Here is a 478683-nt window from a genome sequence, read left to right as displayed (position 1 = left end):
CTTACTCACTTAGGTATATACTTCACCTATGCTAACCTTCATCTATTCTCGTTACTCCCTCATATACTTTACTAGCCGTTTTCCCGCGGTTTCACCCGCGTCCCGTGGTAACTACTGCCCGTACCGGGATAAAATATAGCCTATGTTACTCGTGGATAATGTAGCTTTCGAATGGTGAAAGAATTTTTAAAAACTGTCCAGTAGTTTTTGAGCCTATTCATTACAACCAACCAAACAAACAAACAATCAAACAAAGTTTTCCTCTTTATAATATTAGTATAGATTATGTACTAACTTACTTATATTTTCCCCTACTCTCTTAGCATATCCTACCTCATGTACTACCCTGTATCCTTATTACTAGCCCTATTTAGTGTATTTACTACCTCATGTAGATCCTTATGTTCTTCCATAAATATTTCTCTTTATAATATGTATTCAGTTATCTATTCCCTCAAACAGGACTGCGCACTTTACCCAAAAAACGAGCCGAGTGAAACAGTTAGTACGGAGGCCGTCTGTACATTTCTAATAGGGGAGCCTATGAGATTAAGCTATGTGAGACAAATTCGAATTTGCTAAGATTATTAAACACAGATTAATATTGAAGTTTTAACTCACGAAGTTTGTTACCTTAATATACAAATATAGGCTTTTAATAATGAGGGTTTTCTAAAATGGCAATCCACGAGGTGGCAGCACCGAGTCGTCAGGTCCAATAACTGTCAAAGTGCTTATCTTTACTATGAATAGTGAACGATTTTAGTGTTTTTTTTATTTTATAATTAAAGCACTGAATTATTGTTTTACTATTGCGGTTGAGTAAATAAAAAAACTAAATCATATTGTGTTAACAAATTTTTCAACAAGCTTTTCCTTAGTACCAGTGACTGTTGCACCTTCTCTTTTAGCTCAATTTTTAGTTCGGAAACCTTATTCTGACCGTAGTCCATAATAAAATCAATAACACTTCCAATATAACAGAATTTCAATAAACAATAAGTTCGGCACCTACAATTCCATAGTATTTGACAGCTGTTTGGAGCAGACGCATACGTGGCGCCACCCGGTGGCAGAAAAAATTTCAAAAACCCTCATTAGCGGGAATTAGCAGTTTTATACTGCGGGAATTAGCAGTAAGTTCGAAGTGTGAAGACTGATTTTTTTTGTATGTTTGCTTCACATATTGACTGCTGAGCCATTTATGTCGCCTTTCCTCAATTTTTTGGAAACCTAAAACAATAGTACAAACAACAGTTTTAGAATCCATCACACGTATTTTGACTCATTACAAGAATTCATGGGCACCCAAGTTGTTTGATTTATTAAAATGTTAGTATTAGCTTACCTGTGGAACGATATATTGCAACCACCATAGGATTCACTTTTACAAGTATAAACGCAACACTTTTTCACAATTTTAATAGTTTAAATTGATTAAATACAATAAAATATAAACACAAATTTAAATGCCGAATACGCGCCAAGAATGTTCAGGGTTACCACAAGAAAATAAAAAAAGGTAAATACACACTTTATTTTCTTTATGTTTTTAGAATAAATGCGAATAAATGAATGCAACTGTTATTAGTTTGTTGACTTACAATTGTTTAAATAAGATAAATATATAAGTGATTCAATTGTTTTTTTGGTTAGACAAAACTGTTGATCATAACATTTTTTTTATCTGGTAAGGTGTTAGAACGCGGCCTCCGTTATAACTATCCCTCTCGGCTCGGATTTGCCTCTGTGTATTACGCAACCAATTTAGTACCTTATTGCGTTGGAATAGACTTCATTTTCGTAAATATATATTTTGATAGTGCGCAATCTTGTTTTCTATGATTCCCTCTCATTCCCCCCATAAAGTGAGTTTTAAGCACACAAATTAAACAATACTACACGATATTACATATCCAATAGCTAAAAGACTAGTTCTCCAACGCGCACAAATAAATAAATAAAACAAAAAAAAAACTCAATTTGTCGTGTTGTCAAAAGAGCTCAATACAGTCGATTGTGATGTCGAAACAATAATTTAAATGAAATTATCAGTTTACGATACTATTAATCAACCGGACCATGTAAATTAAACATGCGATAGTAAAGGAGTACAGCTTTCAAGTCATACGTTCCTTGTTAACAGTGCATTTTCGTTGAAAATTAACAAAAAGTAGTCAGCAGAATGGATGGAACTTGGGTACTGATTTTACTGGCTCTGGTGATGCTAGTGGGGTCCTATGTAGCTGGAAGTATACCTTTGAACGTGAGCATGTCCGAGGTAAGCCCAAAATTGAAATTAAAACAGTTTTTCTCGTAAAAATTTCGAAAAATTATCGACCATCTGTCGAGTACGTTTTGGTCTAATTCACATAGATTTTTGTGATACGAAAACCTTGTGTGTACATTGAAAACATGATAAAAGTCATTAATTGCCTAGCCATTTGCTACATGAATAATTTTCAAAGCAATTTAATGTTTCACAAAGGCTATGAAATAGAAATTGCTGTAAGTCTGTACTCCGTTGAAATGTTTTAAACTTTTTTCTTTTGCAACTTATTGCAAAGACAATGTTACTTTAATTCGTTCTGCCTATTTTTTTTTTTAATTGGATAGTATTTTCTTTTATCTGTAATGGGCATATAATTTATTTATTAGTTTTAAATAAAGAATTTTAATTTTAAAGAAAAAAATGGATATGAACATATTTAATTAATGTGCTCTATTTTAATTATTTTGATATTTGTTTTGTCCAATCATTTCTGTATGTATTTTAAGTTAAGTTCACATCAGATATGATGAGGTCTGATATTATCTTTTGCGGTTACAATGTAATCTAATGTACAAAGTAATCTTTGATGTTAACAATATTCAATGATTAATTGTTATTGTTAAACATTTTCTTGCAAAGTATGTAAGTATTTATTTATTTGGAACATCAAAAGAAGGTTAACATATTTTGTTCTAGGACAAGCTCCAAAAAGTAACAGTATTTGGTGCCGGTCTGCTAGTAGGCACAGCCCTAGCGGTGATCATTCCGGAAGGCGTCCGATCTCTGTTCAGTGAGCGATCAAACCCAACGGTGGTTACAAAAGACTTTACTGCGGAACCGCCCAGTCATGACGATGATTTACATTCTGTTATTGGGATATCACTTGTTTTAGGTAAGTTTAAATAATAGTTATTAGTAGGGCAAAGTGAAAATTCATAGATATTGGAGAAAATGTCTCTTTTGCATCAAATAGAATGAAATGGCATCCCCAGAGCAATCACTCTACATTGCTTTCTATTGTTATGGCTGGAAAAAAATAATATTTTAGGAACTAACTCAGCAATACAGCTATCTATTGATACTGGTATTTGCTAAGTAGTTAAGGTTAGCAATGAAGGAATTAATAAATTTATCCTCTTGTGCATATCCCAATTTTATTTGATTTTCGAGCTGCATTTCTTCTCTTCCATATTTCTTCGTCTGACATTATCACACAAGTAGAATTCTTTCCAACCATATTCATCATCATTATCATCATCATCTCAGCCATAGGACATCCACTGCTGAACATAGATCTCCACAGATACCTGTTGGAGGCGACCTGCATCCAGCGTCTTCTAGCGACCTTTATAAGGTCGTCTGTCCACCTTGTTGGTAGACATCCTACGCTGCGCTTGCTAGGCCGTGGTCTCCACTCCAACACTTTTCCATTCCAACCATATCGCCTTCATGAAATAACTAATTCAAAGTAGCGTTTTAGACTGTTTAAAATGACTTATAATATGTGTTATAATATGTGACATATTATTTTAAAAAAAAAACATATTTTGTATGTTTATTCCTTTATTTAATGTTAGTTTTCTTTCAGGATTTGTGTTTATGCTACTTGTAGACCAGATGTCATCAAGATATAATGATCAAAGCAATCCCGTTGAGAAGAATGTTACAGCCACCGTGGGTCTAGTTGTGCATGCTGCAGGTTTGTTTTATAATATTTATATTACAAATCTTTACTTATAACATGTATACAAAAGTAACTGTTTTACTGGCGGACTTTCTTACGAGAATCGATTAAAATTTTCTTATTGAGCAACAGCGGTGTGTAAATATAATAGTTTATCATATGAAAGCCTAAACGTCACCTAAATGACGTTAAACTGTAGGTCCCGGCTGTCATTGAACATTCTTGACAGTCGTTACGGGTAGTCAGAAGCCAGTAAGTCTGACACCAGTCTAACCAAGGGGTATTGAGTTGCTCAGGTAACTGGGTTGAGGAGGTCAGATAGGGCAGTCGCTCCTTGTAAAGCACTGATACTCAGCTACATCCGGTTAGACTGGTAACCGATCCCAACATACTTGGGAAAAAGGCTCGGAGGATGATGAAATGTTTTTTTTATCTTAGAATTAAAAATGTAAAAATATGTTGAGATATCAATAACTGAAGTACTATAATACATAGTTTATCATAAGGAAACCTACTGATTTTAGAAGTGTAAAGAAGTTCATGGGCTCAACAAACCTTTAAGAAACTTTCACAAAGCGATGTGCATCGAACAAAAACATATATGTGGCTTCAAATAATAATAGGCAGTCGCTCCATTTTATAAGACTGAAATCAGACCCCAAAATAGTTGCTAAAATCTATACATTTTGAACCAATATGACTTATCAAACTGAACATTTCAACCACATTGTAATTTCAACCCTATAGCCTTAGCATTAAAGTCCATATTTAATCTTATTCCACAGCTAAAATGTTGCAATATACCGGAACAAAATATACATAGGAAACTAAGCTTATATATATGTAATGTTATGAGTTAACGCTGATTAGTAAATTAACGTATTGCATGTTACTGATAAGAGCAGTTTAGTGTCGGCACGAATCGTTTTGTAATACGCGTGTTGATGCAAGATATTTTATTTTGAGTTTGGCACGTTGTTTTATCTTATATCTATGTACTTACTCAATATTATAAAGAGGAATACACAGATCAAAGAAATAGAGGAATAAATGTTTTGTTTGTTTGTAAAGGCTCCGAAACTACTGAGCCAATTTGAAAAATGATTTCACTGTTGGGAAGCTAAACTATCCCTGGGTGTCATAGACAATATTTTATTTTTATTGAAGTAGTTTCCATGGGAGGCGGGTGAAACCGCGGGAAATCGGCTTGTACCTAATATTATAAAGTTTTTCTTGTTTGTACCCTTAAGGTCTCTGTACACAGCGGGCGCGGCGCGGCGGGACGGGACGGCGACGCGACACTGAGCAGTTGTAATGTACAAGATATTACTGACGACATCACACAGAGCCGTCCCGCTCGACGCGACGCGACGCGTAATATCTAGTTCATCACAACTGCTCAGTGTCGCGTCCAGTCCCGTCACGCCGCGCCGCGCCCGCGCCGTGCAGAGACCATAAAGGCTCCGGTATTACTAAACCGATTTGAAAAGTTATGTCGCTGTTGGGAAGCAACTCTATCCCCGAGTGACTAAAGTTATATTTCATCCATGTGCGGGCAGTAGTATCTCCATTAAGAAGCGGGTGTTACCGCTAGCGGAAGCTAGTATGTCATAGCGAAAAATGGACCATTTTTACTGTCTATATGTTATCCAGAGCCATCAGCGATATTACTGCCAAGTTTCATCAAAACCTGTGCAACCGTTTGCAAATGATAAAGTAACAAACAAACACAAACCTTTATAATATCAGTATAGAAAACATGACAATCTTATCTTTCAGCGGACGGCATAGCCTTGGGCGCTGCAGCGACTACCTCTCACGCTGATGTGGAGCTGATAGTCTTCCTGGCTATCATGTTGCATAAGGCACCAGCTGCCTTCGGACTGGTCACCTTCCTACTTCACGCGGGGCTTGAGAGGTAAGTCCTTAGTTTAGCTAGAGGAAATTATGAAAAATTGATGATGATCAACAGAAGGGACTTTAAGACTTCTCAACTGCAGATTTCAATAACCGATCCATACCTATGTTGTTTAGCGATTAGAGATTGAAAGACACAATTTATATGAAGTGAATGTCTAATTTCAATCTGTAATTGCAAAACTAAGGATAGGTTATTGAAATCCGCAATAAGACAGCTGATCATGTTCTCTCTTACACGTGTGGCTTCAAAGGTAAGCCCCTCACCGTAGGACGTTATCTAAGATACAATATTTAGTAAAAAAACAAAAATGATTTATTTATTTATTTATTGCAAAATGTATACAGATGCATCTTATGCTAGGTACACATTACCCTGTTAGGGCGCAGCAAATTAACTTAAAACTAAAGTTATTTATTAATATTATAATTATGACTTAGACTATATATATATATATATATATTACATTAATTTATAAGAAGTTAACAATATCTAGAATAATTATTAGTTAAGCTATGACAATGTAGAACAAATTCAGTAGGTATTTCGAACTTATTACAAAATCTGATGGAATGTATATCCTTTGGGGACTCGATAAGAAATCAAAATTGGCATGTCAGATTTTTTCTTTTCTTTCTTGTAACGGTTTATTTTTTCTATTTACAGGAACAGGATACGAAAGCATCTGCTGATATTCTCGTGTGCCGCCCCCCTGCTCGCTTTGCTCACGTACTTCGGTATCGGCAATGAGAGCAAACAGACTTTGAGCGATTTTAATGCTACAGGTAAGATTAAAATGCTTTATTTCTTAAAAAAGTAGATTTTTGCGTATATTGTTTTAGTTGAATAAAAATATATTGAGTTTCTACCATATAGTCAAAATCAACCGAATATGTACAAGTTTTATGATATACCTATAACTGGAAAAATAGTCCCGTCTTGAAAGGACAATTTTGTATGGTCCCCGATTCTTAACAGATAGTTATAGTTTGGCTTTCTTATTATCCTAACTCCAATTTTATGTGGTTTAGGATCTATCAAACATTTTAATGCACTTTATAAATCGAATTGAGTTTTTTTCACCGATTACTCGGAGTAACTTAAAAATTAGACAGATAAAAACCTAAATGATATTAATATATATTTTTGTTTTGTTCTTTTCAGGAATAGCAATGCTCTTCTCAGCGGGTACATTTTTATACGTCGCCACAGTCCACGTTCTACCAGAATTGACCCATCCCCAGTCCCACACTCATTCTCTACTCCCCATGCAAGATGGAGTTCCCCCAAAGAAAGGTTTCGGGGGACTACTCCTCTCAGAGATGATAATTCTAACCGTAGGAGCACTGATGCCACTCTTACTTACAATGGGACACAAGCACTGATTTGTAAAGCTCCGATAATGGGGGATTTTCTTTAAAAAAATATAGTTCTCAAGTGTGACTAGATGGCGTTGTACCTACTACGTGATTGTGGTTTAGCACCGAGCCTTTTGACCCGAGACCCGAGAAATTCAGATTTCTGGATAAATTGTTGTCCAAATCTCTCGGGACATTCGGATAATAATCTGACTTCTTCACTTGTAACTATGTATGTAAGAAAATCTTGGAATCTTAATTTGACCCACTTCCCGGTCTTCGATTAGGATTTAATTTTGCACACGCTCTGAGTTCTGATAACAATACATGACTAGCGTGTTTTTTAGTTTTTAAAACTTATTATTCGCATTTTTTATTTTTTTTTATGACAAAAACGTTTCGTTATACGACCTGAGAATTATATGAAGTTGATATGACGTTCCGTTCCACGCATTCACGTATCTAGGTCAGCGCCATCTAGTCATCAGCTAGGAAAAGAATGAAAAAGAAAATCCTTCATTTTGATGAAATTTGGCAAAAGTATCGGTGAGTTTTGTGCGAGCTCGGTGTTGCATCAAAATTTGTTTGTGAATTCGCTTTTGTGATAGAAAATTGTAGATGAATTTTTTGTATGTATATTTGTGTAATAACGGATACTATTTAAAGTGTTTAAATTAATTATTTTATTGAATTGTTAGTCGATTTTTTAAAATGCCTAATTAATAAAAAAAACTTGAACAGATTTTGAAAACTACCATTGAGTATGAATAAAAAAAGTTTTACTTTAATTTTTTATGTTTTCAAAATCGACTTTTAATTATAATAAAAAGACAAGCAATAGTTATTATTACATTTAGAAAAAGATATCAACATTTTTAGCAATAAAAATAAGTCTTAAAAAATATTTAAAGTACCTATTACTAACAAACTATCAAAAGACATATTCTTTCTACAATAACAGCGTTTTATCACTAGCGGATTTTCCGCGCGGTTTTTCTGCGCGACAAAAATCTATTGACACCTACCTATGACGAACAATGCTACCCAAAACTGACAGTTTTATATACCTAGTGTAAAAAATTTAACTTGTTCGCGCGATAAAATCCACTAGTGTAAAAATGCAGTTTTTTCAAATGGTGAAATTTTAATTATATGCCCCAAAAACTAAAAATATAATAAACAGATCTTATGAAACGGACAAAATTTGTGCGTATAGTTTCTAATTAGTGTGTATTTAGTAAAATAATTTTGAAAAAAAAGAGCATAAATCTACCTATTATTATTATGAAGGTGAAGTGTGTCTGTTTGAACGCGCTTATCTCACGAACTACAAGATCGATTTGAAATTTATTTCAATGATAGATAGCCTATTTATCAAGGAAGGATTTAGGCTTCTTATTACCCGAGTGCGCGGAATTGTCCCTACGGTAAGCTCACTCTGCAGACTTTTAGTCGGCCGATAATTTGTTTGGGCTCAGTATGAAAAGGTAGGGGTAGTAGTCCTTGGAGAACAAAATAATTAGCGGAGGTGCCATAACGGAGTCTCCTAAGAAAATAGCGCGCCAAAATGCGGGTGTTCGAGGGACGAGGAACCCGAACGCCTCGTTAGTTCACTCGTAACTGACCGTTTTGTTCATGCTTAGTTGCCTACCGTACGAATTTGGCCTAGAAAAAGGCGCCTGACCTATTTGCGTTATGGCATCTCCGCTCATCTTTTCTTATTCCGTGAATTCATGATTAAAAAAAAACAAACATCGGGCAACTATCGGCCGACTATTTCGTTTGTACCTGGTATTCTTAATCCTGGTTTTTGCAGCTAATTTTGAATTAAATTCAGATGAATCAGTGGCTGGTAATTAGTATAATAATTTAAATAATAAGTAAATATAATTTACACTTAGAAGATTATTTTAGGCTGTGTATTCAAGATTTTAAGTTTTTTTTAAACATTTTATTTTTCTGCTTAGTTTAATTTAGAACAAAATTCAGGTTGATGAATTACTTGGATACATACTTATATGTTATTTTTCTACATAAATCTAGTTTCTTTTACTTCTATAAGAAATGTGAAAAACAACAAAATAAGCCGATATTATTTTAAGAGACGAAATATAAGAGAATGCTGTGTAAATTAAAAAAAAAATATTTGTTCTCATATAAAGAATGACCTAAAAGAAAATGATCACTTTTAATTAAAAAAAAAATGCATAGATTGCAAAAACTTTAGACTTTAGACTTAATTGATGTAAAAGTCATGTGCCAACGACGTATTAAGAAAAAAAAAGGAATTCATAATTTTTTTTCAAGGTCGAAGACCATTTTCGGTCTTGAAGCAAATATTATACACAAACTGCATCAAGCTACTCTAGTCTGTACATTTCTCCCAATCAACATTGAACCTTATCTCATTGAACATCCTTGGCAGTCGTTACAGGTAGTCAGAAGCCGGTAAGTCTGACGCCAGTCTAACCAAGCGGTATCGGGTTGCCCGGGTAACTGGGTTGAGGAGGTCAGATAGGCAGTCGCTTCTTGTAAAGCACTGGTACTCACCTGAATCCGGTTAGACTGGAAGCCGACCCCAACATAGTTGGGAAAAAGGCTCGGAGGATGAAGATTGAACCTTATACTTTAGATATAAAGTTGAAAATTTATTAAAGACATTTGACAGATTGTAATAGCTTGATGTGCCGTTTTCAAAAAAAGGTTTTAATTAATATGTTTGTGATCTCTAAAAAGGTCTTCTTTTAACAAAATAATAGTTTTGTCTGGTCTATATTTCTCATGTTTTAATAGTTTTTTTTTTGTCAAAAATGGACAAAACCTTTTAATCTGTGAAATAAGGTGGTAAGAATGGTATTCAAAAAGTACCTTAAGACAAAATGGTGTTTTATGAAATTGTAAAAAAAAAACATGTATGTATTTCGAATGTGAATGTCGTTGAATAAATAATAACTATATAAGAATGTACAATGTTTATTGTTGTCTGTATGTAAATAATATTGTTTTTGTATATTTGTGGTGTGTTTACTTTGTACATATGAATAAACGCTTGTATTAAAAATTTTACTCTATTCACTCAAGCACGATAAACTGTAGCCCGGGTAACTGGGTTGAGGAGGTCAGATAGGCAGTCGCTTCTTGTAAAGCACTGGTACTTAGCTGAATCCGGTTAGACTGGAAGCCGACCCCAACATGATTGGGAAAAAGGCTCGGAGGATGATGGAGGCAATTTAATGAAATAAAAAAAGTTTAGTTAAAAAATTTTATTTTACAATTCACCTTTTAGTATTTGAGATTCTATAATATAATTTATAAATACGTACAAAATATCACTTCACATTTCGTAGAAAGAAACCTTTTTATTATTCCTTGAAAGTTGATGTTTTTAATTTCCTTAAAAATACACTGCTTTGCAAAATAATTTACTACTTTTAGTATTTTTTCTGTATGTAGGTAATTTTTAACAGTTAAAGTATTTACAAAAAAAATATTATTTCGCCAATACAACAATTATAATACAATTGTTTTGAAGATAATAGTTCTTTTTTTTATTTTATAAAAAAATAATATTTTGTCTAAAATCTCTGCTTATTAACACAATGTATCTCCCTTTCTTCTATCTCTTATCTTTTTTTAAATTTGTTCTAAATTAATTATAACAAGGCTAAATTACTACCAAAGGCTAAATTACTAATAAACTACCTTAGGTACTTATCTATTTATTTCAGTACTTATTCCTATGTCTAATAATCATTCATTCTTATTTTTCTAAGTATTGAGCAAAAACGTGTGTATCTCAGTTTTTTTTAAATCCCGGATATTTTTATTATTAGATAGATTTAATTATGAATGCCTTAAATATTTTTTGTGAGATTAGGCACTTACAAATCATTTTAATTTAATAATCAGGAAATTATCCCTGTATTTCCCGAAACAACTACTTTCAGTTCCTACTCGGGAATCGAACCCAAAACCTACCAGCATTTTGATCATTCCACCATTGTTTACCTTCATATTTCTTCATTATGGCATACATCTAAATATATAAAACTCAAAGGTGACTGACTGACTGACTGACATAGTGATCTATCAACGCACAGCTGAAACCACTGGACGGATCGGGCTGAAATTTGGCATGCAGGTAGATGTTATGACGTAGGCATCCGCTAAGAAAGGATTTTGATCAATTCTACCCCCAAGGGGATAAAATATGGGATGAAAGTTTGTATACATCTTCTTAGATTTTATGAAGAAGTCCTGATGACGAATCAGAATTTTATGATGACTGATGATTAAATACGATTTTGATTAATTCAACCCCCATTCAACCCCCACGGGTGATAAAATAATGGAACGAACAAAATAATGTTTAGTTCTAAATGTTGAGAAGTTCTGCCTACCGCTATAGTTACTCCACTTATAACTCAAGAACGGCTGAATCGATTTAGCTGAAAACTGGCAGGGAGGTAGTTTAGAGCCAGGAGAAGGACATAGGATAGTTTTAATTACAAAAAAAAATACAATTTAGGTATTCCGGACATACAGCGCCATCTATTGTTCAAACCAAAAATCTGCCGGATACCACTATTCCACGCGAACGAAGTCGCGGGCAAAAGCTAGTTTATGAACTAAGTTTTTTTAAGAGCACTAAATTTACATCAAGACTTAAATATGGATTTATCTCAATGGCCAAAAACGAGAGCTAGCACAGGTTTTAATACAAAATAGGCTAAGTTAATAACTAGACCTAAAGTTACAGCTTTCAGGACCTGGTGCAGGTAGTACAGTCTGAAAAATAAATACATTATTAGTAAACAGTAAAACTTTAGTATTTTTATACTGCTACTTACATTTGGTAGTTAGATCATATTTTTTTTACTGTAAGTATGACTACAAAAAGTTTCTGGTTCGTAATCGATTAGCAATACATATTGGATACCTATCTATGTATTTTTTTTTTGTTATTTTCATCAGATCAGATTAAAATATCTTGTTTTTATGATTTAATTTAAGGGTCTTATTAGTTCACACCGTGGCTGCAGGATTGGTCCCACCAAAATGGTGTTAATAAGATTAAAGTCTAAAGTTTAGTACATATGTACTTACTTATTCCACTTCTTCCTGGCTTCAGGTAATGAGGATAAGTCATCCTTGATGAGGTACACTCGAAGACCTAGAAAAAGGCATAAAATTACTGTATTTTACACGGGATATCATGGCATTCATAGAGAACAGAATGATTTTTTAGTACCATCACTGATATTCATCTTAAATGATTATCTTGCATAAACCGTACGTAAGTAGCTAACTGTCAGTTGCACAAAGCTACATTAAAGTTAAAGCTTCTTTAAATCTATTGCTGACTCTTTCTTTGTCAACAAGATAAAAAGTGTTAGCAATAGATTTAATGTACTTTTGCAACTGACGGTGAGTAAGAAGAATGTTTTCATTAACAATACTATAAATATATTTTGAAATGTAACTTTTCCCTTGACCCGATTTTTTTGCCACCACATAAAATATTTTAAAATGCTACTTTTCCATTAACCCACAATTTTCTGCTCCCAAGTTTACTCACCAACTAAGAAAGTTTCACACATGTACTCCCAAGACATTTCTCCTATACTAAACGGGAATACCACGCGATCCTCATCAGACAGACTCTTCCACATATTTCTGACGTTATAGTCAGAAAACTGCCAATCTTGAGTGGAAAAGTAGAACAAAATGTTGGCTAGCTTCATCACTTTGTTGTACAGTTTTATCATCCTGAAAAAATTGTTTATTACTAAGGATATAAATCAATAATTGAGTTTAGCGCCATCTATTGATAAGAAGTCGGTACTACAAATTTGACAGACAGCGCCATCTAATCTGAAATTTAGAGGTTACGTATGACTTTTATAAATGTGCACTAATTTTCAGTAGGTCAAATACGAGTCTTAAAACTTTTTAACTACTGCATGTAACTATGTACTGTGTTGTTTATTTGTAATTTTCCTTGAAAAATATTGAAATCGGCCAAAGAATTAAGAAACACTGCTTATGCTTATAAGCGTCAAGTTTATACTAGTATGTTTGTCAAAATTGTCGTATGCATGTGTCGGAGACTGTCAATAGTACGGACTCTAAACGTCACGCAAGCGCGCCCTCTGGTGGCGTTTCCGGTGAAACAACATTTTGGCGCGCTTGGCAGAGTAGTGGCGGTCAGCGTGGCGTCCGCAGAGCTCAGTCTTGGTCGAGTCGTCGTGCTGCGCACATCTCGAAACTGCCCTACGTCACGTCTAGTGTTATTGCCTAGTGATGTAGTACCGTTGTAGATCCATATTGTAAAGTGTGTAAAGTGTCTTTTGAAATTAAAGTGTAAAGGTTCTTCTAACCTAACAGACAGACATGTGTTGCTGGGGAGTTTGTTCCGCCACTTCTTCTCCCCAAGCCAAAACACATAGGAAGTGGCGAAGGGCGGGCGTTTTGGGGGCTGTCTTTTGTTCTGACTAATTTGAATAAACGTTTGACTTTTGAGTTCGTTTGAGTTTTGAGTTTCTTTGAGTTATCTCTTTGCTTCATTACCCTAACTGATGTCGGACGATAGTGCCATCCTTGATGTTCGCCTCCGACATCAGAAGTGGGATATGAAGCAAAGAGTCGAGCGACCCTGGGAGATGTTCCCAAATTAACAAAAAGGACCTATCTCCCAGGGTCGCTCGATGGTGGACCTACATGCAGGATTTTAATTTCGAGGTGGTTTATAAAAGAGGTATTTATGTTGGACATGTAGATTATTTGAGCCGGAATCCTGCTACATCCACTGCCTCAAAGTTAAAATTCTCAGAAGCTCCTCTTCATATTAATTTGTTAACTGAACATTCTTCTTGGTTAGAGGTAGCTCAGAATAAAGATCCCGAAACACTAAGTTTAATTGACCGAGTACAAAGCGGTGATATTGGAAATGATCAATACGTATTTAAAAATAACCTGTTATACTACAAGTGTCCAATAGACCAGCGGTTCCCAAATGGGGTTCCGCGGAACCCTGAGGTTCCGTGACAGGCCCCCAGGGGTTCCGCGGAAAATTTAAGATTTCCATAGGGTAAATCGTTTCACTTTTGACAATATTAAATTATTATTCATTTTCAATTAAATTGTTTTAAATATTGCATTCCAAAATTCCATTTAGGCACCATGTAGGTGGGTACCACTCGGGAGTGTAAGTTTCGTACTTTCGCAACAAGTGGCGAGGGACGGCCACGGCAGCAGATAATTTAATTCCGTTTTTTACAAATTGTAGATTAACTTAATACCTCCAGGTCTTCGGCAATCGGCAAAAGTACCTAGGTAGCGAGTCGGCCAAAAATCACCGCATTTTTTGGGCTTATTTCATCGCCAGGATTATACGTTTTCATACATTTGACAGGACGTGAAATTACACGGCATACGAGTATTTCCAGTGGCTATTTTTACCATGAATCAAAGTGTGACATTATTTCCAATTTTTGCACCTCCGCGAATCCAAAAATTTCGCGCTCGCTTCGCTCGCGACTCCATGTTACGTGTGCTGCTTTTATGTTCGTTTAATTGCTCAAGTATCCAACACTGAAAAAATTTCGCGCTCTTCCGTCGAGGTTTCCTTTGATGTTTATTTTTTATTCCTCTGGTTCAGAAAAAGCAATAGCGCTTTCTTTGCTAGCTGCTTATTCATTTGCATTTGCTTTTTTGCGTGGATATTGTACTTTTTGAGACCTTATTAATTTACAGTGGTTTTCTTTATTTTGTGTATGTAGGTACTTAAACTAAAAAAAATTCGCGCTCGCTTCGCTCGCGATACCGGCTACCACTGTATGTCTTTCAATGCTAGCGGGTGCTTGGAACTTCTTCTTTTAGTTAAAAAAATCGCTCGCCTCGCACCTGTACAAACCCAATCTATTTCTTCTTGCGTTTACTTTGTCAGTCTTCAAACTGAAAACTATTCACATAATACACAAACTCAAGGGCGGCTAAATTGTTTTCTGGCCCGTGTGGCAGATAGCCATGCTACGACTGAGTATACTGAATATGTCTCTAACCATATAACCATTTGGTGCGCTACCACACGCCAGAAGCCGTACCTAAGTTTACGTCTTTAGTTTACTTCTTACTTAAGCTAAGGTTCCGCCGAAAAATGGTGAAACGAAAAAGGTTCCGAAGCCAAAAGAATTCGGGAACCGCTGCAATAGACCACAAACTGAAAGCATATGTACCTAAAGGAAGTCGACTCAGTATCCTACGTTTGTACCATGATGAGAACTGTCACGTTGGCCAAGAAAAGACATTACAAAAGATAAGAGAGTCTTTCTGGTTTCCTGGTATCAACAGATTTGTTAAGAAATATATTTCTCATTGCCTTGTATGTGTTAAAGGAAAGTTTCACAGTGGTCCGTATCAAGGCTTATTACATCCCAGCTAGGAGCCTGTGTGGCAGCTAGGAGCCTGTGTGGCAGCTAGGAGCCTGTGTGGCAGCTAGGAGCCTGTGTGGCAGCTAGGAGCCTGTGTGGCAGCTAGGAGCCTGTGTGGCAGCTAGGAGCCTGTGTGGCAGTTAGGAGCCTGTGTGGCAGTTAGGAGCCTGTGTGGCAGTTGATAGCCTGTGTGGCAGTTGGTAGCCTGTGTGGCAGTTGGTAGCCTGTGTGGCATTCAAGTGTGAGCGATATTAATAAGCCTGTGTGGCGTAATTATGACCCTATGTGGTTCTGTGGTTCAGATGGATCTGTGTGACTTTTGTTCAGTGTGCTACATAGTGGTCAGGAGTGGCCGAGGTTGTACTGTGCATACTGTGCTGTGTTTGTGTTGTTGCAGATTAACCCACGAGGACGTGGGTCTACGCAGGATGGCCGTGTCGGAGACTGTCAATAGTACGGACACTAAACGTCACGCAAGCGCGCCCTCTGGTGGCGTTTCCGGTGAAACAACATTTTGGCGCGCTTGGCAGAGTAGTGGCGGTCAGCGTGGCGTCCGCAGAGCTCAGTCTTGGTCGAGTCGTCGTGCTGCGCACATCTCGAAACTGCCCTACGTCACGTCTAGTGTTATTGCCTAGTGATGTAGTACCGTTGTAGATCCATATTGTAAAGTGTGTAAAGTGTCTTTTGAAATTAAAGTGTAAAGGTTCTTCTAACCTAACAGACAGACATGTGTTGCTGGGGAGTTTGTTCCGCCACTTCTTCTCCCCAAGCCAAAACACATAGGAAGTGGCGAAGGGCGGGCGTTTTGGGGGCTGTCTTTTGTTCTGACTAATTTGAATAAACGTTTGACTTTTGAGTTCGTTTGAGTTTTGAGTTTCTTTGAGTTATCTCTTTGCTTCATTACCCTAACTGATGTCGGACGATAGTGCCATCCTTGATGTTCGCCTCCGACACATGCATAACGCTGTGATTGTAAACATAGAATGAGCTATCACTATTGGTTGAGTTGGCAGACTTTTTCGCATAAAGGTATGTTTTTGTACCGACTCCGGTGCGTTAAATCATTTTTGGCGTAATACAAACGCAAGCGACATCTGTAAAATATGTACTGAGTATGTTTAATTTATTTACGCTCGTCTCTTCCCCGTGATAGCACAGTAAGTGTCAATCATCAAAGCAGGCAAGTAGTGCAGGAAGAAATTGTAGAATAGGAACAAATAGTAGTTGTTTGTAGGATTTAGACCGTAGTACCTGAAATTAAAAAAAAAATATATTAAAACTTAAATCGTCGTTAAGGTAAGTCTGAATTATTCTCTTTGGCTTTAATTTGTTCTGTTAACAAACTAGATGATAACTTTAAAACGGCTAATCAAATATCGATGAAATATGTCTAAGAGTAACCGCTGGACTATCGGTTTTCTTCTAAATAATAACTCATCCAAATCAATTCATCCTTTTAAGATCCATAGGGCTTCAGACAGATACACGTCATAGCGATCAAACTTAAAACACCCCTCTTTTTTTCGGTGGTTAAAAATACAGATTATGAAATATATTGCTTACCACACAGCCTTTGTTGTAGGTTTGTCGATGCCGTACTTTCGGTTGCGTTCTATAAAATCTCCCCATGTAATTGGTTTTTGTGCTCCAGAAACAAAATTGTAGATCGGTATGTGCGATGTTTGGCTGCAAATAAAGTAAAAATATAAAATAAAATAAAAGTAAAAGTTTTGTTACCAAAAAATATATCTTGCTTGTCATTATACTAGCTTCTGCCAGATAGTTCACCCGTATCTCGTAGAGCTTCGCGAAACTGGATTTGCTTGAAGGGTCTAATTTCAGGATTTATTGGTAAAATTAAAAAAAAAAAACTTGGAATCGGTGTTAGATATCCCACTTATCGACGAACAGGCTACTTTTTAAATACGAAATACAAAAGGTGCAAGTAGTTTTGCTCGGAAGAAGGTGAAATCGCAGGCGGAAGCTGGTTTTAAAATACAGGGGTGACTTGGGTGGAACTTCTAGCAGAAGGTAGTCTTTAAATGAAAGGCAATTAGGTATGTTGTTACTCACTTTTCCTTAAAATTCTTGGCAGTAAACCAAGCAGATGCAAGGATGGCATTCACGCATAGATCCACTGGTACCATGTCAGCTACCTTTGATTGATCCATATACATGGTACGCAAAACCTGACAAAAATAAGAATTTGTTATTGATTTCGAGTTCTTCAATTTTATTCTAGGTATTGCAAAACTACATGTAAAGCCGAAAATGAATTTACAGTTTTACCTAATAAATGTACATATATCTATAGAGCTAGTTACCAAAAGTAATAACAACAACATTTGCAGAATTCTATTTTTTATGAAAATAAAATTCGTTATTTGTAACGTCACTTAACGTAATATTTACGTCATAAGAAAATTTAACTTCAAAAAAATGTTCTGAAAAGCTCTAAAAAAATATTCATTTTATAATAAATGTTTACCCCAGTGCCAATTCCAACTACGAGTCCGGTTGGTCCATACACGCTATCCGTCCAGCCTCGCACGGGCTCTTCGTATGTCGATACAACTGTAATCATAAATCAAAGTATATACCAATTATCAACTTCAACATACTATTCATAGTTGTAGTTTTTTCCACTTTTACGGAAAAACGGCTTTGAAGTGATTTTAGTTAGAAAGACTGTAGTAGGTAACGTGAATGAAACTGCTAGTCTTATTAATATGTACTTAGAGGATGTCTTATTAATACGTAATAAATGCGTATTTTTTGGGTTTGATGTTTGTTTCTCAATCACATGTTCATAGATTGCAGTCCATCTTAGAATATGGACTTATCCGGGTGCTATAAGTATCAGGAAGGTAAAAGTGCGGATGGAAACTGGTTTTTGTAGAAAATAAGCTTAATTCCTGTTGTTATCTATAAGGTTTTTTCTTTGACTTACCTATGGAAGGTCGAACAATGCTGATAGGCAATCCTTCACCATATTTCCTGACAGCCTCTTCAGCTATCGCCTTTGTGAAGCAATATGTGTTTGGACGTTTTCCTAGAAGTCTGGAACATAACAAAAACATCTTCAGTGTGTACCTAACAGTGTCATATAGTAAGCTGCATATAACTATTCATGTCTGAATTTAAAGGTGGTAAATCCTTTGCATTCATTGTCAATGTAAAAACCCATATTTTCTATTCATTTTTTTTTTATTGAAGAAAAAAAAACACTGTTGATATTCCTGTAGTCGTATAAAATGCAGCCTGACATAGGCCATGGAAAGAAGTTCCCCCGGGATGCGGGTGAAACAGGTAGTAAGTTATATAGAAAAAAAAACTCACGTGGGTAAGATGCTTTCAATCAATTTGTTGTCGACTTCAGTCAAAGCTTCAAGTGCCTCCACGGACATTGGAGGTTCGTAGAACCTGGAAATAAAAATGTATATTAAAACAAGTCATTATATAAAAAAATCATATTCTGGTGTTTATGATTTCTTTGTTCTTCCTCTCTTTGAGCAAATTCCTGACATTGTGCTAACAATGTCGCGGTTAGAAGCTAAAAAAGTTATTCCGCATTCATGTGAAAAGATGAAACTCGTGGAAATATTAGTTTTGGTTGGTAACATGACGTAGTAAGGAGATTTGCAGTAAAGCTTTGGGAAGTAAAATTTAATACTTACTTTTCTTCAATATGATTCACATGAGTGTTAGAGAAAGCAGTCGACACATGGGTGATAGCTTTCAAATTCCTGCACTCTTTAGCCAGTTTCAGGACTTCCTTAGTTCCTTTTACATTAATAGCTGTAGAAACTGATAGTTTTTCATCAAACTTGACTGTGGCCGCCGCGTTAATAATTATTGTAACCTGTAACGACATCTATTGGTGAGAATACGAAACTTTGAAACTTTGTACCGCCATCTATCGTTCGTAAGTCGAAAGACTAATATTTTTTTACTATTGTTCTGTATTTAAACTAACTTAAACTTAACTAAATAACTTAATTCATTGCTGTCGATTCTGTTTTTTTTTTTATATGAAAAAGCAATCTCTTTTTGCAGTAATGTAGGTTTTATATCAAAATAACATAAAGACCACTTCTTGTCCGGGAGCGGGAAGAAGTTTTCTCAGAAGGAGGTAAAGAAGTAAATTAAAACATTATTTCTTAGACCTTTATATAGCGCCTACTTTTGTCCGTAAGTAGTATCTAACTACTAGTAGGGAAGTTTGGTTACTTATTCACAAATTTTGATGAAACTTGGAAATTATGAAGCCTATTTATGCACCAGAATCATCATCCTCCGAGCCTTTTCCCCAACCATGTTGGGGTCGGCTTCCAGTCTTACCGGATTCAGCTGAGTACAAGCGCTTTACAAGAAGCGACTACCTATCTGACCTCCTCAACCTAGGTACCCGGGCAACCCCTTGGTTAGACTGGTGTCAGACTTACTGGCTTCTGACTACCCGTAACGACTGCCAAGGATGTTCAATGACAGACTCAAATTTATGCACCAGAATAAAATAGTTAGGTACTTTTAATAAAATAGCTACTTTATCCTTATATACCTATATCCTTTATGTGAGATTCAATTTAATTTGTTTTTAAAACAAATACGAACCTTGGAAGTAAGCATCTTCCTATCCTCTTCACTGATGCCTAACCCTGGCAGTTCCATATCTCCTACTATTGGCACCACTTTGTGAATGCCTTTAGGGTTTACTTCGTGAGCTCTGTGGAACAGCTGGAAACACAAAAAAGTTATCCTTACTAATATTATAAATCGGAAAGTGAGTTTGTTTGTTTGTTTGTTTGTTCCGCTTTCACGCCGTAACTACTGAACCGATTGCTTTGAAATTTTGCAGACGTAATGTTAGAAGTCCGGATTAAATAATAGGGTACTTTTTATCCCGAAAAAAATAGATATTCTCGAGGGAAAACAAAAATATTGTTTGCTTGATGGATGGATTGTAGATGGCGCTGTGTGTCGTTTAAAACAACCACAAACATGCGAGAAATTATTCAATGACAATTGACCATTAATGAAGAGCAAGGCCAAACTCTAAGGGTTGCTGGAGTACACTTAGAAAAACATTGTTTTTCGCATGGTCAGCTCTATGTAGCGTGTTCCCGGGTTTCCAGTGCCCAAAATCTGCATGTTTTTGCTCCACAAGGGAAAACGTATAATATAGTGTACCATTCAGTTTTGGTTTAACAAGTAATCGTATCCAGCGTTACATCGTGCTTCTTAGATTTTTCCGTGGGAATGAGAAGTTTTCTTATAGTTGTGATTTATACCGCAATATAACCGAATTCCACGCGGGCGAAGCCGCGGGCGGAAAGCTAGTATTAAATAAATCAGCCTATATGTAAGGTGAGATGGTGGACAGTAAACCATGTAAATCAATTTTCTCCCGGTGACTACGTAAGTAGGTATACCGTCAGTTGCACAAAGCTCCATTAAAACTAAAGCTTCGTTAAATCTATTGCTAACACTTTTTGTCTTGTTGACAAAGAAAGAGTCAGCAATATATTATTAATTAAAGAAGCTTTAATTTTAATGGAGCTTTGTGCAACTGACGGATAGTAACACACATAAAACAAATATGGAAGTTATTTAATGCAACTTAGTTGAATATTTGATGTTTTTTTTTTGGATTGTATGAAAGTTTCAAAGAGTTTTATTGAAAAATATCTCGTAATATCACGTAAGCAAGCAGCCCGGAGTCTGGAAGTTGGTGATCCTGCGCCTGATCTCTGTCAGGTCGGATTGTCGTCCCATCGCGCTATGAGAGTGGAGGAATAATGAGTGCACCTGTGTCTGCGCAAATGCTTGTGCACTATAAAATATCCTGCGCAGATGGATATTCTCCTATGAGAACAGCCGCCGCAGCCGATAATCGGCTAGCAAGACATCATTCCTTACTTAGAGCAATAATAATAAATGCATCGTTTTAGGTTTTAGGCCATTATTTTAACCAAAATACTTACAAATTCGTCCATCATTTCATGTAGCCTGACTGTAGCGTCTTTCCCCTTCTTACTTCTAGCTAACACATATATTGTGTTGATATCTCCACAGGCACGAATTAATTTCTCGATGAGAACTGAAATATATTATTGTTTTTAATATTTAATTAATATAAAACTAAGACATCTATGCTTCAAATGTGTGATATCCGATTTCATTTCCATCATTATCATCATGTCATTTGTCCACGAGCTGGGGCCCGATTCTGCTAAGTTAATAATGTCAGAATTGAATAGAAATTGAATGGAAATAGCAGTTTTAACCACATCGGGCATTCTGCTACTAATGTATGACCAATCGTATTCCAACGAAATTCGATTGGTTTGCCATTTTGGTGATTTTGGTCTATACGGTAGTTTGCTCTACAATCATATTGCAATCGTAAATCATTTACAGACAAAATGGTTCATTATTGAATGACAGAAAATGATAAAAACGTTTATTTCAAAATTGCGGAATGCCACATACGCTTCAATTGTAATCGAGTCGTGATTGGATCGCAGTCGAATGTGAATCGTATATCGCTTAAGTCAAATTAGGAGAATCGGGCCCCAGTAATTTCCACGGGACGCGAGTGAAACCGCGGTAAACAAGCTATGTAATTGATGATGATGATGTCCTCCTAGCCGATTATCGGCTACGGCGGCTGTTCTCATGTAAGGAGATTAGCCAACTACGCAGGACATATTATAGTGCACGAGCATTTGCGCAAACACAGGTGCACTCACTATTCCTTAACTCTCATAGCCCGATGGGACGGTAATCCGACACGACCGGAGAGAGATCAGGCGCAGGACCGACATTTACGTGCTCTCCGATGCACGGGTGTATCAATCACCAGCTTCCAGGCTCCGGCCTGCTTTGTGAAAGTCTTCTAAAACCTACAAAGCGATTTCGGCCCGACTCGGGAATCGAACCCGAGACCTCGTGCTCAGCAGCCGCACTTGCGACAGCTAGACCAACGAGGCAGTTAAAAGTATAAAGCTATGTAATTACATATGTAATGACATTAGGTACTTATTTACTTATCTAAATATATAAAACTCAAAGGTGACTGACTGACTGACATAGTGATCTATCAACGCACAGCTGAAACCACTGGACGGATCGGGCTGAAATTTGGCATGCAGGTAGATGTTATGACGTAGGCATCCGCTAAGAAAGGATTTTGATCAATTCTACCCCCAAGGGGATAAAATAGGGGATGAAAGTTTGTATGAAACTTGCCCACGCAGACGAAGTTGCGGGCAACAGCTAGTTAGAAAATAAATGGTAGGTGCCATAATTGGCGTGTTTGTCTGTCTCGGTATAATTATTATTATAAATGTAAGTACTAAGAGTAGTTTTTTTGCGTCATACATGGTGGAAAAATTTCAATAGGTACTACATAATAATAAATAAGGAAGTTGTTATTTTTACTGTTCTATTTATTTACTATAAAAATGTAATAAAGAGAAAAAATACCGACCAAGTGCGAGTCGGACACGCACAAGAAGGGTTCCGTACCATTGTTTAGAAAATGAGCAAAAAAATCACGTTTATTGTATGGGAGCCCCCAAAAATATTTATTCTATTGTAGTTTTCAGTATTTGTTGTTATAGCGGCAACAGAAATACATCATCTGTGAAAATTTCAACTCTCTAACTATCACGGTTCATGAGATAGGTACAGCTTCTTGACAGACGTACGGACGGAAGGACGAACAGAGGAGCGAAAACAATACAGAGATACAGAGCAAACAAGAAATACAAAAGATTAAAAATAAAAAAAACTCAAAAAGATATGATTCCGGCCAGGATCGAACTGGCGGCCTTCTGCGTGTAAAGCAGATGTGATAACCACTACACCACGGAACCAGTTATGTGCGCGACCAAAATAGGGTCCCATGTGTTGATAGGAAAGGAAAAACAATACAATGTATACTATATGTCATATAGCTTGAAGTTTTAACAGGTGTTTAGTCAACAGAGTATCATAATATTCTACCGCATCGTTGTGCAAATATTAACTCACATATTATCTTTCGTTATAATTAGGTGAACATAAAAAGATATACCTACCTATCTTTCTATCTACGTGTAACATTTTACTGTTGCATTGTCTTTTTGAAATAATCTATTACTGGAATGATTTGAATTGATATATTGAATTTGAATTGAATTGAATTAATATAGATAGAGCATTCGCTCAATGTACCTACCTAAAACTCTAGTACCTACCTGCGTTTCTATCTGCATTCATGCATGCATTGCATGGTGAGACTCAAAGCTGGCCTCATCGTAGTTGGGAAAAGGCTAGGCAAATAATTAAAAACATCAGATAGCCAGTACGTACTCAGATGCCATAAGAAAATCGAATTACACTCCAAGGAAAAAAAATTAAACATCATACAAAAAAAGCATTCAATTTAATTTAAATACATTGCACACACCACTAAAACAATGCTTTTTAAATAAAATAAACTTTTTAAAATCAAAATAATTTAATTAATACACGAGATAACATAGGACAGATCACAAAACGACTTTTTCCACCACACGACTCGCTTTTAAGCTTATTCTGCCATCTGTGGACATAAAAAAATAATATATTAACATTTATATTACATGAATCCCTACTAATATTGTTAATGCGAAAGTAACTCTGTCTGTCTGTCTGTTACGCTTTCACATCTAAACCACTGAACTGATTTTAATAACATTTGGTACAGAGATAGAGTTGACCTTGAGAAAGAACATAGGATAGTTTTTATCCCGGACTTTTGAAGAATTCTCTTGGAAACCGAGAGCGGAAGCTAGTATTATATGAATAGTTATGCTTAACTTGTATAATAACTAAGTAGGCCCTAACTTAACTACCTATAACTTAACTTTTAATATATAACGATTTTGAAATATAAAAAGGAAAAACTTTTTGTGTTTTTTTAACGGCTCGGAAACTACTGAACCGATTTGAAAAAATATCACTGTTGTGAAGCTACACTTTCTCCGGGTAACAGACTATATTTTATCCAGATGCGGGAAGAAGTTCCCCCGGGAATGCGAGTGAAACCGCAGGGAACAGCCAGTTTATTATGAGACTAATACATTAAGGATGTTATGAATTGAAAACTACACTGAATAAAAAGTACCAAACAATACATTACGTACTTAGATAAAAAAGCTAGGCTTTTTGTGCCAAAAATTACTAGGAACTGCTTACCTCAATGGAATCCCCGAAACACACACACGAAACACAAAAAAGCATAACAAAAAAACAATAGAAAACACACACCATGCATAAATAAACAAAAAAAACTCAAAATCATGCTTAAAGTTTGGAGCAACGCATAGGAAATTTCCGTAAAACTAGGGTAACTTGAAATGCAGTTAAGACAAGAAATAAAACACATACATGCAAAAATAAAAGAAAAAAACCGCCAGAAAGAAAACTTATTTTTTTGCAAGTCAGTGTAAACTTTGATGGCTGCAGAAAATAAAGTAAAATTAGTTTATTTAAATAAGAATATGTACACTATATTTACAAACTACAGTATTTTATTTTTAGTAAAGTAGGTACCTAGTTTAAGTAAAATTGGAATTAAAATAGACGTAACTAAGTAAGAAAATATATAGAAACTGAAGAGTTATTTTGTAAGTTAAATCTTAGATACTACAAGACCGATTTCAATAATACATTTAGTGTTAGATAGCCCAATTTCCGAACAAGGCTACAGACTATTTTTATCCAGGTGCGCGAAGTATTCACACGACGAAAAAAGATTTAAAAACAAATAGAGTCGTTAAAACGTAAAACCGCTGGCGGAAACTTACTTACGTCAATATCATTCGAATCTTTGTTCTTTTGCCCGACTGCATAAAAAGAACCGGCCAAGTGCGAGTCCGTATCATTATTTATAAAACGGAAAAAAAATCACGTTTGTTGTATGGGAGCCCCCCAAAATATTTATTTAATTCTAGTTTTCAAATATTTGTTGAACAAAAATATCATATCTGTAAAAATTTCAGCTTCTCGGTGACAAACGGACGGACGGACGAACGGACATAGGAGCGAAAACAATAAGGTCCCGTTTTACTCTCTGGGTACGGAACCCTAAAAAGAGTTATGTTGTGCGTCAGCTAGAGTAGTCTGGGGTTAACACCCGAACAAAATGCCTACGTCAGTCAGTAACTTAACATGTTCTAGTCAGACTGGTTTGTAGTTAAATATAACTATGAACTGAGCTTTTTATCTGTTCCATCTTAGTCTGCAGTTTATATTCGCAGATTTGCACAAAGTAGATGCATTCAATTACATATTATTTAATAAATATTAAATACATATTATTTAATGAAGTTATGGCAAGATTCAACACAAATTGTTCGCCCTAATTTATTCGCGAATAAAAAATATAGATACTCGTAGGTGAGAGATCTAGCATATTATGTTCGCGCACAAAGATTGCAATTTCGCGGACATTTTATAGTGTTACACCAGAAGATACATTTATGTGCCTCACCGCTGGCATATCGCTTTTAAATGATCTAAGGATCTTTCTGAGGCACGTAGAAGTGTCTCTATGATATATTTACATCTATGGTAACTCATTCATACACTAGCCGCATTTAAAAGACCTTAAACCAGTTTTTTTTGCGGAAAATATGAGGAAAAACACGGCCTAAAATAAGAACTGTACAAATATGGCAGTACAATTTTGAATCATAACTTTATACAAACTTTGTAGTCATGTCAAAAATTTGGTAAGCATGAAAAACAAATCGGCACACACTTGAAAGCATTCAGATGTCTGTAAAAACAAAATGGTAGGTCCAAAAGATTCTGTCTATCTACAATTGCCAATGGAACATTACTATAACAGTTCTCGTCAAATATGTTTGCCGCTCCCAAGTTGGCTACTAATAACTTCACAGTATTCAAAATGAATCTTATCACATCTTCTAGAAGAGTAGAGTCCATACATTATTAAATTACTTCTCTTGAAACAGTCTCTCCTGATAAAATATTTATTTCATTGCCCATTTTTTTCATTAGACTAGTTTTTGTGTAACATACACAAGACACAACCAACTTCATTTGTATACTAATACTATTGTTGTTAGATTTATATCAGCAAGCTAAATTCAATCAATAACTTCTATCAACTCCTTAGACAGAAACTTTAGGGCCTCAAACCATGCAGTACTTACCTTTCCCCAAGAACCCAGTACCACCGGTCAAAAACACACACTGGTCTTTATAAAAACTCTGAATTTCAGTCTTAGCTCCTTTACCCTTCGTAAGCTTCTGTTTCTCTTCTTCTTTAGCATCCATCTTATCCTCTTCAGCATAATATGTATCCTGGTTGTCAGGAACAAACTCGTGGTCTTCCGAGAAGTCTAAAATCTCAGCAGTTGGGTTCATCGCTTGATTTTCTACCTCTGCTATGCGGACTGAGGTTTCTAATTCCTGTGTAAAAAGAAGATAAATATAAAGAGAGAATTCTATTTGGCGATCCTTTTTCGAAAAGACTCTGATTTAAGCAAGTATCAATGCAACTTTTAAAAGTTTGTATGTACTTTCCAAGTATATCTTGGACACCAATGACTGTTTCGGATGGCACGTTAAACTGTAGGCTCCCGGCTGTCATTTAACATCCTTGGCAGTCGTCACTGGTTGTCAGAAGCTAGTAAGTCTGACAAATAGCTTTAAGGATTATTGGGTTGCCTGGGTAACGGGGTTGAGGAGATCAGATTGGCAATATAGTTTTGAAAAGGTGCGGGAGATGATGACCTTTACACACAGTCGGTTAGCCCCATGTTAAGTAAATAATTATTTTGTGTTACGGGACTGATAAAACACATGTATACACATTTATAAATACATATTACCTCCCAAATCACGGCCAACACTCATGCGCATCACACAAATGTCGATCGAACCGAGAATCGAACCCGACACTTTAGGCCAACGAGGTTTTAGGGGTTTATAACAATCATTTAAAAAGCCATATTGTAAGTAGTAACGCCCTGTATGATTGCAGACTGCTCTGTATCTGTCCATCTCTTAGCGATATTTACATGTAAATCATCATGTAAAAACAAACACGTTGAAGAATTTGTTTTATTTATAATAACACTGTCGAGATGTATGTTTGTTTTCAGGGCAACCTGATACCCCTTGAGATGAATGTCAACTATCTTCGGACTTCCCGTAAAGGTGGGTCCACACGATACGTATTTTTGTAGAAATATCTATACGAACTCTGAGTAAAAATTTAAAGTCTGGAGTGGAAATATGAAGACAAGATGTTTGTGCAGACTTATCATTGGCTCAGACTTTTGTAGACATCATCTTCCGAGCTTTTTTGAGCTTCCCAATCATGTTGGGGTCGGCTTCCAGTCTAACCGGATTCAGCTGAGTACCAGTGCTTTACAAGAAGCGACTGCCTATCTGACCTCCTCAACCCGGTTACCCGGGCAAACCGATACCCCTTGGTTAGACTGGTGTCAGACTTACTGGCTTCTGACTACCCCTAACGACTGTCAAGGATGTTCAATGACAGCCGGGACCTACAGTTTAACGTGCCATCCGAAACACAGTCAATATGGTGTCTAAGATATACTTAGAAAGTAATTTGCGAACTATTTATATCTGACACAACCGACAGACAGACGACACTCCAAAATTTTAACGCAGTAGCCGATGGCATAAAAATAATAGACAAAAGTTCTCTTTGCCTCCTGGGGTCACCAGTACTAGAAGAGTCATTTTCGGATTTTATTGAGAACAAAATTCAAAATTTCAATGATATTTCGGAAAGGTTATTCAAAATTAATATACATTCAGCCATCACCATCCTACGATACTGCTGCTTTGGCCCCAAATTAACCTACATCTTGCGTGCTTCTCATTTATGGAAGCACATCAACCTTTTGGATCAAATTGATAAAATAATTCGACACACACTTTCATCAATTTTAAATGTGGCCTTGGATGACAAAGCTTGGTCTCAAGCTACACTTCCCATCCGTATGGGAGGGCTTGGCGTCCGCAAAATTTCCAGTATTAGTTTACCGGCATTTATATCCTCCGTCCATGGCACTGACAAATTGATCAGGAAAATCCTACCTATTACACTGATCAATTTTGAGGTGCCATGCCTGGCGGAGGCTATTAATGCCTGGAAAGTCACATGCCCGAATACCGATCTACCCGCCAACCCATCCTCCCAGAGACAGTGGGATGAGCCGCTCTGCAGAGTAATACGGAAAAATCTCATTGATACGTCATTACTTCTGCGGAGCGAGCACGCCTACTGGCTGTGGGTGAATGGGAGTCAGGTCTTTGGCTTCACGCATTTCCGTCGGCAAACATAGGCACCATGTTTGACGACACCACTTTCAGACTCGCTGTCTGCCTGCGTCTGGGTGCTTCGTGCTGCACTCCTCACCGCTGCCACTGCGGGGAAGCTGTCAACAGCCTCGGTCACCACGACCTGTCGTGCAGTCGGAGTGCGGGCCGCATACCACGACATGCGAATATCAACGACGTGATCCGTCGGGCTCTTGTTGCCGTCGGCGTGCCAGCCGTACTTGAACCAAATGGTTTGGCACGCGACGATGGCAAGAGACCAGACGGCATGTCGCTTTTTCCGTGGAAGATGGGTAGGACTTTAGTGTGGGACGCGACCTGCGTCGACACTCTTGCGCCATCCCATCTTCCTAGAACTGCGTGTTGTGTCGGCTCCGCCGCTTCACAAGCAGAGGACCTCAAACGGCGCAAATATAGTAGCCTTATCGGGAATTACATGTTTGAGCCGTTTGGGGTTGAAACTCTCGGGCCGTGGGGTCCGAGTGCTCACGCGCTTGCGAAGGAAATTTCTAAGCGCCTTGTTGACACTTCTCGTGACCCAAGGGCTGGCTTTTATTTCGCACAGAGGTTGAGCATTGCCATCCAACGTGGCAATGCTGCCAGCCTTCTGGGTACATTACCCGGTGACAGCGATGAGGAGCAATTTTTTGATGCTATGTATTAGTTTTAAGTTGTATATATAAGTTTATTTTTAATTTTTAAAATTAATGTAAATATTATGTAAATATTATAAAAATAAACACAATCCGACCATATGATAACAAAAAAAAAAAAAACTTAGAAAGTACATACAAACTTAGAAAAGTTGCATTGGTACTTGCCTGACCTGGGATCGAACCCGCGCCCTCATACTTGAGAGGTTGGTCCTTTACCCACTAGGCCACCACGACTTACTCGTAGACTCAGACTTTCGTAGACACCAGACAAAAATCTATGAATGTCTGTGTCAAGTTGGTATGCTGTGGACCTACAATAACGACTGCCAAAGATGTTCTCAAATGACAGGAGGACCCACCAATTTAACGTGTCTTCCGAAGCACGAAGAAGGCCTACTGATGAATAGGAGACCAATTGTAGACTAAATAGCCAGCCGGCAGTTGACCCGATTATTGGCAAAAAAGTTGATTTCAATAAAAGTTTTCAGTTGGTCTAATACCGGAACTTTATAATGTGCGTACTACCATTCATCTTCATACTGATTTATGAGCCCAAACAAACTATACGCCGACTAAAAGTTCGCCGTAATAGTATGAGGGTACTCTAAACAATGATTTTAAAAAGAGTAACCATGGAGTTTCTGGCCCATTCTTCTCCATAGGAAGCTACTTTTGGAATGAGCAGCTAGAATGAAACTTATTTATATATTTGAGGTTCATAAGGCCTAAATGAAATAAATGGTTTGACTTTGATTTTGACCACTTACATGCAAATTATCCTGTAGTTCCTTGCTCAAATTTCGGACGTTTTCAAGCTCTTTCAGCATTTGTTCCGTGGGCTTTCCATACACATCGATCTCAATTTTCTCGCCTTTGATTTGAGCGTCCACCCATTTGTCCATTTTCTCCTGAGTCATCGGAGTCTGCATTAACGGAGATTCTTCTATTGTGTGGTTCATTCTGTGGGCAAAAGAAAACGTTTAAGTTAATAATAATAATAACAACCATTTCATTAAAGTTGTCTCAAAAGGGCTTCAGCGTGATGGCTTCGGCCCCACGTTCGCCTCCCAAAAATCCGGGACTCTATAGTCCCGCCCGAGGTCTGGTAGAGACATACAAATAATAATAACCAGACCAATAATCGGTCTGGTCTGGTCTGGTCGGGTCTTTCCAAAGAGATCAGGACATATTATAGTGCACAAGAATTTCTGCAGACACAGGTGCACTCACTATTCCTTCATTCTCATAGCCCGATGGGATGACAATCCGACACAACCGGAGAGAGATCAGGCGCAGGACCGACATTAACGTGTTCTCGGATGCACGAGTGTGTTAATCACCAACTTACAAACTCGGACTGCTATATGAAAGTTTCTTTAAACCAAAATAAGATTTCGTTTTGAACGTTTTTAATAAAAACATTTTTTTTATCTGCCGATCCTTTGCCCAACTATGTTGGGGTCGGCTTCCAGTCTAACTGGATGCAGCTGAGTACCAGTGTTTTAAATGGAGCGACTGCTTATCTGATCTGCTCAACACTGTTACGTAGAAAACCCTAAACTTTGTTGATCTGTTGATGAATCTAGATTCCCCAGCATTGTAAACTAATACCTTCTTCGTCATGTGATTCGAAACGAACCATTTGTCAATATTGTAGTCAATCATCTTAAAGAATTTTATAACACATTTGGTAGTTTATTGTTTTGATAGCAATGTTATCCCAAACGCATCTTATAAAAGATTGCATTGGTTCGAGAGTAGGTAGTCTGATTGAGCAGTCGGCTTGGAAGTGATCAATTTGTTGCACTTGGATAATTATAATGAGAACTTTAACTTTATCAGTTCTTTTATTTGTGTTGGGTAAGTACGACTCTTGGTTTTAGATTCATATATTTTTTGAGTTGCCGCGGCCCTGGTACATAAAAGGCCTATGACGGAACACGACGGTTTTTAGTCAGTAAGAGTCTGACACTCCCTCACTGCTGTTAACCCACAGCGGGAGGGGTCATTTGATGATTTTTGACGTCGTTAAAAAAAAGATGCATATATTTTAACTCCTATGAGAAATAGTTGTAAGTTTGACGGGGATATGTGTCTGTCATTCTATACCTACATTTTTTAGGGTAAAACGGGACCTTATAATTACGATTTTGCTGTCCGTTTGTCACCAGGCTTTATCTTATGATAGACAGTAGAAAATTTTACAAAAGTTTTCTTATCCCCCCGAGGTTAAACATTTAGGGAATTACTATAAAAACTTAAACATCTGTTGAACACGACTCTAAAATAGAGTGGCTACAAAAAATATTTTTAGACAATTGTTCAACAGACGTTTAAAAGTTGTTGTGGTACGTCGGATAATGTTTATTTTTGTAGATTTTTTAACACTTTTTTTATTTTTCAGTGGGGAAGATAACCTGTTTCAAAACGTTTTCGGCACTCAACAGTATAGTTTTTACAAATATTCCTTCTCCTAAAGGTATGATAATTTGTGTTGGAATACATTTATGCCCATTTTCACCAACAAATACCTAAAAGGGCATTTAGGGAACACTTAATACGAATTTTGTTTTCACCACCACTCGAGAGATTGGATCTTTACCCACTAGGCCACCACGACTTCTGACGACTCTAGACATATATATTTTTTAACACGCTTATATTATCTTCACTTGTAACTATGTATGTAAGAAAATCTTGGAACCTAAATTTGACACCCTTCCCGGTCTTCGATTAGGATGAAATTTTGCACACGCTCCGAGTTCTGATGACAATACATGGCTAGTGTATTTTTTAGTTTTTTAAACTGTTAATTTTTTTCAGATAATGTCCATAGTGAATACTACTTTGGAAAATGTACGACTCGTTACAAAAAGCTGTTTCTACATGACCATTATACGGCAGACGAAATTCAGGGAGCGATCATTGTTCGGGTAATTTGAACACTAATAATATAAGACGTCGAAGGCCAATTTCGGGCAAGGCGACTGTTCTCACATAAGGAGATTAGCTCACTGCGCAGGACATATTATGTATAGTGCACGCACATGTGCTTGGACACAGGTGCACTCACTATTCCTTCACTCTCATAGCGCGATGGGACGGCAAACTAGTTTACCTATATGTATGCATGTTTGTGCCCCATTAGGTACCTCATGATTGGCAGAGCCGATTTTGACGAGGTCTTTAACATATTATTTGTCACACTTAAAGCCTTCTAATATACCTAAAGCCTTCCACCCCCGGTTTCACCCTCGTCCCGAGATAAGAGCTAACAAAAACTATTCTATGCTCTTCTCCCGGGTCTAAGCTCCTCTCTAATTTTCAGCTAAAATGGAGTTATAAGTTATGTAACTAATACGAAATTTTTTTCCATAAAAAGATCATTCAAAAAATCTTGTATTTTTCAGGGCCATCTTAACGTAACGGATGATATCAGAAGACCGAACTGCGTCTACATAAGAGCGACTTCGGCTGTTAGTGATATGGTTAGATACCAGGCCTACAAATTCGCCCTATGTTTCGCTAGAATAGTCCACAACTATAGCGGAGAAATCTTCGAATATAATTACTACGAATGGTTTTTACCAGTGGAAATTCAAGATGGCATTGAATGGGACATATTTTTCTACGAAGTTCAATAGACTTATGGCCCTTTCACCAGCTTTCACCTAGCCCTTAAAATTTAAGTGTCCCCTTAACCAAAATAAGGGACACCTATTGTAAGTTTTCATTTCAAAAACGGTTAAGTGACACCTAAAACTTTAAGTGACATACGTTTTTTGTACCGTCCTGTGTAAACTACTGCCCATGAATTAAAATCAAAAATAGGTTTTGCAAAGTACGCTGAAAAACAGCAGTATTCATAATTCACTCTACAAAGGACCAAAAAATTTATTAATATTTTTTCTGTTTAATTTAGTTGTTAATATTTCTTTGTTGTACATAAACTAATTTAGAGCAAATAATAAAGTATTCGACTACATTTTTGTGTTATTTTTTTATACCCGAATTCCTCATATATACCCCGAAATCCCGAGGCTTTTCTCAACTATGTTGGGGTCGGCGTCCAGTCTAACATGAATCCAGCTGAGTACCAGTATGCCACCAGGAGCGAATGCCTATCCAATCTCCTCCACCCAGTTACCCGGGCAACCCAATACCCCTTGGTTAGACTGGTGTCAGACTTACTGGCTTCTGACTACCCGTAACGACTGTCAAGGATGTTCAATGACAGCCGGGACCTACAGTTTAACTTGCCATCCGAAACACAGTCGTTGGTGTCTAAGATATACTTAGAAAGTACATACATGCAAACTTTGAAAAGTTGCATTGGTACTTGCCTGACATGGAATCCAACCTATGTACATACTTACTTGAGAGGTTGGTTCTTTACCCACTAAGCCACCACGACTCTTCATAAAAGTACCTTAAACTTATTTTACACAAGTCGACAACAGCCATTTATAAAATGTATTAAGTACGTTTTTGTAAACAAACTTTCACTAAATACGTAATAATAATTAAGTATTGTCGAAACAACCAACCCGAAAAACTGCTTTAAACTGAGATTTCAAAATAGTCCCGTCCTTTAGTACCACAATCGAAAGCCTTGGACATATACTTTCAAAATAAAAATGGCTTTTCAAGGCTTGAATATAATATGTAGGCATTTTTAGTGCATTCTACATATTTTTTACTTGGTAAGATAAGATAAAATAAATGGATGGTTCGTGGATGGGTGACCGTCTTGTCATATCGAGTTCTTCCATGTTTCGGATGGCACGATAAACTTTAGGTCCCAGCTGTCATTTGAACATCTTTTGCAGTCGTTACGGGTAGTCAGAAGCCAGTAAGTTTGACAACCAGTCTTACCAAGGGGTATTGGGTTGTCCGGGTAACTGGGTTGAGGAGATCAGATAGGCCGTAGCTCTTGTAAAACACTGATACTTAGCTGCGTGCGGTTAGACTGGAAGCCGACCCCAACATAGTTGGGAAAAGGCTAAGCACGCAGATGATGTTTTTATTGAAATCCAGATTGTATCTGTAATTCTTTTGACATTTCCCAGCGTTATGCAAAAGTTTTTTATTTACCTATGACGTAAAAGTTAATGGTGGTGTAACAAGCCCTTACAAGTAAATCTTGATTAAAAACCAGTTCCACTTAAGTGATATTGTTTACATTTACTACCAGCGATTCCCCGCGGTTTCGCTCGCTTTCAAACAGACTTCGCGCACAAGGATAAAAGGTAGCCTAAGTTGCACCCTGTTACATCACCTATCTCATATCTGACAGTGACCCTTCCGTCAAATATGGTAGAGCCATTTCAGAGACTACTTAGAACAAACTGACAGACAGACAAAATTTTAAAATTAAATGTTGCTTTAGTACAGGTATCATGTAGGTATCTAAACATCCTAACAGCCTTAATAAAACATCCGAATAAAGATAAGGAGTATCTTTTTTGTTTTTGGGAAGTCGGTTAAAATGCTATTATTTCAATACTACAGACAGACACTCCAATTATATTTATCAGTATAGAAAGATAGCATATGAGTATTTGCCTGTGATGCCTTATCTGTATACATAGATATTTATATAGAGATCTGTATATACGTGGCTTTGTATTTAACATAGAAGTGTGAAACCGTATTATGTGCTTATGCATATTTCTTTTGTTTATATTTACATAGTGACATAAGGTGGTACTATAATCTGAAATTAAAACTGTATACTTGTATGTAACTTTGACATTCGTTAATATACAATGCGGAAAATAGCTGGTACTTAAGTGCTGTTTTTTTTGCACTTGTAACTTGATAGCATAGTCTAACCAAGGGGTATCGGGTTGCCCGGGTAACTGGGTTGAGGAGGTCAGATAGACAGTCGCTTCTTGTAAAGCGCTGGTACTCAGCTGAATCCGGTTAGACTGGAAGCCGACCCCAACATAGTTGGAAAGGGCTCGGAGGATGACGATGAACTTGATAGCATTTCTGAATTAACCCAATTTTATAAATGAAAGTTACGAATGATCTTTGTGTTTGCGTTTATCAAGTGTGAGTTTGCAGCGCAGTTTTAAGGCCAGTAACACACGCGCCTACTTTTAAATACGGCCGGGTGACACTGACGGATTTTAGTAAATGAAAATTAAAAAAAATGCATACCTACCAATGTTATTGTTGATTTGAGTCGAGAATCATTAGTATAGTTGCGTCTTTGAATATTGCACAATTGCAAATCAACAAACTTTAATTTTATTATACGATCTATAAAAACGTGTTAATTCGACATGGCTAGAAAGAATGTTACTTGTGAGATGACGGCAGAGAGAAGAGTATGGAAGGAGAAAACATGCTCCGACCCCATATAAAACTGGGATAAGAACAGACAATGATCCCAGCGGGGCCCAACAGGGCCAAGGTCTGCCGGGGCTGCAGAATTATTCGAAAGAGTTACCGCGGTCCTGGTACATAAAAGGCCTACGACGGAACACGACGGTTTTTAGTCAGTAAGAGTCTGACACTCCCTCACCGCGCGTAACCCACAGCGGGAGGAGTCATTTGATGATTTTTGACGTCGTTAAAAAAAATGGCAGTTGATGCTGCCAGATAAATCCTACAATAGATTTTATCAACAACATGAAAATTACTTGGAAATACCTTGAAAGTCAGCAAACTAATAATTATCTAATTAAGTACGTAGGAATGTGTGTTCTCAATTATTACTGATTACTTGGCAATCTAGTAGGCTAGAACATCACGTAGGTTAAAGAATGCTTGATTTTATAAATAGGAAGTAGATTTTATAGATATTTTGTTTGTTTATTGTTCTTTATAGTATCATCTGTCTAGCCTTTTCCGAACTATGTTGGGGTCGGCTTCCAGTCTTACCGGATGCAGCTTAATACCAGTGCTTACTATCTGACGTCATCTCACAATTAACATAATTTCTAGGTATATTGGCTTTCACACAATCTATCAATTGTTTCTTTGACCCTTTCCTCTTTATATAATACATAAAAAATCATGATCAACACTTTAGAGTCCCTTCACAGTGGAAATTTTATTCGGCCGATAGTTTGATCGGGCTCATAAATCATTATAATCATCGGCACGAATCTTGAGCGCTGACCTTCATCTGCGCAGAAGTGATTTATTAGCAAAGAACCAATCCCGAGTGACGGCTATGACGCGATGCACTGCGGGCCATTCACCGCTTTACCCCGCCCCCGCGCCTCACTTCATACCACAAAAGGGACACAATAAATGAAAATGAATGATAAATACGTCCACATATTACATGAATTGAAACTTTAACCAACTTGAAGATAAGGAAATAATACCCTAAGTTAAAATAAAACAAAGTCTAACTAGTTCTGTAAAAACAATAAGGATATAAAATAAGATTTTTATACAATTTACGTAAGTAACTTTAATATAATAAAAGGAGGTATAAAAAAACAATAAAAAAGTAAATCTTCCTGGTATTTTAAAACAGATCAACTTGTAGGTAGTTATACCTACATATCAGGATTATCAGGATATTTTATCAAAATTGGATCAAAGTTTGATCCAATAAGAAGGACTCGTTAATTTCAAGTAAAACCGCGTGCCCAATCTAGTTACACTAGTATTTCCTTGAAAAACATGAGTTATTCCCAATTTGTCATTAGTACCGATTGGTCACCAACTATATTTTCCATACATCAAATCCCAATTGGTCATTCGAGCAAAATAAATAATTTAATATTTAAAATTTGAGTTCCGATTCGTCACCCGCATAAAATTTCACGTATCAGAGTACCATCAGAAATAAAAGTGTTAGAAGAAATTTTAAATGAAAAACTTCGATGTAGGTAAAGGTATAGCTCTCATATAAATATAATAAAATTTACATTAAAACACAGGTGCAGACAACATGGGCATTTTATAAACCCGAAAATGTGACTCGATACTTTTTGTGCCGGTAATAAAAGTACCAGGGGCCCATAACTAGAAAAGAGATTGTATACATAAAAATGATGAATGATGGTGTAAATTGGTATGTTTATCTACAATAAGGAAAAAAACGTAAAATCCTGACACTCTTGACTGCTATACTCTTGTAAGTTATGCGGTCCTAGTACACGGTGGGCAGTTCCATGGACACTCGTTGATTGGTATATTACTCATCTGATTTATGCGATCCTGGTATTTTGGTTTTGGCCGTGCGGTGTGTGACGCCGTTGAAATCGCGATTTTATTAATAGCGTCTTGCCATGTTCGGAAAAAACATAACCAAAATAAATAAAAAAAAAACATATTACAATATTGTAAAGCTTATCTTGTTGACAGTACTTTTTACAAAATAAAGTACGGATGACCAATTGGGACTAAGCAAAATAAAATATTTTATTGAATGACCAACTGGGACACGTTTTTTATGGATGCCAAATCACTAAAATGACGAATCGGGCATAACTCAAAAACATGAACCTATATTTACTTACTAATCATACATATCATCCATCCTCCGAGCCTTTTTCCCAACTATGTTGGGGTCGGCTTCCAGTCTAACTGGATGCAGCTGAGTACCAGTGCTTTACAAGGAGCGACTGCCCTATCTGACCCCCTCAACCCAGTTGGCCGGGCCACCCAATACCTCTTGGTTAGACTGGTGTCAGACTTACTGGCTTCTGACTACCCGTAACGACTGCTAGGGATGTTCAATGACATCCTCATACTCGAGAGGTTGGTTCTTTGCCCACTAGGACAACACGACTTTTTGAAATGTGTAAGCCAACCAGATACAAAATAATTATTTGTAGTAGGATCCAATGCCTTAAATATTAAAATGGTATCAAAGTTTGATCCAACGAGAAAGACTCGTTAATTTCAAATGAAACCACGTATCCAAGTTAGTTACTTACCTACACTCGTATTTACTTTAAAAACATGTCTATTTACTTACTAATCATACATATATAAGTTACAGTTAATTTCCTTTGTCAATATATCTAGCTAGATAATTACACAGTCCAGTCGCGTAACTCTACGTATTTTCCATTGCGTTGTGAACAAAGGTTTTTATACTTATGTTTTATATTTTTTTTATGACAATATGACAGGCTGGTTTTTGTACCAGTTTAACGAGGTAGGTCATAATGTTTTTTCTTCTGTAGGATAATATTAAGAGGACGAATTGGAATTTTCGGCGCCAAGGATGTCAATTTTTCTCAGTAAATACAGAACGGATCAAAATACAACTTGGTTACCTGAAAGTTCATGATATAAACCTTATTTTGTTAGACTTCAAAACATGATTAGGTAACTTTTATAACAGAGAAAAATATATCAAACATACCTCTTTTTAAAAAGAGATTCACATATTATGGGCAAACGGGACCGATTTAAGCCTCTTAACTTTTTTAGTAGTTGAGTATATACATACTCTTTAAAATTGTAGAAGGATTTTTTATCAAATTATCATTTCTAAATAATAAAATTACAAAACCATTTTGTCGCTTACGACTTTTAGTTATAAGCTAGCGCGCGTATTGTTATTATCGCTCCGCTCAGACGCTCCGACCCCTTTTGGCGCCTTAGGTGCGCGTGCCGGTTATGGAATTATTGTTGACCAATTCGTCGTCTTAAGGGATTTTGATGGAATGAGATTAATAAGCTACTTACTTACTTTCAATTATCTGTGAGTTAAAAACTTTTTTTTTACCGATTTCTAAAAAAAGGAGGTGAGGTTCTCGATTTGACCTGTATGTTTGAGCGCGATAATCACATGCATTATGGGTGAACCTATTTTAATGCGGTTTAAGTTTTTTTGCAAAATCTTTTTTTGCTCATTATCACTTAAAAAAAAAACAATACAAACAGTGCGTACTTTCTTATTCTCAAATCCATGCATATAGGTACGGGGCTTATATAAAAACTATTAAGTGACATCACAAGGTCATTGAACTCGACGTGTATGCAATTTCAATGAGCCGTAATAGATTAATGTTTTCTTGCCTTGACAGTACATTTGCACCGTCAATATTTTTTATGTAAATATAGCCGTTCTTCGCGATTCTAGCCATATAATAGGTACATAAGCACTTTCAAGTATCATCATCATCTGTCTAGCCTTTACCCGAATATGTTGGGGTCGGCTTCCAGTCTAACTAGATGCAGCTGAGTATACTTTACAAGAAACAACTGCCTATCTGACCTCCTCAACCCAGTTACCCGGGCAACTCGATACCCCTTCAAATCACGAATAACATACAAGAAAACAAATGCCAACTGCCTAAAATAAACATTTCATAAAAACATATTTTTACTTCGCGAGCAAACTCTAGAACTTCCTCCATTTTTTTATTGCGTTGATGACAAATACTGATCATATGGTAAAGTCAGCGAAAAAAAATATGTAAACAAACGATCAAAAATACACGGTTTTTGACCTTCGTACCTTCTTAACGCTAAACTAATGACATTGACCGAGTGTGTTGACACGTTAGCTGTTTTCTGATAATCTACTAGAAAATTCTAATGGTCACAACTTCGAGTACGTATCGGCACGGATATAGAGCTCTCGGCGGAAGAGTGGGGATCGCTTTGCGCACTGTACACATAAGGCAATAAACCAATAAATCGCTTCTGCGCAGGTGAAGGTCAGGGCTCAATATCCTTGCCGATGATTATAACAAACTTTAGGTCGGCTAACAGTTTATTCGGGCTCATAATTAAGATCATCATCAGTATTAAGAGAAGCGTGTGATCTCTCTCCGGTGGTGTCGGATTGACGTCCCATCGCGCTATGAGAGTGAAGGAATAGTGAGTGCACCTGTGTCCAAGCAAATGTTTGTGCACTATAGGTAATAGGTATGTCCTGCGCCGCTGACTGATCTCCTTACACGAGAATAGCTGCTGTGGCCGACAATATCGCGAAAGTTTGTAACGATGTAAGTACCTACGTAGTTTCATTACTCTTTCAAGCAAAAACTAATGAGTGGATGTTGATGAAATCTGACAGCAATGTAGCTTATATATCAGAATAAACATATGCTACGTTTTATCCTTGTGCGGGAAGTAGGTCCCTCAGAACGCGGTTGGAAACTGATATGAAAAAATTGCACGAATATAATAAAAGCGGACATATTTTATCTTTGTTTCTTTGCACCCTAAAGGCTCCGAAACTACTAAACCGAAAATTACTAAATTGAAAAATTCTTTCACTGTCAGAAAGCTACACTCTTCCCGAGTAACATAGGCTATATTTTATACCGGTACGGGCAGTAGTTCCCACGGGACGCGGATGAAACCGCGGTAAAACGGCTAGTAAAAAAAGTCTCAAACGCCGTCACGTTTTTAACATTTGACATTGCATACAATTCACAGTCATATATAATGACAATTGCATCAAAATGTCCTCAGATTTGTGTTTGTTTACAATGACAAAGCATTAAACTACTTTTTTATATGCACTTACACAAAAATAATATTAACTATATGTTGTATACAAGGATAATTTGCTAACTGTAGATTTCACTCGTACATTTTATACAAGATTTTTATTACCAAGGACAAACAGACAGTTAATATATAAAGTAACTACATTTGTATCTTTACTTAAGTATATTATAAAGCTGAAGAGTTCTTTTGTTTGTTGTAACGCGCCAATCTTAGCAACTACTGAGCTGATTTGGAAAATTCTCACAGTGATGGATAGCCTATTTATCGAGGAAGGTTATAGGCTACTTTTTACCCAGGTGTGCGAAGTTTGAAATACGGGTGAAACTGTGCTAGTAAGTAAATCTTAATTATAATAAAGAGTACCTAAAAAAAATGCTTCTTGTTTGTTTGCATGTAGATACCGTAAAGGCTCCGAAACTACCAAACTGATTTGAAAAATTCTCTCACTATTGGAAAGCTACACTCTTCCCGATTAACATAGGCTATATTTTATCCCGGTACGGGCAGTAGTTCCCACGGGATACGGGTGAAACTGCAACGAATGACTAGTATATTATGTAGTGATTATGTACTAGACCTTAGGCAAGGTCAGTTACAAAGGACGTGCTAGGCCGGTTAAGGAAACTTACCATATTTAACTAGAAGTTAATTGTAATGGTATTATAGAAGTATATCATGTATCTATATAAAAGTAGCTATTTCCCATATCGGACTCTAGACTATCTGTGTACCAAATTTCATTTAAATCGGTCCAGTAGTTTTGGCGTGAAAGAGTGATAGAAAGACAGAGTAACTTTCGCATTTGTAAGTAATATTGTACTAAGAAAGGTATGTAACAAAAATTAACCAATTGTATAGTACTGGAGGGCATTTTTTTAAAGTAGTGCAGACGAAATCGCAGTCAGAAGCTAGTTAAATAATAACATAATAAATAGACCATTAACCTTGAGAATAATAATAAGTAATTCATAGTTAACTGTTAACTGTCTTAAGCCCACCCACATCATTATGTGTCATCTTTACCGACTTCAAAGAATAGGAGCGGAAATAATGTCGGGACACCTTTTCACACACGGTCGGTTAGCCCCATGCTAAGTTATTAATTAACTTGTGTTATGGGTGCTAACACAACTGATAAACTACATATAGCTACACATATACATATTGTAACATCCAGACCACGGTCAACAAGCATGCTCATCACACAAATGTCGACTGAACCGGGAATCGACCCGGGACCTCAGGTTCGGCAGTCCGGTATGGTGACCATTGCGCCATCGAGGTCGTCATGACATTGACCTTGACTTATCTGCCTATTATAGTCTTTTCCCAACTATGTTGGGGTCGGCTTCCACTCTAACTAAAGGGTAAGGGTAAACTAACTCATAAAAAGACTTAAGTATTGTTATAGCAAATAATCAGAAAACAAATATACCTATCGATATACAAAATCAAAGAAAAAAATAAGGTTCGAAGGACAAAACATGATTTCCTTTCAAAATCCAAAAATAATAATCAGGTAAGGTATTTGGCCAGTTTCAGATCTACTAAAATCTTTGATTGTATTCATAATAAATGATTCATAAAAAATATTTTTTTTAAACTTATGGGTACTCTAAATATATCTAAAGAAAAATAATCAATAAACAAAATAATAAAAAAAACAATCAGTTTCCATATTTAGATGTAAAAGGAATTAAAAGTTCGAAGGACAAAACATAGCTTCCTTTTGACCATTCTAGTAAAATCTGTTAATAAACAAAAATAAACTGACGTATTTTTTATAACCAATACTAATATAATATGTAAATATTTATTTGTTTGTTTGTACCCTAAAAACTCCAACCAACTGAAACGATTTGAAAAATTCTTTCACTGTTGAAAAGCTACACTCTTCCTGAGTAACATAGGCTATATTTCATCCCGTAAGGGTAGTAGTTCCCACGGGACGCGGGTGAACGGCTAGTAACTTATAAACTTCGATAAATATTTTAACTGTAATATTAATAGTTTATTAATAACTTAACTGACTGAGTAGGTATTATAAATAATACATATTTTATAACGGACATCTATTTTTATGTTAATACTTTGACAAATCATTTTATTTTTTTTATACATATAGGTATATCATGTTTGTGTTACATAACTGTTTACTATATATTATTTTTAGACTATTTTCCGTCAGCGATTTTATCCACGTCCTATGGAAATTTTCCGCGCAACTGGATAAAAAGTTGCCTATAGCCTTCTTCGATAAATGGGCTATTTAACACTGATATATTTTTTCTCACTGGTAATCAGCTGAATCCAGCTAGACTGGAAGCCGACCCTAACATAGGTAGGAGATGATGATGAATACTGAAATATTTTTTCAATCGGTCCAGTTTACCTACCTGATAAACTGAATCACGCCCAAGCATACAAACAAATAAATTTTATAGTAGTAAGTGTTAGCATAAATAACTTAAAAAATCTTTTGATGATTTCTTTATTTTTTGCTCTCTGTCACGTTAGAGGTAAACAATGTATTCTCGAACTTTCTATTGTTTTATTTCGACTTTGAGATACTATGGCCGACAACATAAACGTCAGTTTTCTTAAAACAACTGTTAATACCATCCTCCGAGCCTTTTTCCCAACTATGTTGGGGTCGGCTTCCAGTCCAACCGGATGCAGCTGAGTACCAGTGCTTTACAAGAAGCGACTGCCCTATCTGACCCCCTCAACCCAGTTACCCGGGCAACCCAATACCCCTTGGTTAGACTGGTGTCAGACTTACTAGCTTCTACAACAACTGTTTATAATGGAACCGAATGTTTTATGCAGTTGACAGCTGTCAATTTTCAAGATCCAATAGCATTTTTTGTAGTGACTGTCAGAATTGTCAACTGCATCAAAATTGGTTGCCTGTAAAGTCGGTATACGGGCGAAAGTTTTACGTGACAACGACTTTGAGTCTCTCTCGCTCTGTCTCTCTCGCTCTTAGGCGGGCTAACTGTGCTCGAGTGGAAGGGACGCGTGCCTCTCACTCGCTCTCATTGTGAGCGCATAGCGTGAGCGGAGCGTAACGCAGTTTCTTGAAGTGTCACCCGGCAAACCAATTTATAAGACGTTGTCACGTCAAAAACTGGTCACACCATACGAATTTTCACGTTCAATTTTTATAGTAAAGTCAGTTGTTTTAAGAAAAAATGACCTTTATTTTGACCAAGGCTTATTAAGTTACATAGTAAAGTCTAAATGATGACTATAAACATTATTGTAACTATAACTTAATGGATTAATGACGTAAATTACTGTCACAATGGGATTTACCAAAGCAATAGGCTAGTTTCCTAAAAAATAATAATTAGTCCGTCTTGTAGATTGTCCAAAATTAAGCGATACGTATTTTTTCTTTTTTAAATTGGATCAGAACTTGTTAAGATATAGCGTGTTAAAGTTGAGTGTGACGTCACAAGTTGCTACAATTTTCAGGACACTGTGACGTAAAAGGCCCCCACTCCTAATTTTTGAAGTGTAATCCTAATCTTTGTCATTTTATGTTTAATTAAAAAAAGAAAAAATACGTATCCAATATTTTTTGATTATCTAAAAAGCGGACTAAATATTATTTCATTATTTCGACCCTGGAAACTACCCTTGATCAACTATCGGAAAACCCCATGAACTGGCTTTTCTTTATAGATAATTTATTGTTGATTAACGAGTTTATCTACTGGTAAAACAAAGGTTTCTTGTTTTCATGGGAAAATATTACACCTATGATAGGTTAAGCAACACTTGCTGAGGTCGGTCTGCAGATGGGTGACCATATGGCGTTAGGTATGAGTTCGTCTGTTATGAGTTAATATTTATTAAGCCTTCCTCAATAAAAAATGGGCTATCTAATATTGAACTAATTTTTCAAATCGGAAGAGTAGTCCTGAGATTAAGCGTTCAAACATTCAAACTCTTTTAGCTTTAAGATAAGTATTATATGTATTGTGTAGATTATGTAGGTCCGAAATCAGTTCTAACTTTTTTGCATAGGTAATTAATAATTCAATCAGTAAGTAACTCCGTTATTCACCTATCACCTTTGGACCCTAACTGTATCTAGCTTTCATTTATGAAAAAAAGTAGTTATGCCTATTTGTCAAAGAACAAACAGTATGCTGTCTAATTCATGTAAAATTATCAATAGAATTAAAATTCTTTAACTACTTCGTTCACCCGAATAAAATAACCTACATCGATAAATGGGTTATCTAACACTGAAAGAGCAAGATTGGCCTGTTCAAAAATACTTAAAAACACAATTTTAACAAAAAAATAGCGAACCTTCTCCATAAACCCTTCTATCTATTGGTGGAAATCGCTTGAAAATCACTTTAGCAGTTTTAGAGTCTATCGCGAACAGACATACTCAACGGAGAACTTTGTCATGATTTTTATTTTACAATACATAGGTACTACTTATGATTACGGTTTTCAGACACACCTAATATTAAAAACCGTTATTGGAACCTTGTTTGAATACTAACCGTACCTACTTAGTATTTAATTTAATATAGAAAACCTGCTTATGTACGTCATTCAGTTCATCCTAGGTTGCCGGGAGTTCATATCGATAACTTGTTTGTAACCTAGCAACCAGTTATGTGCTTATGTGCTTATGGTGTCTACACGGTGCATGTAGCTGGAGCAAGTTAACATGCGCAAGTGAGAAGAGCACGCGGGTGGGTATTTTGCTTTGGTACATGCGCGAGTCGCTGGACCCGTTTTTAAAATGCATGTAACCTGCGCATGTGCCTCACTCAACATGCGCAAGCTACTTGCACCGTGTAGATGCAACCTGACTGGCAGTCGCCGAATGTCAGCGTCTATGCATATTACGCATACAAACGAAACGAAGAAGTGAAATATATATGGAAATACCTACGTTTTCAAAAAACATTTTTTACTTTGAATTGAACCCTAATGGAAGTTTTTCACATAGGTAGGTATGTTACTTATTTCCCGAGATTTCAGTTACAAGTTACAAATACCTACCTAAGGTTAAGGTTAAGTTATTCTAAAGATGATCTATTTATGTAGTATCGAAGATCTCCCGTACCTCAGAAAATTCCCGGTTGTCATTTGTACATCTTTGGCAGTCACGGGTAGTTTTAAGACAGATTTGACCAGTCTTACCAGGTTGCCCGGGTTGAGCTTAGACTTTCCTTAACTATGTTGGGGTCGGCTACCAGTCTAACGGAATGCAACTGAGTACCAGTGTTTTACATAGAACGACTGCCTATCTGATCTCCTCAACCCAGTTATCCAGGCAACCCAATACCCCTTGGTATCACTGATTGTCAGATTTCCTGGCTTCTGACTACCCGTAACGACTGCCAAGGATGTTCAAATGACAGCCGGGACGCACCAATTTTACGTGTTTGCTATTGAAAATGTAGTGTTTAAAGTCTTTCTTTGTAACATACAGTTGTCAATTTATATTAATTTAAATAAATTAACTGTATAATTGAATAATTATTTACTTATTCTTACACAGGTTAATTATTAACGCACTCGCATTTTATTTACTTGAATTAAAAGAATTTGTATTGTATTTAAATTATATCGGAAGGTAATATTACCTATACGATGAAGGCATAATGATTTATAAAAACAGGCCAAGTCCGAGTCAGATTCACCCGCAAAAAAGGTTCCGTACCATGTAGGTTTGACATTAAAAGAATTAAACGTCAAAAAAACACTATTGTTGTATGGGAGCCCTCTAAAATATTTCTTAAATTTTAGTTTTTAGTATTTGTTGTTATAGCAGCAACAATAATACATCATCTGTGAAAATTTCAACGCTCTAACTATCACGGTTCATGAGATACAGCCTGGTGACTTTCAGACAACGAAGTCTTAGCAATAGGGTCCCGTTTTACCCTTTGGTTACGGAACCCTAAAAGCACTTTATTTCCATAAAACGTTAATAACAATGCGAAAGTAGTATTGTATATTTGTTTGTTACACTTTCATGGCTGAACTGCTGAATCGATTTGCATGAAATTTGCATTATCATTGAGAAGGACAAAGGATTTAAAACCAGGTGCATCTTTCATTATAATTTAAGCGCACCTGCAGGAAAGAGCTAGTATGAAACAGATTACATAATTACCTATATTCCTATCATGATTCCATAAAATATGAAAGGATAGGTTCACTAACAGGGGGAACTACTCCGTGCACTTGGTTAAAAAGTACCTTATCTATAGCTTTCCTGAATGGGCTAAACTAAACACTGAAATTATTTTTCCAAATGTATGACACTTGGCCTTTCACCTTCATAGGTAATTTATGCTGAAGTAGTATTCATAAAGAAATTTTGGTGGTTGTGAAATAAAATCGACCACTGTATTGGTTGGCGATTTTGGAAAAAAACACTTTGTATGGGTAAATCAAATCAAAATGAAGTAGCTTTCTCAGTAGCTATTCTGGTGTAACCGGGTGAAACAGCTAGTTTTTTAAAATAAGTAACTTGCGATTATAACTATGTATGTATGTTCGTCTTTCTTACAAAAATTTAAATGGAAAATTACATGAGGACAGTTTTCTTAATATGAGCTGCAGTTTCGTAGTTGGTAGTACATATGTATATGTACTTATGTGTTTTCGTTTTAGTTGGTACCTACCTTAATATGCAATATTCATATATACCTACCTATGAATAAAAATACTCATCCATCCTCCGAGCCTTTTTCCCAAACTATGTTGGGGTCGGCTTCCAGTCTAACCGGATTCAGCTGAGTACCAGTGCTTTACAAGAAGCGACTGCCTATCTGACCTCCTCAACCCAGTTACCCGGGCAACCCGATACCCCTTGGTTAGACTGGTGTCAGACTTACTGGCTTCTGACTACCCGTAACGACTGCCAAGGATGTTCAATGACAGCCGGGACCTACAGTTTAACGTGCCATCCGAAACACAGTCATTGGTGTCTAAGATATACTTAGAAAGTACATACAAACTTAGAAAAGTTGCATTGGTACTTGCCTGACCTGGGATCGAACCCGCGCCCTCATACTCGAGAGGTTGGTTCTTTGCCCACTAGGCCACCACGACTTTTTTTATGAATAAAAATACTGTTGGTAGGTAATTTAATTTACATTTTCAGGTATTGTAAATAGAAACCCTTTGGCAATTGTTTTAATTTTAAATTAATGTAAAATATTTATCGTTATTTAACGTTTGACATATCATACCTAAGATTTTTTTTAAATTAACGAAAACAATAATACAATATAAATAAGGTTGTCATCATTTCTTACACTTTCATAGAATTAGAAATACATATTTAACTAAGTACTAGTCAAAAGTAACTGTCAAATATTATTTTTATTTTTTTTAACTTATTACACAGTTTATTTATTCATAAAATATTTACATTAATTGAAAATAAAATATTAATTAGATTTAAAGGGGTACCAATTTTTTTGTGCAGTTGACAGCTTTCAGTTTTCAAGGGAAAATACCATTGTTTGTAAGACTGACAGACACTGTCAAAATGTAAAAAAAAATTGAGTACCCATCTGGAATTTTCGTAAAAAAATAAATAAAAAAAAAATCTTACCTTACGAATTTTCTTTCACAACTTTTCGAAGTGTCAACGTGTTATTATCACGGTTATTAATTATTAATAATAAATAATAATAACAAACACGTCTTCGCGCCTTGAAGGATGGCTAGTGACTGTCGTACTTGCTATGTTGACAACCGAATAAGGATTATAGAATAAAAGCCAGGGGCGCTGCACTGTTGAAGAAGTATTAAGAAAAAAATATTTTATATAATTTTTTTTTCAGTCAAGTTATTTTTATTCAATAAGAAAAACAACAAATAAATAAATTAATTTAAATAGACAGTATAAGGTAACTTATAAAAATAATTTTAAAAAAGATCCCGACTAATTGAGAACTTTGTCCTTTTTGGGAAGTCGGTTTAAAAAGAAAGAAAGCAAAGCTTTAGATTACTACAACTTTAGAACAATATGCTTACAATCTGTTACTAAAATAAACTTGTATTTACATATAATTAAAAGCAGGTAAAACTCTCGCCTTATAAAGAGTATCGTAAAAAAGTCTGCCTCCACATAATTTGAACTTTTAGAAACATTTCAAACTCATTATTTTATTGCCAACTAAGTGTTAATTTTTGTCCAAATGTATTTTTTTTTCTTTAATTAGGTAGGTATATACATAGTAATTATTTAATTCCTTCGGCTATAGCCGTGTTTCATATGATTCAATCAATAATAAGCACGTAGGTATTAATTGACCTAGTTAAAACATTTATCTAAATTGTATTATAATTTGTTTGTTTTTGTTTACTTTTGCATGACGCATTTTTAATTTTTGATGACTTGTATAAATCTGACGATGTAGTTATGCAGATATAAGGATAAAAACTGAGTTTGTGTTCACACTATCGCGAGATCCAAATGAAATATTTTTAAGCATAACGATACATGGTATTGTGACGACCATTTTTACTGATGTGGTAAATATCAAAGATGATTTAAAAAATGATAACGAAGTCATGTACAATTTTGGGGGTATACAATACATATACCACAAAAAAAAATACCCAATATAATATTATCCAAACTAATATTATAAATGCGAAAGTAACTCTGTCTGTCTGTCTGTCTGTCTGTCTTTCTGTTCGTCTGTCTGTCTTTTCTTCACGCCTAAACTACTGAACCGATTTGTGTGAAATTTGGTACAGACATAGTTTGAAACTTGAGAAAGGACATAGGATAGTTTTTATTACAAAAAAAAATAAAAATAAAATTATTCCGGACATATAGCGCCATCTATTGGTCAAATCAAAAATCTGCTGGTAGTCACTATTCCACGCGAACGAAGTTGCGGGCAAAAGCTAGTTTATTTATAAATCAGTGTTCAACGATAACTAAGTGACCTGACATATAATAACAATTATGTTCGACAAGATTTCTGCAAGAATTTAAAGACTTCTATATAGGAACTCTTAACTAAAGTATATGTACCTATGTATAAATAACATCGTAAAAAGTACGTACGTAGATGTCTAAAATAACTTAATATGCGCCAAGCGTTGTTAACCCCTGTGAACGGTAACTACACGAGCGAGTGACGACAAGTACTCTAGATCAACATAACATACGGTATATATGACACGGTACAGTATTAAACTGGTAATATGTGAAACTTACTATATTGTTGAACTTTTCTGTCAAATATGTTGGGTAAGGGTGCTTACATAAAGAAACAGGTTGCCGGCACAGACAAACCTGTACGGATAGGTACCGATTAGTGCAGGTATAATATTTCAATACAATCCTATTGACTCACTTATAAAGAAACAGGTTACCTGTTTCTTTAGAATATTAGGTATACCTGCACTGATCGGTACCGACCCGTACAGGTTTGTCTGTACCGGTAACCTGTTTCTTTATGGAAGCACCCTAAAGCAGGTGTGGAAAAGGTAGGTACTGGTGTTTGTCAGTGACTGAAAATTAACATAAAATACGGGTATATATCGACCTACCAAACGCTTTGTTTAATAAAGCAACTGATCTAAATTTAAACGATGTGAAAGTGAAAAGATTGAAATATCGTTAGGCCTAAAAGTCAAAAAAAAATATTTTCTTAATGGAGGACTCTGTGGGTCAAATTATTGTAAGAAAAAATGGGAGATTTAGAATTTCATAAGTGGCAGAATTTCACTCTCATAATTTCGCCTTATAACACAGCAAGGTGTTTATATACTTTTTGCAACAATAGTACAGCTACATACAAGGTTTCCATGCAGTTGTCATCATATAGAAATATGTTACATATGTTGTATTTATAAGAAACGTTTACGCATATAGGTTTAATTCGTGGGGATAGGTAGGAATTTCAAACAAAGGCGTAGCTTATGAGTTTTACTACAACAATTGGACAAGACGCAAAAATAGAATCTATGGCGGAAAAACATAAGAAGGTAGTGAGTAGGTACCTTTTACAAGTTAAAATCAAGGTAATGTTGAGAAAACTGGTTACATGCCAAAAATGAAGGGATATCAGTCCTTCATTTTTTTGTACTTGATATTTTTAGAAACATTACTTAATAGCTAGGAATTTCCTGCATTTTTACCCGTTTCTTGAGATCTACTTACCTGTATGGTCATTTTTGATCTACAATACAAAGTTGTAAAGATAAAGTCAAAGCTCTTTTGGGTCCGTTCAGACAGACCGGCTCGGAGAGGAGAGCAAATTCTTAACACGTTAAAAATCGAGTACTTAGTATTTGTAGTAAAGTTTATGTTCGCATGTGCACTGCTTTTGACATTAAGATTGCTCGAAGGCGCTCGGTGTGAAATAATAAGAGAAGCCGAACTTCTCCGATCGCGTACTTTTTCTTGGTTTTGCTGACGTTTGGCTTCGATTGCATGCTCTTTCAGCCGATCGGAGCCGATTCCGGTCTGTGTGAAAAGTAAAATGCGCGCCGGTGCTCTCCGAGCCGGTCTGTATAAACGGACCCTCACTCTGTTCATAGGTTATGTAGGAGATAAGGCATTTTTTAGGGATTGCAGGTTTTAATCCCTGGATCTACAAAACCGACTTGAAAAGAATTTCAAATTTTACCAGTGCTTCCTGAGATGAAACCGTTCAAGCAAGCATACAGACTGAATGATTATAGTTTGGTAATTGCAAATACTATGATTATTGTGTTTATTCTCATAGACATAAGGTAAATCCCTCATCGTGATTGTAATTCCTTCTGGATTTCCAGTTGCAGTTTTCCATAAATGCATTATACATTGTTGCTAAGTTGGTCACAAGGCAAGGTCCTGAATTCATTACTGGGTGGGGCAAAGTGTCTGTGGGATTTTCCAAGTGCAATTGCACTTTCTCATTAATATTATCCGTAGTAAGTTTTCTGTACCTAATACTTAACGCGGTTTTACTCGACTTTCTTACGGAACTACTACAAACTGTATTACCTACTACCATATTACATTACCTACTATTTTTAAAAAGATTGAGTTTCTTTGCCCGTTCTTCGCCATAGAAAGCTACTTTTGTAATGGGCAACTAGAATCAAACTTATTTGTATTTTTAACGTTCATAAGTACATATACTTATGAAAGCCTAAATGAAATAAATGATTTGGCTGTACTTCCCTTTCGGTACTTTTTGCTAACTCTGCTGGGCCATTTAAGGCCGAAGTTTGTAGGGGCTGCAGGATTGTTCGAAAGAGATACCGTGGCCCTGGTACATAAAGGGCTCCTTCCATTTTATCCTGGATCGGGAAGTGGTTTCCTTCAGGATTCGGTTGAAACCAAATTTGAAAAGGTAGAATTAGTACCCATAGATGTAAGAATAACTCTGTTTGTCTGTTTTTTTAATGAGAAGGTGCACAGATAATACCTATATGAGCCTGAAAAACGATATAGTCTACTTTTCATCCGGGTGTAGGAAGTATCTACATAATAAAAGCTAATTATTTTCACAGACAAAAGACTAAAATCAAAATCCCGTTTTCAGTTAAGTTGGGTAAACAATATATTCCCAAAATATCTAACCTAAGTAAGTAAAAGTTTAACATTTTCAATTACTGAAATAAAGACTTCAAAGTTTAAAATACGAAAAGTGACCTTTCGCGTACTGAAACAAACATACATGCATGATTTAAACATTAATGTTGATTTACAATTTAAATATATTACGTGTAATAGGTTGAAGAGGTCAACAGACAGAGTTAGTAGTTAATTTAAATTAATTTCTAAATACGGTGAAAGAATTTCTTAAAAAAATATACCACTATCCCATTGCATGGTATTTTTCTACGGGATTGTCCAAAAAAGTGACTTACAGTTAAGCAACGCTTGGCGAGGTCGGACGTGGATGGGTGATCATCTTTTCACAATGAGTTCTTCCGTGTTTCGGAAAGCACGATAAACTGTAGGTCCCGGCTGTTATTTAAATATCTTTGGCAGTCGTTACGGGTAGTCAGAAGCCAGAAAGTTTGACAACTAGTAATACCAAGGGGTATTTGGTTGTCCGGGTAACTGAGTTGAGGAGGTCAGATAGGCAGTCGCTCCTTGTAAAGCACTGGTACTCAGCTACATCCGGTTAGACTGGGAGCCGACCCCAACATAGTTGGGAAAAGGCTCGGGAGATGATGATGTATGTTATTTGGTTTGGCTGTGATGAGTAAATGCATTGCCCTCCTTTTATTTATTTATTCCCTTACAAAATATTTATTTAACCATGCACACATAACAAAGCTATTATGCATTTTTTTATGGTAGCGACATCTACCGAACGTTGTCTACATTAGGTAAAACTACTAACAACCAATGATCTATAGATCATTTTAGTTCACACAACGAATAGATAGATGGCTCTGTTATCTGTTACTGTTTACTTTCCTAACATCTCCCGAGCCTTTTCCCAACTATGTTGGGGTCGGCTTCCAGTCCAACCGGATGTAGCTGAGGACCAGTGTTTTACAAAGAGCGACTACCTATCTGACCTTTTCAACCCAGGCACCAGGCAACCCAATACCAATAGGCTAGACTGGTTGTCAGACTTACTGGCTTCTGACTACCCGTAACGACTGCCAAAGATGTTTAAATAACAGCCGGGACCTACAGTTTATCGAGCCATCCGAAACACAGTCATTGGTGTCCAAAATATACTTGGAAAGTACATAGGTACAAACTACGAACAGTAGCATTGGTACTTGCATGACTTGGAATCGAACCCACGCACTCATACATGAGAGGATGGTTCTTTACCCACTAGGCCACCCCGAATATCAAAATATGGCAAACGAATGTAATAGTGGTAGGAAACGTCGAGCTCCGAAAGTTTTTCCCAAGGTTTCAAACCTGTACACTCACACTTTAAACACAGACATCTTAACATATAGACCACTATGACTTTTTGCAAGTCTCAATGACATAATTGAGGTCAAATCACAGAGTAAGGAAAGATGAGCAGATATTCCATAATGCAGGTAGGTCAGGCGCCTTCTTCTGGGTCAAATACGTACGGTAGGTATCACCAAAACGATCAGTAATGAGTGAACTAACGAGGCGTTCGGTTTCCTTAAGACATATGTCAAAGATGTTTGGTATTAAAAAAATGGGCGGATTTCAAAGAAGGCGCATACCTAAGGGTGGAGCTAGTAACGTTCCTCGTCCCCCTCGCCCCGCATGTTGTCGCGCTACTTTCTTAGGAGATTTGCGTTATGACATCTCCGCTAGTCATTTTGTTCTCCATGGGTCAGACTGAGCTGATATCTGACATACAGACAGACAGTTAAAGGTAAGAACTAAATGCTGCGGAAAGTGCGGACTTTCTTTCGTAATAGGGAAACATATGACGATAGTGATGTGTTGTGTGTTGTCGATAGCGTGAGAGTCGATATTTTAAAATTAATGTTTATGTATGTGTAATGTTATCGAATTTTGACAAATCTGTTTAATGATGGTAATTACCTAATAATTAATTAAAGGGTAAATGGTAAATAAAGATTAGATTTGGATTGAACGAAGTAGGATTTTTTAAGTCAGAAAAAAAACATTACGTTTTAAATAACAATTCTTAAGAATAATTTTATCTAGTCGTAGTAGGTATATTTTTTATGAAGTTATATAAATGCTAAGGAACTACTAGCCTGATTTAAAAAAATATTTCAGTGTAAGATAGCCTATTTTTAACGCGAAAGCATGCACTGAGAAGTTCCCACGGGGCAAGAAATAGATATATGAGAATATATTGCGATAAATATGAAAAAGAGTATGTACATAAAAAGTAAAAGCACCACATTATAATATTCTCTAGGTCATGTTTTAGCAACGTTGCATCCAAATTGCAAATAACTAGTTGTTTATTCTACTCATGACCGAATCGTAAGAGTTCTGACTGATATCTCTATTAATAGAACTTAATTTATGATATATTGACGTTGTCAGACAGATTAAATGAGTGATATCTATAAGGCAAATAAAAGTTCTAAAATTATCTAGACACTTTCACTAATACGGTAGTGAAATTATATAAATAAACCTACTTATTCATTATCAAACTAATCGAATAAGATTATCGATTGATAATTCACATTGTCATAAAAATAATCGTAATTTTTTATCGATTTTTTTAAAGTTACATTGTTGCCTCTCACTATTACTCAATGTTGTTTTCACGGAATATGAAAGTAATAAAGCGTTTCCTACAAAAGGTTTTATGTTCTATTTTCTTTAAAAAGAAACTGCACTTTCTGCCACTAATTTTAGAGTTCATTTTTGATTGCAGTACTAGTCCTACAAAAGTCTCAAGGGTAAGGGACTTCTACAAGTGAATGGGAACTCACACACTGGGATTGAATGTACGAGGAAAATAAACAAACAAATATAGACTTTAGTTCTAAGATAGAAAGTTGAATATCATTTGAAAGTCCTTGAGTACTTAATTCAAAAAGTTATGAAACCACAACCACATGGGACACTTATTTTACACTCGATGTCACAAGTTGAATGAATCATTTCAAAACAATTTGCGACTTATTGCGTAATGAATAGAGTTGTAAATTTAACGCTAATGATAAGTACTTATGATGTTCTGGCCATAGTGAAAGTTCTTTTACGTTCCTACTTCGAATTCAGTTTGGCGGCAAAACTGGTGGTCGCTGGTTACGCTTCGAATTTTAAATTTTATATTTTTAAAGATGGTGGTTATGTGTTTTTAAAAATGAGTTTTTATTGAAACAAAAGTTGTTTTTCTGAATCGTTTGTGCTGTGTAAATACATTTGACTTTTAAAATGTTTGCGCACGGAATTCTGTGTTCCTTCCTACTTTCTTTTGGTGAGTAACTGACTGGATACTATTTAAATATTGTTTGGTAAACACTTTTGGTATAGACTGAGTGCGAATTTCAATAACCAAACCGTCTCTCGTTTTACGATTAGAGATCGAAATGTGACATATTTATATGAAGCTCCAATCGCCAACAGTGGATGGTTCGATTATTGAAGTCCGCATTGAGAGAACTTGGGTGATAATTCTGTCATTTGTATGCATAAGAATTGCGCCATGTCTTTCGATATCAAAGTTGTGGTTTAAGTAACTGTCTCCCATGGTTTTCTCTAATTCCTAATTTAGTTCCGTACTAATGTACCTATATATTAATTGCTTCAGCAGTTTTGCCAAAGAATAATTTAGGTATAGAGACAAAAATAATAGAAAAACCAACAGTCGAGTAATTTGTAATTTAAATATCAACAAAAATAATTTAAAAAACGGTCTGTGCTCCTAAAGAGATGCGACTAAGAGTGTGTTAAGAAGATGGTTAAGTAAGAATGTGGAGAGATAGAGAGGAAGAGGAAGACCAAAGATCTACGGAGATGAATGGATCCTGAAAGGTGATATGTATAAGAAGGGAGTGGATGTTAGTATGACAACTAAGAGAAACGAATGGAAGCGCAAAACATATTGCACCGACACCAAATAAAATTGGGAACGGGGCAAGAAAAAGAAGAGTAGGTATATTATATTACGTAAAAAAGGTGTTAAAATAAATAAATAATAATGTAAACAAAAATGAGTCAATATCTTGCGTGTGACATAGTAAACCAATGAATCGGTAAATTCTTGTTATAGTTACACAATAATTCACGCGAAAGGTTAAATTTTTTCGTCAAGCAAAAGGATATTTTGGTACTTATTTATTTACCAGTGTACCTATACTAAGCTGATTAGATGAGAAGAAATATAGAAGGTTCAAATACAAAGGCATTGCTTATTTCTTAAGAAATCTCTTTCAGCAGGCCCGTTATGGGAGAGTTAGAATAAAAAGAGATGTAGACAGATTATGAATCTTCACATCATCGGTCTATTTACTGTCCTACTGCGTGGGACAGTAAGCCAGCGTCTCAAAATGCTACTCAGTAGCAGTGGTTGTTACAATTCCACGTCAGAGGCCGTCAGGAGGAATTGAGGAAACTCTGACATTAGGGCATGTTACGTGATTAAACCTGCCGCTCACTATATAAGACGAAGAAGACTGCAGGGAACTGCATAACTGCATAGGCCCTTCTTATACAGAGAAGGCATAGTATTACTTTTAGTATTTCTTGTTATTTCGCATATTCTCTACCAGACCACGGGACTATAGGTCCCAGATTTTAAAAAGGCGGACGTGCTGCCTAAATTTGGATGCAGAGGAAAGAGGAGACCAAAGAAACGATGTATGGATTGTGTACAATTTTATATAATAAGGAAGAATGCATGTAACTTACGAGATGACAACAGATATAAAAGAATGGAAGAATAGCAACTAAGGGCAATTAGAATCAAACTTATCTATATTTTTGACGTTCATAAGTATTTGTAAAAGCCTAAATGAAATTAAATGATTTAACTTTGACTTTGAAGAAATCACTGCGCCAACCACAATTAAAATTGGTATAAGGGCGGAACGATGATAATGAAGCGTGAGAATCCATCCTCCGAGCGTTTTTCCCAACTATGTCGGGGTCAGCTTCCAGTCTAACCGGATGCAGCTGAGTACCATTGCTTTACAAGGAGCGACTGCCCTGTCTGACCCCCACAACCCAGTTACCCGGGCAACCCGATACCCCTTGGTTAGACTGGTGTCAGACTTACTGGCTTCTGACTACCCGTAACGACTGCCAAGGATGTTCAATGACAGTTGATTCTGAAAGTTGAGAATCTATAGAAATAAAGATTTTTAAATTCTCAACAACCAAAGATACGCGAGAATCACACATACATATTGACTGAGCCGCGACTATTACTTAACATAACCTTGTGTGTATGTATGTCACTGGTTGCGATCTTGCGTATTAGCTGGCGGGTATCACGTCTGACTGTTGACACCAATTAGTAAGTTTGGCATGTATCAAGGGTCATCATCATTTGAAAAGGATAGCTATAGCCTATATTATAGGTACGTTTAAAATAAAACCGACTTCCAAAAATGAAAAGCGAAGTATCATTTTGCAATAAATCTTAGAAAACTTTGGGTGAAACCCTTCTTCGATGCCTGGTCTATATAACACTGAAATAATTTTGGAAATTCACCAGTATTTCCCAAGATTAGCGTGTATATTCATTTATTTACACCACTAATTTGAGGTTGTTTAAGCCTCTAAAAATAAAAGATTTTAAAAAACACCACTAATCTACCATTACAGATTTATCTTAACCATACATCAATTAAAAAGCAAACATACTCTTCAGCATTACGTATAGACAATACGCTAATGACGCTGAAATTTTGACTTGATTCATGATCTGGTCTCATTACAAGACAAACAAAACTTTTCTGTCAGCTGGCAATTTCAATTTTTCAGTTATTAATTATTGTCATATGCATAACCTTTTTCGTAGGTAGTATGTTGGGGTCTACTTCCAGTGTAATAAAATAGATCAGAGTATCTGAATTATGTCAAATCGCTTCAATCCTAACCATCGGTAAAAAAAGATTCCGAAACAGAGAAAAACTCGTTATAACATACCTAGATGGTCCCCATCCAAGAATTGACCTATTCATGTCTTTTGAAAGGATCTGACTGCAGAAATACATGTGTTATATATAACTAAACATAACTCTGTATCTTAGAAATATCTTTATTTATGGAAAATCATCAAAGACCCCTCCCGCTGTGGGTGCGTTGTGAGGGAGTGTCAGACTCTTTCTGACTAAGACCCACCATGTTCCTTCTTAAGCCCTTTATGCACCAGGATCGACAACTCTTTCGAACAATCCCGCAGCCAACTTGGAGATGTCTTAAGTGAACCTAAGTTACGTAAGCACCAGACAGGCGGGTACCTTTAAACTTAAATGTTTATTTATAGATATCCGTGTGGCCTACTTTTCTGTAGACTTGAACATTTAAGATACCTTTACAATATAAGATGCCAGTTTTGCTTGATGACGTTTTAAAAGTACCTATTGTTGAGACTATACTAAAATTGTAAAGAGGTATTTGTCTGGTTGTATGTTGTATGTCAAGACGTGATTCAACCAACGTGTGGCACTGTGATGCACAAAAATGTTTCTTCTGGTCTATATGGAGTTTCTTGTCAGGTCTTCTCCATGGAACTAATTTTTTGGAACCGTGCAACTAGTGTGACGTTTTATATGAGCCTGCAAACAATAAAAACATTGACTTTGACTTGACTTAGACTCTCTCTAGCAAACAGTAACCTACATGTTGCGTGCGAACATTTCTCCTCGAAACTGTAACCCTTGTTCACAAACAAGCCCTTTGCTAGCAGTGGACACTCTCCAACACGGTCTTACACAATTTTTCCGCAAAAATATTTGGTGGTTTCTCGTCATACTAAAATAATGTTGTATATAGAACTGCTTAACTAATTTCGATAATGTATTTGTTTCAGCGTCGCTGTCATCGGCGTCAGTGATCATTCCTGAGGAGTTACCATCATTGCTGTCCGTCGCCTATTCTAATATACCGCCTATTAAGAAAGGTAATAACTAAGTATACAAGCTTGGATTAATATTTAAATAATATAACTACATTTGAGAGGAAAACACATACAAAACAAACAGCAGATAAACTCTGGTTTCCTTATGAAACTTACGGTTAACTGCACCATATCACTGTAACGATAACCGAACAATTTTCAGTTATCAAATCGCCATTTGATCAATGGCCGGCGTGTGCGAGTACCTTAACGACTGCTTATGGTATATATTTAGTTACTAAATGGTGAAATTCACCCGTATTCTTCTAACTACTTTAGGCTAGGTACAGTAAGCCAAAAATTTGATCTACCACCCTAGGGGTAAGATTCATTTGAACTTTGTAACAACCTTTCAAGTTACACTGAAATCTGGCTATTACACTGAAATCTACCTGTTTCACAGAAACTAGTGAAAACTGGTAAACCCATTTCTTAGCTTAAGAGCGTGTACGTCAACCGCGCGCCATTTGGCCTAAAATGGTACTTTTCAAACCACTGTTTCTCAGTAACTACTTATCCTATAACTATGTTATTTTTTAATAACGCAAGGTAATTTCACTGTCTATATAGTTAATTGAACATAAATTTCAATTTGTGTAGTTTAAATACTTAAAACCCCTATAACGTAACAGATGTTTTATAAAATTCCCGTTCAGCGTCTATTTCGAAGCTTAAATTCATGTGAAAACAGTGGCAAATCTAATCATATTTATTTTTTTACTCATAGACGAAATCCCCATGCCTATAGTTAGTTGAAAACATTTTTTGATTTAGGTCTCTATCTTTCAGAAAAAAATATTATAACAGTGTGAAAAATTGTGAATTTCAAATGCTTTTTTTACCTATCTATCTTACTTAATTTAATATAACAATTATTTACTATAGTAATATAACTCTTTCTTTAAAACATAAACTTTATATTATAATTTAATCTCTCGTTTTTATTTTTTTATAAATTATTTAAAAACTACTATAAAACGCTGCACGCGAGTCAACTCAAACCAGACCGCCGCAAGGCTTCACAGAGAGAGGACGTGTCGCTCCGTCACATCGCGTGGGGTGAATAACCTCTGCCGTGGATACCGAGAATAGAGCACATTTCAAGCGCGACCAACAAATCTTGATACATTACTATTTTATTTAAAGCTCAATTTTGAAGCATATTTTTTTTATCGATTGAGTTGAAATTTTGTTTGAATGTTCAGTTTTAATGACAATGTATGATTCTATATCCAATATGGCGGTATACCCAAGATGGAGAAAAAAATGTTTTTAATGCATTCCTACGATATGGGTATCAAATGAAAGGGCTTGCTATGAATAACTCGAAAAAAAATGTGTCGCGAGTCTAAATCCAATATGGCGGACTCCTTAGGCTAGAAATCACTTATTGCAGATGTCTGTTACCAATCGAGCTATAATTTTTTTTTTCATTTTGGATGTACCCAAATTTTGACTTTTGATCTCGAATAACTTTTGAAGCATATAGGATAGATAACTTAAAACTTTATTTGCAATGGTAAACCCAAGCTCTTTACCAATATTTGGCTTTCCGGCAATTGTTGTTATTTGACCACAATTTTTCGGTCTGGATGGACTGGACCATTCATATAAACAATCAATTTTTCAAATCGGTCCAGGCGTCTTTGGGAAATCGAGAACAATCAAATTGAGAACAATCACAAAACAATCTAATTGAAACCTCCTCCTTTCTTTTTTTTAAATCGGTTAAAATACAGAAACTCTTAACATTGTCATTAATCATCAGTCGACTATTTAGTACTGTTGAAAATTGTATGTAATATACAGAAAGTCCTCAAAACCAAGGTTTTCATAGGTGCCCGATTTTTTTGCAAAAGAGTGTAAGTATTAACGACTTATTTTCATGCTTTTATATTTTAGACATCCATAGACTTACACTATTTTCCCGCTATTAACTATTTACTAAATAATATATTTTTTGTTCTACCAATTTCACTCGAAAGGATCAAAATGGTTTGTGTGACTATACGTGAAGTATGATAGGCACGCACACAGCCGCGACGCTAGTCTGCGCGGTTTTTTGCGTTGAATTACCTAAAGTTGACATCGCGCGCCGAGCGTACACGCTCTTAATGCACATATGAATACAATGCAAGCTAACTTGTATGTTAAAAATCCTACCTTTAAAAATAACACATATTTACCTACCTAAAATATTATTTTACCACGTTTTCAGGTACCGATTCTCGAGTGGGCTTCGGCTTCGCATTCGGTAACCATGCAGACTTCCAAATCATGCTCGAGTTGGGACCTCAAACTAACACACAGAACTTGAGTAAGTATCCATTAAAATGGCGTTATTGAATTGTTTAGTCTAAGTAAGGGATATTTGATTGAACGGGTATTAAATCAGTTGACTTTGCCATATACACAAAGGTATATTTATATCCTTACATATTTCTCATGGAGCGACTGCCTATTTGACCTCCTCAACCCAATTACTGAGGCAACATAATATCCTTTAGTAAGAATGTTTGTCAGACTTTCGGGCCTCTGGCTACCTGTAACGACAGCCCAAGATGTTCAAATGGCGTGCCTCCCGAAATACAAGACTTTTACTCATGACATAGATGGTAATCCATCCACTAAACGACCGCACTATGCGTTGCTTAACCTTATGATCAACCCATGCGGCTGTAACCTAAAATCGAGCTCCCGATTGATATTATAAACTAGCTTCTGCCTGCGGTTCCACGCGCATGAGAACTTCTGCAAGAACCATGATAAAAACCTATAGTCGTCGATAAATGGGCTATTTAGGACTGAAAGATTTTTTCAAATCGGCCCAGTACCTAGTTCCTGAGAAGCCAAAAAAAACATACTCTTCAGCTTTATAATATTAAGTACAGATTAAAGGTTTTTAAGCCTGTTTATAACCGGAACTTTCACGGTCATTTTAATTTAGTTTAATTTATTTGTGTTTTAATGTGTAATACCTTACTTTCGCAGCTGGTCAAGGTTTTCAGTCGACTTCCAGCAATGCTAAGCGTCAAGCCAGCTTGCCTCCGCCTGCTAAATATAATAAGAACAAGGAAAAGGTATGTTTTGAATCATTACTTCCTTATTATTTTTGAAGATATTATAAAACAAGACCTCCTGCTTTTAGGTCGGTTAAAAAGTAAAAGTAAAAAATAACCAGCATCATCCTCCGAACCTTTTTTCCCAACTATATAGGGGTCGGCTTCCAGTCTAACCGGATGCAGCTGAGTACCAGTGCTTTACAAGAAGCGACTGCCCTATCTGACCTCCGCAACCCAGTAAAGTAAAAGATAATCCTTACTGTCTTATGAATGTGAAAATGAGTTGGTTGGTTTTTATGCTTTTCCGTTGAAACAGCTGAACCAATTGAGATTAAATTTGGTACGGCTGAAAAGTTTATAGGCCTCCCTCGAAGCACTGAGTAACTTTAATATAATACCATGTATTAAGCATATTGGTACTGATATTTACAGCATAGGATATTTACCTTGATTAAATTCCAAGTTTAAAAAAAATGTATTTTCTTTAACTTTTCAGTACCTACCCTCAGACGGCAGCAAATACCTACAAAATTGGGCCCAAAAGATGAAATACCCGCAGAAATGGTCGCAGAACCCAGTCTCAAAGCCAGGAGAAGTGCCCAATCTAGAAGATTCTGTCGTAGAACTAAAGAAGAATGAGAAAGGAGAATATGAGATCCACCAGCCGAAGCCTGGGAACTTACCACAGAATGTTCTAGAAGACTTGAAAAGGTTGTACAAGTTGAAAAGCGAGGCTGCAAAGAAGATGGGTGAGCAAAAACGCAGTGAAGAAGAAGTCAAGAAGATAACAGAAGATCTGTCTAACGTTGATCTGGATTGAGGCTTTTTGTCATAGATTTTTTTTGTAATAAAAGGTTTTTGGGAGTTGAGAATTTTGGTGTTTTTTTTTTTTAATTTTGTACCTATGACGATCATTAGTTCGAGATAGATCAACTTCCCATAAAAAGTAGCTAATATGTTATTCTGATTAAATAAGTATAAGCTATATTGCCTATTTTCATCAAAATCCATGTAGGTACTTAGCTGTTTTTTGAAAATCATGAAACGATAACAAACATACATACATACGTCCTTACAAGCTTTCGCATTTATAGTAGAATTTATCAATAAAGGGACGTAGACGTTAATAGCAGTTACCATTACCTATATGGAACTTCTTTGTGGCACAAGTTTCCTATCATCTTCCCATCATATGAAATGTTGGTGTCGGCTTCCAGTTGAACCAGATGCATCTGAGTACCAGTTCTGGTAGCGCCATCTAGGTATATTTTTTCTAACGGACCAAGGCCACACAATGCTACCCCCACCCCCCGGCTAATATTCTTTCACACGCAAAATACCTATACCTAAAACGAATTTCTGATCTTCTCAACCCATCTGGTTGTCAGAGTATCTGGGGTCCGATTCGCCTAATTTTACTTAAGCGTCATATGATTCACGTTCGACTGAGATCTAATCCCGACTCAATAAAGTTTGAAGCGTATGAGCATTCCGCTATTTTTTCTTTGAAATAAACGTTTTTATCCTTTTCTATTATTCAATAATGAATCATTTTGTCTGCAAATGGTTTACGATTGCAATATGATTGTAAAGCAAACTATCGTATAGACCAAACATCAAAAAAGCAGACCAATCGCACACCAATCAAATGTCAATCGAATACGATTGGTCTTTTATTAGTAGCAGAATGCCTGATATGGTTAAAACTGCTATTACGATCATATTGCGATTCGATTTCTATTCGATTTTGACATTATTAACTTAGGAGAATCGGGGCCCAGCACATACACCGCGCCGAGCGTTGACCTTATGACAGATCGACCCGTCCAAAAAAAATCTGGAATTCTCACAGAAGAGACTGGACACCAAGATCTATACGATTATAAGATTGCATTATTTACAAAAAAAATCGCTTCTCCTCCTCTCCTACCCGCGGCGGTTTATAAATTGAGCCATTAATTTAATATTTACATGAATACGTACAAATAGATTGTTCAGCCCATTCATATTATCATTTACATGTCTTTGTGTATATTTTAGGTAATCTACGTTTAGAACTCATTGTCTAATTTAGTCTTTACCAAAACATTTTAACACAAGGTTACGTAATTCCCTACTAATGTAATTATTGATTATCGGCTATTATAATTGTTGGGAAAAAATTACAATGCCCCATTGTTTACGTGCGTAGACATGTTAATTTTGAAGTATTATTTGACTAACTTTTGAGAACGAGTAACGTTTTCTTCAAAAGAAATAAAAAGTGTAAAAAAGAAATGCATATCAGGTTGTGTGTGTTTATCGTGATACTCCAATGTAAGTATTTTGATTTATATTTTTTTTTGTACTTTATTAGTTTGATCCTTGAGTTTGTCCTAAATATTATTTTGTTAATTGATTATCTTATAGGTACCTACTTATAGGTACTTACACATCAGGATCACTCGTTTTCCTAAAGGAAGATTGACGATTTCAGACTTATAAATCCCAATTGTTTTTCTTAAACTGAAAAACTATAAACAACTTTTTCAGAAAGTAGGTATGACTTTGAAAAAGTCGACTTGTACAACCGAGATGTAGCCTTTTAAATATACTTACTTCTTATTGCACCTTTGATTCCTAGCCTTCATTTATAATTATTATTGTAATATGATAATATAAGTTCCAAAAATATTTCATTTAAAGACTCATCGAATCCACAGTCAAACCATTGCAACGGCCGGTTCTGTGGGGCATAGTATTATTTAGGACTTTGTGATAATTAAATAAATCATATTTTTTTCCTTTTTCGCTATAACTAGGTGTTCAAATAGATGGCAGATTGGCAAATCTGATAATACCTGAAGATTTACCAGCCGGATTCGCAGCTATCTATGGATTTGCACCACCAGTCACTAAAGGTAAAATAAATATACATATTTACTTAAATAATTCACCTGCACTGCCTAGTTTTTACCCAACTATGTCGGGGTCGGCTTCCAGTCTAACCGGAGGCAGTTGAGTACCAGTGTGCCACATGGAGCGATTACCTATCTGACCTTCTCGGGCAACCACGGGCAACTCCTGGGTAAGACTGGTTGTCAGACTTTTTGGCTTCTGACTACACTTAACGACACCCGAATATAATAACAGCCGGTAACACCGATTTGAAGTGCGTTCCTTTGCGCCCTAGGTAAGGCTGCGTTCAAACCAAACTGACTGTCAGCCGCCGAATGTCAGTGTCTATGCATATTACGCATATTGAATCGTCGGTTAGATGTCAACGAAAAAGTGAATACTTATGTATGGAAATACAATAAACTGCGTAACGTTCGCTCTCATTCAGCGGCTAACAGTCAGTTTGGTTTGAACACAGCCTTAAACTGGTTTTAAGCTGCGTCTACGCTAGGAGAGCCGAGCGCGAGCGGAGCACGAGCCGAACACAATTCGTCTAGTGTGGACCAACTTACAAGTCTCTAACGAGCGCGCTGCGAGCATTTCGTTCGTGCTCGGCTGCGTTCCGCCTGTTGTCGGTTTTTGACGAACACAAAGGGATTTGCTAACAGTGATCGTTGTAGGTTCGTTGTACGTCCACACTTGACGCCGCGAACGACAAGCCGAGAACGGCTACGCTTGTGCTTCGCTCGTGCGTCGCTCGTGCTCGGTTCGTCTAGCTTAGACCCGCCTTTAGACTTACTGGCTTCTGACTGCTTGTATATTTTCTAGGCAATGACCATCGCTTTGGCTTCGGTTTTCGTTTTGGCAATCACGCAGACTTCCAAGTATTGTATGAAATTGGACCTCAAACTCATACTACTACTGCAAAGATGTCACCGTCGTTGAATGCACGTAAGTATTTTAGCTACTCATAATTTTTGTCCTACACTGAAGCTCTAGACAGACGGACTGCATTTCGACTGCAATTTGCAGTTCAAGGGCAGTTTGAATGCAGTTGACACGACTGCAATAGAACTGCAAATCAACTTCAGAACACGACTGCACGCCGACTGCATCCCAACTGCAATCGGACTGCGCGGTTGATTTGCAGTCCTATTGCAGTCGTGTCAACTGTATTTAAAGTGCATCCGAACTACTTTGCAGTTGGATTGCAGTCCGTCTGTCTAGAGCCTAACACTTAAGCCAGTTTCTTCATCAAAAGCAAAAGCCAAAGTAATGTCATAAAGTACCTAAAAGTAACGGTCAAATTCGTTTTCAAAGCTAAAGTAACACGACGTAAGCAAAACGAATACAAGATTAATAGTTAAAATCGTGAAAAAGCGGATTTGACCGTTACTTTTACTTTATGACATTACTTTGGCTTTGGCATCAAAAGTAAAAGCGATTTCTCAATGGCCAAATAAGTTATAACTGAAGAATATGTTTGACGTTTTGACAGGTTTTGTATAGAAGATAAGATATGGCAAATAAATTGAAAAATCAACGCTAAGTGGGTTATAATTAATTAGTTTAAAAAAACATATCCAGACATATAAGTAGGTAATTTTGACTTAATTTACCTTACCTAACTCGTTCGGTCTTTATGTAGGTAAATTACTATCAAGTAATTTTTTAAACGTATAATAACAAAATACGCGAATGGATAGAGTGAGGCATGAAAAACATCGTACCAAATCCGCTAGTAAAAGATATCCTGTTTGGTTTACTTCAGATATAATAGATGATATCAAACTAAAACGAACACTACATGCAAAATGGAAACGTTCCAATAGTCCCGATGATTATAACAGTTTTGCGGATCTTAGGAATTCACTAAAGCATCGTACAGCAGAAGCTTATACATCATACATGAAACGCGTAGAAAATAATATTAAAATCAACCCTCTTGAGTTCTGGCAATACGTTAACAGTTTACGTTCTAAAGGCGGGTTTGAACCTAGTATTACCTACAATGGTGAATGTTTTTCAGGACCAGCAGCTGCTGAAGCGTTTGCCAAATTTTTTGAAAGCGTATTTCTGCCCGATATTCCAGTATTAAATGCAGAATGTGTACATAGTCACGAAATTAGTCTAAACAGCAATTACATAAATATTTTTCAATTTACTCTTGATGATGTTGAATACGGTATAAACAAATTAAAACCTAAAAGTTCAACAGGACCGGACAGTATTCCGGCTTTTCTATTAAAGCAATTCAAAGACCAATTTTCTGTTCCCTTATGTCACATATTCAATTTATCTTTAAGAGAAGGAATATATCCCTATCACTGGAAAATCTCACGAGTTACACCAATACCTAAGACTACCAATAAATCAGCTGTCGAAGGTTTTCGACCAATAGCCATATTGTCATCTCCGGCCAAAATATTTGAAAATGTTCTTCACAAGCTCATCTACTCGCAAGTAGAAAAATACTTAAGCAATAACCAGCATGGTTTTAGATGCAAGAGGTCTGTCAATACCAACCTACTGACGATAACCGAGTACATATCAAAGCATCTTGATAACAAACGCCAGGTAGATGTACTGTACTTTGATTTTTGTAAAGCCTTCGACAGGGTCAACAATGATATCTTGCTGCAGAAACTCAGCGCCATCGGGTTCTGTCCAAATTTACTCCGACTGCTAGCTGACTACCTCCGTGACCGTCAACAATTTGTAAGGTTAGGTGTTTATGATTCACGTCCATACCATACACGTTCTGGGGTCAGTCAAGGGTCAATACTCGGGCCTCTACTTTTCCTGATTATGGTCAACGACTTACCAGCTGTTACCAAATTCGCGGAGTGTCTTCTTTACGCAGATGACCTCAAGCTTTACTGCGCTATTGACTCCCTGTCGGACTGTGAAGCTATGCAAAGTGACATAAATGCCATAAATGAATGGGCATTGCAGAACAAAATGGATTTTAATTTATCCAAATGCTGTGTAATGACTTTTGGTCGAATGCGACATCCAATTTACTTTGAATACACAATAAATGGCAATAAAATAACAAGATCAACCACCATGAAGGATCTGGGTGTCACATTTGACCAGAAGTTAACCTTTCATGATCATATCTCCACGATTGCCAAAGAATCTTTTAAAAGGCTAGGCTTTGTGCTCCGCACCGCTCGTGACTTCAATAGCAAGCATGTTATAAAACTCCTGTACAGCGCACTTGTGCGAACCAAACTCGAAGCCAGTTCCTCTGTATGGAATCCGCATGAAGCAAAGTATGCACTCCTTTTGGAAAAAGTGCAAAAAGCATTCTTGCGTTTTCTTTACAGGCGAACCTTCGGGTATTATCCATACCTCTATCCCACTAAGTTCCTCTTAGGATGTTTAGGATATAATATGTTGACAGCGAGGCGAGCATGTGACCAGGTAGGTGTTATGATTAAAATTTGCAAAGGTCTGATCGATGCATCTGATATCCATAATGAGCTGGTTCGACTGTACACACCGGATAATTACCTCCGCTGCAGAAAGCATCGTTTGCTGGACGTGCCTTCATGTCGGACCGCAGCCCGTGCTGCGTCTCCCGTACCGCGTGTGTTGAACACAATAAATAAGCTTGTGGAAGCCCACCCGGACTGCGATCTTTTTGAGGACAAATTTACCCACATAATGTCTTTGTGTTTAAAATTTTGCGAAAGTTATACCATTTAATTGTTACTTGGTTATTCTAAAGTTTTATTTCATGTTTATTATATGTCTAATATTAAGTTTTCTTTGCAAGGAATGTTAATGTCTGAATTAAATAGTATTTACCTAATTGTTACTTAGTTATTGTAAAGTTTTATGTTGTTTCATGTTGTTTGTAATTTTTTTTGTTGTATTATCTTTTTTTTTTCAATTTTCTTTATTTTTAAGTTTCCTTTGTAAACTTCTCTGATTTATGTAACTGACTTTTGAAGTCGTGTAAATCAAACAAAAATAAAAATAAATAAATATGAGTGTATAGGAGTAAGTTTGAAAGTGGCGCCGGTAACAGAAAAACTGTGTGGAAACCGGCTGTCGTGGTATGGGCATGTGATGCGGAGGAATGAGAGTCATGTTGTGAGTAAGGTGATGAGTATGAACGTGGATGGATATAGTGGAAGAGGAAGACCAAAGAAACGATGGCTGGATTGTGTGAAAGGTATCGGTTAGAAAGAATGTTACATGCGAGATGACGGCAGATAGAAAAGTATGGAAGGAGAAAACATGATGCGCTGCAGAGCAGAGCCTTTATTAACGAGATCTGTATTTTTTCTCATTTCAGAATACCGAAGCTCACACCTCCGTCGTCTGGTTTTGCCGCGAGTTCAATTACCAATTCTGGAATTGCTAAAACGAGCTATCAACAACAAGACTGCCTTCAATGCGAATAACATAGACAATAATACTGAAGAATCGAGATAGATTTGTGAATTTGTGATAGTTAATTAATTGTGGTAATACCTAGTCATTTAAGGCTAAAGTAACAAAAAAATACCATCATCTCTTGAGCCTTTTTCCCAACTCTGTTGGGTCTCCAGTCTAACCGAATGCAGCTGAGTAGCAGTGTTTTACAAGGAGCGACTACCTATCTGACCCCATCGACCAAGTTACCCGGGCAACCCAATACCCCTTGGTAAGACTGGTGTCAGTGTTTTTAACTGTTACGACTAATGTCTACTTCTTGTTTGATTCGAAGCAAGACAAGTAGGTAAAAGGTATGTGTACTTACAATTATAGATTACTTACCGATATAATCTTTTGATGATTAAACCCTTGTATGCCGATACCCTTTGTGCGCAGATCTACGCGAGACACAATGGATTTTCTATTTTTCTCTAATTAGCGGCATACAAGAAGTTAAATAAAAAATTATAGTACCTACTCTTTAAAGAATTCCCATGCCTATATCTCCATATTATAGTTAGTATTAGGTAAATTCTTATAAAGATTGTCTTTAAGTGCCTAATAAAATGGAGAATTAGAAGAATAAGGATTCTAATGTAAAAATAAAAGACAACATTTTTGTATATTTTTTTATTTCTCATAAAAATGTCTGTCCCTACTGTACAATATGAACTACAACAAGAATTCCCGCCAAAATGGGCGGCCATTTTGTTAATCATATGAATTCAAGATGGCGAAGCGTGTATATTAAGGATTAATGATGTTTTTGCAATCTAAAGCGTATGTATAAGTAGATTATATAAAAATTAATTGATTATTACGAAAATATTTTTCTGCTTGACAGTTTAATCTTAAATCTGACAATATGATTGACTTTTTGATTTTATACCTACACTGTAGACAAAGCCGAGTGATTTTTGGTCACAGAGGAAGGAAAGATAGCGGAGATGCCATAAGAAAGGTAGGTCAGGCGTCTTCTTGTAGGTTCAAGTATCGTATGGTAGGCGTGATCAGTTACTAGAACTAACGAGGCGTTCTGGTTCTTTGTCAAATAAAAACCAATCTGTTAAAGATTAGTCTTGCTTGACAGGTGATTTAATTTTGAAAATAATGGGCGGGTTCTAAAGTATGGAGCCGTTCGTCCTCCGAACACCCGCATGTTGTCGCTCTACTTTTTTAAGATATTGCGTTATGACATCTCCGCTAGTCATTTTGTTCTCCATGATTTTAGTCCACGCTTATGACTTGAAAGAAAAGTTCATTTGGAACTGTATTCTTATTGCAATAAGGTTTTATTTGCAAGAACTGACCTTATAGATGTGAAGAATGTTATCCTTTTTATTAAACACATGTTGATGATGATTTTTAGCATTCTTAACTGACTTTCAAGATGGAGGAAGTTACTGAAACGACAAGTTTGTATTTTTGATATCTCAAAAACGTCTCAAAGGTATTAATTTTTGCCTAAGGTACCTCTGGCAGTATTTTTTTTATGTGGTGAGCCAATTTAGACTCTATGGCCAAGACATAAGAACTAGATTATCATAACTTATGTTAATTACATGAAAATAGTTAACGCTTATGATTAATTTTCTTAATTAGGAGACAGTGTCTTGTTGAACATTTATGTGTATATTTCACTACAAACGCTGGGATGTATCACATTTTTTTGTCAAATAAGGATACAGCAAGAGCTATAAGTATATAGTATATATATATAGTATACACTATATATAGGCTTTATTCCGATGTATTTTTGTGGCTGAAATCAAAAACTGCTGAACGCATTTACATACAGCTTTTAATATAACAAAAAATGATTCCTAACTATGGTTTAAGTAACAGTATTTTACGAAAACAACAGAGCCATTATTTTACGAAAATAACAGTATTTTACAAGTGTATGAATTCCCTGAATTTTGAAGGATAATGTATTTTAAAATTATTTAAAAATCACTGAATTTTCTTAAGTACTTAATTTAAGATGTGCCTATGTTATTTTAAACTTAGGGAAACTACTTCATAAGATGTCGTATTTACAGTTCGTTAATTTATTTATATTCGAACTATTTTCACTTCACAGCAATTCCTTCTCAAACTTAATTTGACAAAGCGATCAAAATAAATAAAAATATAATCTCACTATATTTTATTTGAAATATTCTGATCTACATTCAATTCCCTTTTACTGTCACAATCTCCCTAATATATTTATACTATGAAAACTTTTACTAAACTTGGCTTAGTTAACGAAAGAAATGCTTTTGTAGGCAAAAACTTGGACATGAAACCATCAAATGACCCCTCCCTCTGTGGGTTAGCAGCGTGAGGGAGTGTCAGACTATTACTCACTAAAACCCACCATGTTCATTCTTAAGCTCTTTATATACCAGGACCGCGGTAATTAGACCGATCTCGCAGGGACATCAAAATGTATGTAAACATTTTGTGAAATAATCCGATAGTTACTTCACATCTATATTTTATGAAAAATAAATCAATGGCCAATTTGAAAACCAAAAATAAAAACAAAAAAATAAATTCAATATAATTTTATTTCGCCTAAATTAAAAATTAGTGTGCTTTGTTTCGCTATACAAAAGAAAGAACAAATATTACAAAGTCCAGTTAAAAATAATAAGACACGAAAAAAATATAAACTTAGAAATTATTTATAATAGTATTAAAATTAGTCTTTTCCGCTGATGGCAATAAATTTTAATATAAATAAAATGTTAAACTAGACATTTCTTCATAATTGTGGTACGAGTGTTCTATAAACACAATTGAGTCATATATTTACAAAAAATACAACTTACTTAAACATTTTTATATATCGCTGTCTCTGTCTAAAAACTGTGAAACATTAAAGTAAGACAGGGACAGAAATATTTACATTACCCAAAGGATTGCTTAGCAAGTAATATTAAATTAGCCAGAGGTTTAAAATAAGCGACTTTTTCAAACATGTAACAATGTCAAGATTATGTCAAAGACAAATTCAGTTTTGACAATATCCAGACATTTTTCTAGTATGTATATTTTTTCTGTGATACCTTACAATATTACCACAGTTTCAATATATTCTCCTGTAAACAGTTGTGAAGCTATGTACTAACGTTCGTAACAATGTCACTCACACACACATGTGCTCGATGCACGACACTCAGTACTGACAGCACCGAGCATTGATATACAAAAACCTAATATGCACAGTCTTATGCAAGCTTATGTTATTGCAAGTTCAACTTTACACGAATTGCTTAAAGTCGTGATTACAACGCACTGTAGTTAAAGCAATAAAATTTTACGACCGAAGTGGTAGGCTAGGACAAAGAAAATGAGCGCACAATTTTGAATGTTGCGCTCATTTGGTGATGACGTTTTTGAGACGTTGTGCATCTTGGGTTTTTTGCATATCAATGGCACCGAGAGAAGAACATAAAAGTTCGTCGATCCACATGCGTGTATGACTGTCATTTTTACGAAGGTAGCTTTACAACTATTTACAAGAAAATATATATCTAAATTGTGATATTACATACATCTTTGGACGCATATTTTAGTCGCTGACAAATTCCCAACAGTTTTCCCCTATAATTAAAATGATACACATAGAAAAAAAATACAAAACAGGTTTTTTAACTTTGTGACTTTTTTACATACAAACACAAACTTAGGTATTTACTTTATACTTACATGGTTTAAGTCGATATATTATTAAAGAAATGTGATTTCAAGTGTATTTAATATTCACATGGATATGACAATTTGTTTTGTAGTGTTAAATGCGCCATTTTGAATTTAGGTCCCACAAATGACAAGGGAGTTACGGGTAGTCAGAAGCCAGTAAGTCTGACACCAGTCTAACCAAGGAGTATCGGGTTGCCCGGGTAACTGGGTTGAGGTCAGATAGGCAGTCGCTCCTTGTAAAGCACTGGTACTTAGCTGAATCCGGTTAGACTGGAAGCCGACCCCAACATAGTTTGGGAAAAAGACTCGGAGAAAGAAGATTTTGAACTTCTTAATTTATTCGGTATTTATTTGTGAAAGTTTTAATAAATGCTTTATTATGGTGATATGTTGAACGAATGGTTTTTGTGAGTTTAGTGTATTAAAATAATTGAGGAATGGTTATACTTTCAGTCAAAAGTTTTAGTATCAATTTACAATAATATCAAAAATTTACTAATATTTTGATTAATTTAAAAGAAGTTAGAACTTCTAAAACATTTTTCAAATTCACTATGATAATTTATAAATATAAACAAATTATTAGTTGACGGATTAATCGATATACATTTTTTAAATGTTTAAAGACGTAAAGATATACATAATTTTATCATGTAATTAAATTTTGAAAAAATTCAATTATTTTGAATGTCAAAAGTTTTTATATACTTAATCAAAATGATATTATTGGCAAACAATCATTTGCTATTAATAAATTTAAAATTAAACATATTTGGAATGATAATTTAAATGCAAAAATTAATATTCAATCTTTTATTATTTCGCTCTTTACGGCGAATTTCACCATTAAAAATTACGCCTTGACTTAAGTCCACAGCTAGCATGATGTTCGCACACGGCGGTTGCAGTTTCGCGGACATTTTAGAAATGTTCGCATGCAATGTGTTACTGTTTGCTACAGCGAGTACACCAGAAGATACATTTGTGTGCGTTACAGTGCCGCAAGCTGGTAGAATCCCGCCAAGATCATTTAGAATTGAATGGCAATAAGGAAATATAGGAAAAATCCCCTGTAGGTTGTAAGCCTACATGCTTATAATTCCTTCAAATTATTTCCGAAATCAAAAAATGTGGACTCGACGATAAACTTTTTTCATAAAAAAAAGTTTTGTCTAAATCCTTAAGTATTTTTTTGTGTATCATGGAATCCATTTGGACGACCTTGCCAGAAAGGGCGTTGAGGTTAGGTATTCAAAATGCGAAAATTTGTTTGTAAATCTTTCAATACAAAATGACTACCAATTGAGATGATGGTAAGTAAGTGGCACATCTTATGTATTTCGAAAGGTATTTTTAATACTAACAGACGCGAGTACAACCGCAGAAAATAGTTTACAGATGAATTGCAAAAAATATGTTAATGATGAAATAAAATTTCGAGTTCTCCCATTTTTCAAAGAAACATTATTTTTTGACAAAATTCACCCAAAGATTTTTACACCAACAAAATACACGTTACATCCAAACGCCTGTAGTTCATATTTCAAAACACAGATGGCGTTGTTTTAAGTTTATAAATATTCAAGATGGCGGCGTCGCTACAAAACAGCGACTATCATTTTAAAAATTGACAAATGTAACTATTTCGACTTAGATTAGTATTTTATTTAATTTAAAATCGTTATTTACATTTTATATAACGTCATTCTCGATTCTGGGTTATGTCACTTTAGAAGCCTAGTTAATTTAAATAGAAAATATGTATTTTTATAACTGAGGTCTCGGGTCTAACGCCCGGACTGGGCCAAAATCGCTTTGTGTGTTTTAGAAACTTTCAGAAGTCGGCCCGGAGTCTGGAAGTTGGTGAATGGTGCACGAAAAAAATATATAATTAGATTTAAATAGGTATATGAATAAGTTAGGACACCAAAGAGATAGAAATATAAGAAAAGTCAGGTGAAAAAGTGATGCATATCTAGTATTTAAATTGATTAGGCTTTTAAATGACTTTTTCGACTTCCGATTGCACTCAAAAAGGTCTTATTATTTACTAAAGTTACTTAAATATCACTTTCTTTAACGATAAGCGACGTAAATCGATAAAACTAATCGACTTTTCATATCGATATTTTTATTTCGACTCGATTATTTGGTCGATTTTCTACCATGGACAGATGTAGTTTTCACAAATCGTTTTCACATTTAATAATAGTTAATTATTATTACTAGTACATTTTGGTTAAAACCTTCGTTAAAAAGGTCGATTTTGGTTACAACAATAATACCAAAGATTATAACGCTTATTTTTTAAAGTTCATACAATAAACCCGGTTCACAGTCACTACACATTTTTCCAAAAAACCACACACTTCTAGTCACAAAACACTTTTGAACCTCCAACATGATTTCTACCAAACGTTCACGGTTTCTACCAAAGTTTTCCCGGTTTCTACCAAAGTTTTATCCGTTTTCTACCAAAGTTTTATTGCTGTTTTTACCGCTACTAGCTCTCGTTACCGGGTTCCCTCGTATTTGGTGGTAGGCTCTGTGGTTGTGAGAACTGGTTAACCATCTTAGTCTGCATCATATTTAGTAGAATATCTGAGTATTGCTCTATTAAAGACATCGCTGGGTTGCTTGTGTTTGTTGCTTCTGAAATAGGAGAAAATAAATATAATGAGTATATTGAGTACATTTTGCAACGATTTTATCAAATACCAGCTTCCGCTCGCGGCTTTGTCCGCGTAATGTGTTAATAAAAAGTAGCCTATGTATCACCTATCTACATACCAAACAAATCGGTCCAGCCGTTTTTGCGTGAAAGAATAACAAACATACCTCCAAACATTCTCACAAACTTTAACATTTATAATGTTAGTAGGATTTATTACTTTAATACTGCTGAATACTGTGAACACAAGGGTAATATAATAATAGAAAGAACAAATGATTATTCCTTCTCCTCTTCCGTTTTCTGACCCCGACCCTACTCCTCAACGACTTTTTACTCTTCGATTTCTCTTTATCTCTCTAAACGACAGACTGCTTAATACTTGCAAATCTTTTTCACTCTCTCCCCTCCCTTTTTCCTATATTTCTCTTCCTTCCATCTCTTTACCTCTAGCTAGCCCAATCGCTTTCTCTTCCTCTCTCTCTTTCTTTCCTCACCTCACTCTTCCAACCTCCCAAAATACTTTCTCCCCCTTTCTTTTTTTCTTTATCGTTCTCCTTACCTTTAGACACAAGATGCTGCAGCTTATGCCTGGTGCTGTCGACATTGAGGTACTCTCCGTCAGTGGAGGACAGACTGCTGAGAGCTTGGTCTCCGTTCTGAGTGCGGGTGACGGCGCTTCGGAGGACTTTCTGAGTTTCTAGTATGGCTGCTTCTAGACCTGTGGTGGAAATTAATATGATTAATAATGTTAGGTTGTATTTTGACTTTATATAAGGCCGATATTAAACACAAATCATCCTTATCTTTATTTCCATCATCAATGAAAATTTTAATCTTTTTTTTGCGGTAATAAGTTCGGTAGTGCCGTATTACGATTTAAAAATATTGTTAACTGACTCTTTCTGCTTTATGAATATCTTTGTAAAAGTGTAATCAGAAGCGTATCTACCCTTATGCATGCTTATACCCCTTATTTACTTGTGACATCACAATTATATCTTTTTAAGTACTTCCTTATGTACTCTCCCTGTATACTCCCTTTTGTTCTCTGTTATGTACGCCAGTATACAGACATGGTAACCGGAGTACATAGAAAACGCACATAAGGGTGTTTCTTTATGTATTTTCCCCTCATATACCACCACCTCCACAACCTCTTTTAAGGGCTGGATCCGACTCTGACTGTGATATATAAAGGGTAGTTACCACTGATGTCAGCGGCAGCGTTGGGCTCCCGCTGCAAGCTGGCGTAGAGCTGCACCACCTTGCAGGCCGTCTTCATCAGAGCTGAACATAGCTGCGACGTTGATACTGTCACAAGTACATATATACACAGGAACTTACCACTGATGTCAGCGGCAGCGTTGGGCTCCCGCTGCAAGCTGGCATACAGCTGCACCACCTTGCAGGCCGTCTTCGTCAGCTGTTCCGTCAGAGCTGAACATAGCTGCGACGACGATACTGCGGGAATAATAAATAAAAGTTGATATAAGAAATAATATTATAAATCTGAAGAGTTTTTTCTTTTGAAGAAAGTTTGAAGTTTGAAGAAAGCCCCGAATAGAATATATCTGGGTGCACGGAGTAGCTCCATCAGGATGCGAATGAAACCGACGTATTCATCAAACTGGATGTATGTCTATGTTATTCCGAATAACAGCAGCTCTTATATTATTGTTTTTCTTCATTATTATGAAAGTTTTGATGTGATACAACTTTTAACCGACTAAAAAAGGAGGTTTTCAGTTTGACCTTTATGCATGTTTGTGTGCGATTATCTGATCAGCTGGCAGAGGCAATTTTGATGCAGTTTTCAACCTAGTATTGGCAGACTTGCGAGGTTTTAAGTAGACCTATTCCGAAGTCGGCTTTATTTTCTAGTAAAAAGTTTTTATTTCTTAATATTAATCTGTCCATGCAAATGCAGCATGCAGTTTTAGCTACTCATTTAATGAAAATCGATTTATCCTAAATCACACACCCCATATAATATAGTTAAATAAAATACATACAGTTAGCATCAGCAGGCGTCTCCTTAGGTCTCTGCCGTGTGTTGGAAGTCAGTCTGGCCGTCACTTCCCGCGCCTTCGCCGAAAGGTCGCGTTCGCTGCCGCTACGACCTGTAATGTAGGAAAATTATAAATATGGTATTCATTTATAGGTGGTTTTAGACCACTGGACTTTATTTCCAGAATTATTTTATTTATTTCTACTCTGTACTATAGATATAATAGATATAAATTTTAAGAAAGAGCTCATGAATAGGTCCATCGTTCTTAAAGTCAAGTAATGCTTGGCGCGGTCGACCAATGGAAGCAATCTTGTCAAGACGAGTTCCTCCGAGTTTCGAAAGGCTCGATAAACTGATAGGTCACGGTTTGAGAACCATTCTTATCAAGGATTGTTGGTGTAACTGGTTTGAGGTCCATCTGACCTATAAGGCAGTCGCTCCTTGTAAAACACGGGTACTCAGCTGCATTTGGTTAGACTGGAAGCCGACCCCAACATAGTTGATATGGCGGGAGATGATGACCTATATTGAAGTTGCCACTTTTTTGGAACCGCGCAACTATCTTGACGTTTCTTAAGCACCTGTGATAGGTCTATATGAAATAAAAACCTTTAACGTAAACTTACCGATCCTCCTCTGGCTGTGGTCAACAGAAGAAGCCCTAGGTCTTGCCACGGGACCCTCGCCGTTGTTTCTCTCGTCGGCTTCGGAGCTGGACTCCTCGTTAGCGCCGGTCGCAAGGCTCACTGTTAGGGAGGTCAGATAGGCAGACGCTCCTTGTAAAACACTGGTACTCAGCTGCATCTGGTTAGACTGGTAGCCAACCCCAACGTAGTTGGGAAAAGAATCGGAAGATGAAGTATTGAAGTTACCACATAAGCTTACCAATTGTTGCCCTGGTAACTGGGTTGAGGAGGTCACATAGGGCAGATGCTCCTTGTAAAACACTGGTACTCAGCTGCATCTGGTTAGAATGGAAGCCGGCCCCATCTTGATTGGGAAAAGGCTCGGGAGACGATGACCTATATTGAAGTTACCACATGAACTTACCAATTGTTGCCCTGGTAACTGGGTTGAGGAGGTCACATAGGACAGACACTCCTTGTGGCATACTAGTTCTCAGCTACCGGTTCGACTGGAAGCCGACCCCAACATAGTTGGTAAAGTCGGGAGATGATGGCCTATATTGAAGCTCGACGTTTCTTAACTTTTCTTAGCTTGTAGTAGGTCCATATGACATAAAAACCGTTGGCTTTGACGTAAACTTACCGATTCTCCTCTGGCTGTGGTCAACAGATGAAGCCCTAGGTCTTGCCACGGGACCCTCGCCGTTGTTTCTCTCGTCGGCTTCGGAGCTGGACTCCTCGTTAGCGCCGGTCGCAAGGCTCACTGTTAGATTAGGTGGTGTTAATATTGCGTGTAGTGTGCTGGGTTAACTTATTTTGAAGTTGGTTAAGACCTTTCAAGTACATGGCCTTTCAATGTGGGACTCAAAAGGCTTATATCGTATCGTAGTTCGAGCCAGAGAGTTAAACCCAGATTTCATCCAAGCGGATCGAAATGGAGAAGTTTTTAAACAAGCAATAGTATTTCTCCGCCAGGAATACTATGAATGAATAACGAATTCCTATTGGTTGGGTGTCTAAAAACTTCTCCATTCTGCTCCAATTTGGCGGACTCTGGGCCTAAACGAAAGCTCAGGAAATGGCATTAGTAGCGAGCCGCCATTAAGTTTGGCCCAAACTATTACATTGTAACTTTTGGCTATAATTGTAAGAGTATCTTGCACTGACACCACTGAGAAATATCGTGACAAAACTTGGACTTTAAAGTGATGCATGTTTTACGCACATGGTTTCTACGATATGAAAGTGTTTGTAATGTGTTGTGATTTTAGTAACATGTGAACTAACTACATAATCTAACTACATAGGGTCGGCACAGATATATCGGAGCGTAGAAGAAGAGCGTTTCTACTGTCAAACTATTATTGACATTGTCTTCATTAAAATAGTGTCTAAAATTAATTAGTTTAAGTGTGACATGGATAGGTATTCTAATACCTACGAAATCGACAGTATGGAATAGTTACTTAGGGCAGCACTACACTAATTTTCTAAATGTAAGTATGTATAATATGTGCGGTTTTACTTGCTTCTCAAGGAAAATTCTCCCAATAATAATAGCCTTTCTCCATTTCCAAACATCAATCCCTATTCCAAATTTTATGCAAATCACTTCACTTTTCCGTAAGAGCGTATCATACAGACAAACAGTCACATTTACCATTTAGCAAGCACGAATTCTTTACCATTCAATACAATTTCTTTTACAATGTACGCAAAAATTAAAACAATATCCATACCAATTTAACAGTGATAACAACGCTCTTATTTGCCATATATGCGCCAACCATTATTCTACTTCTAGAAGAATCTACCTCTACAACTACAGCTACACAATCTTACCCGCACTATAAGCGTTGGCCAGGCCTCGTCTCCTCGCAGTGTTAGCCGCGGCCTTGTTCATCGACGATATCGTGGGCCTCATGAGGCCTTGAGGCCTTGAGGATTGCTGGCGAGACGGTTGAGGATCGGATTCTGAGTCGCTCTGGGGAGAAAGAGTATTTGATTGGTTGTTAAGGAATAACAGTGGTGTGTAAGGAGGTAGTAAGATGGCTAGAGTAAGGTTTTGTTTCTTTAAGGTCTTTAAACAAAAGAAACCAGACTACCAAAGCGGAACGAACAGAGAAGATTTTAATCAACCAATACAATTTCATTATTCAAGCATCTAGACTCCATCCACTTTGTAGTATCCCTATTGTATTGGTTGTTTAAAAAACTCTTCCGCTGCGCTGGAACTTACACGTGTTTTCAAAACCGAGCATATATGGTTGTCTGAAACCATTCAGAGCTTTTTATCTTTAATTACTGCAAAATATATTTTTTTTTGTACGTGGCAAACAACTTACAAGTAGAAAACAAGATTCGACCCTCTACGTATTTGCACCTATGTTTTTCTTCTAATCGAGTGAGCTGCAGGTTAAATCACCTAACAAGCCTTAGTTAGGGTGCTTACATAAACACTTATAAAGAAACAGGTAAACAACCTGTTTCTTTATAAGTGAGTGAATAGGATTGTATTGAAATATTATACCTGCACTGATCGGTACCTACCCGTACAGGTTTGTCTGTACCGGCAACCTGTTTCTTTATGTAAGCACCCTTAGTGTCGAGAGTTTTCTCAAACCCGCCTGACGGCCTCTGACTTGGAATATTGGCTTTGGCTAGCTTATTCGAGTTATAATTCAGTTGATTATAACTAATATATTTTCTTCCATATTACCTGGTTGAGTACCCCAACACTGGAACTCCTAGTCATGTTAGACTTGTTGTTATACCGCGGCGCCGGTCGCACGAAGTTCCCCGGGGACTTACTGTTGTTGCCGTTTTGAGGCGTCGAAGGTTTTGAAGAAGCTGTGATGGAAGAATCGGGTTATTATCGGAGTTAAACTGAGGGGATCTTTAGGGTAATTTTGAAAATGGCTTCAAGATTATTGGTGATGGGTCACCTTTACTTTTATATATTGAAAATAATAATAAGTAACATGTTTTTGGGAGGCCAAAAGTCATTTCAAGCAATGCGTTATTTACTTAGTTATGTTTCTTATTGCTTGAAAAAAAAGCAGACAAATATGTCATGCGAAAGTAAATGAATTTATTTTCTTCTAAAAAAGGTAAGTATCTCTTAAATGAACTATATTGTTATTGTCAGACATAACCCATAATATAAAGAATTTAGAATTCAAAATACATATTAGTTTAGAAAATTCAAGAAATATTTTCTTAATAACTTTGTCAATAGAGCTATTTACAAAAGCAATATACAAGAGGTTAAAAAGTAATTATAATTTATTCTACATTATTGTTAATTTATATTAATTACTTTACGTTTAGGAACTACACTAAGATAAAAAAAGCATGCTAAAATATGTTATTGATAAGTGCAATTATAACATTAAGTACAACAAATAAAGTCTACGCTGTTTCGGCATTCCTGCAAACAATTAAAAAGATAGAAGAAATCGTAACAAATAGAAATAATGTTATCCAGATCAATTTTATGGCTGTGGTCTCGGTTTTCAAAGTAGTCAGCTGCGTAGGACATATTATAGTGCACGAGCATTTGCTTGGACACAGGTGCACTCACTATTCCTTCACTCTCGTAGCGCTATGGGACAAATACGTCAAGTGATGTCCAGTACATAAAAAACGTGTTTATTTCCCACTATTATTTATTCTAGAATGTGTTAGCAAATTACATATTTTATGTCTACAATTTTTATTCCATAAAGATGAGTAAGTACTGAACTATTAGTATGACATTATTTGTAAAGAAAACATGTCAAACTAATACACTATAGATAAAAATTTAATCGACTTGGTTAAACTAGCCCAAACCCGATTAACCCAACCCAAACCAGTTTAAACTAGCCCAAACCCGATTAAACCAGCCCAAACCAGTTAAAACCAATTTCTAGCGTACAACCAGTTTCCACCACCACCAAACGCACCTTGCGGTGTCCTCGGCGCCGGCATAGGTTTGGCGGCGAGGTCTGACAGAGAGATAGCTCGTCTCATACCGGTGGGCTCTTCCTCTCGGTCCGAAGCTGACAGTTGGTTGCGATTCGCTGATGACACGGTCGCTTATCAGTAACATGCGTTTATAGGAGGCTGAAGGTGTTTGGCTGACTTCAAAAAAAGGGTGATTTTTTTTTTGTTCAATATTTTGGTGACTTAATACTGTGTTTTTGTCAATTGTTTGGTTATATACTTTAGAACGCTTTTATAGTGTTTTGCAAGTTCACAGATTGATTTATTTGTGACTTTTTGAAGACACTAGTAAAACTATTTTGTGTATAATTGAAACTATACAGTGGATAATATATGATACATATCATCTATTTTGAATTGAATATAATATCGTATCGGCATCTAGATTTGCTCTTACAAAAATATACTATCAATAAATTATACTTTTCCACCATTCAGACTGCTATAATTAAGCACAACACAAACAAAAAATACACATCAAATCATGCATGCATAAAAAATCTCTGCATACGCCTAAAATCATGCATGCTGAAAAAAAACCTGAAAAAATATATAAAAAAGCCATGTGAAGTGACATGTCGTGAATCTGCCGTGCTGTATATAAAATATATATTATTTGCATAGACGTTTTTTGAAAATTTAATTTTAGTTTATTTAATTTTGGGCGAAATTCACAATATATCACATAATTTTGTGGTGTCATTTTTTGGTGCTTTATATTGGTCTTTTTAATATTCTTTAGCTTTTTTGCAGTAATTTAAATATGTTATCTCATGAAAGCGAGTCAGTGTGTAAATATACATGCACATTGTTTTTATATGACTCGGCGACTCGACCACTACTGAGCGCTCCCGAGCTTACACATACAATTCAATGAGCATGTTCATTTACACACAAAATTATGGCTAAAATTTTCTAGGGTCTTGGAATTATAGGTACCTATTTATGAGAATATTTAAGACCAATATCTTAACATCAAAAAATCTCCTACCAAAATCTAAAACGCAAATAAAAGGGACTATAACGACATCAAATAATTTGCCAAGAGCAGTCCCAAACCTTGCGTTGGCGAGAATTTCGACGGCAAAACCGGATTTTGGACAGGCACCCTTTTCGCTAAACAAGAACCCCTAGGCGAACCGTAAAGTACCGGTCTTATTTTATGCGGAAACAGACGGTTTTCCATACACAGACGCGGCGTAGGACCTCTTATGATCTTTCTAAATGGCGTCTTCGGTCTGTTAAAGCCGTAAAAAGATAGTCTTTTCGGGGAATTCGTGCAACTTGAACTGGTTGTGGACGATTCGTAATTTTCGCTGTCTAAGTGGACGTCTGTTTTCGGTATTACCATTTCGTTGTAAACTCTTTGCTTTAGACTTTTTGGTGGGACCCCTATTTCTGCTTGTATTGTGTTATTTAGTTTTACGTCTTCTACTGGTCCTGTGTTGCCGGCTTCGTTGGTTATGTCTCGTCCGACGGTAACTAGACCTCCTATCTGGTCCGAATCTAGAATGTCTGGTAGACTTAAGTTTCTTTTTATTTCTTTAGCATCTGAATTTGTATCAGTATCTGTATCAGCTTCTTCTAAAGTTAATGAAGCGAAGTTATGAACTGTTGACGATTGCTTAGTAGCAAGTTTTTCGAACTTTCTAGATAGGAGTTTCACAACACCTTTCCCGTCGTTTATATTGGCTTTCAAAGGTCTCATTCTCCATTCTTTGAGTATTTTCTCTTGTAGGATCCTCTTTTCTTCCATTTCCACTAATTTGTTTATTATCTCTATTTTCCTTTCGATGTTTTTGTATTTTTTTATTTCGTCGCTCATTTCTGGGGATATATTCTCTTTAGTTTCACTCTGTCGACTATGCGAAGGCCTTGATAAATCGTTTCTAGCTAGTTTTAAATTCAACTGATCTTTAGCCGTTTTGGCGTATAGTTTATTATCCTGTTCCGCATAATAGTCTAAAGAATCTTTAGCAAAATCATTTGCGTCAACATCTAAAGAATCCATGCTGACTTGTTTTAATCTTTCCATTCGTTGCATCGCGTAAACTTCTAAACTATCCATTTGTATTTCAGACTTATTTTCGTTTACATCTTTTTCTTTGACAAAAACGTCAAAATGTTTCTCACTATTATCAGGTTCTACGTTTGAATTCGCATCTTCTGGCTTCTTATTGGCTAAATAGTTTTTATTATGTAAACCGTCTAATTTCGCTTTATATTGAGACGATATTGATGACGTCAGTCCTGATTTTTCTATGCCAGCTTTGAGTCTATTATTCATTTTAACTGAAGACGTTCTTTTGATAGGTTTCGGAGGCTTATGAGGTACAAACTCCATAGTTATTTTAGTATTATTATTTTTTTGTCCAGAACCTCTTTCAAGACTTTTTGTAGCGTTATTATATTTGCCGTTAGATTTTTCTTTGTTCAACTGATTCTTATTAACTTTAGTTTGTGTGTTCTTTCTTATTTGCTCTTCGAATTTCTCCAAATTCTTCTGCACATGCGAGTTTCGTTTCTCCATCAAATTTTTCAAAGGATTTGGTTTAGAAGCCGGTTCTAACACGACTTCAAAACTGCAACTTTTAGATTTGACCATAGCATTTTGTTCACAACCTTGCATCTCACTCTTGTATTTATCAGCGAATTTTGGCTGTAAAGATTTGCTAGTATTCACCATATAATCAGTCTTATTCAACCGTGGTATTTCATCACTCAGTTTCTTCTCTTTATTATACTGCTGGATATTATTTCCGTCGAAATAATACGCAATATTCTTAGCTGGAGGAGGTTGTTTTGAAGATGAATCGTATAAACTCTTAGATCTAGTAACAGTTTTATGTCCGTCAACTGGGATGTCAAAACCGTACACTTTCGCAGCTGGTTTTGGAGTCGTAGTAACAGTATTTGGCTTACTTTCTCTGTAATTAGGACTAGAAGCATCTCCTAAGTAATTGTTATACATGTATCCGAAATAAGCGTTGTTTGGACTTGATCCATAACTCTTTGAAGTATTATCAAATTCGTAACAGCTTTTGCTGTTCCTTGGCATGCTTTGATTTTTCTGTTGTTTCTTAGGCTTAGCTCCATCAAATAACATTTCTAAAGGAGCACTTTTAGTGCATTCTGAATCATCAGATAAAACACTTTCTAGAGAATTACAATTAGTTCTGCAAAGTTGGTTTTCGTTATCCAAAAAGTCGTCTGATAAAACAGATTCTTGACTACAACTGTTTTTCATATATTTCTTTTGGTTTAAGAAGAAACTTGCACTGCTATGTCTATGGTTTTCTAAATAATCAGTTTCGTGTATATTTTCGTACGAGCAATTTTGTGAGTCGTTCAAATTGTACCGACTGCCGTCAAACTTAGCTTGTTGGAAGGCTACCTCATTACCATACTTTAAGAAAATCTCATTGGAGATACTAGAACAGTTAGAATTATCACTCAAAACTGATTCATTGGATCTAGTGATGCATCTCTTAGTTAAAACACTTTGGCATCGATACATATTAGGGTTGTACTTCATCGAATCTTCATCGATATCGTCTAGATTCGAAGGCATATTCCTAGGTAATGTGGAACTCTTCTGATTGGCTATATACGCAGGCTTTGCTGGTACCACAGGCTTTTCTCCTCCATAAATTTCATAGTTCGAAACAGCTCTTCTTGGTAGATTTTTTGTGTGTTTCTTACAAACCTTTTTGGAGAACAATTTGTTTTTGCAACTAGCGTCTTGGCTTAAGCTACAGTCTTCTAAGGAGTCTGACGAAAAATTACCATCGTCCTTTTCTTTAGTAGGTTTCAAATCAAGGTCATCCTGACCTCTAGCAACATCATACTCATCTAAATCACCATATTTCTTAGTAATTTCAGCAATCATTTTCTCTGTATCTGACTTTATAGTATCAACTATACTTTTACCGCTATCTCTCATACTTTTACCGTCAAAACCTACAAAGAAACTTAAAGAATTACGTTTTTTGGGGTCTAGAGAATTCGTATCAGTTTTTTGATTTTGCTGATTCGCTTTATCAGCCCATTTGCACTCTTCAGAAACTGGTGAAACTGGACAAGACTTGTAATTCTTAAATATACTTCGAGCTGGCTTCGTAGACTTAGGTACAACTGGTTTCTCATCATTCTTAGTCAAGTTTAAGGTAAAATTTCTCGGCTTAGGTTCTTTTTCGGGAAATAGACGGTTAAAGACTTTAGTTGGAGCTGGTTTTTTCATGTCTACTACGAAAGCTAGAGGCTTTTGAGGCTGCTGCTCTTTAAAGACCATAGGTTTTGTATCGAAAGGAATATAATGCATGTTTCGTCTATCATTTTGAGTTGTACCTACATTTCCATGAGGTGGTACGTAGGGTGCTGCGTTATCTAAATAATCTGGTATAATTTTGTGGTTTAAATTCGCAGGTATAGCATAAGGGTTCTTGTTTCGATAATCGAGGTAAGGGTTTAAGCTGTCAAAATAGTTCGAATTGAGACTGTCCAAGTTTTCTTCGGGACATGGTACAATTCCTGGTCAGCGTTAAGGGAATAATTCGTGTTTGTTAGTATATAGCGATGATGATGTTATTTATAAACGCTTTAAAATTAATTTTGGTAAAAAAAAACATGTTCTATTTTTAATATCTTTCTTTTTTATATGTTCTGTTTGAAGTATATTATTGATACAAGCGTTTATAAATAATATTGAATGATGTCACACATTATTAAAATCACACATCTCGGTGTTTCAAATTTTATGGATGTTTTTAATATTTTCTTTAGCTTTATTTTGTAGGATATTGAGCATTTATTAGTTACCTATAGTTGATATTAAAATATAATAAATGTATATGTATGTTCCTCTTTCACGCAAAACTACCACATAGATTTTGATGAAACTTGGCAGTAATACGGTGTTTTACCCGTGTGCGCAGAGTCAATTCCATAGAGCACAGGAGAAACCTCTGACGGAAACCAGTTTCACTATCCCACATAACTTTATCACTTAAACATTACTCTTGACACGTACTTACATATTTTATTTATGTATAATTTTTTGATTAATTGTATGACCATGTGTCACACGCGTGAATAAATGTAGTATCTATTTATACACATATTTTATCTATTTATGTATATTTTTTTTTTCTTAGACCATACATTTTACAACGACAAATTCCCAGATCTTCCACGACGAATTTTCGACATAAAATTAATTATATTAAATGCTCAATATCTTCAACAAAATCATCTAGCTTGATATACAAGAAGTGAAGCAACTCACCATAAGGCCTGGAATTGGATGGGATAGCCATAGAAACTGGACGGTTGCGTCTTGAGCTATCCTTTTCAGGAATGTATGATAAATCTGTTGTGGACTGACTGGATTTTAAGTTGGATCGGAACGCCACCTGGTGGGAGAAATTAAATAATTTACATACATATTGTTTTTGATATAATTTTCACCATGGAGGACAAAATAACTAGCGGAGATGTCATAACGCAAAATCTCCTAAGAAAGTAGCGCGACAACATGCGAGGCGAGGGGGACGAGGAACGTTATTAGCTTCGCCCTCATACGCTTTCTCTTTGGAACCCGCCCATTTTTTTAACCTAAATTTACAATTAACCAAAAACAATCTTTGACAGGTGTCTCAAGGTATCCGAACTTATCGTTGGTTATAGTAACTGATCACGCTTACCGTATGTTACTTGATCTAGGAGAAGGCACCTGACCTACCTACTTTATGGCATTTCCGCCTATCTTCCCTTCCTCCGTGGTACAATCAAAAATGTTTCCTATTTATTATTATTATAATACTCACGCTCTCCAACTGCCTCCTAGTTTCCAATATCCTCCTATTGAGCTCCTCCCTCCGTCTGGCGGCCTCGGGGTCGGGGGTGCGCGGGGTGCGGGGCGCCGGAGACGGACGCGGGGGCGGCGCCGGGGCCCGGGATAGGTGCTGCGCTGATAATGATGTGTTGCCTGCGGAAGGGGGAAGATTGATTTAGTAAATTATTCATCATCATCATCAGCCTATCGCAGTCCACTGCTGGACATAGGCCTCTCCAAGTGCACGCCACAAAATAAATTATTAAAAATCACTAATTTTGGACCTATCAACTCATTAAAACATAAAATTAGTAATAATAATAACAACAAAATTTACAGTCAATAGCCAAGAGCCTCGACGAACACCTCATAAGGCTCTCGTTGGGCGGCTGGATCAAGAGACTGATTCAGAAGGCAGTACTCCTTGATACGGCGCGTATTATGAGGAGGTTTCTGTCTCTGGGACAATAACCACCGGTACCTTGAATCCTGTGTCTGATATCCATGGCCGTGTGTTTAATATTTTAAAATACGAAAAATATGTTGTAAAATCCCGCCTTGGGTGCAGCAGCGTGAGGTAGTGTAAGACTCTTACTAACCCACCATGTTCCTTCTCGCTGCTTTGGCCCCACTGGGGACAGTGACACATACCTCAAAAACAAAAAAAAAACAAATTTCTTTCCATGAGTAATCCTGACCCCTGATCATCAAATGACCCCGCTGTGGGTTAGCAGCTTGAGGGAGACTCTTACTGACTAACAACCATCATGTTTCTTCTGAAGCCAGGGTCCGTTAACTCTTTCGAACTATCCCGTCCCAGTGGGCCCTATTGGGGACATAATAACGTACCTCCGGTTAAAGTGGCTTCCATCTCAGCGCCACTGAGGCTGTCGAAGGCAGACTTGATGTACTTCTCGCGCCGCCCGGCCGTGTCCAGTGACTCACACGAACCGGAGAGTGGGTTGCGTTCTGTGTTGTCGCCCGATGGGGTTGAAACCTGTGGAGAATGATTATTTAGTACATGAGTTATTATGGCCGCTATTTATGTAGTAGTTGAGTAATAGAAATCAAGTTATTTTCTATTATTTAGGTACGAGCTTTTATGGTTTGCGGATGGTGATTAAAAGTATCCTAATGTCCTTTTTTTTAACGACGTCATAAATCATCAAATGACCCCTCCCTCCCCTGTGGGTTAGCAGCGGTGAGGGAGTGTCAGACTCTTACTGACCGTCAACCGTCGTGTTCCATCGTAGGCCTTTTATGTAGCAGGGCCGCGGTAACCCGCGCGAACAATCCCGCAGCCCCGGCAGGCCTTGGCCCTGCTGTGCCCTGCTCGGGTTGCTGACATCTCTTTGAGGAGCTATTCTATGTATTTTCTCCGACTTAATATATCTAAATCCTTCACTAATTTTTAACCTATATCAGACCAGCCGCTTTTGAGGCATATTTTATTTATTTATTGAAACTCCCGTCCCGAAGCTCTTCAGCATATACCAGCATACTACACATTACCTCATCATCATCAGAGTCCTGAGGAGTGCCGCTGAGCTTGGTGTGAGGGGGGGGCAGTTCCAGCCGCGCCTCTCCCGTCCACCGCTTAGAGCGACGCATTGATTCCCGAAGCTCTTCAGCGTCCATTGCGTTTACCATGAATTCACTGGAAAGGAAAATAAAAGTTCGTAAAATAGACAACATTACTACAAATATTATAAAGAGAAAATAATCGACTGATTGTTTGTCCGACGCGAAAGGGTCCCGAAACTTCTGAACCGATTTTAAAAATTATTTTTTATTTATTTTATCTCGGTACGGGAAGTAGTTCCCCCGGGACGCGGGAACACGGCTAGATTATTCATCATAAAAGAAACATAGGCTACTGTTCATCCAGGAACGGTGAGTATTTCTCTGGGGATGCAAGTGAAACCGCCGCGAACAACAACTATATTTTAAAAGAACGCAAATCTGCATAAAAGAGTTACATTCTCACTAATAGATAGATTAACATATGAAAATGTTTTATTGTCATCAAATCTCATGGGACTAAGGACACAATGCTATCCAAAATTCAACCTTCCCCCAATGACCCAAGATCTAAATTCACCCAGCAACTCACCCAGGCGTCTCATCATCATTATTGCCAGGATAGTAGGTAGTCCTGTTGCCGCGCTCCGAAGACGAGGTCCTCTCGCCATCGGATATGTCTTCTATATCACCGTCGTGTTCTGTCGACTCCTGGTCCTGGAAGTGGTGGAAAGTCCTAGATGAATAATATTGGGTTATGATGTTAGCTGGTTGTATCAAGCAGCAATGATGGTTGATGATGGTTGACAGGATTAGTCAGCAGCCTTGCCTTTTCCAAAGCTGTGTTGGGGTCGGCTTCCAGTTTTGAACGTCTTAAACAGTCGTATGCTAAGTATGGGTCCGTTCAGACATACCGGCTCGGAGAGGAGAGCAAATTCTTAACACGTTGAACATTGAGTACTTAGTATTTGAGTTAAGGTTTATTTTTGCATGCGCACTGCTTTTGTCATTAAGAATGCTCGAAGGCGCTCGGTGTGAAATAATAAGAGGAGCCGACCGGCTCCGATCGTGTAGTTTTTCTCGGTCTTGCTGACGTTTGGCTCCAATAGCATTCACGCAGCCGATCGGAGCCGACTCCGGTCTGTGTGAAAAGAAAATTTGCGCACCGATGCTCTCCGAGCCGGTCTATCTGAACGGACCCTAAACGTGCCACATGAAGCGACTGCTTGTCTGAACTCAACCCTACCAGTTACCCCGACAACCCGATACCCCGTTTTTTATCATAGGAAGCTACTGTTTAAAATAACAACCCAAAATACATGTTATTTAAATCTAACTTTCCCTAGTAACTTACCTTAGTCCACCCAAAAAATTTCAATAAATAATAAGGCCCAAATTCATCGATAACATAAACGTCAGTTTTCTTACAACAACACTAACATTTTTACATTAAATTTCGTTGTAAGACAAACGGCCGTTTACAATATCGATGAAACTGGGTCCTTCATAAACAAAAATTGTAAGCACAAAAGTGAAAAATAAAAATTAGAAAAAAAAAGAAACAAAAATAAAATCGCACCTCATACTTAAAACTGCCGAGCGACGAATCGTCGGTGTGGTGTCGCGTCCGCGTCTCAGTCGCGCGACTTTTCGACAAATTAATCGTAACCTAACGTCGACAAACATAAAACAACATAAATATAGGTGCTTAATATTAAAATACGGGTGTTTGAAGAATAATTATGTTAGTTTAAAACATTTTAAATTAATATATACTCTGACCAGCGGTTGGACTCGTACAATATTTTGTAACTTTACTGAAATATGCGAAAATATAATTTTAATCATCATAATAAGCCTATTTATAGCCCTTTTATACACAGGCCTCAAAAACGTAATTGTATTTTTAGATCAAACAAATATTAACCAAAAGACATTTCATGTTGGCCAACTTTGATTTTCTTTTAAATAAACGAGTTACCATAATTATTCTTCATCAATACTCATGCAAGTAGTAAAATGCGTGTAAATTAACCATGATTCCGTAAAAAAACCATTATTTAATTAAATTCAAAATAATGAAATCAAACGTCATATCAAGATTATTTCTCTTTGTAAAGTTATATCTTCTCTTTGTAAAGGTATATTCAACTATAATATAAGGCGAAAAAAATCATATCTTTTGACGGAATCATAAAAAAATAATAAGTTAAAATTATATAACTGTTACGGCAAACACACAAGAAGCTCACAAAATAAAGCGAACAACACAATGCAAAAAGCCATGCTAATATGATGCTTACGACCCGCAAACTGCAAAGTTTTAGTCGGCCGATAGTTTGTTTGGGCTCATAAATCAGTATGAAGATGAATGGTAGTACGCACATTACAACGTTCAAGTATTTAGCCGGTATCGAACCGAACGGGCCAACTTTCTACCGACAGTTTACTCTGCAGTGTACGGGGTATCTCTAAATAAACATGCACATAACAACATAAACAAATGAATGTACTCTGAAATAAACTATATGTCCCACTGGATATCTGCGGCATCATCATTCTTTCGACCCCTAAACAAAACTGAACGCAAGAACCCTGGCACTAACCGTTTATTTAATGTAGCTAAAAAGGATTTTCAGAAACAAGTTTTTTCAGAAAGATTTGTTAAGGAATTTACAAGACAGCGTTCTCAGTGAAACCGCGAGATAAGTCGTCCTTATATCATCATCACATCTATGTCTAGATACAAAGTCTTAACTTATGTATTTTGTCCAATACTTACTCTCAAAATTAGCGCGACTAAAAAACTCATTTTAAAATACGAGCGTGAATAAATACTACAAACTAGAACGTGTAAAACACACGCGCACACTGCGATAATTTAGTACTACTAAATTTAATTCAAATAAATATACTAGAAATACTATATTTTGATAATCTTCTACAAATATCGCGTGACAAAAATCTATATTAGCGAAACATCACAAAAGCTAATGAGAGTAATGATTGAATAACCAAATACGAGACAGTCAATGATGCGTAACAACAACAAAACTATTGAGGATGAACATCTAAAAAACAGTCAAAAAACATCACAAAAGCCATACAAAATGAAAAAAAAAACAGAAAAAATGCAAAAAAATAAAAAAAAAAACCTTTTCAACCCTCGGAGATATTGTGAGAATATCGTATGTTTTTCTCATGGTCGCATCGAAATTCCTGAACAGAGCTTCGACTCGAGGCAGTTGAGATAAATTCAGCGACTTCGGTCTCTATTATAATTCACCATAACCAGTTAAAATGGCCTATTTTTTTATCATTATTTTTACCCTTTTTTTTCAAAAAAAAAAATATCTCCTTTATCTTTTGAAAGTCGTTAGTAAAAAAATCCAATTCAACTGGGTTTTTAGTAAAATTTAGTTGGGAGGGTAAAAATAAAGAAAAAAATTATTAAACCATTCACAAAAATGAAAAAAAAAGAGAAACAAGTTAAAATATAAGGGAAAAATATGTTTGAAAGTATGATAGAGTTTGTACAAATATAAGAAACATTGCTGTCAAAATTCATAAAAAAAATATTTACTGATACCGAATAATGAAAAGTACCTATAGTTTTAGAGTCTATAGGTCTATAGATTCTTCAAATCTAACCTCACAAACTCCATCATAATTCACAAGTAAAATAATAATAAAAAACAGTCAACAACAAAAGTTAATTACTGATATCTACTCAGATAAGAGGGGGTTCTTAATATTAAATCTTTTCTTCACACTTTTAAAGTATGTATAGTTATCGGCACGGATATTGAGCTCTCGGTGGAAGAGTGGGGATCGCTTTGCGCACTGTACACTTAAGGGAATAAACCAATAAATCGCTTCTGCTCAGGTGAAGGTCAGGGCTCAATATCCTTGCCGATAACTATAAGTATCTCTAAAATCTTGAAAATGGACCAAAGTTTTCTTTTAAAGTCAAACTTAAATAAATAACCAATAACTTTTGCCGCCGACTGTACACATAGTAAACGTTTTCAAACTACCAACACCACGCCATCACCGTATGAGTGATTGCACATACAATATTATTTACTTAACAACGGCTATTTTATGGCTATAATTTATATTGCCAATGTAAAATGTATCTAAAGAGGTATACTTAAAGTCCATATTTGAATAATATTATGTTTACCGAGCCTTTGGACTTTAGGCTTTGGAACCCAGGCTGTCCAGATATAGTTTGCCTAGCCGACTTCCAGTCTAACCATATGCAGCTGAGTACCAGTGTTTTACAAGGAGCGCCTGCCTATCTGACCCCCTCAACCCTGTTACCAGGGCAACACGATGCTTTATCCCCAAACAAAATTTATTTTCTCAGAAATAATCAGGTCTTACATAATTTACACATCTTATTATTTCTTATAGCCATAGAATATCCATCATCAGACATAAACTTGTGACTGTGGGGTTACTATTCTAAAATGTGTAAAAATATATTTTTTATTTATTGTGTGAGCTATAGTTACATATTTTTAAACTTTTGAAACTATTTCACTACTTGTGAAAGCTTTCGTTACCTGCTAAAAAGTGATTTTAATTAAACGGTCTTTCATTAAACTAATTTCTACCCTAATCCAAAAATAACATAAAAATACATATTTATACCAAAATACTAAACCTAAATATATTTCACATAAAACCACTATATCAATACACTAAAATCTAATATACTTTGACGCCTGATCGATGTTCTTTTATATATGCTTTATGTTTAAATATATTTTGTAACCAATATTTTATTTTTAGTTTTGTATAAAGAGAAGTAGTTTAAATTTGTATATATAGTGTGTACATTGTATAATATATTATTCATATAAAACAACACAAATACCCCCCACAGTCACCCCTCTACACACAAACACACAGACACACAAACAAACATGTAACTAACCTGTTTGACACTGGTGGCGTCTTTTCTCTTCTCTATGTATCGAGTGTCGGTGCCGCTGTCCAGTGAACTGTCTTTAGAACCGTCGGAGTCGCCGCGTTTTTCTGTTAAAAATAATAAAATTGCTAGAATAAAATACGACCTTCTTGCCCTTTAGAACCTGAGTATAAACTAGGAATAAGTAAGTAATGCATCTATTGCAGATTTTGACTTATGATAATAAACACCAAATCATTGAAAGCTATTCTTGGGAAAATGTTCTTATTTCGGTGTTTTGAACTTTTCAATCCAAAGTTTTTTTTTAATATAAATATAGTGATTTAATATAGTTTTTGTAATAATTTGTCGATTCGATTTAGCTCTTTTACACTGCAGACTAAACTATCTGGCTTTAGTTGACCCGATAGTTTGCTGAGAGTTTATTTTAAATTTTAAACGAATCAAACTTTTAGTAAGTCGTACATCACTGCATCAGTTTGTCTATCTATAGTAATATGTTACTAAAGTTTGCCAACTAAGGGAGCTTTTAATGAAAATTGTGTAATTTGTCTGAGATATTTTTTTCTTTAAAAACCATAAGTTAAGACTAATGTTCTTACCAGTATTAGGATTAATCCTAGTGGCCCACTTCCCTCTAGCAGGCGGGTCGGGAGCGGGTGATTCGCCGGCCACCGCCTCGTCGCCTAAACTCTTCTTAGCCCACGTTGGTAGACGCCCGATGCGGAGACTGGAGATACGAGGAATAAAGTTTTATATAAGTACAGAAAAAAATATATTTTACTTACCTAACAAATAAAACGCGTTACATACAACATCAACGAACTCCAAAAACATGCCATATCTGAATTATTGGGAATTTTACTTTTTTATGTCCCATTTTATTAGGTTTATTTTTTTCATTCATTTGCTTTCACGCAAAAACGACTAAACCGTTTGGTTGAAATATGGCACAGAGATTACAGAGATCAACATTTATCTCTGTCTGTAAAGTACCTTTGTGGTTTTATATCCGCAAGTTTTAATTAACCTAGACAAATTATATAAAAATACTAGCTTTCGCCAGCATCCCGTCAGAATCACTCCGCGAACCCTGACAAAATGTGTCGGTAATGGATCTCACAAGACGGGGCTAAAAGTACCTATAATTTTTTTTTATATCGCTAAAGTTATCACGGATATTGAGCTCTCGGCGGAAGAGTGGGGATCGCTTTGCTTTCGCTTTTTTTGTACACATAAGGCAATAAACCAATAAATCACTTCTGCGCAGGTGAAGGTCAGGGCTCAATATCCGTGCCGATGATTATACTATTACATATTATAATATTATATTATCAAAAAAAAAACTTTAATAAAAACTCACGTATAATCAGGTACAACGGGAGTGGTGAACTTGTTTTCCTCATAAGGCAACTCCCGAGGCGGCGACCCGAAGTGCGAGTCACTCTCGCTGTCCAAGCCTGACATGCCGTTACTGGGCGCTGTGACTTTCCTGAAATAGATCTCGATTTGTAGTGAAAATATGATAATAAAGGTGTTGCGGCTGATTATCGGCCAGGGCGGCTGATGATCAGCCAACTGCGCAGGACATATTATAGTGCACAAGCATTAGACAGAAACAGGTGCACTCACTATATCTTCACTCTCATAGCGCGATGGTATTCCACCGGAGAGAGATCATGATAAATTGATAATCAGTATATTGGAATAGTTCACTGGTATCTCAGCTGCATTCTATAAGACTAGAAGCCGACCCCAAGATATTAGGGAAAACACTTCATGAAATGTTCAAATTACAGCCGGGCCCCGGCAATTTAAAGTGCCTTCGGAAACAGAGGAAAAGTGGTATGATTCTATTTCTAATCGACATGATTCTGTTTCTAATCGATATGTGTCTATTTTTGATCGATATGATTCTGTTTCTAACCTATACGATTCTGTTTCTAATCGAAATGATATCGATACTCACTTGCCCTGTCGTATGGCCTGCTGAGCGAGCCTGGCTCTCATGGTGACCACCATATCATGTGGTACTCGCCACACGAAGATACATCCGTCTCCTGAAGCTGATATCAAGTGCTGGCAGTCGGGAGTGAACCTGGAAATAATAAATAGGTAAATTAATTTTTAGTTTTAGTTTTTTTTGTTTTACTAGAGTCGTTTTTTATATATTTATTGTAAATATGTTAACATATTTGTGTAATTTATAAATGAATAGGTAAATAATAAAAAATAATACAAAGATTTAAAAAAAATTGACCCAAACAAAATTTAAAAAATTCCAGACAAGTGTGAGTTGGACTCCGTACCGTTATAAATATCGATAAACATCCCGATTAAATCATCATCTGTGAAAAAACCTGTTTAACTACGAAGGGCGGAAACATAAACCAGCCCTTCCCCTCTGTAGGGACACACTTCCACACCCGCGGTTCCAACCGCGTCCATAGCGAACTACTTCCCGTATCCAGATAAAAGTAGCATATATCCTATCTTACAGCGCTTTCGCACTGGTAGATTTCCCGCTCGGTTTTACGAAACAACACACTGAAAAACCGCTAGTTTTAAACCACTGTTAGTCTTAATCAGTTCATCACCTTTGGCTTAAAATTTCGACATACACGAAATCAAATACACATTTTGCATTTATAATCATCCTCCGAGCCTTTTTCCCAATCATGTTGGGGTCGGCTTCCAGTCTAACCGGATTCAGCTGAGTACCAGTGCTTTACAAGAAGCGACTGCCTATCTGACCTCCTCAACCCAGTTACCCGGGCAACCCGATACCCCTTGGTTAGACTGGTGTCAGACTTTCTGGCTTCTGACTACCCGTAACGACTGCCAAGGATGTTCAATGACAGCCGGGACCTACAGTTTAGCGTGCCATCCGAAACACAGTCAATGGTGTCTAAGATATACTTAGAAAGTACATACAAACTTAGAAAAGTTGCATTGGTACTTGCCTGACCTGGGATCGAACCCGCGCCCTCATACTTGAGAGGTTGGTCCTTTACCCACTAGGCCACCACGACTTACACACATTTTGCATTTATAATAATATGGAAAAATACATACTTAAGTCCGGTAACTATTTCGGAGTGTCCGTACATGGTGGCCATACACTCGCCGGAGTAGTAGTCGTACACGCTGAGTATCTTATCCGTACTGGATGTAGCTAGGTAGATGCCGCTGTTGTCTAGCGCCACCTAGAAGTTAAGGAAGAGGGTTGAATTGGTTGATTGTTCAAATGATCAAAAAGTATTTTTTTTATGATTTTGCAAGAAAATATTGACCATATGGTTTTGAAATCAAACTATATTTAATTGAAAATAAGCTGAAAACTTTAAACATACATACATGAGTTTAGCAAAACAATTAGAATTACAGAGTTGATCCAACTTCGAGCAATTTTTTATCTTTAAGTTGCTGTTTTTTATTGTGCATATGTGAAATAGCCACACTTTAACTAATTAGAGTTTCCAAAATAAGCGGATATCGATTCTGAAAATCTCTGTTATACAAAAATCATAATTACAGTTCAATTAAATTCAATCGAATCGGTTATCCCATAAATCCAACTAGTTCGCATTATCAAGTCTCGTGGGCTTGCTCGAAAGCGTATGGGGCCTATGCAAATAATTTAATGCAAATACATACCTTTATAAGCGTGCCATCTTCAGCCGTAGTTCCTCTAAACGTCTTCGTATGTCGACCGTGAGCGGCACTGTACACTCGAACGTTGCGGTCCTGAAAAGTGTATGAAAAGTAAGTAAAATAGCACCCAAGCCGATCATATAAAAGATCAGCTGCGCTGGACATAATATAGAACACAACCATTTGAGGAGACACCGTTGCGCTATATCACTTTTACCCTCACTATGTAATTCGTACGGAGCGAAAAGGCTTGTCATGTAAATCATGTGTTTTCGTAGTGGTATCCTAGTGGTCAAAGCACCAAGATCTCAAGGAGTCAAGAGCTTATGTATTTATAAGTATATTTTGGATTACAGACGAAGGAAAACATCTCGATGAAACCTGGGCTACGAAGTCCGAAATGAGCAACTCGCATCTCTCGCACGTGGTGATTAACGCTCAATCCTTCTCTGTGTGAGAGGAGGCCGCAGCACAAGTGGGATGATGAAAAAATACAAACATATGCATTTATGACTTCTCAATTTTATCAATACTTACTTGACAAGCAGTAAGTATATGTCTGCCGCCCGCATCTACTTCCATGTCATACAGTGTAGTTCGACCCGAAACGTTCTGACCTCGCTGGAACTGGTAGCCGCCGTCTTGTGACTGAAAACGTACACGAAAAAATAAGGTATTTTAATATTTAAAACTATGTTATATATTTAAAGGTATTCTCTTTAGCCAGTAATAATATGGTAAATGGCATGGAATATACTCCCTTTCTCAGTGGTTACTTTTTGTAGAATCAGCTAATTGTCTTTATGCTAAGATCGGTTCAGCCGTTTCAGAAATTAAACGAAACAAACAAATACTTTTTTTATGTAAGTGATATACTTTCATATGCAGTTAGTGAAAAGCTCTATTAAAAAATAGACCGATTAATTCGATTAAGTTTCAGAAATTAAGAATATTTACAACTATTCCACGCCAAAAACTTTGACAACTGTTTTACTAATGAGTATCCTGGTGATGAATAACTCTTAACTGGATTGAGAAAGTCAGATAGGCAATCGCTCCACATTGATACTCAGCTGCATCCGTTTAGACTTGAAGCCAACCCCAACATAGTTGGGAAAAGGCTCGGGAGATGATGATTTAAAAAGTATAGATTAAATCACAAAAAACTCACATGTCTCAACTGCCTAAACAGTATAGTTTTATCAGCCCCGCAAGACACCATCTGCAGTCCAGCCCCGGAGCTCAGGAACCGCACCGCAGTGATGGACGACGAGTGCTCGTCTAGTGTCTGCATTATTTGGTAACCCTGGAATTAGGAGAGGCATGTTAAGTTGTGACCTTGACCTTGGAATGGTTGACTGTGAACTTGACTAGGACACAATAAATGTGTATTAAAGATGAAGTTTCTGTAAAGAAATAGATGACGAGCTTAAAGGATCTTTTATATGAATAAACACATACAAAAATATGCCTTGTTAGTATTTGTGCAGCCGAAATACCATAGCTGACTTTCTAATGGTAAAGTTATTTGAAGAGTACTTTAGAGTCAACGTTATTGGGAGCGTATATTACAAGTGAAAGTGCCCCTTCACCATCTCGTATTCATTCCCCACGATAACACGCGTCACCGGCGCGGTCCTAATATCTTGGAATTTGGTCTTTATATGACAGCTTCATTTGACATTGACCATGAAATCGTCCTTTGACCTTGAGATAAAAACTCACCCTATCCACTTGAAACACGTGTATCAGCCTATCCCGACTGGCAGAAGCAAGCAGCCTAGGTCTTGCTGCATACTCTATTCACAACACTTCGGCGTCATGTGCTTCTAATGTGTGTAAGAGAGCGCCGGTGGCGGCGTGAACCTACACGTTACTTCAGCGGTCTTACTACAGGTACATTATTTGATCTTGGCCTGCCTTTATATGACCTTGACCTTGAACATTTTACATTGACCTTGAAAATGACCTTTGACCTTGAGATATAAACTCACCCTATCCACTTGGAACACGTGTATCAGCCTATCGCGACTGGCGGAAGCCAGCAGCCTCGGTCTTGCCGCATACTCCAAACATAGTACTTCAGCATCATGAGCTTCTAGTGTGTGTAAGAGTGCTCCGGTGGCGGCGTGAACCCAAACGTTACCGGGGCGGTCTTACCATAGTTACATAATTCGACCTTTATCTGCCTATATATGACTGTCACATTTGACCTTGACCTTGGATGTAGACCTTGAAAATGACATTTGACCTTGAACTTACCCTATCCACTTGGAACACATGAATCAATCTATCGCGACTGGCCGATGCAAGAAGCCTCGGCCTTGCCGCGTACTCCAAACACAGTACTTCAGCGTCATGAGCTTCGAGTGTATGTAATAGAGCACCGGTGGCTGCGTGAACCCACACGTTGCCGGCGCGGTCTCCAGCCGCCACGTGTTGGCCGTCCGGAGATACTCGTACACATCTGTGGAGGGGAGATAAAATATGGGTAATTATTTGAAATTTGGTTTAGCTTCAATTTTCACATATTTATATAATTTTATCCAATGTTAACTACTTAGCGATGTTATAAATTGCATTACATTCGGCCACTCATTTCGATATAGTAAATAACCTTAGGTTAAACTTTACGTTTTAAGGGAACTACTAAACTTCTTCAGGAATGAAAACGCAACAAGAGAAGAAAACAGAAGAATTATCTTTCAAACTATCCGTCGAAAAGGGCAATCTGCGATACACAAAGCCAGTGAGGAAAGGCGCTAGTGTCAACGCTATATCCCGATAGGCTCTTAAAAAGTTGACTATTGCATAGCGATAAAATTGGACAATCTGATAGTCTGAATGATATTTTATTTCTAGAGGGCAATAGTCCCACAAAATAAAAACACAAGTAAAAATACATAAAATATCTAAATTACATTAACACAAAACAACAACATACCTGACTCCAGTCTTATCGTCGTAGGACTTGGACTTATCCTTATCGTTAGTGGCGGTCAGATCGACGTCCTTCAGGAATTTCAGCTCGGGGTCTATGTAGAATATTTTGTTCAGCTCCTGTAGATAAAACAAAATAAATAAATTAGAATTTTAAAATTTATACTTTTTTAATAGCCGTTGCTCGTAATTTGTGAAAAAAGGCCCGTGAAAAAATTATACTTTTTAGTAGTGTTGCCAATTGTTAGTGGACTAATAAATAAATCCTTTATTCGAACAACTTCCAGAAGAAAAACTGCGGGATAAATATCAAGACTTGCTGCAACTCATCCCTGCTTAAGTTATACTCATCATATACCTAGCTATTTCGCAACAACGTTGGGGTCGGCTTCCAGTCTAACCGGATTCAGCTGAGTACTGGTGTTTTACAAGAAGCGACTGCATATCTGACCTCCTCAACCCAGTTACCCAGGCAATCCAATACCCCTTGGTTAGACTGGTGTCAGACTTACTGGCTTTTGACTACCTGTAACGACTGCCAAGGATGTTCAATGACAGCCGGGACCTACAGTTTAACGTGCCATCCGAAAGGAAGCTGCCACCCATCCCTGCTTAACTTGTACTCACATTACTGTATATGTTGGTGGGTGCTGGGGTCAGCTGCCACAGCCGGACGGTGTCATCACTGGAGCAGGTGAGGAAGGTCCCGGGGGGGAGGGGGCGTTCGTTGCTGTTCATGTCTACCCCCCAGATGCAGGCTGAGTGGTATAGTGCTGAATGGGACTTGCCGACCTGTGGAGAAATATTATTATTAGTTGTGGAGAAAACTCATAGGAAAAACTGCTGGATCAAGAAAAATGAAAGTTCAAGACATTATCCGTATGTGTGATAACTATACAGATTGATGCAGATTTCAGCATGGTATCTGTCAGATTTAGGAGCACATAGCTTAGGTTAAGTAGCACATATTATTGAAGTCAGTTTTATTTTATTGTAATTTCAAATGATAAAACTGAGTATTCAAAAGATTTTTGGATAACAATGTACCCTACGGGGCTTGTGAAAGTTTTTATGGGTGTGTGCGAAATATTTTCTCTTAGGAAATATTTCTTGACCTTCAAGTAAATGTTCCACTTATAAATGTAATTTTAAATCAAACTGTTAACGGATTGTGTACGCAATTGTTGGTTCACCAGACAAATAAATAAAAATAACAAAAAACTCACCCTCTTAATATCTCTAACATCCCACACGTACAAGCTATGATCATTATATACACAAGTCAGCTTGTGGTTTCGCTCGTCGTACGTCAGAGCTACGGCGTCCGGGTACCGCGCGTTTTGTGGCTGCGTGAACATGTGGCTGGAAATAAAATGTTAGGGTTTTAGTACAAAATTGTCTTGTAATTTAAAGTGCCGCTAAACAGGATTGAAAACAAGAAAAGGTAAAAGGTCATATTTTATTAATAACGTGCTCATCCCGTGCGAAAGTTACTTTCTGATGGTACGTTGCAGGGGCGGATTCAGACCTCGGAAAAGTCACATTTGAAGGGAGTATGTAGAGGAATATATATAGAGGAAGTATATAGAGAGAGTACATGACGGATAACATATAAGGGTGGTTATAAGGGAATATGTCATAAAAAGTACATAAAGCAAAAGCAAGAATTTATAAGAAGGAAAGTAAGTACATAAGGACATGCAAAAAAGTACACAGCGATAATGCATGAGGTAGTACCTATGATAGTAAATAAGAGAATACATAGGCGCATTTTATATAACATAAAGGAGTGCATGGAAAGAAACTTAAGACAAACCATAGGGCAGTATATAGGGGGTATACATTAAGGATAGTATTACATATTAGGGACTTCATGAAGGAGTACATAGGGTTAATAATAGTAGTAGTAGTTTTTTAGACCAAAATGTCAATATTGCGTGGCAGCCTTTAATTAAGTCTACACTACAAAATGTAATTATGTAAGTGCTATAACTGTTTTTCTGGCGTATGCTTTGTTGCTTGTCCTTAAATAAATAAATATTAACTCACCTAATATTAGTCCCCTGCGCCACATCGACGCCTAGATAATGCGTCCTGGGCAGCGTAGTGATATACCGCAGCGAGTCCGGCGCGAAGCACCGCACGATGCCCTCCGCGCAGCCCACGAAGATGTAGTTCGCGCCTATCGCCATACAGTTCGCTGATGTTGTCTGAAAATAACATATTCATAGTTAATTAAATGGTTTGTTTTACAGTGAATACAAGTGAAAATAAAAATAAGTGAGTAAGTAAGAAGTATGAGAAATTATTTTGCCCGTCACATCAATCATTTCTATACTCGTATATACCGTGCAACACTTTTTGTAGTCATATTTTGTGGAGCCTTGGGCCCTTGGGTCAAGATGCACCCCACTGAGGCTCTCCCGAACAATTTTGGAGCCCCGACAGGTCTAAATGTCCTAAACTCTATATCTTTAGAACACTTATCCTGAGCTCAACAACTTGTCCAGAAGCCGCCTACTATTAAACTCGCAGAGTACACCAGCCCTCGTGATGGCGTACGTAGAGTAGGAAGGCGAAGTGGCCCAATATGGGGACGGGTTCCTTACACACTTAACCTTTTTTTTTTTCTTTTTTTGAACTACGCCAAAAATCATCAAATGACCCCTCCTGCAGTGGGTTAGCAGCGGTGAGGGAGTGTCAGACTCTTACTGACTAAAAACCGTCGTGTTCCGTCATAGGCCTTTTATGTACCAGGGCCGCGGTAACTCTTTCGAACAATCCCGCAGCCTACACACTTACCCTGAGCTCGACCCATTTGTCCAGCAGCCGTCTACTATTAAACTCGCAGAGTAGACCAGCCCTTGTGATGGCGTATGTGGAGTCGGCGGAGGCTCCGCGGCCGCACACCACGTCGCAGAACTCGTTGTCTTTCTGCTCCCCTAAGATGGCGGAGCGGCCCATTAGGGGGACTGGTTCTTTGAACTGCGGTGAACAAGGATACATGTTATTTATTTAATCTTTTACAATCAGTCAACAATGGCCCATAGATTTAGACCTTGAAAATTAACATATATACATTATATAATACAAAACAACATATAAACATTATCCGTCTTACCACAAAAACTTTTAAACGTCAGTTTATGCCTTGTCTAAAAAAATTAAAAATTATGACGTTGACATATGGTTCATTTTGCAGCCACAATTTTATTAGACAAGTGTAAAACAGGGTTTAAAGTTTTTGTAGTAAGGCCCTATATGTATAAAATATTTTACGGACACCGACGTCCAAGCAATCTATGGCTGAGCCATGTCTCAGTATGTCTGCAATAGTGTAGTTGATGCTGACTCTCAAATGCAGACTCTCATATATGGCCATACCGAAAATATGTGGCCAATATTGCAGTTTTTTTTGGTATTGTTTGCACTGCACAGCCGGCCACATATTGCACAAAAATGTAGCCCGTCTAAATGATCATAAGATTTCAACAAACCTAATCCGAAAACTTTGTTATTTTCAACTGGAAAAACTTGTTACTTACAACTGTATGCTATATTGCAGCTAGCTGGTTAAAATAGCTAATTCACACTACACAGCCATTTGGCTACGACATATTATCTCACACATACATATTCTATGAAGAAATATTATTACTGCGTATATGTTTGTGTTCACTTGCTCACCTTAGCACTCCTGGAGTACTCGAGATACCAGAACTTGACGTGCCTGAAGCCGACTGTCACGAAGTAGTTGCCGTTCTCCGAGAAGCTCACCGCTTTCACGCGAGATGACACCTGCAATTAAAACAAAGTAACTGATTGAAAAAAATGTGTTTGTTTATTCAATAGTAAAGATTATTGGGGTGGCCAGCGTAAACCCTTTTGATGGAAATACCTCCAAAAAATGGTTATATATTGTATATATTATATGTGTATGTATGTATCTATGTATTATATGTGAACCGTTTCTTATTCAGATAATTAATTTATACCAGATTCTCAAGTATCAAATCCATCGTGTGTTACCATTTGACATCATATTAATATTATAAACGTGAAACACCTTTAATGTAAATAATACCCGAACAGATTTTGATGAAATTGAGCAGTAATGTAGCTTATGTAGCTGATCACAATAACAAATATGCTACTTATATCCCGATGCGGGAAGTACATACGTATTTATGTTTATGTGGATACTTCCGTCGGAATGGCGGTAGTAGAATGAAGTAGGAGGCAGTAAAATCCAATCTTATCTAAAACTGAAGACTTTACAAGTTTGTGTGTTTATTTGCTTGAATATTACCAGAATCAATTCTCGTTACCTTATTACTAGCCAGCTTCAGATTAGCTCGCCAATCCCAAACGTTGACTATCATGTCATGTTGGGACCCTATCGACACGAGGTATTTCGATGATGTGGAGAACGCCTGAAAATACACAAAATATTAACATTAATACATGAACTGTATGAAATGATCGCTCTGTGGAACTTACTATCTAACCTTCTCAAGTCAGTTGCCCGGGCAACCCCTTGCTAATACTCGTTGTCAGACTATCATTTCTGATCATGAGCTGATGGTCGCTCCGAGGATGGGAGATCATCTTGTCATGGCGTATTCCTCCGTGTTTCGTAAGACACGTTTGGTGGGTCTCGGTTGTCATCATTGGCATCATTGGCAGTCGTTACTGACTGCCAAACTGACTTTACCCTGAGATTTTTATAGTTTTTCCTCGGTAACTGGGTTGATCAGGTCAGATAGGCAGTCGTTCTATGTGGCACATTAGACTGGAAGCCGATCCCAACATAATAGTTCAGAAAAGACTTTATAATTTTAACTTACCACACAGCTAACTCCATGTGTATGTCCAATGAATTCCCCTATTTGTACCGCACCCGACGCTGTGGGATCCTGAAATATATAAATAAACAATTAAATAAATATATTCCAATGATAAAGAAGGGAAAAGTGTAGTAAATAAGTGGTGTTGATCTAAGTTTCGGCTATTCGCCGTCAGAGGGCGCGATTCTTGTTGTTGTCTTTAGTTGTTTCTACTTGACACTAGATGACGTAAGTAATTTGCATACAAAGATATCACCAATCACCACTACATATTTTGTGAACGATTATTGGCGTTTTTTTTTTATATACTTAAGTCGTTTAAGCAAGAGGATACTAAATTAAAACAAGGCGTTTACCATAATACATATCGAAGATACCTCCCAGTGGGGCACAATTACGACTTCCATTTAGTGGTCCTCACCTGACCAGTGGAAATATGCCTACACTCCCCTGCAGCCAGATACCTTCCATCGGGTCCTCCCGACACACCACTAACAAAACATGTATATCTGAACATTTGTATGTATTCCTCACCTGTAAGTCCCACACCCTGACAGCGGGGGCGTGTCCGCACTCCCCCGTGGCCAGGTACCTCCCGTCGGGGGAGAACGCCACACACGTGACGCTCTTCCGACACGCGTTGAGCACATGTGTCTGTCTGTTCTTGCTTACAATACTACCGTGCTACTATATGTATAGCTAAACATTTATATGTAAATCTCACACCCTGACGGCAAAGCGTGTCTGCACTCCCCCGTAGCCAGATACCTCCCGTTGGGGGTGTCCCCCCAAACTAATAACAAAACATGTATATCTGAACATTTGTACATGTTCCTCACCTGTAAGTCCCACACCCTGACGGCGGGGGCGTGTCCGCACTCCCCCGTAGCCAGGTACCTCCCGTCGGGGGAGAACGCCACGCATGTGACACTCTTCCGACACGCGTTGAGCACATGTGTCTGTCTGTTCTTGCGCACATTGTAGAGTACTACCGTGCATCTGGAATTAGAGAAAAATTAGGTTAGAATGGTTTGTGATGACATTGGATGGTAGGTCGTAGAATGGTCTAAAAAGAACTGGTAATAAGTTCGAGTTGGACACGCACATGAAGGGTATCTAGGAAATGGCCACAAAAAAGACATGGTTTCAGCTCTATAACTGTTTATGAAATAAAAAGGCTGACAGTCTACTTAGTAATTGGGTATTGTTTTATACTTAGTTTATGGAATCCCAGAACACTTGTTGCCGAAATGTTTGTAAATATTTTAGTTAGTCTTTCAGGCTAGAACTACCGGATGAAACAATTGACAGTAATATGTACTTGAATGTCAGAATACCACATAGGCTTTTCATCCACGTGAGCCTCATGACACGGTATTAAACACACCAAATAGATAAAACTTAGCCACGAGCCAAATAAACAGACATATGTATGTACATATTACGTACCTACACACATAATACATTACCCTACTTTTTGGGTAACAGTTACCTACTCCTTAAAAACGTGAACTGCTACACCTGAACATCCATACAACATTACCATAGGATTATCAGTTTAACATATTCTATTCTATTCACTGCCATAAGCGCACGCGGGAGGAATCATATTAGTAAGGGCGAGGTTTCAATGCGAGCGGGGGTTTTTTTTTGAAAAATCGCTATTTCAGAAAAGTTGCAGCGGGTCATAGCATTTGTATTATTTGTAGTTTAGTAAGTGTGTATTTATGTAGGTATCATTATTTTGCGTAAAGATAACTAAAACTATTATTTTCTTTCAAGTAATTCCGTATCAATATTTTTTTGTTGGTTTGTGCGCATACATAATCGAAGCCAACTTTTAAGCCCACTGTTATCCCTTAATAATTTTAAAACTAGACAAGTTATTAAATGGCGATGTTCAGCTAAAGGACCACCTATTAGGTGTTTGATAAAAAAGCATTTGACTGTAAAACATAGGTATAACACACAAAATACGAGATCTTAACAGTTATCCCAATATTTGTGTAAGATAGAAGCAAACCTAAACTAAACTTGGCACCTCATAAATATCTCATCTCACAAACTGACCTACATTTCTCTAACTCGGTTGTACTTCACATAAATAATGCAAATATTGCATAATTCTAAACTGCAGTGCAAATATACCTGACCATGTAAATATTTCGAATCAAACACTAACCACTTACAATGAGACGTTTGTATCAAACACTTTTACTTGTTAATACTGGTCTGGAGATCAGCCAGCTGCGCGGGACATATTATAGTGCACGCACATTTGCTTGGACACAGGTGCACTCACTATTCCTTCACACTCATAGCGCGATGGGACGACAATCCGACACCACCGTAGAGATCACAAGCAGGACCAACAAATACGTGCTCTCCGATGCACTTATGTATTACTTGTTATAACTTTGGTTTTGGTATATGTAGTAGGAACTGAATACCAATCCTACTTTTATAAGTCAATGGGGAGTTGTTGCATCACTTCTTCCCTGCAAAAACACATAGGAAGTGGTGATGGGTGGGCGTTTTGGGGGCTGTCTTTTGTAAAGTTCTGACGTTCGAAAAGTGCTGTTTTGAAGCCAAGTTTGAATAAACGAATTGTGATTTTCGATTTAAAAGACGACTACTCTGTAGTTTTCTCAGGATAAGAGTAAAACATCGGGCATGACAGTAGTAAATAAAATTATCGCTTTCAATGTGACCTGTCCCACACCGCGTGGGCTAATATTTGTTATTCAGTTAACAGGAGACGCGTCAGCGGAAGAACAGGGTGAAGCTTTAGTCATAAGCTGAAGCGATTTTACTAGCATATGGATCTAAGTTCTCTTTATACGAAAATATTATTGTGGAATCTGGGGTGTATTCTAAAAAGGTTGAAAATAATATAAAGCAACCTATTCAAAGTATATTTTGGATAACTGAACGAAATCCTCTCATTTATGAGTAACTTCGTATTACGCCCTCGTCATTTATTTTTGAACAAAAACAAAAAATAAATAATGGCGTTTATCGTCCACCTGGGGCATAAACAATTTATTGCTAAACTTTAAATAAATACGCAAAAGTACTTTTCCCATTAAGAAAACCTACTATGTATCATTGCTGTCTCTTTGAAAACCGCAAAGCTAAAAAATACTAGAAAGTTCTAAACACAATGGGTAAAGAAATTTGCCCTGGTGTGGCTTACTCATTATAAAGAAACGTCACGTAAATCCCCATAGATATAATAAAAGAGCCAGTTCATCAATTAAGTATACACTGACTATTTAGGGGATTGTCCCTTTATGTTAAAATTGTTTTTATTTCTTAATATACAAGGGAGCCCTACCTGAACACACCTTCATTGCACCCTAATACAATCATTAGTTAATGCAAGCTATGAGTAATATTTTCTTATATGAATCAGAGGGGTGAAAAAATTAAAAAAGTTTGTCTATTGCGCAGTTAAAAGGACGCAATTACTTTTTAAAAATGAAAGAAAAAGTGAAGTAATTTAAAAGTATGAAGCAAACGAATAAACACACCAAAATTCGTTCCGATTCCACTAATCTATACTAATATTATAAAGAGGAAAACTTTGTTTGGTTGTAATGAATAGGCTCAAAAACTACTGGACAGTTTTTAAAAATTCTTTCACCATTCGAAAGCTACATTATCCACGAGTAACATAGGTTATATTTTATCCCGGTACGGGCAGTAGTTACCACGGGACGCGGGTAAAACCGCGGGAAAACGGCTAGTATTATTATAAAAAGCAAAAGTTGGCAGGGATGTTCGTGATTCTTTCACAGTAAATGGTCTGAAAAGATTCGAATGGCATAATATGAATGAAATAATACATGAAAATGGTCGTAAGTTACCATTCATACGAGTGCAGGAGTTTAATCCTTTTGGTAGCGGGAAACCGTAAGTAACAGATAGTATAAACATAAAGATTCAGTGTCTCGTATATTATTTTAATGCAAGGCACAGATCACTAAACATGAACTCTAAATTAATACCAAAAAGCAATGAATCTGGAACCCTCACCATTCATAAGCATTAGCGATTCGCTTCGCTTATCACTAAACTCTCACCCCACTCCTCAATTCTAATTGACATGATTTGCGCGTAGTATGCGGCCGGCCTTTCTCACGGCCGCGGCGAATCGCGTGGTGTGCGACACGCCTTACTATGCGATACTACATCATATGCCGTTGGAAAGCTTATTTACATTTTGGATGTTGGGTGTTTGTCCTTAGTAAAGCCATATGTTTAGTATTGAACACCTTTAGCCAACTGATTAGGCCTACGTAAGCCACCTTATTATAAAACGTAGTCTTAAAAGTACCGGCTAGGTTTAAACCATCGTCTCGAACAGAGTGCATGGACTAAACATAGAGCTAAAAAAGTAAGTCTAGGTAGTCTAATTAAGAAATGCAAAGTAAATAGCATTAAATAGATTTTCAAAAGTAGCTAGCTTCGCCATAAGAAGATAGCAGGCTACTTTAAGTCTGCAACTCCTTCATTGATAAAAACGAAGTCAAAAGTTCATACTGGCTCTCTCTATTACTTCCTACTATGTATCCCACATGATGGTGGGGTCAGCTTTCCTAATTTGTCTTCTCCACTTCGCTCTATCTACGACATCGTTCTCGGACACCTGGCACTCCTTCATGTCTTTCGCCACTACATTCCTCAGTCATCATCATCTCCCGAGTCTTTTCCCAAATATGTTGGGGTCGGCTTCCAGTCTGACCAGATTCAGCCGACTGCCTATCTGACCTCCTCAACCCAGTTACCCGGGCAACCCGATACCCCTTGGAAATACATTCCTCCATCTAGCTTATATCGGCATAAGTATGACTCACAGAACACGGACAAAACCAGGGGAAACAGTTAAACTATTTATAAGTTCCATCATTGGCAACTGCCAATCACCATCACCACAAAATACATAGGTACAGAAGTCAATCTACATACAAAGCGCGTTCGAGTCACGCAGACAAAGGTGCCTATGTGTGCGTGTTCACAGACGCGCTGTCTCAAAACAACTCAAAACAGTGCGAGCGCGGCTGCCGCTTTCTTGAGATAAGCGCGTCACACAAAGGTAGATAAATGTGCACGCGTTGTGATACCTACCTAACTGTAATTTGACTGTAATATTTTTAATTTTAATAACAAAAGAAAAAGTAATAATGGAGCAACAAAATTCGTATTATAATTGAACAAGTTGACGGTTGTTTTATACAACAATAAACAGTGAATTGTCGTTTTTTTAGCCTGCCGTATTACCTATAATATGTACCTACTTATTTTCTCATATTTCGATGGTTCGTTTAATAAACGCAGTAGGTAGGTACAGTTAGGTGGGTAGGTAAGCGCCCCGGCGGCGGCCTCTGGCCCAATGCCGTAATAAGTTTTGCTAGTGTCGACCCAGGCGAACCTGCCTACCTACCCTCAAAGATTATTGCTAGTAGGAGTTGATAATTTTTGTGATCATGGCGAGACTATGTTGTAAGGTAGACGAAATAAAACTCGCACATCAAGTTTTCTGTAGGTAGAAGCAAGCTTAGATCAGGGACTGTACCAACCCATTACATACAAAAATATTTTTTTCACAAGTAAAGAGTAGGGTATATATATGAATAACAAAATTATAAATTGCGGTTTCTGAAAAACGGTATCTCGTTCAAACAAATTTCCGTGAAAGTGTTTATTAACCTCTTGTATGCCACATTAAATATTTTATTATTATTGGTTTATATTTCATTTTTCCTGTTTTATTCTCAACAATACATCAAATAATTAGATACGAGTACCACTACCACGTTAGTTTTATGCGCATAAAACAGTTGACAACCCTAGCGTGACCGCCGAGTTTAGGCATGAAAAGTGAAGTACATACATGAGATTGACTTCTGTACCTATGTATTTTGTGCCATCACTTCGAAATTCAAATCGGTATCGCGGAAACGGAAGTATACAGTTGACCGGCCGGGGTCAACGAACTTGCTAAGTACGTTTCTTACTTGACCGCGCCAGTAACAGACGGTAGACTTGACTTTTTAATGAGATAATGCAGACTGGAGGTAGCTGAATTATTAAGATACTACGAAGATATAGGATGTTTGTAAGTATAGGAATTTCGTACGCTATGTAGATCTATGAATTTGTAGACCAGGCAGGATTTATATCCAACAGCTTCCGCCAGTGATTTCACCCGGATCTGTACGACGTAAATACTCTGCGCAGCCGGATAAAAAGATTATAACTCTTCGTAGATAAATGGGCTATCTAACACTAAGAACTTTTGAAATCGGTGTAATAGTACTTCAAATTAGTGCGTTCAGGTGAACCTGTGAACAAACTTCTAACATTCAACTTATAACATTTGTAGATTTCTTAACAGAAAGCTAAAAGCTTCTAAAAAGTGTTACTAGACTTCTATTATACTCCATTTGAGTAGGCACTTAAATAACGGTAAATAATCTTGATACATATTAATCAAATAAATTACTCCTTGAAATAATTATTCAATTGATTAAGTAATTGTTATTATTACATTTACATTAATTTTTAGCCGACTAGACATCTAGGCGTGTTTTGTACCGCAGTAGGTTTCATTGTAAACGTAAAAATGTATAATATTCGCACGCACGCATGTTTAGCACGCAATCGTATAATGTTTTTTCTCCCATCTTGTATTCTCATGGTCATGGTTATTTCATGTTATTTGTGTATGTTAATTGATTGGGCTATTAATTGATAATGGTAGACGATCTTCTTGTTGTTATTTTTGTATATTATGTTTAAGAATTTTCCTGGTCGCCCACTTGGCTTATTATCATAAGTAAATTCAACGTTGCTGCCAAAAAGTGCGTCCTTTTCCTTATCGCCCTTCTGAGAAAAATGACAATAATATCACGTCCTTGCGACTCTGTCCAGCTTCGCAGGGGTACAAATTATAGATCTAAACTTTTCTCTTGAATCGCTTTATCTATCTTTTGCGGCAAGACAGGCCACACTGCGCTTATTCTTGTCAAACTACAACCGCTCGGTAGGCACACACGCATTTTACGCATAGCATGTAAATAAAATAAATAAATAATAATGTCTGGACACATGTAACGAAAATTCAAGCCAAGCCTTCAAAATAGTAACCGCAACCCTGAATACAACGTTATTATTTAATTGGAGTCAGATTTTCATTTAATATCCATACGAAACACTATTGGTGAAATTCATATAAAAAACTAGTCGATAGCTTTGAGTTTTATAGCCAACTGACGAATACAGAAGAATTCTCTTATGTCAGTTGAATTAAGTTGTTTCAATATTGTAAACGAGATTTCAAATAACTCAGAAGAAACAATCGCAAAGTTTCCCTCAGTTTTCTTGGAAACTAGGCTTTCAAACTTCCGTCTGCTTCACCAAACGCCTGCAGTGGTAATACAATTTGTTTCCTATAAATAACTGAACAGCCAGACATCCCCGCGGTGTAAAGCTAGTTAATAAAACTGAGTGCACACCACAGACGTTGACAGATTTAGACAGGACTAGTATACAAAATTGGGTGCTTTAAGAAATAGAAAAAATAAATAGAAAATAGAAAGAATACGCATTTTGACGTTTGTTGTGTATCACGGTTTTGGCTTTATATCATTATACATATGTAGAACATACGATGATGTCTTCGATCATATTTTTTATCTATCCTCTTCTGAAGGCTCCGAAACTACTGAACCGATTTGAAGAATTATTTCACTGTTGGAAAGCTACACTCTTCCCGAGTAACATAGGCTATATTTTATGCCGGTACGGACACTTGTTCTCACGGGTCGCGGGTTAATGGCCAGTGTTTAATAACTGCCATTTTAGGAATTTACAGGCACACTACAGTGAAATAAATTCAATTGGCACCTCTAAACCTATCTAGATCTATGGCAGACACCATATCGATCTAAGGGCGCGGTAACACCGCCGCACCCGCGTGTTAACGGTTAAAGTTCATCATTTCACCCTTGAGCTTAGTGACTTATTGTTGCGGTGTCTATAAATAATTGTAGACTATTTAGGAATGCTTTATTTTATTAATGGAGTTATTTATTGGTAGAAGGTTCCATGGCAAAGCTTGGTGATCAACAGTGACTTATTAAAATGGTATTTGAATTTTAAAGACTATGATTAATCTGACTAGGATTTTCTGATTCGCTAATAACGGGCTTAAAATCCTGAATTACAGGGTTACCCTAAAATATAACAAAAATGACGTCCAGACCGAATGTCGGCCACTGGAGGCTGCTCTGTCTAAGCAGCCAGCTGCGCAGAACATACAATAGTGCACGAGCATTTGCGAGCAATCCGACACCACCGGAGAGAGATCAATTACCAGTAAAAAATAAATAGACTTACTAGCTAAATAAATAAATTCTTCTCATACTAAAACGTACTAACATATACGTGCATGCAGGCCAGAATGGTCGATGTTACGTCACGATATATGCGCAGGAGTCGTTCGTTGAATATTAATAATAATTAAATGAGTATATTATTTAAGTACGCACGTAATGTATAATATATGCACTTGGTATGTTGATTTGACGATATAATACTTACTTAATATTATTTATGTACCTATATTATGCTGAAATAACTCTATCTGCTGGTCTGTACTGCTTTCACGTAGAAACTACTGAACCCATTCAAATGATCGGTGCAGATAGTTTTGAGTCTCTAGAACCCTAGGAAACCGTGGGGAACCACTAATTAGTTATAATTTTTAATAGTGATCTGAATATAAGAGGAACTAACCAAACATGAAATATAGAACAATTGCTTAAACTGATTAAAGTTTTATCTTCCAGTCTGCCCCAATAGTCTCCAGTCTAACCTAAGTTTTAGCCTATATACAGAAAAGTCTAGACTGAAGTGTCAAACTGTCTTAACTTTTGACATGAAAAGATGCTGGATCAAAATAGTGTTTCCATCACAACGTAAGATTTTCGAAGCGTCTATTTGTGAGTTTGCGATAAACTAAAAAAAATGACTGATTTTCACCAATAAATATGTATATTAAAAAGATTGAGGAATACAGAAATAGAAATACTACCTTAGTACATAATTAATCTGTATGTCTTTTAGTCACCTAAATAAAGGTGTCAAATTCGATACCTACTCAAGTGAAGAGTAAAGAAAATTCGTAGGTTAAAAACTTCTAGCCCTAGAAAAATTATTACCACCATGACGCTCGCACTTGACCAATTTATTGCTATTTCCGACATCAGTGGCGCAATGTAACACTTTCAAGGAAATTGCTTTCGCTCATAATATAATGCATCGGCATAGATTAAATCTGAACTTTAGTATGAAAGTGGCGCATCAATTTAATATCATTGCAAACTGACGTCATGGCAAGTATTGCTTGATCAGGGAATATTTTAATCTAATTTTTTTAAGTAACAACTTAAATGTCAATGGTATGTTTGTTTGTTTACTTGCACATGCTTATCTCTGTAAATACTGGTCCAACTTGAAAAATATTTCAGTGTTACTTAGCCCATTTATCGAAGACAATAACCAATTATTTTATCAGAGTATTTTGTTCGGGGTCTATTTCTAGTCTTATTATACGGCGACTAGCTTCTGCCAGCGGTTTCACCCGCATCCCGTGGGAACTACTTCCCGTCCCGGGATAAAAATTAGCCTATAGCCTTCCTCGATAAATGGGCTATCTAACACTGAAAGAAATTTTTAAATCGGACCAGTAGTTCCTGAGATTAGCGCGTTCGAACAAACAAACAAACAAACTCTTCAGCTTTATACAACTAAAGGTCTTTGATAAAGTACTCTCAGATTGCGAGAGAAATCACGGGAAAATCAGTTATAAAAATTCATAACATTTAATTTAGCCCAGATAGGTACTTAAATTTTTCTAACGACCATCAAAACCGACGACCGTATTTCGAAAATTGTCTATTACCCAGCAGTAGGCCATTAAACCGGCAGATAGAACTTGCCGCTGTAATTCTGTTTGCAAGCCCGAGGGCGGCTGGTGACCGTAAAATGGAATGCAATTCACCGTAAAAACGAGAAGCCCAGGTAAATGTCACGGGTCAAACGAAAATCACACGAGTGGTTTATATTTATAGAGAGGAACTCGTGGCTTAGTTACAGATACTCATATTGACATATGAAAGGCAAAGGCATACCCCTCTCTCGTCCCCCGATAGGAACGGGATGCGTAATAGCATTTTTAGCCCGGCGAAAACAAAAAAAAGGTAAGATGAAAACTTTTTGACTGCCTAAATGATGGTACCATTAAAATATGTATTTACACGATCATCGGCGGCTGAATAAAATCGTCTGCTAGACTTAACATTTAGCCGTTTTAGCGCAGACGCTTCGAAGATGGTCTTTCTAAGGAATAAATAAATAGTGAGTTCCTCTGTGTTTCTTCAGGTACTTAAAAATGCAGATCCCAGCTACCATCAAATATGGATTTGACAGCCACTACATAGTTCTATAGTCAGTAAGTTTAAAAAACATACCGGGAGGTATCGTGGTAGCCTATCGGCAGAGAGGTACGTGCTCCAAAGTAATGACAAAGTGCTCATTTAATAGCTCTCTCTACCTATCGACTTTAGGTTTAAAAAGTCTTTGTTTAAAACCGTATTGTTTTGCAAAGCTCTTCGCCCTTGACATACTTAAGAGGAGCAAGGCTATGCAAATTTTATTTGGTTTAAAATTCGCAATCAGATAGCGAGTTTGAGTGGGCCAGGGTGTTCTTTCAATCGCCTTACATAATCAGTGATTTACCTGTGTTTGTGTCTTAGTTAGGATTTAGTTATCTTGTTAGAGTAAATTGCCTATGCTGCAATCAGCTGAATATAAAATAATTAAGTGTGGTAAAGCAGTTTCACGTCGTAGTTTATAAACTCTAGGTAAATCTATCACCATCATCAGTCTTTTGACTGTGTCACTAAAGGGCAAAGGCAGAAAATGCATGAGTAATATACCATGTATGCATGAGTAGGCCTATTAATCCCTATGCTTTTTCAAGGCGGAGTGGATTTCATACGTCAAGTCCTTCACAAAATTAACGCTAAAACGTGTGACTGTCAGAATCGCCGTCACTTCTCATAGATCCCCTCGAAATACATAGGTATAGAGAGTTGCTACCTAATTGCTACCAGCTGCTATTAGTTGCTACGTATGTCAAAATTAAATAGGGGCCTGTTGTTATGCAGGAGCACATTATTTTAAAGATGAAGTGGTAAGTACTCACCCTGCAGGATAAGCGACTAGCTCAGTGTTAGGATCACAGTCGAGGGCTGCGTTACTGCCAACCGTCAGGCCGAGGACACTCTCCAACTTTATCTGAGGACAAACAAATACATAAATATTAGATAAGGTGATGTACATAATGTCTAAGAAATTCCTTCCGTAACGGGTTCCTTCGTGTTTCGTAAGGCACGTCAAAGTGGTGGGTCCCGGTTGTCATTTAACATTTTTAGTAGCCGTTATGGGTAGCCAGAAAGTCTGACAACCAATCTTATCAAGAGGTATCGGGCTACCCAGGTCTGGTTGAGGACATTAGGTGATCACTCCATGTAAAATTCAGATACAAACCACCCAGACCGACAGACGAAGTGGAGAACTTTTTTGTACTATTCCAAGAACGTTGACTTGCAATAACTCATTTTATATATGTAATTATAAGTTAAAAACACCTTCAATCAACCTTCGAACGCCTCCACACAAATCTAGGAATTTCTAAGAAAACTATTTTACGACGACATCCCACAGACACCTAATCGTGCCTAAACAGCTTATTATCTTAAATCCTCAATGTCGTGCGCCAAAAGGAGCCTACTTGCGAAACTGTTTACATTATGTACTACATATACATACATATATACCTTAAAAAGTTTAATCTGTATGTAAATATTCGTTCGTTTACATACGAACATCGGGGTTTCGTCTTTGTGTTGTATGAAAAAGATTTTTTTTCTTGCCTTTAAAGATATGAAAATTACATAAAGGGGGATCTTTTTTAGAGGCAGGCTTGCTTGATGAAAACATTTTGGGTGTAATTTAGACCTGTACATTGCAAACTTGTAGGCTTTTACCAAGAAGATAATCGTCCTAGGTTGGAGATTGGCTGTTTATCATAAATGAAAACCTCCAATCGTCGAAGGATTTTGTGTGGAACTTATGCTCCAAAAGCAATTAATCCCCGAAGAAAATTTCTACAAGTTAAAGCTTATTTAAGTCGGTTTCGTAGGCGTAAGAGCACGACAAATTGATTTACTTTCGCATTTATAATATTAGCAAGGATTAGAGACAAATAAAGTGTCTTACAATTAATTCTGTCTTATGCAAGATCATAATTCATAAGATTTCAAAACAATTTCTCACCAAAAACTGCCAAGTTCTCTTTTAACATTTATAGTAAGATTAATACACTTCTAAATAAAGACAGACCCGTAGGCACGAGCTAGTTGTACCAATATTTGACTACATCAGGCAGCAAGGTTGAAATAGTTGGGCAAATATAGGAAACCTTGGCTGTATTAGATAAACCTTTGTTAAACAAGAGCGTTAGAAAGATGGTATGAAGGCGGGGCAGCCATTTTGGATTTTACGTCAATTTTGAAAATAGAACAATGTGGGTTCTTTCTTTTAACTTTCAACAAAAATAAGTGTTGGCTACCTGAAGAAGCTTATAAATTATAGAAACAGTCCCTGTATCAATCTCTAGGTTACTTAACATTTGTTTCCATAACGAAGTTCTTGTCAATCGGTTCAGCCATTTTCCATGACAGTATCACTAACAAATTCACTTATTACAAAGAGTCGGTTTTGCATGTATCATTAACGAAAAATCTTGTTTCTGTGTCAAAATCCACTATACAGTCAGTCGATTTTGACACTGAAACAAGATTTTTTGATCGTAGTTGATCCAAAAAAAAATCTTCAATCCATAAATCATTAGATTTAATAAATAATAAGAACATAGGTATATTGGTCTATTTTATTTAAAAAAAATCTGTTTTCACAATCCGTGGCGAATCACTAGTGAATGCTAAATACGTATATTCAATAAGCCTAAGCTGCGCTTAGCAATTTCGCACGAGTAGCTTAGCTAGTTAATACAAATTAGCTTTAGCTAAGCTAGGATTAAAAATAAACTCGTGAGTCGTGAATCAGCTGTTTAATATTCTGCTGCCGTTTATAAATATTAATTACTTAATCTAATTAGGTTTACTAATTGTGAGCTATTTTTAGTTGGTATCGTCCCTACATGCTAATGTTATTTTGGTTTATGTATTTGCTGAAATAAATAAGCAAACTTAATTATATCTTATGTTCCTAAAATGTATCACGAAGATACATATCTAAGTACATGCCATAATCATACTTATTTCTTTCTTAATAATTCTTTAGCCGACATCCCAAAATGTGGTTCTCAATTGAACCGCTTATATGTTTCTTATAGTATATAACATTGTTCTATTATGTAACTTCCTTTTCATTTCTTAGTTTAACAATAAAACCACATCTCTATACACCGATTAACCTTGACAGACAAGGCTCAATCGGCTACGGTACAAGCATGCAAGCGCATCCTTGCGCGTCAACAAGGACGCCCGGTCGGCCATCTTGGATCAAGTGTCAAACGACCTTGACAGCGGCCGGAATTTATAAATGGAACTCCCGATTTTTTGTTTTATTTTTTTTCATTGATGGGTGAAGATGGTTGTATCTTTTTGTGGGTTCAAGCGTGTATTTTTTTGGTTATGCGAATTAAGGAATTGATTTACTATAATACCTACTACTAAAGATGTACGGTGGGTTTCCCACTCAACAACAGGTATAACATTATAAGTAGACTGGCTTCTACCAACAGTTTTTCCTGTCGTAACTACTTCGCGAACCCGAAGAAAAAGCCTTCCTCGTTGGTTGTTTCAAACTCTATCGATAACTTAAAATTACATCTTTTTTAATGTTACAACGAAGTTTAAATACTCAGAATTACAAGAGACTAATCTACCTATATAGCATACAAAATACTATATACACACACACATAAATACCGGACAGACAGACATTCATTCAGATATTACCCAACACTTAAAAGAAGTAATAAACAATTTAAATTAATTTCAAAGTAAAAAACAACACATCTACTGGCTCAGTAATTACTTGGATACAACTTTCCTTTTCGATAAACATTAATAGTGAAGACTTTTGCTTTCACTAAATCGTTCGATCTGTATCGTAAGGTAATAGGTGTAATAAATTATAACCTACACAATAATATAAATCTGAAAGTTAGTCTAACCTTCTGTTTAATTTCTAAAATGATGCAGATTTTATCTAAAAGCTGAAGATTTTGTGTCGTTGGAAGCGCTTTATTTAGGATTGATTGGACTAATTTGAACTGAGTCCCAGTTTCGATACCCACGTCAGGTCGAATTCAGTTTGTGTCTGGCCGAAGTCTGGAAGTTGGTGATTGATACACCCGTGTATCAGAGAGCACATAAACGTCAGTCCCGCTTGTGATCTCTCTCCGGTAGTGTCGGATTGCCGTCCCGTCGGACTATGAGAGTGAAGGAATAGAGACCTCACCTGTGTCTGCGCAAATACTTGTGTACTATAACATGTCATACGCAGCTGGCTGATCTCCTACTCCTAATATGAGAAGAGTAACCATGGCTGACAATCTGCTAGAACGCCATTATTACCTTACATGTCTTACGCAGTTCGCTATGGGTTTAAAAACAACCGCCCATATCCCCAAAATCAATTTGGACATTCAAATCACGCAGCAATTTATTAATTTTGAAGACATAGTAGTAATGTCAGCCACTACGCTACCGTCCCACGCTTAGCCGCTAATTGAAACAACTGGGTTACTTATGGCACCCGGAGGCGATAGTTAGTGCCACACATCAGATTCTGCCCACGGGTCTGCTCGTATTATTCATACACTCATAAATAATAAGCCTACAGTACTTAGGAATATACTGGCTTTCTATTAGAGGGAAAAAACTATAGAAGGTGGAGTAGTTTCAGAGGTGCGACTTACAAACGCTACGCGACTATTCTAAGTAAAAATAGAAGGCGTAAATAAAGATTGGGTGTCGCTTAGATATCAAATACATGTAACAGAGCTAATGACAAAGATGAAGATAGAAAATTAAAGATTTAAGGTATAGAAGATTCACCAGATTTAGCCAATTTAGTTTTACAGTCTAATATTGCAACAATCTAAATGCCTAACCCTCAGTTCCATATAATCGTAGTCAACAACACAGCAGTTGTAAGTCTAACGACTTTATCAACAGTGCTAGAACATCATCAACTTTACGACAAGCAAAATAAAGTCCAAATTCGAGCCTACCAGCTTCACATGCATAACTGTTGCAAATTACTTTCTATCGCCTTTAATAATGAACAATTTTCTCCGCTATTAGTTAAACTGATTGCTAATCAGCTGGTGAATTTAAAATTGCGTTTAAAAAACTGGTTCGGTTCTGCCGAGATTAAAATGCGTTCGTTGCATAATGCTGTGGGAAAGATGCATAAAATAGTGTGCATGTAATAATAGAGAAAGATGGATTGCAAGTCATCAACATTCAACAGTGTATGAATGATGATGAATATGAGGCCTTTGAGATTTTCTAAAATGTTTTTTGTAAGACTTACGATGAACCTTAGGCACTTTGATAATATTCAAATTCTTTGGGCTCACAATGATTCTTGTTAGTAATACTATCATGGTCAGCCTTGGCAATCCAAAAATGTTGGGGTCGAAAAACAATATCGCACATTTGTGTTTGAATTTTAATATTATCACTCATAATATGTAACTAACATGACTTTTGAAGGTCATTACCACTTCTGGACTATCATAATATTTAACCAGGTTGACAAGTCCAGGCTCATCACGGGATGAATGACCCATATGTGTCACCTTATCCATCAAAATAACCAGTTCTTTTTCTTCACCCATTGGATCTTCATTGTCTTTTTTATCATTCAATTCTAATACAATATTAAGACGTACTTCTAAGACATCAGCTGTTATTGTGGGCGAAACGAGACTGCGTGTTGGCGTGTCGAAACTACTCCGAGAGGCCTTTCGACACTTGCCGTACATTCCAGTCGTTCATGGAATTTGTAATGAAGACTTAGTGCCAGCTAAGATTTTCGGGATATATGGACTTGTTTTTTTCAATCAATTAAAAAAAAAATTATTAGATGAGGTTTGAATGGATCCTCCATCAGGTTTTCTGGAAGAAATAGAGCTCAGCGATATGACCTATTATTTATGTCACTTACTTTAGAATCTAAAATGCAAAAAATTGTGTACCTAGGGAAGTCTCTAGAATGTATATCTGAAGAATCTGTATTTATCTAAGTATAGAATCTTTATAGTCAGCCTAGTTACTCGCCCAAATATAAAAAAAAATACAGGGATACAAAAACAATACACAACCTTAATAAGACCAGATACAATGAAGAAAAAGAAGAGAGTAAGACAGTCCAGAGAAGATGATAAAAATACAAATCTCGAAATGCTACCAAGACATCATTCACAATCAAGAGACACTAACTACCAGTTAGAACCCGGTAAACAAACCGCCTCCAACAATGACAAACGTTTTACAAATAAGGTTGAAGGTATGCGCGTCGGTGGATTACGTCGTCTCGTTTGTACAGACCAGTTGTGGACAAAACTGTTCGGTGCGAGCTGCATTTTGTTGCGTTTTGAGATCATTTTAAATCTGCGGGATTGTTCGAAAGAGTTACCGCGGCCCTGATACTTAAAAAGCTTAAGAAGGAACATGATGGGTTTTAGTCAGTAAGAATCTGACACTCCGGAGGGAGGAAATGGCCCATTTGATGATTTCCGATAAAAAATAAAAAAAAACAGTTGCTGAATGATGATATCGGGGTAAAGATATAATATGTTTTCATTTTCTGTCTTAAATTAGTCTTTGTTACTGTCTGTCTGAGACTAGAAGCCGACCGCAACATAGTTGGGAAAAGGCTAGACAGATGATAATTCTTATTTAGATTTATTATAACAACTATTTCACTTGTACATTATTTTCAAGGAATCAGTATCTGCCATATGAACAAATAAATGCATTACAAATATCAAAAGTTTGCCAATACCTGACCAAATTCCAACTTAATCCTTAATCTTCGTAAAGCAATCAATCGAATTTGAATATCGTCTAGGACCATAACGATCTGATACGGCAATGGTATGCGAGCAGCGACTGGTAACACCGCATAGCTATGTAAGAGCACCGGTTGAATACTAAACTGTTTAGTAATTCTTAGAACCAGATCGACGCGACGGAAGGACTTAATGAAAAGGATCGAAGACGGAATATCTTTAAGTAAGTATTCGACTATTAAGCTTGCATATTGGTACAAGGATAATCCTTACTAATATTATAAATGCGAAAATAACTCTCGTCTGTTTGTCTGGCTCTCACGCCAAACCTACCGATTTGATTGAAACTTGGCTCACCCGATAACGTAGAGTCTGAGTCAGGACGTAAGCAAAGACGCAGTTTTTATTTAGGTGAGGAGAGAAATTCTTTCAGGACAGTAAAAACTTTCTAGTTTATAGGCTTTTAGAGAAATCGTGGCCCTGAAAAGCAACAGGCAAGAAGGAAAACAGGCGATTATAGCAATGATCACCTTAAACTAGAGGACTTTACTCCTTCCTCCTGTCTCCTTCACTTTCAGTTATCAGAAAGACATTCCCAAAGAAATCAATCCATCCAAACAACAGCCAGCTCACACGCAAATTACGCCACCACCACATCATTATTTACTTTCAAACCGACATCGGTAACGGCTCTCAAATCATTACTTAAATAAACATCTACACATACAATAGGTACAATAATATATGTATCTATGAATAGCTATAGCTTAGCTATGGCCGATGACATAAGAGTAGTGTATTGTGTAACCTCGTATGTACATGCTTCGTGTAGGCGATTTTAGTGAGATAGTATTCGATGTGTTTGAAATTCGTTTGTTTTAAGAGGCTGGTGTATTAGCTTGTTTGCCATTTCTAAGCAATTGGGTTCTGGTTTGCTGTTTCTGTATTTTGTCACTAAACAAAAGTACTTTTTGCCCATATTTTCTTAAACCTAACCGTTGAAAGACCCTCTCCAGATTTCAATACATCTTAATGCTAAAAATCCAAATTTGTCAGCAGCAGACGTTTCGCTGTATTCGTCAAGCCTCATAGAAAAACACAATGAGTTATTTTCAAGTTCATGATGCCTAAAACTAACTGATATTTTAATCAGGCAAGTTCAAAAAATCTTGCTTTGAATCCTTCTACAGCTGAACCAACTAAATAGGTTTGCCATTTCGCAAGCTTACACGACATGACACCCTTCGGGGTAGGTACTGATGTAACCTTGGGAAACAGTCCCATCTGAATATTTAAAGCTATCTTAATATTATTACGTTTCTACATAATATAAAGCTAAGTAAGGAGCAAAGCATTAACCACAGGATCCCATAAGCACCCATTTGACACATAACCCCAAAAATGTCCCATTCCAAAGCCCAACTAAGCTGATATTTGACATTTAACACTTCTAAAATCGTATCTAGAGCAATATTGACCTCTTAAAGGGCAAAATCGTGAATGGCTCGGCGTGGGTTGAAGGTTTTCTACTTTCGTTCAGAGCTTTCGGTTTCTTTGGACCGGTTTGGGAATGTGATTAATAATGTAGAATGCTGATTGCTGCATCGTTCGAGTTCCTGAGTGTTTTGGTACGCATGTTTAACGGCTGTCTTTTGTTCATCTTTGGTTTGGAAGATTGACGGTTTTACAAGGTGTAATGTTTTGCCCGGGTCATTGTGGTCGCAATCTTTGGTAGTCGTTACGTGTAGATGGCAAAAAACCTGACTTCTAGTCTTAATCGGGTTGCACGAGTGAATTTATTGAGAAAAGGTCGGATAGATAGTCGCTCCAATTGAAACACTGGCACTCAGCTCCGTCCGGCTAGACATGTTAGAATGATGTTAATACATCGTTAAGTGCCCCACTATCAAATGGTTCTTTTCATGCTGAGAAGGCAAGCATTGATCATCACATTGTAATTCAAGGTTTTTTTGCCAAAGATATATCAACCAGCATTCAAAAAATAAGTAAAGATATCAAAGAACATGATTAGTTACTTTCTGAAATTAATCTCCCAGTTAACTTCGAGAAATAAGCCAACTAAAATGAACTGGATCCGAAATAAGACAGACAAGACTCAAGTAGGTTAAGTGAAGCTTTATGTATTCACAAACTTTAGCAGTTAGGATAAGTTCTAGGCGTTCTCTGAGGAAATCACTTAATGCCTCTAAGATAATATTATTCTCATGTAGTTCTTCTATTTATCATTACTAATATTGCAATTAGACTGGAAGCCGACCTCAACATAGTTGGGGAAAAGGCTCGGAGGATGATGAATATTGCAAAAGTTAGTTTTATCATCAATTAGCTGACTTCTTAACACTATTCTGCGCATGCTTAGTGAGGGCAAATGGCTAAGTTCAGAAATGCTATGTTAGTAGGCGGATACTGAACTAAAAGTGACAGAGAATTAACAAAACCGCGCTGCCTTCAAAAATATTATGGTATTATTGCAAAAACAGTTTAACAGACATTGAGCACGTGTCAAACGTCTATTTAACTTTTGTGTAATGAGAGCCAAAGCCGTGTTTCTAAAAACAACTGTTTGCTATGAATTTCTACGGTCACGTTTGTGTAAACGGGCCTATGACTCTTTAATTTTTAACCGACTTCAAAAAAAAGTGGTTCTCAATTCAACCGCGTATATATTTTAATGTCAATCTACATAGCCTATACCCACTCATACCCAACATAATTCATTAAAACCCATCTAATTTTGTCATAACTTTCGGTTTCAACAAAACCGTTCCATATTATGGTGTTATAGCGTGTCTGACCACCATAGGCACCACGTTATGGGTATCAACGACAATTTACTGCTCCATTGGGCTCATTCCTATGCAAATTAAATTGTGTTTTGGTATGTGAAGATGGACAAAATATTTTATATGTTATGTAGTTTTATCTAATATAGTGTTTGGTGCCTCAGAATAATATTAGAGTTAGTCATCATTGTCTGCCTCCACAAAAGGACATGGCATTTAAAGACATTTGTTCAACAACAGCTTTTAGTAAAGAAAATAATCATCTGCCTATCCTTCTTAAAGCTAACTTGGCCTTGGGTGCAGCATGACAGCATATTATCGTACGCAGAGCCAAACCAGACACTTACTATATTTCTTACTACTTCTTTACTAATGTTCTAAAGCTGAAGAGATTTTAGTATTAAACTCAGGTCCCCATTAAAAAAATCTGTCAGTTTTCCTGCCTCATATCGAGGTTAAGGTACATACACATAGGTTAGAAAGAAAGAAAGAAAGAAAAGATATTTATTGACACAAGCCATACATACACAAAGAAATAAAATAGAATAATAATTTTAAAAAAAAGTAATAAAAGGTTGTGCCAAATAGGTCCAGTTCAGCATTATGCCAGACAGCTAGTGTCTGACGCTGGTTTTCAACTGGACCTATGAGGAGTTGCGGGTGTCGATCGGTATGAAATCATTTATGCTCTAAAGACAAAATAATAAAACTACTAAACTACTAAAAATAACTAAAAAAATAAATAAAAAAAGGAACCATAATCATAATCAGAAGGATTAGTCACAAAAAATAAAATAAAAAGTGGAGGTAAACGTAAATAAATTCATACCGTGACTAATCGCAATCCTGACTAAGCATCATTCAGCGACGACTTTTTTCACACAGATGAAATGTGGTGTTAAACACATTCACAGAGCCGTAACTGGTTGCAGCATCTGTTTTCATTGTGCCACCGATCATTGCCGACATATATTAGTGCAATTTAAAACAAATAAGCAATTATAAATTGTGCAAACTCGTAAAATACAATTTTTACATAGCTGTTAGTTGCCAGCAGTCCACATTGAGTGAGTATATTTTACAGTAATTTTTTGTCGTGGTGGCCTAGTGGGCAAAGAACCAACCTCTTGAGTATGAGGGCGCGGGTTCGATTCCAGGTCAGGCAAGTACCAATGCAACTTTTCTAAGTTTGTATGTACTTTCTAAGTATATCTTAGACACCAATGACTGTGTTTCGGATGGCACGTTAAACTGTAGGTCCCGGCTGTCATTGAACATCCTTGGCAGTCGTTACGGGTAGTCAGAAGCCAGTAAGTCTGACACCAGTCTAATCAAGGGGTATCGGGTTGCCCGGTTAACTGGGTTGAGGAGGTCAGATAGGCAGTCGCTTCTTGTAAAGCACTGGTACTCAGCTGAATCCGGTTAGACTGGAAGCCGACCCCAACATAGTTTGGGAAAAGGCTCGGAGGATGATGATTTTTTCCCGTATACGTGCATACAATATGTTTTATTATATATTAATTTTACATTTCAGGTACCTACCCTATGTTCTTGAGAAAAAAAAAATGCATATTAAGTAATCATATCATTCGTCGGGTTAAGTTTTATGTACCTGTTTCCACTGGAAGCTGGTGAAACCGCTGGCAGAAGCTAAATTCTTATACATATAACAGCAGCACATAAGAAGTTGTACATAACAGAACATAAGAAGTTATACATGAATCGACTGCCAATCTGACCTCAATACCCAGTAATAACCCAGTTAACTACACTACTAGGTAACACGATACCCTTTGAAAAGCTAAACCCGACAGGCTGCCAACCGAAAAGACGAAATAATTTCGTCTGAACAGTGCCCTCTATTGGCAACCACCGTAACCAACCCCACCTGAACCGTGAAACGAATGTAATTATTTAATTAAGAATACGCGCAGACTACAAACTTTTGGTCGGCCGATAGTTAGTTTGGGCTCATAAATCAGTGTGATGATGAATGGAAGTACACACGTCACAGCGATCAGGTATTTGTTCGGTATCAGACCGACTAAAAACTTTGTCGGCCGACTGTTAGACCGGGGTGGTGCGAAAAAAAATAATCTCAAGATGTTGCAGATTTTTTATTGTATGCACCGATTTTTGAGTAGACAAAGTTCTATGGAAGTCTGTGTGATGTTGGTATCGTGTGCACCCACCATTACGTCTGTACTTTCATTCATCTTCATACTGACTTAAGAGCTCAAACCAACTATCGGCCAACTAAAAGTTTGTAGTGTGTACAGACTCTAGGTCTGACGTTAACGAGAAGTATTCGAGTCACGACGGACGTCTAAGTAAGGCAACTCATTGTGTATTAACTTGATGAAGTAATTATTAAGTAATGAGTAACTTGGACTCGCGTTATTTAATATGCTTTACGAGCGAAACAGTTTAGGGATTGTTTGAAAGAGGTGTGTCTGAAATTCAAAGGGCTATTAAATATAAGAAGAAAAGAGTATCTATGGAGTATTTTTTTCATAAGATCCACTTCTTGGAACCATAAAACTAGTTTGACGTTTCGAAAGAGCTTTTATAGGTCATAAAATTAATTTGAGATTGAAATATGAGTGGTGTTAAATCACTGTTGGGAAGCTACACTTTATCATGCATGAAAAGGGCTATATTTTATCTGGGTACGAGAAGTAGTTTTCACGGGATGCAGGTGGCACCGCGGTGAATTAGCTAGTATGTTATAAATTAAGATATTTGCAGAGAAGATAATTATTTTGTAACATAATTTTTCTTAGTTCCGTTTGTTTTATTTTTAGACGGAGTGATTCAGCAAATTTACAATAAAGTTACGTAAAAATTGTTACTATCATCTGAAAAGAAATATTATGTAGGTAAGGTGAACAAATTCAGTGACGATTCAATTTTTCGACGAGATAAACGTTCGATTAAGTATTTATAACAGCTGATGCTGTGGACAACAAAGGTTTATATTCAACAATAACATGAAAGATCAGTTTTCTCTAAACGACTGTTTATTTTTAAAATTTAGAGTAAACAATTGTTTTAAGAAAACCTAACCTTTATGTCGTCAGTTAACATAGCCCAAAAACAGTCGTTTAAACGACCAATTATTTGTTGTCGGCTAGCGATAAAATTGACCCTTAAGTTTTTCAATTTTTGCTTGCTCGATCTGTGTGGTCGTTCCTTAGCCACTATCTCCTTAAGATGATTTATATTTTAAGTATAAAGATTAACTATTACATCTTATCTCACCTCATAAGCCGGGGTATGCAGACTATCCCTGATAACCGGCGCACTGTTCCGCGGCCCAATGAACGCCATATTCACATTGTCGCATCAATATACGCTACATTCATATATCCAGAACTGAACTGCACTGTTCCGAAATCACTGGCGATACTTAAATCACTGTTGGAACGAATGGCTATTTTTTGTCACTTTTTTAAGACTGTTATGCAAGTTTTTGTTGTTGATAATATTTTTGCTGTTTAATTAATTATGTTGTGATATAATATTTTTAACATTTTTCTCAGTGAACTTGGGTCTAAAAAAAACAGTTGCCATTTAAACGACCGATTACAAAATTGGCAGTCAGTGAAATTGAAAACCTGTGCAACCCTTACTGAGCTACTATCTCCTTAATACGATTTATTATATTATGAACTATTATCTCACCTCATAAGCCGGGGTATGCAGACTATCCCTGATAACCGGCGCACTGTTCCGCGGCCCAATGAACGCCATATTCACATTGTAGCATCAATATACGCAACATGCATATATCCAGAATTAAACTGCACTGTTCCGAAATCACTGGCGATTATCACGGCACTAATATCACTGTTATTTATTTTTCACTGTTATTTTTTGACACTTGTTAATTAAAGACTTTTGATGCAAGTTTCTGCTGATGATTGATAATGTTAATATTTAGTACAGATCTTTGTGATAATTATATTGACATAATATTCTATTTCCAGTACTTAATATAGCCCTAGCAATTCCTGACTCGGTATAAAAAATATCCAAAAGTGACAACTAGTAACGCAATGTACGCATTGTAACTTAATATGTACTTAATCTTTGAGACATTTCTAGTTCGTAAAATCATGACACAGCTATTATAAAAATGTGTCCGTGAAATAGCAGGTAAATTGTGAATGAATGAGAACCAGACACCTAATACAACAGTTTAACAATGTCAGACATCTTGGTACAAAATTAGCATAATCTTCACACTGCCTTAAGAATCTCACGCCTGACTACGGAAGCTTTGCTGTGATTACAAACCGGTCCTAATTACGTTCATTTATGACCCATATAGGTTCAAAGTCTTGTGATACTCAAGGTCACGGCTACTCGCTATTGGAACAGGTTCCGAACGTGATTATTAAGTACGTAACTATTTTTTGCAAGATTTTTTTTTTTGTAAAATTACATTGTTTTTATAGCGTATTATTTTAATTTTAATGAATAGTACTTATTTATAAGTAGGTACTTATTATGTAAAAAATATAATTTTATAAATATGATAGCTGAAGTTCTTTTATGCTAAAAGATTTTAAAAATAATACGTAGTGTCACCAGCTTTAGGACTAAGTGCAGCCATCAATCTATACACCAAATTGTTTCGGAATCAGTCCAGCCATTTCACAGTGGATAGCGCAACAAACAAATCCACTTTCACTTATTTTGTGTCATAAAAACCTTTATTCCAGAATTCTACCTAACCCTAAAGAACTATGTAAGTACGAGGGAGATATAAAACAACGCAGCTCGGTCGGCAAGTATCCCGTACAGTAGAAAGCTATCACCAATTATACTGGAATGTAGCGTACGCAGCAAAAGCTATGCTATATGAAGATTTTGAGAGCGATATTGTATGTTATATCAGTAGTACTGGTACAGTTCTTACACCTATGTGACCAAAAAGTATTTGGGAAAAGGCTAAGCAGACGATGATAGGCAGTACTGGCTTTTACTAGTGGTTTCAACTGCGCCCTATAGGATCTAACTACTCGCACCCGGATAGTTTTCAGTATTTGTTCTTGTAGCGGCAACAATGATACATCATCTGTGATTTTAACTGTATTAATAGCTATCACGTTTTTTGAGATACAACCTGGTGGAAGGCAGAAGAATAGACACGGATAGATAGACAGATGGACAGCGAAGTCTTATTTTTGCCGTTGGGTTTAGAGAAAAAGTTGTTGTATTATTGTCTATACTAGTTTTGAAGACTGTTATCCTAACTAAACAAGTAAACATATGCACACCATTTCATACAAAGATTTTTGCGAAATAAAACTTACTATTCTACGAAAATATATAGCCCGTCTTATCTCGCATGGCATATCTAGCACTAGGCAGCTACCACCACAGTTTTCTCTCGAGTGAAAGCAGCCCGTGACAAGTGGAAGGGTAGAATCGGAATTCGCCTTCAATGGATCTAGTGTTACAGTTTCTTAGGCGGAACTATATCTGCACTGATATTATAGAGATGAAGAGTTTGTTTGTTTGTCTGTGGAATGCTTGAATCTTAGGAAGTACTGGGCCCATTTGCAAAAATATTTTAGGTTTATATATAGCCCATTTATCCAGAATAACTAAAGAAAATTTTTTATCCAGATGGGTGGTATAAATCTCCGCTGGTGACACCGCTCAAAGTAAGTAGTCCACAGAGTTCCTTGGAATTAGCGAGTTTAAGCAAAACTCTTCAGCTTCATTATATTACATGTAGATAAGAGTGATTTAGGTTCTAGTACACCGACAACATAAACAACAGTTTACTTTGAAAAATGAACATGAAATTGAACATAAAGTTATCAAGAGAGGCTATAACACACAATCAAGACCCTCGGATTACGAGCAGCATATTGAAAGCCATAACAAATAAAACCGAAGACCAAACCTAGTATCTGGATTACTTGAATTATACAATACACTAGACAAGTAGAAAGGCTGGTTATTATAGTGCTAACGATGTATTGTGGTGAGAATCGAGGACTGTTGATTTTCGTATGAATTGAAATAATACTATCTCCTTGGTGTATTCTTGTAGCAAGAGTGATGTTATTTTAGGTATGGTTTATTTATGGTTTAAATGGACAGACCTAGCGGTTAAACCTGCTGTCTGCCTAGCTTTTAATGATTCAGGTAGATACGTCAATTCATGAGGGGTAGGAAGTCAGCTGATTTCAGTTTATGTCATCTACGTTTACCTATTTATGTAGGTACTCCTGTCATTTATACTGTAAACCAAATAGGCGGATCTCTTAGGTATATAAACAGGTCAAGTGCGAGTCAAGGGTCTTGACAAATCGACAATCGCACATGTGACTCTATTAGTCCTATTTATTATCCTATCCTAGGGTTTCGTATGAAAAGAGACCTGTGCCCTGCAGTGGGACAAAAAAAGACCGATGAAATATATAAATTAACAAGTATAGTTATCGGCACGGATAATGAGCTCTCGGCGGAAGAGTGGGGATCGCTTTGCGCACTGTACACTTAAGGCAATAAACCAATAAATCACTTCTGCGCAGGTGAAGGTCAGGGCTCAATATCCTTGCCAATGATTAAAGTAAAACTTTAGAGACATAGCTACTATGTATCACATACTATATCCTAAACTCAAAACAACATGTCACCCATTCACAATGGCACACAGTCGAGTCCTATTGACCTCGCGTAAACGTGCATTGAACATTTGAAAGCTTTGCTATAGCCCCACAGATTATTTTTATGCCGTGTATCAATCCATGGAGAGCAAGAGTGGCGAATAACGTTTATTCCTTCTCTGCGTGAGAAGAGGTTCGTGCAGTACAGTGCAGTGAATGAGTTTAGATAGACTGATTAATGATAATTGTGTTAAAGAATTAATGGAAATGGGACTTGCTAATTGAGTCGTTTATGAAAATTACGTGAATGATCTAGGTTACAAAAGTATGAATGAAGCAATACATACCTACATTTGTATAAAATTCATACTGAATTTCAGAACGAAAACAAGATTATTAGAAGTTTTTTACAGAAAATATGGTTGAATAGAAAAACACCATAGACCATCATTCAGACATTGAAGACATTCTGGCCTACACGACACCATCAATCATGAAACCACCATCTTAATACCACAACAATCATACATCTCTTCCAAAACCACTAAATAAATCACACAAAACCTCGGAGTTCATGACCACAATATCGCTACTGCACGGTTAGACTATAATGTTACTGCCTGGCCGCGGGGAGCGTTTCAAACAATACCAGCGTGTTTTGTTTTTGAAGTGCAGAATATGGATTTAAACACGTAGGAAGGAAAGATAGTGGAGATGCCATTCGGAAGACAGGTCAGGCGCCTTCTTGTAGCTCAAGCAACGAACGGTAGGCGTGATTAGTTACTAGAACTAACGAATCGTTTTCGTTCCTTGTCAAATCAAAAGCAATCTGTCAAAGATTGGTCTTAATTGATTGGTGATTTTATTTTGAAAATAAAGGGCGGGTTCCATAGAAGGCGTGTTAGAACGGAGCTAGTAGTAGTATGTAGTTCCTCGTCCCCCGAACACCCGCATGTTGTCGCGCTACTTTCTTAGGAGATTTTGCATTATGACATCTGCGCTAGTCATTTTGTTCTCCATGTATTTAGACACTGAATATTTTTTATATTAATTTTAAACTAACTCCCCAAAAAAGGATTAAAGCACAATGTAGCTACTGCACGGTTACAGTATAAAGTTACTCTGTGGCCGCGGGTCACAAACAATACCAATGTGCTTCAGATTTTGAACGTTGAGGGTGTTTTGTTTCTCAAGTTCAGAACATTCGGAGGCTGAATGTTTCAGCTGCCTTTGATAATGTAAGTGAACTAGAGGTCGTGGTTTTGATCGCGACACAACGTGAGGTCATAAAATCATGATCTTTGATGTTGAGTTTATAATATTTATTTTTATCATCGTCTTTTCCCTTTTTTAATTGTGTAAGATATTATATTATGTCCGGGGCTGCGGGATTGTTCGCGCGAGTTACCGCGGCGCTGGTACATAAAAGGCCTACGACGGAACACGACGGTTTTAGTCAGTAAAAGTCTGACACTCCCTCACCGCTACTAACCCACAGCGAGAAGGGTCATTAAATGACCCTTAAAAAAAATAACGATATCAAAAATCATTATTTATTTTGTACCAAATGAAACTAGTCGCAAAGTAGTAAGCCGAAAAGTAGAGAGATTTACCCAGACCCACTGCGCTAGGCATGCATTCATCCAATATGAGAAGCAAAATAATGATGAATGAATATCATAACACAAATGTACTAACAATAGCGCCAACCAATCATGTAACACGATACAAACATGCGTAACATAACCTTTTTGTCGTCAACTCAACGAGAAAGCGTTTACAATACGCTCAGAAGAAAGTTACATTACACATGATCTGCTAACGTATGAACGGGTAATTTATCATTAAGTACTGAATAACGATTACGATACGAACGACCTCAGGAATGCAGGTTAAATAATAATGGTATCCAGATCAATTGTCTGCTTTGGCGTTCTCTTTGAGGAGATCAGCCAGTCGTGCAGGATATAGTGCACAAGCATTTGGGCAGACATAGATGTACAGATACACATACACAGATTTTCATCGATCGTATTGTATCACTCTTAGACCCAAGTTCATTGACAACATCGACGTCAGTTTTCTTAAAACAACTTTTTACTATAATTTACTATATCGTGGTAAACAAGTTACCTATACGAAAAACGAACGTTAATGGTTAACTCGGGTCTCAGTAAGAGAATTAGAATATCCTTTACAAACCATATAACCCCAAAATTATTGCTCGTGATATTTCTAAACGTATTACACAACTCATACCCAGTCTATTACAGTAATATTGATATTGTAATAAGTAAATAAGTCATGTACTAGCACCGCCAGTCACTAGACGTGGCGTGGGTCAGTCACGAAGTCACGATTTCAGCTGGACAGTACTGGTTATGAAGTAAGATGAACGAGGAATGAGCTGAGCTAGAATAAAGCTAAAAGAGGTATTGTATTGTCAGTAATAACAGGCACACATGTTTATATGCGACAAAAACGTAAGCCCTAGTGTCTGATTGTTTTCAATGGTAACTCACAAGTGACGTCACAAACGCAAGCTCGAGGAATAATGAGATGAAATACACACAAGAATCTGATGGTATATGGTCCAAAAAGGACAATCAAAACAAAATATTTTAATAATGGCTTTGAAGTGTCAAATTGAGGATATTTTTATATTCTGAGCAACACAACAATCACAGAAGCTCACAAACCTCAAATCGCGAATTTATAAACTAGATCTTGCCGAAACATGGATGGTATCAATATTGTTTCCTAGGTATTCCTTCCTTTGCATTTCAATGTCACGGTAACTCTTTTAAACATACCTCTAACTAAGATGAGCTAAGCTAGTAATGAGTATGTTCTAACAAAGCCTTGTCTAAACTTCTAATGCCCGCAAGCACACCGGCAATATACTTTATGCCGCAAGCAAACTAGCCAAGTTCCTGACCCGCACTTTCGAAATATTCTAAATATGGCCAAATTGCTGCCAGATAAGAGTTTTGTGAAAGTATTTGAACACTTTTACGGGTCTATTTAGGGAGATAGATAAGTACTATTTAAATAAAAAGTGGCTTGGATAGTCCATTCTGGAATTGTAAATAGGAAAAGTAAATGATCTCTTAAATGGACATGGAGGTACTCGTAGTACTTAAGTTTTTATCTAACAATTTCTATTTGCAAATACATATTGGTTCCAGATAGTTCCTAATATCAAGAGTTTTTCTAAAGCACTTCTAGAGTGATTTGGAAAATTATTTCAGTGTAAGTCCAATTATTGAGAAAGATTATAGGCTCTAGAGTTTCTCTAAGGAACTTCTAGACTGATTCGAAAAATTGTTTCAGTTTTAGCCCAAATATCGAGGAAGGCTATAGGCAAATTTTTTATCGGAGTGTTCGCAGTTTCTCATGGATCGCCGGTAATAAAACTTGTGAAAGTCTGTCTGCTTAATAAATCAAGATACCAGATTTTTTTTAAGACATTATATCCGCATACTTCTCAATACATTTTAGCATTTTCATCACATCTCAAATAGACTCATCATCCTCCAAGCCTTTTTCCCAACTATGTCGGGGTCGGCTTCCAGTCTAACCGGATTCAGCTGAGTACCAGTGCTTTACAAGAAGCGACTGCCTATCTGACCTCCTCCACCCAGTTACCCGGGCAATCCAATACCCCTTGGTTAAACTGGTGTCAGACATGGTGATCTCCAAACTAGACTGAGACACAAAAACTAAGATGTGCAATTGCATTCACACTTCCTTAGTATTTGTAGAGCTAATTTAGTTAATTTCTTCTCAAACGAGGTAATTACAGCGAAGACCGACTTAAGAGTTACTTAAAGTAACGTTATTAACGTTTTTACGACTTCGCGCAGTTAGTAATCGAGTGCACTCGTATTTTGTTAAACTGGAAGACTGCTCGGAAACCGCCTGACTACAAACAATCCGTCGTACCACAAAAACATTTAAACGTCTGTTGAACACTTGTCTAAAGAATGCCAGATTGACGTTGAAATAAGGTCCCTTATCAGACACACTTTTTTTTAGACAAGTGTTCAACAAATGTTTAAGTTTTTGTAGTAAGGCTGTATATGTCTAACCCATCTTTGTTTCTTCTTGAGCCCTTGAGTACCATGAGTACCATGGCCGTGACTGCGGTAACTCGTTCGGACTAGTTCCGACCCATAGAAACCGCATCTACCGAGTCTTCACCCAACTACGTTGGGGTCGGCTTCCATTCTAACCGGATGCAGCTAAGTACCAGTGTTTTACAAGGAGCGACTGCTTATCTGACCTCCTCAACCAGGGCAAACCAATACCGCATGGTTAGACTGGCAGAACTATTGAAACCACCTCTGCAATCTTTTTGGTAAGAGCAAAGGTACTTAATGTGACTGTATGACAATGACGGGATGTATGTAGTGGCGTGGTGAAAGACATGAAGGAGTGCCAGGTGTCCGATATATGTCACAGATAGAGGGAAGTGGAGAAGAAAAATTAGGAAAGCTGACCCCACCACCATGTGATAGCAAGAAAGAGAATGACGATGCTATAGAAACCAATCTAGAAGAACATTGGTTACATTTCATTCATATAATAGTCTCCAACAGCAACAACTAGTGTAAATTCCCATTCATAAATTAATAACGCAATATGTATCTACAATATTAACTTTAAAGACCTTTATAAATACGAAAGTCTATCCGAACAGCTCATAAAACTTTATCGCAGTGAGAATTTCCGAAGTAAAAGTGACTCGTACAAGTAAATAGAGGTACTTGCGTAATGGTATGTCACCTGTCGCTTGCTGTATGTTTTAATGGCTGACAATTAAAAAGCAATTCAATGTATTGCACAATCTTATTTTTAGCTGGTTTTCGTGGAATCTGTTTTATTGGTCGAGTAAAGTACATGAAGAAATGAATGATTCATTAATGGACACATCGATATCAATCTTTAAGCGCTATGTTTATGTAACCTTCGAGAAATCGAGTGATGTGACGTCCTCCAAGCCGATTATCGCCTACGGCGGCTGTTCTCATGTAAGGAGATTAGCCAACTGCGCAGGACACATTATAGTGCACAAGCATTTCGCAGACACAGGTACATACACTCACTATTCTTTCGAGAAATCGAGTAACAAAGACAAAAAAAAACGAATTCAAGAATCTTCTTGTTGAGAAGTCAGTTGAAAATCTATGTCCTTTCTCTGGTCCTTGACTAGTTGCCTGTGTACGGATTCCAAATAAAATCTATGCAATTGTCTTAGCGTGAAAACTGGACAGAATCACTTTCGCACGTGAAAAATTTTAAGAATTTCCCTCAGACCAAGACGAAAAACACCACACACATTGACCAGTACTGGGATTCTATAAAACTCGATCAACAACTCACATTTCACTTCGATTCGTAATGTCATTTCATACTTTAGGGGAGGTAGGGGAGGGATGGGCACTTTTTCACAATTTATTGCATAAAAAATCAGATTTTACAGATCATTATCAACTTTTATTGCCATTTCTTATATTCGGCTAGATATAATGAAAGAGCTTTCCTAAAAATTACAATCAGTTTCAACATTACGAGATATTTAAACGGTTTTATTTAGCTCACCCCGTTTGTTTTATTATTTATTCTTGGATCAAATTTAGTAATTCAAATTTCACCCTCTTCCTGTCAACCGATTGGTCTGAAATTTTGTATACACCTTTAATTAAATCCAATATGGCCGCCGGCACAAAATGGCACAGCCCCCTCAATATGGGTATCAAATGAAAGGGCTACACAAGTAGAATACTGTCAGCAACCCCAGCGGGGCGCAACAGGGCCAAGGCCTGCCTGCACGTCGATTCTATAAAATTCGAACAACAACTCGCATTTCACTTCGCTATTCACTCTCACTTCGCATTCGATTCAGAACGACCTTGATTTTGCATTCTGTAAACATCACCTAATCACTTGCGAAGTGAAGTGAGCTCGACATCGACCAATGCTGTGCTAGTGACTTCCCACTCGACAAAATGTCAACCGAGATTAATCAGTTTTAATTTTATCAGTTTTGACACAGAATTTTAGCTAAATATGATGTTTTAGTTATAATTTGTTATTGTAAGGAATTTGAGGCAGCTTTTAAGTATAAAATAAACAGAAATCTCTAAATTCGTGCTGTGAATATAATCTATGCTTACCCTACGAAAAAAAATACTGACAGCGCCAATTTGCCTTTCTTGCTGATTTTGAGGAAACCTTATATATTTTTTACTACGGCCGGATTGTTCAGAGCTTCCACTACTTCATTTATGCAACGAGATGCAGACGGTTGCGATAAATAAGTTCTGATGCCCTCTTTAATAACCTTCTGGTAACTGCCACTAGCCAAGAATGATAAAGTACATAGTATCTGTGAAACAATAAATCAATAAAAAATGTAATACCTACTTTATCTGGATTTAGTGAAAACAAAATTGAGACCAATTTGGTTATTTTCATGCTTAAGAGAATACCAATATTATAACTGAAGTACAGAGTCTTTTGAAAACATATCAGCTGGCGGAAACCACATAAAGGGAATACTCCTTATTAAGAACTAAGTGTTTTTCTTATTATTGTGTGCTTGATTACAATTTTTCAACTATAAACTGTGTCAATACTTACTTTTACACGAGTTGTAAGTCCTTTGCCTCGACGTTTTGTGGGCTTTATCAGGGGCAGTAAATCAGACTCCAGTTGGTCAATTAGCTCCTTTGACAATCTATATATGCTCACATAGTCATCATCGCGAGTTAATAAAGATAAACTACGAATTCTAGCAGATTGTTGACGCTTTTCTAAATTATCTAAAGCATGAGCTTCTTCTAATAAAGATTTAAGCAAAAACATTCTAGCCATCGTTAAAGGTAGGCACTTAATCACTTTAAAACACTTAGAACTTTATTTAAACACTATTTTAAATATAATAGTCTCTAGATCAAGTTGGCAACGGTACCTGAAACAAGATTCTATAAAGGATTTTTCGCGCAGATTTATAACCTCACAAATTTTCACTGACGAAGAAGAGCAAAAATTTACAAATTATACATTACATGGTATGTCCAAGCCTCCCTACCATAGGGAGCATTGGACACTTTTGACTTAGTTTATGAAAAAAAAATCGGTAAAAAAACTTTTAAGTTAAACGGTTTTATCTTATGTGCACTGAAAACTAGAAAATAAAAAATAGTTACTTACTTATAATTGTAACTGGAGATTTTGACAATCAATAATTAATAATAGAAAATACACATACCTTTCATTAGTTTTCTCTTTATAACGATCCGAAACCGCAACAAAATATTTAAGTACTTTTACGAGTGTTTGTTCTTGACAACTCACAGAAATGACAGATAGTCTATGGATGAACACCGTTACCAGTCGGTAACGTAAACTACCCAATAAAAAAAACAAAACTATGATCAGAAATCAGAATAAAAGGACCCCCCTTTTATTCTGATTTGATCATGTCTCCCAACTGCCCATCTCTCCCCTACCTCCCCTATAGATAGACAGATTTTGACAGATCTGTCAAAATCTCGACTTTGATTTAGTTCAACTTGTCAACACGCTCGATAGTGAAGCGCTAGTGTAGTTTGACAATGTCAATCACGAAACTTTAAGGTAGAATTCCGTGGGTCGCGATTGTCGCAGCCGCGCGCGACAAAAGTCAACCTATGAAAATGTATGGCACCGCTGCCGAGGGCTGCGACAGTCGCGCGCGGACGACGAATTTCGTGAGCCGCTCGCGGCCGTACGCTTCTCAACATGGTCTAGCGCTTAATAACATCTATAGAATTTTAGTAAAACCAGAATTAAATTTTTGACAATGCCGCGAGCAGCTTACGAAATTCGTCGGCCGCGCGCGACTGTCACGGGCCTCGACAACGGTGCCATACATTTTCATAGGTTGACTATTGTCGCGTCCACGGAATTCTACCTTTAGATCGAAGTCGAAGTGAGAGTGATGTCGAAGTGAGTTGTGATATTTTATAGAATCGACATGCAGCTCACAAAAACTTACACAAACAAAGGAAAGGGCTAGCCCCAGTCACATACTTGAAACATTCACCAGTTACTGCTAGAATCAATTAAAAACAACATAATTACATAGACTTTCATCTCGGATCTCGCATGCGTTTCCGCGACCATATTTCCGTCTCGATTTTCTCCGTTTGTAGCAACTGGTCGGATCTGGTGGTAACCGGTTATGAGTTATTAATTAATTAATTGTGTGCTGTATTACTTGGGGAAGTGACATGTTTTTATTTAGTCTTGCTTTCTTAATGTTAATTTAGTACGGAAGGTGATAAGACATTTTAGAGAAGGTATTTGACGCAAGCTAAAATTTTACTCGCCTGTCGTACTTAACAAAAGTTTTCAGCTTTCCTTCAACTCAAAATGTCTACCACCTCTGTAGCTGTAAGGCTTGGTCTTGATTAACTAATGGCAAGATAGAAAACGAAAGACGAAAGGTTCACGTTGGCGGTTTTGTACCCTTTGATTCAACAGTTCAATGGAATCCTTCCGGGAATGAGAATAATCTGATTGATGATTCGATTAATTAATAAAATCATAAAAATCAGCAAACAGTACATAGTATACTATACATATACACAAACTATACTACACATATGACAAATGTCCGGACATAAGTTATAAACAATTTCACATACATACAGCCCTAAACACCCTACAAGATCAGCTGTATACTGTACCGTTAAAAATATACAAATTAAACTAAATATACACAAATCACTTGCAAAAAAACTACAGTTAAACCATCCATATAAAGAAACACCGCTACAGGGCTTACAGGAAGCCGCGCCATCCTTGTCTCAAACCGGATGCAAGCGGAAACATGCGCGGGAAATCATAACGCCATATTGGATTGCGGTTGACATAAACTACCGTATTGAGCGTGTCTATCTATGGTACGTTTTTATGGAAAGTTGTTTGCGGTTTATTTGATGGAATCGGTTTACTAGATATAGATTATACATATATATAATGTTTATAGTAACTAGTTTCTGGTTAGAATGTAGATTAACCGCAAGGTGGACGAGAAAAGCTTTTGATGCTGATGTTTTAGGACCACAATTTAAGAAAGGTAAAACACATTTCTAAAGCGCCTTCAGCACTTTTGGGTAGAAATGGGTTACAGATCAAAATTGAGTAGAAATATAATGAAATGGGGTAAAAATACCCGTCAATGTAGCTCGCGAAATTCTATATAGTTTTCGAAAATACTTATGTAACAATACTATAGGAACTACACCGCACCCGAGTAAAATCTAGCTTACAGCCTTTCTCGATGAATGGTATCGAAGACTGAGAGAATTTCCTCCTTTTAAGTATCTGATATAAGCGCCTTCAAACTGCTCAGCTTTATAATATTAGTACATAAAAACACTCGGAACATAGGTGCTGATCTTCTGTGCCTATATTCCGAGTGGAGGCAGACGTGGGCGTCAATGACAAAAGAACAGCGCTTAAGTCTTGAATGAGGTGTAACTAGGATATGACTTCATGTTATAGTGAATTATCCAATTGCTTTTGTCATTTCATGGCCAGTTATTGGCCAGGCACTGGGGAGTTTACTGTTGTGGGTTTCGATCTTCTAGAATGAATAGAAATGGTTGTGAAGGAACACATGTTAGGGCAGGAGCTTTTAGACATAGGAGAGGAGTATAAAAATAAATACATATAGGAGGCCGTATTACTCATAGCAATGGATGTATCTGTACCTATTGAAAAGTAAAATGATATCTTTAGAGCCGTCGGCTGCATAGTAAATGAAGAATAAAAATATGTGTTTGTGTATTTATCAGTCCATGTACCTACACATTTGTTGAGACAAGAAGATATTCCATAATGAATCAATGATATTCCAAAATAAGGAACAAACTGCGTCAGTCTACAATTTAGATAGAAAGTCCAAAACAAAGTTGGGAAATGCTGTAAAAACAAGGGATAAATGCTATTGGGACTTCCGTCACAACCATGACGTAATAATCAATAGTTATATTCACGTAATAATATTATGGTGATACGGTACCATGAACACCCCATATTCGTGACAAATCGGTCCAATGCTTTGAAATTAACGAGGGTAAAGAAATAAGGTGCATCCTGCCAAAATCTACAAAATCTAAAACCGAATAGAAGTATGGTGAACATCTAACAACAGCTTTACGCTGTTGGCAACTTTTGAAAAGAGGAGTCACCATTAGTTATTATAAAACATTAACTAAACAGCTCTTTTTCATCTGCTCAGTATCTTTATTATATCCAAGTGCAAACTAGATTCAGCAAAATAACTGAGTTGGCTAATAGTTTTATCGGGCTCATGAATCAGTATAAACAATGATAAAACATTAGAAGGATCCAGGTATCATAATAGCTACTATGTTTGTTTGGATTCACGATTACCTACTGTACTGTGTCAAATAAACTGTCAGTCAACTATCGGATTATCTATTATTAGTTTCCAGTGTCCAGGAGCTCAAAAGTGTCTGATCACCATCGCTTAAGAGTGGCAATTTAGCTCCTTCCTACACCACACCCCAACATGCAACACCTAAAGGTACAATTAAAACAATATTCAAATACTTTCATTCGTCAAACCTAATTGCATACTGCATAATACAAAATGATGCAACAATTACGAAGCAACAATTATGTTTTTCATCGCCCACCATCATGCGTAACTACTTTTGCATATTTTTTTGCATATCGTGCATATTCATAACGCATATAGCTGGTGCGTAATTAAATTTTATCTTTGTATGTGGGTCGTCCAATTGTCTCAGTTGTTTGAGTGTGTTTAAGATTATTGTTATTGCTATCACGGCTTTAAATGATGCGGGTTTTATGTACCGTAATGACGGTTTTGTAGGTTTTAAAATTGTCAAGTGGGATGGTGTCAAGTCGGTTTTAAATAGTCAAGTAAGGACTGTAGGCGAGGATTTTCTTATGTGTGATTGAAGAAGAGGACTAATTCAAGAGGATATCACTGAAACTCAAATAACAATTTGACCTTGAAAACATTAACGTGCAGTTTTTGTCAACAGGTCGTCAGAATTGCTACACGAAGATAACATTCTAAAGAAATGTCAATAATTACAAAGATAAAAGAAACAAAGCATTCATTGCGTGAAAGGTTAAAAGCAGGCAAACATTAATTTACACATGATAAATAAAAACAATGACGATGCACAAACCTAACAAGACCTAGAAAAAAAAATAATAAAGATGAACATTTTAAAGAAAACAACGGCCTCAATAATGATGTAACTGACAATACACACCTTACTTTACTCATACAAGCAAACTCTGACGTGCCACAAATTAGCACTCCTCACGTTATTAGAGATGCGATGATAAAACCTGTTTATTATAAACACGATACATTGCATGATGGCACATGTTATGTAAATGACAATTGATAATTTATTTCAGTAATATGGTCATTCTGTGGGGTGGACAGAAACTGTAGAGACAAGTAAGGTTGAACATGTAGTTTATATAGATGACTTAATAGAAGGAGTAGCTAATCCGTCTATTACATAGTTTCCAAGAGCGTTTTGGAGACGACTTTGCCCTGAATTGGAATTAGTCGATTTTAAAGCAGAGATGATGACAACAAATCTATGAAAAGTAAATAATAATGCTGAAGAAAATGAAGGACAAGCAACTGCTCTAGAATTTAGAGTGTAAACGAATTAGCTCAGAGAAGATAATCAACCCAAAAGAGGTCTTCTTACGTCCTCAAACGATAAGAAACGTAACAATTATGTATTAAAAGCATTACAATACAATTTACTTTCAACAACGCCTTTACTAAACTCTTGCACACATTTACAAGTGGTTAACACAAAAACAAAACATACGAAAAAAAAGGTAAAAGTTGGTAAACGCTTATGCAAATACAACATGCTAATCTTCGCAAAAAACTCACTGGTAAACAATTAGCACGGATTATGAAATTCACTGATTTCCTTATGTTTGAACTGAAGTAAGGAGAGGCTAATGGAATGTGTCAATAATGATCATTCCATTACTGGATGCAGGAAATAGCATTCTAGTGGAGAAAGGCATCATATTTCTTTATAATAATCAATAGAATATCATTGATGGAATTTTTATTTCTATGACTTTCATCTCCATTGTTATTGGGTTCAATCATTTAATTATTTTCCAGTTATTTATTAATTTCTATAAGTGACTGTCCTTATATGCATCTCTTCTATCCGGGTCATATTTACCTTATCTATCTTTAGTTTCCTATTCTACTTTGTCATAGTAAAACTTAGTTTATGGGTGCCATGCAGATTAGATCACAAGACCTTCAACAAGCTGTTTATTGGTATTTTATGGTGTTCCTTCAAGAATGACATCACTCTTTAGACTGCATTTTATAACGACTCCTTTATGCTCAACAGTTTGATATTAAAACCGCGAGTACTTTGAAATTCAAATAAGTGTTGGAAAAACTTTAATTAAAACGCAATGAAAAAAACTGGTGAAAAAGCGATTTTAGACTAAGCCGTTTGGAGTCGTTAATTCAAATGATGTTTTTTTATAAATATTTTGTTTTAATTTCCGTATATGAAGTGAACAGGCACGTTTGATAAAATTAAATCTTCAACCCTCATTTAGCCAACATTGCCAATCTCGTGCTAACATTCTAAGATAAAATTTCCTAAACCTATATAAATCCTCTCTTCATGTTATGGATGCGAAAGTTAATTCGCTTATTCATCATCATCATCATCATCATCATCATCATCATCTCAGTCATAGGACGTCCACTGCTGAACATAGGCCTCCCCCTTAGAGCTCCACAGATACATGTTGGAAGCGACCTGCATCCAGCGTCGACGGCGACCTTTATAAGGTCGTCTGTCCACCTTGTTGGTGGATGTACGCTGCGCTTGCTAGTCCGTGGTCTCCACTCCAGCACTTTTCGGCCCCATCGGCCATCTGCTCTGCGAGCAATATGGCCTGCCCATTGCCACTTCAACTTGCTAATCCTGTGGGCTATATCGGTGACCTTGGTTCGTCTACGGATCTCCTCGTTTCGGATTCGATCACGTAGAGAAACACCGAGCATAGCCATTCGCTTATTACTATAAAACAACTGAGTCGATTGAAAGGACACATGAAATCCTGGAGACTGTTATAACCTAATTTTCACAATGTTATATGCAGTAGTCCTCCAAAGAAAAACACAAGACAAACCTAAAGTAAACAGCAAATCCAAAACATGAAGAAGAAACAAACCAAGTAAAACTGGTAAATGACCCAACTGATGTAACAGCGTGAATTGTAACAATGTGCGCAGTCGCAGGCAGACGATACAGTCATGCTCCGCTGATTTTTAAGTCTCAAGGACACGCCTAATGTGTCTAAGTGAATTAGCGAAGATTTTGGTAACATTTTGAAGGAAATTAGGAGGACCATCGTCGCTAGAATTGAGTATAACAATCTTGACATGGAAAGAACTTTAATTTTAAATGAATGCCTATCGATTTTTGTAACATTTTTGTTAATTCCATGGACCTAATTTTTCCTACTACCTATTTAGTGAGGGAAGAGAAATGCTTACTGTAAGTTATAAAGATAGTCACCCAATTGAAAAAGAGTTAAGTACAGAATAAACAGGTAAGTCTTTATTCCAGAATAAATGCGGAAGACTATCACTCTGGAATGATTATTGCACAAATATAAGCACTATTCAATCGGCACTGGTACAGGATACTATCAAATACCCGTCACATAATAGATAAAAATCCAGGGTCAAACCAAACGGGCTGCGAGATTATACAAGATACCGCGGCCCTACTGCATAAAGGGCTTAAGGCTTAAGGAGGAACATAATGGGTTATAGGAGACCCTCGCGCTGCACCCACAGCGGAATGGTCATTTGATGATTTCCTATAAAAATAGGGTAAAACTACACCATACAAAACATCTCAAAATCTCTTATCTAAACCTCACTCTAGAAAACACATCACCACTTAAAAACAGTAATAAAACACTGTTCAACAACACCACACGATGACGTCACAATACAAATTGAGATAAGTGGATCAGCAGAACAGTTAGCTCATTTCTAAGTTTGTGTGGTCGGTTACTGCGGTGTTGAGTACAGAATGTCCGTTTGGGAAGACAGTTTTTGCTTGTTAAGTAATAGTTATTTAAGGATGGTATGATTTGTTTTGTGAAGCTTTTACGATGTGTTGGATTCTTTAAGGTCCCTTTTTTTGAATAGGATTCTCTGCAGTACTGTCTATAGTTGCTTGACTATGCTCCGTTTGTCTTTGAACCCTTTGGTATTTGGCGATAATTGGCAGTAATGACTCCTCTTCCTTGGTAAAAATTGTGTTCTTTTGAGGTAACTCTTTCAAACAATCCCACAGTTTCGGTAGGCTTTAGTTCCTAGTTTGACTATGACACATATTATTACGCTAATGCATTTTAAAGCCTGAATTGAAAACGAAAGCGCATCAAAAATCCTATTAGCTTAGTTTTAAGGTAATGCACCTCGTGCTTTAATTACTAATCTGTTACTACCTATGAATATGACGTCAGATAGAAAGGTTAGGAAGTAGAAGACATGCTGCGCCAACCACATGTGATAAATTGAGATAAGGTAATGATCATAGAAATCTATTCTTATTTCTTTGGCAGTTCCAAAGAAATAAGAATAGATTCATCATGATTACTGCTAATGGCATAATCAAAAGTTACATTTAAGTTTCGTTGAAAATGATACTTCTGTCATAACATTATTCATACTTGTATTAGTACCGTATGTTTGCGCTATGATTAATTTGTGGGTTCTCGTCTTAGTGACAAAACGAGGGCTCTATGCATATCCGGTGAGTGAAATTGTGGCATATTGTCGAGCTGTTATATTTGACACGTTTAGAAAACTAGGTCTGTGAGTCAAGAAAGTTTCTGGACGAGTGTAGAATGATGTTTTTTATACTATAGTGTAGCTCATGGTCACAGTCTCACGGGTTGAACCAATAACTACGTTAAGTTACGCTTTGCACAACCAATGACGTGGATGGGTGACAGTAGTGACATTCTGTGCATCAGAAAGAACGTTAAGAAAGTCTAACAAACAGTGCTATAAATAGGCCTCGAGTTGCAAGGATAAATGAGTTGGGGAGATCAGATTGGCAGGTATTTAAAAGACCTGTATCTACTGAACTGCAATAGGAACTACACTGAACTACAACTACAATAGGAAAATGGCTAGGCAGATACTTAAACTTAACAAAACACAGCTTAAAATCAACAGGATTTCTCAGTTTCTTTCAAATCACCTTGAAGAGCATGATCTAGCACCGATTCGCGCCAAATCAGGTATTATGTAAATAAGTAGATTACAAGCAGGAAAACGGATAAGTCTTTGTATGTAAACACGTTGTCATTTGAATGGATAATTGAAACTTTGTTTACATATACTTGTATGTAGATTCATATCTAAGACGACTTTGTTTATGTAATCTATAAAGAGGTAAACTTTTGTGAGCCTATTTTGAAAATTCTTTTATCGATAGGAATCCATGTTATTTGTGACTATGAAGACTATTTTATCGAAAAAAATATTGATAGGTATAAGAAGACTAGTAGGTAGGCTACTTTAGTACATGACATAATAGGGCCCCTATACAGGGACTAGCCTGTATATAAATTACCTACTCAGTACAATTTTGAAAAGTTTGTAATTATAGCAAACGGTAATTTGGCCGTTTCTTCTAGTCTAGATTCAAGCAGAAAATATGTTTCCTAGTCTTTCAATGGTAGTCGTTAGTAGTAAGCTGAAAAGTGTTCACTCGTACAAGCATGGAAAATTGTGACCCACATTATTTTACCACATTTTACAACTGTTTCATATTAAACAATCATCATACCAATTAGTTCATCCGTTTAAGGGCCTACAGTACTTTCTCATTCAGGTGTATCCCTACTGAGGCCATCAGAAAATCTTCAAAACCTTGGGTCAAACTGAATAGAGCCTTTGATCCAGCATAATGTCCAGGTAATACATGTACAAATATGATTGATTACTTCGGAGACGGTTTAACTATTATTTAATAGTCGCTGTTATTATTTGCGGTTTCATGTCAAGGAGATTTGAGGATTATGTCATAGTTACTAATACCGAGACTGTCTGACTGTTACCTACGGTATTACAGTTGAAACAATTTGGTGGTATAGTTATCGGCACGGATATTGAGCCCTAACCTTCACCTGCGCAGAGAAGCGATTTCTTGGTTTATTGCCTTATGTGTACAGTGCGCAAAGGGATCACCACCCTTCCGCCGAGAGCTCAATATCCGTGCCGGTAACTATATGTAAGGTTCGTTCTCGGCTCGAGAATTCTCGGGAAATCGAATACGAAAAAAGTCGAGAACTCGTGAAATCATATACCTGGTATTACATTTTAAAAACGAATTGATGAAAAATTGATTTTATTGCAGTTGTTTCATAGACATGTTTAATCTAAATCGGCTCAACCATTTGAAAGTTATTTACCCATTTTTTATAAAGACGTGTGACAACTAATATCTTATTGTTCTACTTAGCTCGATTGTAAATATTTTCTAGAATAACTTCATATTATTATATTTGTGTTTATTCCATCTTGATGACAGCACATAGGTACTGCATTCCCATAATAAATCTTAGCTGTACAAAGAACCATGAAATCAACAATGGAAATCATTGTCACCTTGGACAATAGCATCATGATTAACATACCTAGATATAAGTAAAGTAGACAATACGGTACATAAGCTGTAAGGTATAGGTTCTAGGTTGAGTGATTAGTTCATGTCATTATAATAAAAGTTTATAGACATCTTTATGCAAAGGAACTATTGTAATAAAGCTGTTAAGTTTGTTTATTTGAATGGGATTATTTCAGGAACTAATGGACCGAATTGAAAAATTCTTTAAGTGTTAGATAGCCCAGTTATCGAAGGCGGTTTAAACTTTTTTTATCCAGAGGCGCGGAAGAGTGACCACAAAACGCTAATGAAACCGCAGTCGGAAGGTAGTGTGTCAAAATCACGGTCATCCGCGTCTCTATTAGTTAGAGAAAATCTCAATAACTTGAATGAAATGATTTTCACAGTGTTCACCAATAAATACAGTAATTTACAAGAAAAGTTATGCGGCGAAACCTGGACGTGTCGCTTGTTAAGTCACTAATATCATAAATGGGAAAGTTTTGATATGTAGTATGTTGGTTACTCTCTCACGCAAAAACTAACACGGAACAGATTGATGAAACTTGCCTATATCATGGTTTAATATAAACATAATATACATACAAATAGGCTACAATAATAATATAATAATTTATCCAGGTACAAGAAGTAGTTCCCTCAAGTCGTAGGTGACACCGTGGGGACCAATTTATCATTTTATATATGTATAGCAATAGAAAAATAGCAAGAATAACTTCCTACACTATAAATCTATTCAAGAACTAGGGACATTTACTCATATAAGGTAAGAAATGTGTCTAGTTTTTATCCTACATCTACTTAAGAGGATGTGGCGTCAAAGTTTTTTATATAATTAGTTAGTTAATAAAACTACAATAATAATGAAAAACAACGTTATCTAAGTGTCTGCAGTCTTAAGTTTATCTTGAAAACTAAACAAAATGTTCATATGAGGAGATAATGTAGAATTTGTCAAGAATATATGACTAAATTGCTTGTTTTCATAAATTACTCATTTCTGTCAGCAGTTTCACCCGTCTGCAAAGGAAACCTCCTCGTCACTCACAAGGATAAAAGTAGCATATATAACTTTCCTCTATAAATGAGCTATGTATCACTGAAAGATTTTTATAGGTGTGACCAGAGAGCGCATTCTAACAAACATACTCTTCAGCTTTATAATTTTTCAATTCAATACTATCGTAAGGCTATTTTTAGTTATCATCATCATCATCGTCCCACTGCTGGGCACAGGCCTCCTCTCAAAGGAACGATTGAGCGTTAATTTATAGAGTACGTGTAATTTTCAATCTTTTACTTTTTTACACAAACACCATAACCCTTCAAGGAAACGCACGATGACACAAACCGACCACAAACCAAAAAAAAGAACTATCAATTACAAAAAACCAGTTCTTCCATAAACACAAACTCCCAGGTCTGAATTACATCACAGTTCCAAACAAAACCAGTTAGTGTGTCAATTATGTGACCTTCGCATGAGGTCTGACTGCCCACGTTGAGAAATTTCATTAATGCTTGTAGGAGTAGAGTAAGTGGGGGGGGACCTACGCGTCATGACGTCTTCAGGGTTAATCATGGAGAACCAAATGACTAGCGGAGATGTCATAACGGAAAATTTTCTAAGACAGTAGCGCGACAACATGCGGGTGCGAGGGGGACGAGGAACGTTACTCTCTCCGCTCTTATACGCCTTCTTTACCAAATTGTAATATTACCAATAAATCGTTGACAGTAGCTCAAAGAACCCGTAGTTCAATCTTAACTAATAGGTCATGTCCATCATACGTATAGTTATCGGCACGGATAATGAGCTCTCGGCGGAAGAGTGGGGATGGCTTTGCGCAACGTACACCTATGGCAATAAATCACTTCTGCGCATGTGAAGGTCAGGGCTCAATATCCTTGCCGATGTTTATATTTGACTAAGAAGGCGCCCGACCTACCTGCATTATGGCATCTCCGCCATCTTTCATTACTCCGTGAGGTTAAAGGACGTTGGGGTCGGTTATAGGTCATGGATATGTGGGACGGTTATCTCTCGTTTGGTATTGTGACCTTTTCAAGGACTTTGAAGTATGATAAGGTGGAATACTCATATTATAAAGCTGAAGAGTATTTTTGTTTCAATATGCTAATCTGAGGGAGTATTTGATTTTTTTTTTTTCAGTTTTAGATAGCCCATTTAATCGAGGAAGGGTATATCATTTTTATCAGGGTGCGGGGAGAGGTCTCCACGGGGCACAAGTAAAACCGATGGCATAAATAAGTTTACTTATGTTGAGAAAAAGCACGCTTGCCATTACTAGTTTTCGATTTTCTCGCAGACATAAAGACAAACACAACGGAGACTAAATAAGTTCTACAAGTGAAGTGACGTCATCTCTCATAAAGGATTGACAACAATTTTAAAAACCGAAATACGATCGTCAACATTATAACGTGCTTCTGCGCAACATATAAAAAAACAGCTGACTTCGGAATTTGAAACTAAGCTAAACAAATACGTGTATTAAACAGCTGACTGTCATAATCAGCTGTCTATGTCACAACAGAGCGATTGGACACGATTTGTTTAGGGTCCCGTACCAAAAGAGTTAAATTGGACTCACCATATTTTTTTTTTATTAATGACGTTAAAAATCATCAAATGACCCCTCCCGCTGTGGGTTAGCAGCGGTGAGGGAGTGTCAGTCCCTTACTGACTAAAAACCGTCGTGTTCCGTCGTAGGCCTTTTATGTACCAGGGCCGCGGTAACTCGCGCGAGCAATCCCGCAGCCCGACAAGAGGAATATAGGGGAGTCCCGGATTTTTGAAAGGCGAACGTGGGGCCGAAGTCATCACGCTGAAGCGTGAGACAACATTAATGAAATGGTGACACAAAACCGACAATTATCCCTGTATACACTATAGAAATGTACCCAAAGACAATTAAAAAGCAGGACCCAATTATTAAGAGTTCTCTGTCCGTCTGTCACCAGGCGGTATCTCATAGTACATAGTAAGAAACATGAAAGTTTCGCAGATGATGTAGGTATTTCTGTTGGAAAACTAGTTTTATAGATAATGGTACGGAACCCTTTCTGTGTGATTTCGACTTGCATTAGGCCGGTTTTTATTACAAATACTATAAGCCATCGTAAAATATTTAGTGGTATGTCAGAACAAATAAGATTTGGATGTTTATGGTGTTTCTGTTTTTTTTTCTCTTTGTTAAGGTCAATGTTGTTTTATTTAGACTAAATTGATTGCTTAAATTTAATGTGAGGTCAACTACGTTTTTGTGTAGAGTTTGGATTCTCAACTATGGGTATATTGACAGGGTCAATTAAAATAATTGATTGATTATTATAATGACTATGTCTTATGATTTTTGTACAAGTAGTTATTTTGATTTTCAGTTTTGTTTTGTTTTTTTATTAGATTTAAGTTAAATTTTTTTTTTTTTTTTGGTATGTGTAACTATTGTGAACACCACTATCGAATTGGCTTATAAACTGTAATGATAGTGTGTATGTTTTTAAATAAATAAATAATGTCTTGGAATTCTAAAAAAGTTCTAGTTACAGTAAACAGTTTTTGATTTCTGAATTTTTAAGCAGTGAGAAGAGAAACAATGACTAATGTTAAAAAAGTACGAATAAAATTAAACGCTGAACGTTAAAATCTAAAATCCTCCACTGTAGATGTCAAAGCCTAATATAATGATGGCAATATAACTAGGATATTAACATCTCTATATAAATCATATTTTATCTATGTATTAACTAATTAATTTTAATCGAGAGTAAAGGGTTAAGTGTACTGATTAACAAGATATCACGTTAAGTAGTTACAGATTAACCAAACGGCCCTCATGTCTTATGCTCACTTCCTTACACTACAGATGATCTCTCTATATAGGTACTTGTGTTCATTTACCGTGGATTTCAATAACATATCTGTTGGTTTGGGTACTAGAGATAGAACTTTGACATAATTTGTATGGGGCTATTTTAAGTTTATATGTCTAGTACCTGTGCCTGTACCTGTTATTTGAAGTGGGCTGAAAAACAGCACTTTTCGAACGTCAGGATTACATGAGACAGCCCTTCCCTATTCTTATTGGAATATATCCTTCCTGGAATCTGAAGTCAAAGCAGCTGTTGTTCAAGATAGTATAGATTTGAGCTAAAACGTGGTTGAATATAACTTATACGCTTCAGTGATATTGGCGTGAAAATATTTAGACTGGAAAACTAGATTGAGTATCCATTAAAAATACTTTTACTACAACACAGAATATTTTCAACAGGAAGAAATACGTATATGGTGAATTTCTTTAACCTATCCCTTGATTTTCAATTAGAGATTGAATTTTAACTTCAGCTTCATTTACCGAAATTATGTTAAATTTCTATAAAATTGTTAGCTTGGCTTTTTATAGAAATCCGCAATTATACAGAATATTTTGTCAACATAACTATCAAAGACACTAATATAAAAAAAAATTGCATTCTCCCATACTTGCATTACAAACCGCCTTTCTAAAACAACCACAAAACAAAACACAAGCACTGATCACTTTAACACAACACTATGCACTAGTTAATCGATTAACTTCATAAACTCGATTAATATTAAATTATTCGATTTTATTTTCATACGCGACGGACGCACGTCCTACCTCGGCCGTCCGTTTACCGACACTGAGGTACTTGATCGCGTTAGATTGTATACGACCGGTGTTGCTAGGGTTAGAAAATTATATGTAGGTTTTTTTTTGTTTGGTACAATTTTTGTAGAATATACGGGAGTGTCCTTCTCCGTGTGAGAGGAGGCATGAGCCCAGCAGTGGGACGATAAAGAGGCTGTAACAGTAATATGGGAGTGCAGTGTGAAGGGTAAATATGGTATTAGAGAGCTTTGTGACACCTATGTGGGGAAATGACAAATTATTGTTTCTCAATGAGTAAGCTGTTAAAATCAACTTCGTACGTTTAAACAAATATCACAATAAATTGATTTATATTTACTACGGGCTAAACTTTTTGTTAAGCACATGACAGATGTTAGCAAAGGAAGAGCAATTTTTCAGTAAACAAAAAAATTATGACATAGCTGCACGAAAAATGAAATTTTCTATAATTAAACAATCGGTCGTACTGAAAACCCGTTCCAAAATAAGTTATCATTACAACGTTTTTTACATCGTTAAGTTTCTTGCCAGTCCTTCTAAACGAAACATAAATACAAATGTGTAATATTTACTTGACCTCCTTAACCTTGACCGTAGTAATTTTAACTTTAAGTGTTTGTACATACTTATTATGGTAGTATATGACTTCAACCATTTATAATCCTGTTTAACTTTAAGCCTTTTTATATACATCCATATTAATTCCAACAATTCCACGAAATGAGTTCGTGTTTTTTACTTTTGTTTTTTTTTTTACAATCAATCATTAAGCTTTGCTTATGTTATTTTTTTAACAAAACCATAACTTCAGACAACTATATTTAAACAAATAACAATATTAAACCCAAATTACCCATAGATAGCAGATTTACCAAGAAAAACAAATAATCGTACATTTTTTTTCCTTTCTAACCTGGCAACCCATTCCATCGGATCACACATTAATGTGTCATTAGAATCACAGTGGACGGATGTTCGCGGCTACGTGTTCCGACTTTCGACTGCACTTACATGGGAAATGCATGCCATGGGTGCATGGGATTGCCATAGAATCTTTGTTACTATGGTGTCTGTCTAGCCATTGTTTTTAATAGGGGTTAGTCTATACTATACATTTTATAAAAATAAAGAGTTTGGTTGAAAGCGCTTATCTCACAAACTACCGGGCTGATTTCAAAAATTATTTCAGTATCATCCTCCGAGCCTTTTTCCCAAACTACGTTGGGGTCGGCTTCCAGTCTAACCGGATGTAGCTGAGTACCAGTGCTTTACAAGGAGCGACTGCCCTATCTGACCCCCTCAACCCAGTTACCCGGGCAACCCAATAGCCCTTGGTTAGACTGGTGTCAGACTTACTGGCTTCTGACTACCCGTAACGACTGCCAAGGATGTTCAATGACAGCCGGGACCTACAGTTTAACGTGCCATCCGAAAAAAATATTTCAGTAAAAATAGCAATTTATCATGAAAGATTACAGGCTACTTCTTATCCAGGTGCGCATCCTGCATCTCCTCGGTTCCTGCATCTTGTCTTGACATCTCCCTAACTTAAAATCTACCCTTCAACCGCCCTCATCTTCCCAGGGCCGCTATAACTTTTCAACCATCCCTCTTAGATCACCCAAGGCCGCTATTTAATCAATCCTTCATAAGTTCATTGGCATAACGCAAAAAATTATCTGGAATTTTTCTATCTAGAATTTTCCATTCGAGTGTTCAATAGCAGATTTCGTCTGAGGGACGTCCTTTAGGCAGAATGTTGACCCAAAGGTCGTTGGGTAACTTTGATACTGAAAGTACGTGTAATATCAGAAATATAATGTACTCCGAAAAACATTAAAGTATGTACTTGAGTGGTAAGAAAATGTCATTGTAGATTTACGAAGGATTTCAATAACATATCTGTCTGTAGATTTGTTTACTGGGGGGTAGGAATTTGACATTGGCTTTACTGGAGGCTGAAGTCAAAATTCTATTACCAGTACCTAAGCAAATAATGATTATTCTTATTCAAGTGTGTATTAAACTTTATAAAAATATTCTTGAAGACGTAAAAATTAAAAAAAGAAACTTATACATTATGTATGCATATACAACTTAAAACTAATACAGTGCATCAAAAAATTGCTCCTTATCGCTGTCACTGGGTAATGTACCCAAAAGGCTGGCAGCAATAAAAGACGTAAAAAAGTATGCAAATCAACTGACTAGACAGATATATTGGGAACCACAGATTTGAAGATTGATGCGATAGCCTCACTTTAAATACTGTATACTTGAAGTAGTTCCTCTCAAAACTTCGGGCAACTGTAGACCACTATTACTTTAAAATGTTAATCCTAATTGTACACAAAACTCGTCCACCGTAACCGCTTGACATACTTTATCAGCCACGCCTAGTTTAATATCCAGATTTATGCATTAAACCGTACAATATAGTATGATGATCATATTACCTCTGATACTGGGACATACGATATGACACGAATATCGATATTTGTAATGTAGAATTAGTCATACTGGTGTTTACTTACAAATTAACTGAGAGCTGTAGTTTTATTTGTTTGACATCATCATCTGCCTAGTATTTTCCAAATATGTTGGGGTCGGCTTCTAGTCTAAGCAGCTAAGTACCAGTTTTTTGACATGGAGCGACTGCCTATCTGATGTCCTCAACCCAAGTTATCAGGGCAAACTGATACCCCTTGCTAAGACTGATGGTCGGGTTATGTGGCTTCTGACTACCCGTAACGACTGCCAAGGATGTTCAAATGACAGCCGGGACCCATCAATTTAACTTGCCTTACGAGAGATGATAATTAGAGATACCACTCAAATTATTTCTGGCAGTCTATCGTTTTATTCTAAGAATTATAAGTGTTTCGCTAGAATGTGGTGACTAGGCCATCGGTCTTCAAAAGGATATTTTCAAGAATTTAGACTACCATTGGGACATATTACCCATCTTCATTCCTTTTTCGTATAAAGCGCAAATTATGCCCGAATTTTTGGAGTTGCCAACAGTTAATGAATTTAATGAATGACCTGATCCTGGTCAATGGGCTTAATTATAGTGCCTAATTAGATGGATTAGACTTATATGGCAAGGATTTGAATACTGTTTGGTAATTTGTGAGAATATGCAATGAAAATTCTCAATGCAGGTGTCTTTATAGGAATACCTAGGTGTCTTTAAAGGCATAATTACTTACATTTGATTTATTGGGCCTGTGATGCAGGTTTTGGGCATGAACGTGGACGCATATAGTGGAAGAGGAAGACCAAAGAAACGATGGATGGATTGTGTGAAAGTCGATATGGTTAGAAAGAATGTTGCTTTTGAGATGACGGCAGATAGAAGAGTATGGAAGGAGAAAACATGCTGCGACGACCGAAATAAAATAGGGATAGGATGGTGATCATGATTATATTCGTCAACTGTCACACCTTCTTTTAAAGCAGGCATATAAAAATATTGCTTAAGAAGCGATAATAAAGTTATTTTTACAGTGAAAACATTTCAAAATGGCTGTGAAATTTTAAGGTAAAGTAAGAGCGTCTTTTGACGTGCCAAGAGCTTCAAGTGTTGCTTTTTCTTAAGTACGCTTGCGTCTTAAGAAAAGTTGAGGGTAAGCTCGTAAAATTCATGAGAATTTCTAGATTTATTTTTAGAATCAGTACTTGATGAAGATGTCTTGAAAAATTAATAATGTTTTGTTGTGGTAAGATACACGTCATTATCTGCCAAGCCTTTTCCGAACTATGTGGTAACTATATTGACTTCCATGTAGTTGAGTACCAGTGTTTTTCAAGGAGTGTCTGCCTTTCTGATCTCCCCAGCCTAGTGACCTAAGCAAACCTACAACCCTTGGTAAGACTAGTTGTTGGACTTGCTGGTTTTTAACTGCCAAAGATGTTAAAATAATAGCCGGGACTCAAATTTTTAGATGTCTTCCGAAACAGGAAGGATCTCGTAAGGACAAGATTGTCACCCGTCTACGGACAACGGTGCCAAAGTTGTACCCATCATCGATTGATCCATGCAGCTGATAACTTAGCCACAAATTCCCTGCTACACTACAAAGATGGCCCAAAATGATCATTTTTACACCACAAATTCTTCAATAAACGCATTAATAATAGCGCAAATAATGCAATAATCTCAGTAGAGCATTGGAGCGCCAATTTTTCGCTCAGTTCGTCGCGAGCTATGCCGACTGCAGTATGCAGTGGCTATGCATTTCATTGTGTTCAGAAGGCGGGCGGTTTAAAGGAAATCTCTTTGCATAATTTAAGAAGATAAGTCAAATATTTGAGATTTACTCCTCTGTAGAAAATCGAGATTTTGTCTTTACAATCTCTCTAAGATGTTGAGATTTTGAGATAATCATTTTATTCTTTATTTACATGTATATACCTATATCTTATGTATATACGCAAAGTAATAGTGGATGTCAGTAACCTAAGCATCTCTCCGTGGATTTGCATTACAATTCTTTCTCAAGTAAAGCTAATCCAAAGATAGATAGGTAGACAGGGGCCCGATTCTCCTAAGTTAATAATGTCAAAATCGAATAGAAAACGAATCGCAATATGATCGCAATAGCAGTTTTAACCATATCGGGCATTCTGCTACTAATAAAAGACCAATCGTATTCGATTGACATTTGATTGGTGTAAGATTGGTCTGCTATTTTGGTGATTTTGGTCTATACGGTAGTTTGCTGTACAATCATTTTGCAATCGTAAATCATTTGCAGACAAAACGATTCATTATTGAATGACAGAAAAGGATAAAAACGTTTATTTCAAAGAAAAAATAGCGGAATGCCACATACGCTTCAATCGTAATCGATTGGATCTCAGTCGAATCGAGTCGAACGTGAATCGTATGGCGCTTAAGTAAAATTATGAGAATCGGGCCCCAGGTTGCAATCTAACGTCAGACTACAATTTATCAATGATACATTATTAGGCAACTTCAGAGAGGCTTAATTATTTGAAGAGAGCTGCAAATTCAGTCTGATTGATTTCTGAAATGTGACGACGTCCATAAATATTGACATTTGAAGATAATTCTGCCAATTGTAATTGTGGTTTGTATCACACGGGCCTTTGATAACAATGGCCTTGCAGGTGGGCCTTGGATACCTCCTTAATTTTGGAAAAACATTTTTGAGAAACACATGTATACTTGCTTTTAGTTCCTATTTCATTTAGATTTTTTCGAAGTTCATTACCTTTTTAAGAATACCATATATTTATTTTTCCTAAGTATCTACTTGGAACTTAATGCTATAAAAAATGCGTGAAAATATAACTCACCCGATCCGAAATAGCTTCTTCCATTTTTCCGCGCTTCAAACCAGGCGCGCGAATAACATTCGCTGGTGGCGCCACCACGGAACTAGTTTGCGTCGCGCCCCCGCCATTCCCACTGCCAACCGGTATGAAACCGGCCTCCATGGCAATATCAGGTACTAAGCATCGCCGCTACTCAACAACAGATGGCGCTGTACGCAATCCCGCACAAAACAAAACAGTCCATCACACGACAGATGTCGCTGTATCAAACTTTTGGCACTCGCGATGTAATTTAAACCATTTTTTGTAGAAAAAAACTAATTAAACACACACTAATTTGCACTTAAAAACCACTTATTCAATTCACTGTATGCAATAATGGACGTATTTGGAGTCACTAGCCATTTTTGAGGAACTAGATATTTTTGAGCACAGCACTTTGTAAAACACGACTTTTGAGCATTAATATATGAACGGAATGCGTTTTTCGACACTTAAACCACTTTAAACACTTATTTTTTTATATTTATATGCTTTTTATTTTATTTTTCTCATGTTTTTTCTCTCAAAATTCACATCGTACGCGAGTCTGCGGGACGGCGGTTGATATTTTTCTGCAACTCGGATTGTGCCGTCCTACTCGTCGCCATATCTGCGAAAGAGAGGGAAGACAGTGAGTCGATTGACAAAACAACATTTAAATATCACAGGTTATTTTACGTTAAAGGCGTAGGGTAGAATACATAATTATTAGCTTGTATTTATCCTTTTTATGAATGGAAAAATTTACTATTGTCGTATAAAAACATATGACTGAATATTGGAGAACATTAGTTCGTAGTTTCCTCATACTACATGAATAGTGTCAATGTTTTTATATTACTAAATGGGTTAATTAAAATCTAATTAAGAAGCATTGCGTAAAATGTTGACCCGAAAATAAGAACTACTAGTGAGCTCATTTATACTTCAAAAGAAATTAAATCAAGAGAAGTCTTGGTAACATCGCTTTGAATAATAAAATACTACGATCTAAAATAACAAAACATAAAAACAAAATTACACAAACACACTACAACAAATATACCTGTAGTATGCAAATCTATACTAATATAATAATCTATACTAATACATTTTGTTTTTGTTTCTTTGTAGGCCTCGAACCTACTGAACCGACTTGAAAAATTCTTTCACTGTCAAAAACTAAACTCTTCCCGAGTTGCATAGACTATATTTTATCCCAGTACGGTCGTCGGTCAGTGATTCCCACGGGACGCTGTTGAAAAATCCAGTATTGTTTGAAATTACATTAAGTAGATGGTAAATAAAAACGCAAAAGTGAAAAGCAATAAAAGTTCCAATAGGAATTTATTTCCTGACTGATAATAGCTATCTCGAGATAAGAGTTTATGCGTCCAATTTTAGATGACGGCCGGTGCATTGCACTTGCATAGCGGCCTGACCTATTGAAAAACGATACGTTATGAAAGCAATGAATATTTCTAATATAAAAAGGTTGAATATAGGGACCATAGCAATAAAAACCGACCAAGTGCGAGTCGGACTCGCGCATGAAGGGTAACCACATGTACCAGAGCAAAAATGAGCAAAAAAAAACACGTTTGTTGTACGAGAGCCCTTCTAGTTTTCAGTATTTGTTGTTATAGTGGCAACAGAAATACATCATCTGTGAAAATTTTAACTCTCTGACTATCACGGTTCATGAGATACAGCTTGGTGACAGACGAACGGACGGACAGAGGCGCGAAAACAATCGGGTTCCGTTTTACCCTTTGGGTACGGCATCCTAAAAATGATATCTTCATAAAAAATATCGTCAAAAATATAAGTCCAACAACAGTGACTGCTACCTTACTTAAAAACGTAATATTATCATACAAGGTCAATACAATTATCACGATGAGAATTTTCGCATAAAATATAGGAAATAATAAAGGATTAACACCTATTTACGTTTTTGCGTACTATCGATAAAAACATCCGAGGTTTTTCTATCAATGAATCGATCTATTATTGGCATGATAAATCATCTATAAATGTATCTATGTACTGGTAATATAATAAAGAGGAAACATTTTTCTGTCTGTTTGTTTGTACCCAAAAGGCTTCGAAACTTCTGAACCCATTTTAAAAATTCTTTCACTGTTGGAAAGCTACACTGTTCCCGAGCAACATAGGCTATATTTTATCCCGGTACGGGCAGAAGTTCCAACGGGACGCGGGTGAAACCGCGGGAAAACAGCTAGTTATCTTTAATAACATGTATTGTAAAGCTGAAGAGTTTGTTTGAACGCGCTACTGGTATATTTAAATTTTCTATAAATAGTATATTTATAGAAAAGGGTTATAGGCTTTTTATCCATATTTTCCACAAAACGCGTTTGAAACATAAAAGTCGAACATAAAAGTCATTTGCATACGATTTTACAGGTATTTAAAAGCGAAAGTAACTTCAAGTTTTGTTTTTTAGTTCAATTAAGGTAAATACCATATTGAACTTTCCATTTCGAAGGTTTGCAGTCAAATGTCAGGTAGTTCCACTCGATTTTTGCTTAATGGTTGACTTTTCTACTCGTTCATCGGTTCACAATCGGTTTCACAGACAGATCCAAATAGCGAACGAAAAATATCCAGGGCTACTGTTTCAGGCTTATTTAAAACAGATTACTCAGAAGCGGATTAGAGAAAGCCCTGAAACTAATTTTAATACTTTTGATCCATTGCCTATTACTTAAATATATTTTGCTAATTAACCTTCAGTTTAAATGATATTTTGGTCCCTTCAAATATTTTAAAGAGGTGACAATCTAAAATAACTTCTCACTAACCCGATATTAACATATTATAAAGGTCACAGGTACATTAATATGCAGGTATTTTTATATCTCGATTTAATACACTTTGCTACAAAAGTCGATATACAAGTCTAATTTACATACGTATGTTAAAAATACGTCGCCCTTCGTGTACAGAATATTATTAGGTATTTTTCACATTTTTTTTTACAATTCTTCCCTAAAATAAAAACGGCATAAAAAATGCGACCCAGGTTTCGAAAGGGGATAAATCTACCTTTGTGTTGGTTAAAAAGCTCACGAATGTTCGTTCAGTTATTTTTGTGTTTATCGCGAGCAGACAGACAGAAGAAGGAAGACGCTGGATGCAGGTCGCCTCCAACAGGTATCTGTGGAGATCTAAGGGGGAGGCTTATGTTCAGCAGTGGACGTCCTATGGCTAAGATGATGATGATGAGACAGACAGATGGAGAGGACAGGATAGAATGAAAAAAGCTGCGAATAGCAGAATGGTTTCAAATTTATGCCGATGACGACCAAACAACCAATACGGTTGACGACACTACACGCGTAGCCAAGCAACCATACAGGTTACGCAACCAAACAAAACATTAAAGACAATATTTGCATATGGAGTAACGGACGATACTGTGAAAATTGCAAAATATACGCAAGAACCGCTACAACAAATTCCTTGGTACCTAGTATGTAGATGTTTTATCTCGGGACAGCGGTTGAGACATACTTGTGTGTACCTACATGTACATGCCGCTATAAGTACATGCCCATTACCCAGCTATAACCAAATAAGATAGTTCAATGTGTAATGTGAATGTGAACACACAACACAACTATGTCTCACTCTCTTCGCTAGATAAAACATCATAGCAATAAATAAATTAGTATTACCGTGCACATTCGTATTTGAGCCTAAGTTACGTTTTGGAAAAGCTAGCTGCCAACTGCACGTGCACGACTGCATGAAACCGACCGATGTCTCAGGGCGACTGCACGTGCTGCAGCCGTTTCAATCCAAAACGATTGCATGCAAATTCATAAAAACCAGTAGTGCTTCGGCACGTGAGGTCGGTAGTTGCAGTCGGCAACTCGCTTAGAAAAACGTAACTATCGATAAGTTGACCACCGTAGTTCAAGCCTACGAGTGCAGCCTTTTCATCATCTCACCTTTACGCCTTTCATTCGAATCGGGCATTTTAAAGTACTGGTACTCAGCTGTATGTGGCTGTATCCAGTTAGACTGGAAGCCGACCCCAACATAGTTGGGGAAAAGGCTCGGGAGATGATGAATCGAATCGGGCATTTTACTACGAAAGCGTAGCAAAGTCATAACATTATCATATTTCTCTACGATACAAACAAATACTCGAACAATTTAGAAACTCACACCCTCATTTCTTCGTGACAGAAACGATCATTCGATCATAACTCGATAAAGACAGATGGCATCAATGAATCGATTACTTGTAGCTAGTGATGCGCATCGATACTCGATAGAATATCGTTTACTTACGTACAACGTATTAGACGCTACCGTTTATATTTTTTTTTTTTTGTATGGTATTTAATCAACAAGATTATTAAAAAATACTTTATATAATGCATATTTTCCAAGGTATTTATAAATGGTTTATTAAGAAAATAGAACTGTTATTGTCTTTATATACTTGAATAAAAACATTTTTATTTATGTATTTATTTTCGTAAATATGGTATGTACCTTAATCAGCCTTTAGCTAGACAATACCTTCTAATTATTGTAAGTACCTACATATTTTGTATTATTATTTATTTAGACAACCAACCTTACTATAGTAGCAAAAATAGTATTATTGTGTGTGCAAAAAGCTATAATCACCAAAAATTACCAAAACTGTTCGCTTCTGCCAAAAACTCAAATTGGATCACGATAAACAAATTACTACTGATTGGAAAATTCGTATTACGGCTGCCGCATTCGACTCATTTAATTTCTCATGATTACTGGATATAGTTCCTTTTAGTTTTAAATACTAGCTGGTTCCCGTGGCATCACCTAGATCCCGAAGAAATTACTTCGCTCACAAGGATAAAGTCACCTATAAACATTTCTAGAAACTCACCTATACACTCCATTTTTTTTTCAGCAAAGCCGTTTTTGCTCAGAGAAAAAAAAGAACAATAAGTGTATTGATGCGGGCTGCCTAAGACCGGGATAGTTGGCGTGTGTTGGGAGAGGCCTAAGTTCAACAGAAGTCGGTAAATTTGCTGATATTATAGAACGGTGCAGGTAAAGCATAACAAGCAAACATATTATCATCATATAGAGTTATATAGCCTAAGATATAGGTACAAAGGTATTCTCAAGACAAACGTGACCAGCCACACATAAACATGTACATACAAATGAAGTAAATGTTTATATGTATTTATTATTTGGCATGCGGGTTTCCTCGACGTTATCCTGCACGCTTCCAACTTGATTAATTGTTATATTCAAATTGTGTAGCACGTCTGTTTGTGTGAGTGTATTGCTAATATTGACGAATACTATGTAAAGAGTAGGTATTGTAGGTTTTATTTTTCATTATAAGTTTAGGGAAATTTTCTGCTTCCCAGCTATTTTAGCTATATCGCCCATTCATGCAAGAGAACTAGGGACATTTCCCTTTTTAGCCTCAAGGCGTCCAGTGCTGAACAAAGGCTTTACTTTGCTCGATCTTTAGCAATTCGCATCCACTGCTTCCTGGCGCGCTAGGCCTTATCACCCGTCCATCCAGTAATTAAAGGAGAAAAAAAATAAGGAGTAAATTGTATAGGGAAATTTATCTATACTAACATTATAAGGCTAAAGAGTTTGTTTGAACGCGCTGATCTCAAGGACTATCGAACCGATTTGGAAAATTTTTCCAGTGAAAGAAATCCCATTAAAGAAGGCTATACTGTTGATCCAGTTGTACAGACCAATCCCAAAGAATGCATTTGAAACCGCCAACGGAAGCTGGTTAACCTTATAGATTCTAGTTTTACTAATGGCATTACACATTAAGACATTTCTAACCACGGCCGATGTCGCAGTATTACCTAAGTTGAAGGCTAATATTCAAATGACCAGCTACAACGATGACAACATGAGCATTTGCATTAGTTTTGCATATTCAAGACTGGTAGAACTAACTGTGGATTGTGGTGTGTCTGATACTGTCGTTGATTTTCAATGGCTTGGTGTTTAATGAAGGTAAATTAGTGTTCTTGTAATATTAGTATACTAGCAAACGATTTCCATCCATCCGGTTGTAATTTCTTTACACTACCAGATAAAAAGCCTATAAGGCTTCCTCGAAAAGTGATCTATCTAACACTGCAAGTTTTGAAAATTGATTCAATAGATCCTGAATGAATACAGTGCTTGTCACAGAAAAATGTCGGAATCACAAGGCACTACACCCAAAATAGAACCTAAGGTAGCCCTAGCTAGATAATAAATTGAAACACTCTTATTAGAATATAGTCCCTAAAATAATTTCTAAGCCTCAAAACGAGTCATCCTACTTGTAAGTTCTCAGCATAATAAGATCGTTAGACGAAAATCTTATACCAAAAATTTTTAGTAGGCTTGCTAACGAGAGCAAAACTCGAGACAAATTTCCTGAAGCAATATGGATCTAATAACTATTCCTGGCAGCGGCGGCCCTAGCCATTGCGAGGCTACGTGCGGCAGGTCTATGCGAGGCCCTTTGTCCTACGTGAAAAGTCTGTTGTGAGCTAGGAGTTATTTTCTTGTTAATAAAAGGACTTACAAGCGGCGCTACCTTCTAGGTTCGGCTAAAAAAGGATGAAAAAAAATATAAGAAGTGGAAAATAAAGCGCCCGCGAGCGTAGCGAGCGCAAAAATATTTGAGGTTTGGGTCCCAAAAGCACCTCAAGGTGAAGTCGCGAGCGCAGCGAGCGCGAAAATTTTTGAGTTTTGTGACATAAAAGTACTCTAATTATGTTAGAATGAACGGTACTTACAAGCGAACAGCCGCGAGCGTAGCGAGCGCGAAAATTTTTGAGTTTTGGGACATAAAAGTACTCTAATCATGTTAGAATGAACGGTACTGACAAGCAAACAGCCGCGAGCGTAGCGAGCGCGAATATTTTTGAGTTTTGGGACATAAAAGTACTCTAATCATGTTAGAAAGAACGGGACTGACAAGCGAAAACCCGCGAGCGCAGCGAGCGCGAAAATTTTTGAGTTTTGGGACATAAAAGTACTCTAATAATGTTAGAATGAACGGTACTGACAAGCGAACAGCCGCGAGCGTAGCGAGCGCGAAAATTTTTGAGTTTTGGGACATAAAAGTACTCCAATCATGTTAGAATGAAGGGCACTGCCAAGCGAACAGCCGCGAGCGTAGCGAGCGCGAAAATTTTTGAGTTTTGGGACATAAAAGTACTCTAATCATGTTAGAATGAACGGTACTGACAAGCGAACAGCCGCGAGCGCAGCGAGCGCGAAAATTTTTGAGTTTTGGGACATAAAAGTACTCTAATCATGTTAGAATGAACTGTACTGACAAGTGAACAGCCGCGAACGTAGCGAGCGCGAATTTTTAAAATTGTTTGTTTAAGGACTCTCAAATTAAACTCGGAATTAAGCACAAATAAAAAGAATCCGTGACCGGATCGAGAGCCAGTTGTTTTTGTTACGTTGGTAGTCCAATTTTTTTGTTAAATTGAGAACTCAAAAAGTAAACGCAGAATGAATAAGAAATAAATAAAGAAAAATATTTTTTTTCTTGGACCAGATATATATATGTATTTTTTAATTATATTTTTTTTTATATTAGTGTGGGTTGTAGCGCGAGGCCCCCCCAAGCGCGAGGCCCTGTGCGATGGCACAGTTCGCACACCCCTAGGGCCGCCACTGATTCCTGGCATCTTTCCAGAGAGATATGATGGAAAATTCAGAAAAACAAACTCATATCGGAATTGGGACATAACATGTTATTCAAAGGCATGTCTTTTATATATCTTAGGTCCGAACTCTATCAAATATCAAAGCGGGCAAAATTTCTTTACTCAAATATCTCGTCTTTGCCCACTTGGATCCCTGAGCGAAGAAATTGTAAGGTAGATTAAAAACTTCTCCACTCTGCTTTGGTGCATTCTAGGCTATACTAGTATTTGCCTACGAATTCGACAACAGTAAGTTTGCCTACTGCATTTAAGAACAAAAACTTTCTTATGCTTAGAAAGTTTTTTTTGCAGTTTTAGTAGTCTAAGGGTGCGTCCACATCTGGCGAATGTGCCGCGAATGCGCAGCTCGCAAGCCGTTTGCGACCTGCCCGCGACCTGCGCGCGTGCAGTCACTGCAATAGCTTGGTGCGCCTCTTTAGCGCAACTCATGCAAGGCTCGTATAGAGCGCGCGATCTGCGCGCACTCAGTTCTCGCCCTTACAGTTCCGTTTATTATTTAATAAAGAGCGCGTCGCGCGCCGCCTGCGCGCTGATCGCGTGCGGCGCTTAGGTCGCGCGCGAACTGCGCGCGGGCGGCGCAGAAGCGGCGCACGAACAAAAATGCAAGCGCGCAGCTCGCGGGCAGGTCGCAAACGGCTCGCGAGCTGCACATTCGCCAGATGTGGACGCACCCTTAGCAATAAAGAGCACTAAAAATAGCCATCAACTAAAGAATAAACTGCCAATTTACTTAAATATTTTGTTTTTTGACTTATATGAAAAACCTGAATCCGATGAAAATATCTTAAAGATTCATATTGGAAACAAAGTAACATGGTGACAAAGTAAACTAAACCTTACCTTCGAAGCTAAAATAACAGAATTTTATGTTAAAGAAAACATAACAACAATGGCTGACCCGTAGTTAAAAGTTTAAGCGTTTGTTCAGGGCAAACATTGCAATAAAATGGGAGTTCAGGGTGAACTGACTGCAAGTCATTAGTTGGAAAGGTTAGAGAAGTTGCAAGGTTTTTTCATTTTCGCAAATGAGGAGTGGTAGAAAACTTTATGGCGATTCCAAATATCGTATCTTTCATTCTTTTGAAGGTATGGCAGCGATGGAGGTTGCGAGTGTTTTGAACTAAGAAACTAGTGGCTAGCCTCTATAAAGTTTATCGAGAACACAAATATCACATGTTCTACAAGAAAACATATTGGCAATATTTGTTATTCAGCAATAAGGGTGACAGAGTTTTCTGATAAACCATATTTTATTTTTCGCATAAGTTTCAACTAATTTCTTTTTTTTTGTTTTGTTTTCAGCTATAATCTTATGTCGTCAGGGTATAAGAATTTAGAAATAAGACAATCCTTGTAGGAAAAAGGAGATCTCAACTCTACTCAGGGAGCCAAGTAATAGTTGAAATATTCAAAGCATAACATTGCCAGCATTGTTTCAACCGACCAACTTTGAATATACGAATAGTTTGCAAAAAGTTCATCCAGAAAGTTGACGACTGCTGTCAACTGAGTTTTGAAATACCTGCGGTTTCTCCAGTTGCGAAATTCAACATTTTCAGCTGTGGACTATGTTTTTTTTTTCATACCTATCTATTTTTATGTTATCTATTTTTTGCTATTCATGCAAAATGACATTAGGTATGTATTTTTTGAATATTTTTAAAGATTAGGCACGTGACATTATGTATTTTGTTTGTATATTTAAGAAAACTAAATAACATTTATGTATTTTATTTTTTAAAAGGTCATTGTATATACAAATAAGTAGGTGTCTATTATCTACATAGCAGTGCAAACAGGTGTTAAATTCGGCTAAAATAAGAAGCATAATTTATTTTTTTCTTAATAAATAGGATCAAAATAATAAGCTATCAAGAGTTACTTATAATATTTTTGCATCTCGGTGCCTAAGAAGAAACAAATAATAAACATTTATTTACCAGAATATGACTGTTTAATAACAAACACTAAACTACATTATTTACGCTGTCGCTATAGTCATTGCGAACGAAAAATCGAGAAAAATATTATTTTCTCAAAGCATCTAATACAACGACATTGACGAGAACGCAGTCACAGAACGGAAACTGTCAACCTCATCACGCTCCAATTAATATGCAATGACATTGCCGCTACGGGAGCAACCATTTTTATTTATTAAAAAGGTATCAAGTTCACGGACTCTTGTAGTATTTAGACTGACATATATTTTTTTAGGCTAATTCATCTTTTTTTTTTAATGTTGGGGTCATCTTCCAGTTTGAAAGATTGCCAGTGTTTCATATGGAACGACCGCCTATCAGACCTCCCCAAACCATACAAAGCTATCGCGTTAGCTTTGCATGATTGGATTTTAAAATTGCTAATTATTTCTCCAAGGAGAGTCAGAATGCCAAGGAGCAGGGCCAAGGCCTGCCGGGGCTGCGGGATTGTTCGAAAGAGTTACCACGGCCCTGGTACATGATGGGCTTAAGAAGGAATATGGTAGATTTTAGCCAGTAAGTGCCTGACACTCCCTCACGCTGATAATCCACATTGGAAGGAATCCACATTTGATGATTTCCCATAAAAAAAAAATTGTAGGAGGATGATGAAAGCATTTTTAATATGGTGCTTGCTGCACAGAGTACATAAAGTAGGTACAGTAAACATTAACTCAATTTGAAGATCAAAGAACAACAAAGGATTATACGAGACAGTTCCAAGAAGCCACACCCAAAATTAATATGATTTTTTCGATTACCGACCTACCGTCAAATGGAGCATGTCCTGAACAATGCAGCTGTACCAAATTATCCGTGGAGAAACGATTCTAAACACTCGGTTACAGATAATCGATTGTGCATTTATATTTGTGTGTATCAACGTGCTTGTAATTTTTGACAGATTACTCTGCTGCTCTGAAGATGGGTACTTCTGACTTCGGGCCATTCAAATTATATGAAAACTCTGAGATGGCTGTTAAGAAGGTAACAGACTTCACGCTAATCAGAATCATCCTCCGAGCTTTTTCCCAACTATGTTGGGGTCGGCATCCAGTCTAACCGGATCATGCTAATCAGAATAAAGAAGAAAAAAAAAGAGTGAGGCGTCAAAATAGCTGATGTCAGAGAGTGAAAGTTATTTGAAAAGAAGGTCTTTTTACGGTAGGCAATACTTATGATGACGTCTTCGGAAGAGTTACCGCGGCACAAACACACAAATGGCTCCAGAAGGAACAAAGGCGTGCTTTATTCAATCATGGTCTGACAGTCTCTTCTGCTGCACCCTCAGTGGAAGGGGTCATCATATGATACGAAGAAGGAACGCCTGTCATTGATCATCATCACATCTATTAACTGACGAACTGACGACCGACTGAAAGTGACTAAATTCTGAACCAAGACTGAAAAAACATAACCCTTTTCGGCAGCCAGGTAAAAAGACCTAAAAATCCCTTTGATTCATCAATAGCTCAATAAATAAATGCCATGACAAACCCTTATACTATCTCCAATACATTCGTGACTAACTGGACTTGGACGCCTGCCAACCCACAATTAAGTCCTGACATATCCTAACAAACTTATTATGCTGTCGCCAAACTAAAATCCTCATTTTATATCCTAGAAATCCAGCTGGGAATAGCAGCAAAATTAACTTTGTTTTGACAGCTCTTTAATGTACTAATACTACAAATTCCAACTTTAAAACATAGCAAAAGAGTTGAAAATTGTTTGACATAAAGACAATGGTAATCCACCTTGCCCAGACCAATTTTACAAGCCAATTTAGACTTTCAATATACATCAATAGAGTTGAAAATAGCCTGCAGCGAATTTACACGTAGTCCATTATTCCACAATTCCTGAAAGCTCGCTTTTCCTTTGACAAATACGCTAAAACGAAGTGCAAAGCTAAATTGGTTTCTATCATCCTATTAGTGGCAATGCAAGGGAGTTTGTGTTCTAATTGCATGGTCGTAAGGGTCATTTTCGCATGTGTATTGTTAAGGTTTACTTAAGTTCACTAATGGGGCTTTAAAGTATCATTGTTATAAGCATATTATGACATTAGGAGGCTTGTCATGTTCCTGAAAGGGTTGTCGTATACAATGTTTCTAAAATAACATCTCTTTTATTTTCAAGTCTTAGAAGCATGGATTTGTTTGTGTATGTGTCAAATGCCTAAAGATAGTCTCATCATCATCTACCAAGCCTTTTTTTCATACTGAGGTTGTTTTCCAGTCGAACTCGTCGTTATACACCGTTCGTTATACCAGTGTTTTGCAAAAGTAAACAATGACCAACAGCTTAGCAATCCATGTTACGAAGAAGAAAAAAGAATAATGTCTTTCAAAAATTGCATCTACTGTCTGTCCGTTTTTTGGTGCAGTATACAATTCTCATCATCCTCCGAGTCTTTTCCCCAACTATGTTGGGGTCGGCTTCCAGTATACAATTCTGTGAGTCAGAAAATTTAATGCTGTCAACTACACAAAACATTCGGTACCCCTATACCTTTTCATCTTTTGTTTTTTAGCTATTTTGTGTCAAAAAAATAACCTATCATTCTTGCATGGTTCATGTTTTCCCTCCATATTTTGCCATAAAACCCATGACAATAAACTGCCGTATACCACTGAACGTGAATAAAGTGATACAACCAGGTCATATCAGCGAAAACTTTTCGGCAATTTTCAACCGTACCTGGTACGCCCCTTGCAGACAATAAAAGCAGTTAACTATTGACAAGGGATAGGTCTTTATTGGCACAATAAGGTAGGTATTTATTTATATGAGTTAAGGAAGCTAAGAGCACGCCTTTGTCCAAGGGACGAACTTTAACAGGCAAGAAGCGTGTGTCATCATCATCATCAGCCTATCGCAGTCCACTGCTGGACATAGGCCTCTCCAAGTGCACGCCACTGAGATCGATTTTCGGCTTCTCGCATCCGGCGTGTGTGAGGCCGTCAAATTATAATAAAGTTGTGTCCTATTAGAAGTACGTCTGGTGTCTTAATTATACTTATTATTGTACTTACTAGTAAAGCTGAAGAGTTTGCTTATTCGATTTTACACGCCAATCTCAAAAACCAATGGATTGAAAATCTCTTAATTGTTTTATAGAATCAGAAACGAGTATTTGTTGGTAAGTTTTTTTTATTATTTATTTATATTATATATATTAAGGATTCCTTGTAATCTGAATGAAAGTTATTATTTTTATTATAGAGGAAGGCTATAGATTAATTATTTTTTAATCGAATGCGCGAAGTATTCGAATAATTAGTATGTTTGAAGGGATATAAGTATGTAAGCTATAACCTCAAATAGGGCACAATCTTAAAGAATTCAAAGAAATTGCAAACAGCATGATGTCGCGGAATTACTTCCATAAAAAAACCATTGTCGGTTTTCATTGAACGGAATCTAAACATACAGGAAAAACAAAGAAGAACAATGACCGGTATGATTTATGGGAAATGAAGAATTTACAATTTTCAACATTGTAGGGTGGAAGAGCACGTGCCTAAGTCAAAGCCATAACAAGGTTAAGCAACCCTTGGCGCGGTTGGTCCGTGGATGGGTGACCGTCTTGACGTAACAAGTTCTTCCGTGTTTCGGAAGGCATGATAGATTTTTCAATTGTCAATATTATATTCATGACAATTCTAAAACAAGAGTCGTATTAAATGTATGATGAATAACATACCACATACACAACTCCTATTTTCTATGCTATGTAAAATTAAAATCACCGCAATCCAAGTCGCTCGATTACCTTTGAACAAAAAAAAAACATAATTAAAACCCTGTTTTCTTTGTAGAAAAAATAAATACACATAGCATAACATCAAAAATTTTAAAAAATAACATATTAAGAAGTGTACCATTTAACTATAACATTACCCAAACCATAACATGCCGTATATTTTTTTTTTTTAACGGCTTCAAAAATCATCAAATGACCCCTCCCGCTGTGGGTTAGCAGCGGTGAGGGAGTGTCAGACTCTTACTGACTAAAAACTGTCGCCTTCCGTCGTAGGCCTTTTATGTACCAGGGCCGCGGTATCTCTTTCGAACATGCCGTATACTTGCCGCCCATTGGCCAAATTGGCGATTTGACAACTGAAATTTTTTCATACCGTGTCGTAATATGTAAATGGTGCAACTCGCCGTAAGACCTATTTCAGTCCATGGAATTTCACTAAACAATTCTCGAAAACATTTTCGGCTGGCATTGAACACCTTTAGCAGTCGTTACGGGTGGTCGGAAGCCAGTAAGTCTGACAACCAGTCTTACCAAGGGATATTGAGTTGCCCGGGTAACTGGGTTGAGGAGTTCAGATAGGCAGTCGCTCCTTGTGGCACACTGGTACCCAGCTGCACCCGGTTAGACTGGTGGCCGACCACAACATAGTTGGGAAAAGGCTTGGGAGATAAAGAATTTCCGAAGACATTTTCAAGTAATATTTAAACTAGACCTTCTGAATGACACCTTCTAAGGAACGCCATAGACAAAGGTCATTGACACAGTCGCCATAATACTTTGCAATCGATTCGAGGCAGACAACGTTGTAGTATTATTTTTATTTCAAGTTCCTCATGTCTAAGTAGTCTTCATTATGGGATCTTTTCGGCACCTGACTGGTAAAAATGTATTGATGTGGAATCGTGTATTATCTATATGTATACAGTTATCGGCACGGATATTGAGCCCTGACCTTCACCTGCGCAGAAGCGATTTACTGCCTTATTGCCTTATACGTACGGGTGCGCAAAGCGATCCCCACTCTTCCGCCGAGAGCCCAATATCCGTGCCAATGTAATATATTTAAAGAGTAAACCCTTGTTTGTTTGTTCGTTTGCACCGAATCCGAAGACTAAAGAAACTAATAAAGATTTAAAAACAAAAACTACTGTTTTACAAGCTATCCTCGGGACATAGGCTATATTTTATCCGGGTACGGCAAGTAGTTTCCATTAGACGCGAGTGGAACCGCGGGAAACAGCCAGTAATAAATAAAAAGTTTTCGTGTTTCAAAAGTTTGACAAACAATAGATTGGAAATAACCTTTAAAACAGAACCAATTCCATTCAAAGATTCTTGTACCAAATCGACAGATAAGCGTTAAATTAAAATATCAAGTGAAAGTCTTTCTATAACTTAACTATAGCCAATCGCCGTCAACTTTCAACTTAGCCTGAGTCAATAATTAAATCTTACATCTTAAAAATATTACGCTCTAGCTTCTGTCAGCGGTTTCACTCGCGTCCCGAGGTACCTACTTCCTGCAGATGGATTAAACGGGAAGAGGGTAAAATCACGGGGTTGCTGTTCCCCGTGATTTTACCCTCTTCCCTAAGTTAATAATCTTGTTTGCCAGCTTGCCTGCAGGATTTGTTCCGGTGCTAAAGGCGACTGAAGATGCTCAGACATAGACCCAGACATCACCTAACTGGGCCGGAGCAAAGAAGATTTTCAACGACCAAAAAAATTTTTCCTTTAGGGATAGTAATGTGAGAAAAGAGTGGGTGAAGACGAAATCTTTGATTAACGAATATTGTAATCCTAAACGCCTTACTCTAGCTTCAGACTGTGTACATTTAATTATGACCACAAGATCGTCTAAAAATAACATACACCCATTAATAAATTACACAAGTAAACACTGCAGTAAAAAGCCACCGAAACCGCGAGCTAAGCCACTATTTATATAAAACATTTCGTATGCAAGCGACAAACAAACACACAGTCTCGTAAACACGAGAGCGCTATGGCAGAGTTCTTTTACATTTTTAATGCTTCAACTTTATAGTAGACCACGGTATATGCGATGTTTTTATCGCTTTGTATAGCTGTAAAAATGTGAGCTGCAAGCTCCTAGGATATAAAGAGAACCCGGAAAAAAGCTGTTGTTTAAAAATGCAGGACATTTGTAAATTGGCTGCTCTTTTCTTAAAAAAATAAGGAGATTCCCACTTTTAGATTTATTCATCGACTATTCCACTGGATTCTCTAGGTAGAGTATCAGAAAAAAATACATAATTTAAGTATACAGTTCGGGAAAACAACGTCCGAATACAGAATCAATAATCAACTTTCTTGGGAACCAAAAAGTTTGGATACATCTACATATACCACCTCTTTTCGAGCAAAATGGCAAACCAAGAAAAAAAATAAGAACGACCATTTTGAATCTTTCGTATCCTAGCAACGGTTTGTTTATTCGATCACGTTTACCGAATATTGACAAAGATATTGAAATATTGCTTTTTATAGTTTTGTTAATGTTTGCAAATACAGGAGTATACATAAACAAGAATGTCTGAGGGAGACCCTGAAGGCGTCGAAGGGGAGTTTCAGGGTACGTCATTTAAAATTGTAGTACTTGAAAAGTTCACTGGTTTGACGAGATCAGATAGGCAGTCGCTTTATGTAAAATTCTGATTCTCAGAAAGATGATGATGAGCACCCAAAAATGTAAACTCGTGTAAGCCCGCGGTTTATTTCACATGTTCATGACATAAATTATGTATTATAATTTATGCTTCTTGCAGTAGTTGTAGCTGTTAATTTTCTGCAATAAAAGGGTTGTAAGTGTAATTATTGTTATACAAAGCTACTTTATAATATCATAGGTAAATGTGGAATCAACTTTGGTTGTTCATTTGCAGCCAGGATTGAAGCAAAACTTGAGTATTTAAGACAGACACAAAAAATAAGTTCATAAAAATCTGACAGACCAATGGTCTGCTAGCAATAATTACTTATTCTTCCTCATTCACAATAGAAGGTGAAGAAGGTCACGAAGAAGAGCATCACGAGGAACTAGAAGATGAGCTCGTGGAAGAGGAGTCCATCCTCTCGGAGTACGACCCTGATGACTTCATATCTGGAGCTGTGACCAGTCCCCACTCTTCTCTACCAATCGACCTGTTCGATTTTGAGTATCCTTTGCATTTAATTATTTATTTTCAGAATTAGAAGTCGATTTTAATAAAAGTTATTTATTTATTTACAAAGTAGGCTGAAAATCAGCACTTTTTGAAGGTCTAATTTTCAAAAGTCAGCCCTTAAAAGCCCAGCCCTTTATCTTCCCTTTGAGATGGATCATGTTAATTTTTGTACCAATCTTTTATTTATTTATTGAGGTGCACTAACAGCAATGCATAATATAAATACTTAAAACTATTACAGTTATGCCTGTCAATTAAAGGCGCACACAGCACAATAATAAAACAAAATAATTAATATATTTTCTTTTTTCAATAGAACAAAATGAATTCTATGGAATTGGTGACTGACTATTAACTACTACCACCTATTCCATTCTAATGTTTTAATGTTATTTATCTTATTAGGAATCTTTAAAGGATGAGTTTTTTTTTTAAACCAACTGCTGCGGGATTAATTATTATTATAGTCTGTTTTTTAATCTCGTAGACTAAATTGACACTTGCAAAATGTCAAACTTTCTAATAATTTTGCTAGCTCTGTGGTGCAGTGTTGTACTTACGATACCGGTTCGTTGAATCGTAACTTTTTACAATAAGTCATCCTGAAATAATGGGCTTATCCTTGATGATTACGCATGGCTTTGCGTGGTCAGATATCCCTGGCAGTTTGTAGCACGTCGTACAGCCATGTGTACGTACGTGAATTTTAAATATAAAGCTTTGAATGAATATTAAATTCGTCTATTATAGATAAAAAGTTACGATTCAACGAACCGGCATCGTAAGTACAACACTGCACCACAGAGCTAGCAAAATTATTAGAAAGTTTGACATTTTGCAAGTGTCAATTTAGTCTACGAGATTAAAAAACAGACTATAGTCTTTTAACGTTTTATCTTTAAAAGATTCGCTAACTTTCAAACAAATAATCTTCTTAACCTCACAAAGATATTCCTACGGCTACAACTGCCACAAGTTCTTCAATCTCTGCGCGTGCGATGATTTGGTCGTCTGCTGGTCTGCGGGCAGCATGATTGCCTTCCTCGACGTCACTACTAAGCAGACCTGGTTCCGACGCAGTTCCACTGGTGGCACCGTCGGGAGTATTGCCGTAAATAAATTCAGTTATAATATACTATTTATTTTTATACTTTATGTAAATTCGTGGAAGTACTTTCCGCATCAGGACGGAAGAAAGCGTTTATATGAAGTATGTATTTAGACCCATACTGTAATGTTTCTTCAAAATTCCTGGTGGTGTTGGTGAAATACTTTTTCATTTCACCAACGACCCAGGAAGCTTTTTCCTGAATCCTAATAAGAAATAGTATAAAATCATTTTCATGATCCATGAGTAAGGGTGCATAAGAGGGAGTACATAAGGGGAATACATAAGAGTTCATAAGAGCGTACATAAGAGAGTATATAAGAGTGCATAAGAGAGTACATAAGAGAGTATATAAGAGGAATACATAAGGGGATCATGGCCCATCTCTCTTTTCCAAATCGAATTGGTCAATGAAAACGTGACAAACTTATTTTTGTTTTTAGATCTTATAGTAAGAATTTACCTGTATTTATTAGTATTTCATGTCTTTAGTCCTACAGAAAAGACCCCAACTATCGCATAGCGATAGCAGAGGACAGAGAAGGGGAGAAGGAACCGCTGATAATCCTATACTTGTGGCCTACAATGGAAATAGATGCAGTTCTTCGCGATGGCACTGCTAATGCCTATGCTATCCTGGATTTTAGGTACGTATTTTTTAAATTGAAGAATTTTAGTTGATGAAAAGGGAAGACAAAAGAAAATATGAAAGAACGTCCTGAAAGATGATATAAATAAAAGAAAAAAAAAAGATTTCATGTTAATTAAATCAAGCAATTAAACATGCTCCTTTTTAGGGAAGTCGGTTAGAAAGGAAGAGTATGAAAGTATACCGGTAGATAAGTAGGAAATAAATAAATAACTTACGTAGACCCTTTTGTGAATAGGTTAAGAAAAGAAGCGCAAAGATTACTTGTTAGACAGTTAGATTGATTTATCATTCATTGTTACATTACACATGAAGCTTTTTATTCTAAAGATTAATCGTTTAGTCTCATGGTTTCTTTGACTTCACAGCCCCGACGGCGAGCTCTTGGCATCAGTAGGCAAGGAACCAGATTTCAACCTGACCATTTGGAACTGGAAACGACACAAGATCCTTCTGCGCACGAGTGCCTTTTCTTATGGTGTCAACTCTGTCATGTTCTCGCCTTATTGCGAAGGACAGCTTACTACTGCAGGTTTACTATAGCATTTAAATTGTGATTTACATCCAAGCAAAAGCAGCACTGTGTTTTATTCATGCCAAACTTCATTGGAGCTCGCAAAATCACGAGAGTCGCTGCGCAGAAACCATTTATTTATTTAACAGTGTATGTAACGTAACTTGTTTGTAATGTAAATTGTTGGGGTCTGAAGTTAGTTGCAGGGTGTCATTAACTTTGGCGAGAAATAGGTGATTAGCTATTGTATCCAGTACAATACTGTACAGTGCTGATATGAAATGGATTTCAGCGTGAATTGACTTCAATCAGTATTTTATTTGCTTGGGTCAAGGGCTTATATCAACAATTTTCTATTTACTAACCATAATTGTTTTAGGTGCCGCTCATATAAAATTTTGGAAAATGGCTCAAACGTTCACTGGGCTGAAACTGCAAGGCGAACTAGGCAGGTTTGGCAAGACTGAAATCTGTGATGTTCTTGGAGTATATCCTATGCCAGATGAGAAGGTAAAATATAACGATATATTGAAAATGACTGCTTCAGTATTTAGGACATCTATTTTCTTTTTATTAGTACGAGAGATATACTAGGAGTTAATGTCTGGAAATAATGACACTTATGAAATGACGGCAGATAGAGGGAGAAGAAGAAGACTTACAAATAAAATTGTGATGATTATCCAAGAAAATTTAATTATATATTGGTTTTAGGTGCTATCTGGCTGTGAATGGGGCAACATATTAGTGTGGGAAGCTGGCCTCGTCAAACTAGAAGTTACACAGAAGGGAAGAAAGTTTTGCCACAAAGCGCCTATTGTACGTATTCTAATGGCTTTTTGCAAAATACTATCTATGGATTTGTTTACTGGAAATCGAGTAATTTATATTCGTATATCTAGTAACAAATCCACCGTTAGATAAATTATTGAATTCCCCAGTTAGACTTACACATCACTTGTCAGAATTAGATATTGCATTGTTTCTATCTGAGTGCGAGAGTAAATTCTCTCGGTACCTTAGTGAAACCACGGGAGAAGCCAGTTCTATACATGTACTTTATCATCATCATCAACAGTTTTTTTATCGTCCCACTGCTGAGCACAGCCCTCCTCTCACAAAGGGAACAATCTATATCACCACCACTTCTATTACTTTCAGATCCAGTTCATGCTAAGCCCCGCTGGTGATGAAGTAACGACTATAGCTCGCGATGGCTGCATCCGAGCCTGGTATTGGGATACCGTGGATCAAGCTGATCCTCCTGAAGACGACCCTTTTGTGGAACTGAATCCTGTGGCTGAGAGTTGTGTGAGTATCACTACTTATTACAGAACAAAGCTGTTAGCTGGTTCTATCTGTTTGTCATAGAGTGAAAAACTACTAATTGGACTACTATGTGGTTTAGCCTGTGTAGAAGGTTACATAAGGAACGATATAATTCACAACACGCCCTGACTTATCACATGAATTCATTATATGGAATATGGCAGTACATAAGATAGGTTTCGCAATTAGTTTTATATTGCAACCCTGATGAAAAATATGTTAATGTTATCCAGCTTGCATTCTTAATTATTTTGTTTATAGGTTGCCGGTTGCGAGATAATGTGCTTAAAACATCAGAAGGACATGTTTTGGTACGCACAAGTAAGTATACAAGAAACAACTAAGCTAAAATTGATGAACAGAAACGATTAACATTGTCCGTCTCTCCTTTCTAGGATGGCAACGGTGGCATTTGGGTTGTAGAACTTGAGATAGACAAATTAGAATGTGAGCATAAGAAAGTTATAACTTGTCATGCTGGGAAAGTGGTTGCTATGGCTGCCCTAAGGACCCATCCTATCCTGATCACAGCCGGTGAAGATGGTGCATTACATGCTTATAATACAATGAGGCATACTTTGCTAGCTCGATACCTTTTCCCGAGGCCTATTACATGTCTTTTTTACCCACCTATTGATGTAAGTAGCTAAAAATAGTGTTTATAGAGTTTATTAAAATTTGTTTAGTCTTTTCCCAATCATGTTGGAGTTGGATACGCCTTACACCTCCTCAGCCCAAAAGCCTCGTCAAGTCGAGAAAACTTACTTTCTGGCTTCTGAGCCCTCTGGACCCACCAGTTCAAAGTGCTTTCCTAGACACGGACCGAGGTGCAAACCCAAGATCGATGGATTCGTGCAGCTATTACTTGGCCAGGACCTATTTAAGAACATCGAACTTTCATACCTAAATATAATTTTTCCAATATTAAAGGTTGATTCAACATCGCGGATCCTAATAGTGGGTTTCGAAGACGGTATCATGCGCACGCTGTTCCTATATCCAGAGAGATTTATGTACCAAACGACTATGATTGACATTAAAGTGGACTCGGCTCTCACAATACATAGCGATGATTCTGAGCATGCTGATGTTATTGATATGATTTCGGTGAGTCTTCATTAATAATTCCTTATTTATTATAACGCTCAAACACTTCATTTAACAGCGTACATGCCGTAACTTCTCATCGTCACCATACTCCTGCTCTTATCCCAATTTTATTTCATCATCTGCCTTTTCCCAACAACATAAGTAGACTGGAAGTCTATCACAATCTTAATTCTACTTAACTAATAATTTTGGTTAATACCAACTGTCATGGCATGAGTTATTGTGCTCGCAATGAAGTGAATTATACTCTATTTGGAATAGACGCAGTCTTTATCATCCATACTTCTCTGTCTGTCGCCATTTCACAAGTCTCATTCTTTCCACCCATACCATCTCTTTCCTAATAAAATTCTTATTTTCAGTTATTAAAACCCCACTCAAAAGCAATAACGCAGATAACAATAAACGAACAAAGGACTTTATTAGTGACCTGTGGGTTGGATAGCACCATATTCATATACCAGTTGAAAATGGGCACTCCCTTCAAACTTGATAGAGTAGGCTTTGTGGATACACCGAATAATATCGCTTTTATGACGTGGAAACCTGGAACGGTGAGTTAACAGGCATATTTTGGTAAATTATGGGAGGGATTGTCTTGCCACTTCTTCCAAGCAAAAACATAAAAGGGATAGCAAAGGGTGCTAATTTTGACGACTTTCTTATTTTAATATTGACGCTGAAATTACTTCATGATAAATCTAGTATTCACGGTTTCTCTTTGCCATCAATAAATCCTTTATTAAATCACTGTAGGTTCTTTTTCCCCTAAAATTAAGCCCTTACTACATCAAAGTGAAGTGGAGCGAAGAAGTAAAACAACCAATAGCATTTCGTTATGTACTTATATACTACATGGCTACTACAAGGATATTTATTTATTTATTTATAATACTTTTTGCACAAACAACATACTACATCCCTGAGCGGAGGGATTCTATTGATTATTTAATAAACTTATCTAAGCCTGGACTTTAAACCTTCAGCTTCTTTTTAATTGTCTCAGGAACGCACGCTCCTACTCTGTGGTCAGTTAGGACTTATAATGGAAGTAGTTCTACCGGAGCCAATAGTTCGCCAGTACACCAGTATCAAAAGTTTCAAGTTAGAGTTTGAGTCTTTTAAAGAAACATTGGTGAAAAAGCACTAGTAAGTAAAGAATTTAATTAATACTAGCTCCTTCCAGCGGTTTCACCCCCTTTCAAAGGGAAAATACTTCTATAATAAAAAAGGAGTCTTAAACGTTCTCATACATAAGCATACAGCTTATGCATCTTCTGATTATGGTCCGGTACATAGGGCAGTTCATAGAGTACATAAGGAAATATATAGGACAGTTTACGGAAATACATAGGGGAGCTCATAGGGCGTACATAAGGGAGTTGCATATTAGTGTGATTTACGTCAAGAATAGGGTAGTTTCCAGGGTCGAAATAATGAAATAATATTTAGTCCGCTTTTTAGATAATCAAAAAATATTGGATACGTATTTTTTCTTTTTTTAATTAAACATAAAATAACAAAGATAATACGCTTCAAAAATTAGGAGTGGGGGCCTTTTACGTCACAGTCTCCTGAAAATTGTAGCAACTTGTGACGTCACACTCAACTTTAACACGCTATATCTTAACAAGTTCTGATCCAATTTAAAAAAGAAAAAATACGTATCGCTTAATTTTGGACAATCTACAAGACGGACTAATTATTATTTTTTAGGAAACTACCCTATTATGTCTGAATGAAAATTCTTTGCGGCATTAAGTCCGATGTTGTTTTTGTGTCATAAATAAACAAAATGAATACAGCTATTATAGAAATGGCAAGCATATATAAACTTCTTCTTCTTTCGTGTCGATGACATGTCTTATAGTGAGACTACACTTTGGCAGCCCAATATGCCACCACAGCGAGAGCGCGTATGAATAATATTTGAACTAAAACTTTTTTTACTTTTGTTAGTATGCGTCACAGACCTTTCCCTGAAGAAGAAGACCTTGCCAGCATAGATGAGGAGGCTTTGAAAGCCAAGGAAGAGGCCCAGCTGAGAGACGAAAGCGAAGATGATATGGAATGGATTGGCGAAATTGAATTAAGTAAGTACAGAAGTTTGTCAGATTGTATTAACGTTTCTACTAATCATTTTCTTTATATGCGTAAGCTCAGCAGCTTAGTTGAGTCATACAATACTCATGTACATTTACACACAAGAGCAGGGCTCACTCGCTTTCGTGAGATAAAACATCTATAACTTAATGATTCCGAAAAAGCAGACAACATTTTGTGGTAATCTTCAGTCTATAAGAATAGTATAATAGAGTAAATAATTTAGAGAGTTTACGAACCCAGTAATTTCATTCATACTTGTAACAATCGCCAAGTTATTTCGGACGTTCTTTATGCAATTCTATGACCCAGTTTCGTCTTCTTTCAAATAGAAGAATTCAACAATTGGTTAATAATTTCAGTGGAAAGCGACAGCATGTTAGGAACAACGATCACTTGGGCCGAGTACTGCGATGACGGCGTGTGGATCGTTCAGCAAGGGACGGGTTCACTATTCCTCATCCAGCCAGGGAATAATAAGATTCTGAAGTACGCTCCTTTCCCTGGCGCTTGGGACGAAGATATGACTGCCCTCAAATTTGTGTGAGTTTTAGAAATATTCTTGTATGTTAGTGTCGTAGTTTAGGATGAAGATATTATAGATAGTATATTGATGTCCTTCTAGCTAGCCGATTGTCCGCCATGGTGGCTGTTCTCATATAAGGAGATCAGCCGAACCGATTGAGATGCTATTTGATATAAAGATGCTGACGCGTGTGAAATGACACGAAGCTAATCCTAGTAACAATGCAAATGCAAAAGTTTGTAGGGATATATTGTGTTGTTGTCACGAAAGAAATGTTTAATGGATTTTGATAAAATGTGGGTGTAATATAGTATATGTATCAGAATAACATATAGGCTATCTAAATATTTAGCAATATTCAAGTAAAACAAACAGATAAAAAGGGGGTGCATTTCCAGATGCGAAGGCCGCTATTTGTTAATTGGAACGGACACAGGGATCATCAGAGTGGTTCGTATGCCATATGAATATGAGGATAACCCTGAACATCATTTTACTGTCTGGGCAAATTCTCAGAAGAAGCTACTGCGTATGCTGAAGGGCAGAAGATTAGCTAAAGAAGAGGTAAGCTTTGTGATTGTACCAATATCGTTTAGTCTTATTCTAATGATTGGGGTCGTACGAGTAAGTCTGCCCATCCTTAAGCACCTGATTACGTGTTTTATATACATGGAGCATCTGCCTATCTTATCTAGGTATATATCTTATTTCCGTTTATCCGGGAAACACCTTAGTAAGATTGGTAGCCAGCTACAGGGGCAGTTGATACAGGTAGTCCAGAAGCATTGATATTCAATGTGCCTTCCGAAAAGGACCTCTTTGTGATTGAGGGTCAAGCCATCCACGGACCAAACGCTCAAAGGGTTTCTTAAGCTTTGATAGGTTGACTGGTGGGGATGTTTATTAGTTTATAGTTTGTTTTATGTATAAGTTTATAGTATTATTTTGTTTGATTACTAATGTATAATGTTTTTATTTTTGTATTTATTAGTTTATAAGTATTGTAATGCAATTTATTTTTGTATTGTATTTTCTATGGGCTCTAGTTGCCTGAAATAAAGGAACAAATAAAATGAATTGGCCACGAGCCCCTTCGTTATGATAGTATATTTCATATTGCATTGTCTTCAAAGTACTAAAACTTCCTGATTATTGCAGAAACAACCAATACCCCGTATAGACTTCGTTGATTACTACTATTTGCCGATGCATGATCGCTACACAGGGTCTGTCACTTGCCTAGAAGTTAACCACAATTCAAGGTTAGTCAGCCAACACTTTTCAGTTTTTTAAAACTACAAAATACACCTATTTATCGAGCAAATGAAAATGCCTAAGCACACCACCAGTGGTCGGAAATGAAGTAGTCATGAGGGACATCTGCTAAATACTTTGCCGCCTTGCCTAACTACTTTCTTATCATCATCATCATCATCATCATCAGCCTATAGCAGTCCACTGCTGGACATAGGCCTCTCCAAGTGCACGCCACTGAGATCGATTTTCGGATCGATTTCTTATCATCAGGAACCACTAGAACTGCTATGCATGACCACAGATTACTTAATGCATGACTTTCGAGTATCCAACCAAAGCCAGCAAGATAAGTTTACGTCAACTCAATGTTTTGTTTCAGTCGTTTATATACTTCGGGTGCCGATGGCAATATTTTCGCCTATAGAATAAATTTTCCGGAGCCATTGCTGCCTGAAACGAGGTTGCCACCACCTCCAGAGACGCTCGTTAGTATTTTTCTAGAAAATTAATTATTTATGAACACATATTGACGTCCTAGACATTGGGCTGTCCTGGTTTTCCACAATATCTCTTGAGCATGAACCCCACTTGAGATATAAGTATATTTTTTGCCTAATTGGAGGATAAGTGAGTCTTATGGTAATATGCAGTCCACATAGCTTGTAAGTTTTTTTGTAAAATAAGTGTTTCACTTGATAATAATGAAACATGGTTTTAAACATAATTTGTCTTTACACATTATGCAGTTAATCAAAAAGTTTCCTTTTGGGGACCATTTACATACGAACCACAAACAAACGTAAATAAACATATTTTAATATACACACATATTGCAGAAAGTACCCAAAACAAGAGAGCCCAGTACGGTAGAAGGAGAACTTATGTCCCATGAACAGCTAAAACAGAAAGAGGAATATGACAAGATGATGGCCATAGCTAACGCACATAAGAAGAAAGTTCGAGACCAATTAGCTAAACTTACAACAGAATATAACAAGCTGATTAAAGCGTAAGATGATGATTTAGTTCTTGATAAGAATATTCACCTAAGGAATTCGGATCTAAATTACTGTCCTCCGCAGAGAACTCGCGATGTCAACTACAACAATTGATTCTTATTTAGGAATACCTAATCCAATTTAAATTTGTTTTTTTACCGACTTCAAAAACAGGAGATTCTCAATTCAGCGTTATTGCATTCATTGTTTTCATAAATTCAGTAACTTTCCAAAACGTACATGCTGCTTTGGATCTGAGTGGGAACAGTAGATCCCTTACAACACGGGTGAAACCGCATTAAACTAGTTTTATAAAGAGGTGTCTACTTAAACAATAACTTTCAGGAACCGTTCACTGCCATATTCGCAACAAATAGACGTGACATTAGACCCACGTCCTTTGCAAGTCCAAGAGAAGGAGCTAGAAGATGCTAAGGCTCTAACAAAGAGGAAACTGGCTCATCAGCTAGAAGCTTCTGACCTGGCGTTAGAAAAGATGCACTCAAGGAATATTGTACAGCTTGATATATTTCCTTTTACTGTCAGGAGTATAAGGTTGGTGAAGTTTGAGAATCTCGTATTTTGATATGTAAACTGACTAAGCTTATTAAAGAGAAAGTGAGTTGACTTGTGATCTGTAACGCTTTCCCCCTAAAACAGTTGAGAATTGAAATATAGCTTGGAGACAGAATATTTGAATACGGGCACAAAAAGCCACATACTTACGTCAATAGAAAAGTAGATTATAAATTAAGAACGTCTAATGTTTATTCTCGCAGGGATCCTGATATCGTTTTAAGAATACTTCGCCAGAAGAATCTGTCAGCAGCTTTCTATGCTCAACTAGAAGAAGTATATCAAAAGATAGCCGAAGCTGCTTTGAGAGGAAGGTACTGTAAATTGACTTTATACATATACATCACATCACCACTGCTGTGCACGGGGTCTCCGCTTAGATTCGCGGTTTGGCCGCAATCGTTTTGTAGGCTTTAAGAAACTTTCACAAAGCAGCACCCGAGTTTGGAAATTCGTGATTGATACACCCGTGCTTTGGAGAGCACGTAAATGTTGGTGCTACGCCAGATCTTTCACCTACCGGTCGTGTTAGATTGCCGTCCCATCGAGCTATGACTGTGAGGGAAAAGAGAGTACAAGCCTGGACGGCGTATATATGTACTGCTCAAGTTACCGTCCAATGAAAAGTACGTAACATTTAGATCAGTTAAATAAATGACATGATCTTTTAAAACAGACATACGGAGTCACAAATTCGACGCGTGGCTCCTCGCAAGGCATCATTCGGACCGCCAAGGATAGCTTCCTTCTTGCTTGGTTTGCCTCCGAAGCCACCATATCCTCTGAAGAAAGCACTCAAGAACTACCACCGCCGCTTGAACAGACACCATTTACAATTTGTTGAGGTTCGTATACTTTTCGAGTTCAAGGAAGCTTTTTCAGCATGATAAGCGCTGCTGAGGAAATTAAATTATTCTATTAAATTATTATATAGGTCGATTTTCTTTTCTTCTGGCACATCTCCGATGGAAGTAAAACCTATAAGTAAATATTCTAGCTAAAGCTTAGTTCAATCCAAACTAATATTATAAATGCGAAAGTAACTCTGTCTGTCTGTCTGTCTTTTCTTCACGCCTAAACTACTGAACCGAGTTGTGTGAAATTTGGTACAGACATAGTTTGAAACTTGAGAAAGGACATAGGATAGTTTTTATTACAAAAAATAAAATAAAATTATTCCGGACATATAGCGCCATCTATTGGTCAAATCAAAAATCTGCTGGTAGTCACTATTCCATGCGAATGAAGTTGCGGGCAAAAGCTAGTTACTTTTATATGTGGCAAATACGGCCATATTACAGTCAATCAAAAAATGAAAAATCTGATTCAGTCACCTCAGGACGCGGGTGGAAAGGCTAGTTTCAACTATATCCTGCTTTTCAGTGGCAAAACCATCTAAATCAAAAGCCAGACCCAAATGCCATGCCTCCCGGAGCGGCTGAAGCATTAAAGGAAGCTGAGCAAAGCATCGGTAACAGGTTACTGAAGACCCAGCCTGAATATGTGGCACCTAGTGGCCATAATACTCAGATGCGAGTCTGTTTGACACGGAAAGAGGTGAGTATGTCCAAAATTTGGAGGTGAACGAATGATGACAATGGTTTCGAAGAATGTCTGAAGGGTAATCTTGGTGTTGTTAAGGTAAGGGTTTATCTGTTAGGAACGCTTATAGCTGAATCAACTGAGACATAATTTGTAGAGATAGTCGGTTATCCTGGAGACTGAGAAAGACTGCCTGTAACCTAGGTACGGGACATAATTACCTCGAGACCACTATCACAGGTAAATATATCTAAAAACGAAACTCATTTCCAGATCTATGACATAAAACACGAATTCAACGAGAAAGTGCTTGACCTACGGAATAGGAAAGTTGAGATGGTGCAACGTATGAAAGAGATCGGTGAGAGACTGGCAGAGATCCGATTAGAGATACCACCTAAGCTTGCTAAGTCTCCACCGGCATTACCACAGTTTGACGATGAACTGGAGTTCCCTGAGAGGCATCTGGAAGTGAGTTCAAGTCATCATCATCATCGTCATCATCCTAGCCTTATCCCATATTATATTTGTTTGGGATTGGCACTGCATGTTTTCTCCGAGTGTATGGAATAATTAAGTGAATAAAAGTATTTAATCCATTTATAGCAGACACAAATACTATGAAAGCATCGTAGTTTCTTTGTCACGGTAAAATGACTAAATCGATGGAGTCGATATGGTATATAGGTAGGTAGCCTGAGACGTCTATCTGGCCTGAGATCGCGGGAGAAACCACAGGTTACAGCTACTCTTTATATTAACGTTATCCTCCTTTTCTGGAAGGCATAGAACGATTCATGGTCATAAACTGGTCTAGACACAATTTCAAATTAATTGACAAAATACAGGTCAAGCCAGAGCCTATAGTGATTCACGCAGGCAGAGTAGCGTCGTCAAAGAAATCGCAACAAGTCCAGGAGCGTAGAAGATTATCTCAAGTGCACCAAGTTGCCAGAGTACGGCTTCCTAGGGTCAATCAGTTTGTACCCATTACTGGTGAGCGAAGCAATTTTTTTTTGCCCAGTATATTGAATATAGCTACATGAAAATGAGCATCGCTGGACCAGTCAGCCAGAGTTGTTTGAGGGGGCAGCAAGCGCGAATGCCGTACACAGGGTCTTCTGGACTTAGGTCGAAAACGCTTTCTAGATTATAAGACATATACAATGAACAGACCGAAGCCTGGAAGTAGGCATGGGCCTGGGCAGACATACAAAGCCATCTTTCCCAACTTTTCCCTATTGCCAGTTGTTATAATGATTTCTCATAGGGAGCTGCCAGGGGGATATGAGAAACTCTGACACTTGGACCGGTTAGGTGATTAAACTTTAGCACACAAAGTAACAAAATAAATAATTATTACAAACTATTTACTTTCAGAAACGCGACCTCTAGTTGCTTCTTGGGAACTTCTGAAGATTAGGCCTGATCAGGAATCAACAGCTATTGAGAATGAACTACGAGAGCGACGTATCGAACGGTATGTATTGTAAAATGTAGATATTGATAATCATTATTTTGTAAAGGACTCAAAACATTTGTAGAGGTTTTAGAAGTTCTACTGAACCAATAAAAAATATTTTCCTACACAAAAAATACGCTATTTTATTTATAACTAAATAGCTTTCGCCCACGGCTTCGCCCGCGTTGAGTTCGGTTATATCGCGTTTCAAGAGAACTCTTCAAAAGTCCGGGACAAAAACTATTCTATGTTCTTTCTCACGGTCAACTCTATCGCTGTACCAAATTTTATTAAAATATATTCAGTGGTTTAGACGTGAAAGCGTAACAGACAGACAGACAGAGTTACTTTCGCATTTATAATATTAGTAGGGATGGTAGGGAGGGATGTTATAGATCACCTATGCTATATTTGGTTAGAGGAAGTAGTTCCACCAGGATGAGGATTGTACCGCGAGAAACAATTAAGACAAAAAAATGATATAATAATTTTTACTCATTTCACAGACATCTGTTCGAACAAGATATGCTACTGGCGGACGCAGAGTTCGCAGTAGACCAATTTGATTTACGTTTGAAGGAATTGCAGAGAACCCGTATTAGAGTTCAGGTTCGAGCGTTTTCAATTTACCATTCTACATATAATATACATAGCATCTGCCATCTGTGTTTAGTGTTTTAATGTTAGTGTTCATGTGTTCTGTATTGAGTAGCTATTTTCCAACTATGTTGGGGTCGGCTTCCAGTCTAGCCGGATGCAGCTGAGTAGTTACTATGTGACATGGAGGGCCTAATTATCTCTCCTCTTAAACCTGGCATTTGTCAAGTTGATGCTTCCTAATAAGAGTGGTTACCAGACTTCTCAGTACCAGTAATGACTTTCAAAGATTTAAGAATAAGGATGTAAACGTTATTTATGGAATTATTGCAGGAAAAGGCACAATTGTTGGAACTGCATCTTTACCAGTTGCATAGAGAAATGAATGTATTAAACCGTTTCGAGATGCATGAAGATCGTTTAGCTGAACGTGTTTACGTCAAACTAATGCAGGTAAATAAGCTTATGTATTACTTTGACACGAGCGAAGAGACAGACGCGGAGAGCATTTGATATGTGCTGGTTTAAATTTAGGTCCGAGGAGTACAAGAACAGATAAGCGACTGCGAACATCGTATCGAAGAGCACATAACAGAGAAAGAGAACTTGGCAGTCCTGTGCCAGGACCTGCAGAGGCAGTTCAAGAGATTGGTGCAGGACAACAAGTTTGCCGACTTCTTGCGTAGAATATTCAAAAAGAAGTATCGGCCGCCACGAATTCGTGATGACGATGGTAAAACTTTATCTATAGTTGGGTTAGGGAAAATATTGAGACTTTCTTATTAAAGAACACTTCAATCGGGTTATATGACAGACGATTCCATTTTATGTAGTACGTCATCATCATCGTTAGCCTTTTTACTGTCCCACTGCAGGTCACAAGCCCCTTCTCATACAGAGAAGAAGTGAGCTGTAGTGTATACTTAATCGAGTTGTGATAATTTCACAGATTCAACTGAATCAGAATCTTCGTCTTCATCTAGCGAGGAAGAAGATGAAGGCAGTTTAGACAGTCGAGAGATAGGTCCCATAAGGCTGGACCCCAACGTGTGTCCAGAGGGTTGCGACAGAGAAACTTACGACTTAACGTACGAGATGAGGAATGACAGGTAAGAACGGTTCTTTAGAATAGGACCACCACTAAAGTAATCACAATTCTGGAGCAAAATGCCCCACAGCTTCCAGTCCACACACATTTGACCTATGTTATCTATGTTTCCCAAATACATATATACTGTGTTTTATTTCACAAAAAAGTGAGAGTATACTTGTGTGTGTGAATGTAGACTTACATCGTCTTTGTGCGACTCGGTGACTCGGCCACTACTGAGTGCACCCGAGCTTACAAAGTATACAAAGAAAATGTGCATGTACATTTGCATTATAGCTTTCGTGAAATATCTGTACGAAAATATCATCCGTAGACATTTTCATAGATGAGTTATATATTTTTTCAGACATAAGCACGAACAAAACATGATGGAGCAGGACCGTTTGGTTGAGCTTCTAAAGCGTGACATTGAGTCTCATAACAAGATTAAACGCAAACTCTCTGTGCAACTGGAACAGAGAAAAACTGAGCTACGGGAATTTATGGTAAGATAATTTAGTCTTATGGTCCATTAGCCATCCATCAATGAGTCATATTTACATGATTTTTTCCAATATTCAAACTTTTCCAGAGTTTATTTATTTATTAATGTACACAGTTACACACACATAACCCGGACAAGATATTACATCAAGATGGGACAAAGGCACAGCTTATTTCATAAGATTATTTCAGTTAGAATAGAAAGAGATGTAGATAGACTGAGTAAAAAGAGAAGATCTAACTAAGAGTTTCTGTGTCTAATACCAAAACTTTGTAACATCGTTTCAGCTAGAGAAACAGACCTGCTTGAACGACGTGGAAACGGTAGTAGTCCTTCGTTACGACCAAATAAGAGCGGCGGCTATCAGAGGATGCACAGGAGCTCAGGGCCTGTCGCAGACTGTGGTGTTCCCTGAAGCTCACCTCACCCGACTGAGGCGAAGAGTGCTGGAATTGCAAGAGGAGATCAGGCAGCAGAAGTTGAGGCAGAGGTAAAGAAACCGTAGTGATGAGTGACCTACTCAATAGAAAGTAATAAGACAGCAAATAGATAGCCTTGGCAAACAGGAACATGGACATGGAAAAAAGTGCACCTAATGTTTGCAAATTCATGTTCACCAGTTCTTAGAAGCTGGTTTTTGACTGCATTGGTATTCGATAATATCATTTTCGATGTAGAAACTGACTGCAGTACGTATGGTAGAAACTTACTGGTGCTCTTATATCTAACGGCCGTACCATATATTCTATTTATTTATTATTTTGTTTGCTATAGATAGGAATTTGACTTTTATGGGGCTAATGTCAAAATTCCATGTCTAGTAAGCAAATTAACAGAATATTGAGAAAGGTCATAAAACCGAAGTTCTAAAACTGGTATTCAGGATAAACCGCACCCACTTGTTCCGCATGAACGTGGATCTGCGAGCAATGGAAGCAGAGGCGACGGAGTTACGCGTTCAAATGAGAGATGTGCTCACGCGCAAGTTGGGCAAGCCGAGGAAGGTGGATCGCACGTTAGATGACCAGCTGCGACAAATGGCAAGACGGCACAAGTACGCCATGTCTTATGGAGCTCTGCCGCAAGTGCGCACGCAAATCAGGTCTTGGGCCGTAAGTCTTACTTCACACTATCATTAACCGTAGGTATAATCGTCGGCAAGGATATTGAGCCCTGACCTTCACCTGCGCAGAAGCGATTTATTGGTTTATTGCCTTATGTGTACAGTGCGCAAAGCGATCCCCACTATTCCGCCGAGAGCTCAATATCCGTGCCGATAACTATATAATACTTTGTAACACTGTCATAATTTTGTCTTCATCTGCAGTTTCAATTTAGTCCTCTTCTCTCAACAGAGTTTATGGATTTTAACAAATCATTATTTAGGTACTTGTCTCATAAAAAATTGCTAGTTATGTGTGTCAATAAAGTATATACATCTTGGTAACTGTCTATTTCAGAAACGCAACAGTAATCTCGAAAAGAAATATCTGGCTGCCTTGAATCAGTATTCTGATAGACTACGCTTGGCTGCCGCGTTACAAGCTGAAGTATTCCCACGGAAGGTAAACCTAGTCAAAAATATGGATTCAGTAGAATTAAACAGATAGCAGGAAAAAACCCCCGACCCAAAAAAGTACGCAATTAAACCCTATAAAAAGCAAAAAATAACTTTTAACACTACGTAAACTAAATTTTGTCGTGTCGGGGGACCGCTGTAATTCATTACTTTAGATACCTACGTGTTTTTTTTTTAAACGAATGTTGTAATTAGGTAGGTATCATTTGATTTATGTAAGTATTTATGAAGGTAAAAAGCGGTCCCCCGACACGTCAAAATTTAGTTTACGTAGTGTTAAAAGTTATTTTTTGCTTTTTATAGGGTTTAATTGCGTACTTTTTTGGGTCGGGGGTTTTTTTAAATTTATAATTTAATTTTATTTCATGCTTTTTAAAGGAGCTCCTTAATTTTTCCTTCTTTCATTTAATTTATTTTATCTTAAGAAGGGGTCGCTATGTGCGATCTCGGCCAAAGGAAGCTGTTTAACAATCCTCATGACAAACTGGCTCTGGGAGAATTGCACAGATTGAGAAGCAATAAAGATTAACCTTTGGACATTCTAGATTTTCAGCAAAAATATAAATCATTTTCAGTTTCATTCGCCACATCCCATTTCCAGTATCAGGTTCTCGTCAATCAGAAACATGAAGAGAACTCGTCAAGACAAATTCAACGAGCCCAAACTCGATGGGTCTACTAAAAGGCAGTTCAGGGTTACGTCTCCTACCTTCGTGCCCTAACAGCAGACCAGCTCAGTGGTTCCAAAAGACATTTGTGTTTCAAATTTCAGATACCACATATACTTGCAAGTAAACTGAGCGTGTAACATTCCTATCACATCTAGCAAACGAGCTGATGACCTTGAAGACCTGAACCGATTTCCACCAAACATAGCTAAGAACACTCCCGACTGACATACCTTTTAAACAAAAAAAACCGCATTACAATCGGATCATCCGTTTGGGAGCTACGATGCCACATACACACACACACACACACACACACACACACACACACACACAGACACGTCAAACTTATAACACCCCGTCGTTTTTGCGTCGGGGGTTAAAAAACATTTGACAGGATGTAGATTTTTCGCAAGGATAGATTCCCAATAGAAGCCTTTTTGTATGAAGGTTCCTTCAGTATGGATAGATATAACCGTTACATAGATTTGCCATTTAGTTTTGTAGTGACCTACCTTTTGACATAAACATGAATACTCATTGGTACCGGCCGTCTGGCTTGACAACTACGTTCTAGAAGGCAAGGCTTGTCAAACCAGTCGGTTTTCATTCGTAGTGGGAGATGAGTACTATTTGTTTGTTTTAGTTAAACTTTACAGAACTGTACAGTTAAGGTAAACTATATACGGGCTGCGGGTTGTTCGAAAGAGATACCGCGGCCCTGGTACATAAAAGGCCTATGACGGAACACGACGGTTTTTAGTCAGTAAGAGTCTGACACTCCCTCACCGCTGCTAACCCACAGCGGGAGGGGTCATTTGATGATTTTTGTCGTCGTTAAAAAAAAAGGTAAACTATGTACTAAATAAAAGGTATGTAATAAATACAAAAGTTTGTTTCTCCTATATTGGTAATGGCCCCGTCGTGATATTATTACAGTTTTAAATTCTTATCGCAGGTCGCTAAAGAACCTGAAAAGATGGTCGGAGGTTACGAACTGAGTCAGTTCCAGCGTGATGTGATGCGTCTCCTAATTGTGCGACATCGGCAGAGACAACAAATAAAGGTGATCGCTTTAATGTTCTTGAAAAGAAATGAATGAATTTGAATTCTTCCAGACGAGAGTTCGAGATGTTTGTAAAAATGACCAGATAGTATGTCATCAATATAAATCTGGCTTTCACACTTAAAAAGTAGCAAAAAAATACCTATACATATATGTGTAGCAAATCAATACCTATACATGTGTGTAGTAAAACAAGAACCTATATAGTGTATGAATTTAAAATATTTTTTCATATCTTAAAGTTTCACGGAATATTTCAGCGATCTGGTACCTTTTGCTGTGTTTTACAGGGACCACGTTTGTACTTAACTCTAAGCCATTTGTAACACCTGTTCCGTTCACTGTGGAATGCAAATAAATAGTACGAATACTAGACAAACCCCCATTGGATACTCGTGGTGATTAACGTTCAATCCTTCTCTATATGAGAGGAGGCCTGTGCCTAGAGTGGCGATAAAAAGGCTGTTGATGATGGTAAATACCTGCTTATTTTCATTTAAAGTACTTAATATTAATAGCAACTAGAAGAGGAGATCCTCAGTCTCCGCCGCAAGCCGTCAGCCCCTTTACCCCCGTTCGAACCGCACGAGGAAATTGAACCGGAGAAATCTGACATTTATCTCTTCATGGTACCCCGGTCCAAACAGCCTCATCGTAGAAAATATTTCCCCATGTGAGTATTTTTTGGTTTCAATAGTAAAACGTCAATAGCACACGCTGAGTAGCAGTAGACTAAGTTAGAGTAGACCGACCGATCATAATATTGAACATCGTTTGGCACAGTCGGTTCGTGGATTGGTGAGTTTGTCCATATTGGTGGATCCCGTTTGTCATTTGAACATGTTTGGCAGTCGTTACGGGAAGTCCGGGAAAATGAGGAGGACAGATAGGCAGTCAGTCCATGACGCACTCTAGTACTGTTACATTGGGAGCCAACCCCATTGTTAACACAGGAAAAGACTAGGCTTCTTGGATCAACTTTTCGAATTTAACTCTTTTGAAGCAGTTCTTAAATATTAATCTGTTTTCATTGCTGACAGAACACCTCTAGGATCAAGGACGCAAATAAAGAGCAGCGTCAATATAATGATGATGCTATTCGACTGCCTGGATGCTATGCGTGTGTCGAGAGACGAAGCTGAAGTCCTACTCAGGGAAATCATGGGATTGCTGCCTGAAGTTATGACTGGGTCTGTGCCTTTGCTTACATTTACTTGAAAGTAATCCTGAACTTAATGCAGACTATGGGTCCAACAGTGTATAGGGGAGTAGGGGACTTTAAGGTTCGTTCGAAAGAGGTACCGAGGCATTGGAACTAGAAAGATAGGTGGGCTTTAATCAGTAAGAGTCTGACACTTCTTTTCCTAAAGAGTAAGGGATCTTTTGATGATTGCTCACCAAAGTGCTAGTCGAGAATGGTGAAAGATAGACAGACAGAGAATTCTAATTTATAGCGTCTCTTTTTACCCTTTGGGTTAGGAATCTTAAAAAGTAAATAAAAGTATCCCATTTCAGGCAGATGTCTCGCTATGATTTGGTTGACTCTTTGGTGAAAAAGTGGTTGCTAAGGAGCGGTGGCGATCCAACACAGTACAAGAAGCAAACCAAAGCATTCGACACTTTGGCTACGTTAGTTGACAGACTCGTCAAACAACAAGTATGTTTTATTTATTTAAAATACTTTTTGCACATTGTACAACGGCGAACTTAACGCCTTAGGCATTCTTTACCAGTCTACCTTAAACCTTTGAAAAACACTTTTTTTTTTACTTTCCGTTTCCCGAGCCTTTTCCCAATCATGTTGGGGTCGGCTTCCAGTCTAACTGGATGCAACTGAGTACCAGTGTTTTACACGCAGCGTCTGCCAATCTGACGTCCTCAACCCAGTTACCCGGGCAAGACAGAAGTGTCAGACTTACTGGCTTACTTTACTTTGTCTTATTCTGTTTGGTGTGATCACCGTAATCTGGTGGGGTTGTTGAACCTAAAAAGTAAAACTTCATTTGAAACTCTTTCAGTTAGAACTCATAGAAACTCCAGGGTCGCCAGCAGATGGTATATTGGATGGCTTGGAAGATGCACTGAGGGACTTGTCGGAAGAGCATGATAGACTTGAAGACCGGCTGGGACCCGCCATTGCGGCGCTATTGCATTCCGCGCATTTCAAAGACGTTGGTAAATGTGTACTTTATAATAAACTAGCTTTCGCCCGCGGTTTCACCCGCGTCCCGTAGCCGGATGGTGACAAAAACTATCCTAAAACCTTCTCTCGGGTCAAAGTAACCTCCCCTCTAATTTTCAGCCAAATTGGTCCAGGCGTTGTTGGGTTATGCGCTTACCAACACATTTTGCGATTCATTTTTATATTATAGATTACATTTACATTACTGTTAAACTAGTTTATTCTTTGGTATACTATATATATGTATTTATTGGTGAAAATCACATGAGTCTGTTTAGAAGTTTTCGACTACATCGCCTCTACGGTACAGTTGATTGACAAAGTTATCCACCTCCTGCAGAAAATTCTTTCTTGAATTCCTCTCCATCTCTTTTCAGATGACCCCGAGAATATGGCTTCTCTCGTAAAATCGCTGGTAGACGAAGATCACCCAGTCACTTCAGACAGCCTTGAACGAGTCTGTTCTTTTGACGTCATCGAAGATATTAAAGGTTAAACCGAATTGATATTACTATTACCTGTAGTAGGTGCGTTCTTATAACTATAAGGGAGCTTCTTAATTAGCCATTTTTTGTGGATACTTAATTTGAATATTAATCTTGATTTGACGATTATTTACCTCGCCAGAATGCGGTATTGACTTGCCAATGGACGACATAAAACGTTTGGTATCCAGTGCTATTGAAGCCTTAAGGGCTCAAGTGGTGGAGCCAACGGAGATGGAAGAAGTCAGTGAGGAGGTTCGTAGAGCTATGCAGGCCCAGGCTCTCAATGAGGTAATTAACTTTAAACAGATCAATTAATGAAAGTAATATTATTCTAATGTTCCCTCGCTCCTACACTAGTGCCATTGATAGTTTACGAGCGAGCAGGCGAACATGACAATAATAATCCTTTGTTTAAAGTGGATTTGTTATTCAAAATTCAACTAATTCACGAAAAATCACTTCAGCTGGCGAGTGTCAGCGTCATCGCCAAGCCCTCCAGTCACAGAAATGACTTCAAGCAATCCAGGGGGGGCTCAGGGACAGTGACAGGTGACTACAAATCGATCCTAGGAGGGGGCTCCTCAACTGACCACAAACCTCAAAGGGCTTCAGGTCCAAACTTCAGGACAACGATCTCCGTCGACTACGAGGAGTTAAGGCCTAAGCGTAAACAAAGCACCATGACTCCTACTGAAAGGCAGTCGTTAGCCACACGTATCTCAGCAAGCATTCTGGGGCCGATGAAGCAGTTCCAGGCTAATGTGGCCCGATCTAAACAGTCTGGGGTCCATATTGATCTGCCTCCTGACCCGCCTGAGGAGACAGATGAGGAGAAAGCACAAGCCATCATGGATGCTATCAAAAGTGACGAATTGTAATGTTGAGATTCCGCCAAATATGTGCGCGGTCCACTGCTAGCGAATGTTCGCGCACGGCGGTTGCAGTGTCGCGGACATTTTAGAAAATTAAATGTTCGCACGCAATGTGTTACTGTTTGCTACAGCGAGTACACCAGAAGATACATTTGTGTACGTCACATTGGTGGAACCTCGTTTTAAAATGATTTTGACAGACAAGATTTTTTGATTGAGTACCTAGAGGTAAAGTATGTTCTACCTGATTTCTGATTTATTTTAATCTTTAATTGATATTTTTAATGCTTTTATTTGATTTTAATTACTTTTATTTTTAATTAATATAATATCTTGGAATTATGTAAACGACCTGTATGTCTATGTTTTTTAGGGTAATTATTTTAATTTCTTTTATTAGCTCTTTACTTAGTTTTTGTTATAATGTACCTATTGTTATAGTCTAAGATGTTTTATGTATAAAAAGTTAATAAACACCGGAGTTGCAAATGGAGTCTTGTAATTTATCACATGCAGATCCCCATTTCAGTGTTTCCTTATGGCTGCTATTAATTATATATTAAAACATGTGTTATGCTTTTTCACAGCTATGTCACGGTCGGTTTTTGGAATATGTACCAATATTATAGATGCAGAGGTTGTTTCTTTGCTTGAAAGCGCTAATTTCGGGAACTACTGGACCGATTTGAAAAAATCTTTAACTTTTTATCTGGGTTCGTTCAAAAATTTCCACGGGGTGGGGATGAAACCGCTATCAGAAGCTAGTTCCCAAATAAAACTGGCGTAAGGGTCGTGTGATCCTGCGGGATTGTTTATCTGTTATTATAAGGACGCTAATCCCTTCATACCTTAATTTACTAGCTTAACCGATTCACATTTATAGATCGAGAGCCGAACCTTGGTTATTTTATAAAGGCCTTACAATGGGTATGAACAAAAGACTGCTGCGAAGTTTGCCTATCTAAACTAATATTATAAAGCTGAAGAGTTTGTTTGTTTGTTTGAACGCGCTAATCTCAGGAACTACTGGTCCGATTTGAACAATTCCTTTGGTGTCAGATAACCCATTATTCGAGGAAGGCTATAGGCTACTTTTTATCCGGGTTCGTGCAGAGGTTCCCACGGAATGCGGGTGAAACCGCTGGCAGAAGCTAGTATAAAATAACGTAGGCCTTGCAGTCACTGGCTCTTCGGCTATCATTATTTTTTCTCGCCACAATTCTCCCACATCAGACCATCATATAGGTAATATGTCAGTGAGTCAGTAGGCGCCAATCAATGTGAACGGCACTTAGCTACCCGTTACATACTCATCAACACTTCTTACATATTTAAAACGGTTAAGATAACCATTCGGTTAAATGGTGTTACCGTTTAGTGGGGCTGCCCATTTCGTGACAGTAAAAATATTATCTCTACGTAATTATCAAAAAAAGTCTTCAGCGGCGTCTATCTGTAACAAAATACTGAACGTATTTTCAAGTGGTTTTCTTTCATCGATTGTCTTTGAGAAGGTAAAGCCTCGTATTCATGGTAAACTTTTATGCAACAAGAATGTTGCTGGGAGCAAGTACCTACTGTGCCTGTTATTATCATCTCTGCAACACGCAATATTGTCAACAACGTCTTGTCAGCAAGTCAGCAATATTTATTTATTTAGTACACTATGGAGAACTTACAGCTAAACAAAAATAAAATAAAAAAGGAAGTCATAGTCGATAGAGAGCCAATTAAAAGTCCTCGCTTATAATAAAATATATTGAAGCAACTTTGTGTATAAGAATAAGGGGCTTCAGTTGCACATAAAATAGCGTATTTTGTTAATATTTATATAGGCCGTTAGCTGAATGACCAAACCATGATAAATGGAAATATTTTTAAAAACACCATCGCCACCTTGATAGTCATTAATTCCATACGATATCGTTAGAACAAAGACTGCATTCATTAAATGCAAATGTAAGCGGAGGTATGTACGGAGAAACAATATTATTATTATCTGTATCTTTGTCTGTCATATAATTTAAACGTGGCTGAGAAGTTTATTTATAAGCGCTTCTTCTTTCCAGCCTTAAGAGAAAGAATGAGCGTTAAATCACCACCCTTGCCCAACGGGGAATAACTTTTAGACTCCCTAAGTCCAGGTAACCTCAAGATGTTTTCCTTCACCTATATTCAGACAGAAAACGACCTACACATTGTCCAAAATATACCTGAAACTACATAATTTATAACTTGGAAAAGTTACAAGACCTGGAATCGAATCTGCACCCACACTTGAGAGGCTGGTATTTTAACCTCTAGCCCACTTCAAGTTGACACTTAGACACTGATTTTTATGCGGTTTATTCCAAAAGTTAGAATAATTATTTGTAATGCATCAGTGTATCGGCACTTGAAAGACCTTGTTTTTATATTGGAAATCAACAAATTACTCCCACTGTGGGTGCAGCGTGAGGGAGTGTCAGACTCTTACTGACTAAAACCCATCATGTTCCTTCTTAAGCCCTTAATGTAACAGTGCCGCGGTAACTCTTACGAACAATTACGCCGTAAATTTTGGCCCTGGTGGGACCGGTACGTGCAAGACCTGGAATGGAACCCACAATCTTACTCGAGAGGCTGCTGCTAACTTAAAATGCATTCTAAAGTAATTACCGATGCATTCTACTCAGCCTTCCTGTCTTTATAAGAGATACAATATACAATAGGATAACTAGCTATTGTGCTGTGACGTCAGCAACGTCACGACGCCTTGTACGCGCACATAATGTGTGATTGTTTGTGGTATGTGGTCTAGCAGCCATCGACAATAAAATTCTATACCCTATGTTACATAATATATTACACCAAGAATATAAAAAAGATCCGCAAAAAAGGCCGCGGAAATAATTTCCAAGTTTACCTTGGACACTGATAAGGAAAACATCTTGAGGAAACCTGGTCTTAGAAGTTCTGCAACTGGCAATCCACCTTAAGCAAACGTTCCTTCTCTGTTTGAGAAGAAGCCTGCGGTAACGGCTCAGTAAAAACGCTGATACTCTATTAATTTGCCAAGCAGTAGAGAATTCGATACTACGTACATACATATGTTGTAAAGTAATTGAATTAATACGGCTTCTTTATACAAGTTTGTTGCGTAAAGGCGTTTGAGCCGAAACCTATGCAAGGTCGTTAGAAGCTTAGGAAATGTCGTCTGTCTTATATAAGTTCACGTTTTATTGAGGCCTCTGAGGTCGGTTTTTAAGTAATTGCTGACCCAGCCTCGTTTAATACCATTTGTTTTTTTTGAGGACTATATTTGCCTGTTCTCAAACCCAACTGTTCACCGACAACTTGGGATTTCGGGTGTTGGGGAATACACTTTTAGATGATGTTACTTTAAAGAATGTACCTAAATATTTTTAATATTTCTTAAAAGATAAACACCACACAACCAATTTGCTGAAGCCGAAAATCGATCTCAGAGGCGTGCACTTGGAGAGGCCTATGTCCAGCAGTGGACTACGATGGGCTGATGATGATGAACCAATTTGCTTATAGTCCTGGGGCTGATACAATCAGTAAATATTTCTTAAAGTGATCGAATCTACGATATAGCTACGACGTACACACAACGGCAATGATTTGTAATTTTTAACGCAATGACGTCAAATTCGATAAAAAACATCGATTCTAGTGATTTCCAATTAACATTGAAGTAAGTATCTTTTACATAATCTATCTACTGTCCTTTGCAAAGAGTATGAATATGGTAGGATGAAGAGGTAGAGGTAGACCGAGGAAAAGATGGATTGACTGCCTGAAAGAGGACATGAATAAGAACGGAGTGGATGTTAGTATGACGAGTGAGAGAAATGGAAGGGGAAAACATATTGGGAGAATAACTTGGGAACAGGGCAGAAAAAGAAAGGGCCACGGACCTGGTACATAAAAGGCCTACGACGGAACACGACGGTTTTTAGTCACTGACACTCCCTCACCGCTACTAACCCACAGCGGGAGGGGTCATTTGATGATTTTTGACATCATCCTCCGAGCCTTTTTCCCAATCATGTTGAGGTCGGCTTCCAGTCTAACCGGATTCAGCTGAGTACCAGTGTTTTACTAGAAGCGACTGCCTATCTGACCTCCTCAACCCAGTTGCTCGGGCAACCCGATACCCCTTGGTTAGACTGGTGTCAGACTTACTGGCTTCTGACTACCCGTAACGACTGCCAAGGATGTTCAATGACAGCCGGGACCTACAGTTTAACGTGCCATCCGAAACACAGCCAATGGTGTCTAAGATATACTTAGAAAGTACATACAAACTTAGAAAAGTTGCATTGGTACTTGCCTGACCTGGGATCGAACCCGCGCCCTCATACTTGAGAGGTTGGTCCTTTACCCACTAGGCCACCACGACTTTTTGCACATTTGATGATTTTTGACGTCGTTAAAAAAAAGGGCAGAAGAAGAACACCTTTAAAAATATTTAAAAATCTATTCAGGTTACACATTTTTATTGAATTATTAATGTACACACTATACATATATACAAACTTAAGCTACTTATCTTTATACAAAACTAAAAATAAAATACTATATACAAAATGTATATAAACATAAAACATAATATAAAAGAGCATCGATCAGGCGTCGAAGTATTCCTCCGCATCACTGTTCTCCGGAAACGTGCCCAGAAGACTGGCTGCATTGCCACGTTGAATGGCAATGCTAATTCTTTGTCCAAAGAATAAGCCAGCCCTCTGGTCACGCGAAGCGTCGACAAGCCTTTTCGCGATGTCCTTGTAAAGTAACCGCGAACTCGGGCCCCATGGTCCGAGCGTTTCGACCCCAAACGGCTCAAAACTATAATTTCCAATAAGGTTATTATATTTGCGCCGCTTGGTGGTCTCTGCAGAAGCTGCAGCCGCCCCAGCACAGCCTGCCGTGCTAGGAAGATGTGATGGCGCCAGGGTGTCGACGCATGTTGCGTCCCACACCAAGGGCCTACCCATCTTCCATGGCAACAACGTCATACCATCTGGCCTCTTTCCATCGTCACTTACCAGTCCATTAGGCTCTAAAACAGCTGGTACGCCGGCGGTGGAAAGAGCACGACGGATAATAATGTCGTTAATGCTGGCATGCCGTGCAATACGACCAGCACTTCTGCAGCACGACAGACCATGGTGCCCGAGGCTGTCGACAGCTTCACCGCAATGGCAGCGATGCGGAGCAACACAGGGAGCGCCTAATCGAAGGCATGTAGCTATCCGGAAGGTGTTGTCATCCAGCATAGTGCCTATGCTGGTTGACGGAATAACCTGCAACCATAGTCCAGATTCCCATACTCCCACAGCCAGCAGGCGAGCACGCTCGGCAGCACCATTACACGTATTAAGAAGATCATTCCGTGTGATGCTGCAGAGCGGCCCATCCCACTGTCTCTGAGAGGAGGGGTCACTGGGCATAACCGTATTTGGGCAAGTCATTTTCCAAGCATTCAACGCATCGGCCAAACACGGCACCCCAAAGTCCACCAGTGAGGAAGATAGAATTTTCCTAGTGAGACTTGCGGTGCTGTGGACCGAGGAGAGGAATGCCGGTAAACTAAGACTGGAAATTTTGCGGACGCCGAGGCCTCCCAAGCGAATAGGCAGTGAGGCCTGTTGCCAGGCTCGGTCGTCCAGGGCCACATTTAATATTAGAGAAAGGGTGTTCCTGATAATTTTGTCAACTTTATCTAATAGGTTCGGATGTTTCCACAAATGAGAAGAGCGAAGGATATAAGTAAATTTTGGTCCGAAACAACAATATCGAATACACATATGTTTTGAATGCGGAAATATTTATATATTCGTCACATATTTAATTAATTTTCAGCATACTCACAAAAAATAGTAATTTGCCTATCGCATCTAAGCAATTTTCAATATGTCAAACGTGATAATATCTAATGACCTTAAATAAATGAATTGTGCATAATAATCAATAGTATAAATAAATATAATTTTCATGCGTGTTTCTAAGTGAAACACTAATAGATATACTTCCTGAAATTCCTAAACAATTTAGAGAGAGGAAGACATAGATTGCAATTTATTTTATATTTTGTCCAGGTCGCACTCAAAAAATCATGTAGCGTTACTATCTTAATTACAACTACATCAAAAACAATACAATATCATATTTCATGCTACTACTAGGTACCAGATAAAAATGTAATCAAGCAATTTATTCGTTATCTGTCAAAGCCACATACTGCAATAATAATGCAGCGAGGAAGAAGTGACAGCAACAACAATGGTATGCAGAATAACACTGATAAAATTTATGATTCATACAAATAGTGTGAAATCATTTAAAAACAGCACGTTTTATAGAGCTACCATCGTCATTTCCCGAGCCTTTTTCCAACTAATTTGGGGTCGGCTTCCAGAATAACCGGATGCATCTGAATACTCTGATCTCCTCGACCAGTTAACCGGGCAACCCAAAATCCCTTGGTAAGACTTACTGGCTTCTGACTACCGGTAACGAGTGCCTAAGATGTTCAATAACAGCCGGGACCTACAGTTTCATGTGCCCTCCGAAGTACAGTCATTGGTGTTTTTTTATGGAACTACTTCTGCCCTGAATCTTTGAAGCTTTGCATGCATGTATTCAAATTAGGGGTAAGTTACACCATTTAACTATAACGGTAACCAAACCATAACCAGTCCTGACATTTTCGCCCATGGGTCGGATTGGCGATTAGACTGCTGAAAATGGTTCAGTTATCGTTATAGTATAATGGTGCAACTCACCATAAGTGTTCAAATATGGTTACATGAACTCAGGTACGATAGTTTCTGTATATAAAGTCTGCGTGAGCACGCTTTATGTCGTCTCAGGAAAACGCGCGATGCACAGAAATCATTTTCAGGGTGTTGCGTATGGTGAATGATTATAGCCATATATCGTGCTCGGAAGTTAGTTGCGAGACACCATTAATTTTGCCTTAAATTATTGAACTGCCACTCTGATTCAGTCATTTGGCTTGTCTAGACACACGGCAGTGTGTCCGCCAAGTTCGAGCAAAAAAAGCGACACACCGGCCGTGGGTTATATTACACGAACCATTTCGGGCCAAATTCGAACCCCCTGTAATTCAAAATCTTTTTTATTTACACATATCAAATTTCTAGTATCTGTTGAGACCCCCTCACTTATCTAAAATACAAAATTTCATTAATATACCTATTGTAGGTCTTGAGATATTGACGTCAGAAAATCGCTATTTTTACTATACACTCACTGACTGACTGACTGACTGACTGACTGACTCACTCATCAAAAACCTAGACCACTTCCATTGGTCATATTGACTTGAAATTTGGCATGGAGGTAGGTCTTTATGTCAAGGTAAAGGAAAAAATCTGAAAATGGCCAAGTGTGAGTCGGTTTCAAAATAATGAAGGTGTTTTATACCCGGTGTAAAATACCCCTAAGGAACTAAAACGAACTAAATTTATCTTTATTTATATAATATCTTCGAATGGTCGTACCGATCTGAAATTCGTTACAAAGGTTTGTATTTAGTCAAAGAAAAGTAAAAATCTGAAAACGGCCAAGTGTGAATCACTTTCGAAAATAACGAATGTGTAACTTTGATCCGAGAACATAATATATGATAACACGTCATGTCAGTCAGTTGGTAAATCTAGTCCATTTAGTTAATCTAGTTCATTTCTTTGTAAGAAACATAGTGCATATTAAAAAATCTGAAAGATAGTATAAATGAGACATTTCTTTAACTATCTTCATCATAAGAAAAAAATAAAATAAACAACCTTACAAAAATAAATGAAATCCCACCCAAAACAAAAATGTGAAAGACTGCCAAGTTCGATAATATGGGAATGCTTCGCCTATAAAAGAAGTGAGATCTGAATAAGTACCAAGTTTCATACACATACCTCAGTTAAAAATAGTTACTTTTTAATGATGTTACTTGGCAAGTTTTAATAGAAAATTAAATACTTGATTCATTGCGTTTAGTAGGTTTATAACAAGGTGTGTGAAAACTTGCCAAGTAACGTAATTAAAAAGTAACTATTTTTAACTGAGGTATGTGTATGAAACTTGGTACTTATTCAGATCTCACTTCTTTTATAGGCGAAGCATTCCCATATTATCGAACTTGGCAGTCTTTCACATTTTTGTTTTGGGTGGGATAGAGTATATACTGTAGTGTTGTGTTCGAAAATTTTTGACTAGTGTGTCACTGAGGCCAACTTCAGAGTGGTAAAGATAAGTAATAAGAACTTAGTTACCCACAGCGGGAGTCATTTGATAATACAGCGATTGTATATTCATAAAGATAAAGATAGTTTATTTGTAAAACACAAGTATACAGAAGTGTGTTAATATTGAAGATTATTATAATTTCTAATCGTAATATTATGTAAGATATAGGAATTCAATGATATGATAACAAATGCGAATTTTAAACTGTCTCATACAATAAACATGAAATTCTTATTTGTGAGTCTTGAGAATGTACATATTTCGGTTCAAATTATTATCTGCCTAGCCTTTTCCCAACTATGTATGTGGGGATGCAGCTGAGAACCAGTGTTTTACATGGAGCGTATACCTATCTGACTTCACAGCCCAGTTATCCGGGCAACCCTGTACCCCTTATTAAGGCAGGTTGTCAGACTTTCTGGCTTCTGACTACCCATAACGACTATCAAAGATGTTTAAATGACAGCCGGGACTTCCGAAGCACGGAAGAACTCATCATGACAAGATGGTTACCCATCCACGGACCGACCGCGCCAAGCGTTGCTTAACCTTATGAACAATTGTTCAGCGGGGCTTTGCCTTAGCCACGAGCTAGGAATTATAACAAAACATGAGTAATCGTAGTAGAATGAAAATAAAAATCTATGTATTTACACTATTATCTAACTAGTGCATCAACAGCTATTCAATTGATTAGTCATAAAAGAAATTGCTGATGTAATAAGCTGATGACAAATTAAAATACATGAAACTTTCTTTTCTATTACAACTGGTTTTGACTTTATGTACCTAATTTAAAAGCAATCAATTCAGTTACATAAGATACGTAATCAAAAATGTAAAGATAGCTACATGATTATCTTAGATTTTGATTTACTGATAGATAACAAAATTTTAATTAAAATGACTACATTCTTGCAGGCTGTTAATTAAGAAGGAATAAATATTAAGGAGTCTAGCGAGCTAAATAAAAACAATCACACATGAGGGGCCCGATTCTGCTAAGTAAATAATGTACAATTTGAATCGCAATAGCAGTTTTAACCTTAGCGGGCATTCTGCTACTAATATAAGACCAATCGTATTCCAACAATATTCGATTGGTTTGCGATTGGTCTGCCAGTTTGGTGATTTTGGTCTATATGGTAGTTTGCTCAACAATCATATTGCAATCGTAAATCATTTGCAGACAAAATGATTCATTATTAAATGACAGAAAAGGATATAAACGTTTATTTCAAAGAAAAAAATGTGCTTCAATCGTAATTGAGTCGTGATTGGATCTCAGGCCAATGTGAATCGTATATATCTTAAGTAAAATTAGCAGAATCGTGCCCAAGTGCAGTTTCAGAGACGGGATATGAATGTGTTTCGTCAATCTATACTAATATGTATAAGAGAAAACGTTGTTCGTTGGTTTGATTACAACCCTAAAGGCTCCGAAACTACGGAATGGATTTGACACAAATTGGTTACCTCATCTTGGCAAAGTTCTTGAAAGGAGGCAATAGTTAGGAGACTGTAATGGCAGGAGCTGGATGCGAGCAGCCGAAAATAGATCTCAGTGGCGTGCACTTGGAGAGGCCTATGTCCAGCAGTGGACTGCGATAGGCTGATGATGAGTTAGGAGACAATGGTTAGGCAACTGTAAAATGTACTCTGGAAGATTAAGTTAAAGTCTGTTGTAGACCTTGGAAGCATCAAACTGAATCAAGATCAAATGAGATTGGAATCTATACTAATATTATAAAGCTGAAGAGTTTGTTTATTTGCTTGAACACGCTAATCTCAGGAACTACCGGTCCGATTTGAAAAATTCTTTCAGTGTTAGATAGCCCATTTAACGAGGAAGGCTATAGGCTTTTTATCCGGGTTTGTGCAGAGGTTTCCACAGGATGCGGGTGAAACTGCTGGCATACTGGATAAATATGATAAAAATCTACATATACTACTAATACCATAAAGCTAAAGAGATTGTTTGTTTCAAACTAATCAAAGGAACTACTGGACAGATTTGAGTACCTAAAATTTCAGTATAAGATAGCGTCTTTATTGAGACAGGCTACTTTTTATTCAGGTATGTGTAGTTCCCACGGAATCGGTGTAATGCTAATGGAAGATAGAAGTATTAAGAGAAAATGTAAGGATTCAGACAACTTATTCTGCTTCTGCTCAGTAAAGTACCAAACAAAGGTATACAATATTACACTTCCAGGAAATTTCAATTCCTAAGGACAATGCTCATGAAGTATGAGAAAAAAACCCAGGCCCGGCGCAAAAGAAATGTAACTCAAAATATAGGTAAAAATAAGTAATTAAATATTACATAGGGGGCATTATCGAAATCAGTGGCTATATGTGTGAAATTGCTATTCGAATTTTAACATCTGCGGTACATTGCTACTCAAGATTTTAGACGTTACATAATGTATTAGTAAAAGGAACAGCAAACAGATACAGTTGTGGTTTAAGAGTGTACATAATGACATGTTTATAGCAACTTCTCCACTATTCTACCTACTTTTACAAGATAATAGGATGATAGAACTATAACAGGATATGAATGTACTTTTCATTTTAATAATAACGCTTAAAAGTCATCGATTCTTTATTTCTAACACGACGAGATCCAAAAATGTTGCGGGATGCGCGAACTGTTCCTCATGTCTAGCCCCTAAGTAATGTAAAACGCTCATGACGCGATGACGTGGGCGCTGCAGCCTGTACTTCGGTATTGATTTATCTTTTTGGAGAAGCTTATTACTTGTTTGTTGTTTCAGATAGCACTTTTATTAAACTATAAGCCCCAGCTGCTCATGTTACCCCTTTAAAAAATCAAATAGCAATTTCATACATTTAGCCATTGATTTCGATGATGCCTCCTATGCAGTATTTCATTACTAATTATTACCTATAATTTGAGTTACTTTTCGTTTGCGCCGGGCTTGGGTTTTTTTTGAGCATTGTCCTTTAAACAGGAAAATATTATTTTGTAAATTCATTAAAATAAAAGGAAAATACTAAAATGTCACTTTAAATTACAAAGGAATGTTATTTTTCCCAGTTTTTCAATGAAAATGTGACAGAAAAGTTTTATAATATGATCCTAAAAGGATTAACCAAACTTTTTGAACGGTCACCCATCTCAAATCTGACCTTGCCCCCCGCAGCTTAACCTTTTGACACTATCTTACGTGTTTGACTTTTACCTGAGAAGGTACCGTAAATATGAATATTTTTCCAAGAATAGAGGTATTTCACAAAATTGTGACACAAAATAGTAAATCTGAGAATAGTGAGATACGAAAAGCAACTAATTACAAACCAGTTTTACAATTCTTGGAACAAAAAACGTCCTGTTCGCGACTACTGTGCTACTGTCACAATTGAGAACGAAATTATCAAAAGAAATGTACCAAAACAATAGAGCTATTATACAACACAGAAATTGGTGAACTACACTTTCACCGGCTCTCAAAAGATGATTGTTATCTACGAATTTGTTAATATGATACACCAAAAAAGACATACAAACTTTGAAATAAATCGTCACTTTTATAACATAACATGACACTTACCTGAGGTAATTACGCGCGAACGGACGTCAGCAACGCCATGAAATCACTTAAACAACCTGAATTATGATAAGGCTGTGATAAAAGTAAATATTGTAACAATCTTTGTTCCGAGTCCTCGCGAGTTCGTACACACAATATGGTCACCGCGACACAGTTGCTCATGTAATATTTACAGCTGATGTGTAAAAAATGAACAAACAAACACGCACGCGACAATGTTTAAGCAATATCCACTACGAAATCGAACGTTCGTTAAAATATTGTTATTCGATCGGTTGGCAATCGTCACGAAATTCTTTTGAATTGATTGATTTGGTTATTCCATTCATGTTGGAATAGTTCATTCGAGAGTTTAATTGAATGAACTGAATGAATAATTACGACGCGTTCGGTTTTCTGTTCAAATTGTTACAATCGCCAAACGAATTATTTTACGTATGACATTGTATTAAGTTTTAATTTTTGCTGTATTTATTAATTTAATAAATAACCCGTAACCAAAAAAATGCATTATACATACAACTGAGAACTCACGTTGTTGAAACTTCAAAAATATTCGATCTTTAGATCTGTTGCCTAAAAACTAGTGTGAGGTACGGCCTTTATCACGGACCGCGTTCCAGATCCTTCAAATTTCTCTCTCTTTTTCGCTCCAGCTGCTCAGGCAAACGTACGTGAAGAAAAGAGATACGGCTAATGTTTAGGCTTTAAAACCTTAAAGAACGAAATGCAAGGTTAGGAGAGGGACAGACATAGAATATTAGTAAAGAGTGAGTGAGTGAGAAATAAAAATGAATGAATTATTATTAAAATGAAGTAAATAATAGAACAGTCTACGTTTTCGTAAATATTTCTCTATTTTTACTCTTTCTCAAATATTTATTGTTATTGAAGTACAAATGAACTAAGAATTTATTCTAAGTGAAATTATTTAGTCGAAGGTATACTTATTCGAAAGTAGAACAAATAATTGTTAAGAATAACCTAAAAAATGGAGGAAACTAGTAAAGAACCAAAAAGCGACGAAAAAATCGAATTTAAAAAGCCCGTGCTATTTGGACGCATCGGGAAATTGCCGAAAAAGGTTAAGAATGACGCTGAGAAGGCCGCAGATCAAAAACAATCCGAAAAACCAGTGGAAAGAAGCTCAGAATCGAGTTCCAAGAGTAATTTGCCACCGGCAGTTCTTTTGAAGGAATTATCGACGCCCATTCCATATAAAGAACCCAAATGGTCTGGGATTTGTCCAGACGGTTAGTATTCATCAGTTTTATACACCCATTTCTTCTAGAAGTAGTTTTCGCAATGTCTATAGTATTGACATTAGAACAATTCCATGGCCTCACTAAATTAGATAAAGTAACTGCCTAATGCCTGTCTGAATTCCTAAATCTATCTACCTGGGTAACCCAATACCCCTTTTCAAGTTTGGTTGTCAGACTTTCTGGCCTCTAACTTCCCGTAACAACTGCCAAAGATGGGGTTGGCATATCCTTGTGGATAAAAACCCCCTTATTTTTAAAGAAATAAAAAATACTGCCAAAGATGTTCAATGGACTACCAATTTAACATGCATTTATAAACTCATTATTATTAAAATAGTCACCCATCCATGTATCAATTGCACCAAGCATTGCTTAACCATTTACCGAAACTTGTTTTTTGACCGGCTTCCCAAAAAGAAGGTTCTCAATTCTAATGTTTGTATGTTTTCCAGGTTCAGAATATGCCCTGGAGGTCTTAAAGTCCGGTATGATAGTGGACAATGTAGATTTGACACACAAACCATACTATGTGTTCGGCAGACTTGCCAACTGTGATGTTGTGATGGCCCATCCCACTATATCCAGGTAATTTTACTTTTAAAGATACTTCTGTAGGTATTTATATGCCATTATATTTTATCGGAGTGCATTTCAATGTGTGGAGATTTAAGGCCTATGTTCAGCAGTGGACGTCATATGGCTGAGATGATGATGATGATGATTTCAATTGTAAAAACTTTCAGCGTTAAACAAGGACATAAAAAATGCTTTGAGCCTCAAAAATAAATATTATGTAATAACCTTTGACACTATGTATTTGTCAGATTTTGTATATGGGCAATTAGAATCAAACTTATTTAAAATTTTTGACATTCTTATGTGCTTGAAAGACCTAAATGAAATAAAATAATTTGACTTGACTTCCAGGCATCACGCAGTACTCCAATACAAGGCATTTGCAGAAGAGGGCGAGCCTCCCTGTGGCTGGTACCTCTATGACCTCGCGAGTACCCATGGCACTTTCCTTAACAAAGACCGGTTGAAAGCCAGCCATTACACGCGGGTCAGGGTCGGCCATCAGATCAAGTTTGGCAATAGTACGAGAACTTATATAATGTTGGTGAGTTATTTTGTCTATATGTTTGCAAAAACCTGAAAAAATATTACATTTCATTATATTTTTGACTGAGAGATCTTAGACACCAATGGCTGATAAAAAAGGTGAAGGAAAACATCTTGGGGAAACCTGGACTATAAAGTCCGAAATCGCCAACCCGCATTGAGCAAGCGTGGTGATTAATGCTCAATCCTTCTCCGTGTGAGAGGAGGCTGTAACAGTAACAGTATATTTTTGACTACTTTCTACTTTGCAATAATATCAAATCTAACATATAATTCAAAACAAAATGTCACTGGGCATCATGCTCCTGCTCTTAACCCAATTCTTTTCGTGGTTGACGCAGTATATTTCCTCCTTTCATACTCTTCTATTTGCCGTCATCTCACAAGTAACATTCTTTCTAGCCCTGCTGACTTTCACACAATCCATCCATTATGTTGTCTCATTCGAATATATCCATATACTAACAAGATGACTCATTCGACTCTGCATCATATGACATTACCAGGACGGCCGGTTTCCACGTAGCTTTTCAGTCACTAGTGCCACTTTTTAACTTGTTCCTGTAATACATATCCCACCCAAAACAAAAATGTGAAAGACTGCCAAGTTCGATAATATGGGAATGCTTCGCCTATAAAAGAAGTGAGATCTGAATAAGTACCAAGTTCCATACACATACCTCAGTTAAAAATAGTTACTTTTTAATGATGTTACTTGGCAAGTTTTCATACACCTTGTTATAAACCTACTAAACGCAATGAATCAAGTATTTAATTTTCTATTAAAACTTGCCAAGTAATCATTATTAAAAAGTAACTATTTTTAACTGAGGTATGTGTATGGAACTTGGTACTTATTCAGATCTCACTTCTTTTATAGGCGAAGCATTCCCATATTATCGAACTTGGCAGTCTTTCACATTTTGTTTTGGGTGGGATTTCATTTATTTTTGTAAGGTTGTTTATTTTATTTTTTTCTTATGATGAAGTTAGTTAAAGAAATGTCTCATTTATACTATTTTTTAATATGCACTATGTTTCTTACAAAGAAATGAACTAGATTAACTAAATGGACTAGATTTACCAACTGACTGACATGACATGTTATCATATATTATGTTCGTGGATCAAAGTTACACATTCGTTATTTTCGAAAGTGATTCACACTTGGCCGTTTTCAGATTTTTACTTTACTTTGACTAAATACAAACCTTTGTACCATTCGAAGATATATTATATAAATATAAATAAATTTAGTTCGTTTTAGTTCCTTAGGGGTATAAATTTACACCGGGTATAAAACACCTTCATTATTTTGAAACCGACTCACACTTGGCCATTTTCAGATTTTTCCCTTTACCTTGACATAAAGACCTACCTCCATGCCAAATTTCAAGTCAATACAACCATTGGAAGTGGTCTAGGTTTTTGATGAGTGAGTCAGTCAGTCAGTCAGTCAGTCAGTGAGTGTATAGTAAAAATAGCGATTTTCTGACGTCAATATCTCAAGACCTACAATAGGTATATTAATGAAATTTTGTATTTTAGATAAGTGAGGGGGTCTCAACAGATACTAGAAATTTGATATGCGTAAATAAAATAGATTTTGAGTTACAGGGGGGTCGAATTTGGCCCGAAATGGTTCGTGTAATATAACCCACGGCCGGTGTGTCGCTTTTTTTGCTCGAACTTGGCGGACACACTGCCGTGTGTCTAGACTTCTTCCTTATTCTACCTCTTGACAAGAATTTCACCAGGGTTTTTCTTTCATATCAGGGTCCTGATTTTGACTGCGAAGGAGAATCAGAGCTGTCCGTCACAGAAATAAAGAGGAGAGCTCAAGACATGAAGCTGGAGCGAGACAGAATGATACAGGAGGCCGTAGAACAGAGAGAGAGGAACAGAAAAGAAGAAGAGAAGAGAAGGGAAGAACAGGGCATTGATTGGGGGATGGGTAAGATAGATTTAAATACTCTGGAAAAGAGGGCTTGTGGCTAAAGCCATCAACATCGATCGTAATGTTATGCAAATCGCTGTGCGGTCGGTCGGTGGATAGGGGACCATCTTGTCATGAACAGTTCTTCCGTACTTCAGATTGCACGATTGATGAGTCCTGGCTATCATTTTAACATCCTAGGTTACATTACAGTATTCAAAAGCCAGAAAGTCTGCCAACCAGTCTTACTAAGGGGTATTGTGTTGCCCGGGTAACTGGGTTGAGGAGATCAGAGAGACAGTCGCTCCTTGTAGCACAATGGTACTCACCTGCATCCGGTTACACTTTAATCCCACCACAACATAGTTGGGAAAACCTGATGATGAACTAAATATCCTTCACTTTCTCCACAGGTGAGGATGCTGAAGAGGAACCGGATTTAGCAGAAAACCCTTATGCTGTTACTGCTAACGAGGAGTTGTACTTGGAAGACCCTAAGAAGACCTTAAGAGGGTATTTCGAAAGAGAGGGCCATGAACTTAACTATAATTGTGATGAGAGGGGCGTTGGCCAATTTATATGCAGGTGAGATAAAAATTAGTAATATTTATTGTTTTTAATCTATACTTAATAATGTTACAAAGCTGAAGAGTTTGTTTGAAGGAGTAAATCTCAAAAACTACTGGTCCGATTTGAAAAATTCTTTCAGTATTAGATAAAACATTTATTGAAGAAGCCTATAGGCTACTTTTATCCGGGTAGTTTATGATGAGGATAGTTTATGTAACTGCAGCCTACAGCCTTTTCCCATAAATGGACAATAAAATTTACCTATGATTTTTTTTTCAAATTGCGCGTAAAAACGAACTTTTGTATGGACCGATTTGTTACTTAAACCAAATTCTGTGAAAGGTCCAAGTACCTTCACTGATTTACCATGTATTTTCACATTTAATTCTCAAAGTAATATTTTTTTTTATAAGAATAAATGGGCGTTAAAAAAAATGTTTTTTTTAACGTCAAAAATCATCAAGTGACCCCTCCCGCTGTGGGTTACGCGCGGTGAGGGAGTGTCAGACTCTTACTGACTAAACACCGTCGTGTTCCGTCGTAGGCCGCGTATGTACCAGCGCCGCGGTATCTCTTTCGAACAACCCGCAGAAAAAAAAACTGGTCTTAATATAATATGGTTTTCAGGGTAGAATTACCAATAGACGATGCTCGCGGCAACCCGGTGGTTGCTGAAGTGATTCATCGAGGTAAAAAGAAAGAAGCGGTCATTGCTTGCGCGTTAGAAGCATGCAGGATATTAGACAGAGCCGGCCTACTTAGACAGTCTAAACACGGTAAGATTATATAAATATGGATTTTAAGCGCATGTTGAAAGGGTTCAAATTACGACGAAGCTCTTTGAGAAATGGTAGAAATGCTTTTACAAAATCTAAAAAAAGCCGACGCCACCGGAGAGGTCATTGTATAATTGTATCACCCTACTATTGTTATGTAATCGTGTCTTTGTGAGCATATTACATACTAGCTGTTGCCCGCGACTTCGTCTGCGTGAGCAATATAGAATCAATTTCGTTTATTTAATTATTCATTGCTCAACCCCCGTAGGTGATAGCGTGATAATATATAGCCTATGTGTTGAACCGGCCTTCAGGTAATAGTCATGCAAAATTTGATTTAAATCCATGCAGTACTTTTTGAGTTTATCCGGGACAAACATACAGACAAACAGACATACAGACAAAAATTCTAAAAACTAAATATTTGGGTTCAGAATCGATTACGGATCACCCCCCAAGTATTCTTTTAAAAATCAATTTTCAATGTACAGTTTTGACTTTCCTATCATTTTATTATATGTATAGATGTATAGAAAATGTGTCTTTGAACATTCTTGCCGGCTCTTCTCCATGAGACCAACTTTTTGGAACCATGCAACTAATGTGACGTTTCATAGGAGCCTGCAAAGGCCTATTTGAAATAAAAACCTTTGACTATTGTATTGAATTTGTGATAGTTTGATACATAATCTTGACCGTTTTTCACAGAATCTCGTCGACGTAAAGAACGCGATTGGTCGGCCGACGATTTTTACGATTCAGATGACGACACATTCCTCGATCGTACAGGCAGCGTGGAACGTAAGCGTAAGTTACGCATGCAGAAACTCGGCGCCGCTGAGCGGGAGGACGAGAAACCTAGGACTTATGATGATTTGGTGAGTAATTTTTTAGAGATTTTCCGAGTTTTTCGACTTAATGGGGTTGTGATATATTTATTCTAGTAATAATATCTATAACTAGCTGTTTTCCACGATTTAGAACTCCATTCCCGTACCCGGAAGAATGTAGCCTATATTGCTCAGGGATATTGAACTTCTCAACAGTGGAAGAATTTTCAAATTAGTTCTGTGATTTACAGCCTTTCGGCTCTAGAGGGCTGCATTTCGACTGCAATTTGCAGTTCAAGGGCAGTTTAAATGCAGTTGACACGACTGCAATAGTTTGCTAGCTAATGCTGTAAGAATATTTAAATCGGTCCAGTATTTACTAAGATTTGCGAATTTATAACGCATTTTAATAAACATACATTTATCAACAGTTTCCTTCATATATATCTTAAAAAACAAAACAAAAAACTTAATTAACAATATCTATTATTTCCCAGTTGAAAGAGATAACCGACATCGAGAAGAAGATATCTTCTGAAGAGGCAACACTAGAGAAGCTACGGTCTTCTGCTTCTAACGCACAACAGAAGACAGAAGATATAGATGAACTGGACTTGTATATGAATAACTTGGGCAAGCAAGGACAAAGTATGGCGCAGAAGGCTGAGATATCTAAAACTAAGGTAATTGAAAAATCTTTATTATATAATTATCCTATACTCGGATTGTCGTCCCATCGCGCTATGAGAGTGAAGGAATAGTGAGTGCACCTGTGTCCAAGCAAATGTGCGTTCACTATAATATGTCCTGCGCAGCTGGCTGATCAACAGCCGCCATGGCTGATAATCAGCCGGGAGGCCGCTATGTCATCCTGTATTAATAATTATCTGCCTCGCTTTTACCCAATTATGTTGGTTTGGTGTGATACCAATTTAACCTTATGCAACTGAGTACTGGTGTCTTATGGTGTCTACACACCAAAGCCGCTGATGCCGGCGGCACAGCCCGGCGGCCCAACCCGCCGGCCGTATTTTGTACAATCATGCCGCCGGCTTTCATAGAGTATTTGACAATTACTAGAACACCACATGCCGCGGCAGTCGTGCCGCCGGGCTGTGCCGCCGGGTCAGCGGCTTTGGTGTGTAGACCCCTTTATAGAGCGACTGCCTATCTGACCTCCTCAACCCAGTGACCATAATATCCCTTGGTAAGACTTAAATGTCAGACTTTCTGGTTCAAATGACACCTGGATCTTTAATTTTTACTCGTCTATCTAAAATGTTCTTAATAATCACTATACCTATAACTGAAAAACGCATAAAAAGATATTTCCGAGTTTATCTCGAACAAACAACAGTTGCATACAATTTTGATATCTAACATATAGTACATGAAGTCGAATTTTGCTTACAGATGAATATACAGAAACTTAAAATGGAACTTTCGAAGACACAACGGCTAGCCGAAATAGCGAGACCCGCTCACTTGCCCCCTCTAGTTAAAAAAGATGACAAAATTATCAAACAAGCAAGCAACTCCGCAGTTTATGGTAAAAGGTAAAGATAAAGATATTTTTTCACTAATTTATAAAGATAAAGATAATTTTTACAAAAACAGAGGTATTTTAGTGGTGCTAAAATCAGATCATTTTGGTACTTACTTATATGTATGTATATAAATACTTTTCTTATATATAAAATCAACAGTTTTCCCGTGGTTTCACCCGCGTCCTGTGGTAACTACTGCTCGTACCGGGATAAAATATAGCCTATGTTACGCGGGAAGAGTGTAGCTTTACAACAGTGAAAGAATTTTTCAAATCTGTTCAGTTATGGAGCCTTTAGGGTACAAACAAAAAAAAAATGTGTTTCCTCTTTATTATATTAGTACAGATTTTCTTAAATAGGTTCCTTACCATAGGCCATACCATAGATAGGCATTAAATAATATTTCCGAGGGAGCTACAAATAATAACAAATAAATTAATTCCAGAATAAGACTAAAAGAAGACACAGAGAAGAAAACTAAAATAAGGAAAGAAATTAAACAAGAAGATACGGAATTTGTCGAAGAAGTGGATTCTGATGATGAAGCAGAAGTAAATAATTCAAGAAAACAACAAGTTCCAGAAGTAAACAGCCAAGAAGAAGTACAGAAGGGCCCAGAAGATAAGAAGAGTAAACCAGAAGTTAAGAGCGAACCAGAAGTTAAGAAGGTTTATGGGCCTATGAGACCCCCGGAAAATTATGTGATACCCGAAAGCTATTTTGACCAGGAAAGTGACAGGGATCTGCCAGAAATTATGGAAAAGGAGTAATTTTAATAAATGTACAATTTTGAAATGTATTTTGGGTTTTATTGCTGTTTTACCCACTTCTTGTACAAGGATAAAATATAGCCTATTTTACTTGAGCTCTGACCTATATCTGCGCAGAAGTGATTTATTAGCAAAGAACCAATCCCGAGTGACGGCTATGACGCGATGCGCTGCGGGCCAATCACCGCTTTAGCCCGCCCCCGCGCCTCACTTCGTACCACAAAAGAGACCCAATAAATTAATTCTGCGCAGGTGAACGTCAGAGCTCAAGATTCGTGCCGATAACTATCCTGTAGCTTCCCAACAGTGAAAGAATTTTTCAAATCGGTTCAGTAGTTTCGGAGCCTTTGGAGTATGTTTATGCCGTCTCCGCTATCTTTCCTTCTCGGTGAACTTATAGCATTATAAACTTACATAAATCTACCTGGACTTACTACGTTTAATCTACCTATGAGTATTGATGTAGTAAATTATAATAAGTATATGAATCAGAAATATTTATTTGTAAAACCTAGCTTGATTAATAAAGTTCTTATTACTATTTCTCTATGCTTTACCGCGGAGGCGTACAAAAATCAAAACAAATTAAAAAAACTTAAATTGAGAAAATCATTAGAAAGCACAAAATCAAACTTATATATACTTAGATATAAACTATTTCAAGAAAAAAGCTATATAAAATTTGTAATAAAAATGAACAATAAACAAATCAGTCTTAAAAAATATAAAATTTAAATTATTATACCTACGTTAGAGTCGCTGTGCCAGTTTTCGTTGTAATTATATAACTCAAGAACGGTCTCACCTATCCAAACCAAATGCTTAGGCTTTGTTCGGACTATTTAGTAGACGGTTTATGCGAAGTTTTCACAAAATCGGTCAAACGGTTCTTCATTTATCACATTTTTATATTTTTTTTCCTCTATTTCTTCACATATATTTCTACTTTTCAAATCTTCCCGTACAGTGTATTTATAACCATTTCATCAAAATCGGAATGAGGTTCTGCGTAAACTGGGTTTTCTACTCTCTTCTCTTTGGTTAAATTTTCATAATTAGTGTCTTTTTGCATGCTAACGTTAGTGTTATTTTGTTTGTTTGTAAACCCTCTAGTGTTGCTATCATTTCGAAAAGGGTTCAAATCGTTTTTAATTCTAACTTCAGCTTGTCTTGGCTTGTTTTCTTGGAAGCTAACTACTTTATTTTTTCGAGGCACATTACTATATGTACGACTTATTGAACTCTTACTGTTGTTAGGTAAATCTTGATTCACATAAATATTCTCGTTTGTTAGTTTAAACGGCTTGCCGACATTTTGGTAGCTTCCATCATTCAAGTTGCCAATTTCTTGTCTTTTCACACTTGTACCTGCTGTGGGGTTGCCAGCCTTATAAGTGGCATTTCTACCATCAATTTTGGTTTTAAAATAATCATCTATTTCAGTGTAGTGGTGTTCACTGGGCGGGTTACTTTCTCTTTTATTAAATTTATCGACAATGGTGGCGTAGCTGTGAGTTTCTTGGGAAGGTCCTGCACCCAATGTGGTGCAATAGGCATACTCGTTTTCCCATTGTTTAGGGAATGCTGGGATGGGACTCTCGTTCTGACTTTGGTCTTCGTATGCATTCTGTAATTGAATTGTTAATATTAGTTTTGTTTTAACGGTTGAATTCCATGAAGGCAATGTGCATTGTACGCTTTCGTGAAAAAAAAAAACATTTACATACAATAAAGAAAATTGCCAATATAAATACCCAAAAAAATGCTTGATACCATTTTTGGGTGACCCATAAAAATTTACATACATTTTATAACTAACTAGCTTGTTGGTTTAGCAGTCGCATAGCTCGACTGCTTCTGATCTCTCTCCGGTGGTGTCGGATTACCGTCCCATCGCGCTATGAGAGTAAAGGAATAGAGAATAGAGAGTGCACCTGTGTCCAAGCAAATGCTCGTGTACTAATACGTCCTTTGCAGCTGGCTAATCTCCTTAAATGAGAACAGCACCTGCGGCCGAAATCGGCCTTGGATGTTATTAATCATGGAAGATATGAACTTACTTTATTGAAAATCTTTGGCAGTCATTACGGGTAGTCAGAAGCCAGTATAACTCTGACACCAGGCTATCCAGGAGGTATTGGGTTGCCTTGTAAAACACTGGTACTCAGCCGCATCCGGTTAGACTGTAAGCCGACCCCAACATAGTTGGGAAAAGGCTCGGAAGATGATGATATGAACTTACTTCAATAAGTCTGGCATGCTTCTTCCTCTTGATCCAAAACATGGAGAAGATGGTAGCTACTGCACTCAAAATGATCACGGCTACCGCGATGATGATAATCAGGTACTTCTCACTGCCTCTTTCCTGACCTTGAATTAAATACAACATTTTATAATTTTTCTTAAATATTTTCATTTATTTTTTCGTTTGCGTGGAATTCAACGAACATATATGCGCAAAATACATAGATACCTGTGAACGGTTGCAATTTCGCGGCCATTTTAGAAATGTTCGCACGCAATGTGTTACTGTTTGCTACAGCGAGTATACCAGAATATACATTTGTGTGTGTCACAGTGCACAGTTTTTGAAAGCTTAACAAACCAACTTTGGCATCCTACTTATAAGCGGAAGCTAGTTTATAATATTCTTTATTTAAGTATTTACTGTAAATAATGTTTACTTTCTAAGTATGTATATATATCTTGGACACCAATGACTGTGTTTCGGAGGGCACGTTAAACTGTAGGTCCCGGCTGTCATTTAACATCCTTGGAAGCCAGTAAATCTGACACCAGTCTTACCAAGGGATACTGGGTTTGCCTGGGTAACTGGGTTGAGGAGGTCAGATAGGCTATCGCTCCTTGTAAAGCACTGGTACTTAGCTGCATGAGGTTAGACTGGAAGCCGACCCCAACATAGTTGGGATAAGGCCAGGGAGATGATGAATATTCTAGTCTCTCTAGAGCACTAGCTACTAACCTGCAAGCTCATCAATAGATATTTCTGACTCTATTTCTGGTTTCAAATGCAGCACCACCACAGCTGTTTCCTTTTGTCGTTCGTTCTGATAAGTACAGCGTATGTGCGTCTGGTTGTGCCTTTCGTCCAGCACCTTCACATAACTTGTATTGGTCGCCAATACCGTTGAGAGCATCATTTTTGCAGTGGATGTCAGGGTTTCATCTAAAAGTATTAATTATGTACTGAACAGAACCAAAATCTCAAGGCTTTCAGCAACCGACGCTTTTATTGAATTTAATTGAAATATGTTGTTTATTAAATAAACTTAATATTTATTCTTCTTGCACGATAAAACTATTGTCTTGAAAGAATACTAGAGACAAAATTGTTTTTTTTTTGCGTCTCTTCATTAATTCCTAGTTAACTATAGAATGTCAGAAGGATGAAATTTAACTTGCGTCAATGGAAATTGAAGCTACAGAATCGACAAAAATCGGTGAAGAGTATCGGATTATTTCATACAGTCGCACCGCCTGGATAACCTTCTATTTTTACATTAAAAAACTTCCTTGAGATACATACATACCTTCAAATTTCCACAGGAATCTATGGTCACTATTACTCACTAAACTTTTGGTGACACACGTTAAATTAAGAGTTTCGTTCACCGAGAATTGATACGCAATGGTCCATTTAGAATCATTTGTATATTGGTACATAATGTTATTTCTTGGCAGCCCTATTATACGAACACCTGAAAATATTGAAATGAAAAGACAGTTAAGAGAGTACTGCAGACTAAACAGTCGGCCGAAAGTTGTCAATTTTTTTGATCTTGATTCCAGTAAGTCGTGGTGGCCTAGTGGGTAAAGTACCAACCTCTTATGTATGAGTTCGATTTCGGGCTGCGGGTTGTTCGAAAGAGATACCGCCCTAGCACATAAAAAGGCCTATGACGGAACACGACGGTTTTTAGTCAGTAAGAGTCTGACACTCCTTCACCGCTGCTAACCCACAGCAGGAGGGGTCATTTGATGGTTTTTGACGTCGTTAAAAAAAAAAGGTCAGGCAAGTCCCAATGCAACTTTTATAAGTGTGTATGTACTTTCTAAGTATATCTTAGACACCAATGACTGATAAAAAGGTGAAGGAAAACGTTTCGAGGAACCTGGACTATAAAGTCTAAAATCACCAACCCATATTGAGTTTGCGGTGACAGCAAGCTTACACTTCGCGGCCGGCGCGCGGACTGCGAGCTTGCACCTTGCGGACAACGCGTAGTTAGCGCGCTGGCAGCTAGCCGTAGTCTAAATTCGACGCGACGCCGTGCTGCAGCTGTGCTATTGCGGTGCCGGTATAATGTGCAATGAACTTAACTCTGCAGTGTCGGGAGGCTTTTAAACGATTAAAAAACTTACCCAATTCAGGCAATGCAGACTTAAAATTGAGTCTGGCAGGACGATTTTGGACATGTGTATTAACAATTTTACAAATTAAGGATTGGTTAATATTACTCTTGACTGTTTCAGAAGGAAGCGTTATTTCTGATTGGCCCTCAAAATCTGAAACAAAAGGTATAAGTATTTTTTTTAATGCAGGTTCCGAAACTATTGATTTGAAAAAATATTTGACAAAAGTCAATGTCAAAGCTTTTTAATCTGGTGCCCGATTCTCCTAAGTTAATAATGTCAAAATGGAGTAGAAATCGAATCGCAATATGATCGCAATAGCAGTTTTAACCATATCGGGTATTCTGCTACCAATAAAAAACCAATCGTATTCGATTGACATTTGATTGGTGTGCGATTGGTCTGCTATTTTGGTGATTTTGGTCCATATGGTAGTTTGCTGTACTTACAATCATTTTGCAATCGTAAATCATTTGCAGAAAAAATGATTCATTATTGAATGACAGAAAAGGATAAAAACGTTTATTTCAAAGAAAAAATAGCGGAATGCCACATACGCTTCAATCGTAATCGAGTCGGAATCGGATCTCAGTCGAATCGAGTCGAACGTGAATCGTATGACGCTTAAGTAAAATTAGGAGAATCGGGGCCCTGGTTTCACGGGCCTTGGGAGCGAGTGCGGGGCTGCTGTGCAGACCATGTCCCACCTCATCGCATGTCCAATGTCCCCTGAAACTTGCTTGCGGGAGGACCTTATGAGCGCATCCGGCCGTGCTCTCGCTGTGGCATATTGGGCTGACAAAGTGTAGTCTCCCATATAAGACATGTCGTCGACACGAAAGATGAAGAAGAATCTGTGCTCACAGTAGTTCTCTCTTCCCGAGTAACATTGGCAATATTGTAGGTACAGGCAGTAGAGTGGTAGTTCCCACAGAACGCGGGTGAAGCCGCTTGAAAACGGTCAGTGTGTAAGATCGAATGAACCATTCCTTTCATATAAATACAGAACATATTGCTACTTGCAATACAACTACAGATATTTAGCGACCAATCCTGACCAAGCGCTTAAGTGTAACTGTCCGACTTACGACATTTAGAGCACTTTTTTCTTATGTCGCACTGGGTAACATAAAACATTCAAGAGGTATAAACATACTAGCTTTTGCCCGCGACTTCGTTCGCGTGGAATAGTGACTTCCGGCAGATTTTTGGTTTAACCAACATATGGCGCTATTTATCCGGATTATATTTTGTAATAAAACCTTTCCTATGTCCTTTCTCAAGTTCCAAACTATGTCTGTACCAAATTTCACACAAATCGGTTCAGTAGTTTAGGCGTGAAGAAAAGACAGACAGAGTTACTTTCACATTTATAATATTAGTTAGGACTAGCTTCTGCCAGCGGTTTCACCCGTATCCAGTGGGAACTACTTCCCGTACCGGGATAAAAAGTAGAATATAGCCTTCCTCGATAAATGGGCTATCTAACACTGAAAGAAATTTTCAAATCGGACCAGTAGTTCCTGAGATTAGCGCGCTCAAACAAACAAAAAACTCTTCAGCTTTTGTATAGGATATCTTTTTTAGAAACATCTTAAATACTTACACACGTAATTTTTATTTTCAAAATAGACTCGTATATTCCCATCAAATTGTCTATTTTTCTTACAGGTTACATTCAATTGTTCTCCGTCTATGTACTTGTAGGGTACATAATCATCGTAGGATGTTACGAGTTGCTCGCGGCGTAAAAATTGTCGTTCTCCATTGACGTATAATGTAAGGGGGTGTTTATCTGCAAAAGTAGATAAAAAAATATGTTAAATGAATATGTTACGGGTAATGCTAGAAGGTGGAGTAAACCTAGGTTTGCCCGGGTTGACTTAGTATTACCCAAGCTTCTTGGGTAAAGTCCGAATAATAAGTAAAATAAATTTATATTCGGGGTTTACCCATGTTCACCTATGTCTACCCAACTCTGACTGGGTAATGTTAAAATTTGTGTACTTAATTAGTGAAATGAAAATCCAAGGTCATTTTAAACATTTATGATTTAAAAAACATACAAAGGCGATCGTAATTGCTTGAAGAGCATAAACTTAATAGCTTTAATATAAAAAAAAAAACTAATAACGGTCGTTATTGTTCAAATTTAAATTATTTATTTGAGCAAGATAAACTGCTGTGACATTTAGAATTTCTCAATTTTCCTGCAGGTTTGCATGAACACTTCTTTGTACCACATTTTGTTTTGCAATTACACCTTTTATAACCCTGGCCTCCTGAAAGCGACTGTTCATTTGCAACCTCTCGTAAGCTTTTTTTCTGGTGATATATTTTCAATATCAATCAGTTTATCATGACACACAGAAAAATGATTCCTTGAGAACATTTCCTCAATAGTACGACCTAGAATTAAACCACGGGCTCGAAAATTACGCAACACCTAACATTACCCAGACAGAGTTGGGTAGACCTAGGTGCATAGACCTAGAGCATGGGTAAACCCCGAATTATTATTTATTTTACTTATTATTCGGACTTTACCCAAGAAGCTTGGGTAATACTAAGTCGACCTGGGGAAACCTAGGTTTACTCCACCTTCTAGCATTACCCGTAACAAATACACGAAACGCACAACTGAATGAAAAATACAGTATTTTTTTTAGAAATCGGTTCGTAAAATAGTTTTCTCATTTAGTTTTAAAGTATAGTTATCGGCACGAATCTTGAGCTCTGACTTTCTCCTGCGCAGAAGTAATTTATTGGGTCCCTTTTGTGGTATGAAGTGAGGCGCGGGGGCGGGCTAAAGCGGTGATTGGCCCGCAGTGCATCGCGTCATAGCCGTCACTCGGGATTGGTTCTTTGCTAATAAATCACTTCTGCGCAGATATTGGTCAGAGCTCAAGATTCGTGCCGATATCTATAGTTATTTCGAAATTTCACGATCTATCTTCTGCTCCTCTTTTATCCATTATAGTATAGTAGTGCACCAGCCAATTACGTTCCTCCGCCACCCAAAGGTAGACTGGTGGAAAACGCTAAAGGCGTTAAGTCCTTTGTATACGATTATGCAAAATATTTATGAAATAACTAAATGAAAGACCTATGTTCAGCAGTGGACGTCCTATGGCTGAGATGATGATGATGATGATATAACGTCTTCTACTATCTTCCTAACTAATGGTGAGATTCAATCTAAATCATTTGCATAAAATTAATCCACTGCCAGCATAATGTTCGAGCACAAAGGTTGCAGTTTCGCGAACATTTTAGAAATGTTCGCACGCAATGTGTTACTGTTTGCTAGAGCGAGTACACCAGAAGATACATTTGTGTGCGTCACAGTGCCCCACACTGGTGGAATCTGACCTGCATGTAGTCAAAAATACTTTTTTTCATACTCACATGGATCTAAATCCTGTTTTATAAAATGGAAATATGTTCTGTAACGATATTCTCTTTTAGGATCGAAAGCTGTACAAATACAGTCCAAATAATAATTGTTGTGTTCCAAATTCAGTAGCGAACGAAATGTTTCACTTCTTGTTCGTGATGACATAGTTTTAAAGATTAATCTGCCTGAAATATAAACAGTTTTTGTTTAATAATAATACATTATTCAAAGTCAAAATCATTTTATATATGTAAATTCTTCTCAATATTGTTAAAATCCTTATTTAATAATGGCGTCCAAGGCCGATTTCAACCACGGCGGCTGTTCTCATAAGGAGATCAGCCAGCTGCGCAGGACATATTATAGTGCACAAGCATTTGCGCAAACACAGGTGCACTCTCTATTCCTTCATATTCATAGCTCGGTGGGCCAGGAATGAGACACGACCGGACAGAGATCAGGCGCAGGACCGACATTTACGTGCTTCCGATGCACGGGTGCAACTTCCAGACTACGGGCTGCTTTGTGAAAGTTTCTAATACCCACAAAGCGATATTGGCCCGACCCGGAAAACGAACCCGAGACCTCGTGCACAGTCGCGCTTGCGATCATTAGACCAACTAGGTAGACACTTAATATATTTTACCTTACTTAACATTATAATTGCGAAAGTAACTGCCAATTTGTTACGCCAAATCTACTGAACCGATTTAAATGAAAATTCGTACACAGATAATCTAGAGCCTAAGAAAGAACATAGGCTACTTTTTGTTCCTTTACGGGAAGTCGTTTTTGCCAGTAAGTCTGACACCAGTCTAACCAAAGGGTATTGGGTTGCCCGGGTAACTGGGTTGAGGAGGTCAGACAGGGCAGTCGCTTCTTGTAAAGCACTGGTACTCAGCTACATCCGGTTAGACTGGAAGCCGACCCCAACATAGTTGGGAAAAAGGCTCGGAGGATGATGCCAGAAGTCGTTTCTGCGCGAATGAGGTTAGAACTTTGGTACCTTGTGCATCGTAATATTCTAACCGGAGCTCGTCTTGTGTCTGATCATAATTTATTTGTTGGCACTTGTAATCAATATTTTCTCCATCTTCGTATTTGTAGTGAGCTTCCGCGTCGTGATCAGCTGTCTCCTTTGTCGGGACGATAGTTAAAGAAGCATCATTTACTATCAACACGACCTCTTCTGAAAAATACAAATTTTATTATCCTAATCACTACATAGTATAAAACAAAGTCGCTTTTTCTGTCACTATGTCCCTTCGTACACTTAAATCTTCAAAACTACGAAACCGATTTTCATGCGGATTTTTTCGAGAGTGATTAAAGAGGAAGGTATACATTAAATAGTGGGGAAATACTGTTATCCCGTGCGAAGGGGGAGCGAGTCGCTAGTATACCTACATATAATTTTCTCTCTATAAGTCACCGTATTAAAAAATCTGCGGGATTGATATCTGATAGCCGGTTTCTGAATTCTGAGCACCCTTATCTAGTCTTTTAATTCAGTGAACTACCTGAATTCAATAATTGAATGTATGTGAATTTTCGACATCAGATGAATTTTATTTTTTAGACTGGATCCGTCTCTATTTTTAAGGAAAAAATCATAGATAAACCATTGATGAGAATGCTCGGAAAATATCTAGGAGTCGTTAGAGCAGTGTTAAAGACCTGCCGTACGGGTGGTATACAAATAAATAATAAGTAATAAAAAAAATCTTGATATTATGAAGCCTGGTTACACGTTAACCTAATTATTAACTGTAAAAATATAACAGTGAGTCAAGTATTTCACGTTAAGTATTAATACGCCATTTGTGGTTGAGGAAAAACGATCACTATTGAACTTTACTTAGTTTTCCTTCATAAAAGTGTGGGTTTTCAGTCCATCCATCCTTGAATCCATGGATAGGCTTATAACTCTAAAATTAACTTCTACGCCGCAATCAGTACGTCATCTCTTTATTAGGGTTCCGTACACAAAGGATAAAATGGGACCCTATTGTTTTCGTTCCTCTGTCAGTCCGTCCGTCTGTAACCAGGCTGTATCTCATGAACCGTGATAGTTAGAGAGTTGAAATTTTCACAGATGATGTATTTCTGTTGCCGCTATAACAACAAATACGAAAAAAGAAAACTAGAATAAAATAAATATTTTGGGGGGCTCCCATACAACAAACGTGATTTTTTTTGCTCATTTTTGCTCTGGTTGCGAACCCTTCGTGCACGAGTCCGACTCGCACTTTGCCGATTTTTATTTAAGTATTTTATTTTGCTCTTCAACAATAAGTATCTACACTATTACAAACGTACTATAATACCCTTTTTTTGGTGAGAAATAACAAATGAATTGACACCTCCCGTTGATGCAGCGTGAGGGAGTGTCAGACTCTTCCTGACTATTTAGAACCCACCATTATGTACAGGGCCGTGGTAATTCTTTCGAACAATCCCGCAGATTAGTTAGGTACCATTTATCTTTAAACTGTACGTCGATTCTATAAAATTCAGACAACAACTCTCATTTCACTTCGCTATTCACTCTCACTTCGCATTCGGTTCAAAACGTTCTAAAAGTCATCTCATACTTTATCCGTCAAAATCTCGAGTTTAATTTAGTTCAACTGCAAACACGCTCGAAAGAGTAGCGCTAGTGTAGTAACTCACGGCGGATTCAGATGCGAAGTATTGAGTGAAGTCTTATAGAATCACACTGCTGATATGAAAGTGCCCCAAAACCTATCTCTGAAATCTATTTATTAAAAATCCATGCTGAAATGACGCGACCCACTACTGCATCTAGCGTTCATATTACCTACTAGCTGTTTTCCCGCGGTTTCACCCTTGTCCCTTGGTACTACTGCTCAAACCCCGATAAACTATAGCCTATGTTACTCGAGAAGAGTGTAGCTAGCTTTCTAATAGTGAAAAAAAAATTAAAATCGGTTGAGCGGTTTCGGAACCTTTAGGGTAGGAACATGTTTCCTCTTTATTAGTAAAGATTCTATAAATGCGGTGAAGTGGTGCGGCAATAGGGCACGTCATTTCGCGTAGACGACTGTATGTATCTGCTAGTTTGATTTGCAAACTTAGGCGATTAACACACGGCACCGCGCACCGCCGCGGTAGGCGGTGAAGCGGATCTCATGTCGCATTGACCTGTATTAAATCCGTCGATGCCTCACACACGTACACCGCCTGACCGCGCGTTCGAGCGGTGCTCTTACCGCCACCACCAAACCACGCGGCCGGCCGCGCGGTGGGGCGGTGCATGACACACTTGCTTGAATAACACACGGGGCGCCGCACTTTTGCCAGTGTCTGTGAACAAACTGGTCAAATCCACGTTAAATCCAACCGCGCGGACAGGCGCGTAAACCCCCTTACCGCTACAAAATCCGCTTTTCCGCCACCGCCCTCCGCGGCGGCGCGCGGTGCCGTGTGATAATCGCCTTTGATATTCTTCTTCGATGAGAACAACTTACTTGCCATCGTAACATTTATGTGAAAAATCAAGTCAATTGCAGTAAATGTCTTGTTCTTATAAGCCGTCGCTGGTGGACCATGATACTCCTGCAAGATGGAGCATTTCCATTTCGTGCTCATGTCATTTATAACCTTCACCTAGAAAATAGAACAATTTTATTCATCATCTTCATTTTCCGAGCCTTTTCCCAAATATGTTGGGGTCGGCTTCCAGTCTAACCGGATGTAGCTGTGTACCAGTGCTTTGCAAGGAGCGACTGCCCTATCCGCTGCTCTGTCTAAAAATATATAAATTTTTTTATGATGGTTTATACCAGTTTCGTTCAAAAAGTTGTGTAGGTGGACTTCCAGTTGTTCACGGGAGACCCGGAGGGGCCCACGTTGGCAAAATACCAGTATTCTGTTACAGCCTTTTATCATCCCACTGCTGGGCGGCGGCCTCCTCTCACACGGAGAAGGATTGAGCACTAATCACCACGCTTGCTCAATGCGGGTTACATCCACCAATATAGGAATGGACAAAACATAAACTGTTCCCTGGACCCCCAGGGAACTACAAGACAAGTAAACTACCTCGGAAAGTTCTGCCGCTGTCACTGTATCATATTACAATGGAACTGAGGGTGACTGGTAATTAGTGACCGATGTCATTGAATATCCTTGGCAGTCGTTACGGGTAGTCAGAAGCCAGTAAGTCTGACACCAGTCTTACCAAGGCGTCTTGGGTTGCCCGGGTGTATTTTACGCTCATTTTATTATGTTAATCGACTCGCCAACGCACCACCACACAGGTCGACAGTCTGACAACGACTGACTCCCCACCGCTCGGTCCGGTATTTATAACCGAGTGACGTATGCGCACGAGGCGTCATAATAATGACATAACCTATACAATGATGCACATGTACCTGCATACACTACACCGGGTAACTGGGTTGAAGAGGTCAGATAGGCACTTGCTTCTTGTAAAGCACTGGTACTCAGCTGCATCCGGTTAGACTGGAAGCCGACCCCAACATAGTTGGGATAAGGCTCGGGAGATGGTGATGGCTTGAACACGCGATAATACTCATGATTACAAACAATTTCGTAAAGAAACTTTTTTGTTCTCCTTTGTCGTTTTTAAAAGTGGTCTGTAGTAATTTTACTTACCACAATATAATTATTTGTAGGTTTTCTAAATTCAGTTGATAGCGTAAATGGGTGTGTATTATTTGGATTCCAATAGAAATTTCTGCACCTGAAAATATAAATCGTAAAGATTTGAAGCGGTTTCACTCATGCCGGCTATTTGCTCTATCCTATGATCACTACATAGTATAGAACAGTCGCTTTATCCCTATATCCTATGCTTAAATCTTTTAAACTACGCAACGGATTTTGATGCGGTTTTTTTAAATAAGTAGAGTGATTAAAGAGGAAAGTTCAAAATTTCATATTATATGTATATTAACATCCTCCTCTGTCCGTCCGTCCGTCGGGCGAGAGGAGCGAAAACAATAGGGTCCCGTTTTACCCTTTGGGTACGGAACCCTAAAAAAAGACAGGAAAGAAAAAGTAAAAAACCAATAAATTACTCACTCTTTCAAGACAATTACGTTATCTTCAAATATGATTTTAAGTGGTTTTTCTTTCATCACTCTGAATGCTTCGTTTGGTCTTTTATAAGTGACATGAATATCTTGAGTTTCTGTAAATGAGAGAGTCATTTAGTTCTAGTTTCCTGACCGTGGTTTTTTCTTCATAACTTCATCTATATGTAATTGATTCACCCGTGCATCGTGAGCACGTAAATGTCGGTCCTGCGCCTGATCTCTCTCCGGTCGTGTCGGACTGCCGTCCCATCGGGCTATGAGAGTAAAGGAATAGTGAGTGCACTTGTGTCTGCTCAAATTACTCGTGCACTATAACATGTCCTGCGCAGCTGGCTGATCTCCTTATATGAGAATAGCCGCCGTGGCCGAAATCGGCCGTGGACGCCATTACTATATGTAAGTCAAGTCGTGGTGGCCTAGTCGGTAAAGATCCATCCTCTCAAGTAAGAGTGTGGGTTCGATTAGAACTAAGGCGACTTTTCTAAAGTTTGTATGTACTTTCTAAGTATATCTTGGACACCAATGACTGTGTTTTAGAGGGCACGATAAACTGTAGATCCCGGCTGTCATGATGACTGAACATCTTTGGTAGTCGCTGTATCCAATAGTTGGGAAAAATCTAAGCAGAATAAAAGTAAATTCACTTACCAGATTCACTGAAACCATCACAGTTAATTATTAAGAACATAAAATATAATATTAAATTAAACATTGTCACTGCTTAAACCACAAGCTTGTTACATTGAAAATCCGTCACAACAAAATAATTATTAACAATAATGGAGTATTCCTGAAATGCGGTCACCATGATTTTTGCTTTTTTACAGCCAGTTTCTTCATCAAAAGTTAAAGCCAAAGTAAAAGTCAAAGTAATGTCTAAAGTAAAAGTAACGGTCAAATTCAATTTTTCTATTAGTTTTGCTGTCACTTTAGTTGAAAAAACGAATTTGACCGTTACTTTTACTTTAGACATTCCTTTAACTTTTACTTGTGATGAAGAAACTGGCCGTTAGTCCTTGTCAAGTATGAGTATGTTTCTAAGTATATCTTAGACACCAATGACTGTGTTTCGGATGGCACGTTAAACTGTAGGTCCCGGCTGTCATTGAACATCCTTGGCAGTCGTTACAGGTAGTCAGAAGCCATTAAGTCTTACACCAGTCTAACCAAGGGGTATTGGGTTGCCTGGGTAACTGGGTTGAGGGGGTCAGATTGGACAGTCGCTCCTCGTAAAGCACTGGTACTCATGTTGCGTCGATTCCAAATGAAATTGCGAACGGGACAGGAAGAAGTCACAGCGCAGCGATTATTGTAAAGTGAATCAAAATCATTCTTTTGTATCGTTAGTCTGTAGATTGCATGGAGGAAAGAAAGATGAGCGGAGAAGCCCTAAGGCAAGTAGGACAGGCGCCTTCTTGTAGGTCATGTAAAGTACAGTAGCCGCGATCAGTTAATAAAACTAACGAGGCATTCGGGTTTCTTGTCAAATCAAAAAGAATCTGTCAAAGATTAGTCTTTATTGCTTGGTGATTTGGTTTATTTTTTAAAAGACTAACGGCCAGTTTCTTCATCAAAAGCAAAAGTTAAAGTAATGTCTAAAGTAAAAGTAACGGTCAAATTCGTTTTTTCAAGGCTAAAGTGACAGCAAAACTAATAGAAAAATTGAATTTGACCGTTACCTTGACTTTAGACATTACTTTGACTTTTACTTTTGCTTTAACTTTTGATGAAGAAACTGGCTGTAAGTATTTACCGTATCCGCATGAATGAATATGCAAAGTTTTACTCGGGGCTAGTGTAGCTTTCCAACAATGAAAGTATTTTTCAAATAAGTGCAGTAGTTTCGGAGCCTTGAGGGTACAAACAGATAAGAAAATGTTTTTGTTATTATATTTGTATTGATAGTATAGAAGAATAGATTAATCTTGTGCAAACCACTATTGTATTTAATAAACAACCTGTATAGATAGTTAATATAAAAACTTTTATTAATATTTATTAGGTGGCCTATATTTAATTGAGCATGTAAACAGGATTGTCCTAAAATAATCCAATTTTATGGCGACTCTAGTCCCGATATCATAGTATTATTCATTTTATAGGAAAACTCAGCACTTATCCTCATTATTTCAACCATGTTATAGGAACCCATTTATTTATCGGAAGAAAGACAACCAGAATAGGCATGGCAAATGAAAAAACCGGCCAAGTGCGAGTCGAACTCGCGCACGAAGGGTTCCGTACCATTATTTATGAAATGAGCAAAAAAATCACGTTTGTTGTATGGGAGCCCTCCAAAATATTTAATTCTAGATTTCAGTATTTGTTGTTATAGCGGCAACAAAAATACATCATCTGTGAAAATTTCAGCTCTCTAACTATCACGGTTCATGAGATACACACAGACAGAGGAACGAAAACAATAGGGTCTCGTTTTACCCTTTGGGTACGGAACCCTAATAATTTAGTTTTGTAGGTAGGTACCCCATTTCGCGAATATAAAAATATTACCTAATATAATATAAAATTATTCGCGGAATGGGGTACCTACAATACTAAATTATTTTTCCTTTTCAATTTATTTACCTGCGAGACAAATACATTTTCAAGTACCTCAATAATTTAATTATACATTCTAAAAAAAACGATTTCTATTTTTCTTCAAAATACGCCTAAACTGTGTGTTGTTCTTATATTGTTTAATTTTAAATTAACTTAATATTGTATGTTAACCATTTTTCTGTGCATGTTGTGTTAGCCAGTAAGTAGTTATTACACTTACAAATGTATTTTTTTTGTAATTTTTGTATCTCAAAAATGTTATAGTGTACATAACTGTTGTGTACATAATTTCTTACCTCGTAGCTCCCATTTCATTTTTGAAAATTGGTAATTATCCTTCGGGGCCAGGTCTGGACCGTAGGGTGGGTGATTCAAAATATCGCGGCCCGCCTAGTGCAGGGCATCCAACGCAACGCCGCTCTTGTGGACGGGTGCGTTATCCTGTAAAAGCAGCACATCTTTCGTCATAAGGTGTAAGGACTTGAATGGAGGGTAGTATTGCGTTTATAGATTACATAGTAAATGGATTATTTGTCATATTTTTTTCATACAAAAAAAAAAATACGTATTGACATCATTTATTAGTTTAAAACCATCCAGTAGAGTGGCGCGTTGCCACTCTTGCAGAACAGATAAAAAGAAATAGCATTTGTTTTCATTGTCGAAGCGACACTACGCGCGTAATTTGTGTACCACGTGATGCAAAGTAGAGCCAATGTTAATTTAACTTGTTTACTGTCTCAAATTGAATCGACTGTTCCGGGGAACGAAATTTCTTCACTATTGTAATCTATAAACGCAATACTACCCCCCCATTCAAGTCCTAGCAGGTAATATTAAAGCACCTTATATAAGTTTTCTCACTCATCCGGCTAAAGAGTGAATATGTGCTTTATAAGAGAGATTCTCGTCTAGTGTTCACCAGCCATGTCAGCAGCCAGTAAGTCTGACACCAGTTTTACCAAGGGATATTGGGTCGTCCGTTTAACTAGGTTTAGGAGATCAGATAGGGCAGTCGCTCCTTGTAAAACACTGGTACTCAGCTGCGTGCGGTTAGACTGGGAGCCGACACCATCATAGTTGGGAAAAGGCTAGGCAGATGATCAGTTGTCAGTTGTTTGTGGCCTGTAAGTACGAACCGGGCGATGTCGCTCGGAGCTCAGCTGAGGTGAAAACACTTGGAACTGCTGTTAGAAGTCGTCTTTCGATTAAACAAAACAAATAGTTGAACTAAGCACGTATTTATTTCCATTACATTAAAGATAAAGATACATTATTTTGTAAAAACATGGTACAAAAGCATAGGTGTTATAATAAGTCGTGTCAACTCATGTTTTACCTTATGATGGCGTACAAAATTTTAAATGGTGCTTAAGCTAGCTTAAGATATTAAAATTGACTCTATATAAAAAAAGAAAAAACATTTTTAAAATATGTAACTAAAATAAAAAAGATCAAAATAATTAAGTCAATGGAAGAGAATGTTAAACATGTGTTTATCATTCGCTTAAAAATTCTTGCAGGCAGCAGCATTTATTTATTATTAGATACTTTTTGAAAAGGCACTTATCTTAAACAGTATCTCATAAACTACTTAATGTGCAAGACCGGAAAGTACTTACCTAGTCTAGGTCAGAACAATGATCAGAATCAATTTAACCACTTTTCTAATGAATATAAAAAAGTTCACCCTAATGGTCTCTGCACACAGCGGGCGCGGCGCGGCGGGACGGGACGGCGACGTGACACAATGTACTAGATCGTCGCGCCGAGCGGGACGGCTCTGTGTGATGTCGTCCGTAATATCTGGTACATTACAACTGCTCAGCGTCGCGTCGCCGTCCCGTCCCGTCGCGCCGCGCCCGCTGTGTGCAGAGACCATTAGAGTACACCACAAACTTTTAGTCGGCCGACCGTTTCGCTCGCTCGAGCTCATAAACCAGTATGGAAATTAATAAATATTAATAGGTAGCACATAGCAACATCAGGTTTTCGGCTGGTATCAACTAACAATTTCGATTGAATTCACGATTTTCAGAAGAAAAAAATCCAATTCTCGGGCCGATTGTCAGCCGACTTTTTGGTCTGCAGTGAACGTGCGTACGTGTATATATGTACGTACACAATATAAACTACGTAAAACTAATTTCTTACCCCCGCACTCGGAGACATTTAATGATTACCTACTTAAGTCACTCTTTAGTGACAGGTTCTCATAGAAATTTTGCACTAAGGAACAGCTTAAGTAACCATTAAATGTCTCTGAGTGTGTCCATTAATGATATAAAATAAAACTACGTATATATAAGACGAGTACAAAGAATCAAATCAAGATTGATAGTAATTATTGTGGTTAGTTCACGTTTGAGAGACTTAGTGAATCTCCTCATATTGATGCTCCTCCAATGCTTCGATTGTTCGATCACATTCCTTTCGGAACAGATTTAGATTATTCAAGTAGAAAGGTTCAGGTGGCTGAAAAAGGTAACCAAAATCAATTTCTGCCTATGCTTTACTACTTATGTTCGGCAGAGGTAAAAGACTGGAAGCCGACCCCAACATCGTTGGGAAAAAGCCTCGGAGGATGATGATGATGAGAGGTAAACCAAGGAAAATATTAATTGATTGCTTGAGAGAGGGAGTGGATACGACGGCTGGCAGAGAGCATCGGAAGCAGAAGACAGATTTCGCCGATCAGTAATAACTTGGGAACGGACAGGCACTGAAGATAAAGAAAAATACATGATTCTTTGTTGAAATACTTACAGTAGCAGGTGTGGGCACTTGTGTTTGTGGTGTTTTCCGTTTGTTGATTATCGTAGCTATGACTACGATTACAATTATTGTGACGATGAGCGCCACACCTGACAGTACTCCTGTTTTCACCGTAGTATTGTTCGTCATTGTACTATTGACCATCATCGTACTATTGTTCGTCATCGTACTATTGTCCGTCACTATACCAAATTTATCGTTCGCCCCTGAAATTGAAAAAAAATATATACAAAAAGAGTGGTTCTTAAAATTCTTAATTATACCTATTACACTACTATACCTTTTACGGTTTCACCCTCGTCCCAGAGATAGTTATGACCATTATGGACCCTGATGGGCACAGAAAAATAAACTCTTTTGCAAAAAGGCGGGCACCTATGCGAAATCTTGGTTTTAAGGACTTTACGTGCATTTGCAAGGGTTTTATTAACTGTAGGATGTTACTAGCATCAAAAGGGTTATACATGCGTGAGAGAGTATTCTAAATTTAAATTTTGTAGAAATGCTAAGAAATTGGTTAAACCTTGCTTGGGACTAATTCCTGGTAGAAAGTTCGTCGGCATTTTAAAAAGTTTTTGATTTTGATGTGATTGAAATTGAAAACTGATAATGCAGTTTTAATTATTGATTAATGGACCTTTCTTTTACATACATCAAAACTTTTTTTTAAGAACTATGCGTCTTCACCTACAAATTCTACGTTTATTCTTCTTCTTCTTTCGTGTCGATGACATGTCTTATAGTGAGACTACACTTTGTCAGCCCAATATGCCGCCACAGCGAGAGCACGGCCGGATGCGCTCATAAGGTCCAACCGCAAGCAAGTTTCAGGGCACTTTGGACATGCGATGAGGTGGGACATGGTCTGCACAGCAGCCCCGCACTCACACCCAAGGTCCGCCCCGCCCGTGAAACCCCACCTGGACCGGTTGTCTTTGCTTCGGCCGACCTGCGTTCGGAGTCTGTTTATGGATTGCCAAACTCTTCTCGGGAGATCGTCTACAGTAGGGAGACTTTCCAGAAACGGAGAGGGCAGTGAACTCCTCGACCGCCAAAGATGCCGTCTGGCTCGAGAGGCCTCACCATCGACAGGAGCAACGATTTGTAAAAACCCCTGCGACTTTTGAGCCGCTGTGGCACGGGGGTGTAATTGCGCATGGGGTGTCGTTGGTCTGCTTCGTGTTTGGCTCTCTCGATGCCAGAAGCCACGCTTCTACGAACATCTGGTGGGGCAATGCCGGCCTGTGGATACAGCATCTGCACCGGGGTCGGCTTGAGGCAGCCAGTTATAATGCGGCACGTTTCGTTCAGTGCTACATCCACCTGCCCGGCGTGAGCGGAACGACTACAAAGAAAGACGTTTATGATGTCGACCCACAAAGGCAAGAAGCCAGCACATAAAGCTACAGACGCCAGAAAGTCGACCTATCCTAATCTGCCAAAATTTTCCAATCGAGCATTAACTGTTGTGATAGTTAAGGTTGAAAATTGAAGAAATACTTTTTATTTAATTATCCGGGTATGTGAAAAAGCCGGATACGGGTGAAACCGCAGGAAAACAGTGAGTCTAGACTATCTATACTTCTACCCTAATATAATGAAGAGGAAACTCTTTTCGTATCTTATAAAGGTACAAATTATGTGGTTTATTAAAAAACAAAAGGCTTACATGTACATTCGTCATCAAGTATTATGTCAGCTGAGCAGGGTTGAGTTTCTGTACAAATATTAACTGAAAGTAAATAATAAGTAATTATTCATTGTGTTTCAAGCTTCCGCCCGCGTCGCCCATGTAGGTTATATTATCGCGTTTCCAAGAGAATTCTTCAAAAGTCCAGGATAAAAACTATCCTATGTTCTCAAGGTCAAATCTATCTCTGTAGAATTTTTTTTTTAATCAGTTCAGTGGTTTAGACGTGCAAGCGTAACAGACAGACAGACAGAGATACTTTCGCATTTATAATATTAGTAGGGATTTATAATTATCTGTATAGCAAAATTAATTTAAAAATTCTTAAATGATAATGGCGTCCTAGCCGATTATCGGCCACGAGCTATTCTCATATGAGGAGATCAGCCAGCTGCGCAGGACGTATTATATTGAATCATTCTCATAGCCCGATGGGACGGCAATCCGACACGACCGGGGAGAGATCAGACGCAAGACGGACACTAACGTGCTCTCCGATGTGCAGGTAAATTAATCACCAACTTCCAGATTCCGGGCTCCTTTGTGAAAGTTTCCTAATCTCACAAAGTGATTTCAGTCCGGTCCGGGAATCGAACCCGAGACCTGCACAGCATTCGCTCTATGCGACAGCTGGACTAACGAGGTTCCTTAAATAATTATACAAAATAGGTAAAAAAAATCGATTACGTCTATTTTCCGCGGGTTCGTCTCTTCTTATAGATCTGGTTCCATCAAATAATCGCCAAATACAATACTTTTTTTTATCAAATCTCAAAGATATGTCTACTTTAGTTGTATTGTCTATCAGTTTTCCTTTGATACTAAATACATTTTCTGTATCTACGTTTGTATCTATTCCGAATTCACCTTCGTTATCACCTGTAATTATTTAAAAATTGATTAAAGCATCAAAATCTGAATCTCCTTACTTTATATCTTTCATCAACATCACTTTCTTTATCGTCCCACTGCTGGGCTGCGGCCTCCTCTCACAGAGAAGAATTAAGCGTTAATCATCACATGCGCGAGATGCGGGTTGCTAATTTCAGTCCAGGTTTCCCCGAGATGATTTCCTTCACCTTCAATGAGTAATTGGTGCCCAAGATATGAGTAAGATAAGGACTTCAGAGAGACTCTTATTTTAAAGAAATCTTCCACTAATCGGACTGATTGTTTAGTCCTCTGTGTGCGGGTACTCTTAGTGTGTATAAGTACGTAGATTAATTAAATGAAATTACCTGCTTTAATATGTAGTGTCATTCTGGGCGAGTCGTAAAGCATATAGGTAATCGTCACAAACATATGTAATGTTTCATTTTCGCCATAATGAACTTTATATGGGAAGTCAAAAAGGAAATCTCCCCCTAAAAAAAGTTTGAGTTTAAGAAAATCCAACAGTAGGTAAATGGTTCCGCTGATGCAGAAGTAGAGAACCTAAAGGGTTAATAGTCAACAACACCAGATTAAACTAGTGCGGGGCCAGTAGCAAATCCGGCCGAGGGTCCCTTAGTTGTCCTCAGATAAAAAAACCGGCCAAGAGCGTGTCGGGCCATGCTCAGTATAGGGTTCCGTAATTTATCAATTTTTATTCAGATAATGCAATCCATTTTGTTAGTAAAGACATAAACAGCTTATAATCTAGTATTAGTACATACATTTTTAGGCAACACATTAATAAAAAATGGGAAATTATAAGTAGGTATAGCCACAAAATTATTTATTGGACACATGATTAAACTTCTAATTTTATAACTAAGCAACGGGGAAATGACATAGCCCCTAATAAACTAATTCGTCGTTTTTACAACGCCAACTAAATCTATCTTCTTCTTTCTCCTGCCCTGTTCCCAAATTTTACTTGGGGTCGGCGCAATATGTCATTTTCTTCCATATTCCCCTGTCACTCGTCATACTGACACTCACTCCCTTCCTATTCATATCATCTTTCAGGCAATCCTTCCATCTTTTCTTAGGTCTTCCTCTCCATCCATCTACATTCATACTTAGCACACACTTTGTTGCAAGCGTATCATCCCTCCTCATTACATGCCCATACCACGACAATCTTCTACTTCTCATCTTTTCTGTAACTGGCGCTACTTTCAGACTTCCTCTAATGTAATCATTTCTCACTTTATCCATTCTTGTAACACCACACATCCATCTCAGCATTCTCATTTCTGCTACATGCACTCTCTTCTCATCCCTCTTTTTCAATGCCCAACACTCCGATCCATACAGGACGACAGGTCTAATGACGGATTTGTAAATTTTCCCTTCAGTTTTAGGGGCATCCGCGGGTCACAGATCTAAACTAAATCTATATAATATATAAAAGAAAGTTGTGTTAGTTACACCACTTATAACTCAAGAACGGCGAAATCGATTTAGCTGGAAACTGGCAGGGAGATAGTTTAGAGCCAGGAGAAGGACATAGGATTTTTCTTACAAAAAATAAAAATAAAAAATACAATTTATTCCGGACATCGACAGCGCCATCTATTGTTCAAATCAAAAATCTGCCGGATGCCACTATTCCACGCAAACGAAGTCGCGGGCAAAAGCTAGTATTCTATAGAAAGCTTCAAGTAAAGATCATCAATTATTGTGGCTTGTCCTTCTTATTTATACATCATCATCCTCCGAGCCTTTTCCCAAACTATGTTGGGGTCGGCTTCCAGTCTAACCGGATTCAGCTGAGTTAGTAAATTAGATGACAATGTCCTTCTTATTTATACATTGTCATGTAATTTACTAACTCGGCCCCGTTTTTCTAGCTCGTTTTTTATTTTTTTATTGATCGAGGCGGCCTGTGAGCTAAGGCGCAGGTAGTTTTAACGCCCGCCGCGGCTGAGGCAGCAAGCCGAAGCTGGTGAGCGTGAAAACCATCTGCGACGATAAGCTCGCAAGCCGTGTTAGCGCTGCCCCGCACCCGACACATATCTGTCTTAACAGCTACAATGAGCCCAATGTACAGCGTTATCTCTCGGGAAATTACGTTACTAATTTGTAAAAACTAAATGGGTTATGTACGTTGGGTTTTTGAAGGATTCAATTGCCCCTAACTAACAATACCAATTTCTGAAAGAATATTTAAGCAATAACTACATAAATGTTTGTTCAATATGTATTCGTATCGAGATGTTTACCTTTGCTAAAGTTAATACTCAAATGAAGTAGGTATTAATAACATTAAATCAAGCCATTAAAATACAGGATACTCACAATAAGCCGCTTTATGTATGTTAAAATTTCTGTTAACTGTCGACATTTCTATTGTCATCACAAACCAAGACATTATAGCCACAAAAGTGATGAATTTCATGGTTTAGAACAGAAGTTAATGTCGAGTAATGCGGTTTTGATATCCAACACGAATGAAATTTGAAAAGTAACTGAGTACCTAAGTACGTGAACGTTATGTGCAAATTTTTCCTTCAAAATAAATCCTATTTTTGTCCGTTTTAATCCGTTTTTGTACTAGGTATCGATACTAAAATTAAACATTATCAATAACAAGTTACATCATCAGTGTCCCGTGGTCTTGTCAACAATTAATAATAGTTGTAAAATTATCGGATTAAATCAATTTAAAAGGCCTGGTGATTGAAAGAAAGTAATTACCTAGTCCGTCTTTTGGATAACCCTAAAACAGTGGTTCTTAACCTTTTAGTCATGAGGGGTCATTTTACCAAAAGTTTGTCTTGTCGCGGACCGCCTCATCGGTTTCCCTAAATATGCCTAAATTGAGATAATTTGATAATGAATACAAGCATACTTTATATTTAGCACTCATTTTTTTAGTTTTTAGCAAAAAAACTAAAAGTTACAGATTTTAATTTAATGAAATTATTATGACAGCAATTTTTTTTTTACAAATTTCTGAATTTTTGGTTCAGTACTACTCAAAGCTGAACGCACGTCGGAAGTTGTTTAGATAAGCAAATGCAAAGAAAGAAAAACTTGCCTATGTAGTTTCCAAAATTTTTATCGGACTTAAACCAAATATTACGTATGCCCAAAAACGTACTTAAGTTTTTGTTTGTTGACAAATGCAAAAATAAGGGCATGTAGTTTCTGAACACGCGAGCGGAGCGAGCGCGATATTTCAATTCTTTGTTAAGACTCAAAACCAAAATTACGTAAAATGTCACCCAAACATACATTTTCATGAATGGACTAGGTACGACACACCCGATACACGTCCATGTGAAAACCCCCGCTTGCATAGATAAGTCGATAAAAATAAAGTTAGATGACGTATAGCAACGTCGCGAAGCAAAGCTTCGCGGACCACTTGGAATGCCTCCAGGGACCACCAGTGATCCGCGGACCACCGGTTAAGATCCGGGCAGTGGATCTTAAAAACAATGCATACATTTTTAAGGTTCCGTACCCAAAGGATAAAACGGGACCCTATTGTTTTCGCTCCTCTGTCCGTATAACAACAATTCCACAATAACAACAAATACTGAAAACTAGAATTAAATAAATTACGCGTCGCATACCAGAGACATGCTTACTTTCAACTTCTGATCGGAAATACACTGTAAAACTACGTTTGATATTATTCAATTACAAAGACAGAATTGTTTTCTGTTCCAAATCCTATCCACCTATATCCTATCCTAATCCAGCATGCACTGCAGGTGTGCATTGCACAAAAACCAATGTTATCCTATTCGAGAAGTCAAAAGAGTCGGCCTGCCAACGTCAGTTTTTGCGCTAAGCAAGTGTTCTTAATAGTACCATCAGAATTACATTCATCGTTGAATGAGGTGAAAAAAAATTCAGAAACCACAATCACAGTAGGAGCCAAAGCGTATGATCGCTTCATAGAGCTCTGATTGGCCCGAGGTGACCAAGGCAGGTCTGATTTGTTCGTTCATCAGATCTTTGAAAGTGTTTCGGTGGATACTTACTGTCGTCCTGTTTACGTGTGACACAAAATATGGTATATAAACGTCCTCCGCAAGAGAATGAACGTTTGTGCTATACATAAAGGCGAAATTTTCCCGGTGTGTGGTAGTGACGCACAGTATACAACACTTATGTTTCTTTTGATTTGCAGGCTCCACCAAGAAATCACAAATTGCGAGCGTACATTATGAAAATCTTGGCAAAACTGCAGATTTCAAGTACGAACACATGAAGTGGACTCTCACAGATAGGTACGTACATTTTGCCTATTCGTGAACTAATGCAAACATTTCGGTGGAGTCCCGCCTTAACATAGTGAGTGAGTGCACAGAAAATCCCCGTCATACAAGTGTTTCTCCCCTGTAGTGAAACTATCCTACCCTATGCGCCAGCTGATGATGATGACTCATTTCATCATCCATCCAGCTATTCCCCAACTATGTTGGTGTTGGCTTCCAGTCACCGAATCTGTTCGAGTACCTACCAATATTTGCACCTACGGGATAAGTAGTATTTCGACGATTCTATATTGCCCACGCAGACGAAGATGCGGGCAACAACTAGTATATAATAAAAATGTGCGAAAATTAGAACACCATATAAAAGTCAGTCATTACAAAACACCTGAAATTCTCCCTTGAAAACTGACAGCTGTCCACTGATCAAAACATTCGATACTCCTAACTTTATCTCTGCTTTACACATGATGTTGTAAATTATAAAAACGAAAAATTACTTCTGTGGCTAAACCACTGAATGGATTAAGTAGGTTATTTTTTACAATTCGCCATAGAATATCATAAAGTATATGCGATAGGATTTAATGTGATTGTGAACGACACACGCTGTATGAAAGAGTATATTCGTATTCGGATCCTATTGTCACCACATCAGAATCTGATGATGGTAACCCCGAGAAATCGAGGGCGACTCTCGATACTTATTGCCAAGACTTGATAGAAGTCAGCTAATTACGCATTGTACTTAATTAATGAGCGTGAGTAGTAATTAACGAAGAATATTGAATACTAGCGGTTTTCCTACAGTTTCGCCCGCATCCCGGGAAAACTTCCCATATCCCGATAAAATGTAGCCTATGTTACTCAGGATAGTGTAGCTTCCATAAAATGAAAGAATTCTTCAAATCTGTTTAGTAATTTTGGAGCCTTTAGGGTGCAAACAAACAAACAAAAAAAATCCTCTTTATTATAACTAAGCACTAGCTTCCGCCCGCGGCTTCGCTCCCGTAGAGTTCGGTTATATCGCGTTTCCAAGAGAATTCTTCAAAAGTTCGGGATAAAAACTATCCTATGTTCTTTCTCAAGGTCAACTCTATCTCTGTACCAAATTTTATTAAAATCGGTTCAGTGGTTTAGACGTGAAAGCGTAACAGACAGACAGACAAACAGACAGAGTTACATTCGCATTTATAATATTAGTAGGGATATAAGAGTAGACTACTTGATTACGTTATACAACACAATTCTTTCAAAAGTCGCTTCTTATGCATGAAAAATGAAAACACTGATTCTATCTGGATTCGTTTCAACAACTATATTTATATTGCTAAACAGTATGTATGCCTAATATATATTTTTTTTATTTTATTTCTCTCTCTCTGTAAAATGGTCCAAGTTCACCTACAACTAATGTTTAGGTACTTTGAAAATTAAAGGGAAAACTCATAAGAAAACAGTGGTTTATGTTCTCGAACTTTCCAAGTATACCTTGGACATCAATGGCTAATAAAAAGGTGAAGGAAAACATCTTGAGGAAACCTGGACTGTATAGTCTGAAATCACCAACCCGCATTGAGCAAGCGTGGTGATCAATGCTCAATCCTTCTCCATGTGAGAGGAGGCCTATACCCAGCAGTGGGACGATATAAAGGCTGTAACAGTAACAGTAAATTTCCGAGTGTTGAGTGGGTGATAACTATATGAATGGTCGTTTATCATTGTAGTTAAAACGGTGTAATTCACCTCAGTTAAAGTAAGTAATTTCAGTTTCAGTTTATCAGGTGACGGACGGTCAGAAAGTAACTTTGGCAAGGCAGTATAAAAGAATCGTATTTGATAAAATAAACCGTGGTTCTTTCAACGTATCACAATGCTTGTCAGATCTACTGAACTGCTGGGAAGTTGTCAGGTATTTATCAGGTTAGGTTTTGAATTGCACTCTAGGGACGACAAGACTACGTGGAGTCGGTTTTGCAGCAATTCATTTTCGTCACTAACTTCAATTTTAATACAATATTTTCAAATTGAAGGTTATAAACGGCAATATGCTAAAAATAAGAAGGACAAGTTACAATAATTGATGATCTTTTATTGAAGCTTTCTAGTAGATGGCGTTGTAAAAAAGACGAATTAGTTTATTAGAGGCTATGTCATTTCCCCGTTGCTTAGTTATAAAATTAGAAGTTTAATCATGAGTCCAATAAATATTTTTGTGTACTTAAATTTCCCGAACTTATATATTTTCTTTTACAGAGGAGATGTGTTGTGTGCATATGACAAGTATAAGGAATCAATTTGTGGATTTTTCAAAGATAATTGCCATGATTTTTATGGAAAGCTTGATAGTAAGTATATTAAAATTTATCATGTCAATGTCAATGTTTCGTATGTCAAGTTGGTTAAGGTTTATATTAAACTAGCTTCTGCCAGCGGTTTTACCCGCATCCCGTGGAAACCTCTGCACGAACCCGGATAAAAAGTAGCCTATAGCCTTCCTCGATAAATGGGCTACCTAACACTGAAAGAATTTTTCAAATCGGACCAGTAGTTCCTGAGATTAGCGCGTTCAAACAAACAAACTCTTCAGCTTTATAATACACTCTTTTGCAAAAAAAGCGGGCACCTATGCGAAATCTTAGTTTTAAGTCTGATAGGAGTCGAGTTGTGATCGGCACTGCTTACTTTAAATTGGTTTTGTCGCAGCCCAATGTACTGATACTCCTCTAAATAGTGTTTAATTATGTAAAAGCGATATTTTAAAACACGTGGGTACAATATCTTAACAGTAGAACGCTTTACACTAAAATACCGAAACTCTTAACATTGCCATCACTCATCAGTATAGCCCATTTAGAGCAGGTGATAATTTTATCAAATACGCATAGTTTTTCAAAAATGTTTTGATCTAACAAAAAGCTACATTAATCATTAATTGAAACTGCATTATCAGTTTTCTGAAAATCACTTCAAAAACTTTTCAAAACCCCGACGAACTTTCTGCCAGCAATTAGTCCAAAACAAGGTTTAACCAATTTCTTTGCAATTCTACAAAATTCAAATTTAGAATACACTCTCAAGCATGCTTGGCTATCCCTTTTGATGCTAGAAAAATATTCCAATCATTAAAACCCTTTGAAATACTCGTAAAGTCCTTAAAACTCAGATTTCGCATAGGTGCCCGCTTTTTTTGCAAAAGAGTTTATTAGTATAGATTGTTGTCTTCAAATGCGCTTCGACGCGCTTCCAGCGGTGCGCGCTGGGCCTATATGGTACACTTTGTATATAACTGACTCAAGTATGATTTTCAGGTAATTGGGGATTAGAGTATACTTTGTACGAGTCCTACTGTCAGGACAGTTCGCAGTCTTGGACCAAGTAGCTAAGGATTGCACTGGACAACGGGAAATTCATTATGGATCAAAGAAACTTTAATGGAATAAAACACCTGAGCCCTTTTTATTTCTAATTAAATCAAGTTTCATTGGATCGCAATCGATTTTTCTTTCCTTTAATCGTCATTTATTTGGCTTTTTATTTACCCTACTCGCACACTGCACTAGCCCACTAAGAACTTACCAGTTTTTCACATCGTCGACTTGATAATTTATATACTAGCTTCTGCCAGCGGTTTCACCCGCATCCCGTGGGAACTACTTCCCGTACCGGGATAAAAGTAGCCTATAGCCTTCCTCGATAAATGGGCTATCTAACACTGAAAGAAATTTTCAAATCGGACCAGTAGTTCCTGAGATTAGCGCGTTCAAACAACAAACAAACTCTTCAGCTTTATAATATTAGTATAGATTTTGGTTATCATTACAGTCAAACTATTGCTTTAAATGAACGATATTTTACGTAAGAGGAAAATTAGTGCAAAATAATCGAATAAAGTATTAGCAAGCAAGGGAATTATTTATAAATATAGTCAGTGTAATATTGCTGTCCTCGCGATTGGCAGTTTAAATAAAATGAATCTGCGTTTAACATGAAAATAAATTAATGTTATTGTGAACTTGTGAAAAATGAAAGTATTTATATTGCTTGCATTTATAAATGGGTGTTTCAGTCAGCAACATACAGGTTAGTAAGTGATTTCATTAAATTACTCCGAAAAAAGTTGAGTCAAAATATCATCAATTAAAATAAGCATGTTGAATAAGAAACAACTACCGAATTGAGGACCGAGGTTGTTCGAAAGAGCTACCGCGGCCCTGGTACATAAAAGGCCTACGACGGAACACGACGGTTTTTAGTCAGTAAGAGTCTGACACTCCCTCACCGCTGCTAACCCACAGCGGGAGGGGTCATTTGGTGATTTTTGACGTCGGAAAAGAAATGGACCTCCTCCTTTTTTGAGAAGTCGGTAAACAAGGTATGTAACCTAACACTAGTTCGTTTAGCAATGTACCTATCTTAAAACAATGAAAACTATATAATATAGTCTAATATCAAAACAGGCGTGATGATAACGTTAAAAATAGAATCATTAAACTTTACATTTAGTAGCCTAATTAGGTTTCTAAATGATGTAGTGAGTCAGTAGCCGTACTTTTTAGGGTAAAACAAGACCCTATTGTTTTCGCTCCTCTGCCCGTCCGTCTGTCCGTCCGTCACCAGGCTGTATCTCATGGACCGTGATAGTTAGAGAGTAGACATTTTCACAGATGATGTATTTCAGTTGCCGCTATAACAACAAATACTGAAAACTCCCATACAACATACGGAAATCTTCGTGCGCGTGTCCGACTCACACTTGGCCGTTTTTTTTTAACGACATCATAAATCATCAAGTGACCCCTCCCGCTGTGGGTTACGCGCGGTGAGGGAGTGTCAGACTCTTACTGACTAAAAACCGTCGTGTTTCGTCGTAGCCTTTTATGTACCAGGGCCGCGGTAACTCTCTCGAACAATCCCGCAGCCCCGGCAGAAATTCAATTGTATCTTCGTTGTTAATAGTTTCTGAGAGAATCGAAAAAATACGTGTCCATCATCTTAGGGTTATTTTACTAATTACTTTTTTCATTTGCCACGCCTATTATTCTCTTTTCAGATATTCGCCCTCAAATTATAAGAAGTCCATTTAGATTCATTTATAATTGGTCTCAAGATTTTAATGTGGAAATACAGTTTAAGAACATACCATCTGATTTTATAAGTTATCAAATAGTATTTACGTACGGTAAGAGTTTAATGCTTACTTACAAAAGTGACTCACTTTCAAAGTAAGGCGGCCAACTTTCCGAAAACTGAATGCGGGACTTAACCTTTCGTGAAAAGGAGGGGGGGACGGGCATTGAAAAATTATCGGACGGAACTGATAAAATAAAAACCGTAAGCAAAAAGCTATAACTTAACCTATCAATATCGTGTCACAGCGTGCACTAATGTCTTATTTTCAAAATCATTAGGCCTCACGAGTTCAGTAGAAATAAAGAGAACGAGATTATATTATAGGTAATCTGTGTTCCTGGACTGTTGAGCGTGAGCGCAGGTGGGTGTTGTGTAGAAGCGTGGTAGAAAAATAGGGATGCGGGACATGCGGGACGCATGTTACAACGTTTTGCGGGACTATTTTACAAATAATTTGAAAACGGGATTTCGTCAAGCATTGCGGGACGGTCTCGCAGAATGCGGGACGGTTGGCCGCCTTATTTCAAAGACAAATTAATGTATTTTTGTTTGGTTAGCTTCCACAGAAAAACAGCTTTTTATGTCAGGTAAACTTACGCGTGATTTTTAAAAATTTTCAGGTAATTTCCCTGCTAAGTCTGACCCAAAACCGTTAAAGGATTTTAATCCAGAATGTAGACGCTCAGTATTGAAGCAACCGAAAGTATCTATCGAAGCTGAATTATATGATGGAAACGATGTTGTGCAAAAATTCTAATAGTTGATGGAATAGAAGGTGCAAATCTGCTACAAAGGGATGATCCAAATACAATGAAATACGCAAATTATACACGTAAGGCAAACATTTGCAAAAATCTTTAGATTTTGAAGTCTATCTATATCGGGTGCGTCGTACCTAATTCGTACCTTTCACATATACTTTATGATATTCTATGGCGAATTGTAAAAAAAATTACCTAATCCATTCAGTGGTTTAGCCACAGGAGTCATTTTTCGTTTTCATAATTTACAACATCATGTGTGAAGGAGAGATAAAGTTAGGAGTAGGTATATTGAATGTTTTAACCAGTTGACAGCTGTCAGTTTTCAAGGGAGAATTTCAGTTGTTTAATGATTGACTCTTATATGATGTTCTAATTCTCGCTCATTTTTATTCTATTTAGTTTGTTTGAATTTTTTTATTATTATTTTTACGTATTTATTTTTTTCTTTGTGCTTATTGACATAATATTTTAACCAGTATATTAGCGTATTTAATTTAATGTGATTAGGTACGACACACCCGATGTACTTAAGTATTACAAGAACCACAGCAAACTTCACGACTGTCGGCCGATAGTTCTCGCTTCCAAAACGTGGATTTAATCCATATACAGTCATGTTACTTGATGAAACTGGTTTTATTATTTTTACAGCCAGCGATGTTTGTTCGAGAGCAGAATGCTGTATAATTGAAGTGGATTTGGGTGTGGGTAAGGCTTTCGATACTTTTAACATGATCAAAAACACATTATTTTATTGAGTTTAAACTTGATAAATATCATTTGATGATTTGCCAAACACTTGTAAATAATAATGGTAAATAAAAACAAAAAACATAATATTTATTGAAATCTTTAACCGTTCGAAAACTCTTTTTAGTAAGGGTTCTTCAAGGAACAATGCTGGGACCGTCTTTATGAAAATTGTAAGACTGCATTAATTTCTTTTTTTCTAATTATTTATCTCCAGGAAAAGCACCAAAACCTAAGAAATCCTCTAAGGCAACACCTGTTCTTAGAGAAGGCCAAGATTCAAAAAGGCACCACATAGTGCCAATGGAAACAAAAACGACAGCAATTGCGCCGAAACATGTGCAAAAATTTGATGAAACATATAGTAACATAACGCAATGTATTGAAGGTGAGGTTTGCTATTCTAAAAAAATAATTATACGTTATAATACTATTATAATAAAAATTTATACGTGTACCTAGACGACTGATCTTGAAATTCGATTATCTTGAAACGGGTTAACTTTTGCCCAGTGTATCCCATGGTCAAATTTGTCCGTATTAACCTATACTATCACCTCATGAAAGGATGCGGTCTACTTACCAGTAACCCTGTATAATACGATTTTAGAAATATGGACCTTACCAACATAATAAAATTTCTCAGTCAGGTCAGGAAAATACAAGTAATTTAATACGATTTTTTTAACACTGTTGCTATTCATTCGGTATATTCAGAATCTAAGAAGTATTTTTATGAACATAGGGGCTGCTTTATGACTTCCCACTTACAAATAGAACTTAAAACGAGTCAATCCGTTTGAAACTTCTAGTAAATAAAAATTTTACACTACAAGATTTATTTATATTTTCAGTAAATACAGATGAGAAACCAGGGATTTCACGAAAGCTCGTGTTGATATGTGGTATATCGTCTGTGGGAGTAGCGTGTGCTGTATTACTGCTTGTCTGTGTGTGTATCCGACGGTGTAGAAACAAAAGAGCATCAGAACAAACAATAAAATATAACTCTGTAAGTACTCTACAACGTCTTTCAAAACGAGGAGAGCTTTCTTGGAAAAGAAATGACGAGCGGAGATGTGATAATGGAAAAAACTCTTAGCAAAGTAATGTCGCCAAGATGTGTGGTGCCATTTTTTTAAAAGCAATTCTCCAGATTGGTTAATCAGGACAAATCTTTGTGAGGTGTGATAAAGAACCCGGACGCCTCGTTAGTTCACTAGTACTCGGTGCGTTTGGGTTAGAAGAAGGCGCCGGCTATACCTGCTCCCGCCAGTTAATCGAGTCCCGCAGGAGCTACTTCACGCACCCGGATAAAAAGTATCCTATAACATTCCTTGTTAAATGGGATATCAAACACTGGAGGATTTTTTCAAATCGGATAACTAGTTCCATTAGTTGTAGATAGTTTAGAAAGATCGAATTCAATCAATACTATTAGCTATTCACTCTCACTTCGCATTCGGTTCAAAGCGTTCTAAAAGTCATCTTATATTTTATCCGTCAAAATCTCGATTTTATTTAGTTCAACTCGCAAACACGCTCGCAAGAGTAGCGCTAGTGTAGTTTGAGAATGCAAATCACGGTCCTACGCTGCGCTTACTAGTCCGTGTTGCACTGTTTAGACGCACCCTTACAGTATAGATAGAGAGACAGAGAGATAGAGTTAAAATGTATTTGATTACAGGCTACCTCAAACTGCGTTTTGTACGCAGATCTGGACATCAGACAGACTGAGAATAGAACACCAGTGTACGTCGAGGAATCTCCTTATGCTGAAATTATTGGAGTTTTAGAACCAGACAAAAAAGGGAGAACATGAAATAAAAATAGTTTTGCAAATAGTTTTTTAAAAAAAGCTAATTCCATCGATAAAGAAAAATCCTTACTAATATTATGAACTAGTCGGAACTAGTAGGAAGTCGTGGTGGCCTAGTGGGTAAAGGACCAACCTCTCGAGTATGAGGGCGCGGGTTCGATCCCAGGTCAGGCAAGTACTAATGCAACTTTTCTATGTTTGTATGTACTTTCTAAGTGTATTTTAGACACCAATGACTGTGTTTCGGATGGCACGTTAAACTGTAGGTCCCGGCTGTCATCGAACATCCTTGGCAGTCGTTACGGGTATTCAGAAGCCAGTAAGTCTGACACCAGTCTAACTAAGGGGTATTGGGTTGCCCGTGTAACTGGGTTGAAGAGGTCAGGCAGGGCAGTCGCTTCTTGTAAAGCACTGGTACTCAGCTACATCCATACATGGAAGCCGACCCCAACATAGTTGGGAAAAAGGCTCGGAGGATGATAATAAGTAAAATTCATGCCCAAAATGTTTTTTTTGATCGATTCGAAGCCGAGTTTTTCACTAGACCAACGAGGAACATAGAAACATGTACTTATGTTCTAAAATTATTATCCTACTCTAAAAACAGGAAAACCTATATTTAAACGCCATATTAAAATGATGAATCATTTATAATTAAGTTAAATACTTATTTATGTTCACAATCAGTTTAACCAGTCTTTTGGTATATGTAGGATACACTGCAGTTTATATAAAAATGTTCGGAATAATTTATTTAACTGTGGTACTTGTTTTTGTGAATTCTGCGCAACGGACTGATGGATTGAACGTTTGTCAAGTTGTTCGACGTAAGTAGATTTTTTACCTGTATTTATATAAGTATAGATCCTTTATCTCGCGAAAGCGTATCAGCCATACTTGTTAATATAATATATGACTCAGCTACTTGACTACTTACGCATACGGGTCCGTTCAGATAGACCGGCTCGGAGAGAAGAGCAAATTTTTGACATGTTGAAAATCGAATACTTAGTATTTGTAGTAAGGTTTATTTTTGAATGTGCACTGCATTTGTCATTAAGAATGCTCGAAGGCGCTCGGTGTGAAATAATAAGAGGAGCCGACCGGCTCCGATCGCGTAATTTTTCTTGACGTTTGGCTCCGATTGCATTCTCTTTAATGCTCGCGCAGCCAATCGGCTCCGGTCTGTCTGAAAAGAAAAATGCGCGCCGATGCTCTCCGAGCCGGTCTGTTTGAACGGACCCTACAAGGACAATGTGCATGTACTTTTACACACACACAAGTATATCTCACCCGTTTTTGTGAGAAAAACGTCTGTACCAGGGTCCCAGTATAGTTTGAGATCGTCCACAGTTTTTTTTTTTAATTTTAATTATTCATTTTTATTTTAGCTTCTTTTCCGTTGAAAACAATAGAAATATTACCATATAAGTTTGCTTATGACAACGGCGAGGAATTGAATATGTTTTTAAGCTTAACTGATGTTTGTGAAGAAATAACTGCTGTGCGCTTAAAAACTACATCAGGTGAGCTCTCGTTTCTTATAAAACAAATGCATAGAAGTTCTGTCTGTCCAGAAAGGAGCTAAGTTAATTTTTATCTTTTAAAGGATAGTGGTTCACCCGGAACACAAGTTAACATCGTAAAGCCTTTAGAATACAAGCAAAAAACGATTTCCTCTTTATTATACATCATCTCAATTGCTTAGCCTTTTCCCCGTGTTTTACAAGGAGCGACTGCCTGTCTGACCTCCTCAACCCAGTTACTCAGGCTACACTGAAGCCTGTTTGTCTTTGTCAGTCTTACTGGCTTCTGACTACCCAAATGACAGCTTTATTATATTTGTATACATAATTTCATCATCATTATCATCTCAGCCATAGGACGTCCACCGCTGAACATAGGCTTCCCCTTAGATATCCACAGGTACCTGTTGGAGGCGACCTGCATCCAGCGTCTTCCGGCGATACATAATTTAATGAAAATAAATAAGTATGAGTAGATGTATGTATAATATTTTTGTATGTTCCAGAAGGGATAGAGAGAATAATATGTTTAACTAGCCCAGAAGATGGATATTATCACATTCAGGGCTCGTTGGAGGGTGAAGTATCAATAGTTTTGGAAATTTATACGAATTCCAAAAAAAAATCTGCTTTCAAATGTGTGCTAGAATCATCTAAGAGAGATCTAAGGATTTTTAGATGTGAGTTCCTACAATTTGACATTTTCAATGTTGTAAAAGCAATAACCCGAATACGGAATAAATCGATTTATAGCAAAACTAGCCGTTTTCTCGCAGTTTCACCCGCGTCCCCGATAAACCGCCTGTTATATATAGCAGATAATATAATGGTGAAAGAATATTTAAAATCGGTCCAGTAGTTTTTGAGTTTATCCATTACAACCAAGCAAACAAAGAAAGTTTTCCTCTTTATAATATTAGTATAGATAATCCAAGTATGCTTTTTTATAGCGAACATGAAGAGGTGCAAAAAATCACACTGCCTTCTGAAGATATCGTTACAAGAATATTGTCCAAGTAAAGGTTGGTGGATTTTCAGTTGGTTTGTGTCCATTTTCGGGTCGGAGAAAAAAATTAATAAAAAGTCTGTTTGTGGAGATTTCCATCAAAATCCTGCAGGATGTCACGGAATTGAGTCAAACTTTACAGGATATAATGATAGTTCAGATACAAATACTATAACAACCGTTGCTCCAAATGAAAATAACAATACAACAGAGAATTATACAGAATTTGAAAATAATTATGCAGAATCCAATAACACAGCATTTGAAAATAATTATGCAGAATCCAATAATACAGCATTTAAAAATAATAGTGCAAATGAAAATAACACAGCATTTGAAGACAAAAATACTATAAATAATGATACTTATAGCGATAACAATACTGCAAATGAAACCCAGGAATTGAATAGACAAAAAAATCTAACTGCTGCACTAGCTTATGGTATAGGAGGCGTGGTTGGCGCATGCGTTGTGGCATTTCTCGTCTATGTGTGGATGAGGCAGCGTTGTAATAAGCCCGATGCTCAAGCAACAATGGAACTGAATACTTATGTAAGTAATTCTTTAACTTCTACAAAATCTAGTCTTTGTAAAAATCTACTTGCACCATCTTGTCATCTTGCATTTTTTTGACGACCTCGATGGCGCAATGGTCACCATGCCGGACTGCCGCACCTGAGGTCCCGGGTTCGATTCCCGGTTCGGTCGACATTTGTGTGATGAGCATGCTTGTTGACCGTGGTTTGGGTGTTACAATATGTATTTATAAATATGTATATATGTAACTATATGTAGTTTATCAGTTGTGTTAGCATCCATAACACAAGTTAATTAATAACTTACCATGGGGCTAACCGACCGTGTGTGAAAAGGTGTCCCGACATTTATTTATTTATACTTCTCTACGCCCATACGGCTAGACGTAAGTTGTCCCTTATAAAAGCGGGAGAAACAGAAGCTAGTGTAATGAATGCATTTCTGTTTCAGTCTACCGCAAATCCAGTCCTGTATGCAGATTTAGAATTCGCACGATCCGGCAATACGAACCGAGTACACGTCGAAGAACCTTACGCCCAAGTTATTGGCGTTTTGAAACCTACGAAAACGTAAAACGTAATGAAAGATGTAAAAAAATTTGCTTTGAATTCAAGTTATGTAGACCAAATTAATATACGGACATAGACCGGGTCGGAGAGCATCATCAGCATTAAAGAGCATGCAAACGCAGCCAAACGTCAAGAAAAAGTACACGATCGGAGCCGGTCGGCTCCTCCTTTCACACCGAGCGCATTCGAGCATTCTCAATGACAAAAGCAGTGCGCTTGCAAAAATAAACCTTACTTCAAATAATAAGTACTCAATTTTCAACGTGTTAAGCATTTGCTGTGCTCTCCGAGCCGGTCTGTCTTAACGGACCCTAAGCTAAATTCTGTTTGCCAAATAAGATATTACAAGCTTTTTCTGATGGTTTTATTTACCAACTCGCAAAATCTTATAAAACAAATCGGTCTAGGCATTAATTAGGTGACAAGCCCACGTTTTACTTCTACATATAAGTATATGTAATTTTTTTCAGTTAGCTTTCGAATTGGAGTCTAATATAATATCTGAGGTAAATACACCAGTAAATGAAATTAAAATAATACAAATTATTATAAGCCTTTTATTTATTTGGAAACCGAAGACTTTAAAATATGTAGTTCATCTATAAATGTGGTAGTCGTTACTGCAAGCAGGGATGCCAATCACATATGATAGCATGGTCCTGAAAAAAGTAGAAGATTTGTGATTATTTCAGAAAATGTGTTTATTTTTAATAACAGCTTATATGATTTATGAGTCTCTATTACTTTTGAATTAAATGAATCATTATTATTGTATAATGTTACTTTACAATCCTTGACAAAATAAGACCTGACATATTCTGATCATAAGTCATTTGAACATCTTTGGCAGTCGTTACGGGTAGTCAGAAGCCAGAAAGTCTGACACCAGTTTAACCAAGAGGTATTGGGTTGCCTGGGTAGCTGGGTTGAGGGGGTCAGATAGGGCAAAAGGCTCCTTGTAAAGCACTGGTACTCAGCTACATCTGGTTAGACTGGAAGCCGACCCCAACATAGTTGGGAAAAGGCTAGGCAGATGATGATGATATTCTGTTCATAAATGATTTATTTGAACTACTATTATATTTAATTATGAGATTTTCAATAAAGCCAAAATTAAAAAGATATAACTTGATAAATACAAGATGTAATTTAAAACTTAACACACTATAGATAAGGTAATTAATTTCATGTTAATTATTCTGCAATTGCTTAATACCAGGTTATTGATTAACCTCTGTAATGCCCGCCGACTCGAAAATTACATACCTTGAAGATTGGAGAAAGTCCTTTCAATTCTCCTTAAAGACTTTGTTCACCTAAAAGAGAGAATGATAATTTGTGTAACGTAGTCCTATATTAAAATATTTATTTGTCAGAGTTTGCGCACTAGGTAAAAAATATTCCTGTAATAAGGCAAGTTAAATTCCAAGATAAACTGTATGTTTGTTTGAGATGCTCCTGGCGTACTCCCTTGAAGGAAGCCCATAATAAAACTTTTATACAATCAATTAATTCATACATTTTTTTGGTTAAATTTTCTTCATACATTCCCTAATTACAAGAATGTATTGCTAGCATGGAGCAAAAACTATTTTTATTGATAGTTTTTGTTAATATATTGAAGATTTTAAGATCTCACCTGAGCATGCTTTTGATAGATCCACTTCAATCGAACAGCTTTGTTGTTGTAAACAAATGTTGTTATCTGTAAAATAGATGGATAAATAGATTATTAAATGAGTTATTATCGAGGGGCTCGTACGAGGCCCAATCAAGGTAATTTCTGCTCTTGACACAGGCCTTTGAAAGTTGATCAACCAAAAGTAGCAACTGTTAATTCAGACGTTACCTAAAATTTTGTAAACTAACTGTTCCCCGCAGTTCCACCCGCGTCCTGAGAGAACGGTTTCCCGCACCCGGATAAAAGAGGAGCCTTTGTACTTTTTCAGGCTCTATCTATCTATGTGTACACTCAATTTCATTTAAACTGTTTCAGTAGTTTTGACGTGAAAATCCTGAGCGACAAATAGTTACTTTTGCATTTATAGTATTAACCACCAGTTTCTTAATCAAAAGTAAAAGTAACGGTCAAATTCGCCTTTTTCTCGATTTTAACTTTGAGTTTTGCTGTTGCTGTAGTCTTGAAAAAACGAATTTGACCGTTACTTTATGACATTACTTTGTCTTTTACTTTTGTGAATATTGTCTTACATGAATAGTCTGGGTTGCCCTGACTTGAATTAACTTCTTTGCCTTCAACGATTATTTTCTTTTCACACAATCCAGTGGGGTCGTATATTTCTGCTTGAATAGACATTTTTGATCTCTTCAAAGCCAAAGTTTTAGTGACTGTCAACACATGGTCTGCCGGAACTGTTTCATGACTCAATTCCTGAAGATTAACTGGAAATGAAAGTATAAAGTATATTAGATATTAATATTTGGCTAATACTAACTGCCACCCACAGTTTCACCCACCGCCCGTGGGAAGTGCTACGCGTGACTGTATAAAAATCAGCCTATATTTTATTCTGATTTACAAATTATTTTCAGACAAGTTTCATCAAAATCCGTTCAACCGTTTATGCGCGAAGAAGTAATAAACATGCTCATACAACTTTATAAAATTAGTGTGACAAGACTGATCTCCCGTGCATCCTATAACTACGAGAAACGTGGCTTTGTATATGTATTTTCTTCAAAATGTATTAAGCAGATCATGAACTTTCATGAACTCACAATGTAGATGATTTCTCTCACGGAAGCCAGTCAACCATACCTGTGTGTAAGTATACATGCATGTCGTGTTAGTATGCGTAAACTCGGGAGCGCTCAGTAGTGGTCGAGTCGTCGAGTCATACAAAGACAATTTGCATGTATATTTACACACAAGTTTGGCTCACCCGTATTCCTTTTTTTTAGCCTGAACTTTCCCACTGCTGAGCAAAGGCTCTTCGTCTCCACGCCTGTCGATCCTTTGATAACTACCACCAATCAGGGTTGTAGGCGTTCAGGTCGTCGCGATATCTTTTGCGGGGTTTACCTCGTCTGCGGTGGCCGTCTTGTGGTATCCATGAGTGACAATGTTGGCCCACCTATCTGGATGCATGCGGCTGACGTGTCCAGCCCAGTCCCACCTCTTTATGTTTATAATATTAGCGTACATTACTAAGGATTTTACTTACACATTTTAGTCCTCATATTAATATAGGTAATGCTAGATGGAATATTTTTTAAAGTTATTAACACATTTAATTTCTCGTTGGCATTGTAGCCGAATTTAAATGGTACAGGGATAGCTCCTTGAGGTGGATCTAAAACAAAGAAATTATTATATTAGTTAAAGGCTCTAGCTGAAGTTCCAATAACTTGGTCTTATAAAGAAGAACAGGCAAGAAACTCCATGAAAATCCATGAAACTCTTTTGAAATGAGTAGATAAATCTTACATTTTTAAATAAGACAAATTAGTTTTATTCGTAATGATGTGATTCCATCAAAATCGTACACTAATTTATTTTGACTTGCAAGACAAAGCTTGTGTTTTCGGATAAAGGTTGCAGTTTCGCGGACATTTTACAAATGTTTGCACGCAATGTGTTACTGTTTGCTACAGCGAGTACACCAGAAGATACATTTGTGTCTCACACTGCCACACTAGAATCTTGCCCGCTTATTATCGTCAATTAATATTATAAAAAAGAACTTACCAGTACAGGAAAATTCCGATACATTAATTATCAAAATTCCAAAGAAGAAAACAAAAAAACATTGATGCCAATTCATACTGAAAACTTCTAGTTACGGTATTATTTAAATTGAAATATTTTACTGACGACCGTTCTGTACTAAGATAGTTGTAATATGATATGGATAGGCAATCTGGAGTTTCATTTTTTTTTTATGTTGGTTAAGAGCCTCTACATACTGCAGACTAAACTGTCGCCCGACAGTCGATGCAATGGTTGACAGTTTATTTATACTAATACATAAACTTAACAAAGAACAATTGTTTGGTTGGTATCATAAAGGCTTCGAAACTACTAACCCGATTTTAAAAATCCTTTCACTATTGGAAAGCTACACTCTTTCCGAGTAAAATCATCATCATCCTCCGAGCGTTTTTCCCAACCATGTTGGGGTCGCCTTCCAGTCTAACCGGATTCAGCTGAGTACCAGTGTTTTACAAAAAGCGACTGCCTATCTGACCTCCTCAACCCAGTTACCCGAGCAACCCGATACCCCTTGGTTAGACTGGTATCAGATTTACTGGCTTCTGACTACCCGTAACGACTGCCAAAGATGTTCAATGACAGCCTGGACCTACAGTTTAACGTGCCATCCGAAACTTATTTTACTCCGCCCGTGTAAAATAAGCTAGCTATATTTCATCCCGATAATGTCAGTAGTTCCCACAGGAAGCGGTGTCAAACCGCGAGAAAACGGCTAGTTTAGAACTGTTTAGTCGGTTCTGCTGGATACCTGATTGATACGATCCATCTTTATATTAATTTATGAGCCCAATCAAACTATCGGCCGACTAAAAGTTTGAAGTGTACGGGGGCATTTAATTAGGTATGTTTTTGACCGCGGTTCATTTTTTACAATTCCTAATATTATCTGCTTTTTTAAGGTTATCTAAACGAAAAGTGTACGAAACTAGGTGCAAAGGTTATGTTAACAAAATTATATCAAATAATCATTATGATAAAAATGTGTTTTTGGAGAATTCTAATCAAAAAACGTCTAGGCAACGACAGGCTGGGTTTTTAGAGCTCCGTAAACAGAAGGAAAAACGGGTCGTGTATTGTCCATCCGTCTGTTTGTGTTGTATACTCCCCTTATGTACTCCTCTTATATACTCTCTTATGTAGTCCCCGTAAGTGCTCTCTTATGTACTCTCTTATGTACACTGTTATGTACTCTCTTATGTACACTTTTTGTACTCTGTTATGTACTCTCTTATATACTCTGTTATATACACTGTTATGTACACTCATATGTACTCTCTTATGTACGTAACGGATTATACCTTTATAATACAATCCGATATACATATATCGATATCGAGCAAAAATGAGCAAAAAAAGTCACGTTTGTTGTATGGGAGCCCCCCAAAATAGTTATTTTATTCTAGCTTTCAGTATTTGTTGTTATAGCGGCAACAAAAATACATCATCTGTGAAAATTTCAACTCTCTAACTATCATGGTTCATAAGACATGAGCCTGGTGACCGACCAACGGACAGAGGAGCGAAAACAATAGGGTCCCTTTGGGTACAGAACCCTAAATACAAATATACAATAAAGAGTGTTTTTTTTAACCCGTTTTATCAATAATGGTACGGAACCTTTTGAGCGCGTGACTCGCACTTAAGTGGTTTTTGTAATATGCTTATAATCAGAATGAGCGTTCATCTGACAGCCCGATATGATATTTACACGTGCCGAATCACAAAAGCCAAGATCCAGAGGCTAGGGCTGTGGGATTGTTCGAAAAAGTTACCGCGCCCCTAGTACATAAGGGGCTTAAGAAGGAACATGATGGGTTTTAGTCAGTAAGAGTCTGACACTCCCTCACGCTCACGCTGCTAATCCACAGCGGAAGGGGTCATTTGATGATGACTTCCCATAAAAAAAAGACCGAGCCAGAAACTACCTAGACCTCCGCTATTTTTAACCAACTTCCCAAAAAGGAGGAAGGCCTCAATTCATCCGAAACCGAAATTTCCTGTTTTATGTATGTTCACCAATTACTCGAAGTCGCTTGGACCGATTTCCAAAATTCTGTTTTTGTACACACATCAAAAAAAGTTTTTCATATAAAAAGGCTTTCAGCCCTAGCTTACGCTCATTCAGAAATCTGATTTAGTCAATTATAAGCGATTCAAGGAGGAGGAGGAGCTTATGCTATTGATCGCAAACTTTTTTTGATGAGACTAAGATAATTGAGAAATGGCGAGACAGATCATGCTAGCTACGCATTATTTCGGTGGAAAACCAGACTTTGGTATTTATTCCTCTACATAGTGCAAATGTGCGGTAACATGCAGGTACTTATATTTTCCTCATAATTAAAACCAAAATTATTCATGATTTAATTTAAAATCGTTGTCGTCACAAAAATTCCACTGCTGGACAAAGGTCTCCATGATAAGTGGAATTGTCTATTGTCAATGCTCACTTCTCTGGGCATGCGTATATTATTATTGATTTTGGTCAAGTGGTTGCAAGAGCGACCAGGGTTCATGGTTGTACCAACATCGAAAGATAAAAAGTCTGATAATGATGAAAAGCAGGTTTGATGAAACAACTTTCATTTGAAATACTTTATTTACATAACATTTAATTATTTTTAAAATTAAAGACTATTTTAGTAAAAAATACCTACCTACATATCCTACCTAGTCCACATATTTACAAAAATAAAACTTAGTATCAAAAAATTCATCGCTGTCAGCGTGGATCTTGCCCAAAAGGCTGGCTGCATTGCCACGCTGAATGGCAATGCAGCCAGCCTTTTTTATTTGAAACTAGCTTTTGCCCGCGGCTTCGCTCCCGTCAACTGACTCCTCTACTTTACCCTATTTTTTTTCTTTTTCTTCTCCTGACAATAAAAAACACAACAAAAAAAGAATTAGCCAAATTGGTCCAGGCGTTGTTGAGTTATGCGCTTACCAAAACATTTTTATTTATATAGATAGTACTTATTTATTTTTTGGCAACAAAACTCCAATAATTTCTACATACGGTGAGTCTTCGTTGTTTCTCCCGACTTCTTTGTTAGCCGTCGCAAGATCTAGCTCTGCATACAACACTTGATTCTTCGTAGACTGCAATACAAGATACGGAATATTAAAATCTAGGTACGGTAGACTGCACATGAGTGGTAACTGTCATGCACCTTAACTCAATAGTAATAAGTACGATTTTCCTATAAACTGTTACCACTGACCTGAAGTTGACTGTTACTTCATTCTGAGTACTTAGAGGCCCATCATCCTTCGAGCCTTTTTCCCATCTATGTTGGGGTCGGCTTCCAGTCTAATCGGATGTAGCTCAGTACCAGTGCTTTACAAGGAGCGACTGCCCTATCTGACCTCCTCAACCCAGTTACCCGGGCAACCCAATACCTCTTGGTTAGACTGGTGTCAGACTTACTTAGGTAGATAGGTACTTGACTAGAGGTAAAGTATCATAATATGTATAATTTTAATTAAATTTCGTTGCGCGTCAAAATATAGTTGTTATTGTTAGCTTATTATTTTTCCGCCCAGCCTTATTAAAAATCTAAATATAATTTTGAAATTAATCAACGTAATAATATGTTGTGTTGATTTATTATGAATCCAAATTCATATTGATCCTTTTTTATGGGAAGTCTTCTAATGACCTCTCCCACTGTGGGCTGTGCTGTGGGTGCGTTGTGAGGGACTGTCAGACGCTGCGGGTTGTTCGAAAGAGATACCGCGGCCCTGGTACATAAAAGGCCTATGACGGAACACGACGGTTTTTAGTCAGTAAGAGTCTGACACTCCCCCACCGCTGCTAACCCACAGCGGGAACGGTCATTTGAGGAATTTGACGTCGTTAAAAAAAAAAGAAAGGGACTGTCAGACCTTTTCCGAAAAAACCCGCCATTCTCTTTCTGAAGCCCTTTGGGTACCAGGACCGTGGTAACTCTCTCGAACAATCCCTCAGCCCTTCATATTGATCCTGACCCACTAAGAAAAATGTAGGTAAAAATTATCTTAGGTACTTACATAGGTAGCTATATCAACCGCATGTTGTCTTGAATTTCGAAGCCGATATCTTTTTATGCTGATTACAATGATTGGTATAAGGAGACATGCAACTACCACAGGTATGATGTAAATTAAAACAGGGGTTTCAGAACTCTGTGGCATCCGGCTATTGTCAGGAACAACTGTTGCATCTACAACACAAACAAAAAATTATACGCCGCCGCACGTCAAATCATCATCTGCCTGGCCTTTCTTCAACTATGTTGGGGTCGCTTCCAGTCTAATCGGATGCAGCGGAGTACAAAAGCTTTACATGAAGCGACTGCCTATCTAATCTCCTCAATCCAGTTAATTGGGTACCAAGGGGCAACCTCTTTGAAAGAACCCATTTGGTGGTCAATCCGACTGGTTGTCAGACATTCAGTCTTCGCCAATCGTTTAGATTACATGCGATTTACTTACTTGCTTCGTCTGCCGTGTTGTCACTCTCGTTGTCTCTCACGGTGACTCCTAGGCTATTTGTCACGTTTTCTGTGGCGTTTTCAATCGCAATGATTCTTGCTTTCTGTCTGTCACTGCCCTCGCGTTATCTCTGGGATTTTCTCTAGGGTGGTTCCCGAAATTGCCTCTCGTGGTTAATCTCGGGTTGTTCGCGTTGTCTCTCCTATTGTCCGTCGCAGTGTCTCTTGGGTCGTTTGGTTGGTCTCTGAATTTGCCTTTTGTGGTGAATCTCGGGTTGTTCGCGTTGTCTCTCCCATTTTCCCTCGCAGTGTCTCTTGGGTCGTTTGGTTGGTCTCTGAATTTGCCTCTTGTGGTTAATCTCGGGTTGTTCGCGTTGTCTCTCCTATTGTCCGTCGCAGTGTCTCTCGGGTGGTTCCCGTCGTCTCTCCCATGGTCCCCCGTGTTATGTTTGATTTTGTCTCTCGGGTTCACAGTTGTAGTGGTGTCCATAACTTTACCAATATCTGTACTACTCTTTCTTATAATTGTGGACTTCGTAACTGGTTTCGTGGTTCTTGGTGTAGTGGTACTTGTTCTGTTGTATTTCTTCACTGCATTAATCTCTAAAACATAGGAACATACAACCATAAGTCAATGCTTTTTTCAGTATTCTTAAGAAAACTTTTCACGTAAAATTATTGTCAAAGTAAACAGTAGTTATAAGAAGAACTGTCGAAGATGTTGTCGGTGAAAATGGGTCTAGATAGAGCAACATTAAACTTTTATTTTTACCTTTTGCAACTTTTGCTGCATCCACAGTAATTTCACACATATTTGAATTCAAACAATGTGTATCTGAAAAACAAGAAGAAATATAAACTCCTGATTAAGAACTTTCTCCTTTTTGGGAAGTCGTTTTAAAAGACAAAAATGTTCATTGTTATAGCCGAGAGACTGCCGGACGAAGGCCTCCCCTTAGTTGGGGGGTATGGTTCATATTCACCGCGCCGTGAGCGCAGTTTTGGATAGGTCTAGCTTCGGAGATGCTGCTGCCCATCTCCGAGCAAGGCATTTAACATCCAGCGGGGCCCAGTAAGGCAAGGCCTGCCGGGGCTGCGGGTAGTTCGAAAGAGATACCGCGGCCTTGGTAGGTACATAAAAGGCCCACGACGGTACACGACGGTTTTTAGTCAGTAAGAGTCTGACACTCCCTCACCGCGGCTAACCCACAGCGGGAGGGGTCATTTGATGATTTTTGACGTCGTTAAAAAAAAGGCATTTTAATTTTACTTGTTTCTGTTGCAGGTTATACCACCACCTCGGTTGCCAGAGCCTCGTCCGTTGCTCAATCCTTTCATGTAAGAGAGGCCTGTGTCCAGCAGTGAGTCGGCAAATGGCTGATGATGATGATAATGAAAGTATGTATCTGCTCTACACAAGAGCTTGTTACCTTGTCTATTGTCGTGTACAAGTGTTCCATTAGCGATTGTCTTATTAACATATCCACATTCTGTATGTAAACTTAGGTGTACCTTAACATAAGGTTTATGTAATAAATAGGGATCAATTACAAAACTGCATCTACTGTTGAAGTTTCTTGACCTTCAATCTCGCGCTCATTTAGTTTTCCACCTGCAAATTCACTCAATTTACTGCTGTAGGCAGGTACTTTGTTATTGTTAAAAGCGCGCACACTACAAAGTTTTAGTCGGCCGATAGTTGACTTGAGCTTTGAAATCAATATGGTTAGAAATACACACGTAACAACAATCACGTATTTGTTCGGTACAAGGCCGTCTTGCTGCGGGTTGTTCGAAAGAGTTACCGCGGCCCTGGTACATAACATGGCCTATGACGGAACACGACGGTGTTTAGTCAGTAAGAGTCTGACACTCCCTCACCGCGCGTAACCCACAGCGGGAGGGGTAATTTGATGATTTTTGACGTCGTTAAAAAAAAAGGCCGTCTAAAAACTTTAATTGAATTCATGATTTTCTGAAGAAATCTTACCTATCTTACAACTTTAATCAGCCGACTAAAAGTTAATAGTATGCGCGTGCTCTTATGCCATTTCAGTAACTCAAACATGTATGTTTTGCTGCTTAAAAGCAGTGAACAAAATCGATTTTTACTACTTACTAGCGAGACTAACAACACTATATAAACAAACACTTAAGTTTGTTATAATTAGTATTAGATTGTACTATTACAATAATACTTCAAATCGAGCAAGGGATAAATAAATATTATTCAATGAAAAAAGTTGCTCACCTGACGCATGATAACTAAAATATACACCCACGCTCATATTTTGATTCATGTTTGTCAGTGTTAAAAAGATATTTAGCTTATCATTATTGTGATATTTCAAAATAAATGGGAAGTTATGTTTCACATTACCAGTTTCGGCTGAAACAAATTGAAGTATACATATGTAATGAAATCTTATTTCATTAGAGCTCTGCCTCACTAAGACGCCATGGCGACTTCGCCAGCGGCTCAGGCCTGGCTACTTATGGCATCCAAAGGCCGCCAAGTCGAGTAGCCATGGCGTCTCGATTGTCAATTGTTTACATCCTCGCTGAAGAAATCGCACGCTGACTGGCGACCACACTGGCAACTGAGTGAGGGAGGTGCACTTTACTGTATACATTATAGTGGCAACCGTGGCAACGTCGCCGAGCTGCCAGAGTAGCCAGAAGCCACGAAGGGAACTGTCGCTCGTGGCCACGCCTCCAATTTGGCGACGTTGCCAAACCGTCGCCAAGTGAGTTAGGTTCCATACATTTCAATACTAACTGCTTGGATACGTAGCCGGCGACGTCGCCATTGGCGTCCTAGTGAGGCAGGGCTCTTATTAATCACCTAATTTAATTTAAACTTGCCGCGCTTAGCGCGTTTATAAGTTGTCTGTCTTCGGCTGTGAAATGGCGGACGATCCTTCGATAGGCGGGACTACGCTAGACGAACCGAGCACGAGCGAAGTACAAGCGGAGCCGTTCTCGGCTTGTCGTTCGCGGCGTCAAGTGTGGACGTACAACGAACCTACAACGATCACTGTTAGCAAATCCCTTTGTGTTCGTCAAAAACCGACAACAGGCGGAACGCTCGCGCGAACAATCCCGCAGCCCCGACAGGCATTGGCCCTGGTTGGCCCCACTGGGGGTGTGTAAATGTACATGCATATTGTCTGGACCTTGAGGGTCGAGAGGTTGAAGCCTCGTCACAAGACGAATTTTAACTCGTTTGTAGTGCGAATTTCGACACAAGCGCTTGAAAAAGACCTCAAGGAAGATTTTTGGCCGAAGGGTGTTATGTACCGCCGGTTTCGTGGCCGGCTACGTGACACCAGTCAGCGAAACACGACGCCGACTCATTGTGTGCATTCGTTTTAAGAATATATGTTATATATTTATAGTATGTTTAAGGTTTTATAGATATAGTGTTTTATATATTGATACGTAGAATTTTATGTATCCAAACTAATATTATAAATGCGAAAGTAACTCTGTCTGTCTGTCTGTCTGTCTTTCTGTCTGTCTGTCTGTCTTTTCTTCATGCCTAAACTACTGAACCGATTTGTGTGAAATTTGGTACAGACATAGTTTGAAACTTGAGAAAGGACATAGGATAGTTTTTATTACAAAAAAAATAAAAATAAAATTATTCCGGACATATAGCGCCATCTATTGGTCAAATCAAAAATCTGCTGGTAGTCACTATTCCACGCGAACGAAGTTGCGGGCAAAAGCTAGTTAGTTTATAAGTATTGTAATGTACGGCCCTAATTGCTAGAAATAAAATAATAATAAATAAATAAATATTGTGTAAGTATATCAATTTAAACACTATAGCATAAATAAACCAACTAATATGACTGTGTTTCGGATGGCACGTTAAACTGTAGGTCCCGGCTGTCATTGAACATCCTTGACAGTCGTTACGGGTAGTCAGAAGCCAGTAAGTCTGACACCAGTCAAACCAAGGGGTATTGGTTGCCCGAGTAACTGGGTTGAGGAGGTTAGATAGGCAGTCGCTTCTTGTAAAGCACTGGTACTCAGCTGAATCCGGTTAGGCTGGAAGCCGACCCCAACATAGTTGGGAAAAAGGCTCGGAGGAGCATAAACCAAATCATATCTTACTTACCACCTTCATACGCGTCACAATTACTGCCAAATAGCAAAGGAAACAACGTAAACCAAAAGCTGTAACCATCTTCACAAACAACGTTTTAATATTATAATTTATTGCTATTCGTTCAGACCGACAGAAAACACGGTAATTCCTGCTGCAGGATAATAATAAACTGTTACTTATATAAATAAAATAATGCAATGTTGATTCATTTATGCTTTTTTCCCACTAACTGTGGTGTCCAGACGAAACATGGTAGGTTTTAGTCAGTAAGTCTGACACTCCCTCACGCTGCACCCATACAGTTACAGCCTTTTTATCGTCCCACTGCTAGGCACAGGCCTCCTCTCACACGGAGAAGGATTGAGCATTAATCACCACGCTTGCTCAATGCGGGTTGGTGATTTCAGACTACATAGTCCAGGTTTCCTCAAGATGTTTTGCTTCACCTTTTTATCAGCCATTGGTGTCTAAGATATACTTAGAAAGTACATACAAACTTAGAAAAGTTGCATTAGTACTTGCCTGACCTGGAATCGAACCCGTGCCCTCACACTTGAGAGGTTGGTTCTTTGCCCACTAGGCCACCACGACGTTTCCACCTTAAATCTCTTACCTGTAAATAATTATTATTTGGTGACAAAGCCACGGGACAAAATGATGATGCAACTTGTTATTACCAAATGTTTAATTTAACAGTCGATACCTATAGTACGAAAACCGCATAGGATAATTTGTGCAGGAAAATTGTGTACAAAGCATTGACTTATAAGTCAGTAACTGTTCAAATGCTTTTCGTGTTGGTTATCAAAACTTTATTATATTAAATAATTTATATTAAATAATATGTTTGATAGTTCAAATGGTGTTCAAAAACCATGAAATCCGTCACTTTTGTGGCTATAATGTCTTGGTTTGTGATGACAACAGAAATGTCGAAACTTTACAAAAATTTTAACATTTTAAAACGGAATCTTGTGAGTATCCTGTATTTTAATGGCTTGATTTAATGTTATTAATACCTACTTCTTTTGAGTATTAACTTTAGCAAAGGTAAACAAACATTTATGTAGTTATTGCTTAAATATTCTTTCGGAAATTGGTATTGTTAAGGAATTGTTAGTTAGCTATTATATAATCTGTGGTTAGGGGTAACTGATCCAGGAGTTTTTGCAAATTAGTAACGTAATTTCCCTATAGATAACGCTGTACATTGGGCTAATTATAGCTGTTAAGATTTTTTCTGATGGAGTCGGATAATTACCGGAAAAATTACGGAACCCTACACTGAGCGTGGCCCGACACGCTCTTGGCCGGTTTTTAGGGTTCCGTACCCAAAGTGTTTTCGCTCCTCTGTCCGTCCGTCCGTCCGTCTGTCACCAGGCTGTATCTCATTAACCGTGATAGTTAGAGAGCTGAAATTTTCACAGATGATGTATTTCTGTTGCCGCTATAACAACAAACACTGAAAACTACAATAAAATAAATATGTTTGTTTTTTTTTTTGCAAATTTTTGCTCTGGTACGGAACCCTTCGTGAGCGAGTCCGACACGCTCTTGGCCGGTTTTATTTGAGGACGACTAAGGAACGATCGGCCGAATTTGCTACTGGCCCCGCACTAGTTTAATCTGGTGTTGTTGACTATTAACCCTTTAGGTTCTCTGCTTCTGCATCAGCGGAACCATTTAATGTTGGATTTTCTTAACCTTAATCTTTTTTTAGTGCCAGGTGATCATATACACTCCATCCCATATAAAGTTCATTATGACGATTCTGAACTATTCAATATGGTTGTGCAAATTAGCAACAAGCTCCAGAAGTTAAAAGGAAACGTGTCACTACATTTTAAATTCATCACAGGTAATTTCATTTATCCTATTAATACAAGCTGTTGATTTGCATCCGTGCCATATTCAAGGACGTAATTATGCTAATGATTCTCGACCCGAATCACCAAAAAAATTGGTATATAATTGTTTTTTTTTTTCGGAATTCCGTCAATGTCATCTAGCCGTATTGAAACTTGGCGCGTGTGTTACTGGCCTTAAAACCGTGCTGCGCCCTCACATAAACGCAAACACAAAGCATACGCAACGATTATTCATAAATTTCGTTCATAAAATTGGATTACTTCTGAAATACTACGACATTACAATGACAAAAAAAGCAGTGCATATTAGCTATTTCCCGTCTACTGTAATTCCAATCGATTATTTACGTATTTTATGTCCTCCTCCTGAAATATGGCACAAATGCAAATCAACACCTTGTATAATATCCTGCTGCGCCTGCAGAGAACCTCAAACGGCGCGAATATAGTACCCAGGTGGGTAACTACACCTTTGAGCCGTTTGGGGTTGAAACCCTCGGAACGTGGGGCCTTTTTAAAAATCTGGCAGAAGCGACTTGCTGACACTTCAAGTGACCCAAAGGCTGGTTTTTATTTTGGTCAAATATCAAGCATTGCCATCCAATGTGGCAATGCTGCCAGTCTCTTGGGTACACTCCCGGTGGGCAGCGATGAGGAGTTTTTTTTTTATGCCATTTTATAATTGTTTTTAGTTGTATGTATAAGTAAGTTTATTTTTAGGTCATGTAAATATGTACATGTAAATATAATTCAATGTTTTAAATTTGAAATAAAAAAGAATATTATAAATGTGAAATTTTGTATAGATGTATGTTTGTTATTCTTTTGCGCAAAAATGCCTTTACTGATTTGGTCGAAATTTGGCATGTAGATAGGTGATACCCTGGATTATCACATAGGCTACTTTTTATCAACACACATCAGTTATCGTTTCCAAGAGAACTCTTCAAAAGTCTGGGATAAAAGCTATCCTATATTCTTTCTCAAGGTCAACTCTATCTCTGTACCAAATTTTATTAAAATCAGTTCAGTGGTTTAGACGTGCAAGCGTAACAGATAGACAGACAGAGTTACTTTCGCATTTACAATATTGATATAATATAAATATACATATAGTAGGGATAAGTTTAAAAAGTCGTGGTGGCCTAGTGGGTAAAGAACCAACTTCTCAAGTATGAGGGCGCGGGTTCGATCCCAGGTCAGGCAAGTACCAATGCAACTTTTCTAAGTTGTATGTACTTTCTAAGTATTTCTTAGACACCAATGACTGTGTTTCGGATAGCACGTTAAACTGTAGGTCCCGACTGTAAATCTGACACCAGTCTAACCAAGGGGTATTGGGTCGCCCGGGTAACTGGGTTGAGGAGGTCAGATAGGCAGTCGCTTCTTGTAAAGCAACGGTACTCAGCTGAATCCGGTTAGACTGGAAGCCGACCCCAACATAGTTGGGAAAAAAGGCTCGAAGGATGATGAGGGATAAGTTTATTTTAAATAATTACACATATAACTGGTACATTTTTAAATAATTACAGATGAGGATGAAGATAAATTCTTAATGGATATTCTTCATGTTGTAGAAACATATAGTATCAAAGGTAAACTGAAAACCAAAAGAACGAAAATAGACCTCCTTTTGAAGATTGGTAAAAAAACGTATTGTAGTCGGCGATTATTTGATGGAACCAGAACTAAAGGAAAAAAATGTCAAATGGAATGTGGACGTAAGTAATAGATTTTTTTTACCTGTGGTGTATATTTATATACTCATTTATATAAGGTGCTTTAATATTACCTGCCAGGACTTGAATGGAGGGTAGTATTGCGTTTATAGATTACAATAGTGAAGAAATTTCGTTCCCCGGAACAGTCAATTCAATTTGAGACATTAAGGCCCGGTTGTTCGTACTTTACGGTAAAGTTAAAGTTAAAATGTTACCGTTGTCAATTTTAACCACGGTTAATTTGACATTTTTATTATGAAATTTTAACGTTCAACAACGCTTTTTGAATTTAAACCCTGTTAATTTTACTTTAACTAGAATTTAACCCTAACCTTGACGTAACCGAGCTTCGAACAACCGGGCCTAAACAAGTTAAATTAACATTGGCAATTAACATGTCCGGTGGTGTCGGATTGCCGTCCCATCGCGCTATGAGAGTGAAGGAATAGTGAGTGCACCTGTGTCCAAGCAAATGTGCCTGCACTATAATATGTCCTGCACAGCTGGCTGATCTCCTTATATGAGAATAGCGCGTGGCCGATAATCGGTTAGGACGCCATTGTTGCACAAGGATTATTAAAATAAAATAATTAGAATACATAGTAATAAATTAAACAATAAATAATTAATTATTATTTATTTTCAGTTAGAAGTTGTACGTACAATAAACCCTGCTTAGTTGCAATAACACTAAGTGACGACTGTCTTGGTGAGTATCGGTTTCTGATAAACCACTTTTTTTTATATATTTGTAAAAATGGCTGAACAAATCTTAATTTTCAACAACGTGGCGTCGATAACTTACCAAACTCATCATCATCTTACGAGCCTTTTCCCAACTATGTTGGGGTCGGCTTCCAGTCTAACCAGATGCAGCTGAGTACCAGTGTGCCACAAGGAGCGACTGACTGTCTGAACTCCTCAACTCGTTTACCCCGGCAACCCAATAGAACTTGGTTACACTGCAGTCAGATTTACTGGCTTCTGACTACCCGTAACGACTGCCGCAGATGTTCAATGACAGTCGGGACACAGTTTAACATGCCCTCCGAAACACAGTCATTGGTGTCCAAGATATACTTGGAAAGTACATACAATCTTAGAATAGTTTGCTACTTGCCTGCACTGGTACTTGAGAGATTGGTTCTTTACCCACCAGGCCACCATGACTTTTTTTTATGAATATTTTTAAGATAGCTTACCAGACTATTCATGTACCTACTTATTTTGAAGTTTAGGATATTAAGTAAGTTTTAGCTTGTGTTGTTATGAAATTATGACCCTCGACGTCGTTAGGTGCTATAGAAAATATTGATTTGTTCAGCTATTTTGAACATCTTTCCTTATACTCCGTGTGTAAAACAATTGAATTTCAATTCGTATGTTTTAGACGATAAACGCAAAGATGTGCCAATGTATACATATATACATACATCAACAGATTCATTCAGTGAAACTTATACCAGTCTAGCGACAAATAAATATTATTTAGACGATGACACAACAGAAATAACAGATATTTCTATGAAACACACAGATTCAGATAAAAGTGGAGATCGACATACATATCATTCAATATCAAGGAAAGATGCACTAGCATATGGTATAGGAGGCTTCTTTGTAGTATGTGTGGCACTACTTGTCTATGTGTGCGTGAGACGGTATCGAAATAAACCTGATGCTCAGCAAACAATGGAATTAAACACCTATGTAAGTATACTGCGTGTTTTTTAATTATGTATGTAAGAAAATCTTGGAATCTTAATCTGACCCACTTCCCGGTCTTCGATCAAGATGAAATTTTGCACACGCTCTGGATTCTGATGACAATACACGATTGGCTAAAAACGTCATTACAAATCCAATATGGCGGCCTTCCCAAGATGGCGGACTGGCTGTTTGAAATCCACCCCAATGATATGGGTATCAAATGAAAGGTTTTATCCCATATTTTCACCATACTTCTGACTCGTTGGTCTAGGGCACGGGTTCGATTCCCGGGACGGGCCAAAATCGCTTTGTGGGCTTAAGAAACTTTCACAAAGCAGCCCGGAGTCTTGAAGTTGGTGATTGATACACCCGTGCATCGGAGAGCACGTTAATGTCCTGCGCCTGATCTGTCTCCGGTCGACAATGTTCATAATTTTGTTTTAGGCAACTACAAATCCAGTTTTGTATGCGGATCTAGAAATAGCACGAGGCGGGAATCGAACACCGGCACGGGTAGAAGAATCGCCTTATGCCGAAATTATTGGCGTCTTAAAACCTAAGGAAAACGTGGAAACAAATAAAATATAACTCACATATTGTATTTTTTATTTATAACAATTGGCCTCTCTTTCTATTGCGCTTAGTTCTCAAAAAAAAAATTTCGTCTCCGTTCATTTTTAACAGACTTAAAAAGGGGTCTCAGTTTGATCATATGCTTTTGATCTGGGGCTTAATTCTGCTGATTTAATAATGTCAATTGGATATCAATTGAATCTCTATAGCAGTTTTAAACTTAGCGGACATTCTGCTATTTATAGAGGTATAGCATCAATCGTTTTCCAATGACATTCTATTGGAATGGGCTGTCATTGGTCTTATAGGGGAGTCTTCTCTACAATCGCATTGCAATCGGAAATCAATTGTGGACGTTAGCGGTATTCCACTCTTATTTGACGTTGCATACTCGATCGACTTTACGCTATTGAAGTATGATTGAAATACTCTCACACACGGTCGGTCCACCAACAAGGTGGACAGACGACCTTATAAAGGTCGCCGTCGACGCTGGATGCAGGTCGCCTCCAACAGGTATCTGTGGAGATCTAAGGGGGAGGCCTATGTTCAGCAGTGGACGTCCTATGGCTGAGATGATGATGATGATGATGATGATGACGGTCGGTTAGCCCGATGGTAAGCTATTTCTTAGTAGATAATATATTTTTTTTTTACTGATGATGCAAATATGTTCACTTAGTTATTGATTCTGAACCACCACTGTTTTTTTGCACTCTGCTTAAAATTCAGTCCTGTTTAGAAGATTTACTAAATCACATAAGTATTCAAAGATGCTCAAATATTTCACGCCTAGTGGAATCAAAGTTGAGTGAAGGTGACATTCGGGGGGCTGCTAGAATTCTCTTCAGCAGTGATGTGGTGGCGCCGTGTTCTCCAGAGACACTCTCCGCTCTGGAGAGTAAACACCCTGCCCCAGCCGATGACCTCTCTTTTCCCGAACCTCCTGATCCGGACACAGATATCCTCACAGTTACAGGTCGACACCTGGTTACAGCCATAGGCTCCTTCAGATGCGGCTCTGCAGGCGGCCTCGACGGCTTGAGTCCGCAACATTTAAAGGATCTCACCTGCCCAAGCGCCGGGGAAGCAGGTGAGTCGCTTTTGAAGGAGCTTACGGCTCTGACCAACCTTATGCTCTCCGGCAAGGTGGACGAAACCGTCATCGACGTTTTGTACGGAGCCAATCTATGTGCTCTGCGCAAAAAGGATGGCGGTATTCGTCCAATTGCCGTGGGGACTACTTACCGTCGTATGGTAGCCAAAATCTGCTCTAAATTTTGTAGTGAGGAAGTTTCGGAAAAATTTCAGCCCCTGCAGCTAGGTTACGGCTCGAAAGGGGGCTGCGAGGCTGCCGTACACGCCCTGTCGACCTATTTAAATCATAGGAAAGGAGATGTCATCCTGAAGGTTGACATCAAGAACGCCTTCAACTCGGTGAATAGGGACACCTTGCTGGCAGAAGTCAAAAAAGAAATACCCAAAATTTACAGTTTTCTTTGGCAATGTTATAGATACCCAACAAAATTATTATATCGGAACAACCTGTTAGAATCCGCTGTTGGCTGTCAACAAGGTGATCCACTCGGGCCTGTGATTTTTAGTTTGGCGATTAACCCAATTATTCGGCAGCTAAATTCTGAATTTAACGTGTGGTATCTCGACGACGGGACCCTGGGAGGCAACAGAGATACTGTTCTTAATGATTTAATTTTCCTAAAAGATAAATTCCACGACATTGGCCTCGACCTCAACCTATCTAAATGTGAACTTTTTATACCCGACTCGACTGACAGACAGACTATTCTTCAAAATTTCCTCGCAATAGCTCCTGAAATTAAACCGATAGACCAAAGTTCTCTTTGCCTCCTTGGATCGCCTATACTGGAAGATTCATTTTCGGATTTTATTGAGAAGAAAATTCAAAATTTTAATGATGTTTCGGAAAGGCTACTCAAAATTAATATGCATGCAGCCATCACCATCATACGGTACTGCTGTTTTGGACCAAAACTTACATATAACTTGCGTGCTTCCCATTTATGGAAGCACACCAACCATTTGGACAAAATCGACGAAATTATAAGACATACACTATCATCCATTTTAAATGTGGCCTTGGACGACAGAGCTTGGTCTCAAGCGACTCTTCCCATCCGTATGGGAGGACTTGGCGTCCGTAAAATTTCCAGTGTAAGTTTACCAGCCTTTATTTCCTCGGTCCATGGCACTGAGAAATTGATCAGGAAAATATTACCCACCACACTGGTCAATTTTGAGGTGCCAAGCCTGACTGAGGCTTTAAACGCTTGGAAAGTCGCATGCCCGAACACCGACTTACCCGCCAACCTGTCCTCTCAGAGACAGTGGGATGAGCCGCTCTGCAGAGTAATACGGAAAAGTTTAATCGATACGTCAATGACTTCTGCAGAGCGAGCGCGCCTACTGGCTGTGGGTGAATGGGAGTCGGGTCTATGGCTTCTTGCACTTCCGTCCTCAAACACAGGCACCATGTTTGATGACACCACCTTCAGACTCGCCGTTTGCCTCCGACTAGGTGCTCCATGCTGCTCTCCTCATCGCTGCCACTGCGGGGAAGCTGTCAACAGCCTCGGTCACCACGGCCTGTCGTGCAGCCGGAGTGCCGGCCGCATACCACGACATGCCAACATAAACGACGTGATCCGTCGCGCTCTTGTTGCCGTCGGCGTGCCAGCCGTACTCGAACCAAATGGCTTGGCACGCGACGATGGCAAGAGACCAGACGGCATGTCGCTATTTCCGTGGAAGGTGGGTAGGACTTTAGTGTGGGACGCGACATGCGTCGACACTCTTGCGCCATCTCACCTTCCCGGAACTGCATGTCGTGCTGGCTCCGCCGCTGCACAAGCAGAGAACCTCAAGCGGCGCAAATATAGTAACCTTATAGGCAATTACATGTTTGAGCCGTTTGGGGTTGAAACTCTAGGGCCGTGGGGTCCGAGCGCCCACCTTCTTGCCAGGGATATTTCCCAGCGCCTGGTTGACACTTCCCGGGACCCAAAGGCTGGCTTTTATTTCGCACAGAGGTTGAGCATTGCCATCCAACGTGGCAATGCTGCCAGTCTTTTGGGTACATTACCTAGTGACAGCGATGAGGAGCAATTTTTTGATGCCCTATATTAGTTTTAAGTTGTATATATATATATAAGTTTATTTTATTTTCAATTAATGTAAATATTTTGTGAATAGATAATAAAAGTAAACTTAAAACTTGAAAAAAAAGAAAAACATAAGTATTCCCAAATAAATATTTTTTTAAATTTATGTTTATATCATCATTTTAAATATTATTCAAGTATCACTAATGAAGTCAACTGATTTGAAAATGAATATTCCTGATTTTGTTTACACAAGTAAAAATAGAATTATTTCAGTTCCTTATCATTAATTTTGCGGTTTTCCTTACAAATGAATAATAAACAGTTTGACATCCTGCTTTATCAATAATTGAGGTAGGTAGGTACTTACGTGAAAAACCCTTTCCAAAAATATGTGCGTGTATCATTATTCCTAGAAAAGTAGTAGCTATTATATAATCTGTGGTAGTAGCATGAACCGTTTCAATTTCCTCATTGTTTGAAATTACAGTGGGATCGAGATTTGTTTAGGTAAAGCTAAATTTTGAATCTCTGTAGGTACTTGTGTTTTAGCCTTTGTTAAAATATTGGCGTCCTAACACCTAAAGTAAATGTGGAAAGAAATGAAACATTACCTTTATATTGTATATTTTTTATTTAAAACAATCGCCCTCTTTTCTGTACCTCCTAGTTAAAAAAAAATTTTCTTCATTAATTTTTAATCAACTTTAACCCGTACATATGTGTGTATGTATGATACTTGTGACTTATATAGATAGATAGATAGATAGATAGATAGATAGATATTCTTTACTAGGTACACCAATTTTACATTTTTGATCTTAAACTAGTTAAAGTAGGTGACATAATGGGCGGTCTTATCGCTAAGAGCGATTTCTTCCAGACAACCTTAGGATGGATTGAGGCGAGAAGGAAAAGATTATGCGGTAGGCAGTTAGGCAAAGTATATAATTTTTACGTTAGTATAATTATCGGCACGGATAATGAGCTCTCGGCGGAAGATTGGGGATCGCTTTGCGCACTGTACCTACACTTATGGCAATAAACCATTGATAAATAACTTCTGCGCAGGTGAAGGTCAGGGCTCAATATACTTGCCCATGATTATGTCGGGTGTGTCGTTCATAATCACATATGTCGATTAACACAAAGATAAAAGAAAAATACGTAAAAATAAAAAAATGTTTTTTCAAACAAAGTAAATGGAATAAAAATGTGCAAAAATTAGAACACCATATAAAAGTCAGTCATTACAAACAACTGAAATTCTCCCTTGAAAACTGATCAAAACATACGATACTCCTAACTTTATCTCTGCTTTACACATGATGTTGTAAATTATAAAAACGAAAAATGACTCCTGTGGTTAAACCACTGAATGGATTAGGTTATTTTTTTTACAATTCGCCTTAGAATATCATAAAGTATATGCGATATGATTTAATGTGATTGTGAACGACACACCCGATATATTAGGAGTGTAAAGTCAGGGATAACTTCGACCGTAGAAATAAATTATCAATTGTCAGTTAGCAAGAGTTTGCTACTGAAATTGTACATGCAAATTTCCATTTTTAAATGGATTCAATACTCCTACGATTTCGGCGTAATTGGGTTCTTCTGGTTTTCGAAAGTCCTTTTCTTTATTCTCGAAGGCAGTGTACACTACTCCATCTGATGTGGCCTGTATATTAATAAAAAATAATATATAAATAGAAATATACTAATTACTAGCTTCCGTCATTGATTTCACCCACTTCCCGAGGGAACAGTAACACTTGGGTGAAAGTACGCTTTAGTTGCCGTGGATAAAACCGGTGGCGGGAACCTATATACCTACGAGTATATAAAAATAAATCTTATATCGCTTGGTCACGCCATCACGCGTAAATGGCTGGACCGAGAGCTCAAAATTAGAGGGGATAGCTTAGACCTGAGAGAAGGAGGATAGTTTTTGACACCGTCCAGGTGCCAGAAGCAGTTGTCTCGGGGATGTGGGTGAAACCGCAAGCCGAAGCTAGTCAGTGATTATAATATAATTATTTATTTGATGTTATTATTTATATACAATCCGCGTCATATAAGTTTTCAACTCTGAAGTCCACCATTTCACTCCTTTTACGTTTGTTCATACAGATATCGAAGAGAAACTTTGATTGTCCGAAGTTGGCTACTATTGACTTTTTTTTTTAACGACGACGCCAAAAATCATTAAATGACCCCTCCTGTGGGTTAGCAGCGGTGTAGGAGTGTCAGACTCTTACTGACTTAAAACCGTCGTGTTCCGTCGTAGGCTTTTTATGTACCAGGGCCGCGGTAACCCGCACGAACAATCCCGCAGCCCCGGCAGGCTGGGCTCCGCTGGGGTTGCTGACATCTCTTTGAGGAGCGAGTGGAACAAGGCGCGCCGCCGACACGGGTCTGTTGTCTATCTAGACATGAGCGATGAGCCACCCGAACTCACCGCCCACAGACCCACCAACTATTGACTTCACAATAAAACACTGCGCATGCGTGAGGCGTCTTATGGCTAACTTCAGAGTTGCAAAGTTACGTGGCACGAATTTTTGAAATATACTTACTAGCGTATTCAACTCTACCGATTCAGATTTAGCTAAATTTTCAGAGGTCTTCTTACAAAATATTTTCTTGATTAATGATAAAGTCAGAAATAATAATAATAGTGTTAGAACTATTATTATTGATAAGTAAACTATATCGTGGTTTTGAGCGAATGATGTTTTCGCTGTATAATCCTCGGCAGTATTTACTGAAATTGAATTATTTTCTGAAAAAAAAGTATATATAATTAAAATGTATGTATGAAAGTCGTGGTGGCCTAGTGTGTAAAAAACCAACCGCTCAAGTCATGTCCTCCTAGCCGAATATGGGTCATAAACAAACTTGGGTTTCAAAAATAAAAATAAAATCAAAGTCGTATTTTGTTTGGTTCGAATCAGCATTTATTTTGAGAAACATAAAATAATTATAATAAAAATATTCTCAGAGATCAAAGCTTTGATTTTAATTAGTTTTTCAATATTTTAATTTATAACTGTCCACAGAAAAGACTTCACAATCAACAGAAAAGACAAAAGTTGTAATTTGTCTAAATAATTCTAAACTAAATAAAAGAGTTTTATTAAAATTACAACAATCTGGCTGTATTAATCATCTTCACATAAAAAATGTCATAAAATAAACAATCCTCTCGTTTTGAAAAAATAATGAATTTATGTCCACAGAAGGGATTTATTTTCGGTTGACTTAAATCAAACATAATGTCAACCAAACTGAACGTAAAATAATATAGAAATAAACATAATGAGACATATCATATTGTTTTATTCGTCATCGCCACTATCAGTGTAGGGATCGACAAAAGGTTTTTGAGACTGCTTAGGTCGTACAATGAAGTCGCCTTCGCTGCTGCTGTCTGTGGGCAATGGATGACGATAGCGAGGTGTAAAAATAACATCAGAGTCATCAGAGTCTGAAAGGAACTTGGATCTCTCATCCTGCAGAGGTAAAGACACGTCTGAATCATCAGAGTCTGGCAGGAAACCAAATCTTTTACAGGGACGTGATGGGACATTATGAGAAGTACCTCCATCAGGTGTAATCTGATCTGACCTATAAGTTATTGTAGAAGCATTAGCCGTGTCTTCACTTCTCGGAGAAACGTTCCTTGCGTCAGCCATACTCAAGGGACTATGCGTTTGTGTATTATTGGACGGAACCTTTATCTGGCCAATTTCAAAATGCGGGCAAACAGCATTAGATGCACAAGACAGACAACTAAGCCTTCGGGCATGTAAAATATTTGGATCATTTTGATTCCAAGAAAGTTGATGTATCTTAAATGTCCCTTTATAAGCTTTCATCGCATTTTTATCTACTATTTCTTGAATGTCTTCAATATTTGGATCCCCAATTCCGTAGATCTCAATTCCTTTACAGTTCTCTTTTAGACATAACATAAGTGAGTCATAGTCAGACACATCTTTGCCCATCGCAACCGAACTGTCGCACAGCCTTTTTATGCAGCCACCTACTCCGTCTGGAGCACCTTTGCCATGCCCCTTTTCGCTATAGTGCCAAACAATATCGGTCACGTCATTTAATTCTCGACTAATGAATTTAACAATTAAAAGAAACATAGTTTTGTTTCGGTATTGGGTCGTTGGGCCGTCACTCAAAATATGTAGTTCTGTTAAATTTGGACTGAGTTCTTTAATTCGCTGTAGAATTGGTTTAAGGTGGGCACAGATCATAACAGGATCATGGCGTAAATTTTTTGAAATAGAACACATGGATGTAGTTTGGAAACCATTATTCGGAAATTCTGCCGCGCTATAATAAACGCAAGTATGAAGAGACAATTGAGGCTTCGAGCCACCAAAATGAGCCGACTGAACCTCAGCACTATACTTACAATTATAGTTTTCGGAAAAGTCTACATGCAACAAGCCTTTGGTAGACGTTAATTGTTGTTTAAATGTTTGTATTGATCTCATTTGATGAATCATATTAGCTACATGTTGCATGAATACTGGTAAATTTAAATGTAATAACTTCACTAGCGCACCTATCGTAGTTTTAACAGTTTCTTTAACACATTTCTTGCACTTTTCTGTACACCTTTGATAACTACATCCACGTCTTTTGTAACCCATCTATCATAAGTTATATAATCGTTTTCGGCAAAGTTATTAAAATCAATTTTCTTATAAAGACAGCTCTGACACTCTCTCTCTAAACATTTAGGAGTCAGTGTATTATTACAACACAATGCCTTAGCGGCATCGGATGCAGATCCGTAAGAAACAACTTTCGATTTTTGAAGTGATCGAATTATGTGATCATTATTTTCGTGTAACGTACAGAGACACGTGTTTCTTGAAGCTGCTTTTGGAAACAGAACCCAAAAAGGTCTATATCTCCTAAAAGTCTGATATGAAATATTAAATCCTGTTTTGAGTTTAAATATTATGTGTAAGTTTAAAAGTGTGTCATTTAGTAAACGAATTTGCCTTTTGCTTTTTTTCCTAGTTATTGTTTCATTTTACCTGCAGTTAATCTACTATATTCGTCATTTATTAAAAAATCATGCACAGCTTTTCTTATATCCGTTTTCAAGACTTTATTTCTAGAACTCGACTTCGATGCTTTCTGTTTTCTTTCTTCTAGTCTTCGTATTCTCATTCTATACTTTTTAATTACCTTCCCCATCTGAAACACCTTTTTCTTTAAAGCCTCATTTTCAGCTTTTCTTGCTCTTTTATTTCGGGCAGCTACTGCGTCCAGATTCAACTCGCGAGTGAGGAAGACGGACTTGCCGGTGGAGTATTTTCTTGTATAAGTGATTCAGTAGCTTTTCGCATCTTTAATAATTGTCGCCGTTTCTTCGATTTTTCGCGCCACATTTTCTTATTTGCCGCTGTTGCCTCGGTGTAAACTGATCAATTGTTTTAATATCTCCTCTATCCTTTTTCTTATGGTATCTTTCTCTATCTTGTTTGCGTATCTCTTCAACAGCAGCTTCAGTTAACTTAGCCCGAGCTCGACGCATACTTAATTTTTTGTTCACGCCGTCTCATCTTTTTCTTCATCAGTAAGATTCTTTAGTGTATTTTTCTAGGCATTTTAATTTACTGAAACAATGACAATGAACCATGTACCCACACCAAGCCAAGCATTAAAAAAGACATAACACGTAAATGCAACACAATATTGGTAAAAAAGTCCCATAATAAACATGACAATAAATATATTATACATGGCATAATATCCTATGCAAAGTAACAAAAACAAATGCTCTAGCTGTTCAACACATAATTTGTTTGCAAAAAGCAAGTTTTAGTCTTAATAGATGTCACTTCTGTGGACACAGTCTTTTCCGTGTCAATGTCCACAGAAAAGTCTACGTCCACAGAAGTGACTGTCTACGGAAAAGTTTGTCCACGGATGAGAAAATCAATCAAATCAAGCGTAAAAACACGTCAAAATTTTAGGTTAGAATTTAAAAAGCAATGCTTGTAAAAATGGCGTCCCATAACAATTGATGTTAATAGATTTCCATAATATTTGATAAAACACTTACCGTGGTATCGAAGTCACAGAAAAGTCGCAATGATCTTTTATATTATACTGAAATAATCTTTGATTTAAGCAATTTTTGTTTTTTAATTGACGGAGCGCATGCAGACCGAAACCAAGGTATCTTAAACTGACAGCGATTGAAATGTTACCAGTTCAAATAAACAATTTAGGCTGCGTTCCAAATATTGAGAATTCAAACATTGTATATATTATGACCACGGAAAGAGTCGCGGACCTAATAACAAATTGTTCATGTATCATAATTTGAAGAAATTTTATTTAAATATTGTATAACAGTGGAAAAATGGATTTTGATTATATTAATAACGGTTAAAAGAGGTGATGTATTAGTATTTGTAAATTATTACATTTTAATTTTGATCATGAAGTTTGAAACCGCGTTTGGAAACGGTCCACGGAGGGGTACAAAAAGGATGTTTATATTTTAATATTTTTAAAACTAATAATTAAAATGTAAAAATTACCTGGTAAATTAATGGTGTACACTCATATTAAATAACTGTAAGTATAAATATGGTTGATTTACATTGTTTTAGTTAAGTTTGAGTCAACGCACACATAATTTTAATGTTCTGTTTATGACCCATATCGGCTACGGCGGCTGTTCTCATGTAAGGAAATTAGCCAACTGCGCAGGACATGTTATAGTGCACAAGCATTTGCGTAGAGACAGGTGCGCTCACTATTCCTTCACTCTCATAGCGTGACGGGACGACAAATCGACACCACCGGAGAGAGCTCAGTAGCAGGACCGACATTTACGTGCTCTCCGATGCACAGGTGTATCAACACCAACTTCCAGGCTCCGGGCTGCTTCGTGAAAGTATTCTAAAACCCACAAAGCGATTTCGGCCCGACTCGGGAATCGAACCCGAGACCTCGTGTTCAGCAGTCGCACTTGCGACAGCTGGACCACGAAGTGTGTTCGGTCAGGCAAGTACCTACCAATGCAACTTTTACTTACCAGGCAAATTATAATAAAACAATAACATCGTCTTTTTTTCTACATATCGTGTTATATACGTTTCAGGCGTGTTTTCAGACTTTGTATAGTATATACAACACAATATGCTAGCGTTGTATACTTTGTTGTATTTAATCGTAATTTTGTTGTCACTCATTGTCGTTATCTTGTTTTCTGTTGTATTAATTAGGCCTACGTATAAGTCTGTAAATTAAAAAAAATTAGTTAAAATATTGTTCATTTTATGTGCCCTAAAGCTGTCCATTGCTAATAATCAGAGACTTATTTTTGTATATACAAAGTAGTATACCTCATCAGTACCTAATCACATTAATTAAGGGCGTTTTCAACTTATGCGTTTCTTCGGTTGCGGTGCCACCCGAAACGGTGCGTTAGACGTACGGCGTACGGCCGTTCCTTTCCCTTCCCGAATTTTTCAAACAAAGTAAATATAATAAAAATGTGCGAGAATTAGAACACGATAGTCAGTCATTACAAACAACTGAAATTCTCCCTTGAAAACTGACAGCTGTCAACTGATCAAAACATTCGATACTCCTAACTTTATCTCTGCTTTACACATGATGTTGTAAATTATGAAAACGAAAAATGACTCCTGTGGCCAACCCACTGCATGGAGTAGGATATTTTATTTACAATTCGCCATAGAATATTATCAAGTATATATGTGATAGGATTTAACGTGATTAGTTACGACACACTCGATATAATCTGTGGATACTTACGTTTTGTATACCGTTTATATTCTCCACAATCAAATGTAATCTGTGTCGTGTCATTGAACAGCAGTATGCTCATATTTTTGTCATCACCTAAAAAAAAACATGACTTTGCTTGGTATGGTTCTCGCCAATCTTGAAGGCGGCTCGTGACTAATTTCATAATTCTGGGACGCGCCATTATTAAATGGTTTCTGCGGAGCGACTTTCGAAATGTTAGTTACGAGTCGCCATAAATTTTGAAACGAATTATATGTACCTACCTACAAAGTTAGAAGCGCTTTCTGCTACTGCTTCTCAAGTATGAGTGTGCCAGTTCCAGGTAAGGCAAGTACTAATTTAGTCATTATATGTTACATTTATGTACTTTCAAAGTAAGCCTTGGTAAGTAAGTATCTTGGACCTGCCGGGGCTGCGGGTTTATTCCAAAGAGTTACCGCGGCCCTAGCACATAAGAGGCTAAAGAAGGAACCTGATGGATTTTAGTCAATAAGAGTCTGACACTCCCTCACGCTGCTCACTCTTTGAAATCATGCAATGACCCCTCCCGATGTGGGTTAGCAGCGTGAGGGAGTGTCAGACTCTTACTGACTAAAACCCACCATGTTCCTTCTTAAGCCCTTTATGTATCAGGGCCACGGCCAGCTCAACTCTTTTGACCAATCCGGCAGCCCAAACATACCTAAGGATTTTTTTATGGAGGTTAGCCTCAAAATATTCTAGAAAACATGTAGATACAGAGAAAACTTACGAATCTTTGAATGCATGACTATTTTATGCTTGTTTGGCTCTATTCCCACAATAGTATTGTTGTCAAAATCTTCTAAAAAGAACATGTATTTTGATATCTTCGATGTTATATTCGGCATATATCCAATCTGATCTGGAATGAAAATCAAATTATTGAAAGGGATTCTATTTAAGGATATGAAATCATAAATGGGTTAAGGGGAAAACAAACATCGTGGTGCCACAATTGTCAACCTCTTCTCCATAAATTATACAGTATGTACTACAGAAAAGATGGATGGATTGCCTGAAAGATGATATGAATAAGAAGGGAGTGAGTGTCAGTATGACGAGTGACAGGGGAAAATGGAAGAAAATGACATATTGCGCCGACCCCAAGTAAAATTTGGGAACAGGGCAGGAGAAAGAAGAAGTACTACAGAAGAGTGAAACATGAGCGAAGGTCAGGCGCCTTCCTCTGGGCCAGATTCGTATGTTGGTCATGACTACGTATAGTTCTATGAGACACCTTTTATTCTAACTACGCCAAAAATCATCAATTGATGCATCCCGCTGTGGGTTAGGTTAGGTTAGCGGTGGAGTGGCAGACTCTTACTGACTAAAAACCGTCGTAGGCCTTTAAGTACCAAGGCCGCGGTAACTCTTGGCCCTGTTGGACCCCGCTGGGGCTCTATGAGACACCCGTGATCGATATTATTATTAATATTACAAAAAATGGTCGGGTTCCTCAGAAGGTATTTGAGGGCGGAGCTAGTAACGTTCCTCGTCTCCCGAACACCCGCATGTTGTCGCGCTACTTTCATAGGAGATTTTGCGTTATGGCATCTCCGTTAGTCATTTTGTTTTCCATGGAAATCAGGAATGTAGTTTCGGAACTGCATAGAGTCATGTGAGATCTATACCTACCAATATAATGTGCTGTCTATAGGTAAATACCATTAAAAATACTAGTTATTCTGTACTTACTATCTTTATCATAGAATTGTTCCCATTTGAGATTGCTTTCGTACACACTTTCAAAAGTGCACATGGTTAGTCGAAAATCGATCGTGGAACAATGAAAGTTTGTCGTATTTCCTGAAAAAAAAAGTGTATCAGTAGGTACAAATGAAATTAAGTAACAGCCAGTTTTTTCATCACAAGTAAAAGCCAAAGTAAAAGTCAAAGTAATGTCTATAGTAAAAGTAACGGTCAAATTCATTTTTTCTATTAGTTTTGCTGTCACTTTAGCCTTGAAAAACGAATTTGACCGATACTTTTATTTTAGACATTACTTTGACTTTTACTTTTGATGAAGAAACTGGCCGTAAGTAGGTATTTTTTAAGGCTGCCTTTTTTTTTCGCACAGAGGTTGAGCATTGCCATCCAACTTGGCAATGCTGCCAGTCTTTTGGGTACATTACCGAGTAACAGCTTACTCTTTATTACTTGGACGTAGTTATGCAGAAACGTTCCAACCCACTGTACGCGTAAATGCAGGCAGTCGCTTCTTGTAAAGCACTGGTACCTACTCAGCTGAATCCGGTTAGACTGGAAGCCGACCCCAACATAGATGGGAAAAGGCTCGGAGGATGATAGTAAATGTACTAGAGGTTTTATTGTTGAATTATATTGAGTTTAGATAACCATATGCTAAATTTTAGGCTGTTCAATCACAATAACTCGATTTCGGGTGACTTGTGGGTTGGAACGTTTCTGCATAACTACGTCCACTTTTAAGTTGTACATATGTATAGTAGGTAGGTATTTAAATAATAAAATATTAAAATACTAGCAACACACGCGAGAGAATCCACGAGCGGAAGCTAGTACTGAATAATAAATAAATACATATTATAAATATTGTAAATAAGTAAAGAATGCCAAAAAAATCAAGAGGAGCAGATTTTGATTTAACTTTGAAAGGAAGTTTTTAGGCAACCAGATGAAAATTACTTCTCAACCGGTAATTAGATCGGTGAAGGTCGCCTCCAGATGAAATCTTACACTAATAGTAGGTAGGGTAAACTCACCAGTAACTGGCCACTTAAGGACAGCGAGTTGTTCATTTAAGTGCCATGGCGAAATGTGTCAAGAAATTAATATTCTTGTATCAACTTTAGTTAAAGCAAGTATCCATTTATCGTTATTAGTGAGTAAAAAATGAAACTACATAGAATTATGTAGTAATATTTTAATATAATGGAAAAGTAGTATTTTTTAGTAGTAACTGGCCATTTAAAATTAGATATTAGCCACCATAATACCAATAACTGGCCATGCAAAAATAATATTTAAAATCAATTAAAATATATAGAATAAAGCAACTATATTAGTAATTATAAACTTAAAAAACATAATAAAACAAATTCTAACAAGGTGGTTCTTAATTCGTAAAAAAAAGACTCATCTTGACTCATTTCTTAGACTCGTCTTGACTATTTATAATTTTATTAGTAGCAGTCTTTTTTGTTTTATTTTTTGATTTTTTATTTATATATATTGGTACATCATTCTCTTTTTTACTTTTTTTCTCTTCTCGTAACCTCTTCCTTTCTTCTTTTGCGGCATCTTCTTCTTGCTTTTTAAATTGTTTTTTTCTTGTCAACATATTGATTGGATGTTAACGCAAATGTAGTTCGCTCAATTTGGCGTTTTCGTTGTCGTTTGGGAAAATCGGGCAACTTTTGTTTCAGGTATTCAGGTATTTTGTTTCAGGTAGGGGAAAATTTACAAGAGTATAGTCAGACCTGCTGTCTTGTATGGATCAGAGTGCTGGCCCACAAAAGAGACGAATGAAAGACAATTGCATGCGGCAGAGATGAGAATGTTAAGAAGTATGTGTGGCATTACGCGAATGGATAGAGTGAGGAATGAGTATATAAGAGGAAGTTTGAAAGTAGCGCCGGCATCAGAAAAACTGGGTGGAAACCGGCTGTCGTGGTATGGGCATGTAATGCGGAGGAATGAGAATCATGTTGTGAGGAAGATGATGAATATGAATGTGGACGGATATAGTGGAAGAGGAAGACCAAAGAAACGATGGATGGATTGTGTGAAAGTAGATATGGTAAGAAAGATTGTTACTTGTGAGATGACGGCAGATAGAAGAGTTTGGAAAGAGAAATCACGCTGCGCCGACCCCAAATAAATTGGGATAAGGGCAGGATGATGATTTTGTTTCAGGTATTCCGAGAAAGGTATATTTGAGAGAACAGAAATTGTTTTATTTGGATTGGATACCTTCATTGTTTTCAATAAATTTGATAGCATTTTCTATTGTCTCTTTAGAGTATTGGCGTTTTTTTAAGATATTTCAGAAAATCTGTCCAACAAAAAAAAAACCGTCAGTAACTGGCCATACAACTATCAGTTATTGGCCACCCATGCCAGTTACTGATAAACATGTATATTTTTATCTGGATTTTTTTTACACGATAGTGTGCCTTATACTCATTCTAAATATGTTTATTTTTTCGTAAAATTCGGACATTAGCGTATAATTCAGTAACTGGCATGAGTGGCCAATAAATGAAAATATACAAAAATGAAAATCAATAACTGGCCACCCAACTAATCTCGCTTTATTATAGATACTGACTGAATAAAACTTTAAAAAACGATCGTTTACCATCTATACAATACCACAAACACAATCAACTCACGTTTACTACACGAAGTATTACAAAATTTACTTTTGATTTCAATCATTACCTTAAAATTTTTTTAAGGATTTACCGTTCACGTCGGAACTCGTACGCGTGCTGTCACAAAATGACCGATATTTTTGGCGCTAGTCTTCATAGAGGAAAAAACTGTCACTATAATGAAAGCTAGTTGAGTAGGTAATACTAAAAATAAGTAATAGATGGCGTTCTATGAGAATAGTTCTTAATTTATGAAGTCAAAGTGAATAATGGCTAATAATTGAAAGTGGCCAGTTATACCTCGGTTTACCCTACTACATACTCACTTCGATAAGGACACTTATTAAAATCCACAAGAATGGTACAATATCCATCGTTTAAACAATCTTTGTTGTTCACAATCGTAGTAGCTGAAACAGAAATTATTTAGATATATCATAAACCTTGGGACCATGGGGCCAGTCTTTTGGGCACGGTCCCAGCTGACAGCGATGCGGATGAATATTTTGATACTTGGTTTTAATATTTCCCTATCATAAATTGTATTGAAACTGTATTGAATAAAGATATATCATTATTTTTATGTGCGTCAATTTTTGGAGGGCGGACGAGCCGAAGCCAACACGCTGAAGCCTTTTTCAGACAACTTATTAAAGTGGTGACACAAAACCGATGATTATCCCTGTATACACTATAGAAATGTACCCAAGGACAATCCCCGGTTCTGTGCTAAACTCTTGATGAAAACTACTTGAGTTAATGTAATGTGTGGGATACTAATGGACTAGGAATAGGGAAACTATGGGAACTATGGCCGAAAAAGTGAATACCATCGGCGGCTGTCAGTCAATTTTATTTGAACACAGTTGTAGTGTGTAAAAAAGTCGTGGTGGCCTAGTGGGCAAAGAAACAACCTCTCGCGGGCGGGTTCGATTCCAGGTCAGGCAAGTACCAATCCAACTTTTCTAAGTTTGTACGTACTTTCTGAGTACATCTTAGACACCAATGACTGTGTTTCGGATGGCACGTTAAACTGTAGGTCCCGGCTGTCATTGAACATCCTTGGCAGTCGTTACGGGTAGTCAGAACTTCTGACTGCCTGTTGTCGGTTCTTTCGAGACTTACTGGCTTCTGAGTCAGACACCAGTCTAACCAAAGGGTATCGGGTTGCCCGGGTAACTTTGTTGAGGAGGTCAGATAGGCAGTCGCTTATGGTAAAGCACTGGTACTCATAGTTGGGAAAAGGCTCGGAGGATGGATGTAGTATGTAAATTACATCTATAATCTTCTATAATTTTAGTACTCACAGTTTTGATAATCTATCAATTTTCCTTTGGCTATTATCACTGTACAGATAGTTGAGGTCCCATCAAGCAATTCCAGATAGATTGAATAACTGACAGACTTAAGTGTTAGTTTGCCCCAAAAAAAGTGACCTTCGATATCTGCGGCTCTGGATACCTTGCCTGAACCTGAAGCACCATTAATTAATTAATTTGATTTCTAATGCTACCAGTCTTTGGTTTTTTTTTTTGACACCTTTTCACACACGGTCGGTTAGCCCCATGGTAAGTTATGAATTAACTTGTGTTATGGGTGCTAACACAACTGATAAACTACATATAGTTACATATATCGGGTGTGTCGTTCACAATCACATTAAATGAAATGTGTTAATATACAAAGAAAAAAGAAAAATACGTAAAAATAAAAAAGTGAATTTTTCAAACAAAGTAAATAGAAAAAAATGTGCGAAAATTAGAACACCATATAAATGCCAGTCATTACAAACAACTGAAATTCTCCCTTGAAGACTGACAGCTGTCAACGGATCAAAACATTCGATACTCCTAACTTTATCTCTGCTTTACACGTGGTGTTGTAAATTATAAAAACGAAAAATGACTCCTGTGGCTAAACCACAGAATGGATTAGGTTATTTTTTTTTACAATTCGCCATATAATATCATAAAGTATATGTGATAGGATTTAATGTGATTATGAACGACACACCCTGTATATATATTTATAAATATATATTGTAACACCCAGACCACGGCCAACAAGCATGCTCATCACACAAATGTCGACCGAGCCAGGAATCGAACCCGGGACCTCAGCTATGGCAGTCTGGCATGGTGACCATTGCAACCGGAACCTCAGAAATTCCCGAAAAATTAGAATTTCATTAGAAAGATACACTATCTGCGAGTAACATATACTACATTTTATCAGCAGCAGTAGTTCCTACGGGAAAACGGCGGTGAAACGATGAAACCGCGGGACAACGGTTAGTCATAAGATACATAGGTACTTTAGGGTTGAAGTCTATATATTGTTAGGGAGATAAATAAAAGTTCACAACGCCGATACTTATGTTGTCCACACACACACAAAAATCTAAATTATTATAAAAGGTTCACATTAAACAAAGGTTCCGGCCGAGCACACCGTTCTACAAAGACTAACTTAAGTTCTGATTTAGGGAGGGAATAATATGACACGACGCCTCACGCACACAGCCATGCACATGCATTTACATAGGTGTGTACGTGATTGTTCCTACACATACGGTAACGTACATACATAACGGTTAGTCATAAGTAGTCGAATCATAAATGTTCTGCCTCGTTGGTCTAGTTGTCGCAAATCGCCATTGCTGTGTACCTAGGTACATGGTTTCGGAATCACAATTTCCGGGCTAGGCCGAAATCGCTCTGTGAGCTGGCGATTAGGACACCCGTGCATCAGAGAGCACGTTAATGTCGGTCCTGCACTTGATCTGTCTCCGTCGTGTGGAATTGCCGCCCATCGGACTATGAGAGTGAAGGAATAGGGAGTGCACCTGTGTCCAAGCAAATGCTTGTGCACTATAATATCCGTACCTGGCGTGAATAAGTTGATATGTCATTTTTGCATACTTTTCAGGGCAGCCAATTTAAAGTTTACGATCTTCTGGTAAATCGAAAATAATGCTGATTACTTTTTTAATAGTTGAATGTAGGTTCTTTAAGGAGCTGTTTTAAGTCTACGTTACAAAATAAATGTAATATTTGTTAATGCATTTAAAAACAGACTTATCCAATTGTTCACCGACGACTTATCAACTTATTCCCTGAAGGAAGATAAAAATTCTAACTGTCATAGGTAATTGAATTTAAATAAAAACCAAATGAAGTAATAACAAAGTTTAATCGCAGAAACAAATAAAGATCCTTTATTCTTTTTTAAGTTTATGAAATATAACCAAATGACAAGAAAAAACACTTTAAATTACTTATTATTCTGTGTTTACTTCTTTATCAGGATCTTCTTCGTCAAGATCGGGGTCGATATTTTCTGTATCATTATTATCATCCACGTTTTTTTAAAATAAAATATTTTTTTTTATTCACACTATTATTAATTTTTAATCATTGAAATTTTGAACACTATTTTCTTAATTTAAATTCATTAAAATTTATTTTTTATTTTTTAGTTCGGTTTTCTATAAAAAGCGTGTTTTTTAGTTTTTTTTAAACTATTATTTATTTTCTACTTTTTAGTTTGGATTATTTTAATAGCTTGTTTTTTTTTTAATTTTAAACTATTGCACGACTCATGATGCGAAGCATCAGAGAGTGCTTTACGATCGAAAAATTTTTTCGCCTTATTTTGGCAACTATTTTTTTAGTTTGGTTTTTTATCAAAAAAGTAGTTTTAGTTTTTTTTAAATTATTATTTATTTTTTACTTTTTACTTTGGTTTCTTTATAAAATCGTGATTATATAGAGATATATATTAGATACGAGATATATTAGAGAAAACGGCTAAAGATAATTATTGGAAATAAAAATTAACATCTAGTCCTGCCTTATCGACTGTAGAGAAAAATTATAGAACATTTTAATTAATTTTCTTACCTTATCGACTATAGATGAAAATTATATAAATTTAAAAAATCAAATAATTAAAGCAAATTGAATAATGGAATCCCACCAAAAACATTAAATGTAAAAAAAGCCAATCCTCTACGCAATTCCTCCACCGTAAAAAGTTTTGAGATCGCATAGAAGCCAAGTCCTGTTCAACTTTATTTGTAATAATAAATCAATATTTTGTGACCATATCAATAGTTTCGTTCACTTTACAATAATATTGACTTGGCCATGAGCACAATAAACTACAAATATAATACAGCATATCTTGGAGAGGTGAAAGTCAATCATGAAGTTTAATATCACAGAATTAAATACTTTTAGTTTTTTCAATTGTTACTAAATGACCGACAGTCAGTATCATCCAAAATCATGAACTGCACATTTACTATGGCGCATGTTTGGTCCATGGTGATCTCAAATTCCAATCAGTCCAATCGTAAAATCATGTCCATATAGAATGTATAAATTCAATGGTATTTACACATTATTTCAGGAAGCGACTATTAACTTGTGCTCATGGCCAAGACAATATTATTGTAATGTGAACAAAACTATTGATATAGTCACAAAATATTGATTTATTATTACAAATAAAGTTGAACAGGACTTGGCTTCTATGCGATCTCAAAACTTTTTACGGTGGAGGAATTGCGTAGAGGATTGGCTTTTTTTACATTTAATGTTTTTGGTGGGATCTAATTTATTTTTTGTAGGTCTCCTTCTTCTCTAAGTATATAACAAATTAAATTAACTTACATGCAACTAACTAAATATATAACAAACTAAATATGTGGACCTAAAGTAGCACGTAAACAACATTTTTTTTTTAAATAAATTAAACAATTTCGAAATTGTCGAATTTTTTAATCGAATATCTTTTAGAATAAAAGAGATTTATTTCAGAGGTAGATGGCGCTATCCATGCGCTATCACATGAAATTATTTGTTTTTTTTTTAAACTAAAAACCGTAGCGCGATTTAGACCAGGACAACGCCATCTATCGAGCGAGCATGCAGTATTTATCGCACTGCATTAATATGAAAGATTTTATCATTATTCATTTTATTTTAACCTAGCTTTTTTATTCATATGTATGTATATTTAATACATAATAACAATATACCACACTACGTAACAATAAAACAAATAGTAACATTTTGTACATAAATAAATAACAAAGTTATCAATGCAGTCAAAATTCATACACAATGTTCTTGAAAAACCGCAAATATAAATTTGTTTCCTATTTTTTTATTAAGTTTTAAGGTTTTTATAATTTTCCCTTTATATGTAGCCAATAACCTATCTTGGTGCCAAATTTGAAGGTTCTAAGTTTACTAGAAGTACCTTAGACTTTTGATGATCGGTCAGTGAGTGAGTCAGTGACAAAATGGTGTAACTTTGATCGCTCATAACTCGTAAACTATTTATTCAAATTTCTTGTAATTTTGGGACTGAGCTTGTTCTAATACTTACTCTTGGTCATCGAAAACCTAAAGTCCTAGCTTTGTTCACATGGAAGATACAGGGGGCTGAAATAGCCGCGAAACGCTTCGAGAAAAGATGGTACGGCCGTGCCCGCTTTGCTCGAGTCTTGGCTGGGGCACTGCCGTGCCCTCAGATAATTTTATCAAATTAGTGTATTGTCATCGGTCCTCAATAAATCTACAAAGTTTGAACGAAATCTGGCCGTTTAAAGTGGGTCAAAATCGCGCCCAAAGAAGTCGGTTACAAACAAACATACAGGTGAAGCTAATAAAAAGCGTGTAATTAGGTCTTGTTTTGTTTAAAAAAAAAAATGGAGTCATCCGGGGTCCCGACACGATCTTTTGAACGCACGAACTGATTTTGATCATGTACCTACAGATCGGCAGTGACTCGTAATGTGAAAAGCATTCAAGTATAAACCTGCCTTATATGTTTATAATTGAGTTCAAATTACCTCGCGCTTAAAGTTTTCCTAAAAGTTGATTTTGAGTCAATTACGGTCATCAAACTCTTAAAACGATGGAATTATTTTATTTTTATAAAAGTTAAATTATATGCGTATTTTAAGTATTCTCAAAGTAAGTAAACGTAACAATTCACGCTTTGTTATTATAAACAATATGTATAATGTCCATTTTAAAGAGTTTCATAAATGACTCGTGTGATTTTATATTCATAAAACTAGACAATTCGAAATGTTCTAAAATATCACAACTTTTGATAGCATGCATAACTAGACAATTCGAAATGTTCTTAAATATCACAACTTTAGATAGTGCGCATAACTAGATAACTCGATATATATGTGTACTCAAAGACGTCCATAACTTGATAACTGATTTTGTCATATTACACTTGCAAATCCACAAACGTATATGTTGATATATTAACTAATGCACGTTCTGACTTATGTTGATAAATCGAAATGCAATAATATAAACGCTGTCAGTTAAGTATTATTAATTTGACATGTCGTTTTATCAAATATTTATTGCCATAATTGTAGATACTCACTTATGTACGAATGCAATAATTTGATATTGTTTGAGTATTTCGAGTTGAGTTTTTAATACCGGTAGGGTATAAGGTCTCAGAAGCGTTTAAGCTAAAAAAAAAAAAAACGACATCTCGAGTTGTCAACGTATTCACGCGTGGTACGGATATGTCCTGCTCAGTTGGCTAATCTCGTTACATGAGAAGAGCCGCCGTAACCGATAATCGGCTAGGAGGACATTCTTATATAAATATACGTTCTTTCTACGTGGGGCAATCCGACACGACTGGAGAGAGATCAGGCGCAGGACCGACATTAATGTGCTCTCCGATGCCCGGGTGTATCAATCGCCAACTTCCAGGCTCCGGGCTACTTTGTGAAAGTTTGTTTAATCCAACCGGGCAGTTATCTTCTTATATATAAAAATGAATTGATGTTCGTTAGTCTCACTAAAGCTCAAGAATGGCTGAACCGATTTGGCTTATTTTGGTTTTAAAATGTTTGTAGAGGTCCAGGAAAGGTTTAAACGATACGAAGTTCGCAGGATCAACTAGTATACTATAGTTATATTTATATAATATAATTACTTACCGGGAAAAAAGGGAAAAAAATGAAAATAGATACTCGCATTTGCGGCATTTGGTTCGTTGATCGCAAGTATGTCGATGTTTAACACATCAAAATATGAATTATAATCGAAGAAGTATGGAGCGTCTTTAAAATAAATATCTGAAAAAGAAATACAGCTTACATTATAATGAAACATTATGCTTATATTATGAGGCCCAGGGGCCCGATTCTCCTAATTTTACATAAGCGTCATACGATTCACGTTCGACTGAGATCCGATCCCGACTCAGACTGAAGCGTATGTTGTGGCACTCCGCTATTTTTTCTTTGAAATAAACGTTTTTATCCTTTTATGTCATCCAAAATGAATCATTTTGTCTGCAAATGATTGTAGAGCAAACTACCGTATAGACCAAAATCACCAAAATAGCAGACCGATCGCAAACCAATCGAATGTCGTTGGAATACGATTGGTCATATGTTCGTAGCAGAATGCTCGATATGGTTAAAACTGCTATTGCGATCATATTGCGATTCTTTTTCTATTCGATTTTGACATTATTAACTTACAAGAATCGGGCCCCAGGACGAAGTTGGTTCGAACTCATTTTTGCCCATTTATCGAGGTACTCTCACTAACAGACAACTTTGACAGCAGTGGTACATAGTGAATCTACCGTAGGTGATTGTTTTATAAAAATAATTATGCTAATTTTCACCATCTTTATCTTTAAGGGATCCCCTAAGGGTCTATGCACACCACGTTTTTTAAACGCGCCGTCGACGCGCGTTTGTAGCGATACAGACGCGATATGCGCGCAAGTCAGGACTGCTCTGCAGGTTAAAACGTTCGTGCGTTCCCAAAACGCGTTTCGACCGCACGTTTAAAAACGTGGCGTGCATAGGCCCTAAGAGCATTTGATGATGATGATGATGTCCTCCTAGCCGACTATCGGCTACGGCGGCTGTTCTCATGTATAGAGATTCGCCAACTACGCAGGACATATTATAGTGCACGAGCATTTGCGCAGACACAGGTGCACTCACTATTCCTTAACTCTCATAGCCCGATGGGACGGTAATCCGACACGACCGGAGAGAGATCAGGCGCAGGACCGACATTTACGTGCTCTCCGATGCACGGGTGAATCAATCACCAGCTTCCACGCTCCGGGCTGCTTTGTGAAAGTCTTCTAAAACCCACAAACCGATTTCGGCCCGACTCGGGAATCGAACCCGAGACCTCGTGCTCAGCAGCCGCACTTGCGACAGCTAGACCAATCCATTTAGGGAATACCTAATTAATACGAATTTCGTTTTCACCAAAGTTTAAGTGTCCCTTATCACCATTATTATTGGAAGAGCCCTTATTCTAAGTAACACTTAGTTAGGGAAACGTTAAGAGATTGTTGGTGAAAACGGTCATTAGTTAGGTACCTATTTAAATACCTGAAGCGACTAATAAAAATAGCATTTATTCAGTTTTTTTTTTAATACAGCACGATTTATATTTATTAATAAGTAGATATATTTTTTTTACAAGAAAAATAAAAGTGCTCAAACTTTTATTTTTCTTAAACAATAACAAATTGCGTGCGAATTTCCGTTAGTTGTAAAAAGTTCTAATGAATTACTGAAAGCGACTTACGAAGGAGGTTTACATTTATATCGTAAGTTAATTATGGGAGCGAAACGTAAAAGTGTAATGCCGGCCAAAGGCAGAATAATCATCAGATGACGCGGCTTCGCCCGCGCAAAGTTCGGTTATATCGTGTCTCCAAGAGAGCTCTTCAAAAGTCCGGGATAAAAACTATCCTATGTTCTTTCTCAAGGTCAACTCTATCTCTGTACTAAATTTTATTAAAATCAGTTCTGGTGTTTAGACGTGAAAGCGTAACAGACAGACAGACACAGTTACTTTCGCATTTATAATATTAGTAGGGATGAACGGTGCATATCTATAATATAAAAATGAATCGCAAAATGTGTTGGTAAGCGCATAACTCAACAACGCCTGGACCAAATTGGCTAATTCTTTTTTTGTTGTGTTTGTTATTGTCAGGAGAAGGTTCTTATGAAAAAAAAATAGGGTAAAGTAGAGAAGTCAGTTGACGGGAGCGAAGCCGCGGGCAAAAGCTAGTATAGTGATAAAAACAACTTACTGTTCGGCAAACAAATCAAAAATCCAGGAAATACTGTTAGTACAAACAGAGAATAGATAGTTAAAATCATTTTAACTTTGTTTTCAATATCGTAAATCACTGCTCTTTATGAAATTGTCCTGTCAAATGGCAGAGAACGGATAATTATAACGAAACCAGACGAATATCAAAAGTGGCCATTTTTCCTTGTGATAACAATGTATAATTAATTCTGTAACTTTCCTGGTCACATACAATTATGTCTAGTTTTCTATTAGAGTTGGGGCATGGCTAAAAATAGCCGATAGGTACATTTATGATGTCCTCCTAGCCGATTATCGAATGCTGCTCAGTAGCAGTCGTTGTTACAATTCCAGATCAGAGGCCGTCAGGTGGATTTGAGAAAACTCTGACACTAGGGCTTGTTAGGAAATAAAATATGCAGCTTCATCAGACCAATTCATCATTAAGAAGGATGGTAATGAAAGAGTTGAAAGAAGGAGCAAATAAAAATAAAAACTTTTTACAATCTGTACTCTGTTTTTTCTTTATTTATACTTAAAAGTCTTATCCGAACTTAGAGGTTATATGGCTAGTTGTATATTTCTTCATACACAGGTTGTTCCATAGCCTGCCTTTCTCGTTCACATTCTTTTTCGAATAATAGGTTTAAATAAAAAGGCCGCTGAAAAACAAACATTTGAATTTATGAAAATCTGCGTAGGTACCTACAATTCCTAATGTTCTACACTATTACTATTAAGTACTAGCTTCCACCCAAGGTTTCACCTGCGTCCCCAGATAACGTCTTCCCGTAGCCGGATGGTGACAAAAACAATAGGGTAGTTTCCATGGTCTAAATAATGAAATAATATTTAGTCCGCTTTTTAGATAATCAAAAAATATTGGATACGTATTTTTTCTTTTTTTAATTAAACATAAAATGACAAAGATAATACACTTCAAAAATTAGGAGTGGGAGCCTTTTACGTCACAGTGTCCTGAAAATTGTAGCAACTTGTGACGTCACACTCAACTTTAACACGCTATATCTTAACAAGTTCTGATCTAATTTAAAAAAGAAAAAATACGTGTCGCTTAATTTTGGACAATCTATAAGACGGACTAATTATTATTTTTTAGGAAACTAGCCTATTCTAAGCCATTCTGCCGGGTCTAACCTACTTTCCCTTTAATTTTCAGTTTATTGAGTCCAGCCGTTCACGCCTGATGGCATGACAAAGCTATATAGGGATTCATTTTCACCTATATATCGGGTGTGTCGTATCTAATCACATTAAATCCTATCACATAATATTTTATGAAATTCTATGGTGAATTGTAAAAAAATAACCGAATCCATTCAGTGGTTTAGCCACAGGAGTCATGTAATGACTGAATGCTATATGGTGTTCTAATTCTCGAACATTTTTATTCTATTAACTTTGTTTGAAAAATTCCTTTTTTTCAGGTATTTTATTTTTTTCTTTGTGCTAATCGACATATATTATCCAGTATATTCACGTATTTGATTTAATGTGATTAGGTACGACACACTTTGTATATAGTCATTTTTTCCTTTAAAAGTCCGGGCACCTAAAACTTGTCTGTTTTGCGTTAATTTATTAAATTCAGTCAAAACTCACTTCATTATTTGGTAATGGCATCGGTGGTCGCGTTGCAGGTTTCTTATTGCAGCAACATTTTATCATTATAAATAAAACTATAACAATAAGTAATGTTGCACATATAGATATTATTATCATGATCAGATTGCTATGTTCGTCTTCCTTATCTGAAACAGAGTTTTCAGCATTATATTAAAAAGTCATTTATTCAAAGTAGGCTGAAAATCAGCACTTTTTGAAGATCAAATTTACAAAAGATAGCCCCCAAAAGCGCCCGACCTTCACCACTTCCTATGTGTTTTTGCTGGGAAGAAGAAGTGGTGGAACAAATAGTCCCCAGCAAATATAAAAATATAAATATGTGGAATGAAAATCATCACTTTTTGAAGGTCTTTACAAAAGACAGCCCCCAAAACGCCCACCCTTCACCATTTCCCATGCGTTTTTGCTGGGAAGAACTAGTGGAAAATATGTGGAAACAAACCATTATGGTATGTGATGCTCAAGAATGAGGATAATGTTATGAGGAAGGTGATGAGCATGAATGTGGATAGATATAATGGAAGGGGACGTCCAAAGAAACGATGGATGGATTGTGTGAAAGTTGATATGGCTAGAAAGGGAAGAAGCCACATCACGCACATGGGAAAATAAAAAGGCTGATGATGAAGAACATACAGTCGTTACGGGTAGTCAGAAGCCAGTAAGTCTGACGCCAGTCTAACCAAGGGTATTGGGTTGCCCGGGTAACTAGGTTGAGGAGGTCAGATAGGCAGTCGCTTCTTGTAAAGCACTGGTACTCAGCTGAATCCGGTTAGACTGGAAGCTGACCTGAACATAGTTGGTAAAAGGCTTTGGAGATGATGATGAAGAACATACCTATGCTACTATTTTCAGTTTCATTCCTTAAATTAGAAGAGTAATCTTTCACTTTAGAAGTCTTTCTTTCTACTTCAGATGTTGTATTTTCAAATACACCTTCTTGATCATTAGTAGGATTAAAATCATCCCGAGGATTTCCATTCGAGTACCAATTCTGCTTTCAATAATATCATCAGACTTAATTTTCGGTTCACGATTACCATCTCGTTTAGCGTCATCTAGAATTTTCTTCCCTGAATCTATTTCATCGTAAGCACATTCATTCTTTGTTTTTTTATTATTCTGAATAACTGTTTCAGATCTCCGAGTACTGAAATCTGGAATATCTTCTTTATTGGTTCTAGGATTTTCATTTGGTTCTCCTTTTTCAGATTTCTTTGTGTTATCGCCAGGTAAGTTTAATTTAAGTTTTCTTAAATAGGCTTCAATGTTTTCTTTATTTGAAATTTCTTGTTTGTTTGTTTCTGTTTCTATTTCAACACTTTTGTTTAAAACATCGTTTGTGGTTCCTGCGGTCACTGATATATTAGGTGTATAAACGCAAAAGTTTTTCTCAGCTGAAATATTAGAGTTATGTTCATTAATTGCTATAACCAGTATTGCGTTATTTTACGCTATCAGAGCTTCTGCATACCTACTGCAAACTTTTAGGCCGACAGGTTGTTCGGGCTTATAAAATCAGTATGAAAATGAATGGTAATAAGTTTCATTGGATTCACCATTGACATCTAAAATACTCTATCAGCCAATCATCGGACTATCGGCCGAAGTTTAGGCCCAAATTCACTAACTGACATGTAGTTAATCGATGATTTTTCAAAAACAATTTTTAAAATTGAAGGTGGTGATTGAAAACTAACTTTCGGTACTTGGGTGTGCACTGTGCCGTGCCGGGGCTCTTGGGTCTACTTTTATGCCTGAACGAGGCTCACAACTACATACCTATCTTTATCTTGCTATGAGTGTACTGATTATTTTTTTGAAAACTTAAAACAAGCTTGGGCTTGACACTTACTTGTTTCTTGAACTGTTTTCGTAATAAAATCATTTCCTGGTAAGTTTTCTTGATAAACAAACAAAGTCTTGCTTTTGACAAAGCGTCTTATATCCACTGAAGTTTCAGTAGTAGTTTCAACGTAGTAAATACAACACAATATTGAACCATTGTGCGTTTTTAATAACGAAAAGTCGGCTTGAACTGGACTGTTTTTGAATACTATTACTCTATTCCCTTCGGAGTTAATCCAGGCCACGTATACATCTAAAACAAAAAAGCATCTGGTAGTTAGAATGCATCTACACGGTGCATGTAGCTGGAGCAAGTTAACATGCGCAAGTGACAAGTGACAAGAGCACGCGGGTGGGTATTTTTTTCAGCACTTTTTAAAATACATGTAATATGCGCATGTACCTCAACATGCGCCAGTTACTTGCCTCATAAGATGATTCCGAGAAGACACGTCGAATCTTCGTCCACAAATGCCTTGTGTCAAAATATAGACGCGAGTCCACAGCTAGCATGTGTTCGAGCACAAAAGTTGCGTCTTGCCAACATTTTGGAAATGTTCGCACGCAATGCGTTACTGCGATTGGGTGTTAGGCGATTTTAAAAATTCAATAAATAGAATAAACAACTTAGTTTTGAGTTTGGATTTTAACTAGGTGTGGTTCCCTCGCAGCACGAGTGAAGCTTTGAGAGAATGTATCATCATCATCATCCTCATCATCAATTTAAGAGCCCACCTCTTGTCGGTGCAGCTCCTTCCATTTAAACCTATCTAGAGCCAACTCCTGAACTTCCTTATACGTCACAACGTGAGAGAATGTATATGTATGTATTAAACAGATAGTATTATAGAGAACAAACTTCATCGCAGATAGGGTTAGTTTACTTACATTTTGAAAGACTCGAATATTGCTGGCAGTTAAATTTAAACGGTTTATCTGTATATGTGACAACAAAATCCACGGTGTAGTGATCTGAAATGTTAAAGACATAGTTAGTGAAAGTCCTCGTGATAAACTATAAAACGACTATACGGTTTTGATGATGTCCCCCCAGACGTGTCCGTCGACGATCCTCCCATAAGTTCGGAGATAAGCCGGTTGATCTAAAATGGCGCTTTAACACATCCCTGTATCGCAAATCTCTATATTTGTCCTTCAGTTTACCTATACGATTTTTAATGTAGTTTTTACTAATACATACTTAGGTAGATATCCCGACCGTGTCACAAAGATAGGTGATACAAATGTTTGCGTAGATAAGCTTTTTAGTATAATTTATACAATGACATGTCTCACTGAGATCCTCTTTTTAGGGTTCCGTACGCAAAGGGTAAAAGACGACCTTATTGTTTTCGCTACTGTGTCCGTCCGTCCGACTGTCACCAGGCTGTATCTTATGAACCATGATAGTTAGAGAGTTGATATTTTTACGGATGATGTATTTCTGTTGCCGCTATAACAACAAATACTGAAAACTTGAATAAAATAAATATTTGGGGCTCCCTTACAACAAACGTGATTGTTTATTTTGAATACGGTTAAAGATTTTTATTAAAATACTCACAATAACCATTATCAACTAAATTGATGACGTTTTTGTTCGGATGTCCACCACATTGCAGTTGCATAGACATCACGTTATTATTGTTTACGTCATTAGAAACGAAGTTACTGTAAATGCTTGTCAGGTTATCAAATTTCTCCAATGTCAATGTGTATTTACTGGTATAAGCTTTTACAGTCGTGTAGTTGGTTATCGTGCCATCTGTAATTAAAATATTAATTTAAAAAACACTTGAAAATCTAGTTTTTCTAAAGGTGCGTCTACACGGTGCAAGTAGCTTGCGCATATTGAGGCACATGCGCAGGTTACATGCATTTTAAAAACGTGCGGGTCAAGCGACTCGCGCATGTAGGTACCAAAGCAAAATACCCACCCGCGTGCTTGTCACTTGCGCATGTTAACTTGCTCCAGCTACATGCACCGTGTAGAAGCACCCTCAATGCATTGAAAATAAATGGCGTCCACGGCCGATGTCGGCCTCGGCGGCTGTTCACATTTAGGGAGAGTAGCCAACTGTGTAGGACATATTAAGCATTTGCGCAGACACAGGTGCACTCACTATTCCTTCACTCTCATAGCCCGATGGGACGGCTATCCGACACGACCGGAGAGAGATCAGGCGCAAGACCGACATTTACGTGCTCTCCGATGCACGGAGAAAAATTGTGGTAGGTACGGTACGACAAATACGATGTAGGTACGTTAAAAAAACGTGCCGTTTAATACAAGAGAGAGTCGACCGAATACTTACCGAATCCTACCCAAGGTTGAGAATAAACGTGATTCCATTGATGCAAGTACGTGCAACCCGCGACGTTGGTAATTTGTGAACTGCAAGTCAGATCATTCACTCTATCTACCGACATTTCTGAATTCGAATCTGTAAAAAGAATCACTTATTAAAGATCTGTCTAGGCGGCTGGTTGACGCTTCTCGTGACCAAAAGGCTGGCTATTACCTCGGTCAAAGGATCAGCATGGCGATCCAACGAGGTAATGCTGCCAGCCTCTTGGGTACGCTCCCAGTTGACAGCGATGGGGATGAATTTTTTGACGCTTTTTAGATATAGTGTTTTTTTAATTGTTTTATTAGGATAGTTTTTTTGCGTTGTAAATATCTATGTAAATATATCCTAATAATTAATTAATGTAATGAGCTGGAACTTATTATACCTTCCTTCTTATAAGAAGAGGTTTTAGGTACATTTGCAAAGGACAATACCTATGCTTTCTATGGACACTGTGGGGTATCGGCGGCCAGCTATAAAATTGGTATCATCGAGAGCTCTAATAATTAAAAATAACTTTTACTATGGGCGTTATCTCGTGGGACTTTTAGAAAAAGAGATATTCGTATATTTGTGTACTTATCAGAAATGTATGAGCTAAGACATTCAATTATGTCTGTGGGCGGTGAGTTCGGTGAGTTGTAACCCCAGCGGGGCCCAGCAGGGCCAAGGCCTGCCGGGGCTGCGGTATTGTTCGAAAGAGATACCGCGGCCCTGGTGCATAAAAGGCCTACGACGGAACACGACAGCTTTTAGTCAGTAAGAGTCTGGCACTCTCTCACCGCTTTTCACCCACAGCGGGAGGGGTCATTTGATGATTATTGGTGTGAAATGGCGTCGTTAAAAAAAAGACATTCAATTATTCGCCACTCTATAGAAAAAAGGAAGTCTAGAAATGAAAATCTTTACTTACTGAATGTAATACCTGCTTCACTATTTAACACTAGATTTAACACGTAAAATATGAAAATAACGTAAAACATAGGTAGCTAATTAAAGTGTTATATTTATTATGTAAAATATATTAAAGGAGCTCAATGCCTGTCTTTCTTAGACAAAAGTCAAACAGTAAAGTCGCTAGGGGAATAAACACCATGAGTAATTTTTAACTACTTTACGATCAAGTTACAGAGAATGTGCAAAATAGTGGAAATGTAAAAATGCCGAATTGAAAACTACTGGCCTTATTGACAAATTATCAAAAACCACCCGCGGCTTCGCCCGCATCGAGTTCATTTATAAAACGCGTTTCCAAGAGAACTCTTCAAAAGTCCGGGATAAAAAGTATCCGATGTTCTTTCTCAAGGTCAACTCTGTACCAAATTTTGATTAGGAGAGATTGATTATCTGAGAGAATATGCTTACCTCGTGAGTCGTGAAGGCTTAGTGGGTAAAAGCACCTACCTCTCAAGTTTGAATGTGTTGGTTCAATTTCAAATCAGGCAAGTACAAATGCAACTTATCTAAGTTTTTATGTACTTTCTTTCTAAGTACCTATATCATGGACACCAATAACTGATTAAAAGTGAAAGAAAACATCTCGAATAATCCTGGACTATGAAGTCTGAAATCATCATTCAGTCAGTCATCATCATCAGTGTGAGAGGAGGCCTTTGCCCTGTAGTGGGACAATACAAAAGGCTGTGATGATCATTGTTTTTCGTTGAGTCTAGACGACTGATGGACAGTAAGTCTCTGACTATTATTTACCAAAGCATGTTCAGTGTTCAGTAATTTTATACATTACTAATTACTAGCTTTTGCCCGTGACTTCGTTCGCGTGGAATAGTGACTTCTGGCAGATTTTTGCTTTTACCAATAGATGGCGATACGTCCTTTATTTATTTATTTACAATTTATATACACACACATAATAAGAAAGTAGACAGGAAGGAAAGAATTTATATAGGTTATGCTTATATCTAAAGAAATCTCTTCCAGCATTCTACCTGCGAAAGAAAAATATGTGTGCGAAAGGAAATCCTTTCTCAAGTTCCAAACTACATACATACCTATGTCTGTACCAAATTTCACACAAATCGGTTCAGTAGTTTAGGCGTGAAGAAAAGACAGACAGAAAGACAGACAGGCAGAGTTACTTTCGCATTTATAATATTAGTTTGTATGTATCAGTAGGTATAGTTTCACCGTAACACTTCATAAGTAAACAGTATTTATATTTAGGTTTAGATAACTGAGCTTTTGTTTACAGGAAAATTTTGTTAAATACAACATTGTATTTTATGCAAACCATTTAATAATTATGCTTAATTAGCATGAATAATAGGAATTATTAAACTTATGTCACTATATGGGATAACCAGGCTTTTTAATAATTCTATGTGGTTTAATAAAACTTTGCCTACATAGCATGATGAGTCATCATCTGCCTAGCCTTTTCCCAACTAGGCTGGTTTCAGCTTCCAATGTGTGGAGTGCTTTACAATAAAGCGACTGCATGTCTGATCTCCTGAATACAGTTTTCAGACAAATCAGACTAGTTGTCAGACTTTGGGGGCATCCATTAATGACTAATTTGAAATGTTCCAGTAAATTCCGTGTTTCGATAGGTAGGTACCTACGTTTGTCGGTCAAAAATAAAATCGGTCCAGGCGTCTTTGAGTAAGTAATCGGCGAAAGTACAGACCTACGTAAAAAATATAAGAAAAAGGAAAAAAAATCCCGACCTTTTTGGGAACTCTGTTAAAAAAACCGGCCAAGCGCGAGTCGGACTCGCGCACGAAGGGTTCCGTACCATTATTTACAAAATGAGAAAAAAAACACGTTTCTTGTATGGGAACCCCCAAAATATCTATTCTATACTAGTTTTCAGTAGTATTTGTTCTCATAGCGGCAACAAAAATAGAGGTACATCATCTGTGAAAATGTCAACTCTCTAACTATCACGGTACACGAGATACAGTCTGGTGACAGACGGACGGACGGACGGACAGAGGAGCGAAAACAATAGGGTCCCGTTTAACCCTTTGGGTACGGAACCCTAAAAAGGCTAGGCAGATAAATTGATATTTAGATTTGGTAGATTAAATGTTTTCCTTCTGTTTTTATACAATGCCCAACAAAACGTTCACATTTATCGACTTACTATAGAATATATAATATATATATTACTAAATAATATTTAATCTAAAAATTAGACGTAAGGTAGCCTAAACTCGGGAGAGAGACAGGAGACAGGAGTTGTCACCATCGGGCTACGGAAGCAGTTATCCCAGTTCCTACGTGGGTGAAACCGCGGGCGGTAGCTATTTTATAATATTTTTGGGATGCAGGTGCCAGGCGATCATCTGCCTAGCCTTATCTCGACATACTTAATTCGCCTAACCAGAGAATTCTTTACATTTTAACGAGGAAACCCATACATTGTCCCTTCATCTACATTGCATTGAAAGCTTGAAATGAGACGTTTCCAAATATTTTTTCCCTAACTAATTCGAAAGAATCGAATCACGCATGCGGAGTATCGACGTGCCAACTATATAAAGATTTTATGTTATAAAAATCGATAAGTTCCGGCGTAATATGGAACGAAACGCATGTCAAATTTTATCGATTTTCACTTGACATTTGTCAGTGTTCCCAATGTAAATATATTTTTGGTAGAATTTTGTAGCAGTATTTTCATTATATTCAGATAGTACAGAAATGTTGTACCATACTTATGCAGTATTTGAAAACGTTTAAAGTAACACTACTAATGCTTATAAAAATATTTAGCAAAAACGTAGTCCAAGAAATATGTTAACAAAACAAACTGACAGTTTGGTAGACTATGAATAACAGTGCTTGTATCATTTTAGTAGTTTTTAGTGATCGAGATTCTGTAATGGTAGTGCAAAAATTAAATTGTTGTTTTTAATTTATTTACACAAACTATATACTTTTTATTTACAAGATGGGAACGCAGAAGCCCGGAGAATGGGCCAATTCGTTGATAGCTCGCTTCGAAGAGCAGGTAAGAGTTTAATTACGAACGAAAAATAATTTGCAAGACCCACCCTTATATGGAGTTTCGTACAGATGTAAACAAATATTATATTTTATCCGCATTCAACACAAATTTCATATTAATAATGACTGAAAAAGGCAGCAATATCTAGACTGAATTATCAAGATCTCATTTCCATTTATTGCGCATGTTTCCTTTCAATAAATAATATTATCTAAAAGTATTGATCGGCCGGTATTTAGATGATTTTTTAATTTTATTTTTAATATATATTCATAAATTCAGTTTGTAATCATGGGTCAGTGGGTCGTCTTAGGGGCGGAGTTATGTCATGTCTATTATAAATTGTTACATGAATGAAGGATTTAAAAAAAAATAAGACATACCTACTGTGATTATAAAATATGTACCAGGATCGAAATAGTGTCATGCTAAAATTAATTACTTTAGTATTTTAAATAGGATTCGGATTACATCTGTAGTTAAATCTGAAATTTGTAAGAAACTTCAAACTCCCAACTACAAACTTTTTATGGTATAAGCATAGATAACACAAAAGAAAAGACTGTTTTCTGAAGATCATTGTTTATAATATCAATATCTATCCTCCACCAGCAGTTTCACCCGCTTACTGAGAGAACTACTTCTTATCTGGTTAAAATATAGCCTATGTCACTCAGAAATAGTGTAGCTTCCCAACAGTGAAAGAATTTTAAATAGGTTCATAGTTTCCGAGTCCACTTTCCTAAAATAAAAGTTCTTGGTTGGTGGATTGTGTTTTCACTTGTTATATTACATTGTTATGTTCATTTATTTATTTTTAACACATTCTTTACATTTTTTATTTATTAAGCTACCACATATAATAAGCTAGTGATTATTATATTTATCCATTTTACAACATCTTTTTTCTATTATTAAAACTCATTTTCTGTTCATTTATAAATAAGAAACCCAAATAAATATAACAAGTCGGGCACAGGGTCCAAGGTACCGGTGGTTGGGGCCCCTGTGACAGTCTATATTTATTTTTATTAGCATAGGATTCAAATGCAATTTAATTTATTGTTTTATCGTTGTACTCTTTGGAACTGCGCAACTAGTTTGACATTCCCAAACAGCTTTCATGGGACTATTTAAAATATTATTTTTTTATTTTGACTCTGTTCTGTTAACTAGCTACCATACAAAACTGGTGCACAAAACCTGCACTCCCGGATAAACGAGGAGCAATGCAAGGCATGCCTCGTTCAGATCAGCAGACACAGATTCTCATTAGTCATCGCCGGCCTCACCAAGATACTGCAGAGAGTTAATGAATTGGTAAGTTGTTTTAAATTACTTCTATCTCACCATCAGCTTTCTTCACTGGTGGCGAAGACCTCTCACAAAGAGAAGGATTGAGCATTAATTACAACGCTTGCTTTGACTTTATAGTCCAGGTTTTGTTGAGATGTTTTTCTTCACCTTTAATCAGTCGTTGGTGTACAAGATATACTTTGAAAGTACATACCATCTTAGAAAAGTTCATTGGTGACCTGATTGCCTGACCTGAAATCAAGCACACTCATACTTGAGAGGTTGATGCTTTACCCATAAGGCCTGCAAGAACTTATACTTCTATTTTAAGAAATGTTCAAAATCATCATCATCTCCTGAGCCTTTTTTCAACTATGTTGGGGTTGGCTTCCAGTCTCACTAAATGCAACTGAGTACTAGTGTTTTACAAGGACCGACTGCCTATCTGACCTTGTTACCTTGTCATGACAGCCGGTACCCACAGTTTGCCTGTTCCCATGCTTGATAAATAAATTATTTCTTTACTTTTACAGTATCAACCAACAATATCAATAGGTGCGAATCGTCCGCAAACAGAATTAGAAAAAGGCTACCACGACAGTCTAGTCATAGTGCTGGATACACTAGAAATATGTCTCAGCTCTCAGCCTAAAGATACAGCCAAGTATGACGAAGCTATGAATGTGAAGATACTGCTTAGGGAAGTCTGCCAGTTTATTGGTAAGTTATTTTCTTAAATAATAGTAGCTTATCCCCGCGGTTTTACCCGAGGCACAATAAATGATTCCCGTAGCTGGATGGTGACGAAAACTATCCTATGTTCTTGTCCCGGGTATAAGCTAACTATGCTGTCCGTCTGTCTGTCACCAAGGTGTCATCTCATAATTTTACTCATGTTTTTTTCAATAAATTGTACAATTGGTTTCAATATAATTTCAAAGTTACATCACCAAACACATCAAAATGGTCTTGAAAAAGTTATTAACATACTCTTTTCATATTAGTATTACTAGCTTTTCCCCTCGGTTGCATCCGCATCCTGAAGGAACTACTTTCCGTACTCGGATAAGTAGCCTATGTCCTTTCTCAGTCTCTAAGACTATCTATGAGTACCTGTGTACCATATTTTATTGAGATTGGTACAGTAGTTTTGGCGTTAATGCCGGACAGACGCACAGGCTTTGCACTGTAAGGATTATTATTTCTCAATTATGTGTTTATCAATATCTATATTTATGTCCTACAGTATCAATCTACTACTACACAGACATGCGCAATGAGAGCACAGTTAACAATACTCTTTTGCGGCAGCTGGCTAGCAAAGTACTGTTTGCGCTCAGTCTTAACTTCTTCAATGCAGTGTTTAATAGGATCAGCGCGAGATTACAGGTGAATATGGTGTAGTTTTTTTGTTTAATTGTAATTTTAGGGCAAAATTCTGGATTTCTTCATTATATCTATCCTTTGATTTGTGATTAGAGATCGAATTTTGAGATAAGCTCTATCAATTTAACGAGGATACCAAATAACTTGGGAACGGGGCGTGAACAAGAAGGACTAGGAATTCCTGAGATTAGCGTGTTCAACCAAACAAACAAGCTTTATGATATTACTAAAGATTTTTTATTTATTCTTGTAAATTGTATTGTATTGAATTATTCTATGGAGTAAATAAATAAGTTAACATGTAATAATATGTTTCAGGAATTATCATCTAGCTCAGAAGAAAACCCCGATTATACAGATATAGAATTAATTCAGCATATTAACGTCGATATATTGCGGCTTATACGGCTATTAACAGGTAAGGAAAATATCTTACTACATGCTTCCCGCGGTTTCACCTGCGCCCCGTTGGAAGTGCTGCTCGCACCGGGATAAAATATAGCCTATGTTACTCGGGAAGAGTGTAGCTTTCCAACAGTGAAAGACTTTTTCAAATCGGTTTAGTATTTCGGAGCGATTAGGATACAAAAAAAACAATGTTTTGTCGTTATTATACTAGTTTTTGAAGGTCTACTTTACAAAAAAACAGCCACCAAAATCGCTGGCCCTTCACCATTTCCTATGTGTTTTTGCTGGGAAGAAGAAATGGTGGGACTCACCAGAAACTTTACACAATTCTGTCAATCGTTTGAAGATCTGGCCCTATATAACTAACTCTAGAAACTATAACAAAGACCTCTTTCAAATGAAAATGAAATAATTAATACATAGTTTTATTTTAAGGAACATCAAAATAACTACAAAAGTAAATAAATAGGTAGTAATAATATAATTTTTCTTTGTTTCAGAATCAATACAAAAGTTTAAGTTATTAAGGAAATCGGCGCACATAGTTTTAGTTACTTCATTAGAGAAAGCTATATGGAATTGGATGGATACATACCCCCAGGTAAGTTATTTTTATATACTAGCTTTTCCCCGCTGTTTCACCCGCATACTGAAGAAACTACTTCCCGTAGACGGATAAAAAGTAGCTTATGTCATTTTTCAGGTTCTGTATAATCCCTTATATACTCCGCTACATACACCATTATAAACTTCCTTATGTGATCCCTTATGTACTCTTTTAGGTAATTCCCTATTTTTAACACTAATTTATTAGGTCGACCTGGGATTCAATCTGTTAATTTAATCATGTGTCGTTTAGATATCAATTGAATCTCAAAAGAATTCTGCTGCTAATATAAGAACAATCGTTTTCCAATAACATTCCATTGGTTTGCCATTGGTATATAGGGTAGTCTGCTCTACAATCGTAAATCAATTGCAGACAATGTTATTATTAATTATCGAATCACAGTGCACTACCAAAAGCTTCAATAGTAAATGAGTGATTGGATCTCAGTTGGATATCAATCGTTTGTCGCTTAAGTTAAATTAGCATAATTGACTATTTAATGAAATCTTTTAAACCATTTTTTTTTGTTTACAGGAATTCGCAGAAGTACAATGTCGGCCTAACGATGAACTAAGTAAATGCTGCGATACTCTATTCGATATATTGCAAGACAGTTTCTCAGATAACAAGAAATCCAGGGTCGCTATGTGGCCTCTACAGATCATGTTGCTGGTTTTAAACCCTGTAAGTATTGGTATAAGGTCCAATTTCGTGTGGCAAAGTTTTGCGTTGATTTTTTAATAACTTGTATTTTTTTTTAAAGAAACATATAATTGAAAACATCAACATCAATTGATAGTGAGATATTAACATAGTTACAGAACATATTAATTAATATAATAATAAACTTGTATTAAAATATATTTTTATTTTTTCGATCTCGTGAGGTTAATGGGTGATAAATGAATAATAATTATTTTTTTAACCGACATACATCCCAAAACCTAGGAGCAAGTTCTCAATTCGGATGTATTTTTCATCTTCAAAACATTGACGTAGACGCCATTTTTATTATGAAACACCAAATGGCTTATCCTTTTAGAATCTCCCCCATTTTTGAAGTCGGTTAAAATGTTTAATACTTAACACTTTTTTTTTTATTTTTAATAGAAAGTACTGGAAGAGATAGTGAACGCAGACAGCGGGGCGCCGTGCAGTCCGCGACACACGAAGAAGAAGCACTTCATAGATTCCGTCAAACGTGGACTCAGTAAGTCAATCTGTCTAGCCATTTCCCTACTATGAAAGTCAAAGGTTTTTATTTGATGTAGACCTATGTAGACCAGATGGCCTATGGGGTCGAAAAGTGCTGGAGTGGAGACCACGGACTAGCAAGCGCAGCGTAGGACGTCCACCAGCAAGGTGGACAGACGACCTTATAAAGGTCGCCGTCGACGCTGGATGCAGGTCGCCTCCAACAGGTATCTGTGGAGATCTAAGGGGGAGGCCTATGCTCAGCAGTGGACGTCCTATGCACGAGATGATGATGATGATGATGAGACCTATCAAAAGTGTTTAGGAAACGTCAATAGATAGTTCCACGGTTCCAAGGAGTGGGTCTATGTAGTGTATCAAAATCATTTATTCAAAGTAGGCTGAAAATCAGCACTTTTCGAACGTCAAAACAAAAGACAGGCCCCAAAACGCCCGCCCTTCACCACTTCCTATGTGTTTTTGCTGGGAAGAAGAAGTGGTGGAACAAACTCCCCAGCAACTACCTACTGTAGGTAGGTCAATAGGTGTTGTGATGTGTGAATGTTGATATATTTATTTCAGGTCCTCAAAATAATTCCAAACAGATGACAGAAGCGGCCGTGGTGACATGCGTGAAACTTTGTAAGGCGTCCACTTATCTCAACATAGCCGATTCCGGAAATGTCACATTCATCCTTGTCAAATCGGTCATCAATGATTTGAAGGTGAGTTGTGTTTAAAATTATTATCTCCCGAGCCTTTTTCCAACTATGTTAGGGTCGGCTTCCAGTCCAACCGGGTGTAGCTGAGTACCAGTGTGCCACAAGGAGCGGCTGCCTATCTGACCTCCTCAACCCAGTTACCCAGGCAACACAATACCTGTTGGTAAGACTTGTGTCAGACTAAGTGACTGGTTAATTGCTTCTGACTAAGTCAGTTGTGTTAAAGTTAAGTATTATACAAGCTGTTGCTTTGGAATGACGTAATTATGCTAATGATTCTCGACCCAAATCTTCTTCTATCTTCTTCTTCTATGTTCTATATAAATAAAAATGAATTGTTGTTCGTTAGTCTGATTAAAACTCGAGAACGGCTGGGCCGATTGAGCTGATTTTGGTTTTAAAATGTTTGTCGTAGTCCAGGGTAGGTCTAAACTGTGAGCAAATAAGGAAAAAAATGTCTTGTATCGTGTTTGTGACTTATTAAATATGCCTCCAATAATTAGGCGGTACGAAGTTCGCCGGGTCAGCTAGTCAACAATAAAATTGGTACATATATTTTTTATTATTTACGGAAATAAATCGCTTATTTGAGTGACATGGCGTTTTACCTATATAGTTTTGATAGTGCTAAATAATATTATTATGACTTATATTTAGCAATAATCGATTTTATTGCTATATTAATTCGATATTTTTGTTCCAGTCCCTCCTCTTCAACCCCTCAAAATCCTACATCCGAGGCAACCTAATCTCCGGGTACTCAGAACTGGACCTGATGACGGACTGCTTCGTATCACTGTTCCGCATCATGCCTCACAACAACGACGCCCTCAAAGTGTGCCTCAACCTCAACACGCACATCTCGTACCACTACGTCATCGTCAACTCGCTGCTCAGGTCAGTACAGCTAAAGAAAAAACGAAAAACAACCGTTAAAGTGTCAAAAGTTGCATAAAAATGCCCATAGATGTCGCTGTACTTAACTAGCTGAAGCTTCACACAGGTGTCGCTAGATGGCGCTGTCCTAAACTAGCACAAGTTTCACAAAGATGGCGCTGTATTAAGTGTGTTTTAAATCGCACTTTTTTTTTAACGACGTCAAAAATCATCAAATGCCCCTCCCGCTGTGGGTTACGCGCGGTGAGGGAGTGTCAGACTCTTACTGACTAAACACCGTCGTGTTCCGTCGTAAGCCTTTTATGTACCAGGGCTGCGGTATCCCTTTCGAACAACATTTCAAGGGTTCCAAAAGGTTCAAGAACTGTATGTACGAATACTGTACTGTAACAGCCTTTTATCGTCCCACTGCTGGGCTGCGGCCTTCTCTCACACGGAGAAGGATTGAGCATTAATCACCACGCTTGCTCAATGCTGGTTGGAACGAATACTATGTAATATTAATTTCACTAAAACTACTTTGACTTTATATAGCCCTGTAGCGTGCTGAAATTCAGGGTGCTAAGTTTCAAGTCATGATGTCGCTATGAGTGAAGAGTTTCTGGTGTTAAATCTTGTGTTACCATTAAATTATTTAGCTGTAGATGTTCCAAGTAAGTACATAAATATATAAATAACTTATGTACATTGTTTCAGGATAATAAAGCAGCCCCGTTTGCCGTGGTGGCCACAAATAGAGCTCTTATATCCGAGAGCAGCCGAACTACGCGCTATGTTCACTGACACCTCGAATAAAGCCACACAGGTATAGTTCAAACTCATCATCTGTCTAGCCTTTACCCAACTATGTTGGGGTCGACTTCCAGTCTAACCGGATGCAGCTGACTACCAGTGTGCCACAAGAAGCGACTGCCTATCTGATCGCCTCAACTCAGTTACCCGGGCAACCCGATATGCCTTAGAAAGACTCATTGTCACACTTTCTGACTTTTTACTACCCGTAATGACAGAAATGTTCAAATGACATCCTGGACCTACAGTATAATGTGCCATCTGGAACACAGCCATTGGTATCCAAGATATACATATGTACTTAGAAAGTACATACTTAGAAATGTTGCATTGGTACTTGCCTGACCTGGAATCTAACCCACGCAATCGTACGTGAGAGGTTGGTTCTATACCCACTTGGCAACCAATCAGTATCAATTAGGGATAGTATTGCCCAGGAAAATGGGTTGAGGAGGTCAAATCACACATTGATGCGTCGAGGAGGACAGTCGCTTCATGTGGCACACTGGTACTCAGCTGCATCCAGGAACACCAAGCATATTAAGGAAAAGGCTAGGCACATGTTTTTAAGAAATGTTTCTTTATAAGTCCTCTGTTTTGTAAACATATACCCATTTTATAACAAAATAAATTTTCTTTATCTTTAGGGCTACGTAGTCCACACTCCACTCCGAATGATCTCACTCTCCCTCAAATCCAAAGAAGTTCAGTCCAAGTTTAACAAGAGTGAAGAAATGCCAGCTTACAGGAATCTCCTGTTGTGTATGGTGAAGCTTATACATGCTGATCCTATGCTTATGTTGAGTGTAAGTATTAAATAAGACCTATTTTGTATATAGACTCCAATCTGAGTGTTTCAAACCAATACTGAACCCTGTACTATAGAAATGAAGTTGACAAAAATTGTTGTTAAAATATATTAAAGACATATATGATAGATTGTAGTGGCTTCATGTACATATATTAGACAGTAAATAAAGAAAGTTTGTTTAGAATTTTTGTCTATGGTACACTAACTCTACGATTATTTGAATGTGACAGTTGTATTTCGCAGGTTTAACCATACCATCTAGTGCCGTACCAAAAGTAATCAAAATCGGTTCATCAGTTCAAATATCATAAGTTCGATCGCTATTTTATGTTACGTTAGCTCTCAAACGGCTGATTAGATTTGGATATGGTTTTAAGAGTAAATATTTTTTAAATAAAACTACATATTCTTACGCGGTGGACTCTTAAATGGCGGTCTAATATTAAAATTATGACGTTTCGGATCCTTTATAGTCCACTGGTAGACTAATGTTTTGGTCGTCTTGATGTTTAAGTTACGAACCTACTTTCAATATATATTTTTTTGTTATTTTCCCTTCTAGAACCCAGGCCGTTCAAGCATAGAGATTCAATCTTCGACCACAGAGCTCATGAACGGCCTAGTATCGCTAGTGCATCAGACGGGCATGGGGGAGATATCGCAGGCCGCCATGGACGCGCTGCTGGCGCTGCACCGCCCTGACAGAGTGCACATGTGGAACCCGGAGGCGCCGCTCAACACCTTCTGGGACATCAGGTCAGCACCACACAAGTAGTTTACTCAGTACACCAGGAGATATTAGGGTTCCAAGTGTCTTTAAGTGGTTTTGGAGGTGTCATCCTTAGGCAAGTCGCTAAAATTCGTCTTCTAAATAGCCGGTTCTTGAGATATCATATTTTTGCAGGTGGTTAAAATTTGGACCCTGTACGGAGTCAATGCAATTTTTTTATGTAAAAGTAGGTTTCTGCTCATTATTTTATAAGCATGATACATTGAACTATGCCAAAGATGACTTTTGGTAAGAAGCTTTTTAACCGACTGCCCAGAAGAGTATTACATATAGTCTTGAGTTGTCAGAAAATGGCCGTCTTTTGACCAGTTTTGAACACTAATTTCATCGCAATGGTAAGTAGTGCTCGGGCTAGTATCGCTAGTGCATCAGACGGGCATGGGGGAGATATCGCAGGCCGCCATGGACGCGCTGCTGGCGCTGCACCGCCCCGACAGAGTGCACATGTGGAACCCGGAGGCGCCGCTCAACACCTTCTGGGACATCAGGTGAGGGGGAGTTAACTTACTTAACCAGGAGAAATGAAGGATAATGTAGCTCTGCAAGGATATGTCTTCTTCAAGAGTGATTAGACTTCTGGAGGTCATGGTGGGTAAAATGAAGACTATAATGACTATACCTAATCTATACCTTATGTGAAAATTGATATTTTGTATTTTTCATACCACGCAATTTCGGCATAGACAATATGAAATATAATTTTATTGCTCTACGTATTTATTACAATCTATTTATTCTTAGCAGAATATTTAACTTTGCTGGCTAAGTATTTTTGATTCAATACATTCGTGACTAAGTTACAAATACTGGTCACTAGGTTGAGGAGGTCAGGTAGGCAGTTGCTCCATGTAAAACACTTGTACTCAAATGCATCCAGTTATAATGGAAGCCGATTCCACCACAGTCGTCAAAAAGTTAGGCCATGGAGAACAAAATTACTTATCATCATCTTTCCTCACTTTGTATATTAGTCATATCGAATCAAACCATTGAAAATATAATTTAATAATTATAATTTTTTGTCCACAGTTCCCAAGTCCTATACAACATAAGTCAGAAGCTAATTCAACGCCAGATATGCAACTACCGCGAGGTCCTGAGATGGTTGCGTGACATACTGACCTGCCGTAACGAGTTTCTAGCAAAGCATAAGGAGTACGCCAATGTGGGCTCTCAGATACCGATATGTAAACAGGCTCATATTAAGCTGGAGGTGAGGGCACCCATCCGGGGTTTTATGCTTAACTTCACTAGATGATTGTCTTTTTTTTGTTTTCATGTTTTATGTAGTTCGAAAAACGGTTTCACCCGCTACCCAGGGGAACTTCATCCTGTACTTCGATAAAATATAGCCTACATATGTCATCCTCCAGATATATAGTGCAGTTTCCCAACAGTGAAAGAATAAGCATAAAATATAAGCTCAATTATTATATACGAAGTTTCATCACAATCCGTTGAACTGTTTGCTTGTGTGGAAGTTACAAACATACACAAATGTGAAAGTTGGCGAGATACACTCAATATGATGATGATGTTATACGATGATAATATGATATTGATGATAATATAACATGATAAGATGATAATATCACATGATTATGATATAAACGAAATATGATTTAATAATGATTTGACCCACAGGTAGTATTCTTCATGTGCCTCTGGAGCATAGACACGGACGTGGTGCTGGTGGCGATGTCGTGCTTCGCCCTGCTGTGCCAGGAGGCCGACATCAGGTGCGGCTCCGACGAGATCACCACGCAGTGTCTGCTGCCCAACTACGCGGTCTTCCAGGAGATAGCGCACACCTCCACTGTCTTGACCACTGGTAACACAACACAACTACAGTTTACCTCTGCCCTAGAACTAGCTCCGACTGGCTTGCTCTATCACTGATGGAAGATGGACTTGTTTAGGTGAAATTTGGTGTGGAAGTAGCTAGGAGAAGTGTCTTGCTATTCTAACAATGATTGTTGCTGGAGTAATTTAGGTGAAATTTGGTGTGGAAGTAACTAAGAAAGTGTCTTAATCCGACCATGGCTCTAGTAAGTTGAGGCTGGACTAATTTAAGTGCAATTCGGTGTGGAAGTAGCTAGGAGAAGTGTCTTTCTGCCCTATCAATGACCCTGGCAAGTTAAAGCTGGACTAATTTAGGTGAAATTAGGTGTGGGTGTAGCTAGAAAGCTGTTGACTTGATGGGGCATCGGTGTAGGTCGCTTGTGAAGCAATAGTTAGTGTTTGGCTGTTGTGCTGGTGCTGTGAGGCACAGGCGGTCTTGTCTCAGTGCCTGTGCAGCATAGACACGGACGTGGTGCTGGTGGCGATGTCGTGCTTCGCCCTGCTGTGCCAGGAGGCCGACATCAGGTGCGGCTCCGACGAGATCACCACGCAGTGTCTGCTGCCCAACTACGCGGTCTTCCAGGAGATAGCGCACACCTCCACTGTCTTGACCACTGGTAACACAACACAACTACAGTTTACCTCTGCCCTAGAACTAGCTCCGACTGGCTTGCTCTATCACTGATGGAAGATGGACTTGTTTAGGTGAAATTTGGTGTGGAAGTAGCTAGGAGAAGTGTCTTGCTATTCTAACAATGATTGTTGCTGGAGTAATTTAGGTGAAATTTGGTGTGGAAGTAACTAAGAAAGTGTCTTAATCCGACCATGGCTCTAGTAAGTTGAGGCTGGACTAATTTAAGTGCAATTCGGTGTGGAAGTAGCTAGGAGAAGTGTCTTTCTGCCCTATCAATGACCCTGGCAAGTTAAAGCTGGACTAATTTAGGTGAAATTAGGTGTGGGTGTAGCTAGAAAGCTGTTGACTTGATGGGGCATCGGTGTAGGTCGCTTGTGAAGCAATAGTTAGTGTTTGGCTGTTGTGCTGGTGCTGTGAGGCACAGGCGGTCTTGTCTCAGTGCCTGTGCAGCATAGACACGGACGTGGTGCTGGTGGCGATGTCGTGCTTCGCCCTGCTGTGCCAGGAGGCCGACATCAGGTGCGGCTCCGACGAGATCACCACGCAGTGTCTGCTGCCCAACTACGCGGTCTTCCAGGAGATAGCGCACACCTCCACTGTCTTGACCACTGGTAACACAACACAACTACAGTTTACCTCTGCCCTAGAACTAGCTCCGACTGTCTTGCTCTATCACTGATTCAAGCTGGACTGGTTTAGGTGAAATTTGATGTGGAAGTAGCTAGGAGAAGTGTCTTTCTGTCCTATCAATGACCCTGGTAATTTAATCCTGGACAAATTTGGGTGAAATTTGGTGTGGAAGTAGCTTAGACACTTTCTAAGCTCACAAAGCTCTAAGCTCACTCTTCACTTTCTTGATCCGAAGATGGCTCTAGTAAGTAAGTTGAAGCTGGTCTTATTTCGGTGTAATTTGGTGTGGAAGTAGCTAGAAACTGTCGTGCTGTTCTATCAATGACTGAAACTGTACTAATTTTGGTGAAATTTGCTGTGGATGTAGCTAAGAAACAGTCCCACTATTCTGTCAATGGCTCTAGTAAGTTGAGGCTGGACTAATTTAGGTGAAATTTGGTGTAGAAGGAACTAAGAAAGTGTCTTAATCCGACGATGGCTCTAGTAAGTTGAAGCTGGACTAATTTCAGTGAAATTTGGTGTGGGAATAGCTAGAAAAGTGTCTTGCTGTCCAATGGTAGGTTGAGGCTGGACTAATCTTGGTGAAATTTGGTGTGGATGCAGCTAGAAAGCTGTTGACTTGATGGGGCATCGGTGTAGGTCGCTTGTGAAGCAATAGTTAGTGTTTGGCTGTTGTGCTGGTGCTGTGAGGCACAGGCGGTCTTGTCTCAGTGCCTGTGCAGCATAGACACGGACGTGGTGCTGGTGGCGATGTCGTGCTTCGCCCTGCTGTGCCAGGAGGCCGACATCAGGTGCGGCTCCGACGAGATCACCACGCAGTGTCTGCTGCCCAACTACGCGGTCTTCCAGGAGATAGCGCACACCTCCACTGTCTTGACCACTGGTAACACAACACAACTACAGTTTACCTCTGCCCTAGAACTAGCTCCGACTGTCTTGCTCTATCACTGATGGAAGCTGGACTGAGTTAGGTGAAATTTGGTGTGGAAGTAGCTAGGAGAAGTGTCTTTCTATTGTACCAATGATTGATGCTGGACTGATTTAGGTGAAATTTGGTGAGGAAGTAGCTAAGAAAGTGTCTAGATTTGAAGGTGGCCGTGGTAAGTTGTAGCTGGACTAATTTACGAGAAATTTGGGGTTTAAGTAGTTAGGAAAGTGTCTTCCTGTCTTATCAATGGCTCCGCCGATATAACCTACTTCGGTGAAATTTGGTGTGGAAGTAGCTAGAAGTGTCTTTCTATTCTACCAATGATTGATACTGGACTAATTTAGGTGGAATTTTTTGAGGAAGTAGCTAAGATACTGTCCTGTTCTGCTTTAGTATGTTGAAGCTGGACTAGTTTACGTGAAATTTGCTGTGGAAGTAGCTAGAAGTGTCTTTCTATTCTACCAATGATTGAGGCTGGACTAATTTAGCTGAAATTTGGTGTGGAAGTAGCTAAGAAAGTGTCTAGATTTGAAGGTGGCCGTGGTAAGTTGTAGCTGGACTAATTTACGAGAAATTTGGGGTTTAAGTAGTTAGGAAAGTGTCTTCCTGTCTTATCAATGGCTCCGCCGATATAACCTACTTCGGTGAAATTTGGTGTGGAAGTAGCTAGAAAAGTGTCTTGTTATCCCATCAATGGCTCTAGTAAGTTGAGACTGGACTAATCTTGGTGAAATTTGGTGTGGGTGTAGCTAGAAAGCTGTTGACTTGATGGGGCATCGGTGTAGGTCGCTTGTGAAGCAATAGTTAGTGTTTGGCTGTTGTGCTGGTGCTGTGAGGCACAGGCGGTCTTGTCTCAGTGCCTGTGCAGCATAGACACGGACGTGGTGCTGGTGGCGATGTCGTGCTTCGCCCTGCTGTGCCAGGAGGCCGACATCAGGTGCGGCTCCGACGAGATCACCACGCAGTGTCTGCTGCCCAACTACGCGGTCTTCCAGGAGATAGCGCACACCTCCACTGTCTTGACCACTGGTAACACAACACAACTACAGTTTACCTCTGCCCTACAACTAGCTCCGACTGTCTTGCTCTATCACTGATTCAAGCTGGACGAGTTTACGTGAAATTTGGTGTGGAAGTAGCTAGAAGTGTCTTTCTATTCTACCAATGATTGATGCTGGACTAATTTAGATGACATTCGGTGTGTAAGTAGCTAAGAAAGTGTCTTGCTATCCTATCAATAGCTTTAACCATGGAACCTAGACTGATTTAGGTGCAATTTGGTGAGGAAGTAGCTAGAAAAGTGTCTTGCTGTCCAATGGTAGGTTGAGGCTGGACTAATTTAGGTGAAATTTGGTGTGGATGCAGCTAGAAAGCTGTTGACTTGATGGGGCATCGGTGTAGGTCGCTTGTGAAGCAATAGTTAGTGTTTGGCTGTTGTGCTGGTGCTGTGAGGCACAGGCGGTCTTGTCTCAGTGCCTGTGCAGCATAGACACGGACGTGGTGCTGGTGGCGATGTCGTGCTTCGCCCTGCTGTGCCAGGAGGCCGACATCAGGTGCGGCTCCGACGAGATCACCACGCAGTGTCTGCTGCCCAACTACGCGGTCTTCCAGGAGATAGCGCACACCTCCACTGTCTTGACCACTGGTAACACAACACAACTACAGTTTACCTCTGCCCTAGAACTAGCTCCGACTGTCTTGCTCTATCACTGATGGAAGCTGGACTGGTTAAGGTGAAATTTGGTGAGGAAGTAGCTAGGAGAAGTGTCTTTCTATTCTACCAATGATTGATGCTGGACTAATTTAGGTGAAGTTTGCTCTGGAAGTAGCTAGGAAAGTGTCTTGCCATCCCATCATTAGCTCCGACGATGGAACCTGGACTAATTTCAGTGAAATTTAGTGTGGAAGTAGCTAAGAAAGTGTCTTGCTATCTTGTCAGTGGCTCTAGTAAGTTGAAGCTGGACTAGTTAATGTGAAATTTGGTGTGGATGCAGCTAGAAAGCTGTTGACTTGATGGGGCATCGGTGCAGGTCGCTTGTGAAGCAATAGTTAGTGTTTGGCTGTTGTGCTGGTGCTGTGAGGCACAGGCGGTCTTGTCTCAGTGCCTGTGCAGCATAGACACGGACGTGGTGCTGGTGGCGATGTCGTGCTTCGCCCTGCTGTGCCAGGAGGCCGACATCAGGTGCGGCTCCGACGAGATCACCACGCAGTGTCTGCTGCCCAACTACGCGGTCTTCCAGGAGATAGCGCACACCTCCACTGTCTTGACCACTGGTAACACAACACAACTACAGTTTACCTCTGCCCTACAACTAGCTCCGACTGTCTTGCTCTATCACTGATGGACGCTGGACTAGTTTAGGTGAAATTTGGTGTGGAAGTAGCTGGGAAAGTGTCTTGTTATCCCATCAATGGCTCTAGTAAGTTAAAGCTGGATTCATTTAGGTGAAATTTGCTGTGGAAGTGGCTAGGAAAGTGTCTTAAACCGACGATGGCTCTAGTAAGTTGAGGCTGGACTAAGTTAGGTGAAATTTGTTGTGTAGGCTAGCCTAATTTTCGTGAAATTTGGTGGGAAAGTAGCTAGAAAAGTGTCTTGCTATACTATCAATGATTGAAGCTGGACTAGTTTAGGTGAAATTTGGTGTGGATGTAGCTAGAAAGCTGCTGACAAGATGGGGCATGTGTGTAGGTCGCTTGTGAAGCAATAGTTAGTGTTTGGCTGTTGTGCTGGTGCTGTGAGGCACAGGCGGTCTTGTCTCAGTGCCTGTGCAGCATAGACACGGACGTGGTGCTGGTGGCGATGTCGTGCTTCGCCCTGCTGTGCCAGGAGGCCGACATCAGGTGCGGCTCCGACGAGATCACCACGCAGTGTCTGCTGCCCAACTACGCGGTCTTCCAGGAGATAGCGCACACCTCCACTGTCTTGACCACTGGTAACACAACACAACTACAGTTTACCTCTGCCCTAGAACTAGCTCCGACTGTCTTGCTCTATCACTCATGGAAGCTGGATGAGTTTACGTGAAATTTGCTGTGGAAGTAGCTAGGAAAGTGTCTTAATCCGACGATTGCTTTAGTAAGTTGAACCTGGACCTTATTAGATGAAATTTGGTGTGAAGGCTGCACTAATTTTGGTGAAATTTGGTGTGGAGGCAGCTGGGAATCTGTCCTACTCATGGCTCTTCTTCATGTGTCTATTTAGTATAAGCAAGATGTCCCATCCACTTAGCGACCGCGTCAAGCGCTGTTTAACCTTACGTTTGTTCCAGCTCGTTTAAAGTTGAACCTGGATTTTCTACATTAAAATTCATGTGGCTAGGGTCATTTTCGTGAAATTTGATGTGGAAGTAGCCACAATATAGATTCGTTTTCGTTCAGCTACGATATGTAATTTCGTCGTTATAGGAGCTGTAAGACTGTCTTTTATAAACATATATGAATAGATACTAGTAAGTTTCATAATATTGTATTTAACCTTTTCCCGTTTAACATTGCAAGCAGCCAGTCAGGACATGGGAAGGGGGTGTTATTACAAAAATATACACAGTAAGTATATTCTCCTAAGAAAACTGATATGCTGTATTCAAAACAGGCATTTATGTACCTGTATTTTTGCGTACTACAGAAAACACCTTAGTATATAATGTTCTTATTAACAAATTAAAAAATTCCACAATTCCCAGATATGACAGACTATTATAAAAACAAATGTGCACTCAATAAATAGACATGCTTCATTTGGGATGGGCCAATTAACTATAACGATAACCAAATCAACCCACCCTTGGATTTTTTGTAAGTCAACATTTTTACTTGAAGTGTTGCCCCAATTTACCTGTGGTAAATATCATCAAAATCATCCTTTTTACTATCACACGAAGATACTTCAAAAGACCTCAAAAAGATAAAAATAGATTATTTGTAGTTTGTAAATGTTTATAGTTTTTTTTTATTGACTCCTTTATATCAGGCAACTAGGGCCCATTAAAAATACAATACATAAATAATCAAACAAAATAATAGCTATAAACTAATTTTAGGTTCTGCAGCTCTCCAGAAGCGAATAATGGCGTTGTTGAGGAAGATAGAACACTGTGTCAATGGCGTACAACCCGTTTGGGAAGAAACATTCAGATGCTGGTGAGTTACAACTATGTATATGTTACCGTAAGATTACAAACATCGTTAGATTACAATCTATCTCGAGAGATTGTAAACTGTCGAATTATTGTGAACCGTAACATCTGATTGCAATTTAACGCATTATTTTTCGCTATATTATAATCTATCGATGAGAAATTGTCAAATTGTCAACTGTCCGAAAGCTCTCTCTGATTGGTCAGTCTTTTTGTAAGATCGACCAATCACGACCAGCCGTTCTGTTCCCATGGAGTTCCCGTAGAGTTAGGAATGAAATAGAGGTGTCAGTTAAATAAAATAAATGCTCTTCAAAAATTCTTCAAGTATTAAATTTATATAAAAATAACTCTTATAAAAATACTCATCATCATCCTCCGAGCCTTTTTCCCAACTATGTTGGGGTCGGCTTCTTAAAGTCATATTAAAAGGGAGCTTATTAAACAATGCATTCTAACAGTATAGTTCTAAAATAAAATATATTTATTTAGCTTCTAATTTTTTAACTCAGTACGTTTAAAATGTAAGCAAGCAACATGCAGCAAGCATGGCTTCTGTCACGGCTCCGGCGCTGCGGGGCTCCGGCGGTCCCATGCGAGCTTATCGTCGCAGATGGTTTTCACGCTCACCACCGCAGCTTCGGCTTGCGCCTCAGCCGCGTCGGCGAGCGTTAAAACTACCTGCGCCTCAGCTCGCAGGCCACCTCTCCCCTCCGCGCCTACGCGGTTTTGAATTGCACTCTAGGGGTAGGGCAGACAAGACTACGTGGAGTCGGTTTTGCAGCGATTCGTTTTCGTCACTAACTTCAATTTTTAATACAATTTTTAATTGTGTGTAATTTGAGTCTTAAAAATTAAGTACAATTTTTGATTTTATAAAAAATTAAACCGTCACTTATTTTTGCACGTCAAAGAGCTGTGACACCGGGAGTTGCAAAGAACATTGTCTTTTTTGACGTTCTACCAATCAGCGCTCAAGATGCATTCCGTTCTACGCCAGTTGACAATTTGACCGCTCTACATCGCTCTCGATCTTACAAAAAGACTGACCAATCAGGGAGAGCTTTCGGACAGTTGACAATTTGACAATTTCTCATCGATAGATTATAATATAGCGAAAAATAATGCGTTAAATTGCAATCAGGTGTTACGGTTTACAATAATTCGACAGTTTACAATCTCTCGAGATAGATTGTAATCTAACGATGTTTGTTATCTTACGGTGACATATATAACTGTGGTATTGTTTATACACAGAAAGGTTGGAGGTTTATTTCCTCATTTTAAAAGCTGGTATTAATCATGCAGGGTTTATTGTTTTAATATTTATTTATTTATTTAACCATTTATGTACACAGAGAGAATATAGAAGAATATTATAAGCACACGGAAGAAAAATGTGATGTACTAAATATCTATTTCTCGAGGTTTACCTTTTCGCGATTTCTTTCCCTACTACTACTAAAAGAATTTTCAAGATCTCTCTTTATCCATTTCAGAAACACTTGAACCTTACTAAATATTGATTTATTTAATTATAAGAAAAAATAGATTAAGGCCAGCCAAGCGAGCCTTGGGTAAATCCCTCCAATTCTTTTATCACTCTTATATTGTTCTCCAAACAAAAAACTAAATAAACCCCATTTAAATAAGATATAAAAACTCTATAACCCTTCTTGGCAAGTCGTGTACATTACATTTTAAATGATTCCTTTCACCAGGGACTCCCTATGCAAGCTACTGCAGAAGTACCCCAAAGGTCAGGGCGACAAGATGGATGAGTGTCAGATGGAAGCTCTCCACCGCGCCGTCGCTAAGCGTCGCGTGTCACATCATACTAGCAGTGAACATGATTTTGAGGTAGGTTTGTTCCCTTAAAAAGCTAGATTTTCCCATACAAACTGTTATGTAGACTTATATTCATATATAAATACGCTCTCTCTAAGACATGGGAAGAAATGAAATACAATTGTTTCTAAAAATATGACACACTACAAAATTAACCAAGTGAGATTCAAACTCGCGCACGAAGGTTCCGTACCAATCAATCGCAATGGCCAAAACGTCGAGTTTTGTAATTTTTACCCAATTACATATTACACAATTAAACTACAGCTTAAAATAATTAATCTTTTGACAAAGTAATTATATTATTATTGCATTTACATTGATGTTTAACCGTATGTTAGTTTGAACTGATGGTTTAATAAAAAGTTATATCAAGATTGTGTACGTTTAGTTAGCCTACTCAAATGGAGCAGATAAATACAGTCTTTACTATTTGTTATTATATAGGCAACAATATTGCGTCATCTCTGTCTATCTATCATGGTTCATAAGATACAGCCTACTGACAGACACACAGTCAAGTCTTAAAAACCTCATAATTTCTAAACATAAAATAATTCTACAGATGCAAATACAAGAATGGGCGAATATAACGTCGTTCCTCTGCGCTCTGGGCGGCGTCTGTCTACAGAGAAGACCGTCTACTGCCTGGTCTCATTTACATGGACATGGTGAGTTTATCGTCTTGCCTAGACTTTACCTAAGTGTGTTGGGGTTGACTTCTAGTGTTATCGGATGCTGCAGTGTTTTTAACTTATTTAAACATTGACTAAATTATTAAAAACAAATGGGAAATAAAATAAATTGAAGTATGTTTTTGCAGCACCCTCTATAATTCTTAACTCAACCAGAATTTGTAAAACAATATTTTGTAAATAATTATTACAACTTTAGTAAACTGATAGAAATAAAAGATTTCCATATTTTACAAATCATAGACTGACGGATGGATACACATCTTTGGGCAAAATGCATCAGTCATTATGCATACAATATTCATATCTTGTTTGTAATTTTTTACAGCTGATTCGAGGAAGTACAACGTTTTAGCGAACAGCTCCCAAGAAGTGCAGTACTGTCCTGTTACTCAGTAAGTCTATTAATTTATTTACTAGACGTTTTCCCCCCGTTTTACGCGACCCGTGGTATCTACTTCCCGCACCCAGTCAAAAAGCCTATATAAGAAATATTACTGCCATAACGTGATATGGTGAGAGTGTGATATGATGATAGTGTGAAGGGATGATAGTGTATAGTATGATGTCTAATGACGGTGTATAGTGATATGATGATATAGTATGATAGTGTGGTATGATGATATGTAATATAGTATGATAGTGTGGTATGATGATAGTGTGATGTAGTATGGTAGTGTGGTATGATGATAGTGTGATATGAGGATATTGTGATATGATGATAATGTATTTCCAGATTCATAGGGCAGCTTCTGCGGCTGCTGCTGTGCAGTAACGAGAGATTCGGCCAGCAGATACAGACTCACGTCAAAGAGCTAGTGGGACACGAGATGTCGCCCGCACTCTATCCGATACTGTTCCATGTGGGATATATGATGATAGTGTGATGTGTGATATAGTATGATAGTGTGATATGATGATAATGTATTTCCAGATTCATAGGGCAGCTCCGGCTGCTGCTGTGCAGTAACGAGAGATTCGGCCAGCAGATACAGACTCACGTCAAAGAGCTAGTGGGACACGAGATGTCGCCCGCACTCTATCCGATACTGTTCCATGTGGGATATATGATGATAGTGTGATGTGTGATATAGTATGATAGTGTGATATGATGATAATGTATTTCCAGATTCATAGGGCAGCTTCTCCGGCTGCTGCTGTGCAGTAACGAGAGATTCGGCCAGCAGATACAGACTCACGTCAAAGAGCTAGTGGGACACGAGATGTCGCCCGCACTCTATCCGATACTGTTCCATGTGGGATATATGATGATAGTGTGATGTGTGATATAGTATGATAGTGTGATATGATGATAATGTATTTCCAGATTCATAGGGCAGCTTCTCCGGCTGCTGCTGTGCAGTAACGAGAGATTCGGCCAGCAGATACAGACTCACGTCAAAGAGCTAGTGGGACATGAGATGTCGCCCGCACTCTATCCGATACTGTTCGATCAGATTAAGGCGATTATCGATAAGTTTTTCGATCAGCAGCAACAGGTATGTTTTCATTATTTATAATTTCTTTTTATTTGACTTGATAATGATGATGATATATAATATTTACGTCTTTCACACACTGTTGGTTAGCCACACGATAGGATATTTACTACATTGTGTCATGGGTGCTAATACAAGTGATAAATTACATATTCTAACATATTTATATTTATAAATACATATTACAACACCCAGACCATATCCAACAATGGTTTGATGATTTTGACAGTTCAATAAAAATACTGAATTTGCATAGTTGGAAAGTACAATATTAATTTATTTTTAGCTAGCTTTCGCAGGTTCACCCGAGTTCCGAGGGAAATAATATAATTTCCCCGATTCTAATTTTCTAATTCTGCCTCTTCTATAATTTTCTGACAAATCGGTTCGGCCATTATTTTTGAGTTATAAACTTTTTCATTGTTATATTATTCATTTAGTTTATTACTAACTAGCTTCCACAAGCACTTTTACCAGCTTCCTGCATCTGGATAAAAGTAGCATATTTTACTCATGAATAAGCTGTATTAATGCCAAGTTCCATCAAAATCCGTTCAGCAGATTAATCGTGAAGTACAAATATAAATTGGCATGTTAACCACATATTTCAAAGTCGGCTAATTATTATGCTTTTAACAGGTAATGCTAACAGACATAAACACACAATTCGTGGAGCACACGATATTTATTATGAAGAGTATTCTGGATATCAAGAAGAGCGGGCAGCCCAATGAACATCTGAGTACAACGTCTATTGAGACACTGATGTTGTCTATTGTGAGGTATGTACATAAATAAATAGAAAAAAAACTTTATTTCAGAGTGTACTCCAATCAAAACAGGGGAAATTAGCATAAGATAGGAAACAGCATAGACATACAGAGCACGAACCTATTTCAAATCTATGGGAAACAGACGGATTATTTTAAGTGTTCGATTGACAATCTGTACATTGTTATATACTCTAATCACATTGTTATGTATTATATACTAGCTTTTTTACGTGGATTCACTCGCGTCCCGGGGTAACTACTTCCCGTATCCGGATAAGTTATAGCACAGAGAAAGAAATTTTCTAATTGATAATTTCTAAGTCATACAAACAAGCTAACATATTTTATTTTCCTCTTCAGAATATTTGTATGGATTTACAGTTGATTTCTATGTATAACCAATTACTCTGTTGATTTGAACTATTTTCTAGAGATTCGAAATAGTGCTACATAAATTGTACAAGATATTTTTTTTTGGGACTTATGATCCTATCTCTGAATCTAATTTTTAGATAGAAAGGTTATTGAAACACCGTAAATCGATAATTTTTAATAAATCCTTAACTAAATATAATTATAAATACCCTCTTACAGATACGTACGACATCTAGACATGACGGTGCTCTCCGTACATATAAAGACGAAGCTCTGTCAAGTTGTTGAAGCTATGATGCGGAGGAGAGATGACTTAGCTTTCAGACAGGTTTGTTATACTTATTACATATATACTTACTTATTACATATACTATTTATATACACACATACACATAACATACTCATACATACACAATAAGCATACCCAACTTAATCAGACAATAACTCGATATCTTATTTAAATATTTGTGATACCAACATCTTTTTATTGGTTTATGAGGCCAAATTATTATTCTTAATTAATTTTTGTTTGTTTAGTTATCTTTCCTAATACAGGTAGGTATGGAGTAAAGAGTTCTTAGTGTGAGATATCTGAATATTTGCCATGTATATACAAACTACCTATCTAATTAATACAGCTTAGTAGACATATTAAGTGTAATGTCGAAGAAACAAACTTTTTTTTTGTAGGACCTGTGCCTTTTTTCTTAAATGAGCCTTAAATGAGGTTATGCTGCCAGCCTCTTGGGTACTCTCCCAGTTGACAGCGATGGGGGATGAATTTTTTGAAGCGTTTTAGTTAGTGTTTTTTTTGTTTTACTAGGATAGTTTTTTACATGTATTGTTAATATGTAAATGTCTATGTCAATAAACATTAAATATTTGTTTTATAATAATTATACATATAACATGAATAATATCGTGTACAGGAGATGAAATTCCGCAACAAGATGGTGGAGTACGTGACGGACTGGGTGCTCGGCACCAGTCATCAGATCGCGCCGCCGCTACGCGCTGACGCCTCTTCTATTACCAGGTAATATTGTCTTTATTTATTTTTTTATGTAATCACTGATAAATGAAGAAAAAAAAACATCAATTTTGTTATTGTCGCAACATAAACACATGCGGTTATATCATGTACAGTGTGAGTCGTGCACATATTGAAATGAGGGAATTCATGCTTATATAATATTATCCACGAAAAAATATTTAAAAATTCATAGCAAGAATTTTTTTCTTTAAAACTACTTGACGATCTGTGATATTTTTCAATTATTGAAAAAACATTATGTTTATGAGGACTTCCAAATACTGGCAATCATTTTGGAGTCTGTTTCGTTGATCAAAAAATTTTAAAAAAAGAAAACATAAATATGCTTATATTTCTTTTTTTTATAGTTCAAAATTTCTAAGCATGCTCACATTTCTCTTCATACTTTTGAATGAAACACGCTATGAATTTCCCCTGGACAATAACGTCACAAATTAAGGAGTTAATATTAATCCTTCTCTTATGTCCCTTCATACTATCTATATTCCTTTTTTGTGTTCTAGATACCTAGTATGCTGTCGTGAGTTAGACCAGGCATGCATGGAAGCTGTCGCCTCACTTCTGAAAGGTCTGCCTCTGCAGCCTGAAGAGTCTGACAGAGGAGACCTCATGGAGGCCAAGAGTCAGCTGTTCCTCAAGTAAGTTTCAGAACAGTCTGAACTTTTGTATCTTAGGTACATAAACCTTCCATAGTCCTAAGTACAGACGCCAGCACATCAAGCTACTACAATCTGTTATATGCCTTTAATAGATTTTCAACTTAATCTCTAAAGTTTAAGGTCTAATGTTGATTTGGAAAATTTCCCAGTCACCGGTTATTATGTGCACATGACAGCTGGCAGTTTTTATTCATATTTGCCACTCTATGGAAGGCACCAAGAAAAATGGGGGTTAAATAATGGTGTTTCAGTATTTCAGCCGTCAGCCCATGGCGTAGTAGTTCTGTGGATTTTGCTCACCATATCTTATTATACCATGTATTTAACTGCAATAGAGTGACACATTTTCAGTAGAACTGCATTAGTATATTATAATAAATTATTCAGATTTGAACACAATAAAACACACACATTTAGCATAATAACCTTATTGAGATTTTTTAACTTCGATTTATTCAATAAACAAGCAGACACATATTTACATAAATAAATGTACTTATCTCGATATACTTTGTTCATTCTCATCACCCAAATTTTTTTGCGATAGTTTACAACTTCAAAAGCAATTAATCAAATATTTACTTTTCCCTATTTCTAGATATTTCACACTATTTATGAACCTGCTAAACGATTGCAACGAGGTGGAGATGGCGGAAGGTCCCGGCAGGCTGGAGACTCTCAGAAACGCCACCATACAGGCCATGTCTAATCTGCTCAGCGCGAATATTGATTCAGGACTTATGCATAGTATTGGTAAGTTTAATTTTTTGACGCTTTTTAGTTGTTTGTTTTACTAGGATAGTTTTTGATATTTATTGTAAACTAGCTGACCCCGCGAACTTCGTATCGTTTAAACCTTACCTGCACCTTTACAAACATTTTAAAACCAAAAAAAGCCAAATCGGTCCAGTCATTCTCGAGTTTAAGTCGGACTAACGAACAGCAATTCATTTTTATATATAAGAAGATATGTACTGTTAATATCTATGTAAATAAAATAATTCGGAAAAATAACTAGTTGAATAGAGTTATAAATTGGCAACATTACAAGCATATAATAACAAAACACAATACAAACATATAAAAATTGTTTTGAGCTGAAGATGCGATGCGTAACCACGCGTAGTTTGTAATGTATGGAGATAGGCCACACCGCTTGCGTAACGACGCGCGTGTCTACGTTACGCAAGCGGTGTGGCCTGTCTCATACATTTCCATACATTACAACTCATGGTTACGCCGTAACTACGCGCGTGACTACGCGCGTGGTTACGCATACGCATCCGGTCTGCTCGAGCCTTTATTGTCATTAGATTAGCATCCTTTGTTATATGTGAGTGAAGGTGCTTTTAAAACAGTCGTGAAGTGCCTGTCGTTTTGTAATTTATGCAAAGTTTAAGATTAACAGTCAGTTTCTTCATCAAAAGTTAAAGCCAAAGTGAAAGTCAAAGTAATGTCTAAAGTTAAAGTAAGGGTCAATTCCCACTGAGAGAGCAGCGGCCGGCAGCGGCCGTAAGAGCACGGAAAATGTAAGAGCTCGGCGCGGTGCGGCGCCGCGCGGCCCGCCGCGCTCGCGCTCAATCCCTTGCAATTACGGCCGCTGCCGGCCGCTGCCGGCCGCTGCTCTTTCAGTGTGAATTGACCCTAACGGTCAAATTCAATTTTTCTATTAGTTTTGCTGTCACTTTAGCCTTGAAAAAACGAATTTGACCGTTACATTAACTTTAGACATTACTTTAACTTTTGATGAAGAAACTGGCCGTAAGTGTATGATCGGAATTAAAAGGGACTAGATTCTGTACATACAACTACATTCTGTACTGTATTTTATGAACCCGGCTAAAATGTAGCTTATGCCAGCCGAGGAAAGAATGCAACTTTAAAACAGTGAAAGAATTTTTCAAATGGGTTCAGTCTTTTTCGAACTTTTAGGGTATAAACAAATAAAAATCCTCTTTATAATATGATGAATATGAATATCAATATGAGTATAGAATAACTTCCCACGCGGTTTTATCCGCATCCCGCGGGTACTGCTTCCTTCAGATGGATAAAAAGTAGCCTACATATTATTTATTCTTCTGCTACATAACCTATATGTATCACTACCAAGTTTCTAACAAAATTCCATGTTCCCTCTCCAGATCTAGGCTACCACAGAGACCTGCAGACCCGAGCGGCCTTCATGGAGGTGCTGACGAAGATACTGCAGCAGGGCACGGAGTTCGACACCCTGGCGGAGACGGTGCTGGCTGATCGGTTCGAACAGCTGGTGCAGCTCGTCACCATGATCTCTGATAAGGTGGGTTGTGGTTCATTCTGTCTCCAGATCTAGGCGACCACAGAGCTGTGTTAAGTGAGTGGGTTGCAGCATGTACATGTCACCGGAAAATGACAAGACTCGTAAGTTGATCAATTTTCCAGGTAGTTGATGCGGCAAGTTGTCGCGCAGCGGGCGGAGCTCCGGCGCGATCTCATGGTGGCCTGGAGGGAGCGACTGTCGCAACCCAGTGCAGGGCACGCCACCATCGTGGCGGTAAGTCCCCTCTTTGAGGAGTGGCTCGGGAGGAGTCACGGCGCCCTCACGTACCGCATGACGCAGGTCCTCACCGGACACGGTTGTTTCGGGAGGTACCTGCACCGCATTGGTCGTGAGGAGGCGCCCGGATGTCACCACGCGCTCCTCAAAGAGACGTCAGCAACCCCAGCGGGGCCCAGCAGGGCCAAGGCCTGCCGGGGCTGCGGGTTGTTCGAAAGAGATACCGCGGCCCTGGTACATAGAAGGCCTATGACGGAACACGACGATTTTAGTCAGTAAGAGTCTGACACTCCCTCACCGCTGCTAACCCACAGCGGGAGGGGTCATTTGATGATTTTACGTCGCTAAAAAAAAAAAAAAAAAGGTAGTTGATCAACTCTCGGAAAATATAAACGGCATTTGAAATGTACTACCTAGACAATTGATCAACTTATGAGTCTTGTTATTTTCTAGTGACATATTATACAAGCTGTTGATTTGCATCGGTGCTAAATTCAAGAAGGTTGACATAAAATACGTGATCAATTGAAAGTATGATAAGCGGGAAATAACTGATATTATGTGCTGATTTTTTTGTTCTTGTAATTTTATTGTATTTTATAATTAGGTAACGCAATTTTTATGAATGAAAATGAATGATCATTTGGTAAAAAAATAAGTTTAATTTGTAACACTAATGTCCCCAATATAGACAGTGAGGTTATTGCAGTTCATGTTCACTACAATTGTTCCCAAACTACTGTCTGAAATTTTTCATATGTTTTTTGTCTTTTGCAGCAATTTTAACAATTACTTTTATCTTTTACAGGGAGAATTACCAATAGCGATGGCCCTAGCCAACGTAGTGAGCACATCACAGATGGACGAGCTCGCCCGAGTGTTCGTCACACTGTTCGACGCCAAGCATCTGCTAGCGCCGCTGCTGTGGAACATATTCTATAGGGAAGTAGAGGTCAGTGTACTAACATAAGATAAGCTAGTCAACGTAGTGAGCACATCACAGATGGACGAGCTCGCCCGAGTGTTCGTCACACTGTTCGACGCCAAGCATCTGCTAGCGCCGCTGCTGTGGAACATATTCTATAGGGAAGTAGAGGTCAGTGTACTAACATAAGATAAGCTAGTCAACGTAGTGAGCACATCACAGATGGACGAGCTCGCCCGAGTGTTCGTCACACTGTTCGACGCCAAGCATCTGCTAGCGCCGCTGCTGTGGAACATATTCTATAGGGAAGTAGAGGTCAGTGTACTAACATAAGATAAGCTAGTCAACGTAGTGAGCACATCACAGATGGACGAGCTCGCCCGAGTGTTCGTCACACTGTTCGACGCCAAGCATCTGCTAGCGCCGCTGCTGTGGAACATATTCTATAGGGAAGTAGAGGTCAGTGTACTAACATAAGATAAGCTAGTCAACGTAGTGAGCACATCACAGATGGACGAGCTCGCCCGAGTGTTCGTCACACTGTTCGACGCCAAGCATCTGCTAGCGCCGCTGCTGTGGAACATATTCTATAGGGAAGTAGAGGTCAGTGTACTAACATAAGATAAGCTAGTCAACGTAGTGAGCACATCACAGATGGACGAGCTCGCCCGAGTGTTCGTCACACTGTTCGACGCCAAGCATCTGCTAGCGCCGCTGCTGTGGAACATATTCTATAGGGAAGTAGAGGTCAGTGTACTAACCGTTCCTCAAAGAGAGTCAGCAAACCCCTGTAGGGACCCACCAGGGCCAAAGCCTGCCGGGGCTGCGGAATTGCTCGCGCGAGTTACCATACTTGGCACATGCCTAAAAAAGAAAAAGAACATTATGGGTTTTAGTCAGTAAGAGTCTGACACTCCCTCACAAAAGGCAGCAAGAAACATAGAGTGACCCAATTATCCAGGGATCCCAGTACCCCTTGCTAAGACTTGGTAAGTCCAGGTTTCCTCGGGATGTTTTCTTTACTTTTATTTACTCTACTATATACTTTCTAAGTTTACTATGTAATATTTTGTTGGCCTTGATGCTTAGAAAGTACATACAAACTTAGAAAAGTTTCACTGGCATTTGCCTGACCTGGAATCGAACAGTCGGTCAGTACTTTACCCACTGGGCCACGACTTCATGAAACTAATCCCATTCAAATATCTCCCCCAGGTATCAGACTGCATGCAGACACTCTTCCGTGGCAACTCCTTAGGCAGCAAGATTATGGCGTTCTGCTTCAAGATATACGGCTACGGCTACCTTCAGAACTTGCTGGAGCCGCTCATCACGGCGCTGCTGGACCAGGCTGATGAGCGAGGAGATATCAGCTTTGAAGTGGATCCGGCGAGGCAAGTGGTCACATCGGCATTTGTAATTGCAGGGCAAAGGTATCTTCTCATACAGTTATCGGCACGGATATTGAGCCCTGACCTTCACCTGCGCAGAAGCGATTTACTGCCTTATTGCCTTATACGTACGGGTGCGCAAAGCGATCCCCACTCTTCCGCCGAGAGCCCAATATCCGTGCCGGTAACTGTACAGAGAAAGAATGTGGGATAAAGGAGATGGAGTATATAGAGAACTCCTTAGTCGTTTATAGCTATTACCTAATCATCATCATCATCATCTCAGCCGGCGGACGTCCACTGCTGAACATAGGCCTCCCCCTTAGATCTCCACAGATACCTGTTGGAGGCGACCTGCACCCAGCGTCGACGGCGACCGACATAAGGTCGCTATTACCTTATGTTTGTGCTTATTTTATTTCCACAAAAACGGCTTATACCAGCATGAACTTACGACTTATTTCAATCATAGAAGAAGGACGCTGAAGAAAACATTTTTATTTTCAGCGATTTAGCTTTTACATAGATTTTTATTTTTTATAGCGATATAATGTATGTCTTGTTGTGTTAATAAGTATTTTTTCTTTCTTTCTCTTTTTTTTATCTATCTCAATACATAAACTAGTGGCGTCCTCTAAAAATCATGTTTTTTTGCAGATTGGATCCCAACCAGGACATAGAGATGAACAGGTCCAACCTGATAGACCTGACGAAGGAGGTGTTCGACAGGATCGTCGGCTCCGCGGACAAGTTCCCACCACAACTGCGAAGCATGTGCCACTGTCTGTATCAGGTCAGTTCTATAGTTCCATCATATCCACTATGTTGGGGTCGGCTTCCAGTCTAACTAGATGCAGCTGACCTCCTCAACCCAGTTACCCGAGTAACCCTATACGCCTTGGTAAGACTGGTTCCTTAAGTTAAGAGAGTCAAGTATAGGACGGAAAATATTCCAAACTGAGAGGGACTAAAACAGTGACGGAAAAAATCGAGCAGAAAAAAACACTTATTTTGAGAGCCTCCTCCTTTTTGGGAAGACGAATGAAATAGGGGTTAAACGAGGGACAAAAAGAGACCAGTGATGGAGAATGTGAATGAGTGGGTAAGAATGGGGATTGCAAAGTAGTAGTAGTAGTAGTATTGGCGAAAAAGAAAGCCAAAGACAGAAGGAAAATGAACAGGTCCAACCTGATAGACCTGACGAAGGAGGTGTTCGACAGGATCGTCGGCTCCGCTGACAAGTTTCCACCACAATTGCGTAGCATGTGCCATTGTCTGTATCAGGTCAGTTCTATAGTTCCATCATGTCAATTATGTTGGGGTCGGCTTCCAGTCTAACTAGATACAGCTGATCTCCGCGATCCAGTTACCCGAGTAACCCTATACCCCTTCATAAGACTGGTTCTGTAGGTTAAACGTGGAAAGTATAGAAAGGGAAATATTGCAAATTGAGAGGGAGGGGTCAAATAGAGGGATAATAATTTGAGTAACAAAAACATCCATATTAAGAAGCTTCTCCTTTTATTTATTAATTCGGATTTCCTACAAGAAATACACATTACAGACAAGTTTTAGGAACAAATATTATCTTTTCTTGTGTTTCCTTAATTATTGGGATGACGGTTGAAAAAGGGGTCAAAAAGGGCGATAGAAAGAGACAATTGATGCAAGAAGTGAAAGAGTAAGTGAGTGGGTAAAACATAAATAGATGAAGGCAGTTCTTCAAAGACAGAAGGTAGATGAACAGGTCCAACCTGATAGACCTGACGAAGGAAGTGTTCGACAGGATCGTCGGCTCCGCGGACAAGTTTCCGCCACAACTGCGCAGCATGTGCCATTGTCTGTATCAGGTCAGTTCTGTAGCTTCATCATCAGCTACCTAACCTTAACCCAACTGTGTTGGGGTTGGCTCCCAGTCTAATCGGATGCAGCTGAGTACCAGTGTGACACATGTAGCGACTGCTTATCGGACCTTCTTAACGCAGTTAGCCGGGATATTCCTCGGTAAGATTGCCTAAATTAAATGTGCTAAATATAGGGGCATATTAATATAGGCAACTTTTGAAAATTGAGGGAGAAGTAAAATAGTGAGTTAAAAAAAAATGGATTGAAAATGGTCAAAGAGTAAGTGAAAGGGGATTTTGAAGAGAGAAGTCAATATTGGCGAGAATGAGATATAGGAAGGAAGAACTTCAAAGACAGAAGGAAGATGAACAGGTCCAACCTGATAGACCTGACGAAGGAGGTGTTCGACAGGATCGTTGGCTCCGCGGACAAGTTTCCGCCACAACTGCGCAGCATGTGCCACTGTCTGTATCAGGTCAGTTCTGTAGCTCCATCATCAGCTGCCTAGCCTGTACCCAACTATGTTGGGGTCGGCTTCCAGTCTAACTAGATGCAGCTGATCTCCTCAATCCAGTTACCCATGCAACCCAATGCCCCTTGGCCAGACTTGTTCTGTAGGTTAAACGTAGAAATTATAGGACGGGCTATATTGCAAATTGAGGAGTAAAATAGTGATAGTGAGTTAAAAAATCGAGCTTTCGGGCAACAGCCAGTAATACACATTTTTTTATTATATCATTCAACATAGTTATACTCATACTAACATTCTTGTTAACAGGTACTGAGCAAGAGATTCGCGCAGTTCCCGCAAACTAGTGTCGGTGCTGTTGGCACTGTACTGTTTCTGAGATTCATCAATCCTGCTATTGGTATGTAAAATTTGACTTCTAGAATATTCTGCTGGCTAATACGGCGTGGGGCCGCGAGGTTCGCATACTCTGTAGGTTCCAGAACATAGTCGAGTTTAGTCATTAAGAGTTCGTCATTCCTTCACGCTGCACTCACAGCGAGAAGGGTCTGCTGATCACTTCTCATCTCCACAAAAAAGTTTACAATTATATTTGTAAAGCTATTGGAAACTTAAGAGATTATTTCAATAAGCATATTATGCTGTTATAACAGCAAACGAGTCTTGCTTACTGAGGGACCTAACTTATTAGTTTTGACTTTTATGCTTAAAAACTGCATCATCCGAAGTCTAGATGACGTATACATAAGGACGAAGTCCCGGGCAAGAAATGGGTAAAAAACTGTATAGTTGGAAAGCATAGTTGTTACTACTACCTACTTGTGAGATGAGGACGCATAACGAAGGGAGGGTTTTTCTTTAGTAATCCACAGGCTTCATCAAAACATTACCAAGTATTTCACATTTTAAAGTAAGTTTTCTATTTACCCAGTGTCTCCCCAAGAGATGGGCATAGTGAACCGGCCCGTGCCGGCGCACGTGAAGCGAGGCCTGATGCTCATGTCCAAGATCCTGCAGAACATCGCCAACCACGTGGAGTTCTCCAAGGAACAGCATATGCTGCCCTTCAACCACTTCTTGAGGGCGCATTTTGAGGCTGGACGCAAGTAAGTGGAGTTAGAGTTCTCGTCAACTATGTTTGCTTGTCTGAAGTTGACTACAAGTGACTTCATGATAGTTAAAATGTAGGAACAGAATCTGGGCAAGCGTGAGGCGCTTAATAAGACTTTGGAGAAGCAAAGTTATTTGACTTTGAATGTAGTACCATTTTTATTTGAAATCGGTTGTATTAAATTATCAGGTAAACAACGTTCCTAATTTGAAGGTCGTATTCTTTAAACATGGCTAAAATCCATCTATTATTTGAAGCAACTGTTTGCAGTAGTCTTTATAATACATCCTGTAATTAACACTTTATTTATTTATTTCATCAAATAGCTCCAAAAATCAGATGACCCGCCATTAAATTTTCAGCGACTTTCTTAAAAAAACATTTTCAATGCCCAACAATTAGTAGATTAAAAGCTAACCTTACCTACAATATTTGTTTTTCCAGGTTCTTCATCCAAATAGCATCAGACTGTGAATCAATAGACCAAACCTCCCACAACTTGTCGTTCATAAGCGACGCTAACGTGGTAGCCTTGCACCGGCTGCTGTGGAACCACCAGGAGAGGATAGGAGACTACCTGTCCTGCAGCAGGGACCACAAGGCCGTGGGGAGACGACCTTTTGATAAGGTGATGTAGCTTAGAACATCTGTCTTTACAAAATAGCACGCATTCTTACGTAGGTATAAAATGTATGCCGTTCCTTGCCGGCTCTTCTCCATGAGACCAACTTTTTGGAACCATGCAACTAGTGTGACGTTTCATAGGAGCCTGCAAAGGCCTATCTGAAATAAAAACATTTGACTTGGTCTTCTTACTAAATTCAACTACGGAATAGTGTCAATACAGCTTTGCTACGAAGAGGGCGTAGTATTGATACAACATTGCTACGAAGTAGTAATGATCTTATTTGGTTACGGCGTAGTAACGATAACTTTGCTACGGCGTAGTCTTCACATACAATAATACAACATAGTATTGCAAAGATTTATTTCTCTAACCAAACATGTTTTTTCTATTACAGATGGCAACGCTACTCGCCTACCTAGGACCCCCAGAACATAAGCCGATTGAGTCGTAAGTACTTAATTTAATGTTATTTACTTTCTTCCACTACCTTTGAATTTTTTAAATTGATTGAATAAGATAAAATTCCAATAAATTTAAAAGTCTATCCTTGCAATTGGACAGTATACAAGCTGATTATTTTAATAAATGTAAATTGATTGAATTCTAGTATTGCGATCTTGCCAAAACAACTTGTCGAACAAAGTAATTGATGATGCGTCCTACATAAGCGATTTGAAGCGAAAGCGATTCCAAGCGACCCGAAGCGAATTCAAACATGTTTGTTTATGTACGGCAACGTCACGTAAACCACATCAAAAGAAATGCACAGTCTGTTGTTTTAGCATCGCTTCACGTTCGCATCCATATCGCTCATATAGGACATCTCTTCTACTTCCTCCCCCACAAACCAGCATGACTCTTACTCAGTCTCTCTTCCAGCACTTCAAGTCTGCTATTCTCCTCGTACGCTCGCTGGTCCTCCATAGACATTTCCTCTACTAACTTCGAGGAGTTTATAGTGAAACACAATATGCATAAGAAAGAGGAATTCAAGAGTATCAAGAGTTTGAATATATTCTATCAAGCTGGAACTAGTAAATTGGGGAATCCGGTGTTTTACTTCATTTCTAGGAGATATAAGTAAGTGTGATTTATTCATATATCATCTGGCTAGTCTTTGGTCCACTATGTTGGGGTCGGCTTCCAGTCTAAATGGATACAGCTGAGTACTTATGCTTTACAAGGAGCGACTGCCTATCTGATCTCCTCAACTCGGTTACCTGGGCAACCTGATATCCCTTGGTTAGTCTGCGTATAAGATTTTTCGGCTTTTGACTACCAGTAAAGACTGCCAAAGATTATCAGAATCGGGATCTACAAATGTTACATGCCTTCCAAAACACGGAGGAACTCGTCATGACAAAAACAGTCAAACAATCAACGGCCACCTTGCCAAGCTAATTTTAACTTTATGATCGATTCACCCTTGCAGCTGTTACATAACCACGAGCTTCTCTAAGATATTTTCTACATATCATATAAAATCTTGCGCAAAACGTTCTGCTCACTTGCGCAAGTTAACGCATATTTGCGCATCATGTTATGCAAAAACTTGCGCATAAGATTTTGTGCAAGTGTTGTAAGCTATACCTCTATGATATTGTATTACTGTCAGCCACTTCAACAATGTTCACCACCCACAGGATAGGCGAAGTGAACGCAGACCTGCTAATCTACCACGTGATCCTAACCCTGAAGCCGTTCTGCCAGCAACCCTTCGAGCTGATCGTGGACTTTACGCACACCAACTCTGACAACAGGTTCAGGTGATGATCTGTATATAGGTTTATGGCTGGCGGTTATATGGTGGGGTGACGCGTTGATAGGAATTCCAACAAGAAATACACAACTTCATACATAAAAAAATACAAACACAACCATGCGATGTGGTATTTGACTGGGTCCAAAATACAATACTTTTTATATCGGGTGTGTAGTACATAATCACATTAAATCTTGTCACATATACTTTATGATATTCTGTGGCGAATTATAAAAAAATTAACGTAATCAAAACATCATGTGTAAAGCAGGGATAAAGTTAGGAGTATGGTATGTGTTGATCAGTTGACAGCTGGCAGTGTTCAAGGGAGAATTTCCGTTGTTTGTAATGATTGACTCTTATATGGTGTTCTAATTCTCGCACATTTTTCTTCTATTTGCTTCTGATTATTTTTTTGGATTATTTGTACGTATTTTCCTTTTTTCTTTGTGCTAATCGACATAATATTAACCAGTATGCTAACTTATATAATTTAATTTAGATAGGTACGACACCCGATATAAAGAAAGAAAGAAAAGTTATTTATTTATTAGAAGTTTGACACAACTTGGGCAAAAGTGATGTCGCATTATATACTTTGTTATTAATTTGCGAGATAAAATAGACAAAATGTGCCCATTGTTATATTTTTGCAAAAAGCTTCGATGAAAATTACACCATATCTAACTGGCGTATTTTAATTGATTTTAGACTCTATTTCAATAGCAATAATGTCGATAACAGTTTGACAAAGACAATTGTTCTGCGCTCCGCTCCACCATATTTGTGCCGGCCCATACGCTCGTTTGCATTAGTCGGTATTTCTATTTTTTATATGATTATATTTGCAGGGTTTTCTGATGTTATGTATTGACTTCTACTTATCGAGTGTGCCCTAGTGTAAGAGTTGTCTCAAATCCGCCTGACGGCCTCTGACGTGGATTAATTTCACTACAAGTTAAATATTATTAGTATTTGCATTAATGACTTGTGGGATTAAGAGTGAATTGTGGAATCTGCATACATATACCATATCCACAATTATGAGTTTATTTAGATCTTTCGCCTTTCAAACTCCTTGTATAACATCGGAAAACTTGGGCCTAAACACACCGCGTTTTTTAAACGCACCTTTTTTTGTCGGGGCGTTTAAAAACGAAGTGCGCATAGGCTCTTAAGCAAATATATTCAGAAGTCCTTTTAGTATGAACTTAGTTTGTTTTTCCTCCATAAACGATCTCTGTAGTCCCTTGCCTTAATAGTTTCTATAGCCCTCCTATAGATTTTACCTATACGAAACTTACGCTAGTAATTTCCTTAGATATTGCAGATTTTCTTCCCTTTTTCAAACAAATCACAATATACCATGTATTTTTCTCAACTTGTAGTTGCTAAAAACCCTTAAGTTAATTTCACAAAAAAATTAGAAGACCTGTACATATGTTATAGAATACGTAACATCAATTTTTCCTTCCTATTATCAAGATTGTATACCTTTAATTAAATGCCCATTTTGAATGGAGTATAGTGTAGCGTCCCAACAGCGAAACAATTTTTCCTTAAGGGTCCAAAAAAATCCTCTTTATTATACTACCATAGATTAAATTGTGTTTTTCAAAATGTAACTTTATTTATTAATTTGGAAAAAACTGAGACGAAAACCTGCTCCTTTTTTGAAGTCGGTTAATAAGTAGTTGTTTGCATGGTATTACAGAGTCGTTTTGTAGATCGACTAATGTAAATGAGCACTTAGGTAGGATGCTTTTGAAATTATACACAAAGAAATAATTGGATATTTGATTCTACGTTAAAACAATAATTTAACTAAACAATCTTGTAAACACTGTTTTTCATTTGATTCGTGGTATCAAATATTCAATTGAAGCTAAGGCAATGATGTTATGCATAGAGTAACTCGAACAAAAATCACTACACATCTGATAATATTCATTTTACTTTTTACATAATTATCATCTGTATAGGTAAATAAAATACTGAGAAAATAAATTCGAGAAATAAAAATTACTTAGATAGAACGAATATTTTTTTTCATTGAATTGTATTAAATTTAGGGTTTAAATATTTTCGTTAGTAAACCTTTTGCCAATAAGAAAATCGCATTGCATAAAACACGCATTTGCGAATTTAGATATAGTTTTCTTCTTAAAACAGTAGCTATATTTTCTGTGCATAATGTTATTGCCAAAAATACAAATAACGCTTGCTTCTTCTACTCTGACATACTAATTTAATTTTAATAGTTATTTGTGGTGGAAATTAAAGTGGTATAATATTTTTTAATACTTGTTTCATTATTCAAAAAAAGACTAAAACGATTCTACTTCAATTTAAGAGCCCAGCTCTTGTCGGTACAGCTCCTTCCATTTACACCTATCTAGCACCAACTCCTGAACTTCCTTATACGTCAGATTATTCACCTTCTCCTTAATTTGCTTGATGTAGCTGTACCTTGGACGACCCCGTCCCCTCTAAAACGATATTATGTACTTAATTAAAAAGTAAAGTAAGAAACTTCTCCGCTCCGTTTTAACAGAATCTACGCCTCAATTTTTTTTTTACATAATAATCTTACCGTTTTTTGCTGCACTTTACAATTCCTGTCAGTACAATGACACTATATTTATACCACTTTAAACACCACAAATAACAAAACCAATATTTCTAACTAAACACCGATTTCAGAACGGATTTCCTGCAGAAATGGTTCACAGTGTTACCCGAAGTGGCCTATATAAACATTCACGCTTGCTATATATATAATTGTAACAGTTGGGTGCGCGAGTATACTAAGTTCCATGAAGCTATATTGGCGCCGTTGAGGGTGAGTAAAAATACCTAAATACATACTTGTGGTTTCCAATAATTCAGTACTGTCTTAGAGTCGAATCAAATATTCATTAATAATTAAGTGATAAGGGGTATTTTCTATGAAAGCGACTGTCCATGGTCTGTTTTGTAACATCATCTGCCTAGAGTATTCCCAACTGTGTTGGTGTCGATATCCAGTTCAATAGGATGCAGCTGAGAACCAGTGTGCAACATGGATTGACTCTGATCTGACCTCCTCAACCCAGTTACCCGGGCAATCCGTCCATCTTTCTTGCTTCTGATCTGATATGACATGTGACTTGTAAATTCAAGATTCAAAAAGTATATTTTTTTTCTTATATTTTTGTAAATTATTGTATTTCACATATTACATTCTAGCCATAAATATTGTTAGATAAAGGTGATTTGAATTGCTAGATTACAAGAAGAATGAATTTCTACCTTCAAGAAAACCAAGATAGACAAACATGGCAGTGCCGTCTATCTTTTTGTGCTATATCTGTTACTACTACAAATATGCTGATACTATTAAAACAAATTACATTTCTTAACTATCTCCAGGGGAACCGCAAACTAATATTCATAGACAATCACAGCCGTCTCAGTGAATACGTAGAGGTCGAACAACAGAAGTTACCGGGTGCCACTCTAGCCTTGGAAGAAGACCTTAAAGTTTTCAATAACGCGCTTAAACTGTCGCATAAGGATACCAAAGTTGCTATTAAGGTAAGTCTTGTTTTAGACTTTTACGAATTATACTTTATGGGGGTTTTTTTTTTCGACGTCAAAAATCATCAAATGCCCCCTCCCGCTGTGGGTTACGCGCGGTGAGGGAGTGTCAGACTCTTACTGACTACACACCGTCGTGTTCCGTCGTAGGCCTTTTATGTACCAGGGCCGCGGTAACTCTTTCGAACTACCCGCAGCATGGGGGGCTACAATTATCTATCTATCTTTTTGGTTTGGTTACTGAATATACAGTTGATGAGCTCATAAAACCTTTTTACTATTGGTAAGTTCTTCTGGTAATTCTGATCATGTCTTGTATCTGTGACACCTTTTGGTGAATTCGTTATTAAACAAATAGACTGGCCAATATTTTTAAAGAACATTAAAAAAAAACTCATATAAGAATAGTATATCAAAAAGTGGTTTATAATCGATTCTGTTCATTGTTTCAAACAATTTTATGGTTTGTGCAATTTTATTGAAATTCACAATTATTTGGTGGCGTCTAGTCTAACTAGATGCAACTGTGTACCAGCGTGCCACATGGAGCGACTGTCTCAAACCAGTTACCTTGCTAAGCTAACACAATACCCTTATGTATAACTGATTGTCAAGAATATCTGGCCTTTGAATTTTCGTAACGACTGCCAAAGATGTTCAAACGACAGCTGCTTAATAAATCTTGATACTAGATGAATAAAATCGGACTTTTCTGATGTAGGTTGGACCAACGGCTCTTCAAATAACATCAGTTGAAAAGACCAAAGTGCTCGGTCTACCTGTTCTACTAAATGATGTGTATTATGCTTCTGAAATTGATGAGGTAAGTGTAATATACAACATACATACATTACTTTTTAATTTGATCACCCGGTCGTACCCTAATGGTAAAAAAATATAAGTTACACAATTTCATGACTAAATAAAAAGATCGCCGATAAAAAGATGTCGGTGTCACCGACTTACTGCACATGGATAAAAAGTAGCCTATATATTATTTTGACGTTGAAGCTATATTACAGTACTAAACAGTCTTATCAAAATAATTTTGCACGTGAAGAGTAACAAGGATACACACGCGTTCACAACCTTTGCCTCTATAATATTTGTTTGATGAAGAAGTAATAATATATGTTTAATTGACGCGTTTAAATAAACAATCAAATTCTTCAGCTTTATAATAGTAGTACATGTTTAACGGCCAGTTTCTTCATCAAAAGTTAAAGTTAAAGTAATGTCTAAAGTTAAAGTAACGGTCAAATTCGTTTTTTCAAGGCTAAAGTGACAGCTAAACTAATAGAAAAATTGAATTTGACCGTTACTTTAACTTTAGACATTACTTTGACTTTTACTTTGGCTTTAACTTTTGATGAAGAAACTGGCTGTAAGTGTTTTCCTAACTAACCCTTTTTAAAATTAATTCCTATATATCCCCAGGTGTGCCTAGTAGACGACAACCAATTCTCTCTATCTATAATCAACGAGTCGACGCCACTGAGCTTTATACACAACGACTGTGACAACATCGTGCAGTCCATCATACATATCCGTAATAGATGGGAACTTAGCCAGCCGGTGAGTATACCAGAAATATATCAACTGCCTAGCCTTTTCCCAACACAAATATATCATCTGCCTAGCCTTTTCCAAGTGTGTTGGAGTTGGTTTCTAGTGTAAACCGGATGCCTCATGGAGCATCTATCTGACCTCATTAACCCAGTTTTTTGGTTAGAAAAATCATTAAAAGGCGATCCCTACCGCTGTGGGCGCAGTGTGAGGGAGTGTCAGACTCTGACTGACTAAAGCCATGTTCCTTCTTAAGCCCTTTATATACCAGCGCCGCAGTAATTTTTTCGAACGATCCCCCAGCCCTACCTTACACTCCTTGGTAAGACGCTAATGCTCTTGCTTGGTAATCTACAAGTATGCCAGATATATTAAAATAGGACTTTCGTGTACATCATTACTATATCCATATGGTGTCAATTCATGACGTCATGAGCCCTGGCCAGTATACTAGGTTATATTTAGTTACTCATGCATGAAGGTATACTAGAGGTACACACAATTCTCTCTATCTATAATCAACGAGTCGACGCCACTGAGCTTTATACACAACGACTGTGACAACATAGTGCAGTCCATCATACATATCCGCAATAGATGGGAACGCAGCCAGCCTGTGAGTATACCATCATCATCATCATCTTCCTGTCCTTCATCATCTCCGGAGCCTTTTCCCAACTATGTCGGGGTCGGCTTCCAGTTTAACCGGTTGCTGAGAACCAGTATGCCTCATGGAGCATCTATCTTACCTCCTCAACCCAGTTGTTTTGATGGCTAATCATCGGAAGGCCCCCCCTCCCGATGTGGGTGCAGCGTGAGGGAGTGTCAGACTGTCACTGACTAAAACCCGCCATGTTCCTTCTTAAGCCCTTTATATACTAAGGCCACTGTAACTCTTTTAAACAATCCCGCAGCCCTACCTTATACCCCTTAGTCAGATTCCAATATCCATGCTTGGTAATCTGCAAGTTTGCCAGATATATTATACATACAACATACAGATATATATTGGACTTTCATGTAAATCACTGTATCTACCTATATGGTGTCGATTTATGATTTCATCAGCCCTAGTCAGTATACTAGGTTATAGTTAAGTACACATGCATGAAGGTTATTATACTACACAAGTACACACAATCCTCCCTATCTATAATCAACGAGTCGACGCCACTGAGCTTTATACACAACGACTGTGACAACATAGTGCAGTCCATCATACATATCCGCAATAGATGGGAGCTTAGCCAGCCGGTGAGTATATCAGATCCTCATCATCATCATCATCATCAACATCTCCCAAGCCTTTACACAACTATGTTGGGGTCGGCTTCCTGTTCCAGTTCCTAACTGGATGCAGCTGAGTACCGGTGTTTTACAAGGAGCGACTGCCCCCTCAACCCAGTTACCTTATACCCCTTGGCAGGACTCCAATACCACTTAGGACTCCAAATCCAGATGGTAGGACTCCAATTCTACTTGCTAGGACTCTAATACCCCTTGATAAACTCTATCTAAGAATATCAGTGATAAAAAAATAGAACGAATCGGTAATGTGACATCTATTCATGACGTCATGAGCCCTGGCCAGTATACTAGGTTATATTTAGTTACACATACATAAAGGTCGTGATACTACGTGCTGAATCTAATAGATATACAATATACAATCAATTCTCCCTATCTATAATCAACGAGTCGACGCCACTGAGCTTTATACACAACGACTGTGACAACATAGTGCAGTCCATCATACATATCCGCAACAGATGGGAGCTTAGCCAGCCTGTGAGTATACCAGAAATATACCATCTGCCTAGCCCTTTCCCAACTATGTTGGGACGGGTTCCAGTCTCTTCGGGTGCAGCTGAGTATCAGTGTTTTACAAGGAGCGACTGCCCTTCTGACCTTTTCAACTCGAATATCTGAGTAATCTGATACCCCTTGGTAAGACCTCAAGTCCCCTTGGTCTGCAAGTTAGCCAGATGTACTAAAATAGGTTTTTCGTTGTATATTATGTATAATATTAATTTATGACCAATCACATCAAATTAAAACACTACATATATCAATATAGCATCAAAGCGTAACGTCATGAGCCCTGGCGGTCCCCTTGTCGGTATACAACAATCGAGTATTTTTAATGACTTTATACAAAATGTACGACTCACACTTGACCAGTTTTTAATCAAAAATATTAAAAAATTCTCCCCTTCTAGGACTCGGTAACAGTCCACCAAAAGATACGTCCGAAAGACGTACCAGGCACGCTACTGAACATGGCACTCCTAAACTTGGGTTCCTGTGACCCTAACCTGAGGACGGCTGCGTACAACCAGCTGTGTGCCCTCACCGCCACCTTCCATCTGAAGATCGAGGGGCAGTTGCTGGAGACATCAGGTAAGGAGACCATCTCCTCTTAGGAACTTTTATTAGGTGTGGCTAAAGAGAGGAATTTCCTGCGAAATATTCCTTCTTCGACCATATCGTCGCTTTCCATCAGGTAAGATCCCTATGCCCAAGTATATTGGGGTCAGCTTCCAGCCTAACCGGATGCAGCAGAGTGCTTTGGTGTCACATGGAGCGACTGCCTATCTGACCTCCGCAACCCATTTACCGGTCCCCTTGGTGAGAATAGTGGTCAGGTGGCTTTTCCAAAAGATGGTACGTTACTAAACTTGGGTTCCTGTGACCCTAACCTGAGGACGGCTGCGTACAACCAGCTGTGCGCCCTCACCGCCACCTTCCATCTGAAGATCGAGGGACAGCTGCTGGAGACATCAGGTGAAGAGACCATCTCCTCTTAGGAACTTTTATTAGGTGTGGCTAAAGAGAGGAATTTCCTGCAAAAATTTCCTTCTTCGACCACATCGCCGCTTTTCCTCAGGTAAGATCCCTATGCCCAAGTATATTGGGGTCGGCTTCCAGTTTATCTGGATGCAGCTGAGTACCAGTGTGTCACATGGAGCGACTGCCTATCTGAACTCCTCAAACCAGTTAACCGGGCAACCTAATACTCTATGCTAGAAAAGTTGTCAGACTTCCTGGCTTTTCCAAAAGATTGGTCCTAAATACATGCTGGGAATGTTGGTAAACTTGGGGTCCTGTGACCCTAACCTGAGGATGACTGCGTACAACCAGCTGTGCGCCCTCACCGCCACCTTCCATCTGAAGATCGAGGGTCAGCTGCTGGAGACATCAGGTAAGACCACCTTCTCTTAGGAAGATTTGTAATTAGTAGCTCAGGAGAGGAATCTCCTGCGAAAATTTCCTTCTTCGACCACATCGTCGCTTTCCGTCAGGTAAGATCCCTATGCTCAAGTATATTGGGGTCAGCTTCCAGTCTAAGCGGATGCAGCTGAGTACCAGTGTGTCACATGGAGCGACTGCCTAACTGACCTCCTCAAACCAGTTACCCGGGCAACCCGATACCCCTTGGTGAGAATAGTGGTCAGACTTTCTGGCTCTTCCAAAAGATAAATAAATTTTGGTCATCATCATCTTCCGAGCCTTTTCCCCTTTGTCTTACCGCAATAGCAACAGCAACTGCCTATCTGACCTCCTCAAACCAGTTACCCTGATGCCCCGTGGTGAGAATAGTTGTCAGAGTTTCTGGCTTTTCCAAAAGATAAATAAAAATAAACTTGTGGTCATGATTACATGACCCCAATTTTACCTAACCTGAAGACAGCTGCCCACGATCCGACAATTTTCTTCTTCCAGTAAAAATATCATACATGTGTTTATTTTTTACGAAGGTCTATGCATACCCTCAAACAACACGATTTTCATCAAGTCCGTGAGCGAAAAGCTTGCTCATAACGAACCTCATTTGACGCTGGAGTTCCTTGAAGAGTGCATTCAGGTAATTTTACTACAATATAGTAGTACTACAGTATTTTAGTACAGGTGCAGTTTTCATTGTAAATACAAGTGTTTTTTGATCAATGAATGTTACTATAGTGAACGTTAACAACGTAGAAATAATATTCATTTTCTTTTGAACGTAAAACTTAATTGCGCTGTAGAGATTTTTTTTTTTGTAATTGCTATCTATATTAATACTATGAAACTGAAGAGTTTGTTTGCTTGAACACGTCAAACTCAGGAACCATGGGATTTAAAAAAACACTGGCACAGTTCCAATATAATTCCTGCATTTACATCGTTCAACCAAACAAACTCTCCAGATTTATATGTTGGCATAATTATTTACAGGGTTTCCGTGGGTCTACAATTGAGCTGAAACATTTGTGCCTCGAGTACATGACACCGTGGCTAGCCAACTTAGTTCGGTAAGTTTTTCTATTATTTATTACTATTATTTTATGCTTTGGAAAGCAATTGCTAGGAAGTTTTATTGTGCACATAAAAACATAGATACAAACATCTTTTCCCTATATTTCTGCATTTTTCCACTCTTAAGTTGCCATAACCTTTAGCCAAATGCAGCTGAGTATCAGTGTTTTACATAAACCGACTGCCTATCTGACCTCCTCAACCCAATCTGTGTACCCGTGATTTTACTTTTGAATTTTATTTTAATAAGTAGACGATCTTATTACTTTTAGCCAACCTCCTAAAAACTAAACACTATGAACCTCTTCAAATAAACTTTCACAGATTCTGCAAACCCTCCGAAGAATCACGTCGCCAGAAGCAAGTAGCCCAGATCCTGGAGAAACTCATAACCCTGACGATTGAGGAGACGGAGATGTACCCATCAGTGCAGGCCAAGATATGGGGCTCCATAGGACACGTGCCCGAACTCATCGATATGGTGCTCGACAGCTTTATACAGAGGAGCGTTAATTCCGGTGAGATTTAGATTTAAAAAAGTAAATTATTATTATTATAAAAAGTAGCTTATAACCGTCTTCAAGGTACCACCTGTCTCCGTATCAAATTTTATCGCTATCTGTTCAGCTGTTTCTTGACATTTTGATTTTCGTCCATCTAGAATAGTTACTTTTTCGGCTGGTTCCTATGGTAATAATCAAGACATCGGGATAAAAAGTAGCCTATAACAATCTTTAAGATTGCACCTGTCTCCATATCAAATTTCATCGTAATCGGTTCAGCAGTTTTTCCTTGAAAGTCAGACAAATACAGCAGGTTTCAGCGTCTGTCTGGGCTGGTTCAAGGTAAGTAGTGACTAAAGTATGGTTGAAGCTGATAACCCTGACTATTGAGGAGACGGAGATGTACCCATCAGTGCAGGCCAAGATATGGGGCTCCATAGGACACGTGCCCGAACTCATTGATATGGTGCTCGACAGCTTTATACAGAGGAGCGTCAATTCCGGTGAGATTTTCAAAAAAATATTATTATTATTATTCTGTCCGACAAGAAGAGTAATCCACTGTTTAGGCGGTTTCCTATGTAGCCTATAACCACCTTCAGGGTACCATCTGTCTCCATATTAAATTCATCATGATCTGTTCAGCTGTTTTTTTGACATTTTGATTTTCATCTATCTAGGATAGTTACTTTGTGGTCGGTTTCCCATGGTAATATTCAAGTTATCCGGATAAAAAGTAGCCTACATATTTCAAGATATCACTTGTCTCTATATCAAATTTCATAGCAATCGGTTCAGCAGTTTTTCCTTGAAATCAAGACAAATACAGCAGGTTTCAGAGTCTATCTGGGCTAGTTCAAGGTATGTACCTAGTGATTTAAGTATGGTTGAAGCTGATATAAAGCGACATATCAAATTCGGCAAGATTTTACTAAAGTAGTAAGTAAGTAGTATCTAAGGTATGGTATAAGCTGATAACCCTCACGATTGAGGAGACGGAGATGTACCCATCAGTGCAGGCCAAGATATGGGGCTCCATAGGGCACGTGCCCGAACTCATCGATATGGTGCTCGACAGCTTTATACAGAGGAGCGTCAATTCCGGTGAGATTTTGATTTAGAAAAAATAAATTATTGTTATTATTCTTTTTGGGCAATTTCCCGTGGTAATACTCGAGATATCCGGATAAAAAGTCGTCTATTTACTGACTGGTTATAAGACCATCTTAAAGATACCACCCGTAGTCAGTTCAAAGTTCACCGCAATCGGTTCAGCAGTTTATAAACAGAAAAAAAGTCGACAGTAATTTTCAGGCGAAATTCCAGAAAGATAAGATTCTTAATTCAGAAGTTCATATTTTTTGTCAATAACATTTGAAATGTTAACTGGATACGACACGCATCGACCAGAGGTTTCTCTCTGTAGGGCTCTGGCCGCCGGTAGTTTGGACCATGTTCCCACTTCTATCTTTATATTTTTTAATATGTTATTTTTGCACTATTATTTACAAATTTATAATGTTCGATAAATGCATATCGAAAAATAATTTTGATTTTTCCCTTCTATTTCAGGTCTCGGTTCTCCAATGATAGAGATCATGGCGGACACCGCAGTCGCTTTGGCTTCAGCCAACGTGCAACTGGTTTCCAAGAAGGTCATCGGAAGAATGTGCAGGGTAAGCAAATTTTTAAGGTCCGGATTTGGATGGGAGGGCAGAAAAAAAATGAGGGTATATTTTTATATTTTCGGGACGATTTGATTTGCATGATATGTTGATTTTTATTTCTGTTGAATTTTAAAGTTATTGGCAGATTTTTGTCCATATATTTTTATTTTGGAAAGTGTAATTTTATGTTTACAAAAATCTTTTCATTCTATGTTTAGATTGTTTTCATGCATGGAAATTATCATTCAAATAAGTATGGAGGTCATAAAAACATCTATCTGGTCTCATTTTATTGGTGTATATCTGTGTGGTATTCTCAAACGTTCTTCAACGACATCGGCATTTTAAATTCAAATGTTGTTGTCACTAGTGTTTTAAATAATCTTTGCTACTATTATAAAGTTCAAGAGCTTGTGTGATAATAACAACGCGATATTCTCAGGCACTGCTAGACAGAGATGGAAAAATCTTTCAGTGTTAAATAGCCTATTTATTGATTAAGACTTAAGGCTATTTTTTTTCGGAAGCCTACAGTGGTTCTCACGAGACGACTACCTCGATTTGTGCTATCTATCACAGTATATTTCAAATCGGTTCAGTAGTTCCTGTGATTAATCCAAACAAACTCTTCAGCTTTATATTATTAGTATAGGCGTCCACTATTCATCTAAAGCATTCTTACAATATAGTGTTTTGAGAATATGACACGGACTATGTATCGTTCTATGTATGGACTACGAATAATAAATATATGTGTATTTATCTATTATAAAGAGTCTTGTCTATAATGAAATTAAATGGCTAATGTATACAAAATCTTCATCTGACAACAAATGCAAATCTCTGCAGTACGAGTAGACTAGACTTTTTAGCAATATATGTACTATCTTTTAGTTTACATGTGTAAGTGTATGTTTCTTATTTCATTTAACCAAGAAAATAAAATAAACTAACTTCAATAAATAAACTCACATTTTAAAGAGTTCTAAATACAATTGATGGGTTTTGAAACGCTTTCTCATTGCGTTCAAACAGGTCGTATTTCTTATAAGTATATTATAGACTAGTGTTTTCCCGCGGTTTGCCCGCGCCCTGTGGGAACTACTGCTCGTACCGGGATAAAATATAGTCTATATTACTTAGGAAGAGTGTAGCTTTCCAACAGTGAAAGAATTTTTCAAACCGGTTTGGTAGTTTCGGAGCCTTTAGAGTACAAAAATGTTTCCTTTTTATTTTATTAATAAAGATTACACACAAATTTATAAGAGGTGTTTAAAACACTGAATTAAAACTTGCAATGAGATTAAAATAACCTTGGTTAAATGGTATAAACTCTGTGTCTGTCTATGTAAATATGTGTACATACAGTTTCTGTGTCCCACAGGCCCTATCCAAACTGCCCAATAATATCCTGGGGCCCGTCACCCCGGCCACTGTGAGTTCATATACATTTGTTTTTTAGTTTTTACCATTTTTTAGTTTTTAGTTTTAAACTTTTTTAGTTTTTAGTGACATCATGAGCTGGGATTTTTTGCGGTTTATTTTTTTTGGTATTCGCATTCGCACGATGCTTTTTTGGAGGGTTTTTGTGTGATTGAAAATTACAGCAGAATCGGAATATCTTAAAGCAATATAACGTTACAAAATTAATTCAATTTTCTCGTTTTTTTTTTGCAGAAAACAGTTATTAGAGTACCTAAATTAGAATCAGAGTTAAAGCCATAAAAAAATACTTATTGCATTAATCGTTTTTCTTTTTATTTTAGATTTTTTTAAATTAAGACACCTTTTGAATTAATAAAAAAGGCATAATTTTGACATGACATGAAATCGTTAACAAGGAATTAAATAATGATAGTATAGGTCTTTTGCGGGTAGTCGGAAGCCAGTTGATTAGATTTCTCGGGTAACTGGGTTGAAGTCAGATAGGCAGTCGGTCCTTGTGGCACACTGGTACTCAGCTGCATCCGATTAGACTGGAAGCCGACCCCAACATAGTTGGGAAAAAGGATTATGGAATAGAAAATTAAGGGAACATAGTTGGTAAAAGACTCGGCACAGGCAATATAGGTCTTCTGCTTTTTAGATCATCTTTTGTTTCATATTTTTCATTCTTAGCCACGCTAGGTTTTTATTTGCTTTTTTATGAGTTTGTCATAAAACACAATAAATTGGCCAAGAGTGATCCGGTTATCCAAATTCCTGTGTGTGTTTTCTGAACTTTTTGATGTTTTTTCAGCTTTATATTTTGTAGTTTTTATATTAGGCTTTCTTTGTTTGTTTGCCGCTGTTATAGGAAAAGCGAGCATGGTATATTTTTTATGAATATCGAATTTGCGATACTTAACTTTTTTGATATTGGTAAGTTAGTATTTTCTGAAGAAGAGTTGATTAAAACAACGGGACACCAACTATTTATTATATTATATTCCTTCTTCTATAATTGTGACATGTTAATATATGCCTATCGTTATATATATAAGACCTACTTTTTCTATTCTATAAAATCTCAACAATGTTGCACATATTTTCCAAAAAGTCGTGTTGACCAAAAAAAATATTAGGGAATTTAAATAAATACATAGGTGGTCATATAAAGATCGCGACGATTACCTAATTAACTCATTTAAAAATAGAACATACTTATTAAATCCCATTCAAGCAATCATTCACAATATTTTCTATTGACTAACACCTGACTTAATACATATTATGTAGTTCATCACCAGTAAAACCGAGCTTAAAACTAAGATAAATAATAAACTCTAATCTAGTGATATATTTCAGGTGGTAGACAAGACTTGTCACTCGCCGACCGCCATGTTGGAACAGCATATGATGTGGGATGACATCGCTATACTTGCTAGATATTTGGTAAGTATTCCCGCCCGTATATCGAGGGATTTATGTACTTCCCGTAAAAAAAACACAAAGTTTTGAGTTCTGAAAGAACTTTTTCCTGCAGCTGGATAAAAAGTTGCCAGGTCCTTTCTTAGGCTCTAGACTATGTACTATGTATCAAATGAGGTTTGAATCGGTTCAGTGGTTTTGGCACGAAAGAACGACAAAAGATGGACACTTTCACGTTCTACAGCGATTTCCAATTATAGTTGGGAAAAACTATGAAAGTATAGCCTTACCAAGCGGTGAACCGATTAATTAATTTCAGACAGGCAATCGGTGCATCGGGTCACACTGAAAGCCGACCCCAACATAATAAGACAAGGCTAGGTAGATGATGATGAAGCGTGTTCATACTAATTGGGTTTCGTTGAGTAAGATTCACAGTCGCTATATAAACCGTATACCGTATAGTCGTAACCGTATAGTCGCTATATATACACCCTGCTACAGCACAATAAATGAAAAGGCTAGGCTTATACTATAAATGTATCAATGGACGCCATCTTAAAATGAACTTGCGAGGGTCTTTTATGGTTCTTATCTCCTGGTCTTTTAGCAATGTCTGTCCTTATATTTGCAGCTAATGTTATCGTTCAACAACTGCCTGGACGTGGCGCGGCACTTGCCGTACCTGTTCCATACCGTGACGTTCCTCGTGTGCTCGGGCACCGTGTCCATGCGGGCCGCCACCCACGGCCTGGTCATTAACATCATACATTACCAATGGCAATGTCTTATTGCTTACAGATGACTGTCTTAGCCAAACACCTTCTTAACTCTAAATATATGATAGGTCCTGTCATCTTGGGCAGTCGTTAAGAGTAGTCTTGCATTAAAGGGTCATAGGTCCTCTTCTGAGGTTTTTATCGAATTCTACAGGACACCTGTACTACTCTGCTGCATCTGGTCACTCTTAAAATTTACCACAGCATATAAGGTCTTCTTCCCGATACCTTTAGCCAACATTAGGAGTAGTCTATCATTATAGGGTCCCAGGTCCTCTTGGGTAGTCTTCTAAAGATTTCTACTGGAAGTAGACCACAATATAGGAAAAAGCTAGGTATATAATATAATTGTATCAAAGGACGCCATTTTAGAATGAAGATGAGGGGTCTTTTATCAATCTTATCTCCGTCTTTTGTTGTTTTAGCAATGTCTTTCGTTATATTTGCAGCTAATGTTATCGTTCAACAACTGCCTGGACGTGGCGCGGCACTTGCCGTACCTGTTCCATACCGTGACGTTCCTCGTGTGCTCGGGCACCGTGTCCATGCGGGCCGCCACCCACGGCCTGGTCATTAACATCATACATTACCAATAGCAATGTCTTATTGCTTACAGATGACTGTCGTAGCCAAACGTTCTTGTATCTTGCATGATAGGTCTTTGGTCTCGATATCTTTGGCTGTCGGCACAAGTAGTCTTTAATTACAGGGTCAAAGGTCCTCTTAGGGGTCTTCTAAAGACTTCTACTGAAAGTAGACCATTGGATACATTAGGATACTTGTCTACTTTGCTGTATCTGGTCTCACTTAAAATCGATTACATTATAGGAAAAGGTCGTTGGTTCTGTCATCATTGGCAGTCGTTAGGAGTAGTCTATCATTGTAGGGTTCTAGGTCATCTTGGGTGGTCTTCTGAAGAATTATACTGGAAGTATACCACAATATAGGAAAAGGCTAGGTATATAATATAATTGTATCATAGGACGCCATCTTAGAATGAAGTTGAAGGGGTCTTTTATCAACTATATCTCCGTCTTTTATTCTTTTAGCAATGTCTTTCGTTATATTTGCAGCTAATGTTATCGTTCAACAACTGCCTGGACGTGGCGCGGCACTTGCCGTACCTGTTCCATACCGTGACGTTCCTCGTGTGCTCGGGCACCGTGTCCATGCGGGCCGCCACCCACGGCCTGGTCATTAACATCATACATTACCAATAGCAATGTCTTATTGCTTACAAGACTGTCTTAGGCCAAACATTCTTGTATCTTGCATGACAGGTCCTGTCATCTTTGGTAGTCTTTAGGGGTAGTCTATCATAGGGTCCTAGGTCCTCTTCTGAGGTCTTTTGGCGAATTCTACAGGACACTTGTACTACTCTGCTGTATCTGGTCACACTTATTGACCACCGTATGGTTTTTTTCCCGTCATCTTTGGCAGTCGTTAGGAGTAATCTGTCATTATAGGGTCCTATGTCCTCTTGGGTGGTCTTCTGAAGAATTCTACTGGAAGTAGACCACAATACAGGAAAAAGCTAGGTATATAATTTAATTGTATCATAGGACGCCATCTTAGAATGAAGATGAGGGGTCTTTTATCAATCGTATCTCTGTCTTTTGGTCTTTTATCAGTGTCTTTCGTTATATTTGCAGCTAATGTTATCGTTCAACAACTGCCTGGACGTGGCGCGGCACTTGCCGTACCTGTTCCATACCGTGACGTTCCTCGTGTGCTCGGGCACCGTGTCCATGCGGGCCGCCACCCACGGCCTGGTCATTAACATCATACATTACCAATAGCAATATCTTATTGCTTATAGATGACTGTCTTAGCTGAACATTCTTGTATCTTGCATGATAGGTCTTTGGCAATCGTTAGGAGTAGTCTATTATTATAGGGTCTTAGGTCTTCTTAGGGGTATTTTATCACATTGTTAGTTCAAAGGTTAAGCTATTGATGATAGGTGACCATCTGTGCCAAACATGTTTTTGTCTGCGAAAGCATGGTAGGTCTTTGGCAGTCGTCTTTCATTATAGGGTCCTAGGTCTTCTTGGGGGTCTTTTGGCGATTTTTGCTGGAAGTAGACCACAATATAGGAAAAGGCTAGGCATATAATGTAATTTTATCAGAGGACGCCATCTTAGAATGAAGATGAGGGGTCCTTTATCAATCCTATCTCCGTCTTTTGTTCTTTTAGCAATGTCTTTCGTTATATTTCCAGCTAATGTTGTCGTTCAACAACTGCCTGGACGTGGCGCGGCACTTGCCGTACCTGTTCCATACCGTGACGTTCCTCGTGTGCTCGGGCACCGTGTCCATGCGGGCCGCCACCCACGGCCTCGTCATTAACATCATACATTCCCTTTGTACTTGCACTACGCCGAGTTTTTCTGGTAAGTTTATTTATTTAACAGTTTATCTACTACTAGCCTTTTTTCTTCAGTTTTACCCGCATTTACGGAACTTCATTCCGTTCTCGGACAAAAAATAGTCTATGCTACTGGAAAATAGTCTATTTTGACTACAGTGAAACAATTATTCAAATCGGTTCAGTAGTTTCAGAGTTTTTAGGGTACAAATAAATAATAAAACAATGCTTTTTAGTATATTAGCATCTAAGTGTCTATACTTATCTTCCGGAAGCAGATTCATCTGTTTTCTGATAAAACTTCTTCCCACACCCGTTTATAAAGTATTATTCCGAGCACCCTATATATGATTCCTATGTAAAAAGTATATTGCTGACAAGTGTCATGAAATAATAGAAATAATAACATAATTATTTGATACATATTTTATTGTGTGATAACGTGATGTAAGGCCGTATACAGAAAGAAAGCTGGAAGAAGCTGAAAACTTATCCTAAGCGCTTATCGACGCTCGACAGCGCTGGTAACCCGCGCAGAGATATATATGAACACGCGCCGATAAGCGCTTATAAGTTTACAGCTTTTGTCGGCGCCGGTCAGCGCTTATCGGCGCGTGTTCATATATTTTCCAGCTTCTTAATGATATCTTTATTTTCAGAGGACACCCAACGCGTACTCCGTCTATCTCTGGACGAGTTCGCTTTACCCAAGTTCTACCAAATGTTCGGCATTTCCAAGGTCAAGTCGGCAGCTGTGACCGCCTTCAGGAGCCCTTACAACAGACATACTAATGATTGGTAAGAAATATATATGTTTTGTTTCAGTATACTGTTTATTTTTTGAGACTGCCTCGTTGGTCTAGTCTAGTGGTTGCAAAAGCGGCTGCTGTGCTCGAAGTCTTGGGTTCGATACCTGGGACGGGCTGGAATCGCTTTGTGGGCTTTAGAAACTTTCACGAAGCAGCCCGGAGCCTGGAAGTTGGTGATTGATACACCCGTGCATCGGAGAGCACGTAAATGTCAGTCCTACGCCTGATCTCTGTCCGGTCGTATCGGATTGTCGTCCCATCGCGCTATGAGAATGAAGGAATAGTGAGTGCACCTGTGTCCAAGCAGATGTGCGTGCACTATAATATTTCCTGCACAGTTGGCTGATCTCCTTAATTGAGAACAGCCGCCGTGGCCGTGGACGCCATTATATTATTTAGTGCAATTTGTAAGGTCAGCATTTGTTTCCCTAGAGAGACATGCTTAAGATCAGTCCTAACTTCATCATACTCCCTTCAACTACAGGTATTCAGAACACTCATACACCACCTGCACAGAAGCAGGCACAGTCGCGTGCACAGGCACTACTCACACGGACCGGGAGCGTTTGCCCCTGCAATCCTTGGAGATCATCACGGATGCTCTACTGGAGATCATGGAAGCTTGCATGCGGGATATACCGGACTGTGATTGGTTGCATACTTGGTAATGTATTATGAACTTTAGTACATTTTAGTAGGCTCTTAACTGATGGTAAATAATCTTGATAAGACATTTTATTTTAAAACTCGCTTTACATGTACATACAATAATAATTACATCAATGGTATCATTATTTAGGCAGTAATCCTCAGATAACTTTAATCTGAAATCTAAAACGTTTTGATAATTTGTGTATAGAAAATATGTCAAACGGCCATATTTATTCCTTTGACGATCAAAAAGTTGGCCCTAAAATGTATTTGTGAAAAAGTCCCTACAAGATTATCTATCTATCTTTGTTTCTTCTCAAAAACGTATATATTTATTTGATCCTTTTCTTATTTCCTTTTCCTATATTCTTACATACTAATGTTTTTTTTAATATGTTATATAATGTCACCAACAGGACATCTTTAGCCAAAAGCTTCGCGTTCTGTTTCAATCCGGCGCTACAGCCGCGTGCACTCATCGTATTTGGATGTATCAGTAAGTATTATTCTAATTTAAAGTCTTTTAAGAATTGTTACTAATAAGAAACCTCAGAAACGGTTCAAGTATAGAAAAAATATTTTGACACTTAACATACAAATCTGCAAAGGTTAAAACTGCCTTTTCTGTTTCGAAGAATAATAAAAGAATAGCATTTTTTTGGGTGACATGCTTAAAGGGATAAACGGAATGCTATTGCTAAGACTTGGATGTTCTTCTATCACTAGGCTGTATCTCATGAATCTTGACAGTTACACAACTACTTGTTTTCACTGATGATATATTATTGGTGCCGCTATAACAAAAAATACTGAAAACCTATTTATTTAAGACCACATTTAACAAACTTGAACTTTGGACACACGGGGACATTCGCGCTCCAATCCGACTAGCACTTGACCTATATGTTTTTGTTGAGTAATTAAACTCTGAAAACAAACTGTATATTAAACAATATAACTCTCCTACAGGTAAGAACGTGACAGACGATGATATGAAGCAACTTCTCCGTATCCTGGTGAAGGCTCTTGAGTCGTTCAACGATCTCGCACTGCTCGAAGCTCTCATCATGGCGCTCACCAGGCTGCAGCCGCTGCTCTACCCGGTAGGTTCCTCATCATCATCATCATATCCCGAGCCTTTTCCCAACTATGTAGGGGTCGGCTTCCAGTCTAACCGGATGCAGCTGAGTACCAGTGTACCACAAGGAGCGACTGCCCTATCTAACCTCCTCAACCCAGTTACCCGGGCAACCCAATACTGGGTAAGACTGGTTGTCAGACTTACTGGCTCGAAGCTACACTGTCCCTAAGTGACATAGAATATAGTTGATATGGTACGGGAAGTGGATTCCGCAGGATGAGGGTAAAACCACTAGTAGAAGCGAGTTTATTAATAAACTATCTTCCACCAACGGACAATATTTACATGAGCTCTGTACCTAAGTCCTAATTACCTAAAAAGAAACATCAACTTATTATAATTTCTATTTTCTAGGCATCACCAATCCACAAGGCTCTATTCTGGGTAGCACTATCCGTGTTACAACTAGACGAGCCAACGTTGTACGCGGCGGGTTTGGCTTTCATGGAGCAAAACCTTCATACTTTGGAATCACAGGGACACTTCCAGCAGAAGGTAAAATCTACGTTTTATTTATTTGGCTCGTCAACAATTGTTTACACGTTAAAAATATTAAGTTTATAGTGATAGAAATTGTTCCACCATTTCTTCTTCCCAGCAAAACATAGGAAGTGGTGAAGGGGTGGATGTATTTTATATAATAAGATATTCTTTCTATGAAAGTAACGTTCCATGGTCTGCTTAGATTGTGGTTTTTAGTTTTTACTGACAACGTAAATGTCCCTTATGTCTTAAAACAACAGTTACAACGGTAAACTGTCGGTGTTCCTAAGTCTCTTAGTACCTAGTACATACTTACACAGTGCATTGTTTAAATAAATTGATATTTTTCAACAGACCTTGGAACAAGTCATGATGGAGACCAGGGAACCGTTAGAGTGGCACTTCAAGCAAATGGACCATGCTGTCGGTTTGAGGTATGTTTTTCATATATCGAAAGGAAAATCTAGTATACCCATCCATCCATCTATCACAGCCCCTGGGTTTTCCGTCTTCGGATATAGGTCTCCTCCAAATTTTTCAATTTCTGCCTAGTTCTTGCCACTCTCATCCAATTTGGTCCAATTTTGTGATTATATTTTAATCTCTTTTCAACATTACTTTAAGCCTATATAAGTATATATCATTCAACACGGTTTAGCAATTTTGGCGTGAAAGCTCGACAAATTCTTATTTAGTACTTAGTTTTAGGTTCCAAAAAAATAACACTGATTTTATTTTAAAGTTTATTCTGAAGAATAATAGACTTAAGCCATATCGTTTTAATTCAGTTTCCGTTCGAACTTCCACTTCGCGCTGGTTGGTCACCTGGTGAAGGGCTACCGTCATCCCATGGCCGCCACCGTCTCCCGCACCTGCCGCGTGCTCGTCAAGCTGCTGTCTTTGACCAAACACTCTTACTTAATATACTGGTGCTTTAAATAACATAATAGGTTACTTCTAGGCACATGACTGCACACTCGTACTTGACAGGATGGTGCTTTAACCATTAGGTCACCTAAAGGTACTATTACAAAACAAAAAACTTGGAAACATATACCTATATTTGATAATTTCAGTGTTGTATAGCCCGCTTATTGAGGATGACTATAGGCTACTTAAGCTACTTTTTAACCGGATGCGGGATGTAGTTTCAACGGATCGCGACGATTTTTTGAAATCCAGTCCATTTTTTTCTCTTTATTGTAAAAGACTAAACTCTTAAACTATATCATTTTCATTCAGTTTCCGCTCAAACTTCGTATATTTGATAATTTCAGTGTTAGCTCGTTTATTGAAATCCTGGCTCAAAATATTATATCGTTTTTCATGCAGTTTCCGTTCGAACTTCCACTTCGCTCTGGTGGGTCACCTGGTGAAGGGCTACCGTCACCCCATGGCCGCCACTGTCTCCCGCACCTGCCGCGTGCTCGTCAAACTGCTGTCTTTAGCCGCACTGGGTGACAAGTTCCATGTTACTGCTGATACTGTCGCTTATCTTACTGGTATGTGAATCCTATTTAATCTATGATATACTGATATATACCTAATAAAGGGGAAAAAATGTTTGTTTGTGCCTAAAAGGCCGCGCAACTGGTGAAGCAATTTGAAAAATTATTTAACTGTTGGGAGGGGGCACTATTCCTCGGTGATATAAGCTATTTTTTATCCAGGTACGGGAAGAAGTTTACCCAACACGCGGGTGAAACCGTGAAAAACAGCTAGTAATATATATACGCGAAAGTTTAAATGTATAGATATTTATTTGTAAGTTTTTGTGTTTGATGAAACTTGGCAATATTCATTATCTGCCTAGCCTATCTCCAACTATGTTGGGGTCTGCTTCCAAATAAATGAAACGACTGCTGATCTGACATCCCCTTAACTCGGGCGACCCAATACCTCCTGGTTGTCAGACTTACTAGCTTCTGCCTATCCGTAACCCCTATCAAAGATGAGCCAATAATAGCCGAGACTAAATGCTGCCGGGAATGAATTAGATTATTGTCATTCGTTCACAGCATTAGTGTGCGTGAGTGAAGAAGTTCGTTCTCGCTGTCACGTGAAGCACTCGTTGCCGAAATGGTTGCCCGACAACTGTGATCATTACTGTCCCACTGCTGAACATCATCAGGTATGTGACTGTATCATTCATTCAAAGAGTTCTTAGATATTTCAGTGATTATTTTTCCACCGACTTTTTTATTCATTTCGGTGAAAAATGTTAAGGAATATTCTTAGGTTCTTTTTTGTAGTTTAATCACCAGAAAAAGAGTGTTAAATATGTGTAAATATATGTTTATCAAAATAATAAAATTAAAAATTAAACACCTAGCAAAGTGTAAGAAACCCCCATCGCAAAGAGCCAACATCAAAAAAATAAAAAATAAAAGATGTGTTCAAAAGTAAATGGTTCCTTATTTTACGGACGAAATGGAACCCTATTACTAAGACGTTAGTCTACTTCTGTAACCATACTGTATCTCTTGAACCGTGATATTTAGTCGGTTGAAATTTTCATAGCTGATTTATATTTTTTTAATTAATTTCCAGTCATCAATCCTGATACAGCCGTCGACATCACACAGCTCCTGTCACAGTCGGCGACAGAAGTCGTGGGACGTACTCGATCAAGCTGCCATATCGTCTGCCCATGGTGGTGAGATTACAAACTAACTATTTATTAAGTAATGGAGGTATAAGATAATTATCAAGGGCAATGTGATAGAGCTGAAGAGTTTCTTTGAACGTGGTAATCTGAATCAATAAATAAATTCCAAAACACACAAATCTGCATTTGCTAACAGATTTGTATCCGTGTTAGTCAATCCATTTCCTATTTTTTTTATATATTTTTACCTCTTTATCATAAAGCGTGGTTTTAGAAATCACCGGGTTTAGAACTAGGTTTAGAACTTCAGCTTTGTTCGAGACGATGATTTATTCTTAGTACTAGTATGTACTAAAGCCAGTACTTTTTCAGACTACGTTTTATAATAAGGTAGCTTTATGCCCATTTTCACCAACAATCTCTTAATCTAAGTGCCACTTAGAATAAGGGCTCTCCCAATTTTGACATAAATAACTATGGATAAGGGATACCTAAACTTTGGTGAAAACGAAATTCTTATTAAGTGTTCCGTAAATGCTCTTAGGGGATCCCTTAAATTCTTAGGGGATTCCGTAAATCCCTTAATTTAGGTATTTGTTGGTGAAAATTGGCATAAGTGTATTTTTCTCTCACTTTGTAACAAGGGTGCTGTTTTTTCTTTAATTTCTATTTAAAAAAACACAGTTTCTACGAAACTATCTATATCAATTTATACCACACTGTATTTACCTACATTTTTAACAAACTCTTCATCTCAATGCCTACCAAACTCATTTGCATTTCTACCAAAACATCCTATATCATAAATTCACAGGTAAATCGCCAACCTTACAATCGGGCAGCGGAGGGCACAGCCCGCACTTGGCCACAATACCACATCAGGTAATATCATATTTTATTATATGCTTATATCATATATGTACTCATCATTATCATATATCGTTATATACCATGATATATTTATGACGAATTTATTGCACCTAAGATTTTTGAAAATCTGTTTAATTTGGCAAAACAAGGTTATCTTTTGAACTTGAGATCAGATTATAAAATAAAAGTTTCAGAGGTTTTAGAATATCGTATTGTGAAATTTATATTATCTCTAGAACTTGCTAATGTTTAGCCTATTTTGATTAAATATCTTTTATATATTTTTTAAATAATTTCCTCGGGACGCGGCTGAAACCGCAGACGGAGTCTAGTCATGATTGAAAATTGATTTGCTTAGAAATTGGTGTTCATAGCTATACCAAGTTTTACTGAAATAAATAGCTATATCACCATGAAACATTATTAATTTCACATTGAAAATATTCTTTTACAAAAAAGGTTTACATAAATAAAGTTATATATCGTGGTGCAATAAATCCAATAGAGAAACAATTGTATGTCGGTGTTTAGTCAAGGAATGGCAGAAAAACGAGTTATTTTCAGTTTATACTCACATCTGGTTCGGGAAAGCAATTTAAATTGTTTCAATAAAAAAAATACCCAAAATTAATAAAATTATAATAAACAAACCACGGTTTACTTTATGCTACGGCGTAGCCTGTAATGTGCTACGCCGTAGTAGTAATTTTTTTTTTATTATAGTAATAGTAAAGATTAACTATAAAGCCCATTCTGTGCTAAAAATATAAAATTAATAAACATGTTAAACAAGTGGAGAAGTCGTTTCTTCGGTGCCGGCAGTCCTTTCGGAAGTGAAAAATTTCTATGGCCGGTTATACGCATCGCATGCATCTCGACCTGATCCCGGAAATGAGGACTCTAGAGCCACATTAACGCGCCATTTCACCGAAGACCTGCCAGAAGTCAGCAGTGGCGAAATCGAGATCGCTCTGAGACAGCTCAAAAATGGAAAAGCCCCTGGCGAGGATGGCATTACAACAGAGCTATTAAAAGCAGGAGGAAAGCCCGTACTGGGGGAGCTCCAGAAGCTTTTTAATGCCGTCCTGTTTGAAGGGAGAACTCCAGAGGCGTGGAGTAGGAGTGTTGTCGTCCTGTTCTTCAAAAAGGGAGACAAAACCCAGTTGAAGAACTATCGACCCATTTCCTAAGCCACGTCTATAAGCTGTTCTCAAGAGTGATCACGAACCGACTTGCGCGAAGACTCGACGAATTCCAACCACCGGAGCAAGCTGGGTTTCGGAGCGGATACGGCACCATAGACCACATCCACACAGTGCGGCAGATTATACAGAAGACCGAAGAGTATAATCAGCCCCTGTGTCTAGCATTTGTGGACTATGAGAAGGCCTTTGACTCGGTTGAAATCTGGTCTGTTCTGGAGTCCCTGCAGCGTTGTCAAGTAGATTGGCGATACATCCAAGTGATGAGATGTCTCTACGAAGCCGCTACAATGTCCGTCCAAGTACAAAATCAGCAAACAAGGCCCATACCGTTGCATCGAGGAGTGAGACAAGGGGATGTTATTTCCCCGAAACTGTTCACTAATGCAATGGAGGATATGTTCAAGACGCTGAACTGGAAAGGACGTGGCATCAACATCAATGGCGAACACATCTCTCACTTGAGATTTGCTGACGATATCGTCATCATGGCGGAAACGCTGCAGGACCTACAACAAATGCTGAACGACCTGGCTGAATCTTCTCTACGCATCGGCCTACGGATGAACTTGGACAAAACCAAGGTCATATTCAATGAACATGTTCTACCGGAACCGATTGCGATACACGGCGCCGTTCTCGAAGTTGTTCGGAAATATGTATACCTCGGGCAGACATTGCAGTTAGGTAGAAACAACTTTGAGGACGAGGTGAATAGGAGAATTCAGTTGGGTTGGGCTGCATTTGGGAAGCTACGTCGAGTCCTAACATCGTCGATCCCACAGTGCCTAAAGACGAAAGTCTTCAATCAGTGCGTCCTACCTGTCATGACTTACGGAGCCGAAACGTGGACACTGACGGTACGGCTGGTCCACAAGTTTAAAGACGCTCAGCGGGCTATGGAAAGGGCTATGCTTGGCATTTCTCTGAGGGATCGCATCAGAAATGAGGTAATCCGTCAGAGAACCAAGGTCATCGACATAGCCCACCGAATCAGCAAGCTGAAGTGGCAGTGGGCTGGCCATATTAGCCGAAGAACCGATAACCGTTGGGGTAAACGAGTTCTAGAGTGGAGACCACGCCTCGGCAAGCGTAGTGTAGGACGTCCTCAGGCACGGTGGAGTGATGACTTGCGCAAGACGGCTGGCAGGAGCTGGATGCGAGTAGCCGAAAATCGATCTCAGTGGCGTGCACTTGGAGAGGCCTATGTCCAGCAGTGGACTGCGATAGGCTGATGATGAAACATGTTAAACTTATGTACAAACTCATTTTACATTATAAAAAATATTTAAAAGTCACAAATTTTATCTTTCTCAAAACTTAAATAATACAAATAACTTCTCAAAATCTATATTAAAACAGACTTAAACCGATCTTTTTGAATAATACATTAGTTTATTTAATCGCTTAATAAACACACAATAAATATCCTAAAATATTCAATAAAAGCGTTTCCCAACCAGATGAACAAAATTGGCTTGTTAGCGTTTCATTTGACAGTAATGACAGCTTTGTGTAAAGTGACATTCTAATATCATGACAGAAATATATTATTTCATGTGTAATTGATAAAGTAATTATTATCGAAAAAATGCCTTCAGATTATATTCTAGATATTTTTTTAAGAACTTATCAAAGTTTTTTTGGTTGCTTGTGCCTTATGGCCCCGAAACTGCTGAATCGATTTAAAAAATATTTCTCTGTTGGGAAGCTACATAGGCTATATTTTATCCGGGTACTGGAAATAGTTTCCACAGGATGTGGGAAAAATGGATTCTGCTATTAATTTATATGAAGAGCATTATTACATTTATAAACAAAAAATATGGTTTTGTTATTTTTGTATCTACATAGGGGCATATATCTGAAGGCATATTTTCTAAGTATTGACATTCAATAACTCCAGTACATAATTACCAATACATATAAAAAACTTACATTAAATTTTGATCCGTTTACGAGAAATCGTTCGATTCTGACGCGGGTAAATTTGCGGGTGAAAGCTAGTATTAAAATAACAACATATCAAAAAACAAAATACGCAAATAAAAACGTATTTTTACCGTTGCTAAAAATATTCTTCTTTTAAATAAGACCCCATACAGATATATAAATTCTTTTCAAATATGATTCGGTCATAGTGGGTGATAATGTACTAGAGTTGTGACATAAACAAGTTGAATCGTTACTGGAATCATGCAGCCATTGTCTGATAGTGATGTATTAGATATTATACTTATGTTCTGTTCTACTTCCTTTTCTTATGGCGGGTTGAAAAATTTGTCAATAAAATATATACTAATGATTTAAAGCTGAAGAGCTTCATTATTTATTTTGAATATTCCGAGTAACCTGCACCAAACAAAAATGTAGTTGTAACTTTGATTAACCCATCATGCAATAATTGTTACTTTTCAATTTAATCAACATCTGAATTCTGCTTTTAATATGTGGCAACCGGCGCGGCTTTAAAAGTTACAAAACTTGTGTTGAGATTTCAAAAACAATGACAGATATTGTCTAATTCATTAATCCCTCTTTCTTGATCTATGTATGTACACTTTATTTACTGTACTATAGTTAAGAAAAATCTAAATAAATATTATAAGTCTGAAATCGACTTACGTACAAAAATAATTACATTATCAACCCTATGGTGTATGAAACCTCTTAACGTCTAGAGATATAATTTTTCGTAAATAACAGTTACCGAAATAACACATTCAAAAAAAAAAACTATTCGTATTCAACCCGCCACCAACTAATTTATACTTTACCTTCCAGTTTGCCACGTACCTACTCATGTCACTGTTGTCTTTTACACGCTCCTATCCGGACTTGACTTACATTATATCGTTTGTATTACTACTTACAACCCCAACCCGCATCGCTGTGCTTGCGTTATATACGTTACTACAAAAAAACGGTTATTTTGTTAACGTTACACGTTTTATTGTTACTCTAAATGAAAAATAACGGTTTCTTTGTAACACGTTACACGTTTTATTGATACTCTAAAACGAAAATAACGGTAACTTTGTAACTCGTCACACGTTTTTTTATAACGTTAATATTGTTCTTCTAAATGAAAAATAACGGTAACTTTGTCACTGAGTTATCCGTTACACGTTATTTTGTCGACAATATTTTTATTTACACTTTGGGGTGTTTAAAATACGAATATAACGCAATATTTCACTCTTTGTAAAAACAATGATTAATGAAAATAAACGTTACTGACTTTAAAAATAACGTTATTTGTTGCAACCTTTGGAAATAACCGTTACTGTCATTATAACGTTATTTTTCGTAACTGTAACGGTTATTTTAACGTTAATCGTTGCTTATTATGTGTCAACATGCTTTGCACTGCTTTCAATCAATAGACTTCGGCTAGAATGCTTTTTAAGACTCAGAGGTCATTCTCTGTACCTACCTCGAAAGATTCCATCGGACCACCAAGAGTAATGTTATTTTTATACCGTTTTTTGTGATGGTTAATAATGTTTTGCGATATATAACTGTTTTTTTCGTCTATCTTTACAAATTTGACTTATCCGTCGTACCACAAAAAGTTTTAAACGTCTGTTGAAAACTAATCTAAAATGATGACAATTATGACTCTGAAATAAGGTTTATGTTGCAGCCACATTTTTTAGACAAGTGTTCAACAGATGTTTAAGTTTTTGTAGTAAGGCTGTATATTTTTTAGTTCATCGACAAAATAATCGTCCGTTTTTCTTAAACAATTGTTTACTTTAAAAACTTGAATGTAAAAATTCATAGTACCTAAACAGTTGTTTAAAGAAAACTGACATATATAATAATATGTAGTCGGTGCACTTGGAACTAAAACGTTAAAAAAATGCGCTTTTAAGTATCGCAAAATGTTAAATTTGATATGAAATCTTAAAATTTTTGTGACCCCTTTTTGATATTTATAGTGTCCATTAGAGACCCCATCGCCCTGGTAATGTTGGATTATTCTAAATTAAACCTGCATGGTTTACCCTGGAATTGGCATTAATTTTCAAACATTCGGCATAGTTTCTTGTCTATGATAATATTGTGAGAAATATCGATAAAAAACTGCACAGCTCTATTTTTCACAGTATTTATGGTCCTATATTTTTGCTTAGCATTTAGCGTAGAGAATAATATAATAAGATACTTCTCACAATGTTTTAATGGATAAAAAAATAACTCTTAAACATTAAAACAAAATTACACAAAAATATATAAAAATAACTTCAAACTAGGAACTCAATAAAATTAACAAATCTGAAATTTTTAATTTCAAATTCCTGTGAATACATCACAAACCATTAACATACTTTAAATTATAATTTGATGGAGGACTTATTACTTATACTTCTTCCATGGGTGTGCACCGCTTATGGGTGTGCAAGAAGTTAAATGCATTATCGATATTTGACTTTAGTTCATTAACCCAGGATTTTTATTACAACATTTGACTTTGAGTATAAACACATTATATATATCAGACATGTTTTCTTATTAAAGTTTGAAAATTTATTATGTGACAGCATTATTATCTACATTCACAACTGTCTAATTTCTCCAACAAATTATAACCAAAAGTATACACAGCTAAAATTCACTACTGCATCAATTAATTAAAACAAACACGAATAAAATGCACAAAAAAACAATAAAAATCACAGATACACCCAGATTTATTACCAAAATAATTTTAAATAGCCACAAATAGCCTGATTTGCTACGAATAGCCACAAACGCTATAAATAGCCACAAACGTCACAAATGCTACAAATAGCCACAAACGTCACAAATGCTTCAAATAGCCACAAACGTCACAAATAGCCACAAATGCTACAAATAGCCACAAACGTCACAAATAGCCACAAACGTCACAAATAGCCACAAACGTCACAATTAGCCACAAACGTCACAAATAGCCACAAATGCTACAAATAGCCACAAATGTCACAAATAGACAATATGGCCACAAGACTAAAGTCTAACACACTACGCGCTTCTAGATTTAGCTTATAGTCTAAGAGCTAGCAACGTTTTCTATGTGGAATTTCAGGTAAAGCGATTTTTTTATATGCCATCTCTGCTTTGATTAAGGTTACTACATACTATTTTTAAATGTAAAAAATAGTACAACATTGATCAAATTTCACTAAAAACTTGTTATTTTTCGGCTTATTTACTTTATCATTTGGTAATTTGTTATGAGTAACTTCTAACGAACAAATAAAATCTTAAATACTATTCTTCTTCTTAACGTTTGAGCTGCAGGTTCAGTCACCTAACGAGCAGCAATGGCAGAATTTTCTCAGATCTGCCTGGCGGCCTCTGAATTTTTTAATATACTAGATGGTCAGAATAGGTACAGATTGTCAATAGAAGCTTTTCTTGTCCGCAATTGACTGCCACAGACTTAACAGTAGTCAAAAATGTTGAACAAAACTTCTGCGTATGCATGAGAAATGAAATGGACCGAAAGACCAACGCAGGTGACATATAAAAAAACTTTACTTAAAATTCTCATAACCACACGTCGCTAGCTCTCATACTAATATTTTGTAAAATAATTCCTAAAAGTACATCGAAATAGCTACCTAAATAAAATAGATTATTCTAATAATGACATAGATGCTTCTGGATCTTAAAACCCTGGTGTACGTTTTTAAATGTCTTATTCCCTTCGTCCTAAAATATCTGTTGTATTTGTGTGGTCTCGAAATTTTGTTATATTAATATTAATTTTGAATTTGTTTAGTACGAATCTGGTTCTTCAAACCTCATACTTAGGCAGACATGTGTTGCTGGGGAGTTTCACCACTTCTTCTTCCCAGTAATAACACATAGGAAGTGGTGAAGTATTTAATTAGTTTGTACTGTGAGGGCTTCAAAAAATATGTAAATAAATGTCGTTGTTGAAAAGGGGATAGTCAGCCCATGGAGGCAGTATGTGAAACCGCGACAGCTGTGGGCAATATAACAAGAAGTGCCGTCTTGTGAGAGCATTTCCTTTCAAAAAGAGAAACTTTATGTCATTAGATTTACCTTATGTGCTTTTCACCAAAACTCACGAAGGCTTATAAAGTTGCACCCTCAAACTGCAATTGTATGATACACTATTTAGAATCTGACTGTTATATGTCCGGCACTCATAAATGCGGAACAATTCGTTTTAGTATAACCGAACCATAACCACCGGCTAACGACTGTCATGGTTTCATTAAAACAGTTTCTAGACTTTAAAAAAATAGTTACTTTTTATAAAAACCGGACATTATATTCCAAAAAAATACACCAGATTTTGTCCCAATAAATTTCGGGACCACACACCCCTCTTGTATTATACACATAAATATACACGCATATGTGCATGGTATAAGCCTAATATATACTTACATATACACACTGGATACAGGACAGTGAAGGCCGGGCTCACAGTATGCAGCACGGACCGACTGGCGAGTCGGCGCGGGAGCAGGGCGATGCCGATAGTGGGTTTGATGTGAGTACTTACATATACACACTGGATACAGGACAGTGAAGGCCGGGCTCACAGTATGCAGCACGGACCGACTGGCGAGTCGGCGCGGGAGCAGGGCGATGCCGATAGTGGGTTTGATGTGAGTACTTACATATACACACTGGATACAGGACAGTGAAGGCCGGGCTCACAGTATGCAGCACGGACCGACTGGCGAGTCGGCGCGGGAGCAGGGCGATGCCGATAGTGGGTTTGATGTGAGTACTTACATATACACACTGGATACAGGACAGTGAAGGCCGGGCTCACAGTATGCAGCACGGACCGACTGGCGAGTCGGCGCGGGAGCAGGGCGATGCCGATAGTGGGTTTGATGTGAGTACTTACATATACACACTGGATACAGGACAGTGAAGGCCGGGCTCACAGTATGCAGCACGGACCGACTGGCGAGTCGGCGCGGGAGCAGGGCGATGCCGATAGTGGGTTTGATGTGAGTACTTACATATACACACTGGATACAGGACAGTGAAGGCCGGGCTCACAGTATGCAGCACGGACCGACTGGCGAGTCGGCGCGGAGCAGGGCGATGCCGATAGTGGGTTTGATGTGAGTACTTACATATACACACTGGATACAGGACAGTGAAGGCCGGGCTCACAGTATGCAGCACGGACCGACTGGCGAGTCGGCGCGGGAGCAGGGCGATGCCGATAGTGGGTTTGATGTGAGTACTTACATATACACACTGGATACAGGACAGTGAAGGCCGGGCTCACAGTATGCAGCACGGACCGACTGGCGAGTCGGCGCGGGAGCAGGGCGATGCCGATAGTGGGTTTGATGTGAGTACTTACATATACACACTGGATACAGGACAGTGAAGGCCGGGCTCACAGTATGCAGCACGGACCGACTGGCGAGTCGGCGCGGGAGCAGGGCGATGCCGATAGTGGGTTTGATGTGAGTACTTACATATACACACTGGATACAGGACAGTGAAGGCCGGGCTCACAGTATGCAGCACGGACCGACTGGCGAGTCGGCGCGGGAGCAGGGCGATGCCGATAGTGGGTTTGATGTGAGTACTTACATATACACACTGGATACAGGACAGTGAAGGCCGGGCTCACAGTATGCAGCACGGACCGACTGGCGAGTCGGCGCGGGAGCAGGGCGATGCCGATAGTGGGTTTGATGTGAGTACTTACATATACACACTGGATACAGGACAGTGAAGGCCGGGCTCACAGTATGCAGCACGGACCGACTGGCGAGTCGGCGCGGGAGCAGGGCGATGCCGATAGTGGGTTTGATGTGAGTACTTACATATACACACTGGATACAGGACAGTGAAGGCCGGGCTCACAGTATGCAGCACGGACCGACTGGCGAGTCGGCGCGGGAGCAGGGCGATGCCGATAGTGGGTTTGATGTGAGTACTTACATATACACACTGGATACAGGACAGTGAAGGCCGGGCTCACAGTATGCAGCACGGACCGACTGGCGAGTCGGCGGGAGCAGGGCGATGCCGATAGTGGGTTTGATGTGAGTACTTACATATACACACTGGATACAGGACAGTGAAGGCCGGGCTCACAGTATGCAGCACGGACCGACTGGCGAGTCGGCGCGGGAGCAGGGCGATGCCGATAGTGGGTTTGATGTGAGTACTTACATATACACACTGGATACAGGACAGTGAAGGCCGGGCTCACAGTATGCAGCACGGACCGACTGGCGAGTCGGCGCGGGAGCAGGGCGATGCCGATAGTGGGTTTGATGTGAGTACTTACATATACACACTGGATACAGGACAGTGAAGGCCGGGCTCACAGTATGCAGCACGGACCGACTGGCGAGTCGGCGCGGGAGCAGGGCGATGCCGATAGTGGGTTTGATGTGAGTACTTACATATACACACTGGATACAGGACAGTGAAGGCCGGGCTCACAGTATGCAGCACGGACCGACTGGCGAGTCGGCGCGGGAGCAGGGCGATGCCGATAGTGGGTTTGATGTGAGTACTTACATATACACACTGGATACAGGACAGTGAAGGCCGGGCTCACAGTATGCAGCACGGACCGACTGGCGAGTCGGCGCGGGAGCAGGGCGATGCCGATAGTGGGTTTGATGTGAGTACTTACTTTTAGACCATAAAAATATTCTGAAATTAATGTTAGCTGATCAAACCATCGTGGTAACCTATAGTAATTTAAGGTGAAGTTGACAACTGGTAACGCTATTCGTCGAAACATTGACCTTGAAAGCAATATGAGGAATGATAATGAAAGTATTAACACTCTAATGTTAATGAAATTAAGGTAGGAAAGGTAAGTATATAGGAAATAAAGGTTTTTCAGTATATTTTTGTAATAAATCTCTCTCTATGTAATTTAAAGCTATTACGTTTTATCTGTTTTTAAATGGACCTCCCAAAAAGTAAGAAGTTCTCAATGCACAGGTTTCTATATTGAAACCCTTCTATTTTAACCACAGATGGTAGAGGACGACGGCCGAGGGTCACCAGGAAGCACGGACGACACGGAACGACCTTCCTCTACCAAGTCGGGAGACAGTGACTATCCTGAGACTTCTACGAAGGTAAGTTAATAAGGATCTACTCGTCATAATTTGTTTGACCTTGAATTTTGTCTTAATGATGCCTTGACCTTGAATATTGTGTAAATTAGAACTTTACCTTGAAGATTGTCTAAAAAAACCTCTAGTAAAAAGGGAGTGAATCTATACTTTTGTTTGAGCGCACTTATGTTTGGTAATATTTCTCCGATTTGAAAATTTATATCAATATCTAGGACTATCTAGTCCAATTATCGAGGAAGAATATTCACTACTTTTCAACCGGATGTGTGGAGTAGTTCCCACGGGACGTGGTTGAAACCGCGGCGTCAGCTTTTCCATTTAGTACATAGATATCTTATTACAAAGAACCAGTATTAACATAAACATTATAACATCCAGCAAGCATCAACGGACAAAGACACAAGCAGTCCAGAAAGCAACAGTCTACTCGACCCGTCGGTACTGTCGGACTTCACCACACAAGCGCTAGTGCTCACCGTGCTCGCTACGCTCGTCAAATATACCACAGGTCAGTTCAACATGCCGGGGCTGCGGGATTGTTCTCGCGAGTTACCGCGGCGCTGGTACATACGCGGCCTACGACGGAACACGACGGTGTTTAGTCGGTAAGAGTCTGACACTCCCTCACCGCGCGTAACCCACAGCGGGAGGGGTCATTTGATGATTTTTGACGTCGTTAAAAAAAATAAAAGTCAGTTCCTCATCCGCCTAGCTAAATCCCACTTCATTATGTGCTTAGCCTTTTAGATGATGAAGAGGGGTCATTATCCGCCGGGTCTACTCACAAAACTGTGTTCTAGTCAGTCATCCATGGGCCATTTAGATTATTCCATTTATTTCGATATCATCTGCTTAACTTTTGCCTAACTATGTTGGGGTTGGATTGCAGTCTGACTGGATGCAGCTTAGTGCCAGTTTGCCACTAACAGAGACTGCCTATCTGACCTCCTCAACCCAGTTACCTAAGAGCTCGATACTCATTGTTTAGACTGTTTGTCAGACTTTTTGGCTTCTGACTTCCCGTAACGACTGTCAAAAAATGTGCAACATACAATACCAATGTTAATAATTGCTGTTACAGATGAGGACGAGATAAGGATTCTGTACCAATACTTGGCCGAGGGATCTGTTGTGTTCCCCAAAGTATTCCCAGTTATGTAAGTATTACATATCATTTTTTACATTAAAAGTTCTTCAAACAAATATGCCTCTTTGAGCAAAAATTGTAAAAAAGAAATTTCTTAAAAATTGCCTTGAAATTTTTTCACGTCTGATTTGAAGCTCATTTGTGCTATAATTTTGTTTTTTTTAAACAGCCAATAAAAATAAGTGTTATTTATCAAAACATTTTTAGATTACCTGCTTAAATTAGAAAAACTTTTCATCCAATATATTTTAGATTTATTTAGGTATTATTTTTTGTACTAACAATATCAAAAATTGTTGTCAACAGTCACAGTCTACTGGACATGAAGATCAACCACGTTCTAATGCATTGCCATGATCAGCTGATTCTAAGCGCTGTGCAAAGCATCATACAGGTAAATGAATGCATGTTTATTTTATTTTCCAATTACGTGAGGCGTTTTTGTGGATTTTCAGAATTAATAATAACAGCCGACATGTTCCGTACAACCGTTGCCCGATACAACATTCTCGTTGCTCTTCATATTTACCACAAATACGAGTCTTAACTTCCTTAACGTCCTTCCAAAACATTAAAAAACTTGATAAAGATGATCAGTCATCTAGGGAGTGACCGTGGCAAAAGGCAAATTGTCTTTGAGTGTACAACACATGCAGCTGTTAGTTAACCACGAGCACCTATGTATTAATTGTGTCATCATCATATATCAGCTTAACTATTATGCCAACAAAAGCCAACCATCCAGGTTTTGGGCAGCCATCCATTCATCCATCCACTGCCCTTCTTCAAATCTTATTTATTAATTGTGTGGTGCAGCAATATAATAAATATTTCAGAACATGATAGCGAGCGAAGACGCGAGTCAGCAGCAGTTGCACTATATGCAGAGTTGTGGCTTCGGAGGCCTGTGGAGATTCGCAGGACCATTCACAAAGGTAATATTAAATTACATGATTCTAGTCCCACTGATATTATAAATGCGAAAGCTTGTAAGGATGTTTCTTTGATAAATAATTTTACCCTGCTGGTGCAAGTAGCTCCCTCATAATGAAATTGTCACCCACAGAATGAAATAAACTGGTCTTGAAGAGCAAATATACGACATCACTATTAAACAATGTAAAAATCATGGGTTCTAAATGACGCATGATCTTTTGTAATTTAAACTTAGATACAGGCCCAATTTCATCAAAAATATAAACGTATTTTTCTTAAAACCACTGTTTACTTTGAAAATTCATAGTAAACCGTTGTTTTAAGGAAACTATAATTTACGTCGTAGGTGATCTTGTGCTTTAAATATTTACTCATTTCTCAGAACCAATGCACGGCCGAAAGCAGCGAGCTATTCGTGAACTGTCTCGAAGCTATGGTGGAAACCTGTCTGCCGGGCGGCGACGAAGCCCTGACTCGGGCTCCGCCCCCCGATCCGGACCACCCGGACCCTTGCGATGGGCACCGGTATCCTGGTAAGTTAAGCTGAGATAAATTTTTAAAAAGTGACCTTGACCTTCGAAGTTATTGACCTCGAATATTTTTAAAGGATGGCACTAGTTTAGACATGAGGAAAAGTTTAGATGTGAGTGAGATTTCGGGTATAAATAGAAATGATCTTGACCGTTGTGGTCAAAGTAAACTTTACCTATGCTTGATTCAAGTGACAATGACCTTGAATTATATTTAAGGCGACTTTCGCTAACTGAACAGATTGAGTTTTCACACAGGCGTGCATTGATGACGTGTAGTTTTGTTAAGCAGTAATCGCTATGTAATTTCTTATGAATTAATATACGAATAATTGTGGAAACTACTCTACTATTATTGATATTGGTGCATACCGGAATCATCAATCGTTACGACACTATCTAATGGACGAAAGCTCATTATTTTTATTTTTTATTTATTTCTTTAACTAGGCAACTAGGGCCCATAAAATACAAATACACGTATATTGTACATAACAATACTTATATGCTAGGTACTTTTATCTGTATATGACAAAAAAGAGACTAAAATATTTATATTGTTACCAGGAGTACACCGGCAGGCCACATTATACTGTCCCACGCAGGACACATAGCCAGAGGAAGAATAGTAAATATGGACCGCACTCCTATTTACTGGTAAGTTAAAATATTTTCAAATAACATTGATTATTAAGTGAAGTAATTTGAGCTCGGCTTCCAGTTTAACCGGATGCAGCTGAGTACCAGTGTGCCACAAGGAGCGACTGCCTATGACCTCCTCAACCCAGTTGGTAAAACTGGTCGTTTTTCTAGCTTCTAACTACCCGCAATAACTGTCAAAAATTACAATAAATTTCGTCTGGTTTTCACGCCTATACCACAAAATACAACAGAAGTCAATCTCATGTATGTACTTCACTTTTCATGCCTAAACTCGGCGGTCGCGCTAGGGCTGTCAACTTTTTTATAAAACTAACGTGGTAGTGGTAAACCAATACCTAATAATAAAATATTTAATGTGGCTTACAAGAGGTTAATAAACACTTTCAAAGGAAATTCGTTTGAACGAGATACCGAACTTTTTTAGAAACCGCAATTTATAATTTTGTTATTTATAAATATATACTTATCCTACTCTTTACTTGCGAAAAAAATATTTTTGTATGTAATGGGTTGGTACAGTCCCTGATCTAAGCTTGCTTCTGCCTACAGAAACCTTGATGTGCGAGTTTTATTTCGTCTACCTTACAACATACTCTTGCCATGATCACAAAAATTATCAACTCCTACTAGTAATAATCTTTGAGGGTAGGTTGGGAGGTTCGCCTGGGTCGACACTTGCAAAACTTATTACGGTATTGGGCCAGAGGCCGCCGGGGCGCTTACCTACCCACCTAACTGTACCTACCAACTGCGTTTTTTAAACGAACCATCGAAATATGAGAAAATAAGCAGGTACATACTATAGGTAATACGGCAGGCTAAAAAAACGACTGTTCACTGTTTTAGTTGTATTAAAACAACCGTCCACTTAACAATTTAATACGACTTTTTTTGTTGCTCCATTATTACTTTTTCTTTTGTTATTAAAATTAAAAATATTACAGTTAGTATCACAACGCGTGCACATTTATCTACCTTGTGTGTGACGCGCGTATCTTAAGAAAGCGGCAGCCGCGCTCGCGCTGTTTTGAGTTGTTTTGAGACAGCGCGTCTGTGAACACGCACACATAGACACCTATGTCTGCGTGACTCGAACGCGCTTTGTATGTAGATTGACTTCTGTACCTATGTATTTTGTGCCTATACTACTTACCAATTTCAATGAAATGTGGTACACAGATATTCTACAGTCTGAAAGGCTAGCCTACTTTTTATTCGGGTGCGGGAAGTTGTTTCCTTAGAACGCGGGTGTAACCGCTGAGAAAAAAAAAAATAATAAATAAGTAGACTGGGAGAAAACGCCTATGACGTTAAACTTGTTCAAAATGTGCAGAAGTATTAAATAAATAAATATTATTATTTACAGAAAACTGAAGGAAAATGAAGTAGAAGAAATAAGAAACCCCATAGACAAGGGAATTCGTGTACAAACCACAGACAACCCCTCTTCCATTCCAGAGGTTTTTATTGCGTATATCCATATTTTAAGCGTGCATAGACAAGTAGAAACGAAGCATTGATTATTATAATATATCAATTAAGAGTAATATTACAAGAGGAAAAAAAATATTTATGTTCGTTGGTTTGTAATGGATAAACTCAAAAACATATGGACCGATTTAAAAAATATTTATGTGTTAGATAAACCCACTAATCGATGAAGACTATGAGCTACTTATCCGATTGCGCGAAGTAGTTCAGAATACATCTGTGAACTCGTCTGTTAATATTACTAATTGACTATTGTAATCGCCCGTAAAGTTTGGCAAAATTGCCCAGCTGTGGTCATAAAATAACTATGTAGCATGTGTAAACCCGACTTTACACTTGTAAGTTGCTTCCGTAAAATTACGTAAGTACCTACCGTAAAAATTACGTAAGTAACTTCCGTAAAAATAACGTAAGTTGCTTCCGTAAAAATTACGTAAGTTACTTCCGTAAAAATAACGTAAGTTGTTTCCGTAAAAATAACGTAAGTTACTTCCGTAAGAATAACGTAAGTTACTTCCGAAAAATGACGAAAGTAACTTCCGTAAATTGTAAGAAGTTCTAAGAAATGACTATAAGCGACTTACGAGTTTTACATTTATTTTATCGTAAGTTAAACTTACACGTGTAAGGTCGGCCTAGTAAAAAAAATCGTCTCTATCAAAATAAATTTAATATTAAAAGTCCTAGTTTTAGATTTTAAATCTAGAACTTTATTTCGTATTAATCGTGTCGTGTATTTTAAATTATAAGAAAATAGATCTTACTTACATATAGATATTTTATCTCAGGAAAGCAGGTGAGACATAGTTGTGTGTGTAAATATACATGCATGTTGTGTTTGTATGACTCGGTGACTACTAAACTCTCTTGTATTTAAATAATAATGTCGGGACACTTTTTCACACACGGTCGGTTAGCCCCATGGTAAGTTATTAATTACCTTGTGTTATGGGTGCTATCAATCAACGGCCATTTCGTCTATTGCAGACGATTTATGTGGTGGTGTCTGTGATACAACGCCTTTCGTGACTGAACAGACCGATACGAGAGCGACATCTCTTACCACAGGCTTGACAAGAGAAGTAACTGGACATTAGTGTCGAACTATGTTCATGTCTTTTCTGTCTCTTGTCAGCAAGCACTCCGAACCAGGCTTCATCGCAAAATTTGCGACCCTCTGCGACACGTTTGCGCCATTCAGGACGTTTTTCCGCGAGCTTCTCCCAGTCACGGTGGTCGATTTTAAATACTGCCATGTCTCGCTTGATGCAGTCTTTGAAACGAAGCAACGGCCTCCCAACATCTCTTTTTGCATTCGCTACTGCACCAAGAAGAAATGGGTGCTAACACAACTGATAAACTACGTACAGCTACATATACACATATTGTAACACCCAGACCACGGCCAACAAGCATGCTCATCACACAAATGTTGACCGAACCGGGAATAGAACCCGGGACCTCGGGTTCGGCAGTCCGGCATGGTGACCATTGCGCCATCGAGGTCGGTATTTACGCATATAAAAACAATATGCATGTATATTAACACACACACACACACAAGTTTAACTCACCCGCTTTCGTCTGATAAAATATCTATGATTTTCGACAAAAAACAACTGTTGATCAATTTTCAACCATAATATCTTTGGGTTAAGGTAAAAAATTGATCAATCATAGTTTTTCGTCGAATTTAGGTATGTATATGTATTAAAATATTATATATGTACACTTACGCACACAAAATAGTTTAGATAAATAGCTTAAAAATAAAATAAAATAGCCTATTTTGAATTCGTTAGTACAAATTATATTTTAGTTTTTAGTAAAAATATTTCATATAGGGTGCAGGAGCCAATATGTTGGCAGTATGCATGTAAAGTGCCATAGATTTTAAAGAAGTTATAGTTATCGGCACGAATCTTGAGCTCTGACCTACATCTGCGCAGAAGTGATTTATTAGCAAAGAACCAATCCCGAGTGACGGCTATGACGCGATGCACTGCGGGCCAATCACCGCTTTAGCCCGCCCTCGCGCCTCACTTCATACCACAAAAGGGACCCAATAAATTACTTCTGAGCAGGTGAAGGTCAGAGCTCTAGATTCGTGCCGATAACTACACAGTGAACTTAAAAGTACCTCATTTGAGATGTTTTAATTAGAAAAATAATTACGCCGCTGATGCCCCACTTTGCCTATATACAAATTAATTTAGCTTATATACTATTCAAAAAATATATAGTGGTATGTATTATAGACACGAAGGAAGGAAAGATAGTGGAGATGCTATAAGGCAGGTAGGTCAGGCGCCTTCTTGTAGGTCAAGTAACGTACGGTAGACGTGAGTAAAACGACTAGTAAAGTAACGAGGCGTTCGGGTTCCTTGATTCTCTGTTAAAGATTGGTTGGTGATTGAGTTAAAAAAATGGGCGGGTTTCAAAAATGTATAAGGGCGGAGCTAGTAACGTTCCTCGTCCCCCTCGCCCCGCATGTTGTCGCGCTACTTTCTTAGGAGATTTTGCGTTATGACATCTCCGCTAGTCATTTTGTTCTCCATGATTGTAGGTGATCTGACATTTGGCTCCAACGCATTTTGAGCTAAGTAGGTATTATATGGAAAAATACAAAAAAAAATGTGTGTGTTATTAATTAATTTATATATAAGTAATAAAACATACAGGGAGTACGTCACTTCTCAAAGAAAGGTGAAGATAAGTAGGACGAAGAAATTTTTGGATTTGAGGATGTAAAAAGATTGGCTTAGAAAGAGTCTTAAATGTGAAAATTCTGTAAATACAGTTGGCCACTTATTGAAATTCGGTTGCAAAGTAAAAATCGCTTTTTATATAACGTATTTTATTTGCTTAATATAATTATTAAGGAAAGGCTTAGATAAAAAAAAATGTAAAATATTTCTAAGAATCCGTTTTTTGATATTGAAATATATCCCATCGGGGTATGAGAGTAAAGGAATAGTGAGTGCACCTGTGTCCAAGCAAATGTTCGTGCACTATAACATGTCCTGCGCAGCTGACTGATCTCCTTATATGAGAACAGCCGCCGTGGCCGATAATTGGTTAGGAAGAAATTATTAATATTATATGGTGTTGTAAAAAAGAATGGTATGAAAGTAACTAAAAACTAGCCCTTTGAGAACGGACGTATCTGTACTGTTTTGCACGCTTTAAAATGTTTTAAGCAATAAATATATTTGCACGAGGCCAGTAAATTAAATATTAGTAGCACAAGAGATCTGAAAGTAATTATTAAAGTAATAATAATTTATGCATACATCCTTATTGATAATCACGGAGTTTCTGCAAGGAAAAATAAAGAAATAACCATGTATTGGTTTAAACCTGGACTAACTTATATTGGTCCCAAATGTTTTGTGTAGATGACAGCTGTCAGTTAACAGAATTGTCAACTGCACCAGAAACGGTCAGAAAACTAAGTGATTATTAATATTAGAGTGACAAAAAATATAGTGAGAATAAATATTAATAACCATTATTCTAAAAGTCGAGTTCAAAATTTGTTAAAAGAACGCTGGGTTCAATGAAACTAGGATCAGTTGTATCATTCAAATATGGCCGCTTAAATGTCATTTTTGCATATTGAAAAAATACTTTTAATATGCAAAATTGATACTTATTAACGAAGAAAATTATGAGAATCTAAGTAAAAAAAGCTGCATGACTTTTTGATAGCACCATTTTGAAATAAATATGTGTGTTTTAAGATTATGAAAATCTGCTTTAGATAACAGTGAATTAGTCTTAAAAAAAATGCATTTATAAAATTAAGTCGTTATTGTCACTCCAACGTCACTTAAGCTCAGATTCCAATAAAGCGGAGTAGAGAAGTTTTTGAACAACCAATAGAATTTCGATATTTGAATATCTCGTCTCCACCCACTCATTAGTATCCCTAAGCGGAGAGCATTCTAAAAACTTTTCAATTTCGCTCTGGTGGTGTCTGTGCCCTAATGTACCTCTAACCGTCAGTTGCACAAAACTTCATTAAAATTAATGCTCCCTCAAATCTATTGCTGACTCTTTCTTTGTCAACCAGATATAAAGTGTTAACAATATATTGAATGAAGCTTTAACTTTAATGGAGCTTTGTGAAACTGACGGCAAAGCCCCATATTCATGGTAAACTTTTGTTGACCAACAAGAATATTGCTGGTAACAAGTACCTTGCCTTTTATTATCAACTCTGCAACACGCAGTATTGTCAGCAACATGTTGTCAGCAACTCAGCAACATTATAAATAAATAATGTCGGGACACCTTTTCACACCCCAACGTAGTTTGGGAAAAGGGCTCGGAGGATGACCTTTTCACACACGGTCGGTTAGCCCCATGGTAAGTTATTAATTAACTTGTGTTATGGGTGCTAACACAACTGATAAACTATATAAAGCTACAGTTATAATATAACACCCAGACCACGGCCAACAAGCATGCTCATCACACAAATGTTGACCGAACCGGGAATCGAACCCGAGACCTCAGGTTCGGCAGTCCACCAGGATGTTGACCACTGCGCCATCGAGGTCATTGTTTATAAACAAAAGTATACCATGAATACGGGTCTTAATACTTTAAGAATTTCTAATGAATCTAAATGTCTATCGGTGTTTCACGATTTTAGGCCTAAATTAAATAGATATATGGTTTGTTATTGCTTTTTATGGTTTTAAAATTGAATTTAAATTCAGGATGAATATTGTTTTATTAGCCATAGTATAAATATGGAAGTATTTAGAAAGAGTGGATTATAGGACATATACTGTACTACCACAAAAACTTTTAAACGCCAGTTTAACACTTGTCAAAAAAATGATATGTTAAACTATGACGTTGAAAAGAGGTCCATTTTGCAGCAATATTTTTTTTAGACAAGTGAAAAATGGGTCGAAAATAATATATAGGTAGCTTAAAATAGGGCAGGAGAATATCAAAAAAATATGAACGCGGTTGAATTAATAGTCCTCGTTTATGAGAAGTCGGTTATTAAAGCAAAAAAAAAAAAACAATCGTGTTTTGGTAAACTAATATTATGTGGTCGAAGATGTGGCATGCTTGCCTATTTATGAAGGTTTTTGATAAAAGACCGTGGCAAAGTTGATAATGATAGTGTTTGTCGATCTATGGTTAATAAATGTATATTCATACCTGAAATATACAGACGACATTGCTTTAATATAATAACTATTTGACAAGTCCATAAGTGTAATAGTTATAGGTATATTTTTGGCATATTTCTCGAGCATTTGTAAGGTAAAGAGTTAAAGTTAATTCTTGAATTTTAATTCATTAAAACTTGAGATAAATAAGAAAGGGACAGTTACTTTATCTTTTTATTACAAAATGGTACAAAGAAATAAAGTATTTAACATGAATAAATAGACCCCACTAAAGCGGAGGACTTTCTATACATTCAATAGAATTTATCTGCACAGAGATACAACTACTAACTGTGAGACAAGATTTTTAAATAATAAAATAAAATTCTATTGGTTGAATAAAAAGAAAAAACAGCTCCGCTTTAGTGGATTTTTGGACTAGCTCTAAATATATACAGAATAAGTAATAATGAAGATTCTTATAGCTGTATCTTTGTTTTTTTTTATTATTTAAATCTGAATGAGTGAATTTGACTCATTTATTTTACTTTACAGATGCTCGAGAATATGTCTGTAAATCCAGTACTCTTACATATGAATTTTGTAGATATTTACTAAAATCATGTTTAAATAAACATTCTCCATTTTTAACATTTTACAGTACTTATAAGTAATTTTAATCAAAAAAGGAATTGGTATCAATACAGCTGATCAATGTCTAAATAACTTAGGAGCATGTTTTAAACCGTTCCCGAACGTATTATGATACTGCAAAGATATCTATAGATACTCTATTTGAGTAGGCTTTTAACTTAAAATAAACTAAGATAAATAATCTTAATTCTTATGTCTTTTTAACACGCTTAAATAAGCTTCACTTGTAACTATGTATGTAAGAAAATCTTGCAATCTAAATTTGACCCACTTCCCGGTCTTCGATTACGATGAAATTTTGCACACGCTCTGAGTTCTGATGACAATACATGACTAGCGCGTTTTTTTTTAATTTTTAAAACTAATTAAAAAAACTCAGTTTAAAACTACATTGCAGCTAAAATAATAACAATTACTTAATAAATTGATGCATTATTTTAAGCAATAGTTTATTTGTTTAATATGTATTTGTGTAAAAAGTCCAAGTATCAAGATTTTTATACCTTTAGTTAAGTATCTACTCAAATAGAGTATAGACTCTATGGCAAAAAGAGATGGCTATATTAATATTTATAGCTCTGTCTCTCTCTTGCAATGAAAGTTTAGACTTTACAGTGTCATAATAAGTTCCCATTTTTAAGATCTGAATAGATTTTAAACATACAAAAAAGAAAAGTGAGATTTTTAGATCTATGTTAGTATGTGGCATACTGAGTTTTACATATGCGTATTAAACTATGAATTTATATAAAAAAAATTGATACCGGAGAAATTGTATAAACAAAGAGATAAATTGTAGAACACCTATACTAATAAGCTGAAAAGTTTATTTGTTTGAACATGCTAATCTCAGGAACTTCTGGTCTGATTTATCAAGAAAGACACTTTTGATCCGTAAATCTTGAGTTTTGTCCTTATTTTAAGTCGAATAATTGTTATTTGGAAATATATTTTTGAACAGTTGAAACAGTTTTTTAGAAATCTCTGCCTAAGAAGCTATGTATATTTTTTAAAATTTAATTTTGTATTTAAAAACAAAGATGAGTGTAATTAAAAATATATATTCAATATGCGACATACTTATGTAAAGAAATGTATTTTCAGTATTAATATTTTATAAGAGTATTCACTTGACACTAGATCCATTCTATATTGATGTATTTAGTGAAATAAATGCTATAAATATACAAACATTTTTGTTTCAGTTATTTGCCGTTTTCCCGTTAACACGTTCACGGACGGTACAACTTGAGATTGTGTACCAAAATGACACAGTAAATGTCCATACAAATTATACGACGTGTATGTACGTAAAAGTCGTGGTGGCCTAGAGGGTAAAGGACCAACCTCTCAAGTATGAGGGCGCGGGTTCGATCCCAGGTCAGGCAACTACCAATGCAACTTTTCTAAGTTTGTATGTACTTTCTAAGTGTCTTAGACACCATTTTGGCTGAGTATCGGATGGCACGTTAAACTGTAGGTCCCGGCTTTCATTGAACATCCTTGGTAGTCGTTACGGATAGTCAGAAGCCTGACACCAGTCTAACCAAGGGGTGTCGGGTTGCCCGGGTAACTGGGTTGAGGAGGTCAGATAGGCAGTCGCTTCTTGTAAAGCACTGGTACTCAGCTGAATCCGGTTAGACTGGAAGCCGACCCCAACATGATTGGGAAAAGGCTCGGAGGATGATGATGTACCTATGTACGTAGCGTATCGTCCCAAGACATCATGACACAACCGAGCGCGGTATGCGCGCGGGACGTATATACACGTTGCGCGTTGTGCGAGTGTCAGTACCTTTACCGCCCGCTGTCATCGGCACTTATTTGAAATAGTTTAAAACTTACTCTATGTGACAGTACAGCTTCGGGTATTTTACATGTTGTGACACAAGATACATTCAATAGGATTTTAACTTGAATGTTCATCGGAAATTAACGTTCTGTTGTAAAGTCAAAAAGTTATTCGGACGTCATTGTACGTTGTGCCATATCAAAATTTCGAACGATGACGTTTAATCTCGTTCGGTCCGCGAAAGGGTTAAGTTACGATTTGGCAGGAACACTGGCAGATTAGTACAATTTTCTAGATTTGCACTCAGTTTACTCATCATCAGATCCTGGACCTGATGATTTAGGACCATTTAGGAAGTACCTACCTTCAAACTAAGAATTGAACATCACGTTCTGGCAAGATAGGTACTTGATTTGTTATAATACGTAAGAATTTATTCGAAAATTCCTTTTATCCCATTGGAACCCTTAAAATTAAGTTATCAAACTTGATGAGGCGTGTAAATAGCCTCATCGGGGAAAAATAATAAAAAATTAATGGATTTAATTGGGACAAATTTAAAAGGTGGAATGAAGAAAGAAAAGAGAAGTGCGGGATGCGGGAGCGGTGATTTCAAATCTTGAAAATCGAATGCGGGAAAAACAATATGGCGGAGAAACTCAAATCGTAATTCAATTAAATCCCTGCCGATGATATTCCGTTAGACACCAATACCCACTACAACTATTTGCAGCAATAAAGCTCACGTACCTTGTGAATCCAGGGACCTCACTTAGAACCAGCGAGATGTGAAGATGCCTCGTTCCAGGGCGCGTGGTCGCTGTAAGGGCTGCCGGCCGGCGAGCTAAATCTAGGTTCATCCACCGGTGGACTGGTTAAAACTCGTGAAATCAGCACTGCACTATAAGTCCGCAATGTCTTCTAGCAGCAGGTTCAATTATTACACGAGAATCTTCAGGAAATCACATATAGGGAAATAATGACGCGGAGCGGTGTGTATTCGACACAATGCGAATGGCGGCGGTAGAAGTACTACGTCCGTCCTTGGCGGTGGCCAGACGCAACACTGCTAGCTTGTTGCGAGTATCTTCTAGAACACTCGATACGAACCAATGGGCGTTGCGGTAGCTAGTATTGTCGTTCGGATATCATTACCAGAGACTCAATTGGATTATTATAAATATGAAAATGATCGAAATAAAGTTTTAAGTTGCGGGAAAAATAACTTATGTATTTAATTTATTATTGAATAAATATTTGCATTGAAAAAAAAGACATTTACGCTTCACCAAAACTTCATAGCTTAAAAGGGAAAGGCAAAAATAAAAATGCAAAAATCTGAATAATATTTTTTATTATTTTTATAACAAAATAAACACCAGTCGGTTATCCCAAAATGCCTACAACTATTAACAACTTCAATTACAGCATTGTAATAAACTAAATGTAACTATTTATTCAATTAATTGAAAAATATCAGCTGATTACATTTTCAATTCAATTGAAAATTGAGAAATATCAATTCAATTGGTAATCGTAAGAACATGAAATGAGATTGAAAGTAAGATTAATCAATTAAATTGATTAATATCAATTAGCAAGAAAGAAAATTATACAAATAATTTTACAATAAATGCCGATATCGCTTCGTAATATACAAATTAAAATAAATTAACAATAGTTTATTAATTTACTATTCTAGTAAAATATATTATGAATTGCCTAGTCCGGTGGTAATGGTTTTTATTAAAAACACGTATGGAATGACAAGCATTATTAGTTATACAAAATTAAATATATTTTTGCCTAAATAGCAAACATGGACATATTTCATGAATGATTAAAAATTCACTCTTTGATTTAGACTCAAGTTCACCGACAAAAGTAAATTTTCTTAAAACAATTGTTTTCTATCAATTTTCAAAGTATACAGTTGTTTGAAGAAAAAAATACGTTTTTACTGTCGGTAAACTTTGGCAGATTAATTCATTTATAAAGTCTGACAAAATGGCGGCCGTTCGCTTAAAAATTTATGAATTAAATACATTATAGTACTATATAAAAGCAATGAAAACTAATTTTGTGCAATCGTTTGAGCAATAATGTGAGCAAAAATGTTAGTTTGCAAGAGAGATAAATTTTCTGATAGTCGAATAAATATAGAATTGAAATAGAAAAAATAGTTTGTAAAATGAAGTATGGTTTAAATAGAAGTCTGTCTTCAAGCTTTGTTAATGTGAAAATTCGTAAAAATATAAAGAAATTGGACTAAAGATTTTAATATAACATTGATTAATTGCATTATTAAATGACAACTATAAATAAATGCATTAATGTACATACAGCACATCAAGCTACCACAATCTATAGTAATATATTATAAAGAGAAAACATTTTCTTGTTTGTACCCTAACGGTTTTGAAACTACTGAACCAACTTGAAAAATACTTTCACTGTTGGAAAGCTACACTCTTCCCGAGTAACATAGGCTATATTTTATCTCGGTACGGGCAGTAGTTCCCACGCGACGCGGGTGAAACCACGGAAAAACGGCCCGTCTGTCATATTTCTTTAATAGATTTTGAACTTATCTATACAGTGTTGATTGGGTTTTTTTCCAGATTGGAGTAGCTTGATATGCTACCTGTACAAAGGCGAAATAATCAACGTTTTTACATAATTATTGTAATACATAATACATTGTTTATACATTCCATTACAATGAGAAGTCGTCTTTTAAGAAAATAAAATATTAATATGCATTACTATTAGTAACAGATAGACTCAAGAACCTTCTTTTTGGCAAGTCGGTTAAAGAAGACGACTTCACGCAAATTTGTGCATAAGCTGAAAAAAAACTCGCAAAAATATTTGCTTTTACAAAAAATAAACACAAATCTATCTTTTTCAATTCATTATTTAAAAAATATAATATACAATGGTTATTTTTACACATTTGTCGGTAGCGTTTAGTTCATAGATTTTGAGATAATTTACCTACTAGTAATTTGTTAAAGGAAAATATATACGCGGTCGAATATTCTCAATTCTTCCTCCTTTTTGGAGAAGTCGATTAAAAATAAATACTACAAACACCCCCCCATCCCTCCCACATTTAAAGTATGTAACATTTCAGTTTCAAATTATAATATACCATGGCTTATTCTTGTCCCCAAAAAAACCTTAACAATATGGGTTCTTACAAATTGGACGTTTATTCATTCAGATTAGATACATTTTTTAAATTTATTTGGCTTGTCTAGCGGTTGTGGTACCGACACGAAACGTCCAATTTGAAAGAACCCTAAGAGAATATTAATGATACAGTTTGATATACTAAAATGTCGAGTTATTTAGTCAGTATGACGACTGTAAAAGCAGAATATGCTGGCTTTTTTACATACTGTTACAGCCTTTTTATCGTCCCACTGCTGGGCTGCGGACTCCTCTCACACGGAGAAGAATTGAGCATTAATCACCACGCTTGCTCAATGCATACATATTTTAATATTTCAAACTGTACCTATAGCCATAGCACCAAGACTAAATTAAATTATTATTATTATACCAGTTTAGTTGAGCACGATAGGAAACACTAAAATCCTGCGTGCCATGTAGCGACTGCCTATCTGACCTCCTCAATTCAGTTACATCATCCCTTGGCGTTTTCTCATATCAATTGTGATATTTGCATTAATATCGGGATATCTTTCACGCGGTTGGATAGACCCAAGGTAAGCTATTGATAAGTCTATGCTATGGATGCTAACACAACAAAATATATTTATAGAGACATATTATTTTGGTTTTCAAATTTATTTTTCTCAGGTTTATTGAAACCTGGTATTTGTAGTATCTTACGGGCCTAGGCCAAAGTGAGATACTAATTTACTGACGGAATAATTTTATTATTACACCCCAAACCACAGCCAACAAACATGCTCATCACACAAATGTCGATCGCACCGGGAAGCGAACCCGGGAGCCTCCGTTTGGCAGTCCGGAGTGGTGACCATTGAGCCAAGGGGGTAAGTTAATATATTGCAACAGTATCATGTTTTTTTTTTTGTCTTGAATAATATAAAACAGATATTCAGTGTATCTTATCACGCCCAAAAATATTTCTAAATAGACATAAAGCTTGTAATTCCATCAATAAAGCTTTAATCACTAAACTAGTAACAGCTACAGTTTATTATGAATACATGTCATTTCAATGTGCATTGATTTCTCGATTTTATTATTAGTAGACATTATAAATCGTTTTGTCGACTCATTTCTTCATAAAAATCATCATCTCCCGAGCCTTTTCCTAACTATGTTGGGGTAGGCTTCCAGTCTAAGAGGATGCAGTTGAGTACCAGTGTGCCACAAGGAGCGACTGCCCTATCTGACCTCCTCAACCCAGTTACTCAAGCAACCCGATACACCTTGGTAAGACTGGTTATCAGACTTTCTGGCTTCTGACTACCCGTAACGACTGCCAAAGATGTTCAAAAGACAGCCGGGACCCACCTATTAATGATGCCATCCACACAACACAATTTTTCGACTTATTTAAAGAAAAAAATACTAGTGTCAGTATAATGGTGTGATAAAAAATTATCAGTTATTTATTTAAAGATTTGAGCATTAACATATTTTTTTATAAAAAATGCTAATAGTTAATAAAAATGATGAATTTATGACACCATTTTACAATCATATATAATATTTACATTCGTAGAATGCCTATTAATTCAATGGCTATACGATTGAATAGAAATGAAGAATGTAAGTACGATTGAATAGAAAGTATGTATACTAGTAATTCAATCGTAAAGCATCCTTTGAACTTTATGAATTACGTACTGAGAAGTCAACAAAACGACTTATAATTCATAATAATTAATATCTATTTAATATCAATAACACAGTCCTCATATATTATTAACATTGGCCGATACCTGAAATAACTATACTCCATTTGAATAGGCATTTTAACTAGAGATAAATAATCTTGATATTAATACTTTTTTATTTAAAAAGTAAGTTTAAAAATAAATTACATTAAAATTAATCAATTGAATAATTAGTTTTAGCAGTAATTTATTTGTTTAATACAGGAATGAATTTTAAGCAGTACACAAATAAAACTATACCCTATCCACGGAAGCAAGAGCTAAAAGGTAAACAAAGAATGACACTTTTTCAAGATGGCGGTATAACCCGACCGATGATAAAATCACAGATACTGCGAACATTTTACACAAAAATGTGACGTTTTGTCATCGGTCGGGTTATACCGCCATCTTGAAAAACTGTCATTCTTTGTTTACCTTTTAGCTCTTGCTTCCGTGGATAGAGTATAGTAGTCCAGAATCATTAACAGAACATAAAAATTACTGATATTATCTGCATCATCAGTTATTTTTTTCATTTTTTTATCCGTCCTAAAATCAGCAAAATATGGATACTAACTATTCTTACGCGCTTGGAGCAGCGCTCGCGTCAGTAAACCGGTTTCGCGTTGCCGCCGTGCCTACTGTGACGACTGTGACCGTACAACCGGTTACAAAATAAACATCTTTCGCTATCAATAACTGTTCTTTTTTGTACTAAAACACAACAAAATAAAAATATACGTATCTATAAAACTTATTTAACAATAAGTTGACAAAGTTTGCGCACTGGATAAAATTCATTTCTGTATGTATTTGTGTAAAAAGTCCAATTATCAAGATTGTGTACCTTTAATTAAGTACCTACTGAAATGAAGTATTTACCACATGAAAATAAAGAGTATTAGGAAAAAAATAGGTACATAAGTTTTTCTGACACATTGAATTTAAATAGGTTTAACCAATTAATTGATTACAATAAATTACTTTGTTTTACAATTGATTACAATTGGTTAATGGAATAATTGTTATTATTTGGAATTTTGTGAATGTCTTGTTAGCTTTAATTTGAGATATTTTAATGAAAGCCGTTTTTTCAATCATCAGTTAACTAGATACAGCAGTTTGCTATAAAGACCTCCTAGCCGATTATCGGCCATGGCGGCTGTTCTCATGTAGGGAGATCAGCCAACTGCGCAGGACATATTATAGTGCACGAGCATTTGCTTGGACACAAGTGCACTCCTTATTCCTTCACTCTCATAGCGCGATGGGACGACAATCCGACACCACCGGAAAGCTATCTATTTTTTCATATAAAATACATAGGCGCTCCCTAGGCGATAAATTGTATTGCGCAATATTACGTATAGTGCATTTTTTTAATATTATTTATTGGTTAATATAGAAGATTGCGCAATGATTTTTGCGAGCAACATTTTAATTGCACAATATTTTTATTGTAATATTGCACAAAGTTATTGAAGGCCTGCGGGCGTCTTAAATATGTTTTTGACTTTTTCAGAACGCTATTTTCCGTTTTATATCTCAAATTGAAAGCTAAAAAGACATTCATCTACTAAATATTATGTACATGTCTAACTAAAGGCCTTTGCACACTGGAACGGCATGAGAAAAGACTGCCACGGATCAACCCACACTGGTCTTTAAGCAGACTTGACAGGACTTTTAACCAAACGCACATTAAAAAATAAACTACCGCTTAAAACAATGATTCAATTATTTAAGTAATTATTATTATTTTATTTACATTGATTTTAAGCCGCATTTTATTTTTTTACTGAGTTCTGAATAAAAAGTCTTATCAAGATTGTGTATCTTTAGTTAACTGCCTACTCAAATATAGGACTACTGACAGATGTCAATTTACTGCGAATTTCGATAACCAATCGATCCATAGTTGGCGATTAGGGATTGAATTTTGACATCATCATCATCTCAGCCGGTGGACGTCCACTGCTGAACATAGGCCTCCCCCTTAGATCTCCACAGATACCTGTTGGAGGCGACCTGCATCCAGCGTCTTCCGAATTTTGACAGCTTCATATAAATTATGTAAATAGATATTGAAATCCGCAGCTATCAATATGTGCTAAGTACAGGAAAACAAGGAAATATATGCTCTATTACAAAGCAATAAGTTAGTAAATCCTTTGGCAAACATGTTTAATCCTTTGCCAAGCCGTTCCAATGTAATGTATGGCTATAATTAGTTATCTTAGTAATTGTTTAAGTCTTGAACTATCTACGGTGGTTCCCATCCCGACTACGCTAATACACTACCGCCCTCTAGCGTTGACTCATACTGGAAATAAATATGTATAGTAAATAACTTCTGAAAATAAATCAGTTGCTAAAAAGGATAAAATACAGTATAAAGGTAATAAAGTACTTATGTGCAAAATTTCATTGCAATTGGTTCAGCAGTTTAATCGTTGTAAGAAACTCGCTTTAAGTATATATTTACAAAGTTGAAGAGAATGTCTGATTGAACGAGCTAATCTCAGAAACTGCTGGACCGTTTTAAAAATTATTTCATAGTTAGATAGCTCATTTTATCCGGTTGCGTGGAGTAGCTCCCAGAGAATGCGCTAACGAAGCTAGTCACCGATTCGGCTAAACCGATTGTGAAGAAATTTGATGAATGAGAACCCGGAGACGGTTATAGAGTACTTTTCATAGAAATAGCAAGTTCTTTATAAAAATAATCATTACCTGTACTATGTTTTACAGCTATGTCGCATTTTTGGAAGCGGTGACTGGCGTTTCCACTTTATCCTTTTCTGATACTTCCTGAAAGATAAAGAATTGTAAATTTTAATAAAGTTTTGGAAAAAAAAAATATCGAAATTACAGTGACAGACGCACAAAAGCCTTAAAAGTGGGAAAACAAAAGAAAATAAATGTGGGAAAATGTATAACGTTTAAAAGTGAAATAATTTCCCACTACGTTCATAAAATATTTCTTTCTTTTTTAAATTCATCACAGATTATTCTAATTTATTATGTCAATTTTCATGAAAGGAATACAAATTACTTAGTATTAAGAAAGTTTGCGGGACTTTTACAATCTTTCTCTAAGGCCGCAGCCCAGTCTACGGGTTGTTCGCGCTCATTACCGCTTACTGGTACATACGCGGCCTACGACGGAACACGACGGTGTTTAGTCAGTAAGAGTCTGACACTCCCTCACCGCGCGTAACCCACAGCGGGAGGGGCATTTGATGATTTTTGACGTCGTTAAAAAAAAGAAGGCCGCAGCCCAGCAGTGGGACGATGCAAAGGATGACGATAATATTACCTCATCAGGTAGTTCATTGCCCGCATGTCCGTTTCGCAGCGACTCCCGCAGCGTGTCGTCCTCATCATCATCTGTGGGCACGTCGTAGAACTCCTCGCTATCCAGCTCGCCGTCTGTGCCTCCTGCAAATAATATTATATTATGTAATCTAAACTAATATAATAGATTCAGATGGATTGAGAATCTCCTCTTTTTTGAGACGTCGGTTGAAAGAGAAAAAACCGGCTAAATGCGAGTCGGAATCGCGCACTAAGGGTTCGGTACCATTATTTAGAAAATGAGCAAAAAATCACGTTTTTTGTATGGGAGCCCCCAAAAAATATTTATTTTATTTTAGTTTTTAGTATTTGTTGTTATAGCAGCAACAGAAATACATCATCTGTGAAAATTTCAACTCTCTAACTATCACGGTTCATGAGATACAGCCTGGTGACAGACGGACGGACGGACGGACGGAGGAGCGAAAACAATAGGGTCTAGTTTTACCCTTTGGGTACGGAACCCTAAAAAAGAAAGAAAACGTTTTCGATTAATTGAGTCCCTCCTCCTTTTTTGGGAAGTCGGTTAAAAGGAAGAAAACATGTTTTGATTTGTTCACTGTAAGGCCCATTTAAAATATAACATTAACGTCTGTTTTTCGTAAAATTACTATCTATGAAAATTTAACGTGAAAATTCACTGTGTAAGTCAACGGTTTTATGAAAATTGACGTTTATCTTGTAGATGAACTTGACCAAAACTAAAGAACGAATGCTTAGGAAATGATACTTTGTACATGTAAAATTCTATTGTTTGTAATTTATTTATTAAACAACTAGTTTCCGTCAACGGTTTCACACGTTTCGCGTGGGAACTTCTTTCCGTACGGGGATAAAAGGTAACTTATATCCTTTCTCAAGTTCCTAGAAACTATTTATTTTATTTTCAAAAAGGAAACCTACCTCTCGTGTCGGATTACCGTCCCATCGGGCTATAAGAGTGAAGGAATAGAGAGTGCACCTGTGTCCAAGCAAATGTGCGTGCACTATAATATGTCCTGCGCAGCTGGCTAATCTCCTTAAATGAAAACAGCCGCGGTAGCCGATAATAGGGTAGCAGGACATCATCATCATCATGTGGTGCTGACTGTTTTATAAGTACAGATTCCCCTAAAACAACTGGTAACTCACCGAGTACAGACTGGTAGTCAGTGAAATACTCGGAGTCTGAGGCGTAGCTGTGCTCTGTGACCTCCACCTTGTCCCCGGAGCTGGGCACCTTCCGCACGGGACTTTCGCGACGCACTTTCTTCTGTGTCTACTATCCCGGTGCGGGAAGTTGTCCCCAAGAACAAAATGACTAGCGGAGATGTCATAACGGAAAATCTCCTAAGAAAGTAGCGCGACAACATGCGGGGCGAGGGGGACGAGGAACGTTACTGTCTTCGCCTATATACGCCTTCTTTGGACCCGATATTTTTTGTAGATATCTCGAAGAATGCGAACGCCTCGTTAGCTCACTCGTAACTGATGGTTTTGGTCTTGCCTACCGTCCGTATTTGACCTAGAAGACTAACCTACCTGCATTATGGCATTTCTATTCATCTCTCCTTACTCGGGACGCGGGTGAAACCGCGTGTGGAAGCTAGTATTAGTACAGATGGACTGGTAACTCACCCAGCACAGACTGGTAGTCAGTGAAATACTCGGAGTCTGAGGCGTAGCTGTGCTCTGTGACCTCCACCTTGTCCCCGGAGCTGGGCACCTTCCGCACGGGACGTTCGCGACGAACCTTCTTCTGTTTGAGCCGTCGCAACGTGCTATAGGAAAGATGGAGAGTATTTTCATCACACTTATACTAGAGTGTATAGTTATCGGCACGAATTTTGAGCTCTGACCTACATCTGCGCAGAAGTGATTTATTAGCAAAGAACCAATCCCGAGTGACGGCTATGACGCGATGCACTGCGGTCCAATCACCGCTCTAGCCCGCCCAAGCGTCTCACTTCATCACACAGAAGGGACCCAATAAATTACTTCTGCGCAGATGTAGGTCAGAGCTCAAGATTCGTGCCGATAACTATATGTTTGTTACTTTTTCAAAACTCGGCAGTAATATAGCTTCTACATATATATTGGAATAACAGGCCATAAATTGGCATAAGAGCACACAAGCAAAAATATAATAAAAAAAACTAGCTACCACTTACGGTACCCGCGTTCCGAGAGAAATACTATACACGTTGATAATAAGTTATCAAAATAAATATTATTTTACTATGTAATCTATATTACTGCCAAGTTTCATCCAAATCCATTGAGCAGTTCTTGCGTGAATGCGTGAATATAATGCGTATTGTTATCGGCATGGATAATGAGCTCTCGGCGGAAGAGTGGGGATCGCGCACTGTACACATAAGGCAATAAATCACTTCTGCGCAGGTGAAGGTCAGGGCTCAATATACTTGCCGATGATTGTATCATACTATACTTTAATGGAAAATGTGAGTGTCTTTATTAAGCTTTCGTTACACTACAGGTGTAAAACTCGATAAAGAGGAGGTGGTAAAAAAGCGATGAACCAACTGAGTTGAAATATTGATACAGGTAAAGACAGATGCGATCCTGGAGACAGTTAAAGTCCAAATTTTATTAAACTGCTAATTAAGTTATTACAATATAATAAGATAACTTACGTTTCTTTCTGTAACTCCCTCAAGTTTTCAAGTTCAGTCTTCATGGAGGAAACCTGTTTATCCAGTCTCGCTACTTCTCTCACTGAAACAATAACAATGCATATAATGTGAGAACATAAATAATATTAATATAAATAAAATATAGCAAGTTAATGTGGAGGCCGCTAAGAGTTGTGGGAAATTAAAAAATACATATATTTTAATTTGCACTACAACTTGTCTACGATTAAAATTAATCTATACTAATATAATAAAGGTATAAAATATAATTAAAATTAAGTTCATGTGAAGGCCGTTAACAGATGTGGGAATTTCATATTTTTTTTTAATATGCCTGTCTAGGTTTTAAATTAGTTTATGTAGATAATTAAAATATAATATAATCCTTCTCCGTGTGAGAGGAGGCCTGTGCCCAGCAGTGGGACGATAAAAAGGCTGTAACAGTAATTAAAATATAATATCCATCCTCCGAGCCTTTTTTCCAACTATGTTGGGGTCAGCTTCCAGTCGAACCAGATGTAACTGAGTACCAGTGCTTTACAAGGAGCGACTGCCCTATCTGACCTCCTCAACCCAGTTACCCGGGCAACCCAATGCCCATGGTTAGACTGGTGGTCGGACAGTAATCAAAACATAAAATTCTTTTTTTTATATAGTACATAAGTGAAGGCCTCACATGAAGCATGGTATTATCTAATATTTTTTATGTCTGATTTTCAGAGTAAGAAAATGTATAATCCAATGTGTCATAGGCAAAGTAATAAAACAACCATTATATTTCAATTTTCTGCTAACAGTTAAAGCATTCACCTTACACTAGTCAATTATATAATTATTATGCATACAGTCAACTCATAGAACTTTCTATAGATGCCTATGTTAACTACTTTAAGTAGGTACCTTTTAAATATAAAGTAAATGAGTAATTTCTGTTTCTTATTAAGTAGGTACTTTTTTTGCTATATCCCGATAAGAATTGTGGTACTCTAGTGGACAGAACATCAGCTTCTCAAGTATAAGTACAGATTTGATTCCCAGTAGACAAGTGCCAATGTAACTTTTCTAAGTTATACATACTTTCTAAGACATTTGAACACCAATTGCTGATTAAAGATGAAAGAAAACATTTTAAGGAAACCTGGATTTGTCTAAAATCAACCTGCATTGTGCAAGAGTAGTGATTAACAATGACTAGCTCTTTAATTTAGTTTACTACTGCACAAAGTACAATTTTTACACTCTTCTAAGCAAATAATTTTCAACTTTAAGTGTTATAGACTAACAGTGAAGAATCCTGAACTTACATAATATGTTTACGGGTTTGAACAACTAATCACATTTTAACAAAGTATGAAAATTTTTGCTTATGTCTTCTCTTTATGAGAAGAGGCCTTTGCCTAGCAGTAGGACCATGGATAAGCCATATTTTTTTTCTTTGCTATAATATAAAAGAGGTTAGACTTTTTTGTTGTTATCTATGACCACACATGTTGAAAATGAAGTGTATATTATGAAAACTTATTGATAAGATAGATACTGCAAGTGGATTGCAATTTCCGTAATCTGTACCTACAGAATTGAGTTCAAAATACGATAAGGAATTACAAACAATATTTTTTTCCTTACAAACAAAAACATAACCTTATTTGACATTGCAAAGTCTAAAATTAATTTTAAAGCAGTATTAATACTATATTTACATGTATTTTTTGTGGAAATCTAACTAGTTTTTCTAGACTTTGCTATGTGAAACGACAGACTAGATTTATGGTAGGATAGTGGACTTTTTACTAACCTAACATAGCTCTTCTCTTCTCGGCGTAAATCTGTTCGTATATAAAGACTCCAGCTGCCCCTACGATGCCCACAATTGCTGCCCCGACCATCAGGCGAGGGGATATCAGACCCTGGTTCATGGTTGCTCCTCAGAAAATTTCTTTACACACTCAAAAAACGCCGTTAATTTTACCACTTGTACAATCTAGATGTACCAATTTGAAGCAACAACGCTAATTAAGCGAACGTAAGCTATTTCGTAACAATATTTACGATGAAAACTGCAAAAATTCACTAATTGTCTACAAGTAATTATCAGTAACAAAAATCCAACGCGGAAGACTTTGCACAGCGAAAATTGAAAATTATAGTTATAAAAATAAATTGTAATGCCACAAATTAGTGGGAATTCGTTTAATTAATTATAAATTCCACTTATTTCGCTGGGTTTGCAAGCGAAATCGGCAGTCAAGTCAATCAAAGCAAACAAAATATTTATGGTCGCGTTCCGGTTTTCGGTGACTTTCTACTAATTAGAGAGAGAGCAAGGATAAATCTGGCCTCTTCTAAGAGCTCTTTTAATGATAAGTTTCTAAGATAGTCGACTGAGGAACGCTGCTACTACAGATAACATAAGTTACCTTTTTATATGTAAAAAGGTTAAATCAAAAATAAAATGGATCCAACCCTTTTAGGAATGGAAAACTGTCTACAGAGATAGATATACAGCTACATGAACATGCTTTGTAGAATTTCAGATTGGAAATGTTGATCTAGTACCACGTTCCTGCAATGCAATGCAATTTTTTCAGTTTTAGCAACACTGCATGAATGAACTGTCACTTGAACTTTTCCGACATTGTCAATATGTCAGTTTTTCGATAGTCAAAAAATTGGAAAACGATGCTTTTACAGTGCAGTTTCATTAGTGTTTATATTTAGCAATAGTAAAACTAATTAACACACAATTTTTTTAATACATTACTCCATTAGTTACTAAGAATAAGGACTATACTTACTTTTACTTTAACCCGGCGTGGCTTGCCGAAAACCTTGAATATTAAGTTCCGAATAATCTTTCGAATATTGTTTTGCTACTACAATGAGTGCTACAGAAGACGGCAGCAGTAATATTGAAGACGAGAACACTGCGAATCAAGAAGATGAGAACCAGGATACTGAGAATACTGGTAATATACTAGTTTTCGGCAGTAAAAAGTCACAAAATACCTTTAAGTCTGCTAATATGTCCTCAGAAGGTAAAAATAATGATTCTGGTGATGCTACGACAGCCAATACAAATAAAGAATTTAAAAAATCTGATAAAATGGAGTCTAAAGAGTTGTTTTATTCTGATACAGGCAAAGATAGTGGTGACCATTCAGACAATGCCAAAATCAGTGATGAAATTAAGAAAAAAATTGATGATGATGGTTTTCTTGAGAAAGATGATGGTGATGATATAGAAGATGATGATTTAACTCTCCGCTGGGACGATGATGATGGCAGTCAACCTCTAGGTGATGATAAGGACAATACAGAGACTAAAAATGATGAAAATTTATCAGAAGAGCAACTTTTAGAAGAATCTTTGGACGCTATTGTGAAAGAAAATACAGCTAAAAACTCTGAAGATAATTTTGATGATGACTCTGTAGTCACTGTTTTAAAAGAAGCAAAAGCAATTACTGATAAACCAATAAACAGTCCAAAACAGGATATTTGTAAAGACAATATTGATGCTAAAAACATTGATAATATTCTAGAAGAGGAACTCTTAGAAGTATCTGATGCGGAAACGGAAATAATTCCAGAAAAAGATATCAATGATTTGGAAAATGAACTTTTGGAGGAATTGGATAATGATCCTTCAGAGTTGGTTGACAAAGCAAAAGACAATATTGATCAGAAAGATAAACCTTCAGAAGTTAATCCTACAAATAAAGATAAAGATACTGCAAAGATGGATAAGTTAGACGCTGTAGACAATATACTGTTTTCAGACTCTGAAAGTAAAGATACACCATCCACAGAGTTTAAAATAAAATCATTTACTGACACAATATTTAATCAGGATTCTGAAGAATTAGAAGATAAATTCCAGGATTCTGAAGATCTAGAAGATAATATTTTAGAAGAAGCTGAGGCTTTTATACAAAGTTCTGGAATAATTGCTGACGATACACAATCTCAGGATTTAGAAGACAGTGAGGATGCTCTTCTAGAAGATACTATTTTGGATGAAATTAAGTCGGCTGAGAAAATGCTGGCGGGTGACATTGCTATGGATGTTGATGATGAAGGAGAGTTGTTGAAAGATGATGAATCTCAAATGGATATTGATAGTAATCAGTCTATTGAAAAAACTGATCAAACAATGACAGATCAATCTGACTTGACTAAAGGTAAAGAAAAAGATACCTTAAAAGATAAAATTGATGATAAAAAAGCTACAACAGAAATGAATATAGATCAATCTAGCCAAGAGCCAGCTGAAATTGAACCTATTGAACAAACTATTACAGAAGAGACCATTGTAGATGACATTATTGACAAACAAAAGAAATCTGACGATGAAGATCAAGTAATTGACAGTAGTTTAGTTGAAGAGACTACTCCTGGTCCTGTAGACATCACTGCTATTTCTGATGAAACAAAACAAAATGAAGATATAGAAAAGTCTCTGCCAAAAGAGCCTGAAAATGATGAAGAAACTACAGAAACTAAAACCCTAGATAAGACTTTAGAAAACGCAGATACATCAGCTTTCAATACTTCAACAGTTTTTGAAGATTCATCCGTACCTATAAAGACTAAACACAGTTTACATAAACCGGATGTTATGCTAGAAATACCGACTCAAGAACTCATAGATATAGACACAGATTTGTCTTTGGATCTAGACCAAAGTGAAGTACTTGATACAATCAATGACGTTGATTTAAATGCTGATGATGATGTAGTGGACGAAAAAGCAGTAAGTCTTGAAAAAAGTGTGGAAATACCTACAAATAAAGATAGTCAAGTTACTGAGATAGTAGAAGCTAAAGATACACTAATGACTGATAAACCAGTTGATCAAGATGCAACAGTAAGTTTAAAAGCCAAAAAAACTGATGCAATTCTAAGTGAAGAATGTACTGAGACTGATATTTCAAGTCAAGAGACTGTAATCATTGGAACATTAGAACCAGATGCAATAGAAAGTCAACATGCCACAGTGAGTGACAATACAGTAAATAACGATGCTTTAGTGAGTGAAAAAGACATTCAGGAAAGTATAGTTGAAGAAAATGTTGCATCTAAAGATGCCATCGCATCTGATACTGCAGTAAATAAAGAATCTGTAGAGGTTGAAAAAGCAGTAAGTCAAGAAAGTAAAATTGATGAAAAAGTTGCACCTAAAGATGCAATACAGACTGACAAAGCAGTAACTGCAGAAGCTAATATTAAAGAAAGTATTGCACCTCAAGATGTTATTGCATCTTACACTACAGTTAACAAAGAAACCCCAGAAATTGAGAAAAAAGTGAATAAAGAAATTATAGTTGAAGAAAATGTGGTATCTAAGGATGCTATGGTAACTGATTCTACAATAACTGAAGATAAACCAATTACAGAAAAGATTGTAAGTGAAACTACAATGATTGAAAAAGTTGAAGTTGAAAAAGGTAAAGATGGTACAAAAGGTAAAGATATACCAGAGACAATAGAAGAGAGTATGGAAAGAATGTTTGCTGATGATGATCCAGCTAAAGACATAGTTGAAGGTATGTAATAAATATTTATTTGTTTTATGGTGGATTTCTATAACAAATTGTTATCACTTACATATAAATCCATATAAATACTTTCTAAGTATATCTTGGACACTAATGGCTGATAAAAAGGTGAAGGAAAACATCTTGAGGAAACCTGGACTATAGTCTGAAATAACCAACCCGCATTGAGCAAGCGTGGTGATTAATGCTCAATCCTTCTCCGTGTGAGAGGAGGCCGCAGCCCGGCAGTGGGACGAGAGAAAGGCTGTAACTGTATTGTCCTTTTAATCACTCAGCACAAATCCTGCTTATCCCAGCTTCCCATGGAAAACCTTATTTTCTGTAGAACATCTCAATTACTTTCTATGAAACTAGCCTTCTTTAAAGAAACAATAATAAATAATAAAAGACACATATTTAATGTGTCAGTCCTAAAAGTTGAGAGATTTTACAAATCTGCAGATTTTAAGTCCCGATTCTTCTTAAAAATATTTTTGTATAAAAACTGTATTAAAGTGTTATCAGCAGGATCTGAGTTAATTCTGAATTTACATACATCATACATAAGAGGTATCTGTGGAGATCTAGGGGGGAGGCCTATGTTCAGCAGTGGACGTCCTATGGCTGAGATGATGATGATGATGATGATGATGATGATACACATAAACTTTGTCCAGCTCAAAAGCCTTTCAAGTCTCACTTAACACTTTTTTAAGCAAATTATAGTTATCGGCACGAATCTTGAGCTCTGACCTTCACCTGCGCAGAAGTAATTTATTGGGTCCCTTTTGTGGTATTCGTGAGGCGCGGGGGCGGCGGTAAAGCGGTGATTGGCCCGCAGTGCATCGCGTCATAGCCGTCACTCGGGATTGGTTCTTTGCTAATAAATCACTTCTGCTCAAATGTAGGTCAGAGCTCAAGATTCGTGCCGATAACTATAAATACATTTTCAGCACTAACCACAGAACAACCAGCTCAACCGTCAACATCAACCACCGTCACTCCAGACACATCACAACAGGTGCCTCAAGTGCCAGACAGTCTCGGCCTGGTTCCAGACACATCGGATGAGGTGCCTGAAGTGTCAGACAGTCTTGGTCTACTAGCTGAGTCTGCTGGTCGCATGATGGAGGACGATGAAGAGGGGGAAGACGAGGATGATGATGATGATGATTTTGATCAGGATGGTATGTTTAGTTAATTTTTGTATGCTATATTTCCTCAGCAATTTTATTGTTGTGTGTCGAGAATATTGCCTTGTGTAATGTAAATGGATAATAATTAGGCTTGTAGTCTTATTCCAATAGCCTACCGCGATAAATGGGCTATTTAAAAGAGAAATAATTAGGGTTCCACACAAAAAAAAAATTGGACCCAATTACTAAGACTTCCCTGTCTGACTGTTACCACATTGTATGTTATTCATACAACAAACATGGTAATTTGGTTTATATGTATATAAAAGGTACGGAACACATCGCTCGCGAGTGCGACTCGAACTTAGCTGATTGCTTTTCAAATTGGACCTTTTTCAAATAAAGTAGTTAAAGTACTAATTGTGCAAGTAAAAAACTTCAACTTTGTAATGTAACTATAGTTTTATTTAAGTGCTGATTTTGCAATTTTCAATTATAATTATAAATTACTAAAGAATAAATATGGCGGATTGACATATTTTCTATAGAACTTCAAACATATTCTTCAGATATAAGCAATCTGGCAATTTCAAAATTGTCCCTAATTAACGCTAAAAACAAGATTTTATTTTCCATTACAGAGAGCAGCAACCAGATTTCAGCAGAACAGTCCGAAGACTCGAACCCTCCGATCTTAGAGGCTGATGCATCACAGCAAGGCACCAAGGAGTTTGATACTCCCGACCCTAAGGATGAAGAGTTCCAGTTCCCAGTACAAACTGGGGATAAGGATAATGAGAAGATGGATACGCAGTTTGGTGATGTGAGTTTCAACTATAATTTATTTATATATTAAATTTTGCAAATTGTACGATGGTTGTGTTGCGGCTAAGTTTTAATTTAATTATTTTAATTTTGCTTTTTTTGGTGTAATTTCATTGGTGTTTTTCTACTTTTGGGATAGCAAAAAAATATATTTTGAGAATCTTAAGTTTCAACATAAAGATACAAATAGAATCTTCAACTTTTTTTATTCGATGAATATTCTATTTGAGAAAGCTTTTAGTTAATTTGAGTAGACACTTAGGTGAAGCTATAGTCTGTTTTTTAATCTCGTAGACTAAATTGACACTTGCAAAATGTCAAACTTTCTAATAATTTTGCTAGCTCTGTGGTGCAGTGTTGTACTTACGATACCGGTTCGTTGAATCGTAACTTTTTATCTATAATAGACGAATTTAATATTCATTCAAAGTTTTATATTTAAAATTCACGTACGTACACATGGCTGTACTACGTGCTACAAACTGCCAGGGATATCTGACCACGCAAAGCCATGCGTAATCATCAAGGATAAGCCCATTATTTCAGGATGACTTATTGTAAAAAGTTACGATTCAACGAACCGGTATCGTAAGTACAACACTGCACCACAGAGCTAGCAAAATTATTTGGAAGTTTGACATTTCGCAAGTGTCAATTTAGTCTACGAGATTAAAAAACAGACTATAAAAATTTTGATAAGGGAGGATTTTTATTTAAAACACAGTTTGCAAATAAAATGTGGCTAAAAATCTATGTATGTAAATGAAATAACTAACAACAATTACAAAATTTGTTAAATCAAACAGTAGTTTATTTATTTAAAATTTTTATTTGTATAAAAATTCCTATCAGGAATGTTTATGTTGATTTATATATTTGCTTATTTCGAAACTGCAATTTCAGGGAAAATTTATACAAATGTTTCAGGTGGAGTTACCAGCTGAATCAATAAATGATGAAGAAACTAAAACTGCAGTAGATGCCTTGCTGAGAGAGGGAAAACCAGCTGAGGAACAGGTTATTATAAACTTTTATGTAACTTAAATTCTTTCTGTCATTGAACATCCATGGCAGTCGTTACTTGTAGTCAGAAGCCAGTAAGTCTGACACCAGTCTAACCAAGGGGTATCGGGTTACCCGGGTAACTGGGTTGAGGAGGTCAGATAGGCAGTCGCTTCTTGTAAAGCAGTCCACAGTAGTAAGTACTCAGCTGAATCCAGTTAGACTGGAAGCCGACCCCAACATGATTGGGAAAAGGCTCGGAGGATGATGATATGACCTACGTGCCTTATGGAATCTCTTTGTTTCCTCCGTGTGTCTAAATTTGATAAATATTATGTTGTCAGACTCCAGAGGAAAATGCAGACCAAATGGACATAGAGACTCTGAAACTGTCAGACACTTCTGACAACGAAGGTGAGGGTCAGACCGCACGCGTTCAGACTGATGCAGAAACCGACAAGGTTTCAGAAGGTAGGAATTTGGTATATTATTCTTTTTATCGTTTCACTCGCGTCCCGAGGACTGCTTCCTGCACATGGATAAAAAGTGGCTTGTATGTTATTTTAATACATAACCAATATTACTGCCAAGTTTCATCGTAATCCATCAAATTGTGCTTGAAAGTGTAACAAACATCCATACATTTATCCCCATTTTCATTTTTTTTTTTAATATAAAATTAGTAAGAATGTAAAATAACTTTTCAACAAATTAAATGAAAATCAATAGTTTTTGACATTTTCACAAACAGACATCAGTCTGCATCTACATGCGATATTTATAACTGTTGTACAGCTTGACAAAAAATGGTACAAAATTTATCTTTTCCTTATTTTTTATTCAGAAAAACAAGCCACCCAGTCACCTTCTAAGCAATCTCCGAGCAAGATGAAGAAATTGGAGATCACCACTCAGGAACCCAGTTCGGTTGTCAACTATGTGGACTTGGAAGAGAGTAGTGAAGATGGTAAGTTACATAAACTAATAGGTTATATCATCTGCCTAGCCTTTTCCCAACTATGTTGGGGTCAGTTTCCAGTCTAACTGAATGCAGCTGAGTACTAGTGTTTTACAAGGAATGACTGCCTATGTACAACTGAGTGCATATAGAGCGACTGCCTATCTGCAGATGAATGCCAGTATTGTCAGACTTTCTTTGTGGGTTGCCAGACTTTCATTATTAGTTGTCAGACTGCCATTGTTAGTTGTCTTACTTTCTTTATTGATTGTCAGACTTTCTGGCTTCTGCTGAAATAACAATTAATATAAGAACTAAACGGAAACATGGTTTTTATTCCTCGATATAAATCTATAAAAAAAATTAAGATCACCACACAGGAACTCAGTTCTGTTGTCAACTATGTTGATTTGGAAGAGAGCAGTGAAGATGGTAAGTTATATTTACATCATTTGCTTAGCTTTTCCCAGTGGTTAGACTGGGATACAGCTGAGTACCAGTGTTCTACAAGCAGTGACTATCTATCTGACCTATCTTTAGATTTTCGCCACCTTATTACAAAACGTGGTTTTAAGAAGTACCCACTTTAGTAATAGGTTTAGTCCACTAAGTTTGTTCGGAACAGTGGTTTAAAGCTGGTACTTTTTTAAAACAACGTTTTATAATAATGTGGTTGGTGTTGGTTGTTAGACTTTCAGACTTCTGCTGAACCTATAATTTATTGCTGAAACATTTATGTAATAAATAAATACGAGAAATAAATCATAAAAATATCGTAATGGAACCCTACCTTTAAGTTTGTCTGTCACCAGGCTATATCTCATAAACCCTTTAGTTATAGTCCAACTCACACTTAACATTTTTCTTTTTTAATTATTTAAACATCCTTCTACCCACAGAAATACAAGAAGTAGAAAAACAACCGGAACAACCCGCAACCATAGACAAACCGACAACACCGGAAACAGACAGTGTTACCAACGTCAACATACCGAGCGAGATAGAGATTATGTGCACTTCCGGTAGTGGGAGTACGTCGGAAATAGTTACGAAAGAAAAGGAGGTAGTTATTAGTGGGGTGCCTAAACCTCCGCCGCAGAAAACTGTGAGTATTTTTTTATGTTTTTGGCTAGATTTTTTTTTGTAGGTCGAAAAAATATGTAATTTGAAAAATAAATTGTCCGACGAGAAGTATAATAATCTAATAATCTCCCTGGATAATTCATCATCTGCATAGTCTTTTCCCAACTATGTTGGGATCGGGGTTTAGACTGGAACTAACCGGATTCAGCTGAGTACCAGTGCTTTACAAGAAGCGACTGCCGTATCTGACCCCCTCAACCCAGTTACCCGGGCAACCCAATACCTCATGGTAAGACTCGTTGTCAGACTGACTGTCTTCTGACTACCCATAACGACTGCCAAGGATGTTCAAATGACAGTTTATTGTGCCTTCCGAATCACTTTATATAAGATGTTCACCTATCCACGGATCGGCTGCTCTAAAAGGTGCTTAACCTTATTATCGATAGAACCGTGCGGCTATTTATTAGCCCAAATTACCATTGGAAAAAGTATTTAGAAATAGGCTAATAATAATAGTTTTGTTTTATTTTTTACAGGCTAGATTGAATACAAGTGAGGTTTCAATAAAAACAGCAAGCAGTACTGAACCGCTTGTCATACCTGAAACTAAGGTAAGCCTAATAAACCACTACTACTAAATATTAATAATGTGGATAAAATATTTAATACCAGTCTTAACCAAAGTATTTATAATTACGACAGAAAACAATTTAATTTTAAGATTTTGTATTCTTTTAATTCGATTTCTATTTGTTCCAAAATAAATAAATTGTAAATTTTGTAAACTAATGGCAACATAGGCAGTGTTGCCATATAAAAAAAATATGAGTCAGTTCTATGACATGTTGTTGTTTTATGTGTTACCATGTTACCTCATAAAAATAATGTCTACACTTGTGAAAAAAAACTATATATTTTTTTAATGTCTATCAAATGTTATATTTATTTTATTTTTTCAGATAAATGATGCCAGTCAGACAACAGGTCAGGCACAACCTAAAGGAGGACTAGAAATTTTCAGTCTAGATTCTGACGATGAAGATAGTTCTGCTAAAGGTAAGATTTATTCAAACTAAATATTTGGTCAAACCAATAGATTATGAAAAAAAGAGCTACTAATAAATTGAAATTTTGGAAATAATATTTTCTTTATATATAAAACATAATTGTATTACCATGCTATGCATATACTGCAGAAACTCTGCAATCAAGGTAAACATAACTAATTATGTGTGTTGAAAAATCACTTTTTTGTTATTTTGACTATCAAACTTCAATGTGTCCTTTTGTTAATCTATTTCCCAAAAAGGAGGAGAACCTCAATTCAGCTATTTTTTATAGAAAAACCAGAAACTCCTCATAAAATGACGGCTTTGGAACTAGAAAAGGCTCGGGAGTCGAGTAAGTGTATAAACTATTGCTGCTTGAACGGCAGTGCTGTTCCGTTCATTCCGGCCGAGCCAGCCGTAGTGGCGTACTATGACGCTGGAAGGAAGAGACGGTCTATGGTCTGTTTGCCGTGCGCTCAGGTCGTCGCTGATAGGAATCAGGTAATGCCATCGGCACATTTTTTTTAAATTGTTATAATTAATGGCGTAAATATGTCAGAAAAAATATATGTATGTTTTTAGGGTTCCGTATACAAAGGGTAAAACGGGACCCTATTGTTTTCGCTCCTCTGTCCGTCCGTCCGTCTGTCACCAGGCTGTATCTCTTGAACCGTGATAAGTGGTGGTGACAAGTGGTTTACCGTTACGTGGCAACTTCATCCCTCATTCGTATAAAGAGTTGACTAAATATGTTAATGTAGTATAATCAATATTTATCACTGTAAAGTTTTATCAAAATCCGTTCAGTACTTTTTGCGTGAAGTATTCAAATTTCGTATTCAAAATGGTGATTATTACTCAACTACTTTATTTTAAAACCAGCTTCCGCTGGTGGTTTCACCCGCATTTTGAACATACTTCGAAAGGTGGGCTATTTAACACTGAAATGTTTTTTTGAATCGGTCCAGTATTCTTGAGATTATCTTACAATATATATATATTTTAAATAAATATCTTTGTATAGTAAATAAACTATTTGGCTATATAATATTATATAAATGGTTATTCAAGAAATACATTTTCTTTACTTGTCATATTTTTTTCCCCGCAGAATCTAATACAAGGTATAAAAAATTTGACACCGCTCCTGGACTTGGAAATGGCCAAGTTATCTCAAGATCTAGTAGAAATATCGGATTCGGAGTCTGAAGATGAAGATATGACTCCAGATGAACCTAAGGAGAGCATCGGAGAGGAGGGGGCTAAGTGAGTACTCTTTATTTGGCCTAGGCTTTTGGTTAAACGTGCAAAAAAGAACTGGTCTTTGAAATACGATGTTGGGGCCGGCTTCCAGTCTAACCGGATGTAGCTGAGTACCAGTGCTTTACAAGAAGTGACTGCCTATCTGACCTCCTCAACCCAGTTACCCGGGCAACCCAATACCCCTTGGTAGACTGGCGTCAGACTTACTGGCTTTTGACTACCCGTAACGACTGCCAAGGATGTTCAATGACAGCCGGGACCTACAGTTTAACGTGCCATCCGAAACACAGTCATTGGTGTACAAGATATACTTAGAAAGTACATACTAAATATGAATTATTATTAATACATACTAATTTGCCATATTTTCAAAATTTAACAAAGACGTATTTTATCCACAGATTCGTAGAAGACAACCTAGTGAAATATTTGAATGATACATGGAAAAAATACGATATGGACAACAGGTTGAAAGAAACGCAAATTATGCTCGACGAGGAGATTGAGAAAATGGAACGTAAGTACATTAGGCGATTAACATTGCGGCACCGCGCACCGCCGCGGTAGGCGGTGAAGCGGATCTCATGTCGCATTGACCTGTATTAAAGCCGTTGCTGCTTAACACACATACACCGCCTGACCGCGCGTTCGAGCGGTGCTCTTTTGGTTCGAGCCCCATTGAACTCTCTTATCTACTTATAAAGTTAGGAGTATCGAATGTTTGGATCAGTTGACAGCTGTCAGTTTTCAAGGGCGAATTTCAGTTGTTTGTAATGACTGAGTTATATATGGTGTTCTAATTTTCGCACATTTTTTTTCTATTTACTTTGTTTGAAAATGCATTTTTTTTATTTTTACGTATTTTTCTTTTTTCTTTGTGTTTGTCGACATATATTAACCAATATATTAATGCATTTCATTTAAGTGATTATGAACGACACACCCGATATACTTTCTTATGTGCTCATCTCATGTACTCTCTTTTTTAGATCAACTTAGATTACATTTTTAAATTGAGTTTTAATATATTAATAGGCACATCTTTTAAGTTAATAGGCACATCTTTTAAATTAGTGATGTGCGCGCCATTTTATTTGTTTGCATTTAGTAATTTTTTCGACGAGGTGAATTTTAGAACCCTTTGCTTGCTCGATCATCAAAATTCAGCCCGCGGATAAAAGCAACTTTGTATAACAAATAACTATTATTTTGGATCTAGACAAATATTATGGACCCTGATGGACAAAGCAAGATGTGACAGCCTTTTTATCGTCCCACTGCTGGGCTGCGGCCTCCTCTCACATGGCGAAGGATTGAGCATTAATCACCACGCTTGCTCCATGCGTGTTGGTGATTTCAGACTTAGTCCAGGTTTCCTCAAGATGTTTTCCTTCACCTTTTTATCAGCCATTTGGGGTCCAAGATATACTTAGAAAGTACATACAAACTTTTTGCATTTGCATTGGTACTTGCCTGACCTGGAATCGAACCCACACCCTCATACTCGAGAGGTTGGTTCTTTACCCACTAGGCCACCACAAGCAATATAATTTTTTTTATCTTTGACAGGTGACAGTGTGGAAATAGACGCGATGTTGAACGAGTGTCAGGCAGCTACCGACAAGTTGCGCAACGAACTCTACGCGACATTCGAGTGTCGGCGACACGAGTTGCCGCCTATAGTACTGTATGACACTCCTGATACTAAGGTAAGAAAACAATTAGAACTCTGTCTCATTGGGACGCCATGGCGACGTCGCCAGCGACGCAGGCCAGGGTCCCGATTCTCCTAATTTTACTTAAGCAACATACGATTCACGTTCGACTGCGATCCAATCCCGACTCGATTACGATTGAAGCGTATGTGGCATTCCACTATTTTTTCTTTGCAATAAACGCTTGTATCCTTTTCTGTGATTCAATAATGAATCATGTTGTCTGCAAATGATTTACGATTGCAAAATGATTGTACAGCAAACTACCGTATAGACCAAAATCACCAAAATAGCAGACCAATCGAATGTCATTGGAATACGATTGGTCTTTTATTAGTAGCAGAATGCCCGATAAGAGCCCTGCCTCATTAGGACACCAATGGCGACGTCGCCGGTTAAGTATCCAAGCAGTTAATATTTAAATGTATGGTACCTAACTCACATGGCGACGGCTTGGCAACGTCGCCAAATTGGAAGCGTGGCCACTAACCACAGTTCTCTACGTGGCTTCTGGATATTCTGGCAGCTTGGCGACGATGCCACGGTTGCCACTATAATGTACACGGTAAAGAGGAACTCCCTCACTCAGACGCCAATTTGGTCGCCAGTCAGCGTGCATCTCAGCCGGCGGACGTCCACAGCTGAACATAGCCCTCCCCCTTAGATCTCCACAGATACCTGTTGGAGGCGACCTGCATCCAGCGTCGACGGCGACCGATATATAGTTAATGAAAACTAATTATATATATTTTTTTTTATTACAGTTTGTAGGCTTCGAATCTGATCCACACGCAGACTCTACAGCGGCTTCTACTGAAACTACTGATGTAAGTAATCATATCATCTGCCTAGCCTTTTCCTTACTCAGGTCCCAGCCGATTGTCGTCCACGGCGGCTGTTCTCATACAAGGAGATCAGTCAGTTGCGCAGGACATATTATAGTGCACGAGGATTTGCTTGGACACAGGTGCACTCACTATTCCTTCACTCTCATAGCGCGATGGGACGACAATCCGACATCACTGGAGAGATATCATTACAAAACATATGAAAGGAAATTAAACCTTACGCTAAAAGTTATAAGGTTCAATTTACCTTAAAGTTTCTGTTACTATTTATCATATATGGGTCATTCTAAGTTAAGAGGTAATTCGTTGTATGAAATGGCGGCACGAGTTTTTTTTAATATATTTTTACTTAAGTATACATTTTTAAATGTAAACGGCTACGTTGAAAACGTATACAAAGGGTCCAGTCAATTTTTTGGTTTTTTCTCGTTTTATAAGTGACCAGGGGAAATACACAATACAGGGGAGAGACAAGGTGTACAGGGGAAGATACTTCATGAACAGGGAAGAGATAAAAAAAATAACAAGGTTAATTTTAAGAATCATCTTTATTTATTTTAATTACGAATTATTTATTTAAAAAACAAAAACAAAAAATTATCTTTTGAATAACAGCATAAACTTGAAATATGGAGAGAAAAAGCAAAAATTCGTAGTTCGTGCTTTTGTAACACCACCATGTTCAGATAATGAAGGCCCACCGCCTCCTCAAAATATAAACAGGCGAACGCAGGCAGCACAGCAAAAGTCAACTTTTTTTTTTAACTACGTCAAAAATCGTCCGCTGTGGGTTAGCAGCGGTGCGGGAGTGTCAGATTCTTACTGACTAAAAACCGTCGTGTTCCGTCGTAGGCCTTTTATGTGCCAGGGCCGGGGTATCTCTTTCGAACAACCCGCAGCCCCAGCAGGCCTTGGCCCTACTGGGCCCCGCTGGGGATGCTGACATCTCTTTCAGGAGCGCGTGGAACAACGCTCGCCGCCGACATGGGTCTGTTGTCTAAAAATAGACATGAGCGATGAGCCACCCGAACTCACCGCCCACAGACAGGCCGGGAGTTATCTCGCGACACCCGGCGCCCGTGGTGTCTACCTGCTCCAGCGCGGCGGCCGGGATGAGAGGTGCGAACTCTCTGACGTTCCGTCGCCTCCTTTTCGAGCATGACTGCTTCGCAGAAGAAGGCGGCGGCATCTCATTCCCTCTCGCCCCGGACCATGGCCTGAACCAGGGCCGGACGCGAGAGGCCGCCGCCGCCTAAAGCCTCGACGAGGACCCGGCGGTGCCCTTCCCACGCAGGGCACTCCTGGACTGTGTGGTCCACCGTGTACTCGGGGCTGTCCGCACAATGGTGACACCCGGGCGCCTCCTCACGACCGATTCGATGCAGGTACCTCTCGAAACAACCGTGTCCGGTGAGGACCTGCGTCATGCGGTACGTGAGGGCGCCGTGACTCCTCCCGAGCCACTCCTCAAAGAGGGGACTTACCGCCACTATGGTGGCGTGCCCTGCACTGGGTTGCGACAGTCGCTGTCTCCAGGCCACCATGAGATCGCGCCGGAGCTCCACCCGTTGCGCGACAACTTGCCGCGGCAACGGAGTTTCCCCCCGGCGCTGAGCCTCCTCGCGCTAGTCGTACAGGCGCAAGAAGACTCTTGCCTCCAGATCCGACGGTGGCAGTCCGGCTAGTAGCCCAGCTGCTTCGCGGGAGATCGTGCAGCAAAAGTCAACTCGAGCAAGAAAAGAAAGAAACCTGAAAATAAAAAAATAAGCGCAAGAAATAGATCCACTTAAATCTGCAGCCCAACGCTACAAAAAAAACAAGTACAACGATGAAATACTTATCCGGGTCATTTTTAATTCTTTTATATCGTAATCGTTCTGCTATCCTCTTCTTTTCAAGCCATTTTTCTGTAAATAAAACGTAATATTGTATTGTAAAGCTAAAATAAGCATAACGCCAAGTAAAGGATTAGAGAAAACTAGAAGTATTAATGGAAACGCGTAAAAATGTATCTCCCCTGGACATTAAGTATCTCCCCTGCCATTGAAAGAGCCAGGGGAAATACGCCAGGGGAGATACATTTTCGATAGAAATCTAAAATAGCCGTAAAAGTATTTCGCGCACGTCATTCACACACAAACATAACAATGTACACACTATTCATAGTAAATATTGAAGTATATGTTAGTATTTTAACAAAAAATTACAATGTAAAACTTACCAGAGGAAAGACTGCATTCACATAACTCTTCTGCACCCAGCGAGTAGCATGATCGAAATGGCCGACAATAAAGGCGGCGCAGTTGCTTATGCGCCGTTTGCTGCTAACTTCACGTTACACACTATGCATTCAAGGTGACAACTTCTACAGACTTGGAGATCAAAACTGATTTTTGAACGAAAACAAAAGACCAGAGTGCTTAGTGCGAGTTTTCGTGAATTTTTTTACGGACTCACATGAGAGCGCGTATACTAAGATTTGTATGCAGTGTTGCCAACTTAGTGGATTTTCCACTAATACTGGTGGTTTAAGTCCCCTATTTAGTGGCGAAATGTTGAAAGTACTGCGGGTCAAGTAGCGAAATGTAAGTTTTGTGGTACAACTTTAAGGAGTTACTATGGAGATTTGAAGTCTCACGGAATGTCAAAAAAGCATCTACAAAACAAAAAGGTGAACGACTACTATATAATTATATTAAGTACTCATTCATTGGTCAAATGCGTAACTAAACAATTTGTGAAACTACTACGCCGATTATAATTTGTGAAGGATTCGGATCGGGTCGGATGAATTGCTAAACAGATGTAATGCTTTGTCTGTTTTAATTTTCTATCGTTGCCGAGTTACATCTTTGGATGATTAAATTGTTTTAGGTTACAATAAAATATAAACAATATTTTTTTAGTGGTGAATTTGGTGTTTTTGAATGTGGGATAAATTTTTGTTAGTGGTTTTCTGGTGGTTTTAAAAGTTGACTCTGGTGGTAAGTGTAGTAAAACAACAAGATAGCTTGACACAGACTGATTTATTTCGAGACACCCTCAACTTCACTAATATTAAATATGCTACATCTCCCTCCTTAAACAATAACATTTTAATGTAGGTTGAGCTTAGCATACTTAAATAGTAACCATACAAGTTGCAACAAAATAAAAACATAAGTAAGTACAGTAACAATGATGTGACCCAAGGAATAGGAGCTATATTTAGTTGCAATACAATTTTAATTTAAACTTAATACTGCAAGTTATTTATACATATATACCTAATTACCTACCTTATCGCTTTTACACTCAAAATGGGAATCAGTAATACACGTTACATATAATTATCATATCCCTCATATTGTTTACAACCATCTTAAAACAAAATAAGAGTGTAACAATATCTACATAATAATTAATTACACACATTCTAAAATATTAATAGAATAATAGAAGTACGATACAACAATAATAGATATATTTTTCTTTCCACAAAGTAAATTGGTTTCAATTATAAGCAAACATGCAAAATGAACATATTAATACCTACTCATCAACCTGATCAAGACATTATTCAATGAATTAATATTATAATAATAAGTAGGTAAATATGGGGTTTAGGTAATTAATTCATAAATTTTAACTTTTCTTTAGCTACCCTTGCAGCTGCCCTTTCAGTTCGCTTATTTTGTATTTGGCCAACTGATGATTTTGGAGATATATTATCATATAGTTCAGGACAGGAATCGTAACATTCCGACTCGCTAGAAGAATGGTTTAATCCAGTATCTTCCTGGGTGACATCGTCCTCACAAGTCGTCTGTTGCGACGATGTCGCGGGAGACGGCTCAGGATCAGGAGAACTAACCCTCACTAGGTGCCTACGATTCCTACGCAGCACCCTGCCCGCACCATCGAGCACGAAGTACGAGCGAGGCTGGGCCGCGCGCCGCAGCACTCGCGCATACTCCCGGCGCGGCCCTCCAGCGCCACAACGTTGTCGCCTACTTTTAATTCAGGAAGCGGCCGGGCACGAGAGTCGTACCACGATTTGCTTCTAATTTGATTTCGTATCAAGTTGTTATAATCAGCTGTATTGTCCCTTTCTGGCAACAGTTTATTATGGTGACACGGAAGACGAGTATTTAACCTTCGGCCCATCAGCAATTGGGCAGGGCTCGCTATGCCATCTCGTGGCGTTGCTCTGTAATTAAGCAAGCTTAAATAGAAATCTTCATTCGAATGTACTGACTTGGATATCAAGCCTTTATTGTTCGCACTGCACGCTCACTACGTCCGTTTGACTGCGGATAATTAGGTGACGATGTCGAGTGCTTAAATCCCCAGTTCTCAACAAAATTTCTAAACTCCTTAGAGGAATAGGCAGGTCCATTGTCAGATATCAATTCCTGGGGTATGCCATGCCTGGCAAATTGATCCCTCATGGCTAATATCACCTGCTTTGAAGAAATACTTGTTAACGGCGAAACTTCCACGAAATTTGAAAATAATCGACTAGTATCAAGAAATATTTCTTATTGACTTCAAAATATCCGAGCCTATCTTTGCCCATGGTAACCCAGGTATGTGGTGTGCTATGATCGGCTCGCGCTGCGGCAGGTGCATGCAGCGAGCACACTCGACACGCACGCACAGCGCGCTCCACGTCGCGTGACATCCCTGGCCAAAACATGACGTCACGCGCACGCCTCTTGCACCTGTCTATACCGAGATGTCCCTCGTGCACGCGTTCTATCATCTCCGACCTGAGTGTTTTAGGAATAAATACCAAGTTATTCATTAACAACGTTCCATCAACATATTCCAAACACTCTCTGTAGCTCCAATGCGGGCGAGCTATTTCTTTCACATTGTACTTGTTAATGGGCCAGCCGTTCAATACATAATTAATTAAAGTTTGACATTCCTCATCTCGTTCAGTATGCACCCTTACAGTTTCAAGCCGACCACCACTAAATCTTAGGTTTTGTATTAAGAAACATGTCTGTTCTTCGAGTTCCTCCGATACCTTATTATTTAATAAATCAGGAAGCGGGGCCCTAGATAAAGTGTCGGCAACAAACATATATTTTCCCGGCGTATACTTTACCTGAAAGTCATAACGCTGCACGCGAAGCATCATTCGCTGAAGTCTAGCCGGCACAGAGTCAAGTGACTTTTTGAACAAAGCCTCCAAAGGTTTGTGATCGGTTTCAACGATTACATCATTTTTTCCAAAGATGTATTGATGAAACCTTTCCAAAGCGAAAACTATTGCCAGCATCTCCTTTTCAATTTGAGCGTATCTTTGCTGTGTGTCCGTGAGCGTCATTGAAGCGAATTCGACAGGTCGGCCGGCCTGCAGCAGCACCGCGCCGAGAGCGCGCGCGCTCGCGTCCACCGACAGCACGGCGGGTTCGCGCGGCTCGAACAGCGCCAGCACGGGCGCCGCACACAACGCACGCTTCAACTCGCTTACCACGACCTCCTCGCACTCACCCCAACACCACTCACTATCTTTTTTCAACAAATTACGCAACGGTGCAACCTTTTCCGAATAATGAGGAATAAATTTACTAACATAATTAACCATACCGAGGAAGCGTTCGAGTGATGAACGATCTGTTGGACTCGGCATATTAGTAATCGCCTTTAATTTAGTTTGGTCTATTTTCATACCATCAATACTAAATCTATGGCCCAAATAAGTAACCTCATTCACACCGAACTCACACTTTTCTGGATTGAATTTTATACCTACCTCATTGGCTCTCCAGAAGGCTTCGAAGGCGCTCATCATGCTCCTCCTTAGTAGAACCCCAGACGATGACGTCATCAACGAATGAGTCGACGCCTTCCAGGTCTTCTAACAACTGCCTAACTCGAGCATGAAACACCTCAGAAGCCGAATTTATGCCGTATGGCAAACGTAAATATTGGTACCGGCCGAATGGCGTCCCAAATGTACACAAGTCAGCACTCTTGTCATCCAGCTGTATCATCCAAAAGCCAGATTTTGCATCTAGTTTACTAAAATACCGCGCACCTTTCAACTTGGTCGCTATTTCAGTCAATGTAGGCAAAGGATAATGTTGACGTCGTATTACTCGATTTAGTGGCCGCGGATCTAGACATATTCGAAAGCTACCATCTTTTTTTCCTGCCATAACAATACCATTAACCCAGGATGTAGGATGATGAACCTTTCGTATCACCCCTAACCTTTCCATGCGAGTCAATTCCTCTTTAAGTTGGTCTCTCACACCCAATGGGATTTTTCTGACCGGACATATGCAAGGGCTCGCATTACTCTCAATAGGAATAGTGTAAGTACCGGGTAATTTCCCTAGACCCCGAAATAAATTTTTATAATTGTCCAAGTTCAATGAAAACACTCTTTTTACAAGGCCTATTTGTTCAAGGGCATCTTTACCTAATATGCTCTGACAGTTTTGTTCCGATATAATAAACTTCAAATTATAAGTAACATTCTTATACATCCATTTGATTATACAAGACCCAATAATTGACAAGAAATTGCCGCAAAAAGATTTTGCACGAGTATGGTCTTTAATAACATTCGACATAGATAAACCTAATTTTATATAATCATTTTTTGATAAAACATTAAGATCCGAACCTGTGTCTAATTTGAAACGATGTTCGATGCCTGTATAGGATAAATAAAGAGTTTCATACCACTTCGAGGCTTCTGCTTGCACAATCGTATCCACATATTCCAATGATGATATGTAGTACAAGTCTTTCTTATCATCTTCATCGTAATCTTCGTACAGTTCATAAACCTTTCTTGACTTACGCACTGGACACATTACCTTGAAATGGCCCTTGCCACCACAATTAAAACACTTCACTTTACGCGCCGCACAACGTTCACCGCTATCACAGTGTACCGAAGCGCAGGCCGCACAGGCGCGCGCGCTGGGCCCGGCCGCCTCGCCTGGCCCGCTTGCAGCGCTGCGCATGTCAGCAAACGCGCCGCCACCGTCGCCGCCGCCACGCAAGCCGGCGCCCGCGCTGCCGCTGCCCCGGCCGCCGCCGACAGCTCCGCGCCCACGCCGTGATTCCACACTCAAACTTGCGCCTCTGACACTACGGCGGCCGTCTCGCCGTCCACCTTTCCAAATAGTGTCCACCGATGCACTTTTTAAGGCCTCCGTTTTAATACCTTCAATCTGCTTTTCACCGTCGTTGGATATTTCATTTGCTTGACATATTTTTACCGCCTTCTCTAAAGTCAATTCGTCTGTCCGCAGCAATCTATCGCGTACACTCGTGTCCTTGACCCCACACACAATCCGATCGCGCAATAAGCTATCCTCCAGTTGTTCAAATTCACAACGCTGACTTAACAGCTTCAAAGCAGTGACATATTCATCTATGCTCTCACCAATTTCTTGACATCTTGTGAAGAATTTAAATCTCACCATGGTAGTATTAGATTTTGTACCGAAATGGGCATTAAATTGTTCAACAATTTTTTCTAGTTTGTCTTTGTCTTCGTCCGCTGCAAATTTAAACGTTGTAAAGATGTCGTATCCCTCCGGTCCGATCAAATTTATCAATAAACTGGCTTGAACATCCGACGGCTCCTTATGAACACCTGACGCTTTCAAAAACACTTGAAATTGACGTAACCATTTACGCCATGCGTCGGCCCGGTTGGCGGGCCCTCCTTCCAGGCTCAATTCCGCTGGTGGTCGCGCATGTTCCATTGTACTCGATGATTAATATGTTTATACAGCAAATACAATCAATATTAACAACTTTTAACCACCAATTACACGATTATTTAATTTATTTCACCCACCGCTGTCACCATGTAGTAAAACAACAAGATAGCTTGACACAGACTGATTTATTTCGAGACACCCTCAACTTCACTAATATTAAATATGCTACAGTAAGCTTCTACAACTGTTGGCAACACTGTTTGTATGGAACCAAAACAGGTTCCAATTTTTGACACTAGGTGGAGCTGTTTTTGTTCCATACAAATCTTAGTATACGCGCTCTCATGTGAGTCCGTAAAAAAATTCACGAAAACTCGCACTAAGCACTCTGGGGACGAGACACGAAACTCGGTGGACAAATTTCGGTGTTCATATTTTTTTTAAAGAATTGGAATAAAAGCACTTTTACTTGTAAGATACTATTACTAAGTTTACTTTACCTATAAAATTAAAGAGTTTAAAATAATTATTGAATTTTAATACATTCATAATTACTGATTTATAAATAAAGTCGGTTGGGGGACAGACCAGGGGAGAGACATTTTTGTTATATTAGAGCTTATTGTGAGTTAATTACGTACATTTCTGCAATACATTTTACTGACCACGTAGGAAACATTTAGTTTTAAGTGATAAATCGGTTATTTGTAAAGTTCATTGAAAAAAAACGTATTTTTTTGTCGTTGACGTCGAAAGTACTTCTTAACTTAGAATGACCCATATATTTAATATCATCATCCTCATCCTCCGAGCCTTTTTCCCAACTATGTTGGGGTCGGCTTCCAGTCTAACCGGATGCAGCTGAGTACCAGTGCTTTACAAGAAGCGACTGCCTATCTGACCTCCTCAACCCAGTTACCCGGGCAACCCGCTGCCCCTTGGTTAGACTGGTGTCAGACTTACTGGCTTCTGACTACCCGTAACGACTGCCAAGGATGTTCAATGACAACTATTTATCAAGGATATTAAACATATTTTTCCTTCTTATAATATTATAGAATCGTCAAGCAAAACGTCGTCTGTCTTCAAGTTCCGAGGTTCCAGCTAAGAGACCCGCCATACCTCTTGGATATACACCTTTAGATACACAACCGACTAAGGTAAGATAAGATACATAAAGCATAATCATTAATTTATGTATATCTTAGCGACAATCTGTATAACTAAGGTAATTTAAACAATACCTAAGCAATGTATAAAATACATGGGTCTTCCAGGCAATGTATAAAATGTTATTGATATTATTTTCCAACACATACTGTTCCTAAGTAGGGCTGCCATCCATCCGGGTTTCCCCGGATTTGTCCTCTTTTGGAGGCCGTCCGGGGGTCGTCCGGACGAGGTTTCAAGAAGTGTCCGGGGAAAACCCGGACACTTTTCATGTAAGGAAGCACCTCATTGAATTAAAGTATATCTTAATAGTAAATGGATTACAAATTAGGCAATATTTTGTTTAAAAAAATCGTACTCGTTCGGGGAAAAAATGCGATTTACGTCAAATGTCCGGGTTTTTTTAATGTTTGTCCGGGTTTGGCGAAATTCGAGATGGCAGCTCTATTCCTAGGCAATGTATACAATTCCCAGGACTATAGAGCACCTGCTATTACACCGGTAATGTGTAAAATTAATAGATCTTGGTCTATATTTATCAATGTTAACCGATGTAGCTGTAAAATGACCGCAAATGAATCATGTTAATTTACTGTAAATCAAAGGCAAAGTGTAAAATAAATTATATTTCAAACAATACATGCACTTTCAAAGTATTGTATAGAATATTAGATTACTAAGATTGCCAGTATATGTAACAGAAAGACGGGTTTTTTATTGCACTTGTACATAACACAAAGACGGCTGAAATGGGTGGGGAGGTAGCTTAAAATCAGGAGAAGTCTGGGAAATACTTCTCCCGGAATGATGGTGGAACTCAGTAATAGGATATCATTTTTTCAGGATCCCAAAGCTGCCATCCCATTACCCGATGTCAAAATGGATGATGATGTAAGTACACAGTTTAAAAGTATTTTAAAAATAATACTTTTCGACAATAATTCAATGGACTTTAACATGTAAACTTTTCCTGTTTAGAAATACATTTTTTTTTGAATCTGTGCCCAATTAGTAAAACTTTGCTGTTTGTCATCAGGCTTTATAAAATCTAATGAACTATGAATGATAGTCTAGTATACATTGCCCTTCTAATACTTCATCTCGGTCGCCCTAAACTAACTAAATTCACCCTACTAAAATTACCTCCTCCTTTCACAGAAAGACATATCCGTAGTGAAACTGTCAGCGGAAGCAGCCCCAGCAGAACTGCCCCCACCGGGGGAGATCTCCCGGCCCCCGCTGAGGGTCAGCATGGCGGTGTACGCCATGAAGAACGCCTTCGGACCCTGGCTGAAGGGCAAGGTGCTGGATATACAGCCCAAGAATCCGTCAGCGGTAAGTTACTTTCATAGCTAGTATCACAGGGCTCTGATGTCTGATATCTGAACTGCCCCCACTGGGGGAGATCTCCCGGCCCCCGCTGAGGGTCAGAGCTGGCTGAAAAGACAGGTACTGGATATACAGCCTTGCTCCTCTTTCCCGCAAAAAATACTGGAAGAATTTTGATGAAACGTGGTAGTAATCTACATTAATATTATAAAGAGAAAAAAAAATGATTCTTTATTTGTTTGTTTTCAATTTATGTAATCTACTAAAAAACTATTGGACCATCAAAATTAATTATTATTTGTACAACATAGGTATCTAAAAATATATTTCTAAAAATAAGTACAGTGCGCTATGTTGTGTCTATGGTAAAACGTACAGATATGTTATGGACTATTACAACTGACCGATTTTACAAACTCTTTCACTGTTGGAAAGCTACACTCTTCCCGAGTAACATAGGCTATATTTTATTCCGGTACGGGCAGTAGTTCCCACAAGCCGCGGGATAAACCGGGAAAAATTGATAGCAATTTGATAATTGATTCATCATCATCTCTTGTGCCTTTTCAAAAGTATGTCGGGGTCGGCTTTCAGTCTAACCGGATTCAGCTGAGTACCAGTGCTTTACAAGGAGCGACTGCCTATCTGACCTCCTCAACCCAGTTACGCGGGCAACCCGATGTCCCTTGATTAGACTGGCGTCAGACTAACTGGCTGACTACCAGTAACGACTGCCAAGGATGTTCAATGACAGCCGGGACCTACAGTTAAACGTGCCATCCATAACACAGTCAATTTGATATTTGATTAATAATATATATATTTTTCAGGGTGCTCCTTTCTCAGTGTGTCGGATAAAGTTCGATCACAAGCGTCAAGCCAACGGCAAAGTGTTGCCAGCTCGCTGCATCGCGTATTCGGAGCCCGCTGACGTCAGAATGACTATCGGTAAGTCAGAAACATGTTAAAAAGTGTTCATTCTAAATAGGAAAGAAGGGAAGAAAGAAAATTAAAAAAGAAAATAATGAAATTATAAGAATATAAAGTAAATATACTAATGTCTTTTTTATATATTTTAAAATATATCTTACATATTATATATTCTTACCCAAGATACCGGCTTGCCCAGTTTGGGGCCAATGTTATATTGTGAACTGTACTTATTCTTTTTTGGAAATAAACATTTTATTTTTTTATTTTTAAATGAAATGTGTTGTAAAAGAAGTTTTTTTGTACTAAAACATCAAAGTAAAAGTATACGTACCTATCTTTAAAACTTACTTAACTATAAGCGACCAAAGTTTGCGCACTAGGTTAAAAACATTCCAGTACCTATATTGTTTATTATCTTTATTTTACAGGTACTCGTCTTATAGCGCTTTTTAAGGACAGCAGTAAGAGAGAATCTTTCTATTCAGGCGTTGTGGCTGAAATACCCAACCCTGTTAATAGTTATAGGTAAGATTTACTATTTTTCCACCTATTTCACCCACTTTCTCAGTCAATTACTTCCCAAGCCATAGATAAAAAGTAGCCTTTATTTTATAAATGCTTAATTACGGTTAATTTTCATGAAAACCCACGCTGCCATCTGCCCTTTCTTAACGCACTACTCATATCCTTTTGTATTATTAGTGTGATGATGCCATGTTTGTATATAAATATAAGTTTATTTTCTTCTTAGCCCGTACTGTCCCACTGCTGGGCAAAGGCCTCCCCATTTTGCCTCCACACCTCTAGATCTTTTGAGACCTCCCAACATTTTATTGTTTTAAAATAATTTAGTGTGATGTGATGAAGTGTGATAGAGTGATGATTGTAATGTATCTATAGACCATTGTTGCCTGATAATTAAGGTTCGAATAAAATAAATAAAAAATACTACATGATCCCTTTATTTAACATCATAAAATAAACTTATTAAAACTATATTTGATGCCTTTGCTTTACTCCGAAAGTTTATTCAATTGAAATGTTTAACCTTTTTTTTTAAATTAAATAAAGAAACTGATGAATTAAGAACCTCCTCCTTTAGTTGAAGTCGGTTAAAAGTGCTAAAGATAATGATGATGATTTTTTTTCTTTTTTCTCAGATACCTAGTATTCTTCGACGATGGCTACGCTCAATACGTAGAACACAAGCACACTCGCCTAGTATGTGAGAGTTCTCCCCTCGTCTGGGAGGAAGTGCATCCATTCTCCCGGGAATTCGTCCGGGAATACCTCATGGCGTACCCTGAGAGGCCCATGGTGAGGCTCCATGAGGGACAGCATCTGAAGACTGAGTGGAACGGTGAGTGCCAAGATTTTTAGGTTCTACTAGCTTCTGCCTGCTGTTTCACCCGTATCCAGTGGGAACGTATGCATGAACTTGGATGAAAAGTAGCCTATAGCCTTCTTCGATAAATGGGCTATCTAATACTGAAATAATTTTTCAAATCGGACCAGAGTATTTCTTGAGATTTGTCTGTTCAAAAAGAAAATAAATTAACCTCTTGGCAAGGTGTAAAACTTATTGATAAAATAAATAGTAGCATCCTGGCTGACTGTGACTTTTAAAGCTTAATTTTTCACCCTTAAAGTCTGTTTTGAACTGCCTGGGCTGTGGGATTGTTCGCGCATGTTACCGCGACCCTGGTACATAAAGGGCTTAAGAAGGAACATGATAGGTTTTAGTCAGTAAGAGCCTGACACTCCCGCACCGCTGCTAACCCACAGCGGGAGGGGTATGATTTTACATTAGAAAAGTCTGTTTTGAAGCCAGTGTTTATATACTACTAGCTTTCGCCCGCGGTTTCACCCGCGTCCCGTAGCCGGATGGTGACAAATCCTAAAACCTTCTCCCGGGTCTAAGTTACGTCCCCTCTAATTTTCAGCCAAATCGGTCAAGCCGTTTTCATGTTATGTCGTGACAACGGAAAGCGGGTTTCATTTTATATATATATAGATATATGTTTTTAACATGGAAAATTATCTACTTTTCTAGGAAAATGGTGGTCATCTCGAGTAACAAAAGTGGACGCGTCCCTAGCACAAGTGCTATTCGTGGGCGATGGACGCAGAGAGTGGATATACCGCGGGTCCACTCGCCTGGCGCCGCTGTACCTAGAGCTCAGGGCGGCCGAGAGACATCGGCCCAGGCCCATGCCTAGGAACAGGGCTCAGCCTAGGGTGAGTTGTACACATATAGCTATGCGAGCAATGTTAGTCACTGTTATTGAGCAATGTTAGTTACTGCTATGAGCAATGTTGGTCACTGACATTGAGCAATGTTAGTCGCTGTTATTGAGTAATGTTAGTCACAGTAATTGAGCAATGTTGGTCATCGTTATTTTTGGTGGCCAATTTTGGTCGTGATTGTTCACCAATGTTGGTCATTTACCGGTCCATATTGGCCCTTGTTTTTGGTCAATGATAAGATTTAAGATATACTTAGTAAAGACACACAAACTCAGAAAAGTAGCATTAGTACTTACCTGACCCGGAATCGAACTAACGCGCTCGTCGCTCATACTTGAGAGGTTAGTTCTTTGCCCATTACGCCAGCACAAATGTAAGTTTATATACCAAAAATATATAATACTAATATAATTTGTTACAGTTGAACATGCCCTACGTGGAGTACACGAGATCAGACGAACAGGACACGAACAAACAAACGGAAACACAGACGGAGGAGTTGGCGCAACAACAACAAAATGAGGTAAGAATAAAATAAACTTAACTTAACTCAAACTTAATTTTAACTTAATTTTAAATTGCTAAAGTAATCATTAAATAAACTTGCCTGCAAAACAGCATTTTTTTTAAGTCAATGTTTCAAAAGATAGCTCCCAAAAAACGCTTGATCTTCACCATGGTACACCGATCTTCACATATGTTTTTGATAGGAAGAAGAAGTGGCGCAACAAACTCCCCAGTAATTCACAATAGCCCATTATGTTGGAGTCGCTTCCAGTCTAACTGGATGCAGCTGAGTACCAGTGTGCTACAGGGAACGACTGCCTATCTAACCTCCTTAACCCCGTTATCCGGGCAACCTAACACCCCTTCTAATAATCGATCGACCCGTGCAATCAATTTATAATTATTGGTCCACTGTCTATATACCATTAGGGGTATTGGCTATGTGTAAAGCGAGTAGTGGCAGACAGATAACGACCGCAGCGCACAACATGGCAGAAATTGGAAACAAATGCGGATGTTTCAAACCCGATTTTTATTATTACATTCATTTCACACTATACCTATTGAAAAAATTGCACTTAAATTATGTCAACAATACTATTTTAATTTTTGGTTTTATTTATATTTACAAAGAAAATTATAATGTTTACATTGTTATTATTTGGCAGCTTCCGCAAATGTTGTAAACGCTACGCGTCGCCACCGTCGCGCACATAGCCAATATAGGATCTTATATATTTTTTTGTTTTAGCTCATAATAATAATATGAGGAAATATGTATCCATATATCACAGGCTTTTTTCCGTGAAATTCCTTAATTTATTTTAAATTATTTCCAGGAGATCCGCCGTCAACGCGCCGTGGCTAAGAAGTCGACGGCCGCAGTACAGCCGCCGCCCGTGCCTCAAGCACCGGGCCATGTCGACACTGTCACCAGCAGAGTTGTGGTGAGTTCACACTGTTATTGGCTAGGAAGTCGACGGCCGCAGTACAGCCGCCATGTCGACACTGTCACCAGCAGAGTTGTGGTGAGTTCACACTGTTATTGGCTAGGAAGTCGACGGCCGCAGTACAGCCGCCATGTTGACACTGTCACCAGCAGAGTTGTGGTGAGTTCACACTGTTATTGGCTAGGAAGTCGACGGCCGCGGTACAGCCGCCATGTCGACACTGTCACCAGCAGAGTTGTGGTGAGTTCACACTGTTATTGGCTAGGAAGTCGACGGCCGCGGTACAGCCGCCATGTCGACACTGTCACCAGCAGAGTTGTGGTGAGTTCACACTGTTATTGGCTAGGAAGTCGACGGCCGCGGTACAGCCGCCATGTCGACACTGTCACCAGCAGAGTTGTGGTGAGTTCACACTGTTATTGGCTAGGAAGTCGACGGCCGCAGTACAGCCGCCATGTCGACACTGTCACCAGCAGAGTTGTGGTGAGTTCACACTGTTATTGGCTAGGAAGTCGACGGCCGCGGTACAGCCGCCATGTCGACACTGTCACCAGCAGAGTTGTGGTGAGTTCACACTGTTATTGGCTAGGAAGTCGACGGCCGCGGTACAGCCGCCATGTCGACACTGTCACCAGCAGAGTTGTGGTGAGTTCACACTGTTATTGGCTAGGAAGTCGACGGCCGCGGTACAGCCGCCATGTCGACACTGTCACCAGCAGAGTTGTGGTGAGTTCACACTGTTATTGGCTAAGAAGTCGACGGCCGCAGTACAGCCGCCGCCCGTGCCTCAGGCACCGGGCCATGTCGACACTGTCACCAGCAGAGTTGTGGTGAGTTCACACTGTTATTGGCTAGGAAGTCGACGGCCGCGGTACAGCCGCCATGTCGACACTGTCACCAGCAGAGTTGTGGTGAGTTCACACTGTTATTGGCTAGGAAGTCGACGGCCGCGGTACAGCCGCCATGTCGACACTGTCACCAGCAGAGTTGTGGTGAGTTCACACTGTTATTGGCTAGGAAGTCGACGGCCGCGGTACAGCCGCCATGTCGACACTGTCACCAGCAGAGTTGTGGTGAGTTCACACTGTTATTGGCTAAGAAGTCGACGGCCGCAGTACAGCCGCCGCCCGTGCCTCAGGCACCGGGCCATGTCGACACTGTCACCAGCAGAGTTGTGGTGAGTTCACACTGTTATTGGCTAGGAAGTCGACGGCCGCGGTACAGCCGCCATGTCGACACTGTCACCAGCAGAGTTGTGGTGAGTTCACACTGTTATTGGCTAGGAAGTCGACGGCCGCGGTACAGCCGCCATGTCGACACTGTCACCAGCAGAGTTGTGGTGAGTTCACACTGTTATTGGCTAGGAAGTCGACGGCCGCGGTACAGCCGCCATGTCGACACTGTCACCAGCAGAGTTGTGGTGAGTTCACACTGTTATTGGCTAGGAAGTCGACGGCCGCGGTACAGCCGCCATGTCGACACTGTCACCAGCAGAGTTGTGGTGAGTTCACACTGTTATTGGCTAGGAAGTCGACGGCCGCGGTACAGCCGCCATGTCGACACTGTCACCAGCAGAGTTGTGGTGAGTTCACACTGTTATTGGCTAGGAAGTCGACGGCCGCGGTACAGCCGCCATGTCGACACTGTCACCAGCAGAGTTGTGGTGAGTTCACACTGTTATTGGCTAGGAAGTCGACGGTACAGCCGCCATGTCCACACTGTCACCAGCAGAGTTGTGGTGAGTTCACACTGTTATTGGCTAGGAAGTCGACGGTACAGCCGCCATGTCGACACTGTCACCAGCAGAGTTGTGGTGAGTTCACACTGTTATTGCTCACTTATAGTATTGCTAGATTTTGTATGTACTTCTACTTATTATGCTTGGCTATGTAAAGTAGGAAAAATAGATAACAAACATAGAAAAACTATATTTTTGCCCTAGACGACCTATCTTTGACAGGATTATCTGTCGATGGCGAAACCTACGTTCTGGAGACTTAAAAAAATATACAATTTCGATAAGAGTTTCAAAAACGTGTGTTTTTATTTTAATAATGATGAATAATGTCGATAGTTAAGCATTAGACTGCCTTACACCGGTATAATCTATTATTTTATAATCTATCCTCACCTTAAACTTAGCTCAAAATCTCGTTATATCTCGATGAAATGATCAGCATCATCATTGCTATAAATCACAAATTTTCCAGAACAAAGAAGAAACTTTCTGTGTTCCTCTATACCTCTTTATGGTTTTTACATTAAACATTTAAATTTCTTTCCCCAGTATTACACTCCCAAGAACGCGGTGAAGCCATACAAGATGACTCCTCACAAGTGCGGTCCGAAGTGCAAGCGCAGCGACGTGCTCTCTCTCAAGGAGCTGCGCACGTATAACCCGCTCGCCAAGCCGCTGCTCAGCGGATGGGAGAGGTAAAATATTTTTCTAATCTTGTCACCCTCCTTCTCCTCCTTTTGCTCCTTCTCCTTTCGCTATTTCTCCTCCTCCGTCTGCACCTTCTTCTCATTTTGCTCCTTCTCCTCCTTTCGCTCTTTCTCCTCCTCCGTCTGCACCTCCTCCACCTTTTGCTCCTTTCCCTCTCCCTCCTCCTCCTCCTTTTACTACTTATCCTGTCTGACTTACTGGCTTCTGGCTACCCGTAACGACTGTCAAAGATGTTCAATGACAGCTGGGAGCTACAGTTTAACGTGCCATTCGAAGCTCAGTCAACCCGTCAAAAATCATCAAATGACCCCTCCAGCAGCGGTGAGGGAGTGTCAGACTCTTACTGACTAACAACCGTCGTGTTCCGTCGTGGGCCGCCTATGTACCAGCGCCGCGGTATCTCTTTCAAACAACCCGCAGCCCCAACCTGCAATCGATACACAATACCCCTTGATTAGACTGGTGGAACACTTACTGGCTTTGGACTACCCGTAATGACTGGGACCTACAGTCTAACGTGCCCTCCGAAACACGGTCATTGGTGTCCAACATATACTTACAAAGTTGCATTGGTACTTGCCTGGCTTGAATCGATCCATACTTGAGAGGTTGGTTCTTTACCCAGTAGGCCACTACGACTTTCGCGAAAATATATAGCAAGTTAAGAAGAACGATTGTTTTTGAGGACTGTCTTTTGCAAACTTGACCTTCAGAAAGTGCTGATTTTCAGCCTACTTTGACTGAATTAGTTTTTTCTAATTTCCGCAGACAAATAGTCCGTTTCAAAGGGCACAAGGAAGTGATGTATCGCGCCCCCTGCGGCCGGCGGCTTCGTAACGTGCGGGAGTTACACCGCTACCTCAGAGCCGTGGCCTGTCGAGCCTTTTACCACCTATGTTAGGGTCGGCTTCCAGTCTAACCGGATGCAGCTGAGTACCAGTGTTTTATAAGGAGCGACTGCCTATCTGACCTCTTCAACCCAGTTGCCCGGGCAACTCAATACCCCTTGGTTAGACTGGCTTCTGACTACCCTAAAAGACTGCCAAGGATGTTCAATGACAGTCGGGATCTACAGTTTAACGTGCCCTCCGAAACACTGTCATTGGTGTCCAAGATATACTTAGAAAAGTTGCATTGGTACTTGCCTGGCCTAGAATCGATCCATACTTGAGAGGTTGGTTCTTTACCCACTAGGCCACCACGACTTACACCACGATTTTCAGCCTACTTTGACTGAATGACTTTAATCTCATTTTCGCAGACAAATAGTCCGTTTTAAAGGACATAATCAGCCAACTGCGCAGGACATATTATAGTGCACGCACATTTGCTTGGACACAGGTGCACTCACTGTTCCTTAACTCTCATAGCCCGATGTGACGACAATCCGAAACAACCGGAGAGAGATCAGGCGCAAGACCGACATTTATGTTGTTTTGGGGGGCTGTCTTTTGCAAACTTGACCTTCGAAAAGTGTAGATTTTCACCCTACTTTGACAGAATGACATGTATCTCATTTTCGCAGACAAATAGTCCGTTTCAAAGGGCATAAAGAAGTTATGTACCGTGCCCCCTGCGGCCGGCGGCTTCGCAACGTGCGGGAGTTACACCGCTACCTGAGAGCCGTGGCCTGCGATCTGCCAGTCGATCTGTTCGATTTCCATCCAGCTACGCACTGTTTGGCTGAGTTTGTGCTGAATAAGTGTCGGGTTGGGAAGAAGGTGAGTGGAACTTTATTTGTGAAAAATATTTCTTCATTGACTTAAAAGATATACACGGGGTGATAAAAGTAATCAAAAAAAATATAGTCAATTATCATATTAGACCGAAAACACTGCTAATTCATGCCAAATAACAAATCAAATCGTTTATTCGCGTTCATGACGCACAAACAAAAACGAATATACATATAAAAGCAAAGAAAAAACAAAACAGGAATGAAATAAAAAAAAAACAGAAGAATATGGTAAAAAAGGAAAATATGCGTCACAATCACGCGAAATGGCCAACAACAGTTAGAATACATATTATTTTATAATTTTGTTACAGATTAGTAATATATTTTGAAAGATATTATTTACTAGGCTCGCTAATATTATGTTTTAAATACGTATTATTAACCGACTATTTATAATAGGCTATTTGAGCCCCTAACCATTCGGCTTTATGGGTATTTTTGTATCATACGTATTTTAAAAATAAGTGAGTTTTGTATTTCTTATTACGTCATCTTAGAGTGAAAGCCTTGGAATTGCATTTTTCTTTGGTTTATTACGTTTCGGGGTAGATAATTTCGCAACACCTGCAAAAATAGGTATTTTATACTTACGAGTTTTTTGCATCATTTTACTCTTTTCATTCCTAATAAATAATCTGATAGCAGCTTGGCATGGAGGGAGACAGCTTAAACTTGACTCTTTTAATACCTAATATATAAAATTAATGTTCACTTTTTCCCAGCAAAAACACATAGGAAATGGTGAAAAGCGCATTTTGGGGGTCGTTTTTTGTTAATTTTGACGTCCAAAAAGTGATTTTGAGTTTGAAATATTAATTTTTACTAAATAATAATGTGTCTAGGACTTGTCACACGGCAAAGAGAACGTGCCGGTGCCGTGCGTGAACTACTACGACGACTCGCTGCCGGAGTTCTGCTCGTACAACACCGAGCGCACCCCCACCGCCGGGGTGCCGCTCAACTTGGACCCCGAGTTGTTGTGCCACTGTCATTGTACCCAGCATTTAGAACAGTTCATTGAGAACCTCCTTTTTGGGGAGTCGGATAAATTCTTTCACTTTTTCTCAACAAAAACATAGGAAATGGTGAAAAGCGCATTTTGGGGGTGGTTTTTTGAAAATGTTGTTGTTCAAAAAGTGATTTTGAGTTTTGGATTATTTTTTTAAGTAAATAAAAATGTGTGTAGGCCTTATCGCACGCATCATTCGTAGCAGTTAATTGAGAACCTCGTTTTTGAGAAGTCGGATAAATTCTGACACTTTTTCCCAGTAGAAACACATAGGAATTAGAAGATAGGGCGTTTTGGGGACTGTCTTTTGCAAATTTTGACGTTCAAAAAGTGTTTTTGCATATGAAATGGTAAAGTGGGCGTTTTGGGGGCTGTTTTTTGAAAATGTTGACTACCAAAAAGTGATTTTGAGTTTGAAATATTGTGTTTTTACTAAGTAATAATGTGTGTAGGACTTATCTCACGGCAAAGAGAACGTGCCGGTGCCGTGCGTGAACTACTACGACGACTCGCTGCCGGAGTTCTGCTCGTACAACACCGAGCGCACCCCCACCGCCGGGGTGCCGCTCAACTTGGACCCCGAGTTGTTGTGCCACTGACATTGTACCCAGCATTTAGAACAGTTCATTGAGAACCTCGTTTTTGGGAAGTCGGATAAATATTTTCACTTTTTCCCAGAAAAACACATAGGAATTAGTAGATAGACCGTTTTGGGGGCTGTCTTTTACAAATTTTGACGTCTAAAGTCATTTTCAGTTGCAAATATTGTGTTTTTACCATATAATAATGTGTGTAGGACTTATCGCACGGCAAAGAGAACGTGCCGGTGCCGTGCGTGAACTACTACGACGACTCGCTGCCGGAGTTCTGCTCGTACAACACCGAGCGCACCCCCACCGCCGGGGTGCCGCTCAACTTGGACCCCGAGTTGTTGTGCCACTGAAATTGTACCCATCATTTAGAACAGTTCATTGAGAACCTCGTTTTTGGGAAGTTGGATAAATTCTTTCACTAATTCCGAGCAAAAATACATAGGAAGCAGTGAAAAGCGCGTTTTAGGGGCTGTCTTTTGTAAATTTTGACGTTCAAAAAGTGTTTTTGCATATGAAATGTTGAAGAGCGAATTTTGGGAGCTGATTTTGGAAATGTTGACGACCAAAAAGTGATTTTGAGTTTGAGTTTCTTTGTTTTACTAAGTAATAATGTGTGTAGGACTTATCGCACGGCAAAGAGAACGTGCCGGTGCCGTGCGTGAACTACTACGACGACTCGCTGCCGGAGTTCTGCTCGTACAACACCGAGCGCACCCCCACCGCCGGGGTGCCGCTCAACTTGGACCCCGAGTTGTTGTGCCACTGAAATTGTACCCATCATTTAGAACAGTTCATTGAGAACCTCGTTTTGGGAAGTTGGATAAATTCTTTCACTAATTCCGAGCAAAAATACATAGGAAGCAGTGAAAAGCGCGTTTTAGGGGCTGTCTTTTGTAAATTTTGACGTTCAAAAGTGTCTTGCATATGAAATGGTGAAGAGCGAATTTTGGGAGCTGATTTTGGAAATGTTGACGACCAAAAAGTGATTTTGAGTTTGAGTTTCTTTGTTTTACTAAGTAATAATGTGTGTAGGACTTATCGCACGGCAAAGAGAACGTGCCGGTGCCGTGCGTGAACTACTACGACGACTCGCTGCCGGAGTTCTGCTCGTACAACACCGAGCGCACCCCCACCGCCGGGGTGCCGCTCAACTTGGACCCAGAGTTGTTGTGCCACTGTCATTGTACCCATCATTTAGAACAGTTCATTGAGAACCTCGTTTTTGGGAAGTCGGATAAATTCTGTCACTTTTTCCCAACAAAAATATAGTTATCGGCACGAATCTTGAGCTCTGACCTTCACCTGCGCAGAAGTAATTTATTGGGTCCCTTTTGTGGTATGAAGTGAGGTGCGGGGGCGGGCTACAGCGGTGATTGGCCCGCTGTGCATCGCGTCATAGCCGTCGCTCGGGATTGGTTCTTTGCTAAAAATCACTTCTGCGCAGATGTAGGTCAGAGCTCAAGATTTGTGCCGATAACAATACATAGGAAGTGTAGAGTGAGCGTTTTGGGGGGTCTTTCTCTTGTAAATTTTGACGTCCTAAAAGTCATTTTGAGTTTGATTTTCTTTGTTTTACTAAATAATACTGTGTGTAGGACTTATCGCACGGCAAGGAGAACGTGCCGGTGCCGTGCGTGAACTACTACGACGACTCGCTGCCGGAGTTCTGCTCGTACAACACCGAGCGCACCCCCACCGCCGGGGTGCCGCTCAACTTGGACCCCGAGTTCCTGTGCGGCTGTGACTGTGTTGATGATTGTCAGGTAAACTACCCATTTTGTATATTTTGTGTATTTTTTATGTGCGTTTTTGTTATTTACATACAGCCATAATAGTTTCTGAGACGACAACGTAAACGTCCCTTTTTCTAAATCATTTGTTTAATTATAAAATTGAACGAAAACTGTTGCATTGTGATTCCAGTAATAGGGTCCCGATTTATTCTTTTTGTACAGAACCTCAAAAAGTAGCATGATAACCAGTTTTTTGATTTTTATTTTTCTATGTTCATCCAAAAAGAACTTTTTTTCTGAAAGTTATTATTGTAACTTTGATATGGTTTTTTGGGGCTTAACTTAACCTAAACCTACTTTCTTTGATATCAATTTAAATAAATAAAATAAAACAGCACTTTCACACTAGCAGGTTTTCCATTTGCTTTTTCACAACATATTTTTTCAATAACACCAAAAATACCCATTTACATTTCAGGATAAATCAAAATGCGCCTGTTGGAAGATGACGCTAGAGGGCGCTCGCACGATCGGTCTGGAAGGCCCCAACGTGGGCTACGTGTACAAGCGCCTGCCCGAACCGCTGCCTTCCGGCATCTATGAGTGTAACTCTAGGTAAGTTATCATCATCATCATAGTCGTCATCATCATCATCATTACTATCACCATTGTCATTATCATCATCACTATCACCATTGTCATTATCATCATCATCATCACTGTCGTCATCATCATCACCATCATCATCATCTTCGTCATCATCATCATCATCACTATCATCACTCGTCATCATCATTATCATCATCATCATCATCGTCAAAATGCGCATGTTGGAAGATGACGCTAGAGGGCGCTCGCACCATCGGGCTGGAAGGCCCCAACGTGGGCTACGTGTACAAGCGCCTGCCCGAACCGCTGCCTTCCGGCATCTATGAGTGTAATTCTAGGTAAGTTATCATTATCATCATCATCACTATCATCATCATCATTGTTGTCATCATCATCATCATAATCGTTAGCATCATCATCACTATCATCATCGTCATCATCATCATCACCATTGTCATCATCATCGTTGTCACCATCATCGTTGCCACAATCATCATCAGCAACATTATTATCATCTCCGTCATCATCATTATTATCACTATCATCGTCATCGTCATCATCATCGTCATCACCATCATCATCAACGTCGTCATCATCATCATTATGATCACTATCATCATCATCGTCTTCATCATCACTATCATCATCATCATCATGAAAATGCGCCTGTTGGAAGATGACGCTAGAGGGCGCTGGCACCATCGGTCTGGAAGGCCCCAACGTGGGCTACGTGTACAAGCGCCTGCCCGAGCCGCTGCCTTCCGGCATCTATGAGTGTAATTCTAGGTAAGTTATCATTATCATCATTGTCATCACCATCGTTGTCATCATGGTCTTCATCATCATTATCATCCTTGTCATCATCATCATCGTCGTCGTCATCATCACTATCATCATTGTCGTCATCATCATAATCATCACTATCATCATAATCATCATCATCACTATCATCATTGTCGTCATCATCATCATCATCACTATCATCATAATCATCATCATCACTGTCATCACCGTCGTCATCATCATCACTATCATCATCATCATCGTCATGCGCATGTTGGAAGATGACGCTAGAGGGCGCTCGCACCATCGGTCTGGAAGGCCCCAACGTGGGCTACGTGTACAAGCGCCTGCCCGAGCCGCTGCCTTCCGGCATCTATGAGTGTAATTCTAGGTAAGTTATCATCATCGTTATCACCATCGTCATCATCATCACTATCACCATTATCATCGTCATCACTATCATCATCGTCATCACTATCATCATCATCATTGTCATCATCATCATCGTCGTCATCATCACTATCATCATTATTATCACTATCATCATCGCTATCATCATCATCGTCGTCGTCATCATCATCATCTTCATCATCACTATTATCATCATCATCACTATCATCATCGTCATCATCACTATTATCATCATTGTCATCACCATCATCATCATTGTCATCACTATCATCATCATCAGCGTCGAAATGCGCATGTTGGAAGATGACGCTAGAGGGCGCTCGCACCATCGGTCTGGAAGGCCCCAACGTGGGCTACGTGTACAAGCGCCTGCCCGAACCGCTGCCTTCCGGCATCTATGAGTGTAATTCTAGGTAAGTCTCATTATCATCATCATCGTCGTCATCATCACTATCATCATTGTCATTATCATCATGATCATCTGCCTAACCTGTTCAAGTGTGTTGGAGTCAGCTTCAAGTCTAACCCAATGAAGCTGTGTACCAGTATGTATCTGACCTCCCAAGACCCAGTTTCCCCGACAAGCCGATATCCCCAAGACCAGTCGTCAGACTTTCTGGATTTCTGTCTACTTGTAACAAATACCAAAGTTTAGAGCTTATGAGTAAATCACATGCACATAGTCAATTTAATTATATGGATTTCTAAATCTATACTAATATTATAAAGCTGAAGAGTTTGTTTGTTTGTTTGTTTGAACGCGCTAATCTCAGGAACTACTGGTCCGATTTGAAAATTTATTTCAGCTCTTTTTATCCCGGTACGGGAAGTAGTTCCGCGGGATGCGGGTAAAGCCGCTGGTTTCTAATATTTATGGTTGAACAGGGATTTTTCGGAGTATATAAGCCGTTTAAATTTTTACATAAAAACTCAAAACTGAAAAATAATAGTATCTAGATTATTTACATTGATAATTTGTTTGCAGGTGTAAATGCAAGAATACGTGTCTCAATCGCGTTGCACAACATCCACTGCAGTTGAAGTTACAAGTAAGTTTTTGTAAAGCAATAATTGGTGTTTTATTAGATTCATAAAATAATATATTTCTTTATTTATTGAGTTTTTTTGGAAAGTACAAAAAAGGTGCACATGGCCGTTTTCAATTTTGGTGAAAGTTCCATTTCCTTTAATACAAACTAAAAAATTATAAATAGCACAAAGGCAAAGTTATTTAAAGGAACTGCAACTTTAACATTGCTTTATTCATACTTACCTATTTACTACAAGCGGTTTTGCTCTCGTACAACTTCCTGTACCTGGGTAAAATACATTAAATAGTGTACCTAGCTTTCCAACAGAGAAATAATATTTCAAATCGCATCCGTAGTTTTTAGGCTTTAACATTTAATTCTGTGATCGTATTAAAGAAATGTTTCCTTTTTATAACATTATTTATGTACTATTTACCAGGTATTCAAAACGTTAAACCGTGGTTGGGGCATCAGAGCGTTGAACGACGTGCCAAAAGGCTCATTCCTGTGTGTTTACGCGGGAAATCTGCTCACCGATGCTACTGCTAACTTGGTAAGATGTCATATGGTTATTTTGATATCTAAGTTCATTTTGTCATTTTTGTCATGCCTATATTTTTTTTACAATAAAAACATGTATCAACAAAATGTTAAGTGAAAAAATAGCACTCCAGTGAAAATCTTCCCAGTATTCAGTCATCTAAGATACCGCCAATCTCCATTCATATGAATAGATTAGACCGTTTTCCCATGAAAGTGTAAAATAAAACACACATATACAATTAAATATTAGTATCAGTAGTACCATAATTATAATGATAACCTGTCGTCAAACTGCTGCCAATTGGTCAAATCGGTCCTTAACGGTCGGTTGCACCATGTAACTATACCCAGCTGTCAAATTGCACATTTGACCAATAATCGGCAATTTTACGGCTAAATACTGTTCAAATATCTTGGCCTTAAAATATAGTTTATTTGTGTTAAATATTTATTTATTTATTCACAGGACGGTTTAAACGAAGGCGACGAATATCTAGCGGAGTTAGATTACATAGAAGTTGTGGAACAAATGAAGGAGGGATACGAGGAAGATATACCCGAAGCCGACAAGAAATTAGATAGGGTAAGTTTTTTATGAGTATAAGCGTCACATAGATACATACACGCCCAAAAGTTAGAACCTTGTAGCCTTACTACATGTATTTATTTCAAACGCAGCTAATTTTATCATTACATATAACTATATGTTAGGTTCTGTACACTCGAACTATCTTTATCGTTTGTAAATACTGCCTATATAAGGATAAAAATCCAAGTTATTTAAAATATTTTTGGGCCCAAATTAAAAATTGAACGAAAATTCAATTAGAAAACAATTATTGTTTCAAGAAAACTGTCGTTTATGTTGTCGATGTTAGTAAGAAAATTTATTACTTTTATATTTGTGACAGTAGTTTTTATTTTTATGTAACCTCTATTAGAAAGTGGTTAAATAGATTCTGCTCATTGTTCTGATTAAACTATTTTTTAGTTTTACGCATATAAAAGCATGTTGTATACTTACTAAGTTTTTTTTATGTTACAGAAAGAAGGAAAAGACGGAGACAGCGATGAGAATGAGACTTCATCTTCTGATGAAGAGGATAACGCGTCCAAGACTGACAAGGAAGACGATGACTTCAGGCCCGGACATATTGGCCTAGGCCTTACTGAGTTTAAGTGAGTGTTAGGGCCTATAAACTTTTATCCGGTTCCAGATTTTTTTGAAAGATTATATTATAGATAGTTCAACTCAGATTTGCGCGCGGCCCTATGTGTGCGTCGGCTTGTAAATATACAACTTTCATTCGTGTGACAGTGACGTCGTCCGAGGATGACGTGTTCTCATCGCTTTTTGTTATAGGTACAGTCGTTTACGAAAATGTCTAGTTCTTCACGGAGAAAATGTTTTAAGGAGTCAGGTAGCGTTTCAAAAAAATGAAACAACATTCAAAGCTTTTTATTATTACATTTTACAGTTTATCATTATTTTCTCATACGGCTTTTCAAATTGACATTGACAGTATCTAAGAAATAAATGAAGTGAAATATCTAAGATGAATTAAATACTCCTTACATATTTTCTAGCTCGGGGTACGCGGACAATAAATAAATGTGTGGACTAAGAATGTAAAAAGACCTATAATTTAGTATAATAATGGAAACAAAATGTGTGTTCGCATAATGACCAAAATCGGAAATAATGAAACTCAAAATGAACGTTTAAGTCAAATTGATGAAGGGATGTTGGGTAATACTTGTCGACATGTACAAAAGAAAAAAGAAGAATACTATAGACATTTTGACATGGAGTCAGAATTTATAATAAACATTGGTGAAAGTAGCGAATCCGAAAATTCATCATTTGATTTTTCAAGTAGCGATACAGAATCATTATAAATAAATAAACTAAATTACGTAATAACTGTACTTTATACAGCCGTATACAACCCCTAAATAACTGTATTTGTACCCGACTGTACCTCTTGTCACGCATACAAAGTCACTGTATATGTACAAGGGTTACCCACACATAGGGCCGCGCGCACGACTGAGTTGAACTTACTATACTAGTTTCGTAGGAACTTCTCCACACAGACGGATAAAAAGTTGTATTTATTTATTAGTGAGGGACAAGAAACAGTTACATAATATGACTATCACTATATTTTTAATCATGGAATTTCTTGCCCGTTCTTCTCCGTAGGAAGTTACTTTTTGAATGGGCAACTAGAATCAAACCTATTTATAATTTTTGACGTTCTTAAGTGCTTGCAAAGGCCTAAATGAAATATTTGATTTGATTGATTATAACATACACTTATTTATTATCACCCCCGAAAAATGGGAATGAATTTATGTAAATTGGGTTAATAGTTCCTGAACAAACATAATTTTATTTTGTTATTAGTATAGATAGATAAAGCTGAAAAATTTGTTTGTTTGTTGAAACGTGATCTTAAAAATTATTTCAGTGTCGGAATCTGAATCGCGAAATAATTATGTCAGTGTTAGATAGTCCATTTATTGCAGAAGGCTATAGGCTATTTTATCCGGCTGTGGGAATTAGTCGTGGGTGTAACTACTGGTGGACGCTAGTAATATTACAATTTCATTTTATAATGTCAGAATTGTAGAATATTGAGTTTCAAAAAACATACTATTTTTTTACAGTAAACGTCTCCGTAAACGTGAGAGAAACAAAAAAGATAAAGAAAAGTCTGAAACAGACGAGAAAGAAAAGGAAAAAGATAGCAAAGATACAAAAGATAGTAAAGATAAAGATACGAAGGAATCGAATGCGGACGAAGATTGTATCACTATAAGCGATGATGAAGAAGGTATGTAATATAAAATCTAGATTTAAATTACCTGCCTAGCCTTTTCCCAACTATGTCGGGGTCGGCTTCCAGTCTAACCGGATGTAGCTGAGTACCAGTGTGCCACAAAGAGCGACTGCCTATCTGACCTACTCAACCCAGTTACCCGGGCAACCCAATACCCCTTGGTGAGACTAGTGTCAGACTTACTGGCTTCTGACTTCCCGTAACGACTGCCAAAGATGTTCAATGACAGCCGGGACCTACCAATTTCAAATTTTTAATAGGTTTTAATGTGAATGTTTTTTGTTAACAGTGAGAGAACCGTCTAGATTCAATGTGCAAGCTGGTATGGGAGCTAGCGAGTTCATTTCTAAATACAAGTAAGTATACCTGTACAAATCATTACTAATATAAAAAATAGGAAAGTAACTCTGTCTATCATAAATGCGGAAATGACTATCTCTCCCTCTAGTGGGGTTTCACGTGAAATCAACTGATCTGATTTAAATGAAATTTGGTACATAGATAGCCTAAGGCTTGAGCCTGAAGTGATTTAGATTCAATTTTTGTTCCTCCTCCTCTTACTTCCTCGTAAATTACTTGAAAACCTAAAAAAACCGTTTATTAGTTTTAAATTAGACATTGGGAAACACAGGCTGTTTGATTTCTTATATCAATATCCAAAGCCCAAGTTCACTGACACTGTAAATGTCAGTTTTTCTTACAGATCACGACTAATTGAGAGCCTTCTCCTTTTTGGGAAGTCGGTTAAAAACAACTGTTGATTTTCAAACCTGAACGTGAAAATTCAAAGTAAAGAGTTGTTTTAAGAAAACTGAAGCTTATATTGTCCGTGAAATTGTATATAAAAGTACTCATTTTGCCTATTATTTTTATTAATACTTGTATATATTTTTAGATCGGTCCGCACTCTGTTCGGCAAGGACGAGGCGTGCTACATCATGGACGCTAAGGTTCAGGGCAACATCGGCAGATATCTTAATGTGAGTTACAAATATCGTGTATTTACTTATCTATTAGTATTAATGTGAAGAGTTCGTATGTTTGTACACTAAAGACTCTAAAACTATCGAATTGAAAAGTTTTTTTTGTACTGTTGGGAACCTACACTGTCCTTGGGTAACATAGGCAACTGCATTGGGTACTTTGTCCTGGTACAGGAACTATGGAAAGCGGGTGAAACCGCGGGAAACAACTAGGCTATACTTAAATTATAAAGCTGACTTTTCAGTTTTATATAGCACATTTGTTATAAAGAAACGCTACTATTTACCTGGCAAATAAATAAATTTCATTTCATTTCATGTGTGTGCTCCTAGAAGCTACTATAAAATATGAACCTATTAGATTAATATCAGATAAAGATAAAGATAAATTTATTTGTTAAAAACATATGTTATAAAGGTGTTACATTTATAACATATGTAAATCAGAATTATAAATATTCAACGTGCATGTTAAAAATATTTAAATGAAACTTTGCTCGTATACCAATTATAACATGACTTCTTTTTATCCAGTTGCGACAAGTTGCTACTCAATTAACAACAATTTTTCATCTTTTCCAGCACTCCTGCTGCCCAAATGTGTTCGTACAAAACGTATTCGTCGACACTCACGACCCACGGTTTCCTTGGGTGGCGTTCTTCGCTCTTTCTCATATAAAAGCCGGTACGGAATTAACGTGGAACTACAATTATGACGTGGGTTCTGTTCCCGGGAAGGTACTTTACTGTCACTGTGGAGCGCCTAATTGTAGGGGACGACTTTTGTAAAAAAGGTTTTTTTTTTTTGGTGTTAATATTAGTATTAATTAAAATTTGTCGTTTGTATAACAGAAAAAATTGCTTAAATTAATTTTTAGTCTTTTTTAATATAATTGTTGAACGCAGTGTAAGTAATAATTTTCTGTACTCCATTTGAAGTAGGCACTTAACTAATCTCTTGATATACTGGGCTATCTTGATATAGGACTTTTTACAAAAATACATACTTCACGAATAAATTAGTGTTTTAAATAATGACCCAATTAACCTTTTGAACGCCAATGTCGGCTATAGCCGACATGAGCAAGCGTGCCCTGTGCGCCAACGACGGCTATACTCGACAAAAAACAGAGTGCTTAGTGCGAGTTTTCGTGAATTTTTTTACGGACTCACATGAGAGCGCGTATACTAAGATTTGTATGCAGTGTTGCCAACTTAGTGGATTTTCCACTAATACTGGTGGTTTAAGTCCCCTATTTAGTGGCGAAATGTTGAAAGTACTGCGGGTCAAGTAGCGAAATGTAAGTTTTGTGGTACAACTTTAAGGAGTTACTATGGAGATTTGAAGTCTCACGGAATGTCAAAAAAGCATCTACAAAACAAAAAGGTGAACGACTACTATATAATTATATTAAGTACTCATTCATTGGTCAAATGCGTAACTAAACAATTTGTGAAACTACTACGCCGATTATAATTTGTGAAGGATTCGGATCGGGTCGGATGAATTGCTAAACAGATGTAATGCTTTGTCTGTTTTAATTTTCTATCGTTGCCGAGTTACATCTTTGGATGATTAAATTGTTTTAGGTTACAATAAAATATAAACAATATTTTTTTAGTGGTGAATTTGGTGATTTTAAAAGTTGACTCTGGTGGTAAGCTTCTACAACTGTTGGCAACACTGTTTGTATGGAACAAAAACAGGTTCCAATTTTTGACACTAGGTGGAGCTGTTTTTGTTCCATACAAATCTTAGTATACGCGCTCTCATGTGAGTCCGTAAAAAAATTCACGAAAACTCGCACTAAGCACTCAGGTCGCAGAAAAATACAAAATAAACCTATTCAATCATTACTTTTATGTATTTTTTAGTAGATATTTAATTAAGATTTTCGGGCTTGGCGTACAGGGCATAGGAATACCGATATGGCGTGGCGGTGAAAAGGTTAATAAATAAATTCACTATCCGGAAGACGCTGGATGCAGGTCGCCTCCAACAGGTATCTGTGGAGATCTAAGGGGGAGGCCTATGTTCAGCAGTGGACGTCCTATGCACGAGATGATGATGATGATGATGAATAAATAAAATAAATTGATTAAGTAATTGTATTTACTGCATATTTATTTACTGAGAATATATTTTAAATGAGTTTTTACAGAGAAAGATTGTTTATCTATACTTATTAATATTATAAAGTTTCACTCAAATGGAGTATAGAATCTGTTTTTTTTTTTTGAATTATTTCTTAATATTGGCTTATATTCTAGTCTATAAAGGATGTGAATTTCAATATTGTTGCTAAGAATCTTCGTCGTTCACGATTGGTTGTCTCGTTTGATAAAAATATGCCTTTTTTCCCAATTTTATTTGGGGTCGGCGCAGCATGTTTTCTTCTCTCATGCTCTTCTATCTGCCGTCATCTCGCAAGTAATATTCTTTCTAGCCATATTGACTTTTATACAAGGCTAAATTCATTTTATTATGATTAAAAAGCTTGATAAATTAATGATCTGTCTAAACTTCTTGTTATGTTCAACTTTAAGACTCAGTTTTTTTTGACAATATGAACGTTTTTTTTCTTAAAACATGTTTACATTAAAAATTTAACGCGAAAATTCATAGTAAACAGTGGTTTTAAGAAAATTTACGTGTATGTTGTCAGAATATTTATTTTATTTTTTTTTATTTTTATTTTATTTATTAGGGATAACAAACAATTACACACTTATTAAAAATCTAACAAAATGGTTAAGTAGTATACATCAGTGTGCAACTCACGACGTTATCCACAGCTGAAACAAATAGTAATGTACATCATGCACGAGTAGTTAAAACTAAAATTACAGACTATGAGAAACAGACAATTTTAAACAAGTGAAGCGAAGTAAAACATAAGAAGAAAAAAATGTATATATGTATATCTAAAGCAATGATTGACACTATCTTTTTATAGTTTTAGTGAGAACATTTCTAAATTGACTATGTGTAAAAGAAAAGTCTAAATCCAGATCCGAGCACAAAGTATTATAATTTTTTACCATGCGACACAGAGGCGCGCGCTGTCCAGCGTTAGTACGGCTGGAAGAAACAGCAAACAGTGGACGAGCGCGCACCCCGCGCCTATTGACGGTACGGGGAACTATATAACATAATTGATTAGTTATATCTGAGCAATCATACTTGTTGTTACACAAATCATATAGTAGCATTGTTTCTAGGAACGTACGTCTTGCCTGTAGGGTAGGAAGTTTATAGAAATCTAATAATTTTTCATAGGACATAATTTTGCGGTAGCACCGATAATGAGTAGCTTTAAGAAATTTGTATTGTACAGCTTCAAGATTTTCAATATATATTTTGTAATAAGGGTTCCATATCTGTACACCATACTCTAACTGTGATCTTACGAGTGATTTAAACAAGTGAATATAAGTATTACAGCGTTTAAAATCAATCATACACCTCATAACAAATCCGAACATTCGAAATGCGTTACTTATAATTTTATTGATGTGTTGATCAAGATGTAGCTTGCTATCTAGTAGTACTCCAAGATCCCTAACTGAAGTTACCTTTTGTAGTGGCACATTGTCTAGGTTATATGTCGTCTGAAATACATTTTTCTTTTTGGTGAATGTGACTGCCAAACATTTTGAAAAACTGAGTTGGATCTTGTTTCTTACGCAGTAAATAGAGAATCTGTTTAAATCTTCCTGAAACTTATGGCAGTCATCAATACTCTGTATTTTTTTGAAGATTTTCAGATCATCAGCATAAAGAAGGAATTTAGAATTTTTAAAACAATCGTCTATGTCGTTAATAAATAAGATGAACAAGAGGGGACCCAGTATAGATCCCTGGGGCACGCCGGAGGTAACCCTAATGGACGTCGACTCATGACCTTTGATAACTACTTTTTGAGTTCTGTTTGAGACATAGGATGCGAACCAGCGAAGCAAGTCACCTCGTATTCCATTGTAGGCTATCTTTGTCAAAAGAAGTTCATGATCTACCTTATCGAAAGCTTTCCGAAAATCTGTGTAGACAGCATCAACTTGTATTTGTTTGTCCATACTGTTAAACAGGAAATCAGTGAAGGTCAATAGATTTGTTATAGTGGACCTTTTTTTAACAAATCCGTGCTGTTGTTTTATTATTACATTATTTAATATTGGACTAATTTCGTTATGGACAAGCCTTTCAAAAAGCTTCGATAAGGCAGGCAAAATAGAGATAGGACGGTAGTTTTCAATGTCGCTTTTGGAACCTGATTTATGAACAGGTGTTATATGTGCTTTTTTCCATATCTCTGGAAATGTGCCCTCCGATATACATTTATTAAATATGATATGAAGGGGTACACATATACTATCTGAGGTCATTTTGAGGTAATATGCCGATATCCCGTCAGGTCCGGGGCCCTTGGTGGTGTCCAGTGATTGTAGGGCCTTTAAAACTTTATCAAGGCTGAATGATATACTGCTCAATAAAGTACAGTCATCGTTATAGGCATTCGTCGGTAACCAACTATTTAAATCAAAAGTCGATTCCTCATAGACCGAATAAAAGAAATCGGAAAACATATTACAGATTTTTGTAGGATCACTAGCGCAGTTACCTTTATAGGACATATTAGAGGGTATACCAGGATTACCCTTACGGTTTGAGATGTAACTCCAAAGATACTTAACGTTTTTATTTATATTATCCTCAACCGAATGAATATAATTATTGTAACTTTTTTTACATTCCGCTTGAAATCTACGCCTAAGCAAGGAGAATTGCTCGTAATCTGATATGTTGTTGTATGTTTTCCATTTTACCCAAGCGTTATTTTTGTTTTTAAACATGTGAATCAGCGACTTAGAGAACCATACGGGGAATTTCGTTGATCTCTTAATAGTTTTTGGAGCGTAATTCTTGATGGTGCGAAAAATAACATCATACAGTGCGTTTACTGAATCATCAGCTGACAAACCTTTGAAAACATTTAACCAATCAACGTTACACAACTCCTGATTTATTGAATCATAATCAGCTTTATACAAATTGTATTTCGTTAGTGTCGCCCGCGGAAGCGTTCGTATTAATTTATATTGGAAAGTTAAACAGAAAGGGGGGTGATAGCGATCCACTGGTAAAAGTTCAGACTGTGGAACATGCAAGCAGCAGTCGTGATTACTTATAGCCAAATCCAGAATGCGCTTCTTGTGGTTTCTCAAGGAATTAAACTGAAACGCATCGATTAGCGACATAAAATTTACTAAATGTTCACTAGCAAATGAATTACTATCACAAAGCAATGCCTCGGAGTAGTTATTAGAGGGAAACCAGTTTACGTCCGGCAAATTATAGTCGCCAAGTAAGAATATTTCACTAGAGTTATACTTGTCAATATTAGTCAGCAGGCTTTCAAAATGTACGGAATAAACATATTCGGGAGATTTTGGAGGAATATATGTTACACCAATAAGGTATTTATGATTATTGTCACCTGGCAATTGTATAAGCAAATGTTCAATATATGAATCCATGGATATTTCTGTTGACAAGTAAACTGCGTTCAGGGTTTTCATGACGGCTACAAGCACTCCACCGCCCTCCTTTTTATTTGTAGCGGCGCGATTTCTGTCACATCTAAAAACCTCATACCGTTCATCTATGAATTCGCTATCGAATATATGTGGAGTGAGCCACGTTTCGGTTAATATAATAATGTCATAGCTATTGGCTAATATATTCATATATAATATGTTAAGTTTAGTACGTATACCCCTACAATTCTGATAATAAATAGTTAAATTATCAAGCATTACACATATTGAAAATTAAAAAAATATACATTCGGCAATATAGTAATAATAATAAAGTATTAAAAAGTGAACTGTTCAATATATTAAGTGCTAATCTCAATATCACCATAGAATTGTGTAACAACTGTAAAATCGCTCCAAGACACATATAATAAAATAGGCTAATAACAAATACTTTCAAACCTTCAATGACCCATACAATTAACATTTCACTTACGTCATTATAATACTCAGATTTAAATGTAAGACTATTGTTCCTGTTCACATACAGTACCAGTTCCAGATTTAATTTTACATATATCTTCTGGCGATCGTATAGCCAATGCTGGTGAGTTATCGGTTTTACGAATAAGTACCGTACCATGTTTGATCCAGACGTACGTGAAACCATGCTTTTTGGCTGCATCGCGACATTCGCGAAACAACAATTTTCTACTCAAGGTTAAGTGTTCGTGCATGTAGATACGACTTGCTTTATCAGAGAACCCAAGTTGGTCAGAATTGAGGCCCTTTGCCAATCTAAATGCACTCAGTAAGTTGTCCCTCAATATTCGAGAACTCAGCTTGACAATAATGTTTTTTGGTTTATTGTTATCTTTGAGTGCGTGTGGGACACGATGAATGGCAATAATGTTCGCTTGACCCAAAGGAAATTTAATGTTAGAACAGATACTCTCCATTAGCTTAATTAAGTTCTCGTTCCGTTTTTCCGGGACATTGCTTATTTCGAGGTTGCAGCTTCTAGCCTGTTGTTCTAATGAATCTATCTTAGACTGTAATCCATTCACAATGTTATTAATAGAATCAAAATTAATCGCCTGCGAAGAAACAGTTTCAAACTGCTTTTTTAAGGCGTTATGCGCATCGTCGGTAAACTGGATAGATTCTTTCAACTCAGAGATATCTTGGGTAATAAGAATGTATTTGGAATCCATGCCTGATATTCTGTTCTCCAAAACGGCGTGGTTGTTTCTAAGAGCATTAAGTTCTTTTTTCATCTCTGTAGCAGTTTGTGTTAAGCTGGATAGGTCCGCCCGAATGCTGGTCACATTCTCCGATATCTTCTTAATGCTATCACTCAGTTCGTCACGCCAATCATCAAGTTTTTTATATATTATCGCAGAAAAAGTGTCAATTGCATCTTGTATTTCTGATTCCGGCTTTTTACGCTTGCGATTGTTGGCGTCTTCCACTGAAGTAAGGCCGCTGCTTGGCCGTGCGAGTTTTTCTGCCGCAGTTGAGATGTTGGAAAGGTCGGTATCCGAACGACTTTTAGGCGGCGAGTGCATCATGGTTGTTGGTAGCAGTTTTAAGTAAGTAACAAGAACACCGCAAGATGACGCACGGTTGCGCCTAAAGGAAACAGGTATTTTGAGCCGAGCGTCTCACTGTACGAGTGGTCGAGCGGTTAAGGTTCCGGACTGCAAGCGCGACGCACAGCGCGCCGCGAGCTCGAACCCGGCCAGCCGCAACAGCAACTCTTTCAATATTTGTTAAATATAATTATATTTCTTACTTCGTGCACAAGCAGGATGGCGCAATACAGATTCAATGATGGCGCCGGTGATATATGGGCACCTCTGCAAGATAGTAAGAGAGGTACCGAGACTTCTTCAGAATAACACTTCACAACGCCAACTCAGATCAGCAATTTAGCTCAACGATACTGACAGACGTGCACTCACGATGAAGACCAAAACTAAAACGAAAATTTAGGTTTTAATGTTTTAAATAATAACTTATTATTTAATCAAATTGTACTGTTGTCAAAATATTGTAGTCAGTGTTAGGCCTAGACTCCACCAAAGTGGAGCGGAGAAAAGATTATAAATTTAAAGTTCACCTACAACTAGGGCTGCCATCCGTCCGGGTTTCCCCGGATTTGTCCTCGTTTGGAGGCCGTCCGGGCAGGGTTTCAAGAAGTGTCCGGGGAAAACCCGGACACTTTTCATGTAAGGAAGCACCTCATTGAATTCAAGTATATGTTAATAGTAAATGGATTACAAATTAGGTATTATTTTGTTTAAAAACAATCATACTCGTTCGGGGAAATAATGCGATTTACGCCAAATGTCCGGGTTTGGCGAAATTCGAGATGGCAGCCCTTCCTACAACCGTTGTTTTCAGAAAAATGGGCATAAGTAGTCGGTGATGAGACTTTCGGATAACGAAATTCTATTGGTTGTGTAAAATCTTCTCCGCTTTGGTGAAATTTGGGCCTTAGGTTAAGTTAAACTTCTTGTATATTATGTAATCTGTTAATGACTGTGTACTTGTATGAGTAAAAATAAAAGGACATTGAAGAAATCCTGTTTCTAATTTGTTGTCGTTTTAATTTTTAACTAATATTTCTTCTTCCTCCTGCCCTGTTCAAAATTTTATCTGGGGACGGCGCAATATGTCATCCTCTTCCATTTTCCCCTGTCACTCGTCATACTGACACTCACTCCCTTCCTATTCATGTCATCTTTCAGGCAATCCATCCATCTTTTCTTAGGTCTTCCTCTCCATCCATTTACATTCATACCTAGCACACACTTTGTAACTAACTATATTTATTTTGTGCTAACGTTCCGAGATCCCAAAGCAAAATTGCTATATGCAGTCTAACCGGATGCAGCTGAGTACCAGTGTCTTACCCATTTTGTTAATATAGTAGTTTGTTCTAAATTACATAAATAAAAAACAAAAATTCATTCATTAATCAATTTTATTCACACTTTTTGCTTAAAATTCATTAGCATACATAATTGTAATATTTGTTTGAAATTATTTTGAAATTGAAGATTGTGACGTCATATAAATCATCATCCTCCGAGCCTTTTCCCAATCATGTTGGGGTCGGCTTCCAGTCTAACCGGCTTCAGCTGAGTACCAGTGCTTTACAAGAAGCGACTGCCCTATCTGACCTCCTCAACCCAGTTACCCGGGCAACCCAATACCCCTTAGTTAGGGTGCTTACATAAAGAAACAGGTTTCCGGTACAGATAAACCTGTACGGGTAGGTACCGATCAGTGCAGGTATAATATTTCAATACAATCCTATTCACTCACTTATAAAGAAACAGGTAAGTTAAACAACCTGTTTTTTATAAGTGAGTGAGGCCTTGATATCTCCGATCATTATTTTTTTTGTGTCTACAATCCAGGCATGATAAGCGATATTATACAGCGTGTTTTCCTTGCTGAGTGTGTGTTCAGCAGATGTTGTCTATAGCCCCGGCATGATATAGGCGATGTTGTGCAGCGTGTCCTGCAGTACGGGCGCGGGCGGCGCGATGGCGGGCAGCGCGCGGCACACGCTCAGCAGCGGCGCTAGCGAGCACAGCAGAGTGTCTAACAGCACTGATACGGAACCTGATACTGCTATTTGGCCCTGTAGACAAAATATTTTATTTAGAAAAAACATGTATATCAATCACCGTAAGTGTCCGTTCAGACAGACCGGCTCGGAGAGTATCGGCGCGCATTTTTCTTTTCACACAGACCGAAATCGGCTCCGATCGGCTGCGTCAGCTGCGTGAGATGCAATCGGAACCAAACGTCTGCAAGACCGACAAAAAGTATGCGATCGGAGCCGGTCAGCTCCTCTTATTATTTCACAGAAAGCGCCTTCGAACATTCTTAATGACAACAAACGGGGTGACGCTAATGACAGCTAAATAAAACCGTTTAAAAACAGTGTACATGCACGTGCATACATCTGACCTCCTCAACCCAGTTACAAGGACCGACTGCCTATATGACTTCCTCAACACAGTTACGAGGAGCGACTGCCTATATGACTTCCTCAACACAGTTACAAGGAGCGACTGTCTATGTATATGTTACCCGGGCAACCCTATACACCTTGGTTAGACTGGTGTTAGACATACTGGCTTCTGACTAAACGACTGCCGAGGATATTCAATGCCAGCTGTCACCATTCGAAACACAGTTGGTGTCTAACATATACCTAGAAAGTGTATATAAAACTATATATCTCCATATATGAGTGTATACACACCTCATGCTCCTTGAGCCTCTCGCCGATGATAGCGAGACTCTCGCCCAGCAGTCGGAGATGCGCCGCCGTCGATACCGGCGGCAAGTCCACACTGACCAGCAGCCTCCACAGCCACTGTGCAGCGAGGCTTCCGCTCTAGCCGGATGTAGGTAGTACCAGTGTGCCGCGAGGAGCAACTGTCTAACCTCCTCCACCCAGATACTAGCAGCGACTACCTACCTGACCTCCTCAAAACAGTTATAAGGAACGACTGCTTATCTGACCTCCTCAACACAGTTATAAGAGCGACTGCCTATCTGACCTCAACAACCCAGTTACACGCGACTGTCTATCTGACTTCCCCAACCCAGTTATAAGAGCGACTGTCTATCTGACCTCCGCAACCCAGTTACTAGAAGAGATTGCCTATCTGACCTCCTCAACACAGATAGAAGGAGTGACTGCCTATCTGACCTCCTCAACCCAGATACAGGGAGCGACTGCCTAGCTGACCTCAACAACCGGATACAGCTGAGTACCAGTGTTTTATAAGGAGCAACTGCCTATCTGTTACCCGGGCAACCCAATACACCTTGGGTAGACTGGTGTCATACTTACTGGCTTCTGACTGCCCGTTACGATTGCTGCAGTTTAAAGTACCATCCGAAACACAGTTGGTGTCCAAGATATACTTAGAAAGTGTATATAAAACGATATATTTCCATATATTTGTATTACAAACCTATGGAACCTAACCGAACCATCGGGTTGCCCGGGTAACTGGGTTGAGGAGGTCAGATAGGGCAGTCGCTCCTTGTAAAGCACTGGTACTCAGCTGAATCCGGTTAGACTGGAAGCCGACCCCAACATAGTTGGGAAAAGGCTCGGAGGATGATTTATTAGTAATACACACCTCATGCTCCTTGAGCCTCTCGCCGATGATAGCGAGACTCTCGCCCAGCAGTCGGAGATGCGCCGCCACGTCCACAGCGCCGCAGCCCGTCACGCGGTACATGCCCGCGCTGCACAGCGTCGATACCGGCTGCAAAAGGAAATTAGTAACGTTGTAAATAAAAAGAAAATCATTTATTCTAAGAAAGCTAAATATCAGCAGTTTTTGATCATCAGGAAAAATACAAAGACCACTCCCAAGAAGATTCATCTAACTAAAACTAGTGTTCCGATTTAAATAAGATTTGACACACAGATAGTTTATACTATACACTGTGCTGTAGACTATCCGTTATCTATCTTTCTAAGGCTATATAGACTTGAAAAATTATGAGCCATCTTAACTTTTTTTTAATCTTTACTTTAAAAACACTCAATCCTTCTATATGTGAGAGGAGGCCGCAGCCCAGCAGTGGGACGATACAAAGGCTGATAATGATGTAAAGACTTACCACTACAGCTTGTGAGGGCGGCGTGACGGGTGCGGGCGGAGCTCGCGCGGCTCCGCGCGGACGACCGGGACCGGCTGAAGACAGCGGGCGACCTGGCACAATGTATAAGTTAATAATACTGCTTTTTATAGTAATATTATAAAGCTTCAGGAACTGGCCTGAATAAAAACACCTATTCTTGCCCATTAAACTTTGTGAATAACCCACCTTGTGACTTTCTACTATTTATTTATTTATTATGGAACTATGTGGGTTCCCAACTTTTGAACTCATTGGATGACTTTTTTACAGCCAAAGTTAAAAATAAACTCACTTGGGTTAGAAATAATAATTTTGTTAGTAGGCTGGTTGCTCTGCTCCTTCTGCATGGCAAACCGTTTGGCTTTGCGCTTCCATAGATACCGCTCGTTGTAGTTTACCTGTTAACATAAATTTTATATGTATTATTAATGTGAAAGTATGTGGTGAAATGTTTGTAACGCTTCCACACTAATAACACTGAAACGATTACAATGAAATTGCACATGGAGATAATTGTATTCTCACTGGAGACAGGTATGAGCTGAGTTTATTTGTTTGAACGCTCTAATCTCAGATACTACAAGACCGGATAAAAAAAAATCTGTGTTAAATAGCTACTTATTCCCACAGAAAACAGATTATACAGTGGCGGAAGCAGTGACAACTACTTTTATCCAGACAAAAATTTAAATATACTAGTGTACTTTTTAACCAATTTCAAAAAAGACTAGAGTCTCCTAAATTGTTTAACAGCTTGCAATTGCCAGCAATTGCTTTTCATATATACAACTAGGCCCCGCCTGCGGTTTCATCCACATTCCTATTAAACTTCTTCTAAGAAGCAAATATAACATATTATTATAAACTTTTACTCACATTAGACCACATCTCGCCTAAACGCTTGGAGATAGCCGAGAAGTCCATATCGGGATGTTTGCGTAACAACTCGTTACGTGCTTCCTTAGCCCACATCATGTATGCTGTTATGCGTGTTTTGCCTTTACAACAAAAAAAAATAATGTTATAGTTCGCGCCTAACTTTTATCACCTTATCATAAAGCGTGGTTTTAAGAAGTACCTGCTTTAATAAGGTGGTTCGTCATCAACTTTGTGAAGCTGTGCAAGAACTAATTTGAAATACAACCAAATACACCCAAAATTACTAGAAATATGTTATAATCGGCATTCCTACGATTTTAAAAACCACACTATTCCGTCAAATTTTATACTGATGGTGTAGCCTCTGTTGGCAATCCAAAGTAAATAAATAAATGAATGCGATCACACCTGATATCTACCTATACTCTAATCACGGAGCCATAAGCCAAATGGTACACAAACCATAAGAAGGGTTCTTTATAAGTCACAACGTAAGTAGTGAACATATTTTGTTAAAAATAACCGTGGATGTTATACACTGACAACATTAGAAATTATATTTTAGAACGATGTCTGTCGAACTTATGTAATCCTTTCAGACTTATTTGAAATCAAATATAATGGATGCCGTAATTTTGGCTCACGGCTCGGTGAATAGGGTACAAATAAAAACTTTATTTGTTCCCACTGCTACATTCATCTTAAATGCATTTTCATGAGAAGACAGGTATTTCATAATGTCGCCTTTGATTGATTTGCAAAAATACTGATATAATCCTAAATTCAAGAAATAAAATTACCTTTATCCTTCCTCTGAGCCTTAGCCCTACCAATCACCCTCCCATCTTTAACTATCAGTTTCTTCTTGCTACTCTTCTCCATCATATAGAGGGAGTTAGCGGGAGTCCGCGTGGAGCCCTCGTCTGATGCTGAGCTGTCTGACTCCATGCTGCAATTTTGTGGTTCACCACTTTTAGAAGAAAAGGGGTTTTGTGATTATTTTGGTAAATAAGTTTTAAAGTAGGAATGTTGATATTTTTAATGATTTGTATACATAGAGGCAGGTAACTTAAATAATTACAAAATAGCAGAGAGCCTCAAGGATTATTCTTAGAGGCTCTTGTTATGTGACTGAGTCAATCCTTAGGGCCCCTTTTTAAAGCTAAGTAAAAACTATTTATTTTGTGACTTGAATATGAAAATACACTGTCAGTGTGTTGTCTTAGGGGCGGAGTTGTTTTAACAAAACAGTAATTTTAAGAAAACTGATATTTATAAGGCCTAAGTAGGGTAAGAATAGTTTTCAAAGGGGATTGAAGCGACATTAGATTTAAACATTAATAGTAAGGGACTACTGCAAAATGATTTAGTTCTGTAAATGTTTGTCTTTTACATTCAATATGAACTTTTAACCAAAAATCTTACCTATCAGCATTTTCTCCAGGATTATCATAATAATCGGATTCACTGCCGGAAGCAGTGCCTGCTTCCTCAACCTGACGCGAAGGGGTACTCTCTTGCTGCTGAAATTCAGTCTCTTCCTGCCTAAACCCGACAAACGGCTTCACAGGAGTTTGACGACGATATCTCGTCTCAATATCATCAGGGGACTCAAAGTCCATTAATTTAGAACTCTTCTTTCTGACACGACCGCTGCGAGAAATTCCAGTGACTTCCAAATCTGAAATTTTCGTCAAAATTCAATATTTTTGGAGGGAATTCTTTGCACCTTATTTTAGCACACAATTCTTCTTCTACATTATTTTATTTAAGTGTATTACCTTCCTGCATGTTGTTTTAGTGTGTTAAACCTTATTATGAATAAAACTTTAGATTGGATTATTAGATTTGCTTTATTTTTCAGTAAATAAATACGACGACGAAATGCAACTTGCACGCAAGTTGACAGATTGATAATTTTGAATTTGACATAACGCGATACAATAGTGAAAAGGTCCATTCAGCCTATGCATCAATATTTGAATAGAAGGCTTTTGAGCTGCCAATATAACCTCTTTGGAGTTATTAATTTTTGTAAAAGCTGGTCGCTGACGGTCTGTGAATATAACAGAAATTACGTTAAATTGTGGGTTCTGACTGCCATTTCAACGTCTTTGGTAATAATTCATAGTAAAGTAAACCACTGAAACTGCGCATTCGGTGGTTCAGAATGACAGTTAATAAGTATGACACCAGTGGAGCAGTCTAACCAAGGAGTTCCCCGGGAAACTGGGTTGAGATAAGACAGTCACTCCATGTAAAACACTGGTACTCAGCTGCATCCAGTTGGACTGCAAGTTGACCCCAACATAGCTGGGAAAAGGCTGGGTAGATGATGCTTAAAACTTTTTCTAAATGATGATTTTCGAAATGAAACAAACATAATTTAACATCAATATTTTTATTTGAGTAACACTGTCTTATTAAATGTACATACATATTGGAATATTCAAGTCTATAGCATTGCAAGACTGAAATCTAAAAACTTTTGGTGAAAAACTTAAAACCAGTATTTTTATAAATATTAATATAGCGATCTCAAACAACTTATTTATTAATAAGGCGTAAATTGCACACTCCTTTACCTTTAAGTCGGTTAAAAATGGAGTAGGAACTATTTAAATTTGTATTGCTTGAAAAAAAAAATGTTTTTCATCTATGGCAACATTATGGTATAATTTTTTAAGTGGTGAAAAGACGGTGCGCAGAAAACAGAATAAATAAATAACTACAAATAAATATTAGCGAATCCCATAATTCCGGGTTTATATTATAAATAAGCAATTACAATTTTTTGGTTTAAAACCACATTAATTTACAATTTCTATAAAATTATCCTGAGATCGCAGATAACATAGACAACAAAAGCTGAAACATAGACCAAAGATGGTGAAATTTAAGATTTAAAAATATACAAAAATCTAGTGGAGAACCAGGGGCTGGTCACTGCCGTACTTGACTAGATTTCGGTAAAAAATTTAGAAAAGCGCCATCTGCAATCCTCTTCCTAAAGTATTTAATATCTTCAAGTGATAATAGATGGCTCTTTAATCAAAAATTAACTTCCATAAAATATCACTAAAATTATTGAAATCTAAAAATTATTTTATATATTAGTATTACGTAGGAAATCTATCAATTATTTTTATTAAATCTGTACACTATTTTATATACATAAATTATTTTTCTATAATTATTTTTTTGGTTGGCAATAAACCGTGCCAACTGCCAATGCTGAAGTTAGAATTTGAATTTTAATGGCGAGTACAGTACATACAATTTGTGTGTTAAGTTTTCGTCCATTTAAGTGTTTTCTGCTGTTGACTTGCGTTGATTTGAGTTTTACTCATCCGCTGTGTTTTCGGTGAATTAGTGAGTGAGTTGAGCTGTGCTCCTCTGTTTCATTGTTTCACATAACTTGCGAAAAGACGCCATTAGTGTTTAGTATTATTTGCGATAAAGACGCCTTTTTTGTGATATTTGTGAAATAGACACTGTTATTGTGTTATTAGCGATTAGAGACGCTTGTTTGAGTGCATATAATCATGCCGAGGCGGTGCGAATTGGGATGTTCACACAACCCGGGTAAGTGCTTTCTTTATCAAGTTCATAGTACCTAGGGCCCGATTCTGTTAATAGTATCATTAAGTTATTAATATCAAAATTGAATGCGCCCCCCCCCCATGGGGCCACCTTGACGTGATGGGGGAAGGCATGAACGCTTAAAGAAGTCAGTAAGAACTAGACGACCCTGTGCCAATTGGTAAACATGAGGTACCATCAGAAAATATAGTCATAACACCTCGGCTAACCCTTTCCAACTAACGGTCCCAACTTCCCAACTAACCTTCCCTTTCCCTTTACCTTCTCTTCAGTGTCTGATAAAATATATATCTTATTACTTTAAAATATGTACTCTGCAGTCACCTTCTCTCTTTCACCTCTTAACTTTTCTTTTTCTTAAGTTTTAAAACATTGCTCCTAATATAATTTAATGCGACTACGAAATAGAGTAATAATACCCCAGGCGGGTACCGGAGCTAATCGCGATGGAGAATCCCGCCCCCTTTGTATTCTGGGTGGGGGCGACGCTTTTTAAATTTCATTTTTTTCATAGATACCTTTAAGGCCACCTGTTTGCAGTATAGTAATATTTAATTGGATATAAAATACTGTTCATTCACCCCTTAACCAACTCGGTGAAGGTTGTTGTTTAGTGGGATCTTAGACTTGTTTTTACTATTTCCAGGTGCTCCATCACAAGATGCTCATATGCCTCCTGCAACTCCACATATACCAACTGAACTTCCTATGCCTGAACATAATATATGGGATCTGCCTTCTACATCAAAGCAAATAATCACTGGTATGTAAACGCTTGGCTACCTACATTCTCAAATTATGTTTAACTAGCTACCATAATTAATTACTGCATTAAGTAATATGTAACTGTTGTGTAGTCATTACAAACACACTTCAACTTGATTTATTGTAATGACAATTTAGGTTAATAATCCTCATGTAACTCACACTAGTAATTTTGATGTTTACAATGACAATGGTGAATTATTATTATTTTATTTTCAGCTGCACCTCCCAATGCGTGTGTTATAGCAGCAGAACATAATTATTGCAGTAAACATGGTATACAACAAAGACGGAAACTTAAAGGAGACAAAAGTAAGTGCCAATGTAGTTTATACCATAAGATATCCAAAAAAAATGTTTATACATAGGCTACTTTTATCTGGGTGTGGAAAGTAGTAAAGTAAAAGTTTTTTTTGCAGAAAACTGAAATCAACTTCATCGCTGGAGAATGAATTAAAGATTTCAAGATTCCAAATGAAGAATTTAAAAACCGAAATTATTCGGTTACGTAAACGGAGTAGTAGTTTGAAAGAAAGATTAGCCAGCGTTGATAAAATTAGCAATACAAATTGTTTAAAAAAAATAACGAGAAATATGACAACTGCAGCAAAAATATTCACAAACATGCAGTACACCCAAACTCACAAGAGAGCTCGTGGGCGGAGGTTTACTTTAAAGGAAAAAGTTTTGTCTCTCTCCATGTACAAAAAGAGTCCCAAGAGTTATACTCTTTTATATAAATACTTTACATTGCCCTCTATAAAATCATTAAAAAGGCTTCTTGCGAAAATTGAAATAGAGTCGGGGCTAAATAAGTTTTTATTCATAAAAATGAGAAAGACTGTGAAGGAATTAAGTCCAGAAGATCGCCTCTGCTGTCTTATTTTGACGAGATGTCAATATCGCCGCAGATCCATTACGACGGATCTAAGGATAAATTAAAGGGATTCGCTTGGCGTAGTAAAAAAATTGCTGACCATGTTTTAGTTTACATGGTCAAAGGATTAAAGAAAAAATTTAAACAGCCTGTTGCATACTTTTTTACAAATTCTGTTAACAAAGCAGAATTAAAAGCCTTGACTATAAAAGTCATTAAATATGTTCAGGGTACAGGGCTTAATATTTTGTGCACAGTGTGCGACCAAAGCACAGTAAATGTCAGTGTAGTGAATGAAATTATTGAAGATAGTAGAATAAAATTCATAAAAGAAAATAAGGAATGGAGACATGATGTAATGGAAGTAGGGAAATCTAAAATTATCCCATTATTTGATGTCCCTCATTTATTGAAAGGGGTAAGAAACAATTTACTTACGAAGGACTTAAAATATTTCGACTTCGAAGAAAAGGTTGAAAAGACGATAAAATGGGAATATTACCAGAAAATTTATGAAGCGGACAAATTACATGGTGAATTAAAAATATGTCAGAAACTAACTGATGAACATATTTATGTGGAGAAAATAAAAAAAATGAAGGTCAAACACGCAACCCAAATTTTTAGCCGCAGTGTTGCTACAGCTGCAGAACATTTATCTGCTAGGGGCGATTTATCTAATGAGTGCCGCCAAGTAATTACATTTACCAAAATGATGGACAATTTATTTGATTCCTTAAATTCAAGCTCATTTAATATGATACATGGAAAAATGTATAAATGTGGTGTTAGAAACAATTCTCCTCATCATGAATTATGGGAAAATGCCAAAAAGGTATTAAAATCAATAAAATTTATTAAAGTTAAAAAAGAAAAGGAAAATAAAATAAGATTAATTGAAACGAGTTCGGTACCTTCAATAAAAATTTTATACGTACTATTGAGGGCATGCAACAGTTGTGGAAAATATTATCCCAAAAATATTTATTTGATACAATGATGACCAGAAACTTTAACCAGGACCCACTGGAAAATTTTTTTGGGAACATTAGAAGTTTTGGGGTGAGGAATACGGCACCCAACACAATTAGCTTTGAAGGTGCCTATAAATCACTTCTTTTAAATAATTATAACTCACCCCATTCACTTAACGCTAACTGTGAAAATGATGACAATGATTGTCTTCAGACATTGAGTTTCTTTTTGGAAGACAAACTTTTAGAAAACACTTCTAATGTTCCCAGTAATGAGGTTCTACCATTTCAGCAAGAAGAAAATGACGAAATTGAGGTGCCTTTTATAAATTTAAATTCTGAGCCTGCTGATGCTGGTCAGGCCAATTATGTATGTGGGTGGGTGCTGGCTAAATGTTTTAAAAAAGTTGCTAAATCATGCAGGCACTGCAAAACTGAACTAACTGGCGACAGTCAATTAAAATCAAATAGTTATATAAGGGCAAAAGAATATACAAAAGGAAAACATTGTCTGTTGTATCCCAATATAGTGGCGGAAAAAGTTTTAAAGACATACAAAATATTGTAGTAGAAATTTTGAAAAAGAATGTGCAAAAACTAAATTAAAAGAAAAGATAAAAATGTTTTTAGACATATTTGTGGATTATCCTTTCACCTGCGATATCCACAAGATAGAATTAAGAAATGTTTTTGAAAACATTACAATAAATATTTTGGTATATAGTTGGTGCCGCTCAATTAATCGAATTTTATCAGGTAAAATCCAATATCGTGATGAGGATGATGAAACTAAACTTTCAGCACAAATTTATTACAATAAACATAAACATAAGTAAATATGATTTTTATTTAATTCCAGGTCGCCTACTAAGTACTTTCTAAATGTTCCTACATAACGTTGTTCTGTTGAGTTGTAGTAATCTGTGTTGTATTTCCATATTTCAATAAATAACTATTTTCTACATTCTGTGGCTATATTTTGTAAGTACGTACGTATGAACAAATTCCCCTAGAATATCTATAGACGGTTATTCGTCATCTCGACACACTAAACTCACCACGAATGTGTCGAGTTGGTGAAACTCAAAATTTGTACATTTATCATGTCGTCAACTCGCCACGTCAAGATTTTAATTCGTGTCCAGTTAGTGAAACTTAGATTTTATCACTTTTATGTTTTCGCCAAGTTTGGGAATCAACTTTTCGCGTTTCAAACGTTTGCAAAATGGACGTTCAGTGGCCGATGATGTTTGTGACACAATGTATCCAGTTGGCGAAAACATAAAAGTGATAAAATCTAAGTTTCACTAACTGGACACGAATGAAAATCTTGAGTGGCGAGTTGACGACATGATAAATGTACAAATTTCGAGTTTCACCAACTCGACACTTTAATGGTGAGTTTAGTCTGTCGAGATGACGAATAACCTGTAGACAATACTGATGTATACATGTGTGTGAAATGGGATGTACGCACACATAAACAATTTGTTTCGGCAGACGATACCAGATGGCGCTTCAAAAATCGTTTGAAGGTTGCAGAAAAAAATCGAAGTGGGTTCTCTATTCCCAATCTATTTACTATACTCTATGTGGAGAACTAATTTCGGCAAGAGAAAATATGACCCAAATGTTAATAAATAAATATGAGTTTGTTGCACGATAGAAATAAGCCATTCAGATAAGCAAAAGCACACCTATCCAAACCGAATGTTTAGGCTTTGTTCGGACTATTTAGTAGATGGTTTATGTAGTTTTATTATTTTTAAATAGGGCCAGTAGTAGACTTTGTCCAATGGTAGAAACGAATGGTAGAAATCCCAATCAAGGCAATATAACACCTTTTTGCATACATAGTTTGCTATTCTGAATGACTTTTATAAGTACTATAAATAATGTTATTCCCATACATTTTCTGCGTTAGACGTAGAATGCTAAAAATTAGGCGATCACATAAAAGTTTAGGTTCCTGCGTTTTTGGTTCTTTCAATAGTATGGTAGTAACTAACATTTTTAGTGTGGCAATTTGGTAGATATGTAGGTTTCCCACCAATATATGGCAACACTGTCCAAAACGAGTAGGGGAAACCTTGATGATTTTTTGAAATCCAAAAATCCTTTTCTTCTTAAATTGGAAAATTACCCAAAACTCCTTAATTTGGTGGTATTTTAATAAATTGATTATTTGTCCCAACAATAGCTTTGACGAAGCCAGCAGAAGTCATCTGGCTAGCCTTTTCCCAACTATGTTGGGGTCGGCTTCCAGTCTAACCGTATGGAGCTGAGTACCAGTATGCCACATGGTTCTGACCTCCTCAACCCAGTTACCCGGGCAATCCGATACCGCTTGGTAAGACTGGTTGTTAACTTTCTGGCTGCTGTCTACCCATAACGACTGCCAAATATGTTCAAATGACAGCCGGGACCTACAGTTTTAATTACCGTGTCTACGAATACCCATATAATTTTCGTAATTTTATATGAAATATTATTAAGTATTGGGGTGATACTACGAAAAAGCCACATAAAAATATTAGTTGTAAGCATAATACCATTGTAAATGTATAAAAATATGCGTATCATGTATAGCTGCGTACGTAATAAATTGTATATGTTTATATCTGTTTATGAGTAAATTGTAAAAGCATTAAATTATTTTACGAACTAGTTTCGACTAGAAATTTATTTTTCAAAAATGCTGTCAAAATTATCTCAAAAACATTACGGTATACACTATATGTATAATTAATTACCAATTTAATTCTGCTTATATTTTAATTTAAAAATCCTTTTGTTTTATTTTTTGCTTGGCAATTGCAACCAAAATGAATTTATATTTTTCCTTTTTTTTTAAGAATTACGAATTAAATCAATAATTTGTATAGAATATGTAGCAAAACTTTTGCAAGTTAATTTAAAAGTACAACATAAGTGCCTACTGCAAAACTGGGTCACGCCAAACTTTTTGTCGTCTCGGAACATAGTGCGGATCGCTGCGCAGCAACCATTTTTAACGAACAGCGAATGCTCAAAATTAAGTTAGGAACCGACATTGAGTTTCACGAAACCTATATACCTACTAGATTTTTACCCGACTGTCAAGAAGGGTTATTGAATATCAAATAAATAGTGTAATTGGCTTTGGCCGTTCTATTTAAATAAATAAATAAAAAAATTGAAAAAAAATCAAATCGCATTTTTTTTTCTTTAGTAATAGAAATATTGAAGTAAAAAAAAAACGCAGGAACCTCAAACCCCGAAAAATGTTGACAGCCAAAAAAATCAACTAATCCTGCCTATAATATTGCCGAAAATGATTGCCATTGCCATTATAACGCCTATGCCTGTCAAAATTTGATTTGGTTCTAACAAAACCTTGTTTTTATCAATATCTTTGATTTGGTCAACATCCTCCAAGTCTTGGTGTACCACGGATAGAGCTTTTGTGATCTCTGCATCAGATTGAATGCTGGATTGAGAAGCGTTCACTATTGCTCGGGTTAAGTCCCGTAGTTGGGAGTCTACTGTTCTTTCGCGGCGGTGTATGTGCTCTGAAAAGAATAAAATACATATTATAAAGTGGGTATTTTCCTATAGTTTCAAGAAAAAAAGTACTAATATAATAAAGAGGAAACTATTTTTTCTTTGCAAAATGGAAAGCGAAATAAAGCCGAAGACGCCGGATGCAGGTCGCCTCCAACAGGTATCTGTGTAGATCTAAGGGGGAGGCCTATGTTCAGCAGTGGACGTCCTACGGCTGAGATGATGATGATGAAAGGTTCTGAAATTACTGAACCGATTTGAAAAAATCTTTCACTGTCGGAAAGCTACACTCTTCCCGAGTAACATAAGCTATAAATTATTCCGGTACGGGCAGTAGTTCCCACGGGACGCGGGTGAAACCGCGGGTAAACAGTTACTTTTTAAAAATAACAAGCTTTGAAACATTATTTTTTTTCCCATTACTTAAATACTTATTTATTGTAAAGCACTGGTACTACATCTGGTTAAACTGGTAACCGACCCCAACATAGTTGGGAAAAGGCTCGGAGGATGGACTCAAATACCTATATACTTCAGTTCTACAAAATAATAAATAAAAACATTGTGCTCGGTGGGAGGTGGACTGTATCAATAGTTTGCGGTAATCACCGGGAAAGAGGGAAAACCCGGCCTTAAATTAAACAACTAGTTAAAGAAGTCACGAAAAAAACGAGAGGGCGGCTCGCTGCGAGACGGCGCGATGACAACTCCAAACAGAAACAAAAGACGAACTAAAAAGTAAACAGCTAGTTGCAGCCAGTACTGCAAGGAGTTCGGAATGCGTACGAGCCTCGCCCTCGTTGGTCAATTTATTAGTTAAATGAAATTAAAAATATTACAACAAAAATCAAAGGGTAAAAAATACAAAAGATAAAATAACAAAAACTAATTCCATCGTTAACATCCCCCACCCCAGTGCGTCAGCACTCATTCCCGATAGCTATATACACAACTCGTGCTACCGGTCGTCGCAATATGCCCGACTTTGTTTGCACCTCGGCGACTCTGATGCGGCCGTCTTGGCCTGGCATCACCCTTCGAATTATGCCGCGTGGCCAAACGTTTCGTGGGGATGCGGGATCGACAATTAAAACGAGGTCACCCACTTGTAAGGGCCTCTGCTCCTGCTGCCACTTCTTTCGCGGACGCATGTCCGGCAGCACCTCCTTCACCCACCGTCGCCAGAATGAGTCAGCCAGCTGCTGAGCAATCCTCCACTGTTTGCGCAAGAATGTATCTGACTCATCAAAGGTGCCCATAGTCGGTAGGTTTGAGGATGAGCCAAGGAGGAAATGGTTGGGTGTTAATGTCTCGTCAGTGTTCGGCTCAACGCTCACATGGGTGAGGGGCCGACTATTTACCATCACTTCAACCTCTGTCATGAGAGTTTGTAGAACAGCGTCTCGGGGTGCTCGCTCTTTCAGCACGACCTTCAGTGCGTTTTTCACGCAGCGAATGAGTCGCTCCCATGCCCCACCCCAATGTGGGCTGGCAGGGGGGGAAAACGTCCATGTAGTGGTCATGCTGTAACTCTGTACTCCGTCAGCTAAGAGTTTCTCATCCAATTCGGAGACACACTTCTTCAACTCCTTGTCGGCGCCTCTCAGATTAGTACCATTATCCGAGTAAAGGTGTCGCGGCCACCCGCGTCTCGCTGCCATGCGTCGGAGAGCCATTATGACGTCATCGGTGGTAAGGCTTCCTACGAGCTCAACATGTATAGCCCTCACAGTGAGACAGGTAAACAAAACGCCGTACCTTTTTTCTCGGCGGCGTCCTATGGTCACTTCCATAGGTCCGAACAGGTCCACTCCAGTGTGGGTAAAGGGACGCTGATGATGCGCCAATCGTCCCTCAGGTAAGTCTCCCATTCGAGGAGGTCGAGGCTGTGCACGCCTGATTCTGCACAGCATGCATTTTGAAATAACATGTTTAACAGTAGGTCTAATACGTATAATCCAGTACTTCTGTTTCAGCTCATTTACCACCATCTCCTGGTGGCCGTGGAACGCTCTTTGGTGATAATGCTTCACAATCAGCTGAGTAATGTGACTGCGACCATCTAGTATAACAGGTTGCTTAACATCTGGAGTTATTTCACGAGCAGCGTTGATGCGGCCTCCACATCGCAGGACTCCGTGCTCATCTAGATACGGAGATAAGGTAAGTAGCTTACTCGAAGTAGGTAGTGCCGTAGACGCTTGACGTAGCTTAATCTCTTTTCCAAATGATAAAGCCTGTGAGTGCTTTATTAGTAAGCGTTCAGCCCTGTCCATCACGTCATCATTCAGATTACAGGTGGAAGCTATCTGTTTTCTCTTATTGATGGCCTTGATAATGTTATCAACGAAGGTAAGTACTCGACTTGTTGTTCGTAACAAGCGTAGCCATGAAGAGAAGCGTGAAGGTTCAGGTACAGGTAAGGTACAGCTTTCTATGGTGTTATCAATTACTGTTACACATTCTAACAACTCTTTGTTCGCAGGTTCAACGACATCTTGCGGCCAATATTCCGGATGCTTATACAAGAAGGTAGGTCCCTGTAGCCACTCATCTTGTAACACCGAGCAATCGTAGTTTTCTCGTGTGGCTATATCTGCTATATTTAGCTTAGTTGGTACATAGCGCCATTCATGTATTCGAGTCAACTCGTCAATTTCTCCCAATCTATTGGCAATGTACATCTTGTAATTACGAGCGTTATTTTTTATCCAGTGGAGTACCGTTGTAGAGTCACTCCAAAACACTCTCCTTACAGCTTTCATCTTGTGCTCGTTAGTAATAGTCTCCGCGAGTCTAGATGCTAACACAGCGGCCTGTAGTTCGAGACGCGGTACTGTAATCGGCTTATTCCCCGCAACTCTGCATTTGCTAGCAATGAATGCCACACGTATGTTATCGTCGTGATCAATCCATCTCCAATAAGCCACAGCGCAGAATGCCTTGACAGACGCGTCACAGAATACATGCATCTCGAGTTCTCTATAACCATTTCTGTTCACAACAGTTTGGTTGAACGTCGTCGACGGCAGCGGCGTAGCACTGGTGTTGTCCGCTACGGGCGTAGCGCTGCTCGTAGCACTCGTAGGGTCAACGAGGTCATTAGCCGACAGCTGATGCTTTGATGGTGAAGCTCCCTTTAGCTCCAGCGTGAAGTAGCGTCGCACGTCGTCGTGCAGCTCGGCAGTCGCGGAGATAACAACAGGTGCGACGTCCGACATACACAATGCGGCGTGCTGAGCTTGTGTACTCGGTACCCTGCCGTGCAGGCACCAACCCAATGGTGTGCGGGTGGCGCACGGCTCGCCTGGCTTGAATACTAGTGTCTCTAAAGGAAACAATAAATGGTTATTATCTTGCCCTAACAGTAAGTCGGGTTTTAGCGACGCAAAACACAGATCGTCTTTAATATCGCGTAAGTGGCCATAGGTCTCGCACTGAAAGTTCACTGACCTTTGTTCTGGCAAGCTCAGTTCGTTGACACTACGCGCACTTATATTAAACTTTTCACCGAGTTTGTTAGACACGATTAAGTCCACTAGTTCTGCCGCACACACTAACTCGTTCTTGTTCCATGCGCCACGAACTCGCATGGTCTGTGTACGCCAGCGCAGACCGGCGCGCGCAGCCAACGACGCGCTGATCATTGAGACTGTGGAGCCGTCGTCAAGTGCACGGAATGCACCATTAGGTCCGTGAATAAGTTCGGGAACCACTTTCAACTGCACTGACCATTCGTTGTGGTTGGTGTTAACGTGAGTTACCACTTCAATTGGTTCACTACCAGATTGTGTCGCCGTGCTTGGGGCGACGACCTCTTCGGCGGTAGCGGTCGGCACGTAGTGCAGCAGGCGATGATGCGGTCGTCCGCACGCAGTGACGTCACATAATTTTTCTCGGTCGCTAAACTTGCAGACTTGAGAAGACTCTTCATATGCTTGCTTAAACTGTAGCCAATCAAGCGGGTCACCGTTAAACTTCGGTAAGTCGTTTGGCATAGACAGTCGGTTAAGCAGCTTAGTTTCTGCCTGGTTGGCGTTGGTGGTTGCGGTGGCGGCGGCTAGGTCCTTAAGCACACATGCCGATTGCATGTGCATAGTGCCGTCGTCAGTACCGCTCTGGTTTGGTTGCACGTTCCCGAGCTGAGATGGGCCGGCGTTATCCAATTGCTGCAAGACAGCGTCTTGCCGTTGTGCCGGGCGCAGCGCATCGTCGTAACAGCTAGTGACGCGCTGTGTCTTCACCCACTCCTCGATTCGAGACGCATTTTCCTCTTCACCAGGTTCACCATCAGCTAGCGACTGCGAGCCGCAGCTGTCCAGCTTCGCCAGGTCGGCAGCCAGCTTCTTTTCAATGAGTTCCATTTTCAGAAGCGCCATTTGTTCCGCCGCCTCGAGTATCAATCGTGCCCTCCTCGCCTTCACTGAAGACCTCGCAGAAGGAGATTTTACCAATGGTCTTCTGCTAGCCTCGGACTTCTTTACATTAGTAGGCGTAGGTTTTTCAATATCTTGTTCCCGGCGCGCCGCGCTTCGCGTGTTCACCATTTTGTTTTTCTCAGTTCGCGGTGTACGAAGCATCCGAGTTGCTGGAACGATCCGGGTCGAAGGACCAACGGATGTGCTCGGTGGGAGGTGGACTGTATCAATAGTTTGCGGTAATCACCGGGAAAGAGGGAAAACCCGGCCTTAAATTAAACAACTAGTTAAAGAAGTCACGAAAAAAACGAGAGGGCGGCTCGCTGCGAGACGGCGCGATGACAACTCCAAACAGAAACAAAAGACGAACTAAAAAGTAAACAGCTAGTTGCAGCCAGTACTGCAAGGAGTTCGGAATGCGTACGAGCCTCGCCCTCGTTGGTCAATTTATTAGTTAAATGAAATTAAAAATATTACAACAAAAATCAAAGGGTAAAAAATACAAAAGATAAAATAACAAAAACTAATTCCATCGTTAACAAACATATTTACCTATTAAATGTTCCTGTTTTTCGACTAGATTGTTAATGTTCTCCTGCATGAGTTTCAAATTGTTTGCGAGATTGTCCTGTAAAAAAAAAGAAAAAAGAAGCAGTTAAAATAAAGTTTCATTGTAAAGTACTCATGCATTAGTCGGCAGTTGTACTTGCCGCGGTCAATATATGGATGGGTGGCGATTTCATAGAAATACTACATGACCCATACATAAGGAACTTTTTCAATGTGGGCATATGTATTGTATTGTATTGCTAGGGTAACTGGGTTGAAGAGATCAGATAGGGCAGTTGCTCCTTGTAAAGCACTGGTACTCAGCTACATCCGGTTAGACTGGAAGCCAACCCCAACATAATTGGGAAAAAGGCTCAGAGGATGAAGTCAGAAGACAAACCGTCTAACATCTTCAATTAAAAACTCTAACACCATCAGTCAGAAGGTCTATCACGATCATACAGAAGATTTGACAACTTCAATTACAAGGTCTGACAACTTCTCCAATCCTGATAAGCGAACTCTTGCTGCATAGCCTGCTTGATGTCGCGATGGTATAGAGTGCGGGCCATTTGCTGCTGCATCATTTCACGTCACGAGTACCAACAGTTCAGTTAGCGACCACATCTTATATGCTTTAATATTACCTGCTAGGACTTGAATGGGAGGTAGTATTGCGTTTATAGATTACAATAGTAAAGATAAATAATTGATTATTTGTAAATTTTTTTCATCCAAAAAAAGAACGTATAAATTTGACTTTATTTATTAGTTTAAAACCATCCAGTAGAGTTGCGCGTTGCCACTCGTGCAGAACAGATAGAAAGAGATAGCAGTTGTTTTCATTGAATAAGCGACACTACGCGCGTAATTTGTGAACCACGTTATGCAGAGTAGAGCCAATGTTAATTTAACTTGTTTAATGTCTCAAATTGAATTGACTGTTTTGGGGAACGAAATTTCTTCACTATCGTAATCTATAAACGTATAAATACTAACCCCCGTTCAAGTCCTGGTAGGTAATATTAAAGCACCTTACATAGTAGTATAGCAAACAGTGTGACCTGATAAGCGAACTCTTGCTGCATAGCCTGCTTGATGTCTGCAGTGGCGGCATTGCCCCCGCCAGCGATGGTATAGAGCACGCTGGCACTGCGAGCCATTTGCTGCTCCATCATTTCACGGAATTCCGACATCTTCAGGTGGTTGTTTATTGAGGAGCCGGCTATGCCGAGGACTGTACCTGGGGAAAAAGGACCATGATTAGAATATAACTGGCAGTTCTCCACGGATTCACCTAGAAGAACCACATGTCACAATGTGGTAGTATGTCACCAGTGGTCTCAGTCCACAGTTAGGTACCTACAGTTACAGCCTTTTTATCGTCCCACTGCTGGGCTGCGGCCTCCTCTCACACGGAGAATGATTGAGCATTAATCACCACGCGCGAGAGATGCGGGTTGGGGTCCCAGTCTATGTAACGTGTATTTAATTCAATTCAGTGGTTTAGGCGTGAAAGCGCGATAAACAGACAAGAGTTACTTTCGTATTTATAATATTGGTAGGCAAGGAAGGGAAGCTACATTTTCCAGTAGTTTTGGTGTCTATTCAATGCAGTTTTTTTCTCAATTTCTGCTCGTTATTAATAAATATATGGAACATAGGATCCAATTCGCATATAGCCAGTTGTTTTTCTAGATACATAAAAATAATAAAACTCAGAAGCTTTAATTGCTATTTGCATTGTATGTGTAATTGTTACTAATTTAAAGGACATTGCTGCTAACCCTAATTAGGTTCATTTATTGTACTTTAGCTAAGCTCGCATTCACTGCCATTCTCAATATTCTAGCTATATATAGATTTGTTTACTAAGATATGAATTTGTCATTACCTGTATGGGGCTATTGTATATACTTAATTATGTAATTAAGTTTAGTATGCCTTTCTTTTTCTGTGTAACAGGGTCCATAAAATGTACCTAGCTTTAAGCCCCTTGTAATATCATTGTAACATTATGGTATGAAAATAAATAAATATGAAATACTAGCTTCGCCCGCGTATAGATCGGTTATATCGCGTTTCCCAGAGAATTCTTCAAAAGTCCAGGATAAGTGTTATATCTCAAGGCTATGTTCTCTCTCAAGGTCAATTGTATCTCTGTACCAAATTTTATTAAAATCAATTCAGTGGTTTAGACGTGAAAGCGTTACAGACAGACAGAGTTACTTTCGCATTTATAATATTAGTAGGGATGGCTAAGTGGGTAAATTCTAACTCTAGTAAAATGGAATCAACGGATAGGAACCCATAGATAGATTGAATATTGAAAACGGCCATTAAACAATATAAAAAACTTACCAAATATAGAAGCGACGATGTACCAGTACTTGTTCCTCTCAGCATGAGCCCTCTCCCTCTCATGGCCAAGCTTGACGGCTGCCGACATGGTGGCGAAGAGTTCCCTCTCCTCGCGCTCCGCGTCCCCGAAGAGAGCGCGAAGAGCTCGCTCTTGTACTATCAGCTGAACAGTGGCATATGGAGTCAGTCATCAATAAGACACAAGTTTCCACCGGCAGTTTCAACTGCCTCCCTCAGAAGTTAAGTAGGAAATGAGGATAAAAAGTACCCTAAACCCTTGCTAGATAACTAGGCTACATCACTGCCAAGTTTCATCAAAATCCCACCAGTAGTTTTTGCGTGAAAGAGCAACAAACATACAGACACACAACCACCCGCAGTTTCAACTGCCTCCCTCAGAAGTTAAGTGGGATATGAGGATAAAAACTACCCTAAACCCTTCCCAAATAACTGGGCTATATTACAACCAAGTTTCATCAAAATCGCTCCAGTAGTTTTTGCGTGATACAGCAACAAACATACAGACATACAGACACACAAACTCTCGCATGTATTTTTTTTTTCATTGCTACCCCTTGTCCGAAGTAACTCCCAAAGTTACTTCGGACAAGGGAAATACCTTCACAGGTTTTTCACAAAATCTGTTCTGCAGATGTTACACACTATAGGAAACCAACTTGGCCAAGTTAGAAGGTATTATAGTTCCAGATATTTCATGTTGAAGTAGTGAGTGGTATTTCTAAATAAATATGTATGTACTGACAAAATGTTTTTTTTTTCTACTAATTGCTTAGTATGACGTCCCCTTAGTATGACGGGTTTGTAAGGTCCCTTCGATGTCATTATAAACAGATTCCACTGTATTTATTTAGATTTATAATAATATATTGTTATTACCTTATGCTCCTCAGTACACAGATGTAAGTACTTGTCATCGCCTTTCATGGTGTTCTGCATCTCAGCGTGAAGCTCTTTCAGTCTCATCTCCACATCGGTGACTTGGCGGCCGAGCTCTCGTCTCCTGTCTTGTGCTGCCATGAATCTTTCCTGAAAGGCATGTGGAAATAGGCTTATATATATAAGTTTCAATTAGGTATAGTTATCGGCACGGATATTGATCCCTGACCTTCACCTTCACGCGCAGAAGCGATTTATTGGTTTATTGCCTTAATAGCTGGTGCCCGCGACTTCGTCTGCGCAGGTTTAGTATTTTGAACAATATGTTTACAAATTGTAGCCTATGTGTTATTCTGATGTATAAGCTATATTATTGTAAAGTTTCATTAAAATCCATTCAGTAGTTTTTGCGTGAAAGAGTAACAAACATCCATACATACAAACTTTCGCGTTTATAATATTAGTAGGATAAGGAAAGCATGGATACAGCTGCATGAGAAAAATCTGTGACAGCGGATTACATTTTCATACAATTTTATGTAAATTGCATGGATAATAGTTAATAAATAGTTGTAAACTATCTTATTGGGATTTTTAAATTTATACTTTACTGTGATAAATATGAAGGTCCAATGCTAAATACAGGTTTCCCCTATATATTTATATAGTTTATAGATTTTTTTATTATTTTATATTAATCAATACCTATGTGAAATCAGCCTAAGTAATTTGAATAAAAAAAATTCAATTTGAGTTTTATAATATGATTTCATACACAATATAATAGAGACAGATTGTAATGCTCAAAGCTTATGTTATTTATAGAGAAATTGGGTCCAGTATTGTAAAAAATCTAGTATGTTCTATTTCTAATAAGAATATTCTAAGTTCAAGTCTACCAGTCAAGGAAATTGCATGTAAAGATAGTGCAATCTCTGCAAATAAGATAAAGATAAAAGTTCCTATTAACATCATACATATTAATCTGATAAACTAGTCTATTCTCTATGAACTGCAATGAATAAGCATAATTTGCATTACAAAGTAATCAATCGACTAAATATAGGAAGATCGATGACGCCATGATGTAAGCTTTTTAAAAAACGAACTATCACATACCATAGCTAAAAAAATATAAGCAAAACCGGCCTTGAACTCTAGAAAAAATATGTTTAAAAAAAACTAACCTGCGCATCGACGACGGTATTTTGCAAAGCCATAATTTCTTCGACACCCGTGAATTTTTCATATCTGGACACCATCTCCCGCACCCTTTTAGTCACCGTCTCATATTTAAGTCTTTCCGCAATTTCTGTTACTTTAGTCGCGGGCACATATCTTGTGATGATCTGATCGACTTTCTCACGGCCATTTGTTATATGAGGTAAATGCACTTTGTCTTTCAGCCTTTGCGCTAACTGTCTGAGTTTGTCTGCCATAGTTACATGATAATTGTTGTAGTTATTGTAATTTAATGGATATTTAACATTTTTGTTGTAATGATTTCATCCCCGGATGGGTTGGGAGTTTTGACAGTGACACTTTGCGTTTTGACGTTTGTCGAAGATGCGATTTTATTTGTGTTCGGTTACACGATGAAATCTTCTCGAACTATTGTAGAAAACGTACAACATAAAGGTACATTTTGAATGCTAGCTGATGACCGCAGCTGCACTACTGCTTTGTACGTATTTACATGAAACCGTTTTAGATTTAATATGGATATCAGATTTCAATTTCTGACAGCGACTGCACATGCTGCTGTCGTTTCGATTCATTTCGTCGCATTAAAAACATAGCTATTGTAACTTTTTGATAGTGCACAGGCAAATAACGGGTGATTTTTTAAGAGGATTTTCAAAAAAATGA

The 478683-nt window shown here is 37.8% G+C and overlaps 21 protein-coding genes, 4 long non-coding RNA genes and 1 other non-coding gene across 36 annotated transcripts; 12 read left to right on the top strand and 14 right to left on the bottom strand.

Annotated features, from left to right (window-relative positions):
• The first annotated feature begins 1955 nt into the window (after positions 1-1955).
• LOC110377736 (zinc transporter ZIP9) lies at positions 1956-10293 on the top strand. Its single transcript, XM_049851433.2, has 6 exons — positions 1956-2281; positions 2969-3164; positions 3861-3971; positions 5736-5874; positions 6541-6659; positions 7039-10293. Exons 1-6 carry the CDS (start codon positions 2186-2188, stop codon positions 7257-7259), a joined length of 882 nt encoding a protein of 293 aa, XP_049707390.1. The 5' UTR covers positions 1956-2185; the 3' UTR covers positions 7260-10293.
• A 1600-nt stretch (positions 10294-11893) lies between these two features.
• On the bottom strand, positions 11894-48909 carry LOC110377730 (fatty acyl-CoA reductase wat). The gene is made up of 15 exons (XM_064042754.1): positions 48752-48909; positions 30462-30654; positions 26875-27133; positions 21649-21764; positions 20279-20401; positions 19342-19526; positions 19004-19087; positions 18615-18724; positions 18153-18238; positions 17738-17853; positions 17228-17350; positions 16796-16915; positions 12811-13001; positions 12339-12405; positions 11894-12020 (listed from the first exon to the last, which is right to left on the bottom strand). Exons 2-15 carry the CDS (start codon positions 30651-30653, stop codon positions 11915-11917), a joined length of 1878 nt encoding a protein of 625 aa, XP_063898824.1. The 5' UTR covers position 30654; positions 48752-48909; the 3' UTR covers positions 11894-11914.
• Positions 23472-23544, bottom strand: Trnav-uac (transfer RNA valine (anticodon UAC)). The gene has a single exon. It is a non-coding gene; the product is annotated as a tRNA-Val (tRNA).
• Positions 48910-55812: 6903 nt separating the features above from the next.
• Positions 55813-63597, top strand: LOC110377728 (uncharacterized). The gene is made up of 5 exons (XM_064042649.1): positions 55813-56021; positions 59583-59672; positions 61888-61986; positions 62661-62749; positions 63228-63597. Exons 1-5 carry the CDS (start codon positions 55979-55981, stop codon positions 63549-63551), a joined length of 645 nt encoding a protein of 214 aa, XP_063898719.1. The 5' UTR covers positions 55813-55978; the 3' UTR covers positions 63552-63597.
• Positions 63598-64847: 1250 nt separating this feature from the next.
• Positions 64848-70147, top strand: LOC126056821 (uncharacterized). Its single transcript, XM_049851001.2, has 4 exons — positions 64848-65047; positions 65533-65631; positions 66437-66559; positions 69918-70147. The coding sequence occupies exons 1-4, from the start codon at positions 65008-65010 to the stop codon at positions 70055-70057; spliced, it is 402 nt and encodes a 133-aa protein (XP_049706958.2). The 5' UTR covers positions 64848-65007; the 3' UTR covers positions 70058-70147.
• Positions 70148-72576: 2429 nt separating this feature from the next.
• LOC110377737 (mitogen-activated protein kinase-binding protein 1) lies at positions 72577-211296 on the bottom strand. Of its 4 annotated transcripts, none has more exons than XM_064042750.1 (37): positions 210952-211296; positions 160180-160810; positions 118040-118131; positions 107604-107763; positions 106765-106833; positions 106246-106350; positions 105605-105715; positions 104720-104902; positions 103967-104127; positions 103144-103279; positions 102545-102709; positions 101922-102037; positions 101240-101444; positions 100149-100283; positions 99515-99625; positions 98981-99070; positions 98399-98529; positions 97293-97421; positions 96687-96815; positions 95926-96053; positions 95330-95430; positions 93540-93656; positions 91964-92053; positions 90977-91101; positions 90376-90520; positions 89713-89860; positions 88856-89016; positions 88315-88441; positions 84090-87560; positions 81763-81893; positions 80886-81027; positions 79687-79806; positions 78419-78526; positions 77809-77867; positions 77613-77670; positions 76966-77124; positions 72577-76384 (listed from the first exon to the last, which is right to left on the bottom strand). In XM_064042750.1, exons 2-37 carry the CDS (start codon positions 160318-160320, stop codon positions 76236-76238), a joined length of 7908 nt encoding a protein of 2635 aa, XP_063898820.1. In that variant the 5' UTR covers positions 160321-160810; positions 210952-211296; the 3' UTR covers positions 72577-76235. The 4 variants fall into 4 exon arrangements, with proteins under 4 accessions (XP_063898820.1, XP_063898822.1, XP_063898823.1 ...); XM_064042752.1 differs by lacking the exon at positions 84090-87560 and adding an exon at positions 82991-83107 and having other exon boundaries at positions 210952-211291; XM_064042753.1 differs by lacking the exon at positions 84090-87560 and having other exon boundaries at positions 210952-211292.
• LOC110377741 (cilia- and flagella-associated protein 44) lies at positions 176158-199130 on the top strand. Its single transcript, XM_064042734.1, has 42 exons — positions 176158-176283; positions 176710-176866; positions 177824-177986; positions 178476-178630; positions 179001-179164; positions 179526-179656; positions 179861-179965; positions 180308-180457; positions 180737-180796; positions 180871-181113; positions 181406-181582; positions 181948-182139; positions 182592-182734; positions 183545-183678; positions 184051-184231; positions 184613-184778; positions 185373-185476; positions 185851-185956; positions 186308-186480; positions 186815-187024; positions 187249-187359; positions 187722-187890; positions 188429-188602; positions 188861-189058; positions 189436-189583; positions 189968-190067; positions 190556-190658; positions 190980-191099; positions 191181-191379; positions 191596-191755; positions 192104-192242; positions 192529-192731; positions 193125-193353; positions 193702-193806; positions 195447-195554; positions 196073-196227; positions 196595-196744; positions 197070-197211; positions 197573-197729; positions 198114-198227; positions 198364-198512; positions 198689-199130. Exons 1-42 carry the CDS (start codon positions 176241-176243, stop codon positions 199100-199102), a joined length of 6504 nt encoding a protein of 2167 aa, XP_063898804.1. The 5' UTR covers positions 176158-176240; the 3' UTR covers positions 199103-199130.
• Positions 211297-211755: 459 nt separating the features above from the next.
• LOC135119090 (kanadaptin) lies at positions 211756-219790 on the top strand. The gene is made up of 10 exons (XM_064042674.1): positions 211756-212204; positions 212669-212801; positions 213144-213336; positions 215115-215292; positions 215688-215859; positions 216472-216620; positions 217332-217501; positions 217951-218136; positions 218867-219009; positions 219446-219790. Exons 1-10 carry the CDS (start codon positions 211943-211945, stop codon positions 219768-219770), a joined length of 1911 nt encoding a protein of 636 aa, XP_063898744.1. The 5' UTR covers positions 211756-211942; the 3' UTR covers positions 219771-219790.
• Positions 219791-220715: 925 nt separating this feature from the next.
• LOC135119067 (uncharacterized) lies at positions 220716-233416 on the bottom strand. The gene is made up of 12 exons (XM_064042547.1): positions 233277-233416; positions 232615-232723; positions 232186-232273; positions 231033-231171; positions 228548-228730; positions 227553-227726; positions 225751-225939; positions 224154-224297; positions 223322-223489; positions 222754-222957; positions 222013-222140; positions 220716-221397 (listed from the first exon to the last, which is right to left on the bottom strand). Exons 1-12 carry the CDS (start codon positions 233338-233340, stop codon positions 220720-220722), a joined length of 2268 nt encoding a protein of 755 aa, XP_063898617.1. The 5' UTR covers positions 233341-233416; the 3' UTR covers positions 220716-220719.
• LOC110377742 (neurofibromin) lies at positions 232879-383666 on the top strand. The gene is made up of 68 exons (XM_064042548.1): positions 232879-232893; positions 309259-309411; positions 310585-310728; positions 311238-311424; positions 311951-312093; positions 312409-312508; positions 312999-313099; positions 313643-313792; positions 314219-314318; positions 314885-315027; positions 315728-315921; positions 316618-316726; positions 317361-317519; positions 318087-318280; positions 319344-319527; positions 319959-320145; positions 325847-325894; positions 326389-326488; positions 328206-328344; positions 328898-329003; positions 329356-329422; positions 330355-330526; positions 331166-331308; positions 331894-332002; positions 332604-332710; positions 333232-333366; positions 333986-334140; positions 335532-335689; positions 336735-336878; positions 338067-338245; positions 338900-339035; positions 340866-340956; positions 341488-341662; positions 342112-342295; positions 342690-342742; positions 343175-343375; positions 343939-344061; positions 346761-346899; positions 347469-347633; positions 348358-348459; positions 349074-349211; positions 351422-351602; positions 352961-353067; positions 353421-353497; positions 353826-354019; positions 355577-355680; positions 357056-357106; positions 358459-358545; positions 361522-361693; positions 362328-362466; positions 362962-363141; positions 363545-363624; positions 364098-364231; positions 364624-364764; positions 365107-365186; positions 366085-366254; positions 366771-366883; positions 367303-367408; positions 368175-368242; positions 375863-375949; positions 378435-378539; positions 378918-379047; positions 379621-379696; positions 379993-380080; positions 380523-380621; positions 381005-381155; positions 381720-381809; positions 383182-383666. The coding sequence occupies exons 2-67, from the start codon at positions 309352-309354 to the stop codon at positions 381764-381766; spliced, it is 8391 nt and encodes a 2796-aa protein (XP_063898618.1). The 5' UTR covers positions 232879-232893; positions 309259-309351; the 3' UTR covers positions 381767-381809; positions 383182-383666.
• Positions 237049-243065, bottom strand: LOC126056852 (uncharacterized). Its single transcript, XM_049851438.2, has 6 exons — positions 242881-243065; positions 240894-241019; positions 240343-240534; positions 239635-239697; positions 237957-238171; positions 237049-237665 (listed from the first exon to the last, which is right to left on the bottom strand). Exons 1-6 carry the CDS (start codon positions 242978-242980, stop codon positions 237564-237566), a joined length of 798 nt encoding a protein of 265 aa, XP_049707395.2. The 5' UTR covers positions 242981-243065; the 3' UTR covers positions 237049-237563.
• LOC110377743 (uncharacterized) lies at positions 246066-248296 on the top strand. The gene is made up of 4 exons (XR_010277966.1): positions 246066-246148; positions 246582-246723; positions 247068-247159; positions 248123-248296. It is a non-coding gene; the product is annotated as an uncharacterized LOC110377743 (long non-coding RNA).
• LOC110377726 (uncharacterized) lies at positions 248747-253304 on the top strand. 2 transcript variants are annotated; one of them, XM_064042628.1, is made up of 7 exons: positions 248747-248894; positions 249865-249993; positions 250565-250776; positions 251360-251410; positions 251676-251846; positions 252313-252470; positions 253146-253304. In XM_064042628.1, exons 3-7 carry the CDS (start codon positions 250755-250757, stop codon positions 253278-253280), a joined length of 537 nt encoding a protein of 178 aa, XP_063898698.1. In that variant the 5' UTR covers positions 248747-248894; positions 249865-249993; positions 250565-250754; the 3' UTR covers positions 253281-253304. The 2 variants fall into 2 exon arrangements, with proteins under 2 accessions (XP_063898698.1, XP_021192392.3); XM_021336717.3 differs by having other exon boundaries at positions 251360-251416.
• LOC110377723 (uncharacterized) lies at positions 253811-257422 on the top strand. Its single transcript, XM_049851394.2, has 5 exons — positions 253811-254104; positions 254669-254803; positions 255310-255483; positions 255754-256361; positions 256797-257422. Exons 1-5 carry the CDS (start codon positions 253951-253953, stop codon positions 256917-256919), a joined length of 1194 nt encoding a protein of 397 aa, XP_049707351.2. The 5' UTR covers positions 253811-253950; the 3' UTR covers positions 256920-257422.
• LOC110377747 (uncharacterized) lies at positions 257459-260784 on the bottom strand. The gene is made up of 6 exons (XM_064042629.1): positions 260625-260784; positions 260101-260229; positions 259127-259318; positions 258555-258620; positions 258182-258231; positions 257459-257574 (listed from the first exon to the last, which is right to left on the bottom strand). Exons 1-5 carry the CDS (start codon positions 260698-260700, stop codon positions 258215-258217), a joined length of 480 nt encoding a protein of 159 aa, XP_063898699.1. The 5' UTR covers positions 260701-260784; the 3' UTR covers positions 257459-257574; positions 258182-258214.
• On the bottom strand, positions 263475-266702 carry LOC110377729 (sporozoite surface protein 2). The gene is made up of 5 exons (XM_049851446.2): positions 266551-266702; positions 265893-265955; positions 265122-265723; positions 264678-264850; positions 263475-263747 (listed from the first exon to the last, which is right to left on the bottom strand). The coding sequence occupies exons 2-3, from the start codon at positions 265930-265932 to the stop codon at positions 265182-265184; spliced, it is 582 nt and encodes a 193-aa protein (XP_049707403.2). The 5' UTR covers positions 265933-265955; positions 266551-266702; the 3' UTR covers positions 263475-263747; positions 264678-264850; positions 265122-265181.
• Positions 270017-275137, top strand: LOC110377725 (uncharacterized). 2 transcript variants are annotated; one of them, XM_021336716.3, is made up of 6 exons: positions 270017-270211; positions 270958-271095; positions 272638-272826; positions 273473-273535; positions 274364-274536; positions 274981-275137. In XM_021336716.3, exons 2-6 carry the CDS (start codon positions 271023-271025, stop codon positions 275122-275124), a joined length of 642 nt encoding a protein of 213 aa, XP_021192391.3. In that variant the 5' UTR covers positions 270017-270211; positions 270958-271022; the 3' UTR covers positions 275125-275137. The 2 variants fall into 2 exon arrangements, with proteins under 2 accessions (XP_021192391.3, XP_021192390.3); XM_021336715.3 differs by having other exon boundaries at positions 274217-274536.
• On the bottom strand, positions 278999-299841 carry LOC110377733 (uncharacterized). 2 transcript variants are annotated; one of them, XM_064042626.1, is made up of 10 exons: positions 299588-299839; positions 297447-297584; positions 291760-291924; positions 290779-290862; positions 287793-287903; positions 286828-286959; positions 286083-286169; positions 285337-285540; positions 280832-281037; positions 278999-279933 (listed from the first exon to the last, which is right to left on the bottom strand). In XM_064042626.1, the coding sequence occupies exons 1-10, from the start codon at positions 299655-299657 to the stop codon at positions 279793-279795; spliced, it is 1338 nt and encodes a 445-aa protein (XP_063898696.1). In that variant the 5' UTR covers positions 299658-299839; the 3' UTR covers positions 278999-279792. The 2 variants fall into 2 exon arrangements, with proteins under 2 accessions (XP_063898696.1, XP_063898697.1); XM_064042627.1 differs by lacking the exon at positions 291760-291924 and having other exon boundaries at positions 299588-299841.
• LOC135119102 (uncharacterized) lies at positions 300108-302659 on the bottom strand. Its single transcript, XR_010277990.1, has 3 exons — positions 302074-302659; positions 301213-301361; positions 300108-300251 (listed from the first exon to the last, which is right to left on the bottom strand). It is a non-coding gene; the product is annotated as an uncharacterized LOC135119102 (long non-coding RNA).
• Positions 303104-306488, bottom strand: LOC110377727 (uncharacterized). Its single transcript, XR_010277986.1, has 5 exons — positions 306349-306488; positions 305400-305528; positions 304649-304849; positions 303973-304056; positions 303104-303337 (listed from the first exon to the last, which is right to left on the bottom strand). It is a non-coding gene; the product is annotated as an uncharacterized LOC110377727 (long non-coding RNA).
• Positions 383667-392224: 8558 nt separating the features above from the next.
• On the bottom strand, positions 392225-404053 carry LOC110383116 (DNA-binding protein modulo). The gene is made up of 6 exons (XM_064042655.1): positions 403559-404053; positions 401764-401845; positions 400745-400887; positions 399090-399211; positions 398504-398581; positions 392225-398093 (listed from the first exon to the last, which is right to left on the bottom strand). The coding sequence occupies exons 1-5, from the start codon at positions 403677-403679 to the stop codon at positions 398522-398524; spliced, it is 528 nt and encodes a 175-aa protein (XP_063898725.1). The 5' UTR covers positions 403680-404053; the 3' UTR covers positions 392225-398093; positions 398504-398521.
• A 351-nt stretch (positions 404054-404404) lies between these two features.
• Positions 404405-447699, top strand: Egg (eggless). 5 transcript variants are annotated; one of them, XM_064042758.1, is made up of 36 exons: positions 404405-404729; positions 404901-407309; positions 408254-408487; positions 409078-409259; positions 410189-410278; positions 410608-410734; positions 411108-411230; positions 412121-412326; positions 412844-412918; positions 413267-413363; positions 413649-413857; positions 414468-414622; positions 415021-415136; positions 416189-416328; positions 417099-417161; positions 425920-426021; positions 426875-426922; positions 427190-427366; positions 428191-428308; positions 428722-428818; positions 429454-429653; positions 430347-430531; positions 430962-431063; positions 431887-431994; positions 434285-434430; positions 435969-436164; positions 439379-439546; positions 439995-440131; positions 442305-442368; positions 442790-442903; positions 443360-443476; positions 443939-444072; positions 445567-445733; positions 446029-446095; positions 446635-446719; positions 447305-447699. In XM_064042758.1, the coding sequence occupies exons 1-36, from the start codon at positions 404642-404644 to the stop codon at positions 447509-447511; spliced, it is 7053 nt and encodes a 2350-aa protein (XP_063898828.1). In that variant the 5' UTR covers positions 404405-404641; the 3' UTR covers positions 447512-447699. The 5 variants fall into 5 exon arrangements, with proteins under 5 accessions (XP_063898828.1, XP_063898827.1, XP_063898826.1 ...); XM_064042757.1 differs by having other exon boundaries at positions 404405-404798; XM_064042756.1 differs by having other exon boundaries at positions 404405-407309.
• A 5088-nt stretch (positions 447700-452787) lies between these two features.
• Positions 452788-453831, bottom strand: LOC126054638 (uncharacterized). Its single transcript, XM_049840960.2, has one exon. It carries the CDS (start codon positions 453829-453831, stop codon positions 452788-452790), a length of 1044 nt encoding a protein of 347 aa, XP_049696917.2.
• Positions 453832-454710: 879 nt separating this feature from the next.
• Positions 454711-460742, bottom strand: LOC110382318 (HMG box-containing protein 4). The gene is made up of 8 exons (XM_064042761.1): positions 460609-460742; positions 460253-460508; positions 459628-459797; positions 458825-458946; positions 458241-458346; positions 457928-458019; positions 457438-457566; positions 454711-455915 (listed from the first exon to the last, which is right to left on the bottom strand). The coding sequence occupies exons 1-8, from the start codon at positions 460616-460618 to the stop codon at positions 455751-455753; spliced, it is 1050 nt and encodes a 349-aa protein (XP_063898831.1). The 5' UTR covers positions 460619-460742; the 3' UTR covers positions 454711-455750.
• Positions 460743-461766: 1024 nt separating this feature from the next.
• LOC135119065 (uncharacterized) lies at positions 461767-463507 on the top strand. The gene is made up of 2 exons (XR_010277959.1): positions 461767-463193; positions 463415-463507. It is a non-coding gene; the product is annotated as an uncharacterized LOC135119065 (long non-coding RNA).
• Positions 463508-467666: 4159 nt separating this feature from the next.
• LOC110382319 (uncharacterized) lies at positions 467667-478374 on the bottom strand. The gene is made up of 6 exons (XM_064042538.1): positions 478002-478374; positions 476815-476964; positions 475918-476080; positions 474621-474799; positions 473560-473635; positions 467667-468597 (listed from the first exon to the last, which is right to left on the bottom strand). The coding sequence occupies exons 1-6, from the start codon at positions 478251-478253 to the stop codon at positions 468329-468331; spliced, it is 1089 nt and encodes a 362-aa protein (XP_063898608.1). The 5' UTR covers positions 478254-478374; the 3' UTR covers positions 467667-468328.
• Positions 478375-478683: the final 309 nt, after the last annotated feature.

This window comes from Helicoverpa armigera, chromosome 29 (assembly GCF_030705265.1).
Source record: "Helicoverpa armigera isolate CAAS_96S chromosome 29, ASM3070526v1, whole genome shotgun sequence".
Taxonomy (NCBI): domain Eukaryota; kingdom Metazoa; phylum Arthropoda; class Insecta; order Lepidoptera; family Noctuidae; genus Helicoverpa; species Helicoverpa armigera.
The sequence above is the reverse complement of the archived record's forward strand: the minus strand, read 5'-3'. Positions and strand labels throughout refer to the sequence as shown.

Bases quoted from the DNA above. Each gene is read 5' to 3' on its own strand.
- LOC135119067 (XM_064042547.1), bottom strand. From the start codon at position 233,340: ATGTTTAATTTAATATTATATTTTATGTTCTTAATAATTAACTGTGAT. The intron at 232,724-233,276 runs GTAAGTGAATTT...TCTCATTTACAG, and splicing joins TGATGGTTTCAGTGAATCTG to AAACTCAAGATATTCATGTC. The intron at 231,172-232,185 runs GTAAGTAAAATT...TCTATTTTCTAG, and splicing joins CTACAAATAATTATATTGTG to GTGAAGGTTATAAATGACAT.
- LOC110377725 (XM_021336715.3), top strand. From the start codon at position 271,023: ATGGTTGTGCAAATTAGCAACAAGCTCCAGAAGTTAAAAGGAAACGTG. The intron at 271,096-272,637 runs GTAATTTCATTT...AAATAATTACAG, and splicing joins ACATTTTAAATTCATCACAG to ATGAGGATGAAGATAAATTC. The intron at 274,537-274,980 runs GTAAGTATACTG...ATTTTGTTTTAG, and splicing joins CAATGGAATTAAACACCTAT to GCAACTACAAATCCAGTTTT.
- LOC110382319 (XM_064042538.1), bottom strand. From the start codon at position 478,253: ATGGCAGACAAACTCAGACAGTTAGCGCAAAGGCTGAAAGACAAAGTG. The intron at 476,081-476,814 runs GTAATAACAATA...GCCACTGTTCAG, and splicing joins TGTGTACTGAGGAGCATAAG to CTGATAGTACAAGAGCGAGC. The intron at 468,598-473,559 runs GTAAATATGTTT...TATTCTTTTCAG, and splicing joins AAAACAGGAACATTTAATAG to AGCACATACACCGCCGCGAA.
- LOC110377730 (XM_064042754.1), bottom strand. From the start codon at position 30,653: ATGAACCACACAATAGAAGAATCTCCGTTAATGCAGACTCCGATGACT. The intron at 19,088-19,341 runs GTAAGTATTAAA...TTTTATTTCCAG, and splicing joins GTGAATCATATTGAAGAAAA to GTTCTACGAACCTCCAATGT. The intron at 16,916-17,227 runs GTAAGCAATATA...TTTTAATTTCAG, and splicing joins CCTACAACAAAGGCTGTGTG to GTACTACGGTCTAAATCCTA.
- LOC110377736 (XM_049851433.2), top strand. From the start codon at position 2,186: ATGGATGGAACTTGGGTACTGATTTTACTGGCTCTGGTGATGCTAGTG. The intron at 3,972-5,735 runs GTTTGTTTTATA...CTTATCTTTCAG, and splicing joins TCTAGTTGTGCATGCTGCAG to CGGACGGCATAGCCTTGGGC. The intron at 6,660-7,038 runs GTAAGATTAAAA...TGTTCTTTTCAG, and splicing joins GAGCGATTTTAATGCTACAG to GAATAGCAATGCTCTTCTCA.
- LOC110377723 (XM_049851394.2), top strand. From the start codon at position 253,951: ATGTTCACAATCAGTTTAACCAGTCTTTTGGTATATGTAGGATACACT. The intron at 254,105-254,668 runs GTAAGTAGATTT...TTTTTATTTTAG, and splicing joins CGTTTGTCAAGTTGTTCGAC to CTTCTTTTCCGTTGAAAACA. The intron at 254,804-255,309 runs GTGAGCTCTCGT...TGTATGTTCCAG, and splicing joins GCGCTTAAAAACTACATCAG to AAGGGATAGAGAGAATAATA.
- LOC110377737 (XM_064042750.1), bottom strand. From the start codon at position 160,320: ATGGAGGCCGGTTTCATACCGGTTGGCAGTGGGAATGGCGGGGGCGCG. The intron at 100,284-101,239 runs GTAAGTTCAAGG...TCCTAATTCCAG, and splicing joins ATGTGTTCCAAGTGGATAGG to GGTTACCAAATAATGCAGAC. The intron at 76,385-76,965 runs GTAAGGAGAACG...CTCCTATTTCAG, and splicing joins GCAGCATCTTGTGTCTAAAG to AAGCAACAAACACAAGCAAC.
- LOC126054638 (XM_049840960.2), bottom strand. From the start codon at position 453,831: ATGATGCACTCGCCGCCTAAAAGTCGTTCGGATACCGACCTTTCCAAC.
- LOC110377728 (XM_064042649.1), top strand. From the start codon at position 55,979: ATGTTTGCGCACGGAATTCTGTGTTCCTTCCTACTTTCTTTTG. The intron at 56,022-59,582 runs GTGAGTAACTGA...TATTTGTTTCAG, and splicing joins TTCCTTCCTACTTTCTTTTG to CGTCGCTGTCATCGGCGTCA. The intron at 62,750-63,227 runs GTATGTTTTGAA...TTAACTTTTCAG, and splicing joins ATAATAAGAACAAGGAAAAG to TACCTACCCTCAGACGGCAG.
- LOC135119090 (XM_064042674.1), top strand. From the start codon at position 211,943: ATGGAGGAAACTAGTAAAGAACCAAAAAGCGACGAAAAAATCGAATTT. The intron at 212,802-213,143 runs GTAATTTTACTT...CTTGACTTCCAG, and splicing joins GCCCATCCCACTATATCCAG to GCATCACGCAGTACTCCAAT. The intron at 217,502-217,950 runs GTGAGTAATTTT...ATTATTTCCCAG, and splicing joins CTAGGACTTATGATGATTTG to TTGAAAGAGATAACCGACAT.
- Egg (XM_064042756.1), top strand. From the start codon at position 404,642: ATGAGTGCTACAGAAGACGGCAGCAGTAATATTGAAGACGAGAACACT. The intron at 427,367-428,190 runs GTAAGTTACTTT...TATATTTTTCAG, and splicing joins AGCCCAAGAATCCGTCAGCG to GGTGCTCCTTTCTCAGTGTG. The intron at 430,532-430,961 runs GTGAGTTGTACA...AATTTGTTACAG, and splicing joins GGAACAGGGCTCAGCCTAGG to TTGAACATGCCCTACGTGGA.
- LOC110377729 (XM_049851446.2), bottom strand. From the start codon at position 265,932: ATGTGTGAAATTACTGTGGATGCAGCAAAAGTTGCAAAAG. The intron at 265,724-265,892 runs GTAAAAATAAAA...CCTATGTTTTAG, and splicing joins TGCAGCAAAAGTTGCAAAAG to AGATTAATGCAGTGAAGAAA.
- LOC110382318 (XM_064042761.1), bottom strand. The intron at 458,020-458,240 runs GTGAGTTTATTT...ACATTGTGCCAG, and splicing joins AATTATTATTTCTAACCCAA to GTCGCCCGCTGTCTTCAGCC. The intron at 457,567-457,927 runs GTAAGTCTTTAC...TTCCTTTTGCAG, and splicing joins CGCCCTCACAAGCTGTAGTG to CCGGTATCGACGCTGTGCAG.
- LOC110377726 (XM_021336717.3), top strand. From the start codon at position 250,755: ATGAAATACGCAAATTATACAC. The intron at 250,777-251,359 runs GTAAGGCAAACA...TTATTTTTACAG, and splicing joins GAAATACGCAAATTATACAC to CCAGCGATGTTTGTTCGAGA. The intron at 252,471-253,145 runs GTAAGTACTCTA...ATTTGATTACAG, and splicing joins AAACAATAAAATATAACTCT to GCTACCTCAAACTGCGTTTT.
- LOC110377741 (XM_064042734.1), top strand. From the start codon at position 176,241: ATGTCTGAGGGAGACCCTGAAGGCGTCGAAGGGGAGTTTCAGG. The intron at 197,730-198,113 runs GTAAATGTGTAC...ATCTCTTTTCAG, and splicing joins CGCGCATTTCAAAGACGTTG to ATGACCCCGAGAATATGGCT. The intron at 198,513-198,688 runs GTAATTAACTTT...AAATCACTTCAG, and splicing joins AGGCCCAGGCTCTCAATGAG to CTGGCGAGTGTCAGCGTCAT.
- LOC126056852 (XM_049851438.2), bottom strand. From the start codon at position 242,980: ATGAAATTCATCACTTTTGTGGCTATAATGTCTTGGTTTGTGATGACA. The intron at 238,172-239,634 runs GTAAGCCTTTTG...TTTCAATTTCAG, and splicing joins ACTTGATGACGAATGTACAT to GGGCGAACGATAAATTTGGT. The intron at 237,666-237,956 runs GTAAGTATTTCA...TACCTTTTTCAG, and splicing joins AAGTGCCCACACCTGCTACT to CCACCTGAACCTTTCTACTT.
- LOC126056821 (XM_049851001.2), top strand. From the start codon at position 65,008: ATGCATATCAGGTTGTGTGTGTTTATCGTGATACTCCAAT. The intron at 65,048-65,532 runs GTAAGTATTTTG...CGCTATAACTAG, and splicing joins GTTTATCGTGATACTCCAAT to GTGTTCAAATAGATGGCAGA. The intron at 65,632-66,436 runs GTAAAATAAATA...TATATTTTCTAG, and splicing joins TGCACCACCAGTCACTAAAG to GCAATGACCATCGCTTTGGC.
- LOC110377742 (XM_064042548.1), top strand. From the start codon at position 309,352: ATGGGAACGCAGAAGCCCGGAGAATGGGCCAATTCGTTGATAGCTCGC. The intron at 339,036-340,865 runs GTCAGTTCTATA...TCTTGTTAACAG, and splicing joins TGTGCCACTGTCTGTATCAG to GTACTGAGCAAGAGATTCGC. The intron at 379,697-379,992 runs GTAAGTATTACA...TGTTGTCAACAG, and splicing joins CCCAAAGTATTCCCAGTTAT to TCACAGTCTACTGGACATGA.
- LOC110377747 (XM_064042629.1), bottom strand. From the start codon at position 260,700: ATGAATTGGCATCAATGTTTTTTTGTTTTCTTCTTTGGAATTTTGATA. The intron at 259,319-260,100 runs GTAAGTAAAATC...TTTCATTTCCAG, and splicing joins TAATATGAGGACTAAAATGT to TTAATCTTCAGGAATTGAGT. The intron at 258,621-259,126 runs GTAAGACAATAT...TCTATTTTACAG, and splicing joins GGGCAACCCAGACTATTCAT to ATAACAACATTTGTTTACAA.
- LOC110377733 (XM_064042626.1), bottom strand. From the start codon at position 299,657: ATGATTTTAACTATCTATTCTCTGTTTGTACTAACAGTATTTCCTGGA. The intron at 287,904-290,778 runs GTGAGTATGTAG...TTTTTTTTTCAG, and splicing joins TAATAAGTGTCCTTATCGAA to GAAATACGACAAACTTTCAT. The intron at 281,038-285,336 runs GTAAGTAAAAGT...CTTTTTTTTCAG, and splicing joins GTTTTATTATAATTTGCCTG to AAAATAATTCAATTTCAGTA.
- LOC110383116 (XM_064042655.1), bottom strand. From the start codon at position 403,679: ATGAACCAGGGTCTGATATCCCCTCGCCTGATGGTCGGGGCAGCAATT. The intron at 401,846-403,558 runs GTTAGTAAAAAG...TTATTGTTTCAG, and splicing joins GAAGAGAAGAGCTATGTTAG to TGAGAGAAGTAGCGAGACTG. The intron at 399,212-400,744 runs GTGAGTTACCAG...TATTATTTGCAG, and splicing joins TGACTACCAGTCTGTGCTGG to GAGGCACAGACGGCGAGCTG.